The 576,716-nt window shown below is 40.9% G+C and overlaps 12 protein-coding genes and 2 long non-coding RNA genes across 26 annotated transcripts; 5 read left to right on the forward strand and 9 right to left on the reverse strand.

Annotated features, from left to right (window-relative positions):
* Positions 1–3,160: 3,160 nt before the first annotated feature.
* bcl2l12 (BCL2 like 12) lies at positions 3,161–67,731 on the reverse strand. Of its 5 annotated transcripts, XR_008341999.1 has the most exons (13): positions 67,611–67,731; positions 48,935–49,124; positions 48,590–48,794; positions 45,477–45,693; positions 44,971–45,075; positions 37,967–38,043; positions 37,336–37,584; positions 33,760–33,868; positions 10,846–11,090; positions 9,417–10,706; positions 7,641–8,657; positions 7,206–7,522; positions 6,201–6,733 (listed from the first exon to the last, which is right to left on the reverse strand). XR_008341999.1 is itself a non-coding variant. In XM_053443010.1 (8 exons), the coding sequence occupies exons 2-8, from the start codon at positions 49,120–49,122 to the stop codon at positions 33,830–33,832; spliced, it is 1,080 nt and encodes a 359-aa protein (XP_053298985.1). In that variant the 5' UTR covers positions 49,123–49,124; positions 67,611–67,731; the 3' UTR covers positions 33,334–33,829. The 5 variants fall into 5 exon arrangements, 1 of the variants encoding a protein (XP_053298985.1); XR_008342001.1 differs by lacking the exons at positions 6,201–6,733; positions 7,206–7,522; positions 7,641–8,657; positions 9,417–10,706; positions 10,846–11,090 and adding an exon at positions 3,161–4,745; XR_008342000.1 differs by lacking the exons at positions 6,201–6,733; positions 7,206–7,522; positions 7,641–8,657; positions 9,417–10,706; positions 10,846–11,090 and adding an exon at positions 30,053–32,567.
* On the reverse strand, positions 52,332–59,206 carry LOC128458242 (E3 SUMO-protein ligase ZBED1). The gene is made up of 3 exons (XM_053443008.1): positions 54,262–59,206; positions 53,212–53,831; positions 52,332–53,075 (listed from the first exon to the last, which is right to left on the reverse strand). Exons 1-3 carry the CDS (start codon positions 55,376–55,378, stop codon positions 52,674–52,676), a joined length of 2,139 nt encoding a protein of 712 aa, XP_053298983.1. The 5' UTR covers positions 55,379–59,206; the 3' UTR covers positions 52,332–52,673.
* Positions 67,732–70,100: 2,369 nt separating the features above from the next.
* Positions 70,101–71,608, reverse strand: LOC128458246 (uncharacterized). The gene is made up of 2 exons (XR_008342002.1): positions 71,440–71,608; positions 70,101–70,904 (listed from the first exon to the last, which is right to left on the reverse strand). It is a non-coding gene; the product is annotated as an uncharacterized LOC128458246 (long non-coding RNA).
* A 25,307-nt stretch (positions 71,609–96,915) lies between these two features.
* On the forward strand, positions 96,916–122,359 carry nosip (nitric oxide synthase interacting protein). Of its 2 annotated transcripts, XM_053444057.1 has the most exons (10): positions 97,028–97,154; positions 97,324–97,418; positions 100,486–100,591; positions 100,692–100,773; positions 101,057–101,192; positions 106,865–107,016; positions 107,532–107,648; positions 111,128–111,198; positions 111,273–111,381; positions 113,680–122,359. In XM_053444057.1, exons 2-10 carry the CDS (start codon positions 97,349–97,351, stop codon positions 113,749–113,751), a joined length of 915 nt encoding a protein of 304 aa, XP_053300032.1. In that variant the 5' UTR covers positions 97,028–97,154; positions 97,324–97,348; the 3' UTR covers positions 113,752–122,359. The 2 variants fall into 2 exon arrangements, with proteins under 2 accessions (XP_053300030.1, XP_053300032.1); XM_053444055.1 differs by lacking the exon at positions 100,486–100,591 and having other exon boundaries at positions 96,916–97,154.
* Positions 114,042–129,932, reverse strand: rcn3 (reticulocalbin 3, EF-hand calcium binding domain). 3 transcript variants are annotated; one of them, XM_053444060.1, is made up of 9 exons: positions 129,843–129,932; positions 128,112–128,335; positions 127,499–127,692; positions 126,381–126,553; positions 125,363–125,423; positions 125,184–125,275; positions 124,597–124,704; positions 121,878–121,926; positions 114,042–116,416 (listed from the first exon to the last, which is right to left on the reverse strand). In XM_053444060.1, exons 2-9 carry the CDS (start codon positions 128,327–128,329, stop codon positions 116,376–116,378), a joined length of 936 nt encoding a protein of 311 aa, XP_053300035.1. In that variant the 5' UTR covers positions 128,330–128,335; positions 129,843–129,932; the 3' UTR covers positions 114,042–116,375. The 3 variants fall into 3 exon arrangements, with proteins under 3 accessions (XP_053300035.1, XP_053300034.1, XP_053300033.1); XM_053444059.1 differs by lacking the exon at positions 121,878–121,926; XM_053444058.1 differs by lacking the exons at positions 114,042–116,416; positions 121,878–121,926 and adding an exon at positions 122,005–123,326.
* Positions 129,933–144,914: 14,982 nt separating this feature from the next.
* On the forward strand, positions 144,915–145,940 carry LOC128458296 (putative nuclease HARBI1). The gene has a single exon (XM_053443077.1). The coding sequence runs from the start codon at positions 144,915–144,917 to the stop codon at positions 145,938–145,940; it is 1,026 nt and encodes a 341-aa protein (XP_053299052.1).
* A 3,668-nt stretch (positions 145,941–149,608) lies between these two features.
* abat (4-aminobutyrate aminotransferase) lies at positions 149,609–193,485 on the reverse strand. Of its 2 annotated transcripts, none has more exons than XM_053444062.1 (16): positions 193,251–193,485; positions 182,129–182,248; positions 180,057–180,154; positions 179,941–179,970; positions 178,087–178,204; positions 172,292–172,341; positions 171,872–171,952; positions 171,603–171,695; positions 169,907–169,969; positions 169,728–169,791; positions 169,328–169,476; positions 168,664–168,801; positions 158,070–158,237; positions 157,354–157,500; positions 155,822–155,933; positions 149,609–151,635 (listed from the first exon to the last, which is right to left on the reverse strand). In XM_053444062.1, exons 2-16 carry the CDS (start codon positions 182,196–182,198, stop codon positions 151,514–151,516), a joined length of 1,503 nt encoding a protein of 500 aa, XP_053300037.1. In that variant the 5' UTR covers positions 182,199–182,248; positions 193,251–193,485; the 3' UTR covers positions 149,609–151,513. The 2 variants fall into 2 exon arrangements, with proteins under 2 accessions (XP_053300037.1, XP_053300036.1); XM_053444061.1 differs by having other exon boundaries at positions 182,105–182,248.
* Positions 193,486–194,910: 1,425 nt separating this feature from the next.
* Positions 194,911–216,221, reverse strand: mettl22 (methyltransferase 22, Kin17 lysine). Its single transcript, XM_053444063.1, has 12 exons — positions 216,036–216,221; positions 213,522–213,683; positions 213,066–213,276; positions 208,871–209,004; positions 205,917–205,957; positions 205,562–205,706; positions 204,676–204,747; positions 204,176–204,229; positions 203,726–203,806; positions 202,687–202,789; positions 196,853–197,021; positions 194,911–195,214 (listed from the first exon to the last, which is right to left on the reverse strand). Exons 2-12 carry the CDS (start codon positions 213,625–213,627, stop codon positions 195,167–195,169), a joined length of 1,164 nt encoding a protein of 387 aa, XP_053300038.1. The 5' UTR covers positions 213,628–213,683; positions 216,036–216,221; the 3' UTR covers positions 194,911–195,166.
* A 1,584-nt stretch (positions 216,222–217,805) lies between these two features.
* Positions 217,806–225,796, reverse strand: hao1 (hydroxyacid oxidase (glycolate oxidase) 1). 2 transcript variants are annotated; one of them, XM_053444065.1, is made up of 8 exons: positions 225,623–225,796; positions 223,722–223,873; positions 222,992–223,094; positions 222,725–222,897; positions 221,909–222,000; positions 221,058–221,216; positions 218,244–218,313; positions 217,806–218,086 (listed from the first exon to the last, which is right to left on the reverse strand). In XM_053444065.1, exons 1-8 carry the CDS (start codon positions 225,757–225,759, stop codon positions 218,019–218,021), a joined length of 954 nt encoding a protein of 317 aa, XP_053300040.1. In that variant the 5' UTR covers positions 225,760–225,796; the 3' UTR covers positions 217,806–218,018. The 2 variants fall into 2 exon arrangements, with proteins under 2 accessions (XP_053300040.1, XP_053300039.1); XM_053444064.1 differs by having other exon boundaries at positions 222,992–223,262; positions 225,623–225,795.
* Positions 225,797–231,293: 5,497 nt separating this feature from the next.
* LOC128458297 (E3 SUMO-protein ligase ZBED1) lies at positions 231,294–248,083 on the forward strand. Its single transcript, XM_053443078.1, has 3 exons — positions 231,294–231,388; positions 231,883–233,476; positions 247,814–248,083. The coding sequence occupies exons 1-3, from the start codon at positions 231,294–231,296 to the stop codon at positions 248,081–248,083; spliced, it is 1,959 nt and encodes a 652-aa protein (XP_053299053.1).
* smg1 (SMG1 nonsense mediated mRNA decay associated PI3K related kinase) lies at positions 246,940–352,053 on the reverse strand. The gene is given in 65 exon segments (XM_053444066.1): positions 246,940–248,174; positions 248,440–248,546; positions 250,010–250,186; positions 251,418–251,518; positions 251,612–251,823; positions 252,077–252,304; positions 252,731–252,910; positions 253,033–253,185; positions 255,108–255,245; positions 256,237–256,446; positions 256,922–257,202; positions 257,457–257,646; positions 258,531–258,687; positions 259,758–259,969; positions 260,154–260,388; positions 260,630–260,902; positions 262,080–262,359; positions 267,442–267,614; positions 268,506–268,699; positions 269,330–269,548; positions 270,133–270,242; positions 271,300–271,438; positions 271,611–271,856; positions 272,061–272,290; positions 283,255–283,309; positions 283,311–283,502; positions 289,612–289,834; positions 290,510–290,664; positions 291,169–291,389; positions 293,263–293,424; positions 294,967–295,147; positions 295,234–295,452; positions 296,171–296,309; positions 296,505–296,649; positions 300,247–300,382; positions 300,905–301,056; positions 301,325–301,570; positions 302,247–302,367; positions 302,705–302,855; positions 303,227–303,368; positions 303,703–304,011; positions 304,738–304,871; positions 305,000–305,154; positions 305,383–305,544; positions 311,157–311,356; positions 311,982–312,208; positions 316,740–316,880; positions 317,149–317,250; positions 317,499–317,586; positions 317,686–317,804; positions 319,573–319,734; positions 320,509–320,639; positions 324,970–325,260; positions 325,971–326,072; positions 327,635–327,856; positions 331,046–331,219; positions 332,640–332,737; positions 335,586–335,658; positions 335,778–335,903; positions 336,207–336,420; positions 337,647–337,705; positions 340,775–340,908; positions 343,943–344,095; positions 346,128–346,276; positions 351,817–352,053. Coding segments are annotated over 65 exon segments (10,965 nt in total). The 5' UTR covers positions 351,894–352,053; the 3' UTR covers positions 246,940–248,096.
* A 12,512-nt stretch (positions 352,054–364,565) lies between these two features.
* On the forward strand, positions 364,566–379,707 carry fbxl16 (F-box and leucine-rich repeat protein 16). Its single transcript, XM_053443799.1, has 7 exons — positions 364,566–364,911; positions 370,641–371,352; positions 372,769–373,011; positions 373,252–373,517; positions 374,222–374,306; positions 375,221–375,284; positions 376,022–379,707. The coding sequence occupies exons 2-7, from the start codon at positions 370,648–370,650 to the stop codon at positions 376,168–376,170; spliced, it is 1,512 nt and encodes a 503-aa protein (XP_053299774.1). The 5' UTR covers positions 364,566–364,911; positions 370,641–370,647; the 3' UTR covers positions 376,171–379,707.
* A 4,536-nt stretch (positions 379,708–384,243) lies between these two features.
* Positions 384,244–457,678, reverse strand: septin12 (septin 12). 4 transcript variants are annotated; one of them, XM_053443137.1, is made up of 11 exons: positions 457,447–457,678; positions 439,374–440,879; positions 406,162–406,569; positions 400,007–400,135; positions 393,991–394,072; positions 393,243–393,380; positions 391,304–391,421; positions 390,909–391,004; positions 390,477–390,573; positions 386,613–386,664; positions 384,244–384,995 (listed from the first exon to the last, which is right to left on the reverse strand). In XM_053443137.1, the coding sequence occupies exons 1-11, from the start codon at positions 457,499–457,501 to the stop codon at positions 384,830–384,832; spliced, it is 2,847 nt and encodes a 948-aa protein (XP_053299112.1). In that variant the 5' UTR covers positions 457,502–457,678; the 3' UTR covers positions 384,244–384,829. The 4 variants fall into 4 exon arrangements, with proteins under 4 accessions (XP_053299112.1, XP_053299115.1, XP_053299114.1 ...); XM_053443140.1 differs by lacking the exons at positions 439,374–440,879; positions 457,447–457,678 and adding exons at positions 407,515–407,567; positions 416,040–416,104; XM_053443139.1 differs by lacking the exons at positions 439,374–440,879; positions 457,447–457,678 and adding an exon at positions 416,040–416,159.
* A 58,510-nt stretch (positions 457,679–516,188) lies between these two features.
* Positions 516,189–517,538, forward strand: LOC128459062 (uncharacterized). The gene is made up of 4 exons (XR_008342093.1): positions 516,189–516,411; positions 516,893–516,967; positions 517,139–517,270; positions 517,357–517,538. It is a non-coding gene; the product is annotated as an uncharacterized LOC128459062 (long non-coding RNA).
* The last annotated feature ends 59,178 nt before the right edge of the window (positions 517,539–576,716 follow it).

Here is a 576,716-nt window from a genome sequence, read left to right on the forward strand (position 1 = left end):
CCCCCACCACCATGTTTCACTGTTGGGATGGTGTGCTCAGGGTGATGGGCAGTGTTGGGTTTTCGCCACACATAGCGTTTTGCATTGAGGCCAAAAAGTTCAATTTTGGTCTCATCTGACCAGAGCACCTTCTTCCACATGTTTGCTGTGTCTCCCACATGGCTTCTGGCAAACTCCAAACGGGATTTTTTTATGGATCCCTTTCAACAATGGCTTTCTTCTTGCCACTCTTCCATAAAGGCCAGATTTGTGGAGTAGACGACTAATAGTTGTCCTGTGGACAGATTCTCCCACCTCAGCTGTGGATCTCTGCAACTCCTCAAGAGTAACCATGGGCCTCCTGGTTGCTTCTCTGATTAATTTTCTCCTTGTCCGACTCTTCAGTTTGGGTGGACGGCCTCCTCTTGGTAGGTTTGCGGTTGTGCCATATTCTTTCCATTTTCTTATGATGGATTTTATGGTGCTCAGAGAGATGTTCAAAGCTCTGGATATTTTTTTATAACCTAACCCTGCTTCATATTTCTCCACACCTTTATCCCTGACCTGTTTGGTGAGCTCCTTGGTCTTCATGATGCTGTTTGTTCAGTAATGATCTCCAACAAACTCTGAGTCCGTCACAGAACAGGTGTATTTATACTGAGATTAAATTGCAGACAGGTGGACCCTATTTACTAATTATGTGACTTGCAAATGTGACTTGTGAATGCAATTGGTCGCACCAGATCTTTGTTAGGGGTTTCACAGTAAAGGGGGTGAATACATATGCACTCAACACTTTTCAGATTTTTATTTGTAAATAATTGTGAAATCCATGTAATATTTCCCCCCACTTCCAAATGATGCACTATTTTGTGTTGGTCCATTACATAAACTCACGATGAAATAAATTTGAATCTGTGGTTATACCATGACAAAATGTAGAAAAGTCCAAAGGGGGTGAATACTTATGCAAGGCACTGTATATCCAGCCTTTCTCAGAGGACTCAGAGATAAGGTCACAGAGAGGCAGTGACATGGCAGGTGTTGTCCATCGCCACCACAGGAGAAGATACCGTCAAAGGGTGTATGTTGAGCGTATAGATCCACTGCAGAAATATACCAATGAGGAGCTGTATGCTCGGTTTTGCTTCGGAAGAGCTGATATTCAGTATATTGTGGACCTTCTCAGGCCCAGCCTCCAACGCAGAACCCAAAGGAGTCTGTCTGTGGAGGAACAGGTCCTCATTGCTTTTCGCTTCTATGCGTGTGGGACTTTCTACCAAGTTGTGGGTGACTACATGGGTGTGAAAAAATCAACTGTTTGTGATGTTCTGAAAAGTGTGTCAACTGCATTGGCCGGCCTGATTAATGAATTTGTTTCATTTCCGAAGGATGACCAGATCATCCAGGCCAAGCAGAATTTTTTTCTTTTGGGGAATATGCCCAATACTATTGGAGCAATCGACTGCACCCATGTGCACATACAAGCACCTCATGAGAATGAGTGGGAGTTTGTAAACCGAAAGGGGAGACACAGCATCAACGTTCAACTTGTGGACAACGCTGAGCTCCTCATCACAAAATGCGTTGTGAAGTGGCCTGGGTCTGTCCATGATGCGCGCATCCTGAGAGAGAGCGCTCTATATAGAGAGCTCCAAACCAACCGACCAAATGGTATCATATTAGGAGACAGTGCCTACCCTCTTCTACCATGGCTGATGACCCCTTTTCTGGCTGCAAACACGCCTGAGCAGGAACGCTTCAACACTGCTCATTGCAAAACAAGATGCACCATTGAGCGCTTAAATGGAGTTCTGAAGAGGCGCTTTGCATGCCTTAACTACTTGAGAGTGGAGCCACAGAAAGTATGCAGAATAACACTTGCTTGCATTGTCCTACACAAAATCGCGACCAGGTGCAAAGTCCCTCTCTGTGATGACGTCCCTGATGCACCTGAGCCCATTGGAGACACTGACCAACCTCCGGCATTCTGTCAGAATGAGGGCCCGACTGGACGACCAATAAGAGATGCAATTGTTAGATACAATTTTTGTCCATGACTGATGATTGTGTCAGTGCGATTAATGTTTAATGAACAAAGACAGAATTTATTATTTGAGTTCAATATTGACAGCTGTTTGGGGGATTATTTTATGGGGCCGAAATATTTATAATTTGCTGTACTGAAAGGTTGCTAGCCTACATAGCCTACCTACTTTATGTACTTCCTGTTAAACAATTCAAGTGAAATTGATGAATAAATATAAATATTGTAAAATGCATGATATAAATGTTGTATTATTTAACTAACACATTTTTGTTACCTAGTTTAATTACTGATATCCACCATGAATCCACCCTCCTGCTGGGATCAGTTTAATCCTGATTTTTGGGATCAAAATGATCCCAATCCTACCAAAAAGTTTTGAAAAACCAAAACCCAAGGTTTGATCCGGATCAACAACAAGATTAGATTACGTCATCCAATACAATTTCTGAATCCTTTTTTTCTTTTGAAATACCCATTTTCAAGATTTGATCCAATCCGATAGCCGTAATCCGATCAGATTACTTTTGAAAAACCGGCCCCTGGGAATTGGGAATATAGGGTTCAACAGGATGTTTCTGAATGGTAAGTGAACTTTGTCACTTCTACTTCTAAGGTCATACGGTCTTGTTGTTGGTGTCGAGAGCATCACAATGAAGGTGACTAGAGTACGAAAATAGTGTCTGCATGTAAGAGTATGTAACAAATACAGTGTGTTTATGTAAGTTACTGTTTGTGAAAAGTGTTTATGTAAATGCAAGTTACGGGAACACCATAAAGATATGATTGCTACGTGAGTACAGCTTTCAATATTCAAGGTTACAAGAAGACTACTGCAGCTTCAGAACCAGCCAACGTGCATGGTCGATCATCCGGGCCTTGAACCTGTGTGCTTGAATGTGTTCTCACTACAGAATGCATTCATCATCTATAGGGCAGACTATGGCCCTTACGTCTAAGAGGAATAGAGCAGTACGTTTTTTTTTTTTTTATTCACGAGTCATCGGTCATTTCTGCAATACAAATATGACTGAAGAAGAAAATACGATAAATTACTCTTCCCACTGTCTTACTTTGCTTCCTGCTCATCTTACAGGTGTCAATTGTTGACATGTTACATATCAAAGCACACAAAACTGTTTCTATACACTTTTATTGTCAGAAAGAATGCTTCAGAGCTTTTTAAACATAGTTATTAAATGTACTGGCTGGTACATAGGTATTTTGTTTTCAAGCCCCTCCCATTCCCCCCTTGCCATGAAGGAGAAGTTGGTGCTGGTGCTGTGGAAAGCATGTTTTTTAACAAAAATGTGTTTTTTGCATGTAAAAGTAAATTTTCTTGCTTTGAACTTAATCAACTGTTGTGTCAAAACAAATTGAATCAGGTAGAAAAACTAATATCATACATGTTGGTGAACCTCCAACATATAAAACCATGTGATTGATGCTAGCTGAAGATTAGTCTGAATTGCTAAGAGATGTTGTTTTTTCTAAAACGGTGGCTGTGGGATGAAGTCAGACGTCTGACTTTACCACACCATGAAGCACAAGTTAAGTTTAGTCTTAAACATTTTTTAGTGTTATATAACTTTTTATATGTTTTATTTTTAATGTCATAAACATTGTAAAAAAGCCATCATGCCAAGAAACTATACACCAGGAAGATAACCTGGGGCCAAACACCCCTCGCAGAGATGGAGAGTGTAGCCACTGAGGTCATGCAAGGAAAGAAGTCCTTAAGAAAAGCTGGTAGGGATAGAAATATTGATAAGACAACCCTCAAAAGATTCATAAAGAAAAAAGAGAAAGGGAAAGTAAAATCAGTAGCCTAGGGTGCAGTAGCTGAGGTAATGAGAATATTCACAGATGAGATGGAGGAGGAGCTTGCCAAACACTTGAAACAACCAGCTGACCAGTTCCATGGCCTTGCTCCAGTTAAGTGCCGTGAACTGGCATTTCGATACGCAGAGAAAAACAATATCCCTGTCCCTGCCAATTGGACAGAGAAACAATGTGCAGGTAAGCTAGGGTGTGCAAGAGATCACATGAATCATAATAATCATAAATGTGCTTAATTGACCAATCCCCATGATTCTGTTACTAGTCCGATATTAGTATTGGAATGTGTGTTTGTCAATCTAGCTGTCAGGATTTTAACTATTATAACATGTGTTGTTATGGTAGTTTTAAAGTGGAAAAAGTAAGTGGATCACTTCACCCCGTAGCCGGGGTAAAGTGAGGCACAAGACCACTTTCATATTTTCACTGCCCTTTGTCCTGAAGACATTCTGATCATTTCCATTGCTAGAAAACATCCTGAATTAATGGGAAATGTGTACATTTTACTGATATATCATTTTAGCTCGCCTAGAGGGGAACAAATGTAAAAAATGTCCCAGATTACCCCGCTCTCCCCTACAGAAGCTTTGTTAGCTGGTGTTGGGGCTATCTGGGCCGGAGAATAAGGGTGATCCTGCCCTCCTGTGTGGGGCTCCAGATACGCAGAGTGTTTCCTGATGCTCAGGGAAGGTATACAGGGTTCAGACCTGCTCTTGATTGAACCTCGACACATAGCTGGCTATAACTGCCTGCTTGTCAGGTTTCTCATACTTGGCAGAGAGATCCTCGGGTATTGGGATCTTCAGTACCTCATTCATACGGAGGGCCGGGTCCTGAAAAACCTTGTGAAAGATGTGGTCCAACAGGTTATCCACGTAGTCTGTAATACAAAAAGAAAAAAAAATATTTTCTTTTTATAATTATTCTGAAATTATATTATTCTATTTATTATGAAGATCATTTAAAGACAGCAGTTAATTTATATGTTAGTTATGTTTCACATACTGTTTGTACATTGTTTGACTTTGTGGAATTTTAAATAAAGCCTGTGACACTAACGAAAGGTTGGACCTGGCTTTGCTGTGCACTCGCCCTTCTTATATTTTATGAAGTTCAGTCTAAATAGTGGCTCACCAGCTGAACTTGTTGCTTGGGGACGTCAATTTAAATTTTCATTGAAATGCAGGGCTGCCAGGTAGAGTCTTTGGGGAGAAAATAATACTTATAAGACCATGTTTGTATGCGTCTATAAAAATGTTTGTAAAAAACATAATAGGTATACATTTCTTTCAAAAAATTATTATATTGTTACCTGCATAACATTCCAAGAAAAAGAAAGACAACATTTTGGGGCGCAAAACGCAGAATGACACTGTGGAAAGACTCCAACAACGAGGTCTGGTAGTGAGGGCTCAGCTTCCCCACATCTTTCAGAACTATAACTATAGATTCAAAGTGATTACGGCATTTGTTATTTGGTTTGTTTTACCCATATATACATAAACATATATTCAAGGCAGGTCACTCAACTGAGACTGCCCTCTTTGCTATCTCTGAGCAACTTCACACTGCTAGAGCAGCCTCTCTCTCCTCTGTCCTCATCCTTCTAGACCTCTCTGCTGCATTTGACACAGTGAACCAGCAGATCCTTATTTCCTCCCTTCAGGACCTGGGTGTCTCAGGCTCTGCTCTCTCCCTGCTCTCTTCCTACCTCAATGAACGCACTTATCGGGTAACTTGGAGAGGATCTGTGTATGAACCGTGTCCTCTCACTACTGGGGTCCCTCAAGGTTCTGTGTCCTCTCCTCTTCTCTTTGTACACCAACTCTCTCGGCTCTGTAATTCACTCACATGGCTTTTCCTACCATAGCTATGCTGATGACATCCAACTAATTCTGTTTTTTCCCCGATCAGAAACACAGGTAGCAGCACAAATCTCTGCCTGTCAGTGGATGTCTGCACACCACCTGAAGATTAACCTTGACAAGACTGAACTACTTTTCCTTCCAGGGAAAGACTCTCCCACCCACGACCTGACTATTAACTTTCACAACTCTGTGTTAACCCCCACTCAGACTGCTAGTAACCTGGGTGCAGAGGTGTATAAAGTACTTGAAAGAAATAACTAAGTAAAAGTACAAGTACCACAACTGAAAATTACTTTGGTAAAAGTTAAAGTCACCTAAAAAAAATGTACTTGAGTAAAAGTCTTAAAGTAGCTCACATTAAATGTACTTAGGTATCAAAAGTATCTTGTGAAAAAATATACTCAAGTATCAAAAGTACAAGTACAAGTATTTTATAGTACGCATGAAAGGAAGCAAAACAACCCAAAATTATTCTCCCCTTGTTTTTTATTTCACTTTTTCAGGTGAATGAAATGTGGTATAGAATACCACTCAAAAATAAACAATGTCTTTAACATAAGAACCACTTTTTAACTATGTTGGGGGAATCCTCATGAGCTGAGGCACAGTAACACCACACAAACAAACTTTCTGGTTCAAGTGGAGAAGTTGAACTTGCGGTTCATCCTCAGCAGAAGCTGATTTTCAAAAGTGTCTGCAGCTAGCCGTGCTCTTTTTGGGCTGAAGATGAGACCTGCTATGCTGAACAGCCTTTCGCAAGCTGCAGAAGCAGGCAGAGGTGTGTTGAGTTTGACAGACAACTTGAGAACCACAGGAAACGTCTTGAGAATCTTGATGTCGTCTTTTGAGTAGGCCAGATACGAATCAAGCTGCTTGGTGGCGCTTGGTGTTTTGTGGGAACTTTTCAGGATGTGGAAGAAGTCTCCCTCATCAGATGAGCCAGATCCAGCCTCTGCTGAAATAGAAGGATCCTCCAACTGCTCCCTGATGTAGTCCAACCCTGAAACACAGGGAGGGTGACACTAGCATTAGTACAGTCACATTTTTATTGGACAAATTTAATTACATTTATGACATTTTCCATAATTCTAAAGGAATAAATAATATTACATTGACAAAAAACACTATCAGAAACAAAAGGCCAAAATTAGCAACAAAAAAAAAGAGATATAAAGTAGAAAAAAAGTTGTGACAAATTGTGAAAATAACAGATCTACAACCAAGGCAGTGTGAGCTTGCAGGTGGGCTACACAAATTCAGGGAATAGATGAGGAGAAAAACACAAGTCTTGACTCTGACAATTAGACATCTTAGATATTGGCTCAACCACTATTCAAAATTAGACTGGTGTAGGAAATGAGTAATAAAATAATAAAAAAAATGTAGTAAGTGTGCATTAGATTTGTAATTTAATGGATACAATTTAATTTTATGGATATTTTCTTCCTTTTATTTTCTCCATGTTGTCATACCGATTTTCAGTGTAGCATCATCTTTGATCCAGGCCGTTTTGAATTTTGGGATGAGAATCGCTGCAGCAACCAATTCAGGGTCTCTTGACATTTCACCAAAACAGTTCTGGATGCCCACTTGAATGGCTTCAACCAGCGGCTTGCAGTGCTTCAGTGCAATCTTTATTTTTTCCAGTTTGCTGCTCAGCAAGGAAATAGTCGGAAGAAGCCATCCCATCTGGACTTCCACTTCTCCTTGGAGGATGTTGATGGACTGGGCAACAGGGCTCATGGTGGTGTAGTACTCTTTTAGGAAAGTGAGCTCAACTGGATGAAACCTGTTAGGGAGAAAACAAACCACTGTTTTACAATTATGCATGAATATTGTACCCAAAAAATAAAATAAAAAATAAAATAAAAAATACATAAATACATAATTCAAACTGGCATTGGCACCTTCAATTCTGCACAGATCTCTCTCAAAGCTGGCTCTCCCTTCTCTCTCAGAATCTTGAGGAGCCTTTCCACAGCCATAAACATTGAGTTCCACCTGGTGGCGTTTGGTCATAGCAGCTGGAGGGAGCAGGCATCTTCCACAGCTTCAGCTGCTTGGCAGGATCTTCCACACTTATTCCACAGCCCATAACACTTGCTGAATGTTGAGCGTTGCAGTTTTTTGTATCCATCGTTGGCTGTTGCTTTTTCAGCATCAACTGTAGACACTAAGTTGAGCAGATGACAAGCACATCGTTGATGTTTCGGAAGCTCAAACTCAAAGCCATCATTCTCAACAAGGATTGAAGTCATGTCAACAAATTCCACTCCCTCCATCTCATTCCCTTCCTCATCCTCTTTCTCTTCTGCTTCATTATTGTTTTTGTCCACACTAAAAACTTGAAAAGCCTTCAGGAAGTTGGAGCCATTATCGGTTGTTGTCCTCACAACTTTGTTCCTGATGCCATATTCAGTATGGATGTCATTGAGTGCGGTGGCCAAAACATCAAAGGTGTGGGAACCTCTTAGCTGTCTGCAAGCTAGGGCTGCTGATCGTCTAGTTAGGTCTGTAGAGTTCACCCAATGAGCAGTCACACCAAGGAAGCTCCTTCTCCTAACTGACCAGCAGTCTGTAGTGGTGGCGATGTGGTCCACTTTACTCATCTCCTCAGTTAACACGTTTTTCATAGACTTTGCTAAATCTTCAATCCTTGATCGCAGGGTGACCCGTGTGATGACTTTGGCAGTAGGAAGAAGATCTGTGAGAAGCTCTCTGAAGGCTTCATTCTCGACAGTTGACAATGGCTGGAGATTGTTGACAACATACTTAACAATGGCCCTGTCAACAGCACTCTGAGATATGGATCGGGTAGCCAGCAACGTGGTCTGTTTGAGGGTGGAGGTCCCAGCTTCCGAAGCCCTCTTTCTTTTTTGTGAGGTCAGCTGCTCATATTTCTTTAGATGTTGTGGATGTGCTCTCTACATGAAAAACACAAAATTAAAAGAAATAATAATATTAGTTCAAATGATACTCAAGACATCATTCAACAGTTACCACAATGACAGGTCTGGATTTCTAACCCCTTTCACCCTGATGTCCCGTTTGTGGGCATGTCCAACATTAATAAAAAAAAAGAAATGGTCAACTGTCAACTATATTTTATCTTTCAAAAATACCAAATAATTTAAAGCTAAAACATCATACAGGACACTGAGCTTGGATATCTAATTGCTGTACAACAAATACAATTTAAAAAAAACAAACACAAAGCTATTTTAATGACCAGCATGCCATTTTACTACAGTTCCTATGAACAAACAGGCACATTTTCAATAGCCTATTGCTTAACTTCCAAGTTACAGATTTTGTATGATTTATTTGTGTATTTTTCATTAAAAAAAGTGAAGCACTTTGTGTGAAGCAAAATGTATCATGCAGGAGGAAAACTGCCTCGTTCGAGATGCTAACCCTGTTTATTGACACTCCTGCATAACACTTGTGTGCGTGCGTGCGTGTGTGTGTGGCGTAGGTTTATTTGTCCACGACATCACCACACGTGTGATACGGGCAAGTTGCTAACGTTAGCACATAGCGTTAGCAACTTGCTACTAGCACGCAACCATGCTAGCACGTCGTTACGTTAGCAACTTGCCTGTAATGTTAGCTAAAACTATGTTTTACACATTTGTATATCCCTCCTGCCACATGAAATGACATTGCTTACTTAATGCACTTACTTCGATGTGTTTTTTGAGGTTGGACGGGGAGTTTTTGAAGGCCTTTATTTCGTGGCGCTTCGGAAGGCATAACATGCACTTCATTCGGTAGGAATTTGCCTCCATCCAGAGGTAGCTGAACATACTTTCCAGGTATGACCACGGGTGTCCGTCGTCGACTTCTGTTGAACGCCGTGCGTCGTCTTCTGTGTCTCCCTCATCCACATGCTCTGCGGCTGCCATGTTTGTAGTGATCTCTCTGCCGCCCGCGCATCCCGTATTTATACCTTCTTCGCGAGAGTACCGTACGTGGTTCTTCTCGTCCTCTCGGAATCTCATGCAGAGACTATTTTAATGTATGTATGTAACGAGTAACGAGGTGGCAAATGTCAAAGTAACGAAGTAAAAGTATATTTTTTAACTTAAAAATGTAGTGAAGTAAAAGTAAAAGTCCTGATAAAAAAAAAAACTCAAGTAAAGTACAAATCCTCAAAAAAAATACTTAAGTAGTGTAACGAAGTACATCTACTTCGTTACTATACACCTCTGCCTGGGTGTGACACATGATAGCCAACTCTCCCTTACTGCCAACATTAATGCAACAACACGTTCCTGTAGATTCATGCTGTACAACATCAGGAGAATACGCCCCCTTCTCACTCAGAAGGCGGTGCAGGTTCTGGTCCAGGCTCTTGTCATCTCACATCTAGACTACTGTAACTCCCACCTGGCAGGTCTTACTGCTACTGCCATCCGACCATTGCAGCTCATCCAGAATGCAGCAGCTCGACTGGTTTTTAACCAACCTTAATTCACTCACACTACTCCACTCCTCCGCTCCCTTCACTGGCTACCTTCACTGGCTACCAGTGGCTCCCCGCATCCGGTTCAAAACACCAGTACTTGCGTACCATGCTGTAAACGGATCAGGTTCCAGTCTACATCCAGGACATGGTCAAACGTTACACCCCAGCACGTTTACTCCGCTCTGCTTCGGATAATCGGCTCGTTGATCCCTCACTGCGAGCTAAACACTCATCAAAATCACGACTCTTTGCTGTCCTGGTTCCTAAATGGAATGAGCTCCCCATCGACATCCGGACATCGGAAAGTTTACACATCTTCCGCGGAAAACAAAAAACATACCTCTTCCGACTATACTTGAATAAAAAAAAAAATATATATACTAACAACTTTTTGAAACTAACAATTTAGTAGAACTTAAATGGCACTTATTTATAGCACTTTGTAGTTTGGCTTTATTTTGAAGAAATTGTTCTTTCTTGATTCTTGTTGTTCGGGGTCTGTACCCTAGGGATTGAATGCACTTATTTTAAGTCGCTTTGGATAAAAGCATCCGCTAAATGAAATGTAATGTAATGTATCATATATATTGTAGATGTATATAAACACAAGCCTTAAATTTACAATGCAAATTCGGTGAACATACCTGCTGTCAACCATTTGCTTTTGTCCCTTGAAGTGTGTTGCGGATGCAAACACTGGGGGAAAACAGGGTCTTCATAGGAGTGAATGTCTTGGACATGGTTAAGGATGGAGGTCCACTTTACCACTCTCTCTGGCCCTGATGTTGACGTAGCGGCTGTCCGGTAGATACGTTTTTTTATGCTGCGAGGCCACTTCTTCAGCTTCTCACATTCTTTGTTCTGTTCTTGACCAGTTTCTTGGACAGTCCTAAACATTTTAAAAATATTTTAGTCATGCACAGACCCAGTATATTGAATACAAAATTAATCCCCACATAAGCTCTAAATAATATTCCAAACAGGGCATGCCTTCAATGGTATTGTGTGAGTGAATTAATTACAAAATTTCCAATTATGCGAACTTTCTGCTCTGATTATAGAATAAGGAAATCACCAGTTTGTGATAATTATTGATGTGCTCCATGACTTTGATAATGAACAAAAGTGCTGTGTGGAGAAAGCATACCTAGATTAACCAACATAGAGTTTTCTCATGTGAACAGTGACTTTCTTAGCCTGATGAGCTCCATGGTGCACAGTGTCGTTGCGTGTTCGTTTATCCTTAATATGAGAAGAGCCGAACTCGGTTTGGTTCAATCAAGTATTTATTTAGAAAGCAATGACAATGTATGAACAGCAAAACAATGGGCATCCAACACACTACCCCGGCACTCTAGCAGCCCCGGGGAAGTCTCGAGTCGCATCAAAATGCATCAAACAGCCGGCGTCTGTAATATTTTATAACAGTGGATAGAACAGGACACACCTCAAATAGCTCCAGGAGGCAGTTTTCATAGACAATATATGTGGGTGTCTTATGAACAGGGTTGAAAAATTCCATTCTATTAGAAAAACAAAGATTTCACAAAAAAATCTACTTCCATGCTACTACAGCTAAGATAAGTGTAGGAATGTAATCCATCTCATTATTAAAATGTTTCGATTAATTTAGGGGGGGGGGCCAAGGCCAGGTAAGAGAGACTCCCATTTCATAATGACGAGAGACTGAAAAGGAAGCTCATTCGCAGTCACTCAAGCTTGACGTTTCTGACATAGAGGAACCATAACAATATCTTTTTTTTCCTAGACTTTTTGGGTTGGTAGACATGCAAGATACCCAAATTAACGTGTAGAAGCAATACAAAAGTGGAATTTTCATAATATGTCCCCTTTATGGGCAGAGGATGTCACACCTTGTTAAAGCCCTATGAGACAAATTGTGATTTGTGAATATGGGCTATACAAATAAAATTTGATTGATTGATTAATTGATTGATTTCAAGTCTGTCACATTGATTGACCAGCATGGACTTCCACAAAAGCAGTCATAATATAAATTCTGACTGTTATGAAGTGTATAAGATACTAAGTCACCAGTGGCGGCTGGGAAATACGGGGCGCTGGGGCCATCCCCTCCAACTTCCCGAGACAATTTTTTTAATTTACAGTGAATAGGTATTGTTGGGATTTTAAATCTTAGCTTCTCTGGGTGGGTGTGAGTGAAGATGTTTATGGAAACAGAACTCTAAACAAATGAAAGGAGGGTGGGGGCAGGAGCCGCTTGGGCCAGATAGAAGGCCTTCATACAAATTATGAATAATAACCTTTTTCTTCCTAGTGTTTATTCTTGAAATTAGCTTGAAATGTGTGTGCGTCACCACGCTGGTCAGTCTCACACCTATCTTGATAAAAGGTCTGAGTGGCATTGTTATGGTTTAGTTGTTACAGCCGAAAGAACAGTAACACAATATTCTTTACTCAAGGCGAGTTTATGAAACAGAACATCGAACTGTCAGGGTAGGGAGAGTTGCTTGGCAACTATCAGAGGAGGAGCGTGACTGGGAGTGGCTCCTGGTCACTTCCTTATTCAAATGCCAAGAGGATGGACTACGTCTGTGAACCATCGAGGAAGAACCAAAGATGACTACCCCTCATTATTTTAACCTATCATATTATACCGACTGTTAAAAATATTACAAATGCCTTCTGTTCGGTGCGACTATTGACTACCCCATGCTACTGATTGAGACGAGGCTGTGCATGATTGCCAATAGCTATGTTGTTCAACTTTTCATTGCTTCTTAATAAATACTTTAATTAGACCAGACCGTCTCTTCTCATATTTGGGATAAACGAATTATAAGACACCGAGACCCTAATAATTCTGTTTTCACCCAAGGTTAACAGAACGTTTTTTTCCCCTATCTCTGGAGAGGTTTTGTGGTTAAATGTAAGGTTTTAGGAGGTCGGAATGAGGGGATATTCTCCTAGCGATAGCGCTTTGTCAATGAAAGAGTGTTTGTTGAAAACGAAGGAGGAGGAGACAAAAGAGACTGAAGGTCAAACGACTGACAGAGACAGAGGCAGATATACGCCTGCCGTCTGGTAGGTGATAAAGGGAATTCGGGGGAGAGGACGCTACCTTGGGAATAGCAAGAGGGCCTTACAACTCGGGTTACAACTGGCGTTGACATGATGTTTGTTTGTTTGTTTTCACTATTGTTTCTTTCAGAAGTAAATAAATTCCAAAAGGAATTGTTAAAATTACACTTTTTGATGCAAATTTGTTGCTTCAGATTTTTCCAATATGTCTATTACATTAGAGAAAATTTGGGCCTCCAAATTTCTATATAAAATCCAATCATTTAAATAAGATATTTAAATGATTAGATTTTATATAGAAAGAGGATTACAGTAGACACCAGTTTAATACTTCACAATTTATTCACAATTTATTAATTTGATTCGTTATATAACTTCAAGGATGAGTGATTAACCAAACCACACAAAATCACAGTAATGAGTACTTTAAAAGCCCATCCATAGTAAAGTTACTGGCCTTTGTTTTTTGTTTTTTCCTGTGTTTACTTTTGAACCATTCACACTGAGGTGCATTTTTCCTTTCTCTGTTTTTATTATTTTGTTCTATTTTTGAGCCATTTACACCCTTAAAAAAGCTTCATCCTCAACTGTGGCTTTGTGACAATGAAGATGATAATTGTTTTTGCTTTTTAGTATGGAGAACATGGTGCTCTGATGAAATGAGCCCAGTAAAGTAGATAGAGCTGGGGTATCATTTATAAAAGAATGCGTAGGATTCATACTAAAATTGTACGTATGTACAAAAGCCGGAAATGGCGTAGGCAAAAGATCATTCCGATTTATAAAACCGTGCGCACGCACACCTGAACGCAATGTTCCCTTTATAAATCACAGTCCACCTGGAAACGTTCGTAGGTGGATCTGCCTCCAAATCCGCCCTCCACACGCCCACTTTCAACCATAAAAGGTCAATGCAAAGCACGGATTAAATATTAAACTAGAAAATTCCTCCTGCCGAGAAATTTCGAATGGGTGACTTCTGCTTCCGGGTCGAAAAGAGACGCTTTTTTGGGGGGCGGAAGAGAGACAGAGACCCGAGAGGGAGAAAGAAAATGTACCAGTTAGAGCAGGGGTGGGCAATTCATTTTCCCGAGGGGCCACATGAGAAACATGGACAGTTGTGGAGGGCCGGACCAATAAGCTGAACTCAATTCTACTCATATTAATTTGATAAGCTTCTACAAGTAAGAGTAAAGGTTATGGTTAGGCAATGAAAAAGTGAAGCAGGCAAAGTAATAACGCCAACATTATATCACACTTTAATCAACATTTACAAGAACAGTTGTTAACAAAATATGCAAATTTGTTGCAGTATTCCAAAGATCAGCTTTAAATAGACTGTATACAAAGTACTATAACTATTTGCATATAGTCTAATCACCCATTTGCTGGTTGTTGTTTTTTTTCTTGTTAAGTGAGAGAAATCTAGTCTGTTTTGGGCATGAACAAGTGCACTGAAGTCAGGTTGAATATCTGAGGTGGATATGCAAAGGACAGCTGACAGGTGATCATCAGTGAGAGAGGATCTGTATCTGGATTTGTTAAACTTCATCACAGAAAATGTTTGTTCACATATGTCAGTAGATCCAAAGAGAACCAACATCTTCTGAGCATGCCTCCTCACGTATGAAAAGTTCTCCTCTGTGAGAGAAGAATAAAACTCAGAAGTGATACTGACTTAACGTGCTCTGCCAGCAGTTTACCTGCGGAGGTAATCAACTGATGGTGGGGCTTCTTTCAGTGTTGGCATGTGGTTGAGAATGTTACCCTCCAACTGGCTTGAAAGAAACTGCAACTTTCTCATGAAAGTCTCACCAGGCTGTACATTTCATGTGCAAATAGGCCCTTGCCTTGCAGTTTGGTATTTAGCTCATTCATTAATGCAGTGACATCAACATCAACAGCAAGATGCTTCCCCACCGAACTTTTCAATTAGAATGAGATAGTACGCCTGCTTTTATTTTCAGCGTATTTCTTTTAAAAGCATATGAATTAATTAAAACTCAGCGTAAATGAAGGACATGAAAATATTAATATAACAAATTTCCATGACTTCTCCAAAAAAGTTGGGATTTTGTTTTTTTCAAGCACTTTCCCAGGACTGGAAATAACATTTAATAATTCCATGACTTTTCCAGGTTTTTCATGACCGTAGGAACCCTGAATACAATGCAAAAATAGCAATTTAATTTCTGGGTTAATTTCCCTCACTTTATCTTGCATCTGCTTCAAAAGTCTGAACATTTTCCCTGTCAGATTTGGACAACCATCGGTTGTAACACCTGCCAGTTTGTCCCATTTGAGTCCCAGCATGCTGTTACCTCCATGAACACATCACTCCTACTCGTCATCCCTGTTATTGACCGCATTGCTGCCAGCTCCTCCGTATCGCAAAGTCTTTCGTCATCGAACGTACAAAGATGAGAAACTGGGCTGTGACGCTGACATCACAGCCCTCATCCAGAGCCAAGGAGAAAAAGTCAAATCGACCACTTTCGTTAGCAGCTGAAGCTCGAGATTTCCCGCGATGTCCTCGATACATCTCGTTACGGTTCGTCTGTAAAAGTCTCTCCGTGATTTGTCTCGTAGTGGCGGTTCAAATATTAATCCTTAAAAACAGCGGTCTTTTCTCCACAAACTAAGCACACGGCTTTCCCTTTGACTTCAGTAAATAAATACTTAGCAGTCCATGTCTCGTTAAAAACTCTGCATTCTGTATCGATCTTTCCTGACTCAACGTGAGCTCACAACTCACATCTCTACTAAACTCCGTTCGCCAACACATCATCCACTCGCGGGGATTCAGGATGTACGTCAGGTAAATGTTAAAAAAAGGCACCTTGAAAATAAAATAAATGTTGTTGTATTCTTTGCATGATGTTCACTTATTTACGTGTGATTCCTAATATTCCGCTGACCGGTCACAGACAGCCAAAGGGCCGGATGCGGCCCGGGGGCCGTACAATGCCCAGGTCTGAGTTAGAGAGAGGGAGAGACCCAGAGGGGGAGGGAGGGGGAGAGAGAGAGTGAGAGACTGCCTGACTGCCTGACTGACTGACTGAATTTTGGACTGATTGCTCAAACTTCGTTTTCACACTGACCACTAGGTGGCGCTATCACTATCACTTCATAGACATTAATACAGGAATCTGATGAGGAGCCAATCGCATTGTTGTTCAAATCATTGAGAGTTGTATGATTAAAGTGTTCTGAAAAACAATGTTTAAGACCTGCCCTCACAAGGCTTTGAACCCTCCACCTCTGGGTCTCTATCCCTTTGCTCTACCCACTGAGCTACCTACAGTGTTGACCTAGATCTCACTGTCCCATTTTCGCCCTGTGGCCCATTTCCCTTTGCGTGTGTGACTCACTGATTACAGCAGGTGCGACGTGAGAGAGGGAGACATCAGACCTCCAGAGAACATCACGAACAAAATGCTCTAATTCAAAAGCTATAACTCTTATCCGTGAAATGAAAACACCGTGAGAATCACGAGACGTGGATGAAAAAGTACATATCTATATTATTGGTTCGAGTCAAAAATTTAGACCGTACGAGCAGTTTAGAAATGTAGCTTTCATTCCAAAGATTGTCCTCCGAAAATATACATTGACTTCTATGGAGCAGATTTATTTCCACACTCTAGCTCTCCGCTCAAAATAATACTTGTTACTCAAAAACTGTAAGTCCTATTTGGAAAATGAAAACATTTTGAGAATCACAAGGCTTGACACTACAACCAGATATATTTATGCGTGAGAGCTAAGAAATGGAGCCGTGGGAGCGATTTACGTTTTATTTTTCAGTTTTAATCTTTTCAGAAAAACTGTCAAAATTATAATGGGCTTGAATGGGAGAAAATGCCGAAAAAAATTCCTCGATTTCTCGTGGCGGATATAAGCACAGGTCCGAGAGATTTGAGAGTGACATGTCTGCGAAGGAAACAGTCTCACCACCTCAAATATCTAAAAATCATGTCTGAGGACCTCCGTTTGGGGATTTGAGAGCAGTTTTAGTGACGAAAAAAGGGTCTAAAAACACTGATTTTTAGCCTCTCGCTCTTTTGGGCTAGAGACCTGCAGTCCCATTCGTCGTTTTTGGTCGCGTTATCGCGATTTTTGAGCAAACCGGGGGACGCATCAAAAATCGGAATAATAGCACACTAATCGACGTAATTCCGCAGGTTTATTTATAGGTCTCGTGAATGAGTTACCTACACTGTTGATTACCACCTGCTAATTAGTTTATAAATAGATCTCATTGTCCACCTTTCTCCCTCTGGCCCCCCTCCTCAGCGTGTGTGACTTCACTAACGACGCAGCTTTGAGACAGAGACAGTGACAAATTGGACCTGAGGAGAAGGTCCCGAACAAAATGCTCTAATCTAAAATCTATAACTCCTATCCGTGAACACCCTGAGAACCACAACACTTGGACGAACAAGTACATATCTATATCATCATTTAGAGCCAAAAAATGAGGCCATGTGAGCAGTTTAGAAACGTAGTTCTCATTTCATAAATCTCCTTCTTTTGCTATCATTAGTTTTAATTGAAGAGACATTTTTCCAACCTCTAGCACCGTCATCAAACAAATACTTGTTACTCAAAAACTATAAGTCCTATCTGGAAAATGAACACATTTGAGAATCACAAGGCTTGACACTACAACCAGATGTATTAATATATTTGTCCAAAAGTAATTTTTGGCTTCTGTTGGTTTTGAAGTCACAACCAGTGGATCACTGAGTCAGCGGCAGACCAACTAATCCAATCACATTGACTTTAGATATCATTGACAGTTGATTATTTAAAGAACTCAACAGCTCCCCCCTGAAAGGCAAAGAAAAAATTCAATGTTTGTGTCTTACCCACACTTGGACTTCAACACGCCATTTTGGGTTACTGTCCCTCTGCTCTACTGACTGAACTACAGTGCCTTGCATAAGTATTCACCCCCTTTGGACTTTTCTACATTTTGTCATGGTGTAACCACAGATTCAAATTTATTTCATCGTGAGTTTATGTAATGGACCAACACAAAATAGTGCATAATTTGGAAGTGGGGGGAAATATTACATGGATTTCACAATTATTTACAAATAAAAATCTGAAAAGTGTTGAGTGCATATGTATTCACCCCCTTTACTGTGAAACCCCTAACAAAGATCTGGTGCGACCAATTGCATTCACAAGTCACATTTGCAAGTCACATAATTAGTAAATAGGGTCCACCTGTCTGCAATTTAATCTCAGTATAAATACACCTGTTCTGTGACGGACTCAGAGTTTGTTGGAGATCATTACTGAACAAACAGCATCATGAAGACCAAGGAGCTCACCAAACAGGTCAGGGATAAAGTTGTGGAGAAATATGAAGAAGGGTTAGGTTATAAAAAAATATCCAGAGCTTTGAACATCTCTCTGAGCACCATATAATCCATCATAAGAAAATGGAAAGAATATGGCACAACCGCAAACCTACCAAGAGGAGGCCGTCCACCCAAACTGAAGAGTCGGACAAGGAGAAAATTAATCAGAGAAGCAACCAGGAGGCCCATGGTTACTCTGGAGGAGTTGCAGAGATCCACAGCTGAGGTGGGAGAATCTGTCCACAGGACAACTATTAGTCGTCTACTCCACAAATCTGGCCTTTATGGAAGAGTGGCAAGAAGAAAGCCATTGTTGAAAGGGATCCATACAAAATCCTGTTTGGAGTTTGCCAGAAGCCATGTGGGAGACACAGCAAACATGTGGAAGAAGGTGCTCTGGTCAGATGAGACCAAAATTGAACTTTTTGGCCTCAATGCAAAACGCTATGTGTGGCGGAAACCCAACACTGCCCATCACCCTGAGCACACCATCCCAACAGTGAAACATGGTGGTGGTAGCATCATGCTGTGGGGATGCTTCTCTTCAGCAGGTACAGGGAAACTGGTCAGAATAGAGGGAAAGATGGATGGAGCCAAATACAGGGAAATCCTTGAAGAAAATCTGATGCAGTCTGCAAAAGACTTGAGACTGGGGCGGAGGTTCATCTTCCAGCAGGACAATGACCCTAAACATACAGCCAGAGCCACAAAGGAATGGTTTGGATTAAAGAATGTTAATGTCTTAAAATGGCCCAGTAAAAGCCCAGACCTCAATCCAATAGAGAATCTATGGCAAGACTTGAAGATTGCGGTTCACAGACGGTCTCCATCCAATCTGACTGAGCTTCATCTTTTTTGCCAAGAAGAATGGACAAACCTTTCCATCTCTAGATGTGCAAAGCTGGTAGAGACATACCCCAAAAGACTTGCAGCTGTAATTGCAGCGAAAGGGGGTTCTACCAAGTATTGACACAGGGGGGTGAATACTTATGCACCCAACAGATGTCAACTTTTTTGTTCTCATTATTGTTTGTGTCACAATAAAATTTATTTTGCACCTCCAAAGTACTATGCATGTTTTGTTGATCAAACTGGAAAAAGTTTATTTAAGTCTATTTGAATTCCAGTTAGTAACAGTACATAATGGGGAAAAAGTCCAAGGGGGGTGAATACAAGGCACTGTACCTGCAGTGCTGATTGCCACCTGTAGTAGTCTAAAAATAGCTCTCACTGTCCCTTTTGGCCCCCCTCCCTCTGCGTGTGTGACTCCCTGATTACAGCAGGTGTGTCGTGAGAGAGGCAGACATCATACCTGAGGATATGCACAGATTTGTGCATATGCACGGTTAGTTAATGAGGCCCAATTAGGCCACATTTTTTTTGGCAGGCTCAGCATTGCTCAATAGCTTGATGAAGGCTACATGATTGGCATATTCAGTCTGGCTTCCATTTGTTTGTCCCCCCCCCAGTACTTTTGATCACCAGCCGCCACTGTCAGTTACAATCCAGGTTACTTGCTAGTGCAATCATTGTGATGCCCATTTGCAAGGGTATATATTACACGTAAACTTAAATATACCAAACATAACTTAACTTTATGACAAAGTATTTTTCTGAATATTTGAGCTGTATTAATATCTTTTTTTAAATCTCATTTTAGAGGCTGCATCAAAACGATACTGTTGTTCATCATAGAATATATAGTTATATCATGTGGTCTGAAGTATTTTATTTATGTATTTTCATACTTGGATGTGATATTTGCTGAAAAGACAGGTAAGTTTGAAAACATCATCAGTCACTTTCAGATGTCGCCAGATCCGGCGACATCGAATCTAAACTGAAGCTGCTGGCTAAAACTACACGTAAATACAGTAAAATCGTAATTCACGTCGGCAGCAGTGACTCCCGTCTTCGCATGTCGGAGGTCACTAAAGTGGATGTTGAGTCGTTGTGTGCTTTCGCAAAAACGATGTCGGACACAGTCGTTTTCTCTGGCCCTCTACCTAACACAACAGGTGATGACATGTTTAGCCGCATGTTATCTTTTAACCGCTGGCTGTCGAGGTGGTGTCCTGTAAACGGTGTGGGCTTTGTAGATAACTGGCAAACTTTTTGGAGAAAACCTCGTCTTGTTAGGAGAGACGGGGTTCATCCCACTTGGTATGGAGCAGCTCTCTTATCTAGGAATATTACTCAGTCTATTACATGACAACCCATAGTTGGGACCAGGAAGCAGAGCTGCAGTGCTAAACACTTCTCTGCGCTCCCTCTGGATCAGTCACACAAACCCATAGAGATTGTGTCTGTCCACCGTCCGATTAAATTATTGAAATTAAACAATAACAGAGCGAGAACTCCACACAAAAATCTAATACAAATTAAAACAACCTCTGAAACAACACAGGATACTAAGACTTTTAAATGTGGTCTTTTAAACATTAGATCACTATCAACTAAGGCTATTTTAGTTAATGAACTAGTCTCCGATTACAACATAGATTTATTATCCCTCACTGAGACGTGGCTGCATCCTGATGAATATGTCAGTTTAAATGAATCTAATTCCCAGTCATATAAATTCACACGTTCCCAGAGAACTCGGACGAGGAGGTGGAGTTGCTGCTATTTTTAACTCAACTCTATCAATTAATCCTAAACCTAAACTCAGCTTTAACTCATTTGAATGTCTTGTTCTTAGTCTTCTACACCAATCCAGGAAACACCAACAGCCAATCATATTTGCTGTAGTTTACCGTGCTTCGGGGGCTTCTACGGAATTTTTAACGGAATTCCCTGAGTTTTTATCAAACCTAGTCCTAAAGACCAATACAATTATCAGTGTGTACACCAACCTACTCATTGTTGTAACCACACACTTGACCTTGTATTATCGTATGGTGTCGGAATTGAACATTTAACAGTACTTCCTCGCAATCCAGTTCTATCCGACCATAATTTAATAACCTTCGATTTTTCAATAACTGAATATATGCCAGTGATAAAAAACTATTTTTCTAGATGTCTACCTGATAGTGCTGTAGCTAAACTTAAGGAAATAATTCCAATTACATTTAAACCCGTATTATCCGTAGATATAAAGAACAAATTATTTAAAAACCCGAGCTCCATTGAGATCGACAATCCTCGTCGATAGCTCTGCAGACTCATTACGATTAACATTAGATTCAATAGCGCCTCTAAAAAAGAAAAATGTCAAACATAGTAAATTAGCTCCGTGGTATAATTCCCAGACAAATGAGTTAAAACAATTATCAAGAAAACTAGAAAAGAGGTGGCGCTCCAGCAACCGTGTTGCAGTGTTAATTTTGGCAGCTATTTTTGATTTAGTCTTAGTCTTTTGACGAAAATGCATATTAGTTTTAGTCACATTTAGTCATTTTTATCCTTCTTAGTTTTAGTCGACGAAAACAAATTACATTTTAGTCTAGTTTTAGTCACATTTAGTAGCCACATTAAACTCCTTTTCTTCCCTTCTCAGGCCCATTTACCCTGTGTTGTGTCTAAAACTGCATAATAGTCTAGCTTGCAGTACTTAGGTTGTCCATTAGATATCCCTACCAGCATAGGTCTATAGCAGGGGTGGGCAACCTTTACTTTCAAAAGAGTAATTTTGCCCCCTCTTCGCCCAAATAAAATTTGTCTTGGGCCGCAAAACATGTTTGATAACAAAGCTAATAAAGTTTAATATAAAGTTATACTATATTAAACTATAGTTTGTTGCATTTACGAAATTATAGAACGACAAAGAAAACTCTGAACCCCGAACGCTTATGAAGAGAAGAAAATACACAGGCAAGTGTAGGCCTACTTTGAAATAAATTAAACACAGAACTTTGTAGGGCTATTTGAGTCCTCCCAATATTTGTGGGAAATGTATGAAATAAGAAGTACCCTATTTTGAAATAAATAAAAACATATAGCTGCAGCCTAATAGCTTAAAAATATATATTTAGTTTTAAATATTAAAACAAAAAGCGAGAGCAGGTCAGACTGGAGGCGAACACAGATACAGAAGTTTGATAGAAACCAACTGCAGCTTCTGCTCTGATCAAGAAGCTGAGGCGCTGATCTCTGAGCAGCTGAGACGAGAGAAACTCTGTGTTTTCACTGTTTCCATAGTTAAGAAGCAGTCAGTCACTGAGCGGGTGCTTAACGTGAACGTGCTCTGATCTCACTGTGTCTCTGAGCGAGTGAGTGGGGCGGGGGGCGGAGCCTCGGGACCGGTGCGCTATCTGGGGCACACACAGACACACACACACACACACACACACACACACACACACACACACACACACACACACACACACACACACACACACACACACACACACACACACACACACACACACACACACACACACACACACACACACACTCGCCCGCTCCTGATACTTCATGACGGCCTGATACGATGATGTTTAAAAAAATGATTGTGACTTAGTCAACCACTAACATTTTCGTCTCGTCTTGTCAACGACAGTTAAAATATATTTAGTCATAGTTTTTATTTTCAAAGATCCGTTTTCGTTACGTCTTCGTCTCGTCTTCGTCATGGAAAAAAATTCGTTAACGAATATTTTTCGTCATAGTTTTCATCAACGAAATTAACACTGCCGTGTTGAGAATCTCATAGACTGGAAGAATAGTCTTAAAGAATATAAAAAGGCTCTCCACAAAGCAAGAGCTGCCTACTATTCAAAACTAATAGAAGAAAGCAAAAACAACCCCAGGTTTCTCTTCAGCACTGTAGCCAGGCTGACAGAGAGTCACACCTCCACCGAACCCAGTATTCCTCGATCCCTAAATAGCAATATCTTTATGACTTTTTTCAATGATAACATTCGAGCTATTAGATATAAAATGAACCATCTCCTGCCCTCAATTGGCACTAATTCCCTTCCAACAACAGAGATCTCAGAAACGGCTGAGAATCCTTCCCATTACTTAGACAGCTTCTCTCTGATCACCCGTGATCAGTTTACCAAAATAATCTCAGGTTCTAAACCAACAACCTGTATCTTAGATCCGATTCCGACAAAATTGCTTAAAGAAATTCTGACTCTAATTGATAGTTCTTTATAGCCTGGATGCCAGACGAACTTAGCCCCGCCCACAACATTTTTGGTCGGGCAGTTCGGTCTGGAGTCGCTCCATTGGGAAAAAATGATGGCCCGACCGGGCCAATCAGATTGTCAGGGCGGGCTTTATACGATGATTGACAGATGATCAACGGTAACGTAATCAACCACGTCATCACAGTGCCCTCGGGTTGAATTCGTTTTCAACAAACATGCCTGCCGCTGGCGAGCTGAGATGTGTAGATGCTGCCATTGAGTCTGTTTTAGAAGACATCGACAGCGCATTCATTTTGAAAGAGGAACACAGAACGTGGAGGCGACGCCAAAGCACCGCGCTAATCCCTATCGCCCCGGCGCTTGGCCGTTCACAACGGACACTGAAGCGACGCTGAACCACCGGGCAGCGCTAATAATATAACAACCGTTGATCCAGTAGATCGCTGCACGGCTTTGTGCCAGTCACACCGGAGGCTGAAGCACCACGCTGCGCCAAGGCTGCCTCGCGGTGCTTCAGCCTCCGGTGTGACCGGCACAAAGTTTTAACATGGGAGTGGATGGGAGCCAGCTGTTATTTAAGGCTTGGCGCTGCGCTGAAGCGTCCGGTGTGAACCCGGCGTTAGTAAATAACTCACAATGCGTTGCTTAGCATACGTCACATACTACGTTGCTCTGATTGGTTGTAGGTCTATCCAATTGAGCGAAGAGGAATTTTACTTCCTGGTCAGTTGAAACACGCCCCATAATTTTTTCCCAATGGAGCGACTCCAGACCGAACTGCCCGACCAAAAATGTTGTGGCCGGGGCTAAGTTCGTCTGGCATCCAGGCTAAGTTCTTTACTTAATACAATCAATCTGTCATTATCATCAGGTTATGTACCATAGGCTTTTAAAATAACAGTAATCAAACCCCTTCTCAAAAAACCCACCCTAGACCCAGAGGTTTTAGCCAATTACAGACAAATATCTAATCTTCCCTTCATGTCTAAAATCTTAGAAAAAGTTGAAGCCAATCAGCTGTGTGAGTTTCTCCAGGAAAATAATATATAGGGGAGAGCGGGGTAATGTGGGAGATTTTTTACATTTGCTCCCCTCTAGGCGAGCTAAAATGATATATCAGTAAAATTTACACATTTCCCATTAATTCAGGATGTTTTCTAGCAATCGAAATGATCAGAATATCTTCAGGACAAAGGGCAGTGAAAATATGATGGTTTTAAAAAAAGTGGTCTTCTGTCCCACTTTACCCCAGCTACAGGATAAAGTTGTCCACTTACTTTTTCCACTTTAAAACTACCATAACAACACATGTTGTAATAGTTAAAATCCCGACAGCTAGATTGACAACCACTAATATCGGACTAGTAACAGAATCATGGGGATTGGTCAATTAAGCACATTTATGATTATTATGATTCATGTGATCTCTTGCACACCCTAGCTTACCTGCACATTGTTTCTCTGTCCAATTGGCAGGGACAGGGATATTGTTTTTCTCTGCGTATTCAAATGCCAGTTCACGGCACTTAACTGGAGCAAGGCCATGGAACTGGTCAGCGAGTTGTTTCAAGTGTTTGGCAAGCTCCTCCTCCATCTCATCTGTAAATATTCTCTTTGCCTCAGCTACTGCACCCCAGGCAACTGATTTTACTTTCCCTTTCTCTTTTTTCTTTATGAATCTTTTGAGGGGTGTCTTATCAATATTTCTATCCCTTCCAGCTTTTCTTAAGGACTTCTTTCCTTGCATGACCTCAGCGGCTGCACTCTCCATCTCTGCGAGGGGTGTTTGGCCCCAGGTTGTCTTCCTGGTGTATAGTTTCTTGGCATGATGGCCTTTCTACAATGTTTATGACATTAAAAATAAAACATATATAATTTAATATAACACTAGAATATGTTTAAGACTAAACTTAACTTGTGCTTCATGGTGGGGTAAAGTGAGACACTGTCTCACTTTACCCCACAGCATTTGTCCCACTTTACCCCACAGCCACCGTTTTAGAAAAAACAACATCTCTTAGCAATTCAGGCTAATCTTCAGCTAGCATCAATCACATATGTTGGAAGTTCATCAACATGTATGATATAATTTTTTCTACCTGATTCAATTGGTTTTGACAGAACAGTTGATTAAGTTCAAAGCAAGAAAATTTACTTTTAGATGCAAAAAACACATTATGTGAAAAAACATACTTTCCACAGCACCAGCACCAACTTCTTCTTCATTGCAAGGGGGGAATGGGAGGGGCTTGAAAACATAATGGTCAAATGACCACAAATGTGTTCCGTTGCCTAGATACAGGGGGTGTCTCACATTACCCGATGTCCCACATTACCCTGCTCTCCCCTATGAAGACTTTCAGTCTGGGTTCAGAGCCAATCACAGTACAGAGAGTACAAAAGTCACTAATGACCTTCTAATAGCTTCACATCAGGGACTTGTGTCTGTCCTCGTTCTGTTAGATCTCAGTGCAGCATTCGACACAATTGACCATCAAATTATATTACAAAGACTTAAACAGTTAATTAACATTAAAAGAACTGCCCTTAACTGGTTTAACTCTTATTTTTCTGATCGATCCCAATTCGTGTAAATTAATGATGAGTCATCTGTGCGCACCAAAGTTAACCATGGTGTTCCACTGGGCTCTGTGCTCGGCCCAATTTTATTCTCATTATATATGCTTCCACTAGGAAACATTATCAGGACACACTCAGTAAATTTCCACTGCTATGCGGATGACACCCAGTTATACTTGTCATTAAAACCTGAACAAAGTAATCAATTAACTAAACTTCGAGCATGTCTCAAGGACATAAAAACCTGGATGACCCGCAATTTTCTCTTATTAAACTCAGACAAAACAGAGGTTATAATACTTGGCCCTTAACACCTTAGAGATACATTATCTAATGATATAGCTGCGCTAGACGACATTGCCCTTGCTTCCAATGAAACAGTCAGGAACTTGGGAGTGATCTTTGATCCTGATTTGTCCTTTAATTCACACCTAAAACAAATTTCTAGGACAGCCTTTTTCCACTTGCGTAATATTACAAAAATTAGACATGTCCTATCGCAAAAAGATGCAGAAACACTAGTCCATGCCTTTGTTACATCGAGACTGGACTATTGTAATTCATTATTATCAGGCTCCAGCAGTAAGTCGTCAAAGACTCTACAGCTTGTCCAAAATGCCGCAGCACGTGTCCTGACGAGAACCAAGAAAAGAGAGCACATTCCTCCAGTATTAGCATCGCTACACTGGCTTCCGGTTAAATCTAGAATAAAATTAAAAATTATCCTCCTCACCTTCAAGGCCCTGAATAATATGGCACCTTTTTATCTTAAAGAGCTGTTAGTGCCCTATCAACCCACTAGAGCACTCCGCTCCAAAAATTCAGGCTTACTTGTCGTCCCCAAAGTCTCTAAAAGTAGAGTAGGAGCCAGAGCTTTTAGCCATCAAGCTCCTCTGCTGATCTAATCTAATCTAATCTACCACTTTCAGTTCGGGTGGCAGACACCATCTGTTCATTTAAGAGTAGGCTCAAAACCTTCCTTTTGATAAAGCTTATAGTTAGAGCGGCAGAACGTTACTTGTCCTATGTTCTAAAATAGGAAGCGGTTAGTTTAAAAAGGCATAGAGGTATTGATGGCTGATCTACTGAGTGGGCCAGATGGTTTTCATCGTACTACCATACAAACCAGTAGCCAGTCAGATTTACCTTGAGCCTCAGTGTACCCCCAAGTTCAGCCTGTATCATTGATTACAAGGCAAAAAACCCTGATGACGCTAAGACGCAAAGGGAATTTATGACACATGACACATGGAGCTTCTCTTTCCAGCTTCTTCTTCCTCTTCTTCATCCCTATCACGTCGAAGTAAGTCATATCTCATCAGTACATTTTACTGACTTGACATCTTCCCCGAGTCCCTTTGCTTTATCGCCCGCAGATCCGGGCCCGCTGTGGCCGCACCATGGATTACGATTTGTGGATCGCGCATCAGATTTCGCAATGGTGGATCCAGTATGGCGGATTCTATATCGTGCGGGCTGATCGTAGTGGTAATGGCGGATCCTGTGTCACGTTGGCATCATATAATGGTGGTGGAACAGGACCGAGGCGCCGCCTGATGATGGATCTTAATAAGCGGCAGTGGACAATGACTGTGGACTATAGTGGATCCGACCTTGATGATGGATCATTATCTTGCTGGCTGCTGACCATGGACTATGATTGCAGCGGGACTGCTTGACATATAGTATTGAAGTTATCCTTCAAAATGTTTACCCTCATCAATGCTGCTAAAAACTTTAATCTTGATGATGTTTTCCTACACGTGGCATCTATTGCACTTCTGTACGTCTTGGGAGAGGGATCCCTCACATGTGGCTCTCTCTGAGGTTTCTACGTATTTTTACCCTGTTGACACGGTTTTTTTGTAGTTTCTCCTTACTCTTGCTGAGGGTTAAGGACAGAGGATGTTTCACCATGTTAAAGCCCTATGAGACGAATTGTAATTTGTGAATATGGGCTATACAAATAAAATTGTATTGATTGATTGACTTTCAAGAATGAATTACAATTCAGAAAGACAGACTTTTTCTTAAAATATTGGTGTCAATATATTTAAACTTCCCTTAATAAACAGAACAACTTAAATCAAACAATTATTTAAATAATGGTATACATAGAATAATAACCAGAAAGATTAACTTTGATTTACAGAAATAACTGAAATATCTGCTTTCAATTAATGCAATTTATTACAAAATCAGTATTGTTAAATGCTATCCATGAATCTTATTAAAATGCACTTGAGAGCAGCTTCAAGAGATGTTTTGATAATTGGGAAGAATATCAAAATTATTTGTTAGACCATGGGATTTCATTTTACCTAGCACCTACTTACAATCTTATCATTTGTTAAACTGGAATTATTTTTGGTGTTTCATCAGTATTAACAAGTATGCCCTCTGCTAGTTTGCTGGTGATTTAAAAAGCTACAAACAATAAATGTTATTTTTTCAATGATCTGTATAATAAAGCATCTAAACCATAATTGAATGAATATCCTATAACTGCTGTAATTTTTCGCTTCAAAATTGTTAGTCTTTTAAACTTAGATGTTGTTTGATGAATGCTGTTGAAGCTAGAATATCTCCTAAAGTGTTGTGCTTACCATAATGGTTTAACGTGAGTCCTCAGCATCCAATGAGACCTTGAGCTAATCCCCAATTCGAACTGGCAAAGTGGCCAAATGGTTTAAATACATGCAAAATTGACATCTGAGATCACATGTCATATTATGTCAGATGAAACATCTACCCGTAAACATCTTAAAATAATACATTGTTATGTTATGCTACAAATTCACGTTTTGGACCGGCTTTCTATTCAAAATGACAAATGATGGATGGAATGGTTTGAAGTCAAGCTAGCTTCCAAAGACAATAACCTGCTGCCTTCACAAGAGGGCAATGGAAAATAAATTTAAATGGGCAACACCAGATCCCTTATGAGACACTGTTCTGAGGATTAGATGTATGAAAAGATATAGCAACACACCATAATTTCTGTTTGCAAAGACCATATTATGTTTTTTTAGCCAGTCTGACTATTCTGATGTGTATGTGTTGGTGTGAGGAGAGAGAGAGAAATGGAGAATGGAGGCAGAAGAGTCTGAGCGTGTCGAAGCTTCACAGTAAAACAGATAAGAAAAGAAAAAAAAATGTGTGGCAGTCCAGTTAATATTGTGGCTGTGTCCGCAAATTCATTGTTGTATGGACCCTCAAGTTTGAAAATACTTTTGGTTCATCATCAAACTGTAAATGGTCAGAGGACATCTTCTGTGCATTCACAGTTTATTTATAGTTGCTCATTACAGATCACCAAGGATGGACGTTATACCAGGGTCAGAAACTGAAAATAGGCGATTGACTATTTATAATAATAATGACAACTAACTAATAATGAAAATTTTCAATATTTTAGCAGTAAATCTTTAAGTCGGACCTGTATTAAAATGGTTAAAATGTAAATGGCCCAAACATAGACTTTTGAGGCTTGTTGGACCATGACCTTTATTTTTGGGAAAACAACTGAACTAGAGTGTATTGAAAGTTTGTTTGGAACATTACAAAAACGTTATGTTCAAATACATATAATAATTGTTTTACGGCTTTGCTTTGTTGCTTTAGACTGCATCTTTTTTAAAGGTTGACCAAACTGCTTTGAAAAATTACATGCCAAAATCTTAACTATAATGAGAAGCATCCTAACTAAAAGCACAATAGCAAACAGTAACATCAGCTAGTTTTTGAAGATGCTTTTATATAAAAAGAATATAAAGAAAAGACAGGTTTACAGAGCTTAAATAAATCTGATCTTACAGAAACATACACATTATTTTCAATTCATTATATATGTAAACATATGTGAAATCATAATTTTCTCATATCCTGTCTGTACAATGAGTCAGAAAGCTTGGGAGTTCATAAATAACTTATGAAAGTGTGTACAGACACTCTAGTCATGAATATATTCCTATAATAATAATAATAACAATAATAATACAATGTAGAACACATGCAACCTCATCACAGCCCACATTCAGGAGGTCAGGTGTGGTTTCTTTTTTTCAAGGTGTTAGGTTGAGTAACCATGGCTTATCATGGATAAACTTGTCAAATGATTTAAGACACTGAATGCAGGTGTTGCTAGTGCAGGTCAACAGAGCAAGTCTGTCATTAAAATAAACCCTGGTTCTATTAAATAGTCAATCCTCCCCTTTTCATTAAAAACATACAGTACAATTCTTGAGATTGGTTGTGTCTAGTTGATTTTAACTGAAACATTTCTCACTTCCGTTATTTTTGTTTCCCTCCCAGCCCCATTTTCCTATATCTCTTGTTAATGAGAAGATATTGCACTGGTCTGCTTTCTTTCCAACTCTTATAAAGCCATGCAGGGTTGCATCTGGTTTATGAAGCATCAAAGGGAGTCACATCACGTCCCTGCACTCCACCCTTTGTGCATCCTCTGCTTGAGTTAATATAAAATATATTAAAAACAATATAAAATAAACAGTTGCTCATATTATTTGACTCGACTCCATCAAACATAAATGATGTAAACATGTACACACTGTAAACAGTGTGTACAGTGTGGTTTCAAATAGGGGTGCAACGATTAGTCGACGTCGTCGACAAAATTCGATGACAAAAGTAGTCGACGACGGATATACTCGTCGATGAGTCGTTGGTTACGTCATAGCGCGTGTTGTTCGTGCCGTGCCGATGAACTAAACGTTGTTTTATCGGAGGTGCTGATGGAAACCGCTGAGGAGTGAGCCATCTCGCTTCCTTCCTATCTCTGAAAGTCGCGCATGTGCAGTAGTGACAACACATTGGCCAATGGCGGCGTGCGCTGCAACAGCATCGCGCAACAGGAAGTCCATAGTTCGGGAGAACTTCACCCTCAACATGGCCCGAAAAAAACTACCTGCATTATGTGTACGGCAGACCCGCTGTACACTGGTCCGCTCGTCGGACCCGCGTACAGCCTCCTCAAATGTGCGGACAGGAGATTTGACATCGTAACGTAAACGATGCAGACTCGCCTTGGTAAAATAGCCTGTTAGCTAGCTTGCTACATAAAGGTATATACCTGTGCGCAGGATTCTAGAATCCATTACAAAAAATATGGTTTAAACTTTTTTTTTTACGAGTTTAAAAGCGTAATGTTATCCTAGTGCCTGACAAACGTCTTTTTTAATTACAATTATTTAGTCCAAAGAAGACTGTAGTTTCGTTTGTTGATGCTACTTTCCCTGTCCTTTTTGTTAACAAGAAAATTGTTTTTTTGAAATTTTATATATGTTTAGTATCAGCACTTTTCCTGTTCTTGGTTCCCAGAAAAAGGGAAACTTAAATTAGATTTTTTTTGTTGCTATTATCACTTTGCCTGTCCTTGGTTTTAAATGGACAAAAACTATATTTTTCTTTGCTTTTGTGTCAACAGTACACTAATGTGCAGCAAAGTTTATTAAAATACTTTTTTTTGCATGAAGTATCGATCTTAATTGTCTTTATTTTCAGTCATCACATGCGTCTAACAACCTCAAGCTAAATTTAAAAGCTGTTGGCTAAATAAGAGCAATTGAGAATTTGTGTCATTCATAATCCGATTAGTCATCGATTATTGAAACGATTAATCGACTAATCGACTATTAGAATAGTCGTTAGTTGCAGCCCTAGTTTCAAATAGACCTCTGGGTCAATGAACTTGACAATAACAGATTGTTTTAATCAGGAATTTCACCCTTTGTTATTTATTATATAACCGACTGTGCCTTTGCAATTTATCAGTTGAGGATATGAAAACAATGTGTTATTGTAAAAGGACACATTGGTAGTGAACTGACAGATAGTTATCATTTTAATCTGGGGATTTGTTAAGACCACAACTTTACTCTTCTGCTTAATTCTAACTTGTTTTATAGTGTCGTACTTGGCAGCAGCAGTTGTCTTTTGAGAAACAACTGAAGAAAAACTCCCAGAGGCTCTGTCCGATCGGCATTAAACAGCACACAGCAGTGAACATAGTGGAGCATTTATCAGCTGAAGAGACAGATATTTCCTTCAGAAGGTGGTGGACACCAAATACAAAGGGAATACAGAGTTTGGGCGGCTGTGGCTGAGGGGTAGAGTGGTCGTCCTCCAACCTGAAGGTCGGCGGTTCGATCCCCAGTCTGACCCATCTGCATGCCGAAGTGTCCTTGGGCAAGATGCTGAACCCCGAATGCCCCCCGATAGATTAACAAAGTGCTGTGAATAGATGCACTGTATGAATGTGTGTGTGAATGGGTGAATGTAAAACTGTACTGTAAAGCGCTTTGAGTGGTCATCAAGACTAGAAAAGCACTATATAAATACAAAACCATTTACCAAACCATTTGTGTTCACAGCTTATATCTGCTGACAAACAAAAAACAACATCAACAATAAAAAAGTGGCTGTGTTTATGTGCATGAATCAGCTGAGGGATCATCTTCTTGATAATGCACTACCAACTGATTGATCCATGTGCCTAAAGTATTAAACAAACCTCTGTGTTCCCAGTACCCTCTCAGTAAAGCAGCTTGTGAGTGTTTTGGAATTTTTGGAGACACTGTCCCTTCCTTGAAATGTATTCCAGCTGTCTGTCCTGTTTGGGGAAGTGCAGGAGCCATGGCCAAGGTCAGAGGACAGGGCTACTTCCCTCTCTAGACACAACAGATATGAAACTGCGCAGTAGGGTAATACTGTCTCGAGTGAGTTGACCATTGATCAGCAGATTTTCCTCAACAGTTAGGCAATATGACTGTCTAATCCCTCCCAAGGCCAGGAAAGAGGGTTGTATCATTGAGAACTGCAGTGCAAAGAGAAGTGACATGCCCTTTGAAAAATGGAAGGGTTCAAGGTGCATGTGGCCCTTCTACCTGCATTGTTATTGCCCAGAAAGCCGTAGAAATGCAATCAAAATGTATCATCTTAAATTTATTCTGCAAATGACTCGCATAACTCATTGTTACAATAAAAAAAACGTTGTAACTGAGTTTATAATTTTTATTTTTGTTCAATATGTTTTAGGAAGTCTTTAATTAATTGTCGCGTTTGTGATATCAATACAGTCTGCTTCATGGTGTCCATTTAAGATACTGATGTTAATTTCTAGAAAGACCTGAAACAAGTGTGGCAAGGTGTAGTGTCAATTAAATCACTGAAACAATAAGATAATTAAATGCTACAAAAAACTTCAAACACATTAAACATTGAAAAACATCTATCACTTTCAAACTGATAAAAGGTATTTTAATTAAAAAAACATATTATTAGCAACAAATAGCTTCTCTTTTCTGACCATGTAAAATCAGGAACTTGACGTGACAATACTTTCTGTTCCCAGACCATCATGGATAAATGTGGCCTCTGGAAACTGCTCTTGTCACAACTCAGATGAGGTTTTTCCATTGCTTACTTTGATGTGATGATCCAGAATTCAGTGTTGACCAGGGGTTAGTCGGAAAAAACACTTTTGGATTTGGAACTCAGTCATATTCCTCAGGCTCCTCCAAATCTACATTCTCCTGAAAAAGAAATAAAAAAGCTATGTAGCATAAAGTAACAGAGAAAAATAAAGGTAAAATCATGGGCATATGATGTAAAGTGGGTGTTTAACTGTCCCTACTAATAAAATAATTTCCCACGTCAAACAATCTTGCTATTTCTACTCACCTGATTTGATTTTTTTCTGCAATTTAGTAAATGGTAAATGGCTTTGTATTTATATAGCGCTTTTCTAGTCTTGATGACCACTCAAAGCGCTTTACAGTACAGTTCTACATTCACCCATTCACACAGTGCATATATTTGCAGCATTTAGTTATTCTATGGGGGGCCATTCGGGGTTCAGCATCTTGCCCAAGGACACTTCGGCATGCAGATCGGTCAGACTGGGGATCGAACTGCCGACCTTCAGGTTGGAGGACGACCACTCTACCCCTCAGCAACAGCCGCCCGAAAAACGTGATATGATCTGGCAACCCACTAATTTAAACTGCAGTGGTAGGAGTGCAGTTGGGGATGAGTGATGCAACTCTCAAAAATAAGTATTCATAGGTTAAAGGTTAAAAATATCACAGACTTTAAGGCATCTTCAGAGGAAAAGATCAACATCGGATGTTTAAATATGTTTAAATTTCAGTGATTAATCGTTTTGAGCAATCGTGCAGTGGTTAGCACTGTTGCCCCATAGAAAGAACGTTTTGGTCAGGTTAGGATTGTGTGTGTCTCTGTTTGTCACCCCTGTGATAGATCGGCATCTTATCCAGGGTGTACCTCAAAACATTTCTCCGCAGTATCTTTCTGTTGTTGCAAGTCAACTCAAGTCCTCCACCAAACTTGACTCAATTCCAGTATTCTTTTCTAATTCACTATTTATTTGTTTTAGGAGATGAAATAATGACTATAGTAAATTATTCACAAACAAAAATAGATTGTTTCCCACTGCCTGATCCCTACCGCTATCAGGTCAGTTAAAAAAAGAAATAACTCTACCTAAATTCACTTATCAACTATAGGTCAATCTGTAACCTTACCTTCCTGAGTATAATCATTTGGTTCATTCATCAACAATTGAATAGCTACATCACAGATAAAAAAACATAAAATACAATAAAATGCTATTTGGATTCCACATACCTCACTCCTTCAAAGCTCGATTCTATGTCCTCTCCTTATTCAACGTTTATATGATTAAAGAGTGTGACTTACGATCCATCTATCAAGCGACCGGGGACCAGGGATAAAATGAAATTTGGTTGGGGGGCTAAAATTCAGAGGCAGCAGGTCTGTGAGTATGCCAATCATTAAAAAAAAGGAACCAGGTAGAAATCTATGAGCATTTATATGAATGAATTAGTAATTAAACCAGTACAAAGTGTAAAAAAATTATAACAGCAGAATAAGTACTGTGGAAATTTACAATTAGATAATTAGGGCCCGAGCACCGAATGGTGAGAGGCCCTATTGAAATATTAAGGATTATTCTTATTAGGGCCCGAGCACCGAAATCGGTGGGAGGCCCAATTGAAATTGAAGTGATTATTATTATTATTAGGGCCCGAGCACCGAAATCGGTGGGAGGCCCTATTGAAATTGAAGTGATTATTATTATTATTAGGGCCCGAGCACCGAAATCGGTGGGAGGCCCAATTGAAATTGCAATGATTAATAGGGTCCGAGCACCTCCGGTGGGAGGCCCTATTGAAATTGTAAGGATTATTCTGAGCATTTTTCAACATACTCAAAAAGTTTTAAAAGTTTGCAGAAAATTAGAAAGTGGTGACAATTTACGTATTCTGGAGTATTTGGAAAACGGCGTGGCAAAATGGCTCAACAACGCCACCTACGGAAAAGCCCCTCATTTAGCATTCATTGATCCTCACGAAAATGAGGATAGTTGTGTATCATGACCAGATGCACAAAGAAGCCTCAAGGAGCATTACGAAAACCGCAACAGGAGGCTCGCAATTTTAGATTTAGTGGCCATTTTGGCCATATTCCACATTTTTACTTTGATGTACTTGTCGTAGATCTTTCATCAGATCATCTTAAAATTTAGACGAGTGTCATCACAACAAGATGGAGATCTAAAGTTATTGAAAGATCGATTTTTGTCAAACCGTGTGACCGTGGCGTGGCGTCAAAGTTTGATTACACGCCATCAAAACACAGGCTTCTGGATCTTGGACATATTTGGTCCATCAAGTCCAAACTAGACATGTAAGACAAGAAAAAAAAAGCCCGCCATTTTGGATTTAGTGGCCATTTTAGCCATATTCCACTTTTTTTTTACTTTGACATACTTGTCCCAGGGCTTTCATCAGATCAACTTCAAATTCAGATGAGTGTCCTCACAACAAGATGGAGATAAAAACTGACTTAAAATTGATTTTTCGTCACACCGTGTGACCGTGGCGTGACGTCAAAGTTTGATTAAACGCCATCAAAATACGAGGTTCTGTATAAACTAGACATGTTAGACAAGAGTCCCGGCCTGATGACATCTACACAGAAATTATGACTTGAAATCACAGCGCCCCCTGGTTGCAAAATGAAGTGACATGTTTTATACTTTGATGAAATGCTTCTGGTTGCTTTACGATATACAGCTAGAATGAGCTCAGTCAAGTCATTGGATCAAGGTCAGAATTGTGACATTTCCTCAAACCATTTAAACATTGAGGTGCGGCGAAGAATGGTCCTTTGCCAAAGGACACGATGTTGTCATAACTCCACTGTGCATTGTCCTATCACTACCAAACTTCTGTCACATGATAAGAGTACAAGCCTGAACAGCTCTAAGTGTCCATATTTCCTCAGTACTTTGGTAATCCACTCTGCATTATCCAACGGGCTCCAAACTACTGACCTATGATCACAATCCTAATCTGAACAGCTCCATATATAAATATTAGTTCAGGATCATAGCGCCACCTACTGATCAGTGTGAAAATGAAGTTGTGGTAACATTGGTCAATTGACACAAAATTGCTCACGCTACATCAGAGCGCTTACTTGAACAGATCTAAATGTCTGTGCGTAAAAATAGTGATGGCGCCACCTACTGGCAACAGGAAGTAAGCTTTGTTTTACAACTATCATTCGATTTACATAAAATTTTCACATTGTGATGTGCAATTGATAGCGTGGACTGTAATGAGCAATTAGCAGGCAAGAATCGACATCGCTTGACGAAGGAAGGAAGTGAAGCGTTTATCCTTGCCGCAGTGCGCAAAACGCATGCAACGACGAGCAGGCGCTTGGTTATCGATCGCTCTCCCCACCGACCGCAACAGGCTTCAACGTGCGGGTCCTCGGGCCCGCCAGTGCTACATCGTAGCCCTAGTTTACTATATAATTGTAACCATCATTGCCTCAGCATTTTATCCATCCAAATTTGTTCAGGCAGGAATGATGAATTATTTAACCCTCAATTATGAGATATGTCTATGGTGCAATAATGGAAGTTAGACACATTTTAATCACTCACCCATCCTCCATGACTCTTTACCCAGGGTGCAAAGGTCTCCATGTAGCATTCTGCATAGCCCTGCATGCGCATTGTTCCAGTGGCTGTCACTATCCGCCGTGATACCTCCATGGTGACAGCCATGCGTTGCAGTGTTGGACTAGCAGATGGCGAGGCCTCAGATACCTGACTCACAGTGTCTAGAAGCTTGGCAAATGATGCATAAGAAAGACGAGCAAAGCTGGAGCGCAGGAAAGGGTCTGACTGGATCTGTAAAAATATGTGCATTTAGCAATAAACTCTCCTGTAGGTTGAGTCTGTGTTTCTAAAATAGTTCCCCTATATTGTTATGGTGGCCAGCACAATATGATGTCCCATCAATATCTTTATCCATACAACATCCTTTGAGCTCAAATTGAATGCAGTATATAGTTTGTGGGTCAAATGTCACTTACAATCACAAACAAAGAGCAGGGTGGTGTAAAGCTCACCTGGTAGAGCTGCCTCCCCAACAAGGCCTCAACCCGCAAATGTATACATGTCCTCCCCCACTCTCTTTATCCCCCTTTCACAAGCTTAATCTGTCCTATCCATTAAAAGGAGATAACAATCCCCCAAAAAAAATATTAAAAAAAACAGAACCACTTCCTACCTTAGTGTTGATAGAATCTCCCTCCGAACAGAGCACCTTCACAAGCTGCTGCACAGCTGCCTCTTTGTCACACACTTCTAAAGAGAAAGAGACACAAACTTTACAGTCATTGACAGTGAGTTATACAGCTATTAGTTAGTATGTTTCCTCTCTAGGCCAGTTTTAGCTGTGATAAAATGCCTACTATCCAGTGTCAGTCTGTGGCTACAGGTACCAGTGAAAAGCTGAAACACAAACCTGTTAATCCAGTTTGGGTAAGGAATCATGAATCTTTTTCTGGCTTTCTATTGGATGTGTTCTAATCGGAAATGCCTTTTAGGCAGCCACATGTTGTGGAGCAGGCATTTTTTTAAGACCTCAGTGGAGTGGTGCTCCAGACAAAACAGGCTGTATTCGCCTGCCTCAACAATTATTAATGAGCCCCTCCTCTGATTGGCTGACTGCATTTTGAGTGAGCAGGCCTATAACCGATCTCATTCTGGCGCAATGACCATCTCTCGGGTAAACACAGCTGAAAGTCACGTTGTTATGTTTGGATACAGCTAAAGAAAACCAGCCACATATTCAAAGTCGGTTACAACAGGATGTTTTTGAACGGTAAGTTACACCGTCTTCATGTTTGTTCAAGTTTTAGCAGGACAGTCAGCCAATGTAGAAGTAAGTCCTGAGTTTCAGTACGGAGTTTCAATACGGAGTTTCAGTACGCAGTAGTCATGCAGTACTGAGGTCTTACTGAGGTCTTAAACAAAATACCTGCTCCACAACATGTGGCTGCTTAAAAGGCATTTCCCCGTAAGACATATCCACTATTTTTAAATATTTCAAGGGCAAGAGGCATGAAATTTGTGTCTTTGCATGGACTTAGTATCTGAACGTATTACACAAACATTTGGATTCAAGTGAATGTCTGTGCCAAATGTGATAATAGAGAAGTGACAGGCATTCCAGAGATATCAAATTCACAAGCCAAATTATGCTTTGTGAGCGTAAATATTTGAAGAAATTCCCCAAAGGCATTCTTGAGATATCATGTTCACAGGAATGGGACAGCCAGGGGGACGGACGGAGGGACGGACAACTGCGCAGGAAAGATTATTGTAATGTGTAAGGTGAAAGATTTAGAAGCGGAAAATATTTAGATGAGTAGATAATGAGGGAATTTACATTTTTAGGTGAATTATCCCTTTCAGATGTTTTTTTATAGTGTGTCTATACACAAACTGCGGCCCGCCATCCATTTTTAATTGGCCTGCATCATCAAAAAAAATGTCTTTTAAAACTAACAATTTAGTAGCACTAAATGGCACTTACTCATTGAACTTTGTAATTTTGCTTTATTTTTGAAGAAATTGTACTTTCTGGATTCTTGTTGTTCTAGGTTTGTACCCTCGGGGCCGGCAAATGCCTCTGTAACTGTGGCTCCGGTTTTTCACGCAGCTGTGTCGACGGACTCGTTTTAATTTATGGTTTTCCAATGGTTGCGCGTGTTGCAAAGCAATTAGAGACGCCTTCTTTGTGTGTGGCAGTCGTCAACTGTTTATTTACATCCCCACTGCAGCTCCTCATAGCCTCTTTCTGGCAAACAAATCCGCCAGAAAATGACGGGTTATACAAGTGGTCATACTTTCGGATCTCTTCTGCCAACCGCTCTTCTATTTGGTCCATATTCGTTCTTCTAAATCTTCCGTGGTTTCTGCCGATATTATGGGGCATGAAACTGGAAATGTGACTCCGGAAAGGATGTAGTTAGCAGACCAATCAAAGCCTTGCGGGCTGCGTAAGGCTTGCGTAGCTTTGCCGTACAGTCAGAAAAATTGGGCGACGCGTTTTCAGGGACACGCAAGCACTAAAGAGCCCCTTGCGTGCCTCTTGTGTGCTTGCATGTCCCTGAAAGCGCAGAAGCATGTGCCGGCCTTTAGTCGCTTTGGATAAAAGCATCAGCTAAATGAAATGTAGTGTAATGTAATATGGCCCACTGTACTGCACTTCTCAGTTTAGACACTAGGTGGTGCCCAACTACAAGAAGAGGAGGCCCGTTTGACATCGTAACGTAGACGATGCACACTCGCCTCTGTAAGATAGCCTGTTATCTAGCTTGCTATATAAACATATATACCTGTGCGCAGGACTCTAGAATCCATTACAAAAATATGGTGTAATGGAAAATTATAATGACCAATATCTAAGGTTGTGAAAATCCCCTGACTATGTGTCTCACTCCTGTAACCTTGGCAAACAGGGAGTATGCTACAGCGGACGGACACAGCAGATAGACAGAGGAGGATTTCATATCTTTTTTTCTCTTTGTAGCACCTCTTTGTACTAGTTTTGGCATGTCTTCTTTTTTCATATTGTCTTGTGAAACGCCTCTTTGTATAAGTCCTGGCTTTTTTTTACTTGCAGCCAGTTGTTCCATTTTTAGCGCCCGTGCTTGTTGTGTAAACTCTGCAGAGCTTATTAGTATAAAGACTCAAAAGCAACTCCGGTCTGAGAATTTAATTATTTCCAATCTCAAGATGAATTTCCATCACAATGGTTTAAACTTTTTTTGAACGAGTTTAAAAGCGTAATGTTACCCTATTGGCTGACAAACTTCGTTCTTTAAACACAATTATGCAGTCCGAAGAAGATTGTAGTTTCTTCTTTAACTACATGTAATTCCACAAACCGCCTCATTTACGTTCTCCTCTCTAATCCCTGCTTCCCTGTCTGTTTGTGTGTGAGTGTGTAGGGGCCGGGGCCAGCTTGGGGCCTGTGTGTGTGAAAACTCCGACACACCAGCTCTGTAACTGTCTGCTAAACCTGCCAGTTTATGCAGATTGTTTCATTTGTTATTTGGGTTGGGTTTATTTCGCTCTTTATGTTCAAGTATGTGTTGTGTTATTTAAGCTAGTAATTTGTTGTCTTTTTAAACGTAGCGACTCCCCTTGCATAAGTGCCTGTAGCTTTAAGGAGCGGATCGTTTTAATAAACACACCATATCCATCACTTCCGGGCCAAGGAAAATATAAAACACCTGCCGTAAACCTGCGTCACAAGGATGGTAGCAGCAGTAACGACAGGACGCCAGAGCAGCAATTCCCAACCTTACGGACCTATGGATCCTAGTTTAACACCCCTCGCCGAGCGGAAAGAGGTAAGGAAGCTGGTTTTATTCACTTTGCTACAGGTAGCGCACTATGGGAGTCGCTATGTCACATTAACTCGTCAAACTTGTCTCACGCGGTTATTTGTTTATTTATGTATTTTAACGGTTGTATTTGGCTTTTATTGAATGATTATGTTGTATTTACTGTCGTTATAGTTTTACGGTGTTTTTAAGGCGCCACGATGTGTTGAATGAATAAAGAAGCCGTGATATCAGTACAGAACTCTCTGCATCTGACTTGGACAAGCCAGGGGCTGTTACAAGCTCAATGTTAGACACACAAGTGCGAGCAAGGGATTTTCACACTTTTGGACACGTGCGCATTTTTTGGGGTTGGTATTTATGAATTGCCTTGCAATCACAAAATCTTGCGGGCATATGGTGGCTTTCTGTCTGACCCTCTCCTCTTTTTGAAAGATAAAATTGTATAGGGCATTTTTCCTCTAAAGCAGGAGATATCTTCTATTAGTTGCTTTCTGGAGAGCCTTTTTATATTCTTTAACACTATTCTTCCAGTCTATGAGGTTTTCAACATGGTTGCTGGAGCGCCACTTCCTTTCTAGTTTTCTTGATAATTGTTTTAACTCATTTGTCTGGGAACTATAACACAGAGCTAATTTACTATGTTTGACATTGCAGGTGCTGCGTCATTTCCTGTTGTCTTGCTGCTGGTGCTGGTCGCTCTCTGTATTAGCTCCTCTGCTAAACACAGCTGTTTCTCTGTAGCACTACGGCTAAAATCACCGGTCTGTAGTTAAACACCCAAACATAACAACCCATACTCTATCGTGCTTAGGGATTCTGTGTTCTGTTTGAGCTCACCCTCTTAGCTCTATAGCAGCGATGTCTTTTCTCTCTCCCTGTTGCTCCACGGCTCTCTCTTGCTCCGAGTGTCTAATGTTTACTTACTCCTCTGCCTCCCTTAACAGTAGTGGTACTTGTAATAAATGTAGTGTGTTGGTAGCGATGGAAGCAAGGCTTAGCGACTTAGAAGCTCGGCTCCGCAGCTTAGAAACTCTGTAAGCTGTAGTTAGCCGGCTCCCGCTAGCCGTGAAGCCACCTAGCTTAGCATGTAGCTTAGCCTTAACTAGCAGTCCCCTGACTTGTCCCGTGCAGCTCTTAAAAAGCCCACGATTAAAGAGCCACCAGCTCACATTTCAAATAGATTCTCTACAATCAGCGAGGCACCCGCTGATAAACAAACTCTGATCATTGGCGACTCGGTTCTGAGAAACGTCAGGTTAGCGACACCAGCAACCATAGTTAATTGTATCCCAGGGACCAGAGCCGGCGACATCGCATCTAAACTGAAGTTGCTGGCTAAAACTAAGCGTAAATACAATAAAATCGTAATTCACGTCGGCAGCAATGACTCCCGGCTTCGCCTGTCGGAGGTCACTAAAGGGAATGTTGAGTCGTTGTGTGCCTGTAAACGGTGTGGGCTTTGTAGATAATTGGCTAACTTTTTTGAGAAAACCTGGTCTTGTTAGGAGAGACAGCGTTCATCCCACTTGGGATGGAGCAGTTCTCTTATCTACGAATATTACTCACTCTGTTACATGACAACCCATAGTTGGGATCAGGAAGCAGAGCTGCAGTGCTAAACACTTCTCTGCGCTCCCTCTGGATCAGTCACAAAACCCCATAGAGATTGGGTCTGTCCACCGTCCGATTAAATTATTGAAATTAAACAATAACAGAGCGAGAACTCCACACAATAATCTAATACAAATTAAAACAACCTCTGAAACAACACAGGGAACTAAGACTTTTAAATGTGGTCTTTTAAACATTAGATCACTGTCAACTAAGGCTATTTTAGTTAATGAACTAGTCTCCGATTACAACATAGATTTATTATCCCTCACTGAGACGTGGCTGCATCCTGATGATTATGTCAGTCTAAATTTTCTCTTATTAAACTCAGACAAAACAGAGGTTATAATACTTGGCCCCAAACACCTTAGAGATACATTATCTAATGATATAGCTGCGCTAGACGACATTGCCCTTGCTTCCAATGAAACAGTCAGGAACTTGGGAGTGATCTTCAATCTTGATTTATCCTTTAATTCTCACTTAAAACAAATTTCTAGGACCGCTTTTTTCCACTTGCGTAACATTTCAAAAATTAGACATGTACTTTCACAAAAAGATGCAGAAAAACTAGTCCACGCCTTTGTTACGTAGAGACTGGTCTATTGTAATTCATTATTATCAGGCTCCAGCAGTAAGTCGTTAAAGACTCTACAGCTTGTCCAAAATGCCGCAGCACTTGTCCTGACGAGAACAAAGAGAAAAGAGCACATTTTTCCAGTATTAGCATTGCTACACTGGCTTCCAGTTAAATCTAGAATAGAATTTAAAATTCTCCTCCTCCCCTTCAAGGCCCTTAATAATATAGCGCCTTTTTACCTTAAAGAGCTGTTAGTACCTTATAAACCCACTAGAGCACTCCGCTCCCAGAACTCAAGCCTACTTGTCGTCCCTAAAGTCTCTAAAAGTAGAGTAGGAGCCAGATCTTTTAGCCATCAAGCCCCTCTGCTGTGGAATAATCTTCCACTTTCAGTTCGGGAGGCAGACACCATCTGTTTGTTTAAGAGTAGGCTCAAAACCTTCCTTTTTGATAAAGCTTATAGTTAGAGCTTATTAGTGCGGCAGAACGTAACTTGTTCTATTTTATGACACATGACACACGGAGCTTCTCTTTCCAACTTATCACCCGCAGATCCAGGGCCTCTGTCTCATCAATGCTGCTAAAAACTTTAATCTGGATGATGTTTTCCTACACGTGGCATCTATTGCACTTCTGTCCGTCCTGGGAGAGGGATCCCTCACATGTGGCCCGCTCGGGAAGCCCTACAGCATCTGCATTTCACTCTACTGCTCAACTCCCCCAGAGAGACCGCAGAGAGAAGGGGTAGGGACCCAGGGATCTGCAGCTCTACTGGCCGGGCCATAGTGTGCAACGCAGGCCACAGCACCACTGAGCCTTGGAGGTATCACGCAAGCCGGCTGCACAGCTCTCCAGCCAGAGCTTGTGTCTCAGTGACCGGGGAACACTCAGAGCCACACGTCATCATCGTTGGTTCCAAAGCAACATAAAAGAAACATTCTGATGCTCAGGCCACACTTGCTGCGGTTGCGGTTGTGGTTGAAACAATTTGTTTACCACAACCCCTTTAGCATGAGGAAAGGCAACAAGGCACTGACTGATTATAATGCCAACTATCTTATCTTACTACTTAATCAATTATTTGATTACTTCTCCACTGGAAAAAGATGAGCCTGTCTTGACAAAGGTTCTACAGCACTACCAAGTGAGAGCTACACTAAAGTAGATTTAGGACATAAGGCAGCGAGTCCAGATGGTGTGCCAGGACAGGTCCTGAAATCATGTGCTGGGTAGTTTACGAATGTGTTAAAGAAAAAAATATTCAACCTCTCAATACAACATGCTTCTGCTCCGACTTGCCTCAAATCCTTCCAGCTCCAGTTCCTATAGTCGACCCGTGAAGTGCTTACATGACCATCGCTCAGTGGCACTATCACCCATTGTCATTAAGTTATTTGAGAAGGTACTGCTTGTATAAATCAGGAGCTTCATTCCACAAGACCAGGATGAGCAACAGTTTGCCTTTTCAGCAAACTGCACTATAGGGAGCGCCATCACAACTTAGGGGCATCAAACAGTTATGTGAGGTGGCTATTTTTAGACTTCAGTTCTGCTTTTAACACAGTCATCCCCCAAAAACTGGTCCGCAAAGGTAACACCCTGGGCCTTGGTTCCCCAATAAACTCATGGATCATGAATATTGTGTGTGTGTGTGCGTGTGTGTGTGAGTAGAGGGTTTACCTTGTGAAAGCTGGGCTGTAGAACTCTGTTTCTTTATACTGGTGGACCTCTGTGCAATCTTTTCCAGCTTCTCTGCTACCACATTATAGAACTCAGGATGGTGGTCTATATCAACATTACAACAACATAAGTATATCAGATGAAGCCAGTTATTTATTGTTTTCTATTCAATTATTCCACTCTCTACTGTTCTTGTCAGTTGCTATATTCACATGCCTACAAAAACACAGACTGACACTTTTTTATAGTAAGCTGTTTCTACCTTGCTTTGATTTAACTATTGCATTGCTGAGCTGACTGGTTTCTTCTTGTCCAAAACCTTAGAAACGTTCTTAGGATTCTAGGTTTAGCAGTCAACATTAGCACACAGACTACACTTTGGATGACCAAATTATTATAATGGAAAGATACAAATTTCAAAAATACTTAAATTTAGATGCAGCGGCAAACAAATAAACGACTACATCTAAAGCTGTTTATTTTTATAGTGTAAGGAAGGAGCTTACTGGGAGAGATTATGGGTGGGTTTGGTTCTAGACCTTGGTGGACTGGCGTGGTAGGCTTATTTGGACAGGTTTCATGCCCCTCTTTGACTTCTCTCTCCAACTTTAACCTGAGGAACTTTGAAATCTTTTTTCTAATCTTCGTTTGCTCCAGCTTCTTCTGCTGTTTCTTCTCACTTTCATCATCTTCTGATGTAGAGGTCAGGATAACAAGATCATCCTGTGGGAACATGTTCTTCATCATTGAAGATGTGGTGATTATGTGTGTTATGAATATTAATAATACAGATGGGATTTCTGCATTACATTGGTAAAAAATGTACTTAAACTAATATCATCTCAATTGATATCACATCGGAAATGCACACATGTGAAAAGGTGTTTGTACCCTCACCACTATTTGAAACAAAGTTTCATTCTTCCTGAAAAGTGTTTGGTGCCCCAGAATAAAAAAAAAGTCCTGAAAGAGCTGAAATCTAGCTTATTCTAATGATCCTCAAAATGACCAACACAAAAAAAAATTTTACACCTTTTTAGTAATGAAAAGTAAGTGGATTGTCATGATATTTTCAACCGACTATTATCTTAAATTAGTATTACAATTGTACCCTACTACTTGTACCCACAGCTGCTAATACTGTTAAGTATTAAGTACTGTTAATGTAAGGTAAATGTAAGGTTAATGTGACCGTCACTCTCAACTGTATAAACAACGTTCCTAGGTGTAGCTGCAAGCCTTGACTCTCTTCAGGTCAGAAGGAGATCATCAAGACATTCTGGAGTTAAACCTACAGCCCAGTATCAGAGAGCTTGGTCTCAAGTGCAGGTCATGGCTCCCCCGGCAAGATAATGACCTAAAACATTACTAGCAGCCAAGAATGGATGAGAAGAAAACAATGCACCAATTTGAATTGGCCTGCTATATACCTGGATCTTCTCCTTTGCCCCGATAATGCTGCTGTGTTGATATTGCTGATAATACATAACTGAAAGGGATGCAGCTAGATGAAAGGCCAGGGAGAAACTTAAATCAAAAAGGTTTATCACCTGGAGGATGAATATGCTGAAGAGTATGTGTGTTTTACCTATCTTAAGAGTCATTAAGTTAAAGATGCAAGTTGTTACTTAATGTGATTCCTCGTCTACTCCTTTGATACCTGGTCCCACCCTCTTTCAATCCAATTGTTTTTCTGTTTGGCTTAATAACTATAATCTAACCACAGCAGCACCACCCATCCAGCCAACTTCGTCAGCCTCATTCATCGGCACACACTACTGTGCACCTATCTCCTCCAGCTCTACATACATTGACTAAATTTACAAAGTCTGTTTTAACACAGACTGAGTTTACAAATGTGTTCAATCACACTGTTTGTGTGTGTTTCTGTTAGAGAGAGCGGGAGAGCGGGAAAAGAGCGAGCTTGACGGCTCTTGAATGCGCAAGCTAATCTGAAGAAAGATTTTACTGATTTAGAATAGAAACGATGATTTTGTTATGATCAGTGTCGAAATGTGGCAAAAAACAAACAAAGTTTACTGTTGATATTTCGGTATATCGTCATCACAATATCAACGTGAGCAATATACGTATTGCAAAAGACGGTTTAAACTATGATAAATGGTGTTTCATGTGCCATGCATACAAAATCTGCATATCAACATATTTGGCCTATCAGATGGAGCCCTGCTGCCCTATTTAATATTTGAAAGTTATTCAGATAATAGATGTAAAGAACAAAGGTGCAAACAATTAAATGTCATGAATCAGACTTTATATTTTCTGAAGAACTTTCTTAAGAAAAATTTTAAGAAAAAACTTATTGGTGATATTGGTGGATGAGGCCAATACAATTTTTCACAGACACAGTTCCTTACGTAGGTTTTAGTGGCTACGGTGGAGGAGGATGGTAGCCTGACGTTGTCATACTCATAATTCTAGTCAGAATATGAGTCTGATACTGCTCCATTGGGCTGTGATAATGGGGCGTGTTTCAGCCGAACAAGGAAAATAATAGCCTCTCCGCTCAATTGGATAGACCGACAACCAATCAAGGCATGTATGTGACGTATGTTAAGCGACGCATAGTTGTTGTCAACAGAACTCAACTGCACGCACGCTGGAAGAAGTAGAAGTAAGTAGAGTAGAGTAAAAACGATTTTTGCCGGTGTTGTAAGGGAATTTAAGGATACAAGGAGAACTTACCAACACTATCAGCATTTTTGAGAGAAACAGTAAAGGTGAATGCACGTACGAATAAGTTCTCCGTTTAGGATTACAACTCCACAACATATCAAACAAATCGTATCGCATTTGTCGGTCCTGTAAGAACTTAATAACACGCTTGGTGCGCGACATTCCCGTTTAAAAAAAATGGACAGACGACGAAGGAGACCAGGCTGCAGAAGCGTGTTCATCTGAGGCATCAGGCAAAAGAGACCGGGGGCCTACTTTCCCAAGACGCCCAGGGCTCTTTGGTGACGTGGTTGATTACGTTACTGTTGATCATCTGTCCATCATCGTATAAAGCCCGCCCTGAAAATTTGATTGGTCCGAACAGCTTCTGTTTGGGCATAGTTTCTCCCCAACCGAACTTCCCGACCTCAAATGTTGTGGGCGGGGCTAAGTTCGTCTGGCATCCAGGCTACGAGGATGGTGCACTTTAACTTGACTAAATCTTCACTCATTATCACTCACCACTATGCCTATGGAGGGTTTTGATCCATGCAGTTACACACCTCCGGAGGAGGATAACGGCAAACATTTAGGTTGAATGTCGCCGCCTGCAGACACTTTGACACAAGCAGTACAGAGTCTTTTTTTTTTTTAATGTCTGAGGAAGTGGTCACCAGTTACTTCAGTTGCATTGGAATGCGCTGCAACACTGTTTGGCCCTGAGACTCTAAAAGTGTTTTGTGGACTCAAACTCTTTACCCTCCCCTCAATCAGCATAGTAGAATAATAATAATATTGAGTGAACCATAAGATTAAGCCTTGTTGGGGGGTTATGCTCCTCTCTAAGTGCCCATCTAGTTGTTGCATGGTCTTTGCTGGTGAACTGCAATTTATCTCAAATCAAAACACAAAAATAGTTCCCGAGAAAATAATACTTCCTCACCTCTGCTTGGTCTCTGATGTGGGAACATTTTGCAGTGCTCTCCCTTTCCAGTGAGCTTTTAGGATCTTTACCCGAGCGTTTTGTGTTGTTGCGAAGTGGCAACTGCTTAATGAAGTCTTTGAATCCAGTCTTCTTCGCATCTGCTGAGCCGACATATTCAGCTTGAGAATCACACCCATCTTTTGCTTTTGGTTGTGATGTGGAGCTAGCATCGGAAAGCATGATAGTAAAAAGAATAGCGGGTTCACAGGTTGTCATATAGAAGAACAGCCAAAAAGCACATGTCATCACTCAGTTTAAGCTAAATAGAGATGAGTTACAGTTCAGAGGGCTAATTTACATTACCTGTACTTGTTGTGCTGGCTGTAAGCACCCCCTACTCTACCAGGTCTCTCTTTCATTGGGGTAGAAAGGGTCCGTTGGAGAAATGCCTGGAGGACTAGATGAGTCTCAGCCTTGATCTCAACCAAAGAGATTGAGGAGATGGAGGAGATGGAGGAGACAGAGGAATGGTGGACTCGAGACTCTGACATCACTAACATGAAGTGAGAGAGAAATGAACAAAAACATTTCTTATTCTATATCATTTAAGAAAGGACAACCTTTAAAAGAGTATAATAGCTATTTTTTTTGACCATCATGTAGAGATCAACAATCAACCCTAACCCATCATGCAATATATAATATATGCTATCTTAACTATACTTTTACTGTAGGTGAACGAGTCATTGTACATTAGTGAATGAGAAGGCTCATCCACCCAAATGAGAGAAATCAGGTAGACCAGTGCTGTTCAAGTGGCCACACTGTAGGGTACATAAGTGACGTGAGCAGCAATAGGGAGACTGTGGAAAGACATGAGCAGTAGAGTGACAAAACCTGTCTCTGGCTGTTTGAAGATAGTACATGCTGCTGCATTTTTGACCATTTGCTTGGGTCTTACATGCTGACAGCCCTGTCATTGGAATGTTCAGGCTTGAGATGAACAAGTGCCTGAACAAAGACTTAAATAGCCCAATCTGCTACCAAGTTCTACCACATGAGCTAAAGGCCAATTTATGCTTCTCCGTTTTGACGGACACGGACAGATAGGACCGCCTTCTTTGACGTGGAACCTCCTCTCCGGGCTCCACGGAGAGCTTTTCGTGCAGCTCAGATTTTTCTAACTACACATCGGCATGGCGGAGAGCCCACGGATAGCCCTTGGCTGTGATTGGTCCGCTAAGGCCAGCATTTTGGGACGACATCATTTCCGGACCTCAAACTTACTGCGGTCAAGCCATCCGACACTCACAACTCTTTGGTCAAATCAGCCGACACGGAAATTCCACTGCACCCATATACTGATATTTATGGTAAACGCATCCGAACCGCCCAGAACGGGAACGGGGAGCGAGCGATTGAGTACTCGAAGTTAGAGGAAGAACATCCGGTTTTCAAAATAAACTGTTGATATGGAGCATATACAAAATGCATAATTGAAAGTAAAATTTATTGGATTATATTCAGAAGAAATATAAATCGTCTTACCTGTGTCATTTTTATGAAAAGAAGTTTTACTGTATCAATGAAGAGATTTTAGTAAATTAAAGGCACACATTTGCTTCAAGTAGCTAATTTCTGGATATTTCAAAGTACTATAAAAACTGTTTGCTCAATAATTCCAGAGAGGCACTGATATGCCTGTGTCCAGGACCTCTCTGACTATCCACTTACTGAATATCAAACATTTTTACGGTATAGATTAAGAGATTTTTCAAAGTAAAGTCAAACATGTGCCCAATCAAATCGGTTAATTTCTGGATATTTCAAAGTACTATAAAAAGACTTTGCTCAATAATTCCAGAGAGAGACCGATATGACTGTGTTCAGGACCTCTCAGGCTACCCACACACTGAATATCTGAAATTTTTACCGTACAGATTAAGAGATATTTCAAAGTAAAATCCAACATTTCCACTGTGGAATACATAATTTCTGGATATTTCAAAGTACTATAAAAAGACCTTGCTCAATAATTCCAGAGAGAGACTGATATGGATATGTTCAGGACCTCTCAGGCTACCCACACACTGAATATCAGACATTTTTAGTGTATAAATTAAGAGATTTTCCAAAGTAAAGTGCAACATTTCTACTGTGGAATACATAATTTCTGGATATTTCAAAGTACTATAAAAAGACCTTGCTCAATAATTCCAGAGAGAGACTGATATGGATATGTTCAGGACCTCTCAGGCTACCCACACACTGAATATCAGACATTTTTACTGTACAGATTAAGAGATTTTTCAAAGTAAAGTCCAACATTTCCACTGTGGAATACATCATTTCTGGATATTTCAAAGTACTATAAAAACAGTTTGCTCAATAATTCCAGAGTGAGACTGATATGCCTGTGTTCAGGACCTCTCTGACTAGCCACACACTGTATATCAGACATTTTTACAGTACAGATTAAGAGATTTTTCAAAGTAAAGTCCTACATTTTTACTGTGTAATACATAATTTCTGGATATTTCAAAGTACTATAAAAATACTTTGCTCAATAATTCCAGAGTGAGACTGATATGCCTGTGTTCAGGACATCCAGGCTACCAACACACTGAATATTATGCATTTTACTGTATAGATTAAGAGATTTTTCAAAGTAAAGTGCAACATTTCTATTGTGTAATACATAATTTCTGGATATTTCAAAGTACTGTAAAAAGACTTTACCCAATAATTCCAGAGTGAGACTGATATGACTGTGTTCAGGACCTCTCTGACTACCCACATACTGAATAGCAAACATGTTTACCGTATAGATTAAGATATTTTTCAAAGTAAAGTCCAACATTTCAACTGTGGAATAGATCATTTCTGGATATTTGAAGTGCTATGTGTTTAGTACATAATCCTAGTATTGAAGGAAATGCTGGAGATAACCCTGCAGCTCCGCCGTATAGCGGACACCCAGCGCGTGTTAATAACAGAGAACCGACAGACAGCTGATCTGCGGCACAACCGCAGTCAGTGAGTCAGTCGGTTCCTAATTTAATTAACGAACAGTTTGAAGTTAAATCGACGGTCCAAAGCAGTTTTCTCAAGTCAAGGATGATATCTGTCTCTGCTTCCTGATGATAGCGGGGTTAAATTCACTTCTGAGGTGTCACAGCCAGGTTCGAATGGAAAGTGCAGAGTCCATACATTTAAACTTAGAGATTTAATTAAAAGACACTTCCTTTGACACCAATTACATGACAACTGAGAGATAATTATAAGGGGTTGACTCGTTCAATAAAAAAGGAAAGATCTAACAAATAAAAAACGTAATTTTTATTAAGCTAAACTCTGATATCGAACTCGCATTTCCGCCGTTGTCTTAGTCATCATATATGCGACAAAGTAGAAAAAGTTTTCAGTGATGACCTTCGACTCGTCCGACAACTTTTGCAAACTTTGCAACTTGTTCATTTTCAAATTTCGTTTCTGGTGAGAAACTTTGTCAGTGCATCCACAATCCAGAATGCCAGCAAGACGAGGGTAAGTACTAGGCCTGCACGATATGAGGAAAATCTGCGATGTGCGATACCATTGTTCAATATTGCGATGAGATATGACTTGCGATAAATAAACAAATATTGAAGTGTGCATATTAGCTATACAGTTCCTGTCTTTCTGCTATAATAGGTACACTGCTAACATAGACCCCAAACATTGAATAGCCTATGCCCACTGAATAAAGAAATGAAATAAATTATTTTATTTAACTTTTATTGAACAAAGTGCACAACATGAACACCCAACGAAGTTTAATTTCCCCTGCTCTATTTAAAATATTTTCTTCTAAACTGAACAAAACCATTGAACTCTTGAAATAAAAAAATATCTGGGGGAAAACAACTTAAATAATTAAATAAATATAAATTAAACATGGGCATGGCAATTTAAAATAACTAATGTCTCCCATTACAATCATCAAGGCCCTCGACTCCGCCCAACAAGGTGCAGAGATCTATAGTATGCGGGGGAAAATTGAAATAACTAAATCAAGATACAATCAGGAAAAAAAAAATCTACCCTTATGGCAAGTTATTCTTTAGGGCAAGTTCTTGGCCAAGAAAACCAGCATGTTGACTTTGCTGGGTTTCAAACATGCACGTTGACATGTTACCACATTCCCTGATGTGCTGAATAGCCTCTCAGAGGGTGAACTAGTGGCAGCTATACAAAGATACCTCCGAGCTAGTTTGCTCAGCTTTGAGTAGGTGACCTGGTGGAGTTTCCACCAAGCCAAAGGGTCTGCCTCACTGTCAATGGTGGGGGACAGCAAGTAGCTGTTAAGTTCAGCTTCAAGAGCTTGCTCCAGCTGCATGGAAGATGCGGTGGGAGTGGTGGGGCCTGGACTTGTTTTGAGCAAACTGCCCAATGATCGCTTTGCCTTCTTGTTGCTGGGTGGATCCATGCTTTGGGCCTCAGTGTTGTCAGAAGGTGTTCCCTCCTAAAACAGAGAGACAATTAAGAATACATAGAAAAATACACATGTTCCATTCACATTCAGATAATGCACCATCTGATTACAGTATGTGACATCTTGTATCCCACCAGTGCTCATGTCAAATATATAACCCAATTACCTTCCGTGCTGTTTCTTTCATTTCTGACATCACCCTGGTCTTGATGTCTTGGACTCTTTCGCTGCTGATGTAGCTGACCTTGAACCTGGGGTCCATGAAGGATGCAGTGTCCAGAAGTTCTTGTGTTGCTGGGTCATCATACTTTGTATTCATGTAATCCAGGATTTTCACTTTAATGGTCTTGGTTAAATTGGTGTCATCTTCCTTTTCTGCAAGAACTGATGTATTCAAGAGATGAAGGACTGGTTTCACATATGAAACACTCACATAGCTTTCCCCGGAAAGAGCATCAGTAAATACTTGCAAAGGGTGTAATGCCAGGTTTACAGACTCCAGTACATCCAGGTCCTGCCAGGAGGGAACCAGATGCCGTGTTTTTCGGTCTGCCGAGAGGACATTAGATATGGCTTGCCGCTGCTCCAAGATCCTCTCCATCATCTTTTGCCTCGAGCCCCACCTAGTTGGGCATTCTGTGATGAGTGAGTGCTCTGGGAGGTTGTGCTCCTGTTGTGCTTCTTTCAGTGCCATCTTCTGCTTCCAGCTGTGGGAGAAATGTCCCACCAATTTTTTACAAAGCCCAGCAGCACGGGCAATGCGGCTGTCATCTTTAACAGCATTTTCTGGAAAGATAGGAAAACACATGAAAAAAATATTAAAACCTACCAGTAATCATTGTAGCCTAACTGCAAAATCTAACAATTTTCTAATAATTACAAAGAAATAATTCAGAGACTGCATAATTAACTACAATTATTACAAAGTAATAATTCAGGGACTACATACTAGTTAACTACAGTAATTACAAAGTAATGATTCAGGGACTAGACAGACTACCATTATGTGGCATGTAGTAGTAGTTTAACTTGTAGGCATGAGCTCAAAATCAATAGGTTACAAAACAATAGACACAGAGGTTCTCAAAAAACAAAAAACAATATAAAATAATAACAATAAATAACAAAAACAATAATAAAACAATAATATTACAAAATAAGACGGCAATAGATAACAATAATGCCACGTAAAGCAAATGTATTAATTTACACTTACCGATGGCAAGATGCAGCCTGTGGCCAAAACACTGAAGTCTGACCCAGTGGTTGAGTTCGGTGGCCTTCACAACGTTTGACCCGTTGTCGGTGGTGATGCAAGCTAGCTGCTCTTCCCGCAAATTCCAGCTGGTCAAAGCCTCACGTAGTCCACACGCAATGTTTTCCCCAGTGTGTTCTCCGGGGAAGTAGGCTGTCTGTAGACATCGCGTTTTCAGTTCAAAGTCTTGATCCAGGAAGTGTACAGTGAGGCTGATGTAGGGCTCTGTCGTTCGACTGGACCAAAGATCTGTGGTACAGGCGTAGTGTTCAATTTGACCCAGTTCCGATTCCACTGTCTTCCTGCATGTGTCGTACATTTTTGGAATGGCGACTTGGGAAAAATAATTGCGTGATGGAATGCTGTATCTTCGGTCCAGTTTCCTTATCAGACTCACAAAACCATCTTTGGTCACTGTGTTTATAGGCATCATGTCCTTAGCCAAATAACGAGTTATGGCCTCTGTTATTTCTCCGTGGCGTTTGGATGTTTTCTCGTAAGGAGTCACGCACGCAAAACTCTGAGAAATGGACTGTTGCAAGGTTTTAGATTTGCTGCTACTCAACGTTTTTGGTTTTGTGGTTTGGCTAGCTTTGAATTGTTCGTGTAGTTCTTTATGGTTGTGTTGCAGGTGGTGATGGAGGTTTGTTGTGTTTCCTCTGGAAGTTGCCACAGCTGTTCGGCATGTTTTACACAGTACCTGTGTTTGTAACACGTCGTCGCTACGGAATCCAAAATAACTCCAAATTGCAGAAGTGCAGTTCTTTTTCACCACAAGGTCTTCGTCAACCACATTTTCCTCGCTATTCTCTCCTTTCTCCGCCATCGTGTTACATAGCCTCGCAGTCGCCACAAAATTAACACCAATTAATTTGAGGGTGGCTCCGGAACACATAGGACCCGGGGGAACATAGGACCCGGGGACGCTGCCGGCGCCGACGGCTAGCTGTTGCTTCATCTGATTGGCCAAATGGTGTGAATGCATGGCGCATGTATCCAGGGCTCCATCTGATAGGTCAAATGTTCGCATGCTGGGTGTGAATACATGGCGCGTGTAAATAAAATGATTTTTATTCATCGCGTTTCAGGCATCTTTTCCGATGTGTTAACCGCGCATGTTCATATCGCGATGACGATGAAAATACGATTTATCGGTCAGCCCTAGTAAGTACGCAACGATTTAAACGTCTAAACTATAGTGGGGCTCAGCGCTGTCCCCGGGACTTAAATGAGCTGAGGAGAGATAGACAGCCTTACTTCACAACAGCCTTGCTTGCATTTCATCATATCGTATATCATATCATCATCAACCAGTTTTATAATTGGTTGTCTAGGACATTACATCTTCCCTCTTGACAATCAACATTCATGTACAAACCGTAATACCACAGTACAAATACTTTTGTGCATCCTTATTCTTTTCTTAGTACAAAGTAATGCCAACTTTTTCAAATGTTCTGTTTATTTAAAAACAGTATGTCAGGAAAAGACTTGCTTGCTTACAAGGGACATTTTATTTTGTCATTATGCTACATTTTCACTGGGGTATTATTAAAAGGTTTGGTGGATTCACTTTGAAATAATTAATGTTAAGGACCAATATCGCCACAAGCATGAACTTATATAAATATATATAAATGACCCAAAAATTTTACTTGTTATTTCAATTTAAGTCCAGAAGAGTTTCCATTACAGCAGAGGCTATTGTGTTGGTCATCGAAAAGCTTCAGGCCTCAGCTAAGCTTCATGCTAAGGCTGAAGAAAAGGATGACACAACTTTCTGGGGTGAAGCATGCCAGGATCTGTGAATTGCTAACGGCAATATCAATAGGAAGAGGCTTAAACATGCCTATCATCGACACAGAAAGGTAATAAAGGTTTTACTTTTACCATTTCAATATTTATTAGTATATCATGTCTTCGTAAAGAAATCCATCCATTCCTGAGCTAATTATTCATTTCAAGGTTTCCTTTGATGTGAAGATGAAAATTCTGAGAATCACTCAAATTGTGTTTCAGATCAATGAAGCAGTGAGGCCTCCACAAAAAGCAGGGCCAGTTTCCCCACAGCCTGATTATGATACTTCATGGCCAGTTTCCCCACAGCCTGATTATGATACTTCATGGCCAGTTTCCCCACAGCCTGATGACATTACTGTAGGGCCAGTACACCAACAGCCCAATACACATACATCGACAACTCCAGCGGAAACTCCAGAGGTAAATATTGCAATGGTCAATAATGACATAATTGTTATGAAATACAGAATACTGTATCAGTTTTTTCAAATCATGGTGATAGAAAGTTCTACAAAAGAACTGTTAGGTATCCAGTAAATAATACCCTGTGACAACAATGGTTAACGTGCATCTACTGTTATTAGGCAACTTCACAACAACTTGTTCACTGATGCTGATTATGTTTTACTGTGTTTTGCAGTTCCATTGTACAACAGACAATGGCAAGGGCTCCACAACATCATCATCAGCGGATGAAAAAGAATATGAGGAACAATTCTTTTCTCATCCATTCCCTAAGCAACCCTGTTTTTTTTTTCTTACTGAAAATCAATGGAAAAAACTCAGGAGGACGCTGAACTGGACTGTTTTTATTGCTAATGGAATCCGCAGCATTCATCCACATTGCAGCTTTGCATTCAAGCACCAGAATGTCCAAACGATTGGGTCGACTAGAAATGCACCTGTAATTTATTGTTCAGGCTACTGTCTTTTTAATGACTGCCCTGTTAAAATTCAGGTGAAAGTACAAGATGAGTCATCACTCAAGGCGGTTGTGACCTTTAGTGGAGACAGAGTGTGGCAACACAGCGAGGAGCTGCAAAGACGTCCGGTGCGGGCAGATGAAAGGGATGCCATAGCGCAGTGGTTCTCAAATGGGGGTACGCTATGGCATAGCGGATGTCCTCACCACCAAACTGTCAAGAACATTATATTTATAAAAGTTGGATAACCTGGAGGACAGTGTTGTGGAATCCGGATGTCGAGATGAGGTTCCTACAACCGGTGTCATGAAAACGCTCTCATGCAATAGTCGGAAAAAAAACAGAAGACACAAAAACGAAATGATTAGTTTAGAAATTATGCGGGAGGAAGAGCAAGAGCAAGATTCAGAGGATGCAGTTATCCAAAAAATAATATTGCAGCCCAAAAGCATTATGTATTGGTTTGACAAGACTCTCAACTTGTTTTATGAGCGGTGCAAATCGGACATTGTTTATTTGGATGCGACGGGCAGCATTGTGCACAAAGGAAAGGGGCAAACTGCCCCATTCTATGTGTATGAAATGGTGGTGAGACATCCATCAAAAGGATCCTCCCCTGTTCCTGTGGCCACTTATCTGACAAATGACCACACCACAACATCCGTGTCGTATTTCCTGGGGTCCTTTGTGACGGACTTAAGAAGACTCCACGGAAGAAGAGTGATTAAAGGCCAGCAATGTTGATCTGTGATGGCTCCATAGTCCTCCTGCAGGCACTCTCCTACAACTTCTGTGGAGTGAGCCTTCAGGAACTGCTGTGCAAGTACTATGACATTGCAACCGGACAAGGGCAAGAGGACTGAATAGGGCTTCCGAATTTGCATCGCTGCTTGAGTCATGTGATGAAAGATCCAAAGGACCTATGCCGAAAACAGTGAGTGATTGCTGTATATGCTGAACATTTTCTAACATCATAACATGGGAAATCTCTGTAAAACTTATTTTACAAGCTTTGTCCTTGCAGTGCCTCCCAACATTACCACCTGGCAATGCATGTGTTTGGCCTCATGTCCCAGGCTACAACACTTAAAGACATGGATGAAGTTGTCATCAGTGCTGCCATGGTGTTTTCCAGTTCCCACAGTGAACCTCCAAAATCCCACAGCCTCCAAAATCTCCAGAGGCTGTTGTTAAAAGCAGGACATACTGGCATTGATGACACAAACATTGTGGAGCAAGACTTTGTGGTATGTGATCATTGTCTCAATTTCCACCCGTTTTATAGCAATAATTAATTGTAGTCTTTGTTAGGACTGTATTCACATCCATAATTATAGCAAAATGCTAATTGACTACAATCCTTAAGGAATGACGGTTTACATTTGTTTCCAAGATCCAACTCAAGAAAAAAAAAAATTTTCTTATTATTTTTTCTAGAATGATGTGGGACCAACAACGTTCAAACATCATTTTGAGGTAGTCATTCAGAGGGCAGAGCTTGAGAAAGATGGGGATCCGAATGTCTATTTCAGCCCAACATTCATTCCAACATTGCTGAAATACTTCTTTCCTCAGGCTGCTCTTTGGTCTGGCTTACTCCTGGGTTAGTCCTCTTCTATGGCATATGCTTTGATACATGTTTGTTTTAATAGCTTATTCAGTAAATAAATTTAAGTTGAATTATCTTTTGGCAGGTGACCTTGGACGCCACGGAACGGGTCCTGTGTATGACAGGCTTACTCAAAAGTTCAAAATACTGCCCGTAAACCCACACAGGTACTATAACACAAAAGATCTGTTCGAAAAAATTGAAAAACATTGCATTATTCAATCCTGGATATTACAGATTTGAATGCAAATAAGGTGAATGAAGCCATTTGTATGTTATATAACGTACTGTACATGTTGAACTCCAGAATTACACCAAAGACACCAAAACACAAGGAATAATGGAGAAAAGCCAGTGGGACCTCAAAAAGATCCGCTTTCAACGGAGACGGCTAACCAGACTGGACGATTTTGTACATACATACAAGCTCACACTGAATGCCCTTCTAAGGCAGAAGAGGAAGAAGAAGGTAAAAAATTTAAGCTCTGATATATAAACTATACATGAAACTCCTGGGATTGTTGGCTTTTTTTCTTATAAATAAGTCAAGTTAAATGTACTTCAGCAGTGCAGTAGCTGAACTATTAACATTGATTTACTCTGTTTGATCAACTGTAGACACACCGTGTGGATCTGGAGCGATGGAAACAACGACATCAGAAGATGCGAGGAGTTTATGTGTCCCCTCTAACAAAAACTTTTGTTTTCAAACAGCAGAAGAAAACGGTAAACATTTTGTAGAGCTATCCATTATCATTCCGTATGTTTAAATAGCTTAATAATGTAATCGATAAAAAGTTTGTGTCATACAGAATCTTTTTGTGTTTCTCAGACAACACAGAAAACACACGGATTGTCAACAAGCGATCAGTGTCATGCTCCATCACAGGTAATCAATTGTGGCAAAGTTAGACAAGGACAGGAAGCTAATCAAACGCATTAATGTACAACAGCTGTAAATCAAAAGCTTATTGTTGCATTTTGTGCTTTAAACACTTCCGTGACTTAGTGAATTGCCATGACATGCAATTACCGAAACGTATTTCACCATGTTGGTGGTATGAAAGCATATAATGAAAAGCTTCCAATAATATCTAACAATTTCTATTAGGGATGGGCGTTCGATTAAATTGTCTTCGTCGATCGTCGGGAGAGTTAATGACGAATTTTCGATTAATCATTAATATTTTCAAGTTAAAAAATTCACTATTTATAAGCTACATTAAAATGCAGTGGGGGAAAAAAGCGTGTTTCCTCATTGAGATCTTTATTACAAGATGAACAAAATATGCACTGCCGTAATCTTAAGCAGCGGAGCCGACAGCTAGAAGCCGGTGCTACTAAACACAACTGACCCTCGTTTTTTTTTTCTCCAAAATAAAATAATAATAATATAAAATAAACATAATGTTAAACAACAACTACAAATATATAATACTTAGGTCTGACAGGTTTTGCCAAATGTAACTCAAAACTATCAAACAAGGTACCGAGTCGAGTAAGCTTCATAAAAATAACCAGTAACTCACATACAACTTCAGCACCAGCCTACTGATTTGTGTTGAGAAAGATGAGCATGTTAACATGCTCTGGGGTCAGACGCTAACGCAGCCTGGTGACCGTCAGTCCAGCCGCCGAAAAACTCGCTCTGAGGGGACTGACGTCGCCGTGATACACAGGTAGCTCCGTGCTAACTTGGCTAGCCTGGCCGCGGCTCCGGTGTTTACGCTCCCCTCGTCCGTGTCAGACAATGCAGGCTCCTTGTCTCCCCCAGCCTCTGGGATAGCTTCGCAGTGTTGGCAGTGAACCAAGTCATTTTTTAACTCACAATGGTCCCATGCAACACTTCGCCGTGACCTCTTCATGTTTACTTTGGAAATGGAACTACACGGTAACTCGCAGCCAGTCGCAGGTAACTGAGTAGGACTGTGGCGTTTTTTTCAAACACTGCCCCCCGTGGTCAAATGTGTAATTAGCGAATTCCTCGATGAAAAAATTATTTCATCGAGGAAATTCTTAATGATCAATTAATCGATCGTCGATTAATTATGCCCATCCCTAATTTCTATATCTAGAAACCAACAGACAAGGTCACTACCCAAATCCAATCAGACATGACAGGCCATCATGAGGAGGATACAAAGGGAAGTATTGTTCAAAGTCCAGTGGATGCTCCATCTCAGGTGAACTCAGTGTTCAAGTGTTATCAATACATCCAATGCAATCAATGTATCTGGGATGTAAATTGTAAATTTCATTCAGTGCATGTATTCATACAGGATGTGTTTAGCTTATCATCTGTAAATTATTTATTTATCTACTCCAGCAAATAACTTGTATTATTTTTATGACCCTCAGCTCAAGGAATTGTGGAAAAGAAGTGACACAGAAGTGGTTGTGTTTGTGGTCCCCTCTCAAATTAGAGGGGAACAGCTTCGTAATCCACCACAGTGAGCTGCGGACACTTAAGGCCGGTGCATGCTTCTGCGTTTTCACGGGCCCGCAAGCGCAAGAGCCCTTCCGGGCCCCTTACGGGCTTATGTATCTCTTCTTACGTGCTTACGTGCGTCGCCCAATTTTTCTAACTAGACGGCAAAGCTCCGCAAGCCTCCCGCAGCCCGCAAGGGATGTGATTGGTCTGCTAACTACATCCTTTCCGGAGTCGCATTCCCGGTTTCATGCCACATAATACCGGCAGAAACAACGGAAGATTTAGAAGAATGAATATGGACCAAATAGAAGAGCGTTTGACGAAAGTAACTGCCGAAAGTATGATCACTTGGATAACCCGTCACTGACTGGTGGATTTGTCCGCCAGAAAAAGGCTACGAGGAGCCACAGTGGCTATGTAAATAAACAATGGACGAAGAAGAAAGAAGGCGTCGCTAAGGTCGTCTTCGACAAAAAACATTTCTCCGCCTAGTGTTGTGGCAGGGAATTGCTTTATAAGACTTGCAGCGCTTGGGGAAGCATGAATGACAAAGAGTCCTGCGACACAGCTGCGTGAAAAGTCGCCGACGCAGTTGCAGAAGCATGCGCCGGCCTTTAGACCTCACCAGTAGCTTACAGGCGAGGTATGTAGTCCTATTAATACAATAAAACAAATTACCATAAACAATTTTACGAAATGAGCCAAATAAATCTCTCCACTACACATTAATCTAATACCTATGTCATACTGCTGACTATTATGTGGGTGTTTAAATATATCCCCAGTTAAAACATTTTCCATAGTAATGTACTAATGTGTGAATTTGTGATTCTGAATGTCAAGCATGTGATTGCAAAGTATTATGTAGACCTGTTTATTATGCAAGTCTTTTTTTTTAACAGTCACACATTAATTGTCATAATTATAAATCAATTTATGATGTTTGATTGACTGTCTGTCTGTATCTCAACAATCTCTTAAGGTCATTGAGTGTCTTTTGCATCACTTTTCCAATGAGCTCCATTTGGGGAGAATGATTTATATTCTAAATCATTACACGGCTGGTGTGATCCTCTTTGGGAAGAGAGAACAGATCAGGCGGAACACTTTGTCTAAGGTGACTTGTTTTTCTTTTGGGGATAAATCCAGAGGTTTAATAACTGTCATATGTAAGCTGATGTTTGTGTGACTTTGTGTACAGTATGATAAAGCAGATACAATTCAACAGATCTATTGTAACTATAGGATATTTACAAAAACTAAAATGTTTTTATCAGGTTGTTCATTTTTGGATGTGTTACAGATCAACTTTGACAACTATAAAGCAATTGTGTCTTTTGTGAACATACAGAATTCCCACTGGAAGCTTCTGGTTAGTAGTGATTATATTTATATTTATCTTGATTGTCTTTCATTTTCTTCTGGATGTCGTGAATAATCTTTGAATGATATTTAATGTGTTTCCAGCACATCAATGCAGCAGAAAGAACCGTGTATTTGGTTGACCTAGCACGCAGGTCCACAGAGCTGACAGACTCAGACCATGCTGCAAAAAGATTATGGTACTTACGCAATTTCAACGATTCAGCCTATATAAATTATGTCAATTTATGTCACAATTCTGGTACAGGTAGTAAAAGGAATGTTATCAAGGAGGCAATGGTCAGAACCAGGCTTACAGTATGAAGCAACATCCGTTTCTGATGAGAGCATAACAGCTGGCTCACCAGTACATTCAAAATAATAACAGGCACGTGTTTAGCAATGCCAGCAATAGCTTTGTTTTAAATTCATCGTGTCCAACATTAGAAATCAGAATGTGTTATATTGGTGTCTTAGCAGTGAAGTCCATTTTCAAACTCATGTGTAATCACTGATGCTGAGTGAACAGATGACATTCCTACTGAAAGCAAGGTTTGAGAGCAAAAACCATTGAGTGCTGATTATTCATTGCGTATATTTGAGGTTTCTTGAAAAGTTTAGAAAAAGTCTTTCACGGTATGAGTATAACAATGGTCTGTATCATGTCACCTTCAATTTATCATGTCCCTGTTACTGAGTAAGAGGCAGGAGGCTGAAGAAGCATGTTAGGAGTTTAATTGTCATTGCAAAAACAAAAAAAAAACACTATAGCCAACAAGGCTTTCTAACTAAGTTACGAGGCAACCTTCAATCTATTATGTAGAAATAAAGAAATGAAAAGAGAAAAGAGGTAAGTGATGCCTTTGTCTGGTACTCCCATGAAAGAAGATACACGATTCAGCACACAAAACAGTAATGGGGCTTATACATGTTAGGAAACAGGTGAAGTCAATTATTAGACAAGGAAGTTATTGGTTCAAAGTTTATAAATACCTCCCAAGCTGCTACCAGCTGCAGGATTAGTACCTTGGAGAGCGCTGCAGTGCGCTCCTCACAGACTTAAGCTCATGAATATATGATTGGACCCAAAACACTAACTTCATGGCTTGGGAGTGATCTTTAGGAACCATCAATTGGATAGCAGTTGCACTGACAAAAAACTTTGAGTTGCAACTTTAAGGAGATACCATTTGGTGTTATGTTGTAACGAGGCTGATCAGGAGGAGGGAGGGAGAGAGAGAGAGAGAGAGAGAGAGAGAGAGAGAGAGAGAGAGAGAGAGAGAGAGAGAGAGAGAGAGAGAGAGAGAGAGAGAGAGAGAGAGAGAAGGTTTTTCTTATATTGTACATACATTGTATGTGTATGTTTGTACATATAGTAAATTAATACTTTCATAAATTATTGTCACACAGTGACTACTTCAAACTGAGGAGGACCTGCCACCTCAAGACTGACTGGGTGGACATCAAATTCAAAGGAGGTGTTCTGCAACACCCACTGCAGCAGGATGGAGATAGCTGTGGAATACTTGTAATCATGGTAAGATGAATATTTATTGAAATGTTAAGATTTTCCAAAGGAACTGTATAAATTTTGCATTTAGGATTTAATCTGTTTTACAGTATTTCCAACCGCCACATTTGGCAGACTTTGAAAATTATCCAAAGTACATAACTTATTGTGTCATTGTTTAGATGGCAAACGCAGTCATGGAGGCCTTAAAATACCAAACATTGCATTTGGTACAACAAAGACAGAGATGGTACATCAGCGTAAACATTACGCTCTGCAAATACTTAAAGCCTCAGGTGGGTGAGGAGTGTTTTAGTCATATTGTGATATTGTAGTACTCAACGTCTAAAATGTCTATTTGTATTTTAGTGTTTGACATAGATAACAACTGTGCCATGTGCTCAGCGACAAAACCACCAGGTTCAGGGCCTTCCTTCACTGACTGGGTATGTTTTGTTTTTTTACTCTTGTCATTGTTTGTTTGTGCATTTTGTACAATTTAGAGATGACAGGAAACGAGGGTAAGGAAAGATGGGGAATTACATGATACAAAGGTCTCTGGCCGAAGTCATTCTCATAGATTTCATAAAAAGGTGGCTAAGTCAGCCTTGTATTTCACATTTATAATTTCCTGTTAGACAGTATGTGAATGCATTTCAACACACAAATCCCATCAAATCCGTATTAATCTAAATTCCCTGTTGTAATCACACAACAATTTTGGTGTAAAGATATATAAAAATGTCCGTTCACTTAATTTCTGTTAACAAATGGACACAAACCAAAACGTTTGGGTGATAGTTATTCTTCATTGTCCATCACGGTCTCTCCAAAATGTTGCTCTTTTCTATTATCAGCAGCATGCTACTTCCAATTCAATCCAAGTGTTTATTGTCATTGAACAGCTGTACAACGAAACTTAAGTGCCACTCCTCTCAGTAGTACAAAGATACAATAACAGTTAACTAATTAAAATAACAATGAAGAAATATGACCATGACAACAGCAATGTAGCATTTGGTTAAAGCATGGTAAAGCTCGTAAACATGAATAAAGCCTGCTAGTGTGGTGAAACATTTGAAATGATTATTAAGCAATGAACCTCTGTCTGTATTAAAGGTGGGAAATTTGAATTTTTACAGATTCAGTGTGACAGATGTAGCCGGTGGTTTCATGCCCAGTGCCTCCAGATGGACACAGCCCATCTTCAAAATGTGCAAACCACTGAATGGAATTGCTGTCTGTGTCAAAAATAATTCCACAATCAGTATGTGCTATGTCATTTTTTTTTATATGTGACACTGCTTTCTTCGTCTGTGTATGAAAGGGTCGCCTAAAACACATATTTTGCCTTTCATTGTATTACCAGCTGCAAAAGCAACACTGGTATTGTTTTCACTTTGTGAGTCTGTGTGCAAGTCCTCAGGTGTTTATTGCTATCTCTCTGTGGATAGATTTTCTCATCCCGATAGCAACCGTGAACGATGCAGTCACAAAACTTTACAGGTGTTTATTTTATATCAAAGTGAAGGCCGCGTTTGAAGATGGGTGTGGCCCAACAATGGCACCTGAATTACAAGGCTAAAAGGAAGGGGTTGATCAGGACTTTACGCCCCTTAACCAATTTAGCGTCATGGCTGTTTAGGTTTTCTAATTTTGTTTTCGTTTTAATATCACAGTTGAGTGATGTTTTGTGTTTTTACATAAAGGTTTTAGGTTCCCATTCTATACAAAAATTGTTTACCTTGTTAAAATGAACAAAGCTTTTGACAATTACTCCGGTGTTTTATTCATAAAAAGTATTTTTTTCCTCCATGGTTGAATGTGTATGTATTTTGTTATATATTACCTGTACTTACAAGTTTTGCAATAGTGAAATGGTGATAAATAATCAAGCTCTAAGGGAGCAAAGGAGCCACAGTTGGTGCCAATTCAAAAAATATTATAAGATACAACACTACTAATTGAACAGAGCATAAATTATTGGAAAACAAATTTTATTTGTAGTGTAAAGGGGTACCCCAATCTAACCTAAGCATTATCCCTATAAAAGGATAAGATGATAAACAAGATGCTCGACATAATTAACAAATACAAAGAGAGTCTTTCACGCTGCGATTAAAAGAAATTGAAAAGACATCGCTTCGGCAAGATTGATTTTTACATATGGGTGCGGCTGGAAGAGAGGGTAGGACAGTTACAGATTCCAAGAAAAGGGACTAGTCATAGGAGTGGGAATAGAAGCATATCAGTCTCACTCTGGAATTATTGAGCAAACTGTTTTTATAGTACTTTGAAATATCCAGAAATGATGTATTCCACAGGGGAAATGTTGCACTTTACTTTGAAAAATCTCTTAATCTGTACAGTAAAAATGTCTGATATTCAGTGTGTGGGTAGTCAGAGAGGTCCTGGACACAGTCATATCAGTCTCACTCTGGAATTATTGGGCAAAGTATTTTTATAGTACTTTGAAATATCCAGAAATGATGTATTACAGAGTATAAATGTTGCACTTTACTTTGAAAAATCTCATAATCTGTTCAGTAAAAATGTCTGATATTCAGTATGTGGGTAGTCAGAGAGGTCCTGAACACAGTCATATCAGTCTCACTCTGGAATTATTGGGCAAAGTCTTTTTATAGTACTTTGAAATATCCAGAAATTGATTTGACTTCATTGATACAGTAAAAATGCTATTCATAAAAATGACACTGGTAAGACGATATATACTTCTTCTGAATATAATCCAATACATTTTACTTTCAATTATGCATTTTTTTATAGGCTCCACGTCAACAGTTTATTTTGAAAACTGGACGTAGGCCCACATGTGTTCTTCCTCTAACTTCGAGTACTCAGCTGCCGTTCCCGGTCTGGGCGTTTTGGATGCGTTTATGAGTGCAGTAGAATTTCTGTGTCGGCTGATTTGACCACAGAGGTGATCACAATAAACCCAAATCACAACTACGACTCTATGATTAATGTGACAAGTGTGTTAAGCCAGCGGCGTTGTCCGGCTGACGGTGGCTGGTTAGAGCACTTACGGTCACATACGGTTAGCCACCATGCTAACTGCGGTATGAACAGCGCAAAAACCTGCTGACTTTAATCCCACGGCTGTCATGACACTGTTTCTCAAACACCGTCAGGTTAGAAGCAAACACTTGGTAGTAGTTAGTATCGGGTGTCCGTGCTGACTGTGTGTGGAAGCTGGGGGGGGAAGCTAGCTGCCTCTGTGTAGCTTCAAGCTGTTGCAGGACCGTGGTATCGCTGCGCTAAGACACGATAACATAAGCATTTTGACCCGCTGGATGTCACTTTATTTCAGCAAAAACTGTCGGGTCATCAACAGCCTTTTTCTGTTAGTTGCCATCGTTCACTGTGTGTGAGGAGCCGGTGGGACGTAAATAAACCAGCGTGGACTTCTTCTATATACCTCATGAGGTAGGCTTCTCTAAGCTCGACTTCCGTTGCGCCAACTACTGTTCTGGCGAAAAAAGGCTCGTAGAACTATAAATCAAAAAGTGTCCGTCCGTCCGTAATGGACTCGGAGATACGGACATACAGGAAGCCTCGGGTAGGTCCGCACTTAAGCGACTGAAACATTCCGCTCACTAGTTGTAGGTGAAGAACATACGGAAAAGGAAAGTTCAGTCAGGCATCTTTTCCTACCTCTGCGTGTGTTTCCGCTTGTCCACTTGATATTTTACGTCTTCTCTCCCCTGTATGTGTGTGTTTGTGTGTGTGAGAGCGAGAGAGAGAGAGAGAGTGGGAGGGCCCATTTCTCGTCCGTCCCAACCTGCACTGCTTTCATGGAACTGGTTCTTTTCACAAACTTCAGGAGACAGTTGAAAATTAGCTTTGGCCTAAATACGTTTCAAAAGAAAATTCAAATTTAAAGATATTATATTGTTATATTTGAATCACTTCCGTTATATGAAGGTAGTAATATATTATTTGATGATAAAATAAAATTGGAGGCAAGTGAACAAAAAAAAAAAAAAAATCAGCAAAATTTTTGAATACCTACTCTTTCTTATAATGCATTGAACCAATTCTGGTGTTACACTACATACTCTACCTTGACATGTGAAATTCAAAGGGGGGTTCCTCATCAGCATCAGGTTTTTCTCTGGCAAGGTCTTGGATTTTTTTTCAGTCAAGAAAAGTAAATTGTTTAGTTATTCCTTGATTCACATAAATATTTTTAACTAAACCAATGAAAACAGAATTTTTCATATACTAAGCTATTCATATATAATCTATAATACAATTTAAAGGTTCTTGTATAATGGTTCAGTGTGTAGAGTTTAGTCACATCTAGTGGTGAAGTTGCATGTTGCAGCTTAATACCCCTCACCTCACCCTCCCCTTCCAAACACGAAAGAAAACCATCAGTTTGACTCAAAAGATGTTTAGTTTTTCCAATTTGGGCTAATATAAAAAAATGGCAGCCTCCGTAGAAAGGACCCACTCTGGGTGTAAATATAAAGTATTTAAATATAAAGGGCCCATTCTAGAGTAAAGAAAACAACAATTTGTTCAATTTAGATGAAACACACTAATGAAAACATCACTATGATTATTTTATATATGCAATTTCTGCCAATAGATCCCTTTCACCTAAATCTAACACAGTGAGCCTTTAATACAATCTCAGATCAGCCTGTTTATGTGCAGATGTAATGACTGCGGACATGTGAATAGTCATTTATCCAGCCTGTGCACAGATTTGTGAGATTTACAAAACAGAACCATTGATACTAATCCCTTGACAAAAGTGATTCCTATAGTTCCTATTTGTTTTTGCATACCCAGAGCTTTCATCTCTAACCCACTGAGAGTATTTATGCATTTGAGCCCTACAGTCAGATGTAAAAAAATGTTACTAAGAAAACAAGAGATCTTAGAAATCACAATGGTTTGCAGCGAGCATTAGAATTCAAAATTAGAGTAGACATATACAAACAATTCCGGAGAACCACATTTATTTAAAAGCCTAACAAAGAGTGGTATAGGCAAAGTGGATGTGTTCAGGCCTGTGTATAATATTACCTCAATGGGTACGGGAATATAAAGTCAGTTTCTGTTCTGAGTGATGCCCTAAAGGGGGGATTTCAGTCACTTTACGGCGGGGGAATCAGGCCTGTAAAGACATCAATAAACCTGAACTTGCTGGTGGTCAACATTTAGAGTAAGGTTTTACACCATTACATCAAAGCTTACTAAAAGCAATAGGTTGTGGTCGGGCTAATGTAATGGTAAATGATCTGTACATATTCATACAGTGCATTTATGGGCAGCACTTTTTCAATAAGAATGGCAGGGGTACTTTGGGGGTTCACTATCTTGCCCAAGGACACCTTGGAATGCATAATGAGGAAGACATTGGATCAAACCACCCACACTCTGATTAGTGGAAAACCCACTTTATCCCCTCAGCCACAGTCACTAATTAAGAGATAAGTTGTGAAAGGTGAATACAACTAAACTCAGGAAATAGTGGACAAGATCACTTACATAACAATGTAATAGAATCTGCCAGGTCTGCATTGGGGGTTGTAGTACAACTGTATTCACATATAAGAAAGATAGCCTTTTCAAAGGCCATTTTCCTGGGGAAGTAGATTGAGAGTTTAACATGGGTATCTTTTAACTCATGGGGGCAGCTGTTGATCAGGTCGTCCACATACCAGGAGGTCGGCGGCTTGATCCTTGTCTACCCATTCCACGTGCCAAAGTGTTCTTGGGAGAGAATATTAACTAAATTGCCCCTGATGGCTGTATCAGCAGTGTATTGGTGATGTATGCTAGAGAAAGTGTTTTACATATCTACCAAGATGCACTGTATGAGATACAGTAAGAGATCACAATTAATAGAGCAAATCAATTAGCAGTATAACAAATTCACACAAGTATTGGTTGGACTAGGAAGAACTTGCTGAACCATAATTTTAGAAGTCTCCTTGGCAGTGATAGTCTTACATATTGAAAAAAATCTAATAGAAAGGAAAATTAAACTGAAATTAGACTACATCATTTCCAATCATTCAAAAGGGCTACTATTATTATTGGTTTGTATCTCATCATATGTGCCATATAGGCCCGGGAGGATAGTCTGAAGTGCAATCCTAGAATACTTCCTTTGTATTGGAGTCTCAGTTTGAAATGTCCAGTCTTCTTTTATTTGCCAGACTTAAACAAAGTAACACATCAAGTATATGTCAGACTCAGTAACACAGTGACAATGGACACAGCTGTATACTCAAACCCCAACAAGTTTTAAGAAACACCACAACAAATCGCGGCCATTCAAATCCTCATTTGTGTGGAATAACATCAATGTTTATTTTATTGAGTCAAAGACAGAAGAAAACACAACACCAAATACCGAGATGACAAGGAAAATAGATATGAAAACATAAGTCAGCCAGAGATAATCCAGCACATAACACAACCACTCCTTAGCACAGCCCCCCCCAAACCTGTCCAGCGTCACTCTGGTTCAAGACACTGGTACAAGGATTGGGAGTGACCAGACCAAGAAAGCATGATAGAGGATGTTATAGGAATTTCAATACAGGACGCAGCCATACAAATATCTTCTGGTGTTTTAATTCAAACGTCTGCGGACGGGGCACAATGGTTCAATCACAGTGACAGATTTTCACACAATGGCCCTGAGCCATGGAAAGTCCACTTCATTTATACTAAACAAGACTCCTCCTCACACAGGAGAAGAATGTTCTCCAATCAGCTCTCTGGGTGTCGTGATCAGACTGATCAGACATTCTGTCTCCATCAATGTCCATGGGCCTTCTCTGAAGTCTACAACACAATGACATGTGGATTCTGCTCAGACGCTTTGAGAGTCTCTTGGTGTGAAAATCATCTTTCTCAGAGACCCCTCGTCTCTGGGCAATCACACCTATAGCCCCCCTGCTCCATCTCCTTGAATGGCCCCTGCTGTGAAACATTTTGCTTAGCTACAGGCAGAAGTCTAGAAGCAATACACATATGAGTCCTATGAGAAACAGTCTGTTCACTTAGAAGTCTTAACCACAGAAAACACATTTGTCATTACATTCTCTATATACCTCTTTTCTTTCATTAAACATATCTAAATACAGAATTTCCCATTACAAGGACCAGCAATGCTTTGTAAATAGGTGACACTGTACCCTGACGATCTCCACCCTGAATAATCATTTGATCATCTGTCTTTGTTAAAGTTGTGAATTTTTTTTATCAATGCCTTTAAAAAATGCAGCATAAGGTAAAAAAAATTACTAAATTCAAACAAATTACATTAGATTGACTAGATACGTTTCAAGAAATGTATAACTCATTAACAGGCAAAATTACAAAGTAATGTCCTTGTACCTTGTGTGAATTATTAACATTAAAAACAAGACACACATAAGATAAAATATGAAACATGTGCAGTTCAAGCACTTTCCTACTGTATAAGTTAGTTTAGTATTGTTTTTTGCATGCTTACCTCTTGCATCACAAAGCCATTTACTCCCAGGCAGTGCAGCGTCTCCTCTCTGCTGCTTTACTTCATCTTCAATTGGAGCTATCTCTGCCCTTTTCTGCCTATCCATATTCTGATCCCTTTTATCCAAAATCAGTATTCATCAGAGCTTGGGCCAATAGGGAGCCAGGCAGCCGGGTGCGGCACTTCCTCTGTGACAAGGAACAATCAACAAATACCCAGAGACCATGAGTAGAGGGAGGGGTTAGACAGGAAAAGATAAAGAGATGCACATGTTTGATTGCTATAAATTAGAGTTTTGGAGACAGGGATTTGTGTATGACTATTTTCTAAATTTGTCTGACTTTCCTTGAACTGTATCAATATTAGCATTCTATACTGATTAGGCAGTCAGATCACACTGATCCATCATTCTGTTGTTCCTGACTGTTTATGTGTTACTGATAACTAATGGGGCCACTCATCTCTAACAAACTTTACTATGTCTACTCAGGTCCCAGTTTATGGGTAAATGTTACAACAGTACACACTTTTGTAATTAGACAAAATAGTGGTTGATGTAATTTGTTGCCCTCGAATGTAACTTATGACATGGTAAGTCGTGTACACAGTGTGGATTGAACTGCCGACCTTCTGGTTGGTGAACGAACGCTCCACCACTCAGCCACAGCTGCCCCGTTGTGTCTCCATGTATACCTACATTGGGGGATACTTATTTTACAACCAGTGAGGATGTGTCTGTGGGTAGATGGAGCTGGGCATAGTGGGCAGGTGTAGGTTTTTGGGTGAGGTAATAACATCATAGGTTGCTCTAAGAAAGCAACTAATCATGCTTGCATCATTCCCCACTGGTCCTTCCAGCAGATCGTTTCTCTATGCTCTCCCAATTCATCCACTGCCTTGCTTGAGTGACAGCCCTTGCACATCTTGCTGCCTCTGCCTGACGCCGGATGACAGGATGAGGCAGGAAAGAAACGAAAGAATCTTCCCAGAGTTGCAACATCTTGCCTTTCTGCTCCTGACTTGCTCTGACATTTGTATTCAAGTAACCATTGCAACAAGGTGAATACAACTGAATAATATTTATTACATAAAATGTATGCAAATAGATCAATCTAAATCAGGGGCTCTCAAACTTTTGCAAGCTGGGCCCCCCCAAAGCCCCAACCCCCTGCCGCCCGTCACCGCCGCCCTCAACTACACCACCATATATAGATAGATAGATAGTTCAATCAGGAGAGACTTGGTTTTTACTTTAACGAGTTTATTTTTTACAGTGCACAGAGAATGCGAATATTTATAGTCTTTGGCATTTTAGACCCCTGTGTGATGTCATCAGGATTAGAAGGGGGTGGAGCAGAACGTCTTACAGGAATACCCCCCGGGGTCTAGACACTGGTGGTGGTTCATTGGTCAATCGTTTGTTTAGATGGTCCATGTATGAGCATTGTCTTATTGGACTTCCTAAGTGAGACATCCTCTGTCCTTAACCCTCACAAGAGTAAGGAAAAACTACAAAAAAAACCTTCTTGAGGGAAAAACGTAGAAACCTCAGGAAGAGCCGCATGCGAGGGATCCCTCTTCCAGGATGGACAGAAGTGCAATGGATGCCACGAGTAACAGTCTGTTGTCAGGCAGTCAGCTGCCACCTTAGTCCGTGATCGGTTGTCATCGGGATCCGGAAGAGGTGATGAATGTTCTTCTCAGGACTGGAGGAGATTGGGGTGGAGGAGGGGTTGTGCGAGTCACTGCATTGACACTGCTGAGGAAGAGAAGAGAAGGGATTTTTAAAGTTTGACAGCTGCTGTGTGACTGGCTGAAGGAAACAGCGCGGGCCTGATTAGATGATTGGGAACACCTACGATCAGCTGACAGCATACAGGTTAAGCCCTCCCATGGGCATTCCCGATATTTAGGACCGCCCGCAGTCAGCTGATCTGAGTGGGGTTTTAAGTCTTCCTTACTGAACTTACGCTGAGCTCCATATAGACCACAGGCTTCTCTTTCAAGTCAGGGTGTTTGGTGTCGAGGTGCCTTTTTAATTTGCATGGCTTCATGCTATTATTTGCCAGCACTTCGGCACACAAAACACACTAAGGACGTTGCTCAGTCGTGCCAGTGACGGTAAAACCAAACAGCAAATAGCTCATGTCATATTTGTGAAGCTTTGGCTTCTTCGCCACTGGCGCATTGGCTGCCTGACTTTTACGAATCAGAAACTTGTCCATAGTTGTGTTTGTTTGCTGATACATTGTGTGTGAAGTTAATAAAGTTCTAATTGCAACGTCGTGGTCTTGTGAGTGTGTTTGTATGTGAGGCTGTGAGTGACTTGCACACGAATAATGAATAAGGTGTGCTAGGCAATGGTTCCTAACAAAAGGAACAGTACACGGCGGCTGTGGCTTAGGGGTAGAGTGGTCGTCCTTCAACCTGAAGGTCGGCAGTTCGATCCCCAGTCTGACCCATCTGCATGCCGAAGTGTCCTTGGGCAAGATGCTGAACCCCGAATGACCCCAATAGAATAACAAAGTGCTGCGAATAGATGCAATGTATGAATGTGTGTGTGAATAGGTGAATGTAAAACTGTACTGTAAAGCGCTTTGAGTGGTTCAAGACTAGAAAAGTGCTATATAAATACAAAACCATTTACACAATGTAGACAGGGACAGAATAGTATTCAAGTGCTGGTGTTTTATTTGCTGCAACACAAGTGGATGATTGAAGATGTAAAGGTAGGTGTTAAGGAGAAAAGGGCTAGCTGCAGTTGGAATAGGTTAGCTAGCTAGAAGGCTAGCTCTTGGGGCTACGAGCGTTCTAAAATGACTGTGGAGCAAATTACTGCTTAGATTAGGCTACGAATAGGCCTACTGCAAGTGCAGGAAGGTATTAATAATGTGGTGTTGGTGGATCAGAAACGAAACAGTATTTGATTTGTTTGTGTCAGTCCAGACCCTTGCATTTCGCCACTGAGGGAGAATAGTGTCTGTCTAATTCCACAGATACTCCCTTCTCTCTCTTAGAATGAAGGTCAGGCTATAGATAAAAGGCCAATCAACAGTACATTGTAGTGTCTATGTGCAGGGACTTTCATATCTAACTCAGATGCTCCCAGACAGAGAGGCACCAACTGTAACTCAGTTACAAGACGAAAGGACACAATGGGCCTCATTTACTAACATTTGTTATTTTGAAACTTACTCACTTAGTGACACACACACACACACACACACGTATACACATCTGCACATCTGTATATAGTAAGAACACCTTTAGTTAGATTGTTTGTTTATGCTTTTATTACTTTCATAATAAAAATAATTATTTAACACAAATGTTCATTAATGCTTCATAAGTGTGAATTTACCTCTTTACCTCTATACTGTCAAGAACTTCATATCTTTCATCTTTGCTTATTACTTATGTGGTAATTTTGTCTCTAGGTATTAATTTGATTATTTATCAGAGTTCCAAATTTTTAGTAAGTACTTTCATTAGACTTAATCAATAAATTGGCTATCTTTTCCCTTCCATTGAAGGGTGGTGCCCAGAGGTAACTTTAGTCAATTCCAAAAAAAATTACATTCATATTCAATATATTTCTGATAACCTAATTTATTGAATGCCCAAAGGCACACCATATAATGTTTTCACACTTAAGGTATAATAATCAGAACAGCGTTGTATCTAAGAATCAAGAAATGGCCACAGCTCTAATGCTCACCACTATGCAGGTGACGTGGAGGGAGGGAGGGTATAGACTACTTTAATCTGATTTTTTAAATTTTTATTTAAAGCTGTGCACAAACAGGAATATAATATTCCCCCAGAAAAAGGGTACTTTCTCTTGAAGATAAGCTACGATAAGCTACGATACATTTATTGTCCCACACATGCACACACACATGACATGCAAGGGGGGGATTTGTTTTCTGCTATGACCCATCTGGTGTACACATGAGGACACACAGAGCAGTGGGCAGCCATGCACGGTGCCCCGGGGAGCAGGTGTTAGGGGAGTAAAGTGCCTTGCTCAGGGGCACTTAGATAGTGGGGTGGGGTCCTGGGATCCTGGTCGCGGTGGTGGTGACAACTATTTTTAACAAGACTGCTTGATATACAATATGTCTTCTCGCATACTCTACCATTTTTGACAATAACTCATCAATTCAGTTACTTTCCATTATTTTACAAACAGTTTCTTCTAATCAATGTTGTAAATACTACTTATTTTTCTGACGTTCTCAATTACACTTGGCTTCTATTACACTTCTGTCCATCCTGGGAGAGGGATCCCTCACATGTGGCTCTCACATGTTTTTCTCCCACCCTGTTTTTTTGTAGTTTTTCCTTACTCTTGTTGAGGTTTAAGGGTAGAGGATGTAACATCTTGTAACTTAATGGTGCAGAACTCGTCAAATAACATCATAATATCAACCAGTTATCACAGTTACACAACTGTTTCTGGTCTCTCTCCGCTCTCTCTACCCTCTCTCTCTTCTCTCCCCTCTTTTCCACCCACCTCTTCCCTAGTTTTCTTATTTCACCTTAACTGGGCAAAGCAGATGAAATCCAATCTGGTTCTACTAGATGTTTCTTCCAGTTATGAGTTTTTTTACTCCATAATCCCCAAAGTTTGACTGTGGGAGTTGTTGGGATATTTTATCATATTTAATGGCTCGACCTTACTTTACACAGTGTCTTGAGGTAATGTTTGTTACATTTTGGCGCTATGCAAATAAAAAATAATTGAATTGCATTTTTCAAAAAAAAAGAATTTGTTTGGTTTTGTCCAGTCCAGCTCCGTTTTTTGGGGTTCTTTTGCCTGCCATCTTACCAAGTTTAAGCCTCTTTTTCTTTGATTACGTGTTTTTTCTGAACTTGCTTCTTTTGTTTGTCTAAATTTGGGTCCAGTTCAGAAAATGTCGTGACATTTATTGAACTGAAAGTTAATTTAACTCGCCATTTTTAAGTTGGAACAACTTGAAAAAAAATATTAAGTAAAAATCTTATATATAAGTAAATACAACAAATAGTAATACTTACTCACCTTTTTCAAGGCAATTTATTCTCTAGATTTTTTAAAGTTAGATCAACTTGTCAAATTTTACAGTGTAGCAGGGGCGACAGGATGGGAAGTGATGGTTAACTGTAGAGTAGGGTTTTGATGCAATGATGGTGGTGGAATAATTTTTAGAGTGCAGATAAGAAAAGTGTCCCTGATAACTACAGGGTGGGGTGTCTATGGGGGATAGTTGTTTATAAATGAGGTCCTTTCCACTTATGTGCCACAGCATGCTTCTCACCACATAATTAACTCAATGCAGTCACCATAGCAATCCAACATCCTGAATAGATCTGACCTTATATAGTTTGTAAGTTCAGGGCCAACTAGTTGTTTGTAGCTCTACTGTGTTTATCTGAGCAGGAATAATCTTGCATAATTATGCTTATCTGGATTTTTTTCTCTGTTTGCTTCAATTGTTGTTGTCTTCTGACAGAACTTTCTCCACCCTATAAGCAAATCAATATATTAGTTTTTGATTTAATTCACTCTGGGATATTGTCAAAAAACAATGCAGAAAGTGAAAAACAGTTGAGCTATTTCTGTTAATCGCCTTTCGCGAATTTAGTCTTAACTACCTCCGCCGTGAATGAAATGCACTGAAATTTACTCTCTCATTATGAGATTAATAAAATAATAAAAATAAAATGAATATCTTGATCCTGTCTTGAATCAAAAGCAATATAAGTTAGTTATCCTCCTGATTGCCATTTCATATAGCCAGAACCATTTTAGTCTGTGCAGGGATCTTCTAACAGGAAAACAGGTCAAATATGCAGGAAATGCTGCTATTCAGGCAGATAAACAAACCAGACATGAGTGGAAACACAGGCACTGCTAGTTTTAGGGGCTTGTTTCAGAAAGTGGGTTTTGTGAAATCTGAGTTTGTTGATCCTGAGATGATGGGATATGTCACAAGGTCAAGAAAAGATGTGAAGGAGAAGCAAAAAATATGCTGTACTATCTGTATAAATCTATACAAAGATATTTTTTTGATGATGATGTTGTGATATATAATTTCATATATCCTATTATGTTTGTTGTTTATTGTGACTATTGACTGGACAGATGACAGAGAAGAAATACGGAGCTCAGACGTTCATATCCCATTCACATCAGTTCTGGACCCTAAAAACAGCTGATCCTAAAAACAGCTTGAAATGTTGCTGCCACAAAAACGTTGAGGGGCTGCATGTACTCCTTTCCTTTCGTAAAGGATGGTCTGTTGTTTCCTAAGCTAAAGGAGATAAGTTATGAGGCATTGAAGCACGTTTCGTTATCATTTAGAGAATTCAAACAGCTCTTATTATGGCGGCCGCTGAAATACATCCGGGTCATTTCAGTCAGTTAGGAAGGCTCCTAATGTAGTATCAATTGCAGTTAACAAGAAAAGAGTGAAATCCCAATAAGATTGTTACTATGGAATTATTGTGTAACAGGCTCCCTTCTAGCCATGCTCAAAAATATTTCACAAAAAAGAAAAAATAGAATATAAAAACTAAAATATAAATTATAAACTCAAATATAATATCTTGCTGAGTAGGATGAATGAACATAAGTAATACTGATTGGGTTGTGCAAATATTGCAAGGTGTAGAGTTTAGAGGAGTGACAGTCTTATGGCAGATTGAAGGAGTTAAACAGTCTTATGGCCTGGGGGGTGAATCTGTCTGAGCCTGGATGCTGTGGTACTGTCAGCCAGACGGCAGCAGGCCGAACAGTTTATGGCTGGGGTGATAGGGGTCTTTAATGACCCGGTTGGCCTTCCTACACTGCGTGGTGTAGAGGTCCTCCATGGATGGCAGCTCCTTCCTGGTGATGTGCTGAGCATACTTCACCACCAAAGCCTTACGGTTCAGGGCGGTGCAGCTGCCAAACCAGGCGGTGATGCAGCCAGTCAGAATGCCCTCTAAGGCAGTGGTTCTCAACCTTTTTAAGTGATGTACCCCCTTTAAAAAAAATTCTGGTTAAGGTACCGCCCTAACCAGCGCAAAGCATTTTTGGTTGAAAGAAAGATGTAATACACAGTACTGTGCCATTAGTGCCTGATTTATTAAACTTTGTAATTAGACACATTCAAATTTAAAACTCCATCAATGTCCATAACATTGCTCATTTGTAGTGGTCTCTCTTGAACTATTTGGAAATAAAAAGATAAAAAAATAACTAAAGACGTAATAAAAAATAAATAATCATCTCAATTATAAATAAAGATTTGTGCACATAAAAATATTTATCAACTTAAAGTGACATTTTGGGATCATAATAAAGACATGTTCTCAAACTGAACTCATGAACTTAATTATAGATAAACACTTCTTCACAAAAAATAAATCATTAACTTAATTTTAAATAAAAGATTAGCTCAAAATAAAATATTAAATATTTATCATCATAAAATATCTTCTTAAGGATCGAAAAGAATATTGAAATTTACTAACTGTCAACACTGAAGATTACATTGTTGCATTTAACTGAGTGAGTGCTTTTGCCTTTACATTAGAGTGAGAAACTTGTGCTTGTGCTTCACTGAGGATCTTTGTCAGTCTTCGTGGCAGGGAGGCAACTGCTGTGATCAAGCTCTTCTCCAGGCACAGTGTGTTTCTTTGCTTTGTTTTGATCACAGTCATTGCAGAGAAGGAGGCCTCACATAAATATGTGGAGGCAAAGGGTAGTAGCTGCCCTTTGCCTCCACAGGTTCTGCAGTTGCATCTGGGGACTTAAAAATGTACATTTGTTTTTTTTCTTTTAGTTTTCTATCCCAGGTGAGGGTACTCCTGCTTCACACACACCCAAAACTGTGTGAGTGTGGATGTCACGGTCAGATGACACTTCCAGGAGTTTTTCCTTATAAGTGACAGGTAGCTTGTTTCCGTTTGTTTCGGGGAGGCTTTTCGCATCGTGTCTTGAGATGACCTGAATTCAGAAAGTTTCCTCTTAAAAAACTCAGTTTGGCTTACCAACATGACTTTCATGTTTTGTCTGGAGATGCCGCTGAATATGTGCTAGCTTCATGCCACTGTTGGCTAATCTCTCCCCACAGAAAAAACAGTTGGGGTGTAAATAACCCAATCTATGTTATTGTTACTATTGTTGAAGTGTCTTTCTGCTATTCTATTGTGAAATATTTGCTCGCTTTAAGGTCAAACAATTTAATTTCCGTTTTTCTATTACATGCTTTTATTTTTAAAGTGTTTCGGTCGAGATGCCGACCCCCTGGAGTGCCTTCATGTACCCCAAGGGGTCTGCGTAACCCTATTTGAGAACGACTGCTCTAAGGTTGCAGAGAATCCTGGAATCCATATTGAGCCTCCGGAGGAAGAAGAGCCGCTGTCTGGCCGTCTTCCTGTGGCATGCAGCTCTTGGGGACGCGTGTGTTGTGTGTCAGGGTGGAGGATGTGGTGCTGCCTATCCGCACAGCCTGCGGTCTGCCTGTCAGGAAGTTGAGGATCCAATCACAGAAGGCGGTCAAGGTCTCTGAGCTTGGAGACGGGCTTCAAGGGCACGATGGTATTGAACGGTGAACTGTAGTCAATGAACAGAAATATAATCTACCATCTCCTGCCCTCAATTGATGCTAATACATCATCAAGTACAGAAATCTCAGGAACAGCTGAAAATCCTACTAACTATTTAGACATCTTCTCTCTGATCACCCTTGATTCACTGACAACAATAATGCCCCTAATTATTGTAGTTTACTGAATGCAGTCAGTTGTTGGGAAACAATGTTTTTATGAAACCAAAGGCTCCCCTTTCGGCCTACATGTTAGTCAGAGCCTGAAAGCAGCATGTTTCTTTGTTCTTGGAAAAAGCCTTGCGAACTCAGTTTCCCAGGATGCGCCCTTTCTGTTTCGGACATCTTCACACATAGATTTGAAAAGCCAATTGTTCACTCTAGCCCCATGACCTCTGAGGCCCCAACTCTTCCTCTTTTCCACAACTCTCAAGGACAGCAGTCGGCCAGCCCTTTTCTCCTGCATTCGCCGAGGGGGGGCCGGGCTGCTCCAGCACATCTTCTCTTCCAATCTACAAGAGGAGCGCAAACGTCTAGCTTCCAGCTCACCTTCTCAAGGAAACCTCCAAGCCCTTCAAGCTCTACAAACTCCTAGTAGCGACTCGATGTCCTGCAGGGGAACTTCAACCGGCAATTGAATTGCACAGCTAAACAGGACCACGATGGACGCTAAGGCAGAGACCACGCGAAATCGAGGACGTCACAGAACTGCAAACGGCACAGCAACTTTCTCTCTTTCTAAGGACTGGTAACATACTGGGCTTAATAATGATACTAGACTAAGCAAGACTGTTTATTTGATTCTGTGTGGTGTTTATAAGTTTGATATATATTGTGATATTGTAGTTATAAGTTAAATGAAAGTTAATGCTAGTTAGGCTTACCACAGGCTTTCTCTCTGACTCTCTCATTATCTGTTTAACATCAACACAGACACACGCATATCTCTACACCTAGTAACCTCCTTCCCCACTTCAGAAGAAAAGGAGGGGGGGGGGGGCTGTTAACTTTAGTGGGGGGGCCAAACCACCATTTTGTAAGCATGCTTAGGAAGGTGTGAATTTTGGTCAGCCATTTTGAGACACCCTGACTAACATAGTCACACACACATACACATCTTTGTTTAGTTAATGAGTGTTAGTAATTTGTGTTTTTATAATTTATAATATTCATTATAAATGTTTTTCATTCAGAAATGCTTTGTCATTAATGTTGCATAAGTGAACTTTGCCAACCGTTACACTGTTAAGAGCTCTATAACCTTCACTGTTCATTATATCATCTTTAATAGTAAATATTGAGATTTCTAATTGAACTAGATCTAAAATTAGACTGATCTTAATCAATAAATCTTTTCCCTTCCTTCGAAGGGTGGTGCCCCGAGACAACTTTAACCAATTAAAGTTATGATTTAATATTAATATTTTAAATATTAATGTTTTATATTTTATTTTCATAACCAAATGTATTGAATGCCTAAAGGAACACCATTATATGGTATCACTCTTTAAGCATTATTGCACAAAACAGTCTATCATTAACATCAGGACATGTACCACAGTCCTTTAAGCTAGCTATTATCAAACCCCTTCTCAAAAACCCCACCCTGGACCTGGAGGTTTAAGCCAACTATAGACCGATATCCAACCTCCCCTTCCTGTCTAAAATCCTTGATAAGGTTGTGGCCTATCTGCTGTGTGAATTTCTCCAGGAGGGTAATGTATATGAAGTCTTTCATTCAGGGTTAAGAGCTCATCACAGCAGGGGAAAAGCTTTTGCAAAAGTCACTAATGACCTTTTAATAGCTTCAGATCAGGGTTTTTTGTTTGTCCTCTTCCTGTTAGATTTTACTGCAGCATTCAACACAATTCATCATCACATTTTAGTAAAGAGACTAAAACAGTTGATTGACATTGAAGGCACCACCCTAACCTGGTTTGAATCCTATTTATCAGATTGTTTCCAATTCATGAAAATTAATGAAGAGTCATCTCAAAGTTAACCACAGTGTTCCTCAAGGTTCTGTACTCGGCCCAATTTTATTCTAATTATATATGCTTCCACCAGGAAACATTATCAGGACACACTCTGTACATTTTCACTACTATATGGATGACACCCAGTTATACCTATCGATAAAACTAGATCAGTGTAATCAATTAACTGGATGACCCGCAATTTTTCCTGTTAAACTCAGATTAAACGGAGGTTCTAATACTTGGCTCTAAACACCTTAGAGATACATTATCCAATGATATAGCTGCTCTAGACGACTTGCCCTTGCCTCCAGTGAAACAGTCAAGAACTTGGATTTCATCTTTGATCCAAATTTGTCCCTTTATTCTCACTTAAAACTAATTTCTTGGACTGCAATTTTTCACCCACGTAATATCTAAAAAATCAGACATGTCATGTCTCAAAAAGATGCAGAAAAACTAGTCAACGCCTTTGTTACATCCAGACTTGATTATTCTAATTCCTTATTATCAGGCTCCAGCAGTAAGTCGTTAAAGACTCTGCAGTTTGTTCAAAATGCTGCAGCACGTGTCCTGACGAGAACCAAAAAGACCACATTTCTCCGGTATTAGCTTCACTGGCTTTCGGTTAAATCTAAAATAGAATTAAAAATTCTCCTCCTCACCTACAAGGCCCCTAATAATTTGGCACCATCATACCTTTAGTTTAGATAGTACCATATCACCCCACTAGAGCACTGCCCTCCAAGAATTCAGGATCACTTGTCGCCCCTAAATTCTCTAAAAGTAGAGTAGTAATTAAGCTGCTATAGGTCTAGAATGTCGGGGGACACATGACGTGTCATCAAAGTTTTCTGGAATCTGGTAAGAGGAGAACTCAGGCAGCAGTTGATGTCTTGTGCAGAAGCTTTTAATGTAGACTTGATGCATCAAGGAGACCAGAAGGTTAAACAATATACAAACTCTAACAGAGTAACATGAACAATTGATACCCCCAAGTCAGAAGTCACCCATTCTAACAGCACATCAATTAATAGCTAGAATTGCTGTCACTCTCGATGTTACATGTAGGTGTTCGCATCCTATTGGATATTTAAGCCTAAAGTATGCATAACTAAATCACATAGGAAACAGGTAGTTTCTCAATGAGAGTCTTTTCGTTTGTTTTTATTTATTATAAAGTTTGACTATTTATTCACACAGTACTAATGAGAAATCATACATTTTAAAGTCTCAATTTTCAGAGAAAATTCTTGTCATTAATTTAATCTATTGTCTATCATTACTTCATACAGTTCAAATAATTTGTGTATATGACCTCTGTATGGGATAGTTTGTTCCTGGGTGGGGGAAACAACCCGAGTGTCACCATCAACTTCAGAGAAAGTGAGCACATGTTACTCTGTTCTTCCAATGATTACAGATGTATGCAAGTATGCAAGCATCAGTTTCTATGTACACCTTAGTTACTCACAAACAAATGATTAGTAAATGATCAGTGTATAATTTGATGTATCATTAATGACTTGTAAGTGTAGTGTTTATTTAATTATATGAGCTGAACAGTATTTCAAAAATATTTTGTAGGTCTTTATATAATGCCTAATAAAGTGAGAGATTGTCATGTTATCACATTTTTCATGTGGTATGGAAAGGAACAAGCTCATTGTTAGCAGCATTCAGGCAGAACTTTTGGCACAGAACAGTTGCGCCCAGGAGGTCTTTTGGGGTTACTTCCGCCCATGCCTCCGACGCAACCTGGATGATGAATGGTTTACTTCGTCTTCCCACTGCTGCTGCACTTTATAGGTGAGACAAGTAACCCTGACTGCAGTGTTCACAATGTAGTGTGACGTTCTATAACTTTCCGCACTGCCCCCAGCTTTGAAGAAAGACACTGTCAAGTTTATGAAGAGGGAGGTCAGCTCTACAGTGCAGCAGGTCATCACAACAATTATATCTTGCTATGCATCAATTCTTTAGCATCGCAGACATTATACTACATACCAAGCTCACAGTTCCAACGTTCCCTTGTATGTTTTTTTTCTGCATTAACTATGAAGAACATAGATTTGGTCATTAAGTAATGTCACAGAATGATAAAAGTAGTAGTGCAGGATGTCCGGCGAGGGTAGGCTATATATGGTTTGTGGATTAAAAATACTTTGAAATGGAGATATGTAAGCCACACAGCCTCAGTGACATCATAAAACTAAAACCTTTGACGATTCTATTTTGGTTTATGTGTTCTCTCTTCCTCCAATGCCTACTCCTTTGGCTTTTTGTTGAGCAATAAACACTTGTGACTGACACAGGTAGGTAAACATTACCTACCTGTGTCAGTCTCTGCTTTGGGGTCCAATCCAATCTTAACAAAAACATGTCACATCAACTCTGCATGAGTTTGATGTATGAATTTTATGTAGTGTAAAATTAGTTGCAAATAGGTCCCTAACTATCCAGAAGAATAAAAAAGAAGACCAAGCATGAGCCATAACAACTGAGTCGTAGCATGCTGAAAGCATTATACATATTCATTTGTAATTAAAAAAACAATAGGACAACTATATTGTAAACTAAATACCCAGCATCTTACCATAAAGAAAAACCACCCCACAGTTGTTTGAAAGACTTTGCTTTGGTAAGGCCTGTCATGTGAAATGACCCATTTCAATAAACGAATGACGATAAAGTTGTACTGTTAAGTGGAATAATATAGAAAAATCCAACCTGTACGACATCATCCACTAAGTACTAGAAGGCTCAGGGGACAAGATCTGAGCAACTTTTCTGGGAACGCAATGCATGTGAAATTTAAGAAAAAGTACAAAGCACACCTGTTTCCAATCAGCTTATCAACCTGACTGTAAAAGCCTGGTCTTCGCTCCACTGCTCTGTTCTGTGTTCTTTCGCTCAGTGTACCTTCAGTGTTTTTGAAGTGCCTTACTGTCCATCTAGCACTGTTTAGCTGCCAGTTTTGCAGCCTTTATCGTTCAAATCGTGTTTTATTAGATTAGATTCAACTTTATTGTCATTGCACAGTACAAGTACATATACAACGAAATGCGGTTTAGCATCTAACCAGAAGTGCAAAAAAAATGGCAGTTAAAGTGCAGAGATGGAATATGTAAATAAATATGAAGTACAGTTAGAAATATACATGGAATATAAATGGAATATTAACAGTATTAAGAGGTAAGGTATGATATAAGAATGATGAATACACTAAGAGCAAGATAAATATATAAAAATATGAATACACTATAGGTGGGATAATACAGTAGGAATAAGTGCAAATGTGCAAATGTACAAATGTGCAAATGTTCAGTGGCTGGAGGAGGTTGTGTGGCAGTCCACGCCAGGGTGGAGAGGGAAGTGGCAGTAGAGTCATTGGAAAAGGTGTGTGTGTGTGTGTGGGGGGGGGGGGGGGGGGGGCGGAGGGGTTGCGGCTGCTATCACTGTGGAGCAGAGTTCCGCAGGGATGAAGCTGTTCCTGAACCTGCTGGTCTGGGAACGGAGGACCCTGTAGCGCTTCCCAGAAGGGAGGAAGGCAAACAGTCTGTGGCTTGGGTGTGAGCTGTCCTTGACGATGCTGCGCGCTCTCCGCAGACATCTCTTGCTCTGGACAGCTGCAATGGTGGGGAGTGAGGAACCGGTGATGAGTTGGGCAGTTTTCACCACCCTCTGCAGTGATTTGCGGTCCGCATCTGAGCAGCAGCCATACCAAACTGAAATGCAGTTGGTGAGGATGCAGCGGTAGAAATTCACCAGAATCTGAGGAGACAGATGGGCCATCCTCAGTCTCCTCAGGAAGAAGAGACGCTGGTGAGCTTTCTTGACCAGGGTTGAGGTGTTGAGGGTCCAACAGAGGTCCTCAGAGATGTGGACACCCAGGAACTTGAAGCTGGTGACACGCTCGACCTCCGTCCCGTTGATATGGATGGGGGTGTGTGTGCCGCCTTTCTTCCTGTAGTCCACGATGAGCTCTTTGGTCTTTTTGGTGTTGAGAGCCAGGTTGTTGTCAGTGCACCACGCCGCCAGGTGCTGAACCTCTTCTCTGTAGGCCGACTCATCGTTGTTACTGATGAGGCCAATCACCGTAGTATCGTCTGCAAACTTGACAAAAGTATTAGTTACATGTACAGGTATGCAGTCATACATGAATAGTGAGTAAAGGAGAGGACTTAGCACACAGCCCTGTGGCACGCCGGTGTTCAGGATGAGGGTTGAGGAGGTTTGGTTCTCTAACCTAACAGACTGGGGTCTGTTGGATAGGAAGTCCAGTATCCAGTTGCAGAGGGAAGAGTTGATGCCTAGGTCGCCGAGTTTTGTGATCAGTTTGGAGGGGATGATCGTGTTGAAAGCTGAACTGAAGTCTATGAACAGCATTCTTACATAAGAGTTGTTATTGTCAAGGTGAGCAGAGGTGTCAAGTAACGAAGTACAAATACTTTGTTACCTTACTTAAGTAGAAATTTTGGGTATCTATACTTTACTGGAGTATTTATTTTTCAGACGACTTTTTACTTCTACTCCTTACATTTTCACGCAAATATCTGTGCTTTCTACTCCTTACATTTTAAACATAGCCTCGTTACTCTCATTTCATTTTGGCTTGTTTTCATTCCGGTTTGTCATTGTTCAAATGACATTAAACCCCCCCCGACTGCATTGGGTGCCATGCAGTCGAATCCGGCTGTATGGGAGAGCGGGGTAATGTGGGATTTTTTTTTACATTTGCTCCCCTCTAGGCGAGCTAAAATGACATATCAGTAAAATTTAACATTTCCCATTAATTCAGGATGTTTTCTAGCAATGGAAATGATCAGAATGTCTTTAGGACAAAGGGCAGTGAAAATATGATTGTTTTAAAAAAGTGGTCTTGTAAAAATAAGTGTCTCACTTTACCCCGTAGCTGGGGTAAAGTGAGACACTTATTTTTTCCATTTTAAAACTACCATAACAACACATGTTGTAATAGTTAAAATCCCGACAGCTAGATTGACAACCACACATTCCAAAACTAATATCGGACTAGTAACAGAATCATGGGGATTGGTCAATCAAGCAAATTTATGATTATTATGATTCATGTGATCACTTGCACACCCTAGCTCAGTGATTTTCAACTAGTGTGCCGCGAGAGATCGTCAGGTGTGCCGTGGGAAATTATCTAATATCTAGTGTTGCACCGAAGTATCGGCCGAACATCGGTAGCGGCAGATATTTGCCTCGTTTACCGACATCTGCACATCGGTAATAAACTTGACTTTCACCTATATCATTGGTATTTGTGGTTAAACCGCTGGGCCGGTGCCGCGGCTGGGGGAGCAGTCACCCTTCTCTCCACACCGCCGGAGACTCGGCGTGCGGCACGCCTCAACGTTTTTTTGGTGGGGGAGGTCCTATTCCGCTGAGCCTCACGGCGTCAGTGGTGCGGGGTGCTTTCTTTCTAATGGACCAAGGGGCGGTGTCCGTCGCCGGTGCGGAAGGCGGGCCGTTGGAGGGGACCGGGTACGGCGGTCGGCGGCGGCGACTCTGGTCGCGGATCACCTCAGCTACGGCGCCTGTTGGGGGAACCCTCCGTTCGCGCGGGGGGCCCCTTCCGGCGGTGCCTCGGCTGGCGCATAGCAGCTGACTTAGAACTGGTGCGGACCAGGGGAATCCGACTGTTTGATTAAAACAAAGCATCGCGAAGGCCCACGGTGGGTGTTGACGCGATGTGATTTCTGCCCAGTGCTCTGAATGTCAAAGTGAAGAAATTCAATGAAGCGCGGGTAAACGGCGGGAGTAACTATTGGCACTCAAAACAGGTCAATCTGTTTTAGACAGGGTTAAAAGGTCCTGTTTTAAATGATCCTTGTGGTATTTTGACCAAAATATGTTACAGACATTTCAATAAGACCCCAAAGAACCATATCAAATGTGATAAAATGGGTATAATATGTCTCTGTTATGCAATAGTGCTTAAAAAGTGTTACCATAGAATGGTGTGCCTTTATGCACTCAATAAATTTGGTTATCAAATTAAAATGTAAAACATTAATATTTAAAATATTAATATTAAATCATAACTTTAATTGGTTAAAGTTCTCGCGGGGCACCACCCTTCATAGAAGGGAAAAGATAGCCAATTTATTGATTAAGATCAGTCTCATTTAGATCTATTTCAATTAGAAATCTCAATATTTTACCATTAAAGATTATATAATGAACAATGAAGGTTTATGGAGTTCTTAACAGTGTAACAGTTGGCAAGATTCACTTATGCAATATTAATGACAGAACATTTGTGAAAGAAGAACATTTATTATGAACATAATAAAGTATAAAAACACAAATTACTAAACAATCAAACTAACTAACAAGGAGGTGTGTGAGTGTGTGTGTGTGTGAATGTAAATTAGCATGCTTTAAAAATGGTCCCTAAGATAAGAGCCCCCCCCCTTCTTCTGAGGTTGCTCTACGGGGGTGGGTTTAACCAGGTGGAGACTATGCGTGTGTCTGTGTAGATGTTAATCAGATAATGCAAGAGTCAGAGAGACCTACAAAGGAGGCCTATGAAGGGCCTAACTAACAATTACTTTCAAATAACTTGTTGCCACAATATCACAACACATATCAAACTTATAAACACACACCGATCAAATAAACAGTCTTGCTTAGCGTAGTATAATTATTAAGCCCAGATTATGTTACCAGTCCGAGGGAAAGGGGAAAAGAAGTTGCAGTCCAGTTGCAGTTCTGTGACGTCTCCTGGCTTTGTGGTCGTAGAGTTCTGCATTCGCGATTCTGTCGAGCCGTGTGCTCAGATGCTGGTTGAAGTTCTCCTGCAAGACATCGCGTCGCTACGAGGAGTTTTGTAGAGCTTGAAGGGCGAGGTGATTTCCTTGAGAGGGGTGAGCTGGGAGCTGCACCTCTGACCTCCGGTAGTTGGTGGGAAGAGAAAATTAGGCTGGAAAGCCCTGCTGTCCTCGGCGGGATGGAAGAAGAAGAGAGACAGCCTTCCGCCCTCGGCGTGATGGAAGAAGAGAGAGATTTTAGGCAGACCTCTCCTTATATTGGCCCCGGTGACCTCACAGGTCTTGGACCAGAGTGACCAATAGGAGTGACCCCCCAGGTTCTTGACACCTTTGTGTGATATTGCCCAGTTCCCAGGACATGCAGCATCCTGTTACATCCTCTGGGAGACTGAGTTCCTTGACTGTCTTAAGACAAAGGGAACATGTGGCACTCTGGGAGACTGAGTTCACTCCAGAACATGTGGCTCCCTTGTTTCAGGTTTGACTGAAGGGAGGCCTGTGGTTTGCACAAAAACCATGTCCCAACATCTCCGTTAAATAAAGTTTAGTTAAATCAAAGATTGTTTCATAAATCTGATTCAATTTGTGCTCATTAAAAGGTAAGAGTAAGAAAGGGCTGAAATAATTTAAATTAGTGCTTTTTAATACATTTAGAAATTATATTACTAACTATATGTATTATATGTACCGTGTTAGTCCATAGAGTGTCATTTTGGTTGGTGGTGTGCCCCAGGATTTTGTAAATGTAAAAAATGTGCCGCGGCTCAAAAAAGGTTGAAATTCACTGCCCTAGCTTACCGTCACATTGTTTCTCTGTCCAATTGGCAGGAACAGGGATATTGTTTTTCTCTGCGTATTCAAATCCCAGTTCACGGCACTTAACTGGAGCAAGACCATGGAACTGGTCAGCTAGTTGTTTCAAGTGTTTGGCAAGCTCCTCCTCCATCTCATCTGTGAATATTCTCTTTACCTCAGCTACTGCACCCCAGGCTACTGGTTTTACTTTCCCTTTCTCTTTTTCTTTATGAATCTTTTGAGGGTTGTCTTGTCATTATTTCTATCCCTTCCAGCTTTTCTGAAGGACTTCTTTCCTTGCATGACCTCAGCGGCTGCACTCTCCATCTCTGCGAGGGCTGTGTGGCCCCAGGTTGTCTTCATGGTGTGTAGTTTCTTGTCATGATGGCTTTTCTACAATGTTTATGACATTAAAAATAAAACATATATAATGTAATATAACACTAGAATATGTTTAAAACTAAACTTAATTTGTGCTTCATGGTGGGGTAAGGAGAGACACTGTCTCACAACATTTGTCCCACTTTACCCCACAGCCACCGTTTTAGAAAAAACATCTCTTAGCAATTCAGGCTAATCTTCAGCTAGCAGCAATCACATTGTTTTATATGTTGGAAGTTCTCCAACATGTAAGATATAAGTTTTTCTACCTGATTCAATTTGTTTTGACGTAACAGTTGATTAAGTTTAAAGCATTTTTGTGAAAAAACATACTTTCCACAGCACCAGCACCAACTTCTCCTTCATGGCAAGGGGGAGAATGGGAGGGGCTTGAAAACATAATGATCACATGACCACTAATGTGTTCCGTTGCCTAGATACAGGGGGTGTCTCACATTACCCGATGTCCCACATTACCCCGCTCTCCCTATCGGTAATGATCCTTCCGCAGGTTCACCTACGGAAACCTTATTACGACTTTTACTTCCTCTAGATAGTCAAGTTTGATCGTCTTCTCGGCGCTCCGCCAGGGCCGTTACCGACTCCGACAGGGCCGATCCGAGGACCTCACTAAACCATCCAATCGGTAGTAGCGACGGGCGGTGTGTACAAAGGGCAGGGCCTCAGCAGCCTGTGAAAGACTGTTTAGTGTTGCAGGGCTCATCTTCAGGCCAGGTGGAGCATGCATAGGCTCAAATAACTTTGAGAACCTGCTGCTTTTGCGGCTGAACAAAGCCTATCTGTAGTGTTGTTGTACATACAGGTTTAGCCCAAAGGTCTCAAGGTCTCTTTCAATAAAGGTTATTGATAACATTCCACTGAAGTTTGACTTTTTGCACTATTACATTACTTATTTGCAACTAATTATTATGTCTTCCGCTCCATGAAACGCATGTAAATACAGTAGTACACATATGGTACTTTAATGTATTTACATAAAAAAATTCCCCTTACATTAATTTTACTTTTATACTTTAAGTAGTTTTGAAACAAGTACTTTTATACTTTTACTTAAGTAAAAAGCTTGAGTTGATACTTCAACTTCTACAGAAGTATTTTTAAACCCTAGTATTTATACTTCTACTTGAGTAATGAATGGGAATACTTTTGACACCTCTGAAGGTGAGAAAGTGCGGAGTGTAGTGCCGTGGAGATGGCATCCTCCGTACTCCTGTTCTGGCGGTAGGCGAATTGGAAGGGGTCCAGTGTGGGTGGTAAACAGGTTTTGAGGTGAGCCACGACCATCCTCTCGAAGCACTTCATAATGGTGGGGTGAGTGCAACAGGGCGGAAGTCGTTGAGGCTCGCTGCAGTGAAGTGTTTAGGCACCGGCACGATGGAGGTGGTTTTAAAGCAGGTGGGGACAGCTGCTTGGGCCAGTGAAAGGTTGAATATGTCAGTCAAGACCTCAGCTAGCTGCCCAGCACAGGCCCTGAGCACGCCTTACGTGCATTGATATTTCTCAGTGCAGCACACACGTCGATGGAGGAGAGTGTGAGGGGCTGGTGGTCTGTAGTGAGCACAGCCTTGATGGTCGCCTCCTGGTTGTCCCTGTCAAAGCGAGCATAAAAGCTAAGCTCGTCAGGGAAGGAGGCATTGCTGTTTTGGGGGGGTGGTGTTGGTGGGTTTGTAGTCAGTTAAAGCCTGGATGCCTTGCCACATACGTCTGGGGTCGGAGTTGTTCTTGAAGTGCTCCTCAATCCTTAGCGTGTGGCAGTGCTTGGCCTTCTTGATGCCCCTCTTCAGGTCAGCCCTGGATGAACTGTAGGCCTGAGCATCACCTGATCTGAAAGTGGTGTCTTGTGCCTTCAGCAGTAGACGGACCTCTCTGTTCATCCATGGCTTCTGGTTAGGGAATGTAGTGATTTGTTTGAGGGTGGTGACACTGTTGATGTTGGTGTTGATGTGGTCCAGAACGGAAGAGGCATATGAGTCGATGTCCGTGTGGGAGTCCAGTATGGCCTGAACGGCAAACGCCGTCCAGTCTGTGTGTTCGAACCGGAGCTGGAGTTCAGTGTCTGCTCCCTATGGCCACACTTCAACTGTCCTCACTGTGGGTTTCACACGTTTGATGAGTGGTGTGTATTTGGGGAGTAGAAACAAGGAGAGGTGGTCAGACTGTCCTAGATGGGGGAGGGGGACGGCTTTGTAAGCATAGTCTTCAGGCTGGAGTGGTTGAACCATGTTTCTGTGAAAACATGATGTTGCAGTCCATAATCCATGAGTGTGTGGTGATCTGCAGCCGCAGCTCATCCATTTTGTTTGCCAGACACATAGCCGGTGAGGAGTTAGCTTTAGCTTAGCTCTTAGCCCACCTCTCTTCCCCCGTCTTTGTTTACGATCTCGACGCCGCCTGTTAGCACTTCCGGTCGGCGACGCCGGGTTGGTAGCCTCGGTAGTTCTGACGATCTCGGGAATGAGCCTTGGACCATCGAAAAAGTGGGTAGATGAACAAGATACGATGTCTAAAAGATCCTGTCGGCTGTAGACAGTATTTCGCAAGACTGTTCTGAGTGACCAGACTTGAAACGAGTAGGCAGATAATAACATTTATGTACTTACCTGGGGTTATACGTATATTTTTGTAACTTATTCTAAACATCTTTATCTGATTCCCCGAATACGAGTCACTGCACAAACTATTTTTTTTTGTTCATTTCAGCACGGTGATTCAACAAATTTTTTCCCTTTAAGTGTTAACACTAAATGTACAGTAAACATTTCAAATATATTGGGGGATTCTCCAGTGGTGTTGTTGTAAGTCATAGTCCTTCAACAATGACTAAGCTCTATGTATTTTCAGTGCATTCTCTCTAAACAGGTAAATAAACACACACTATACACTGTAAGTATCAGTCGGGATTCGAACCTGTGTCTCCCGTGTAGTAGGCGGATCGCCTACCACTGAGCTACGAGGGGTGATGACTCAGATGCAGAGACAGAGACAGACGAGTTGTTTGTAGGGAATCAAAAAACGTTTCTTTACTCAGGCCAGGCAGAGGATTCCACACGGTTTGTACAGCAACTCAAAATACCTCCAGACAACTAAAAACACAGTCTGGGCAATTTAACAGAGTAACTAAGGATGTCCAAAAACAGGTAACAAAAAAGAGCTCAAGAACAAAAAAGGTTCCACACAGGTATAGTATAAAAAGCAGAGGTTCTCTGAGCAGCTCACGTAACTTAACTCAAGGGTGTCAATTCCAAGACTCAGCAAACACAAAGAAGATCAGGTGGCTTTTAAAGGCTAGCAAATAAGGCACAGGTGAAAACAATAAAACAATCAAGACAACACACGTGACAGGGAAAACAGGAACACTGAGGACCCCTTATGGTCATTAAGGGTACAGCAGTCCAAAAACCCTGACAATACACTATTGTGTCTGAAGGAAATATGTATTTTGCCAATGGTAAATGGTTTTGTATTTATATAGCGCTTTTCTAGTCTCGATGACCACTCAAAGCGCTTTACAGTACAGAACAATACAGGGATCGACGGCCGACCTTCAGGTATGAGGACGACCACTCTACCCCTCAGCCACAGCCGCCAATGAGATGACTATTCTACATAGAAGTCCCTATAGTGAAGTGTGGGTTCATGAATGGGTTGGTGATTTCGCACACACATGAATTTCCAACTACAGCCGTAGAATATGTAGTGGGAGCGGAGAGTCAGAATGGATGCTGAAGCAACGGACGATACGGAAAGAAAAGTTGACTTATGGTTAAAAGTTAAAAAGTGAGAGTGAGAAAAGACCTGACTGATGAATCCAACAGGAAACTGCGTGTGATATCTGTTAATCGGAGGCGAGGGATCACTCTGGAAGGTACGGGGAGATCCAACAGAGAAGCTGTGAATGGGCCAGATAAATACTCTGGTCCCAATATACACAGGTCAAAGGAGCCAAAAAAAAGGAATGATGTAGAATAAAAAAGGTTATAGTATGTTCAGTATCAGCATTAATAGTGAACATATGAAACACTATATAAACTACAGCATTCACAAACTAAAGTCAGATTGATGTGGATCCCTGCTCACAGGGGCATTGAGGGAAATGACATGGAAGACTGCCCTACAAAACAATCATTAAAACAAGAAATAAGTATGGAAATAACATTCAGTAAGGCCGAAGCCAACAGTTACATCAAGGCTAAGAATAGGACACACAGGACTATATAGAAAAATGCACTTAATAGGGAAACATCCATCAGGACAATGTGAATGTGGTGTAGAGGAAGAAACTGTGGAGCATGTCATCTGTCACTGCTAGAAATATAGCACACAAAGAGAAAAACTACAAAAGGAGCAGATAAAATGTGGGGTGGAAGAATTTAACTGATAAATATAAAATATAAGAAAATATAAAGTATAGTATGAGTTTTTAAAAGAAATTCGTTTACTTTGTTAAATTTTATTTAATTATATATTTCCGCCGAACAAATACTCTGACCCACACTCCAGCATAGTATGAGGCGGTAATGCGCCTTTAACGTTAGGTCCCAACCGCCATTGAAGAAGAAGAAGAAGAATCAAATCAAATCAAATCAAATCAAAGTTTATTGTCACATGCACCAATGACAGCGTCATCGGAGCAGTGAAATTCTTATGAAATGGCAGGCAAACATCGACGCAGTAGGCGACTTTACAAAATGAACAAAAATAACATACTGCAACATAACATATAACATAACATTGTAACATAACATATAACACAGTCAAGTGAATATTAAATTAAGTAATATGAATATATGTATAACATATAACATAGTCAAATTAAAGTCAAAGTTAAATGAAGCAGCAGTTTACAGGGTGAAGGAGTGGGGAATATTAAATAAAATAATATGAATATATGTATAACATATAACATAGTCAAATAAATTCAAATGAAGCAACAGTTTTCAGGGTGAAGAAGTGGGGAATATTAAATAAGATAAGTATATGTGAAGTAAGTGTATTTGTATGATTCGGGGAGCAGAATGTACATGGTGACTGTTCAGAGGATAGAAAAAAAAAAACATGCTATCTAACATAACATATAACATCACATCGTAGCATATAACGTAGTCAAGTGAAGCAGTATTTACAGGGTGAATGGAATATTAAATTAAATAATATGAATATGAATATATGTATACATATAACATAGTCAAGTCAAAGTCAAATGAAGCAGCAGTTTACAGGGTGAAGGAGTGGGTAATATTAAATTAAATTAAATAATATGCATATAGGTATTATATAGGCAGATAAAAGTCCAAATGAAGCAGCAGTTTACAGGGTGAAGAAGTGGGGAATATTAAATAAAATGTATATGTGGAGTAAGTGTATTTGTATGAGTGTGGGAGCAGAATGTACATGGTGACTGTTAAGGGGGTCAGTGTTGATTGTTCAGAAGCCTGATGGCCTGGGGGTAGAAGCTGTTCGTGAGTCTGGTAGTCCGTGCTCGGATGCTCCGGTAACGTCTGCCAGACGGCAACAGTGTGAGAAGTCCACAGCCTGGATGACTGTGGTCCTTGATGATCTTCCGTGCTTTTCTCAGACATCTTGTATTGTAGATGAGTTGCACGGAAGGGAGATGGCAGCCGATGATGTGCTCCGCTGTCTGCTAACACCACCCTCTGCAGGGCCTTGCGATCAGCAGCGGAGCAGCTACCAAACCAGGCAGTAGTGCAGCTTGAGAGGATGCTCTCAATGGTGCACGTGTAGAAGTTTGTAAGTGTTTTTGCTGCCATGCCAAACTTCTTGAGTCTCCTCAGGAAGTATAAACGCTTTTGTGAAGTTTTGACCACAGAGAAGAAGAAGAAGAAGAAAAAGAAAAAGAAAAAGAAAAAGAAGAAGAAGAAGAAGAAGAAGAAGAAGAAGAAGAAGAAGATGATGATGAAGCTTCATGAAGCATTAAAGCTTTCCATCAAATTGGTTCATTCATTGGCCGAGGCTTCATGGTGCTTCATTTGCACTACTGTGCCATTAAGTTATGGAGGACCATACATAACTTAAGTATAAATAAATAAATAAATAAATGTATAAATAAATACAGAAATAAAAAAGGAAATAAAAAAATAAATACAGAAATAAATAAATAAATACGTTAATAACAACAGAAATGTCTAAATAAATGTCTTAAATATATTTGCACATTTATTTATTTATTCCCTGATTTATTTTTCGATTTCAGTGTCCTTATGCTAATGAGAAAGGCGGGCCTAACCGCAGTCTCTTGCAGGATTGGTCACAGGAGTTTAATGATCCAGCCCTACTACTTCTGCCTCTCAATGCTGACTGGTGTCAAGTAGCTGTTTGCAGCGTTGAGCCAGTTCACACTTAAAATGAACGAGTTCAAGTTCAGAGGGTTAGTTAAGGTTATTTTTTATTGGGATGATTTAGATGTCAGTAGTCCTGACTGTGAGCGCCACGTCTCGTGTTCTACTGGGCCCAAGGAGACAGCAGAGAGGAGGAGGAAACAGAAACTCCAGCTCGGTACAAACCACCTGCAGCTTCTGCTCTGCCCATGAAGCAGCTGATCTCTGAGCAGATGTGACCAGAGAAACTCTGTGTTTTCACTGTTTCCACTGTTCTACAAAGTCACTAACCGGCTAACTCCACACATGGCGGCCATCTTGCCACAGGTGGCTCGCCCATCCATAACATTATGTTGGTAGTGGTACATTAACTTTTTAAATAAAAAAAAAAAAAAATCATTGATGTATATTTGTAAAGGGAAATATTGTACATATATAGAACATTATTCAATTTAAAAAAAAATAACATAATTATTCATAAGTATGCAGTGTCCTAACTACATCTCTAACGTTTATAACAAACCAAACCGTTGAAAATTCGGTTGAAAATTTAGCGAGTAATGGTTATTTAAAAAGTACGGACCACTACAGCACAATGTTATTGGTGAGCGAGCTACCTGTGGCAAGATGGCCGCCATGTGCGGACGTTCGATCCTTTGGCCGAGACATCTAGCCTTTTTATATATATCTATGGTACGGCCGACTCGCGGCTCTGAACGTCACCACATACGTCATCAACACAAGCCTCGATACGTGCGTCACAAAACACTCCCTGGATTACTCGAAACACACTTCGAAGCCTCGACACGGAAGGATACAACACTACAGGTAACGTTTAACCGTGTAATTGGAAGTACAGATAGTACATTAGCTCTTTTCTGACATTGTCTGTTCTCGTTAGCTGAATTCATCAGGATGCTTGGTTTAGAAGCTAAATTTAGCTCTTTAGCATGATTTACTCAAGGCAACATTAAAAGGCTGGCATGTTTTTCCACAGACCGTCCAGAGAAATCGAAGGTGCAATGACCCGCCATGGAAAGAATTGCACGGCAGGAGCTGTTTACACGTACCACGAGAAAAAGAAGGACACCGGTGAGTACCACAGGGAGCTAGATGAGTTTTCCAAATTTAGTCCCATGGTGTTGGGTTAAGGCCGAATTATAGTCCTGCGACTGCAACCGCGGAAGGCCACGCAGTTGCATCGACGGACTCGTTTTGGTTTATGCTTCTCGAACGTGTTGCAACGCAATTCAACGCCAGAACACTAGACGGAGTAATGCTGTTTGTCGAAGACAAAACACACAAAGAAGAGACGTCTTCTTCTTCGTCGACTGTTTATTTACATCGCCACTCCGGCTCCTCATAGCCTATTTCTGGCGGACAAATCCGCCAGTCATTGACGGGTTATACAAGTGGTCATACTTTCGGATCTCTTCTGCCAAGTGCACATTTATTTGGTCCGTATTCGTTCTACTAAATCGTCCGTGATTTCCGCGTATTATGGGGCAGGAAACCGGACTAGACTCCGGACGGGATGTAGTAATAAGCAAACCGATCACAAGTCTTGCGGGCTGCGTGAGGCTCGCGTCGCTTTGTCGTATAGTTAGAAAAATTGGCGGATGCACGCAAGCCGCCAGAGGGCATGAAAGGGGCGTGTCATTCTTGCGTGCGTACAACCCGACTATAATTCGGCCTTGAGGCTTTTTTCAAACGCAGTGACAAACTTTACACACAGGAATACAAAAAGCGTGCACAGCTTCAGCAATATAATCTCAGAGGTACAGTCAACCTGAAGAAATGCATTGCGAATTCTGAAAGCATTTAGCAGTAATGCTGCAGACATCTAAAGTCTGAGCTATATTAGTGGGAAGATATTAAGGTATTTCTTTATTGCAAAACAACTGAGCACAAGTAACAATTGAATCCCACGTCACACATGTGTATCTCATAATTTGTAGTCACACAGAAAAATGCTTTAGGCATTGCAAACTTCTTCATCACAGGTGCACAAATCCATTGCTTTGAATCACAAATCAAGAAACTGCTACTCTCACAGTTTTAGTTACTGCTGTAATGAGAGCTGCACATGTGTGGAATATTTTGTCAGAAATCCTTTGGGTATTCTTCCAGCACAAACACAAGTCATAAATTAAGACTGAATTTGATGCTATGAGTCACGAATGCTGTTTTTCTTGTTTAGAGAGCAGAGAACCTCATTGGTCATTAAAACAAGTTCTTGGAGTCTTATATGGACCAACATATAGACCATCCACTATCTCCCTAATCACCATCATTAGTGTCATCTAGGGGTGTGCGATTTAGGAAAACATGCAAAATAAATAACATTGCTTAATATCGTGATGACGATATGTCTTGCTATAAATAAACAAACAGTCCTTGGCTATGGAGACAGCCGGGAGAAGGCGTACAATCTGTTCACAGTAGGGATGGGCGTTCGATTAAATTGTCTTCGTCGATCGTCGGAAGAGTTAATGACGAATTTTCGATTAATCATTAATATTTTCAAGTTTAAAAAATCACTATTTATAAGCTACATTAAATGCAGAAATGCAAAAAAAGCGTGTTTCCTCATTGAGATCTTTATTACAAGATGAACAAAATATGCGCTGCCGTAATCTTAACCAGCGGAGCCGACAGCTAGAAGCCGATGCTACTAAACACAACTGACCCTCGTTTTTTTATCCTCCAAAATAAAATAATAATTAAAAAAAACATAATGTTAAACAACAACTACAAATATATAATACTTAGGTCTGACAGGTTTTGCCAAATGTAACTCAAAACTATCAAACAAGGTACCGAGTCGAGAAAGCTTCATAAAAATAACCAGTAACTCACATACAACTTCAGCACCAGCCTACTGATTTGTGTTGAGAAAGATGAGCATGTTAACATGCTCTTGGGTCAGACGCGAACGCAGCCTGGTGACCGTCAGTCCAGCCGCAGAAAAACCCGCTCTGAGGGGACTGACGTCGCCGTGATACACAGGTAGCTCCGTGCTAACTTGGCTAGCCTGGCCGCGGCTCCGGTGTTTACGCTCCCCTCGTCCGTGTCAGACAACGCAGGCTCCTTGTCTCCCCCAGCCTCTGGGATAGCTTCGCAGTATTGGCAGTGAACCAAGTCATTTTTAAACTCAAAATGGTCCCACGCAACACTTCGCCATGACCTCTTCATGTTTACTTTGGAAATGGAACTACACGGTAACTCGCAGCCAGTCGCAGGTAACTGAGTAGGACTGTGGCGTTTTTTTCAAACACTGCCCCCCGTGGTCAAATGTGTAATTAGCGAATTTCTCGATGAAATAATTTTTTCATCGACGAAATTCTTAATGATCAATTAATCGATCGTCGATTAATTATGCCCACCCCTAGTTCACAGCGCTACCAAGTCCGAGCCAGAAGCCAGGGAGCCATGCACGGCTCCCCTAAGTACACTTACAGTTTTAATGTGGGTCTTTTCTTAAATGTTTGGGCTCTGAAAATATTTTTTTTTCTCCAGTTTATAGCGATCAGTAATTTACCGCTCCTCTGTGTCTCTATCATTCCCGCTGTGCCCCCGCCACTTTGTGTGCGCTTGTGTGGCCTTGAGTGGTGCACATCAATTATGTGCTGGTACTCCTTAAAATGTCAGTAAGGAGCACATGTGCTATTAGTGGAAAAAGTTAGCCTGGAGCTCTAACAAGACAGAAAAATTAACAAAACATATTCAAGGAGATGAGATATAATAATAATAAGAAACTAAGATCAACAATTCCACTGACCTGTTTCATTACTGATCGACCTCTTAAGGCCGGCGCATGCTTCTGCGTTTTCATCAGTGGAATTGTTCTGCTAACTACATCCTTTCCGGAGTCACATTTCTGGTTTCATGTCCCATAATACCGGCAGAAACCAAGGAAGATTTATAAGAACGAATATGGACCAACATGCGCAACCCCTGGAAAATCATAAATTAAAACGAGTCCGTCGACACAACTGCGTGAAAAGCCGCAGCCCAAGTTGCAGAACCATGCACCGGCCTTTAGTTGTATTGCAGGCAGAACAATTTCTCCCCCCGCCACCGACGGTAGCCTTTCCTGCATAATCCTTTAGTACACAATTTAAGCATGTGGTGTGTGGCTTTCCTTCTTTTTGTTCAGCTGCATCTGGTTATGGCACTCAGAGCATTCGATTGGGCAAAGACGCTATCAAAGACTTTGACTGCTGCTGCCTGTCCCTTCAGACCTGTCAGGATCCTGTAGTGACGTATGTTTCTCTCTCAAGCGCTCACACTATATACTACATATTGAAAAATGTAGTGTGTGATGGCATACATAAACAGTTATCTTTCTTTTGCTGTCCGTAGTCCAGATGGATTCTTGTATGACAAACAGGCCATTCTTGAATACATTCTACACCAGAAGACGGATACTGCCAAAAAAATGAAGGTAAAACCAGAACTTCTGACTGTATACACACTGGTGTATCCAGTTTGATGTAAGACAGGTCTGTCCGCTAACTGCAACAGTGAGACCTGGAGAGTTGAAGCTTATGTTGTGAGTGAAATGTTATCTACACATCATATATATTTATACATACATTTACATACGTGTGTTTATTAACAATATATATTTTATATTCTTTCTCTTAGTTTTGCTTATTTTACATTTAAAAAAAAAAAATGAAAGTATAGTCTTTGTCCACTCAGTTTTCTTTTCCTCCTCTCTGTAGCTGTATGACAAGCAGAAAAGGGCACAGAAGAGCAGCAGCCAGCTTGAGTCCAAGTCGGAGGAAAGGGAGAGAGTGGAGAAGTTTAAAACCAGGGAGAACAGCATCGTTTCCAAACCCATCAACCCATTTATATCTGGTACAAAGTGTTTCCAATTTTTTTTTGTTGTAAACCATATTCACATATTTAAATATGTCTTATAGGGATTACCAAGGTTTAATATCCTCTGCCCTTAACCATGAGCAAAAGTAGGGAAAAACACCTTTAAAAAAAGAAGGGGGGTAGCGTCTGCATACCCCTTTTCACTGGGCTGGTACTGGTGCTGGTTCACAGCTGGCTTCCCTTGTAAACCTTTTAAGATCCAGTTTGCTTTTCCATGGGCTATAGCAACTTCAGTGCGTCACCATCTCAGTAATCAATCAATCAATCAAATTTTATTTGTATAGCCCATATTCACAAATTACAATTCATCTCATAGGGCTTTAACAGGGTGTGGCATCCTCTGTCCTTAACCCTCAGCAAGAGTAAGGAAAAACTACTAAAAACCCTTTTAACAGGGTAAAAATATGTAGAAACCTCAGAGAGAGCCACATGAGAGGGATCCCTCTCCCAGGACGGACAGAAGTGCAATAGATGCCACGTGCAGGAAAACATCATCAAGATTAAAGTCTTCAAGATTAAAGATTAAAGTCTCTAGCAGCATTTGATGAGGGTAGACATCCCGAAGGACAACCCCAACATGACATGCCAAGCAGTCCCGCTGCAAGCACAGTCCATGGTCAGCAACCATCCAGACCACGATCCACCATCCAGACCAGACGCCACTCCAGTCCTCAGTCACCGTCCACCGCCGCCCACCAGGACCCATCACAAGCCACCACCACGGTCCTGGTCCACCGCCCGTGCCCAATGCCAACGCGACACAGGGTCCGCCACCAGCACCACGATCAGCCCAGAATCCGCCACAATGGATCCACCACCGCGACCCCCGGTGTACGATCCACAAACCGCAATCCATGGTGCGGCCACAGAGGCCCTGGATCTGCGGGTGATAAAGCAAAGGGATTCCGGGGAAGGGGGATAGGGATGGAGAAGAGGAAGGAGAAGCTGGAAAGAGAAGCTCCGTGTGTCATGTGTCATAAAATAGAACAAGTAATGTTCTGGCGCACTAATTAGCTCTAACTATAAGCTTTATCAAAAAGGAAGGTTTTGAGTCTACTCTTAAATGAAAAGATGGTATCTGCCTCCCGAACTGAAAGTGGTAGATTATTCCACAGCCGAGGGGCTTGATGGCTAAAAGCTCTGGCTCCTACTCTTTTTTTAGAGAATTTAGGGACGACAAGTAGGCTTGAATTCTGGGAGCGGAGTGCTCTAGCGGGTTTATAAGGTACTAACAGCTCTTTAAGGTAAAAAGGCGCCATATTATTAAGGGCCGTGTGTATTTGAACATTGACAGGTTTTTGGTTGACAAGATTGGTGATGGCACGGTTTACCTCAGCGTGAGCCTTCCACTTATGGCCTGGGCGGATGGGCACTTTGGAGCTCCTTATTAACTTTTCTAATGGCTTGCCTGACTCTGATGATCCAGCAGGCATGACGTATTTCAGCAAATACCCTCTTAGTTGCTGGAATGTTTATCATAATCGTTAATCAGGAGCTGTGTTAAAGGTGTTTAGGGTCAAGCACTATTTGATACAGTGCCTTGCATAAGTATTCACCCCCCTTGGACTTTCTACATTTTGTCATGACATATCCACAGATTACAATTTATTTAATTGGGATTTTATGTAATGGACTAACACAAAATAGTCCATCATTTGGAAGTGGGGGGAAATATTTCATGGATTTCAAAATTATTTAAAAATAAAAATCTGAAAAGTGTTGAGTGCCTATGTATTCACCCCCTTTACTGTGAAACCCCTAACAAGGATCTGGTGCGACCAATTGCATTCACAAGTCACATTTGGAAGGCATTAGTTAGTAAATAGGGTCCACATGTCTGCAATTTAATCTCACTATAAATACACCTGTTCTGTGAAGGCCTCAGCGTTTGTTAGAGATCATTACTGAACAAACAGCATCATGAAGACCAAGGAACTCGCCAAATAGGTCAGGGATAAAGTTGTGGAGAAGTATGAAGCAGGGTTAGGTTATAAATAAATATCCCAAGCTTTGAACATCTCAAGGAGCACCATAAAATCCATCATCTTGAAATGAAAAGAATATGGTACAACCGTAAACCTACCAAGAGGAGGCCGTCCACCCAAACTGACAAGCCGGACAAGGAGAAAATTATTCAGAGAAGCAACCAGGAGGCCCACGGTAACTCTGGAGGAGCTGCAAAGATCCACAGCTGAGTGGGGAGAATCTGTCCACAGGACAACTATTAGTCGTGTACTGGCCTTTATGGAAGAGTGGCAAGAAGGAAGCCGTTGTTGAAAGTGAACCATAAGAAATCCCATTTGCAGTTTGCCAGAAGCCACGTGGGAGACACAGCAAACCTGTGGCAGAAGGTACTCTGGTCAGATGAGACCAAAATTGAACTTTTTTGCCTCGATGCAAAACGCTATGTGTGGCAGAAACCCAACACTGCCCATCACCGTGAGCACACCATCCCAACAGTGAAACATGGTGGTGGTAGCATCATGCTATGTGGATGTTTTTCTTCAGCATGTACAGGGACACTGGTCAGAATTGAAGGAAAGTTGGATGGAGCCAAATACAGGGCAATACTTGAAGAAAATCTGATGCAGTCTGCAAAAAACTTGAGACTGGGGCGGAGGGTCATCTTCCAGCAGTACAATGACCCTAAACATACAGCCAGAGCTACAATGGAATGGTTTAGATCAAAGCATGTTAATGTCTTAAAATGGCCCAGTCAAACCCAGACCTAAATCCAATTGAGAATCTATGGCAAGACTTGAAAATTGCTGTTCACAGACGGTCGCCATCCAATCTGATTGAGCTTCACCTTTTTTGCCAAGAAGAATGGACAAACCTTTCCATCTCTAGATGTGCAAAGCTGGTAGAGACTTACCCCAAAAGACTTGCAGCTGTTATTGCAGCGAAAGGGGGTTCTACCACGTATTGACTCAGGGGGGTGAATACTTATGCATCCACCAGATGTCTACTTTTTTATTTTCATTATTGTTTGTGTTACAAATTAATTTTGCACCTTCAAAGTACTATGCATGTTGTGTTGATCAAATGGGAAAAATTATGTTTAAGTCTATTGGAATTCCAGTTTGTAACAGTACAAAATAGGAATGGCTTGATTCACATGTGTATGTTGATCCAAACATACTGCGCACTGTGAGTGCTACCGTCTTGACAGTATGGAATTGATGTGCGTTGAACTCAGCCCAAAATTTCTCAGGCCCATTAGTGCGAAACTCCTGTGCCATAGTAACGGATGACTGCAAATAGACAAGTTCAAATATGAATTTCCCCTTTCCGATGGAAGGGAGCCCTTACTTTTCTCTCGCAGATAAGTCCCCATCTGTTGCGACATTGAACGGGTCTCTGGCAAAACCCATCACCTCTGTGGGTAGATTATGTCCCTCCAACCAACCAGCAAAGTTCTCTTCAACCTCCTTATGAAATCAGTCATTCCGTGATTTGTGCAGGGATGAGATGCATTTGCAAAACTTCGCGAAATGCAGCATTCGGCCTGTGCTGTTTGACGTGTCTGACGCATTTTGATAGCGGAGGTCACACTCGTCTGTATGCAATCAAACTCTGCACTTTTGAAGCCCTTTCTTGAGATCCCTCGGGAAGGTTTGTGCGGAAGACTGGTGTTTCTCAATGTAGTGTCTCCGCACATTGCAATCTTTAAATACGCAACGCACTCACTGCAAATTAAACAAATCGGTTTAGCGTTTGGATTTGGTGTTAAAATAAACAAATATTTGTCAGTCCAGGCAGGGGTAAACCGAAGGATTCATTTTCAACTTTTCGGTTCTTGGTTGTTAGACATGATAGACTGTAAACTACTCCCGCGATTTCTGCAGAGACACAACGCGCAGCATTTTGAGTTTAGAGTTGCTTTTACGATCTGTAATACTGAAGGAATTTCTGAAGGCTCGCAAAATGTTTTTTTTCCCGGTAAAAAGTATATAACTAACCTGTTTTTCAGGCTGGGGCCCTAGGAGGCTGCTTCTGGGCCACATTTGGCCATTTGAATGGGCCTGTTATAGAGGTTTAAAATTGTGCATAATTATCACTTGATGGACAGCTGACATGAGCGTTAGCTTGTCACTCCAGCTCCTAGCCTGTTGCCTTCTCGGCTGCACCTGAGCTAACAGGCTAATCCCTGTCACTGAACACAACCTGAGTATGTGGAAAAGTTTTCAAAAGTACTTATTTTGCTGAGAGAGAATCGTATATATTACAGGAATATACAACGACAAATCAGAAATAGTTGGGACTGTATGTTACATTTACAGTGATTTATAAATTATCTTATTATTATCGTTATCTATTTGACCTGTATAACAATAAAAAGCACTTTTTTTATATTTGACAACAATAATTTTTATTGTTTTTTCAAAAATAAACACTTCATTCCTTCATATTTAAAAAAAAAAAAAGTTGGGACAGTAAAGCATTTACCGCTTTGTAATCTTTTCACAACATTTAGGGACTCAAGACACCAAGTGATTAAGTTTTTCAGGTGTCATTTTGTCCCATTCTTCCTGCAAACAACAGTACGGGGTCTCTGCATTTGGAAGACATTCTATGCTCTGTAATAAAATGTGATGATCAGTAGTGTTGAATGCTGCACTAAGATCTACCAGGACGAGGACAGATACAAACCCTTGATCTGAAGCTATTAGAAGGTCATTAGTGACTTTTGCAATGGCTGTCTCTGTCCTGTGATGAGCTCTAAACCCTGAATGAAGGTTTTTATATACATTACCTTACTGGAGAAATTCACACGGCTGATTGGCTACAACGTTCTCGAGGATTTTAGACAGGAGGGGAAGTTTGGATATTGGTCTGTAGTTTGCTAAAACCTCCGGTTCCAGAGTGGGTTTTTTGAGATGGGATTTTTATGTAAGCTCATCAAGGGTAATCAGAAAATAGTTCTGTAAATAATTGGTAGCATAATCGGCTGCTCCTGAGATTTCTGTGCTTGATGATGTTTTAGCATTTCTAATAGTTCAAATTTTATTGTTAAAGAAGTGCATAAAGACAGATGAAGATAAAGGAGGCTGAATTGCAGGCAGGTGAGTAAAAGGGATATGAGGTGACATAGCTGGGCGTAAAGGTGAGGGGCCAGGTCCTGAAATTGGTAAGGCCGAACATTGAGGCTTATAGGAAGCAATTGCTGGATTTGGTTGGGAATGAGCTGATGAGGCTGAGAGTAAAGGACTTGAGGGTTCCTGGGGTTGAAGCTGAGGACCACAACTTATATAGGAGACTGAAGCAGGTGTTTTATGCTATTAGTATCTCTTTGGTCTTCCTGGAATGGTGTGAAGGGAAAAAGGAGAGGCACATCTCTGTAAGGTGGACTTATATAAGCCTTGGGGAGTGGACTCTGTGGCAGTGGTGCAGGTTTGGCAAAGACTTGTTATTTAACTTGGACTATTCGTGTGTCTGTGTGAGAGAGAGTGACAGGACGGTAAAGAGCACTTCACAAAGCAAGCTTCCATATTGTGCAAATTGTCCAACAAGTCGCATTCCCCCATTCATACAGCAGTAATACAACTCACAATTGTGTAACTGTTACATTTAGGCAATGTCAGACTGGTAGATATAATCAAAGTATGCCATCAAAGGCAGTAGAAACTAACTGTTTTCTCCTCCAGGGCAGAACAAAGGAATTGAAAAGGGCAGGACAGAAGGCAGTTCAGTAGAATCCTCGACTGTCTCCTCAGCTTCAACTTCAATCCAGAGCCTTCCCAGTTTCTGGATCCCCTCTCTGACTCCAGAGGCCAAGCCCACTCTGCTCAAAAAACCAGTGAGTGGATTCTCATTCCATGTCGATCATCTTTCAGGAACCTAACTGATAACATGTACCGTACTGCCCTGATGTCTTGCTTGTATCAGGTTGGTGATGTCTGTCAGAGAGTTTTTTTGCTTTCGGACATTTTCCCCTTTGTATTAACCTCATGACAATTAAACATTTTATTTAAGATTATCTTAGGATCATGTTACATATATGAAAAAAAAATTATCCAGCAGGTGTAACACCTTGCAGCCTGTATTGGGACTTTTTAGACTTGTTTCATACTCTGTGTGGTCAGAGGTTTTGGGTTAGGCTGCTTTTGATGTCACTGTATTCTCATTGTTTGTTTTGTTTATCTGTGTGATTAATGTTGAAACTGTTTTAAAGGTTAAAGGCAGGTTGCCCTGGATCGAAAGATGGAAACCTGCCTTTGCCTGAAAAAGAGCCCTCTACTGTTTGACTGAAGTTATGTTGTGCAAAATTGTATTTATCTTATCTCCTTACTCAATGTCCCTAATTTCTATCAGAGTAAGGCTGTGTTGTGCCCCATGTCAGGACGACCAATTAAGATGAATGAGCTTGTCACAGTGCGCTTCACTCCCGTGGACCCAAGCCTGGGCCGAGTGGCCTTGCTCACCCAACAGGTCAGTTTATGTCAACCCCTTGTTCTTTCCCATCATACAATAAGTTCAGTGTTAACAGCTTTCCCTACTAAAATGGTAAATGTAAATGGTCTGTCTTTATACGTGCTGTCAAACGATTAAAATATTTAATCGTGATTAATCGCATTTATGTCATAGTTAACTCAAAATTAATCGCAAATTTTTATCAGTTCTAAATGTCCCTTCATTTATTTTTTTTCCATTCTTTTTTTATGTTTTAATGCTCTTATCAACATGGAAAAGTGGATTGGCTTGCTTCATGCAAATGTTTTATTTTATTGAAAAACAACATTGCCAAACAAGGCGATAGAAAATAAAATTATAAAGTGCACATTTCAGGTAAACAAAGACTCAGCCTATAGTGCAGTTAAACCATGGCTTAATATTTAATTTTTTCAAGTTTGTTGTGAGCATAACATAACATAACAGGCCTCTTATTTCAGAAACAATGAACCGTAAAAGTTAGGTTACCAATAAAAGTTAAGCCTACTACTACTTTGCTTTCAGCCAGCTACTCAAACAGACAAGCAACAAAATAACAAACAAACAAAATACACAGGCAATTGTCGGCCTACTTTGAAACAAATTAACACAGAACTTTGTAGGGCTATTTGAGTACTCCCATATTTGTGGAAAATGTATGAAATAAGAAGTACCCTATTTTGAAATAAATAAAAACATATAGCTGCAGCCTAATAGTTTAAAAAAAATATATTTTAGTTGGCGAAATATTAAAACAAAACGCGAGAGCAAGTCAGACTGGAGGCGAACACAGATACTGAAGTTTGATAGAAACCAACTGCAGCTTCTGCTCTGATCAAGAAGCTGAGGCGCTGATCTCTGAGCAGCTGAGAGCAGAGAAACTCAATGTTTTCACTGTTTCCATAGTTAAGAAGCAGTCAGTCACTGAGCGGCTGCTTCACGTGAACGAGCTCTGATCTCACTGTGTCTCTCAGAGCGAGTGAGCGGGGGCGGGGGGCGGAGCCCCCGGACCGGTGCGCTATCTGGGAGCACACACACACACACACTCGCCCACTCCTGGTACTTCATGAAGGCCTGATACGATGATGTTTTAAAAATTATTGTGACTTAGTCAACCACCAACCAAAAGCGTGAGAGTTGGCATCTCTGCGTTTAACTGACAGTACTAGTATTTATATAGCGCTTCTTTCGTCTTGCTCTTTACAGTACAGTTTGCCATTCACACACATATTCATACAGTGCATCAATGGGCAACACTTTTTTCTATAGGGTCAATCAGGGTTTCAGTATCTTGCCCAAGGACAGTTCGGCATGCAGATGGGGAAGACTGGGATCAAACCACCGACCTTTTGGTTAGAGGATCTAAGCCACAGCCGCCTAGTACCTAGTGTCCAGGACTGCCGCAGAGTGTTATCACTACGATTTAAAGAAGTTAAAGATACAATTTTTACATATGGTATTGCTGCGGCTCATCCCCCAACCAAAGGTTATTTGGTGATCTTCCTTGATCATTTAAGATGGTGAATCTGTATCTATCAGTTGTCTGAGAAAGCGCCTTGCACTGAAAACATCACTTTAATTCTTTCTTACACAAAACATTTCAGTTGCATTGTCTGATGGCCAACACATTATGATTGGTCCAGGCCAGCCACTTCATACCACTTCCCCATTTGTTCGAAGGCAGCTTTCAGTCATCGCCAGCTTTCTTTCAGACACCTTTACTTGTGTAACGGGGCTGTCTTTTTGATATCTTCAGTGCTCACTTTCCCGACACCATTACATTTCTACTTTTATTCAAACCAATATAGTTTCTGGGCCTGTCTCTGAAAATGCAAGGTTGTATTTAGCCACAAAAATGGAAGAAAGTTTGGAATTGAAATAATTGTATTTAAATGTCAAAACTTGGAAGAATCAATTCAATTTTATTTGTATTTTGCAAAATCTCAACAATATCTCTTTCTATCTTTTTCTAGCTCTCTTTTATTGCCTGGTGTGAACAGATAGATTTGTCCATTTGTAATTGGATCTCTCAGGACATATAAAATGCATGTTTGAACTAGGGATGGGCATAATTAATCAACGATCGATTAATTAGAGAGTTAGCTCTCAGCGGGGCTTAAGAGTACAGCAGCGCATATTTTCAAGTGTAACCAGTGAACGGATCCCGTTTAACTGCCACAAGAGTTGTTCATCTTCTAATAAAAATCTCTATGAGGAAACACGCTGTGTTTTTTTTATTGTCACTGCATTTTTATATAGCCTATAAATTGTGAATTTTTCATATAAAAATATTAATGATTAATCGAAAATCGATCGTTAATTCTCCCGACGATCGATTAAGACAATTTAATCGAATGCCCATCCCTAGTTTGAACTGAAATAGTTTCGCATTTCGGGTCAGATGTGGATATGGCCTTAAATTATGTATTTTGATGTTTTGCTTACTGTCAATAGAGAATGTCCTAAAAAGACTCAAGACAAGACGATAATGGAGTGTAGCACATAAGAAGAATCATCATAGGCTTTGGGGGTGCACACACTTTTAAGTTGCTTTTATTGAGGTACTGAACTCTGGATAATCTAAATTCCCAAGATTGGCTGCATTTACAAACTAAAGTTGCTGTGTTTTTTCCCTGTCTGGATGACCTTTTTGTCACACACGACGGATGGAAAAAAAGAAAAGCAATCTCTCAAGATGAAAAATGTGTTATACACCTACAACGGGCCTACAGATATGTCAACATGGAAAGATTTGACGCCTGTATTGATGTAACTTGCCATTGCTGCAGTGGAATTAATACATTACATAATGCCTCCTGCATGCTGCACCACCCCTTTGTATTGTAAATGTTTTTGTATTTATATAGCGCTTTTCTAGTCTTGATGACCACTCAAAGCGCTTTACAGTACAGTTTAACATTCACCCACACATTCATACAGTGCATCTATTCGCAGCACTTTGTTGTTCTATGGGGGGCCACTCGGGTTTCAGCATCTTGTCCAAGGACACTTCGGCATGCAGATGGGTCACACTGTGGATCGAACTGCCCACCTTCAGGTTGGAGGACGACCACTCTACCCCTCAGCTACAGCCGCCACCGTTGGCTAGGTTTAAAACGAAAAAGCACCCCAATGTTCTGCAGTTGCATTTGGGGACTTAAACATTTACATTTTTTTTTTTCTGGAGAACTTCCTACAGCGTTCTTCATGTGTTAAAAAACAAACTCCGCACCCCATTGTGGACATTTACTGAGTTCATGTCTGCCTTAGTGTGATCAAGATACTGTTTTTTACGGATATATGATGACCTTTTTTGTCTGACGAGTGAATTGGATATGGTGATATAAAACAGAGCAGCAAATCAGCTTCTCAGCCACAACTGTGTATTTAATGACAATATGGTCAAACCTTTTTCTCTGTGTAATGCGTTTCCTCTGCCGTGCTGCAAATGTGATTCTAATCCTTTCTTGTGTCCTCAGGACAGGTATGTATGTGCAGTAACCAGAGACGTCCTCGCTAACAGTGTTCCCTGCGCTGTTCTGCGACCCTCGTGAGTGGCCCAACTCTTGCAGTTGCATGCTAAGTTAGTACCCCCAAGAGTATGTGACACTCTCCTTTTTTCAGGGGTGCAGTGGTGACTCAGGAGTGTGTGGAGAAGTTGATCAAGAAGGACATGATCGATCCTATGACGGGAGAAAAACTGTCTGACAGAGACATCATACCACTGCAGAGGGTATGTGTGTACTTCTATTGAGCTGACACTCAACGCGATATCAGCTCCCCTTATAATCAAGCTCCTGATCCAGTCTACAGAGGATTTTACTGTAGTTTCTCCGTTAATAAGATTGACATGACAACTGTATGATTTCAGACAGTGATTGGTTGTCACTGCTGCCTCATCATGTAGACGCGTTGGCAGCCATGCTGCTGACTTCAGTTGCAGGAGAGTTACTCCAAGTGAAGCCACCAGTATTTTATTACATAGTACGCATACTGCTTTGTACACTGGGTACGGAAAGTATTCAGACCCCTTTAAATCTTTCACTCTGTTTCATTGCATCCATTTGCTAAAATCAAAAGTTCATTTTATTTCTATTATTATTAATGTACACTCATCTTGACAGAAAAAACTGAAATGTAGAAATTTTGCAATTTTATTAAAAAAGAAACTGAAATATCACATGGTCATAAGTAATCAGACCCTTTGCTCAGTATTGAGTAGAAGCACCCTTTTGAGCTAGTACATCCATGAGTCTTCTTAGGAATGATGCAACAAGTTTTTCACACCTGGATTTGGGGATCCTCTGCCATTCTTCCTTGCAGAGTCCTCCAGTTCCGTCAGGTTGGATGGTGAACGTTGGTGGACAGCCATTTTCAGATCTCTCCAGAGATGCTCAATTGGGTTTAGGTCAGGGCTCTGGCTGGGCCAGTCAAAAATGGTCACAGAGTTGTTCCGAAGCCACTCCTTTGTTATTTTAGCTGTGTGCTTAGGGTCATTGTCTTGTTGGAAGGTGAACCTTCGGCCCAGTCTGAGGTCCAGAGCACTCTGGAAGAGGTTTTCTTACAGGATATCTCTGTACTTGGCCGCATTCATCTTTCTTTCAATTGCAACCAGTCGTCCTGTCCCTGCAGCTGAAAAACATCCCCATAGCATGATGATGCCACCACCATGTTTCACTGTTGGGATTGTATTGGGCAGGTGATGAGCAGTGCCTGGTTTTCTCCACACATACCACTTAGAATTAACGCCAAAAAGTTCAATCTTGGTCTCATCAGACCAGAGAATCTTATTTCTCATAGTCTGGGAGTCCTTCATGTGTTTTTAGGCCAACACTATGCGGGCTTTCATATGTCTTGCACTGAGGAGAGGCTTCCGTCGGGCCACTCTACCATAAAGCCCCGACTGGTGGAGGGCTGCAGTGATAGTTGACTTTGTGGAACTTTCTCCCATCTTCCTACTGCATCTCTGGATCTCAGCCACAGTGATCTTTGGGTTCTTCTTTACCTCTCTCGCCAAGGCTCTTCTCCCACGATTGCTCAGTCTGGCTGGACGGCCAGGTCTAGGAAGAGTTCTAGTCGTCCCAAACTTCTTCCATTTAAGGATAATGGAGGCCACTGTGCTCTTAGGAACCTTGAGTGCTGCAGAAATTCTTTTGTTACCTTGGCCAGATCTGTGCCTTCCCACAATTCTGTCTCTGAGCACCTTGGGAAGTTCCTTCGACCTCATGATTCTCATTTGCTCTGACATGCACTGTGAGCTGTAAGGTCTTATATAGACAGGTTTTGTGCCTTTCCTAATCAAGTCCAATCAGTTTAATTAAACACAGCTGGAATCCAATGAAGGAGTGGAACCATCTCAAGGAGGATCAGAAGAAATGGACAATATGTGAGTTAAATATGAGTGTCACAGCAAAGGGTCTGAATACTTATGACCATGTGATGTTTTCTTTATTAATACATTTCTTTCTGTCAAGATGGGGTGCTGAGTGTACACTAATGAGAAATAAAATGAACTTTTTTGATTTTAGCAAATGGCTGTAATGAAATCCATACCTACTGTATATAAATACAGTTTGTTTGTGGCGGCCAGCCACGGAAAATCTGTGAATTGTGACTAAAAATGTTCCCTTGTTGCACTGGAACACCTAGCATTTAGCTGGTATGTGTATTTGATCGGGTCGATTGTCGCCTCGCTCATCTCCTTTGAGCCTGGGCGCGAGGTAGGGTTTACACTCAAACACACAGGCCCCCGGACAGCCCCAGTTGTCCAATTAGCAACTCTTATGTAAACAATCACATGGACACAAATAGGGAAATTTACTGATGTCTTCTAAATTATTGTCTTCATGTTTATATATATTACGATAAGTCAGTATTGTAATTATCATGACTATGGGTCAAGTTTACATGGGTCATGACCGTAAAATATTAAGGCCGTAATCCTAGTGTTTTTAGTTCCCCACATTTCTCGCCAGTATTACTGTACTCTGATGTGAATTTAGCGCTGATGGCCTGTCATGTGTTCTAATAGGGTGGAACTGGCTTTGCTGCCTCAGGGGTTGACCTCAGTGCCAAAGAGGCTCGTCCAGTGATGCAAGTGTGAGACAATGGAAGATCTGAGGAATGCGTGAACATGTGTCCAAGACACACACTCCGATGGCCTGTCATTTGCTGGCATATTTTTACTCTTCCCGAAGCATTTTTTTTTTTTTTTCATTTAATATAAAAGTTAAATAAATGGTTGAATACCTTTTTTACATTTTGATTGTGCTTTCAATGACTATGTACATACAAGACAAAACTCTTGATCTGAAGTTTGCCCTTCACACATAAACAACGCAGGAAATTCTCTTCTCAGACATGTTCACAACAATAAAAAAATCACTCAATCAATAAAATGTTATATCACAATTTATCTCAAAGGGCTTAACAAGGTGCGACATTCTCTGCTTTTAACCCTCAACAAAAGTAAGGAAAAATTAAAGGGGGGGTAAAAATATTGAAACTTAATAGAGCGAGCCACATGTAAGGGATCCCTCTCCCAGGACAGACAGAAGTGCAATAGATGCCACGTGTAACTGAGAACGTCAGCAAAATAACAGCATTTTATTGATCGGAAGAAACCGTTTGTAGCGTTATGGAAAGTGTGTCTACGTTTAAAGTATTTGTAGTTATTGTCAGTAATGGTAGAGTATGTATATAGGCATATTGTATATCAAGCAGTCTTGTAAATAATAGTCCATGATCAACTGCCTACACTATAAGATACACTACCACTATCCACAATCAACGGGCAACAAGATCCATGATCTGCCATCTGATTCATGATATACCAATCATAATCTACGATGTATTTGCATTAGCGATCCTGGATCGCAAACGATAAAGCACAAGGACTACGGGAAGAAGTCAAGTCAGTAACGTATTGATGAGACATTAATCTGATAAAGAGGGAGAAGAAGAGGAGCTTGGTGAGGAGAAGAATTTTAAATTATATTCTTGTATTAACCGGAAGCCAGTATAGCAAAGCTAATACAGGATAAATGTGTGCTTTTTTCCTGGTTCTTCTCAGGACACATGCTGAAGCATTTTTGACAAGCTGCAGAGTCTTTAACAACTTACTGCTGGAGCCTGATAATAAGGAATTGCAATATCAAATCTGGATGTAACAAAGGCGTGGACAAATGTTTCTGCATCTTTTTGAGATGCTACGCAAGTGAAAGAAGGCGGTCCTAGAAATTTGTTGTGTGAGAATCAAAGGAAAAATCGGGATCGAAAATCACTCCCAAGTTCCTGACTGTTTCATAGGAAGCAAGGGCAATGTTGTCTAGCGCAGCTATATCATCAGATAATGCATTTCTATGGTTTTATCTGCATTTAATAAGAGAAAATTGCTGTTCATCCAGGTTTTTATGTCCTTCAAACATGCTTGAAGTTGAGTTCATTGATTACAATATTCTAGTTTTATTATTAGGTACAACTGATTGTCATCTGCATAGCAGCGAACATTTACAGAGTGTATCCTGATAATGTTTCCTATTGGAAACATGTATAATGTGAATAAAATAGGGCCGAGCACAACAACACAGAAAATCACCCGAGTGTTAAGGCGAGACGTAGTGCAGCATTTAGAGGCAGGATGTAACATATTAATCCTGCTGCGGAGATCACATTTTTGTCTACATGTATTGCACAGGTTTTTCATCCAGATATATTTGCTCTAATTGTTTTCTTTATTTAGTTTTGTTAGGCTGGCGTGTTCGTAATGAAGAAAGTCCATAGGCTCTCTCTGATATTTGCGTTCATATATATACAGCCCCTCTGGAGAATTTCTAGAGGATCTAGAGAGTTCAGAGCATGTCTGAAAGCAGCTTTAGATTCAGTATCAAGCACTATGAAATGAATAAAAAGTTACATTCAAATTTCTGAACCATATTATTCTAAAGCCTGGCCAAATATAAGATCCTGATGACGGGGTGAATCTGACCATCTGAGTTGACTCGGTTTAGCTGTCCTATATTATGATAAGGGTCCAAACTTAGAAGGATTACACTAGTAATTACTTACCCTTTCAGACAGGCTCTGGTTTAATCTACTGCATGTGAGTCAGTGTTTGTGGGTGAAAGAGAGTGTGTATTTCTTTCGTTGTGAGGGAAAATTTTAGTTCAAAACCACTTTTATGAGTACTGGCCAAAACGTCCTCACAACCAAAATTTGTCAAAGGGCTGCTCAGTTTTATTGTTCAGGTTCAAGTTTAACTTATGCAAGGTTGGGTATGGGTTAGGTATTAAGCTGTGAAGGTTAAGGATAAAAGGGGTAAGGAAATGCATTTTATAAATGAGTGTCCTTGCAACTTTGGAAAGACAAATGTGTCAGGGTAAGATGTCCTTCCATAGCAGTCTTTAAAGCAGATAGAGGTAAACATTATAAGACTATTAATATGAATCACTCTAATTTCAAGTGATTTACATTAAACATACCCATGACTGGCAGTGTTTATTGTTTGCTGGAGATTTAATTTAATATCCATGGGTTGTTTTGAACAGTTTCTGAACATTAACCACAGTCCTCAGCAGGGTTGCCTTGTCTCTGAAAGAAGAAACAAACAAGAGCCGCTTGAAATCCCAAAGAGACTAATCTACAATATCGATTATTCTTATTCACAGTTCATCGTGGTCATCCACCCTCATGCCTCCATAGTCAGTGATGGTGCTGGTCTTGATGTAGTCAATCTTGTCCAATAGCTCGGACAGAGAGAGATGGCCATCCTGACGAGCAGAACACATCATTAGTAGGATATAAAAGCCTTGACTGGCAAGAGAGGATCACCACTCTGCTTATGTTCATGCATCTAAATAAACCTGAAAATCCTGTGAACCTGATGACCATTCAGCCATAGATATATATATATATATATAAAGGCTAGATGTCTAGATTGGGCGGTGTGGCCTAGGGGGTAGAGTGGGCGTTCTCCAACATGAAGGTTGCCGGTTCAATCCCCAATCTTCCCCATCTGCATGCCGAAGTGTCCTTGGCAAGATACTGAACCCCTAAATGGCCCCTCATAAAATGTTGAGTGTACTAAAAATTTAAGTATCTTTGGACAAAAGCGTCAGCTAAATGACATGTAAAGTCTCATCCAACAGAGTCGAATGTCCGCACATGGCGCCCAAAGTACATGTACCACTACCAACACAAATTTATGGGTGAGCGAGCCGCCTGTGGCAAAATGGCGGCCATGTGCGGACGTTCGACACCGTTGGCCGGCAACGTGGACGAGACATCTAGCCTTTATAAATATATCTATGCATTCAGCACTAAAGTACCAAGTTAGGTTTCAGAGAGCCCTTGTTGATTGGTGTTTGGTGTTTTATTGACAAATGCACATTTGTTCTCACCAATAATTTTAGCTAATAAAACTACATCCTTAGATTCAATAGTCTGACAATATTACAATACATAGATGCTTTTAGTAATGACAGTCATTTCACTGCTTGGGTTTATTACTCCTAACAATTGCACAGTCTCATATATTTTTTTAGGACCTTGGGAATCGCCGATATTTAAATATTTAAATATCGGCGATTCTGCACAATACTTTGATGTGTTCCAGTTACTAATTGCACATAGAACAATTTTTGTGTGTCAGGCATCTGTTTTTTCAAGACGGTATTTTAGCATCAAACGCCATCCCACGTGATACTCTTACTGTGGTTCAAGACTTACCCTCCGCAGGAAATAAGTGTGCGTGCAAAAGCGCCGTCAGATTCATGACACATGGGTGCCAGCCGATTGAATCGGAATCATACTAAACCGCTCTTTGAACTTAGCATACTGCCATGCCTCTATTTCTCCATATAAGGACACAACATCAGAAATTGAAGGCGCAGGTGGTGGAAGACACAAAAGACACACTTTTTTGTAGCATGTCCTCAAGAATGACAATGTTCGTCTCAGTGTACTTCCAAGTTCGGCCTGTATCATTGTATCATTGATTACAAGGCAAAAACCCCTGTTGACACTAAAGGCTGAATTATAGTCCTGCGACTGCAACCGCGGAAGGCCACGCAGCTGCATCGACGGACTCGTTTTGGTTTATACTTCTCTAACGTGCTGCGCGTGTTGCAACGCAATTCACCGCCAGAACCCTAGGCGGAGTAACGTTTTTTTTCAAAGACAAAACACACAAAGAAGAGACGTCTTCTTCTTCGTCAACTGTTTATTTACATCGCCACTCCGGCTCCTCATAGCCCATTTCTGGCGGACAAATCGGCCAGTCAGTGACGGGTTATACAAGTGGTCATACTTTCGGATCTCTACTGACAAGTGCTCTTCTATTTGGTCCATATTCGTTCTTCTAAATCTTCCGTGATTTCCGCGTATTGTGGGGCATGAAACCGGAAACTAAACTCCGGACAGGATGTAGTAAGCAGACCAATCACAAGCCTTGCGGGCTGCGTGAGGCTCGCGTCGCTTTGTCGTGTAGTTAGAAAAATTGGCGGACGCACGCAAGCCCGCAGAGGGCATGAAAGGGGCCTGTTGCGTGTCTTGCGTGCATGCGTGCGTGCGTGCAACCCGACTATAATTCGGCCTTTAGACGCAAAGGGAATTTATGACACATGACACACAGAGCTTCTCTTTCCAGCTTCTCCTTCCTCTTCTTCATCCCTATCACATCGAAGTAAGTCATATCTCATCAGTACATGTTACTGACTTGACCCCTTCCCCGAGTCCCTTTGCTTTATCTTCCGCAGATCCGTCCCGCTGTGGCCGCACCATGGATTACGATTGTGGATCGCGCATCAGAGGTCGCAATGGTGGATCCAGTACGGCGGATTCTATATCTTGCAGGCTGATCGTAGTGGTAATGGCGGATCCTGTGTCGCGTTGGCATCATATAATGATGGTGGACCACGACCGAGGTCGGCGGCTGATGAGGGATCCCAATAAGCGGCAGTTGACAATGACTGGACTATAGTGGATCCGATCTGGATGGCGGATCATGATCTTGCTGGCTGCTGATCATAGACTATGATTGCAGCAGGACTGCAAGACATATAGTATTGAAGTTATCCTTCAAAATGTTTACCCTCATCAATGCTGCTAAAAACTTTAATCTTGATGATGTTTTCCTACACCTGACATCTATTGCACTTCTGTCCGTCCTGGGAGAGGGATCCCTCACATGTGGCTCTCTGAGGTTTCTATGTATTTTTACCCTGTTAAAAGGGTTTTTAGTAGTTTTTCCTTACTCTTGCTGAGGGTTAAGGACAGAGGATGTCACACCATGTTAAAGCCCTATGAGACGAATTGTGATTTGTGAATATGGGCTATACAAATAAAATTTGATTGATTGATTGACTTAACAATTTTATTTTTGTGACCCACCTTGTCACTTTGCTCTGTGAAAGGAACATGCATTTTACTTGCTTAACGACTGTTTCTGTAGACAATCTAAGTTGGTGTATTGGCAGTTTGGGTCAGTAAATAGAACTTGGCACAGTTTCGGTTCAGCCCTACCCAAAAAAATTTGATGGACTTTGAATCCTCGTGGATTTTAAAGTGGTACCATTAAAATTTGACAGTCTTGTGTCAAGTCACTTGCTTGTTTTGGAAAGCTTCTGAGTTCCACAATTGTGCAAATTAATTTACACCATGTGATGCAGCTGCAAGATTCTGTATGAGTGAATATTTCAACCTGAAATTGCATTTTGATTGTTCAATCGTCCAGCCTATTAAATTACAACAAACATTAATAATTAATAAATGTAAAAAATGTTGTTGAGTCACATTCAATGCGCACTTAATGTTGGACACCCACCTAATATTGTGCTTCATGTTTACATGACTACATCCCATAATTTCTGCAGATTTGTCAGCTGCACATTCATCCTCGGATTTATGAAGTCATGTTTACATAACTATGTTAAGATATAGTAAAGATCTAAACAAAAACCTCTCGGCTTTACTTTCACTAATCAGGGTTTTGGTTCAGAAACAAATGATTTGCCGTTAAACTAACAAATACTTTTCAAGCTCTAGTGAAATTTTTTATTTATTAATTTACTTTGTTGATTTATGTCTTGTTAAAGGGGAAGATTATATAACATAATTTGTTCTGCTACTTTTCATTTAAGTTTTGAGTTTTGTGTTTGCAATTTAATTGATTTGTTTGGTTGTTGAATGAAATAAACGTTTATTTATATAAACAGTAGGGGAGAGCGGGGTAATGTGAGAATTTTTTTACATTTGCTCCCCTCTAGGCGAGCTAAAATGATATATCAGTAAAATGTACACATTTCCCATTAATTCAGGATGTTTCCTAGCAACGGAAATGATCAGAATGTCTTCAGGACAAAGGGCAGTGAAAATATGAGTGTTTTTAAAAAAGTGGTCTTGTGTCTCACTTTACCCCAGCTTAGGGGAATGACTCTTTTGAGGGTTGTCTTGTCAATATTTCTATCCCTTCCAGCTTTTCTTAAGGACTTCTCAATCTCTGCGAGGGGTGTTTGGCCCCAGGTTGTCTTCCTGGTGTAGTTTCTTGGCATGATGGCTTTTCTACAATGTTTATGACATTAAAAAAAAAAACCTATGTAATGTAATATTACACTAAAATATGTTTAAGACTAAACTTAACTTGTGCTTCATGTCTCACTTTACCCCGAAGCCAACATTATAGAAAAAACGACAACTTTTAGCAATTCAGGCTAATCTTCACCTAGCATCAATCACATGGTTTTATATGTTGGAAGTTCATCAACATGTATGATATACATTTTTCTACCTGAATCAATTTGTTTTCACACAACAGTTGATTAAGTTCAAAGCAAGAAAAGTTACTTTTACATGCAAAAAACACATTTTTGTGAAAAAACATAATTACCACAGCACCAGCACCAATTTCTCCTTCATGGCAAGGGGGGAATGGGAAGTGCTTGAAAACATAATGGTCACATGACCACAAATGTGTACCGTTGCCTAGATACAGGGGGTGTCTCACATTACCGATGTCTCACATTACCCCGCTCTCCCATATATATATATATATATTTCACTGGTGTAGAAATTGTGCTTTGGTACAGAAATCAGTAGCTGTTACACTAGAGCAAAGCTCAATGGGCACCAATCACCAACCATTCTTAAGAATAAATTATTTCTTAAAACCTACTTGTGCAGTTTTTACAAAGACTCTGACTTTCATCAATGGGAAGTCCACAAAACACTTTTGGAGTTTCAGTGGTAAAGTGCATTGCAGCCAAATCCAATACAATTGAAGTAAATGGTGAACGATTGTTCAAACTACAGAAAAAAAAAATGCCTTCATACTGCTCATGTGAAGGCATTTCCATAAGCCCCGAAATTGATCATCGAATCTAAACTGCGCAATTTACACCATGTTCTTAGTGTAAATGTCCTCTGCAGCTGCGTACGCACATGGATCACAGTGAGTCGAAATGAATGAGGTAACCAATTACTTCAATTTTATAATTTGCCTCTGAGACTCCAAAATGGTTTTGTGGACTGATACACTTCCCCCACCGCTCCATCAGCATAGTGGTGAGTAGATGAGTGAATTTAAATGTTTTTATGAACTATCCCTTTAAAATGTTCTCTCTAAGTGTAGCCTGTTAATTCTGAAAACAGAGTTTATTTCTGTTCTGAAATGAGCAATGCCTCAGGAAATGCAACAGGTCTGTGGATGCTGAGCTCCTTGTGTGCATGCCGCGCACCAAGCGGAACTTGAACCCGAATGTTATTGAAAATCTTTTGTTTAAACCTGACCTGGCATGTCTGGACCTAATGGGTCCATCAGGCTCAGGTCGAGTATCCACAGGTGCTCAGCTGAGGGTTCACCCGCTGTGCTGTGTTTCCAATGATGAGCTGCTCCAACTCATAACTCTGTGCACTTTCCTTTTCTCTTTCCTTGCCCCTCTCTCTTCTGTGTTTGAAAATTTAAATTTTTTCTTAAAATACCACAAAATACGATACCATAGTTCTTTTTTAGCTCCATCTATTCCTGTTACAGGATACCACTGCTTAGTCTGGATACCAACACTGGAATCTACATCACTGATATAATAGTGATATTATTTAAGAAATGCATTTATTTAAAAAAAGCAATGAGCATTACACCTGAGGTATACTGAAAAATATGAAAATTTCATGATGTGATAGCATAATTTCATGGCTATACAATTCGGCTAAAGATTGATAGGTATTAGTACTGACCAAGCATCACTACAGCAATTAGAAAAGCCACAACGGAAAAGCCAGGACTCTGAAATGCAGAAAAACAATATTCATACTACATTGTACAGTAATGCCTCAAGAATATTATTGCAAAATAAAAACTACAATTGTTTGAATTTTTTATTTTTATTTTATAGACAGAAGCCCCAAAATTTCAATTAAAACCATTGATCTTCAAATCCCCTCTTTTTGTTTGTTTCCATTGTCTGTTTCATGTACTTTAACAACAAATGGTCACATGCATTTTTGGTTATGTAAACACAAGGTTCTCAGTTAAACCCACATTTTGAAATGAACCACAGAATGTTTTTTTTCCATTCGACAATATTATACTTATGAGGATAGACATCTCAGTAAACAGTCTAATACAGTGGCCTCAAACCTGTCGATCGCTATTTACTGGTAGATCTCTAAAACTCTCTGGGCTCTGGCTGCAGATCAGCTGTGTATCGGTTGTCTGTTGTTCACATGCGCAGTGTGTCCGCTACTGACAGCGGAGCTGCAGGTTTATCTATTGCATTTCCTTGAATACAAGTTGGATTATGTATTAAATTAAATGTCCGGACCCCAAGGTAGGAAGACATGCATCTGTCAATAACAATCAAAGTCCAAGCAGAAATTAAGAGTGCTTTTACTTTAAAATGGGTTTGGAAGTGTTGTAAATCCGTTTGTCATAGACAGATAAACAGCTTCATACTGTATAGCACTGGTATTTATTAAGGTGCGCAGGAATACTTTTATACAAGGAATGTATGGCCATATTCAAGGCAAAGCCTATATGTAAAAATATTGTCAAGCTGAACCTAAATATTGTGCCTTTAACAGATGCTGTCAATATGAATATCAATGTGAATATTGTGCATTGAATAGATGAAGTTGCACAACTGCCTTTCTTTGTGAATATATTTATGCTCGTACATTCAGCCTTTAACAGAAATTTCATTTTATATGACCCTCCTTAGTGGGTGTTTTGGAAGATATCAGGGTGGTAGATCTTAGTCTACGCTTGGAAATGAAAAGTGATCTTGAGCTCGAAAAGGTTGGTGACAACTTATCTAAAGGATATGCCAATGAAACAAGGAAAAATATATTCAGGACCATCAGTAGTTTCTGTACTCACATACACGGTAGGTGATGCTTGCTGAACTCTATGTCTCTTTACTGTGGATGTGAAATTGTATATGTGGGTTCATGGGTGCATGATTATACCCTTGATTATAGCCTAACTTAAAGTCAGAAATTTCACCACCATAGAAAGCCCAATTACCCCTGTAACAAAATTCTCCATAGTAGCTCAACCTACTGGGGCGTGAAGGCTCATCAAAGTTCATCATGTCTCTTTGTTAAATCTTCCCCATAATTGGTTGCCTGGCTGCCCACAAACATGTTCCAGTTGGCCAGAATCTCCTTCTTGGTTATTTTCTCATCCTGTTATTTGGTTTATTGGTTTTTGATTGAGAGAAAAATGGGGGGGGGGGGGGGGGGCAAGAGGTAATGAAAAACAGGGGCAAGAGAAAGAGAAGTTTGTTAATAATTAAACCACAATTACCCCAATTATTTCCAAAATTTTTACCAATATACTTGACAGCATAGACACATGACAGTCTGCTGGTCATTAAAATTATGACATAACTCTGAATGCTGTACCTGTCCTCACAGTTGTTCTTGGTTACATGAAGCACGTTGTCCTTCTACAATTAGGTAGTAATGAAGTCTTCTGTATGTACATGGTCCCTGTCATCTTCATTTGAGTAATTGTGGATTTTTAAAGCATTGTGTTTTTTTACATCATTGTGCTGTTTGTGACTGGTTTTCTTTAACTCTAAGTTTTTGGGATGAATTTGTCTGTATTTCAGAAAAAAGTCAATAGTATTCAGCATCCCAGAGTAGCCATTACAAACCACAATGAGATAAAATGTAACAATGTGTAAAAAATAGGTCTGATACATTTTCAAAACAAACTTATTACAGGCTTTATGCAATATTGCAGGGCTATTTGGTGGCACTGCATGACATTTAGCTAGGTGTATCTAATAAACTGCCAACTCGCTGCACAATTAAATTACTTAAAGGATAACATATCTCAAGGTACTTTTTTTTACCTCAGTAATTTTCTTAAACATTAAACATGCCATTATTGTGATTTCAAACAATAACAAGGGAATACCCTACACTATTTGTTAAGGTCTATTTTCAGCAGCGGATTAATCCAAATTTGGGGCCATCAAGTGCAACATGCTTACTGGTTTTAATCAGAGGGAGCTCTATAGCTCAGTGGAATAGAATATATCAGTCTTTGCATACATTGACTTTTGGATAAATTCTTCTCATGGAGTTTGTTGACAGTAGCAAATCTAGGTTTTAAACACAAACTCTAACCATATCATAAAATATCAGTGCATGGTACTGCATGAATTAAATACAATTTTCAGTTGCTAGCCGTTTTCCACGTTGAAGCAACTTTGAACACACCACAGATCAGTTTTTACCCTCTTTCTGCTCCCCGTTTACAACTGCATCACCACCAGCTGCAGATGTTAATCCTCTGAGATGGTATTAATATGAAAGTAAACCCAAAAACAATTCTGGTATTTGGTATTTATAAATGGTAAATATGAGATCTGTGGTTTAGTTTCTATGTGTGTATGTGAGTGTCAAAGGCTCTCTGTGGCATAGGTCGGAGAACTGGGAGGTCTACCTTGTCCGTGTCTGTATCATGGATCAAGTGTTTGGCTTCATTGTCAGCATGGTCAACCTCTCGTGGCAAAATCCACTCGGCCACTTCATCATCATCCAGGTAGCCATCCTGGACACACACAAGGGTATTACTGAGAAGGTGCTTTCAGACAAGCAGTTTCTCCAGATTTTTTCTGGAGGAGGTGCATGTGTTAAACACAAATGTCAGAATGAGACACTCAGCAGTCTCTGTGGAATTTCTCTTCCTGAACTCCTAGTATATAGTATCGTACTAGTATAAGTCAGTTGAAATTCAGGAGAATTCAATGTGTGAACCCACGCTGGATTCACAGCGTGTGAGTGGTGGAGAATGATGCGCAACAGATGTAAAAATGAAAAACTCTTCTTCTTCTCACCTGTAAGCAATGGCATTTTCAAGTAGTGTCACAACAGTATACACATGTAAAAACATGTACACATAAACAAAATTTCCCAAAAGGCAATTGATTGCATACATTATGATGAACTCAGACACTGGATTGACATCACCCCAACTCTTCCGGGTTAATGTGTTGAGAAAAGATTGGTGAATAGCTGAGCAGCATTTACCTTGTTGGCATCTCTGAACTCTGCGAAATGTTTCCTCTCTGTCTGGATCCACTCTGGCTCACTCTCCCCATTCTCTGGTGTGTACATGTCGCCTATGAAGCAGAAGGCACACATTTAGGGCAGATTGAATCCAGGTGACAAGTGGAGTAGCTGGTTTAAAACATAACTCAGTCACCCACCAATGTATTCATTTAAGTTGATCTTGCCATCTCCATTTTTATCAATGTCTTCCACCGTCTCCTATAAAAAGAGAATAGTTAAATTATTTTCAGTAATTTTCTGTAAAGGTTTCTTAATAATAAAAGCTCTCTGAGGAGGTGAAGCCTATAAAAAGTAAGCTGTTTGTCTTTTATATGAATAGTATTAGCTGTCCTGCTTGACAGATATGATACTGTGTTAATTCTTTAAAAATACAATATCCATTATTATCGATTGGGCAAGAGGCAGGGTACACCTAGACGGGTTACCTGTCACCTTTCATGTCCCATTCACAACTATGGGCATTTTAGAATCACCAATTGACCTAACCTCCATGTTACACATGCAGAGGAAAACATTCCTTTTAAGGCTCCATACACAGATGTACAGTAAACCAGATTGCAGTAACCAGAAGTTGGTTGGTCCTAGTCTCCCCCATTCTGCATACCAAATTGTCCATGGGCAAGACCCTGAACCCCAAATTACCTCTGACGGCTAAGCCGGCAGTGTATGAGTGATAAGTGACAGGGAAAATAATATGTGTGAATAGATGAATGGCAAAACTTAACTGTAAAGAGCTTTGAGTGTCATCAAGACTGGAATAGCGCTATATAAATAAAGAGCATTTACCATTTAGCATTAAAGGTGCTTTCAGACAGCATGCACTGGCATCACAGCTGCAGCAAAGTTCTGTATCATAAATCAATAGCAACATAATGTAACACAGGTACTGTGACACTCCTCTGATCCTGACAGACTGCACAGCACATAATTAGTCGATTTTAGCTTAAACTAGAGACATTTTTTGTTATGTGAAATTTATTAATATCAAATAAATTAAAAAACATAAGCCTAGGTTCACTAAGGGACTAAGTTTCCTCCTACCATGAAGGTGCATACAACAGACAACTGGGACTGACTTTTATAGAACAAAATCACTGACACATGACTAAAAATTATTCTAATCTAAGTTCTCAATGTTTAGAGAGTAGACTCTACCTTCACTACCAATTCCTTCATGTAATCAAACTCCTCAGGGTGCAGGAAGGCAGTAAACTCCTCCCGTGTAGCAATATCATCACCGTCTCGGTCAGCTGTCTTGAAACGTCTTTCGTCGCGGCGGAGCATGGACTTATAGGTAGCCTTGTCTTCAACATCATCAAACTCCTCATCTGAAATCACAAAAGTTAAATTTTTCTGTGAAACAGGTATTCTACTGTTCCATTTCAGATTGAACTCATAAATTTTGTGTAGATTATTAATCCGTCCAGACAATTCTAGTCCTAGGTCATTAAGATGCTCTGAAAAATGAAAATTTGAACATCCACTAAAATCCATGAAAACTGAGCTAACTATTTGCTGATGAAGTCCATGCAATATTATTGAAAGCTACAGAAAAGACTTGGAATTTGAAGTGACATTTTTTAACAATGTCACACGTAATTAAGCTTTGGTCTGGTATCTTTTGCTATAAGCTGCGCCTGAAAGTTTATATTAATCATCTAAAGGCAAATATCTCAGTTCCATTTGCTAATGAAGGCCATAAGGTGTGGCTGAAAGCCGTAGACAGCAGGTAAGTGGAAATTTGAGTTGAAATTATTTTGTAACACACTGTGTTTTTTTTAAAGAAGATTCAGGAAAGTGTGTGCTGGGACAGGCTCCATTCACTCATGCATGGATAAGTCAATCACATTAGGGACAGATGGATAGACTGTAAACATGAATAACAGGAGTTAAAATAGTTTTTGTTATTTGTCAGCTATGGCTGATGTTAACAATTATTCAAGACATTCTAAATCCAAGATGGAACCCTCGCTGAATGGAGTTAGGTGCATTTGGTATGTTCTGTGATTTGATAGTAGCTTAAGAAAAGTGGCCTGACAGAAGATGCTTGTGTTTACTTATGCAGTCCCTAAATGTACACTTCTTCTCTGTCACATTTGTCATGGTAGCTTACATGAATGCAGCACTAAAAATGTGTTTCTAGGTTACAAAGCAGGGGGTATAAAAGACAAGGAGGTGGAAGAAATCAGACATTGAGAAGAAGAAAATTACATGAAGGGGGGAGAGTTATACAATTTAGAAATGAGGAACATCTTTCACACACAAAGAATTACCCAGATAGTATCCATAGGTGGTATTTTTGTACTCCTCCCAAGCAATCTTCCCGTCCTGATTCTGGTCGTAGTCGTTCCAGTTTTTGTTCACATTCTCCTCAATGTACCGCCTCTGCCGGTGTTTGATCCAGTAGTGCAGCTCTGCGTGGTTGACAAAGCCATTCTTGTCAGTGTCAATGCGATCCACAATCTTTCTGTGGAGAGTGGTTTGGTCAGAATTATGAATAAGTTATAAATTTAAGGATTTGCTCTTGTAAATGCTTTTTAATGTTTCAATCGATACCAAAATGTTTTTGACTGTGCAGCCTTTACGATTCCGCAACAGTGTTAGCTGGAGAAGGCATCTTTAGAGGTAGTTTTATCTACAAACTTCTATCTTGTGTCTTGTATCTTAACACTTTGACACTTAAAAGTGAAACAATCGGCTCCCTCTATACCTTTGGAAGTAGAACACAAAATTGCCATATATAACACTAATGTCTTCAGTAAAAAACTCCTTGATGAGTAAATAATAACACACAAGTACTTTGAAGTAGCCATGGCTATTGCTGAGGCAGTTGGTAGCAGCCCTTTATAGTTTAGAAAGAGTGTGCTGAAGGTCAGCTTAACCTACGCTAATCTGTCTTTGCTCTCATCAGGGGTCAGTTGGTCAAAGGTCTTGGCCTCTTCCTTGCCCAGAAAGGCCTCATGGTCATACTGGAAGCCGTGATCATCCTTGTGGACATGGTCACTCAAATCAGCATGGTGATGGATGCGTTTCTCCTGAGCGGGGACAGCAAAGGCAACAGCAGCCAGGATGCAGAGGGACACGAGTGACTTGAGCAGCATCATGATCAACTGGAGAAGTGTGATGGAGACGCATAGTGGAGTGGCACAGAGATAGAAAATATAAAACAGAACATAGTAGAACTTTTAAATACCTAAAGCATAAAACAACAAAAACATTAAATTAAATAACGTAGAGCAAGGTCTGCACCTAAGTTTTTCATTTAAAAAGCCAAATGAACAACAGCCCCCAAAGGCCCAGGAAATAAAGGCCCAGAAGAACCTCCTGGAATCTCTCCACCCAACAATGCACAGCTAGGTTACTCAGATTCAGCCGGGGTTTACAGCTTGCTCTGTTCAGACCAGATTCTTTGACCCTGGAGTTCAGGTGGTCAAAGCGGGATGGTGGGTAAATGTTAGCATCAAACTGTTGAGACTGAGGAGATGAAATGTTCTCATAACATGAGTTTAAATAAGTCAAGTATTATCAACTATCATAACTGCAGCAAGATATTTGGTACGTTCTACAGTTACATCATGTTCAGCAGGCCCGGTATGAAATGCTGCTTGACACATTCATTATTTCTTTGGTCTTAACCACATGAATCCCCAAGGAGCATTTTTGCCCCAGTCTCTATATTCTATTACAGTACTATGACCACCTCATGGACAGACTCACTTGACACACACCAACAAATTTCTACTCTTTAACTGTGAATGTACATACGGACAGAAAAGCAGGCATCAGACAGTTGTTCCATCCACCTAGTCGCCATTAACCCTGTCACTGCTAAGAGCAGAGCTAAATCAATCAAATTTGATTTGTATAGTCCATATTCACAAATGGCAATTTGTCTCCTGGGGCTTGTTTTGGAATCTTCATTCCATAACCCTCAATAAGTGTAAGGAAAAACTATCAAAAAAACACTATTATCAAATTAATAAAGTTTTATTTGTATAGCCCATATTCACAAATTGACAACTGACATCCTTTGCGCTTAACCCTCATCAAGAATAAGGAAACCCTTGTTTAGGGTTATGTTTCTCTTTTTTTTTCCTCTAAAAAATTAGAAACCTCAGAGAGAGACACATGTAAGGGATCCCTCTCCCAGGACAGACAGAGGTGCAATAGATGCCACGTGTAACTGAACGCATTAACAAAATAACTGTATATACAACACTGATTAGAAAAAAACTGTTTTTAACATAATGGAAAGAGGTATCATTGTAAAAAGTGTTTATACAAAAGATGTCCTATAGGAATGAAGGGAGCAGCAATGACAATTGAAAAGAGTTATTGTCAGTAATGGTAGATTTGGTAATATGAGTATCCATATTGTATATCAAGCAGTATTGTTGTAATCATAATCCATGATCAGCTGCCATCACACTCAACATACAATGACTACCCTGAGTAGATTTATCCTGTAGCGCCCCCCCCCCCCCCCCCCCCCCCCCCATCCCTAGTCTTTACATTTCCTTTCCCCTCATGTTGCTGGCAGTGTTTAAAATAAGCTTCAAATATTAGAAGTTCCTTTTCCTCCAACACTCTTTAATAGACAAGATTACACCAACTCACCAGATCCCACGAAACCTCCCTTCAGAGTTTGTGGACCGTTGGCAGGAAAATTTATAAATAGCATAGTCGGGGAGGCGGGCTTTCTTTCTCAGATACCCAATTAACAGTGGCCTAACGTGGATTCCAACCAATACAAAAGCGGGACGTAGTGACAAAGTACTCTCATTGGCTGTCAACCGCCACGTTGACACGCAGAGGCACCAAAGATCTGTTTAACCCTATAGCTGCGGCATGAGAGTAAAAAAGTTTCCTAAACAAAGATCCTTACGATAGAAAATGTTATGCGTTCAAAGAAATTTACGATGGATAATCTGTCGGTTGGGACCTCCTACCTCATGTACATATGGACACAGATATACTGAAAGAAAAATATGTGAGAATAAATAAATGTGTAAATAAATTTAAGACATTTATTTCTGTGTTTCTGTATTTATTATTTTTTTTGATTTCCTTATGTTTTTATACAAGTCACAAGAACAGTATTTGAGCATTTATTGAGTTAATCATGGTGATTCCTCCTCACATATAGTTTGACAATCCTGGTCTATTTCTGCGCTGTGGAGCTAAATTCATGCTAAAACAAACAAACCATGTTTAACAAATTCAATCATTCACTTAGTTGCAAACACTGTGTGGTTTGCAAATATAAAAACCCATTACACAACTCATCTGTTTTTTAGCAAATACAAAACACACCTAACAAACAACAAAACAAAAATACATATTTATAAAGAAAATATGTTTCAGAAACAAGTAGTCTTCTGCTTTTCATACAAGAACAAAAAAATAAATCCCACAAGTACAAAAAAAGTACAAAAACTAAAGCAAATATTATACCTAAATAGATTTCGTTTCCTTGAAGAAGCAGATCTTTAATAATTTGCTGTCAATGTGTTATAGTGCATAGCATTATGAAGTCTATAGACACTGGACCTATATAATAGTTTATTATAATTTTGTCGTTTTTCAATGAATTAAGTATTCATAGAATAACAAAGTGCTGCGAATAGATGCCCTGTATGTGTGTGAATGGGTGAATGTAAAACTGTACTGTAAAGCGCTTTGAGTGGTCATGAAAACTAGAAAAGCGCTATATAAAAACAAAACCATTTACCATTTATTTCCAAAATGATACAGAGAATGCACCATGGCAGCCATTTTACACACAGTAAGTATAAATAATGCAATTAGACCCTAATTGTTTTTGGTAAGCTAATGTAAATATTATATAAATATTACTACAGTATCATCTACAAAATATCATATCTTTTGTATGAAATCTTAAATTTTTTATGTAACCAAGCATTCTGTAACATATATACACAAGTGACATTTGTAACAAAGCAAAAGGCTTGAAAATAGGATGAGAATTCACTGAGATCTCCTGCCCCACATGTGCATTAGAAGACCCAGCTGCACGTACCAAGGTGGCCCGGGTTAGAGGCAGGATTCGACTGTAAGGTAAAACAAGCAATAAGCAGTCTATTTAAATATATATGTTTTTTTCTATTGAGCGGTAGAATTAAAGCAACGTGTCTGACACATCCCTTTTTTTTTGTTAACTGTTGCAGAGCTGCGACTTGCTCTGAGATAGAGAACATGTGTGATCGACCAGTAATTCACTGGTTTAGACTGTGATGACATGTGTGTCAAGGAGGAGTAGGAGATTTCAGATCCATTTTAAGCCTTATTTTGTCTGAATCAAACAAATTTCTAGGCAGTGGTGGCTGGTAAATACTGTGCACAGGGGCGCCGCTCCCTCCAACATCCTGAGACAAAAAAGCCTGCATAAAAATGTTAGACATTATTTTATTATGTAATTATGCTCCTGGTAGACCATAAGCTCCTGTGAGCATTCAAATTAAGTGCTTTTCAAACTGCATTTGGTTAATTTCTGTTCAGTTTATATACTTCTGGCCGGACAATTCAATTTTTTTTATCTAATGTGATTGGGTGACCATCAACACCTTGGTAGGTAAAATTTGAAATGGCATGAAAGTTGCCAAAGTCCCTTAGATACAATGGGCCTCATTCAGAAACAGTGCATACACACAAATCTGCCGGCCTCTGAAGGTCAAATCTGGAATTCATCTCTATGTCCTTACCTAAATTTGTTTTGTCCTAGAAAATACAAACACAGCCCTCTATTAACTAAATGCATAATATATTAAAACTCAATTTATTTATACAAAAAAGGCTTTAATAGACAACAATAATTTAATTTACTAATGCATCAACCAAATGTATTAAATAACCATGTAATTGAAGCCCTTTCATCCTCATCATTGTTGTCATAAATAAAAAACATCAACTATACCAGTCTAGATAGTTTACTTAGTTTACAGTAGAGTATACATTTTGAAATGTCACAGTTTTGGCTTTAGTTAAGTTGTTTATTGGCCTATAATTGATCGGTCACTCCCAACAATTTCTAGTGCCATGAAATAGACTCTAGACATCTTTATTTATAATTGAGATAATTATTTATTTTTTAATAAGTCTTTAATTATTTTCATATCATTTTATTTCCAAATAGTTCAAGAGAGAGAGAAAGTGTCTAGTTACAAGGTTTATTAAAATCAGACACTAATGGCACAGCACTGTGTATTGCATCTTTCTTTCAACCAAAAATTCTTTGCGCTGGTTAGGAGGTACCCGGCTGAATTTTTTTTTTAAAAGGGGGTACATCACTGAAAAAAGGTTGAGAACCACTGAAATAGAGCATCTGTAGTTGATTTTAACTGATTAATTGGGAGCAAAAATTATATGAGAGCTTTTAAAATTATATATATATGTATATATATATCAACCTTCAAATCCCCCTGGGGCTCACTACAATGACATCCAAGCCCACAAACGCGTACATTTTTTCTATGTTAAACTCATTAACTGGGGAAGTTCTGTGGTGATATGTTTTAGATACATTTTTTAAATCCTATTCACCAGTGCCAATTGGCAAATGAATCGAAATTAGTGCATTTTAATAAGTTAACGCCTAATTTTCATATCTAATATCTAATTGTCGATTAGTTGCACTGGAAGCTTAGTCCTTTGTCCATCACCACTCATCTCCCCACAAGAGAAGAAAAACCCGCACACCTGGGACAGGAGCTGGGAGGTTAAAAACACTGCGCTGAGTCACAATCTGTGGGAAGAATGTAGCTTCTGTCTTCAAGAGTGTCTTCTGCCACGAACTGATAATCACAAGTATTTAGTTATTAATCGATGATGTCGGATCATGAATCCGGATCATTCAGCTCACTTAACCCTGATGTCCTGACGTTACGTCTTGTGTTGTGTAGCAGGTTTAAACATGTTTCTCATAAAGTCTAGAGTGAAACACAGGCAACACACGCAACAGCAGCACCCTTGACAGAGAGGGAGAACAACAATATTAACACACACATTCACACATTATGAATCAGACACATAACAAACACAAAGTAAACATCAGTACTGTTTGAGTCCTACTGTGATCGGTGCTGGTGAATATAGTTTTTTTTTAATCAAACTTATATTCAAGAGATAACACAAACACATACAAAAACAATCTACCATGAGATGAAAAACATACATAAACCAGTCACCTGACAAGAACCTAGAAAAGAGACCACATACAGTGCCTTGCATAAGTATTCACCCCCCTTGGACTTTTTCCCATTATGTACTGTTACTAACTGGAATTCAAATGGACTTAAAAAACTTTTTCCCGTTTGATCAACAAAACATGCATAGTACTTTGGAGGTGCAAAATACATTTTATTGTGACACAAACAATAATGAGAACAAAAAAGTTGACATCTGTTGGGTGCATAAGTATTCACCCCCCTGTGTCAATACTTGGTAGAACCCCCTTTCGCTGCAATTACAGCTGCAAGTCTTTTGGGGTATGTCTCTACCAGCTTTGCACATCTAGAGATGGAAAGGTTTGTCCATTCTTCTTGGCAAAAAAGATGAAGCTCATTCAGATTGGATGGAGACCGTCTGTGAACCGCAATCTTCAAGTCTTGCCATAGATTCTCTATTGGATTGAGGTCTGGGCTTTGACTGGGCCATTTTAAGACATTAACATTCTTTAATCCAAACCATTCCTTTGTAGCTCTGGCTGTATGTTTAGGGTCATTGTCCTGCTGGAAGATGAACCTCCGCCCCAGTCTCAAGTCTTTTGCAGACTGCATCAGATTTTCTTCAAGGATTTCCCTGTATTTGGCTCCATCCATCTTTCCCTCTATTCTGACCAGTTTCCCTGTACCTGCTGAAGATAAGCATCCCCACAGCATGATGCTACCACCACCATGTTTCACTGTTGGGATGGTGTGCTCAGGGTGATGGGCAGTGTTGGGTTTTCGCCACACATAGCGTTTTGCATTGAGGCCAAAAAGTTCAATTTTGGTCTCATCTGACCAGAGCACCTTCTTCCACATGTTTGCTGTGTCTCCCACATGGCTTCTGGCAAACTCCAAACGGGATTTTTTATGGATCCGTTTCAACAATGGCTTTCTTCTTGCCACTCTTCCATAAAGGCCAGATTTGTGGAGTAGACGACTAATAGTTGTCCTGTGGACAGATTCTCCCACCTCAGCTGTGGATCTCTGCAACTCCTCCAGAGTAACCATGGGCCTCCTGGGTGCTTCTCTGATTAATTTTCTCCTTGTCCGACTCTTCAGTTTGGGTGGACGGCCTCCTCTTGGTAGGTTTGCGGTTGTGCCATATTCTTTCCATTTTCTTATGATGGATTTTATGGTGCTCAGAGAGATGTTCAAAGCGCTGGATATTTTTTTATAACCTAACCCTGCTTCATATTTCTCTACAACTTTATCCCTGACCTGTTTGGTGAGCTCCTTAGTCTTCATGATGCTGTTTGTTCAGTAATGATCTCCAACAAACTCTGAGTCCGTCACAGAACAGGTGTATTTATACTGAGATTAAATTGCAGACAGATGGACCCTATTTACTAATTATGTGACTTGCAAATGTGACTTGTGAATGCAATTGGTCGCACCAGATCTTTGTTAGGGGTTTCACAGTAAAGGGGGTGAATACATATGCACTCAAAACTTTTCAGATTTTTATTTGTAAATAATTGTGAAGTCCATGTAATATTTCCCCCCACTTCCAAATGATGCACTATTTTGTGTTGGTCCATTACATAAACTCACGATGAAATAAATTTTAATCTGTGGTTATACCATGACAAAATGTAGAAAAGTCCAAAGGGGGTGAATACTTATGCAAGGCACTGTATCTCCTGTATTAGCTTCGCTACATTGGCTTCCAGTTAAATCTAGAATAGAATTTAAAATTAACCTCCTCACCTTCAAGGCCCTTAATAATATGGCCCCATTATACCTCAAAGAGCTGTTAGTACCTTATCAACCCGCTAGAGCACTGCGCTCCCACAATTCAGGCTTACTTGGCATTCCTAAAAGTAGAGTAGGAGCCAGAGCTTTCAGCTATCAAGCTACTCTCCTGTGAAATCATCTCTTACTTTTAGTTCAGGAGGCAGACACCATCTGTACGTTTAAGAGTAGGCTTAAAACCTTCCTTTTTGATAAAGCTTATAGTTAGAGCTGGTCCAGGCTTGTCTTAGACCTACTCTTACTTATGCTGCTATAGGTCTTGAATGTAAAGGGACACATGACCCACGGAGCTTCTCCTTACAGCTTCTCCTTCCTCTTCTCAATCGCTATCACATCTTTAAATTGAATATCTTATCAATACATGTTACCGACTTGACTTCTTCCTCGGAGTCCCTTTGCCTTATCGTCCGCAGATCCAGGGCTGCAGCTGCGACACATCATGGATTATGATTTATGGATCGCGTATCAGAGATCCTGATCGTAATGGTGGATTTTGTATTGCACTGGCTGATCGTGAAATGGTGGATCCTGTATCGTGTTGGCATCTGATAATGGTGGTGGACCACGATTAAGGAAGCAGCTGATGGTGGATCCTGATGTGGACAATGACTGTGGACTATAGTGGCCGAGCACAGAGCCCTGTGGAACACCATGGTTAACTTTGGTGCGCACAGATGACTCATCATTAATTTGCACGAATTGGGAGCGATCAGAAAAATACGATTTAAAACAGTTAAGGGCGGTTCCATTAATGTTAATTAACTGTTTGAGTCTTTGTAGTAGAATTTGATGGTCAATTGTGTCGAATGCTGCACTGAGATCTAACAGAACGAGGACAGACACAAGTCCCTGACCTATTAAAAGGTCATTAGTGACTTTTGCCAAGGCTGTCTCTGTACTGTGATTGGCTCTAAACCCCGACTGAAAGTCTTCATATATATTATTTTCCTGGAGAAACTCACACAGCTGATTGGCTACCACTTTTTCTAAGATTTTAGACATGAAGGGGAGATTAGATATTGGTCTGTTTTTGGCTAAAAGCTCTGGGTCTAGGGTGGTTTTTTTTGAGAAGGGGTTTGATTACTGCTATTTTAAAAGACTGTGGTACATAACCTGATGATAATGACAGATTGATTATGTTAAGTAACGAACTATCAATTAGGGGCAGAAATTCTTCAAGTAATTTTGTAGGAATGGGATCTAAGATACAGGTTGTTGGTTTAGAACCTGAGATTATTTTGGTAAACTGATCACAGGTGATCAGAGAGAAGCTGTCTAAGTAATGGGTAGGATTCTCAGCCGTTTCTGAGATCTCTGTTGTTGGGAAGGTATTAGTACGGTGGCCCTGAGAGCTCAACGAACAGCAACTTAAGAAAACACATGCAAGATGACAAAACACAAGCAAAGTAAGAAAACATCTTCATCAATTTCACAACACGACACAACACATTACAGAAGCGCGCAGCAAATAGACAAACGCCCTGCAAATAGACAAACGCGCTGCAAATAGACAAACGCGGTGCAAATAGAGAAACGCGCAGCAAATAGACAAACGCTCAGCAAGTAGAGGAGAAAACACAACGGAAGTGTTTCCAGAGGACAGCTAAAAGTGATGGACACTGCTGCCACAAAAACGTCCGATACACCATACAAATTGGTTCCACACAGGAGTCGGCCACCCGCGGCTCTGGAGCCGAACGCGGCTCTTCAGCCCCTCTGAAGCGGCTGTACAGTACAGTGGTGTTCATATGTTTCGCGAATGCTGAACTTAACGAATCAGTTTTCATAGTATTAACGTGAACGTAACGATGAACGTGAGTGAACGTCACGTTAATTTTTTTAATCATCATCGTATCAGGCCATCATGAAATACCAGGAGCGGGCGAGTGTGTGTGTGTGTGTGTGTGTGTGTGTGTGTGTGTGTATGTGTGTGTGTGTGTGTGTAGAGAGCGCTCCGGTCCCGGTCATAGACTGTATGTAGGTCCCGGGTCCCGGGGCTCCGACCCCGCCCACTCGCTCTTTTGATAGTGAAGGTTTCCTACCCCTGCACACTATGGACAATATATTGCCTCACAAACAGAGGCTTGCTTGTTAGCGCTGTTTATTCAGTTTAACAGGAGGAGACGGCATGTCTCTAGATCGGACCATCTTCCGTGATCAGATCTCACTGGGGGTCTCTCAGAGCGAGTGGGCGGGGTCGGAGCGCCGGGAAACACGCACGCACGCACACACACACACACAGACACACACACACTAGCCCGCTCCTGGTATTTCATGATGGCCTGATACGATGATGATTTAAAAAATGTACGTGACGTGCACTCACGTTCATCGTTACGTTCACGTCAATACTATGAAAACTGATTCGTTAAGTTCAGCGTTTGCGAAACATATGCACAACACTGTACTGTACAGTCACTGCAGAGGGGCTGAAGAGCCGCATTCGGCTCCAGAGTCGCGGCTGGCCGAACCCTGTGTGGAACCAATTTGTATGGTGTATTGGACGTTTTTGTGGCAGCAGTGTCCATCACTTTTAGCTGTCCTCTGGAAACACTTCCGTTGTGTTTTCTCCTCTACTTGCTGCGCGTTTGTCTATTTGCTGCTCGTTACTCTATTTGCAGCGCGTTTGTCTATTTGCAGCGCGTTTGTCTATTTGCAGGGCGTTTGTCTATTTGCTGCGCGTTTCTGTAATGTGTTGTGTTGTGAAATTGATGAAGATGTTTTCTTACTTTGCTTGGGTTTTGTCAACTTGCATGTGTTTTCTTAAGTTGCTGTTCGTTGAGCTCTCAGGGCCACCGTATATTAGTGCCAATTGAGGGCAGGAGATGGTTGATTTTATTTCTAATAGTTAGAATTTTATCATTAAAAAAAGGTCATAAAGATATTGCTATTTAGGGATTGAGGAATACTGGGCTCGGTGGAGGTGTGACTCTCTGTCAGCCTGGCTACAGTGCTGAAGAGAAACCTGGGGTTGTTTTTATTCTCTTCTATTAGTTTTGAATAGTAGGCGGCTCTTACAAACAAATCACAGCCGTCTTTTCAGTTCCTCTACCGCTGTAAGCCACATGTTTACATTCACCTCTTTAGCCCCATTAATACGGGTTGTTGACAGTTCATATAATCATCAAGAAAAATTTAAATCTACTTTTTGTTTGGTAAATTTTGGGAAGGGTTCCAGCACACTGTCACCATTTTCTTAGCGGCTGTTAGACCAGCAAGAACCATTCTTTTTTTACACTTAGGGATCTGAAGTGACGAAACATCATCCAACAGCAGAACTGGTATGGTCGCGGGTACTGTCTCGGACACGAATGCTGTCAGCTCCAAGGCTACACTCCGCCAGAACCGTGCAACAGGGGGCACCCCCAGAACATGTGAAGAAATGTGCCTGGGGTCTTTAATGAAAAGAGGGTATTGGCATCACCAATAACACTCATAAAATTCAATCTGCTAAGAGTCACGTAAGTCCTGCTAACCAAATTTAATGAATTTGCTGGTGGTCGGGATTCCAGGAAGCCAATTTAATATTAATAATGTCCACACTCCTCACCCGCTCCACCGTAAGTGTTTTGTAGGAGGCTTCCATTATATATTGTTAAAGCCCTATGAGATGAATTGTAATTTGTGAATATGGGCTATACAAATAAAATTTGATTGATTGATTGATATAGGGTGGAAACCATGCCCTTCGAATCTCCTTTAGTCATGAACAACTCGTGAAGCAGATGTGTAGGCAAAGTATGCTGCCAGGGTACGCCGTGTGCTTTAAGGGCTGAAGATACTGAAGATAAAAGAAAAAGGGTGTGCCTGGCAAATTAAATTTGAACTTGATGTCCTGGAATGGGCGCAATCCATGTAGGTCAAGGATATCGCCTAAGAAATTAATACTGAGAGAAGGTAATTGGTCTACCTCCTATTCTCCTAATTCTTTATAATTGAAAACAGCAGATTGAAGATGCCATCTGCAGGAAGATTTATAATACTTTTCTACTGAGCGCCTTACCTGAAACACTGGGATAAAATTGGACCACAGCGTAGTTGACATTGCCTCACAGAGGTGTTCGAAAATGGCACATCTGTCTAAGACCAAGGGTGCCCCATTTCCTCTTCCAAAGCTCGCTAAGAAACTGCGGCCAAGAATCAAACCAGGGGCCGGTTTTTCAAAAGTTTTAATCTGGATCAAATTGATCCAGATTTGGAAATCTCTTTTTCTCCTATCCAGGATCATGTAATCCATTTAATTTTTATGCTGGTTTTTCAAAGCAATGTGGGATTGGATTACTCTGATCCGGATTCAAACATTTCAGGATTACCAAATCTGCATTACCTGTGGTCTAAATGGGACTATCACAATGTAGCTATGTAAAGAACAGGTAGAATAGTGTGGGGTTACTCCAATATGCTTTATTTGAACAGAAAATAGGACTGAACGCTGCCCTCCTCTCCGCGCCGCCGGAGGAGCAGTCGCTCCGCTGCCCTCCTCTCCGCGCCGCCGGAGGCTCAGTGTGCGGCACCGGGAGGTCCTCATCCGGTGGCACCTCACGGCGTCACTGGTGGGGGGGCTTTCTTTCTCTTGGTACGCGGGGCGGTGTCCATCGCCGGCGCGGAAGGCGGGCCGTTGGAGGGGACCGGGTACGCGGTCAGCGGCGGCCACTCTGGACGCGTGTCGGGCCCTTCTCGCGGATCACCTCAGCTACGGCGACCGCTGGGGGAACCCTCTGTTCGCGCGGGGGGTGGGCACCCTGCGGTGCGCCTCGGCTGGCACCTAGCAGCTGACTGAGAACTGGTGCGGACCAGGGGAATCCGACTGTTTAATTAAAACAAGCATCGCGAAGGGCCACGGTGGGTGTTGACGCGATGTGATTTCTGCCCGACACTAAAAACAGGTCAAACGGAGGAGGGCTTGTTAAGTTATCTTGACTCACGCAGTGTATCCTGTCGTAAAAAGTATGAGCGTAGCGTCTGTTAAAGTACTTTATTCTCATGTGCATCGGCTCTATTCATCCATCTCATGCACAGGTAACAAGGGAATTGACAACATACGTCATACACACAGAAGCCGTAACACATCTAATAAACGGGCAATACTGCTACCGTAAAAGAATGAGAAGGGCGTTCTCTATAATGATACTTTAACAGGGCTGTTTTAGACAGGGTAAAAAGGTGCTGTTTTAAATTATCCTTGTGGTATTTTGACCAAAATATGTTACAGACATTTCATTAAGATCCCGAGGAACCATTTGAACTTGCGGTAAAATGGGCATAACATGTCTCTGTTAAATAAAGTTTAGTTAAATCAAAGATTGTTTCATAAATCTGATTCAATCTGTGCTCATTAAAAGATAAGAGTGATGAAGGGCTGAATTTTTTTTAAATAGTGCTTTTTAAATAATGATTTAATTATTTTTCTGGCACAAAAAGGTGAATGAATAATAACAAAAAGAAAATAAACAAATATCGGTATCGGTATCGGCTATCGGCCAGATTGTTATTTTAAATATCGGTATCGGCCAAGAATTTCCATATCGGTGCATCCCTAATTATGGACAGTGGTGTAAAGTAACAGAGTAAAAGTACTTTGTTACAGTACTTAGGTAGTTTTTTTGAGGATCTATACTTTCCTTGAGTATTTATATTCATCAGGACTTCTACTTTTACTCCACTTCATTTAAAAGAAAAAAGATTTACTTTTACTCCGTTACATTGACATTGAACACCTCGTTACTCGTTACAAATTAAAATCTGAATATAATTGTCAATCTCTCATCATGATATTGGATTATCTGGACTGTGCATGTTTGCGCGAGAACGGACGGTGCCTCTCGAGGATTACCTGAGGGCGGGACGGGAGATAAGCCGTCAACCGGACTACCGGGGGGGGTAGTCCAGCGCAAGACCCTAATCGTCCGGAGGAAACCTTGTTACGAGTTGTACTTCCTCTAGTGTCCAGTTTGATCGTCTTCTTGGCATTCCGCCATGGCCATGACCAACTCTGGAGGGGCCATTCTGAGGACCTCACTAAACCATCCAATGGGGAGTAGCGATGTGTGTACAAAGGGCAGGGATGTGATCAATGCGAGCACATTCCCCATCCATTTATTCCCTTTAGAATTATACAGGTGCTAATGCAGGAGCTCGTTTCAGTTCAGTCTTTATTATTCGGTCTGAAATTTGGCCTGTTCTTCTCTGTACTAGCACTTTGTTTGTTTGTTTGTTAACGAAAGAGAAACTATCTTATTTTGTTTGCCTAGAACTTGTTTCCTTTTGCTGAGCTATCATAAGGGATATTGTGTATCATTCATGCTGCTGATTAGAAAGTGAAAGGTCCAAGTTTAGTGATATTTACAGTTAACAATTTTTTAGTGGTTATACTGTGGTCTATTATTGATCTTAGGAAGAGGCCCTTGTTTATTCTGTTGTGTTGGTTCTTTATTGTCCCTAGAAGATCAGATGCACTACCAATACTATTTGAACCTCAGCATCTGGGGTTTGAATGTTTACAAATATACCTTATATGTATATTTTTGTTATAATTTTTCAGTTAGTTGAAATAAATCCTGATGAGAATAATTTTGGGTTGCTTGTGTCTGTATAGGGCTACCATAAAAAACACTTAGTATGTTTAAGTTTGGTACTTGTACTTTTACTTTTGATACTTAAGTACATTTCAACACCAGATACTTTTGATACTTAAGTACATTTAATATGAGCTACTTTAAGACTTTTACTCAAGTCATTTTCTTACGGGTGACTTTTACTATTACCGAAGTCACTTTCAGGTAAGATATCTGTACTTTTACTCAAGTATGGTTTTCAAATACTTTATACACCACTGATTATGGATGTTTCGAACAGGTTTCAAACAAAGATTTATTGAATTGAACTGGATAAAAAAAGGCTTAAATGTCCAATACTTAACTAAATAAATTACTTCTTAGTTCTTGTTATGAGTAGTAGTCTTATGAGTTCTCCTTCTTCTTCATCATCATCATCATCTGCTTCGTCTGCTGTGGAGAGACCAGTTTGTCCAAGCTTGGCCTTTAGGAGGCGGATCTCAAGTCTGGCCTTGGTTTGCTGCAGTCGGGCAAGTATAAGCTGTTCCTCTGCTAGATGGATCAATCAATCAAATTTTATTTGTATAGCCCATATTCACAAATTACAATTCGTCTAATAGGGCTTTAACAGGGTGTGACATCCTCTGTCCTTAACCCTCAGCAAGAGTAAGGAAAAACTACTAAAACCCTTTTAACAGGGTAAAAATACGTAGAAACCTCAGAGAGAGCCACATATGAGGGATCCCTCTCCCAGGACGGACAGAAGTACAATAGATGCCACGTGCAGGAAAACATCATCAAGATTAAAGTCTTCAAGATTAAAGATTAAAGTCTCTAGCAGCATTTGATGAGGGTAAGCATCCCGAAGGACAACCCCAACATGACATGCCAAGCAGTCCCGCTGCAATCACAGTCCATGGTCAGCAACCAGCAGGACCACGATTTACCATCCAGACCAGAACACCACTCCAGTCCTCAGTCGCCGTCCACCGCCACGAGCCGCCGCCGCGGTCCTGGTCCAATGCCCGTACCCGATGCCAACGCGACACAGGGTCCGCCACCACCACCACGATCAGCCCACACGACACAGAATCCACCACACTGGATCCACCACCGCGACCCCCGGTGCGCGATCCACAAACCGCAATCCATGGTGCGGCCACAGAGGCCCTGGATCTGCGGGTGATAAACCAAAGGGATTCCGGGGAAGGGGGATAGGGATGGAGAAGAGGAAGGAGAAGCTGGAAAAAGAAGCTCTGTGTGTCATGTGTCATAAAATAGAACAAGTTACGTTCTGCTGCACTCTTAGCTCTAACTATAAGCTTTATCAAAAAGGAAGGTTTTGAGTCTACTCTTAAACGAACAGATGGTGTCTGCCTCCCGAACTGAAAGTGGTAGTTTATTCCACAGCAGAGGAGCTTGATGGCTAAAAGCTCTGGCTCCTACTCTACTTTTAGAGACTTTAGGGACGACAAGTAGGCCTAAATTCTGGGAGCGGAGTGCTCTAGTGGGTTTATAAGGTACTTACAGCTCTTTAAGGTAAAAAGGCGCTATATTATTAAGGGCCTTGAAGGTGAGGAGGAGAATTTTAAATTCTATTCCAGATTTAACTGGAAGCCAGTGAAGCGATGCTAATACTGGAGAAATGTGCTCTCTTTTCTTTGTTCTCGTCAGGACACGTGCTGCGGCATTTTGGACAAGCTGTAGAGTCTTTAACGACTTACTGCTGAAGCCTGATAATAATGAATTACAATAGTCCAGTCTCGACTAGTTTTTCTGCATCTTTTTGCGAAAGGACATGACATTTTGAGATATTACGCAATTGGAAAAAGGCGGTTCTAGAAATTTGTTTTAAGTGACTATTAAAGGATAAATCAGGATCGAAGATCACTCCCAAGTTCCTGACTGTTTCGTTGGAAGCAAGGGCAATGTCGTCTAGCGCAGCTATATCATTAGATAATGTATCTCTAAGGTGTTTGGGGCCAAGTATTATAAAATTGCAGGTCATCCAGGTTTTTATGTCCTTGAGACATGCTCGAAGTTTAGTTAATTGATTACTTTGTTCAGGTTTTATTGATAAGTATAACTGGGTGTCATCCGCATAGCAGTTGAAATTTACCGAGTGTGTCCTGATAATGTTTCCTAGTGGAAGCATATATAATGAGAATAAAATTGGGCTGAGCACAGAGCCCTGTGGAACACCATGGTTTACTTTGGTGCGCACAGATGACTCATCATTAATTTGCATGAATTGGGAGCGATCAGAAAAGTACGATTTAAACCAGTTAAGGGCGGTTCCATTAATGTTAATTAACTGTTTGAGTCTTTGTAATAGAATTTGATGGTCAATTGTGTCGAATGCTGCACTGAGATCTAACAGATAGATGGATCTGTACTTCTGCCCTTTCAGTCTCTTTTTGCAGAAGTACCTTATAGGCGTCATCTTTCTTTGGGTGCTTTGAGCCTCTCTCTGGGAGTCCTGTGGGAACTAGGCCTTCTGGCTCCACCTGTGATTGACCTTCTCCCTCGATTACAGGGCTGAGATTAAGAATAAATATTTCTGAAGAAGGCTCACTTTCTGCTGTCATCACAGGCTCAACATCCTCTGCAACATCTCGGATCCCATGCAGAGCTTCCGACTTTTCACCTCCAATAATATCAAGGACTATGTCTGTGTATTCATCCCTCTTATATGGGTTGTTGCCTGTTTGGCTGTTCTTGGCTTCAGCGTGGTCTTTTGTTGCCCTGGCCTTAAGATTCTTCCAGCGAAATCTTAATTGCTCTGTTGTCCTCTTCTGTCCAAACCCCATGGCATCACATTGTTGTGTGATTTCAGCCCAAATCTCCTTCTTCATTTTACTGCTCACTTCACCACCCTTGGCAGAACTAAAAGATCCTAACAATGACCTATAATGGCACCTAACACCCTCCAGTAGGGCGTGGGTTTTAGCAGCAGAGAAATTCAGGCTTTTTGAGTCCATGGTTTCACCGCTTTGATGTAGCAAGCATCATTTTATAGGCCTTGGGTATGATTCCATTAATTGAACACAAGCCAAAGCAATTAAGCAGGTGTGTTTGGGAAGACCAATTTACACAGCCTTATGTATATCCAGCCTTTCTCAGAGGACTCAGAGAGAAGGTCACAGAGAGGCAGTGACATGGCAGGTGTTGTCCATCGCCACCACAGGAGAAGATACCGTCAAAGGGTGTATGTTGAGCGTATAGATCCACTGCAGAAATATACCAATGAGGAGCTGTATGCTCGGTTTTGCTTCGGAAGAGCTGATATTCAGTATATTGTGGACCTTCTCAGGCCCAACCTCCAACGCAGAACCCAAAGGAGTCATGGTCTGTCTGTGGAGGAACAGGTTCTCATTGCTCTTCGCTTCTATGCGTATGGGACTTTCTACCAAGTTGTGGGTTACTACATGGGTGTGACAAAATCTACTGTTTGTGATGTTCTAAAAAGTGTGTCAACTGCATTGGCCAGCCTGATTAATGAAATTGTTTCATTTCCGAAGGATGACCAGATCATCCAGGCCAAGCAGAATTTTTTTCTTTTGGGGAATATGCCCAATACTATTGGAGCAATCGACTGCATCCATGTGCACATACAAGCACCTCATGAGAATGAGTGGGAGTTTGTAAACCGAAAGGGGAGACATAGCATCAACGTTCAACTTGTGGGTAACGCTGAGCTCCTCATCACAAACTGCGTTGTGAAGTGGCCTGGATCTGTCCATGATGCGCGCATCCTGAGGGAGAGCGCTCTATATAGAGAGCTCCAAACCAACCGACCAAATGGTATCATATTAGGAGACAGTGCCTACCCTCTTCTACCATGGCTGATGACCCCTTTTCTGGCTGCAAACACGCCTGAGCAGGCACGCTTCAACACTGCTCATTGCAAAACAAGATGCACCATTGAGCGCTTAAATGGAGTTCTGAAGAGGCGCTTTGCATGCCTTAACTACTTGAGAGTGGAACCACAGAAAGCATGCAACATAATACTTGCTTGCATTGTCCTACTCAACATCGCGACCAGGTGCAAAGTCCCTCTCTGTGATGACGTCCCTGATGCACCTGAGCCCATTGGAGACACTGACCAACCTCCGCCATTCTGTCAGAATGAGGGCCCGACTGGACGACCAATAAGAGATGCAATTGTTAGATACTATTTTTGATAAGTCCATGACTGATGATTGTGTCAGTGTGATTAATGTTTAATGAACAAAGACAGAATTTATTATTTGAGTTCAATATTGACAGCTGTTTGGGGGATTATTTTATGGGGCCGAAATATTTATAATTTATAATTTGCTGTACTGAAAGGTTGCTAGCCTAAATAGCCTACCTACTTTATGTACTTCCTGTTGAACAATTCAAGTGAAATTGATGAATAAATATAAATACTGTAAAATGCATGATATAAATGTTGTATTATTTAACTAACCAATTTTAGTTACCTAGTTTTATTACTGATATCCACCATGAATCCATCCTCCTGCTGGGATCAGTTTAATCCTGATTTTTGGGATCAAAATTATCCCAATCCTACCAAAAAGTTTTGAAAAACCCAAACTCAAGGTTTGATCCGGATCAACAACAAGATTAGATTACGTGATCCAATCCAATTTCTGAATCCTTTTTTTCTTTTGAAATACCCATTTTCAAGATTTGATCCAATCCGATAGCCGTAATCCGATCAGATTACTTTTGAAAAACCGGCCCCAGGGGTCAAAGGGTGAAAGACCAGTACTAAATTGTAGAGTTGGCCGTGCTGAGCAGTGGAAGCGTTCAAGCGAGGACATTTCCCATTCCAAATGAATTTGGAAATAGCTGCATGAAGCTTATCCCAATAACCAACAGGGGTAGAAAGAGAGATCATGGAAGTGAATATTGATTCTGGGCAACACATTTAATTTAAATTCGTGAATGTAGTGAATTAGGTAAGCGCAACCATCTTTTTAGATCACTCAGGACCTTATTCAACATCTCAGCATAGTTGTGTTGTACCATGCGGTTTAGTGAGGGGAATATTTCAATACCTAGGTACCTAAAATGGTGAACACATGTTAGCAGGTAAGAAACCAAGTAAATGTCAGCACTGGACGTGTCCTAAAAACTTGAGATCATTTTTTATTGTTAAAGCTTAAAGTGAGCTCAGGTCAGAGTGAGTCAGGAGGAAACAGAGTCCGACATAGACTCAATCACAGGACAACAAGGAGGACATGCTACAGAAAAGAGTCTCTTTTGTGTTTTCCACCTCTGACGCCTTCAATTTCTGCTGTTGTGAGATTCTCGTGTTTTTGACCTTTTGGGGCCATCCCTTATGTTGCAGGTGGAAATCAAAGGAGAGGAGTCGTCATTCTCAAGTTGAAATTAAGCAAGTTTATTCAGAGGTCACAGGTCAGGAAAACGCGGTGTCCAGCAATTGAACATGCATGGGTCTCTAGTTCTATGCAGAAGGCTGCGCAGGAAGAAAGACGCTTAAACAGAGTGCGCACATAGATTATATATTGACATATTGGGCGTGACAGGGGTTCTTCTTGGATTGGTCGAAACTAGATGGAGGCTGCTGCATCTAGACGGGACAGTGCCTCATCCTCTTGGAATGTCGCGTGATGAAGATGTCGTACGTGCTCTCCGTTGTCGTGGTTACCAGAGGTGATAATGTTTCTGTGTCAGTGCAGCTGCGTCAGTGTGCTGTCTGGGAGAGATTGTGGGCCAAGGTCTACTCACTATCTCTGTGCTAACTGAATCAGGGAGTTGGGATGTGTGCTATAAAGTGTTGACTGTGCATCAACAGAATGTAATAAAAAGGTATAAGGAATATATGTGGTATATCAATATGAGTATGTATTATGTGTTTGGTGTATGTCAATATGTGTATGTGTTATGTGTTTGGTGTATGTCAATACTTACAACTTCTCTGCTCTGCACATCGTTCTCTTCATGACAAACGGATCTACTTTTTTGGGAGAAATAGAGGCGTGGCATCATGCGAATTGCAGAGAGCGGACTGTCGATTTAGAATGATTCTGATTCACAAAAATACAAGTGGTGGTGAGAACAAAATCCGCTGGTCATGAATCCGGCAGTGATTCTGCACACACACTTATTTTCTGCGGAGAGAAAGAACATTTCTGCGCACTGACATGTATATGTCATGGATTTAAAAAAAAAAACATGACATCTACATTTTGGTTTAAAATCTTATCAACAACTAATTTGGTTAACAACATTATGAGATTAAGATAACAAATTCTATAATAAATGAGCACGATTGGTCAAAAAACATGAGCGCCATTAACTAAAAACTTTTCGGAGGAGCTTAACAGGACATTGGCCATAACTCATCAAGATTTGCTCCAATCATCATCTTACTTGGTAGATATGTTTGTTTTGTGTCCCAATACAGGCAGAAAGCAGTTAGAGTTTTGCCAATAGGGGGCGCTAAAATCTCCCAAAATCGATTGTGCAGTAACCACTATATTAAATGTCACCATATTTATTATGAATGCTTGAGGAGCAACTACAAACTAACATCTAAAGGGCCGAATCCATTGGCGGAAGTTGCCGTGGGCTATCAAACATTTGCATTTTTTGCGGGATTTGTTCGACATATTTTTGGCTAGAAACATAAGAAATGCTACATCCATTGGGATTGAGGTCAAAGTAACGCCCAAGAGATTTCAGCCCAATCGGCCACATGGTGTTCGATCATTGTGTATCTAATGAAATTAGTTTATACCGTATTTAGTGTTTAAGCATTTAAAGGTTTTGCACATAGGAAGCACCAAAAAGTGGTAGTCCTCCAACCAAAAGGTTGTCTGCTCGAATCCCAGCCCATGCCAAAGTGTCCTTGGGAAAGATATTGAGCCTCGAATGGCCACTTGCTTTGGATAAAAGCATCAGCTAAATATTGTAATTTGCTGCTTCTTATTGAGCAAATTAAGGCACAAACACTATTTTTTCTTTTGTTCTTCTTCGTATGTCCTGCCATCTTCTCTTTCTTCATCGGTTGTTCTTTTTGTTTTTCCCACAGCATTAAACTTCTCGCAGACACTGTCCCATGTCACGTTTCTTTGAGTCACATTAACATTTCTTTGCTGTAGCCCAACAGCATGTTTGTTTACTATTCCACTAACCCCTCCAATTCCATGGAATTCAATTTCGCTCAGCGCTTGTGGTCACTCTGCTCTCAGTAACCAGTAGCGTCATTAGGCGTTTCAACCTTTTCATCACAAGACACCCTCTTCTTAGGGAGGCCCACCACAGGTTGATCAGACCTGGTTTCATGTCCCCAGCATCTTGGTGCCTAATTGGGATCTTTCTTCCTGATCCAGAGCCATTGGCTGTGTGTGATGTTTCTTTCTGGTCTGGCAGAGGGCATATAGATTACTTATATATTGTCACATCTTTCCCAACATTGACACGTTAGGAGTCCCAACCGGTCCCATCCTGAAGAAATGTATTCGCCAATATGTAGGTGCAGTGACTTTAGAACCTACTGGCAACATGAAATAACAATTGTGTGAATCATTATTGGACCTTTATGAAATTGTTATGGTCTAAACAAGACTTTTTATCGAGCAAAACGACAATGTCTCAAGCAGGTACTCCTTTGCGGACATGGGAAGTTATGCAAAATGTGCAATGCATCATGCACCATCACGAAAATGAAATAGAATCTAACTTTTTTCTACTGTCCAGTGGTTGGGAAAGTTCAGTGTCAACCAGCATCAATAACATGCATGAGGTAGCAATGCTACTTGCGGCTAAAACAGACATTTATTTTTGTAAAAAAGAAAGTAAAGAGCATTAGCAGTTAAGAAATAAAACTCCCGTACAAAGTTAAAACTTCATTTATTTAACACATTACATACACAATGTTTTATAGACAACAGATAGAGCCTTCTAAAATAATTACATCAATAATCATCTGTTTCAGATCACCAGGGCAAATAGTCAAGTCATTAGGACTAAGGACAACTCCATACAAGAAAAACTGACAGAGTTTACTATGTTTAACAAATATTTACATTACATCTATGGGATATATATTTTGCATCATGGATGTTAATATATTTATATGTACTGTATTGAATCTCAGGAAATTAATAAAAGGGAAATTATTTTGGTAACACTTTACATTTTTTTAGATATTCTTTAGACTTCTAGAAGCTCCATAGAACATTCCTAGACACTGATGAAGGTTCTATGCAATGGGCTCACAGTTGCCTCTTCATGGCTTGAAGGGGAAAAGCTTAAACAGCCATAGTTCTCACCTACCTGTGAATGTTTCTCTCTTTGGTGTCAGAGGGCAGTAAAGATCCAGTATAGAAACCACTCGTGAAACTTTCCCTTGACAAATGGCACAAGCTTATTCTAAGTGAGACTGTCCCAAAAAAAGGTTGGGAACAAGCCTGATTGGCTTAGTTAATAACGACTGCTGACTATGACTTTCCAATTATCTATCAGAAATAAGAAGTGGTGAATTTGAAATCTTATTAAAGTGAGAGTTGAACTCCAGAAGTAATATTATTTACTGAAAAAAAAGCAACTGATATGATGCTCTTGTTCAAGAGTAAAATCAATATGTTCAAAAGTTTAATTCTATTAAGGGTTACCAATGGCTACTGTTATCTGATCCAGTGGCAAAGAAAAAAAAAGCAGATTTAAGTAACATGCAGACACTGAATAATCTATAACATTTTCATGGTCAATTTAAGATTCACATTTGCTGGGCTACAACATTTCAGGCTGAAAAGTCATTCTCGTTAAGAGCAACACAACAGTCAGAATAATAATAAGGGCATTTCTAATGGGCAACATCAAATGACATGCAGGCTGCCATCTTAACTATATTGTGCATCCCTACACAGATTGGTCTCTGACACTGAGATGTGTCTCCAAGATAATTGTTTGCCTTCTTTACTGTCTATCTGTGTTACAGGCAGTTGGATGTAAGTGGCATATGAGCACTTTATGCAAGACTTCGTCATGAAGTGAGGTGGCATCTTTGTCCTCCTACTTATCTATCTGTCTCCTGCCGTGCAACCTTCTAAAGGAACAAACCCACATGTTAAATGTGGTTCCTGACCTTTAAACCTCAGACATAAAGTTTATTGTTGTACACATGAATGATATCCAGCTATTATATTATTGGCCAGATTGACAAAGGCGATGTCATCTTTCTGTGCCATAAATTTCAAAACCATCACGTCCAATGAAACCAAGAATGAGATGAGATGAACAGAAGTTTACAGGTACTTTAAAATACCTTACAGAAAAAAATGTCTTCCAATTACATGGAAAACATCAGCTGCTCCTTGCTTTGGTCTGAATATTGAACTGCTACTTTTAATGGAAAGTCTGCATAAGAACTGCTAGACAAGTTAAGACAAGAGCACAAATCCAGATGAGAAAGGTTCAAACGTTGGAGTCACTTCAATAGATTTACAGAAACATGATTATTGTGTTTAACTGCATTTGTAACTACTGGTATCTGTTCCATGTGGTTTCAGGATAAATTTGTATGGCAGCACATGTAAGAAGACATCACTATAATTATTTCTGGCCAAAAAGATGACTAACCCAGTCTGCTATACCTAACTTAATCAGAGGTTATGTGGGATATCTGCATACGTGATTAGGTGGATTGTGCTTATCATTTCATGGACTGTCAGGAGTTTCCCTGCCTTCCCTCTCGATTATTTTAGGCTCTAATGTCAGGTTCCTTCAGGGTCAACATTTATTTGTACTGGGCCAAGACGTCATTGAAGATGTTAAGGAAGATGTGAGCATGGTACTCTTTAAAAAGCAGTGTTGGACGGAAACGAATCGATCGATCCCCACACCCTCCAAGGAGGACACCTGTCAATGAAATACGCAATTACTATTTTGCCATACAGTTCAATGACAGTTCTTCTGGCTGTCACCCAACTGAACATGAATGTTTGTGGTGAGTTTATTTGACACAGGACCAATCACACATTTTATGACCAGGACAATTTGTGACGTGGATCGGGGCAAACTGGGATCAAACTGCCAACCTTCTGGTTAGTGGAAGTCCCACTCTACCTCATTAGTTCCAAATTGTATTTGTCATATACAGTTAACACAGGTTCAACATTACAATGAAAGGTAATGAACAAGAAGAAAACAGGTCACCTCAGCATTGCAATAGTTAAATGCAAGAAAGGTAAAAAGAATTAGCTATAAAATGTTAAATGCAATACAATACAAAACTAAGAAGATATATTTCAAAAGGTACTTGGACTTTAAGTGTATGGAGTGTGTGAATAGTAGTTTAAACATGTGTATGTGTAGTTATTGCACCCTGTGTGTGTCAGTCACATTTCCAAATAAACAGGCAGGAAAAAGATGATCAGAGGATTATAAATTACAAGTTGACTACAAGTTAAGGAACCTGATGGCCCGATGGTAGGAACTGTTGTAAAGTCTGTAGGTACATGCAGTCCTGCTACTGTACCTTCTGCCAGATGGTTACAGAGTGAACAGTCTGCATGCTGGGAGGCTGTGGCCCTTTATGATGTTGGTGGTAAATGTTTTTTATATTTATATAGCGCTTTTCTAGTCTTGATGACCACTCAAAGCTCTTTACAGTACAGTTTTACATTCACCCATTCACACACACACATTCATACAGTGCATCTATTAGCAGCACTTTGTTGTTCTATGAGGGGCAATTCGGTGTTCAGCATCTTGCCCAAGGACACTTCGGCATGCAGATGGGGAAGACTGGGGATTGAACTGCCGACCTTCAGGTTGGAGGACGACCGCACTACCCACCGCTGTCCGGTCCAATCTCTGCAGTGATTTGCGGCTGTGAGCAGAATAGCTTCCATACCAGCTCTTCAGCAACAGTGTTAATTTTGGCAACTATTTTTGATTTAGTCATAGTCTTAGTCTTTAGACGAAAATGCATAAAAGTTTTCACATTTAGTAATTTTTATCCTGCTTAGTTTTAGTCGGCAAAAACTAATTACATTTTAGTCTAGTTTTAGTCACATTTAATAGCCAAATTAAACTCCTTTTCTTCCCTTCTCAGGCCCAGGGCCCCCCTGTGTTGTGTCTACAACTGCATAATAGTCTAGCTTGCAGTACTTAGGTTGTCCATTAGATATCCCTCCTAGCATAGGTCAATAGCAGGGGTCGGCAACCTCTACTATCAAAAGAGCCATTTTGACCCCTCTTCCCCTAAATAAAATTTGTCTGGAGCCGCAAAAAATATTTGATAACAAAGCTAATAAAGCTTTATATAAAGTTATACCATACTATACTATAGTTTGTTGCATTTATGAAATTATAGAACGACAATAAAGAAAACTGTTGACATTTTATTGCTATTTTTACTAGAGCTGTGAAATAATTAAAATTTTTAATCAAATTAATCACAGGTTTCTATGGATTAATCATGATTAATCACATTACCGATTTTCTCTGAATATTTTTGTGAAAACAAGATTTATGACATTTAACTTTTCTTTTGTGCTGCAACTCAACAGTTCTTCAGCAGTTATCATTGCTTTTCCATATGGAACATTAATATAATCTTTATCCTAAACAATATTCGGGCTCCTTAGCCATTGTGTGGTTGAATAAAACTTTTTTTTTTTAAATCAAACAGAAATTATTTGAGCTTCTTAGCCATAGGATGGTTGACATTTTTTATATTTTTTGTCACACAACCATTAACCACACCATGATACAATCTAATGCCTCTAAGGGCCCTCTTAGCTACTCGTTCTTTAGCCAGTTGGTGAGGCAAACTAACTTGTTCAAATTCTCTGACAGTAAAGCTGAGTCTGGTTTGGCGCATTCCACTTGAACGCCCCTCGCCGACCAACACATGCTTCGCGTTGCGGTGGTTAGGCGGGTATTGCTACGGTGAAACGATAACGTCTTCTCGCAGAGTGTGCATATCACCTTGATTTTACTGAATGTTCGATCTTTGTTTTTTTGGAACACGATCTTCCCGTCCAGAAGGTCCTCAGGTTCATCAGAATTATCCATGTTGTTTGTTTGTTTGAATGGCAGCTGCCGTCTGACTGCATTACGCCGGGTTCACACCGGACGCGGAAGCGAGGCGTAAGCGCAGCGCCAATCCTCTGGCTCCCATCCACTCCCATGTTAAACCGCAGCGCTGAACACACCGGAGGCTGAAGCGTAGCGTTGTGCCGCGGCTGCCTAGCGCCGTGAAGCGATCGTTTCGGCGTCGAGTCTATTTTTTCCGCTTGACGCGAGCGTATCGCGACAGGAAACACACTGAAAAATGATTTTAAACGATATAGATGACATATTTTATATGATATAAATGATCAAATATGCATCCCATACTTTGTATTCACGTTCTGTTGTCTTGGAGTTTTAATTTTACCACTTTTACCAACCACATTATTTAATGTCCCCCTCTGCCCATCCACTACAGCCACACAAGCAGTCATAAAGATAAAAAGAGAGCACGTTAGAGAAGTATAAACCAAAACGAGTCCGTCGATGCAGCTGCGTTGCCTTCCGCGGTTGCAGTCGCGGGACTATTCTGCCTTTACGCCACGCTTCGGCGTCGCTTCCGCGTCCGGTGTGAACCCGGCGTTAGAGCGGCAACTAGTGCAGAGGCGGCGGAATTGGAAGGTCCTTCTGCGCATGCGTTAAAAAAAAAAAAACGAATTAATCCTGTAATTTAATCATAACGCGTTAACGCGTTATTTTTCACAGCTCAAATTTTTACCTGTTACAACAAAGGAAAACACCAAACGCTTATGAAGAGGAGAAGAAAATACACAAGCAAGTGTCGGCCTACTTTGAAATAAATTAAACACAGAACTATGTAGGGCTATTTGACTCCTCCCCATATTTGTGGGAAAAGTATGAAATAAGAAGTACCCTATTTTGAAATAAATAAAAACATATAGCTGCAGCCTAATAGCTTAAAAATATATATTTTAGTTGGTGAAATGTGAAAACGAAAAGTGAGAGCAGGTCAGACTGGAGGCGGACACAGAAACTGAAACTCGGTAGAAGCCAAATGCAGCTCCTGCTCTCAAGCTGCGGCGCTTATCGCTGATCAGCTGAGATCAGAGAAACTCTGTGTTTTCACTGTTTCCATTGTTAAGAAGCAGCCGGTGAGTCAGTGAGCGGCTGCTTCACGTGAACGACCTCTGATCTCACTGTGTCTCTAAGCGAGTGAGCGGGGGGCGGAGCCCCGGGACCGGTGTGTGTGCGCTATCTAGGAGCACACAGACACATTCAAACACACACACACAGACACACTCACCTGCTCCTGGTACTTCATAACGTCCTGATATGATGATGTTTTAAAAAATTATTGTGACTTAGTCAACCACCAACATTTTCGTCTCGTCAACGAACGTTAAAATAGATTTAGTCATAGTTTTTATTTTCAAAGATCTGTTCGTTACGTCTTAGTCTCGTCATAGTCATGGGAAAAAGATCGTTAACGAATATTTTTCGTCATAGTTTTCGTCATATTTTTCTTTAACGAAATTAACACAGGTAAGCAAGCCCTCGCTGGTGCGCTGATAGTTTATGAGGACGCTGACGTTCATGCCAAATTTGTCTCCCAAAGAAGAAAGTTTGGAGACGAGCTTTCTTGACCGTGGTGTCTGTCACAGCCGCCCATAACAGACAGGTTTAATCATCATAAAAAATCAAGTGTGCGGAGATGAGATCAAAATTAAATTTATTTTACTGTAAAAAAAAAATGCAGTGAAATGGTTTATGGATAAAAGTATTGATGTATATTTTGCAGTCATGAGTTTTTCTCATGTGTCGAGGGGTATAGATGATGAGCCTTCTATTACTTCTATTCCGGCTGTATTAAAATACCTTGCTCATGTCATGCTCATTGTATTGCCAGGGAATTCCGAAAGCAGGATCTAACCTGCACTGTTGAACCATTACGAGCCACACCGTGACTTGAACTACAGTACCCACTGAACATGAACGGGTGCCACAATGAATGCATACCTCAAAATCACAAGAATAAGTAAAGATTAAATGGTAATGTGCCTCATACCTTTGTCTCTGGTCTTGAGCAAGATTTTGTCGCGCGTTTCATCATCACAGACATCAATGGCACAGAAGGTCCCCTGCCCTCGAGCGCGGCTCAGTATGCCAGGGTATTGAGTCTTGGAGTGAGATGCATTAAGGCCATGATCACACACATTAATGTCATATTCACACAAAGCATGATCAAAGGAAACTACAGTAGGCCCTTCTATGATGGATACACAAATTAACACTGATCACAAAGCCACAATGGTATAATACAAATATAAACATACAAATTCTGATATTTTAGAGGTTAGGGATGAGGACAGATTTTCTTAATACGGCTACTATAGCTAGTATCTTATTGATATTCTCTTTATTGAAAATTATACTCTGAATTTTAAAGCTACAGTGTTGAACAGGCCCTCACACCCCTGTATATGTTTTTTTTTGCTATTCACACATATACATACAGTGCATCTATTGGCGCCATTGTTTTTTAAGAGAAAAGCCCAGTCATCAGGGGGCATTTAGGGGTTCAGTGTCCTGGCCACCTCAGCATGCAGATTGGGGACTGGGATTGAACCACCAACCTTCCGGTGAGAGGACAACCCGCTCTTCCCTAGGCTCTATTGTCTTGCACCTGCTTTCAGTGTTGGTAAAGGCAGAGAAAATTGATTGGTGGTCATGTTTGGGTGAACATATGCTCAGCGTCCAGGCTTTACTCAGTGAAAATGATTGCTGACCTGTCTTTAAAAGCAATTGGTAGTTTTTTATTTGATATGTTCCCTTGTGTTGCTATTCTTGAAGACAGAACATTGTTTTTGAAATCAGGCTTCCTTGCTCAATTGTTCTTAATGGGGTGAAAGATAGGCCTTGTTTTAGCCAGCAAATTAACTGCTGGGCTTACCGCAGTGTAAAAAATGGTAGCTACAAGTCCTCTCTTTTTGTGCTTGGTTTCTGACCTAACTGGACATTGTCTAAGTCCATGGAGTGAAAAATCAACTATAGAGGTTTGGTACTTGACACTCTAATCAAGAGGCCCGGATGTGGGGTGTATCTGTGTATGTGGATTTTTTTAGTAGTTGTATATATTAATATGTATATGTGCATCTGTTTCTATTTCATATTGCTTTAATAAAAATGTCTAGGGTTACACGCTGCTTTGCTGCTCTTATATGTGTGGGTGTTCATTGGAGCTCAGCTCTGCTGTTGAGCAAAGAGGAGAAAGATACACAAACCTAAACTTGTGATCGTAAATTTAAACCATAATATTGGATAAACTCTGATTAACTAAAATCTTTTCATAATACAATCAGTCTAGAGCAAACACTGACTGAAAATGAGGCGAAGGACTGCATATCTAATATGAACATATTATAATTTCAAAATATGTGAGAAACACAGCTAGTGGTCTATATTTGGTTCATATTTTATTACTCATCTCATGATGTTATCTATGCTTCTTTGAAATGGGTCACCTTTTGGTAGAATTTGGGCAACCTGAATAGATGAACAAATAAACATATGCCTACCTACACACACACAATTAAGTACCTGTAGCTCATAAAGACCATTTAGCAGAGTTTTTCCAGAACGGGTAACCTCCTCCAGAAGTCTTTCTCTGCGAATGACATTGAGAACCTCAACCAGGAACAAGTTCTTTGATGGATCACCCATCCATGTGTTAAAAATTCGGTATCCCTAAAAAATTAGAGCAGATACAAAACAAACATGTTAAACAAACCCATGTTAATAAAATCAGCCCGTATAAAAAACTTTTACAAGTAACAGTTCAGTGATAGTGGCATAGCACTCAATGAACCTAAAGTTGACCAAGCATTTATGACTCATGGCATTTTCTAAATCAAAGTCAACTGTTCTGAGTACATGAATAATTACAATGTATAAGTGTCATTTTCAAATCAATCAGTTTTCTATGATTGATTGGGATTGTTGTTAGAGTTCTTGCTCATTGTGGGAACTGTTGGGTTTCTCTTTAAATGTATGATCTTTAACTTATTATGTTATGATTTGGTTCTTAAAATTGACCTGAACTGAATACCTTATATTATAATTCATTCCTCATTTTGCCATGCATTTTTTTGTGTGAAGCACTTTATAACCTTTTTTAGAACAAGTGCTATACAATAGTTGTTATTAATATTATTATTACCATGAGGTAGAGTGTACGTTGCAGCCTGTATGGGCTACCAAAATTGCCAGTGTGTGGTCAAAGCTCTTTTTGCAAAAAATATTTAAAATGGTCAAACCTTTTCAGCCTGTAATTCAGCCTTGTAGTAGAAGCCACCAGTCAGGAGTTTCTTGCTAAAGGAGACAATGTCAGCTGGATCTTCCATGCCCCAATGCTCATGGGCCCAAAACTTTCCTGTGCTCCCCCCACCAGTCTGGACTTCATCCACGTGGAAAGCACAGCCATGCTAGAGAGACAAAAGGTTGCAGACTGAGACATGGAAGTGACCCAGAAGCACAGATGATGAACGCAATTTGGGGGATGTGTGTCTCTGTCATTGACACTACAGGCAGATCTTGAGAGGGAGGATTACTAACTTTTAGTTTGAATTATCAGGTCTACAACGATGTACCGTAGATCTGGATCCTGAGCACGAAAACTCTTAGGTCATGGAGTCCCTGGACTGTTTATACACTCCTGATCAAAATCTTAAGACCAGTTAAAAAATTGCATGAATTTGCATTTTGCACTGTTGAATCTTAGGAAGGTTCTAAGTAGAGTTTCAAAATGCAAAAAGAAGAAATGGGAACAAGAGCCCAAACGTTGTGAGCAGGCAATTTATTGAAAACAACAATTTAACTGAAGTAGGCTGTTCATCAGCTGATCAAAAAAAAAAAACTCCTAAAACAGAAATTAAAGTGTCAAAAACTGACTCAGTAATGAGTAGCTCCACCATTATTGTTGATCACTTAAAAAATTCGTTTTGGCAAGCTTGATGCAAGTGTTTCCAAAAGGCTAGTGCGAATGTTGCGCCAAGTGGTGAAGAAGGCTTCACGAAGGGCATCCACTGTCTGGAACTGAAGTCTATTTTTGTAAACTTCCCTTGCCATCCATCCCCAAATGTTCTCAATTGGATTCAGATCAGGGGAACACGCAGGATGGTCCAAAAGAGTGACGTTATTCTCCTGGAAAAAAGTCTTGGTCAGACGGGCATTGTGAATTGGAGCGTTGTCCTGCTGAAAAACCCAGTCGTTACCACACAGACAAGGGCCCTCAGTCATGAGGGATGCCCGCTGCAACATCTCCACATAGCCAGCTGCTGTTTGATGCCCCTGCACAACCTGGAGCTCCATTGTTCCATTGAAGGAAAAAGCACCCCAGATCATGATGGCGCCCCCTCCACTGTGCCGCGTAGAAAACATCTCAGGTGGCATCTCCTTGTCATGCCAGTAACGTTGGAAGCCATCAGGACCATCAAGGTTACATTTTTTCTCATCAGAGAATAAAACTTTCTTCCACCTTTGAATGTCCCATGTTTGGTGCTCCCTTGCAAAGTCTAAACGGGCAAGTTTGTGGCGTTGAAGGACACGTGGCCTTTGAAGACGTTTCTTGTTTTTGAAGCCCTTCCTTCGCAGATGCGGTCTGATGGTTATCGGGCTGCAGTCAGCACCAGTAATGGCCTTAATTTGGGACGAGGATCGTCCCGTGTCTTGACGGACAGCCATTCGGATCCTCCGGCTCAGCGCCGGTGATATTTTTTTGGGTCTACCACTTGATTTTTTTGTTTCCATAACCCTGAGGATCTTTTAAGAAATGCAAAATGATTGTCTTACTGCGTCCAACCTCAGCAGCGATGGCACGTTGTGAGAGGCCTTGTTTATGCAGTTCAACAATCCTACCACGTTCAAAGACGGTGAGCTTTTTTGCCTTTGCCATCAAGAGATCTTCACAGTGTGATTACTTGACAGGAAATGACATGGAATCCAAATTTTTGCACAGATTTTGGCTTTTAAAGGCTGTGGTCTTAAAATTTTGATCAGCTGATGAACAGTCTATTTGAGTTAAATTGTTGTTTTCAATAAATTGCCTGCTCACAACTTTTGGTCTCTTGTTCCCATTTCTTCTTTTTGCATTTTGAAGCTCTACTTAGAAACTTCCTAAGATCCAACAGTGCAAAATGCAAATTCATGCAATTTTTTATCTGGTCTTAAGATTTTGATCAGGAGTGTATATCATATAAGGTTTGCACAACCCACGTATAAAGTACATTCCAACTTTTTTTAATGTTTTTGCTGAATAACTTAATTTATATTCGGCTTAACCCCTTGTAGACGGATGTCGCGAATTTGCCTCAAACCCCATTCCGGTCTTAATGCCGCCGAGGTGACGATTGTGCCTGATGGTGCAAATACTACACATACCAAAGAAGGTATTGGAAGCACTCTGCCTCCATCTAGTGGTCGAAGTGGAATGTATATGTATATACTACCCCCTTGGGACTGTGCAGCAAAGTTATTCTGAGGTATTAGGCTGTATTTTAAATACTGTGATGATGGAACAGCAATATTGTACAGAAAAATATGTTGTTATTCAATTTCAATCAAAAGCAACATCAATCTACATACAAGAGACTGGAAAATTTGTTCAATAAAGGTTATGCCCCATTATGCCTAATGTCGCTAATTTGCCTCATACCTTAATTTTATATCTACTGTAAATGCTATATTGAAATTAGCAATCTCCACTTAATTTAGCATCTGTATGACAGCCAAAAACACAAAAAATATTTTGTTTCTATAATTGGAAATTTATTCAGGCAGTAAGGGGTTAAAATGGATACTACCATCTATTTCAAAAGAAATAGAACTGTCAAAATAGCCATCCACCTGGAGAGAGGGTAGTTTACAGTGATTTTAGAACAGCTAAGAGGGTTTTAGAAAGCCCCTATTAATGCCCACGGCCTATGTTCTAAAATCAGTGTAAAACAAAGATTCAAGGGGCTTATTGTTTGTAGAAAATCGTTATCTGGCATAAAAATCTAAAAGGTGTATATTAAATGTAAAAGCTCTTTCGGAAGAACATAACTAGGTTGCTTGATTTAAAGCAGCAAACCTGTTACCAAAGAGGTATAAAAGCTGTACAGAATCATAAGACCATTCTCTATTGTAAATAAGAGTCAATACCCTTTATCCTGCTGACAATACCACTACAATTGTTACTATGATGTTAGATGCTGTTTATTCTCAGCAATGTTGTAAATGTTGTTAGTTTCTACGTTTTTGTTCCACCCGGTTAATACATTTTTTTTGTGATAGTTTTTCCTTACTCTTGGTGAGGGTTAAGGGCAGAGGATGTAGCAGCTTTGTTAATCCCTATGAGACAATGATTTGTGAATATGGGCTATACATTTGATTAATTGATTATTACTCAAGATCCCGAATGAAGTACCATGAATGAGAAAGGAGAATATATACTATCTCTATCAAATGACTATACCAAATCCCTGTTCATAGAACTAGAAAGTGCTGTTAATAGATGCACTGTATGAATGTGTGTGTGAATGGGTGAATGTAAAACTGTACTGTAAAGAGCTTTGAGTGGTCATCGAGACTAGAAAAGCGCTATATAAATATAAACAACATAAAAACATTTACCATTTACTACTACAAATATGCAACACGATGGTGTAAAGCAACTGGTTCGTCTCTGGCTGTGTTTGGGAGACCCTGGTGGCATCGACATGTGCCACAAGCAGTTTGCATGCTTGTCTTACTTCAACATATTCTTACAGCTCCTACACATGCAGAACAAAAGGTCAACATTGGGAAAGATAGGTGTGAATTTTGTGAGCAGAGACGCCCCCCCCCCCCCCCCAAAGCTGATATAACATCCATAAAACATTAGACCTCTTAGAACCAAAAAAAATGATATTCAAGTGGAAAACAACAATATGTGACTTCACAGGTAAAACTTACACAAATATGTGCAAAGTGTTTCCTGTCATCCCTGTTACTAAGTGTACAAAGATGTAAGAAATGACAATAGAAATGGGCTTTCAGTTCATTATTAGGGCCCGAGCACCAACGGTGACAGGCCCTATTGAAATTGAAAGGATTATTATTATTAGGGACGAGCACTGAATGGTGAGAGGCCCTATTGAATTGTAAGGATTATTAGGGCCCGAGCACCTGCGGTAGGAGGCCCTATTGAAATTGAAAGGATTATAAGGGCTCGAGCACCAAATGGTGAGCGGCCCTATTGAAATTTTAAGGATCATTGGGGCCCGAGCACCGAAGCGGTGGGAGGCCCTATTGAAATTGAAAGGATTATTATTATTATTATTATTATTATTATTATTCGGGCCCGAGCCCCGAAATCGGTGGGAGGCCTATTGAAATTTAAATGATTATTATTATTACTATTAGGGCCCGAGCACCGAAATCGGTGGGAGGCCCTAATGAAATTGAAATGATTATTATTATTAGGGCCCGAGCACCGAATTCGGTGGGAGGCCCTATTGAAATTGAAATTATTATTATTAGGGCCCGAGCACCGAATTCGCTGGGAGGCCCTATTGAAATTGAAAGAATTATTCTTATTCTTATTAATACGACCACAATGAACTGGCTTTTTGAGCGCTTTAACATGCTCAAAAAGTTTCTAAACTTTGCAGTAAACTAGAAAGTGGTGAAAATTTACGTATTCTGGGGTATTAAGAAATGGGCGTGGCAAAATGGCTCAACAGCGCCACCTGGAACGCAGCCCCTTGGTTTCCACATAAGCGATTTTCACCAAAATCGGGACACAGGTGTATCGTGACTAATCATAGAAAAAAGCCTCTTGGAGCATTATGAAAACGCAACATCGTTAATCTCAAGCAGACTTCAATGAATTATTTTGTTAAATATAAATAAATTATAGCCTTGTAACTTTACTAGAACAGACAGCGTCATAGTGAATTTGAGGCTGATGTCCACTACCTATTTCCTAAGCTGAAATGATTATGATCTGATTAACTTTGAAGTAATATTTTATTTTTACCATGTAAAAGTCTGTTAAGCAGTTAACCTGGCACATGTATGACTTTACATATCTGTGTATTTGTGTTGAATGTTCCTCTAGGATGTCCAACCTGAGACACAACTGGAATCCAACCAGACTGAACACTGACTCCAGGTACAGACCTGTTTTCATTACTTACAAACAATCAAAGTATTGCACATAATACATAATGTATTAAATTACAATGCAATACTTTTAATGTGAAATAACTCCATACTGTACATTCACTGTCATGGTAGTGCACGTTTTAATCCAAAAGCATATTCAAATACATAGTTGAATATCCACAGAAAATAAGGATACACACTTTGTTCATAAGTAACACTTCATCTACAATAATGCCATACTTTTATGTTTCCTATCATTTTATTAGGGACGGACGAGCCTGAAGGACACAGCTGTGACGACCATGTTCTGTCTCTTATGGCAAAGCAGAAACATAAAACACTGGGTTCTCTTCTAAAGTGTATCAAATCAGAAGGCAAAAGATACACATTGTTCTAATAAGTGTTTATTTTTTTAACCAACCATAATGAAGATAGAAATGAACTCTTATCCATGACACTTAGCAATGACTGCCAACACTAAACAGTTGCAGGCCATCTTTTGTTAAGGGAGGAACACATGAAGTGTTGTTTAGATGAAGCTGCTGCAGTCGTCCTTGTGTTGACCAGCATGAAGCTGCAGATCTCCACCATGTTGCTGCTGAGGACATCAGGTGCTGCAGTTCTTAATCTATGAAAAGAAGAAACGCACTGTTAAAGAATGTTTTGTGTTGTGTATGAAGCACCACAGATTTCAGACAGAACCGATGTACTGGGCTCTTGGTTTGTACCCTTATGGTTAAATGCACATATTTTAAGTTGCTTTTGATAAAAGTACTGAAAGAAATAAAAAATTGTACAAATAGATAAAATGTCTTTCTACCTCATCTGTAATATTCAAGGTGATAATCTCCCACAGAGCTGTTGATAACAATCCACATCAAGTCTCTCCACTTCCCTCAGTGTGAAAACCTAATTATATAATTAATCTGAGAACTGTTTACAACACTGATGTGTGGAGATTATAATCATATCTAAACTGTCTAATTCACTCTAAAACTCCATAACAGGCTAAATAAACGAGGTAAGAATAGTAATGGTGGATAAACCAGCCTGTATCAGAATATTGGTGAAACATAGTTATTATCATATGCAACTTACACATGTAGCATATTGATATTAACTAAAATAAAGTCACAACCAAACACAAGACTCAGTAGTTAACTTGCTTCAATCTGTTCATTAGACGTGTTAAATAAACAGTAACTTTTATAACAATTACATATTAAAAAAGACTTGAGGCATGTAAGCATATGATGATAGATAAAGCAAAAGGTTTTGTTGTTGTATAGTTTCAAGGTTACTTACCTCTAGTTCATAGCACCACCTGCTGGCTACAGGAAGTGGAGTGATCATCCTTGCCGCAGTGCGAAAACGCATCCAACGCGGAGACGAGCGCTTGGTCATCGTACGTTCTCTCTTCACCGACCAAAACAGACTTGAAATTGCCTGTGCTCGGGCCCGTTAGTGCTACAACATACAGTTGCAATCAGAAATATTCAACCCCCTCACCTCAATAGACATTATAGTGATGTGGATGACAGATAATGACAATAAATGAAAAAAAAAACCCTCATCAAACAACAAAGGATATTTATTGATACGTATTTTAGTTATTTTGACAACAGAAGTTGACTTAACTTGGAAGTTCAAATGAAAAATGTAACTCTTTCAACACATGTGCATGTGCAGTATTATTAAACCCATCAGCTTCAGTACTTTGTGGCGCATCCTCTAGCTTTCATAACTTCTAAAAAATGTTTTCGGTAAGTGCGGACAAGCTTCTTACACCTCTCAATTGGAATCTTTGCCCATTTTTCAAGTGCAAAAGCCTCTAGATCAGTGATGTTTGATGGCTTCCATGCTGCAACTGCCTTCTTTAAATCCCACCAAAGATTTTTAATCAAATTTGAATCTGGTGACTGTGAATGCCATTCCAGGACGTTCCAGGATCTTTTTCTCAACCAAGCTTTGGTGGACTTGGAGGTTTTGCTTTGGATCATTGTCTTGCTGGAAAGTCCAACGATCACCAAGGTTTAATTTGTCAACAGAAGGCATCACATTCCTCTTTAAAATGGCCTGGTATTTCTGTGAATACAGGATGCCATGTACACAATAAAGATTGCTAGTTCCTGCCGCAGAAAAACAGCCCAACATCATCTTTGACCAACCTCCATGCTGGACTGTGGGGATGGTATTCTTCTGGTCCTAAGCCTGGCCTTTCACACGCCAGACATACCGCTGGTCCATACGTCCAAACAGTTTGGTTTCATCAGTCCATAGAACTGTCACCCAAAACTCAGTAGTCTTATCCAAATTCCTCCTGGCATATTCTAGTCTACTTTTGATGTTCCTTGTGGTCAAGAGCTGAGTGTTTCTTGAAGCCGGCCATGAAGTCCTTTTTTATTCAGTGCACGTCTTGTAGTTGCCACTGTCGCACTTGTACTAGCCTTCATCAGGTCATCCTGTAGGTGTCTTGCAGTCACACAGAGGTTTATCTGAGTTGTTTTGACTAAATTGCTGAGGGTCCTTGATGAAATGTTGGGCTTTCTTCCACGGCCAGGCAGGTTTGAAGCTGCTCCATCAGTTTTAAACTTCCTTATAATGTTCCCAATTGTGTCTCTTGGAATATAATTTTTGGGGGAAATCTTCTTCTACCCAAGGCCTTTCAGGTGTGATGAAATAATCCTCTCTCTCAGCTTTTGTGGAAGCTCCTTTGTCTTTCCCATGATTGCAACTCACCTCGCATACCTTCATGGGTGGGGTTTATATATGCATCACAGCTGAAGCAAATGAAGGATCAGTATAGAGTTCCCAAAGGCTTAATAATGTTTCAACTCAAGTTTAGGACAAAATAACTGTCAGACAGCTTTAAAAACAACAATATTATATAGGGGTTGAATAATTGTGACATGGCTATCTTAACAAAATATACTGCTACACACAAATACTACATCATGCATTTTCCGTGTTGATTTTCTGTATCACTCAACTCATAAAAAAAACATCCGAAGCAGAATCTTGCTCAAAGAGCAAGATTCTGCAGATTCTGCTCAAAGAGCAAGATTCTGTCAACTTTAATTGATAAATCCTTAAAATCTTTGGGGGGTTGAATATTTCTGATTGCAACTGTAGCCCTAGTTAGGGCCCGAGCACCTCCGGTGGGAGGCCCTATTGAATATGTAAGGATTATTCTGAGCGTTTTTCAACGTGCTCAAAACGTTTTAAAAGTTTGCAGTAAATTAGAAAGTGGTGAAAATGTACGTATTCTGGAGTATTTGGAAATGGGCGTGGCAAAATGGCTCAACAGCGCCACCTACGAAAATGAGGATAGTTGTGTATCATGACCATATGCACAAAAAAGCCTCAAAGAGCATTATGAAAAACGCAGCAGGAAGCTCGCCATTTTAGATTTAGTGGCCATTTTGGCCATATTCCACATTTTTCCTTTGATTTACTTGTTGTAGAGCTTTCATCAGATCAACTTAAAATTTAGAAGAGTGTCATCATAACAAGATGGAGATCTAAAGTTATTGAAAGAGTGATTTTTCGTCAAACCGTGTGACCGTGGCGGGGCGTCAAAGTTTGATTACACGCCATCAAAATACGGGCTTCTGTATCTTGGACATATTTGGTCCATCAAGTCCAAACTGGACATGTAAGACAAGAGTCGCGACCTGAAGATATCTATACAGAAATCGTGACTTAAAATGACAGCGCCCCCTGGTGGCAGCAGGAAATGTCTTGTTTTTGGTACGTCTTACACTTGGATGTATTTCTCCTCATCCACTTTGCAAAACCATGTCAAACTGTGTCAAATGGGTCTCAAGACATTGATAATGTAGGCATAAGATTACTGTGACTTTTCATCATGCGCTTTATTAATGGCGTGGCTCAAAGTTCATCAGCTCGCCATGACACACGAAATCGCTGTAACTTCCGTGATCATGGGTCCAATTCCCTCAAACTACTTGTGTGTATCAACAGCCCCCCCTTGAAAATATTCAGATGGTTTTAAGGAATAGGCGTGGTAAAATAACTGACTAGCGCCCCCTAAAGGGGAGCCCCGGCACCACGATTGGTCTACATCTACAAATTGATAGGAACATGTGTCTTTTCATGACAAAGAAATAAGTCTCTTGGATAGATATGCTAGAGCAAACAGGAAGCCCACCATTTTGGATTTGGTGGCCATTTTGGCCATTTTCTACAATTTTACTCTGACGAACTTGTCGTAGGCCTTTCATCAGATCAACTTCAACTTCTGGGAATGTCACCTAAACTAGATGGAGATATAAACTGACTGTGTATATTTGATTTCATCACACGGTGTGACCGTGGCCTGGCGTCAAAGTTTGATTACACGCCATCAAAACACGAGCTTCTGTATCTCAGGCGTATGTGGTTCAATCAACTCCAAACTACATATGTAAGACAAGAGTCGCGACCTGAGGACATCTACAAAGTCAACATGACATAGCGCTACCTGCTGGCTACAGGAAGTGAAGGGTTTATCCTTGCCGCAGCGCTTAAAACGCATGTAACGCAGAGACGTGCGCTTGGTCATCAGACTTGAAATCACCTGTGCTCGGGCCCGTTAGTGCTACAACGTAGCCCTAGTTGTAAGTAGGGCCACTAATGCATAGTTGTATCATGACCAGACAAACAAAAAAGTCTTAGGAGAAATTAGAAAAACGCTACCGGAAGCCTGCTATTTTGCATTTAATGGCCATTTTGACCAGGGCTTACATCAGATCAACTTCAAATTGAGATGAGTGTCATCACAACAAGACGGAGATACAGAATTATTAAAAGATCTATTTTTCGTCACATGGTGTGACCGTGGCTTGGAGTCAAAGTTTGATTACACGCCATTAAAACACGATGTTCTGTATCGCAGACATTGGACTATGAATCCTTTGATGCTGAGCCGTAAACAAACAACTCAACTCCTACAGTGTCAGTGGTCAAAGATCAAAGGAATATTTATGTCTTGCAAAGGTTACGTCTCTCTCTCTCTCAGAATTTGGACATTTTCTCAAACCGTGTCAAAATTGAGGTACGGCGAAGGTTCATCCTCCGCCAAAGGAGACGATGTTGTCATAACTCCACTGTGCATTGTCCTATCACCACCGAACTTCTGTCTCATGATCAGAGTCCAAGCCTGAACAGCTCTATGTGTCTATATCTCCTCAGTCATTATTTATTTTTTTCAGGCAAAACGCATGCAACGCTTCAAAGCATTTTTCTTTCTTTATTTCATGGATATTTAAAAAGTCTCGGTTAAAGTTATTTTAGATTTTAAAAGGCACAGATTTCATGGGATTACCAATAATACGATTTTTTTCTTTATAAATGACCAAAGAACGACCGGCATCAATGTCGCAAAAAGCTCAACCATAACTATTATGGATAAACCATATACAAGCAAATTTTCACTTAGGGATATTTGCAATTATTTTAACAATCTGATTGTGTCCTTGATGCACTTACGGTCAAATGATATTGTAATATAATGAAGATCAATCCACTATTGATTATCCAAATAGGACTTCATTGTACAATGATGATGAAACTTTGCCAAAGGGAAGCTACAATAATTTATTACTCAGCATTTATGAATTTAACTGCAGATAGTAAACCAGTAACCCTGTCAATTGATGCAACTGAGAATGCGCACAACAATAAATCCTTAAAAGGATCTGTTGCCATAATGATAACTGGTACCTTGCGTGCAATGTTGCGGAGGCTTTTGAAGAAGTTGGGGGTGGCGTGGTTATCGCCACCTTCAGCCTGGATCGGTTCAATTACAATCCCTGCCACTGGTTTCCCCTTCTGTCTCCACTTTATGATCAGGTCCTCCACCTTGTTATGTGTGGCACACACACACACGCACGCAGACGCACGCACACACAAACACACCAAGTTGTGTATGGAAGTAAACAAGGAAAAGAAGTCGGTAATTAACGTAGAAGACACAGATGTGAGCATTTACGGTTTCATTTTTCTTTTGATATGTTTTCAATCACAGACCGGTTACGATACAAGTTTGTTTTCACCCGTTGACTCCCGCCCGACCCTTTTCCTACGCAAAATTATGAAGAATGTCGATATAGAGTGATGCTGAAGTTGCATTGAATTCCGATATCGGTCACATGGTTCAGACTGAGGTCGCATTTCAAATTACGTCACTTTATCCGTCATTCCTCATAATTATGGGCAGGCAAAGGGGCGGGAAAATCATGTGGAGAGGTGCTGATACATAGTTGAAAGTAGCCCTCAACATCCTGAATTTTTTAATCAAATCTGTTTAATTGAAGCCTTTCATGTCACGATCCCACCACTCCTGGCTCCGACTCTGCAATCCCCGTACTACACATAGACGGCTTACCTCCTCCAGACAACGAGCCTCCTCCTGTGCATTCTCTTTGGCAAACTCCTCCAGTGGGTACTGCAGTCTGGGGAACGGTGCGATGGGCCAATCAAATGAAGGCACATCCAGCTTGTGGATTGCTTTTGAGTGTGTTGTTGCCAAAGCACCTGAATAAGATGCAAATATTTAGTTAGCCACAAATCTATGTCATAACTATCCCTCAGCCTCACAATACTCAATACTTATTCATCTCACAGTATTTCAGGAGTTTCAGAAGCTTAAATGAGAAAATAATTTCCTTTCTTGAAAGGTGACTAATGAATTAAGGAGTAAGACCTCATTTGATTTCAAAGCTGCAGAGCACTGAATATGACATGGCTGTCTGGTTGATTTGTAAATATGAAAGCAATTAACAAACCAATAGTTCTTCCATGGAAACCTCCCATAAATGATAAAATACTGAGGTCTGGACAACCTGGCGACTGAGAAAGAAGGACACACAGATGAAGAGAGAGAAAAACCCATTAACAAATAAGAACACAATGTATGAAGAAAGCCCAAAATATTACAACAAGTATTGAGATTTCTTTCACTCACCTTGTTTATCATACAGGTGCTGAGGTCTTCATCGGATGGTGTGTTGTGACCTCGTTCCTTGTTCTACAGCAAAAGCCAACACAGTCAGAACCTTAAACATTGATTCTGAAGATTAATTCACATTTGGTTATTGAGATAATATTCAAGTTCTAATTAAATCAGATATTTTTGTCTGGGAAGAAGAAACTCAGTTAGGAGTAGAGTATTCTCTTATTCATAATGTTCCGTTTAGAAAAAAAAAATCAGGTTATTTTGTAATGATCGCGGTACATAGTCTAATGAGGCTCAGAACTCCATCAATGCTTACATGGGGAATTTTATTGTATATATTTTTTCATCCACATCACTGATGGAGACTTCTCTTTGACCCTCTCCTGTTGCAGTTATCGATCCAAAATCTATTGAACCATTTCTTGTTTATTTCAATGAAAGTGCACAGCTAACCCTAACCATCCAAACTAAATGCCTAACCCTAACCCTTATCCTAACCTAAACCTAATTATAGCCCTAAAACCAAGTATTAACCCCCACACAGTCCATTAAAGGGAGGTCACAAAGTGAGGACCGGCCAAAAACTCCTCACTTTCCCAAAATGTCCTCACTCCGTAGGTTGTATACTCAAACTGGTACTCACAAAGAAAGCTGTACAATGGTTTTGGTTTTGTATTTATATGGCGCTTTTCTAGTCTTGATGACCACTCAAAGCGCTATACAGTACAGTTTTACATTCACACACACATTCATACAGTGCATCTATTCGCAGCACTTTGTTATTCTATGGGGGGCCATTTGTGGTTCAGCATCTTGCCCAAGGACACTTTGGCATGCAGATGGGTCAGACTGGGGATTGAACTGCCGACCTTCAGGGAGGGAGGACGACCACTCTACCCATCAGCCACAGCCGCCCAAGAGCATGCACACACACACAGGCACAACAAGAATATATTAAACAAATTAAAAGCAGTGTTATGAAATCCATGGGGAAAGAGTTGAGAATCTTTTAGTACAGTCATCGGTTTAATTTTAAAGCTGCAGATTGAGCTACATTTCTTAATGACATTCAGAAAGACGTTCCTCTGAGCTGTGGCTTTCACACAAAAACCTGACGCACTGCCTTTGGGCAGACAGCTTTTTAAAATGGATAAAAAAACAATCTATTGCAGATATTCTTGTAGATATTATGGACTCTTTGCGGACTAATGGCGAGTTGTATTATTATTATTATTTTTTTAATTTTTTTTTTTAAGTGTCTTAAATTCTGATTTAAATTTAGAATCACGCAAAGACATTTAAACTCTCGTACTATTTCAATCTTTCCAGGCTTAATGAAAATATCAGCATTGATGGGCTGTTTATTGGATTGAGAATAAAACCAGGCCTCTTATTTTTCTTATGTTGAGACTGAGACATGATCTTATCGCAGCACAGAGCCTTCAGGAACACCCTTCTTGAAAAAGAGGAAGCGATTCTATGAAAGTTGCTGCCATGACAGAGATCAGCACCCATGGCAACAACGGACCTTTGGTTCAGTCCGTTAGTTAAATAAAAAATAAAATAATTATAATTATTAAAATTATTTGACAGGCCAGATATCTGACAGGCCACTTTTGGCCCAAGGGCCACCTTTTGACGACCACTGGCCTTAACTATGTTACCCAAGTGACATTTAACACCGTCTGTATGTTCACTCACTTACCCTATACCAGATAAACATTGCTTTGTAGGCGTTCTCATTTGAGCAAGAGCCACAGGCCATGGTCTGAACACGAGTCATTCCACTGGGAGCAACCTTAGAGGAGGGAAGACAAAAGAGGGAACACTAACTAACCATTGTCTTAAATGTTCAAGATTTTCTTTTTGACATGAAATTGTGTATCTGTGTCTGTCATAGGCTACGGTTGTGGAAACATTTCTGACTAAAAACAAATTAGTGTGTGCTTGTGTGTGTGTGTAAGAGAGACTAACTGAGAGAAGACTTTCAGTCAGTTTGTCTGGAAAGTTCTCAGGTGGCAAGATCCCCAGGGCAGGTCGGTTCACAAATGCACTCTGAAAAAGATAGAAATAAATGAATGAGTCGGCATTAAACTATAGATAAAGCCAGTAGCACCTTCACCTCAGTTAAAGCAACTATAATTATCTGTGTAACCACCACCAATAACCAGGACAAAAGATAAATAGCTCCTTACTGACAACCACAAAAATGTTAAGTAAAATGCATGCGTTTTAGTCGGTTGATTATGGTTACCATGTTTCAATTTAGTTTTAAATTGGTCAATTTCAAACTTGATGGGGCTAATTCTGAGAACCCAAGGAAGTGCAGTATATTGGGGGAACCCTTTAATGAAGCTAATTACATAAACTATCTTTTATGTGGTGAGGACATACCAGATTGTTGGGATTGGCCATCAGTTTGAGAAGAGCAGGGTGGTTGTAACCTAATGGAAGATAGAATGAGAGTGATAAAGATGGAAGACAAAAAATATTAAAGGGGACATATTATGCCCATTTTACCACAGTTGATATGGTTCCTTGGGGTCTTAATGAAATGTCTGTAACATATTTTAGTCAAAATACCACAAGGATCATTTAAAACAGCACCCTTTTAGCGTATCGTTTCTGACAGAGGAACCACAACAAAACACGGGAGTTATTTTTTTTTCCAGAGCTTTTGGGGCGTTAGACATGCCAGATACCCAAATTAACGTGTAGAAGCACTACAAAAGTGGAATTTTCATAATATGTCCCCTTTAACTAAACATCTTTATTTTTGGATTACCGGTAGCAGTCAATAGGTTCTGGTTAAAAACAAGTAAGAGACTTGTAAGACCTGTACTGTTTTTGTTTTATCTGGGAAAGACGTCTGACTACTGACCATTTGCGCTTCCTTCTCACATATCAATACCAACTATGCTGATGTCTGTAGGGAAAGCTCTGTGGCTTGGTGTTGAAGCTCAGAATTTTTTTCTCCTTCTGTTTTGAAATAATATTCTTTTAAAATAGGTTTAAAAAGTAACAAAAATGATGAATCGGCTGCTCTTGAAATTTCCTCTGATTTAAATGTTATTGTCAAGTAAGCAGGTTGGTTAACTACATTTGGGAGTGGTGACAGTGAAAGATGGGTCAGCCTGCACAGCCAAATCCTACTTGGAACATGCCTACAGTTCTCTCAAGATTTTAAAATCTCACCAAAACCGCAGTCAGACCTCATGGTAAAGCTCATTTAACACCAGTTGATCACCAAAGAACACTACAAGCCAATGACTGCACTTTGGCAAATCAAGTTTTGAACTAAATGAAGAGTTGTGCTGTCTGAAATATGCACACAGTTTTCTTGATCTGTTCAACTACGAGTATTTCTCCTTTTCAAGCATCTCTCAACTATATCAACCTCCCTTATTCCCCTGGTCTTGCTGTACTTTCGGCTTTAAATTATCTGCCTGCTGCAGTGACAGAAAGAAGAAATGCCTGAATAGCCCTCCAACATACTATGGCAAACAGTAAATGCATCCCTGGTCTGCATCATATTCTCACACCCACCTATGAACCATCCAGTAAGTTTGTCTTTCTTGCAAAGATATCCCATTGAACACAGAATCTGAAAGCTCTCTCCCAATTACAGTAGAGATTTGACCCTTAACTATTTAGACAAACATTAACTTTAGTGATGTCAAGCTCAAGTTGCCTGGTTGCCTGAGAATTCACCCCAACTTTCCATGTTTCTCAGTTGACACCTATAACCTTCTGTGAAACTTCTTAATAAGCTTTAGTAATTCCTGTCAGCTGTGGTAAAGCAATGTCATTCAGCTAATATTGTCTAAATTTATATTATACTATGATAAGACTTGTTTTTTGAGCACATGACATCAAAGCATTGAATCTTGAATATTATCTAAATGAATGGGGCTACCTTACATAAATTGTAGTGCAGTTCAACATACCACCAACAGAGTGCAGTGTTAGCAATGAAGTCTTCACCTCCTCTGAGGTCCTGACACAGGATGGTTTCATAAGTGTTCTTGATGATTGAAGGGTGATGATCAGGTAAATAACCATATACATGAAATCAAACCAGCACACCAGAGTGTGGAATAAGAGGAAATGAGGGCCTTATACTCAAGTCATTTGAATGCTGGAGGGAGAATCTCTTGAACACATCACTTCATCTGTAAAAAGGCTTTAAAATAACTTCCTTGTGCCACAAATTAAATCAGGGACAGATTTAAGAAGTCTTTTGTGCTTTGTGTATGCATGCATATGGACTGTAAAAAGAAACAAATACTTGAAAATCGACTGATGAATGAATTTTGCGCAGAAAACACAAAACATGAATATTAGTACATGCATGTCAAAGAACATTTTATCATGTGTTTGTTTTGTAAGTTTGAGTCATAGAATTAACAAAAATAGTGATAAGATTAACAAAAAGTGGAACTGAATAGTTGTATATTCAATGAAATACTAGCCATAGTATTGTCTGTCATATATCGACTTAGGTCTATGCTTTCTGAGAAGTACACAATTGTACCAAATACCAGTTGTCATGCCCTTCTAACTACTGAATTAATTAAATGAATGAGTTTCTGGCAACAACAAAAGCCCTTCTGTCAAGGAGGCCCAGAGGCCTCGATCTGAAACCACTGAATTATAAAACAATATTAATCAGCGGTGTCTGAAAATCTGTTTTAAAAAGACCATTAGAAAAAAAATTATTTTGTTTTTAAACTCTAATGAAAGATCTTATTTTTAATGGTGAAGGCACAGGATAGTTTAGGCATACCCTTGCACAATCCATAATCAAAGCCTTAAAAAGATAATTCAGCCAAAAATGAAAGTTCTATCGTTATCTACTCACCACCAGAGGTGTAAAAAGTACTGAAATATTGTACTCAAGTAAGAGTACCTTTACTTTGATGAAATTTTACTCAAGTACAAGTAAAAGTACCCATCTAAAAATCTACTCAAGTAAAAGTAAAAAGTAGTTCATCTAAAATGTACTTTAAGTAAAAGTTACTGAGTTACTTCCAACAACTTGATGGGGGCCGCTCCTATACAGTGCAAAAAAGGACAAGGGGTCATAAATCCAATCCAAAAACAGTAATTTTTAATTAAAGGAGAATCTTTACAAATATAAGTGCAATGACATTAAACATGTGAAACATTAAACATTTAACATGTGAAACATTAAACATTTAACATGTCAACACAACATTTAAGAACTTTTGGGAGGAGATGTCAAGACCTGAACCACATGACAGCTAAAATAGAAAGTTAAAATGCTGCTGTCCCACTGTATATTTAAACTTTTGGTTAAACTTTGGTCCATCTTTAGAGCACTAGTCTACAAACTTCTGGTTGAGTTTGAGCAGCAGCTGATTTTCAAAGTGAGTACAGCTCATCCGGGCTCTTTGCAGTGAACAGCATCCAGCACAGGTAGGCCAGTATTGAGTTTCAGGCAGTGTTGTGCATGAACGAGTTCAAAAGAACGCGTTCATTGAACACATTCATTTTTATGAGAACGTTGAACTGAATGAAACTTAATGACAAATATTGAATTTGAACGGTGAACACTTTCATATTATCTGAGGTCTAGCTAAAACGTTACGGTTTCCTGTTTTCCTTCTCCTGAGGAGAGACGCTGTCTAAATTGAATGCTTGCACTATGTTGTTACGATTGCCGCCGCCAGGAGTGAAGCTTGCATAGAGCGCCAAATGTGCTAGGGCCGGCCCTGTGTAGCGCAGTGATTCTCAAACTGTGTGGTGAGCCTCATCTAGGCATAACACGGAGCACGGAGGCACAGGTGGTGCGCGCGACCGGGAGGGGAAAATGCGGGGCGGAAGTAATATTCTAGCTGAACTAATGTTTTGACGTCCGCATCTCTTTAACGGCGGAGCAGTAAACAAATCGCTCTTTCGCCGTAGCCAGGGGTCGGCAACTCGCGGCTCTGCAGCCGCTCTGCAGTGGCTCCCTGTGCAGTGTTCTCCATGTCGCGCATATTTTTCGCGAACAGTGAACTTTATGATCAGTTTTCATATGTTGAACGTGCACGTGAGGGAACGTCATCCACTCTATGCAGCATCTACCACTGCAGTAAGAATTGCCTTGCGCCTTGAACTTTTTTTTTTACTCAGTAACGGATGTAATTTCCAATGTAGCGAAGTACAATACTTCAGTCAAAATCGACTTAAGTAAAAGTAAAATTACCCATTTCAAAAGCTACTCAAAAAATTACAAAGTACACAAAAAAACTACTCAATTACAGTAACGTGAGTAAATGTAATTCGTTACTTTACACCTCTGCTCACCACTATGTCAATAGTGGGTTAACTGTTCGTGTTCCAAAATTCTAAAATTACTATTTTCCTGCGACACTCAATGAGCAGCCTTTGTGTGTAAAGTAAATTTCTTATCACTCAAATGACAACTATGTTACACTACGGAGTAACTTCTACATTACAGTACTGCTGTATATAAAAATAGTTTACTCAGTTTCTAATGTTTGGTTTGAAAGCTCCGTTCATGTCAGAAAATGCTTAGTTACAAAAAACTGTATTTGATATGACGCCAATTGCTTCATAAGGTTGAAAACATAACGCTGATTTAATTATGTGTATAATCGTGTGGTTGCGTTATTAGCTTATTCCTATTGTTGTCGTCAAAGACACATGTAAGTTTTCATACTATTATTTCACTATTAATGGCGCTTTTTCCTCTACAGGTGGAGCTGTGGGAATGGTGGCATGACAACAACAGAGAATGTGCTGCAGGGAGACACACAAGGTAGATTATAATCCTTCACTGTGGATTGTTAAATAATCTTCACTGTATTCTAAGTCTTTAGGTTGTGGTTCCAGTTTCTTATTTTTTCTGCTCATCCGATTCTTAGGAGAATGAAGCAGTCCCCCCACAAACTGCATGACAGAGCATCCTGGTTTGGAAACTGTGTGATTGAATGTCTGCTCTCTGCAAAATGCAGACATTTATGGGGCTGACTTTGGCCTTTGAGGCTGAGACTATACTGGTAAATTCGTAATGATTACAAAGATAATAGTAATTAATTTGTAGAGAACCTTTCTAAAAAATGCAGCTCTAAGTGCTTTACAAACATAATAGATACATAAAAAAGGGGTGCAAGAACTAGTTAAGGGCTAGAGCAAAGAGATGTTTCAAACTTTCTGTAAAAGACATTCACTGAAGTGGCTTCTCTGATAATAACTAATGTGTGAAATTATGGCCAGTGTTGGGAAATGGTTTTTGTGCAAACCACATGCCTCCTTTTCGGCATATATCTGTTGCCGCATGTTCTGGGCCGAGCCTTCCGAACTCAGTCTCCCAGGGTGCAACATGTTGTCTTTGTCTTGAGAAAGCCTCCCGAACTCAGTCTCAAAGGATGCTGCAAGTTCTTCTGTTCCAGACATCTTCACACATAGGTGTGAAAAGCCACAATTCTTCTCTTTCCATCCACCCACCGAGGACAGCAGGCGGCCAGCCGCTTCTCCTGCATCGCTGAGGAGAGGGCCCGGCTGCCCCCAGCACATCTTCTCTTCCCACCAACAACCAGAGGTCAGAGGTGCAGCTTTCCAACTCATCTTCTCAAGGAAACCTCCTCTCAAATCAAGCTTCTACAAACTCCTAGCAGCGACTCGGAGTCCTGCAGGTAAGGACTTCGAACCAGCATCTGAGCACACTGCTCCACAGTAACGCTAAAGGCCAATGTATGCTTCTCCGAGTCCGTTACGGACGGACACTTTTTGATTTATAGTTCTCCGTTGCTGAAAACAATTGGGCGCCAGAACAATAGGTGGCGCAATGGAAGACGAGCTTAGAGAAGCTTACCTCATGAGTTCCCAGAAGAAGTCCACGTTCATTATTTACCTGCTCCCGGCTTTTCACACACACAGTCTACGATGGCAACTCAATAAAATAAAGTGACACCCAGCGGGTCATAATGCTTATGTTATCGTTTCTTAGCGCAGCGGTTCCCCGGTCTTGTTTCCGAACTGTGTTGCTAATTCAACAGCTTTAAGCTACACGGAGGCAGCTAGCTTCCCCCCCAACTTCCACACACACAGTCAGACACTTTTCAAATTTATTGAAAACATTAGAGGATAGAGGAGTTTATTCATACTGCCCACTAATAGAATCCATGTAGCTGTGGATGTTTGGATGTTTTGCTACTAACCAATTGGAATGGAAGAGATCTGAGAGTAGATATCCAGCATGCGGTTGCCATCCACATCCACCAGGTAGTTTCCCCTGCTCTCCTCATAGTTACAGAAGAAGTTGACTGCAGCAACATTCTGGGAAGAGAACGTTGAACAGCTTAGAGTAGAATTCAATCCTCCCTTGTGAACTTGACAAAAGACGCACACAAACAACAAATGCATCTGCCTCATGACAGTATAAAAGGCCTAGTATTTTGGTGAATGGAGTCAGACGAAAAGGTCATTTTTTAAATATGTATTTTTACATTGTATGCTGGCTTAGCTTTACTTGCAGAGTGGAACTTCTAATGTATTTCAGTCAAACAGAAGTAAACTTTCAAAACAACTCCAGAGATGGTTGCCATCTCGTTCAGTCAACACATGTAGAATAATACATGTGTAATAAGGCTACTGAGCCCAAACCTACACCCAATTTTCCCATGCAAATGCACTTTTCAATTCTATTCACTTTTATTTGTATCGTGCAAAATCCTAACATACATCATCTCACTTTTTATAGTATGTTTGAGAGCTTCAAAATTGTAGAGAAACCCCACAGTTCCAACAATGAGCAAATACTGTGGTGACTGTTGAGAGACAAAACTCCCCCATTAACTAGAAGAAACCTCTAGCAGAACCAAACTCAATGTGGGCGACCATCTGCCTCGACTGGTTGGGGTGAGTGCAGAAATGGGGAAGAGAGGGGAGGGGGGTGGAAAAGAAGGGGGAGAAGAGACACACCAGGAACAGTTGTGAAACCATCATGTTTTAGCTCTGGCAGACCGGTTGTTATGACAATAATAAGAGTGATAATTACAGATGTAAAACTATTATTAATGATAGCACGATAGTTTGTGTCAATGGGAATCTTGGTCTTAAAATTAGATATGGTCAAGTGAATAGTTGCCACACTGACCAACATAAACCGCGTCTAAAGTCAGTGCTCGGGTGTTGGTAGTCATATTAAAAGGTGCATTCTTAAAATAGCAATATCTGTCCTATGTAAGCTCACAAGGCCAAACAATCTGCTTGTCAAAGGCACAGGTGCTCTGCTTGTGCACTTCCATGTGTTTTCTCTTTTTTTTTTATGATTTTGAAATTACAGCCTTATATAATAGCAATCCACCAAGCTATATAATATGACACATATATGATCCATTTCGAAATTAAAAAGTGCCAAAAAAACAGTTTAAACTTCATTTTCTTGGCTAGTTATAATTCATTGGGGAGGATTTAATGCGATTTTAGGCTATAAGGAAGTTTCCAACAGAATAATGACTCATATCTCTGTAATATCACAAATAAATTAATACTCAAGATTAATTATAGAACACTATCTTACTTAGTTTACTAATAGCTTAAAAATAGACCATTTACTGTATGGGGTTTATATTAGCAGTGAAACCAAAGCAGAAAGACTTCAGCAGGAAGTAACTTAGAAGCTTCAAGTTTTTTCAGCCTATGAACCACACCAAAAATGATCACAGGAAGGAATAGGCCCCATTTCTAGTTTGATATCCTCTTCTTATAATACATTAGTTTGTGATCCATGCAGAGCTACTATGAAGATGAGCTTGCGGCTTGCACAATGTTCAGTTGTACAGTGGCATAATGTTAAGTAGCAGTAAAAAATGCTTAAAGAAATACAGTTGTATAGATTTGAACTATAAAATGGATTAATGGTTGAGAGGTTGCAAATAAGACGCTCAAAGGGGGGTACAATTATAATTTCATATTTTCAAATGGCTAATGCTATTTATGATTAATTCATTTAATCAATGGGTCACAAGAAAAGTCGCAGACACAATAAAAAAACCTGAAACTCAGCTCACCTGGATTTCCCCGAGTTGTTTTGTCAGCTCCTACAGATAAAAAAAACCTGTTAGTAATTCTTAGTGATATATTTTTTGTGGTTTTAAATCACTTGGTTTGTGTTAATGTGTGTTACTTTTGATCGTGGCCCCGGAACTGAAGTTTTCATAGAAGGTCCATCGTAGTCATACTCCACCTGGGTCTTCGGAGCTGCTTTGCTGACATATCTGCACCCTGATTTAGAAAAGATAAGAAGATAAGAAGATGAGAAAATAAGAAATAAGAAACTAGAAATGCATTCAAAGAGATGCTAAACAAGCACTGCTAGCAGTCTAAAATATTCAATATATGCTACATAGTTAAACAGCAAAATAATAGCACATTAATACTGCTACTGCAAAATTAGTAAGACCAATGTGCATATTACATATATTTTGAGGGTAGAGTTCAATAATTTGTTTCCCCTTCATCAGATGTTAAGAAAGGATGTTTGATCAGGAGAAACCAGGGGTCTCATTTATAACCATTAGGTACGCACAAAACAGGGCCTGAAACGTATGTGCGTCACTTCTCACGTAAACGTTGGGATTTATAAAAACAAACTTTGCAGGAAAATGAGCATATATAGGCAATACCCAGCCCTATATCTTATCCACTACAGCCGGATGCAGTGTAAGCTTCGCATAGAAATGATTTCCCGTGGACAAAAAGGTCCCCACCCAGATTCTGAACCCTGGAAATGTGTGTCACTTTCACAGAGACACCAGGACACTAGGGTATAAAGACCCGCATCTTCCGGTCTATTGATGAAAAATTGTCTGTATGAACCTTAGAACAAACGAATGGATTCAGAAAGTGAAACGCTGGAGTGCTTCTACTTTAATACGGGTTCGGGAACAAAACATTGTGGTTGACAGCAGAATTAACAGAGAAAATTATCTTTCACCCCAGTTTGAATGTGTATCTGTCTTTATGTCACCAACATAAATGGTTTCAACACTTTCTGTATGCGCTTCAAAATGAAAGCAGTCCAGCTCTTCTGTTAACCGAATCCATTATTTTGTTTAAAAAGGCTTTTTTACTGTGAAATATTTCCAGTAGCAGAAGATGCAGGGATTCATACTGTATACTACTTGTATTTATTTGAGTACACAAGACTACTTTTATACAAGGAAATAGGTATATTTATTGTCATACTCAAGTCAAAGGCTATATGTAAAATATTGTACTCTAGTAGCAGCTCCTCTGCAGAAAATATTGTTGAACTGAAGCTAAATATTGTGCATTGAACAGATGCTGTAAATATAAATTGATATTAAGTAGAATATTGTGCAATGAATAGATAAAGTTGCACAAATGCCCTTCTTTGTGTATATTTATGCTCGTACATTTAAAAGAAATTGGTAAAATAATTATTATATATTCAATATTACCCATACAGAAAAGAGATCTAATTCAGGAAGCTTTTTTAAGGACATACTTCTTCGAATGGACTGAGATAAAAAGCTGAATTCATACTTTGAGTGTACCTAATGACCCCTTTCAAGTATTTACAGATAGTAAAAGCCCACAAAATGTATTTTACTCAATATGGGGCCATTCAAACTTAGGGTTAAATTGCTTAAGTATTCCATTGCGAGGTCATGCTTTTCAGAGAAATATCCACTGATATTAAAACCATGATGGTGGTTAACAGCATCTGCTAAATGGTTAAAGTGAAGCAGTAAATCTAAACAAAATAGATTGGCCTACTGATAATTGATAGGAGAAAGGACCTTTGTCACATCACTGTGAGGAGTCTCTGTGAAGCCAGTTACTCATTTACACTGATTATTCAGTCATATTCCTTTGTTCACAAACACATGGTTAAATCAGAATGTGCAAAACTTCATATTTACTGAGGATATTTAAGTCAGAATAAAGTAGGACACAATGTTTAAATTTTTTTCTCAAATTTGATTGCTCGAATTCAATGATAATCTGCTCTCTGATACTTGCTTCAATGTAACCAACCAGATTTTAAGACCACTCCAACATATATTTTTTTCCTTTAACAGTCGTTTCTAAGTCAGCAGTTCATTGCAATTGGTAACAAGGCATTCAATTAATGATTAAGATACACCTCTAGGTTAATCAACAAAAATTTATAAAAGTGAGTGGTCATTAAAACACATGCAGGCTGACCTGTATTTGAAGAGCTTGATTTACCTGCAGCACCGAGCCATAGGTTCTTCTGCAGGGAGAGAGAAAGCTGACGGCTGAACAAGGAGGACGCCATGGCAGGACAGATTCAGCAAGTGCTATCAGGATCTTAATTCACCAAGTCACCTATAGGAAGAGAGAGAGAGCAGAGTCGAGCAGAGAGAACCAGTGAGCTGCTGTTACATCCACTAAATTATCTTGATCTTTCCGAGCTTTATACTAAACCAGCTCCGCGTATTCACAAGCAGGGTTGGGTAGGTATAAGTTACCCATCACATATCCACTTGAGGCAGATGGCCGCCCACTTTTGATCTGGTTCGCTAACTGGTTTCTTCCAGTTAATGAGGGAGTTTTTTCTATCCACAGTGCTTGCTCATTGTGGAAACTGTTGGGTTTCACTATAATTGTTAAGGTCTTGACCATATATGTTAAGTGCTTTGAGATAATGCATATTATGATTTACTAATTCATCCGAAACAGATTACTAGTAACTTTGCTTTCTTGACTCAGAAGTGAGCTCAGACGAGCTTTTAAACAACTCCAAATCCTCTATGCACACACACAAAAACCTCCAGGACTTCATACACCCTTGATATACATATATAAATGTATATATTTACATGTACACATACTGGTCATTTTCTCATACTATAACAACTTTATGTTTGATTAATGTTTTCTTGAGACAAATCGTATATGTTCCATCACAGGCTCTATCAATCCTGCAGTTGGTATCACAGTGACTTACTGATGTCAGATATTGGTGCATTGCCTTTTTTTGCAATGCAGAGAAGGTGTCAACATCTCTGTAATACTTTTAACACCCCATGAGACCATTTCAAAAGATGTTAGCAGTTTGTAATTATCAGGTCTCTACACTTTGACAAATGTTTATTTCAAGCTAGAGAGAGACAGTGGTTGAGGTTTAGGAACTTCTTGTATCATGAATCTCTGCACGGAACAAAATTCTATCAGCAAAATGTCTGCTGACCACCAAGAACCAAGCTAATTTACCCTTACAACTGTGCTCTGCCTTCATCTAGGAATAGAACCTGGACAGACAAATTAAGGAATATGGCTGTGACAATGTTGAATTGATTGAAATGTAACAACTGGTTGTCGGTCTTAACAATTTGGACATTCTTGTGCACAGCTATAGTACAATTATACCATGACAAAAGAAGAATTGTGAAAAAACTGGGAAGAGTAAGGCAATCAAATGCATGGCTGTTCGTTTTTTCCTCTATCATCTTCTAAGCTATTATGCAATACTGGCAGCAAGAACAGGAAAATTCTGGCTTTCACACAGCAAAGGAAACCTTGGTCCTTTACACGCAGGCACACACACGCGCACATACACACACACAAACACAGTTTCTTGGCAACATGTGAACTGGATTAAACTGGTTCAGAGTATGTGAACACTGGTATGCCCGGGAGGGATGGGGTGGGTTATGTGAGCGGACAGTTGAATGGACACATTCAAGTCTGAACTGGGATAAACTGGAAACTGAACACAAAGGAGGTGTAACAGCAATATTGCTCACTTCATTATAATTGACCTGCGAATGGACTTTGATTCCTGATGTTGTGTTGGAGGTGTCAGTCACGACCACAAATGCCAGTTAACACTTTAATAAAGTATTTAAAAATTTGACTTACTGATAATCCAACCATATTTCTATTGTCCTGCTGTGTGCATTCATTAGATTACATTCAAGTTCTGATGTAAGATGAACAAAGGTTTTATCTGTTCTGGCTTGTCTAGGTTATGCTTGAAAAAAACGTTTAGAGTCATTCTGAACAGCTATAGTTGAAGGTAGGGTGAAAAGTCAGCCATCAATGAGCGGAAGACGCCATAATTGTGGAAAGATTATAGAACATGGTATCACACAATGCTTACATAGTTCTGCACTCACTTGAGTCTGTTATTTACAGAAACAGTCAAATAAAGAGATGGTAGTTCAACCCCTCTGTACTATTTCAAATCGAAAGAAACTTGATCATTTGTCAGTTGAGTTACGAAAGTAGTTTTCAACCAACCATTCGACAGGCAGTTTTTTTTACTGCTAACATTCAAGACACACACCCACACACAGTGTGTTTCTCAATATTCTCCGATTCAGTTTCTCTACTTAATTTCTGCTGTTTTTAGAGATTGTAGTAACATTTTTAAAACATAACTTGCAAATTATTTACCTAGAATAAGTAAATGGATCATCTTCAGCAGTCACAACCTTCACAGTTAAGTGTTTACCAAAGTGAGATGAAGAGCCCTTAATTGTACACAGCCAGAACTGTACAGCCTGAAGTTCTCTTGGATTAATTGTGACTTTTACAACAAATGTTTATTGCTGTTAATACTTACAAGTTATGTACAATATATACAAACTCTAAAGTGTTTACTTAACCTCTGATATTTATGATTAAACTGTACTGATTACATTTCCCATTGACTACAGATTACTTTTTGCACATTTACCCCTTATAATAAATCAAACAGGACACTTTTGTGATATCTTAATTATCAATGATTGATTTGATTAAAACTTAAACGTAAAAGGCCTTTGATTAATTTAAAATTCGAGACTCTCAGCTTTAAAACAGCAGTTCACAAACCAATGGGAGATGTCACGCTTTGTTGCCATTTGGTTCCCACACAGGGGACTTAAATGATGAGAAAAGGTCTTCACACTCCTGTTTGTCTGCGGTCGTTATGACCACGAGCCGACAGCATATCCGGTCCGTCAATAAAGTTGACCCTCGGAATTTAAGACTCAGACAAATTAGTTCTGCAAGTGAACGTATTCGTTCAGTACAGCTGCGTACCGAACCAAAAGGCCTGTTCTGGAAATAAACCTTCACCATTTATATATACATTCAACACTGACACACATTCGAGCGAGAGACAGAGACAGAGACAGAGAGAAGCAAGCCATGAACAACTGCTTCTTGTAAATGGCTACCCTCACTCCCAAAGAGAGCGAGAGAAAGAGAAGAGTAGTGCTTATAACATTTTGTAAAGATGTCTGTTAAAACAAAGGCCACTCTTGTGACACTCAGGTTCAGGCTTATTTGGATCAAGTCCACGGACGTAATTTGGGGGGGGGGACACAGGGGACATGTCCCCTGCGCTTTTTCAAAAGGCCGTTCTGGTCCCCTGCAGTTTTCACCGTCCGGAAACCATGTTACGCTATGGTAAACAGAGACTCGTCAGGCACTAGGACCAAGCGGAAACGGCCGCTCGAGCTGAAGCCAGTTTGCTTTCGTTTAGACCTGCCCACAAGCTCCTCCATTGGCTCTGCATTCCTTGTGTGATTGGCCGTCCCCGCTGTCACTCCATCAGGTTATAAACAGCACCAGGACGCACACCGGTCCGCCAGTTGGGGAGGAGGCCGTGTTAATCTTCCGCTGTAAGTTGGGCGTTTGTTTTGCCTGGGCCACGTCAGCTGGAAGGATTGTAATATCAGAGGTTTCATTTACATTAACGTTTGAATCGGTGTGTGTGTGTTTGGTAATTAGGCGCAGCCAGGATGTCTAAAAAAAGAAAAGTGGACATAAGAGACTTCTTTCAAAGTCAAAGTGTAAGTTACTCAAAGAAATGCGTTACACCATCCTGCGACACCTTCACTGGCTCCCAATAAAGCAGCACGTCCACTTCAAGATCCTCCTCATCAATTACAAAGCTCTCAGTAATCTTGTAAAGTGTATTTGAGTTTTATTGAAAGTGCTGATAAATAAAATGTATTGTTGTTAAAAAAAGGCGCGAAAATTTCTGGAGGAAAGCAGAGGTACCAGTTTCTATCAATCACTCTAAAAACCCCATTTCCTAACTTTAGCCACATAAAATATATATGCAGACGTTCAGGAAGAGCTCAGGATGCTCACAGTGAAGCCGGTTCAATGATAGGAACTTACTACAGTTTGGCCAAAAATGCTTCGGTTTCAGTGGTTTGTCTCTCAGCGGTGTCAAATGTCACAGGAGCCGCTGCGGGTGACTGCTCTGCTCTGATTGGTGGGCTCCACCAGGCCCTGACAAAATTTCTTTAGAAATGTTCTAGTTGTTGTTATTATTATTATCATTATTATTATAACAGTAGAGCCTCAACAATGCAACGGATTTTAAAAAGCTTATATTTAATGCCAAAGAGATACACTTATTTTCATGTATTATTTTTTATGTTGAAAGGCAGCAACATGTTATGTTGTAAAACACTAACAATGAAAGATTTAGGGAAAAATACAATAAAACCTCAGATTAAAAATGTGATTTTATACATCAATACTCATAATAATTGTGAAAAAAAAAGTTTTTTCCTCTATAACCGTATCATTAAAATTGATGATTGTTGCACCCCAAACTGTCCCACTGCTCATGTCATGCATCAATATATTTTTGTCAGGTGACGGATAGTAGAGATGGTGGATCTGTTAACCTCGCCACTGTGTGAAAGAAACAAAGAGATAACAAATACAGTGTTATCAGACAAACCGTGTAATTATAAATATACACCCTTTCACACCTTAATTGCCACGATCATCCTGTAAGGCTTAACAAGACGAGAAACTACTATAACTGCCTAAAATGACAGTGGTTCTGTGTTACATTAATTTTAAATAAATTTGATCACTTGACTACTTACACTGAATTATGGACATTTTATTCAATTTCTTCCCACCTGGGATATTCCTGCCAGTTTGACCTGCCCACCACTGGGTAGTGCTATGTAAATGAGGTCTGTTTACCATATATTCCAAAAATAAGTGTAAAATTGGTGCTACTGAGATGGAGTGAAGTTGACTAACAAGGTGAAACACAGAATTGGGTGAGAATGTTTTGCTACATGCTTTACAACCAGACAAACCAAAAAAAGGGAACAGTAAACTTAAAAGTAGCAACAGAAAACTAGAAGGAACTATTAGAAAACACAGTGAACTGAAGAGTTTTATAAAATATATTTGTGTCCCCCCCACCTCTGAAATCAAAGTTTCGTCACTGATCAAGTCTAATTCTCAGCATGCCTGAGTCTTCATACACAAACTGATATCACATGTATTTAGTTATTAATCGATGATGTAGGATCATGGCTTCGTATCATTCCGGTTACTTTCACTCTGATATCCTGACTGTTTGAATAAAAAAACACACAAAATAAATGTCAGTCCTGTACGTCTCTTAATAACGTGTGATCAGTGAAGGTGTTAAGTGAGCGCAGGCGAGAGGAGTGAGAAGAAAGCAGACTCCGAAAAATACTCTGACACAAGACGACGGGACCTTTAATCATTTCTGATCCTGGAGCAGTGGTTTTATAAAAGCTATGAACGCAGCGGAAAAAATTATTATTTTCAGTCACTGTATCAATGCAGAGTCGTCGTCCTCCTCTCTAAAGGAGCCAAACATTAGCACGTTTACTGCTGCTCATTGGCTCTGATGTGTGTTTCAACCTAACCTAATGTGGGTGTAACTCTATTCCAGCCACATGATTGGTTTGTCGTGGCACTATGCTCATTATCATTGGCTGTTCGTTGTCTGTCAAAACAAGGACGGGATGAGTTCTATAGAAACATCTTAAACTTCTATCTAGAAAAGTTGCATCCTGTTAATTATCGATATCGTTTTAGTGCCCAACCTTACTTTTACATAATCATTACGTTGTGGCTTCATCCCAGGAATAGTTCTGTTTCTTGCTAATCTGGTAGCGGTCCAAAAAGTGCAGCTGTCTGTGTTCACCACACACACACAAAAACTTTGGGCACACACACAACAAGCCCATCGATTACGTATTATAACTCCTGGTTTTCTATTACAGTTATGTGCTAGACAGGAGCAGAGTTATTTTTCCCCCTTTTCCACCTATTGTTCTTTTTGTCCTTCTCCTCTATTTGCTCATTACTTTGAATCCCCATCTCGGTGGTCTCTTTCTGTGACAGGCCATGCTGCTCATTCAATTCAATTCAGTTCAATTATATTTGTATAGCGCCAAATCATAATAGAAATTGTAATGGGAATTTCTGTATCTATTAATCAAAGAACAGACATGTGGAGTAGGGGAATGTATTGACAAATGTGTTTCTGTGGGTAAACTTGAAGCTTAAGGGGATTTGCTCATAGAACTTAGATGTTTATTGCGTCCTGGGAAACTTCAGTGTCACTAAACAAAAGGTTCACTGCAGGGCTACCTCAAGTGTCTGAAGCAGGCGGCTGCGGGAGATTTAGGTGTTAGTAAGCATAGACAAGGGATCTCTGAGACAGATGTTTCATGCCAGGAGTCACTCAAGGCGTCTGAACAGATGGATCCACAGGTCATTGACTTGTAAATTAATACAAGATGCCTGAGACAGAGATGGAGACGGGAATCTGATTGGATAACCTTATGTTCCATGGGAGGTGGAGTTTGTTGTGTATAAATTTGTTGATTCTCCATAGCTCTGTGCTCATTGTGTTTTATATTTATCGTGGTTTGCACCTTGAGCCCGTCTGCAGATGTGAATTAAACTTCAGAGAGATAATTGTTTAACATTTTCCTTGAAATTTCCACAACAAAAGTATCTCAAGGCACAATATGTCCTCCAGGCTGGCCTATCAGAAGTCATGGTCCTAAATATAAAGACACTGCTTATGTAGGTCTGTGAAATATTTTTCACACTGCCTGCCTGCTGTACTTCTTTGGGTTAATTATTAGTTATTTAAAGCATACATCACAGAAGCTTGAGAGGAAGTGGCATTCCACCAACCTAGATGATTTTCACCTAGCTTGGAAAATTAGCCTGATAAATTACAAGAAAGCACTTAATAATTGCCAGAAACTCCTATTATGCATTATTAATAGAATAAAATAGGAACAACCCCAGATTCCTCTTCAGCACCTTAACCAGGCTGATGGAGAGTCACAGCTTGACTGATCCATCTATTCCTTTAAGTCTGAGGAGCCATGATTTCATTAGCCCCTTTACAAATAAAATTATAACCATCAAGGAAATAATTTTCCACCTCCTCCCCATGAATAGCAGAGATAAAAATGTATATTTGGAACCCTTTTCTTTAATTGTATCTATTTCACTCTGTCCCAACTAGTCCCGCCCGTCCCCATCATCCTGTGTGAGTCTCCAGTAGACACTGTGGAGTCATTCCGCTTCCTAGGCACCTTTATCACCTAGGACCTCAAGTGGGAGCTGATCATCAGCTCCCTCATCAAAAAGGCCCAGCAGAGAATGTACTTCCTGCGGCAGCTGAAGACGGTTAACAGATGATGGTTAACTTCTACACTACCATCATTGAGTCCATCCTAACCTCATCCATCACCGTATTGCACGGTGCTGCTACTGTTAAGGACCGGGCCAGACTGTGGTGCATCACTCGCTCCGCCGAGAAGGTGATCGGCTGCAATCTGCCCTATAAGACCCTTTAACTGAACTGATGTCCCTACCTGTAACTTTGACACATTACAATAACTGTACCTTTTGCACCATCATACGCTCTCACACACAGTACTATACTCTCATAGACGCACAATCATACTCTCACACAAACCCAGCTTTAGTCTTACATTCACTACCATAACCTTTTTGTTAAAGATTATGATTAAAAAGTAAGTTTTTTTTGACCAAACAGGACTTGTGCATACAAATAAATACAATACAAAAGCCTGTAGCCGATCAGAGCACTGCTAGCTTAATTGGAGCAAAAGCTGTTTTAAGGACGACTTTACAGCTTTGTTAAAATAGCTGGGAGATAGCCATGGTATATATACTTATTAACCTTCATTTTCATTTATTGTCTGTGTTGTCTGCTTCAGGACAACCAGTGTGTCCCCGGGCATAACACCCAGTGCTATAATTGTTTTTTTCCTTGACGAGTGGTCCGAAATGGGACGTTTTTTTCATCAGTTACATGGTTGAGTGTGTGAGAGAGAGTGAGTGAGTGAGTGAGTGAGTGAGTGGTATGGATCCGGCATTTCTGTCATTGTAAGTGTTAGAGAGTTTGAAATATTCACTTGTTCACTTACTACTAACCACTATACAGATGGAGGGGTAAGAGATTTTATATGAAACTGTAAAAGGCTGACTAGCAGTTCAGACTTGGCTATTTTTTTATGTGGAATAATGCCTTGCAGTATGTTCTTAGTTTTGTCGGATTTGATTAAGAGAAGATTAATTTGATAAATTCCTCATTATATAAATCAAGATTTTTATATTTGTATTTATTGTTGGATTAATCGAAAAAATTATCGATAGGCCCTAGATCACAACAATCAGTGGTATCCTAACCTCCACCCTGGAGGGGTTGATGACTCTTCTAACATGCAACACACGCTACAATTGATAAAAACGAAGCAAAATGTTTGTTGTTGTGAACGCGTCTGAGCAGAGAATCTCCAAATGAATGAAAAAAGCATTTATCTTAAAAGGTAGCTGATTCAGCCCATCCATACTGTATCCCAACATTTGATTCTGAAGCTTAGATATTCTAACATATATCAATGTCAACATCTCCTAGTTTGTGAAGAAATACTAACAGAATGGCAACTGCACCAGTGCTTGAAAAATACTTGTTCACAGTAATAGAATCCTTTTAGCTCCACTTTAAAATAGTTTGTTAGAATCTGCATTCACTTGGTAACAAACTGATACAAATATGCAATGTAACAAGGAGGCTAATCCAGGCTAACAGGTAGTTTTCACACTCCCAAATCAGCATTATCTCAGAGTGCATCACAAAATTATCATGCAAGTGCCTGCATTAAGTGCAGTTATGTCTGAGATTTGCCCTGGTTGAAAATGTCAAGTGACTTATTATATTACTCAATCAGCATTCTTTGCATTTCGGCTAACCTGTGTGCTATTACTAAAACTCAGATTAACAGTTTAAAATGATGAAATATGCAAACACAGACATTATCCTACACGGTTTGAGAAAGAAAATCAGAGTAATCCAGTATTGTGTTGATGTCTATTGTGTAGAATTACATGTTTCAAATGGCCACTACGATAAAAATGTAATGTTTCTTAAAAAGAAGTTCATAGTCTGTAGTTCATGCACACCTAAGGGTAAAATTGGAAAAAAATAGCAAGCAAACATGTATGAATTAATATTCCAGGAAAATGTCTCCTCCAAAAGAATACAAATTCATTTTTTGACATCTCAAATAAGACAGGTCAATCAATATTTAAAAATAATAATTAATATAAAATAAAGTGCATTCATAAATAAAAGCTTTATTAAACTGAAAGCCTCATTAAAACTGTAAAAAGCACATGGAATATAATGCTCAACAAAGAAAAGGAAAAAGGTTGAGGATAGCTTATGTACTTGTAGTGCATGAGTGAGGAAGGTTTCTCTATGCTTTGGCCTTCATGTAACATAAATCTTAGGAAATGTAATTTTTTAAAACTAAATACAAAGTGCATCTTTCATTAAAAAATGAGGGCTCTTTTAGAACTGACAGGCTGCTGTATGCGAACACATGCAACGATGTCCGTTTTCATATTGAAATTGTAAGATATTTTGTTAAATTGCATTATTGTGGAAGGTTGGTTTGTGTTTCCTCTCAGCAGGATATCCTTGTCTTCTACCAAAGAAAACGGCTGGTCATCAAGAGTTATAAATTCCATGATTCTGCCAATTGCTTTAGCCTGTGGACTGTATCTAGCAAGATTCCTGCAGTTCTCAAATGCCCGCTGGATAGGCACTGCTGCACTGACACTCACTTTGACCTTTTTCCCCTTACTAACGTGACTTATGAGTTTGGTATTGTTAAATTTGCAAATGTTTTTCCCCCTCTCGGAACCTTTGTACATTTGTTGAAAATGCAAACCGAAAAAATTACAAAAATTACAAACCGGAAACAGAGTTTTCAGTTTCGACCTAAACACATTGCTGGTATGTACAGGCACGGATGTATGATGTCATGAGCGCGACCAGGCACGCTGTCTTTATCAGATGGTTTATCGGCTTTAATTTCCGATTCAGATAGATAATGAATAATAATAAATGTTATTGAATACACCTGTCCTAGCCCCTAACAACTGAGAGGCTTGCAATAGGAGAAACAAATTCAGGTGACACATCTTGATCGTATAAACAGAAATCAACACACTTTACTATCGATAAATGAATACATAAAAATGGAAAAGATACAAACAGTCTCATTCGTTTGTTCATGAAGATGGAGTAAATTCTGGATTGTTTTGGGTTCAAAGCTTTAGTTTTAATATAGTGACAGAAAAAAGGAGATTGTAAGCAAGATATTAAGTGCGGCTTAAGCTTTTGAGCCGTGTGATCAATACGGTGTTGAAAATAACTTCACAAGCACAACATCTACAATACCAATACATTCTAGAATGGTAAAGTAGTTTTATACTATCTAAACTGAATTATTGAAGAATAGTATATAGAACTAACAGCATATGAAATAAACAAAATCACATTTTAGTAATTTCAATTAGAACAAAAAGTCCAATTCTGTTGCAAATCACGTAAGGTGCCCGTGTCTGCCAAAACAGTCTCTGTGTTGAGCTATAGGGGGCCCTTCAACAACAAGTTTAAACAAAGATCCTTGTCGTCTACTGATAGACATTCATTTCACTGTTTCAATTTCACTGTGCTTTTAAATAAACTTCTGGTTCATGTTGCTATACAGCTGGACTGCTTTTAAAACAAATTGAATTGCTCTGAGCGAGGTAAAGCTACATGGAGCAGTTGCTATGGATCCATGTCGAGTACAGAAGCAGCAGCACACATCCCTTTCGTCTACATGTCAGAGCCGATGAATCCAAATCACCGAGGCTTTTCAAACTTGATTAAACAGCTGTGGTGTCTACGCTTCTGCTGAAAAATCTGGTTCCCTCTGGATCCGGCTTGTCGGACCATAACCCTGCAGGATCTGGATCGATAGAGTAAATACGGAAAACAGAATAACATTCACAGACGAGATAGTTGGCTGCAGTTAACAGCTGCAGAGACCGATGATTTGTCAGCAGCTGTTTTGACATGGACGTTGCAGACTGAAGCGAATCCCGATCCTGACGGTTCAGGAGAAAGCTCAGCGACGTAGGGTGAATGCGCCATGACAGATGTGTGAAATGTCGACCATGAGCCATGTCAGTAATGAAGGCTCTAAGGACTTACCGACGATCCAGCGAAGGCTGCAGGTTCTGAGAAGGTCCCCTTCGCACAGGGTGACAGGATGAGTCCGGTCTAAGGCAGCTGGGCCTGCTCTCTACGGGGGAGGGGCTTGTTCCCTCTCCTCGTCTCCCTCTCTTTTTTGAAACAAATCTTTATTTGTAGTTTAATGTTGAACACGTTATACAGGACATCGTTCCAGTCTGTTAACACCATAAAACAACAGCAGATGTGTTTTTAAGAGAAGGCTGAGAGACAGAGGGACCATGAGTCAATCACAACTCAAACACACTGCTCCACCCAGTGGTGGATCACGATATTTTAAAATCACGGGCCATGTAGGAGGGCTCAATTATATTGTTCAATATCCGTGCATAATTCCATATTCAGTATGGTTCAAATTGTATTGACGATGTCTACTTCAAAAGAACTTAGCACATAAAAAAGGTCATATTTATTCACTTCCACTTCGGTGGTAAAACAGAATTCAGCTGGGGCTTGCCCCTGGCTCCACAAAAGAGCCCGGTCACACATACTCAAAAAAGTTCATCTCCTGTTCCCTTCCAATCTGTGCAAGCGAGGAAGTGAATAAAACGCTAGCTTCCTGTGGAAGAGCAAATCTGCAGCATCGCTTCACATTGAGTTCAATTTTGGTGAACTATGACCCACGGAATTTGCATTTGCGCATGTGTGACCAGGCCCTAAAACTGTCAACTTAATTCATGTGGTGGCCGTTAATGTTAGAATGTCTATTGAGAAGAAGATTCCTATTTAATAAACCGACATACTTGAGTGTACTTGCAGATTGTGAAGTTGGGTAGTAAATTGTGATCATGGACCATAGATCATGACAGTGGATGCCGAATCAGATATCGTGATTGTGGACTGTCGTGGTTGATTGTGATCATGGTGATTGTGGATCAGATGATGGTCGATTGTGAATCATGATGGTGGATCCGGATCATGGTGGTGGTTTGTGAGGGTGGAGTGACGATCGTGGTGGCAGCCAATATCTTCTACCAATACTGACAATTACTCCTCCATTTCAATTGTTATTGCTGCTCCTTTCATCTCTATCAGACATTTTCTTATGAATAAATACTTAAAACATTGAGACACCTTTCCAATATGTTGGAATATATTTCCTCCACTCAATGTTGGAAATATTGTATGTTTTTTTTATGTGTTCAGCCACACCTATTGCATTTCTGTCTATCCTGGGAGAGAGATCCCTCATATTCTTCCACTTCCACTTTTTTTTGGTAGTTTTTGGTGGTTAAGAACAGAGGATGTCACACCTTGTTAAATCCCTATCAGACTATATGAAATTTGTGGATATGGACTATACGAATCAAATTTGATTGATTGATGGACGGAATATACAATTTTGATTGTTTGTTGTTAACAACCAAAATAATATATATATCAACCTTAACTAATAATTCAGCATTCTCTGATATATCAAAAATAAATTATACTAATAAAGTTCAATAGCTTGCTGAAATGCTGAAAGTGGCTTGGAGCCACAATGAGAAATATATATACATTTTGATGTACTGAGTGTACAATTGATGTACCGAGTGTACAATTGTATTTATTTATTTAGTTTTTATTTCATTTATTTATCTTATTCATATTTGGCAGTGTACAGACTTACAACTCAAGATGACGTTTAATTACCGAAGTTTAATAACTTCCATTATGATCATGTATGAATGAATGGAACAGGTTGAACAATAAATAATGAAAACTGATTTTGTAAAAATTACTGGTTCTATCTTGAACATACTAAATTGCTGAAACTTTTTTGGTTTTAACGGTCTATATTACAAAACTTCAACCGTGAGCTGGATCCGTATGCTCAGTACTGTTTCGTTGCTCCCATGTGAACCCAGGGCAATCTAAAATGGCTCACAATCAGGCTAGGCTTGGTCAAATGGAAGTGGAGTCATAGACACCTTCCACAGCTCCTGCAAGAAAATAAAACAATGTGTATTAATAAAAACCTTACACTATCTTCATCCATTATCTAAATCTGATCCATCCAGACTTTCTAGGATTGGGGAGCTGCTGTGTGTGTGTGTGTGTGTGTGTGTGTGTGTGTGTGTGTGTGTGTGTGTGTGTGTGTGTGTGTGTGTGTGTCGCTCCTTCGGTGATGGTCAGAAAACGACAGTAAACCAGTATTTCTCCTCCTGCTGTGACCTCCTCCGATGGAGTTTTTGGACCAACGTTGGAGGAAATAAGGCTTTTACTTCAATTCCCTCTTGGGAACACACAAACAAGCACACTGCATACACACAAAACATGTGACTCACAGGAGGAGATTTCCCCGCACGGTGCAAACGGAAATTATGTGACTCGCAAGAGCCAGGACCTATGGGCAGGACACTATAGTTTGCTACGTAGTTTTTACAATTCTTACGGTTATGAAACCGTGATGTTAGGAAACCGTTGTTATCATAAAATCGGTTAATCCCGACATCCCTATTGATGAGTAGACAAAATGGAAATGTACTGTGGGAGAACAAGACAACATTCCACCCAGTGCCAGTAAATTGGGTCCTCTAAATGTATCAGACTTAAAAGTTTTCTTTTCGAGTATCAGACGTGCTTCTTCTTTTAGGCTCCCTTCCTCCAATCTTATGGGAAAGAGGGGATTACTTTGATCAACAATCATATCATTGAGCGACTCGGCATAGAGTAAAATTCAGATTTCAGGATTGATAGAAACATTTTAATTCTATACATGGTAACATTAGACTCCTCGTTAGCTTAGCCTCAAACCCACTTTCCTCTCTTCTTCACCTTAGGTTAAACAATATATCAAGTGAACAGATAAAGGTGCTCTATCATTAAAAGTAGCACACAACAGGATTCTCTGTTTGAGATGCACTTACTCCTACTGGAAAGTTTCTGCTACGTTTAGGCCAGGGGTGACACCAGAGTAGAGCAGGAAAGAAACTTCAACCGATCACTGTGAATTCTCTGGACAATTCACAAACTATGTATTAGTGAGCTACAAGGGTATAGCCCATTTATGGCCTTATTCAACTTATTTGGAGGGTTGCATTCTAGCACAGAGCTCTGCCAGATAATGTCAACAGGGGTTCAGCATTAGAATTAATGTGAAAGAGCAGCTCTACATAATAAATATTAATTAGCTAATTAAATATTTTCTACTTAAAAGTGGAGAAGAGAGTGTAACTTGTATTTTATGTTTGGTTACTGAGATTTTCTCAATGAATAATCTTGCAGCTTAAAGTGCAAGGTCGGGAAGTTTCTTTTTGAGCCTCACAGCTTCTTATCTCAGTAAATGATCATCCATTTTACACAACAATTGATTTTATTATCAATACAGCTCTACATGGACCATGTATAACAACTGCCATTTTACTTTACGGTTTACACATCTATCTTCAATACAAAGCCCAATTTAATACAATCTACATTGTAAGTAGCACATTAGCAGAGCAGCAGCATCAGCCCTCCCTCTGGGTCTTCTGAGTATGCATTCAGACACAGTATGATCTGTTACGTTTATTTTTACTAATCTGTATTCAAGTTGTAGATTAAAATGAGATTATGATGTTCGTAAGTGTTTCTCTTACCAGCTGCTCTATGCGTTCGTATAGGAAAAACTGTGCAAAGTTAGAAGGGAGTTGTTCCACTCTGAAGCAACATCTTCCATCCATCAGGTCGTGGAGTTGGGACAAACAGTGGCTGAAATAATTGTAAGCTTCGCAGGAAACATCCATGTCGCGCAGAGTGAAGTTCATCCTTATATAATCAAGGCACAAAAATAAACCTCATTAGTACCAGAGCTTGTAACTGGAAATACAACACTGAAGATTTACCTAAAAGTAGACATAATAGAAAAGTTTGTTCTTGCTGCATTTCACTCTTGATTTTTCGGGGCAGGCACAGAACAGGTTTACAGCACAGAGAAGCAGATTCATGTTTCAGTATCTGAACATATGGGAAGAACTTTGCCTGGGGGAGGAGAGGTCGTCCTTGTTATGGGAATTTCTTAGTCAAGCACAAGTCATTACAATGTCTTTCTGGAAGTTTATTCTACATCTGCAGATGGGCACCACCGTACAAAACCATGGCATAGATTTCATACAATGAGCAATGACATACAGTAAAGGCAGCACTTTATACATCTCCAAGCCCCTCCTAGAGAGGGATAAACTTATCGATCAGCCTCTTTGATGTTAAGAAATAGGTCACTAATATCCTGTCCCCTACTCTGTCTCAGACCCCTGGAGTGTAACATCTGTTTTCAAGATCCTTTTCTCAATGTTTACAACCACCACAAATACCCCGTGCTGTAAAGTCTTTGTTAGGTGACCCTGTGGGTGAGGAAAGGAATATAACATCAGTTACTTGAGTGAAACCCTGACTTCTTAGGGAAACATTTGCTCATCTTTCTAAACATCAAAGTAGTTCCTTATATCCATCATTGCCCTAATAGTAAAATTACTATCACATCCTCTAACCAGACAGTCGGCAGTTTGATCCCAGTCTTCCCCATTTCCCATTCCACATGTTGAAGTGTCCTTTGGCAAGATAGTGAACCTCTTCATACAGTGCCTTGCATAAGTATTCACCCCCTTTGGACTTTTCTACATTTTGTCATGGTATAACCACAGATTAAAATTTATTTCATCGTGAGTTTATGTAATGGACCAACACAAAATAGTGCATCATTTGGAAGTGGGGGGAAATATTACATGGCTTTCACAATTATTTACAAATAAAAATCTGAAAAGTGTTGAGTGCATATGTATTCACCCCCTTTACTGTGAAACCCCTAACAAAGATCTGGTGCGACCAATTGCATTCACAAGTCACATTTGCAAGTCACATAATTAGTAAATAGGGTCCACCTGTCTGCAATTTAATCTCAGTATAAATACACCTGTTCTGTGACGGACTCAGAGTTTGTAGGAGATCATTACTGAACAAACAGCATCATGAAGACCAAGGAGCTCACCAAACAGCTCAGGGATAAAGTTGTGGAGAAAAATGAAGCAGGGTTAGGTTATAAAAAAATATCCAGAGCTTTGAACATCTCTCTGAGCACCATAAAATCCATCATAAGAAAATGGAAAGAATATGGCACAACCGCAAACCTACCAAGAGGAGGCCGTCCACCCAAACTGAAGAGTCGGACAAGGAGAAAATTAATCAGAGAAGCAACCAGGAGGCCCATGGTTACTCTGGAGGAGTTGCAGAGATCCACAGCTGAGGTGGGAGAATCTGTCCACAGGACAACTATTAGTCGTCTACTCCACAAATCTGGCCTTTATGGAAGAGTGGCAAGAAGAAAGCCATTGTTGAAAGGGATCCATAAAAAATCCCGTTTGGAGTTTGCCAGAAGCCATGTGGGAGACACAGCAAACATGTGGAAGAAGGTGCTCTGGTCAGATGAGACCAAAATTGAACTTTTTGGCCTCAATGCAAAACGCTATGTGTGGCGAAAACCCAACACTGCCCATCACCCTGAGCACACCATCCCAACAGTGAAACATGGTGGTGGTAGCATCATGCTGTGGGGATGCTTCTCTTCAGCAGGTACAGGGAAACTGGTCAGAATAGAGGGAAAGATGGATGGAGCCAAATACAGGGAAATCCTTGAAGAAAATCTGATGCAGTCTGCAAAAGACTTGAGACTGGGGCGGAGGTTCATCTTCCAGCAGGACAATGACCCTAAACATACAGCCAGAGCTACAAAGGAATGGTTTGGATTAAAGAATGTTAATGTCTTAAAATGGCCCAGTCAAAGCCCAGACCTCAATCCAATAGAGAATCTATGGCAAGACTTGAAGATTGCGGTTCACAGACGGTCTCCATCCAATCTGACTGAGCTTCATCTTTTTTGCCAAGAAGAATGGACAAACCTTTCCATCTCTAGATGTGCAAAGCTGGTAGAGACATACCCCAAAAGACTTGCAGCTGTAATTGCAGCGAAAGGGGGTTCTACCAAGTATTGACACAGGGGGGTGAATACTTATGCACCCAACAGATGTCAACTTTTTTGTTCTCATTATTGTTTGTGTCACAATAAAATTTATTTTGCACCTCCAATGTACTATGCATGTTTTGTTGATCAAACGGGAAAAAGTTTATTTAAGTCTATTTGAATTCCAGTTAGTAACAGTACATAATGGGAAAAAGTCCAAGGGGGGTGAATACTTATGCAAGGCACTGTATAGAGAGACTGCTGCACATAGTTGGACTGTATAAATGGGTCGATGGCAATAAACTGTACTGTAAAGCTTTGAGTGGTCATCAAGACTAAAAAAGTGCTCTACAAATACCGAACATTTACTATATGAGATGAAAGAGTAGGCTCAAAACCTTCCTTTTTGATAAAGCTTATAGTTAAACTAATTAGTGCGGCGGGAACGTAACTTGTTCTATTTTCTAAAATAGGTTAGGTTAGGTTAGGTTAGTTTATTGGTCTCCACCAGGGAGAAATTTGTCGTGAAGACAGGGAACATGTTGCATACATAAAAACACATACAGTACAAAAAGAACATCAAGTTAAAAGTCTGGTGGAGTAAACAAACCACTAGACAATCCTGCACATGCAGCAAGCCGACGTGAACGCATTCACATGCTTCCACACCGCTACTCTAACTGTAATCATAAATATACATTCATATCAGCATCACATAACCTCAAGCATACATTAATCCGTTCACTCACATACAGTAGGTCCATAGTTTGACTCATAATACATTCATTTCCATATACACATAGCCTATGTTCGTATACATATACAGAAACATTGCAATCATTTCCTGCTGTTGAGAAGTTTGGTTGATACAGGCACAAAGGAATGTTTGTATCGATTGTGCCTGCACAAGGGAAGCCTATATCTCCTTCCAGAGTTCAGGAGAGTATATTCACTATTCAGCACATGAGAACTATCTGTTAAAATGGCATTTGCCTGTCTGATCGTCGCCTGCTCAAAAAGGTCCTGTGGATTTAGGGGGGGTGTTATTCCCATAATCTTGCCAGCAGTTTTGACAAGGCTTGAGATTTCAGCTCTAGATTTAACAGATAGGTTACCAAACCAGCTGGTGATACCATAGCGGAGTATTGACTCAATTGCTGCTCTATAAAAAATTAGCATAATATTTTTGCAAACTCCAAATACTCTGAGCCTACGTAGGAAATGGAGACGTTGGTGAATTTTGGCACAAACATTGGCCACCTGTGTGCCCCATCTCAAATCGCTGTCAACATGGACACCAAGGTACCTGAATGTTTTGACCTGCACAATGTCCTGGCCATGGACAGCCACAGGGCTCTGGTCTCCCATTGATCTAGGATCCAACAACATCTCAACAGTTTTAGTTGTATTAATGAGCAGCGAGTGGGCATCACACCAGTTGACAAACTTGTCAACCGCAAGTTGATGAACACTCAAATTAGTATGTTTGGTGAGCAGGCTAAGTATGACAGTGTCATCAGAAAATTTTACTGTGAATTGATTTGGCTCAGAACTGACACAGTCGTTGGTATACAACGTGTACAGAAAAGGTGAACTAACACACCCCTGGGGGGCACCAGTGCTGCATACAGCCAGATCAGACAAAGCTGAGTTAAACTTAACCTTCTGTGGCCTATTCGATAAAAAAGAATAGTACCACCGAATTAAGAAAGGATTGACATTTAGCTGAACTAATTTCTTCAAAAGAATGTGTGGTTGAATGAGATTAAAAGCGGAACTAAAATCAACAAAAAGAAGTCTAGCATATCCAGCTGGATTTTCTAGGTGCTTCAGAACAAGATGCATTACAGTCGCTATAATAGGAAGCGTTTAGTCTAAAAAGGCATAGAGGTATTGATGGCTGATCTACTGAGTGGGCCACATGGTTTTCATCGTACTATCATACAAACCAGTAGCCAGTCAGATTTACCTTGAGCCTCAGTGTAGCCTCAAGTTCGGCCTGTATCATTGTATCATTGATTACAAGGCAAAAAACCCTGATGACGCTAAGACGCAAAGGGAATTTAATGACACATGACACAGGGAGCTTCTCTTTCCAGCTTCTCCTTTCTCTTCTCCATCCCTATCCCCCTTCCCCGGAATCCCTTTGCTTTATCACCCGCAGATCCAGGGCCTCTGTGCCCGCACCATGGATTACGGTTTGTGGATCGCGCATCGGGGGTCGTGGTGGTGGATCCAGTGTGGCGGATTCTGTGTCGTGTGGGCTGATCGTGGTTGTTGTGGTGGACCCTGTGTCGGGTTGGCATTGGGTACGGGCGGTGGACCAGGAACGCGGCGGCGGCTCGTGGTGGGTGGCGGTGGACGGTGACCGGAGTGGCGTTCTGGTCTGGATGGTGGATCGTGGTCCTGCTGGTTGCTGACCATGGACTGTGATCGCAGCGGGACTGCTTTGCATGTCATGTTGGGGTTGTCCTTCGGGATGTTTACCCTCATCAAATGCTGCTAGAGACTTTAATGTTTCATCTTTAAGACTTTAATCTCGATGATGTTTTCCTGCACGTGGCATCTATTGCACTTCTTTCCGTCCTGGGAGAGGGATCCCTCACATGTGGCTCTCTCTGAGGTTTCTACGTATTTTTACCCTGTTAAAAGGGTTTTTAGTAGTTTTTCCTTACTCTTGCTGAGGGTTAAGGACAGAGGATGTTACACCATGTTAAAGCCCTATGAGACGAATTGTAATTTGTGAGTATGGGCTATACAAATAAAATTTGATTGATTGATTGATTGATTAATTTCTGACTGACTGGTTAGAAGATCGAGGTATTTAATCCCTCTGGTATTAAGACCATGGATGTCACTTGCTTCATTTGTGCTCCTGTCTGTAAGAGTAATTGGAGCCACAAGTATCAGGTTGTGTCTTAGTGTTTTACTCAGATTAAAAAACAGAGTTGTGATCCTTCTTAAAGATCCTCCTGGGTTTTTCTGATTATCCATACATACTGTATTTGTCATTATGATGTTGACTCTTGATTGCATACCTGCCTGCTCAGTTACCAGTCTGTCTGAAGGATTTCAGATTTAGACTGGAACTCTGATAAGCTTTCCTGGAGACTAAAACCTGTCCTCCTCAGCTCACCTATTTAATCATCAGGGTTGGTTTCCGTTTCGGTTTTCTGCACATTGACTCCAGCCCTTTGTGTTAACCATAACAGTTACAACTTCTTTGGCAGCCATTTGTTAAAAAAAGAAATCTCTGATCATGGATGAAATATCATTTTGGTTCTTACTGATGTATGGTGACAACTGAAAATTAATTGGACATTTTGCAAGCTGTTGTAATCACAAAATAGAAACTGATATTTCTGCAACACCATTGCAGTATGTGACACAAAAAGTACTTCCTTTGGTAAAATTCACAATCACAGTTAAGTGATACTTGTTTTAACAAAGTATGAATTGTAAATGTTTTCTCCGTACCTCTTCTCTATGGAGATGAAGATTGTGCAGGAGTGAGTAAAGTTGCTGCAGAGTTGATACAGTGTTCGAAAAAAGCCATCTGTCAGGTCATCATCATAGCAAACTGCCGAAAGAAAGAAAATCTGAATGTCTTTCATATTGCAGCTCTAAAGGCAACACAAATTCATAAAATAAAAACCAAAATTCATCACATAGCAAATTTGATACCTTCATCATGCCACTATCCATGTAGAGAAATGTCTTTTAGCAATGCACTAATCTTTTTTTGTAGATTATTTTGCCAGTAAACTATTGTACTATAGTGACGCCAAACGCCAATGTTTTGAAACATTTGTAAAGAGGCATACATTCGTAAAGTGCCTTCAGATTTTAAAATAATTTTTCCAGCTGACGAATCTTCTCTATTAGGTAGCTGGAAGAGACCAGTTTTTTTTTTGTTTTAATGCGGCTGCAATAGCCATTAGCCGGTCACATTATGATTGCAAGTTGTCCGTCCATCCATACACTGTCCATACTCACTGAACTATCTACACATTTTAAGTAACAATATTATGCCTCAAATTCAATGCAGATCTAACACAGACATGATGAATCTGTGTAATTTGACTGTTCATCTGCTATGCTTCCTCTTAAAGGGATAGTTGACAAAAAAAAAAAATTCACTCATTATCTACTCACCAGTATGCAGATATGCAGTGTTTTTAGCCTAAATGTTTGCTGTGATCTATGCACGAACGCATCAGAAAGATAAGACTGTAGGAATACATTTCTAATGCACAAAAAGGGTTTCCTCACTGTGAATGATTAGAATATAAAGTTTCAAATGATCCCCCCCCACCCAACACATTCCAAGTTAACAGATTTCAAAGGCACATCCTTCCAGTCTGTTGTATAGAAAGAAAGAAGAACCACCTCAGGCCTCAATTAATCAAAGTGCCATTGTACAGTTGCCATGGTTCTTTTTCATTTCAATAAAGCATGGTGCTGTAACCTAGAGGAGAGTTCTGTGATACATTTGTAATTCATCTCAATAACCTACCATCAGCAGCAACAATGAAGCTAGTGTTGTCGTACAAATCGGCAACTTCCTCCTCTGTCCAGCTAAATTCCCCATCAGCATCTAGAAAAATTTAACAAATGGAAAAAAAGATCCTTCTCAGACCTGATATTAACATCCATCCTTAGTGATCCAATCAAATGTGGACAGCACCTGCATGTCTCGAATTTGGTAGGTACATTGAATCTTTGAAAACACATCTTCCTAAAAAAAAAATCAAATGTTTATAGCTCTGGCACAATGAATATGTTTAGTGTGTTGGCCAGTTTTCTGGATTGAGGCAAAAATGTCCTGACCACAACTAAAAACATTAAATTAGTAAATGATTTTACTAATTCATCTAAATGTAATCTAAAATTACATTTTAGATTAATGTAAAATGTAATTCTTGGTTTTATGCCGAAGCAGGTCAAGGAAATGTTGGTGTGTTACCTGTACAAAGGGAATGCTGGAGCCAATCTAACTGCCTCACTCTCACTTCACCACCTAATGATAAAAAAATCTTTATTAAGTTTGCTTGTTGTTTGTTTCTCAGTAATATTGTATTGTGAATTGTGTTGTGATTTGGCGATATATAATAACATTTAAATTTTATTTGTCTCGCAGTTCGATCAAACCTGATTGTTAATGTATTCATATTTCTTTATTTTAAGTACACAGACATATGACCTATATTACAAAGATTTTTGTTCATTTCTTTTTCCTTAATAAATAGGAATACATTTTGTCACTTTGAGGGAGCAATGTTAACGTCCCCACACATTAACATTAAGTAAAGCGAAAAGGATGAGATTTAAGATAATACTAAAGTACTGCTTACACACAACAGGCCGATTAAGATGTGTACAGTGCCTTTGGTATCAGTTGGAACAGGAAGTAACCGAGAAGGAAATGAGGGAAAAGGTGAAAGTAATCTGACAACATTCTCTCACCTGCAGGTTCCGTCATGTGCCTGTTTAATGTCACATTTCTCTTACACATGCTTAGAAGGTCTTCTCCCACATCTGTAAAAACAAATAAAGCTCTTTCAACAAAAAAAATACATTGGCCTCCTGGTCATGTTCTATCATATACATTATACTGAAATGTGCTGAAAGGGCAGAGATGCACACTTGACTGGTAGGTGCACTGAAGTCGTACAAGCTGCAATTTAGCTCCTAGTGAATCAGTCGATCAATTTAGATTTTTTTGACAAAAAACTGCCTATCACAGTGACCTCTTGGTTTCTACAGGCCCAGTGATCTCTTGGTTTCTAATAGTCAGCAATTCCTACTTGTTGAGCACAAAAAAAGCCATACACTGCTTCACCTTGTCATCACCGATTATGTAGAAAAATAAAAATGTTGAAGTACAACCGAAGCTAATCATGAAGGCAGTTGCTATAATCCACCACTGACTACCCGTTGTGAATCTCTGAACAGCTGAAATTTAAAAGCAGATTTCTGTGAATCAACATGATGACAATGTTGATCTTGGGATCAGTATAATATCTAAATTTTTGATTGATTGATTGTTTATTTATTTAAGCCTCGGAAAACACATTGAGGAATAAGACCCTCATTTACAATGGTGCCATTTACAAGCTGTTATATTTTACAGACTTAAGCCAGGTCTATTCACCGAAAATGTCTATTAAATGCTGTTGAAAAACCAGGCAAAGCTATAAGTTGACCTGACCTTGTGATATTTCCATGCAATTCAGTTCGGTTCACAGAATTATCAATTGTTTAATCTAAGTTTAAGATATTCAAACACTAAGACATTCAATAGTTGATGAGCGAGAATTAGAATCTGGATTTCTGCTTGACGGCATCATACCTGTGCAGTACACTGTTTTGGCTGTGGTTGCCATGACAACACTGGTTAATCCTGTTCCCGCTCCAAGCTCTAGGACTGTAGCTCCTCTAAACATGACCGGCTGAGACAGGATGAAGTCAGCGAAAAGGAATGCCCCCCGCCAAACCTGATGAGATAAACATTATATCATTAGGTACTGCCTCCTTAACATTATTGACTACTTACACAACTCAATAATCAATGAATTAATGACACCACCATGATATTGTTCTATCATTTACTGGCATAGGGGCATATGGATGTTATGTGGTAAACTATTTAAAACTGTGAGGAGCAACAGACAAAAAACTGAAAGAGTGGAGTAATTTGTACTGACCTGCTTGCCAACATCTTCCAGGGGTGTTGCCATAGTGTGCTCTGTGAAAAGATTGGATTTATACATTGGATGGTGCATTTGAAATCACTGACTATTTAGTACATAGTGCAACATCCAAATCAGGTGATAAAGCCAAAGCTGAGGACAGACTGAGTTGTAAAAAACTGTCATCAATTTACTGCACACACCAAACCAATTGAGCCTCCGGATGGAGAGAAGACGATGCTGTGCTATTTCACAGAGTACCTCTGTATTTTCGCTGAATGTTAGTTTGTTATTGTTATTATTATTAGGGCCCGAGCACTTACAGTGGGAGAACCTGTTGTATTTTGAAGGATTTGTATTTCCCTTTTGGGCTTTGCTCAAACATGCTCAAATTCATACCAAAGTTTGCAGGAGATTCAAAAACCCAAAAAGTTATTGTATTCTGGAGTAATTTGAAATGGGCGTGGCAAAAAGGCTCAACAGCGCCATATAAGGAAAAGCCCCTCAGTTAGCGTTCACTAATCTTCACAAAAATCGTAGCCGAGGTGTATCATGACCAGACAGAAAAAAAAGTCCAGAGGTGCAATTGGAAAAAAAAAACGAAACAGGAAGTGTGCCATTTTGGAGTTAGTGGTCTTTTGGCCTTTTTCTACATTTTTACTTTGACGTGCTTGTCCCGGGGCTTTCATCAGATCAACTTCAGGGAATGTCATCTCAACAAGATGGAGATATAAACCACCTTGGTATATCTTATTTCATCACACGGTGTGACTGTGGCGTGGCATAGACCTTTTATTACAAGCCATCAAAACATAAGACCATTTTTGGTCCAATCGAGTCCAAACTAGACATGTAAGACAAGAGTCCCGGCCTGATGACATCTACACAGAAATCATGACTTAAAATCACAGCGCCACCTGCTGGCTAAAGGAAGTGACATGTTTTATACTTTGATGAACTGCTCCTGATTGCTTTACAATATACAGCTCAAACTCCACTGTGCATTGTCTTATCACCGCCAAACTTCTGTCTCATGATTAGAGACTTAGCCTGAACAGCCCTCCTGCCACCTACTGATTCGCCATGAAAGAGGAAGTACTTTGTGAATCCACTCTGCATTATCCAACCGGCCCCCAAACTACTGACCTATGATCACAATCCTGACCTGAAAATGCATGTGCTCGGTCCCGTTCAGTGCTACAACGTAGCACTAGTTATTATAATTGTTTGTAATCATAATACTTTAAGAAGGGGTGACATCCTCTGCCCTTAACCCTCAAAAAGAGTAAGGAAAACAGAAAAATGTCATCAGTACTTGTGGCCTGTACAGCAGTTTGAGTATTATTCTACTTGTTTATGCTGCAGTGGGAGCATGTGAATGTAACTGCAAAGACTTCAACAATTCAAGTTTACCCTTATCAATGCTGCTAAAACCTTTGTCTTGATGATGTTCTCCTATACACTTGACATATATTGCACTTCTGTCCGGCCAAGGCGAGGGATCTCTCACATGTGGCTCTCTCTGAGGTTTCTGCGTAATTTTTTAAAGTTAAAGTTTTTTTTTATTAGATTCTCCTTACTCTAGTTTTTCCTTACTCTTGTTGAGGGTTAAGGATGTCACACCTTGTTAAAGCCCAATGAGACAAATTGTGATTTGTGAATATGGGCTATACAATTAAAATTTGATTGATTGATTGAAGTTTGAGAGAAAAAATGCAGCACAATGAATGGCATAAAGAAGAGCACTTTATAACCAACATTATAACATCCTAAAGGTAAAGACAACATCCTTATTGGGAGATTTCTGCCTCTGGGCATAGACAGGTTCGCATAAGCAAGGGGAAAATTAATTCCTACATTTAATTGATACCAGTTAATTTGTAAGGGCCTTCAAACGTTTTCGAGCCACTCTAGAATCGGTGTGTAAAATCTAACAACACAGAGGTGGAGGCTCTCGTTACATCTGATCTCAGAACAGCGTTCTGTCCAGTAAAGAATCAGATGTTGCCTGTTTGCATTCATCTAATAATTACCCAGGAGTGGGCACAGCAGGTTATTGCCTAAGGATGCTAGTTTGACTTTCAAGCTGAAGCTACTCACCCTTTGTTGCATTTTCGTGGGCTTTACCAAAATATCTCACTGATAAAATCGAGGGTTGGTCCGGCAGAGGGGAGAGCAGTATGTTTTGGACTTTTGTAAACGTGTAGCGACAGAAAAAACTGTGCAGAAGTGTTTGCAAACTGTAATCAGAACTCTATATTGTGAGCATTTTATTCGCATTTGGAACTTAGAGGAACCACCACTCTGTAGGTCCATCATACAACCATAAGTCAACTGTGTCTTCAGTTCCAACAGATAGACATTTTCTTTCTATAGATTTTTGATTTACTTTAATCAATCATTTTTTCAACAATCTACTCTAACATCCAAAAGTGACAAAGAGATTTACTGTTCTTTTCATTCGGAAAATATAGAGTCTATATCTATATCGAACCTGAGTCTCACCTAACTGCCGAAATCTTCTCACTTCTAACAAGTATCATGCTTCACTTTCCCAGTTTCCAATCATTAACATCTCAACACTAGATAAAACATTTCCTAACAGAGATTTTATCTATTTTATTCTTTGAATCAATAACAGTTCACAATTTCTGGTAAATTTTTCACGTTTACAGAACTGTCTTTAATAGGTTTTAGATTGGCTTTAGAACTTACCAGACATAGCACACATTCAAGTTTTAAAGGATCCTAGTGGCTTTACATGTGAGCGCTGCTTTTGACACGATCAAACACCTTATTCTCATCCACTGAAATAAAAAAACGGGGTCTTTAGGGTCCTCCATTAAATCCACCACGCTTTTACCTTTCTAACAGAACAGAACCTTTTCTGATGTCGAAGTGAATTCCTGTGTAACGGTCACACAGGCGACTGATAAATTTGAAAAACAGAATGAAATCTAGGTTCTCACCAATCCTTATGATGTCTTTGTAGTCCTTATCAGCTTTATCATCAGTATTTTCCTCTTCTTGTTCGAGTAGAGGGTTAGATTGTTGGAGAATGATGGGGCAGACCAAGTCTCGGCCTCGTCCCTCTTTCCTCAGTCTGGGGAATGATAGGAATAATATGAAATGTAAGCAGCAACACCATCAACCAAAATTATACTTGACATTTCTATAGACCAAACCACTATCCCATACAACATATCATTCTTAAACAACATGCAACACCTTCGCGGGTCTGTGATTGCTTGAAGGGACACCACCATTCTTTAATCTTAAGTAACCTCTCATTGTAACCTGTATAGAAGCCATTTTGGTGCATCTAATGTAAAGATATTGTTGTAGCAATAATCTGAAAAATGTTATTCAGATTTTTTAAAGATTGAGATGTATTCAAGATAAATGTTCAATCTGATCTTGAAGAAACAAAAGTATTTTCGTTTACAATAACTGCAAATGCAGAATGTATAATTAATTATCGTTTTATGAATACATAAAGTATGAATTGGGCTCCAGTTGTCAGAGATATTTAGTAAAAGGCAGAACTTTTACATATATCACAAGTAAATGTTAAATCTTTTTATGCCTGTATTTCTCTTTCACACATAATGTTACCACATGGATGCAAGTGATGTTACCTCAACACATACTTTGCTCCAATACATGAAAACACTTTATTCAAAGTTATATACACCTCTTAAATATGCACTGCTAAGATGGGACACAGACTGGCATACTGATTCCAATAGTGACATAATTTCTTTACAAAGAAAGGAGACCACGTTGTAAGTCCAAGAATGACCTTGTTGTGACCCATATGCCATCACCACCTTTATGTGAATATACCAGGGCAGTCCAGCCACATCCAAAATGAAAAGTTACAGAAAAATCCTCCAGCCAATTACTTAAGCTAAAACAACAGGCCTTTCCTACTTTCTAGTTCCAACAGCTTAAATATTTTGTTGCAAGGCACGCTAACAATGTTTTGTGCAGACTACAAGTGATGGGCTACTGTGCTAAATACCCACAAGTATGTAGCTAGACATGAAACTACATTGATGTTCTAAATTTGAAGGTTTATCTCTGACTTTATCCCACAGGGCCGTAACGCATGGACAGTAGCATAAAGAGTGCATGCGGGTGCCCAGCTCACCACAGCCATTCCAGCATAGGCCTGATAGAGTCGGATCTAGAAGGTGTCTAGAGTTTAAAGGGTTTATGTGTGCTCTGCAATATTTCAGTTATGTTACTCTAAATCTGGAAATACCAACTCCTCCAGATTCTGTCCCATTCAAGTGGGTTAAGTGAGATACCCAAATCTTGCTCCCATCCTCTCAGTGTCAGTGTCTGAAAGTTGCTATTGGAGTTGTTTTTAGGCTGTTATGGCTGTTCATATCAACCTACACGTGTAATTTTGTGATATTTGAAAATAATTGAAAGGGTCATTCATTCAACTGTCCCCAGATGGTTAAATTATGCCCATAAGAGAAAATTCAACTGACCAGTTGTCTCACTACAGTGGCCTTGGCAAACAGGGATTTTGCTACAGCAGACGGACACAGCAGATAGGCACTGAGGAGGATTTCATATCTTTTTCATATTACGTTTTATGAAGCACCTCTTTGTATTAATTTTGGCATGTCTTCTTTTTCTCATACTGTCTTGTGAAACGCCTCTTGGTATAAGTCCTGGCTTTTTCACCTTCGCAGCCAGTTGTTCCATCCTGAGCACCCGTGTAAACTCTGCAGAGCTTACTATTATAAAGACTCAATGGCAACTCCAGTCTGAGAATTTCATTATTTCAAATCTCAAAATGAATTTCCATCACACATCTCTTCTACCCTTACACTTAGCATCAGAGCCCTGTAGGACTGTGCCCCCTTTCTATATGCCCTTTAAGCCTGAAACATGCTTCTGCGTTTTCACGGGCCCGTAAGCGCAAGATCCTTTCCGGGTCCCTTACGTGCTTATGTATCCCTTCTTACGTGCTGACGGGCGTCGCCCCACTTTTCTAAAATTTACGGCAAAGCTCCGCAAGCTCACTCAGCCCGCAAGGCTGTGATTGGTCTGCTCTACATCCCTTCTGGAGCTGCATTTCCGGTTTCATGCCCCATAATACAGGCAGAAACAACGGGAGATTTAGAAGAATGAATATGGACCAAATAGAAGAGCGTTTGGCAGAAGAGATCAGAAAGTATGTCCACTTGTATAACCCGTCACTGACTGGCGTATTTATCCGCCTGAAAAAGGCTACATTTTTTCTGACTGTACGGCAAAGCTACGCAAGCCTCACGCAGCCCGCAAAACTGTGATTGGTCTGCTTACTACATCCTTTCCGGAGTCACATTTCCAGTTTCGTGCCCCATAATACCGGCAGAAACCACGGAAGATTTAGAAGAACGAATATGGACCAAATAGAAGAGCGGTTGGCAGAAGAGATCCGAAAGTATGATCCCTTGTATAACCCGTCATTTACTGGCGGATTTGTTCGCCAGAGAGAGGCTATGAGGAGCTGCAGTGGCGATGTAAATAAACAGTTGACGACTGCCACACACAAAGAAGGCGTCTCTAATTGCTTTGCCACACGCGCAACCCTTGGAGAACCATAAATTAAAACGAGTCCGTCGACACAGCTGCGTGAAAAGCCGGGGCCGCAGTTATAGAAGCATTCGCCGGCCTTTACAATAAGTGCATTCAACCCCGAGGGTACAGACATAGAACAACAAGAATCCGGAAAGTACCATTTCTTCAAATATAAAGCAAAATTACAAAGTTCTATAAGTAAGTGCCATTTAAGTGCTACTAAATTGTTAGTTTTAAAAGAAAAAGAAAAATTAATTAATTTTGATGATGCGGGCCAATTTAAAAATGGATGGCGGGCCGCAGTTGGCCCGCGGGCCGTAGTTTGGACACCCCTGCTCTAGGGGCTATGAGATTTCTAAAAAATGACTGTGGAGCAAATTACTCCTTAGATTAGGCTACGAATAGGCCTGCTGCAAGTGCAGGAAGGTATTACTAAGGAAGGAGTGAGGCTTTAAAAAGACTGTTTATTAAGCAATGAATATCTGAATTATAGAGGAAACAAGAGCAATCGAACACAAACTCTGCAGGGTGTCGTCTCAGTGAGGGTGAGCGCTGACCATGCCTGCAGTTACTTTTATACTTGGAAGCGTACGTGCAACTCGCGTTCAAATGATAACACTCCTCTTTTGATAGGTGGATCAGGAACGAAACAGTATTTGAATTGTTTGTGTCAGTCCAGCCCCTTGCATTTCGCCACTGAGGGAGCTTTCACTAACCCGTGACAGGTCGTCGGTCTTTCTTTTTTTTTGTTCTTTTTTTTTTGTTGTCTGTGACATTGCGTCCCCCCTGGAGAGTGTCCGCGCCCCCCCACTTTGAGAACCACTGATCTAAGACAACAAAAAACAAACATCTGACAAAGAGTTAATTTTACATTTGTACTTCTCAATGTTGTATTTGCATATATATGCGCAGCATGAACTATTTTAGAAATACCACATTCATACTGGGTAACTCCTCCATCTACTCTGAAAAGACCTCAGATCTTCATCTCATCGATTCCGCAAAATACTAACTTTTCTCTTAGACTCTGCTCCTTGTTGACGTAACTGCATCACATAATTTCTGCAGATTTATCAGATGCACATTCATTGAACCACATTCCAATGGTTCTTCTGGATTCATATCTGGTGGCTGGGGAGGAAACTGAGGTTCACTAAAGTCACTGTCATGTTCAGCTGTCCATTGTTGGCGAATCTGTATCAATGGCAGCCTCAGAATCCTGTTTTTGGATGACAGGAGTTGAAACTGACATGGTCCCTGTCTGATGTAGACCATCCAACTCAAGGTTGGATGTGTTGTGCATTCTGAGATATTGGTCATCTGAGTTACCATAGCCCTTCTGTTGGCTCAAACCAGCCTGCATTCTCCTCTGACCCCTGAACAAGGTGTTCCTGTCCACAGAACTGCCGCTAACTGGATCCTGTTAAACATAGAGACTGCCATTTTCACAGAAAACAAAACTAAGATTTTAGTCCCAATGCTGTTTGATTTGAACCTTAATTAAAGCTCCTGGCATGTACTTGTGATCATGCCAGGATGATTTTAAGGTAATTGCATTAAAAGAAAATATTTTTTCCATACCGACGTGTAATGTGAAGGTCTCCATCCTCATCTAAGCACAGTTCCACATTTCCTTCCCCACCTTCCTCTCCAACCTTTTCTTGGGTGGCATTTGTGTCTTTTTCCAAGTCTTCCCTTGGGTCATCACATTTTTCCTGCTCTAAACTTTTACCAGGGTCATTGTTGTCAAGCCTCTCATCATTCAACAAGATCTTGAAGTTGGAGCTGAAGACTGAGTAGATAAATACAGTACAGTTAAAAAGTTCAGCTAAGCACTAGGATGATGCTGACATTTTTTGTTGCTCAATCTATTGGTTATTTCCCAACTAATTAATTGTTTAGTCTTAACCACATAAGAAATAATGAAACATTTTCCTGATTCCAGGACATATGGTTAGAGTAACATGTATTACTTATATATCACAAATGCATAAGACAACGTAGCACAAGTTCGAAACCTGAATATGTTATACAAACCAGGCTGGCCAACATGGTTGAGGCGTGTCATAAGGTGGCTTGCATTAGGCAGGAGCATGTGAACATCTGACAGCACAGTATCATGATGAAAAGTGATCTGGTCCATAGCTGATCATTCGTGGTCACAATAGAGGAGCACCCCATTTATCTGCTTCCACGTACCTAGGAAGACAGGACAAGCAAAGGTTTGATACAACCTCCCAAAATGTGCTTTTGGCCTTGCCCTCTCTTACCAAAAACACAAATTAATTTACACTCACATTATCCTAGACCTATAAAAACTATAACAAAAATAAATTATCACAAAGGCTGACAGAGCCCTTAAATATGTTTTTTTATAGCATAACATTTTTCTTTTTGGACTCTAATTATAATTTTAACTATACCTTGAACAGCTATCAAAATACGTTAAGATTGAAAAACACATTCTCATGTTAGCAGACATATTATATTTTGACATATGACCAACAATTCATAATTTTTCTTTATTAAATATTACACTGAAATATTGTCTCCATCTCTGTCTCGCCTGTCTGAGAAATTCTCTTTTAATTCTGTCTGTGTACTGATTTTCTCTCTTTGCTTTTTTGATACATTCTGTTCCTCTCTCTACGTTCCTTCAGTGACAGAGGACATAGACAGGTAATTTATTCACAAAACAAATGGAGTTCATTCATTATTTTTAGGAAAGAAGCCCTTTTTAATTATTGAACAATATTCTTACACATTTTATTGCACATTATAGATTGAACCCTTCTCTGTGGACATGCTGTTTTAGATGTAGTGGGAATAAGGATTTAACTTAATTGAAGGGGATAACATAAGACATTATATCATCAATCCCTCATAACTACAATTGAAAATATTCTAATTTTTATACCTATAGTTTCAACTGCTGGATGTGTTTTGGCCCATGTCTCAAGAGTCATAGCAGCCTCATTTATGATACATTACATAAATAATACCACCAACAATTGTATCGTTATGCTTGCTTCTTCCTTGTCAAGGCCTGATAACTATATTACCCCTATAGCAAGTATCAACTAATACAAAAACAAAAACGGTTTGTTTGGAGTTTGTTATGGTAAGGGGAGCATGTGCATGAGGAGATAAAAAACCCTCATCAATAAAACACAGATAACGCGTCATCATGTCCTCCTTCTTCTCCCCAGTCGAGTTGGAAATACTAAAGAGTTCAGATGCAAGAAATAAGAATAGTATGCAAGTATATGAGAGAGAGAGAGAGAGAGAGAGAGAGAGAGAGAGAGAGAGAGAGAGAGAGAGAGAGAGAATGAGTTAGTGAGTCGGTGGGTGACAAAGCGATGGGCTATTGTGATGTTACGATTGCAAGAAACAATTCAGTGGCTACATTGTGACCAAAAGGATCTTAGCCAAAAAAGAGCAGAGATTACTGCCTTTACAACACAGCCAGTATTTTATATTGTGTATTTCAAAACAACATCAAAATGCTCCCGAAATTGTATTTGATGTATATGTTTGAAAGATGATGATTTAGCCTGCACATTATTGTTAAAACACTTCTCAATTTCTGACACTTTTCTTGATAAAGCTATAACTTCTAGTTACTGGTGGTGTTATCTTTCTGGTGGAGCATTCTGCCTTAACAGACCCCATGCAGTTGTTAATTCTCAACTAAAATACTGGCAATTACAATCAAGAAGAAAGTACATCAAAGTCCACAACAAGACATTCCTCTGTAAGATAAGAGAAGTAAGTTACAATCAAGCTGAGTAAATGGTGAAAGGTTTGCTTTTCTAGTCTTGATGAACACTCGCAGTGCTTTACATTACAGTTTGCCATTCCCCCATTCACACAGTGCATCGATTAGTAGCACTTTTTTTTTATCTATAAGGGGCAATTTGGGGTTCAGTATCTTGCCCAAGGACACTTCAGCATGCAGATTGGGAAGACTGGGGATCAAACTTCTGACCTTCTCTACCCCTCAGCCACAGCCGCAGGACATAGAGCAAATAAGACTTATTAAAAACAGAGGATTATTGTGTTTATGTGACATGGTGGGTAAATCAGAAATATTTGTAGAATAATGTGGCTCGTACTGAAATGATCATGCCATATCTGAAACCTCCTTTAGTCAGAGGGCCTTAGCTAAAGATAACCTGCAAATGAGCAAATTAGCTTCATGGACTATGTTTCCATAGTAACTGACTCAGTCTGAGCCAACTAACTCTGAGTTTTCACTTTCTTGTGAAACGGGTCCCGGGCCCCTGAACTGAATTATTTGTCATTTAGTTTCATTGTTATTTCCTTATCTTTAATGATCTGTGATTTGTATTTAGTTGCCAATTTGATATTATATTGGCAACAATTTGATCAGGCTATATGTCTACTGTTTAAAAAGAAATGAATGTGGAACACAATCATCCAAATCGTGCACCGCTCAACAATAACGATAAAACTGCATTCATGACTCGCTTCAACACTGGACCTAAAACTTTGTGGTTGTAGGTTGATAGTAAAAAGATGCGACGTTACCTGGAAAGCTACGAGAGAGTTCAACCGCCGACCACGTTTAAGACCAGCTTAGACCCACTCAACCCATCGGCAGCCTTTTTATAAATATCCTACGTGATAGTGATATGTGCACGAAGATCACCTCCTGCCACCAGCTGTCTCCATGCATCTATTGCTGACACTGGTCACTCACAAAAGTGCACTCCCAAAGGCATCCGGGCTGCAACAGTTAAGATATAACTTTTGTTCCACCCTGCAGCCAGATCTTCTTCTTTGGGGTTTAACGGCAACTTGCATCCTCGGCGCTGCATCACTGCCATCTTTTGGAGTCAGTTAACTCTTACACTGTCTGATTTGTCTTGTCAGATTTTTGTCATCAGTCCTGTTCTCTGTCTGCCTCATATCTTCTGATTCACGTGCTGCTGCCACTCTTGATTATTAATTATTGATTAATTATTTAAGTATTGATTTCCTTCCAATGCAATGGGCCTTCCCTTTGATTTTGAAAGTTTCATTGAGATGAGAGAGATACCCCTAAGAATCTAAATGATTCAACCACCTATCAAGTATTTCCATACAGCTTGAAAGCCTTTCCTCTAATCCTTTCCCAGTGGAGAATACTACTTTTGTCTTTTCAACTGTTAACATAATAGTGACTGAGAGGTTAACCTTCTCCATCCTTTTGCAAAGTTTCCTTGTCCTTTAATGATTTTTATGAGCTTTCTTAGTGCGATTTTATTTCCCTCAATCTCCCCGTTCCTTGACCCGCCGCCTGCTGCCAGATCTCGACATCCACTTACTTTTCCATTACCCTGCAAATGTGCTACTCATAAAAATGTAATAAATTATACTTGTGTTCTGTAAAGTTCTCTGCACATTCTATAATCAAAATTGACAAACTATATTTTAAAATATATTCCTAATATAGAAATCTTATGCTTTTTGTAATTGTATAGTGGGAACACTAGAACACCTAGTCATACCTTTCAGTGTAAACATGTGACAGGGCTTTGGACTGATTTTCATTTCGATCTTAAAACTAAACTCTATTGAGCAATTCCAACCTTGGAAGTGTGTTTCTCAGTGGGGATGGCATCCTCTGAGACATGGAGTTAAGCTGGGGCACTGCAGTCAAGCAATGGAGAGGGTGCTGTTGGCAGTTGGAGAACAGGTGGACACGGTCACATTCCATATGCCTGTATAAAGCTGTGGTTGTATATCTGAAGGAAGAGAGGTTTCTCACTCAGCTCATAGAGACTTCTGTCCCTCAATGATGACTTGATTTATCTTTCCACCGCTGGTGATGCAATTTGACACAGATCATTATGTCTTTCATTGTTTTGGACTCTACAAGTTTGGAAGTTTCTTTCTGTGTTAAACATGAGTAGGGATTTTAAAGGTTGTCAGCTCTGGACAGGGGGAGGCTGGAGTCACTTTGCCCAGTGTTGACGTGTGCACAATAAAATAAAATGTATTGTTATAATTTATGTTGCAACATAAATCCTGTCATCACAATATCTTGTAACTCAAATTTAGATTGGGCCTCTCAACTAGACGATGCCTCAGGATTTTATAGTAGTTAGGGTGTAGCCATTTCATGTCATATTGTGCAATTTCTTTCATCACCACATGGGCCTGTGGCGGCTACAGTGTAGCCCATGTGAAGTTGGTGCTACATATTTTTTGGGAGTAGTAGTAATAGTAGAAGTAGTGGTAGTAGTAGTAGTAGTGGTGCTATAAGATGACAGAGAATGAGAACAATATCATTAAATACACTGCAAAGCTCCTTAGTCACATCAAACATGATTTTTAATAAGGACCTCCTGTATTTCTAAAGATCTATAACACGACACAGCTTTAGGATAATATCATAGTAACAAGTCAAAGTAAAAACCTTTTCATATGATATAATACAATTTATGGCACAAATGAGTAACAAATGATTCAGGTTCAGGGATCCATCAAGATTGCATTGTCCTGTGAGTCCAACCACAGATTCTTCTTTCACATCCTGGAGGTAAAATCCAGTTTCCTGACCAGGGACCTGCTCACCTCAGATACGGAGCGGCAACCTAAACACAGAGACACACGCGCGCACACACAGACATGCGCACAGGCACAGACACAGACACACACACACACACTTTTTCACAGTTCAATTTGAGGACTTTACACAAATTTGTTGGGTATTGGTTTGTGTGTGTGTGTGAGCGTGTGGTTGTGTGTTACCTGACAGTGCCATAGCAAGTCGCAGCTCCTCCTTTAGAAGTTCAAGGACCTCAGTCACTCCCTTTTCCCCCTGGGCACAAATTCACATGCTCAATTAACATGTTTCTTTTCTAGCATGCAAAATTACAGTTAATCATAGATTGTCATTTTGTAAAGAACATGTAGATAGTCTATGTTTATATTTAAAAATGTACTTTTCAAGCCAACATTGGCATTCGTTTTGATTCATGCTAAGTACCAAAATTGAAGTCCAAATAATTAGGTTTCATATCCATTGGTAGTGAATTTGTAATTGTTCAGTTTAGAAAATCAGATACAAGAAACCATTCAAATAATTTGTGCCCTGTTTAGACCAGGTATTGACATTCATTCGGAGAGATCCAAGTTCAAGTGGTCAGCTCTGGTGTAAATTCATTGAGGACACATTTAAGATCTTATCATCAGGACTACATTCAAAGGTGGTCTGGGACAAATGTGGCTACGTATATTCTTTTAGCAGTCAAAACTCGAATGTCTCCTGGACACCAGTGAAGGACCATCCACTCAGCTGACATCCTCTGACCGCCCAAGTATGTTTACAGTCCCCAAAGTTTTTCCTATGACTTGATTGATCTTTGGCAGCTGCCTGATTAAATGTGAAATGGTCTGTATTTATTTATAACTGTTCTTTTCTTGATGACCACTCAAAGCACTTTACATTACAGTTTTTTCCCATTCACCCATTCACACACACATTCAGACAGTGCCATCTGGGGAGCACTTTTTCTAAGAGGTTCAATTCAGAGAGACTAATTCATAAATGTGAGATAGTCTAGCTCGATAGTCAAAAAAGGATGGTAGGCAGTAAGACTCAGCAGACTTCTTGGTTTTTCTGAAGTGATAATAATTATTTACTCTGCTCTCCAAAGATAAGACGATTAAACTCAAATAAACGGCACATACATGCTGGTAACACAGCTTCACCTATTTTTTCCAGCAAACACAATCTTCTAACCTTAATTTTCCACTAAAGAAGATAATTCAGATCACCTAATGGCTCTTTAAAATAGGACATAACTTGAAACATTACTAAAACTGCCTACCTTCCATTTTTTTACCCTCGAGCTAGACCTGAGCTAAAAACAATGACCACCGCAAATTGATTTTCTGTCCTTGGCAAATAAGTAAATCTGAATATCATTGTAACACTACCTGAGTGCATTGTGTCCATCCTTGCTCCTCAGTCTCACCAACAAATGCACATATATACAGACCATTGACAAAATACCAGTGGTGTATAAAGTATTTGAAAACCATACTTGAGTAAAAGTACAGATATCTTACCTGAAAGTGACTTCGGTAATAGTAAAAGTCACCCGTAAGAAAATGACTTGAGTAAAAGTCTTAAAGTAGCTCATATTAAATGTACTTAAGTATCAAAAGTATCTGGTGTTGAAATGTACTTAAGTATCAAAAGTAAAAGTACAAGTACCAAACTTAAACATGCTAAGTGTTTTTTATGGTAGCCCTATACAGACACAAGCAACCCAAAATTATTCTCATCAGGATTTATTTCAACTAACTGAAAAATTATAACAAAAATATACATATAAGGTATATTTGTAAACATTCAAACCCCAGATGCTGAGGTTCAAATAGTATTGGACTAGTGCATCTGATCTTCTAGGGACAATAAATAACCAACACAACAGAATAAACAAGGGCCTCTTCCTAAGATCAATAATAGACCACAGTATAACCACTAAAAAATTGTTAACTGTAAATATCACTAAACTTGGACCTTTCACTTTCTAATCAGCAGCATGAATGATACACAATTTCCCTTATGATAGCTCAGCAAAAGGAAACAAGTTCTAGGCAAACAAAATAAGATAGTTTCTCTTTCGTTAACAAACTGCAGAGTGCTAGTACAGAGAAGAACAGGCCAAATTTCAGACCGAATAATAAAGACTGAACTGAAACGAGCTCCTGCATTAGCACCTGTATAATTCTAAAGGGAATAAATGGATGGGGAATGTGCTCGCATTGATCACATCCCTGCCCTTTGTACACACATCGCTACTCCCCATTGGATGGTTTAGTGAGGTCCTCAGAATGGCCCCTCCAGAGATGGTCATGGCCATGGCGGAATGCCAAGAAGACGATCAAACTGGACACTAGAGGAAGTACAACTCGTAACAAGGTTTCCTCCGGACGATTAGGGTCTTGCGCTGGACTACCCCCCCCCGGTAGTCCGGTTGACGGCTTATCTCCCGTCCCGCCCTCAGGTAATCCTCGAGAGGCACCGTCCGTTCTCGCGCAAACATGCACAGTCCAGATAATCCAATATCATGATGAGAGATTGACAATTATATTCAGATTTTAATTTGTAACGAGTAACGAGGTGTTCAATGTCAATGTAACGGAGTAAAAGTAAATCTTTTTTCTTTTAAATGTAGTGGAGTAAAAGTAGAAGTCCTGATGAATATAAATACTCAAGGAAAGTATAGATCCTCAAAAAAACTACTTAAGTACTGTAACGAAGTACTTTTACTCTGTTACTTTACACCACTGCAAAATACCCATGTCTTTATAATCAAACTGGCTAAAATCTATCACCTTCAAGTTTATGTGAAAAGCAATGACATAGATGTTTAAAGAATATTGCATAGAGATCTGATCGCAAGTGGTAAATGAAGATGCATGTGGAGACATCACATCAGGTCTGAAATGAAAAACTCTCTCAGGACAGATGTTAATACCAGGTCTGAACAGGGCCTCGATACCCCCTCCTGATTGAGGCTAATGAGTCTGTAGATAAGTGTTGTGCTTCACCTGACAAGCAAGGCCCCAGAGCACTGGTCGACCAATGAAGATGGCCTTAGCTCCCAGTGCTAAGGCCTTAAGGATGTCTGTCCCGCGCCTCACTCCTCCATCCATGTAGACATCGCAGCGACCCTGCACTGCCTTTACCACTTCATCTAACACATCAAGCTGCGCACACAAAAAACAAGGTTGCATGATTGGACAGACTTACATCTTTTATTTTTCTGGATGGGCAATTCAAAAACAGTAATCTCATTAAAAGCAGCAATGTGAAACAACACAAGACCATTACAGGCCAGAATTAAAGTCCTGACATGACCAGCTAAAGCTAACTTCTCTCACTGAGCAAGAAAAGTGAGGGTGGGATATAAGAGGAAAAGAGAGGAAGTGAAAAGCAGGTGTCAAAGCTGCAGTTGTTTTGACGTTTGGAATTGTTAAAAAACAGTTTGAAACTGTTATAAAAAGGGAAACTTAATTTAATTTATTTTTATCAATTCAATGTTATTGAATTTATTTGAATTGGAAAATATTATCCAGACTTACAACCCCAACAGTACAGTTTCCAGTTTAAGCTAAAACCTTGTTCAACTTCAAACCCAACTACAAGGTGGCACCTTTCAAGATATTCAAGGATATTCTCCAATGTAACAGGAGGATGACACAATGAGAGATGCTCTAAAAAAATTTAAGCTGCCTTTTTCACTGGTTTTGTTGACAATAAGAAATATAGTGAAAAACATCATGAACCTTTTTTAAGAGACCACAGTGCAGCCATGAAAAATAGAAAGAGGTCCATTTTAGATGTTATATAGGTTAAGGCTATACAATTTCTGACCATAAAGTATAAGAAACACACAGACCGTGGCAGGAACCCCATCCAGTTGTCGAGCTCCATGATTGGACACTAGGATGCCACTGACACCATAGTTCACAGCCTTGACAGCATCCTCACCTATCAATCAATCAATCAATCAAATTTTATTTGTATAGCCCGTATTCACAAATTACAATTCATCTCATAGGGCTTTAACAGGGTGTGACATCCTCTGTCCTTAACCCTCAGCAAGAGTAAGGAAAAACTACTAAAAACCCTTTTAACAGGGTAAAAATACGTAGAAACCTCAGAGAGAGCCACATGTGAGGGATCCCTCTCCCAGGACGGACAGAAGTGCAATAGATGCCACGTGCAGGAAAACATCATCAAGATTAAAGTCTTCAAGATTAAAGATTAAAGTCTCTAGGAGCATTTGATGAAGGTAGACATCCCGAAGGACAACCCCAACATGACATGCCAAGCAGTCCCGCTGCAATCACAGTCCATGGTCAGCAACCATCCAGACCACGATCCACCATCCAGACCAGACGCCACTCCAGTCCTCATACACACACAGAAACCGCTGAACAAGTTCATTTTGACCATGATGTGTCAGAAACAAACTATAAGGATGTGTTGATAAAAAAAAAAAAAAAACATTCTAAAATATTCACAGATAATTTAAGTAACTTTATCTTCTTTGCTTCATATAACAGCATTTATTTCAGCTGTAAACATTTTTTTTTAATTCAACTTTGAAATGAAAATTAATACCAATAGTCTTACTTTCATGGCACAATGGAGTAACTGTGTGTTATTTTGTGTGTGTGTGTGTGTGTGTGTGTGTGTGTGTGTGTCGTACCATTCAATATTCCTTTCACAATCACAGGTAGAATTGTATGTTTCTTCAGCCAGGTAATGTCGTCCCAACAGAGGGTGGGGTCGATTGCTTTTGCAACATAAACAGCCAAACCACTGTCACGGCCATAGTTTCCCTCAGAGAATGCCAGGGAAGCTGTTGAAAAGTTAGACATACTAGACACGCGCACATCCACACACACGCACACACACTCTGTAGTCTCCATGTTGGTAATTTAAGAAAATGTAATTGCTATGGTGCGACTCCTACCTAAGGTGTGGGGGCAGCTGAAAGCTGTTGCGCATGTCGTCCCATCTTCTTCCTAGGTATGGCGTATCCACGGTAACAAAGATAGCCTTGTAGCCCACCTCCTCTGCACGGCGAACCAATGACAGTGTGAGCTCTCTGTCTTTATAGATATAAAGTTGCAGCCACAGGACACCCCCAGCACTCGATGAGGTTGTCATTGCTGACATCACTTCCTCTATAGTAGAGGTGGCCCAGGAGCTCAGCATCATCCCTGTTCCCACAGTTCGGCATGCTGGGTAGATGCATTATATTTCTGATGTTAATGATTTATTTCAGAGTGGTTAAATTAAGTGGAAAAACTGGTTATGGACAGACATAGACAGACATTTTCATTTACATTAATTTTGTGTTATATTTTTGGTTCTGAAAATCAATGCAAATAAAAATCCTTACGGTTTCAATAGGGCTTCTCACCATTCGGTGCTCGGGCCCTAATTAATGTTTATACAGTTGCATGGAAACATGAAAAATGAAATGTACATTATTTGTTTGGTGGTGGAGTTTAAATTAGAAAAAAAATTATCTGGTGATAATGTGCATGTTTAATCAGCAAAAAACACTGTTTAGCATGCTGTGACTGCTGCCGTGCTGACATTGTGAAGACCTTTAAAAATTGAATTCTATGTGTAACCAACTAGATTAGTTCTACAGTTTGAATCTCTATTATTCAACATTCTACAGTTTTGTATACCTCTTGCTGTAGCTGTTTCTCCTTCAGGATGAGCCATCCTCTGCATTGCTGTGGCTGCCACACAGAGAGGCATGCTGAGCCTCTGGCCCAGCATGGAGACAGACAGATCCACTACAGAAACATCCCTCAACACCCGAGGGACAAGATACCACCTACACACAACACACGTGCACGCACACACACAGTGTAAATGCAAAGTGCAATTTAATACTACTAATACCAAGGCACTGTTGGTTTACTGTTCTCTGGTTTATTGTTCTTTCATTTAGTCTCTAATCCACAAATTATAAGAGCATTCTTAGAGATGCCGAACTGTATATGAGGGGCTAAGTTTGCCTAATTATATTTTACTATTAAGTAAATGCAGGAAAACAAACAAGTACCAATATTGGTCTCTGTGGAACTTGTATCTTATTTGGTAACTTACCTATTTGCTCTCCTATAGGTTTACCCACCTACCAGTTTAAGTTTCCAACACTTCCCTCCCTTAAAATAAAATCCAATTTGGGAAGCATTTCCACTCAAATCTGGCACACGGCTTCCTTCAAAACATGAAATGGCAATGGTTGGGTCGCCTTTGATAACCTCGTAAAATGTATTCGAACTGCATCCTAAAGGAATAGTGCACCCCCAAATGATAATTCACATCTACTCACCCCTACGCCAATAGAGGAGTGGGTGAAGTGTTTGAGTCTACAAAACAGTGCTGGAGTTTCAGGGGCAAGCAGAGTAGCAGCCGGAGCAGCCGAATCCAATACAAGACAGGTTCGGCGTCAGGGACCATCACAAATGCTAATGTCCGCTAGCTTAACCACTTTTAGGTGTAAAACACGGTGGAAATGACCTTGTTTCGAGTTGAATATGTGTGGCTTGTGGACACTTTGATGACACCGCACAAGCAGTATGGACGAATGTTTTTTTCTGTTGCTTTTTGTCTGAAGATAAGTTCCTTGGATTCAACTGCTACACTGTTTACCCCTGAGTTGACAATGAGTTAATCGTGACAGAGTTTGTCAATTGTTAGGCTTTAAACCTGTCATATGATCAATTGCCATCTGATAAATTAAAAAATATAAATATAATAACTTTATTTGTATAAAACTTATCTAAACAATGTTACAAAGTGCTTCATAAAATCCATGGCGAAAAATGGCTGAAATACAATATTTGATCACCCTGAGTAGCCAGCCTTGACCTACAGACAACCAACAAAGACAAGATACGAGCAGCAACATTTTGAACAAGCAGCAAACGAGTTCCTAAGGTTTGACTAAGGCATGTACAAAGGGATGTTGCAATAGTCACGACGAGAAAAGAAAAATACATGTATTACCTTTTCAGGGAGAAAAATCAAGGAGAGATAGAGCTGGTATGATTTGGGATATTTGCATTAGAAAAGTGATAAGAAAACAGAGCTCACACATACATACAAAGAGTTTAATGTTCACACAGATCAATACGAGGACTTAACACAGTCTTGCAACAAATTTAAAAGAGATTATGAGCATTGTGGTCATGCCCTACATACATCTATTTATATATAAAGTAGATTTACTTTTTACTTTTCTAAACTGTTCACAAAACATATGAAAGTGTCCTTGGGTTCCGTGAAAGGCGCTGTCCTGCCACAGCTAACTGTATTAGATCGTCCTAGTAGCAGATACATTCTCAAAATATGAATACTTGTTTATATATATATATATATATATATATACATATATATAAACAATTATGAATACTTGTTTATATGTATATATACAATTATCGGAAACAGCAAGCAGTTAGACTGTAAAAAAGTATAAGATAATTAATAATAAAAGTATGCACAAGTGTGATTGCTGCCGGACTAAAAACAAAGTGTTTAACTAACTGTATGTGTGAGCGCCTGTGTGTATGCATACCTCTTGAAGGCAGCAACATTGTCAGCCAATGTGCTTTGTTCATCAGCTCCTGAGCGGTAGTAGTCATACACAGCTTTGGGAAGAACTTTTCTAGCTTCCTCCTCAAAGTCAGACACACACACTCGCTGTCCTGACATTGCTGTTCATCCAAAGTTAAAACACTGAGAGGTTCAATGTCTGTCTCTCTGTTATAGTGCAGGGTGTGTAATCATTAACCTGCTGGAGGCCATCGACACCATGGCTCCTTTTTCAGCCGTGCCTATGATGGGAGTTGCTGCCCTACTCAGTTTACACAAGTCATGTTATGAATGTTAGAACAAATCCAGATGATTGCAGGCTATGTGGCTATCACTCTGAGCCACCTGGACCTTCAAAATCCATATATATATATATATATATATAATATATATATATATTATATTATAATATATTGCGAGTGTGGTTATGTTCTGCTTACATATGAACTTTGGGTTCACAAAATAGTAATTCAAGGTAACAGAAAAATCTCAGAAAAATCTCAAAGCTCAGATTCACCACCAAATGTTGCTTTGTTTGTGAACGCACACACACATCTCACTCATGTTGTTAGCGGATATTTTGTTCAAAAATAATTAATCATTTGGTTATAGAAACTGAACTGAATCACTACCTGAAATGATCAGGTCAGTTCAGTTGACCTATCAGTCAGTCAGCCACCCAAATTACTCCTTGAAAAGAAGAGAACTGTATGGATACACTCTCTGGGGAGAACATAGTAGTACTTTTTAATGTCTGATGCAGCCTATCCTGCACAATTAAAGTCTTGGAAGTCTCCATTAGGAAGTATAACTAAATGTTTTATTTAATAGTCAAGTGTTGCAAAAATAGTTATATTCAATAGGGGTAGCTCAGAACTCACTGACTACCCCTACCCCTCATTAATATCCTCCATTAATGATTGTTCTCATCTAACTAGTTGAAACTAAGTTCACCTGTGTTTCAGGTCATAGAGAGGGAATTAGCACTCTGAGCTGCAGTCAAGGACTAAACAAACCAGAGATTGTGTTTTTGTAAAAAATGTGTGCACTGATCCTTGTGTTTCAGTTCATTGAAAAGACTAATTCCCAGCACAAGCTCCAACGAGTAAGGAGTAAAAGATAGAGAACTGCATTGCATGCCACTGGCACATATCAACGGCAGCTGAAACGATGAGGTCTGACTGTCTGCTTGGATGATAACTTTATGGACAATAACACGAGCAAGCATGTGGGAAATAGTGCTGCACACAGCTATACAGCTGTGGCCAAAAGTTTTGAGAATGACAAGTATTGAAGTTCACAAAGTGTGTTGCTTCAGTGTTTTTAGATCTTTTTATCAGATGTTACTATGGTATATTGAAGTATAATTACAAGCATTTCATAAGTGTCAAAGGATTTTATTGACAATTAAATTAAGTTTATGCAAAGAGCTAATATTTGCAGTGTTGACCCTTCTTTTTCAAGACCTCTGCATTCACCCTGGCATGCTGTCAATTGACTTCTGGGCCACATCCTGACTGATGGAACCCCATTCTTGCATAATTTATGCTTTGACTTTGTCAGAATTTGTGGGTTTTTGTTCGTCTACCCGGCTCTTGAGGATTGACCACAAATTCTCAATAGGATTAAGTTCTGGGGAGTTTCCTAGCCATGGACCCAAAATGTCAAAGTTTTGTTCCCCGAGCCACTTAGTTATCACTTTTGCCTTATGGCAAGGTGCTCCATCATGCTGGAAAAGGCATTGGTCGTCACCAAACTGTTCTTGGATGGTTTAGATAAGTTGCTCTCGGAGGATGTTTTGGTACCATTCTTTATTCATGGCTGTGCTTTTAGGCAAAATTGTTAGTGAGCCGACTCCCTTGGCTGAGAAGCAACCCCACACATGAATGGTCTCAGGATGCTTTACTGATGGCATGACACAGGACTCATGGTAACGCTCACCTGTTCTTCTCCGGAAAAGCTTTTTTCCAGATGCCCCAAACAATCAGTATGGGGATTCATCAGAAAAATGACATTACCCCATTCGTCCAATCCCTGTACCTTTTGCAGAATATCAGTCTGTCCCTGATATTTTTCTTGGAGAGAAGTGGCTTCTTTGCTGCCCTTCTTGACACCAGGCCATCACCCAAAAGTCTTCGCCTTTCTGTGCGTGCAGATGCACTCACACCTGCCTACTGCCATTCCTGAGCAACCTCTGCACTAGTGGTGCCCCGATCCCGCAGCTAAATCAACTTTAGGAGACGGTCCTGGCGCTTGCTGGACTTTCTTGGACGCCCTGAAGCCTTTTTCACAACAATTGAACCTCTCGCCTTGAAGTTCTTGATTCGATAAATGGTAGATTTAGTTGCAATCTTACCAGCAGCAATATCCTGGCCTCTGAAGCCCTTTTTGTGCAAAGCGATGATGACTGCACGTGTTTCCTTGCAGGTAACCATGGTTAACAGAGGAAGAACAATGATTTCAAGCACCACCCTCCTTTTAAAGCTTCCAGACATGATCTCCAGACATGTCCCTGTGAACACTCTCCCCTGTGTTAACAAGAGAATCACTGACATGATGTCAGCTAGTCCTTCTATGGCAGGGCTGAAATGCAGTGGAAATGGCTTTTTGGGGATTAATTTCATTTCGTGGCAAAGTGGGACTTTGCAATTAGTTGCAATTCCATCTGATCACTCTTCATAGCATTCTGGAGTATATGCAAATTGCCATTATAAAAACTGAGGCAGCAGACTCTGTGAAAATTTATATTTGTGTCATTCTTAAAACTTTTGGCCACGGCTGTACAGTGCAGCAGCAGAGGAAAACATAAAGTTAGAGATCTCTTATGTGAGATATAAAAAAAAGGTATATTCTCTGATGCTTGTCCAAAATGCTGCAGCACGTGTCCTGACAAGAACCAAGAAAAGAGACCACATTTCTCCAGTAATAGTTTTGCTACACTGGCTTCTCGTTAAATCTAGAATAAAATTTAAAATTATCCTCCTCACCTTCAAAGCCCATAATAATATGGCACCATTATACCGCAAAGTGCTGATAGTACCTTATCAACCCACTAGAGCAGTGGTTCTCAAAGTGGGGGGCGCAGAAACTCTCTAGGGGGGGCGCAACATCAAGGACAAAAAAAAAAGAAAAAAGACCGACGACCTGTCACTGGTTATAGTAGAGGAAATAAGGGGAACAATCGTTCATTTTGTGATACAAGCATGAAATTTGGCATAAACATTCTTCTGGGTCATCTCTTTAACTTTAGAATGGGGGCCATCCAAAAATCCAATATGGCGGTCATTTTTCAAGATGGCCGCCAAATCATCAAGTCATAACTATATTTCTTGCATATTTGGCTAAATATTTCACCAATTGTGATAGATAGATAAATATTTGTTTGTTATTTTGTCATTTTTATGTTGTAATTTTTTATTTTTTTTTTAATTAGTCATTTATGGTTTTTTTTAATCGATTTTTACAAGCGATTACTTGGCTAGAATAAGTCTGAAAATACAATTGTTTCAGTGTCAAGTCAAAAGAACTTCATTGGGCCTCAAAGGTCTCAGTGACATTCACAGCTGCACAAGGCTGTACAACACAGTGTCAGACGAAAACATTTGCACCTGCCATTAGTACAGCTGTTTTTGCATGAGCATTTTGCCAATTCCTGGCAACTTGCAGCAATTGTTGGAAGTGTTGTCCAGTTCACCAACCACTTTTGTCCTTGCAGTTTCCATCCCCAATCTGCAGGACTTGGTAAAACTGGTTGAGTGACAGTTGCTTGGCCCCAGACAGCTCCTGCTTGGTAGGCTGCACGTTTAATGTGTTCCTTGAGGGCTGCACTTGTTGGTGGTATGGCATCATATGGTCTTTGCTTCGAAGCGAACAGATGCAGTCGAGCATCATTCACAGATGTGGCTGCACTTGATCGGTCATACATTATGACCACAAATCTCTCCAGCATTTGGAGGTCATCATGATCAACGCTTGTGGGCCAGTGACTGAGCTTGGTAAATGTCCCTGACACTTCATCACACACATTCCATGTTTGCCATATAGATTTCTTAGCCTTGCCACGGAATGCAGACACAACGTCACACCCACTAAATGCATGGAAAAATGGTAGGCCACTGGATCTTTCTGGCCCAATTCTTGAAACAATGTCATGGATTGGAATCTATCGTGAATGCGCTCCCTGACCAAAAGCAATCCACAGCTTCTCCAGACCTATTGCTTTGAAGGATTGGAAGCAGGATATTGCTATAATAACAACATCAGTGTTGTTTGCTTTGATTGTCACTGTGCTACTTCCATTTGCTGTTGCATGTCGCATATGGACGAATATTCTCGTATCTGCCTCTTCTTGGGAGCATGGGGCCAGGTCTCAAGATTCTGTGATTTCACTCTTGTTGCTGACTATCTCTTCTCCGTTTGTAACCACAATAGTGCTTTCTGCTACTACTTGACATATTTTTCTTGCCAGAAAGCTAAAGAGTTCAGTCTTGTTGTCATCATCTCGTAGGAAGTTTTTCCAGTTTGAAGGAGCCTTACTAGATTCTGTTACCCTTCTTCTAATGGCTTTCCCACGTTGTGCTCTGGTTTCTGACTTCAGGCTGGACTTCTTGTAAACGTCGAAGACTATGTCAACTCGCTTGTACTTCGAACAATATGCCTGTATCTTAGGAAGGATGTCTTCTGCAGCATAGTACCTAAACGTTTTTGATCCACGTGGAGGGTTTGCATTGATGAAGGCTGACCCATCAATAATGATAGTGTCAGCCTTTGGCTCTACATCAGGCTTGGCGATTCCAGATTCCAGTATGTGCAGAAGTTCTGACTTCTGGGATGAGTGAAGCATTCCATTATCACTCAGGGAAGCAGGAGCTGACTAGTTTTCATGCATGAAGAATTCTTCCAAGTCACACTGCCTTGTCTGGCAAGAGATGAAGAGTCGTGAAAACAACTGACAATCTGATTTCAGGGCATTCTCCTTGGAAACAATGGTAGGAGCTTTAGGCTTGAAGAAAGCAACTGGATTCCTCTTGATTGTTTTGTAAAATGCTGATTCATTGTGATTTTTCAGTCTTTCCATAAAGGTCTTGAACTGTTCCTTTCCATTTGTGTGGTGAACAATGACCATTGTTGCATTGGCTGGGTCAGCAATATCCTTTGTGTCCAAGACCATTAGATCAGATGAATCCTCTAGGAAAGGATTGCCACATGCCTGAAGAACTCTGTGAAGAGCATCCAAGAAAGACTTTTGAGCACTCAGACCTTGCTCGTGATGCTTGGTGGCTGCTGTTGCATCCTTTCTAATGGATGCAGCCTCATATTCAGCAACGATGTAGCTAGGGCTGCAACAACGAATCGATAAAATCGATAAAAATCGATTACTAAAAGCGTTGCCAACGATTTTAGTCATCGATTCGTTGAGTCGCGCGATTAATACGTCACTCGTAGGCGCAGAACTGTTTACTGACGCCGGCAGGTACATGCTTCATGCGCGCCCACAGCGAGCCTACAAGCGCTTTAGTGTTTGCGACCACTGCTTTTATTTTTGGACATAAAAGATGGCGGAGGGGGTTCGACCGAAATCATCCAAAGTGTGGGAGCACTTCACACTGCATAAAACTAAAAAGTGTGTTTGTTGCAATCTTTGCAAAAGCGAAATGGCGTGGCACGGAAGCACCACGGTAATGATACAACACCTCAAAAGAAAACATGTCGGAGTCATCCATGACGAGGAAGGGGGCTCGACAGCAGGGTAAGTCAATACAAAAGCTCACATTTATTCCGTTTTCAAGTAAGAACATGCAACATCTACTCTCTCTCATTTGGTTTGTTAATGTATTCGTTATCCAGCTTTACAAGCATGAAACGTTTATTAAACTAACGTAAGCGTTAGCTGGTGTGTGTGTGTGTGTGTGTGTGTGTGTGTGTGTGTGTGTGTGTGTCGGGGTGTCTGTTACTTTATTTTATTTTTTTAAAGCACTTACAGCTTAATCTGTAAATTACTGAAAACGATCTTACTTACATAATAAACTTACATACTACATTTTACTTAAACCTCCATGAGTGTAAATAAATAAAATAAATAAATAAATCATTATTATAAAAATGTGTATTGTCTGTAATTGATCTTTGGGTTACTTACTGGCCTCAACATAACAGTATTAATAACTAAAACAATGAGGCATATTAATTTTATTTAAATCGTGCTGTTTTACATACTTACTAATATTAACTTTGTCATTGCAGAAAAAAACAACCAACAATGAGTGGCTTCCTGATTGGAAGAACATCATGTACACCACAGCAAGCATCTGTCTTGACAGATAGCGTCCTTAACATGCTAGTCACTGACATGAGGCCTCTGTCAATGGTTGAAGATGACGGCTTCAGGACGATGATTCACACCTTCTATCCTGGTTACACTCTTCCCTCAAGGACCCATTTCACTAGGCTTATGGAGAGAAAATATGAGCAGACATTCAATGCAGTGAAGACTGCTTTGAACAACGGCAACAACAGCAAACTTGCTCTCACCACTGATGTTTGGACAAGTGTAGCCATTGAGGCCTACCTCGGTGTTACTTGTCACTACATCACAGACGATTGGGAAATGAAGTCAATCTGCCTCACTACCATGCCACTGCAGGACAGACATACTGGATCCAACATCGCCGAATGGTTGGAAGAAGTTGTAGCCAGGTTTGAAATCCCTCCTAGCAACATCATTGCCGTAGTCCATGATAATGGTGCCAATGTTGTGGCTGCGGCACGCATCCTGGAGGAGAAGAATGGGTGGTCCTCTGTGCGTTGCACTGGTCATACCTTGCAACTTGTGATCAATGCTGCGTTAAAGCATCCGAGCATTGAAAAGGCTGTTGGGGCTGCAAGATGTCTCGTGGAACATTTTAAAAAAAGTGAGCTAGCCAGCGGTAAGCTACGAGCAAAACAACAACAGATGGCCACACCTGAGCACAGCCTTGTTCAAGATGTAAGCACAAGATGGAACAGCACCTTTTATATGGTCAGTCGACTGATTGAGCAAAGATGGCCTGTAACAGCAACACTGTCTGACATCTCTGTCACACAGAAAGGAAAAAGGTACCTTGATTTGAAACCAGAACAGTGGATCCTGCTAGAAGAACTTTTAAAAGCCCTAAAGCCTTTTGAATGTGCCACTGTGTTCATGAGTGCAGAGAAATACACTACAATATCTGCAATACCTCCACTTGTGAAGGGGCTATTGAAGTCCACCGAGAGTGCTGCCTACGAGTCGGGCCCGTTGCAGGCTTTTCAAGTCACTGCTACCAATCAGCTCCAGGAGCGATGGAAAAGGGAGACTACCTTTTCAGACACAGCAGCAGCAAACACAGTGATTCTTGCGTCAGCATTTGACCCAAGGTTTAGGAAACTGAAGTTTCTTTCCCCTGAAGAAATCCTTTGTGTTCAAAACAAAGTGCAAAGACTGGCGCTTGGAGAGATGGAGAGGAATTTGCAGCAGCCCGACACTTCCTCCGATACAGCTTCTGCATCAACAACTCCTACCACACTACTTGATTCACTCCTTGGTTCCAGCAGTGAAGAAGGGGATGGATCAAGCGGAGATGATGATGTCAACACAAAAGTACGGGAAGAAGTCCTCAGATACTTTGGAGAAAAGAAACTTTCAAAGGAAGAAAACCCATTGCAGTGGTGGAAAAACAACATGGACAAATATCCGATAATGGCCAGGCTAGCCAAGTCCTACTTGTGTATCCCTGGCACCTCAACACCATCAGAGCGGCTGTTCTCTGCCGCAGGCAACATAGCTTCAAAGAAGAGAGCCAGCCTTAGCCAGGAGCATGTAGACATGCTTACATTTTTGCATTGCAATGCAAAGTTCATGCCTAAAACGGTTAACTGAACAGTGAGTTTGTGTGTTTGTTAGAGCACCAAGCAAGACCGCGTTAATGTCAATGTTAATGTTAATGTTCGAACAAATACAGTGTGGACAGATTGGTAGTTTGCATTTTTCTTTATTTTTTATAATTTATTTATTGTTCTAACAGAAAACCTCAGTTTGTTCACTTTATAAAAGAAAGTAGCCTTTTCATTTTTTGTATTTATATATACATATAAAAATGTATATCATACATTGTATTTTATTTTGTGTTCCATTTTTATTATTATTTAATATGACTTAATAGCTCAGGGACGTTGAAGCAATAACCTGTTATTTTTTCACTTTTCACTTCATTCTACTGTGAATTTATGTTCTGTTTTTATGTTCAGAAAGTAATGTTCAGTTTTTTAATAAAGATGCGGCAATTACAAATGTTTCTATTTTTATCCGATTCATCGATTAATCGAAAAAATAATCGACCGATTAATCGATTATTAAAATAATCGTTAGTTGCAGCCCTAGATGTAGCTTATTTCTGGCCCAGCAACCATCCATCGTCTGAGAGCAGCAGGATTCTCTGTCAGTCCAATAGCTCCACCATCACCCTTGATAACTGCATTGTTTTGCTCATGGGCCTGATCTATGGCTATTGCTGAAAATTCTCTCTCAGATTTATGCACCACAAAATTTCCTCTGTGAAACTGTTGAGCAACTTGAGGATGTTTCTCATCGATTGTCATCATGTCTTGAAGATGGATTGAGAGCCAACGTGCATAATCTACATTATTGTTATTTTTTTTTTTATTTGCCTTTATTTAACCAGGTCGGTCCCGTTGAGATACAATGACCTCTTTTGCAAGGGAAGCCTGGCCAAGACAGCAGCATACAAAATGTCAAATGTCAAACAGTCACAAGACACACACAAATCACATAACACAGATCAAACAAGATAAGTTCCCTGTTCCCTTAAGATAAGGCAACAGGACTAAAGCTCCGGATTCCCACCAAAACAAGAACAAGTGTGGTATGAAGCCGCTCCAATTTCTCTCACACGAGTCTTCAAAGTGTCAAGGTTTATGAGCTCCTTTAACTTTAGGGTTTTTTGCAGTACATTCCAAGCAGCAGGTGCAGCGAACTTAAAACAGTGCTTACCAAATTCAGTGTGTACTTTGGGCATAATTAATAAATAAAGCTCATTTGAACGTAAGCAGTAATTGCTCTGGGATTTAAAGATGTACTTACATAAGTAGTGGGGGAGCAGACCCAAGATAGCTTTATAAATAAAAATATGCCAATGTATAAGGCGGCGTGCTGCCAGAGATGGCCACTCAACTCGAGCATATAAGATGCAGCGGTGAGTGAGGGCTTTACAACCAGTGACAAACCTTAAGGCACCATGATATACAGTGTCTAGAGAACGCAGACAGTTTGCTGGGGCATTCATATATAAGAGATCACTGTAATCAAGTACAGGGAGGAAAGTGGTAGCAATCAACTTTTTTCTGGTAAAAAAAGAAAAACAAGATTTGTGACGGAAGAAGAATCCCAGTTTCACTCTTAATATTTTTACCAGATTTTCTACATGTGGTTTAAAAGAAAGTCGATCATCAATTAAAATGCCGAGATACTTGTAACAGTTCACAAGTTCAATTTCATACCCTTGCAATGACAAAATGCTGGGTGGAGACACAGGCACTTTTCTGCCATTGGAAAATATCATCAGTTTGGTTTTGGCGGCATTCAAGACAAGTCTAAGTTCAATGAGCTGATTTTCCACAAGGTTAAAAGCAATTTGTAAGTTGCCAAGGGCTTCGGCAAGAGTGGTGCCACAACAGTATATAACTGTGTCATCAGCATAAAAATGAAATTTGGCATTTGGGACGTTACTGCCCAATGTATTTACATAAATAACAAACAGAATCGGGCCAAGAACTGAGCCCTGTGGCACACCAGTAGAGACATTTAGCAGTGTGGATGAGCTGCCTTCAAAACAAACACATTGTTTTCTATTAGACAGATAATTATTAAACCAGCCAACAGACTGCTCAGATAAACCTATATCAAGCAGGCGTTGCTTCAGAATGGAATGATCCACTGTGTCAAAGGCCTTAGAAAGGTCAACAAAGAGAGCTGTGCACACTTTCTTTTGATCCAGCCAGTCTATTATATCATTAGTGAGTTTGAGTGAGGCTGTAGTTGTGCTGTGTTGTTTCCTAAAGCCGGATTGGTATGGGGAGAGAATGTTGTTAGTATGGAGAAAATCTTTCAACTGATTGTTTACTAGACCTTCAAGGACCTTTGACAGGATGGACAACTTGGAGATGGGTCGATAATTATTCAAGCAAGTAGGGTCCCCTCCTTTCAAAAGGGGAAGGACGTAAGCGACTTTCCAAATTTCAGGAATACAATTTGTGGTGATAGTGAGGTTAAAAAGATATTGGAGCGGTTTGGCAATAAAATCAGCTGCTAACTTTAAGAAATATGGTTCCAAGTGATCTGGACCTGCAGATTTACTGATATCAAGAGAGCAAAGAGCTCTATGGACCTCTTCCACTGAAAACAACCTAAAAACAAAGGAAGGTTGACCAGCAGGGATAAGGCCTTGAGACATGTTTCCAACATCTGGGGCAGAAGACGCAATATTAAGGGCAGGCATAGCAATCGTGGAAGAAGACCGAGAGAATAAGGAGCCAGAGGCAGAAAAATGAGTATTAAAACAATCAAGTATAGTTGCCCTGTCAGTTACAGTGGTAGCATCATTAACAATACAGGGTGGGAGTTCGCTATGATTTTCAGTGGCTGAGATAGATTTGATCACTTTCCAAAATTTTTTAGGGTCGTTTAAATTTTTCGTTATTGCAGAGAGATAAAAGCTAGATTTTGCTTTTTTAATAAGAAAGGTAAAACTATTTCTGAGTTGCCTAAATATAAGTTTATCTGCCTCAGACTGTGTCTTTCTGGCCTTAGCCCATGCAAGATTTCTATTATGCAGTAGATCGGCTAAATCGGGCGTGAACCAAGGATTATCCCTCCCCTTAACCTTATATTTTCTGAAGGGAGCATGCTTATCAAGCAGGGAAGATAAACCTTCAGAGAAAAATTGCCATGCAGTCTCTACATCATTAATTAATTCAATACGATCCCAGTTAAGATCATATAAATCACGGAAGAACGCCTGTTCAACAAAGGCCCTCATATTACGTTTTATCAGAATACGAGGTTTGGATTTTGGAACTTTGGCATTTCTGACTGCAGCAATCACACAGTGGTCACTAATATCATTTGCAAAAACACCTGACATCGAATACTTGTGTGGTACATTAGTCAAGACCAAGTCAATTAAAGATGATTTATCTGGACACTTCAAATTTGGGTGTGTGGGGCTTTCAATGAGCTGCGTAAGATTCAATGAAACACAGGAATCTTTGAAGGCATCAGAGTTAGAATTTAGCCAATCCCAATTTAGATCACCAGTTAATATTATTTCATTATAGGTCAGTTCAGCTAATAGCTGATTCAGAGAAGTTAGCGCTTCAGCAGTAGCTGATGGGGGTCTATAGCAGCCCACAACAGTGATGGAAAACCCATTTGAAATATCAAGTTTTATGGCTAAGAATTCAAACTGTTTACTGATTGATTTGGACTGCAGGACATTTACATTAAATTTTGATTTACAATAAATTGCAACCCCGCCCCCTTTCCTAGGACGGTCAGCCCTAAATACATTATACCCTTTGATGGCGATTGCTTTGTCAGAATAAGATTTACTGAGCCACGTTTCCGACAGAACAATGACATCTGCATCAGTTGATTTTGCCCAGATATGCAGCATATCAATATTTGATGGCAGACTACGAATATTCAGATGTATTAAACCTAGCCCGGTCCTATCCTTAAATTCAGCAGGTGTGTTACAAATAGCAATGCCAGGACCAGGATTTGGCTGGATACCAGAAATCAAGAGTAAAAGTAGCAACAGAAATCTTTTCCTACTAATTTCAGGGTTGCTAGGTGTTTCTGTTTTGGAGTGTAATCTAGCATGCAACATGACAAGAGATTTATCAGACTGTAAAAAGTTTGATTCCAGGACAGAGGTGCAAACAAGACATAACCATTGTGCAAAGACAAAAGGATCCAAATAAGAATGGGTCAGCACTTGTTCACTTCGTTCACTGAGCAAGTTATTGGTTTCAGGGTTTGGAATGATTGGAGGAGAGAACACAATACCTGATGTGCACTCCCCATGGTAGCAGGTTAACCCAGAATCCGAGAGAATCACAGTGGCGATGAGGACCATGAAAAGAGAACACATAGTACCAGCACAGAGTTCAGTCCCAAAGAGAAAACCAGGGGCAAGAAACGGTGTATCCGAGCAGGATACACCGTTCGCAATGTATTGTTTGCGAAGAAATAAGGGATCAGTTCACAAAGTGCTACACGATACAGACTAAAGTTTGCTTCCCTGAAAGATCGGACCAGTGTGAATGTTGCTAACTCCATGTTCAAAACAAGGTCCCAAAAATGGAATTGTGGACTGTTTGGTCTTGCTTCCTTACATCAATCTTCAAAGCTCATAGGTTGAGATGTAGCAGAGCAATACTCTTGATATGCTGTCTTCTTCAGCCTGTACAAACTGCAAGCAGTGATCTGGTGTACTTGCCGGGATTTTGTAATGTGTGAGGCGGTCAGAAATGATTCTGCTGAACCAGATGATGCCACAGCTGCTTCATCAAGACAGCTTGTCCAGCCACTGTCCTTCAATAGCGTCCCCATTGATTTTAGAGCTGCCATCTCAATGTGGAGACCCCCAAACATCACCACAAACTTGTCTTCTCCATATTCTTCTGGCCACTGCCATTGGATCTGTTTAGCCAAAGCATAGAGTGGTTGATCAGCTGCAACAACTGGTGTCTGTCCAGGATTTAGGAAAGCAGTTGTATCACGGATTTTCCCCATGGTATGTTTGACTGTGGCTACACAATTTGCTTTATCTCTGAGCAGGGGCAGTAAGGCGCTGATGCTGACATTAAATGCCTGGCCTCGTTTTTGGGATGCATGGTAAGCTGACCAATTGATGTTGATAGCACCACCCACCTCTTCAGTAAGAAATACTTCATCCAACCAGGCATATTCTTTCAAATGTGATCTGATTAAATCAGGGGCTGGAAAATGTGGGGCTTCTATTGATGGAGGATTTGGTTTTTGGACCATATATGCTGGTCGGATATTGGTATATGCTTCAGGAAGCTCAGGAACACCTTTTGCCTTTTTTGTTCCATCAGTCAGTTTGAGTGGATCACGCTCTTCCCCTTCCCCTTCTGTATTTATGTGCTGGAAGACTGATACACTAGTGCCATGGAATGATGTACTTGCTGTTGTGGCAGTTGGGTTGTGGTCGATATTATCTATTGCAGAAGTTGTGAACAACCCTTTCTTCAGGATTGGTGGGCAAAAAACACCATCTTCGACATACTTAGCCACAACGGCTTCTCCCAGTTGGGCAGAGATTTCTAGAACTCGATGGTATGGAATACTTAGACCATTCTGATCAAGCATATCAATGAGATGTCGCTTTCTGGTTTTGCCAAAGACACTCAAGCCCATATACACCGCAAAAGGTGTCTCACGATCTTTTGAATGTCGGTGAGTTTGAGCACCCTCCTTGTACTTGTCAAAGCAGTTATATTGCAATAGCTGCGCAATTGCAATGTCAGATTTGGATGCCCCATGTTCCAGTTGTGATTTGATGTCTGAACCATGCTCCATCATGCTAACAAATTGAAGGAGTAATGGTGGAGCAGCACCATCAGTGTCACCTTCCAAAAATGACTCAAATGTCGACTTATGTTGCAACATTTCACGTCGTAGCATTGAAGCAGCCTTAGCCAAATTAATAGCGTCATTGTACTTGCTTGTCTCTGCCAAGATTGTGCCTACATCGTTCTTGAAGGCCATCAGTATGTCTCGCCCTTGTTTATGAGCTTCCAGATGTGGAATGTGCGATATCAGTTGGTCTTTCATTCTTGTAGAATTCACATCTATTGCTTCAGAACCAAGCTGTTCTAGCCGCTCCTTGTAAAGGTGAACAAGGTCTGCGAGCCTAAAGATAGGCGGTTTAGATTCTTCACTAGCTATTTTTGTCTCGCACATGTAGCTGACTAACTCAGAAAAAGCAATTGGATGTGCTTCCTTCTTGTGGTGCACCTTAGGGTCGTTTCCTGAGTTTTCAGCATTCTTTTGGGCCCGCTCCCTGTTATAGAGTGTGACTAAACAGCCAGGGTGATATTTTACCTCCTGAGCCACAGCATCTCCAGCGCTTAGTCTGGCAAGAAGACGCCCATCATTTAGAGTCAGTGCACACTGGTTTATCCTTTCAGTCAGCTGCATGGTCATGGCTTGCCTCAAGTTTTCTTTTGTGTCAGGTTTCTCACAAAGAAAGCATTGTATTGCTTTTTGATCGTGACTTTTTCTGAGAAGCTTGCTTGTGCAGCAGCCCTCTTCTGGATCAGAGGAGAGTTCTGAGAGAGTGGAAGTTCTCTTTTGAGCTCTTTGTAATTTTGTGTTGTTGAGTAAAAGCTTACAGCTTTTATGATACTTTGCATCATTTTTTCGTAGAGTTTCCTCAATACCATCACCATCATCTAATCTGGCTGGATCTAAACCAAGTGGCATTGCATTGAGGGAATAGAATATGGGAATATTTCTCGCTAGGTTGCTATATCCAGCATCTGTTTTATTAAGTATTCTTTTTGGTAACACCAAATTTTCCTCTGTCTCTTGCTGACAAAGACAACACTTTGTCCAGTCTGTCTTACGTTTGGCATCGATTGAGTTTAGTTTTAACTAAAGACATCCTCTACACACAGCTTGAAGGTTGGTTTGTAGATGGAACAGATGGTAGTGCTACTCCTTATATAGTACCAGACAGCCAATCAAATTGTTCGTTCATTCTAGTCTTTTTCGATGTCTGAAAAAGCGACTAGCGAACAAATCTAGCGACTATTGGGGTTTGGGTTTGAAATGTCGCATGCCACAGTGCAAAAAAGAAGGAAAAAAAGCAACTAGCCACAAATCTAGCTACTATTTTTACTGTTCTCTTATACTGTATATCCCCCAAATACCTCTATCCCTCTAATAAACCCTAAACTTCACATAGTTTTCCCTGTGACCTATAACACAGCTACGCCGGGTTCATACCGGACACGGAAGCGACGCCAAAGCGTGGCGTAAGCGCAGCGCCAAGCCTCTGGCTCCCATCCACTCCCATGTTAAACCTTTGTGCCGGTCACACCGGACGCTGAAGTGCCGCGCCACGCCGCGGCTGCCTAGCGCCGTGAAGCGATCGTTTCGTCGTCGAGTCTACTTTTTCTGCTTGACGCGAGCGTATCGCGACAGGAAACACACTGAAAAATGATTTTAAACAATATTTTATATGATATAAATGATCAAATATGCATCCCATACTTTGTATTCACTTTCTGTTGTCCTGGAGTTTTAATTTTACCACTTTTACCAACCACATTATTAAATGTCCCCCTCTGCCCATCCACTACAACAACACAAGCAGTCATAAAGATAAAAAGAGAGAGAGAGAGAGAATACCTAGGGGGGCTACGTATTCTCCAAATAGGCTTGAGTGGAGAATACGTAATTTACCCTCGACACCCGACATTTAACGGAGCAAACAGAGAAGTTCTTCAACATGGATGACATTAAATTAATAATTGTTATGGAAAAGTGCAGTGAGTTGTATGATCCTCGGAACATGTTGTATAAAGACAACACCAAGAAAGACACATGTTGGGACGCTGTTGCTTAATGTTGGAGCAAAAAGTAAGTATATGCTTTTATACTACTGGATCAACGGGTGATATTATTAGCACTGCCCGGCGGTTCAGCGTTGCTTCCGGTGTGAACAGCCAAGCGCCGGCGCGCTAGGGATTAGCGCTTACGCCACGCTTCGGTGTCGCTTCCGCGTCCGGTGTGAACCCGGCGTTAGCCTATGACATGTTTTATAAATGTTTCAGATGGTTATAACTGGTAACTCCTGTTTGAAAATGTTCTAAAACATACTATGGGAATCCGATATTATTGAAATCTACAAAGTATAGGCAAAGATTATGCTGAAATGCAAAATCAGTCTAACCATGGTGGCCGTCTTGAAATACAGTGCCTTGCATAAGTATTCACCCCCTTTGGACTTTTCTACATTTTGTCATGGTATAACCACAGATTAAAATTTATTTCATCGTGAGTTTATGTAATGGACCAACACAAAATAGTGCATAATTTGGAAGTGGGGGGAAATATTACATGGATTTCACAATTATTTACAAATAAAAATCTGAAAAGTGTTGAGTGCATATGTATTCACCCCCTTTACTGTGAAACCCCTAACAAAGATCTGGTGCGACCAATTGCATTCACAAGTCACATTTGCAAGTCACATAATTAGTAAATAGGGTCCACCTGTCTGCAATTTAATCTCAGTATAAATACACCTGTTCTGTGACGGACTCAGAGTTTGTTGGAGATCATTACTGAACAAACAGCATCATGAAGACCAAGGAGCTCACCAAACAGGTCAGGGATAAAGTTGTGGAGAAATATGAAGCAGGGTTAGGTTATAAAAAAATATCCAGAGCTTTGAACATCTCTCTGAGCACCATAAAATCCATCATAAGAAAATGGAATGAATATGGCACAACCGCAAACCTACCAAGAGGAGGCCGTCCACCCAAACTGAAGAGTTGGACAAGGAGAAAATTAATCAGAGAAGCAACCAGGAGGCCCATGGTTACTCTGGAGGAGTTGCAGAGATCCACAGCTGAGGTGGGAGAATCTGTCCACAGGACAACTATTAGTCGTCTACTCCACAAATCTGGCCTTTATGGAAGAGTGGCAAGAAGAAAGCCATTGTTGAAAGGGATCCATAAAAAATCCCGTTAGGAGTTTGCCAGAAGCCATGTGGGAGACACAGCAAACATGTGGAAGAAGGTGCTCTGGTCAGATGAGACCAAAATTGAACTTTTTGGCCTCAATGCAAAACGCTATGTATGGCGAAAACCCAACACTGCCCATCACCCTGAGCACACCATCCCAACAGTGAAACATGGTGGTGGTAGCATCATGCTGTGGGGATGCTTCTCTTCAGCAGGTACAGGGAAACTGGTCAGAATAGAGGGAAAGATGGATGGAGCCAAATACAGGGAAATCCTTGAAGAATATCTGATGCAGTCTGCAAAAGACTTGAGACTGGGGCGGAGGTTCATCTTCCAGCAGGACAATGACCCTAAACATACAGCCAGAGCTACAAAGGAATGGTTTGGATTAAAGAATGATAATGTCTTAAAATGGCCCAGTCAAAGCCCAGACCTCAATCCAATAGAGAATCTATGGCAAGACTTGAAGATTGCGGTTCACAGACGGTCTCCATCCAATCTGACTGAGCTTCATCTTTTTTGCCAAGAAGAATGGACAAACCTTTCCATCTCTAGATGTGCAAAGCTGGTAGAGACATACCCCAAAAGACTTGCAGCTGTAATTGCAGCGAAAGGGGGTTCTACCAAGTATTGACACAGGGGGGTGAATACTTATGCACCCAACAGATGTCAACTTTTTTGTTCTCATTATTGTTTGTGTCACAATAAAATTTATTTTGCACCTCCAAAGTACTATGCATGTTTTGTTGATCAAACGGGAAAAAGTTTATTTAAGTCTATTTGAATTCCAGTTAGTAACAGTACATAATGGGAAAAAGTCCAAGGGGGGTGAATACTTATGCAAGGCACTGTAAATGGCGGCCATTTTAGATTTTCGAGTGGGCCCCATTCCTAAATCGAAGAGTGACCTTCAAAGATGATTTGTACCAAATTTCACGCTTGTATCACCATTTGAACGATTTCCCCAAAATATTGCTGTTATTGCCTCCACTATTAGTGAAAGCTCCCTCAGTGGCGAAATGCAAGGGGCTGGACTGACACAAACAATTCAAATACTGTTTCGTTCCTGATCCACCTATCAAAAGAGGAGTGTTATCATTTGAACGCGAGTTGCACGTAGGCTTCCGAGTATAAAAGTAACTGCAGGCATGGTCAGCGCTCACCCTCACTGAGATGACACCCTGCAGATTTTGTGCGATTGCTTTATAAACAGTCTTTTTAAAGACTCACTCCTTTCTTAGTAATACCTTCCTGCACTTGCAGCAGGCCTATTCATAGCCTAATCTAAGGAGTAATTTGCTCCACAGTCTTTTTTAGAAAGATCATAGCCCCAAGAGCTAGCCTTCTAGCTAGCTAACTTCTTCCAACTGCAGCTAGCCCTTTTCATCTTCAATCATCCACCGTGTTGCAACAAATAAAACACCAGCACTTGAATACTATTCTGTGCTGTCCCTGTCTACATTATGTACTGTTCGTTTTGTTAGGAACCATTGCCTAGCACAGCCTTATTCATTATTCGTGTGCAAGTTGCTCAAAGCCACACATACACACTCACAAGACCACGACGTTGCAATTAGAACTTTATTAACATCACACACACTGTATCAGCAACCAAACACAACTACCCCTAACCAGCTTTGGAGGGGGGCCCAGCTTGCAAACGTTTGAGAACCCCTGCACTGGAGCACCCACAATTCAGGCTTACTTGTCGTCCCTAAAGTCTCTAAAAGTAGAGTAGGAGCCAGAGCTTTCAGCCATCAAGCTCCTCTCCTGTGGAATCAACTCCCTTTCAGTTCCGGAGGTAGAAACCATCTGTACGTTTAAGAGTAGGCTTAAGACCTTCCTTTACGTTAAAGCTTATGGTTAGAAGCAGTCCAGGCTCGTCTTAGACCTACTCTTAGTTATGCTGCTATAGGTCTAGAATGTCGGGGGACACACCGCTTCTTCTTCCCAGCTTCTCCTTCCTTTTCTCCATCCATATCACATCAAAGAAATTAATATCTCATCAGTATGTTACTGACTTGACTTCTTCCCCAGAGTCCCTTTGCCTTATTGTGAACGTGGCTGACACCTACCTCTCAAACGTATTAAATACAGGGTTCATACACATTTTGACCAATGGATTTCCATGACTTTTCAATAACTTGAAACCAAATTTTCATGACCGAACATTTTGTGAAATCTCGGTGTATAATCTAAAAAGTGACAAAATGTAGCATTCAAACTAACAATGAGAATTCCAAGGCATACAGTATACCTTAAATGACACAAACCCCAAGTATGCCTGTTTATACTTTGAGCGCATTTCTTTAAAAGCATATGAATTATTTAAAACTCAGCGTAAATGAACTAGGGATGGGCATTCGATTAAATTGTCCTAATCGATCGCCGGGGGAATTAACAATCGATTTGATATATTCTGACCTCCTGCCACATAACGAACATGCAATAGTTTTCATCGATGAAAAAATGATGTCATCTACGAAATTCTTAATAATCAATTAATCGATCGTCGATTAATTATGCCCTTCCCTAAAATGAAAGACATGAAAATATGAATACAACAAACTTCCATGACTTTTCCAAAACATTTGGGAGAATTTTTTTCCATGACTTTTCCAGGCCTGAAAAAACACATTTTAAAATTCCATGACTTTTCCAGGTTTTCCATGACGTACGAACCCTGTTAATATATGGACGGTCACAATCACAATTATTTTCAGGCTTTGTAAATCACATTGCGTGTGCTAAATTAAAGTATTCGCATTAACTCCTCCCAATATTTTGTGCAGTGGGGTAGAACACCCGAAATTGTATCTTCATTAAGGAAAACGTACTAATTGCAATCCTCAGTGCGAACTGCTAGATCAGCTTGCATGTGTTTTTGTGGGTGAAATCAAGTTTGCATGTTTTTATATGCACAAACCAATTGGTACAATATTCAATTAGCACTAAGAGTAGTCTGTCCATCTTATAGAAGCCAACAACCTGTTTCCAGAGTATGTTTTTGCACTGCGGTCTGTGAAGTTTTTAACTTTACAGACCCTGTAACATATTAGTCATTAAACACCAACATCGATCAAAGGTAAATTCATACTTAAATAGTCATTGCACATTATAGCTCTAAAAGCATTGGCCGTTTTACCCTTAATGATGGAAATATTGTCCCCTTTAGCTTGGATGAGGTGAGTCAGATCAAACAGGAACCCTTCGATCAGTGCAGTGGGACTTTTTCTGCCCCACGAAGGTCTACTGTTTATCCTGACAGTCTGCACCTTAAAAAACTTCACGTGGATATTCTTACACAGAGCAGTAACCTTTCGTGAAGCAACTACAATGGCAGAGTATTTATGAAACATTAATATTCACTAGATCCAGATTTTATTCATTTTGAATAGATCCCTCTTTCCATAAGGACCATTGCATTGTGTTTCAGATTCAGGAGCGGTCAAAGGTCTTGCACGTCTACATTTCTTTGGACTATGATGATAGATCTGAAAGCACATTTCTTTCATTTCCAGCTTCTGTGAAAAAGATGCTCTGAGGATGGAGCCATTAAATAACAGTACTTCATGGAGCCCATCCAGATAAATTACATCCATTTCTGTGCTCTGACAAATGAGTTTAAATGCAAGGGGAGTTATTCTTTCTTTTGAGATTGATCTGCAATAAATCATTTTATTTGTATAGGCCATATTCACAAATCACAATTTGTTTCATAAGGCTTAACAAGGTGCAACAAACTCTGTCCTTAGCCCTGAGTAAGGAAAAGCTACCCAAAAAACCTTAACAGTGGAAAAAAAATGAAATCTAGGAGAGTAATGACAAAAACATGTATTATCCTCATGTACCCAACTATGCAATTTGGGAATTAAATAAAAAATAAACTCAACACGGTATCTCATCCTTTTATCTTGTGGTTCCCATGTTGTCTTGTGGTTCCCATGTTGTCTTGTTTTATTCTGTCACTTTCTAAAAAACGGTTTTCAATGTCTACATGAATTCCTTTATGACCAGGTGTTTGGCACTCTGGTGTCACCATTTAAAAAAAAAAACACATTGATTCTTATTATTGGAAATACTAATTAGTTTGTCTACATTTAGTTAACAATATCCAACCAGTGGATTGTAGTTGTTTGAAACATACTGCCTGGGCAGTGCAGACCCAAATTATTTAATAACCAACTTCATCGGTCTTTAACCATTTATTGAACCGACAGTAACAACTATATTGCGTCTACTGTAATTGCTCTGGAGAAAACGGACAGTCAGGGCAAATGGAGCTCTAAACTAATGTAACCCCTATTACCTTGAAATGTTTCTTTCTTTTCATTAGAGTTGAGGTGAGTGGTGGCAGATTGTTGCAGGTGACCATCATTGGGGAGTATTATTGTATTCTACGACAATCTCTAAACATGCATATAAAATAAAACTAAAATCTACAAGAAGCTAATGTAAGGAAGAACAGCTGAATAAAAGTCATCTCTTCTCAGCTCCATGTTTATTTGGCATTCAACAAAATTGACTAAAAGCTTTAAGAATTAACAATTTGCACCATCACCAAAAACATAATTTCTCCCACTAAAAATGTAAAATTAAAAGTTACTAAAAACGCAAGCATTGGGGGTGGGGAGTGAATACATGAGGTCAGCAACAGATTTTGACAGGCAAGTGAAAGAAGGCCGAAGTCTACCATAGGTCTAAAGATGACTGAAAATAGTTACAAATCACAAAAGACCAAAGATGCATACTGAAGAAAGCGTCAGATAAAGGTCCTTCACCTTTTACGTGTCCCTTCTAGACTCAGATGAGCCCTCCAGAAACATTTCAAATGACAGGATGTTTCTCTTCTACCCATAGTTCAAATAATCCTCCTGAGAAAACAATTCCAGTTCATCTTTTAATCGGTGACATGTGACAACACTTCAGAGATGTGTCAAAGTCTACACTGTTCAATCAAAGTATGGTTTGATTATTGTTTTCTACTTAAATTTCTTTCAGGTGGGTTCCCATGTAGCCTTGGGAATGCTGTTCAACCTACATTCTCATAATTTATACCGTTCTGTATCACCCACTGACCAATCAGAATCCCAACGCCATTGATGAACAGATACGAGAAAATCGAAATGCCCCATCCATCTGAGCCCCGGTAAACAGCGCATCAGCTGTGTGCTTCAGAGGGAAACAACTCACTTCCTGCTTCATCCTGCCATCAGTTGGTGTTAGATTGGCTCCACAGGATGGAGTGATGTTTATGGGTACAACTTGATAGTGAGCTATCCGGTTGAGGGGGGGGAAGTATCTCCAGGTCGAGGCTAAGGAGGCCTTTTCCCTCCTTCCCCCCTCCCCCATTCAGCACAGCTTTGCTCTGTCAAACCCCAGAAAGGAAGGTGGGACTGCAGGCCCACTAAGCGTTGTGTTAGCCCGATCGCCGATGGTTGGGGGAGTGTTGTTGCAGCAGTGCTACGAGGTCGCTAACCCAGTTAGGGTGCCCAGGAGTTTGGGAGGGCAGACTAAGCATCCACTTCCCATCTACTCCCCCGTGTGGCCCGGTGCTGCTGTTCCAACACCCCAGACCCGCTGGACTCTGGTGGATCTCCAAGCCTTCGCTGGACCAAAGACATGAAGCAGTGCAGCAATCACACCCAGGCAGTCCAGCCCTCATACAGCTGAGCGAGGTTGTCCATGTTTGTGGCCTCTTTGATGATAAAGTCCACCTGCAACCGAACAACAGGACCATTAATCAACCAACTGAATGTGTGACATTCATTCGGTGACTTGACTCTTGTGTTCTGTATACTCTGTTAACTGCGGTATATTCTTGACCAAAGAGAGGGGGTGTATTTTCTTTATAATTTGCTAAAAGGCAACTGTGCAATTACAAAATGCAGGAAGGATGGACAGACTGATGACATGTTTATATTTAAAGATGGAAACAGATTTGGATTATTATTTGCTACGTCACTCAGTGCGTGCATGAACCTGCTCTGTGGCGCTCATCCTCCTGTTGGGATCGATGTCTCTGCCTTCCAGCTTGGCTTTCACTCTCTTCCACACACTGACTGCATACGAGTTCCTCTCCTGGACAGCTGCAACACAGATATCCGTAGGTTCACAGCAGTGCAAAGACCTTCAATCAAATTCAAGTCTAAAATCCCATAATGCAGTAAATGTAGCAGGAACATCTGTACTAGATGAAATAAAGAGACTGCTTCTGTTCCAACAGACTTATGTGATATACACCAGTGTTAATTTCGTTGACGAAAACTATGACGTAAACTATTCGTTAACGATCTTTTTTCCATGACGAAGACGAGACGAAGACGTAACGAAAACGGATCTTTGAAAATAAAAACTATGACTAAATCTATTTTAACTTTCGTTGACGAGACGAGACGAAAATGTTGGTGGTTGACTAAGTCACATAATTTTTTTAAACATCATCGTATCAGGCCGTCATGAAGTATCAGGAGCGGGCGAGTGAGTGTGTCTGTGTGTGTGTGTGTGTGTGTCTGTGTCTGTGTCTGTGTGCGCCCCAGATAGCGCACCGGTCCCTAGGCTCCGCCCCCGCCCCGCTCACTCGCTCAGAGAGACACAGTGAGATCAGAGCTCGTTCACATGAAGAAGCCGCTCACTGACTCACCCGCTGCTTTTTAACTATGGAAACAGTGAAAACACTGAGTTTCTCTGGTCTCAGCTGCTCAGAGATCAGCGCAGCAGCTTCTTGATCAGAGCAGAAGCTGCAGGTTGTTTGTACCGAGCTTAAGTTTCTGTGTCCGCCTCCAGCCTTAAGCTATTAGGCTGCAGCTATATGTTTTTAGTTATTTCAACATAGGGTACGTCATATTTCATACATTTTCCACAAATATGGGGAGGACTCAAATAGCCCTTCAAAGTTCTGTGTTTAATTTTATTTAATTTACTCTTTTGAAAGTAATGGTTGCCGACCCCTGCTATAGACTTATGCCGGTAGGGATATCTAATGGACAACCTAAGTACTGCAAGCTAGACTATTATGCAGTTTTAGACACAACACAGGTTCTCTGGGCCTGAGAAGGAAAGAAAAGGATTTAATGTGGCTACTAAATGTGACTAAAACTAGACTAAAATGTGATTTGTTTTCGTCGACTAAAACTAGACTAAAACTAAGAAGGATAAAAATGACTAAATGTGACTAAAACTAATATGCATTTTCGTCAAAAGACTAAGACTAAGACTAAATCAAAAATAGCTGCCAAAATTAACACTGATATACACCTGTCACTAACATACATCTGTAGCACCAAAATGCTGAGTTGGCATAAAAATAAAGAAATACATGACAACATTTTGACAAACAAGCATAAAATGAACTGTTATATATAATTTTAAGATCAGAAAGTTTGCTGGTATATATTGAGGGTGTTACATATGAACAAGGTATGTCTCTGTAACTTTTGTTAATTAAGATGTATTGCCTTGCATGTATTTTGCATGCAAGGTTAAAAATAAAATTTATTAAAATGACCTCAGATCAATGAGCAGAGTCAGTGTAAAGAGTGAAGATCAGTACCTCGTCCTGTTTTGGGGTCTCGTACAGCTCTCTTGGGGCTGGGATTGAGGCCTCTGCAGTTCATTAGCAGAGTGCTGGGTGGGGTGTCATTGGGGGTTCCAAGGTTGCGTGGCAGACCCTTACGTGCATTCTGGGACATTGAGTCTGGCTGGGTCTTCACCACACTGCACCTAACAGCTGAAGCACATGACTTGATTAGTAGACATTTAGATGATATTTGCTCTATCGAGTTTCCTTCATGGATCTCTCTGCTAATTCCAGAAATCTGCCTGTACGTGGACTGCATATTTTCAGATCTTCATAATGGCAACAACATTCACGGAATTACTTCCTCTTTAGCAATTTGTCTACACAGTAAAAGCACAACCTTTGTTGTGCTGCAATCCTTTATATCGAGCTGAATTGTAGTTGTAAGATTGGGTCTGAAGATTGTGTTGCTTGCTCAACAGACCTTGAAAATAAGTGACATGCAGTGTTTGAAAAAATAACAACAGTTAAGCAAATCATTCAAAGTTACACTTGCCACACACAAAAGAAATAAAGCTAATTATTGATTCTTTGATAAACAATGACTTTAAATTGGCTGCAAAAATTAAAAAGAATACAGTGTTTTTAATTGCCGGTAAAGCAGGTAGGTTAAACACAAAGTTCTCTAAATTTACACTGCACCATAGATTGTGTGTGTGTGTGTGTGTGTGTATATATATATATATATATATAATGATGCAAACAATAAAAGGCAAACAATAAAAGACTGCAGTATATTGTAGAACTGTGAGGAGGAATAAATCTGAATTAGACTTTGCAGCATTACCAAAGGCCAAGCAAACTGCAGATTCAAAACAGGGATGTTTACAATGAACATTGAACTACTAAATCTAGAAAGCTCTGAACGTCGTCTTTACATTAGTGGCCTACATATCTCGAGAAACAGCAGATTGTAGGCTTGACACTTAGCATGTGTATTGTTAAGGGCCAGAGGAATTGCTAAGTAGAACAAATTGAATTTAACAGGCCAATGATAATGGTAATAATAATAATAATTACTAATATTACTAATTACTAATTACTAATAACTGGTTCTACCATTCGGGATTCTGTGTACTAAGTCAAGCCTGACTGAACTTTGAACATGTAAATAGCTCTTTGTACGGCAGTGATGGTGCCATTTCAGGATCCAGCAGACCGAGTTCTACAGCTGATCTTTACTTTCTGTGGCTCGATTACTGCAGATCAATTTTACTATCATATTTCTTTTGAAAACACCACTACTATCCTGCGTAACTATAGCCAGTTGCAGTTTTTAGCTGAAAAGAGAGCTGTAGTGTCTTTATAACCACCTGTCAAGACCACAGGGTAAGGGCGTGAGGGGGTAGGGTGTAATGTGAATATTTTTACGAGGTCATACCTGCTGCAAAGCTCGTCTGTGCTGCAGAAACAGGACTGGCACATTCACTGTCTCTATCCGTCACCAGTGGGGAAGCAAAGCCCACCAAGCCGTTATACACACTACAGGGATGCACAAACAGAGGATTAATATAAAATATTTAAGGGGAAATAAAAGTCAGATTTAAGAGTCCACGTATAAAGGACTGGCGGTACCTCTGGCTCTGGGAGTGCAGTTCCTTCAGGGTAGCAGGGATCTCCTCCAGCAGTTCAAGCTGCTCCTGGTTGCGAGGCTGCCCACTGGCCTGGACCACTGTGAATAAAACCAGCTGGATGTTGTCCTGCCACGCTTTGTACTCTAAAAGGAAGTGACGCACACTGCCCTCATATGTCACCTCTTCCCCTTCTGCCAACGCTGCCTCTTCGTCCTGTACAACAAAAGTATCACAGGGGTTACTGCTAAAGGTAACAGCTAAAACAGACACATGGCTCAGCCAGAAACTGATGAGAATCATAAAAAGGCACATATTCAGAACTCCTAATTTTTTGCAGTGATTAAATGTTTTATCTTACGTTTGCATTGCAATACAGACCCAACAACAAACACAAAACCCATATCTGGATGTTTTTTGGAAAATTCCTGAAAAAAAGAGTGCATAAGTAAATTAGGCGCGAGTATACCTTAGCCATGGCTCTCAGCAGGTGTTTGACATCAGCTAGTTGGCGGTTGTGGTTAGACAGAATGGTTTTAATGGAGTCAATCAGGAGTTGCAGTGCATCTCCACAGGACTCTAGTTGCTGGTCTCGCTCATCTTGAGTTCTCTGCTGAACGCTCAGCTCATCCTCCAGCTGCCTCTGGGAACAGCTCAGCCAATCAAGACTGCCTATGGGCAGGTCCAGCGGCGGATTCTAGTAATTGACAAATAATATGAGTTACTGAATAGAATCACCCTGACATTTTCGGAGCCTGTTATTATACTTGGAAGACATAACACCGGAAATGCATATTAGTCCATAGCTTTTAGATACTCATGACACAAACACAGGGTCTCTGACTGGAAGTCTGATGTAAAATGGCAATATAATTTGCTAATAAGAATCCCAGCATGATAGACTAAACGCTGATTTGAAGAGTTTTTTGTTTTTCTTTTATAACATTGTAAGAAGCAGAGCCTTGACTGCTAAAATAAATGAATGTGCCAAAAGACTTCTATACATCTAATGAGTCATCTAAATAAAACGAATGTATTACTAATCCAAAAATGTATTACCTAACTTGTAATGCACATTCTGACAATAAATGCTTCTAAACTGTAAGGAAGGAGGTCAACCAACCAGTCTTTGTAGCAGCTGGAGCTCTAGAGGAGACACTGCATTGCTAAACTGAGCAGCATAGGAGCAGGTTTGTTGGCAGCGCTTCAGCAGCTCAAACAGAGCTGCATCCATGTTTAGGGCCTCGGGAGATCGAATCCTAAGGCCTTCAAAGTTCAGGATGGTAGAGCACAGGAAGGTGACCTGGAAACATACAGCAAGAAAACTTGGCCTTTTCTTTACATTGGTCATCAATCAAGTGCCAAAGATGAGTTCAGCAACTTCAGTCAAGGGACCCTTGGTCATGAACATGTAAGATGTGCTACCTTGCTGGTGCGCTGGTTCTCTTTGGCCACAATGCCACGTTTCTGCCGGATGGTCATCTCAAAGTCCTGAAGGACAGGGGCTAGTGCTGGGTTGGCTCCACCAGCCCATTTCAGACGCTGCTCAATGCTAGCCTCCAGAGATGCCAGCTTCTCCTGAGAACACCAGCAGCAAAGAAAACACAGGATTTGGAGGGTAGCAAGTACTAAATCAGGATTCAAAATGTCATATTGATTGGTGCATGTGAACTTGGTCTATTCATCATTATATGCAATTATATTTGCTGTATTTGGTGGAAGATTACAATACTTAAAACTGGGAACAATCACGAGAAGTTCTGTGCAAATAATTCACAAAAAACAGAATCCCTACCGGCATGATAGCAGAGTTATGATTTATATTCATTAATGTAATTATGCATAAGTTGAAATTTTGCACATATATACTTTTTGCAATCAGATAGGGGCTTGGTTTCTTATGATACCGAATTCCGTATTAGATCTCATGGGAAAGAGATACGCAATTCCATTTGAAATGGGAAAGATTGGTCAAATATTCATGGACACCATCAAAAAACACAAACGGATGAATGTATATTTCTTGTCTCCCTATTTTGTACAAAAGCATTCACCCAATTAATGTATGTATGTATGTATGTATGTATGTAAATAAGACAAAACTGAACAGTTAACTAAACAGATAATTAGTAAGCTGTGTCCCCGAAACACATAAAAGGTTTTAGATTATTTTCAAACAATGCCTAGGTTTTAGGAGATATTTAGAGGCATCTTGATGGGTTAAACACAAAGGATTAAACACAGGTTAGTGTAACCAGGGTTCATACACATTTTGACCAATGGATTTCCATGACTTTTCCATGACTTTTCAATAACTTTAAACCAAATTTCCATGACCGAACATTTTGTGAAATCTCGGTGTATACGCGAAAAAGTGACAAAATGTAGCATTCAGACTAACAATGAGAATTCCAAGGCATACAGTATACCTTACATGAAACAAACCCAAGTATGCCTGCTTATATTTTGAGCGTATTTCTTTAAAAGCATCATATGAATTATTTAAAACTCAGCGTAGATGAACTAGGGATGAGCATTCGAATAAACTGTCTTAATCGATCGTCAAAGGAAATTAACGATCGATTTTCGATTAATGATTCATATTTTTATATTAAAATTCATTATTTATAGGCTTTATTAAAATGCAGTGAAAATAGAAAATAGACTTCAGAATAAGGGCACATATTAATAAACGTTTAAATAATCGTGATTTTGATATTGTCCAAAATAATCGTGATTATGATTTTTCCATAATCGAGCAGCCCTGCTGTACTCTTAAGCCCCCGATGAGAGAGCAGCTAGCCGCTGAGAGTTAGCTGGATTTGACGGTTTTCGACCTCTCAGATTGGTTGTTGTCACGCCCTCACTCCCGGAACCCCTCACCCAGACCCGGGTCTACCCGGGTCCCTTTCCCTGTGGACTGAGGGTCTGTGTGCGGACATGAAGCTGAGCACCGGAGGCTAGCTCCGGGCTTCTTCCTCCAGCTGCTAACATAAGGGGCGGTGTGGCCTAGAGGGTAGAGTGGGCATTCTCCAATAAGAAGGTTGACGGTTCAATCCCCACTCTTCCCCATCTGCTTGCCGAAGTGTCCTTGGAAAGATTCTGAACCCCTAAATGGCCCCTCATAAATGTTGAATGTACTAAAAATGTAAGTCGCTTTGGACAAAAGCGTCAACTAAATGACATGTAATGTAATGTAATGTAACATCCTCGCTGTGCTGCGTTAAGGGTAACTCGGATATTCCGACCTGCCACATAGCGAACATGCAATAGTTTTCATCGATGAAAAAATAAGGTTCTTAATAATCAATTAATCGATCGCCGATTAATTATGCCCATCCCTAAAATTAACGACATGAAAATATGAATATAACAAATTTCCATGACTTTTCCAAAACATTTTGGAGATTATTTTTTTCCATGACTTTTCCAGGCCTGGAAAAACACATTTTAAAATTCCATGACTTTTCCAGGTTTTCCATGAACGTACGAACACTGACCTGAATGGTGAGGGTTGCTCCCTCGTCCTGACTGAGCTTGTACAGCTTCTTCTTCATATTGCTGAGGATGATAGAACGGGGAGGAATGCTGACACTAATTGGCTGATTATTGGGGCTCAGAACATCTTCATGCTGCCACTGGAAATAGAAACAAGAACAAACTCATTCCATGAGGTCAGGGACATGCTGTACAATCAATACTAACCCAAGTTGCAGAGATGATGAGCCAATGAGATGAACAATAACAAATATATTAAAATCCATAACCTTCAATAAGCACTTGTATGTACTGACGTGAAAGGTTTCTGGGTGCTAGCTATCTACGGTACACTTTAAAGTTTGTAGGTGTATGCTGTGGAACATTAATGTTGGCGATCCATAATAACAGTTGAAAAAATGCATTGCAAAAAATCCAGTCAGTACTAGGGCTGCTCGATTAATCGAAATTTAATCTTGATTACAATTATGGGGGTCAAACGATCTCCAAACTACGATAATCGAAGGACTGAATTGCACATGCGCAATTCAGTCCTTCCCCCAAAGCATTCAGCGGCCCAGCTGACTGGCTCTTACTCTCAAGCAGTTGTAAAGTGAAGGAGGCGAGTTGTGTGTGTGTGGTGATCGGCGGTGAAAAAAAACAGCGCGAGTGGAAAAGCAGGGAGGGCAGCAGCACATCATGTAGCGGCCGCGCCGCGCACCGCTATTCTCAAGCGCGCTCCCGCCTGGCTGTTCAGACCGGTCAGACCAGACCCGCATTTCTCCCCGCCGGTCAGTCGGTCATAGTGTGTTAGGGTTTCTATCATTAAGGGTTTGAATAACCGGGCACCGATATCCTGGTTTCACGGAGGAATAAGACACGCAGCCGTCATCGGTGTTTACCGGAACCGGAAGTGATTACAAAAATAAAGCATAGACTTCAGAATAATAGCACATTAATAATCGTGATTTTGATATTTTCCAAAATAATCGTGATTATGATTTTTTCCATAATCGAGCAGCCCTAGTCAGTACTTTACATAATATAAGTAATACTTTCAGGGTTGATGAAGTTAAATTTTATGCTTTACATTTGTTTTTTAATAGAATGTGAATGAGGCTCATCAGCAGCCTCACAAACTTATATGCATACCTGGAACATGGCAATGTGCAGCTGGCTCCTCTGCAGGCTGGCCTTGGCGGCCTCCAGGTTGGCATCTAATCTCCTCAGAAGGTCCACTTTTTTCCAAGCTGTGTCGTAGGAGGAGGCCAGTACTGTGGATCTGTTCAGCAGCAGCTGGGAGACTCGGCCTGAGGATAGGTTCTGCTCCACTGCCTTCTTACACAGCTCATCTAGAGACACCTTAAGAGCCAGGACAGACACCAGATCAAGAGAACATACGACAGACCTCTATCTAGTGAGCTCTTTATACACTTGAATGTTCAGAGTAAAAGTGTCTGTAGCTGGCAAAAATGTTTCAGTTATCATTACACCCAAGGAATGGATTCTACAGTGCAAATGTTTATTGAAGAAACTTGTGTAAATGTAAAAAACAATTTGGGTCACACTGGTGCAAGTTATTGACTTCGAAAGGATTTGTTTTAACCCCAGTCCTGAATGGGTAAGAGCACAGAGCATTTTATCAGCAGCTTTTTCATTAAACCAGTTAGTGAGATTACTGATTACAGAAAATATGGGTTGAGTTTAATTTATGGTGGCACGTGCTACCTCTCCATTGTTTTCTGTATTTAGCAGGGTGAGACTAAGCAACACACACACACACAAACAAAGGTAAGTAGATAGGACACACACACAAACACACAGACACACATCATACCATGTTCTCCGTGCCAAAGTCTTTTGCCTCCACCTGAGTGACAACGTCTAGGCCGAGGGCAGACACAGTGCTACACAGGGCCAGACCGAGGGCTTGACTGGGCAGACCCATGAGCATCTGCCGAACAAACTCAGCTGTGAAGGCCTTGATGGGGCGGGTCATCTGTTCCTCACTCACCACTGCCAAACCTGACCCTGTTGAACCGAGCAGCTGGTAAAGTCGATTACCCAAACCAACTGGTCCATTTGTAGGCAAAAGGTCCTCAGCTGAGGGACATGTACCTAAACACACAAGATTTGTCACACACTTGTCAGACAGCAGGCTAAAAAAAGCGGCCCAGCTTCATATTCTCTGCCTTGCAAACACCCCTATAAGCTTCTGTGATTTAGACTAGAAGCACAGATATATAATGATAAATATTCTGTTGCCTGATCATTAATATTAACATTGTTTTCGGGATGTCTTGCACAGCTCTTTTGAGCTTGCTTGATGTGTTCATCCTGAAGGCTTTTATGTGGAAATGAAGATTTCTTACCAGACAGAGTTTGAGCAAAGGAGGAACACAGCCTGAAGAAATCCATGATGGTTTGTAGTCTCTTGAGGAAGAACATCTCTTCCATCAGCTGCCGCTGATTCAGGCTATCAAAGAATTGGAGCTGTGTGGTACGAGCCTCCCTCAGAACATCCACCTTCCTCCAAGCTGAAGGAACCTCAAGAGAACTCAGCTGAGAGAAATGAGGAGAAAAGAAAATTGGGGTGAGATCTCCTTTTACATTTTTTATTTGATGCCCTCCCTCTTGTTTTTTTATTATGAGTATTATGGCTTCCCTCATTCACTTTACATCGGTGGTTTTCCTTTTTTATTGGCATGTATTTATAAATGGCTATAAATCATTCCACACATGTTGCATTTCTTTGAAAATACTATCCAGTGACCTTGGATCAGGTAATACATTGTTATATTGCATGTGTCTGACCATGCACTGATCACTATCAGGAGTTCTTGCTGAAATTATAAGCAAACTTTGGTAAAAAAAATTGGATTAGAATTGTTTTGGGTAATTCATCTTAAACTGCTATATTCACTCATACTGCTGTTATTATTTTTAGTGAGGATAGCATACTGTTAATATAAATATGGAGCTGGAAAATAATTAAAAACAATATGAAAACCATTTCTCTTTTTGAAAGTAGATATAGCTTTTGTTTTCATGAGTTCCTCTTGTGACCAAATCAGCATGAAACTTTCATGAAGATCTGTGATGTGGCCAAAACGAGTTTTGGCAGTGTTTACCACTGCTGCAAAATGAAAAAAGTGGAGGCCCAGGAAGATTTACAATGAACCATTAGCATAACCATTTTGAACTGCTTGCTCTAGTATGTCGTATTTATAGAAAATCAACTGAGAAATCATCCAAGTCATGCTCGAGAAAAATAAAGTGCATCAGAGCAGCAATGGGGCAAAATATGAGAACCTAATTGATGTCTTGTGGATCACTGTACTGGCATTACTGGAGGCAGGGCTGAAGGTACACTCAGGGAAGATCTCGCTGTATGTAATTTACGGGCTACTACATTTAATATGTCTGAGGAAAAACCTGGGTGTTACCTTCTCTGTGAGTTGTCCAAAGGCAGTCTCTAGCTGGGTAAACATGCCATCAAAGGCCACCAACAACATTTGACCCGCTGACATCTTTGGTGTCTCCTGGCCGGCTCCATCCATACTACGAGGCTGGATCAGCTCAGAGTACTGAGCACGCAACATTCTGAGAACAAAACATGTTGTGAATTTCAAAGGTTAATTTCACCTTCAATTTAGCATATTATGCAGAAGTGTGGCAATTGTGTTTTTTTAGGTCCTGGTAACTCTGTGCTCACATTAAAATCTCCATAGAGGAGACTCAAGGAAAACATTGTTTGAATGCAATGCTGGATTATGTTTAGAATAGAATCACACAGTGACAATGCACATTGAGAACTGGTGTTTTATTCACAGTCTGCTGCCCACCACAGCAGATTCTTAGAGGAGAAGTATTATTGCTGCAGAGAGCAGAACATTAAGAAATGTTTTGGTGTTATCAACATAGTCATCCTGTATCGTAACATCCTCTCCCTAAAACCAACTCATAAAAAAGAGAAATTTAATGGACACATTTTCATTCAGTTAAAAAAGCCTTCAGTTACTGCTGGGTATCACTGAAGACTTCACAAGCCCCTTGGTTGAGAGCATAAAGGGGCAAGCTTGTACGGTGTGTGGGCGTGCAAATGCGGCTACAGGCTGAAGATAACAGTGGACATTTAGGCTAAAAACATGGATTAAATGACGCCATTTCAAGTTGAATTGGGATGACGGGGCTTAAGGACAATAGGATGACACAAGAGGAGCCGTATGCAGGCATTATGTTTTTTTCACGTTAGAAGAAGTGCTCATCATTCTTTGATTGTATTAGATTTGGCTGCAACATGGTTTACCTCTGAAACTCCTGAAGTGTTTTGGGTACTCAAACAATTCACCCACCCCTCCATCCACATAGTGGCAAGTATATAATGAGAAATTTCCTTTTTTCGGTGAACTATCCCTTTAATCCCTTCAAATCAGCCTAATGGTCACACCAGGCAGTTGCTTACTTTTGGTCGGGGTGAGTCCTAGTTTTCCCAAAATCTTTTGTACAAGGCAAAGTTAGCACAAACCACAACCAGATTAATTTAAAATATATTAGGTTGAAATAAACTGCAGTGATCCTATCATTTTTACTTGAAATTAGAAAAAACAATGCTTAGTCTGATAAAATCCGTGACAAGGAGAATTAAATCTACAATCAATGCAGCTACTTACCTGGAGATGTGGAAGCAGTGGTTGTGCCCATCGTGGCCGATGCTTTGGGTTGCCTGAAGACTGTCTGCTAAACCCTGCAGGCCAAGACCATCAGAGCTCTGCTCAACCAGTTGCTCCAGTTCTGCCAACATTGACTCCAGAGTGGGCTCCCCTTTGATCATACAGTGCAGCGCCTCTGGAAAGATAATCTGATGGAAGTTGGTGTTCAGTTCCTGCAGGGAGCAGAGACACATAAGTGACAGAAATTCCTTTTTTCCTTACAATGGAACTTCCTATTATATTTGAAAATCTATAAAATCAATTCATGAATTACTAAAAGTTTCTCATTATTATCCAGAGGGTAGGCTGCTCTTGATTGTATCCAGTTGATTCCAATGAGTCGTTGTTTGATCCTACCTGTAAGCAGGTGTACACAGAGTTGGCCAGGTACACAGCCTGTATGGTAGCTGAAGGTGCAGGCAGTTCCAGGTCATGGGGTAGGAGTGGGCAGCGCTGTAGCAGTGTTATTAGGGCACTGACATTTCCAATCATACTGCAGAGCTCCTCCAAAAACCCTGCCCCATCCCGAGATGTCAGGTCTATCAGCTGCTCTCCAGCACTTGCTGCTGCTCCCTCCATCACCAGGTTCCGCCTAGAAAAAGGATAAAATATAACGTCTCTGTTAAACTGAAACTTTTATTATTGCTCTTTATTTTCTCATTAAAACAGAAAAAACACATTTCTAAAAACCCATGAGCCGGGTTAGGTTTACTGGAAATTTTAAGTTGTATAAATAATGTAATAATAAAACTTAAATCAAAACAGCATCATACCACTACCCTATTTTTCATTAGCCGGAGTAGTGAAACAGCATAGTTAAAAATGTGTATAACCTGCAGAGTGTACAAAGGGCAGAGGTGATGATTCCAGCCAAGCTTAGGGAGCCTGGCTCTCCATTCTCCAGAAGGAAGACTGTGATACAGTGTTCAATTTCCTGTAGCTGCTCCTCACAGTCTGCTGCAGTTGTGCCATCAGCCTTCAGTTGCTCTGCTTGGTGTATCACACATTCATTGGTGTCAGCCACTTGGTGCTGCAATGTCAACTCTACATTGGACAGAAACTGGCATGAGGCTGCAGGAGGCTGGGGGGCAAACAACACCTCATATCTGTAGAGGCAGGGGGGGAAACCATAGCATATCAAGCATCAGACAATGTTCGATACAATTGACCACAACATCAGTATCAATCGACTTAATTGTACATTAAAAGGGAGGAAATACTATGTCAGTAATGGAGATCAATAGTTTCCTAAAACTGAATGACGGCAAAACAGAAAGATTAAATTTAACTTTGTCAGCCCAATATCAAATATATGCTGGAAAATTAATCCAGGTCTATCAACACCTTGGAATTATTAAACAACAAAAAATGTAATGTTGAAAGACATTTCCAGAGTAAGCACGCAGCATTTGCTGAAAAGTACCAAGCTGGAGATGAGCGAAAAAAGCATAGTTCTGCGTTTCATTTATTTCAAAGTAGACCTACACATGCCAACGCATTTTGCTCTCCTCTTTATAAGAGTTTGGTGGTTTCCTTTGTTGTAACAGGTAAAAATAGCAATAAAATGTTAAGTTTGTTTTATTGTCGTTCTATAATTTAATTAAAGCAACAAACCAGTTTTAATATATTGTATAACTATAAATATAACGTTATAAGCTATGTTATCAACTATGTTTTGCGGCTCTAGACAGATTTAATTTGGGGATAGAGGGGGCAAACTGGCTCTTTCGATAGTAAAGGTTGCCTAGCCGTCTTAGACTCAGATCTGAGTTTTAAGGCCCACATTAACAAGGTTACCAGTACCAAATGTATCCACCTTATAAAAATAGCAAAAGTTTGGCCATTAATAAATCACACAGATGCAGAAGAGCTGATCAATTATTAGCATTACTTTCATTTTCATTTGACAGGCCTTCCAAAGAAAATAATAGAGACTAAAGCTCAGTAACAAGAGGGACTAACACATTACTCGAGTTCTAGCTGCTTTGCACTGGTGGCCTATAACACACAGGATTGACTTTAAGGTTCTCTTACTTAAATACAAGGCTCTGAATGGGCTTGGACCGAGTTAATTAGCAGACTCTAATTAACCATGTCCCCTCTAGAACACCAAGATCATCTGCAGCAAATCTATTAGATATTTCAGGGTGTTACTCACTGCACACTAATATTGTAGGCTTATTCTGCACTGTAAAATCTAGATATCAGCACAAATTTTTAGTTCTATTTGTTTGACAGTAAAACACAATGCCAGTGAATGAAAAGCCTGCTGCAGTTCCTTACTGTCTATATACGTGTTGGCAGTGCTCCACTGTCATGTCTCTTAGTAGCTCCTCTAACCAGGTCTTCCATTGATGGACCCGATGGCGCAAAAGAGTAGCCCGTGGATACAACAAAGCAACTGTAGCATAGTTGTGCAGCTGCTCCAGACAGCCACGAAGGGCCACACGGCGTTGCTGCAGGAAGGAGCTCAACTCTGCCTCAAGGCTCTCACACTGGCTGATCAGGTGGGCCTGGCCTGCATTCTGTAGGAAGGCTGTAGCTGGGACATAGCTAGGAGGACCTAGAAGAATTGGACAACAAAGAGACAAGGTGTAAAATAGCTGAAGTAACCTAAAATATAACAACCCTCATTTCTTGACATAATAGCAGGCTTATATGACCTTCTACACTGCTGGGAGTCAAATGTTGTCACAGTCCTCATACATCACATCCAACTAGAATTACTGAACTGTAGTTCAATGCCTCAGCCAACCTGTGCAATTTTTCCCCTGCAGATTCATTCAAGGTCACTGTGACCTGTCATCATATGGGGCTTGAGCCCCTGCCCTTATTAGACTTAGTCTCTACCATCCCCTCTCCATGTCTCCTGCACAGTGGTGAGCACAAGAGCGGTGGCTGGGTCAATGTTTCTACATCATCAATTACTTAAATATGTCGATATGGACAACATGCATTGACGTGTCGTGAGGAAGGTTGCTGCCTAGTCAGAGCATGGATTCACCCAAAGAGCAAATATCATCTGAGGCGTAGGTCACCAATAGGTGTTTTCCCCTGAAGACCAACACCTATTTGATTTTGACAGAGTGCTTCTATTTTAACCTGCGAATCTTTTCTCGCATTTATGGTATTAAATCCTTTCAGCACACGGTAGAATTTACTTCTCTCACTGAACAAGAGAAAGTGGGGAACAAAGAGAAAAGGAGTGTTAAAGCTGTTTGGTTGTATATATTTGTTGAGATTGTTTCTATGTGTAATGTAGTTATATACTAAGAAAAAATTAGAAGCGGGAAAGCCAAACTCCATCTATTTATAATTTTCCTAAAATTAACCACCTTATTTCAAGTTGCCTTTTTCAAAAGCTCTTTATTTAGTTATTAAATGCAAGCCTTATTTTATTTGAAAAGAGAAAAGAACATTGATTCATTAGTTATTGAGATGACTTATTCCTGTTAAAAAGTTCAACGTAACTTCAGTTCAAAGTTTCAGTGTTACTCAAATTGCACAAATTTGACCATAAAATGACTTTTTTGATAAACTGCTAATCTCAAATTTTGGGGAGACTATAAAAGGCAGATTAGCAGTTCAGGCTTCTTTTTGCCATATTTGTTTGCATTTAAGAGAACGTTAATTAAATACATTTAAATTATATTTTTCAGAGGCTGCTTCCTTCTCATTCCACCTCTGACCTGCGCTCAATTTACACTAACAAAAAAACTCTTCAGCAGTTATTAGGACATATACAGGACTGATGTTTACTTTGAGTTTGTTCTGATTCTTTCTCTGAGTTTATGAGACACATGTTTAATCCTGCTACACAACACGAGACATAACGTGATGCACAGAAGGACATCAGGGTTAAAGTGACAAGAACGCTCCTGATTCATAATCCGACATCATCAATTACTTAATATTTTAGAATATAGGACTAGATTATACCATGTGATTATCAGTTTGTGTTTGAAGAGTAACTGACACGAGCAGACACACACAGTTCCTCCCACAGATTATGACGCAATACTGTGTTTTAACTTTATTGTTTCAGAAGAATCAAAACCCCAGGTTTTTATAAAGATCAGTCCTAAATGTTAATGATTAGAAAAAACCAGAGGAGCAGAGTCACTTGTTGACCTGGGAAGTAATGCATCTCAGTGCAGCAGCACTGCCACCGTGATACAGTAAAGGCTATAATCAGAATTTGTCCTTTTGTGCAGCACACAAGTCTAAGCTGAATGAATATCAAATCAGTGTGGAGAGCACTGACCACTCAGTCAGATTTTTGAATTGAAATCCTTATTTTGTAATTTACAGCACAATTTTAATAACAGAAAGAGTCTAAAATACTTTTTAAAGCACTTTCTAACTAAAAACTGAGTTTATATTTGTTTGACTGATTGTATTAACTGATGAAAAAGCAGTAATGTGTAGTAATATAGGACATTGTGAACGTGAAATGTTTCATGCACCAGTGTTAATTTCGTTGACGAAAACTATGACGAAAACTATTCGTTAACGATCTTTTTTCCATGACGAAGACGTAACGAAAACAGATCTTTGAAAATAAAAACTGACTAAATCTATCTTAACTTTCGTTGAAGAGACGAGACGAGACGAAAATGTTGGTGGTTGACTAAGTCACAATAATTTTTTAAAACAGCATCGTGTCAGGCCGTCATGAAGTATCAGGAGCGGGCGAGTGAGTGTGTCTGTCTGTGCGCCCCAGATAGCGCACCGGTCCCGAGGCTCTGCCCCCGCCCCGCTCACTCGCTCAGAGACACAAGATCAGAGCTCGTTCACGTGAACCGGCTGCTTCTCAACAGTGGAAACAGTGAAAACACTGAGTTTCTCTGGTCTCAGCTGCTCAGAGATCAGCGCAGCAGCTTCTTGATCAGAGCAGAAGCTGCAGCTGGTTTATACCGAGCTTCAGTTTCTGTGTACGCCTCCAGCCTGACCTGCTCTCACTTTTTGTTTTCACATTTAAAACTAAATATTTATATATTTTTAAGCTATTAGGCTGCAGCTATATATTTTTATTTATTTCAAAATAGGGTTCTTCTTATTTCATACATTTCCCACAAATATTGGGAGGACTTAAATAACCCTACAAAGTTCTGTGTTTAATTTATTTCAAAGTAGGCCTACACTTGCCTGTGTATTTTCTTGTCTTCATAAGTGTTCAGTGTTTTCCTTTGTTGTAACAGGTACAAATAGCAATAAAATGTCAAGAGTTTTCTTTATTGTCGTTCTATAATTTCGTAAATGCAACAAATTATAGTTTAGTATAGTATAACTTTATATTAAACTTTATTGGCTTTGTTATCAAACATGTTTTAAGGCTCCAGACACATTTTATTTGGGGGAAGAGGGGGCAAAATAAGTAAGTAAAGGTTGCCGACCCCTGCTATAGACCTATGCTGGTAGGGATATCTAATGGACAACCTAAGTACTGCAAGCTAGACTATTATGCAGTTTTAGACACAACACAGGGTCCCTGGGCCTGAGAAGAGAAGAAAAGGAGTTTAATGTGGCTACTAAAAGTGACTAAAACTAGACTAAAATTTAATTAGTTTTCGTCGACCAAAATTACACTAAAACTAAGGATAAAAATGACTAAAAGGTTACCAAATTTAATATGCATTTTTGTCAAAAGACTAAGACTAAGACTAAATCAAAAATAGCTGCAAAAATTAACACTGTCATGCACCGTGCTTGTCAATATATATGGCCAATCAGATGGAGCCCTGCTGCCTTGGATAATATATTAAAGACATTCAGATCATTGACAGGGTTTTCCTCCAATGAATCATTCTCAGGAGAGGAGAATAAGAAGAGAATAGAGCGAAAACAGAGATTTGATGGAGCTCCGTCAAATCTCGATCTGCCACCTCTGACTAAACTCTATTGTGGACCCTTCTAGTGATCATGTTTGTCACGGATTGTATAACATAATTGTGAAGCTTATTTATGATCCCAGGACCTGAGGTAAAGTAACACCGCGCACAGAGACACACACACCTCTCTCTCTCTCTCTCTCGCTCTCTCTCGCTCTGCTGACATCTCTGACTCGCTACAATTTTAAATGTTGTCGCCACAATATCAACAATAATCAATACTTTCATTAATGAGTTCAATCTTTCCTCAGAGCAGCGCATTCTGTGCACGTCCTTGCATATGACCTCTGACCTATGTAATCTAATTACTTCATCTTTGAGTCTAAGTGGCAACTGATCAAAAGTTGAAGAAATTCCCTGAAGGTGGTCTTGAGATTAATGTAACAATAATTTTTTCGGAAATCTAATGATTATTTTTATTTAATAATCTTCTCTTGAATGCAAACAAATTTGATAAAGACAAAGTATGCACTGCTGGGCATTATTTCACAACAAGAAATTGCTAATCTACCTTTTATGGTCCCATATCTCTCCAAAATAAAATAACTTTAAGTGCTTGTTCCATTCAAGTAAAAGGAATATATCAATCTGCATTAAGCTATACAACAACAAAATAAATGAAAACCAAAGTAATATTCATGTAACTTTCTGGAGGAATATCAACACTTGGTAAATTCAATCTTGAAGTAGCCTGGTAGTTGAATCAATGTCGGTATGAAGTCAAAAGCTACCTGTACAATAAATTTCAACAATGTTCATTATAAATTTTCAGTTTGACCTTAAGTGTACTCTTATTATTAAATAAATATTCTTTTCTCATTTCAAGTAAAATAAGGTTTGCATTTAAAAAAGGCATCTTAAAATAAAGTGCTTAATTTTAGAATAAATTAATAATAAGATGTAGTTTGGGTTTCTTATTTTTTCTTAACAAATAACTACATTTCACATTTAAACAATCACAACAAATATTAACAACTAAAGAGCTTTAACTTTCCTCTTTGTTCCCACTTTCTCTTGTTAAGTGACAGAAGTAAACTCTACCGTGTGTTGCCAGGATTTACTACTGTTAAAACGTCGGATAAAAATACGACTACCATAAGTTCTTAAAAAAGTGCGCAGGTTAAAAAATAGAAATAGTCCGTGTAGAGCGGCTTCTGTGTCCGGTCCGCGGCCCAACTATTGGGAACCTACGCTTGATGATCGTGGATGATCTTTTTTGCTTCAGCTTACTCTTCAGGTGAGTCCATGCTTTGACTGTGCGAAGCCACCTTACTTGTGATGCTTAAGTAATCAATGAAGTCTATTACGTCGACGCATCGCCCCAGCCCTAACCTCGACCTTTGCCCATCAAATTCTAATCAAGTCATCCTTTTGTGCAAGTGAATTATGCCAGATGTAATAAAATTACCAACAGGCAGTCCTGATATATCACATTCACAGGAATCTGAGGTCACCATGAACTTTGACCTTAAAATCTGTGCATCTCTTAGTCATAGAGAATGTTTGTACCAAATATGGCGTTCTACAAGAATGGGACAGACAGATGAACAACCCGAAAACATAATACATCTAGCCACTGGCTGTTGCCAGCGCAGTTGCATACAAAATTGGCAGTAACAAAGTTTTACATAAAACCAAAGCAAGTTCAAAAGTATATCTATATATTATTTTTTTTTTTTTTTTTTAAAAGTGTTTTTTTTTTTTAATCTAGTTCATTCACTCATTCTGCTTGCTGTTTTTGCAGTGGGCCTCACCGAGATCTATGGGACTGCTGATGTCCTGCAGCAGGCTGGCTAGTTGGGTGGCCTCTAGGTTGTTGAATGCTGCTTGGTAATGTGAGATCCACTGGTCCAGGTCGGCCAGCTTGCTCTGAATGGCCTCCTGCACAGTCCGCTGCCTTGACTGCAGCTGATTGTGTTCAGAATATCTATGACAAGGAGATTTGTTTTAACAGGTCTTCAGAATGTTTTGATACAGCCTCACCTTGCATATACAGTAAAGACAGGAAATCTAAACCTCAAAAACAGGACAGTAAAATGATACTTATTACGATATAACTTTCTTAAATTTCAATATAATAGCTCAATACACATTTGGATCTAAAATCATTGAACCGAATACACATTGAGAGGTCAAACAATTGTTTTGAACAGTCTACTTAAGACTTTTTATTTTGTTTTGCTGTTTAGCAAATGTTTTAACTAAATTTGGTTTCTTTCATTTTCAGCCTTAAAGAAATACAGTGACATTTATCATAATAATTTTCCAACATTGACCAATATGAACATTGGCCCTAACGCACAGTCTTACTCCAAAACTTCAATAACAGCTCAAATTGTTGGAAAATGTTTCCTACAACATAACTGGTTTTCTTAACAAAACAACTAGTATTATGAGTTTTCCATTACATATTTCACATTTGAAAGTTTTAACAAAATAAGAACAGCAGAGTCATGACAAAGTTGCTTTCAATTCAATTCAATCAAGCCACACTAAATTGCCTAATTGTCTTCATCAAGATCCATGGATTCTTATGGGACTGTCAAAAAATTTTACAATACAAAAAAGTAAAAGATGAATTATGTCGTCCTGCCACATACTTAGTAACTATACTTAAAATACATCTCTGAGAATCTGGACAACAAAGCTGCTGCCGTTGCATTGTCTTAACAATTTTGAAGGTTTACCGAGCAGTGACACTTACTGATCACTACAAATGTGTTAACGTAGACATCTTATTCTTTGCCTAAAATGAAATCTAATTGCCCCATGATCAACATGTGGCTTTGGTGTAAACAAGTGTTGTGCTTTCTCAGACCTTTTCTCTAGGGTGAGGATGAGATGGTCCGGATGGTTCTCTGCTCCCTCAAGGAAGGCAATCTCCTCCTGCAGTTTAGTTTGTAGTTTTTCCCCCTGGCAGAGCAGCTCCTGCAGGACCAAATACTCCTCTACAGCTTCTTCCACTTGTGGCAGCACTGCCAGCATCTCGTCCCGATTCTTAAACCAGTTGACCTGTTCACAGTCCACACAGTGAACTAATCACACACATAATATTTGCTTTGCTTGTGAATCCATTATAAATGGCATCCATTTATTTATTTGATCAGCTTTTCCAGTCTGATCAGTGTCATTGAGGCACACTTTCATACTGCGCTTTTTTCTATCCCACACCATTCATACTCTGCCAGTACAGCTGTCTAGGGTGAATCTGGGGTCCAGTGTCTTGCACCTGAACACTTTAGAATGCAGACTAGCAGAGCTGGGGATGTATTCACCAACTGATTTGTTTAAATTAGTTTAATACAACTCTGGTTCTTCTTGCTAAAGTAGCTGGATGTTTAATTTCCTTTGGTTTGCCAATAATCCTGTCCCAACGGCATTCCTATTTTCTCCTCTACACTAATACTCTAATCTAATAGTCTAATCAGACTGAGATCATTAATCTGATCATTCATTCTATTAGAGAAAACGAAAATGCATTGCTTAGACACATGTTGACTAATTTAACTTAACTAAATTTGGGAGAAATAAACAAGATGGTATAAAACCTTAAGAATTAACATTGCAAATATTCAACTTTTACTTCGTGATTGAAATGTAAAAGAAATACATGGCTGAGTCTCCTCTATTCCTGGATCTTACCTTAATCTCAGCCACCCTTGAGGAGAAGAGAGAGCGTGTGATGTCTCGCTCCATCTCCCTCTTACTTTGCTTGCTGTCAGCCTGTTGGCCTCCTCCTCCATAAACTGCACCAGCAAAGCCTACTTCACCCCCAGCCGTCCAGTCTACAAGAGGATCATAGACGAAGGCCTCCAGCAGGGTCAGTAGGGTCTCTCTGCCACGACGCATCATTTGAACCACCTGAAATAACATCTCATTTCAGCACTTATTCAACTGTTGCAACTATCAGACACAGCTGACATGTTTATTCAAGATCAAAACCATGTCCTGCACTAGGGTTTGGCAGGACTTTTCCAATTGATCACGGTCAGCCCAATTGCCATACCATGTGTGCATGGCACATGACAGTATAAGCAAATGCAATAAAGGAAAATTATCGGAGCATTATGTGTAATGTTTTGTTCCATTTAGGTACAAATGAAACGTACATAATTATAGGACAAGTCTAAGGGCCTGTTCAGACCTGGTATTATAATCCATCCTGAGTTAAAAGCTTTCAATTTATCAGGTTATTCCTGGTATATAAATGGGTCGGGGAATTCTCGAGGAGGAATACCATTATTTTAGCAAAATACAATGACAAATTGCGGCAAAAAAAATCAGGGAGATAAAAACCTATAAAAAGGACTCAGCCAATGTTATATTCGTCCTACAGACTATCCCTATCCTGCACAATAATTGCCTTGAAGTTATTCCTTGTCATCTATTGCAAATCAAGTAAAGCTAGGTGGTGGCTTATATTTGTTGTATGATATGAGAGTAACCTGTTCACAGGACAGCCTGAAGATACCCTCCACCCCAGTAACTCCCAAGGCAGTCTCAATGTTGTGGGTCATCCGAAATGGGACCTTCTCTGGCACCCGCAGGCTCTTTCCTAGTGACACAAAAGCACAAACTTGACACCGTACTAATCTATTAACCAGTTAAGGTAGTTTATATTGTCCACGAGATATCGAGATGTCAGACATAACCCACACACATCAGAACAATACATGAAATTAAAGCTTGGTGATATGGAAGAAAATCTTATCACAATATTCACACGACATATAAATCAAATATAAGATATAAGTCAAATAACCAGAAAATAACTTTTTTGCACACATGAAACTATGTGTTTATGTACAATGTTCTTCTAAAGTACAAACATTTCTTATGCACAATACATATTTAACTTGCTCGTACAATCATCCTGTGCCACTGCACTTTACTTATATTTCATACAACCACTGAAGTGAAAAGGTGTATATAATGTACATACAGCATTTCTTTTAAATTAAATGATTTATATTACTTTATTCTCTTGTCTACCTAATTCTGGCATGCCTGCTGTTGTAACAACCGAAATTTCCTTGCTTGTGGATCTTTAAAGTTTTATCTTATCTTAATTTAAATCAGCACCACTGCACTGAGGCACATTACTCCACTGATCTTCTCTAATCCTCACTCTTATAACTGATCATTATAAAAGCATCTGGAATGCATCTTTATACTCCTGGATAAACAGGGCGTCGCTTCTGGTGAAACAAAGAAGGTAAACACTGCGATAATTGAAATCTGCGGGAGAAACTTCTATCTGAAGGAGTGTCTGAGTTTGTGTGTTTGTCCCTGCTCGTCTCTGTCCCTCTTCAAACATAATAATGATAATCAAATAGGGTTTTAAAAATCTAGCCCTTTATTCTAAAATTGTTATTCTAAATTATTATTTATAATTAGTCAGTGGTGGAAACCCACTGAAACTATGAATGAACTATGAAACAGTGCAGCTAACACAGATATATTAAGCATGCTGTGTGTTCCATTTAATCAACACTCACTCAAGGCAAATACTGCATATATTCTACTCAGCAAGTAAGACATGAATGACACAGTAGCTCTTTTATAGGCGTGTCTATAATTTGTGGTTTCCTTGTCATTTATTAGTAACTGACCTTTTTCAAAGCATACATTGTAGTCAATGTGGACCACCTCTCCAGTGGTCATGTCAATCAACACATTGTCAAGGTGACGGTCACCAAGGCCAATGATGTATCCTACCATTGACATGACAGCAGTAGATCTGGCATAGGACTGCAGGATAAAGAAAAGGATAATCAATCAAACAGAAAACTGTTGATTTCAGCCTTAAACACGTCTCTGAACTATCCATCCCACTGATAAATTAAATGAAAAGATGAGAAGTATTTTTTAATTCCCCTCACATGTCATAGGTTTTAAAATGATAACGGACAATCATGGTTACCTGAGTGATCCTCCACCACTCACTGGGTGTGGTGCAGGAACACCACAACTCCTTGGCCAGCAAGTTTGAGGGTGTAGCCTCCATAAACTCTTTCAGCACCTCCTTCATGACGCTAAGAGGCCAGTCTCGTCGTGTCACATCTAGACTGAGCCCCACTGCCTTCAGTGCTGGCCCAATGCGGCTGTAGTACAGCTCACTGGGTCGGGGAACCGGAGGCACTGGCTGCTGCTGAAATGAGTCATGGGTCTAGACAAAGAAAGAAAATTTGTCCAGTTAGCTTCAACAAAAACGCACTTAAATTGAAATGGAGCATTTTACCATAATGTGGGGTTGTCACAGTGGAAGTGGTGGGAAGATGGCCTAGTGTGGTTTCACTTAAAAAAATTCTAGCTGTTTACATTGCCCAGCATGCATCTACTTGTTACATTATAGCACATGGAAGAATGTAACCTTCTGAGCTTGCAGCACGGCCTCCCTCTGCTGCCAGCGCTTGTAGAGGCCAAAGAGTGGTGTGGCTCCATCCACCCACTGGATTAGTCCTGATCGGGTTCCAAGGGGGGTGACGGAGTAGTGGCGGGCATGGAAGTGCGGCTGCTCCTGCTGGTTGATCTTGGTAAACATGGTGTTGACAATCGACAAGAACTGCATGATGCGCTCATCCAAATGCAAATCCTCCAAACCTAAGACAAACAAGATTCTAATCACTACTTTAATACTACTGACTCATTGATTTGTTAGTACATATGGTATCAAATATTCATAAAGTGATCAATATTGAACTTTGGTTACTGTTAATTAACGATTGTTGCTATAATTGTTATTGCTTTATAGGACACTTCTATACTAATGCAACTACTAGTAGTATTACCAATAATAATTAATGGGTGAACTCTGCAAATACGATCTTCACATTTGGCTATCAATTGCACTGACCACTGTCAAACCACAGATTACACCGTCTAGCAGCAAAACAATAATCTGCATAGAGATCAGAGAGATGTGATTCATCATCAGCAAAAGAGGTCCCATCGATTATACAAATAAGTTGCACAAATAGTGACTTTGTAAAGAGTAAAGAGTTCTGAATTAAAGATATTAGTCAGAACCTCTTTAGTAGGGTTACTGAACAGTAATAGTATGTATTTAATGATATTTTGCCCCCCGAAGTCAAACCTGGGCAGCATTTCAAATAGATACAACCAATTTACACTGTTGAAAGACTTCCATGTATCCTGGGATAGAATCGCTGCATCTATACTTGACCTTTTCCTGTATAAAGTATTGTGCACTCTTCTCAAATTGTGAACAACTTGTCTTTACTGCACAACCAAGTTGAAGTTGCTTAAATTTATCTAAATTTAAGGTACATTAAATCACTGGTTGCCAACCTTCGATCGAGATCGACAGTCGTCGCTTTCGATACCCACTCTGGACTCACTGGCTGTTGTTGCGCCGTTGTTCACACTGGCAGTGTGTGGAGCGGGGAGCTGCTGGTTTATCTACTGCATTTCCTTCATTACTAGTCGGATTACGTACTAAACTAAACGGACACTACCGTACGAAGATGTGCATCTGTCGATAACAATCAAAGCCCCGTTAGAACAAATGAATGGATTCAGAATGTAAAACGCTGGAGTGCTTATACTTTGAAACGGGTTCTGGAAGTGTTGGAAATACATACGTTTGTGACATAGGCTGATAAACATTGTGGTTCACGTCAGAATAAACAGAGAAATAGATCTTTCAATAGAGTTTTAATGTTTATCTGATGAATATATGTCACAAACAAATGGTTGCATCACTTTCTGTATGCGTTTAAAAATAAAAGTACTCCTGCGGTTCTGCTGACAGAATCCATTCTTTTGTTTAAGTACACAGGACTACTTTTATACAAGGAACATATTTATGGCCATATACAAGGCAAAGCCTATATGTAAAAATATTGTGCTGCAGTAGCAGCTCCTCTACAAAACTTATTGTTGAATTGAGAAGCTACATATTGTTCACTGAACAGATGCTGTAAATATATAGATACTGTTGTGAATATTGTGCATTGAATTAATAAAGTTGCACAACTGCCTTTCTTTGTTTATATTTATGCTCGTACATTGAGCATTTAACAGAAATTGCGCAAATTATAAAGATTACCCTCTTAAGTGGGTTTTTTGGAAGATATTCAGGTGGTAGATCTCGGTTTGCACGTTTGAACACTGCCTTAAATTATGTTTGAACTAGATGGTATGGTGTTGTATTAATGACTAGTCAGAATTAAATTGTCTATATTGGAAACTGGAATGAAAGATTATAGTATACTAATTCTACTGAATTGTAGATTTCTATAATGAAATAACCAAAGTAGTTTGAATCTTACTATGTAATAACATGTTGAAAATGTTTGAGTAGTTAACAGTATCAAAGATATTGCTTTGAATATATTGAAGTATATTATATAAATCCTATATAAAAATTCATACCCATCAGAAAGTATGACTAGTCACAATGCCGTTGTTGATATCTGTTAATTGTGGATAATCTCGCTTAACACACATTAAAAAAATGTTTAAACTACTTGTCCTTGTGAATGCGCCTGATGCAGAGGGCTGTCTTTGTCACATATAGAAGACCGACTGCACTGAGCTGAATTCATGTCTGTATTCACACTAAAGTCTTCCAGCAGGTTGTTTTGGTGCTTTAGAACATAACCGCTGTAAAACAATTAGAGAATTACATTTACAGTGCCTTGCATAAGTATTCACCCCCTTTGGACTTTTCTACATTTTGTCATGGTATAACCACAGATTAAAATTTATTTCATCGTGAGTTTATGTAATGGACCAACACAAAATAGTGCATCATTTGGAAGTGGGGGGAAATATTACATGGATTTCACAATTATTTACAAATAAAAATCTGAAAAGTGTTGAGTGCATATGTATTCACCCCCTTTACTGTGAAACCCCTAACAAAGATCTGGTGCGACCAATTGCATTCACAAGTCACATTTGCAAGTCACATAATTAGTAAATAGGGTCCACCTGTCTGCAATTTAATCTCAGTATAAATACACCTGTTCTGTGACGGACTCAGAGTTTGTTGGAGATCATTACTGAACAAACAGCATCATGAAGACCAAGGAGCTTACCAAACAGGTCAGGGATAAAGTTGTGGAGAAATATGAAGCAGGGTTAGGTTATAAAAAAATATCCAGAGCTTTGAACATCTCTCTGAGCACCATAAAATCCATCATAAGAAAATGGAAAGAATATGGCACAACCGCAAACCTACCAAGAGGAGGCCGTCCACCCAAACTGAAGAGTCGGACAAGGAGAAAATTAATCAGAAGCAACCAGGAGGCCCATGGTTACTCTGGAGGAGTTGCAGAGATCCACAGCTGAGGTGGGAGAATCTGTCCACAGGACAACTATTAGTTGTCTACTCCACAAATCTGTCCTTTATGGAAGAGTGGAAAGAAGAAAGCCATTGTTGAAAGGGATCCATTAAAAAACCCGTTTGGAGTTTGCCAGAAGCCATGTGGGAGACACAGCAAACATGTGGAAGAAGGTGCTCTGGTCAGATGAGACCAAAATTGAACTTTTTGGCCTCAATGCAAAACGCTATGTGTGGCGAAAACCCAACACTGCCCATCACCCTGAGCACACCATCCCAACAGTGAAACATGGTGGTGGGGGCATCATGCTGTGGGGATGCTTCTCTTCAGCAGGTACAGGGAAACTGGTCAGAATAGAGGGAAAGATGGATGGAGCCAAATACAGGGAAATCCTTGAAGAAAATCTGATGCAGTCTGCAAAAGACTTGAGACTGGGGCGGAGGTTCATCTTCCAGCAGGACAATGACCCTAAACATACAGCCAGAGCTACAAAGGAATGGTTTGGATTAAAGAATGTTAATGTCTTAAAATGGCCCAGTCAAAGCCCAGACCTCAATCCAATAGAGAATCTATGGCAAGACTTGAAGATTGCGGTTCACAGACGGTCTCCATCCAATCTGACTGAGCTTCATCTTTTTTGCCAAGAAGAATGGACAAACCTTTCCATCTCTAGATGTGCAAAGCTGGTAGATACATACCCCAAAAGACTTGCAGCTGTAATTGCAGCGAAAGGGGGTTCTACCAAGTATTGACACAGGGGTGTGAATACTTATGCACCCAACAGATGTCAACTTTTTTGTTCTCATTATTGTTTGTGTCACAATAACATTTATTTTGCACCTCCAAAGTACTATGCATGTTTTGTTGATCAAACGGGAAAAAGTTTATTTAAGTCTATTTGAATTCCAGTTAGTAACAGTACATAATGGGAATAAGTCCAAGGGGGGTGAATACTTATGCAAGGCACTGTAGTTTCACTGTTTCGTGTTCGGCGTAAGTTGATTAGTTGTTGCAGCCCTGCTGCACATGGATCCTTTTTCATCAAATGATACAATCGGTAAGATAAACCTGAACTCCTTTTTATCAAGAAAGTTATTCCAAAAGTATCATAGACTTTCACTGTTATTGCACATTTGTATTTTATTACCAAAATAAGGTTGAGATGAGACGAGACGAAAATGTTGGTGGTTGACTAAGTCACAAAAAATGTTTTAAACATCATCGAATCAGGCCGTCATGAAGTATCAGGAGCGGGCGAGTGAGTGTGTGTGTCTGTGTGTCCAAGATAGCGCACCGGTCCCGAGGCTCCGCCCCCCGCCCCGCTCACTCGATCAGAGACACACGATCAGAGCTCTTTCACGTGAAGAAGCCGGTCAGTGACTGACTGGCTGCTTCTTAACAGTGGAAACAGTGGAAACAGTGGAAACACAGAGTTTCTCTGGTCTCAGCTGCTCAGAGATCAGCGCAGCAGCTTCTTGATAAGGGCAGAAGCTGCATGTGGTTTCTACCGAGCTACAGTTTCTGTGTTAGCCTCCAGTCTGACCTGCTCTCACTTTTTGTTTTCACATTTAAAACTAAATATACATTTCTAAGCTATTAGGCTGCAGCTATATGTTTTTATTAATTTCAAAATAGGGTACTTCTTATTTCATACATTTCCCACAAATACGGGGAGGACTCAAATAGCCCTACAAAGTTCTGTGTTTAATTTATTTCAAAGTAGGCATACACTTGCCTGTGTATTTTCTTCTCTTCATAAGTGTTCGGTGTTTTCCTTTGTTGTAACAGGTACAAATAGCAATAAAATGTCAAGAGTTTTCTTTATTGTCATTCTATAATTTCGTAAATGCAACAAACTATAGTATAACTTTATATTAAACTTTGCCATACTTACCATACCCGAATGTGGTCTGAGTAACTGGATAGCAAGATGCATTGAGGATACATTTAGGTGCATTCAGAACAATACTCCGCAGGAAGGAACGGGTTCTATCACTTACGGCGGGTTCACACTGGACGTGGAAGCACCGCGCCAGTCTCAAACGCGCAGCCGACTGGCTGTTCACACCGGACGTGCATTTCTCCGCGCCTGTCAGCCCGCGATTCTACTTTCTCCGCTTGTTTTTGTATGTAAACCATTCAATGTAGGGGTTAGGGGGTAAATGATGACGTCTTCATAGTTCCCTCTGCTTGTAGCCTGACGTCATTACGGTAAGCGTGCTGCGTCATTTCCTGTGTTCTTGCTGCTGGCGGTGGTCGCTCTCTGTATTAGCTCCTCCGCTAAACACAGCTGTTTCTCTATAGCACTACGGCTAAAATCACCGGTCTGTAGTTAAACACCCACACATAACAACCCATACTCTATCTTGCTTAGTGATTCTGTGTTCTGTTTGAGCTCACCTTCGTAGCTCTATAGCAGCGGTGTCTTCTCTCTCTCCCTGTTGCTCCACTGCTCTCTCTTGCTCCGAGTGTCTCCCTTAACAATAGAGGTACTTGTAATAAATGTAGTGTGTTGGTAGCGATGGAGGCGAGGCTTAGCGACTTAGAAACTCGGCTCCGCAGCTTAGAAACTCCGTTAGCTGTAGTTAGCCGGCTACCGCTAGCCGCGGAGCCACCTAGCTTAGCACGTAGCTTAGCCATAACTAGCAGCCCCCTGACTAGTCCCGTGCAGCAAGGAGCCCAGGGCCTCTGGGTGACGGTCCGGAAGGGGCATAGTGCTAGTCTTTAAAAGCCCACGATTAAAGAGCCACCAGCTCACGTTTCAAACAGATTTTCTTCACTCAGCGAGGCACCCACTGATAAACAAACTCTGATTATTGGCGACTCGGTTCTGAGAAACGTCAGGTTAGCGACACCAGCGACCATAGTTAATAGTATCCCAGGGGCCAGAGCCGGCGACATCGCATCTAAACTAAAGCTGCTGGCTAAAACTACACGTAAATACAATAAAATCGTAATTCAAGTCGGCAGCAATGACTGCCGGATTCGCATGTCGGAGGTCACTAAAGTGAATGTAGAGTCGTTGTGTGCTTTCGCAAAAACGATGTCAGACACAGTAGTTTTCTCTGCCCCTCTCCCTAATACAACAGGTGATGACATGTTTAGCCGCATGTTGTCTTTTAACCGCTGGCTGTTGAAGTGATGTCCTGTAAACAGCGTGGGCTTTGTAGATAATTGGCTAACTTTTTTGAGAAAACCTGGTCTTGTTATGAGAGACGGCGTTCATCCCACTTGGGATGGAGCAGCTCTCTTATCTAGGAATATTACTAAGTCTATAACATGACAACCCATAGTTGGGACCAGGAAGCAGAGCTGCAGTGCTAAACACTTCTCTGCGCTCCCTCTGGATCAGTCACAAAACCCCATAGAGATTGTGTCTGTCCACCGTCCGATTAAATTATTGAAATTAAACAATAACAGAGCGAGAACTCCACACAATAATCTAATACAAGTTAAAACAACACAGGGAACTAAGAATTTTAAATGTGGTCTTTTAAACATTAGATCACTGTCATCAAAAGCTATTTTAGTTAATGAAATAGTCTCCGATTACAACATAGATTTATTATCCCTCACTGAGAAGTGGCTGCATCCTGATGAATATGTCAGTCTAAATGAATCTGGTTCTTAGTTTTCCACGCCAATCCAGGAAACACCAACAGCCAATCATATTTGCTGTAGTTTACCGTGCTCCCAGGGCTTATACTGAATTTTTAACAGAATTCCCTGAGTTTTTTATCAAACTTAGTCCTAAAGACCGATAAAATTATTATTGTTGGTGACTTTAATATACATGTTGACAATAAGAAAGATTGCCTTAGCGTAGCATTTATTTCGATACTAGACTCAATTGGTTTCAGTCAGTGTGTACACGAACCTACTCATTGTTGTAACCACACACTTGACCTTATATTATCGTACGGTGTCGGTACTGAAGATTTAACAGTACTTCCGCGCAATCCAGCTCTATCAGACCATAATTTAATAACCTTCGATTTTTCAATAACTGAATATATGCCACTAATAAACTAATTTTCTAGATGTCTACCTGATAGTGCTGTAGCTAAATTTAAGGAAATAATTCCAATTACATTTAAACCCGTATTATCCGTAGATATAAAGAACAAATTCTTTAAAAACCCGAGGGCCATTGAGATCGACCACCTTGTCGATAGCTCTGCAGACTCATTACGATTAACATTAGATTCAATAGCTCCTCTAAAAAAGAAAAATGTCAAACATAGTAAATTAGCTCCGTGGTATAATTCCCAGACAAATGAGTTAAAACAATTATCAAGAAAACTAGAAAGAAAGTGGCGCTCCAGCAACCATGTTGAAAACCTCAGACTGGAAGAATAGTGTTAAGAATATAAAAAGGCTCTCCACAAAGCAAGAGCCGCCTACTATTCAAAACTAATAGAAGTAAATAAAAACAACCCCAGGTTTCTCTTCAGCACTGTAGCCAGGCTGACAGAGAGTCACACCTCCACCGAACCCAGTATTCCTCGATCCCTGAATAGCAATATCTTTATGACCTTTTTTAATGATAAAATTCAAACTATTAGAAATAAAATCAACCATCTCCTGCCCTCAATTGGCACTAATACCCTCCCAACAACAGAGATCTCAGAAACGGCTGAGAATCCTACCCATTACTTAGACAGCTTCTCTCTGATCACCTGTGATCAGTTTACCAAAATAATCTCAGGTTCTAAACCAACAACCTGTATCTTAGATCCCATTCCTACAAAATTACTTGAAGAAATTCTGCCCCTAATTGATAGTTCGTTACTTAACATAATCAATCTGTCATTATCATCAGGTTATGTACAACAGTCTTTTAAAATAGCAGTAATCAAACCCCTTCTCAAAAAAAAACACCCTAGACCCAAAGGTTTTAGCTAATTACAGACCAATATCTAATCTCCCCTTCATGTCTAAAATCTTAGAAAAAGTGGTAGCCAATCAGCTGTGTGAATTTCTCCAGGAAAATAATATATATGAAGACTTTCAGTCGGGGTTTAGAGCCAATCACAGCACAGAGACAGCCTTGGCAAAAGTGCCAATAGCCTCAGATCAGGGACTTGTGTCTGTCCTCGTTCTGTTAGATCTCAGTGCAGCATTCGACACAATTGACCATCAAATTTTATTACAAAGACTCAAACAGTTAATTAACATTAATGGAACCGCCCTTAACTGGTTTAAATCATACTTTTCTGATCGCTCCCAATTCGTGCAAATTAATGATGAGTCATCTGTGCGCACCAAAGTAAACCATGGTGTTCCCCAGGGCTCTGTGCTCGGCCCAATTTTATTCTCATTATATATGCTTCCACTAGGAAACATTATCAGGACACACTCGGTAAATTTCCACTGCTATGCGGATGACAACCAGTTATACTTATCAATAAAACCAGAACAAAGTAATCAATTAACTAAACTTCGAGCATGTCTCAAGGACATAAAAACCTGGATGACCCGCAATTTTATCTTATTAAACTCAGACAAAACAGAGGTTATAATACTGGGCCCCAAACACCTTAGAGATACATTATCTAATGATATAGCTGCGCTAGACGACATTGCCCTTGCTTCCAACAAAACAGTTAGGAACTTGGGAGTGATCTTCGATCCTGATTTATCCTTTAATAGTCACTTAAAACAAATTTCTAGAACCGCCTTTTTCCACTTGCGTAATATCTCAAAAATCAGACATGTCCTCTCGCAAAAAGATGCAGAAAAACTAGTCCAAGCCTTTGTTACATCGAGACTGGACTATTGTAATTCATTATTATCAGGCTCCAGCAGTAAGTCGTTAAAGACTCTACAGCTTGTCCAAAATGCCGCAGCACGTGTCCTGACGAGAACAAAGAAAAGAGAGCACATTTCTCCAGTATTAGCATCGCTACACTGGCTTCCAGTTAAATCTAGAATAGAATTTAAAATTCTCCTCCTCACCTTCAAGGCCCTTAATAATATAGCGCCTTATTACCTTAAAGAGCTGTTAGTACCTTATAAACCCACTAGAGCACTATGCTCCCAGAATTTAGGCCTACTTGTCGTCCCTAAAGTCTCTAAAAGTAGAGTAGGAGCCAGAGCTTTTAGCCATCAAGCTCCTCTGCTGTGGAATAAACTACCACTTTCAGTTCGGGAGGCAGACACCATCTGTTCGTTTAAGAGTAGGCTCAAAACCTTCCTTTTTGATATAGCTTATAGTTAGAGCTAATTAGTGCGGCAGAACGTAACTTGTTCTATTTTATGACACATGACACAAAGAGCTTCTTTTTCCAGCTTCTCCTTCCCCTGCTCCATCCCTATCCCCCTTCCCCGGAATCCCTTTGCTTTATCACCCGCGGATCCAGGGCCTCTGTGGCCGCACCATGGATTGCGGTTTGTGGATCGCGCACCGGGGGTCGCGGTGGTGGATCCAGTGTGGTGGATTCTGTGTCGTGTGGGCTGATCGTGGTTGTGGTGGCGGACCCTGTGCCGCGTTGGCATCGGGTACGGGCATTGGACCAGGACCGCGGCGGCGGCTCGTGGTGGGTGGCGGTGGACGGTGACTGAGGACTGGAGTGGCGTTCTGGTCTGGATGGTAGATCGTGGTCCTGCTGGTTGCTGACCATGGACTGTGATTGCAGCCGGACTGCTTGGCATGTCATGTTGGGGTTGTCCTTCGGGATGCTTACCCTCATCAAATGCTGCTAGAGACTTTAATCTTTAATCTTGAAGACTTTAATCTTGATGATGTTTTCCTGCACATGGCATCTATTGCATTTCTGTCCGTCCTGGGAGAGGGATGGCTCTCTCTGAGGTTTCTACGTATTTTTACCCTGTTAAAAGGGTTTTTAGTAGTTTTTCCTTACTCTTGCTGAGGGTTAAGGACAGAGGATGTCACACCCTGTTAAAGCCCTATGAGACGAATTGTAATTTGTGAATATGGGCTATACAAATAAAAATTGATTGATTGATTGATGGGCAGATGTGGAAATTAAATAATTTTTCTTAGATAACGCCGAAACCATCGGTGAACAGCATAATTGAGTAACAGGAGGGCGGAAAGGAGGCGCCCGTTTTTTTCTGGCGCGGCGCTACCGCTGTGAACCCGGCGTTACAGGTATCAACAGCCATACTAACCTTGACTCAGGATGAAAGATCAAACATCTTCAAAAAACACATGTCTAGTTGCCTATATACACATATAGTATACAACTGATGAAGATAGTATGACCTGGATGACTGAAAATCTTCACAGATAAGCAGTTACTATGTATAGCTTATAAGGATGGGCATAATTAATCGACCATCGATTAATTGATCATTAAGAATTTCGTCGATGAAAAATTATTTCATCGAGAAATTAGCTAATTACACATTTGACCACGGGGGGCAGTGCTACTCAGTTACCTGCGACTAGCTGCGAGTTACCGTGTAGTTCCATTTCCAAAGTAAACATGAAGAGGTCACGGCGAAGTGTTGCATGGGACCATTTTGAGTTAAAAAATGACTTGGTTCACTGCCAATACTGCGAAGCTATCCCAGAGACTGGGGGAGACAAGGAGCCTGCGTTGTCTGACACGGCCGAGGGGAGCGCAAACACCGGAGCCGCGGCCAGGCTAGCCAAGTTAGCACGGAGATACCTGTGTATCACGGCGACGTCAGTCCCCTCAGAGCGGGTTTTCGGCGGCTTGACTGACGGTCACCAGGCTGCGTTCGAGTCTGAACCCAGAGCATGTTAACATGCTCATCTTTCTTGACAAAAATCCGTAGGCTGGTGCTGAAGTTGTATGTGAGTTACTGGTTACTTGTATGAAGCTTTCTCGACTCGGTACCTTGTTTGATAGTTTTGAATTACATTTGGCAAAACCTGTCAGACCTAAGTATTATATATTTGTAGTTGTTGTTTAACATTTTTTTTTTTTTTTATTTTGGAGAAAAAATAAACGAGGGTCAGTTGTGTTTAGTAGCACCGGCTTCTAGCTGTCGGCTCCGCTGCTTAAGATTAAGGCAGCGCATATTTTGTTCATCTTGTAATAAAGATCTCAATGAGGAAACAGGCTTTTTTTTCACTGCATTTTAATGTAGCTTATAAATAGTGAATTTTTTAACTTGAAAATATTAATGATTAATCGAAAATTCGTCATTAACTCTCCCGACGATCGACGAAGACAATTTAATCGAACGCCCATCCTTAATAGCTTATATTCAAATTTATGAATTAATCCAACCCATATTTATTACAGTGAGCTGGTATCTTACCTTTAAAAAGGTAAGGGTAGTTGTTTCCATCTGATCCCAGGAAGTAGAGTTTTTTTTGGCTTGGTCTTGGTGGGCAGGATGGTAATGGTGTTGCCTACGCTCTGTATGGTGACAGCATCTGATGCAGACACCTCACCCGGCAGCGCCATCTCTGTTGTGGTCATAGACAACAGGCGAGGACTGATCTCATCCAGATGAAGCAGATAACTGGATCTCTTCTGAGCACGCTGCTGAAGGCTCATCATGATCTGTCCAATACACACATCATTTGGGGTCAGCTATGCAAAATGATTGCAAGAAGGTCATATAGACATTAACCTGAACAGTAAAAGGGCTGAGAACCGACTCAAGTACTTTGATAGCACTTGGCATATTGCTCATAAACCATCAAGACTCAAAAATGCCTTTGACACTTCTAAATGCAAAAAATATAGGAACACAAAAATGTATTGAAGGGGGCCCGAGTGAAAAAAGTAGCAGTCTTACATAGATATTAAATGGTTTTGTATTTATATAGCGCTTTTCTAGGCTTGATGACCACTTAAAGTGCTTTACAGTACAGTTTTACATTCACCCATTCATACAGTGCATCTAATCGCAGCACTTTGTTATTCTATGGGGGGCCATTCAGGGTTCAGCATCTTGCCCAAGGACACTTCGGCATACATATGGGTCAGACTGGGGATAGAACCGCCGACCTTCAGGTTAGAGGACGACCACTCTACCCCTCAGCCACAGCCGCCCCTGTGTTTGTGCGTGTAAATCAAAATTTACGATGGATTCTAGACTTATGTCTAGTATTATAAAATGTTCACTAATTGCAGACTGGTTATACAAATTTTCACTTTCATGAGAGGCTCAAAGAAGATCTGTAAATTTAATTTAACTACAACACAAACAGTGCATAAAAGCAGAGGTGGGAAGTCACGAAGTACAAATACTTCATCTCTCTCTCTCTCTCTCTCTCTCTCTCTCTCTCTCTCTCTCTCTCTCTCTCTCTCTCTCTCTCTCTCTCTCTCTCTCTCTCTCTCTCTCTCTCTCTCTCTCTCTCTCTCTCTCTCTCTCTCTCTCTCTCTCTCTCTCTCTCTCTCTCTCTCTCTCCCTCTCTCTCCCTCTCTCTCCCTCTCTCTCTCCCTCCCTCTCCCTCTCTCTCTCCCTCCCTCTCCCTCCCTCTCCCTCCCCCCGGGGGACAAGCGCGAGACCGTAAGCCTCTGGTCGGGGTGCCTTTGTCGACCGGGGTCGAGCAGGCTGTATTGGTACTGATCCTTCCGCAGGTCACCTTCAGAAACCTTGTTACAAGGATGACTTCCTCTAGATAGTCAAGTTTGATCGTCTTCTCGGCGTGTACAAAGGGCAGGGACTTAATCAATGCGAGCACATTCCCCATCCATTTATTCCCTTTAGAATTATCCAGGTGCTCATGCAGGAGCTTGTTTCAGTTCAGTCTTTATTATTTTGTCTGAAATTTGGCCCACAGCAAAACTAGACTGTGTCAAGTGATATTTTCTTCTCTGTACTAGCACTGTGCAGGCTGTTAACAAAAGATGTTCTAGTGGTTATACTGTGGTTTATTAATGTTCTTAGGCAGATACAAGAGGCACTTGTTTATTCTGTTGTGTTGCTTCTTTGTTGTGCCTAGAAATTCTGAGGCACTAGTCCATTACTATTTGAACCTCAGCATCTAGGGTTTAAAATTTGTAAAATTATACAGTTTATGTTTATTTTTCTTATAATTTTTCAGTCACCTGAAATAAATCCTGACTATTCTAGGTCGAAACATCTGGTTTTTAATGAAATATCTACATAGGTGTATAGAGGCCCATTTCCAGCAACTATCACTCCAGTGTTCTAATGGTACATTGTGTTTGCTAATCGCCTTAGAAGGAGTAATGGATGATTAGAAAACCTTTGAAAACCCTTGGGCAGTTATGTGAGCACAGCTGAAAACTGTTTAGCTGGTGAGAGAAGCTATAAAACTAGCCTTCCGTTGAGCTAGTTGAGTATCTGGAGCATAACATTTGTGGGTTTGATTATAATTTCAAAACGGCCAGTAAAAGAAAACTTTCATGTGAAACTCGCCAGTTTATTCTTGTTCTTAGAAATGAAGGCTATTCCATGCGAGAAATCGCAAAGAAATTATACATTTCCTACAACGGTGTGAACTACTCCCTTCAGAGAACAGCACAAACGGGCTGTTACCAGAGAAGAAATAGAAGTGGGAGGCCCCGATGCACAACTCAGCAAGAAGACAAGTATATTAGAGTCTCTAGTTTGAGAAATAGACGCCTCACAGGTCCTCAACTGGCAGCTTCTTTAAATGGTACCCACAAAACGCCAGTGTCAACGTCTACAGTGAAGAGGCGACTCCGGGAAGCTGAAAAGACAAAAAAAAAGACAAAGCAAAAGGACACAGACATTGGACAGAGGAAGATTGGAAAAAAGTGTTATGGACAAACGAATCAAAGTTTGAGGTGTTTGGATCACACAGAAGAACATTTGTAAGACGCAGAACAGGTGAAAAGATGCTGGAAGAGTGCCTGACGCCATCTGTCAAGCATGGTGGAGGTCATGTGATGGTCTGTGGCTGCTTTGGTGCTGGTAAAGTGGGAGATTTGTACAAGGTAAAAGGGATTTTAAATAAGGAAGGCTATCACTCCATTTTGCAACGCCATGCCATACCCTGTGGACAGCGCTTGATTGGAGCCAATTTCCTCCTACAACAGGACAATGACCCAAAGCACACCTCCACATTATGCAAGAACTATTTAGGGAAGAAGCAGGCAGCTGGTATGCGGTCTGTAATGGAGTGGCCAGCGCAGTTACCCGATCTCAACCCCATTGAGCTGTTGTGGGAGCAGCTTGACCGTATGGTACGCAAGAAGTGCCCATCAAGCCAATCCAACTGGTGGGAGGTGCTTTAGGAAGCGCGGGGTGAAATTTCTACAGATTACCTCAACAAATGAACAGCTAGAATGCCAAAGGTCTGCAATGCTGTAATTGCTGCAAATGGAGCATTCTTTGACGAAAGCAAAGTTTGAAGAACAAAATTAATATTTCAAATAAAAATCATTATTTCTAACCTTGTCAATATCTTGACTATATTTTCTATTCATTTTGCAACTCATTCGATAAATAAAAGTGTGACTTTTCATTAGTGATGCACCGATTTATCGGCCGAACATCGGTAGCGGCCGATATTCGCCTCGTTTACTGATATCGGCTTATCGGTAATAAATTTGACTTTCACAGATATCATTGGCCGATGTTCACATTTGTGGTAAAACCGCTGGGCACGTGCCGCGGCTGGGGGAGCAGTCGCTCCGTCGCCCTCCTCTCCGCGCCGCCGGAGGCTCAGTGTGCGGCACCGGGAGGTCCTAATCCGGTGGCGCCTCACGGCGTCGCTGGTGCGGGGGCTTTCTTTCTCTTGGACCGCGGGGCGGTGTCCATCGCCGGCGCGGAAGGCGGGCCGTTGGATGGGACTGGGTAAGCGGTCATCGGCGGCCACTCTGGACGCGTGTCGGGCCCTTCTCGCGGATCACCTCAGCTACGGCGACCGCTGGGGGAACCCTCTGTTTGCGCGGGGGGGGGGAGGCACCCTGCGGTGCGCCTTGGCTGGCGCCTAGTAGCTGACTGAGAACTGGTGCGGACCAGGGGAATCCGACTGTTTAATTAAAACAAGTCTATTTCTCAAACTAGAGACTCTAATATACTTGTCTTCTTGCTGAGTTGTGCATCGGGGCCTCCCACTTCTATTTCTTCTCTGGTTACAGCCCGTTTGTGCGGTTCTCTGAAGGGAGTAGTTCACATCGTTGTAGGAAATGTATAGTTTCTTCGCGATTTCTCGCATGGAATAGCCTTCATTTCTAAGAACAAGAATAAACTGGCGAGTTTCACATGTGCATCGGCTCTATTCATCCGTCTCATGCACAGGTAACAAGGGAATTGACAACATACATCATACACACAGAAGCCGTAACACATCTAATAAACGGCCAATACTGCTACCGTAAATCAATGAGAAGAGCGTTCTCTATAATGATACTTTAACAGGGCTGTTTTAGACAGGGTAAAAAGGTGCTGTTTTAAATTATCCTTGTGGTATTTTGACCAAAATATGTTAGTCATTTCATTAAGATCCCGAGGAACCATTTCAACTTGCGGTAAAATGGGTATAATATGTCTCTGTTAAATAAAGTTTAGTTAAATCAAAGATTGTTTCATAAATCTGATTCAATTTGTGCTCATTAAAAGATAAGAGTGATGAAGGGCTGAAACATTTTTAAATAGTGCTTTTTAAATAATGATTTAATTATTTTTCTGGCACAAAAGGGTGAATGAATAACAACAAAAAGAAAATAAACAAATATAGGTATCGGTAATCGGCCAGATTGTTATTTTAAATATCGGTATTGGCCAAGAATTTCCATATCGGTGCATCCCTACTTTTCATGGAAAACACGAATTGTCTGGGTGACCCCAAACTTTTGAAGGTAGTGTACATTTCAACACCAGATACTTTTGATACTTAAGTACAATTAATAAGAGCAACTTTAAGTCTTTGAAACAAGTCATTTTCTTACGGGTGACTTAAACTTTTACCGGAGTCACTTTAAGAAAAGATATGTTCTTTTACTCAAGTATGGCTTTCAAGTACTTTATACATCACTACAAAAAAGACTGTGGATAATCAGGTGTAAGGAGTTTTGTTTGTAGTGACTTCAGGTAAATAGTCTTGAAGAAATGAGATGAATATAGTCAAACGGTATCCACCCTGTTCGGCCCTTGTGACTCAATGGCTGTGATTTAATTCACTTTGACAGGGCCACATAATGTGGAGTAACATGCCTCAAGTAGTAATTCTAAAAATGTTTGTCTTAAAATGCTTCATCTCACTTCACTCTGCACCAGGGGTTGGCAGAGTGTGGGTTGCCAGTTTAAAAAAAAAGTGTTTTTTTGAAAAAACAAATACAATTGTAAAATAATTTAAAATGTTATTTGTAACCCTCTATTGTATAAATATATACATAAATATGAGTTGAAATTAGAATAGCAACATGCAATAAAAACATTTTCATAAGTTTTTTCCTTTTTCTTTGTAGACCCTTGAGGTTATTACGACCAGTATTGGCGGAACGAGCGAGAATTGCCAGGCTAAAAGAAAGTCCTTAGCCGCAGCTCAAAGGGCATCATAGGAGGTGGCATATTTAATTGCACAGGCAAAAAAGCCACACACAATCGGCTAAACGTTAATTAAACCCGCTGCTGTAGCTAAAAGCATGGATCCATCTGGCCATGGATTGGGATACATTATAAACCCGTGAGCTGGAATCAGTGCTTCTGTCTAACCAGACTATTGCTCGGTGCATCACCGACATGGCCAAGGACAGAAAGTGCCAGCTGTTAGATAAGAGTTGATGAACGGAAATATAATTTACAGTTAGATGAATCCACAGACATATTAAACTCTGCCCAGCTGCTTGTTCTCATCATACAGTTTTGACGGAAAACGTAATGCTGTTTTGCTCCGCACTCCGGAGTGGACGTACACAGTTGAGGACATTTTTACAATACTAAAAGAAGAGGGACTATCTTCGGGAAACTGTATTGGTGTGTTTAGGAACGGGGCTGGAGGGATGCTGGGGGAAAAGGCAGGACTGAAAGCGAGAGTCCTACAAGACCTGCCGCACGTCAATTCCACAAACTGTATTAATCACAGAGAATCTCTTGCAGGCAAAACACTTGAGCCAGGGCTTAAACATATTCTTGACATTGCGTAAACAATGGTCAACTACATAAAAACACGTCCACTCAATATCAGACTTGCTCTTGTGGGGAAATGTGCTGAGCCGTCTGTATGAGCTGCGGGACGAGGTGCGCATATGATGGAGCATGGATCCCAGCTCGCTGACCACCTCACTGACCCTGACTGGTTAACAAGGCTGGCGTGCCTGTGCGAAAATACTTTCTCAGCCCTGACATACTTAAAAAATAAATACAGAGCGCAGCTAAACGTGGAGCGTGATCTCCGAGTCGCCGTCTCCAAAATAAAGCTATACACAACCTAAGATCTAAAGATTATGTCAGTAAATAAAAATGTTATTGTAAAAGTGGCACACTTGTGTTATAAATTGAAATATACAAACTATTACATGTTTTTGTCACAAAATTTATCCGAATAAACACACAAAACATACTAATTAAAAGATTTTCAATATTTCACCATACTAATTAATACTTTAATCTGCCCCTTTCATAAGGGGTTCATAAGGGACCACTCCCTCGGGACCATCCTTTTCGGAGTGTTCAATGCATTAAGGTTTGGTCATTTTTATATGTTATAAAACTGTTCGCACACACCTGTTTGAAGGGAATCCAGCTGCTGGCAGGGTTTGCAGGGTTGGCAGGGTTTCTCAGGCGCTCCAGGGCAGAAGTGATGGCATCACCGTAAGTCTGCTGGAACCAGTTCTCATGTGGTGTTTCGGCTGGAGCTGCTGTTATGCTGCAGACGTGATCCAGGGCAAAAACCACGGGACGCATCAGAGCAGAGTGCTTCTCACGCATAATGGCAATCTTTTCATCCCTGCAGCACAACAAAGACTGTAAATAGACTTAGAAGCAACAGTTACGTTGCTGAGAATACAAGATCATCAATGAGAATACAAGACCATCACTGAATAGGGTTTTGTTAAATTACTGGTCTAACACTGGTATGTAAGCTTGGTTCTGTCTGCAGAGATGAGAATCAAGTGTTTTTTTAAATGTCATTTATGAGAGATTGATGCCTTGAGACTAGAAAATTTAGCAAAAGATGGTAATGTTAGAACAAGGAACTGCAGACATACTGAATAAGAACAATGAGGTAAATTAGGAAAAAATAAAGGATCTTTATAAATGCAGTCCATTTACCAAAAACTGTAACAGTACCCAGCATCATAAAATCCCAAGCTGGAAACACACCAAGGTATTTGTATAAGTGGCAACGAATGCCTATAAAAATTTAATTTTCAAACAAAAACAATTAAGTGTGGATGTAGTCACAGAGATAAAGAGAAACGAGAGCAGTGTTTAAGAACAGTCAGTAGACAAAAGAGTCTTTGTCCAAAGAGTTTTGCATTAGTGTTCAACAAAGACCAAATAAAATATAATTACTTGTATAGTTAAATAAGCAATGTTTAAGAATATCTACTTTTAGCTGTTAATGAAGAATAGACTGAAGTCTAGGAGAGAGCTCAACATTTAAATTGGTGATCCTCACCTGCGTAGTGTGTTGTTGTTCTGCACCCTCTTGACCTCATCCTCCAGCTGTTGGATTCTGCGCAGGACATGCATGTGTTGCTGTTGTAACACACCTAGCCACAATTCATCCCACAGTAATGTAACTCTCCGCAGCTCAGCCACCAGCTGCTGGACCTGTTCAGCACAAAGGACTCATTACCAGCTTTGAAAGAAATACAGTGGTAATCTGATTCAAAGGCTCTACATGACACACCAACACAGATATTTTCTTTTCTGAACTGCCATCTATTTCAAGGGTTAGGGCTAAAACACTAATGTGAGCATTTGTATTATAGGAGATGGTCGCACTTAGCCAGACCACACAGCCATAGCTAACAAATATGAACACACATCTTCCTGTTCTTTAGGTTCACTTAAAGGTGTGAGATTAGAAGTGTAAACTAAAATGCTGCCATCTTTAATAGTTGAACTATAAAAATCCCCTGCTTTATTGTTCCACTCTCTTCTCATCAATTTAGCTTGACTTAAAGACATTAATATTTCAATAAACAAGGTTTATCACTGACTGTGTACAAGAACATATTGTGTAATGCTGGTTCTTACATGGTGTCGGTCTAGGACAGGTACAAACTCTGTCCATGTAACAGTTTAGAAGGTTAAGTGTCTGCAGCCTCCTACCTGAAGCACCATGGTAGGGTTGGCAAAGGACAGCTTTTCCACGATCTTGCTGTAACAGTCTTGCATCATGGCTTGATCTTGACTGGAGCAAAAGGTCGCCAGCTCGTCTGGATCTCCCCCTTGTCCAACACCCTCTGGCTGCTCCTCCTCCTCACCACCACCCAGGCCCTCTCCCTGCATGCTTCCAAGGAAAGTCGGCAGCGCTGATGGTAATTTGCTCCCTGCCAACACATCATGATCAATAAATAGATTAACAGTTTCAACAATGGTATTCCTGATAATTGTCTTTGTAATGTGGGCTACATGGCTCAGCGGCAGAGCAGTCATCTAGTGTTCAGGAGGTACCTGGTTTGATTCCTTGGCTCTTCCACGTAAGATACTGAATCCCTAACTATTACTCGTGCTGTCTCATAAGTGTGCCAATGTGTGTGAATGGATGAGTGAGACATACAAATGTTAGGCTGTAAATGTTCCAGAGAGTAGAGAAACTCTTTACATAAACATTGGTGGTAGTCAAATTAAGTTTTTGGTTCGCCAGTGGCAGTGAAGATAATTAGTATAAATTAGGGATGCACCGATTTATCGGCCGAACATCGGTAGCGGCCGATATTCGCCTCGTTAACTGATATCGGCTTATCGGTAATAAACTTGACTTTCACCGATATCATTGGCCGATGTTCATATTTGTGGTAAAACCGCTGGGCACGTGCCGCGGCTGGGGGAGCAGTCGCTCCGTCGCCCTCCTCTCCGCCGCTGGAGGCTCAGTGTGCGGCACCGGGAGGTCCTCATCCGGTGGCGGCTAACGGCGTCGCTGGTGCGGGGGCTTTCTTTCACTTGGACCGCGGGGCGGTGTCCATCGCCGGCACAGAAGGCGGGCTGTTGGAGGGGACCGGGTACGCGGTCAGCGGCAGCCACTGTGGACGCGTGTCGGGCCCTTCTCGCGGATCACCTCAGCTAAGGCGACCGCTGGTGGAACCCGCTGTTCGCGCGGGGGGGGGGGGGGGGGCACCCTGCGGTGCGCCTCGGCTGGCGCCTAGCAGCTGACTGAGAACTGGTGCGGACCAGGGGAATCCGACTGTTTAATTAAAACACGATAAAACATCGTTGACGCGATGTGATTTCTGCCCGACACTAAAAACAGGTCAAACTGAGGAGGGCTTGTTAAGTTATCTTGACTCACGCAGTGTAACTTGGCGTAAAAAGTATGAGCGTAGCGTCTGTTTAAGTACTTTATTCTCATGTGCATCGGCTCTATTCATTCGTCTCATCCACAGGTAACAAGGGAATTGACAACATACGTCATACACACAGAAGCCGTAACACATCTAATAAACGGCCAATACTGCTACCGTAAATCAATGAGAAGAGCGTTCTCTATAATGCTACTTTAACAGGGCTGTTTTAGACAGGGTAAAAAGGTGCTGTTTTAAATTATCCTTGTGGTATTTTGACCAAAATATGTTAGTCATTTCATTAAGATCCCAAGGAACCATTTCAACTTGCGGTAAAATGGGCATAATATGTCTCTGTTAAATAAAGTTTAGTTAAATCAAAGATTGTTTCATAAATCTGATTCAATTTGTGCCATTAAAAGATAAGAGTGATGAAGGGCTGAACATTTTTTAAATAGTGCTTTTAAATAATGATTTAATTATTTTTCTGGCACAAAAGGGTGAATGAATAACAACAAAAAGAAAATAAACAAATATCGGTATCGGTATCGGCTATCGGCCAGATTGTTATTTTAAATATCGGTATCGGCCAAGAATTTCCATATCGGTGCACCCCTAGTATAAATGTATTATATAAATGAGACATGTTTACAGTTGTACCCAACAAAAATGTTAACAGTCAAAATCACATTTGGCTTTCCATTACGAATAGAGTATGACTGACTGTCACACGCGCACCCACACCAAACCCCCCAACGTACACACACAAGCGTCCCATGAAGTACACTGCATGCTGACAAAACAAAAAAAATAATGCTGACTTGAAGAAACTCAGTAAACTGAGGGGTCTTCAACTGATGATTAATATCTTTGGCTCATTGACATTAAGGAGCTGCACATTGCAACAGAATTAAACAAATACCTGCACTCTGACCCTCCCCTCCGAGGGATAATGAGCCCACAATAGCTGGGTAGAGGATAAGATGTGGAGAGTCCTTGGCCACTCGACATAGCAGGCTGCAAATACTCTGTCGGATGTATGCCTCTGGATGGTTGAGACGGGAAAACAGCTGTGGGATGATACCTAAGGAGGATACACATTAGACAGATACTTAATTAATCCCGAGGGAAATTTAGGCATATGTATCAGTATATAAAAGCCCTAAGGTGCTCTTATCCATCTGCCACAGATTATCAGCAGACATTTATTCTAAATATTTTGATCAGTGGTCTCAAAATGGCTATTCAGAAGAGCAGATCAAATGATACAAATTTCTATATATATCTGTTGAGTAGGACTAAGGCAGAGGAAGAGCTGCATCATTAAGCAACTCACTCTGCAGTTACTCAACTGTAACAGAGACATTACAACAACTATCCTCCGGCAAGAAACCAGAAATATGGAATTCCATTAAATGCATTCAACACCAGCTGGTGTCTAAGATTAAGATTAAGATGCATTTATTTGTCCCAAAAACATGCATAGACATGCACAGGCACACTCATGCAGGTAGGGAAATTTAACCTCTGCTTTTGACCCATCTGGTGCAGGACACAAAGAGCAGTGAGCGACCATGTACGGCGCCCAGGGAGCAGATGTTGGGGGAGTAAGGTGCCTTGCTCAGGGACACTAGACAGGGTAGGGAGAATCCTCTTGGATTTTTGGACAGATCAATCCAGGTTCGTCTTTTTGTTGTTACTCCGTGGAGTCGAAACAGAGACGAACCAGAGAACTTTTCTGCCCATAGTCCAAGTTTCTGCCACTAGTCCACCAGATTCTTAATCTGAGAGTCTTAAAACGATAAACATGAATGGACCTGAAATATGTTCCTGCTGTTCTCATATTCCAACTCAGTTACTCAGTAGGGATTCCACTGCCTGACCACAAGCCAATCAATTCATATATAAAACTGTTCTTTTGCTGGTTATATCTACCTACTTATTCCACTAACGTCTGCCTACCCTTCTTCGCACCTGAAACGCAAAGCTCATTTACCATACCCTTATCGACTTCATAAATGTCTATTGTCATCTTCCTAAGGTTTTGGTGTGTTTTGAGCACTTGATGCATTCAATATTAATACAAATTTAATAAACAGTCAACAAATAAATGTCTGTGGATAAACTACAGCAGTGGAAAGTGACTCGGTCAGAATTGGCATCACATAATTTTGATACTCTAGTTTGTATTATTTGATCACAGATATTCACAGTCGTTGGTACTGATATCCGTCACATCAACAACGTTAATAAAGTCACAAATTTTCTGAGGCTGTGAACCTGGGTCTTATTGTGTTTTTTGTTTAACAGACCTCAGAAATAGTCACCATGCAATGTATGAAAAAATACTACCAATAATTCATTCCATGCGTGAAAAAATTGGATTTGATTTGAAAATCTTCATTGTAGATAAACCAGGTATGATAAACACAAAGCAGAGCATTACCATAGGCCAAGCAAACAGTGCACTGAAAAAATGCATGTTTAGAAAGGCACTCCACTCATAAATGTGCATTACAGTAAGAACTATTGCAGATAATTGCAAAGGTGACGGACCATATTCATATGAAAACAACAAAAAACCTCTAAAGAATTCAGGTGTGGATGCATATTTTGTGTAACATACCCCTCCAGGGAGCTGTAGGGGTAGAGGCCAAGCCAAGCTCAAGCCCTTCCCTCAGTTCACCAGCATGCTTCACCAGCAGACGAAGGAGACGCAGGGTTGCCATGACAATCACATCGTCATTGCTCTGTTTGCTGTTGTGATAGGACAGCAGGAGTTTAGGGTTATCCTCATCTATATGGACCTAAAACACAAGACAGACACAATAAAGGTTGCCCTTTGAACCAGTCATGGACTTCAGCAGCTGCAAATTGCGTCTCTGAATCCGACCTGTCCAGCATTCAGCTTCAGGAAGGTGAAATAGGCTTGGCAGGAGACCCGATACAGGCCAAAGATGCGGTCCACAACCCGTCTCCAAACACGGATCAGACCATCTGTGACAGGTTGGCCCATCTCCCCAAGCCAGGTACATGAAGCAGTCAGCTGCCGCCAGATTACGTCTACCATGTCGTCCTCATTGTCCTCCTGCTGTAGAGCCATGTCCTCATCCTGAAACACAACAGAACAGTTGATTCAGAACCATCTGCACTGCAGTAACATATGCACATAGAGAAATGAGATACTTAAAAAAAAAGAATCTGGAATAGTAATTGAACACCAGCAAAACACCCACTGAGTTGGGTAGGTGATACTCCCAACACCCAACTATTCAAAATGCACTTAACAAAAACCTTGTCAGTAACACTAAAGAGGAAACCAAGCTTGAATCATCCCTTTCTATCAGCGCAGGTTTACTTATCGTTTATCTACACAGTGAAGGATTGAAAGGATCACGTTTAAGTTTGTTTCTCTGTGACTGTCAGTTTCTGTCCTAAATTTGTTCAGGACACATGTGACCTATGACAAAAGAAATCTAATCAGTTAATCTTTAAGTCCAAGCGATAACTGATCAAAAGAAGAAATTCCTTAAAGGGAAACCCGCTTTATGAGGCGAAATGAAGCAAAACAAGTTTTGGCCCAAATCCCTCATCCAGGAGTCCAAGTAAACTTTTGTATTAAATTTGAAAGGATTCCTTGGAAGTGTTCCTGAGATATTGCGGTCACAGTGACCGATTTGACAACCAAAATATAATCACTCTTAGCAATAATAAAAAAATTCCATCAAGGCGTTCTTCAGAGAATGATACAAGAATGAAATGGACCACACAAAACCACAATGCCTCTCGTCACTGGCTGTCGACGGCGTAGAGGCACAAAAATTGTCTACCTGTATGCCAGTAGGACGACACATAGCCTGTCCCAGAATACCAAAGATTGTTTCCTTGTCTTCTTCGCTAGTGTTTCCTGGTAGCAACTCTTCTACCTCATTCTTTTCCTCTGATAAGAGAGGCAATCCTTCACCTTGGCTGAGGAGAAAATAAGAAGAAATAATAGACTGTTTATAGTTCTGATGAGCATGAAAATGCATTAAAAGGGCATCTTTGAAAACAGCGTAGAACCACAATACATTAACATAACTTCACAATGGAAGAATTGTATTACATTACACAAAAGAAGCTTCAAACTGGTACCTAGACATGTTTGCCAGTGGGTCCACTAACCTGGCATTATCCACCACCTTCCTGCCCCAACGGTAAGCCCAGCTAGCCAGGGCTGCCCAGGACTTGGCCACCTCTGGAGCCAGGCTGGTAGAGAGTTGGTAGAGTTGGCCCAACACGAAGTCTGCCTCACCAACACCAACACTCACTGCACAGATTGCCATTAAGCGAGAATCAATTGACAACTCAACAAATCCTTTTGATTGAAAAGCACAGTCCTAATGTGCTAAGCTGTACTAGACCCATAAATGGTAAAAGTAAAAGCCAATTCCTAGGCCATTTTGGAGCCAGTGCCTAATCTTGTTTAGCTGTAGTTTAATATTGGCTCCCATATTGGGACCGAAGATTATTATTTCAGTTTTATTGGAATTTAACTGAAGGAAGTTAAGTGACACCCATTCCTTGATCGCGGATATGCACTCTGTAGGACACTCATGCGGCTGACGTTGGCTGATTCAAGATTCAAGACTTTGACATGTGCACACCAATTCAATTTAGCAGTCGGTGGCAATGAAATGCTTTGGTCACAGGCTGTCTTCTGATCTGGTTGGCCTTCTTCCTACACCACTGGGTATAGAGGTCCTCGATGGATGGCAGCTCCGTCTTGGTGATGCGCTGAGCAGACTTCACCACCCTCTGTAATGCCTTACAGTTCAGGGCGGTGCAGCTGCCATACCAGGCGGCGATGCAACCAGTCAGAATACCCTCTAAGGTGCACCTGTAGAATTCTATCTGGCCGTCTTCCTCGGCGAGTCTGTGTGGTGGGTCCAGGCTAGGATATCAGGTCAGATGTCAGGGCTCTGACCTCTCTGTAGATCATTTAAGGATGGTGTTGCAGCTGTGGGTCGCCACGCAGTCATGCATGAAAAGAGAGTACTGGAGAGGACTGAGCATGCAGCACTGGGTAACGCTGGTGATGAGTCAGGCTGGAAGGACATGGTGCTACCTATCCGCAACAGCCTGTGGTCTGCCCGTCAGGAAGTTCAGGATCCAATCACGGAAGGCGATGTTGAGCCCAAGGTCTCTGAGCTTGATGAATAGCTTCAGGGGCACGATGGTATCGAATACTGAACTGTAGTCAATGAGCAGCATTCTCACATATGTCCCTCTGGTCCAGGTGGGAGAGGGCAGTGTGAAGGGTGACGGAGATGGCATTTGCAGTCGACCTATCTGGCCTGTAGGCAAACTGAAGGGGGTCCAGTAAGTCAGGGAGGCAGAAGGTGATTTGACTAACCGCTCAAAACACTTCATGATGGTGGAGGTAAGTGCTACTGGGTGGATGTCGTTCAGGCAGAGGGTTTTCGTTTTCTTCGGAACAGGGACAATGATGGCCTCCTTGAAGCATATGGGGACTACAGACTGGAGGAGCAGTGACCATCTGAAAATGTCTGAACATATCTGCCAGCTGATCTGCACACACCTTGAGAGCTCGGCCAGGGATGCCATCAGGTCCAGGTGCCTTTCGTGTGTTAATCCGGTTAAGTGATCTCCACCCAGGAGGCAGCGGTCCTCCTGGGCCTCTTGGATCTCCACAGCCAGGGAGTTGCTCTCAAAGAGAGCATAAAATGTGTTAGATCCTCTCGGAGAGATGCAGATACTACATCAGCACTGCTGGTCTTTCTATTGCAGTCTGTGATGGTTTTTAGTCCAGCCCTCAGACTTTGTCCCTGTAAAGTCTCTTGGCACTGCTAATAGCACTCCGGAGCGCGTACCTGGACTTCCTGTACTCCTCCAGATCACCTGAGTTGTAGGCATCAGTCCTTGCTTCGAGTTTGTCATGGACGTCAGCATTATTCCAGGGCTTCTGGTTAGGGAATGGTTGTGCAGTAATCCTCGGCACGACGTCATTGAGGTATTTGCTGATGTAGCAGATGACCGTGTCCGTGTATGTGTTGATGTTGTCATCCTGGAACACACACCAATTCGTAGTGCTGAAGCAGACCCATAGGGCAGAGTCTGATTGGTCGGACCACCGCTGAATTGTCCGAGTTACCGGCCTGTCTGGTTTGAGTTTCTGCCTATAGGAAGGCAGCAGCAGAACTGAGACGTGATCTGTATTGCCGAATGAGGGGGCGAGGGAGGGCCTTATATGCATTCCGGAAGAGAGTGTAAACATGGTTGAGTGTTCTCACCACGCGTAGGAGAGCTTATGTGTTGATGGTAGGGATGGGCATTCGATTAAATTGTCTTAATCGATCGTCGGGAGAATTAACGATCCATTTTTGATTAATCATTAATATTTTTATATTAAATTCACTATTTATAGGCTATATTAAAATGCAGTGAAATTAGAAAAAACAGCGCGTTTCCTTATTGGGATCTTTATTACAAGATGAACAACTCTTGTGGCAGTTAAAAAGGATCCGTTCACTGGTTACACTTGAAAATATGCGCTTTACTGTTAAGCCCCGCTGAGAGCTAGCTGGATTTGACGGTTCTCGACCTCTCAGTCCGGTTGTCGTCACGTCCTCACTCCCGGAACCCCTCACCCAGACCCGGGTCTGTCCGGGTTCCCTTCCCCCTGGACTGAGGGTCCGTGTGCGGACATGAAGCCAAGCACCGGAGGCTAGCTCCGGGCCTCTTGCTCCAGCTGCTAACATCCTCACTGTGCTGCTTTCCAGGCAACTCAGATTTTCCAACCTCCTGTCACATAACGAAATCCAGTTTCTTCGTCGATGAAAAAATAATGTCATCGACGAAATTCTTAATGATCAATAATCGATCGTCAATTAATTATGCCCATCCTTAGTTGATAGTATGTCGGCAGGACTTTCCTCATCTTGGCGTTGTTAAAATCACCGGCCACAATAAACACAGCCTCTAGCCGTGAGGTCGCAATGGCGGAGTCTGGGATCGAGGGGTTGCGCCAAGTCTCAGTGAAAACCATAATGTTACAAAACTTAATATCCCGTTGAAAAACAATCCTGCTCCGAAGTTAATCCACCTTATTATCCAGAGACTTAACATTAAACAGAAGAAATCCCATTAAGATTGCTGATGACATTTCCTAATGGGAGCATGTAGAGTTAAAATAGGATGGGACCAAGAATGGAACCTTGTGGCACTCCACACATCAGTTTAGCCAAGGATGAGCTGTTAATTCCAATGGAAATGTATATTTGTCTATCTGAGATGACCTGAACCAACTAAGGGCAGTGTTGGATATGCTGATGCATTGCGTTAGTCTATTGATCAGAATGTTATGACCAATGGTGTCAAATGCGGCACTGAGGTCAAGGAGCAGTAATACTGTGCAATCACCGGCAGACATCAGTAAATCATTCGTAAAATTACGGTGATATTCAGATGCTGTAAATATGAATTGATATTCATGTGAATATTTTTGCATTGAATATAGGAAGTTGCTCTAGCCCATGGAAAAACTAAAACTGGTTCTTAAGAGGTTTGCAGGTTGAACAATCTATGAACCAGAACTAGCACCAGCCCGGGCACAAGCATTCAGTTTACTTTGGTGGAAAGGGGGTAGTAAACAGATGCTCATGAGTTTGTGTTGTGGAATGAAACATGTCGTCAGTAATTTACCTGCATTTCTACAAAAAAAAACTTAACATTGACATTTATGAACCAATTCAGAATCGCAAAAGTGAGAGTTGTGTTCATTATGTATACGATTCCTTCTCCCATTCCTAATATTGACATACCTGAATCTGTCTTGGCGAGCTTTAGGATGTGTGGATACTAGACCACAGATGTGTCGTATTATTCAACATCGTCTTATTGTTACCTGAGGTCTCAGTGATGATGTGGGGAATGCCTTGGTCCTCGAGGGGAAGTTCAAGCAGAGCAGAGATATTCCGGCTCAGAAGTGACATGCTGCTGACAGCATTGGATGAGTTTATTGTTCCTGACTTCTTTACCACCTAAACAGAAGCATAACAAGGCCTTAAATTCTATTCTTTTCTTTAATAATACCATCCTATGCATAACTAATGTAAAGGGAGACTTGATTTAGAGGTTCAAAATATTTCTTTGCATGCCTAATAGAACAGGTTTACATGCTGTAATGTCAATAAGATTGATCAGCTGCTTAGAGAACATGTTAGACTAACCCAAACAACCTTGAAGCCAGATTAAAAATGTTGTCAGTTTTGCTGTACCAATTAAAGTCAGCGTAAACGGAAGTTGAAGTTACATTTTAAAAGTACAGAATCTTTTCCAAAATAAAGCAAACATTACAAATTAGGTATTTGGGAGCTAAGTGTTGGCTGTAGAGAGGGACTTTGGTCTTTGTAACTAAGCAGAACTTCTACATGTTTGAAAGAGCAATGAGAAACTGTAAGAAAGGGACAATCCCAAAAAGCATAACTGTAGCACTTTAAAAAAGCATTTTTGGGAAAATTTAACCAAAGTCAAGTTGCAGTTTTACTGATTGGTAAGCATGCCTGTTTAAGCTGTGGTGTCATGTCCTTCCAGTCGGCCAACAGCCATTTGCAGAGTGTCAGCAATGAGCGGCATGCAGCACCTTCATTCTTCTCTACATGACAGTAGGACAGAGCAGCCCCGCTCAGCATCTCCATGGCTGTCATGGACTGTCCTGCAGAGACACAGAGGGCTTAGAAGAAGCTTAAGACTGTATCCTGAGCCACATTATAAACACAGCGCCGAGATATAGTTGGTTGTGGCAAGTGGCACAATGAAATTAATGTGTCAGATCAGCCTTTATGCCGGTTGTAGCTGACCCTTTGGGACACATGTGCGTCTTCATAGAGTCATATTTATGCTTGAAATAAAAAAATCTGTTAATAAAAACTTCTATTGCTCCAATTTCAGTTGACAGCTTTTGGATGTCTCCTGCTCCTCACCTGCAGTTCTCAGGACTTTGGCTTTTTCAATCTGCAGCTCTGCTCCCCATTTTTCCCCTAGGGTGCCCTCGAGAGTAAGACGCCTGAAGGTCTGGCTCAATTCATCCTGTGGCTTCTCCTCTTGAGTTCCACCAGCGCACTGGCTAAGCAGACGGGACGCCAGGGAAATGTTACCTTTCTTCCGGGCGAATTTTACAGCCGTCAGCCAAAGCTCCACAAGATGGCCATCTAGTGAGGAAGAGTATCCTGAAGAATGGAGAAATAGAGAAATCTCTGAGCTTTACAAAGACAAAGTGATTTTCACCAAAGGCCAAGATAAATCCTTGTCCAATGAGTGAATGAATCAGACTCTTATTGTTCTGGTCTGTACCCTAATGGTTGAATGCACTTATTGTAAGTCGCTTTGGATAAAAGCTAAATGAAATGTAATGCTACTTATTTTTTCTGTTCACCATCATTTTAAGACAGTGTAAAGATACTGCTGCCTTTTTCATTGCTTTCCATTGGTGTTTCAACAAGTGGCTTTTATTGTGAAGAAGTTATTGGAAAAGCCAATGCTTCAACTACTTTAAAACAATAGTCAAATGCCCATATTAATATTAAAACTTAATTTCTGTGATCAATCTTCCAGTTCACAATGGTTATAAGATTCATAAAGCATTTCAAGTGTTTGTGATGAAGGACTGAAGGACATTCCTCATCTTTTTTTAAAACGAGACGAAAATAAGAGGAGGCTTTAGTCCTCAGACTAGGACACATAAAAAGTGTGTATAGTAAGGTCACAGTACGTGCGTACGGGCAAATAAAAGTGAGAAATTTCGCCGGTGCAGAGGAATAAACTGGTAGCGGATGCCAACATACAATATGACAAATTTGATCAGAAAATATAGCAAATACACCTACTTCAGTCCCAGATATTTACCTTTGAGTTTCTGGAGGAGTTGTCTCTGGAACGTGGTGTATCTGAGGGCCTGAAGGAAAGGCTGGATGTCCTGTTGCTTACAGGAGCTCAGAACCTCACTGCATAGAGGAATTACACAGTCCTGCAAAGAACACAACAGCTCCCAGCTTGCTTTATTTTATAAGCACAATCATGAAGTTTACTTAGTAGCTCTTTTTGCATCTATATAGTTTAGACTACGTCTACCTCTAAACAAGCCAACCATGGGAGACCTTAATTCAACACTGTCATTACATATTTAGTGACTAATTAAGGATATTTGTTTGTGCTCTTTTTCATAATATGCCTCTTTTTATTTGTTATGTCCAAACCAGTGTTTACCTAAAGGAGTCAACTAACCAGGCTGCTCTAAGCATTCTTATTTTTAATGCATTAAATTCAGATGACATAGGTCAAATGAGAAGTGTGGGTGAACATACTTCTTGTCCAGTGAGGGTGTTCTCCAGGGTGGCAGTGCAGTGCAGTTGTAGGGTAGGTAGCGTAGGCAGGGCATCAGACAGAGTGAGGGTGGACAGGCGAAGAGGACCCAAGCAGATTCGTCCGGTCTGTTTCAGGCAGCGCACCAATGTACTACAACAAAAGCGTTTCACAGGACATGATTTGACATTGGTTTGACAAAAGCACGATCAACATATCTATACTTTTTTAATTGTTTTTTGTCACGTTATGAATCTGATTTCTTACATGTTATATTGCGTCCTTTTTTTAAGTTAAATTGGGCTTTATAGACAATAATGACAGACCACTATGATAAATTAATTTTTATCATGCTGACTAATTATTATACTGGTCGAATAGTTAAAGCAGTTCAGCAGGATAATTCAGATTATTGTCATATATCCCAAACCTGAGCTAAATTTCCCAACAGTATTTACACAGCAACAAAACCCTTCAGGACCGGACAGTGGTTTCTGTTTCCAATATTTGAGGGCTTTACTCACTCTGGACTGGCTGTTGTCCTCTGCTCCTGCTGTTGATTGGCTTTTGACATTGCACTTACAGCACTTCGAAGAAGCTGCACCTCAATTGCTCTCTGCAGCTCAGTTGGATCTGGACTCATTGAGGGCAGAAGCCTCTTCAAATCTGTCACACACACACACACACACACACACACACACACACACACACACACACACACACACACACACACACACACACACACACACACACACACACACACACACACACACACACACACACACACACACACACACACACACACACAGTTTGCTATCAAAAAAGTAGTTCAGTGGTAAATTAAATTGCATTAGAATATGGCGATTGTGATATTCTTGCTTTGTGGACAATGCTTAAAGCTTTTAAAAACTTTAAATGTTTATTAAATTAAAAACATAAGTAATTCTAACACTCTAGTAGAAGTGAAAAAAAGTAGAAGATATTATATAGTAAATCTTACCCAGCTTATCCTTGTTGCCGAGTGAACTGTAGTCCTCTCCAGGCAGCAGCTGCAATTGAGCCCCACACTGTGCCAGATCTCCCTCCTCAAAGCGGCTCAGAGCCTGGATGTAGTTGAAATCTGTCCTAAGGTTGATGCTGATGGGGTTGGGGGAGTTCTGTTTGAGGGCATTGACAGTGGCCTGCCACTCCTTAACCGAGGCCCAATCACTGAGTGCCACATAACACTGACACATTTTGTTGGCCAGGAAGTTGATCACCTCAGGAGAACACTCACTGGATTTCAGCAATACAGTCTTCCTGCTGTCACCTTTTCGCAGCCCCACCCCCCAAAAGGAGCATTTAAATTAGGACATGTACAATTCTGCAGTACATTATGAATGAACTGGGCAAACTTAGTGCAGGTTTTGAGATTTCTTTTCGCACAAGTCTAACAAAGAGTTCTATAAAACAACTATATGATTACACCAAAAAATAGTCTTCAATTAAAAAACTTTGCAAATGGCTTTGCAAATGGCTGAACATACACAACTGTATACCTCACATCTCATTAACTCCACATAAAAAATGTACTGTTAATAATAATTAAAACTCATTAAAACAATGTGATATGTTTGATTTAGAATTTAATCAGATTCAAACTAGCAGATTTTTTTTTTTACATTTTTCCTTCTGTAAAGAGCTAAACATTACAACATTAGAACCTGCCAACAGCTGCTGAACTAACTGATGTGATATTAAAGATTAATTATCAAAATTTAGATGCATATGTACATTGCTTTGTAGATATTCATGATGAATATCACTGTTTTTTAGCGACACATGGATACATTTTAAGTTATCATTACCTCTCTTACAGCAGTGCAAGCTTTGAACACAAGCCTTTTCTCAAAGATTGATTTTTGAAATAATTTTGTTAATTTTGTTGATGTTTTGAGAACCTCTGTTAGAATTGACACATAATGACTCAGCTGCATATACAAATTGAATTAATCAAATCTTATGGCAGCTGGACTATATTATAAGAGATAGTTACCATTGCTGCTGTGCTTGGGGCTGCTTGTGTTGCTGGAAAGTTTGAGCAGGCAGCATTCAGAGCTTTTTATGCTGCAGTCCATCCCTGTAGCCGCCGAAAGCTGATCCTGATACTCCAGAGCTGCCTTCTCAAATCTAAAACACAAAGTTATTATTTAGCAGAGGACAACCACATAAATGAACAAATAACATGTGAATGGAAAGGATGTAGCATAGTATTCTGCTGAGCTACAACAATGTCTGGTAAAGATGGTGATGCTGACCGTCCCTCAGCCTGCAGAGCGACTGACGATAGCCAACTCAGACTCCTGCCATTGGTGAAGAGGCTCCAGGCTGCCAGGCCCTGGATGGCCTCAGGACATCGCAACTCACACAGAGCCTCCACCAGTAATGTCAGAGGAATCTCCACCTCTGGACCCTGGAAAGCACACAAAAACACCTTTAACATGGAATGAGATGATACTGTCAAATAATGCAGCATAACTGGGTGCCATTATATACACGTGAGAGGCACATAGAGGCAACAGAGGTTCCAGCCAGTGTCCATTGCCTGCTGCTTATCAAAATGTGTGCTTCACAGAAAATTTGAAAGTAGAGCATATGTGAATCACTTGAAAGCTTCATGTAGCAATGTATATTTACTGACCTGGGTGCTACTGTTTTTGATCTCTGTAAGCAGGTCAAAGCCATGACGAATGGTAACTGCCGGTTGACCAGACAGGAGACCAACCCTCATCAGTGCCAAGCGAATCCTTGTCAGCCAATCTTGGCAGGTCTGACGGTTGGTGTAGAAGAATGTCCTAATACCCTTAGACATAAACAAAAAAGATGGACTCATCATATTATGTAAATTATACAAGTAAGGGGGCGGTTAAACTAGTTAAGAGGGAAAGCTTGGTTTTAGAGTGACCTGTGGACTCTACTGAAGTAGGTGAGAGGAGGATGTTGGAAATTCATCATGGACAACAGCTCTCACCCCTTTCATGAAACTGTGGCAGGCCCAAGTAGCTCTTTCATCAGCAAACTGCAGCACCCACAGTGTAAAGGCCTCAGTATGCTTCTCCGAGTCCGTTTCGGAATGACGGACGGACGGATCGGACGGACCCTTTTTGATTTATAGTTCTACGAGCCTTTTTGTTGTGAAAACAATTCACTGCCAGAACAGTAGATGGCGAGACGGAAGTCGAGCTTAGATAAGCCTACCTCATGAGGTATATAGAAGAAGTCCACGCTGGTTTATTTACGTCCTCCCGGCTCCTCACACACAGTGAACGATGGCAACTAACAGAAAAAGGATGTTGATGACGCGACAGTTTTTGCTGAATAAAGTGACACCCAGCGGGTCAAAATGCTTTTGTTATCGTGTCTTAGCGCAGCGGTACCCCGGTCTTGTTTCCAAACTGCGTTGCTAATTCAACAGCTGCAACAGCTTGAAGCTACACGGAGGCAGCTAGCTCCCCCCAGCTTCCACACACAGTCAGCACGGACACCTGATACTAGCTACTACCAAGTGTTTGCTTCTAACCTGACGGTGTTTGAGAAACAGTGTCATGAGAGCCGTGGGATTAAAGTCAGCGGGTTTTTGCGCTGTTCCCACCGCAGTTAGCATGGTGGCTAGCCCGCTAGCCCCGTTATCAAAGTTCGTTATAACCGTATGTGACCGTACACACATGCTGTAAGTGCTCTAACCAGCCACCGTCAGCCGGAAAACGCCGCTGGCTTAACACACTTGTCACATTAATCATAGAGTCGTAGTTGTGATTTTGGTTTATTGTGATGTAGGGAATGGAACAGGAAGTTTCCATTCCGAAATGCTGGCGTTAGCGGACCAATCACAGCCAAGTGCTATCCGTGGGCTGTCCGTCATTTCGACGTGTAGTTAGAAAAATGAGAGCGGCACGAAAAGCTCTCCGAGGAGCCTCGGAGAGGCACGGAGAGGGCGTTCCACGTTGGAGAGGGCGGTCCTATCTGTCCGTGTCCTTCAAAACGCAGAAGCATACATTGGCCTTAAGAAGAAACACTTCCACACTGCTGTCAGACTGTCAGTGCATACTGTTGCAATAGCAGGGAGACTTGTGAGTTCTCATGAGCGATGCAGCAGTAACTAGGACGAGAATAACAACGGACATTAAGGCTCAAAACATGGTGTAAATGAAAAAGTTTCGAGTCTTTACAGACACTTGGATGACCACAGGAGCAGTATGGATCCATTTTGTGTTCTTTTCTGTGGACGCCTTTTACTTCAATTGTATTCGATTTGGCTGCAGTGCTGTTTGAGTCAAGAAAACACTCTTGGTGTTTCAGGGGCAAACACTTCAATCGTCCCTACATAGGCATAGTGCAGACTATATGCTAAGTGAATTTTCATTGTGGGTTAACCATCCATATAAAACGAATGGGAACTATATGTGAGTTTTCTGTAGCTGTTAACCTCTGGTTGCAGCAGTGCTGAGCTGTTACAGCCCAAGGACCATAGGTGTAATCATTGGCATCGCCTGGCTTGTAGCCCTGGACGTGTTTTCTTCAGCCCCATGTCATTTTCAGTCGCTACTTTCACCAGTATGTCACTTTCGCAATTGAATATCAACCAGCAGTGAATGCGCCTGGTCACACTGGCAGCATGATGCAGATCATTTTGGTTTTCATTTCAGTGCTCATGTAATAAGATTAGAGCATCCAAACTGACGGCGTGAGCAGCGCGGCTCAGTTGCTGCTTTGTTGTAGTCATTGTGAATGCGTCTGAGCAGAAAATCTCCTACTCACTCTTTTGCACTCTTTTGGTGGGGGGGGGGGGGGTTCAGACTACTAGACTGCTTGGATTTAGCCTGAGTACATTAAGCACAAACTGTAAGCTTTTCTGATAGAAAACTACTGTATCTGCTGTCCTAGGTTAACTAGCTTGGGCTGTTTTTTCTTACCTTGAATTGTATGAGCTAGGATACAAGCACTCAAGCGTGCTATTTCTAATCAACTGTCCAATCTTCACCAGAACAACCTTCTTGATCCTCACCAGACTGGTTTCAAAGTAGGCCAGTCACCTTCGACTGCCCTCCTTGCTGTCTCTGAGCGCACTGTCAACAGTCCGCGCTGGCGGCGTGAGTGGCCCAGACCACTTTTTTTCTGTATGTGGCCCTCGGATAAAAAGTTTGGGTTACAACCCTGCTCTAGACCTTTCTGCTGCATTTGACATGGTGATCACCAGACATTAATTTACTCCATTCAGGATCTGGGCATCTCAGGCTCTGCACTCTTCCTGCTCTCAAACTACCTCAAAGACGCACTTAACAGGTTACTTGGAGAGGATCTGTGTCCGAGCCTTGCCCTCTCACTCCTGTGGTCCCTCAAGGTTCCGTCCTTGGTCCTTTCCTCTTCACTCTGTACACCAACTCTCTCAGCTTTGTCATTCACTCACATGGCTTTTCCTACCTCAGCTACGCAGATGACACCCAACAAATTATTTTTACCCAAGCTGAAATACAGGTAGCAGCACAAATATCTGCCTGTCTGACATCTTTCAGTGGTAGTCTGCAAACCAACTGAAAATCAACCTTAACAAGACTGAATGCCAACATCACTGCAACAACCCGCCAGTGAAAATACATGCTGTAAAACATCAGTAGATTACGTCCCCTTCTCACTCAGAAGGCGGCGCAGGTTCTAGTCCAGGCTCTGGTCATATCAAGCCTAGACTATTGCAACTCCCTCCTGGCTGGTCTGCCTGCTAGTGCCATTCGACCTTTGTAGCTCATCCAGAATGCAGCATCTCGACTGGTCTTCAACCTACCTAGGTTCACTCACACTACTCCTCCACTCCCTACACTGGTTAATGGTGGCTGCTCAAATTCGTTTCAACACACTAGTACTTGCGTACCTTGCTGTGAACAGATCGAGCCCAGTCTACATCCAGGACATTGTCAAACCTTGCATCCCAGCCTTCCCACTCCGCTCTGCAGTTTGCCAATCCCTCACTGCGAGGGAAAACTAGCAACTTAAGGCCGGCGTCTGGTTCTGAAACTGCAGCTGCAGCTCTTTACGCAGTTGTGTCGATGGACTCGTTTTAATTTATGGTTCTTCAAGGGTTGCTCATGTTGCAAAGCAATTCACCGCCCGAACACTAGGTGGAATAACGTTTTTTTGTCAAACGACCTTAGAGGCGCCTTCTTTGTGTGTTGCAGTCATCGTCGACGGTTTATTTACATCGCCACTGCTGCTTCTCATAGTCTTTTTCTGGCGGACAAGTTTGTCGCTGATCTTCCTTCACAGGTTCGTACACTCGTCGAACTGCAAACCGACGTTAGCCAAGATCTCCTTCCAGGAATTGCAGGCCATCTGCGCGTCCTTGTATTCCGTCAATGACGGGTTATACAAGTGGTCATACTTTCAGATCTCTTCTGCCAAACGCTGTTCTATTTGGTCCATATTCGTTCTACTAAATCTTCCTTGGTGTCTGCCGGTATTATGGGGCATGAAACCGGAAATGTGACTCCGGAAAGGATGCAGTTAGCAGTAGTGTTGTCACGATACCAAAATTATGACTTCGATACTATATCTGCCAAAATGTCACGATACCCGATACGATACCACAAATACGATACTATACCACAAATACGATACTGGTTTATCTGATAGTAATAAATAAAACATCTGTAAGGTTCCCTTTTTTACCAGCTTGTTCATGCCCAGCTTTTTGGACACTTACCAAATGGCATTCATATTAGTATTAGCCTACAGGCCCACATAAGTGAAATTATAGGTTATTTTGCATGTATAGCGTTTTCTTAATTTTTTTCTTAATTCTTAATTGAGTTTAATTTTTACAATGAACTGAGCTACGTTCTTGCAGCCAAATTGAAAGCTAGATCAATGTCTTAAACGAGAATACATGCAATAGGGCAAGAACACATTCAAGTGACTGGGGTGTAACTTTTCTAAGTGCGCAAAAACACACACGTGAACGTTAATTTGTCAAATCAGCATCGTATCAGGCCAGCATGATAAAACCAGGAGCCGTGACAAATTAACGTGACGTTCCCTCACGTTACCGTTCAACATATGAACACTGTACAGGGAGCCACTGCAGAGGGGCTGAAGAGTGATTGCGGCCCCTGGCTCCGGAGAAAGAATGACTTTTTTACTGCTCCGCCATTAAAGAGATGCGGACGTCAAAGCATTAGTTGCGCCACACATTCACCCTCCCGTTCGCGCGCCCCACTTGTTATGTCTCCGCCCGGTCGCGCTAGATAATTTCCAGATTTCACTCCGCGCATCTTTCTTTTCAATAAGCCGAGGACGATCGGCAAGATCCATGTCTCCCCTGAGATCACTTGCTGTGAGTGAGGGCCGCCTGCATGTGTGAGAGCTGGCAGCCCCGCCCCTCGCAGTCTGCATGCAGAGTGACAGGGAGCGGAACAGCGAGTGCGCTCTGATTGCTGCTATTTCAATGAAGTACCGGTACTAAAAATATGCAAAACCGTATCGTTTTTAACGTAACGGTACCGCGGTACCTTTCTAGTACCGGTACACCGTGCAACACTAGTTAGCAGACATATCACAGCCTTGCGAGCTGCGTTAGAGCTTGCGTAGCTTCATCGTATGGTTAAAAAAATTGGGCGACGCACGCACGCACGCAAGTGGGGGTACGGAAGCATACAAGAGGCGTGTCTCTGAGAACGCAGAATCATGAGCCGGCCTTTTACCTTAGAGTCCGTCATCGCGATTACAATGTATGGCGAGAATACGAGGCACTTGCAGCCAGCGCTAGTGAGGAAACAAAGGGTCAAAGAGAGTGTCAGTGCAGCAGAGCCGTGAGGGGAAGCTTAATCAGAGCCATGCTCGCCGGCGGCTTCAGCTCGGTGTTAGGCAGGAGCAGGCCCCGACTGGGCCAGTGGATGCATCATTAGAGCCATCTTTTGCTCCGCATGCCTCTGAAGAGCCTCAGTCTGCTTTCCGCACTTCTTGAAATTATTGTTTGAAGCATGTCGGTTATCATATCGGCCCGGAAAAATCTATATCGTGCATCCCTAAATATAATGTGCATTGTAAAATGTCCAGCCTGATACAGTAATCATGTATCTTATGTAGTAGGGCTGCACGATATATCGCCATATATCTTGCAAAAGATGGCAAAAACTGCAATAAATACCTTGTAGAAGTCAAAACATGGATGAAAAAACTCCAAATTAACGCCAAGTGTGCTCAGTGGAGCTTTGCATGTCTCCCTGGTGTCTGCACCCTACTTTGTGGATGCAAAACTAGATGAGGGTGTCTACCTCGTTTCTTCGATCTGCTGCCGTAACAAGTGAATTTCCCCGGTTAGGGATCATTCTTACCCCATCTTATTTCCCCTGGTCTTAGCACTCCTTCTTCATTGTCATAATGTTAGATGCTCAAATTATCAACTAGTTGTGGGAACTTGCATACCTTTGGTGGGGCCGTGAGAGCATTGGCACAGCCCTCATAAGCATTGTACATGAGCTTCTCCAGGTTCTCCAGGTACTGAAGCAGCAAAGCGAGGCGTAACTGATTGGAGTGGTGTCCATCGACATCGCTTCCGGCAGCAGCCCATGCTCCAATGTCCTGCTCGGGGTTCAGACTGTGGGCAGCCAGGCTACGGATCATACCTGAAACCCACAGATGCAGAAGAAAAAGAAGGTAATGAAAGTCAGCAATGTTGGCTTATGTTTTACTTATGTTTGTTTTGGTGTGTTACACATGCAATCAATGCTAATGCACACAACTTCAACATTTCAGGAATGGGTCTGTGACAGCTAAATGTGGTCTATATGCAACCATTACTGGTTATCAAAGTGCACAGTATATCATGAAGAACAAAAATTCAGAATTGAATTATGTCTGTTACTTTGGCTGTATAGTTTGCCTTGAGTGCCAAGAGGCTCCAAATGTTTTCTTTACAGATTTACTTAAATCTGTAAAGAAAACCTCATATAATGGTGCAACAGAATGTAGCACAAAAGCAGATAAATTGAGGATAAAACAATGTACAAAATCTAGTGGACTTTTGTCTCAGGACAAAGACATCAACAAAATCAAAAAATAGCTAACAAAATTAAAACTAGACCACAGCAACTGCGTTCTGAAGGGTCCCCATATTGAAAACAATGGATAACGTAAAAGGAATACTATGATGTCCACTATTTAAACTTACAAAAAAATGGCAGAAGAGGTTTAAAACCCAGGTGAAATTTTCCATTCATTGACAACACAAATTGGATCTTGTCCCTGTACCTTCAATGGTCTGAAAAGTGTCCTGAGCTCGGCCCAGCGGCGTTCGAAGTTTAGAAAGTACAGTGAACTGCGCAGCCTCCCACACTGCCCATTGCCACAGCACCACCTCAGATTTCAGCAGTGCCCGTGGCACTACATCTGGCCTACTTCCATTCACACCTCCCCGGGCATCCCGTTTCTCAAGCCGTTGACAGCTGTAGTATAGACGTTCCATCCAGGGATCTTTCCTGGGAGGAAGAAATGTGAAGCTTAGAGTCGTATTACAGTGATGCCTGATAGTCATTATTAGGTAGGCAGAGAGGGGTACAGACTGACGGGATAATAAATTCTGTAATAGTACACAGAGATGTACAAACACACACCCAAGGTCATATTCACTGTAGGTTTATCTACAGTTGCAATCAGGAATATTCAACCCCTCAAAGATTTAAAGGATTTATCGATGAAAGTTTTTTTTCAATGAGCAAAATTCAGCTTCGGATGACTTCTTTATGAGTTGATACATAAAATCAAAACAGAAAATGTAGTATTTTTGTGAAACAGTTTATTGTTTTAAGATAGCCATGTCACAATCATTCAACCCCTATATAATATTGTTGTTTTTAAAGCCGTATGACAGTTTTTGTGGCCTTAAGTGGGGTTGAAACATAATTAAGCCTTTGGGAACTCTATAATGATCCTTCTTTTGCTTAAGCTGTGATGCATACAGTGCTCTGAAAAAGTATATGCCCCCTTCCTGATTTTTAATTTTCAAAGTCAAACCTCAATGATTCAGATCATCAAACAAATTGTAATATTAGACAGAGTGAACCCGAGTAAATACAAAATGCAGTTTCTAAATGATTTCATTTATTAAGGGAAAAAAGCTATCCAAACCCACCTGTCCCGATGTGAAAAAGTAATTGCCCCCTAAACCTAATAACTGGTTGGGCCACCCTTGGCGGCAACAACTGCAATCAACCATTTGCGATAACTGGCAATGAGTCTTTCACATCGCTGTGGAGGAATTTTGGCCCTCTTCTTTGCTGAATTGTTTGAATTCAGCCACATTGGATGGTTTTCGAGCATGAACGGCTTGTTTGAGGTCATGCCACAGCATCTAAATTGGATTTAAGTCCTGACTTTGACTAGGACACTCCAAAACCTTCATTTTGGTTTTTTTGAGCCATTCAGAGGTGGACTTGCTGGTGTGTTTCGGATCATTGTCCTGCTGCATAACCAAAGTGCGCTTGAGCTCACAAACTGATGGCCGTACATTCTCCTTCAGGATTTTCTGGTAGAGAGCAGAATTCATGGTTCCATCAATTATGGTAAGTCATCCAGGTCCTGAAGCTGCAAAGCTGCTCTAGTCCATCACACTACCACCACCATGTTTGACTGTTTGTATGATTTTATGAAATGCGGTGTTAGTTTTACGCCAGATGTAACGGGATGAGCCTGTGTGTTATTTTTGGTCAGCAGTTAGTTTTGCCTTGGAACTCTCCCATGGATGCCATTTTTGCCCAGTGTCTTTCTTATGTTGAATCATGAACACTGACCTTAACTGAGGCAAGTGAGGCTTGCAGTTCCTTAGATGTTGTTCTGTTTTTTTTTATGACATCCTGGATGAGTGGTCGATGCGCTCTTTAAGTAATTTTGGTAGGCTGGCCAGTCCTGGGAAGGTTCACCACTGTTCCAAGCCTTCTCTATTTGTGGATAATGGCTCTCACTGTGGTTCACTGAAATCCCAAAGCCTTAGAAATGGCTATGTAAACCTTTCCAGACATAACTTGGTTTCTCATTTGTTTTAGATTTTCTTTAGATGTGTTGCTTTTTGAGATATCTTAGCCTACTTCACTTTGTCAGACAGGTTCTATTAAAGTAATTTCTTGATTCAACAGGTCTGGCAGTAATCAGGCCTGGCTGTGGCTAGTGAAATTGAACTCAGCTTTCCAAAAATTGTGATTAATCACAGTTCATTCATGATTTATGAAGAGGGAGCAATTACTTTTTCACATAGGTCCAAGTAGGTTTGGATAGCTTTTTTCCCTTAATAAATGAAAACGTCATTTGAAACCTGCATTTTGTATTTACTGTAGTTATCTTTGTCTAATATTAAAATTTGCAAAAAAAATTGAAACCCGGAAGGGGGCAAATACTTTTTCACAGCACTGTATATAAACCCAACCCATGAAGGTATTCAAGGTGAGTTGCATCATGGGAAAGGCAAAGGAGCTTCCACAAAACCACATCACACATTCACACCTGAAGGGCCTTGGGTATAAGAAGATTTAAAAAAAAAAAAAATAATATTCCAAGAGACACCATTGGGAGCATTATAAGTTTAAAACTGATGGAGCAGCTTCAAACCTGCCTGGCCGTGGAAGAAGGCCCAACATTTCATCAAGGGCCCTAAGCAACTTAATCAGAACAACTCAGAGAAACCCGTGTGTGACTGCAAGACACCTACAGGATGACCTGATGAAGGCTGGTACAAGTGCTTCAGTGGCAACTATAAGATGTGCACTGAATAAACAAGGACTTCATGGCTGGACTCTAAGACGCACTCCACTCTTGACCACAAGGAACAGCAGAAGTCGACTAGAATATGCCAGGAGGAATTTGGATAAGACCACAGAGTTTTGAGTGACCGTTCTATGGACAGATGAAACCAAACTGGAACTGTTTGGACATATGGACCAGCGGTATGTCTGGCGTGCGAAAGGCCAGGCTTATGACCATAAGAATACCATCCCCACGGTCAAGCCTGATGGTGGGTCATTGATGATGTTGGGCTGTTTTTCTGCAGCAGGAACTGACAATCTTGATCGTGTACCTGTCATCATGGATTCCCAGAAATACAAGGCCATTTTAAAGAGGAATGTGATTCCATTCATTTGTTGACAAATTAAACCTCGGTTATCATTGGACTTTCCAGCAAGAAATTATCCCAAGGTTAAGAAAAAGATCTCGGAACATGCTGGAGTGGCCTTCTCAGTCACCAGATTTAAATCAGATTGAAAATCTTTGGTGGGATTTAAAGAAGGCAGTTGCAGCACGGAAGCCATCAAACATCACTGAGCTAGAGGCTTTTGCACGTGAAAAATGGGCAAAAAATTCCAATCAAGAGGTGAAAGAAGCTTGTCAGCACTTACCTGAAACGTTTGTAAGAAGTTATAAAAGCTAGAGGATGCACCACAAACTACTGAAGCTGGGGTTTGAATCATACTGCACATGAAAACTGTGTTAAGAGATACATTTATCATTTGAACATCAAAATTAAGTCAACTTCTGTTGTCAAAATAACTCATTATCTTTCATCCACATCACTATTATGTCTTTTGAGGTGAGGGGGTTGAATATTTCTGATTGCAACTGTAGCTAGAATATATTACACATGAGCCATTTTCCTTTCACTCAAAACTTGTTCACATCAACACAAATCAGCCGCAGGTTTCAGGCAAGGGGTGGTACAGCAGACAGAGAAATTAGGTAATGTATCAACTCCGCGGCAGAGCGTTGACCCTTATCACCAAAAACTCTCCCTCTTGATGTCTTTGTCAGTATCTTTACAAAGGGGCCAGGCAGAGAAAGTCTGCAGTAAGTCCAGGTGCTCTTACTTGAACATTTCACATATATACCTCCTTAGGAGAAACTACAAAGCATCTCCTGAGCTCAGTGCATGTCTGAAAGCAGCTTTATTCAGAACTAGCTATTGAACCCTACTAGGGATGTTGGGAACAACTGATTTAGCCATAACCGCAGTTTCATAACAGTCTGGTGTCCTACCTCTCGCAAGTCAGGTAATTTGTATGTGCGCTGCAGGGTGAAATCACTTGTGAGTAACGTCGTTTGTGTGTGCACTGTGCTGTTTGATCTCCTCTCGTGATTTAACTGTGTGTGGCCGAGCCACTTAACCGAGACATTAGAAAAAACTCCATCAGCGGAGTTCACAGCGAGAAGATAAATCCTTTTTTACTTTCAGTTTCTGACCAGCAGCTGACATGCTCACGCACGCGCACACGCACGCGCACACACCTTACTCTATAGTATTGATAATCTTGAAACCTTGAAACTGGGATATTTCCTCTGACAATAATCGTGGCACCAATATTTCATATCGTGAAGTCCCTATACCCTAAATATCACATCTATCTTTTCCGTCTACTGTGAAACCTTCTGTGTAATACTCTAAGTTCACTCACAAATTTGACCAGAATTACCACCCTGTGATTGTATGTCCCCACCAACCAGTTTCAGTCTGCATACTTTCTTCATTTAAGGAAAAGAACATTTACATTTGACCACTGAAATCGATCTAATCCAAATTTGAAAGGATTCCCCCAAGATTTTGTTTAGATAGCATGGCAAAACTGAGTTTTCTGAGGTCTTGGTAACCTATGATCACCAAATACTAATCAGTTCATTCTTGAGTCAAACTTAACATATTTATCAATTTTGAAGAACATCTCAAGGTCATGAGACATGTTCACAAGAATGGGAGGGACGGAAAACCTGAAAACAATGGCCACTGGCTTTCTAACAATGTTTCAGATTTAGAGAAGTACTTGTCAATTGAAGATATAAGTATTATTACTAATTCACTGTTAATTTCAGCAATACATAATACAGCCAGAGAATTTGGGAAACATAAGCTGCTACACAAAGTCTGGCCCCTGCTGCATCAGTCTCTGACTTAAACAACCGTAAAAGAAAAAACTATCTACAGAGATTGTGTAAAATCTTTGCAATTGATTTCCGTGTCACTGTGACATGTACCCTCCACGGTGCAGAACTCCATATAAGATGAAGCTGATGAGGTCGCTGAAGTCCTGGGGATGGAAGGTGCTGCTTGGGGCTTGGCTCATGTGCTGGCGAATTGCCAGCGAAATTTCCCTCATCTCAGATTGGCTGTGGTTACTGTGAAATAATAAAACAATATACATTTCAATAATAAGGAATTAATGTACTGACGTCGACAGTGTTAAATCAGTATTAACAGATACAAAATAGGAAATATGTACGATGACTGACTTCTTTCAATGTCTGTCTTCTTTCAGTTTGACATTTCTATTCAATAGACCCGATTAGTATGCCCAAATGGGAATACCATGTACTGTGTCAAGATAGTATGTACAGTCAGATTTGTTCTAAGAGCAACAGATCGTTTTTACAGTAGAGGTCTTACCTAAGAGCTACATCAAGGGGGATTGTCCTGAGCAGCTTTCCATAGGCCTGCCTCACCCTAACAGCTGAGTGGACCAACTGCACTCTGCACACATCCACACACCTAATGGATGAGGAGAGAGAGAACACACACACACACACACACACACACACACACACACACACACACACACACACACACACACACACACACACACACACACACACACACACACACACACACACACACACACACACACACACACACACACACACACACACACACACACACACACGCGTACGTTTAAAAACAGCCATTATGTTTTATCCCACGTCCAAAAGGCTGTTGAAACGTGTGTGTGAGATGTTCACCTCTGCAGCATCTCAGTGGACAGAGACGAAGAAAGGACTTGTAAACTGTGGCAGGTCTGAAGGCAAATACTTTGGTCTTCATTAAGAGCTATCGAGGAGAAAAAAGGAGTGAAACTGATGAATAAAAGATACATTTGAAGTTGACTTGAAAATTCGATGTTGGATATCGCTGACATATTGTGCTCACCGTTAGCCAGTAGGCCCCTGCAGAACTTGTTGAAGGAGGGCAGGGAGAAAAGGGGGCTGTTGGTGTCTGACTTCTTCATCAGCACAGAGATTTCCTGAGCCCAGGTCAGCAGTAGCCTCCTAACACACAAACACAAAAGTGTCACAGCAACTGTATCCTGCCACCTTTGGGTATTGCTCAAATCTAGTATTGCTGAAAAATGTTGTCACACATAGGGTTGCAAAATTCAGGGAATAATCAAAATTGGAAACTTTCCATGGGAATTAACGGGAATATACGGGAATTAACGGGAATAAACTGGAAATGTTGTAGGTAATTTATACAAACTCTATTTACCTTGTCATATACAGACATAAATATAAACATTTAGTTTAGTAATAGGCTGATTTGAGCCCTGAGGAAACTTCGGGCACTTGACTATATGCTTTCTCATCTTAGTGTCTTAGTTCTTAACATAGGTCTTTGCACAGTATTTGCAAATGTACACAGCCTTTCCTTCTACATTGGCTGGGTTGAAATGTCTCCACACAAGACAGTGCACATGGCATTGTTCTGTCAAATAAGATGAGAAAAAAGCTTATGAAAAATCACTAATGCAATGCCAGAGATATAAATAGCTAGCCAAACAATTGGAATTGTCTGTAAAAATATTTTACAACTAATGGATAAATGAATAGAAATAGCCTAGATGAACAGATGAACAATCCCCATCAGCATGCTAATATATTAGCATGTGATGGAGGGTTGAAAATTCAACGTGCAGCGTGTGCTGCATTCCATACATCTTTAAAATAGAGTTTTGAATGATGTTTTAATTGCTCAGCGTTTAATTTGTGTATTTTTTTTTTTTTTTTCAAAATTCCCGAGCTTAACGTCCCATGGAAAGTGTCCGGAAATTTACACAGTCATAGGACGTGTCCCTTTTATGCACATTTTACAATTCTCAATGTTACCAATATGTTTGAATAGCACTTTTTCGTGAGCAATTATAAATGTTTCCTCCGAAAAATTACTTTTCATACTCCTGTGAATTGAAACTGAGCAAATCCGTCCTGAAAGATCCAATCACAAGCTTTATGTTTATCTTTTCAAAATTGGCATTTAAATGCGTCTGAATGCATCTCCTCGGATGACTCCGCTCTTATAGCAAGTACACACTTTGATCATTTGTTTGCAATGTCATAATTATGATTTTTGACCCAGTCTGAGTACACAGATGTGTTTGACGTCACTTTATTTATCTCTGTGCTGTCACAAGCAAGCAAGAGAGCGGTATAGAGGGAGAAATCAGGGGGAGCTAAAAATTCTTCAGAATTTGTGCTATGAAGAAAGATTTGACCATTTAGGAAAAGTATCAATCATTACGTGGTCTGTGTTGATATTTTGGCCACTAACAAATCAACGTATGGTCACTGTCAAGCGATTAAAAACGTCGGATTTGCGTTCACACAATGAAAAGCATGTGGCCACATGCCTTTCAGACCACCTCAAAATGAGATTTCAGCTGTGCCTTTATCCACATACAGATGGCGACCATGTCTCATTAAAGACTTTTCACCTTAATGTCCTTCTCACACAGGTTTGAATAATGAGCAACTTTTTGGCTGCTCAAAGTTTCTAAAAGATATTTTTTCTAAACTCCAACCAAAATGCTTTTTGAAAATTGTGTTTAGTTACCATGTTATAGTACCTTTTGTTAATATGACTATTAACCGAATATTTCAATTATTGTGAAGGCTAATGTACAGGAGAATAAAAAGGTGAGTAAGAATTACAAAAGGAATGTTTGTGTGGCCATGTGTGCTCATATAAATTCAACACAACTGGAGATCAGTAAAACACCTTTTCACGATTGAACTATTTTGGACATCATAAAATAACACGAACCTGGCCTCGTGGTAGAGGTGCTCCTTTGAAAGTAGACCTCCCAGAAGGGTTAGCACTGTGCTGAAATGTTTCTTAGTTGCTGTTGTCACGGTACTGATGACGGCGCCATCGAACAGGGAGGGAGAAGATGATGACAGGCTGGATGAGATGAAATGGTCATGCCTGTATAAAAACAAAACACACAACATGGGTTAGGAGCAAGCACAGAGCAGAAAAACAACATCAACATATAACTGTTCCTTAGAGCATTTATTGTGCTTAAATTTGAGCTAGACTGTGACCCGTTAAAACTTTAAATTCTTACATGTAATATAGTATACAAGATACATTTGTAGATATTACTAAAGAGCACTATAGGGGACAAGTAGTAACAAAATACTTTGTTTGAACTAACATAAGGGTTAATAAAGTACCAATCCACTAATATTACACATAAATCTAATTTACATATATTCGCACAAGCGCACCTGGGACTAAACAAAAAAAATAAAAGATTTAGTCTAAAGAAGAAGGTTGAAGAATTCAACAGATTACACATCTCACTTTTATTCAATTTCTATAGTAAAATGATATCAGTATATTATCTTCAACTTAACCTACTCTGGAGCAGGTTAGATGCTCAGCATAAGTTTCCATGGTGATTTACCCAGATAAGAAATTAAAGAGATTCATAGTACAGAGCTTCACAAACACAACAATCAACATCAATAAACTGGCAATTCCTCATTTGCAAATAGAAGCATACACAACAACTCACAAAACTAAGATTCAATAGTTACAGTTTGATCTGTGCTAGCATGTGTATCAATAATATTTTGACAAAATAAAAAGTAATAATACATTTGGTCACCCAGTACATGTTAATATTATCAAAGGACAGTTAGTACATACATTACTTGTTATATTTACAATACACAACACAGGTGTGTGTATTACCTGGTGCAGTGGGAGAAGAGGGTGTAGAGTACAGCATACTGGATTGCAGGGTAGTAGACGGCTAACTCAGAGTGAACCAGCATCAGATTGTGACTGAGAAGAGCGAAGACAGTAGGGGACAAAGCCCACATCTATCGAGATAAAACAAATTACAACATGAACACACATGGCCACATACAACAGCTGTTCATCTTCAGTCAATGCCAACATCCAAAAGATCCTGATACACATTAAAAGCTTTTCAACAGCAAACTGATGTGAGCCAGCTTTACTTTCCTGTGAACTTAGTGACAGATACACAGCTTACTAAACAGCTACCTCCTTGGACCCCTATATTTGGTGTCAGAAATGTATTGATTCATCGTCATGCGGATGACTTTATATAAATGCAGAAACATAACAAACAATTAAAGTTTTCCGCTATGGACATTTTTTGTTTTCCTGTATCGTTCCTTAGAGCAGCGTGGTTGAATGAGTCTGTGGCTGAAGCTGCTCCTTAGCTTGTCCAGTGTTTTGTGGAGGGGGTGAGAGGGATTGTCCATGATTGCCAGTAATTTTGCCAGCATCCTGTCCTCCACCACCTCCTCCAGGGTGACAAGCTTAGAGCCAACCACAGACTCAGACGCAGACGTGCGCACAAAAGCCAAAATGGCGTATTCTGATAAATATACACCTGAATGCAATTTTCGCTTTATAAATCTGCCTCATACTCCGCCCTCTACACGCCCCATTTCAACCATAAATGGTCAATGCAAAGCACCTCATTAATATTACATTTTGCCCATGGGTTTCCACGGTGAGACTTGACAGAGTCACGGCATCAAGCGATGAGAACAGATTAATAGAATCTATATTAGCTGATCAGACTTTGATGAACCCTCGCTTCGTCCTCATCCTCCCATCGTGTGCATCCATCACGCAGAATCACGGACAAGTGTCACGGCAGTATTTATTTATTATTTATTTAGAGCAACCGGAACTCCGCTCTGGGATATTATTTGGAAAGTGAATCATTTTTCTTAATGTCTTGTAAGTGCGCCCTGTGTACCTGATGGCACAGTCATGTTCACTGAAGTGATTTGATGATACACGCAAAGTTAGAAGATAGTTAAAAACTGTTAATGACTCGGCTCTGTAACTCTGCTGTTCAATAGAATCTGAACGTAATTTGCTGCAAGTTGTTTAATATATTTTTCAATTAAAAGGATCGTGTGGAACAGATATGTTGAGTGAGCACAACTAAAGCTGTTGGTTTAATGTAAATGATAAAGTGGATCATTAATCTGGCTTTAGTTCACCACCTCACGCCTGCATCACCACTTTCCCGTCTCCAAAATGTACATACACATGGGTCAGAGTTTGCGTGGAAATGAGCAAATGTTCCTGTTTGTTTTTATAAATCCCACGGTTTGCGTGAGAAGCAGTATGTACGTTTCAGGCTCTATTTTGTGCATACTCAACGGTTATAAATGAGGACCAAGGACATACGCAGTTAGGTTCAGTCGCCTTTTACCATGTCAGGGTCTCCTGTCCTCCCTCCACTCCCCTGCTGACCTGTGCACACCTTATACTTTAACAACGGCAACACTAATCAGAAGTTATAAGAGCTTTGTGCTTGTTTGATTCTCTTTAGAGTTTTAGGAGCATATCTAAACATGTGTGCACTGTGTGCACGTAGTTCAGCTGTCACACACAACACAAGATCTGCACTAGGGCTGAACGATTAATTGCATTTGCGATAAAATCGCGACATGATAAAAAGTGATTTTCTAATCGCAACGTGCCCGATAAAAATGTGCGAAAGAGAATAGGACTCTGGGCTGCTCTCCTCACCCGCAGCAAGAATGCCACGGGACCACAAAACTCCTCTGATCCAGAAGATAGCGAAGCAAGCCTGCATCACCTACAGGGTCCTAAAGTCTTTGGCCGACGTGGCGGACCTGATAATCGCTCCCAGGAAAAGCAAGCCGAGCACTGGGGCACCTACATGCACATATGCGAGACGGAGGTGTTCAGCATGGGGGGATTCCTGCTGAGACCCGGCGCCTCCATACCGCTGCACGACCACCCGGACATGAACGGGAATCTACGGAGCTGCTGATCCGCAAGCTGCCCTTCCATCGCATCCAGCTGGCCCGTTGCATCCACGGACACAGAGCTTAAACTGCTGCTGCTCCACTGACTATAACAATGCCGCATTCCTACACTTATAAAATGCAATTCAATGTGGAAGTAATCCAAGTATTCAGAATACGTTACTCAGATTAGTTAATGTAACGGAATACGTTACAGATTACATGTTAGGCATGTATTCTGTAACAGAATACGTTTTGAAAGTATCCTTCCCAACACTGGAAATGTTACTGACTTGGGAGCAGTAAGACACCTATAATTAAAAAAATGTTGTTCTCAATATGGTCAATATTGCACACAGGTTTTAAAAAGTGCATGGCTTGTGTTTATACTTAAAATGACTTTGATTAAATTACTTAAATTCACACCGATTTGTTGTTCTTGTTTCTGTAATGAGCAGTTAAATAAAAATGTTGGAAAGAATATTGTACAGTAAATGTATCTAATATTGTGTTGGTCATATTTAAATCCTTCATTACATTTTTTGGGGGGGGGGGGAAGAGGATAAAATAAAAAAATCGCATATTAAATCTCAATCGGAATATTTGGGGGGGGAAAAAAATCGCAATTAGATTATTTTCCCAAATCGTTCAGCCCTAATCTGCACAGCCAGAACATCAGGGTTTAAGCCGGAACAATCCAGATTCTTTCTCTGACATCATTGATTAATAACTAAATACGTGTGGTTATAGGTTTTTGTGTGAAGAGCAACAGAGGCGGGAAGACAAACACAAACAAACAGAGCTGCAGACAGTCTTCTGTGATAATCTGTTGGTAGAACTCTGAGTTTTGTTAAGTAAATTTTGGGAAAAAAGTTGTGATGCCTTGCTTGTGCAGGAACACAAATATGAATTCAACAGGTTTTAGTAAATATCAGCTCTAAGTGCAAGTGATAAAGTGAAAAAAGCAGAAGAGCATAATCTCTTGACCAGTGGATGCGCCTCAATGCTGCTAAGGGGGGCCTGGAGGGGCCACCTGATACAGCAAAGGCTTTAATCAGAGTTAATGGTTTCTTAAATGCAGCACACAGGTCTAAACTGAATGAATGTCGAATCAATGTGGAGAGCACTGACCACTGTTACAGACTGACTTTTGTCTAACTTTTGAATATAGCCCCTTATTTTGTAAATTGAAACATTTGTAATAAGTATTTAAAAAAACTACTTTTTAAAGCACAATTCATGAAGCTACAGGCAACTCTCGAGACAAGATACAAAATAAATCATATATAAAAATAGAATTCATTGAGATGCATCGATAATCGTTTTATCATAGAATCGTTGCCCTCTTAATCAGAATCGGATCGTGAGGTGCCAATAGCTTCCCCAGTAATTGGAACCTTATGCGTCTCATCTGTGATAACCAGAGCGAGTTGATTAGGTTGGCCAATCAGTGCTTAATACAGTTTGACCTAATTTCAGAGGTAAGCACACTAGAGCTGCAAAAACTAACAGATTAAATCTATTAAAATAAAATATAAAAAGTTGCCTTCAGAGAAGCCTATTAGCTGTATAATGCACAAAGTTAATTTCACATTGCACAGCTGCACTCCATCACTTTGCGAGCAGCTGAAGAGCAAAAATGTTGGAGCCATTGCTGAAGGGTTCTTATTCTCTATGTTCACTGGTGGATTGCAAACAACATTAAGGTTCATACCTTGTGCTATGTGAAATCAGCTTTGCAGAGGTTGTCTCTGAAGCTTTAAATGTTCAGTTTGTAGAATTTAGTGACATCTAGTGGTGAAATTTGCATGTTGCAGCTGAATACCCCTCAACTTGCCTTCTAAACATGAAAGAGAACCTGTGGTTCCCTTCATTTGTCATAAAATCTCAAAAGGTGCTTAGTTTGTCGAAGTTGGGCTACTGTCGAGAGGACCCTCTCCCGATGTAAAAAGAGTATTAAATATAAAGGTTCCATTCTAGAGTAAAGACAATTCCTACAATTTACTCACGATTGTTTGTGATCGCACCTGCTGCATTTCCTATGATGGCACCTAGTTCGGCTGTAGGTAGAAGTGTTTCTTCTGACTCAATCTCATAGCAACCTTGTATTTAAGTTGGTACTTGTGCTCCTTTTGCAAGGTGGCACAAGAATAATTAACATACTTAAGCATTCTTTAAACAATGAGGACAGAGGTGTGCTCATATTGGCAGTGAAACATTTTATGTTTATGTCACTAAAAGGACAGAAAGGACAAGAGACATTAAGACGTTGTCTGCTAGGAGCTAGAATAGATAAAGGTAAAAAATTATTTTAATACTATACAATGGGGTACTACTTAAAGACGATATTTAGTTATTAGTAGTACAGAAAAGCATATTGGCTCACCCCAATGAGCGAGTTCTTGGTGTTGCCAATGGTGGTGAGGATGCTGAGGTTGAAGATCAGGGAGAACTCTGCCTTCTCCAGCGGTAGGGCGAGGGAAGCAAAAGCGGGGTGCTGGATGATGGGACATGGGTTATCTTGCACCTGGTCCCAACTAGTGGGTCCCAGGCTTACCATCAGGTTGGACAAGGCACATGCCATCTCACCCAATACCATTTTATAAGCTGCCTCCAGTGTTGGAATGTTTTTTAGGCCAAGCAGTACCTGGTACACACCATGAACAGCTGACATCACCTGTAAAGTACAGAAACACAGAAATATGGACGCTTGATATCATTGTGTTTTATTCTTATAGAGCTAACCTCAATTGTAGCAGATAGCATGCTTAATCCCAACATGTTGGTCTCACAAATGCTCACGTGGCTGATAGGGAGCAAATTCCTGCAGCCAGGTTCAAACATGTCCAGAGGAGTGGGGTTGCTTTGGCAGCATATTAATAGTTGGAACTACTAAATACTAAATCTTCAACTACCACATATAATTATTGGAGCTGTAACAATTGTCAAACAGACTGAATGGAACCACAACTCATCTCCCGGCCCAACCCCATAAACTACTTGAGGACCTAGGACTAAACTTATCAAGGAAATAGTCGTCATACCAGAAATCTCACAAACGGTGCAGTTATATTAAAAATGTAACGTGAAGGACTTCAGCTAATGGGCAGTAGGCAGGCTCTCTCTTTCTCACAAACACAAATACTTAAACTTACAGGTGTAAGACAGGACATAAAAGTGGTTGTGCTGTCATCAGCATCAACATAGAACTAGCTCAGATGTCATATGACACTTTTTCGGAATTTATTCAACGTTTAACAGAAATTTGGGCCTGGGGGCCTTTTGCCACGCACTCACAAGAAAATAACAAGGTCTGAACTGAACCTTTGATTTGGAGAAAAGAAAACATGAACATGTATCGACACAAACACAACAGTCCACACACACCTCTTTCTCTTGGTGAAAGCGCAGATTCAGCAAATGGGAGTCAGGTGCCAACAACTTCTCAACAAAGAATACAGGCAACTTAGTGTTGATTTGGTCCACAATCTGCAAGAAATGCAGACACAACAATGACTTTAACATGATACGGAATTAGTTTTTTACAGCATTAAAGCTCATATGATACATTTCCTGACTAGGGTTGCAAAATTTCAGGAATATTCAAAGCTGGAAACTTTCCATGGGAATATACGGGAATTAACGGGAATAAACTGGACATTGTGTGGGTAATTTATACTAACTATTTACCTTGTCATATACAGACATAAATATAAACATTTTGTTTTGTCATAGGCTGATTTGAGCCCTGAGGAAACTTTGGGTACTTGACTATATGCTTCTGCATCTTTGTGTCATTCTTAACATAGGACTTTGCAAATGTACACAGCCTTTCCTTCTACATTGGCTGGGGTTAAATGTCTCCACACATGAGATAGTGCACGTGGAAGTGTTCTGTAGAATAAGAGGAGAAAAAAGCTTGTAAAAAAACACTAAAGCAATGCCAGAGATATAAATAGTTGGCCAATTGGAATCGTCTTTAAAAATATTTTACAATTGATGGATAAATGAATACAAATAGGCTAGATGAACAGATGAACAATCCTCAATCAGCATGCTTATATATTTCCCCCAGTAATATCATTTAAACCAGGGGTGTCCAAACTACGGCCCGCAGGCCATCTGCAGCCCGCCATCCATTTTAAATTGGCCCGCCTCAAAAAAAAAGAAAAAAGAACAAATTAAATAATTTCATTTATTAATTTTATTTTCAAACTAACAATTTATTAGTACTTTAATGGCACTTACTTATAGCACTTTGTAGTTTAGCTCTATTTTTGAATATATTGTACTTTCTTGATTCTTGTTGTTCTGGGTTTGTACCCTTGAATGCACTTATTGTAAGTAGCTTTGGATAAAAGCGTCAGCTAAATGAAAGGTAATGTGATGGACTATGGCCCACTGTATTGCAGCTATCCCTCAGAACGCAGCCACGCCCACCCCCCTAAACTGTCAACAGTCCGCTCCAGGGCAGGGGGGCGTGGTGCCTTGAGTGGCCCGGACCTTCGTATTTTTATCTATATGTGGCCCTCGGGATAAAAAGTTTGGACACCCCTGATTTAAACTTACCTGACTAGTCCTCCACACTACAGCATGCCTCAATAGCCCTGCGGTAGTGTGCAGGATGCACACTACAGCAGTGTTGAAATTCAACGTGCAGCGTGTGTTGCATTCCATACATCTTTGAAATAGAGTTTTGAATGATGTTTTTAGTGCTCAGCATTTAATTTGTGTACAATTTTTTTTTTAATTCCCAAAATTCCCGAGCTGAATATTCCCATGGAAAGTTTCCGGAAAGTTTCTGGAAATTTACTGGACATTTTCCGCCCCTTTGCAACCCTAGTCCTGACTTCTGTCATAAGTGGAAATTGATATGGCTTTGCAGAAAATCTCAGGGAAAGAGTTACAGCCCAGCTTGACAGTGAATTATTCAGGGTACCAATCATCAGTCAAGGTGCAGGGCCTGTTCTTACTTGCAAGTCACAATTATCAAAACTTTTCAACCCATGGACACACAATCTAATTCTGTCAGAAATACTGAGTGACTGTACCAGAGTGAGAAGGCTAAGCACAGCCAGACTATAGTCTGTTCCACAGGCATGGCAGCAGTCCAGCTGGTCTAACCCATAAGTTAGGACTGCCTCCATCAGCTGACCACAGGGTTCCACACTGGCCAGCAGCACACCCACACACTCGTTTCCTGCTGTGAGAACTGCCTCAGAGAATTGCACCTGCTTAGCCATGGTCACACAGGCCAGAACCCGATTCAGGACCTTAGGAAAACAGAACAGAGAAAAATGATTACAATGACACAAAGTTCTGGTATGGCATTTAAAGTCACCTTCTGGAATGTACAGAAATGCACATTCCTCTGAAGTGGCATTAAGGTAGGTGGGAATCTGCCCCTTCCCCACACCATGACTCATTTGATTTTGAGTTACACGGCTAATAAGACTTAACAATTGCTTAAAACATGAAAGCTGAGGATTTTAAAGAGACAGTGAGTTGATGCAGGAGAGTGGTGGATGATGTCACTTTGTCAGCACAAAATATATTCTAGTCAGTTACATTCTCTCTAATTCCTACGCTGTCGGTCAACATATCTGTGGGTGATATTATTTAAATATTTTGTATAAACTCCTCCTTGAGCTTTCATCAGATCAACTTCAAATGCTGTGGGTGTATTCTTAACAACATGGTCATTCAAACTAACTCAAATTGTGAGTTTTCGCAGCACGGTGTGCCCATGGCATGGTGCCAAGTATTTATAACTCGCCATCCAAACAAGAGGTTGTTGTATCTAGGATATACATGATCCAATATACTCCAAACTGGATATGTTTGACAAAAGTCCCTTCTTGATGACATCTACGCAAAATCATGACTTAAAATCACAGCGCCCCCTAGTGGCAGAAGGAAATGTCTTGTTTTTTTACACGTCTTACACGTTGATTTACTCCTTGTCCATTGACCAAAAAGAATGTCAAACTTTGTCAGAAGGGCCTCAAGACATTGATGATGTAGGCATATGGAAACTGAGTTTTTGCCGAACACCACGTTTGTGGCGCGAGGTCAAATTTCAACAAGTCGCCATGAAACATGAAATTGCTGTAGCTTCAGTGTACTGTGTTCCATCTCCCTCAAACTACAAGTGTCTAGCAATAGTCCCCCCGAAGACATATATATATGCATTTAAGGAAGAGGCATGGAAAAATAGCTGAATAGCGCCCCCCTAAACATCAGCTCTGGAACCACGATGACCATCATTACAGACAAATAGCTCTTTAGGATCGATATGCTAGACCTAACTGGAAGTTACCCATTTTTATTAATTCATTTTTGACCATTTACACATGCTACTCCTAAAGCTTTCATCTGATCAACTTCAGATTCGTTGAGTGTTATCTCAACTTCATGGAGATTAAAACTACCTTGATTCTTTAGTGTACGTGACCCTGGCGTCAAAGTTTGATGATTTGCCACAACAAAAAAAAGGAGGGATTTAGTATAACTTCTGAATTGTCCAATCAGCTTCAAACCTCTTTTACTCTATCACAGTCCCGCCCTGCTCAGATCCATATGTCAATATTGACTCATTGTCACAGCGTCACCTGTTGGTGTCAGGAAGTGACATGTTTTATATTTTGATGCTCCTGGCTGGTTTCGGTAAGGTCATAGGACCATGGTCAGAATTGTGACAACTCCTCAAACCCTTTAAACATTGAGGTGTAAGTGATAGGGCCATCTACTGATCAGAGTGAAAATTAAGTTGTTTAATTCCAGTGTGCATTGTCCAATCAGCACCAAAATGCATTATATGTAGTCATAGTGATAGCGCGGCCTACTGGCACAGGAAGTAAACCTTGTTTTGCAACTTTAATGAATGTACATAAAACTTTTACCATGAGTTCTGCACTTGATGGTGTGGACCATAATGCGTGATTAGTGGGCGTGGACCGGCGGCGCTCGACGGACACAGGAAGCGACGCATTTATCCTTCCCGCTGTGCACAAAATAAACGCAACACAGAACCGTTTCGCCCGGTCACGACCGCCCTCCCCCACGGCCGTATCCATCCCGAGTTGGCAAGTTCTCGGGCCCAAAATGCTGCTTTGCATTCCTAGGTAAGTTTAAGTTCGGGTGAAAATAAATAATTTAACTGATGTGAAATGTTAACTTGTGAATAAATTAAGGACACTATTAGGATGATGATTTATTTTTGGTCGATAAACAAAAAGGTGACTGAAATGTGTTATTGTTTGTTTCTTTTCACCCGGAACTTTTATTAGCACACCCGTAGAGCCACTACAGGTTAATTAGGCAATGCAAACGGAACGAGCAGATCACTCATGCGGTTCACATGCAGCCTACATTTGGCCCAACATTGATGACAAAAATAAATAAAAATAATTGGCCTATAATACATCCTTCAGTAATATAAAAAGCAATGGGGCACTAATATTTATGATTCCCAATTCAACTCAGGGATAATTCTATCTTCTAAGACTTGCAGGAGTAAAGATCATCAAAAAATTTGATTGTTAATACAGTTGTTCAAAGTATGAGCATAAAATGCCTTTTAATTTCTTAATTTAAAAGCAAGGTAAGGGTGCTCCGATTGATCGGCCGCCAATAATTCCTCTAATTAGTTTGATCTGCAATCTCTATAAACGCCTATCAGCGGAGACCATCAAATGAGGCAAAACAAATGAAGGGCAATTATCAACAGAGATCGGAGGGAATTGAGATAGCTCACTCGTAATTTTTTCCAGTAAATAGTTTGTATTCTAACTTAGGTGGTTAGTTTTTTTACAAGAACTGATCCTGAAAATAGTCTGTGATATAAAAGAGAGGTTAAGTTGTGTCTTGCTCATAAAGTTCAGTTATAAAAAACCTGCAAAGCGTCACTCATGCAGCTGCTGACAGTGCAGGTGAAAAGTGGTGCTGATACAGGAGTTTAATATGACAAAACTGGAGCTGCGAAGAGAAATTCGATTACAATTAATCACCCAAGACGTGTTAATCGGGCGTAAACAGGGCCATAGACTCGCGATCAGCTCAAAACCCCGGATTGGAACACCCTTAAAACAAAGTCAATTTTTTTTGTATATGTTGTGATACTGTGCAACTCTCGTAGCTTTCCATTGAGCTGAACTTATTATTACATCTTGTCCAGAACACAGTAGTGTTTGTGTCTCAGATTAGTCACTAATACACTGCTTGATCTTATGGGGAGACTGTTTTGGTTGTTTTTGTGTTTGTCCTACCCCAATTATTGATTCATGGTGTCCTATTATTTTTACACTTCATTTGTCTCTACAGTGACTATATTTTTAATTTTCATTGAGTAAAACGGATTTGCTTAATTATATCTGTACATATTTAAAAAATGAATACAGATTAAATTACAAAGAAGAAACACTGCTCAGCCCTCCGTCTGGTTTTCTTTAAGTGCCTCTTACATCTGTGACGTAGACTTCAGTGATGGGTGGACCTCTGAAGGGGCTGAATCGCTCTCCAATGCTGCGGACCACTGTACTGAAAACCCTGAGTAGTGCTGCCAGCTTAGGTAGAGACACTGAGGGAGGGGGGATGTCTTCATCCAGTACCTCGCCTGACACCACATGGCTCAAATCCTAAACAGGAGAATCAGTCAACTCAGTTAATCACTTACACAGTATATACTGCCACATTTAATTGTTAAAGAAGATAGTTTAAAAACGATTCCTTGAAAATCTTTTTGTAGTGTATTTTTTTGCATTTTGGTTTGGGGTCTAGAATAGGTTTACGTGTCAAACCAGCTGGTAACTCTGTGACATACATTCACCGGCCATTTTAGAAGGTCCACCTTGCTTGTACCGGCTTGGACCGAACTGAACCGTTGATACAAAGCAGGATGGATACAAGGCAGGATGGATCCATGCTTTCATGTCGTTTACGCCAAATTCTGACCCTACCATCTGAATGTCGCAGCTGAAATCAACACTCATCAGACCATGCAACGTTTTTTCCAATGTTCTATTGTCCAATTTTGGTGAGCCTGTGCGAATTGAAGCCTCAGTTTCCTTTTCATGGCTGACAGGAGGGGCACCGTGCCACTGACTGGATATTTTCTCTTTTTCAGACCATTCTCCGTAAACTCTAGAGATGGTTGCGTGTGAAAATCCCAGTAGATCAACACTTTCTGAAATACTCAGACCAGCTTGTCTGGCACCAATAACTACGTTCAAAGTCACTTAAATCCCCTTTCTTTCCTATACTGATGCTCGGTTTGAACTTCAGCAAGTCTCAGCAAGCAGTCTTCACCAAGTCTAGAAGCCTAAATGCATTGAGTTGCTGCCATGTGATTGGCTAGCTATTTTTGTTAACAAGCAATTGAACAGGTGTGCCTAATAAAGTGGCCTGTACATACTTTTTGAAAAAGGCCAGCAGTACAGATTAGGCATATTCTGTAACACAGAATGACTTTGCAGCAGACATTGAATTTAGTAACTTGACAGAGCAACCTCATGCACATAAAAGCTTTTACATCCTAAAGGAAAGTGAAAACTACTATAAGCTTGATATGGGCATTTTAATCACAAATGAAGACTTGCTCCTACTGAAAACTACTAGGGATGCACCGATATTGAAATTTTTGGCCGATACCAATATTTTTAAAATAACAATCTGGCCGATAGCCGATACCGATATTTGTTTATTTTCTTTTTGTTGTTATTCATTCACCCTTTTGTGCCAGAAAAATAATTAAATTATTTAAAAAGCACTATTTAAAAAAATGTCAGCCCTTCATCACTCTTATCTTTTAATGAGCACAAATTGAATCAGATTTATGAAACAATCTTTGATTTAACTAAACTTTATTTAACAGAGACATATTATACCCCTTTTTCCGCAAGTTGAAATGGTTCCTTCGACCGATAAATCGGTGCATCACTATTGTAAATATATTTGGACAAAATAATCAATCAATAGACACTGTTTGATCAATCTATTATTAGCATGCTTTGGCATGGCTGCAATTCAGCGTGGATTTTGCTTTAAGACTAACTTCACCTCTGCATATGCCTCCATGTCCTCCAAGAACTGTCCCAGCAGGGTGGTGGAAAAGGTCAAGTCTGCCACCCAGAATTGCTCCAGACTTTGTAACCAGCCTAAACGGAAAGGAAGAGAAGAATGGCAGATGAAAACCTCTGCACTGTCCTTATGCTCTTAAAAGGGCCTATATTTAACACCTTTGTGAGATTAAATTTGAGGTATTGGTACCCCTAAGATGATACATCAATGAATTAAAGTCTGGTATCCATAGGCAGCATACATGGGAGAGCAGTAACAAAATAAACTTCTGACAAAAGTTGAAAAATTGTGGTGATGGTGACAAGGTGTGGTTGGTTAGATGTATAGTCATTGCTGTGTTGTCCTTATGCATCCTTCTTTAATTTTAACATACATGAACTGACTTGGTTATGAGTGGCTAGTGAGCCCAGTCAGAGAAGATGACACCAGGAAATTCTCATGTAGAAAGACCACCAGGAAAAGTCCCAAATATCACTGCATATACACTGTCTGAAATTACACTTTCATCTCATATTACAAGTTCACTCAATATGAGAAACAATCCTTATACACAGCGATACGGAAATTCTTGGCCGATACCAAAGTTTAAAACAACAATCTAGCCGATACTTGTTTATTTTTTTATTCATTCACCCTTTTGTGCCAGGAAAATAATAAAATCGTTATTTAAAAAGCACTACTTTAAATTATTTCAGCCCCTTATCACTATTATCTTTCAGATAGATCTTCAGATTTATGAAACAATCTTTAGTTTAACTAAACTTTATTTAATATAACCTTCTGTTACAGAAGACATCCAGCTAAATAGCTTTTATAAATTTCAATCACCAGTACAGTCTCTCTGTAACTCAGAATCATGTCAGTATCATGGTCAGTAACTCAGTACCTGTTCGGTGAAAGTCAAGTTAATTACCAATGCTCCGATGGCAGTAAGAGGGCGAATATAGGCCGCACCACTACTTCTGCAAACATCTTTGAGCTGTATACTCAGTGTTGCCTATTATGAACAGACATTCTGCACAAATATAAATCAGACGCTTGCAAAGACACGAGACAAGACTTGCTTTTGGTAAAAAGAAAAAAGGTGGTAAGTTGACACTTTGAATCCCAATAACCCAAACAACATGAACTAAAGTACCTTTAATAGTATGTCCCTCATCACCATAGAGAAACAAGATGTTGATATATCGCCATTTACACGGAGGTCTATTGGATAACTTGCTGACAGTAAGAAAAATCCTGTACATTAACAGACCCATATAACAGCTGACTTACTGTGAACTTTGAGCAGTGAGTGAATGTATGGGCTTGTTTATTTTTCAGCACTAATTTGTTTTATGAGCCAGAGCAGCTCCGTACTCAGTAATTCTAATCCATGGTGAATTTGGAGCTAATTACTAGAGATGTTGTGATATTAGTAGAGATGTGCATCTTCTCTGGCCCAACGATTCCATTAGGATTCAGCAGTCAACGATTCGATGCCTTCCGATGAATCACATACAAAATTTTCTATATAACTGCACATTGCTGCTTTTTCATCAATTAATCGGTTTGTCAAACAAACATGAACTCTGTTATGGTTATACAATTCTGCCGTAATTTCCTGATAAGGTAGGGCTGCTAGATTATGGAAAAAAATCATAATCACGATTATTTTTGGACAATATCAAAATCACGATTATTTAAACGATTATTAATATGTGCCCTTATTCTGAAGTCTATGCTTTATTCCGGTATGCTATCATTTCCGGTAAACACTGATGAGGGCTTTGTGTCTTAATCCTCCGTGAAACCAGGATATCGGTGCCTGGTTATTTAAGCCCTTAATGATGGCAACCCTAACATTGGCTGGCGCGGATAAATGCGGGTCCGGTCTGACCGGTCTGAACAGCCAGGCAGGAGCGCGCTTGAGAATCGCTACATGGTCTGCTGCTGCCATCCCTGATTTTCCAATCGCGCTGTTTTTTTCAGCGCCGATCACCACACGCACCAACTCGCCTCCTTCACTGTACTGCTGCTTGAGAGTGAGAGCCAGTCAGCTGGGCCGCTGAATGCTTTGGGGGAAGGACTGAATTGCGAATGCGCGTCACTTTCGAAAAAAATGCCAAATAATCATTTCAACTTGATTATAGTAGTTTGGAGATCGTTTGACCCCATAATCGTAATCGCGATAAAATTTCTATCTATCGAGCAGCCCTATGATAAGGTTTCGACAATTAAAAAAAATCAGGCTACAAAGGTATATGTCTGTGGTCAGTGCACTCGCCATACTTATTTAACAATCATTCAGTTTAGATTTGTGTGCTGCACTTTGGGCTTAAAATGACAAACTCAGATTATAGCCTTTACTGTATCAAGGTGGCCCCGCCTGGCCCCCCTGAGCAGGGCCACTGGACTGAGGCGCATTACTCCACAGTTCAACAAGTGACTGAGGTACTCTAATGACTCGCATTTAGGAATCGTTTTTATAAAAACCCGCTGAACTAATTTTTATGTTCCGGGGCATCGCTTGTTCTGCAACAATGAAGTTAAAACACTGCGTTGCTTCGTAATCGAAGGAAAAAAACTTCTGTGTGAAGGCGTGTGTGTGTGTGTGTCTGCTCAACTTCGTTACTCTTCACAGAAACTGATAATCACTTGTATCTAACCCTAACCCTAGATACATTACATGTCTCATAATCTCTAGAGTCTCACGCAACCCTCAGTTTTTACGTGGTTGTTTTCATACAATTCTTAGGTTTTAGAGTAGGTTTTAATTCAGCAACTTAGACATAAACAAGTTTGTGAAATTTGAAGCGGAAGATGTTTGTGGCAAACAAATATTTACCACCTTGCACTGAATTACAAGACAATTACTAGCATGCAATCCAAACACCAGAGAAAAATTTAGAAAACCTTAGAGTGCCCACATAAAATCAAACTGACCTGAGACTTGCTGAGTGAGTGCTTGCCTCTGTGTGTGGTCAATATGCCAGCCCACCAAGATGTCCACTGTGTCCTGTGGAAGCAGCAAACATCAAATGACATGGGAACTGGTATTGGCTAAGTTCATCCTTTGTTGGACAGTGAGCTTTAAACAAACATTCAAAAATAACCACTCGCTGCTGAAACACTCACCCTGAAGTTGGTGCTGAAGACATGGGGGTAGCAGCGAGCCACCTGAAGAATACACTTTACACTTTGACAAAGCAGCTCTGGTGTGTCCACATTTTCCAGGATGGACTGCAGGTTGCTCATCACCAGCTGAGACACATGACACACTCAGTCAAGAAAATTACCCACCTACCAGGCACCAGACAGAACACAATTCCCAATTTCCTTTCTCTTCACTACCAAGATGGGTTTTAAGGAATCTGGTGCCTGTAACCTGGTAAAACTCAATAACAGATTTACTAGAGTTGGAGCATTACAAAACGCAACCTTCCATGGGATGAGTTATTTATAATAAAATAAGTCTATGAAAAACGAGATCTCAAGTCTAAAAATGCTTTTGAAACACAGCTCAGTCCAGAGTTGTACAAAAATTGAAGTCTCTGTATACATTACCTGCATGACATGAGAGAAGGCCTTCCTCTCTCCAGCAGCCTCCAAAGCACGCTGTGCTGCCACCAGGTACAACAACTTAACCTCGTCACGGCCGCTTGAGGTTAACTTGATGAAGAGCCACTTGAAGATGCGCTCAGCCTCGTAGCTGAGCACTGTGCAGAGGAGCCCAAGGCAAGCTGCTGCTTCCTGTCGCAACTCCCACAGGAGCTTACTGCTACACACATCAAGAACATAGGCAAAGAGACCACGTTAGATGGCAGACACTGGTGGGCAACATAAATTTTGGTTGACCGTTTGCTTCCTTTAATAAAGTGATTAAATCCTTGAGTGCAATTGAATGTTTGTGCCAAATTTGAAAGTATTCCTTGACAGAAATGTGTTTTGAGAAGTCACTGTGACCTTTGACCACCAAAATCGAATCAATTCAAGAGTCCAAGTGAATATCTGCCACAATATCAACACTTATCACCAAATAATGGCTGATACTTCTCTTAAATGGCTCGCTCACAAAAAACACACAAAAAACACCCACGAATACACTCAAACACCCCCCCCCTGGATTATAAGCACAAAGAGTGGAAAAATTCTGAGTGAATATTTTGCCGCTCTACATGTTTGTAATCCCATATACGTGAGACAGACTGTGTACATCTTTATTCGGTACCTCACTTCCGTGTCTGACCCCGCCCCCCACATTCATTGCCTCATCCTATTGGTCCACAACATACCAACATAGGGGCTTGCTATTAGCTAAACCTACATGCCAATCAACTGTTGTGAATGACATTGAACGATACAACAGTGTATTTTTTCCGCTCGCCGGAAGGAAACACACAGAAAAATTATTTTAAACGATATGAATGACAAATTTCCCCAATCACATAATTAAATGTACCCCTTTGCCCATCCACTACAAGCAGATAGACAGAGAGAGAAAGAGATGGGTGGGGGGGCTATGAAGACCATCATCATTTACTCCGAAACCAGTACACGGGCTACATACAACAACAAGCGGAGAAAGCAGAATCGCTGACCCGTGTGAACAGCCAGGCGCTTGAGAATAGCACGGCGCTTCAGCTTCCGGTGAAGAAGAACATTTGTTTTAATGAATTGAAATGAAACATTTTAGAAATCGAAAAGGTAAATTCATAAAACAAAAAAAAAGATGCGTCGATTAAAAATATTTATGTCGACGCTGAATGCGTCGACATCATCGATGACGTCGACTAATCGCGGAGCCCTATCGAATACATTGTTGAAAGTATTTTTTTTAAGAAGACAGTGGCTGATGGAAAATTGCAGCATATCCTAACTCAAGCAGGTATTAACCTTTCCATTTCTAAAGCCTGGACTGTTGAACCATCTGGATAGACATTTCCTTCCAGTTTGACGGCGAGCGTTCCACAAGTCAGTAAACCACAGCACACAGTTTCCTCTTACCTCTCATTCAATATGTCATTCAAGATGCTGAGGATGTTGTCCAACTGTTTCACCAGGGTCTATGTGAGAGAAAATACAAAATTAGGACAGTGAAGTGTTTGGCACTACTTTGCTTCTAATTCAACAAATTTCATTTGTATCATCTTCAGCCTTACAATTTCATTTTACAGTGGTGCTAAATGTATTGTTTTTTTTCCCAGCCTGCATAATAACCTTATACTAAACAGTGTGTTCTATATGAATGCACGCCATAGTAAGTACTTGTCAAAGAGGGTTTCTGAGAGAGCAACTACTACTTTCGTTGAACAATGGTTTTAGAGTGTTTCTTTAGTTCCAACAAATGCAATTTGAGTGGGAGATCATCTCTTAGGTCAGATCAAGGTGGTGTTCATTGTGCACCTTAATTTCTTTCTGCTTTGATAATATTTAATTGTAGGAGCAATTGTTCTCCTTAAGAAAAAGGTAAGCCCATATAAAAAAACACATTAACAGCCGCCCTACTAGGTTGGAAACTCTGCACTTGTGTTATCAGATAAACCAGTTACAGTTGTCTTTTGTTGAAATGACAACAGGGATTGATGTAATTACTCAGCAATTTGAATTGGCAATTGGTCAATTGGGAATGCACAACCCAAGACAATAAATAAGGTAAAGATTTAGCAGAATGTGTGCATTTTCAATGACTGATCATGAACATTATTTGCAACAGTGATTAGGGATGCAAGGGTAACCAGTTTGACAATTAACCACGGTAACATTCCTGATGGATAGTATTACCATGTGAAATTTTAATTATCAGTAAATAGTCCAGGCAAAGTAACGTTTTACGACCGACTAATTGTATAAAAAAAATGTCAGCATAGATCATTTCTATGAGGTGTCCAGAACAACACACTAAAAGTCCTAAGAAATCCTAGTTAAGGAAATATGTTTAATTTTCATCAATGTGGGCCAATAAGGCCAGGCAACAATACACCCCAATGGGGCTATGATTTTCCTTTATCCCTATTAAGTTGAACTTTACACAATGAAAATACACATGAAAAGTAAAATGTTTTGTGTTACAAGTTTCTTTGAAAATGAATTGTAATATGCAAATGAGCTATACACTAATCAAATATGCCCAAAATACACTCAAATAGGCTTACATTTTTCCTTTACTCCTACCACATTACAACTTTACATGGTAAAAGTCTACATGAAAACTAACTTTTTTTGTATTACAAGATTCTTTTGAAATGAATTTGAATATGCACATGAGCTCCACACTCATTGAATATGTCATAATTTGCATAGGCAGAAACTGCCTGGCTTGGTAGTACCTGCCATGGGTATAACCCCCGCCGGTATAATCTTCAGGGTCACGGAGGCAGTCTTTTGGGTCCATACATTCACTTCCCCCTTTCCACTCCATCATTTGGTAAAAGACCCGAAGACTATGAAACTTTGCAGCCGTTGACGTCGGAGGGAGAGTTTGAGACTCCACTGGAGATGAGTTCTGAGTTACTTTATCACAGAATCGCCTGTATCTCAACATATCCAGTGATTCATCTTTTTCGCCCCTATACAGTGACACTAGAGCTTTTTCACCTGCTGCAATGATGGTACCTTTTCCCACATTTTCCTGTGACTGGCTGGACACCTTAGCTTGTTCGAGAAAGCTAGTGTCACTCCTTATTCTTTCATGGTGGGGAGGCTTGTGTGCCTCCCTGACCCTGAAGACTAGAGGCCGGCGCATGCTTTTGCAACTGCGGCTTTTCACGCCGCTGTTGCGAAGGACTCGTTGTCATTCATGCTTCCCCAAGGATTGCGCGTGTTGCAAAGCAATTCACCGCCAGAAAACTAGGCGGAGTAACGTGTTTTGTCGAAGACGACTTTAGAGACGCCTTCTTTCTTCTTAGTCGAAGAAAGAAGCCACTGCTGCTTCTCATAGCCTTTTTCTGGCGGACAAATCCGCCAGTCAGTGACGGGTTATACAAGTGATCATACTTTCGGATCTCTTCTGCCAAACGCTCTTCCATTTGGTCCATATTCGTTCTTCTAAATCTTCCGTTGTTTCTGCCGGTATTATGTGGCACGAAACCGGAAATGCGACTCCGAAAAGGATGTAGTTAGCAGACCAATCACAGCCTTGCGGGCTGCGTGAGGCTCGCGGAGCTTTGCCCCATAATTAGAAAAATTGGGCGATGCACGCAAGAAGGGATACATGAACACGTAAGGGGCCCAGAAGGGCTCTTGCTTGCCCGTGAAAACGCAGAAGCATGCGCTGGCCTTAAACCGGCAGGGTTTATACCCCTGGCAGGTACTACCAAGCCAGGCAGTTTTCAGGTTAGAGGCCAGTCTAAAAGCAGCTAAGCCATCACCCATTGGCAGTAGGATGATTGGATGAAGATTGGACCGAAGTATTTGTCATACATATGAATGGTGTTTCTGCCTATGCAAATGATGACATATTCAATAAGTGTGGAGCACATGTGCATATTCAAATTCATATCAAAAGAAACTTGTAATACAAAGTTACTTTTCATGTACACTTTTACCATGTAAAGTTTTATTGTGGTAGGAGTAAAGGAAACATTTTAGCCTATTTGGGTGTATTTTGGGCATATTCGATTAGTGTATAGCTCATTTGCATATTCAAATTCATTTTCAAAGAAACTTGTAACACAAATTTTACTTTTCATGTGTACTTTCATTGTGTAAAGTTTCATTTTGATGGGATAAAGGAAAAACATTGCCCCATTGGGGTGTATTGTTGACTGGCCTTATTGGCACACATTGATGAGATTTAAACATATTTCCTCAACTAGGATTTCTTAAGACTGTTAGTATGTTGTTCTGGACACCTCAAAGAAATGATCTATGCTGAAAAAGTTTATTTTACAATTAGCTAAGTTTTTTGGCTCCAAAACGAGTTACTTTGCCTGGACTATAAAATCCACAGTTGATTACCTTGGAGTAAAGCTCATGGCCAAAATTGTCCAGTATCAATAGCAGTGAGCAACAGTATCCCACACAGGTTGCCGGCAAAGCATGCAACATGGGTTTGTTATGAGCATGTTTGAAGTTTCTTTTTTCTAGTTGGTTAATTAACTCGGGGGTTTATGAAGCACTGATTCCTGACTGACCACTTTGCTCTCTCCATGGTTGATGAACTCCTTCAGCTGTTTGAGGGTGGCCAGCCTGCGGTCACGATCGTCCTCCCTGGAGATGCGGCGCAGGATGTTGGCCAGCCGAGACTCCTCTGAGTGAGCACATCTGTCTGTAACAACAATGCTTCATGTCAGGAACACCACATCAGTCACTCCACTGATTTTCTATTCCATCACATGCTGCCATGGGAATTTTCAGATGCTCATCCTTAATGTGTAGCATTGCATCACCCAGCCGTAACCTGGTGTTTTTCCATAAGGACAGTCCTACATTCTTACCTTAGGTTTTTGTAAAGCTTTCCAATACATTTTTTAACTATGGGCGCACTCGAGCCATTGTCATCTTGTTTTCAGTACAAGGATTTAAATGGATACTTCATCCTAAAAATGTATATCAGGGGACATCAGGGCTAAAAACATGGTGTATACGACCTTGTTTCGAGTTTAATTTGAATGTCGGGGCTTAGGGACACTTAGATGACCCAACAGAAGCAGCATGGAGGCATTTTATGTTTTTTGTTTATGTTGTTTTTAACTTTTGGAGGAGTCACCAATATTTCAATTGTGTTGGATTTTGCTGCAATGCTTTTTATCCCTGAAACTCCAGAAACACTTCAGCCACACCTCAATCCGTACAATGGTTAGTAGATGAGTTGATTAATGTGATGTTATTATTGTGTCTCACCAGTAGTTGCAATCAAGCCTGAATTCCTATTCAACCTGGGTTTGATTGAAGTTTTTCATAAGGGTGTATTAACCAGGATCTCCAGATTTGTAAGACAAATCTTTGTGATCACGATCATTTTAAGTTTGTGTTTAAAGCCACTAATGTATTTAAACAACCACTGCATTGAAGTCTAGATATATTTGAATGCCTTTACATTCTCACTGGTAAATCTAAGCACATACATAGTATGATTTTTGAGGTTCAATTTTTTGGTTCCAATCTTGAAATATTTCAAATTCAGCATTAAATTGTAGTCCATCATTTAAAACTGCAAGATACAATTTTCCTTTGATCGTACCTTTATCCACTGGTGTCAACTTTCTAATAAGTTCATTACTTCAGTCTTTCAAACATCAGTTTTTTACACTGATAGAGTAGCAACTGACAGACAGAAATTATTGTAGCTCTTCAGTAGAAACATTGGGCCCCATTCACCAATATCTCAAGAGCTTTCTTTAATTTGTTCTTTAGAATTTTCCCATAAAAACTCAACATCAGATTCATGACACGTTCTTTAACTCCAGAAATGGGTTCTTATAGTGATGAATACCAGGTCTTCATAGGTTTCTAATTTGCATTGGTAAACACCACTGCCCATAAAAGGAAATAAGACTGCAGTGCTGTGTGAACAGAGAGAAATCACAGAAACTGAAAAGGATATTTAAGAAGCACAAGCATTTAAGGGCCTATGATAGTTTTCTCTTGTGATCGGAAAGGTTCAGACATATAAATGCTACATAAGCCGCTCTAAAATGGACCCAACCTAGGTGCTGTGTGAGCAGTTGCATTACCTGGGTCAGCGCTCGTCTCAGAATGAGATATAAACTGTGTTTCCAGAATGAATAGGCGACAATTAGACAGAACATTTCAACTAAAAGCTAAAGCTTTGAACACATTTTAAATTAACATCAGTATGTAAAGCCTAAATATGATGAACATTTTTGTTTAATTAGTGTGCTCCTCTTTCACATGTGTTTAATATCTCAGACAAAGTTTTCAAGATTGCGGCTTAAAGTCAGCCATGGCCTGTCCTGGTGAAATTTCACAACTATGAGGATAAACATTGTGTGATGAATGCAGAGAGGGAGATGCAGAGAAACAGTCAACCACTGAAAAACTGGGAGGTCCAAGATAGAATTTTTTCGGATTTCTCTGCTGCCATTTTTCAGAGGTGCAAACAATTTGTTAAGAAATGCTTGAAATCCATTGCTAAGTACGCAAGCAGTGCCAGCCTGTACTTGATACATGTTATTCAGCTGGAAAGCAGAGAATCAACAGTGCTTTGAGGAGCCTGCACCCTGGTTGTGGGACAGGACCAAATAAGTGGCTAGAGATGGTTCCATAGGCGAGCAGTTGAATAACCAAGTCTTCTCAGATCCATTCAAATCTGAAACCTGTCCATAGCCAGGCACCTGTACGCAGGTAGACAGTGTCCCATGCTGATGTCAGCTCCAAAAAAGACATTGAGGTGCATTAGCAGGCGGTTCTTATCCGTTGATGGCTCAGGAGGGTGGTAACATCCCACAAATCGCAATGGTATTCGAGCCCGTGGAGAAGAACGCCATCCACCTCCAGCTGGTCAGCTGTATGGCAGTCCAGAGGAAAGAATGGTCTACTGGTTGTCCTCAGATAAACCATAAAAGTCTGAATAATATCTAGCATAAAATCATCTTTGTGATGAGGCATTTGCTTCGGCTGTGGTTGCCCATTGGTCATGTAAGAATCAGGCTCAAACCCCACTAACCCACTCCACTCGGTAAGCCCATCTAGCAGCAGCTAGCTCCATGTCGGCTGAGTCAGATGAAGCCAGGTCTCCCCAGCACTTTCTCCACAAATGTAACCTGCCTCTCCAGTGTCGAGAGCCAAAGATGGCGCCAACAGGCAGCTGTGGCTCAGGGGTTATAGAGGTCATCCTCTAACCAGACGGTTGGCGGTTCGGTTGGCGGTTCGGTTGGCGGTTCGGTCCTAGTCTTCCCCAGTCTACATGTCGAAGTGTCCTTTGGAAAGACACTGAGCCCCAAATTGCCCCTGCTAGCGAGTTGAAGAGTGTAAGAACTGAAGGATGAGTGTTATACACATACATAGTCATAGGTGTCTTCAGTCAGGACATCCCATACTTTGTGTTGTACCGAGTGAATCCAACTGGCACAAACTTTTAATTTACAAAAACAATAGGATTCATTATTATAATTATAATGGGTAAACAGTTTAAACAACAGTTTAACAGCATGTCATGAATCAGAGAGTTCTCTTTAGAACTTCCTTGATAATAAAAATTAAAAAAAGAGCCAAAGATATTTATGAATGAGGCCTAACAAGAGTGAGAGGAATACTTTCCAAATGAATGCCATGCTATCTGTGTGCTGCTGCCCTTGCTGTAATATTAAAGAAAGTTGACCACTTGTCAGAGAGCTTACCCTGTGATTTCCTCATTTCCTTTGAAGCTACAGCACGGTTTCCATGCTGAAAAGGAGTCAAATCCGTTGTCAAGTCATTAGGCCTCAACTCTTGCCCCAGCGACTTCCAACCAAAGGCAGTATCACAGGCACCTTGAGCAGCTTCATATCCACCTTAGGGACACAAACCACATTGGATTAAATCATGAGTTAGAAGGTTTTGATAGACATAAGCATGTCTGACATACCAACAAGCAAAAAGGAGCAAAATATCTCACTTCCTGAGTGTCTGGGCTTCTCTTTGAGACGCTTTGGTTGCGTTTATTTAAAACTTATTTTGGACTAAGCCAACTCTTGAAGTCGGAAGACCAGCACACTCTCAGCTGGCACGAAGGCTAGCTAGCAGGTAGTTCACAGTTGAAGCCAGCTTCAAGCAACACTTTAATCTCCAAACCTCCATTTGTGAAAACATGTTGTATGACATCTTTCTCCTTGATGGGTCGGGAGAGTGAAGGTAGGTCTTTCCTTCAAAACCACATGATTTATACCCAGAGGTGTCAAGTAACGAAGTCAAATACTTCGTTACCTTACTTAAGTAGAAATTTTGGGTATCTATACTTTACTGGAGTATTTATTTTTCAGACGACTTTTTACTTCTACTCCTTACATTTTCACGCAAATATCTGTACTTTCTACTCCTTACATTTTAAAAATAGCCTTGTTACTCCTATTTCATTTTGGCTTGTTTTCTTTCCGGTTTGTCATCGTTCAAAAACACACACAAAAAAAAAAAAAGGATGACGGCCAGGCCGAGGCCGCCACACAACCGCAAAGGAGGGTTCCGAAAAGGAGGAGAGCAAAGCCAGAGATGCACCTCGGGTAGGTGGGAGAGCACTAGCGTGCCACACACAACCCCGGCCTCGGGAGACACGCTGGCCCTGGGGCGCAGCGCGAGACCCTGAGCCCCTGTGGGGGGGGTTTGGGTGCCGTGTAGTCGAACCCGGCTATACCGGTAATGATCCTTCCGCAGTTTCACCTACGGAAACCTTGTTACGACTTTTACTTCCTCTAGATAGTCAAGTTTGATCGTCTTCTCGGCGCTCCGCCAGGGCCGTTACCGACGACTCCGGCGGGGCCGATCCGAGGACCTCACTAAACCATCCAATCGGTAGTAGCGACGGGCAGTGTGTAAAAAGGGCAGGGCCTCAGCAGCCTGTGAAAGACTGTTGAGTGTTGCAGGGCTCATCTTCAGGCCAGGTAGAGCATGCATAGGCTCAAATAACTTTGAGAACCTGCTGCTTTTGCGGCTGAACAAAGCGGTAGTTTTGTTGTACATACAGGATTTAGTCCAAAGGTCTCCAGGTCTCTTCCAATAAAGGTTATTGAAAACATTCCACTGAAGTTTGACTTTTTGCACTATTACAATACTTATTGGCAACTAGTTATCATGTCTTCCACTCCATGAAACGCATGCTAATGCTCAGTAGTACACATATGGTACTTTAATGTATTTACATTCCCCTTACATTACTTTTACTTTTATACTTTAAGTAGTTTTGAAACCAGTACTTTTACACTTTTACTTAAGTAAAAAGCTTGAGTTGATACTTCAACTTCTACAGAAGTATTTTTAAACCCCAGTATCTGTACTTCTACTTGAGTAATGAATGGGAATACTTTTGACACCTCTGTTTATACCATGTTTTTAGCCTAAATGTACTAGGATATTTGCCTCTGGAGAGAGTGGTAGCATCACTACTTCTGCTAGCTCCGCAGTTTCCAATAGAGGACATTTAGACTGAATGTGGTGTAAATGGCACCGTTTCGAGTCAATTTGAAGGGGTTTACAGACACTTAGATGACACCAAAGAGGCAGTATCGCGGCATATTAGTTTTTTTTTTCTATTGTCTTTTTACATTTGAAGTAGGGGTGACCAGTTACTTCAATTGTATTGCATTTGGCTGCAATGCTGCAAACACTCCAAAAGTGTTTTGTTAACTCAAACTCTTCACTCACCCCTCCATCGGCTTAGTGGCGAGTAGATTTTGTTACCGAGTGGATACTGTTTGAATGTTGAGGTGGAAAGAACCTTTAAGCAACATTCTTAAATTCTACTCCTTCAGAACCTTTAATAAAGCAATGTGTGAAAAGCGCTAGTTTTCTAAGAAATTCCGCATGAGCAAAAGGTGCTACCAGAGGCCTCACCTTCTTCCTGGTATTGATCTTCAGCATTGTAGGCATCACTGGGCACTGCAGGCAGTTTAGGGCAGCTGGAGGGTAATGCGTCATACAACACTTCTGAACCAAGTTCTTTGGACCTCACTCCGTCCTGGCTGGATGACAGGCTGTCAACTCTGAATACATGATAGATAAACACACAGGCAAACATTTTATTTTTTAACTGAAGTCACAGCAAGGTTTGAGTAACTTATGCCCCTAAATATTGATGTGTGCAAATAGGACAAATATTTTTGGAGCACAGTGTGCGATTAAAAACCACAACCATGAGAGTTTAAGATATGCTGGGGTGAGCTTAATTTGAAGCGATAGATACAAAAAGGAGTCCAACATGCTAGTCACTCAAAAAGTAAACAGTGTACGAGGCCTAAACAACTAACAGGCCCGAGGGCCAGATACAGCCCTTTTAAAAGTTTCTATGGCCCACAAGACTGTTTCTATGGCCCACAAGACTGCCTGCAAATACATATTTGGTAAATTTTCGGAAACTTTCCATGGGAATATTCAGCTCGGGAGTTTTGAAAAAAATATATACGCAAATTAAACGCTGAGCAATAAAAACATCATTCGAAACTCTATTTTAAAGATGTATGGAATGCAGCACGTTGAATTTCAACCCTCCACTGTGCATTTTTCCATCACATGCGCAGATAATTCCCAGCATCCTTCACACTACAGCAGGCCTCAATAGCCCTGCTGTAGTGTGCAGGAATAGTCAGGTAAGTTTCAATGATATTACTGGGGAAAATACATTAACATGCTGATTGAGGATTGTTCATCTGTCCATCTAGCCTCTTTCTATTCATTTATCCATCAATTGTAAAATATTTTTAAAGACGGTTCTAATTGTTAAACTAATTGCCAACTATTTATATCTCTGACATTGCATTAGTTTTTTTTTTACATGCTTTTTTCTCATCTTATTCTACAGAACAATTCCACGTGCACTCTCTCATGTGTGGAGACATTTCACCCCAGCTAATGTAGAAGGAAAGGCTGTGTGTATTTGCAAATACTGTGCAAAGACCTATGTTAAGAATGACACAAAGATCCAGAAGCATTTAGTCAAGTGCCCAAAGTTTCCTCAGGGCTCAAATCAGCCTATGACAAAACAAATGTTTATATTTATGTCTGTATAGAACAAGGTAAATACAGTTAGTATAAATTACCCACACAATTTTCCGTTAATTCCCGTATATTCCCATGGAAAGTTTCCAACTTTGAATTTCCCCCGAATTTTGCAACCAAAAACAGAATTAAGATATGTCTCTGAACACCCAATGATCTGCTCCCATTTTCATCTCCTGCTGGCATGTGCGCAAACACAAAGAAGTACGCATACAGACACAAAAAAAAGCTGACACTGAACTTGCCCTAGCACGCACTCAGTGATTATAGCAGTGTCGCAGAGACGGACATAGTGAACAAGATGAGATGACGAACTTAAGAACATCAAACCAACAATTCAACAAACAGGCAGTAAACTGATATTGTCATTTGTAATGGCCTGACTTAGCACATATTGAAAATGTCAGGATCATCAGCTATAGTGATCCAATGGGGAAATTGTGCCAGTTGTGTTCGAGTGTGGGACAAATTTCAAAAAGACTCTCACCAAACAGCTTCTGCAAGGATGAGACCTGACAAGCTCTTTTAAATACTTTTGTCATGGCAGCAGCCTCTGCCAATTATGGCTGATGTGCAATCCATGTTCGATCAAAGCAAAGCAGCAACACCTTTAGGATTTTTTTGAAGCTTTTATAGCAGTCAGTCAGTCAACTAGAGTTGGAACTTGTTAGTCGCAAGGTTATTTTTCTGATTACAGAAAAACTTTGATCCAAAAAGTTCAAGGAGTTTGATTTGAGTAGTGAAGATTAGCAGTTGAAAAGGGTCATGATGCAATGGGAGGGACAACGTGCTGAGATGCTCAAATATATAAGGACAGCTTTCCAAGAAACAAAGTCAACAGTGCAATTGTGGAAATCAAGAAAATGATGCACGCTTTTGAATTCAAACCAGGGCAGCTGGCCAATCGGGGGCGATAGGCCGCCGCCCTTTCAAAGAAAAAAAAGGAAAGATAGGTGATAGTGATAAATTTAGTTAATTATAATATAATGGTCATTATTATTTCTAAAATGTATAAAATTATACAAATTCTGAAAGACAGTTTGTCCTGCCTGCTGCCTCTGAATATCATAGTCCAATCAGCTGCAGCGTTGAGCCCTGTTCAATAGAGTCAGGTGTGATTTCAGCATGGTTGAAAATCACTGACTCGCTCCCATCGATTTTCATTGTAAGACGTTTCTTTTTCAAACTGCAGGCACTGCAATGCAATTTCTAGGACTACTGGGAGGATATTTAAAAAACTTCAGTTTTTAGTCTGTGTTGTTTCATTTTTTCGCATTCCCATCACTTGCAGAATATTGCTTCAGTCAATTATAATAATAGGGCATTTATTACCTGGATGCTGGATCATTATCTTGCTGGCTGCTGACCATGGACTATGATTGCAGCAGGACTGCTTGATTTATAGTATTGAAGTTATCCTTCAAATGTTTATGTCTTGATGATGTTTTCCTACACTTGACATCTATTGCACGTCTGTCCGTCCTGGGAGAGGGATCCCTCACATGTGGCTCTCTCTGAGGTTTCTACGTATTTTTACCCTGTTAAAAGGGTTTTAAGTAGTTTTTCCTTACTCTTGCTGAGGGTTAAGGACAGAGTTTGTCTCACCATGTTAAAGCCCTATGAAACAAATTGTAATTTGTGAATATGGGCTATACAAATAAAATTTGATTGATTAGACACGTAGGTAATAAGGAGGATGACCAAGACTACAGACAAAATTGTAGCAATTAAAGTTTGTAATACAGATCAGGATTGGGACACGCTGGTAGATGAATATAATGTCAATTGCCAACTGGTTGAGTTCACAGTCGGGTTATTTTTGGGGGGGGGGGGGGGGGGGGGGTAGTCTGGACAATTTAATGTTTGATTGTTTAGAGTGTATTTAAGCAGTACATACATACTAAAAAGTCAATCAGCCTGGCAAATTATTTAACTACCAGAAGTTCATCTTGAATACAACCCTACCCAGTTCTGCATTTACTAACAAGTTTACCCCACATAGCGCTTTAAGGGTAGTTCAAAGGTAAATTTAAATTCCCTCATAATCTATTCACCACTATACTGACGGAGGGGTAGGTAGAGTGTTTGAGTCCACAAAACACTTCTGGAGAATAGAAGAGCCACACACACACCGCACTCAAGCTCTTGCCCAAAAGCATGGCTTATTCTGCTAGCAGTGTGATATTAAACTATCCATTTAACAACAATCTGCACAAGGTGTGAAAATCCTCTACCCTAAACTAGAGTGAGAAAATCAAAAAACTCTTAATGGGTTAGAAATTGCAAAAATGTCGTTTTTTTTTTTTTTTTTTTTTTAAAAAAAATAAAAATACTATGCAAAAAAGCCTCACACACATGCACAAGTCTGCATTCATGCCCTTACATGAAGCGTTAACACCCTGGCATATTGGATATGACTTTCTCTAAGTTTCATTTATTAAAATTTTCCTTTTTTTGTGATGAATGTGATTAATCTTATCAAAAACATCCTTGTACTCTGTGTATCACCACACATTTTCATCCTCAGAAATTGTATTTGTCTATTTATTTTCAGTTTTGTATTTAAAAAAAACAAACACACCTGCTCACTTTCAGGGAAACCTTCAGGTAATCTCCAGCTGTACAAGGGCTCACTCGTTCAATATCCAAAGTTTAACTAGGGGGTCAGCAAGAGAAACTCCAGAGAATGTCCAATGACACATTTGAAAAATTGATTTGCGATCTCACATACACCACCTCTGGATAATTTCAGGAGTATATCCAGAGTTCAGTGCATGTCTGTATCAGCTAAAATATCTCTCTTCATGTGTGTTTACATGATATAACGTAGCTTAGAAGCCAGACAGACATTCTAGTCAGGGTTTCTCCTGAGCTGCGTTCAGACACATACTGAAGTCCAAACATTCTCCAGAGAAGTTGTATGTGTAAACACAAATGTCCGAGTGAGAGTCTACTGAGTTTCTGCAGAATTTCTCCGTCTGGACACCTAGTAAAAAGTCTGCAGAAAGTCAGGAGGATCCGATGTGAGAACACTGGAGATCCTCTGCCAAATTCAGCAAGTGGGGATGTTGATGACATTTACAACATGTGACAGATGCAAACATGAAAATAACTAGTAGAAAACAAACATTTTCGCACAAAAAAGCAGCGCCAGAGACTGGGACACCTACAAAGATGTCGAGAGTTTGTGGTGATGTTTGCTGTTATAAACGTGTCTTGAGCAGAGAAACTCCCGCTGTGTTGTTAATGTGTGAAAGGAAATCTCTGAAGAAAGTCCTGATCCAATTCTCTGTAGTTCCTCCAGAAGACAATTCTAAAAACAGCTCTTGAAAGACTGTGTCGAGAATGACCCCCTGTCACCATGTAGTGTTAACTGCAAAGCGGTCCAACAACTTTGAAAGTCATATTGTGTTAACTTGCATAAGCAGATTACCAAAGTGCTGGATCATAGCGTTGTCTTTTTTTAAATTTGTTGCATGCAAGTTAAAAAGCTTTGCGTAATCTTTAATTTTGATTACACCTTTACCTTGACTGTACCCACGCCGTTGATTTCAAATAGTATTCCCAATATTGAATATAAAACCAGTACATGTGGCTGCCTACATCAGGTAAGTCAAAATGGCCTACACAGGTTCACATTGTAGCCAAGCAAAACTTGACCATAATGTCAACTCAATATTAAAAGCAATTTTGTTGTCACAAGCACCCAGTTATCAAAATAGGGAGATGCAGCGTGGTTCTGAGGCATTTAGAATGTTGCCAAACAAATGATCAATGTGTCTTGTTTATTTTGGGGAAATAAACTGCCACAAACAAAGCAAGCCTGGGTCAGCTGCCCCGTTAAGAAGGGACACTGGACATACATCTGATGTTTGAGTGTCATGAAATGGGCTAACACGTGATGCTAACTCTGGACACTATTACTTCGGTGCCTGCTGTGTCGATTTTTGTAATTGTGTGATGCGAACTTGGAAACTAGACACGAGCGGAACAATGCATATTGGTAAAACCTAATAAAGAAGTTTTTAGATAAATTTATAAAAGTGCTTGCTAATTCTCGTTAGCCAGCGCAGGTTGTATTGTAACGGCTAGACTAGCACCGTAGCCCACATACGACTAAAGCAGTTCATCAAGTATCCGTATCACCCTCAGATTTATTAATTTGACTTAGTCAATGGGGCTCACAGAAAGTCTTCACAGCTTTGTTAATGCTGTCGTGTGTTTTGTTGATCCTGAGCATTTACTGAGATAGTAGCACTCTGCTAAGATGTAGGCTATAGGCTAGCTAGCGTTAGCTGTGTTCGAAACGGTCCATAAAGGACCAGTGCTCGGCTTCCATTATACTTCGTGATGAGCCACGTCGATTAAACGATTTAAAGGCGTACAGGTGAACATGCATGGGCACGTAATGATATTTAAAGACAGAGTATTTCTTCCCATGCGGCCAAAACTTCACAAAGCAACACGACACAGGCCCAGAGAGTCAACGTTTAGTAGTATACCGCCTCCCCCGGAGCCCAACACCAACCTGGCCTCCCAGTCGTTCCACTGTGGCTGCAGTTTGTGGGCGCCGCTGAGCCGAGACCCTGGAGCTTTACGGCTCATTACCTTTTAGAGAGCTGCATGACCCGCTGGCAGCAGTTACCGTGTCTTCCTAAAGATGACTTTTCACTATTGTTTTTAGTCAAGTCTAGCGAAAATGTTAGCGATTTGGCGTTATCGCTAGCTGAAGGTACTCTTCTTCTATGAGTTAGTGCGGCATGTGACATCCTTGACATTATATTACTGACATCTTGTGGAGGTAGTTTCACACTACAGCGATAAGTTTGTCTACTTCATCTAACAAATATCCGAAATTCCAATTTAGGATGTAAATAAAAGGCCCGGGTATCAAACATAATCTTTAATCAAAAAAACTGAATACGTAATATTTTCGTGATAAAACTGGAAATTGAGTCGGTTTTTAATAATTACAAAATCAAATAGAAAAAAGGCACTCCTCTTCATTTTCCATATTGTTTTAATGCTAGTAAACAGGCAGACAAGAACTTAAAGTAAATATTTTAAAATAAAGCCAAGAGAATGGGATGGTACCATTAGAAAAATAGATAGATAGATAGATAGATGGATACTTAATTAATCCCGTGGGAAATTCAGATCATCCAGTAGCTTGTACACTTAACACATCACTGACATACATAAATCACATACGGCGAGAACAAATTTACAGATACAGGAATGGAATGCAATGATGTGATTGTGTCAGTGTCCAGTAGGAAAGTGTTCTTGTGCTGCTGGAGTGGATAGTACAATAAAATATAAATGTATATATATAAAAACTGCAGAAAAACATATATATATATATATATATATATATATATATATATATATATATATATATATATATATATATGAATATGTAGTGGTAAAGTATGTGCATGGGGCTAGTATAGCCAGTAAAGGGATTGGATAGTACAACAAAATATAAAATGTATAAAAACAGCAGAAAAAAAAAAAAATATATATTTAGGAATATGTAGTGGTAAAGTCTGTGCATGGGGCTAGTATAGCCAGTAAAGGGATGGAGAGTGGGCTGGTTTATAATAATGAGATGAGATGAGAAGAGAAGAGTAGAGAAGGGGAGGGCAGACTGAGGTAGACTCATGCAGGGAAGATCACTCCCCCTCCTCTTCTGCGTGGCGTTATATAGCTGAATGGCCCTGGGGACAAAGGACCTCCTCAGCCTGTTGGATGAGCATGACAGTAACAGGAGTCTGCCACTGAATAAAGGCCTCTGTATGCTTCTCCGAGTCTGTTGCGGAAGGACGGACGGACGGAGCGGACGGACACTTTTTGATTTATAGTTCTACGAGCCTTTTTGTTCCGAAAACAATTCACCGCCAGAACAGTAGTTGGCGCCACGGAAGTCGAGCTTAGAGAAGCCTACCTCATGAGGTATATAGAAGAAGTCCACGCTGGTTTATTTACGTCCCCCCGGCTCCTCACACACAGACAACAGAAAAGGGCTGTTGATGACGCGACAGTTTTGCTGAAATAAAGTGAAACCCAGCGGGTCATAATGCTTATGTTATCGTCAGTGTTGGGCAAGTTACTGAAAATTAGTAATTAGTTACAGTTACTAGTTACTACTTCTAAAAGTAATTGAATTACTTCACCAGTTACTGTATATCAAAAGTAATTAGTTACTAGGGAAAGTAACTTTTAAGTTACTTTTATGTCTGCTTTTTAAATGTAATGAATATGAATAGTACTGAACAGTTAAACACAATAAACATATTTGTTGTAATCAACAGGGCAACAGGCCTTCAAATAAAGCAGTAGTACAAAAATCCCTTTTAATACTTAACTTAATACAAAATAACTGTCTCAGTCATTTAACAGTGTTTTGTTTTACCACATTAGGCCCAATGAAATAAAAGTGAGGAGAAGCTTCTCAAACTTATGATCTGAGAGCCTATTTCCTCTTTGGAGAGAGAATCAGGCTCACCTTGCGTACCTGCCTGTAGCTCTCACGGAGCGGACAGATTTAATACACACGCCAACGCTGTCAGTGTTTCCCCTAGGTTTACAGCTTTTTTTGGGTGGGGGGGCCGCGGAAGCTCTCTGTCCGCTGGTGGGAGTGTGCCCACCTGTGTGTGTGCGCATCGGGATGGAACTCCGCCGTGAGCGATACAGAGAGCAGATGAGAAATCTAAACGCTCGACCATGTGGCGGGGGGGGGGGGGCGAAAAAAAGAAAAAGAGCTGTTACGTGCGCCGGAGCATCCTCATGACTGCCTCTTGTCCAGTGCGATCGTTCCACACTTCCTTCGCGGTCGACCGGTAGATCGCGATCGACGTATTGGGCACCCCTGCAAAAGAGAGTAACGCGAGTAACGAACTCATTTAAATTTCAGTAATTGTAACTGCGTTACTTGATTAAGAAAAATACCTCGTTACATGCTCGTTACCGCTAAAAGTAGTGGAATTACAGTAACGCGTTACTTTGTACTGCGTTACTCCCAACACTGGTTATCGTGTCTTAACGCAGCGGTTCCCCGGTCTTGTTTCCAAACTGCGTTGCTAATTCAACAGCTGCAACAGCTTGAAGCTACACGGAGGCAGCTAGCTTCCCCCCAGCTTCCACACACAGTCAGCACGGACACCCGATACTTAAGGCCAATGTATGCTTCTGCATTTTGACGGACACGGACAGATAGGACCGCCCTCTCCAACGTGGAACGCCCTCTCCGTGCCTCTCCGAGGCTCCTCGGAGAGCTTTTCGTGCCGCTCTCATTTTTCTAACTACACGTCGAAATGACGGACAGCCCACGGATAGCACTTGGCTGTGATTGGTCCGCTAACGCCAGCATTTCGGAATGGAAACTTCCTGTTCCATTCCCTACATCACAATAAACCAAAATCACAACTACGACTCTATGATTAATGTGACAAGTGTGTTAAGCCAGCGGCGTTTTCCGGCTGACGGTGGCTGGTTAGAGCACTTACAGCATGTGTGTACGGTCACATACGGTTATAACGAACTTTGATAACGGGGCTAGCGGGCTAGCCACCATGCTAACTGCGGTGGGAACAGCGCAAAAACCCGCTGACTTTAATCCCACGGCTCTCATGACACTGTTTCTCAAACACCGTCAGGTTAGAAGCAAACACTTGGTAGTAGCTAGTATCGGGTGTCCGTGCTGACTGTGTGTGGAAGCTGGGGGGAGCTAGCTGCCTCTGTGTAGCTTCAAGCTGTTGCAGCTGTTGAATTAGCAACGCAGTTTGGAAACAAGACCGGGGTACCGCTGCGCTAAGACACGATAACAAAAGCATTTTGACCCGCTGGGTGTCACTTTATTCAGCAAAAACTGTCGCGTCATCAACATCCTTTTTCTGTTAGTTGCCATCGTTCACTGTGTGTGAGGAGCCGGGAGGACGTAAATAAACCAGCGTGGACTTCTTCTATATACCTCATGAGGTAGGCTTGTCTAAGCTCGACTTCCGTCTCGCCATCTACTGTTCTGGTGGTGAATTGTTTTCACAACAAAAAGGCTCGTAGAACTATAAATCAAAAAGGGTCCGTCCGATCCGTCCGTCCGTCATTCCGAAACGGACTCGGAGAAGCATACTGAGGCCTTAACTACTACCAAGTGTTTGCTTCTAACCTGACGGTGTTTGAGAAACAGTGTCATGAGAGCCGTGGGATTAAAGTCAGCGGGTTTTTGCGCTGTTCCCACCGCAGTTAGCATGGTGGCTAGCCCGCTAGCCCCGTTATCAAAGTTCGTTATAACCGTATGTGACCGTACACACATGCTGTAAGTGCTCTAACCAGCCACAGTCAGCCGGACAACGCCGCTGGCTTAACACACTTGTCACATTAATCATAGAGTCTTAGTTGTGATTTAGGTTTATTGTGATTTAGGGAATGAAACAGGAAGTTAGAGGTCCGGAAATGACGCCAGGCGGAAATGATGTTTTTAGTGGACCAATCACAGCCAAGTGCTATCCGTGGGCTGTCCGCCATTTCGACGTGTAGTTAGAAAAATGAGAGCTGCACGAAAAGCTCTGCGAGGAGCCGCGGAGAGGCACGGAGAAGGCGTTCCACGTTGGAGAGGGCGGTCCTATCTGTCCGTGTTCGTCAAAACGGAGAAGCATACATTGGCCTTAAGCTCCTCTGTCCCATGAGAGTTCTGTGTAGTGGGTGGTGCTCATTGTCCAAGATAGTCCGCAACCTACTCAAGGCCAATGTATGCTTCTCCGTTTTGACGGACACGGACAGATAGGACCGCCTTCTCCAACGTGGAACGCCCTCTCCGGGCCTCTCCGCGGCTCCTCGGAGAGATTTTCGTGCAGCTCTCATTTTTCTAACTACACGTCGAAATGGCGGAGAGCCCACGGATAGCACTTGGCTGTGATTGGTCCGCTAACGCCAGCATTTCGGAATGGAAACTTCCTGTTCCATTCCCTACATCACAATAAACCTAAATCACAACTACGACTCTATGATTAATGTGACAAGTGTGTTAAGCCAGCGGCGTTGTCCGGCTGACGGTGGCTGGTTAGAGCACTTATGGCATGTGTGTACGGTCACATACGGTTATAACGAACTTTCATAACGGGGCTAGCCACCATGCTAACTGCGGTGGGAACAGCGCAAAACCCCGCTGACTTTAATCCCACGGCTTTCATGACACTGTTTCTCAAACACCGTCAGGTTAGAAGCAAACACTTGGTAGTAGTTAGTATCGGGTGTCCCTGCTGACTGTGTGTGGAAGCTGGGGGGAAGCTAGCTGCCCCCGTGTAGCTTCAAGCTGTTGCAGCTGTTGAATTAGCAATGCAGTTTGGAAACCAGACCGTGGTACCGCTGCGTTAAGACACGATAAAATAAGCATTTTGACTCGCTGGGTGTCACTTTATTTCAGCAAAAATATCACTTTATGTCGCGTCATCAACATCCTTTTTCTGTTAGTTGCCATCGTTCACTGTGTGTGAGGAGCCGGGAGGACGTAAATAAACCAGCGTGGACTTCTTCTATATACCTCATGAGGTAGGCTTGTCTAAGCTCGACTTCCGTTGCGCCATCTACTGTTCTGGCGGTGAATTGTTTTCACAACAAAAAGGCTCGTAGAACTATAAATCAAAAAGGTTCCGTCCGATCCAGCCAACAGACTGGTAGAACATGCGCAGGAGTTTGTTGCAGATGTTGAACGACCTCAACCTCCTCAGGAAGTAGAGCCGGCTCTGACCCTTTTTGTAGATTGCATCCAAGTTGGCTGACCAGTCCAGTTTATTGTCCATATGGACTCCTAAATATTTGAAGGTGTTGACCACCTCCACACTGACCCCCTCGATGGAAACTGGAAGCAGAGGAGGCTGAGACCTCCTAAAGTCATGTGTACACCACTGCACAAAGTTATCCACCTGGCTTCTGTACTCCCCCCCCTGGCCATCCCTGATAAATCCCACAATAGCAGAGTCATCAGAGAACTTCTGGATGTGGCATGACTCAGAGTTGTAGTTGAAGTCAGATGTGTACAGGGTGAACAGGACTGGTAAGAGCACAGTCCCCTGTGGAGCGCCAGTGCTGCACAACACAGTCTCAGAGACGCAGTCTTTCAGCCTGACGAACTTTGGTCTCTCCGTCAGGTAGTCAGTGATCCAGGATACCAGGTGGACTTAAATACTTAATACTTAAATACATGTGTCATTGAATATATACATATGCAACATAAATAAATGGTTTATATGTTCTTTTATTTTCATTTAGATATAAAATATCTGGTGCAGAGAGTGTCTTGTGTGCCACAGATCTAGATACACTGTGTCCTGATATATATATATATTTATACATATTTATATACTGATATCTGGGAGTGCATCCAATCAGAGGTTAGTATGGGGCACCACCAGTATTAATAATAATAATAACTTGGATTTACTTTTCGAGGTTCCCACTTTAAGTTAGGAAAATATTCTAACAATGACCCATCACATGGCTTAATGGTAAATGGTCTGTATTTATACAGGGCTTTTCTAGTCCTAATGATAGCTTTATTTATGCAGATATAAAGGACACCTGTTCTCGGTTGTAGTCCTTGCATTCAATGAATATGATAAAGCATGAAGTGAAATGTGGCGGCTGTGACTTATTATGAATATATATTATATTTGTAGTAATTTCTGTGGCATATTAAGTTGAATAATAACACAACTGCACCCATGATCACCCACACCTGCTTTTGTTCTGCCATTAAGATTCTGTCCTTCTCCAGCCTTCCTAACTTTAAACAGAAAGAGTAAAACTCATGATGGCGCCCACCTCTGGAGAGGAGTGTCCTCCTTTATAACAAATCTTCTATCGATTTGTTCGGGAAGATGCGTCACTAGTGGAGGAAAAGCTGAACTTCAGAACATTTGCAGTTTTGGAAATAGAGATCACTCTGCAAATTGAGACACTAAGTGATCTAGTTATTTGTTGGTTTGTTGTTTATCCCTGAAAAGCTATTTTCGGGTTTGGTTGTTGATCTCTGGACTCTTTATTGTTGCTTAATATCATTGGGACTCTCCTAAAAGAGATTTTCAAATCATAATATTGTAAATCTGTGTGTTCACAGAAAGAAAAGTTTGTTCAGGTAATGGGTAAATGAGTGTAGGCTCAGGGTAATGAAATGACTGATCTAACGATCGAAAAAACAAATATAAAAAAATAAATAATATGACATCCTGTCTTACTGTTCTCGCTCTGCATGTATCTGACTTAAGAACTGCAGGATCCAGATCTGGAACTGTCACTCAACTATCATTTATTGTTAATATTAATCATTGATGCTGCTATCATTGCTGCAGTTATGGTGATGTTATATCAACGCACCTATTAGTTTCAGTATCCTACTTTTAACTTTTAACAGAGCTTGACTAAAATCCGATGTTAGCGGACAACACTACCGTCCTCCTGGGTCTCATCTCTAACAACAATGAGACCGCCGATAGAGATGAGGTAACGGGCTTGGTGATATGGTGCCAAGAGAACAACCTGTCTCTCAATGTCTGCAAGACCAAGGAGATGATCGTGGACTTCAGGAAGCTGCAGAGGGGGGATCATGATCCCATACACATCGAAGGAACTGTAGTGGAGAGAGTCTCCGACTTCAAATTCCTCTGTGTTTTCATCACGGATGACCTTACCTGGTCCAAACAAGCGAAGTCTACGGTCAAAACTGCCCAAAAGTGCCTATGCTTCCTGAGGAGACTCAAGAAGTTTGGCATGGCTGCAAAAACTTTAACAAACTTTTACAGGTGCACCATTGAGAGCATCCTCTCAGGCTGCATGACTGCCTGGCTCGGCTGCTGATCGCAAGGCCCCGCAGAGGGTGGTGAAGACAGCGAAGCGTATTATCGGCTGCCATCTCCCTTCCGTGCAAGGCACAAGATGCCTAAGAAAAGCCCGGAAAAGATCATAAAGGACCCAGGCTGTGGAATTCTCACACTGCTGCCGTCTGGCAGACGTTACCGGAGCCTCCGAGCACAGACTACCAGACTCAAAAACAGCTTTTTCCCCTAGGTCGTCTTCTGAACAAGCAACACTGACCCACTGAAAAGTTACCCTGTACATTCTGATCCCCCACTCATACAACTACACTTACTACTTACTTACTACACATATATTCATATTATTTAATTTAATATTCCCCACTCCTTCACCCTGTAAACTGCTGCTAGCCCTTCTTTAAAATTTAAATTGTTGCACTATTATATGTTTATATGTTACGAGGTTATATGTTATATGTTATATGTCATTTCTTTAATCTTGTAATGCCCGTCTACTGCGTAGATTTTGCTTGCCACGTCACAAGAATTTCACTGCTCTGATGACGCTGTCATTGGTGCATGTGACAATAAACTTTGATTTGATTTGAGTTATATGGCTGTTCTGGTCTTCTCTCCTCTCTCTTTCTGTACTTTCAGTGGCTGCTCATCCTGAGTCTCTTCTCTACTGTTCACTTTCGACTATTTCATCAATATTTGGGAAGGAGGCCAGATACTATAATAATAATAATAATAATAATAATCATAATCATAATAATAAAATTATTATTATGATTATTATTATTCATTATTTATATATTGAATTTGTATTTGCTTTTATTTGCTTTTTTTAGATAAATATTAGGGACCTGGGGGGCTTTTCCTAGAATTATATTGTTTCTATGTTGTACATGTGTATGATGCAGGAGCAAAGCAGTCCTGGTTGTAATGGCTAACATAAAGATCTTTTCTCATCTATTTACTATGTAGTAAAAACTGATATTTTGATATAAGGTTATCTAGATAGAATAAAATGATTAAATGGACCATGAGGTGAAATAAGGTACAACAACCCTAAACCATTTGATTTGTGATTAACAACAGAATGAATACAAACTGTTCATGTTCAATATCATGCAAACATACATACATGCTAGATATGTAAATTAACAACCTATCTTCACTGCATTTATAGAAAATGTCATCTTTCCTACAAAAGGCATTTCTGTTTAGCTGCTGTTGTTGTTTCTAAACAACCCCCTCAACCCTCCACCATGCATCCTCCACCCCCCCACTTGATTTCTCCCACCCTTCTTATTCTTTCCATGTATCTCTCCCTCTACTGGCTAATAATACCTCTGTTCAAGCTTGAGTATACAGACCTTTGATGGAGCTGGCCACTCAAGGCTGCTGTGCGTCAGCCGTGACGTCAATGCAACCAAACACACAGGGCTCTGTCTGGAGGAGAAGCCTGCTGTGGGTGGGTTATCTGGGCCCGTTTGCTGCTGCATCCCTGCTCTTAGATTTGCTTGGGAGCACAGTGAATGAAAAAAATCACATGAATGGAGCATGCTAGGCAAGGAGGGAGGGGGAGCAGTGGGGACAAAGAGGAAGGTGCATACCAGAGAGCTGTTGTAACCTGCCATTTTCATTCCGCACAAGTCTTGTATACGGTTCTGATATATTTAACGATTTTTTTTGTCAATATTTCATTCGATTGGAGTCATCGTTTTATGTGCAGTTTCATACCTGGATGAAATGTGTGTTTCTTCATTGTTCAGTCTCTCTCACTCAGGATTCCCCTTCCTCTGGTATTTTCACGTAAAAAAAACTAAAACAAACAAACAAATCTCTCTCTCTCTCTCTCTCTCTCTCTCTCTCTCTCTCTCTCTCTCTCTCTCTCTCTCTCTCTCTATATATATATATATATATATATATATATATATATATATATGTATAGAATTACCATGAAAAACAATTGCACCTGAAAAATGTTTTGCAATTGCTCTTAATTTAATTCCACTCAGTTACATGTCAAAATAAACACAATCACACAGTCCCACACACAGGTTTCTTCCTTGGCAACTGCAAAGTTACTAAGAGACGGATTGCAAAGAGGCTGTGTTTCCATGGCAACGTAGTGGCTGAGTCATTTTCACTGCAGTGCAAACGCTTATGCGAGCCCACATGTGTATCACTGTGTTCATTAATTTGTCTTCATATAGTTTGAATTCAATCATAAGAATGCTTTAAACTAAATAATTACATATTTCAAAGAGTCTTGCAATCAGTTCTGTTAGTCTTGTCCAAGCAGTGCATCACAAAACTGCTCTACCACTGATACTGTTGTGGTTCTCCCTGAATAATCAGGTTGAAATACTGTTAAAACATTTATTAACATTTCTCAATGAAAAACATCTAAAAGGTAAACTAACAAAGCAGGCTCCTTAAATCCACTAAAGCTGCTTCAAATTTCAAACACTCATAGAAACATCTAACTTTTTTTCATCTAGGTCGATGAAATTGTTCACTGGGGAATGGGTGAAAATGTCAAATAACACCGTATTTCACAATTTTAAAGATGAAAATAGATCTTCGAACTGCTCAAAACCCAAATCGGGAAAAATGTATGGGGTTCTTTCTCGGCCTGGGTCCCATCCTTCCACCAGGATTTGTGGAAATCTGTTTCGTAGTTTTTGTGTTATTCTGCTGACAAACAAATAAACAAGGCTTAGATGCTTTAATTACTAGTTTAAAACTTTCTCCAATTGCTTATATCATAAGAAATTTATCATAAATTTCATGACAAAGCTCTTGCAGCCGAAACTAATTATGATCGGGGAGAGTGTTGGGTGAATGGAATTCTGAGGGCTTAAAAACTGCCCCCTTGATAGTTTTAAATAAGGATGGAAGTAACAAGATTGGTCAATAGTTTTTTGAATAAATAGTCTGGACTGCTTACTGTAAATTTAGAGGACTAGTCCTCCACTTTGGCAGTGCGCCCAACCTGTCCTCCCAACCACAATGGGTTTTCATTTTTTATTTGAATTGGACAATTAAACCAATTAATAAAGCTGATAATACAAGAACATAAAGCCCCTTTCACTCAAACAAAGATTTCTGGATGATCTCCTAAAAATCTCTGGAGGGACTATATATGAGAATGCGAATGTCTCTGGAATTTCTCCTGACATCTCCCAAGTAAAACACGTAATGTCCAAGTGAGCCCATGTGAGAATATAGCAGATGTGCTGTTAACAATGTGATCTCTGCAGGGTAATTATATTAATTTTATTTCCTGCATGCTGCGCTACTACTCATCTGAACACTCCAGCCATGTCCATACATCATTATGGGGACATTTAGCAGAGTTCACGTCTATAGCAGCGACAAACCCAACCGCTATAAATGTTGTAAATGGATGGGAAATTTATATCATACACATACGCACGCACACACGCACGCACACACACACACACACACACACACACACAAACACACACACACACACACACACACACACACACACACACACACACACACACACGCACACACCCTGTGTGTGTCAATAAAGAAATGGAAGGTAATTGTCATGTTACATTGTATAAGCTGCATCGGAGTTGAAGTCCTTTCCCCCTCTAACCAGTCTTCTTCTTTCTCCACCAGGAAACTCTGCATTATTAATGCTTGTGTATGTGTTTCTTTTTTTTTTTTAAATGCTTTCCACTTGTGACTGTGTATGTATATACATTCATACCGTTTATATATCTTTATTTGCTATGTAAAATGCATCAATTCACTTATCTCTCTCTCTCTCTCTCTCTCTCTCTCTCTCTCTCTCTCTCTCTCTCTCTCTCTCTCTCTCTCTCTCTCTCTCTCTCTCTCTCTCTCTCTCTCGTGTGTAATGATTTGTCCAATATTGTGCAACACCCAGTGTGTTATACTTGCATTCGTGCTCTCCATTGCTGCTTTGTGTGTTTATGTGGGTGTATCTCTTTGTCCCGAGGTGGAAGGCTGAACAGGCGGGTAAGAATTCTATAAATAGAAAGCTCTCTAGCGCTCTGTCTGTTTGGAACCAGAGAGAGACTCACACAGAAAGAGGAGGAGATGCATGGCGTCACTTCCTTATTGATGTAAAGCCCAAAATAGGAAAAACCCCAGGAACAAGGTTTTTGTGACAGTAATTGCCTTAAAATGAGGCCATATGACCTGACATCAAAGTAATGGCCTTAGAGTGGGCATAGCTGCACTGGTCAAGCTTTCCCCTTCTCATTTGAGACCACCCACAAGTGCAATTCACAAACAGAATGTTCTGAAAGACATTTTATAGGAATATTAATTTTCCGACTTTATAGATTTCTGTCCTTAGTCTGATTTCTGTCCTTAGTCTGTGGTTTATGTAGCGGTTTCATCTTCATGATATTTACTGACTTGGGATTATAGTTGACTCATTGGGATTGCTTGGCATGTCATGTTGGGGTTGTCCTTCGGGATGTCTACCCTCATCAAATGCTGCTAGAGACTTTGATTATTGATGATGTTTGCCTGCACGTGGCATCTATTGCACTTCTGTCCGTCCTGGGAGAGGGATCCCTCACATGTGGCTCTCTCTGAGGTTTCTACGTATTTTTACCCTGTTAAAAGGGTTTTTAGTAGTTTTTCCTTACTCTTGCTGAGGGTTAAGGACAGAGGATGTCACACCCTGTTAAAGCCCTATGAGATGAATTGTAATTTGTGAATATGGGCTATACAAATAAAATTTGATTGATTGATTGATTGATTTTTATTTCCCAGGACATGAGCTGGTCTTTCATCAGGACCAATCTGTAAATTGAACTGAAAACCCCCCAAATGCAGCTATTTGATTCCGAAACGTTGATACAATACATAAAAAAACTATTAATTCTGCCCAAACATTTTTATTTCGTTTTTAACCTGCATTTAATCATGAAGTCCTTTGAGATTCAAATTTTCCTTTTCCACGAAGATCTGGCCAGCACACCTTTTTAAGTTAACAAAAAAAGAAGGCATAATTAGATAACGAGTAACATAATAGAAAGGGATTTTCCACAGCACAACTCCCCTCTCCTTTATTTGTCAGGCAGGTGTTACCTAAACATTCTCTGTGTGTGTTACAAAGCCCAGTGAAATCAGCCACTACACAAACTTACCATCCGTGGTGTTCGCTTGTCCAGCTTTCTTTCTTTCGAGTATACGTGTATTTACGCCTGTATAACCCCAACAGCTTAGCATCTGCTGACAGCAATACTCTTGTCAGTCATTGTCAATCATTGCATCAACACACATACACGCACAGGTAGAGCAGTAACCTGCGGAACAATCTGGGCTGCAGGTTACATAAGAAGCAGACAGAGAGGCTGTGTGCTGCTCCAGCTGCCCTATCATATCTCTTTAAATGAGAAAGCGCTGCGTGTGCGCGTATGTGTGTGTATGTGTGTGCGGAGGAGAAATTACGGGACAGAGAGGGCCATTCTGCTGTGGACGACGACTAGAAGATCGAAAACACAACAAAAAGCCGCTTTGCTTGGATCTTCACATTCCTGCAGAGGAGGCCGTGCATCGGTTCATATCTAAGTTCGACGGATCCTGATTGTGGACCCGGTTGCTCTTCTTGTATGTATGGGCTCGGTAGGCGCATCCCTCGGATCCTGATAGTACACAACGAGCAGCATCTTAATCGATATCTGTTTCCACAATCCCTGCGCTGGAACATTGAAGGAAACGTGATAAAGGGGCAGCGGTGAAAACAGCGTGTTGATCATGGATTAATGACTGAGTGAATTTTCATCTGAGAGGTAAGGGATGCTGCGAAAAAATAGGGCCGAACGAGGAGGATGCGTCCATGGCTGCAGTGGGTGTGTGTAGCATGTCTGTGCTTGTGATGGATGACGGGGTGTTTGGTTCTAGCAGCAGCATCCACAGTCGCTCAGACGAGGCGAAGGGGACTGCAGAGAGATCAGGCTGATGCGGGAGGACAGTGCTGGGTATTCCAGCTCTTTGTGTGCATGGTCGGGCCTGTGGAAGTCCGATCATCCGCATCGAGCTGCGTATTATTAACCAACATAATGACGCCAGCGTCTGTCAGTGACGCAACCTTTTTCGCTCTCAGTTGTACTGCCATGTGACTTCTTTCTTTGATTCACTTGTCTTCTTAAGTGTTTCTTGCTTTTTGCCCGAGTTGTCCCTTGATCTATTCATACTCTTCACTGTTTAATAGGAGAGGATTGAGTTGATGATCTCAACATAACCATTATAGCTCAGATCGACACCAATTTGCCCTTTAGCCTAACTTTGAGGTCTGAAAGATCCACTTAGCGTGATGAAGTCAGTGGTTTTGAATTGTGTTTGATTTGTTTCATTGATAAAGTGTGTTTGTGTGTGTGTGTGTGTGTGGGGGGGGGGGGGGGGGGGGGGGGGGGGCATAACCCTCTGGCATAATCACACTTGGCAAAGCTCGTCCAGAAGGAAGGTCAATTCAAGATGTGATTAAGCTGAGTGACTTAGCAAATTACTAAAAAATCTCACATTTGTTGGACATTAAACTTTATGCTTTATGCTTTCAGCTGAGCATATATAGTCAAATAAAAAGACAGTGAAGACTCACCTACACATGACAGACTGCACAACACTGTTACATCAACCAGAACCAAAAAAAAATTAAAATAATTTACGATTAGCCACGGCAATGGTCATAGCAATGGGTGAATAGCAATAACCTGTAATGTAAAGCGCTTTGAATGGTCATCAAGACTAGAAAAGTGCTATATAAATACATCTCATTTACCATAGGTCCCCAGCGTGGTCACCAACTAACTTATTATGCTAGAACATCGCTGGAAATGAATGTAAACCGTAGTAAATGAATATAGTATGTCGTACCTTTTCAGTACCTGTGTGCTTAGCTAAACAGTATGTAGAGCAGAAGGTGGTCCTTCAACCCCACTTTATACACGAGTTGAGTAGACACATTGGCACAGGATCTTATTTACTGAGGTTTTTTGGGACTTACTTGAAGTTGCAGGGCTATCAGTGGCAGTGTAAGCTAAAATTGAGACAGCTGAGATAACATTGGCTTCATTGCAGCAGACTTGTATAATTGCAATTCCCACTCTCCAGTGTTAGCAGCAAGACAGATAGAAAAACCAGCAGGAACAACAGCTGCAGAGGAAACAGCAGACAAGAGTTTAGGGGTTGCTGATTAGTGTGGAGTGACTGTTCATCTCTCATAATGCTTAATCCTTGCTAATGTCATTTCAGGTTATCATGGTTAATCACTGCTTTGGTTACACAGATAAACCCAGTGGGGCAGACAGATTGAGGGTTATACAGAATGAAGTTTGCCTGGAATGTTGTGCTTTGACTGTTCTAGTATATAGAACATGAGTGATCCCTCAAAAATATTTCTCTCACTCCTCTCCCTATCATGCATATTTCCAGACTAATGTAGGACTTTGTCAGGACAGAGTTTGCAGGGTTCAAACTCATCTTCTTGGGAGATTGAACCTGCAATATTAACTTAAATAAAAAAAAAATTATTGCAACACGAAATGTTCATACAGTTGTGGCTCAACTGGTAAGAATTGTAAGATTTGTAGTACATTTCTTAGCTTCCTTGTGCCACGGAGGGAACCCTAAATTGAAGCCGATGCTCAGCTAAAGAACTTTCATAGCCTCCTGCCTGAAGGAAAGGCAAGTTGTGAAGTGCTCCTGATCAAAACACATAAGCAGGGTGGTACAGAGGTGACAGCATTGTACCTCAACTGCCCAATCTCTGCGAAATGCAAATATCTTTTGAATTTTTTGAATTTGAGAATAATTGTCATCTAACAAAGGAGGAGCTTAAAGTTAAAAGATAATTTAAACAGTAGTTGCATGAAAGAGATAGATGGGGATTATTTGCAACAATGGACCTCTGAGAGACTCAAATTGGGTATGTTGTGGTTTTTTGTTGGCCAATCCATCCGTAAGAAATTGGGATGCCTCTTAAGGTATAACCACATCTAAGTCAACATGTACGTGATAATGACTCCAAGATGAGCTAGAAGTATTGAAAAAAATTGTTTAACGTTTAAGCATCTATATAATGAAAACTGGACATACATTGGTTGCTGCTGATGTTTGAAAGGACCACAATAAAGAAGTAACTGGAACTTGCAGTGAGACCTAATTCTCCCAAGCTCAGGACAATAAGGTTTAAAAATGCATGGCATCGACCCACAGTCGACATCTCGCTCAAATATCGTTCAATGTTGGAACTGATTTTCAAGTGGACATTATATTTGATACCTTCACCAAATAATGATTTCTCCCCTCAAATTTCCATTCATCCTGGATTTGGGTTTAGCTCATGCAATATGAGAGGGCCACTGGCTGATATTAAAACATTCAGGGACACAAAATTGAACTTAGTGCTGAATGGTTTGTCGTGAGTGTTGACTCATTGGGACTTAAGGGCTGAGGCATACTGTTCTGACTGTCCATTTATGCAAGGGATGTTTCTGATGGTCCCTGTTGAGTCAGCAACGTTCGTATTCGTCTTCTTTTATGGCAAGATTGTCATCATGCATAAAACCTTGAATAAAATGTATTAACAATTAATTCCTTTTAACGAAATAATTGTATTAACAACAGGTTTTCTGTAATAGTGTTTACCAGTCAATGGTCTTCTTACAGAGTAAGTTTGAGATTGTAAGCCAACCAAGAGCACATTTTATATGTACATTTAAAAAAAGCTCCTTTAAAATTTGACCTGTTATTGAAGGCTGACTTCACATTATTCACCTGACAAATGCCAGAATAAAACTGTTGTCTCGCCAAATCATTACTGTTATGAAGATACACGTGATAAACACACCTCAATGACTGAACTCCACTTCATTAACTAACTGATCATTTTTTTCTATAATTAGAGGAATTCTAGTTGTTTAGTAGAACTGATGTGAATTATTTGTCATGAGATTGTTTTATCTGTTTCCTGTTTATATTTCTGTTTTATACATTACATAAGGGTTACCAGGCTAAAATGCTGCTTTTATGTGACAACTACTTTTAATGATACTCATATTGATATTTAATTAGATCGATCACAGACTAGGTTTGAGGCAACAGAAAGTCCTCCTTAATTAACAGTCACAACTATCGCAATTTTGAAAAGCTTTATTTATCCTGTACATACTAAGAGACCAAGCTGCCATTTTCATTATACTGTAGTGAAAAAGCTGAGTTTTGGGATTTAAAAAAACTACTCTGTCTCAGACGGTTGAGTGCTTTGGTTATTAATTAAGGGAGCTGGTGGTCGAATAATGCTGAACCTCAACAGGGTTTATGTAAAAAACGATATAGAGTACTTTAAACAATTGTAAAACTGATAACCTATCATATATTCTATATCCACTAATTTAAATAAGCTAATGGCCATTGAGTTAGTTGCACTTTGGGGACAATGTGGGTTGAGCACTTAAGTGTTGTTTGTACTGATGATAAGTGTTAGCAGCATTTGTATATATAATGGTATTGAGATTGACAAAAGGGTGAAATGGAACTGAGTCATGCCGCTCTGTTTCACAACCTGTGTTGCCTTTGCCTTGTAACAGAGGGCAGTTAAACCTTACATTGCTATTTGTAGTAAGACTGTGTTGAAGGGAACATGTTTTTGTGGTCACATGTAGCCCCAGGTTCTCTGCAATAACACAAACTAGTGGTACTCTGCAACACAGTTTGTGCTTGGTGAGTATAGCTCGCTGATGTGATTCAGCAGGGGAGATGGGGCTGTCAGCTCACAGTATAATACATGCATAAATGCGAACATCACATTTACAGGGGGATTTATAAGTTGCTGATAATGCTACACAGCAAACTTTCCAGACTCAGTCAAAAAATGTTGCCGGTTGTTTTTCTTTAAATTAATGAAAAGCTGAATCAGTGGAAACATATTTGAAGTTTTTTTTAAAAACATTTTGTATGGAGTGATGTGGTGGGGGCAGAATTTAGTACAGTACAGTAATTAATAGGGCATGCCAAAAAGACAGTAAACACAGTGAGGAAGTCTAACACAGAATTGATCTCCCTTAGATTTGTAAACGGTTTAATGTTTCGCAAGTATTTGTCATTTAAAAAAAAATAATAAAGAAATAGTAACGTAAAATGAATTGTGATAATCATCGATATATAAACTAAAGCAGTATAAGTAAAGCTCAAAACAGTATTAGTACAGCAGAACACATTATATTTACAGTTAAATGCAGTATTGGTTTAGCTGAATATATTATATTTACAGTTGAAGGAAGTATAAGTACAATAGAAACAATCTGTTGAAATGTTAATTGGAATGTTAGGGAGGGCTTTCTGTAGCTGGTCTAGTTGACAACTTTGTTGTATTATGTAATGAATGAGCCTTGTTGATGCTGCATCGTCAGAGAGAGTCTCCATCTGTTCAGGAACTGAGGACAAATATATTCAAGTGATGGAACGTAAATGCTGTCATACTGAAAATTGTTCCTGATAACAGCATATACATGCAAGCTGATGCAGGGGTTGCTGTCAGTAGTGGGACAAAGCGATGCTGTAGTGTGTGAAGTGGCAAAGTCAGCATGTTATGTAACTGCGGTTGGAGCCTGTCCTCCTGATGCTGATACAGTGAGATCACAGACAGCAGGCTAGATGAGGCCATGGGCCATAGCATTCATTTCAACTACGATGTGTTTTGACTTGGAGCATCGACCTACGTTAACTCAAACAACAAATGGGATGCAGGATGCTGATCATAGTGGCAACTTGACTCAGATGACTGCAAAAAACACAGGTGTTACTAGTCACAATAACTAAGGTTGGGCTCTATTTAGATAGAGCCTTAACTAACTATTTCATTTCAAAATGGTTGCCGTAAAAAAGGTTTAATAGTTTGACTTTTTTATCTTAACTCAAGGTCCTTTTTCAGAGCTTTCAGTCGCACATCGGAAATCAGCTCACTTTAGTGAAAATAGTTAGCAATTCATGAATGAAACAAACTTGGTGAGACTAAGTGTAATTCCTGGATAAAGCTAGTATGTGGAGTCAAGGTCATATCGTAGCTTCTTATGTAGAAAATATGCTGTTTTTGAACATTCAACTGTAACTAAATTAGTGATTGACAGAAAACCTAGACATTACTAGCTTCACATCACATTAAGCAAAATTTACCAATTGGCGCTGTAAACCAGTGGTGTTTGATGTTTTGAATGACAATCTGGGAGAAATACCACAAGATAAATAGTCTGACAAGCTCAATAGGTATTTAATATGTGTAGCTTTATATAAATAACATCAGCAACATCAACGACATTAAAAGTTATAGTAATTCATCAATTCCACTGCAATATGACATTATGGATAGTAAGAAGCACATGCACAAGGATGTAGTTCAATGTAGTTCAATGTACAGTAATAATGTACTAGAATTAGAAGAAATATAAGTAATGATCATAATAAACAGAAATATAGTATTTATCAGTGTTTAATGGCCCACTGTGGATTTTTATCTCATAAGGTTCCCAATGTTGAACATGTCCACCCCCAGCGAGCTGAAGTCTGCCTGTGTGACTCGCAACGGAATGGTGAAGTTGCCCAACGGTCAGCCCAACGGTCTGGGTAGTGCGAGTATCACCAAAGGGACACCTGCTGCCAAAAACCGCCTGTGCCAGTCCTCATCTGTACCCTCCATCCTGCCTACACCAACATCATCCCTTCCCTACCACCACCACCACCTGGACGGCCCTGGCATGCCCCACTCAGCAGCCTCTCTTTTGGGCACTGACATGGAGCCTGGAAAGCCTCTGGTAGGCTTGAAGCCATCCCTTCGCCAGCTTCCCCCTCTCACTCTACCCAAACCCATGCTGCTGGAGCGCCAGCTTGTCCTGGATGAGAAGTTGCTTAACCGACTGCTCTGGTATTTTACCACAGGTGAAAAATGTGTGCTGGCACAAGTATGCAAGACATGGCGAAAGGTGCTATATCAGCCTAAGTTCTGGGAGGGTGTGACACCTATCTTGCATGCCAAGGAGCTCTACACCCTACTGCCCAACGGGGAGAAGGAGTTTGTCAGTCTACAGGCTTTCGCCCTACGTGGTTTCCAGTCTTTCTGCTTAGTGGGCGTGTCAGACCTGGACATTTGTGAGTTCATCGATAACTACCCACTGTCCAAGAAGGGTGTCCGCTCAGTCAGCCTCAAGAGGTCCACCATTACAGATGCCGGTTTGGAGGTGAGTCATGATGATGAAGTTGACAGAGGTTATTGGATCAAAAATGTACCTGCTTTTTGAGATGATTTCACATAAGAAGAATTCATAGCTGTAATCAGAGCCATTCAAGCTCAAGACAACCATTAGACATAGTTAAAGTATAGGACAGGTTGAAAATGGTGTTGTCACAAGGTGTATGTCTGTGGTTTAGTCTGAATTGGCGGCTGTTTCCTGTAATAACTAAGGTCACCAACAACTGATTTAAATGAAGTTCTAAATAGTTAGGCTCAGTATAAGAATCAATTATAAAATCAGGTCATCCCATGATGTTATTATGCAGGCCACACTAAAATAATAAACACAATTAATAGTGTTGCTTCTTCCTCAGTGCCTTTTTGATGTCAGACACAGGGAAACTATATCTTACTTTTGCAAATAATCATAATTAAGTCGAAGTGTTGGTCAGGATAAAGATTTCAGATCACGAAACAGATTTGGTCATTATCCACACTGCAGTTCACTGTCAAGGGTGAGTTTCTATCTGAGAATCAGAGGCTCACACACACAGAATAACTCACAGTGTAATCACATTTACTTACTATTGACTCTACAACAAAGTGGAAATATGAAGAGCAGTGGAAATATTTAGCAGATTACAATGCAGATCACACCAGTATAACAGTGCAGCCCCACAGATTAAGTGATGGATCAGTGATCAATGCCCAAGGACACGTTAGTAACCCACCTCCTTCCAGTGCACGAAATGATGATAAAAGAGTCTGAGGAGGCTCAGGGAGCCGCTTTAGTGGCAGTTTGACTGCTGCACAACCAAACCTGTGCTTATTTTGACAAAACAATTTGGTTGATTGGAATCATATTCCACTGCCAGGACAAAAGAGGCATATGGCTTGCAGAGTGTTTTTCACTTCGCTCTTTATACCAACTAGGCCTCCTATTCTGGGATGAGTGGATGGTTGCCATAGAGAATTCTGCAATCTGCAGTCAGAGCTAATGGGACTGGCCATTTCTTTAGTCTGCATTTAATATATTTATTTTCGACCAGAAATTCACATACTCTGAATCTAACAAGTGAAATAAAAAAGGCCAGTGGTTGAATATAAAATGATCTTGAAACAACACACTAAAACTAAAAATGAATTAAAATAATGAAAACAATGTTGGTCTTAAAAAAATCATAGTAAACCTACAGGACAATTGTGGGCAAATAGTTGTTTATGTGTGAGCTCTTGATGTGTGAAGGATTTTGGATTACAAAGTTTTTTTTATTTATTCAGTCAAGGTGCAGTAACGATCTAACAGAAAGCATGTTGGCGGTTTTGGAAATACATTCAGCGTATTAACACAACAAGTTAAATATACCATTCATTTTAAAAGCAGCGTCAACAGTGATCCAAACTGATGGTCTTTCTGTTGCAGGTCATGTTGGAGCAAATGCAAGGACTGATACATCTTGAACTGTCAGGCTGCAATGACTTCACAGAGGCTGGCCTGTGGTCTAGTCTGAATGCCCGTCTAACTTCCCTCAGTGTCAGTGACTGCATCAATGTGGCGGATGACGCCATTGCTGCTATCTCACAGCTCCTACCCAACTTATCAGAGTTGAGTCTGCAGGCTTACCACGTCACTGACACAGCCATGGCCTACTTCACAGCCAAACAGGTAGAATGCTAAAACTAGAGAGACCAGTGTGGGGTTTTTCTGTTGTTTTTGAGTTGGTAAACAGTATATGTTGTTTTGGCTAGATCTTGGTCTTGTTCATATTCCCTTCTCTTCATATTATTAAATAAAGTAGATATAATTTTTATATTGTAATGAAGAAACGAAAAGGCAGCTTGTTTGTTGAACTCGAAGTAAAACATTCATTGAATAAAATAAACTTAAATGACCCTCAACTTTCAGGGCTACACCACCCACACTCTGCGGCTACACTCCTGTTGGGAGATCACCAATCACGGTGTGGTCAACATGGTGCACAGCCTTCCAAACCTGACTGCCCTCAGCCTCTCTGGCTGCTCCAAGATCACAGATGATGGTGTGGAGCTGGTTGCTGAGAACCTGCGTAAGCTCCGCAGCCTGGATTTATCCTGGTGCCCTCGGATCACTGACATGGCCCTGGAGTACATTGCCTGTGACCTGCATAAACTGGAAGAACTGGTGCTGGACAGGTCAGCGTGTCCTGCTTTCATCCTTATTTTTAGCAGTTAGAGAGTGAAATGCAGAGTTGATTAAAAGTAACTGAGGGTACATTGGTACCCGCAACACAGAGGGGGCAAATAACCCATTGATTATTCTGGACATTCTACACTTCTAAACTTTCACGTTTGATAAGATTAGAAGATGCATCAGGAAGCTTGTTATTACCTGGATCACTTATCCTCTTTCTTTCACCTCAGAGTATAGTTTTGTGAAGAGTTGCAAATTACACCTGACATCATGTTACACCATAGTAGATGAAATGATGACACCCATGCAAGGGAAGATTCATTAATAGCAACATCAAAAATTATATTTACTGAGGTGAAATGTGTACGACTTAACTAAAGTAATGTTAAGGCTATAAAAGACTTCAAAAGCTTCAAAGCAAAGATACTAATCAGTAGGCGTATCATTTGAAACAAGCTTAGGTTGTACTGACTGCACCTTCACAGCAACATGAGATCTGCCCTAACATAGAGTGATGTGAAGCTTGGTCAGACACATTCTTGGCTTTGAATGGTGGATTATCTGCCTCATGTACTCATGTATAGCTTTAGTCCACTGGAGCCTCAGTCTTGTGATTTGTCAATGCTTTCTTTACAGCAGAGATTCTGATTGCATCAGTCTTGGAAAAGTTGTGGTTATTGATAATTGTTGTGTTTTATGATTCTAGGTGCGTGCGGATTACAGACACTGGTTTAGGCTACTTATCCACCATGTCATCATTAAGGAGCCTCTATTTGCGCTGGTGTTGTCAGGTAACACAAAACACAAGTTCACTATATTTTCTTTCTTTCTATCTTTCTTTCTTTCTTTCCTTCTTTTTTTGTTTTTGTATTTCTTTTTTTCTTTCTTTCTATCTATATAACTATCTATCTATCTGTCTGTCTGTCTATCTATCTATCTATCTATCTATCTATTTATTTATCTCTCTATCTATCTCTCTATCTGTCTCTCTCTCTCTCTATCTATCTATCTATCTATCTATCTATCTATCAATCTTTCTATCATAAGCACAGAAAAATCTGAACTACATTATCTCACAACAGTAATGTCACATTTGCAAACCTTAACGGGATAGTTCACAGAAAAATTAAAATTCACTCATTATCTACTCACCACGATGCCGATGGAGGGGGGGGGGGTAATAGTTTAGTTCACAAAACTTCTGGACTCCCAGGGATAAACTTTGTTGCAGCAGAATCCAGCACAATTGAAGTCAATGATGTCCTCTTCTTCAAACTTAATAAAACTACAGAAAACACATAACATGCCTCTATACTGCTCGTGTTTTTTTTAAAACACATTAATATTCGGCTGAAAACGAGGTAATTTAAACCGTGTTTTAAGCCTAAAAGGCCACTGGAAGTGACTAAGCTAGCAGAGATAGCTACATGTGGTGTGTCCGAGGGTCGGCAGATATCAGCTGACATTTAGGCTTAAAACAAAATGTAAATGAATTCGATATGAATGTCAGGGGGTGCGAACACTTCTACCACCCCTCCATCAGCAAAGTGGTGAGTAAATAACGAGTGAATTAAAAATGTTTAAGTGAGCCATCCCTTTTAAGGGAGATAGTACACGTTTTACATGTGTTGTGTTGCTTTCTACAACCAGCAAAGGATTGATGAAGATGAGAATTACAAGAAAAGGGTGTATGTATTGATTGCAGGTGCAAGATTTTGGACTGCAGCATTTGTTTGGAATGAGGAGTCTTCGTCTTCTGTCCCTTGCAGGTTTGATTTCTTGCTCCATCTTCCACACATAATGAGACATGACCTGTCTGTATTCCATCCACATTGAAGTATTGAATTTAATACTATTCATATTTAAATGATAAGAACCTCCCTTGTTCTTGCATACATTAGTAACAGTAGACAAGCAAGTAATGGACAGGTAGCAAATAAACGAGAATATATATATTAAGGAATCTCCACTCAAAAGTTCACTCAGTATTGGGAGTGACCAAGACACACTGCAAATATTTTATACTAAGATGGAAGTCATTGAAGTAGTTAAAACAAAATTAATTCAATCTGCAACTATTTTGAGAGTTAATTCATCTTTAAAAAAATCTGTCAGGTCAAATGTCAAGCATCTTGTAATTGAATATCCTAATGTTCAGTGTACATATGTTCTTAAATATCCCTCTGGACATTCAAAAAACTATTCAAAACTCATCTTTTAAAAAATCTGTATGACTTGATTTGATTCAATCTTTCTTTGTCTTTGTCACATTAAATATGTATTCTACCTAATATGAAAAGTTTTCTTGGGTCCCTTGAAAGGCCCTATTAAAATTATTATATAATATATACATATATTATAAAAAGTTATTTTTGTTAGACAAAATTGCTTTCGGTTTTGGACTGTTGAAATAAAAGAACCATACATTTGATGATAAAATGTTGAACTTTACATTAGCATTGTACAGAACCAAGAGCTGTTATTCCTGCTGCTGTGTCCCTCTCAGGCTGCCCCCTGCTGACCACCACCGGTCTGTCAGGCCTCATCCAATTGCAAGAACTGGAGGAGCTGGAGCTGACCAACTGTCCCGGAGCCACTGCAGAGCTCTTCAAATACTATTCGCAGCACCTGCCCCACTGCATGGTCATCGAGTAAGACCAATGACAACTAACCAACCGGCTGACCAGCCGCCATGCTTCAACCTTCCTCCTGTTTACTCTTTCACCTTTTTCCCCAAATGCTAACCAGGAGACCGAACTGATCCTATAGTAATTCCTCATTACCTGTCCCCCTACCCCACGTCTTCCTCCACACCCATTGAGAAGACTGACCCACAGGTGGACAGAGGTAGGAAGGCAGATCATGGTACATGCCAGTCAACAGAGGATGATGGGATGGTGTTTGAGCTTCATTTAAGAAGATAATGGCGTGAAGAGCTTGGTGTGACGTCTTGTCTGACAAGTTTCTTTTTCAGGATTTATAACAGGTTTTTGTTTGCCGACAAGAGCTTCTCTACAGACAGATTTTTTTCCCCAGCTGAATGGATACTGAAGGGAATAACATTCACAGATAAATATGCAGTGTGAAGAAATTTGAAAAAGATAAATAGACCTTTGTGTTTGAGCTGGAATGGTGGAACTCACACATGCGCCCATACACATATTGTACATGGTAAGTGAACAAATGTAAGTCTTCAAGACAATGAGTACTGATATTTTTATTTCCATCAGTCTGTGTAGTAAACTGCTGGTTTTCCTTTTCTCAGAGGGTATCATAGGTAGACTATTCTTTTTGTAGAATGCCCATGTCAACTGGAGAGACAAGAGAGGACAAAAGATGCAGTTCAGGACATTTTTCTCTGTGTGTCATGGACTCACATCTTTTTGGGATACCACCATTTTTTCCATTTTTATTTCATGTCTTATAAGAAATCAAAAAAGGAGAATCTGAAACCCAACTGCTTTCATTGTTCTTTGTGTTGAAATTGCACGCAATTTTTTTCTCTTGATCCTCCTGTCTTAATTTTTTGTATACATATATTTTAATTTACAAATCTGCAGGAGAAGCTGTCATACATTATGGATGTTTTCTTTAAAGGGTAAACGTGTTACTGAGGCAAAATGAAGCGGTCAGTCAAAGTACTGTCAGACTTGGAGTTTCTGCTGAAGTTAAAATGCTTTCTCTCAAACAATGGATAGAGATTAATAATAAATGCCAAACAAGGCAAATGTGTGACTGAAACCCACAGTGATAACTTCATAACTTTTTTACATTTTGCTCAAACTCATTATTTATTTCCATCTTTTAAATGCAAATAGAAGCAGATCTGAAGCTGAAAAATTCTTTTTGTGACCCTTCTGGCTCAGGTCAGGTAACCTCTAAGGTAAATTAGGGAGGATAGGGAATCAGAATCAGAATCTAATTAAAATTGACAGGAGCCAAGGGTCCTTATAATGTAGCAGTTTTCAAGTAATCTAGTTTGTGGGAATTATAAGATTTTTCTTGCAAACCCAAAGTCAGAGAAACGTCATGGTTAATGGGCGAGATCTGCCACATGGCTACAGAATGAGAGGGCATGTGCAGTCACACGATCAGATGGGCAGTAATCAAACCAACTTGTTATTATAAGTTGACATTTAGAATTATTATTCAAATCTAAATTGTAATAAACAATAGCTTAATAGACTATTTCATAGAAAGACCATAAGTTCTCATACACATCCATAAACTGAGCTAAGCTAAGCTACAATTCAACATATCTTTATCTGATAAAAAAAGTGTCTGATTCTGGGTAAGAAAGAAAAACAACCAAATAATTAATTTAAAATGGAGAAAAAGGTTATTGGTGTTGCAAAGGAACATTTTAAAGTAGGTAGTTGTCTTTTCTCACCATCATCTGGTATCTACAGAAGAGGAAATGGATAAACTTAGCAGTCAGCCACTGTGGCGCTTTCGTCTCTTATTTATCCTCGGATGTGTTGACTGCCACCTGAAGGATTGGATCAGTGTCAGCTAGTATCAGGTTGTGCCAAAAGCATCCGCAGCAGCGCAGGGAAAGTGGCTGGTCGCCCCTAACTGATTACTGACCGCACTAAAACGGACTGTTATGTACGGACACAGCAGACCATGCATGTTTTTAGTAAGTCTGCATTTCCGTTTTGAGGAGGCTAATTCTAGAGGTTGATCTGCATCTCTTCATTGTACATACATTTATTTTATTTATTTATTTATTATATATTTATTTTAATTAATTTGTGTCTTATGTGATTCATTTATCAAAGTGACATTTTTCAAAGGGTTATATTCTATTGAACTTCACATTTGAGCCTGAATAAGCTAATGCATTGATTGTTGGTTTTGTACTTTTAGTTTTCACATTTTACATGATTTTCGAACATTTTAGACCCCATAGTGAAACAATCTACATCTTAGACATTGAAAATGCACTCTTTTAGACACCAGTGACCATTAACATCATAAATGCCTTTTAAGTCATAATGTGTAAGAGTATATTTTCCTCTGTGCAAGTGAGTGTCAAGTTCTTCGACACTGTTTCATTATTAAGAACAAGGAAACGAACAGTGGTGACAAATTATAATTGCTAAAATTTTTCAGAATTTGGCAGCAAAACACAGAGTACAATATACAAAGAAGAATTTGAAGAACTGACTGTCATGGCTAATAGTGTTTACAATGTCTACTAACATCTGTTTCGTGGCATGGAAGACGAGGTTGTATGGAAGCCTATTACTGGCAAAACAGTCAGACAAAAACAAATTGAAAAGTATTATCAAGCCAGCTAGCTTTAGCACTAGCTCAGTGCTCACTAGCTTTGGTTTGGGAGCGCTCACACCTTTATTGGAACTTAATGGTGACACTAAGCGACAACCTTAGGATGGCAAGGTTAAAATGTGCAGACATGCATTTATATGTTTTCATTTTAAAAAAAACGATTGACTTTACTTTTAAAGACCCTTTGTTCCACTGCAGCTTTTCACTCATGGAAGGAAGTAACTGTTCATTGTTTATAATTTATATTAATTGGCTGCAGCTGATAAAACATAAGTTCATGTTTAACAGAACAAGTACCTAAAACATTCAGAAAGATTTTTTATATTTACCTAAATTAGTGTTTTTTAATAACTGAATGAAATGGTTGTCATTTAGCAAAGTTCACTGAATCCTCTCTTAATTTAAGGTGTAATATCAACATGCAGAAACATTGGCCACTACTTAATCGTCCATTCCAAACGTGCTCTGTACAAGCAATTCTGCTCTTTCACTCTTAAACACTTGCTCACAATTTGATAACTGATCTGACCAATACAATGTCTATTGTGATGTTATAGTGTTTTAGCTTTTATTGAACTTCCAAAAGGATCAAATGTAAGTTTACATATCATGAACTGTGAAATGCACATTCCTGCAGTTCTCAATCACAAACAACTAACACAAAACCTGTCTATGGTACAATATAATCTAAGATACATTTTTTAAATAAATAATTCCTTTTATTTATATTGCTGTCTACAGTTTTTGGTCTACATCTGTCACCATTTTGTTTAAAACTATTGTACAGCACAACTTTAAGTAAGCAGTTAAATAAATACTGACAGTTTACTGATAATGTTGAAATTGTCAGAATCTGTGTGCCCTTCCAGTTTCAGTGTGTTTATCCCACTGGTGCCTGTAATGACCAGACTTTGATCTGAGAGCATCTTTGCACTGAATATCAGTGGCTTTTGTGTTTTGGTTGTTAAAAAAAGGATTCACTATTACCAACATCACACCAACATGTCTGTTGACAACAAGTGCCACATCAAGGTGTGGTCAACAAGTGGCTTGGATTCATGGTAAGAATTGAAAAGAAAAAATCATTTGTAATTTCTGTGCATATATCAGTATTTTAGTGGCAGGTGAAATGATACCAGAAACAATGGATGTGGTCAAATATGTATTATTAGTTGCAGTTCGAAGCAAATAAAGATCAATGTTTAAAGTATGGGGTGGACTAAATATCAAAAAACAAATATGATACATAAGGGGGCTCCTGGCATAGGCGACATAGCTTTAGGCTAGAGCAGACATGGGCAAAGTACGGCCCATGGGCTGTATACGGCCCGTTGGGCTTTTTAATCCAGCCTGCCGAGCTTGTTCAAATAAAAAAAAATTTAAAAATTTAAACCAAGCAAGTAGTCAACCCAAGAACGGGCGGCTACGGCTCAGGGGTTGGCGGCTAATTTACAGACTCAGCAAAAAAAATTTCACCGACAAACTGCGATTCAAGAGTCAACTACCAAGGCAAGCCTTTCTCTGAAGCGGGTTTTGTTTAAATTGCCTTGTAAATGCTTTGCTATTTGTTAAAGGCCAAATCCTTTCATGTAATGATTTTTCCATGTCAAGATACAAGATACATTTATTTGTCCCACACACATGCACAGACACACGACATGCAAATGGGGGGATATTTGTCCTCTGGTGTTGTCCATCCAGGTATGTTTTTGTTGTCACTCCATGGAGTCGAACCAGAGACCATCCAGTCTGATTTTCTGCCCATAGTCCAATTTTTCTGCCACTAGTCCACCGCCTCTCCAATAGGAAATAGGAATGAAGTAAGACCAGAATAAGACAGATGGAATAACAATGTTACACCATCAGAGATTTGTCAATATAAGGCAACTTTACATGGAATTTACTTACAACACAGTTGCAACAACAGCTGCAGGTCCTGATACAGGGAAGTCAGTATTAAATTGATTGGTTACTTATAAGAGATTATCAATAGTATAATTTTCGGTCTTACAGTCATGCAGTCTTAGTTAGAGGGTTGACTCTTTCCCAGTAATTTTCCTGGACATGTCGGATACAATCATACAGTGTTTGTTGTAGCTGTGACAGATATCTGACAGTTTAGTCTCAACAAAAGGAAAATACTACAACACCTTTCCTGGTCCACACAATGAGTTTTCACTTTGTCACTCATTTTCATCAATGACTGAAATTTGCTCTTTATGTTTCTAGATTTTCCAGGACATTGGGGAAACCTGTATTATAATAAGGAAGTGTACATGTACACAGAAAATATACCACTATATATACTGCAATCTGCGTGTACCATGTCATATTTATACCTTTTGGTTATTTTTAAGATGCACCTGTTTGTCGTTGATTAAAATATTTGTTTAAGGTTTTAGAAACGTATAACTCATTTTTGTTTATAGTAGACTACTGTAGTTTTGACAGTAGAAAAATATTGTCTTCAGGTAATTCCTGTTGTTGTTGTTTTCTCCTGCACAGCCATGATAAGACATATTTTTTACATAGGACTTCCAGAGGGGAAGAACATGAGAGTCTGGTCCCCATCTAATATATACATGAGAAAATTATTATTGAAAAAGAGAGAGGATCCTGTTACTTATCCTGCATGACTATAAGATGATATAGTGGTGTAAATTGATAAGTGACATGGGTCTCATGATAGGGTGTAGAACGAAATGGAAAAACAGTAATCCCTTCTACTATGTTTCACGTACGAAAACTGGTAAACTGCTCATATATATATTATTTTGATCTCCATTCCCTTTTTTTTTTACATATACAGGTTGTGTACTTGTTTTCAAATCTAAAGACTGACGACGTAGTTGATGTTGATGTGATACTGATTCACACATCTTTTGAACAGCTTTCATTGAATGGCATGTCAATGGCCGCCATCTTCTCAAAACGTCACATGATTGATAATGAAGCATCCTGTTATGAAGACATTTACTTGCCAACATTCAACCACAGTCATAGTGCCACTTCTGTCAACAGGAAGTAATCCATGTATGAGAATCTTTCCCTTCGATTTACATTTGGACGGTCTCTTCCACACCTGATACACAGCAAAACAATTCAGGCTTTGTGCATCTTTTGTACCACATAGTTCAAATCAAATCAAAACAAAGTTTATTGTCACATGAACAAATGACAGCGTCATCAGCTCAGTGAAATCCTTATGACCTGGCAGGCAACATCTATGCAGTAGACATATTACATATAACAAAGGAAGCAGCATGTATGCTGTCTCACACACCATGCAGCAAACAACATCCTACTCATTCATCTAGAGTCCAGTCATTGAAAATAAACATCCCCTCAGCTTCCCCAATGTGCACAAAGGAGCCAGGGCCTGTTAAATGCTACTTGGAGCTATAATCATTATGATTAGAATGATTCAGTTATTGAAATGCATTTTGACATTTTGGGTAACATATATTGACAGGTTTAAATCAGCACAAATTGATCTGACATGAAATTGAATGTCTGAAATCCGCAAGCAGACTCCCGAGCGATACTCTAAACCAGAGGACACTAACCAAATGACAGATGGACCAAGGTGTTTCTAACCAGCAGTTTTTCTAGCATTTACAACATTGGTTTAGCAGCCCAAGAAGCATTATATTTTTCCAATTCATATGCCAGCGTAAAAAACATTCAGACCATGTGGACAATCAGCCATGTATAGACAATACAGTCAACATTTACAATGCTAGATCGATCAAATAAAATTTGAATCAAATTAAATAAGCTATCAGTCAAATAGATTAAAAATAAACTAAATAAATTAGATTGTGTGAGTGTACATTCATTTGATGTATTGTGCTTTATCTTTGCATATCCAGGACATCGTAGATCATGAATTGTGGTGGCACCTGATCATGGATTTCAAGTGAACTGTTTAGCTTGCTGCTACCTGCATCTCTGCCAATCCTTTTCTTTTTTTATGAATGCTTTAAACACTGAAACACTGCAGCCTCAATTCAGACTAATCTGTATAGTGCTGAAAAAGTTGGCAATTAATCAATTGGTAAAGCCGAGATTGACTGAGCAAAATAACAACCAGCAACATTTGCAGTATAAAGTTTTAGTATAAAGAACAATTGTATTATGATAACATGCATTGATGTAGAGCTATGTTGAGATTGACTTAGAGCTCAAGGGTTGTAACTGTGGTTGGAGCTTATTACAATGACTACACTGGACTAAGAAAGTTGAAAGTATTTCATTGTAAACTGTAGACACAGCGGTCTCAGTGAAGAGCTGGGAGGTAAGAACACTAACACTCAGTAACAGACACAACAAGTCTGTATGTGATCTGTAGAGGGTTTCACTGTTGATGATAGGTAACTGCAGAGAGAAACTAACATTTTGGATGCCGTGTCAGAACTGGATTCCAAACATACAACTACATTTCTTACTAGATGGTGGTGCAAAGGCATGGGTGAATGGATTAAGAGATATATTGCTTTTAATGAAGCATGGGGTATTGTATCTACTGGCATACTGCCCAGCAGCACTTTTGAGCCAATAAAATCAAATTCAACTTTTCAACATATCAACAACATCTGAAGGTAAGAGTGTGTTCTGAATGGAGGTGAAAAGTCTGCCTTTACAGAATGAGAATTTTACATTATCTACATATCTCTTTCCTTCCTACTGACAATTATTCATCAGAGTTTGTCGATGGTCTGGCCCAGGGAATTTGAAGATGAGATTTGATTATGGTCCTTTAAAGTCAATGTCCACAGGTTCAGCTTTTATATTGAGCACATGACTTGTGCTACAGATGACTGTGTTTGCATGTTTACTCTTTAATAACTAGGTTAGTCTACTTTACATAGCAAGCAGGTGTTTAGTTCTTAATGTAATTACTAATAATTGAATATAAGTTTTAAATCATATCACATCCACAATATAAAAAACACCTACATATTTCAGTTTTGTGAAACAAATTTCCTGAGAGTGTGCATGTGTTTGACAAAGACTGCATACTGGAAATAACAATGGAAAAACAATGGAGTGGAGCATGTGGATGAGCAATAATTACAGTTTTGTCCTTGTATTTAGCCTGCCCTAAGTCAGACACAAACTGAAAATAACCCAAAGCGGCCTGCACAAGTCTAAATAAGTTGGTTGCCACCGTTTAATAATAGAAGGTAAATTCTGACACACAGCTAAATTCAGTGGGCCATTCTTATAAAATTAATAAAACTAGTGACTGATTTGCTGCATGCATGTAAATGAAAATTGACAGTAATCAAGTAAACACAGTGCATGTAAACAGGTTACTCCGAACAACCTGTTCTCTGTATGACTTGGCCTTGGAGTTTTTGTTGTATATCTCAGAATAAACACCATGTGCACATTCATTCACTGGGCGGAGTATTGAACAAGATTAAACACTAATGACATAAAGACTTGTTTTATTCTTTCTGCATTACAAATGTTACAAAAAGATTTTAAAATGAGTTAGAGGATAACAACTTCAATCAAGCAGTTGTTTTGGCACTTTAATAGGGAATACATGGCAGCTATCTTGTTATAAAAGCAACTTAAACCAGGGACACATCATCCACTTCTCCACAGCACTTGGGTTGACTTGATTCTCACAAGTTTTGAGTACGTCAATTCAAGAGTACTTAAGGTAATATGTTAAGTCAAAAGGAAGACCTTAGTGAGGTCCAATGCTGACATTAGGTGATAAGGTCTGCTCAAATTTAATACAGCTGGCAGATTTAGATCTATGTTCCCTCTTATTGTGCCATCTTCTTCTGCCTGCTCTCCCTTGCCCTGTCTCCATCCTTCCAGCAAATACATATAAGCGCACATTGAAAAATATAATCATATTTGATGTCTTGTGTAATAGAATATCTCATTTAAAAACAATGAACAAGTTGGTCCCATGATGAGAAAAGGAAAAACATATTTGAAAAAAATTGTTTCTGCATCTTATTTTTTATGTGTCGGAGCATCAGCAGAGACGACAGAGAGATTAGAGGTGACTCTCTGATTCACATTTGTCCGCAGTTCCATTCTCCAGTGGCCTGGTGGACAGTCCCATTTCGCTGAAGTTCATGTTGCTCTCGTTGAGCCGTCGTACACGGTAGGTCTCATAGTGGATGTTGTGCGTCACCTCTTTCAGGTCTTGCAGATGAGACCTTTACAAAAACATTGAAACACAAGGATAAACAACATCATATTGTTTTTGCAACTCTCTTTCTTATAATCCGGTTTGCAGCTTTTAAAATATTGATGTTCCAAATCAATATATTTAGAGTTTTCTTTATCAAATATTTTGTTAAAAAGGTCATTTTGATGCATTTATTATCTACACAGAAGTTATTTCAGCTGCGTTTGTTTAATAAGAGTATTTTAACTTCTCATTACTCCCTCCATTTTACATAATTAACTTCATTGAATGTGTCTTGGGTGACCTATACTCAATATGTGCCTGGATGTATCCTGCATGGACAGTGTTACTGTTGTCTGTCTGTCTGAATACCAGACACTGCTATACATGTCATAGAGAGGATGAATAATAATAATAATAATATTACATTTTATGTATACAGCACCTTACCCAAAAGGTAGATCCTGGGGTTTTACTCTGTTATGGGATTTATTTCACCTCAAAAACACTGTAGCCCTTGGCAGCCTTAATATGCCTTTAGTTGCTGTCTGTCTCATGACCCTCATTTACAAAACTTTAGTGATCCCTTAACATCTCCAGCTACTTTCAATATCCCATCTCTACAATTCTTTAATATAGGACAAAACGGTGAATATCCCTTGTATGTTTGAGGGTTTCCTTTACGAATTAAGTTACCAACTACCAGTAGATGTAAGTAGGTATTAGCAGCCAACAGTGGATGTTGGGGACATAACTTCGGCTGTAGCTGAGGGGTAGAGTGGTCGTCCTCCAACCTGAAGGTCGGCAGTTCAATCCTCAGTCTGACCCATCTGCATGTCGAAGTGTCCTTGGGCAAGATGCTGAACCCCGAATGGCCCCCCATAGAATAACTAAGTGCTGCGAATAGATGCACTGTATGAATGTGTGTGTGAATGGGTGAATGTAGAACTGTTGTGGTGATTGTGTTTTGTGTTGTGTGGTTTGTGGCTGTGTTCTCCCCCTTCCCTTCTGTGTTCCCCTGTGTGTTTGTGTGTGGCTGGTTGGTGGCTGCAGCAGGACGAGGCACACCTGCATCCAATCCTTCTAATCAGCCTCCTCCATATAAGCCTGGGCGTCTCATCACTTCGACGCCAGATTATTACGTCCACTACGGTAGCAAGTGATGAGCAGGAAACTCTCGACCGCTTTGTCTCTTGGATGTACGCTAACCTTGTTGCTTTCTTCATCCAGAACCCTCGTGTGCCTCGTCGCTCGGCTCTTCATCCTCCACGTTGCCAGGATCCACAAGCCAGCCAGCACCCAGCTACTCCTGCCTTCCTCTGCCTCACCAGCTAATAAACTTTGTTCATTTATTCATCTACAAACCACTCCGTGTCTGCTTTGGGGTCCGAACCTTCACTTAAACGTAACAACTGTACTGTAAAGCGCTCTGAGTGGTCATCAAGACTAGAAAAGCACTATATAAATACAAAGCCATTTACCATTTACTTAAGTTGTTTCGCCTTTTTAAACTGAACACATAATGTTATAGGCAGCAGGGTCAAAAGCTGTCCCATTTTATAATATAGGACAAGATGAATGCCTCCCAGTGGATGCTGGTGAGCATTTTAATAAAGAATCGAGTGTATCAGTATTGTATGCTCACCTGATAAGTAGATCTCTCAGGTTGGCAAACTCGCAGTGTGCAACATTCTCAACTGTGGAAAGAGAAAAAAGATTTGTTGCAGTTAAGAAGTAAACTGATTAGTGTTACGGAAGTTTTCTGGATGCTGGTGAAAGGAGAACTCAGGCAGCAGCTGATGTCTTATGCAGATCATTTTAATGTAGACTTTTAGGAAACCAGAAGGTGGGACAATTCCACACACACACACACACGCACAGACACACATACACACACACACACACACACACACACCTCTATAGTTGTGAGGACACTCATTGACATAATGCATTCTCTAGCCCCTTACCCTAACCATGTTATTATTAACCTTAATGTTATTGTTGTGCATTTGATAAGACAAATCTTGAATCTTGAATCATAGCCATCTCAACTAAATGCCTAACCCAAATCTAATTGCAACCATAAAACCAAGTCTTTACCAATTAAACAAGCCTTTGAAATTGTGAGGACAAGCCAAAATGTCCTCACAATGTCAAGATGTACTCACAATGATGGTATTGAACCAAAATTATCCCCTCATAATTAAAGATACACACGTCATATATAATCACTTGAGATTCATTTTTGTTTAATGCAATTTTTAGGTCCTGAAGATACATTGGTTAAATGGAATGATACAGGTAAACATGCAACTCTGATAGATGTGATGGCAGGTGAACATAACTGTAGCAGATATACTGTTTATACCAGTGGTTCTCAAATGGGGGTACGCGTACCCCTGGGGGTACTTGAAAGTACTCCAGGGGATACGTGAGATTTAAAAAAAATATATTTAAAATTAGCATCAATTCAAAAATCCTTTAAAAATTGTTATTTAATGAATATTAAATCACATATGTGTAAGTTAATCAACTGAATTTTATATTCAGTAGGCTATTCAATTTCATTATCCTAAATACCCTGAGTCTCCCCCCATACCGATGGTTTGACCCAACCTTGCGCCACCTGTCATCACCTGTCATCACTGCTGCCTTGAAAACCTAAACAATGGAGTCGTGGTTGAAGCGTCGCAGCAATGCCGCTGAAAACACGGAGGGACAAGTGGCAAAGAAGGCGAAACCAGAGCCGGCAAAATTCCGTCAATATTCAGAAGAGTATGTTTTAATGGGATTTACGTCCAAGAGTAGCCACCCACCCAAGGCTTTGTGTTTTTTCTGTGGGGAGAGATTAGCCAACAGTGGCATGAAGCCAGCACATCTTCAACGGCATCTCAAGACCAAACATGCTAGTCACGTTGGTAAGCCACCTGAGTTTTTCAAGAGGAGACTTTGTGAATTCAGGTCATCTCAAAAGACGATGCGGAAAGCCTCCACGACATCAGCCAAAGCCCTGGAAGCCTCTTATGCGGTGTCTTTGCTCATCGCTAGAGCAAAGAAACCGTTCACTATAGCCGAAGACCTGCTCCTTCCAGCCGCTGTCGTGCTGGCTGAGACCATGATGGACACAAACGCAGCGGAGAAATTAAAGACTGTGCCTTTGTCAAATGACTCTGTTTGTCGCAGAGTAGATAGAATGGGAACAGCGTTGTCGAGCAAGTTGTGGGAAAACTTAGCGATCCTTTTTCACTCCAGCTGGATGAATCCACAGATGTCAGTGGAAATGCACAACTTGTGGCTTTTGTGAGGTACATCGATACTGACGACATTTATGAGCACATATTCTGCAAAACTTTGGAGGGTAAAACAACAGGAGAGGACATTTTTGATGTAGTCAACTCCTTCTTCTGTGAAAACGACATGGAATGGAAATCCTGCAGCAGCATCTGCACGGACGCCGTAGCATCAATGACTTGCTGCGCGAGAGGACTCATAGCGCGCATTAAAAAAGAAAACCCCGAAGTGAAGTGGACTCACTGTGTCATACACAGGGAAGCATTGGTGTCCAAGAAAATGAGCCCTGTGTTACATGACATTTTTAACGACAGCATCAAAGTGATCAGCTTCATAAAGTCAAGGCCACGTAATGCACGCCTGTTTCGCCGCCTCTGTGAAAACATGGGAGCTGAACACACACAACTGCTGCCGCACACAGAAGTGCGCTGGCTCTCTCGAGGGAGAATACTCAACCGGCTGTTGGAATTACGATCTGAAGTACAAACATTTCTGATTGAGCACAGATCTCCCCATGCCACCTTGTTCCAGGACACAGACTGGCTTGCAAAGCTGTGCTATCTGGCAGATATATTCAGCAAACTGAACGAGCTGAATATGTCTCTGCAGGACAAGGACTCCAGCATTTTCAAGCTGTATGACAAGGTGGGTGGCTTTCTCAAGAAAGCGGAGCTGTGGAGAAGGGCCTCTGCACATGGGGATTTCACCTGCTTTCCACAGGTGGATAATTTTCTCTCTAGTGAGGATGTGGACAGAGCTCCAGTCAAGTTGGTCATAATGGGCCATTTGACCAACTTGATTCAAGATTTTCATTCCTACTTTCCTGACATGGAGGAGAAATCTGCACAGCTGGATTGGGTGAGAAACCCATTTCTCTTGTCCGAAGCAAACAGAAGCAAGCTACCGGTCACTTATCAGGAAAAACTCCTGGAAGTGTCATCTGACCGTGGCCTCCAGATGAAGTTTGCCACATCCATACTTACACAGTTTTGGGTGTGTGTGAAGCAGGAGCACCCTGACGTTGGACAGAAAGCTTTGGAGCAGCTACTACCCTTTGCCTCAACATATTTATGTGAGGCCTCCTTCTCTGCAATGACTGTTATCAAAACAAAGCAAAGAAACAGACTTTGCCTGGAGAAGAGTTTGATCACAGCAGTTGCTTCCCTGCCACCAAGACTGACAAAGAATTTTTTTTTTTTTAAGTGTTTATAAATAAATTCCTGAGTTCAGTTTGAGAACATATCTTTGTTATGATCCCGAAAGAGGGCACTTTAAGTTGATAATTATTTTTATGTGCACAAATCTCTATTTATAATTGAGATCTTTATTCCTTTTTTGTGAAGTGTTTATAAATAAGTTCCTGAGTTCAGTTTGAGAACATATCTTTGTTATGATCCCGAAAGAGGGCATTTAAGTTGATAATTCTTTTTATGTGCACAAATCTCTATTTATAATTGAGATAATTATTCCTTTTTTGTGAAGTGTTTATAAATAAGTTCATGAGTTCAGTTTGAGAACTTTTCTTTGTTATGATCCCGAAAGAGGGCACTTTAAGTTGATAATTCTTTTTATGTACACAAATCTCGATTTAAAATTGAGATAATTATTTCTTTTTTAATAAGTCCTTGGTTATTTTGATATCTTTTTTTCCCAAATTGTTCAAGAGAGACCACTACAAATGAGAAATGTTATGCACTTTGATGAAGTTGTAATTTGAAAGTTTCTAGTTACAAAGTTTAATAAATCAGACACTAACCGCACAGCACTGTGTTGTACATCTTTTTTTCAACCAAAATGCCTTGCGCTGGTTAGGGGGATACTCGGCTGAATTTTTTTTTCCAAGGGGGTACATCACTGAAAAAAGGTTGAGAGCCACTGGTTTATACAATAGCTGCTGCTTACAAAGTGGTGATTGTCATTGCTGTGATAGAACAGGAAACTGGATGTCTGACTCTAGTGATAAGTGAGGGTTCTGCCATGGGAGAAATTATAGTTCAAGTAATAGTTCAAGACATGAAGTTGTCTTCCAGAGTCCGTTAATGATGTGTTGTCTATTACACAGGAAGTTTCAGGTTGTACCGGAGCAGCTGCTGTACTCTCTGAAGCTTCAATCCATCTACTCATGTGCTTTGCCAAATTAAGATCACAATCTGTATACATTGGAAACAAGTTAGTGTTCATACATAAATTAGGTTTTACTGTGAAAGGGAAGCCTTACCTTCAATGATTCCCCACTTTGTTTTACGGCCCAGCACTGTGTTTCCATTCACCTGGTGCTCCTTGTCGGTTCCCACCACAGCAAAGGGAATGCTTTCCTGGACACACAATACGAGAAAGTTGGACTCAGGCCTATTTGACAACTGATTCATTCGTTGTAACATGAGGAAAAGATAAAAAGCTGCAGGGTAGAAGCAATGAGCTTCATGTAAAAAGTAAGGGTTTATTTTGTATTTACAGGCTGTGTTAGGGTTACAATTTCAGCATTAAATAAACTAAAATGATTATATCGAAATTGTTATTGGACTGTGTCCGCTGTCACTTCCTGAATTAGATTTCTTGACAATTTTGTATACAATCTATCTCTAGTTAAATAATAGAAGTAATAGAGGACATTCTCAAATTGACTAAATAAAAGGTGTAGAGACATTACCCTGATCCTGTCGTTGATGATGTGGACCTCTAGATCTTCATCGTACTCTTTTTGGGGGTAAACCTGAATCCCATTGCCTAACAAATCTTGCCTGATCTGTCAAAAGGTCAAAGGTTAAACACAGGTTAAATAGGACAGGTATGTCACTGACAGACAACAATTTATGACCACACTCCTGACAGAGCCACAATTATATGCCCATATTAACAGGTAAATTGTTAATATTTGTTATATATTTATATATATATTTACATATATTTATCTATTATGAAAGTCCAAAGTAAATAAAAAAACATATAACACATCTCTTGCTGCAAATTCGATGTGCTGAGTAAATCAAGTCGTCACATTTTTTAATGTTGCACAATCAGAGCATTTTATGTGTGTTCCATCACCCTCTCTTTGAACTCCAGTCTCTCCTCAATTGTGAGTGTGTCAGCTTTGGCAATGACAGGTACGATGCTCACTATCTTCCCCAACCTTTTCATGAACTCAACATCGATGGGGCGTAACCTGGAAACATACACATTTCTGTTCAGTTTGGACAACAATGAATATCTGTGCAACTTACATATACAACTGTGGATAAAGAGCCACGCTTAGATATTGTTAGGAGATTAAATATGGTACATTGTTGGTTTTGGCCTTATCCTGGGATTTGTTGACAATTATTAGAAGGAAACATTTGAAGGGCACTCAGAGACCACATAACTCCACCAAAGTCCTTGAAACCACATATAAATTCACTATATCCGACATTGGATCATAACTATCAGTCCAAGAAATATGTCAGATTTTTTCAAATGTAGAAAAAAAAATGTTAAATAATGTAAAAAAAAGATTCCTGGATCTGCCCCCAACATTTAATGGATTCTTCCCTGATCCATACCACACCCTTCCACCAGGTTTCTTGGAAATCCAGCACAGTTTTTGTGTAATGCTACTAACTAAGAGACAGAAGAACAAAACTAAAACATAACCTCAGATGAAAAATATGATCCTGGTCCTTCTACTTGATGGATGGATCCAGAAAAATCCTCATAAGATGTTAAAGCTGTTCGATTGGAGAATCCATAAAATGTCTCTCCATTCTGCATACTATAATGCCATCTTCTAAGAAATAATGCAGTCACCCAAGTAGTAGTAGTAGTAGTAAGACCTAAGTGCCCTGCAAAGAATTAATTCTAAAACCTAATTATTGTCAGAAAACAACTAGCTAAAACCATACTGATTTCTGAAAAAAACATTTTGTCTACCATTATCTTGCTTTTTGTAGCTGGACTATCAGCTGTACAATCTCCTTGACAACATAAATGAAGCAAAGATTATTTACCCTAAACTAGTTTCTAATAACACTGACTTCATATTTAAACATCAAGTAAGTTACATTAAGAGCCCACTTTGGGTTCAGGTGTCAGACACCATCTCTAAGTTCAAGGTTAAACATAAATGTTCCTTTTTGATAAAGCCTATAGGTAGGGCTGGATCAGGTGAGTCCTGAACCACCCCTTAGTTATGATATTATAGGTCTAGACAGCTGGGGGAACTCCCATCATGCACTAAGCACTTCTCCTCTTCTCTCTGTCTCTCTGCCCCAACATTCATTTATTTACATGTCACTAAATATTTGTCTTTTTTCCTCCCATAGTCTCTCTCTCTCTTTCTCTATCTCTTTGCAGGTGTTTCCATCTCCAGAGCTGCAGGATTACAACTATCATTATTATTTTTACTATTATTATTAACATTAATACCTATTATTACTTTATTACTATATGAACTGTTGGTGCTATCATTAATAATCAATAGCATCTTTACACTGTTATTGTTTTCATTATAACTAGTCAGAGCTGATACCTCATCATGTTCTTGGTCTCCCTCTCCTCTCTCACCCCTCTATCTCTCTCTCTCTTCTCTCCCCTCTTTTACACTCTTCTATCCTCTCCTCCCCATTTTTCCCTGCTCACCCAACCTATCGAGGCAGATGTCCGCCCACATTGAGTCTGGTTCTGCTAGAGAATTCTCCACAGTCGCCAAAGTGCTGCTCATTGTGGGAACTGTTGGGTTTCTCTATAAACATTTTTATGGTTTTGACCTCTGAGTGTCTTGACCTCTGAGTGGCCAGCTCTAAAGACAGAAGCACACAGAGGTTGCACCTACTTAGCACCTGCACATGCTTAGTTCTGGAATGCGATCTAATAATAATTCAACATGGTTTATGAGTGAAATATGTGACTGAGTCAATAATGCTCAACAATTCTTTAAAAAAATATTGAGAGGAACAATTGGTTGAGTGAAGAAATGTGATTCTGCATCCATTAGTAAATGAGTACTGACCTGTGTCCGGTGGCAGGGAGGAAGTAGATGCAGCAGTGGACTCTGGTGTCAGGTATTCTCGTCTTGCGGTTCACATGCAGCTCCTCTCTTAGGTATTTCTCATACTGCTCATTGACGTACTTCACTATGGGCTCCCAGCTGATGAGAGGAGTGGCGGGAAGAGTTAGTGAGAGCCTGGAATATTCTGTTCTTTTCAAGATGCATAAGGTTGGCATTATTCTTTCTCATCATCAACAGGACCTAAAACCATCAAGAAAATCTATTTTCTTACTACTGCATAAGGGGTCTTGAACTCTGAGGTTTCTGATTATGAGATGTTATGCTACCCTCCAAGCTCTCAAGAAGGAAGTAAGATTCCTAATTGCTCAAGTATGTCACTTCATCACAGCATATACGGCACAATATTCTGAGGCTAGATTTTTGACATTGTCAGGCACAACAAGAATAGCCGCATGGAAATAAATTGCATCTTTAAAAAGTGTTCAAAACAAGACTGTAGCTTGAAATGGAAGGAGGGACGAAGTCAGCCTTAATTTTATATGGCATTGAATGCCATATAAAATTACACATTGTACGGGACTCACCCAATAATATGGATTAGTAGGTAGATGTATGTTTAGATTTATGTTGAATCTACAGTGTGTGCATTTGTGCTTATTTTAATTTGAATCCTACAAACAGCGCAGACAGTATATAAATCATTAAAGCAGCGACAAGATTTAAGGAAATTCAAGGTATTGTCACTCACCAGTTCTCATTATTAATCTGGTCCCCAAATCCTGGAGTGTCAATCACTGTCAGCTTCATTTTCACTCCCTTCTCCTCAATCACTGGACAGAGGACAGAGGGAGTTACATACGCAATTGTCTGCAGGACCAGACCATCAAACTAATCCTTATGGTGATGTGTCAAATCCGTCAGTCGGGAAGCATATTGAAAAACATTTGGTATGTGAAGTTTTACACAAGAGGCCAGAGAGAATCAGGCCAATTTGAGAAATGTACCTAATTTAGAAATATAACGAGAGGAAAATGCAGTATCAAATTGATTAAGAGAATAAATGCTCTTTATTTCAAGGCAAATAAGCAAACAAGTTTTCACTGAAAACACAGTAAAGGCAGTATACAGCCATTAGCATAGATTTGGGTTTCAACTATTGAATTGTGTTGTTCAATTGCCCTAACTACTATTTTTACACATCTCAAATGATCTTGCAGTTTTAACTAATCTCAGGACACCTGCAGGGGTTGGGACTGTGCAGTCCGTGATAGGATAAAAGAAGTTTGCAGGTCAGTTCAGAATATGTTCTCTATTGTAAGAGCTCTCACGTGTGTGGCCATGTCTGAATGTTTGAGGAAAGCTGAGCAGAGAAGTAAAGACCATATATTCAGTCTATTGCCATTCTTGAGTAAGAACACAAAAAATTCCCTTTGAGCTTAATCAATAGAGCAAACATCTTGAGCCTGACTATTAAGATTTTCACAAGCCTGCAATAAAGTCCCTCTTTGTGAGTTTCTGGACCAGTCAACCAGAATGACTGAGAATTGTACATACACTGGTTCGATTACAATCAACCAGAGGGCATGATCCATATACTGGTCAATACATTTCTAATATGGACATAAACTTGATTGCTCAAAGGCTAGTTAACTTGCCTTTTAGCCATCCTGCCTTGAATCAATTGTTCAGGCTGGGGGTGGTGGTGGTGTAATGGTGTGGGGGATACTTTCTTGGCACAGTTTGGGCCCCTTAGTACCAATTGAGCATCGTTTAAATGCCACGCCTTGTTGAATCTATGCTACGAAGAATTAAGGCAGTTCTGAAGGCAAAGGGGGGTCCAACCCGGTACTAGCAAGGTGTACCTAATAAAGTGGCCGGTGAGTATATATGTATATATATATAAAAATTCACACATATATATGTGTGAATTTATATATCACACATATATATATATATATATGTGTGAATTTGTTTTAACAGCTTTTATTAAGAAATTAAATTACATTCCTAAAAAGGTATTGGAAGATGAGACAGGGACTGAGCAAGGGTAAGGAATGTATTGGGTATGACTTTAATAATAGATTCTTAGAGGCAACAATCAAAGTCATACTTACAACCATAGACTGTATATACAAAGCTTACAAAAAACAAGGTATTGTAATATGTCCCCATTTGGATCAAATCAATATAATAATTTAATTTATTGTTAAAAAATACATGGCCAAAACATAAAAAATAATTTATCTTTTGTAATGTTGTGGCTGATTTGGTGTTTATGTGCCATAATGATGTATTAGGGCCGGAGTTTGGCTGTGGCTCAGGGGTTAGAGCGGTCGTACTCTCACCAGAAGGGAGGCAGATTGATGCTAGGGTTCCCCATTCCGCATGATGAAGTATCCGTGGACAAGATACTGAACCCAACTGCCCCTTCTCAGAGAAAATGGTGCGCATATATGTGCTGTATGAATGTGTGTGAGTGGGTGAATGTAAAAAACTGTACTAACTAGAGAAGTAGCCTGAAGTCCTTCTTCCTGGTCAAACTGGGATATCTAAGCTCCAAAGTAGGCACCCAGGAGCCCTCCTGACTACATTCCCGAACCAGCCCAGCAACATGAAGGAGTAAAAGTTCTACTCTGGATGTCTGAACTCTTCACCCTATCTATAAGGCTGAGCCTAAGCAGCCAACGCAGAAAAGACATTTCTGCCACTTGTACTCTGCCATTCTTACGCCGGTTTCACAACGGACGTGGAAGCGACGCCGAAGCGCAGCGCCAAGCCTTAAAAGCCAGCTGGCTCCCATCCACCCCCATGTCAAACCTTTGTGCTGTTCACACCGGACGACAAAGCGCCGGGCCAAGGGTTCCTAGCGCCGTGAAGCGATCGTTTCGGCGTTGAGTCTATAGTGCCAGAAAACACACTGAAAAATGATTTTAAACGATTTTGATGACATATTTTATATGATATAAATGATCAAATATGCGTCCCATACTTTGAACTCCCCTTCTGTTGTCGTGGAGTTTTAATTTTGCCAATCCACTACAGACACACAAGTAGTCATAAAGATAAAGAGAGAGAGGGGGGGGGGGGGGGGGGGGGGGGGGGGGCTACGTATTCTCCACATAGGCTTGAGTGGAGAATACGTAATTTACCCTCGACACCTGACATTTAATGGAGTAAACAGCGGAGAAGTTCTTGAAGATGGATGACATAAATTAATAATTGAAGTGGAGAAGTATAGTGAGTTGTATGATCCTCGGAACATGTTGTATAAAGACAACACCAAAAAAGACAAATGTTGGGACACTGTTGCAGCAAATGTTGGAGCAACCAGTAAGTATATGCTTTATACTACTGGGTCAACGGATTTTATTAGCGCTGCGTGGCGCTTCAGCGTCCGGTGTGAACAGCCAAGCATCGCCGCGCTAGCGATTAGAGTTACACAGAAATTACTTTATTTCACAGCAGTCAGTAGATTTTAGCTATCAGAGCATTAGAGACAGGTGATGTGTGCAGATAATGTATTGAATGAATTGCAATATATAATTCCTCAATCAGCACACTAACCTTAACCAATGACCAACAGAACAACTTCGCAACAACACGTATACAGCATTTATATAAAGGTCACTGTTATGTAACTGCATTTCCAAAAGATTTATATGCAGTGATGAGTTTGTCACTGCAGATGTCTAACTCCAGATTTGAGGCTTCAGGGAAGTTTCCACTGTTAGGATTTTGACAGATACAAGAGCATTGTTGCGAGAGGATATGAGACTCCACCTTTCTCGTCCCTGAGGCAGTGGTGGCAACTATAAAACCTTATGTGAAGTAAGTAACTATATACGGACAGAAAATGACAAAAATGTAGCAGAATGTTCTGCAGTAAAGAGCAAACGGTTAGCTGTGGTTTGCCTCAGGTTATATACTATATACTGTCAGTTTCATTCTGACAGTCTTGTCATGTGGAGGCAAGCCTCACTTCCTCACATCCTCATCACAGCAGCTTAAGTTCATGACATATTTAAAGAATGCAGGTAATGGATTTGTTCTTGACTTGTCATTTAGCACAGTGGTACAGAGCAACAATTATCCCTGATGATTTTGAAGACAATTGGATCATTTTGTCTAGGGAACATAGATTTCTGTAGCCTGGATGCCAGACAAACTTAGCCACAACATTTGAGGTCGGGAAGTTTGGTCTGGAGTCGCTCCGTTGGGGAGAAATTATGCCCGAACAGAAACTGTTCGGACCAATCAGATTGTCAGGGCGGGCTTTAAACGATGATGGACAGATGATCAACAGTAACGTAATCAACCACGTCATCAAAGTGTGCTTGGGTTGAATGCGTTTTCATCAAACTAGTCCCTAGCGCGTCGGCGCTTGGCTGTTCACACCGGACGTAGAAGCGACGCTGAACCGCCGGGCAGCGCTAATAATATCACCCGCTGATCCAGTAGTATTCAAGCATATACTTACTTGTTGCTCCAACATTAAGCAACAGCGTCCCAACATTAGTCTTTTTTGGTGTTGTCTTTATACAACATGTTCCGAGGATCATACAATTCACTGTACTTCTCCACTTCTATTATTAATTTAATGTCATCCATGTTGAAGAACTTCTCTGCTGTTTGCTCCGTTAAATGTCGGGTGTCGAGGGTAAATTACATATTCTCCACTCAAGCCTATGTGGAGAATACGTAGCCCCCCCCTCTCTCTATTTTTATCTTTATCACTACTTGTGTGGCTGTAGTGGATGGGCAGAGGGGGACATTTAATAATTGAATTGGTCAAATTAAAACTCCAGGACAACAGAAGGGGAATTCAAAGTATGGGATGCATATTTGATCATTTATATCATATAAAATATGTCATCAATATCGTTTAAAATCATTTTTCAGTGTGTTTCCTGGTGCGATACACTCGCGTCAAGCGCAAAAAATAGACTCGATGCCGAAGCGATCGCTGCACGGCGCTAGGCAGCCTTGGCGCAGCGCGGCGCTTCAGCCTCCGGTGTGACCAGCACAAAGGTTTAATATGGGAGTGGATGGGAGCCAGCTGTTATTTAAGGCTTGGCGCTGCTCTTAATCGTCGCTTTGGCGTCGCTTCAGCGTCCAGTGTGAACCCGGCGTTAGTAAATAACTCACAATGCGTCGCTTAACATAGGTCATATACTACGTTGCTCTGATTGGTTGTAGGTCTATCCAATTAAGACAAGAGCCTTTTTTTTTTCTGGTTCGGTTGAAACACGCCCCATAATCACAGCCCAATGGAGCGGTATCAGACTCACATTCTGACTAGAATTGTGATTATGACAATGTCAGGCTAGGATTTCTGATTCCTCATTGAAAAACACATTGTCCAAATGTCCTTAACTTGTACACTGATACTTCAATCCAACAGACTATGTTTGCTGAGAACATCCTCACCAGAAGAGGACTTCATTTAAGTTTAATTACAAGATTTAAATTATGTCTCCTTATCTAAATTTAATTAAGAAAACACATGAAAATAAATAACAATTATTTGCCAATATGCGCTGATATGAAAACTTTTATTTTATAGAACAAAGAATGCAGATGTGCATTTATGTTTACAAATGTTTAATGTCTTAATAACAACTTCTATATATTTGTTTGTATTGTTTTTCTTTTTATTTGTAGGCGTTTGTAATATGGTCAATGGTTAAATTGGATAAACCTCAATCATACAACTTTTTCATAGGGTTTGAAAATGATATCCGTCTTTTTTTTTACGATACATCTACATTGGACATGTTTTAGTCCTTAATATCAACCCCAAAAATCCATTTTTGTAGGGCTCCTAACATGTAACACGCTCATAAGAGTCTTCATCATCCTTATAACATTATCAATTTGTTTGTATACTCAGGTTTAAACCAATTTAATACATCTTCCTGTCACTCTCACTAACCTCGTGGATTGCAACGGTCATAGACGTTGTGATGGGAAGAGATCTGGAGTTTGTCTCTGAATAATGACCATATTTAGACTTTTTGCCGGGAAAATGTGTGTGTTCAGCAGCACTCTCTAACTGTCATACACAACCAGAGTTTTCTTGAGAAGTTCATGTTTTATGTGTTTTTGAGTGCATAACATAAATGTGAAGAATTTATATATTAGGAGACGTGAGTGAGCATGAAAGACAAAGTAAGAAATGAAGACACAAACATTAAATGTTTATGAGTGTGTGTGTTTAGGGACTTTGGAGGATTAAATAATCCTCATGACTTTGGCCTGAGGTCACTATCTGTTTGATCTGTTGAACATTTCAACCAGAGTATTTGCTGTTGATCACATTTTTTATATGTGAGTTTCACCTTGAACTCAATTTAAGAAGGACTACCTACATACTTCACAAAGGGACTATATATTCTGAGTGCAACATTTTCTCATTGAGGCAGCTATTACCTGCCTACATTCTCATAGTGAAAATGTGAAAAACTTGAGAATAGGTTGGGAAGCAGTCAAAGCGGTGTTTCATGGTCATGAGACAAGCAGAAAAAGGAAAGTGATGTGAAAATAGCATGTGAAAGCTCATCAGTCATAACCTCTTCACACTGGCCAGAACAAATGTAAATGTTGTAGACAGGGGAGGACAGGGAACAGAAACACATGACCATATTTTACATATTATTCAAGGTAGACCGTCTCATATAAAGCCATACCGGGACAAATCCACATCCCTCACAGCCTCAAGAGTCCTAAAACATTCCCTGTGTGTGTGTGTGTGTGTATGGACTCACCATGGCTGACTGAATGCAGTTTGACTGTTTTGGAGATCTCCTCTGCGTAGTTGGGCATGCAGGACTTTCGACTGACTTTGGACTTGAATAGAGTGTTGACAAGTGTGGACTTCCCCAAACCACTCTGACCTGCAGGCACATAAAACAAAGGCTTTTAACCACCTCCAAGTGAATATCAGAGTGTATTATAAGCAGAAGCCCTATTCATACCTGGATTTAACATGTGTCTTTGGTGATCTGTTCAAAAGTTGACAGCTCAAACAAAACCAGTTTACACCTACTTTCGAAGGTGTCATCAGTGACCACTTGTGATCGGATCTCAATTCCCTACTCAATGTGAAAAAAAAAACATTTATTTTTTCAAATTACAAATTTCAAATTTTTGAAAGAGCGGAAGCCAGGAATACACTACTTTATTAAAAATGTTGATTTATCTTCAAACTGTAATGAACTGTTTGATTTGATTCAGTAGAGGCCTCACTATCAGCCTGAAATATCACTAGCCGTCTTGAACTATCAGTTAAGTAAGCCAGTAATGTCATGTATGACACGAGGAAGTAAAGCTTTCTTGAGTGGACAATCATGCCAATTGTTACGGGCCTCGGCTGCTTCCTTACTGCTGATTAAAATGTGGTATAGTGTTTTTTTGTTCTCCCTCATAGTAAACTACTCCTCCACCATACGCATATGCAGGGGATTCCTCCTGGAGCACCGCCCTGCAAGGCCCACTGGCATTAGAATCCAGTGTTTCCTGATTTTGGTTGGCTCTTCCAATTTCACCAGCTACCAATGATGCTCCTTTGTGCTTGTGGCCAAGAGGATGAGAAACCCTGTGGGATGTTGCCATTGGCGACTGAGATTTAATTGGATTAGTCCGTCTCTGTGCCTCTCTATCTCTCGCGGGACAGGATGTTGACATACTCGTTATAATATTTTGTGAATGTTAACTAGCGAGGTCAATAATTCAATGGTAAAAGGGTTCCTGTTTGGGCTATAGTTCAGTTTAGTTATTTATCCTTAGTACGGGAGTAGGGACTAAGTATAGGAAGGTGTTTTGCTTTTAACTTATTTTATGATTTTGCGTCACACCCTGCCCATAACCCTGTGGTCCTCATATTATTCAATGCTGGTGAGTATTGCTTATGTGAATCTTATTTTTCCCTACAATAAAAGACCACTTTTCCAGGTAAATCAGCACTGTGTTGCATCCCTTATTTCTAGACACATACTGGGTTATAACATAATTGGGGGCTCTTCCGGGGTATATTCATTAATTCCCATAAAGTAAAAACAGTAGCCTGATTGTTTAGTGCCTGAGTGATTCGCGTGAATACTAAAATGGCTATTTTTGAATTAAATGAGATCCTCCCAAATCCAGCATTTGAAAAAAAAATTATATGAAGGAAGGATGAATGATGGCGATTGCAGAATACTTCAGTTAATTTAAAAAGACATCATTTATTCTCCCACAGGTGAACCCCTCCTCCACCCTACACACCTCCAGGGGATCTGTAGCCCTGCACCGCCCACTGGCTTTAGGACTCAGTGTTCCACAGTGGTAGCTGGCTCCTCCTGCAATTTTGCCAGCAGCCTATCACGCTCCCTTGTCCCTGTGGCTGAGAATATAGATATAAACCCTGTGTAATGTTGCCAGGGGCGGCTGAGATTTCACTTGATCAGTTTGCCTCGGTGCCTCTCATGTGTCATGTTAACTGTGTTTTGTAATCGAGTATTGGTTTGCTCAAGGATTGTTGATGAATTTTAATTTGTGAGGCACATGTTCTGTGATTAAGGGTTTGTTTGGTAGGCTATAGCTTAGTTGGTTATTGTCTTTATTGTCATTGTGCACTTCACCCAGACTCTTTGTTATTTCACTAGGCCTTATTGTTGGAAACCTGAATGTATTTTTATTATATGAAGGTTGGTTTAGTTTAGTTAGCCTTGTTCTTTTGTGTGAAACCGTCAGTTTGGTGAGTAGGGTCAGGGTTTAGGAAGAGGGCTTGCTTCTGCCTCTGCCCCAACCCTATTTCAGCCTGTTCAGCCTGCAGGTATGAGGCGCGCTGCCTGGAGTCAGCCCAGAGGGAGAAACCCCAAATGAAGTTTGCCGTAAATTCAGTCAGGAAGACTTAACCTGCATATTGATCAGCTGATTGTGGACGTTCCTAAAGGTCCAATCTGGTCTGCTACGGTCTCTTTCAGCAAATCATTCAGCAGCTGTCAAACTTTAAAAATCCCTTCTCCTCTCTTCAGCAGTCAGCCGTCTTTCAGTGCATAACTCCTCCTCCATCCCAATTTCCTCCAGGCATAATCCCACATTGTGTTGGCAGCGATCATGGACAACGATGATGGATTCCAATAGTATCAGTGGATCATGACAATGGATTGTGAATTTCAGCGGCACCCGATCTTGGTGGCAGCTGATCACAGACAAAAAATCGACAAGACTGCCTGACAATATACCTATTACACATGGCATCCATTGCACTTCTGTCCGTCCTCGAAGAGGGATCCCTCACATGCGGCTCTTCCTGAGGTTTCTACATTTAGTCTTGTTTAGGGTTAAGGGAAGAGGATGTCACACTTAGCGAAATCCAATAGGACAATGCTCATGAATATTTCAAATTCTTGTTGATATTTATTTTATTCGATTGTTTTTGCTTGTAATATTCTGAGCATTGCTAGAAGAGAGCTTGTGACCCAAGCACTTCATTGCCAGCAACTGCTTAATGTAATTGTTGTGCATATGAATGTGCACAAAATGAATTGTTGAATCATGAATCTTGAATCTTAAATCCTGATGGAATCACATAGGGGTCTAAAATGTCAAAGACTATAAACACACACATTTGTAAAAAAATTCAGCTGGCTCGATTGCAACTGGAAGCTCAAGCACAGGCTCGACAGGCCGAATTTGAGCCCCGCCTGCAAGTTAAGAAGCTTGAAATAGAGGTGGACAGAGCCACACGGCTGAGTCAGCTGGAGATCGACCCAGAGAAATGCTCTGACGCCAGATGTTACTGCAGTGAATAGGCGTTCCGATATCTGGTCTGTCCAGACATCGATGGTAAAGCGCAGGACGTGATGGCAGAACTCTCTCTATAGGGCAGTCTTGATTATGTGAAGGTTAGGGCTGCTATTCTGCACGCATATGAATTTGTGCCAGAGGCCAATAGGCACAAATTTTGAAATAACAGAAAATCCTCAACCCAAACTTCTGTAGAGTTTGCTAGGGATAAGGGAAGCCTCATTGATAAATAGTGTGCTGCATGTAATGTGGCTTAAGGAAGTTAAGGAAAACCTTGCCAGTGCGTATAGTTTTATATTTAAATGAGTAGAAAGTGAAATTATTATTCTGTTTTGGCCGATGAATATGTGCTTTCTCACAAGGTTTGAGAGAAATTTTGCTTCATTTTGTGCATTTGCAGTCTAAATTTGTCACTGGTGTGTTCCCTGTTGCCTTACGCCCATCCTTGCCCATCAGTGGGATTACCAATGACAAATTATGTTGCTGGAGGACAATTAACTCCTGCCCTCAAAGTGTTAAGCCGTACGTTTACACTGCACAGCCTATATGCCCTTCATGCATAGTTAAGCGCACCCGTAGTAGAGATTTATCCGACAGAGAATTTATGACAGATTTGGCAGATGATATCAAAACAGGACATATCATCTTCGGACTGGCTTCAGCTGCCAGATGCGGCTCATTACAAAGACCTACCAAAATGCTTCGCTGTGGTGGTGAGTAGTAAGCAACGCACATAGGAATCACCAAGCTACTTTGTAGATAATGATGTTCTGATGCGCACATGGACTTCTCTGATAGCTGAAAACTCTGACTGGAGGGTAATTCACCAAATTGTTGTGCCTTTCGTTTATTGTCAGCATGTTTTGTGTTCTAGCTCAATTAAGCCTGTGGGCTGGCCATTTAGGGGTAACCAAAACATACAAACTCATTCTAAAACACTTTTTCTGGCCAGGCTTAAAGTCTGATGTCAGCAACTATAGCCTAACCTGCTACGTGTGCGAGTTAATAGGAAAAAACAAATCAAATTAGCACACTGTTCAAACAGGTCCTTAAATCCTTTGACAATCAACACAGCGTTTCGAGTGCCTACCAACCGGAGCTACTGGAACCCTTGGAATGTTGGCATCAAACTTTAAAATCCATGATTTGTAAATTTGTTTAAAAATGGGAAAAAGCTGGGATGAGGGTATTCCATTTCGGCTTTTTACAGCAGGAGGCAGTGCAGGAATCATTACGATTCAGTCCAGCAGATTTGGTTTTCAGAACCACTGTTCGTTGGCGTCTGAAAGCACTTCAAAGATAAATTCCTTTCAACAGAGTTGTCTCCAAAAACAAGTGTTTTGGACTATGTGAGCAGGTTCCGCAAACGATTACACCACAGGCTCATTCCTTTGCAAGAGAAGCGCTTGCAAATTCTCAGACAGAGACGAAAGCCCAGTTTGACAGTTCCCTGGTAGCTCGCCACATCAATGTAGGGGATAAGGTATTGGTGCTGTTACCAGTCTCTGCCTCGTCTCTGTCTGCACGTTTTTCTTGGCCATACAATATCAAAAGCTGGGTTACATAGACTATGTAGTAAGTACTCCTGATTTGAAGCAATAAACTCTTGTCTTTGACATCAACATGCTGAAACTATATCTCTCGTGTGACAGCGACACACAAGTCCCACGATGAAAGGCGATCCACCGCTTGCTCGGTTCTCAGTGTAGAGGAAGGTGATTATCTGTGCATCCACGAGTCCGCGATTTTGACTTGCCTTTGGTCGTTTATACAGATTAAAACCCACTTGCATTTTTAGCACGCTTGTATAATCACAACCAGTGGCTCATGCGCTGGGCTCAAGAGGGGAGCCTTGTGATAAAACAAAAAAAGAGATCTGACAAGGTGGTGACCGATGCCCTGTCTAGGGTGCAGTTATTCTATGTTGGTACCCTTAGCCCTAGAAGCATTCTGGGTTGTAACACCAAAGCATCTGAGAAGCAGCTGGTAGAAGTATTTGGAGTTTTACACCGCTGACAGCAAATTAATAAACATATGTATGGCTGTTTCTCAACTTTTTACCATGCAATCTGTTGACTCACCTGCCTTCCACCAAAGTGAGGCAGTGGAGGATGAATCAGAGACAACACAGCAACGTTAAGTGTTCATCCTCATATGACTTGTGCAGGGGGGTGGTCAAATTTCAAATTTCATTTTTTAGAGAAAAACAGTTCTTAAATTGAACTTAAAAATGATTTAGTGATTTGACTTTTCTCGTATTATGAGATTTCTTACAGGTACAAGAATATAGGATTGTTTCAGACCTTTCGAAGGAATGATCTGAAATTAGTTTGCTGTTATTCAAATAGAAAAGATTTTCATTAACGGATTGTGTATTTCATTAGATTATATATATTTATAATTAATTCAGACTTGACCTTTGGAGTTCAGCCAGAGTTTGTCTTTAACACATGCACAACGCAGCCGGGGGGTTCTCAAAACCACTTCCTTATCACACAGTCTCACTTCCTATTTCAATATGAAACAATATGTAATACAAACGCACACATGGCAATGCACATGGCACGCAAACACACATAGACACGCACGCACACGCAGACATACACAAGATGAAGGAGAGCAGTTGTAGATTGCATTTTAATTTTGGTATTTTAAATGAAAAGAGAAAACATAAAAAAAGGAAAATCCATTCGTCTGACTGTTAGCTTGCCATAGTGCAGAGCTTTGCTAAGTGGCTCAGAAGAGACTGACCTCACTGACGAGTTCTGTGATTGGTCACAGCACACTAGGTATGTAGGTTTGAATCTATGAAAGAACCTTTTCTGCAGAAGAATGTCGGCTCACACATGCACCCACAAAATGAATATGCGTGAGAGGTAGGGAGATGGTGTGTGTATATGTGTGTGAACTGGCACAGTGGCAGGTGAATAAAATAGAACAATAAACAACAAATAGATGAGTTACAGTTTGATAATGGCCAGTAAAAGGTTGCTGCAGGAGTTTTTTTAGCGTATTTAAAGGTTGCCTGTGTTTTTCCCCAGATGGTTTAGCCAAACTGGAGACTATGTTTCATATTTATATTTATTTGCTCTTGCTTGTGTTTGTTTGTATTTATGTGGGTGAGACTCACCAACTACCATGATGTTGAACTCAAAACCAGCCTTCATAGTCTTGCGCCTCATCTGGTCCAGTACTGCCTCAATGCCCACGTATCCAAACAGGTCAGCGCCTCGGATGAAGCTAATCGGCTGGCCAGGCAATGACTGGCAGAGCTCCCCATCGAACTCTATTTCCAGCTCCATTTCTTTCTTCATCTCTCCCTCCTTCATTCCCTTCTCCTTCCCCTTCTCCTCCACCACTGGGCAAACCTTCAAACTGTTCTCCTGTTTTTCTGTCATGGAATTCTGGGTAGTCATGCTGGCGGGTTGTTCATCATTCTTGTCCTCATCTTTTTGCTCTTGTCCCATGATGCCTCCCTCTTCCTCCACTCTCTCCTCCATTGGGGTGGGCGGCGGTGTCTCCAGCTTTTCAGCAGTGTCTGTGGGTAAAAAAGAGATTTCTCAGTAGTTTGCAATGATTTGGCTTCGTGGAGGGTCATGTCTGTATGTGCCACTATTTGTAACACACTGAAAATGTAGCTTTCATTTCTTTTAAATCGTCACCTTTTAACTGACTTCACTCATTAAACCCATCCTGCTCCCTAAGCAGGTTATCATTGTGTTGCTGGTAGAGGGAGGTTGTCAGATTTGGTATACCATTGTGTTTGTGTAGCATCAAATCTGGGCACCTGGATTAACTGCTGTCTGTTAAGAGGTAGTAGATTAGCTCAACATGCAGAGACTGAGTAGCTCAAAAGAATCTCTGGTCGGAAAGAATGGAAATAGTTAATACCAACATATATTAGGGTTGGGTAATAGTAGCAATAGTAATAATAATAATAACAATAATAATAAACATTATTTTAACTTTTTAACAAGAAATACAGCTTTAAATGCTTTCTATACAATATAGATGAAAATAAACCATGTTCAAATGTTATTGAAAATGAAATATGAACATGCTGAAATGATATTTAAAAGAAAAGTAAATAAAAAAGAATGAAATAAATGTATAAATAAAATGTAATAAAAACAAATGCATATAAAAGATAAAATGATAAAAAAAAATTATAATAGTGCAGGAGTGCCGGCAAGTACATGATCTAGTTAAGTGCTGAAATAAAGGGGACATTTTTAGGTTTTCTAATAAGGAAGTTTACTGAACTAGCTTTGGAGTGTATTTACAAAAGCTGCATCGCCAATTTTCTTTCGGCTGTAGTCAGGGACCTCTAACAGATTTGCTGCAGATTATCTCAGCGTTCCAGAGGGAACATAGTTAACTAGAGAGTCAGCTATGTAACTCAGTCGTAGCCCATTCAGAGCCTCAATCCAGTGTATTATAGGCAACCAGTGCAAATGTGTCCTCCCCATTTTTATCTGCTCACCTCAAATGGTCAAGGCAGATGGCCGACCAAATTGAGTCTGGTCCCCCTCTGAACTGTTCAGACGAGAGGTGAACCGGCAGACAGAGAAAGGCACAAACATTCAACTTATTAGCAGGCAGTGTGAAAATAATTGATGATGAGTTTGAAGATGTTTTTAGTGTCAATTATTGAAGTGGGCTAGGTTATATGTATTATGTGATTTCGATTGTTTGCACAATTCATATATGTATATTTAATTTACATATTATTTAAGCTGATAACTGTTATTATTAACTGTTTTTCAAGAAAAAGTATGGCTTCATAGGTCAATATCACTAGATCACTGAAAAAATACTAACTAGTGAATGTGAAAAAACGAACTTATAAAACCATGCACAGGTGACAAAGCTCAAGAGAAACACACAACATACAATCGTTTTAAGACTTAGCTGGACTATATGTAACACAAGTCTATCCCTTCTCTTATCTGCAAGGGTTTGTATGTGTAGTCTGGTCTGTGCTGTAAGAGGATTGAATGGTGCTGACAATCCCAATGAAGACGAAAGAAAAGCTGTGTGTGTGTGTGTGTGTGTGTGTACAAATACAATTATAATACTCATCTGAAACCAGCACGACTGAGACTTGTGTATGTATGGGTTTGTATTTTGAGAGAAGTTGCACAGGCACACACACACACACACACACACACACACACACACACACACACACACACACACACACACACACACACACACACACGCACACACACACACGCACACACACAGAGGCTGATGGTAAGTGTTAGTCCACATAATTTAATCAGCTATAAATATACTCCGTTCATCCATTTGAACAGAAGTAATCCTCCTCATGAGTCAGGACAGTGAAGGGCAGAGTTGGTGACAGAGACAAGTCTCTTTCATTATTAAAGGAGGAAGTGTTTTGCTGTAAAGTATAAAGTGAAAAAAACACAAGGGAACGTATTTGTGCAATAAGTAATTAGGTTTAACATCCTCAGATGTTTCAGTGCCATTAAACAACAACCTTGTAGCTAAATTGCAAATGTAAAAGGAGGACTCCATGTAAATTTCACAAAAAGATACATTTCCTTTACATTCTTACTACGCCTATGAAATACAGATAATATTGTCTGTGGCTCAAGAAAACTTTAAGAAGTCTTGGCTATCGACTAATAGGCTACAAACTCGAGACCTCAAACTGGTTCGATTTTGGGAAATGTGGGTTCCAGTTTTTTGGAAACTTGACTACAGGGGATTAAAAGTAAGCCTGATAGATTATCAATGTTTCACATGTGAGTGCCCATTAACCTGGACAGTAAAACAATAGTTAAGCAGATTGAAGCCTTTAATCAAACTCTGCCATGACATGTCCAAACCTAACCCAACTCACTCAAGTCTGGTCAATGACAGACCACGAACACTTAGGTGTGTACCATAACGACGATAACTGAATTCCCCCAAGGCTTTAATGTCCTTTTCAGCTTGATGGGACCCTCAGCCTGAACTTGCTACATGGTGATTCCTTATTGACAACATGTGTGGAGTTCCAAGGGCTAGAGCAGTACACCGTAGAGAGAGTGCAGTTTGGAGATGGAGTGATGACTTGATGGCAGACAATAGCCAAGTGGTGAGCTGACTGAAATTCACACTGAATCATTTTAATGATAAAGTATGAAGCATTGATCTATGCAATTATTGAGCAGCATTGGTTTCTGCTGCGTTCACATGCACACTTGCAGACAGAAAGTGGTGGTCTATGCAGCGTCTCATAAATCTGTAGATCTGAGGGGCTGTTATGCTAGGAACACAATTAAGATACTCTGCTGTGAGTACACAGTGGTTTTCTGCTGCAGCCCCTGAACTTATGTGGCACTTCTTGAAAACAAACTGCTGTGTCATTTTAATAACATCGTACATATTTTTGTTAGGGGAGAGCGGGGTAATGTGGGAAATCGGGTAATGTGAGAAACCCCCTGTATCTAGGCAACGGAACACATTTGTGGCAATTTGACCATTATGTTTTCAAGCCCCTCCCATTCCCCCCTTGCCATGAAGGAGAAGTTGGTGCTGGTGTTGTGGAAAGTATGTTTTTTCACAAAAATGTGTTTTTTGAATGTAAAAGTAAATTTTCTTGCTTTGAAATGAATCAACTGTTGTGTCAAAACAAATTGAATCAGGTAGAAAAACTTTTATCATACATGTTGGTGAACTTCCAACCTAAAAAAACATGTGATTGATGCTAGCTGAAGATTAGCCTGAATTGCTAAGAGATGTAGTTTTTTCTAAAACGGTGGCTGTGGGGTAAAGTGGGACAAATGCTGCACAAGTTAGGTTTAGTCTTAAACATATTTTAGTGTAATATTACATTATATATGTTTTATTTTTAATGTCATAAGCATTGTAGAAAAGCCATCATGCCAAGAAACTATACACCAGGAAGACAACCTGGGGCCAAACACCCCTCGCAGAGATGGAGAGTGTAGCCGCTGAGGTCATGCAAGGAAAGAAGTACTTAAGAAAAGCTAGAAGGGATAGAAATATTGATAAGACAACCCTCAAAAGATTCATAAAGAAAAAGAGAAAGGGAAAGTAAAATCAGTAGCCTGGGGTGCAGTAGCTGAGGTAAAGAGAATAATCACAGATGAGATGGAGGAGGAGCTTGCCAAACACTTGAAACAACTAGCTGATCAGTTCCATGGCCTTGCTCCAGTTAAGTGCCGTGAACTGGCATTTGAATACGCAGAGAAAAACAATATCCCTGTCCCTACCAAATGGACAGAGAAACAATGTGAAGGTAAGCTAGGGTGTGCAAGAGATCACATAAATCATAATAATCATAAATGTGCTTAATTGACCAATCCCCATGATTCTGTTACTAGTCTGATATTAGTTTTTGAATGTGTTGTTATGGTAGTTTTAAAGTGGAAAAAGTAAGTGGATCACTTTACCCCGTAGCCGGGGGTAAAGTGAGACATAAGACCACTTTTTTAAAAACAATCATATTTTCACTACCCTTTGTCCTGAAGACATTCTGATCATTTCCATTGCTAGGAAACATCCTGCATTAATAAGAAATGTGTAAATTTTACTGATATATCATTTTAGCTCGCCTACAGGGGAGCAAATGTAAAAAATTTCCCATATTACCCTGCTCTCCCCTACAGTTCTGTGTGTCTGTTTCTTTAGAGTTCGAATGAAGAATTGTCGGCTCCTACTTGTTCATCACTCAGCTTTATCTCAACTTTCCCCTGTATTATGCATTCTAATAGGTGCTTTTTAAATTTCCATGGCACAGACAATGCTAGGTTTTCTGACAACAACACAGCAGGCCATTGTCCGTACACTCACGTTAATGACAACCAAAGATCTTGAGGGAGTGCAGGCGAGTGGAGGCACAACTAACAGAGGCAGGATGTGTCTTAAAATCCATTGCTGAGACCACATGTCTTTGTTTACAGCACATCGACATTTGCAGTGACTCCTGCAGAGGATCTCATCTCTACTGTGTTCTTACATGTGCTCCTGCGGAATTATCGGACAAGTTTCTTCAAGGGAACAAACCAGAGAAAGTCCCACTCTTAATGAATGAAAGATCAATATTTTGATGTGACATAATCAGGTCATGTGGGACTGTGACAAAGACTGGTATATTTAAACATCTGTATACATACAGTACAGTACATCCATACAGGTCTTTTCCAATCAGAGCTGTGGACAAATTGTGTTTTACATTGACAGCTCCGCTCTCCTAATTTGTGCCACCTGTTTGGATGGGATGACTTCCCACTGAAAAGAGGCTCTACAGCTGTGTACGGTCTAAAACAAATAATGAGTATTTAAACATCACAGCAGATATACCTGTTAAAATTATGAAACTGTGAATAGCCAAAATTTGGGCTCTTTAATAAATGAGAAGAAGATAAATTAAATTGTGCTTGATATTCATAAAGATAATACAGCACAAAGTTTATATATGAGTTTAAAAACCTCAACCAAAAGCATGACTGGAGTCTTGCGATTCACAGTGTACTTTAGTTTCAAGAAAACTACAAAGATCTTCCTGATTCAACGGTTAGAAAAAAGCTGAGGCCTAATAACCCCCCCAACCCCCATTCTGACCGCCAAAGTGGACCAGTCCTGTCAGCCTTCATTGTTTGCACAGAAGACTGAGCGTACCCCACTGATATCCATGGAGCATGAGAGAAACAAAAGTATCCTACCTCCTCTCATTCACAAAGGCCAGTTGCGTGACTCCCTGACAGGCAGCGAAGGGTTCTCGAAGCCGGCCGAGACAGAAACTCTGCTTACCAAACTACTTTTTCTGTTAAGTGTGTCTGCAATGATGGTGCTGCACTCTCTCTTTCCCTCTCTGACCGCATCTGACCCTCACCCTCTCTCTCTGGTCCTCCCTGATGTTAGGAGGAGTAGAGAAAGGCTGAGAGACAACAAGAGAGAGGGAGAGGGGGTGAAAGGGAGAGAGAGAGATGGTGCGGCAGAGTGGAAGGGGGGTGTTTGGCTGCTAAAAGCAGGTCCAGGAACTATTCACATGCAAATGGCCGAAGCAGCTTCCACTAATCCCTGAGAGGAGAAGGAGATTTCTGCAGTCAACATGCAACTGACTGCATTTAACACAAACTATTATGTAATATTTTAACATTACTATTTTTCAATAACTAGGGTGGGATAATGCAGGCGTTATACTAACTGCAACTACAGTGACATGTAAAATCATTGATAAAAAACAGTCTAAATTGTACAACATTTTTTTGTTTAAGCAAAATATCTATATTTTCATTGACAGAAAAAAGCAGAGGAGACAAAAACCGACGTTTTTTGTTATTTTTTAACAATTAAATGTTCTTCTTCAATGGGATAGAATAGGATTTAAAATTCTTCTCCTCACCTTCAAGGCCCTTAATAATATAGCGCCTTTTTACCTTAAAGAGCTGTTAGTACCTTATAAACCCACTAGAGCACTCCGCTCCCAGAATTCAAGCCTACTTGTCGTCCCTAAAGTCTCTAAAAGTAGAGTAGGAGCCAGAGCTTTCAGCCATCAAGCCCCTCGGCTGTGGAATCATCTACCACTTTCAGTTCGGGAGGCAGATACCATCTTTTCATTTAAGAGTAGGCTCAAAACCTTCCTTTTTGATAAAGCTTATAGTTAGAGCTAATTAGTGCGGAAGAACGTAACTTTTTCTATTTTATGACACATGACACACGGAGCTTTTCTTTCCAGCTTCTCCTTCCTCTTCTCCATCCCTATCCCCCTTCCCCGGAATCCCTTTGCTTTATCACCCGCAGATCCAGGGCCTCTGTGGCCGCACCATGGATTGCGGTTTGTGGATCGCGCACCGGGGTTCGCGGTGTTGGATCCAGTGTGGCGGATTCTGAGTTATGTGGGCTGATCGTGGTGCTGGTGGCGGACCCTGTGTCGCAATGGCATTGGGCACGGGCGGTGGACCAGGACCGCGGTGGTGGCTCGTGATGGGTCCTGGTGGGCGGCGGTGGACGGTGACTGAGGACTGGAGTGGCGTCTTGTCTGGATGGTGGATCGTGGTCTGGATGGTTGATGACCATGGACTGTGATTGCAGCGGGACTGCTTGGCATGTCATGTTGGGGTTGTCCTTCGGGATGTCTACCCTCATCAAATGCTGCTAGAGACTTTAATCTTTAATCTTGAAGACTTTAATCTTGATGATGTTTTCCTGCACGTGGCATCTATTGCACTTCTGTCCGTCCTGGGAGAGGGATCCCTCACATGTGGCTCTCTCTGAGGTTTCTACGTATTTTTACCCTGTTAAAAGGGTTTTTAGTAGTTTTTCTAGGGATGCACCGATATGGAAATTCTTGGCCGATACCGATACCGATATTTAAAATAACAATCTGGCCGATAGCCGATACCGATATTTGTTTATTTTCTTTTTGTTGTTATTCATTCACCCTTTTGTGCCAGAAAAATAATTAAATCATTATTTAAAAAGCACTATTCATCACTCTTATCTTTTAATGAGCACAAATTGAATCAGATTTATGAAACAATCTTTGATTTAACTAAACTTTATTTAACAGAGACATATTAGGCCCATTTTACCGCAAGTTGAAATGGTTCCTTGGGATCATAATGAAATGTCTGTAACATATTTTGGTCAAAATACCACAAGGATAATTTAAAACAGCACCTTTTTACCCTGTCTAAAACAGCCCTGTTAAAGTATCATTATAGAGAACGCTCTTCTCATTGATTTACGGTAGCAGTATTGCCCGTTTATTAGATGTGTTACGGCTTCTGTGTGTATGACTTATGTTGTCAGTTCCCTTGTTACCTGTGCATGAGACGGATGAATAGAGCCGATGCACATGAGAATAAAGTACTTAAACAGACGCTACGCTCATACTTTTTACACCAAGTTACACTGCGTGAGTCAAGATAACTTAACAAGCCCTCCTCAGTTTGACCTGTTTTGAGTGTCGGGCAGAAATCACATCGCGTCAACACCCACCGTGGCCCTTCGCGATGCTTGTTTTAATTAAACAGTCGGATTCCCCTGGTCCGCACCAGTTCTCAGTCAGCTGCTAGGCGCCAGCCGGAGGGTTCCCCCAGCGGTCGCCGTAGCTGAGGTGATCCGCGAGAAGGGCCCGACACGCGTCCAGAGTGGCCGCCGCTGACCGCGAACCCAGTCCCCTCCCGCCTTCCGCGCCGGCGCCGTGAGGTGCCACCGGATGAGGACCTCCCGGTGCCGCACACTGAGCCTCCGGCGGCGCGGAGAGGAGGGCGACGGAGCGACTGCTCCCCCAGCCGCGGCACGTGCCCAGCGGTTTTACCACAAATATGAACATCGGCCAATGATATCGGTGAAAGTCAAGTTTATTACCGATAAGCCGATATCAGTAAACGAGGCGAGTATCGGCCGCTACCGATGTTCGGCCGATATATCGGTGCATCCCTAAGTTTTTCCTTACTCTTGCTGAGGGTTAAGGACAGAGGATGTCACACCCTGTTAAAGCCCTATGAGATGAATTGTAATTTGTGAATATGGGCTATACAAATAAAATTTGATTGACTGATTGATGGGCTGCAGATTTCCCTTCCTTCTGGAGATTCTGCACAGCATCACAACATCAAAGTCAGCCAATTGCTGTGCTGATAATGACTTGAGATGTCTTCAGACAAGAATCAGGACTCTCTCAAGAGCTTAATTTCACACATGAAAATCACAGTGGGATATTCTCTGCTCAGATCCGACAGCAACAAATCCTCTAGTGGACTCAGTTGAGGGGTGGTTCCAGCAGCCAGAGACAGCAAGTAATGCATTGAGGGCACATGTTTCTGTTTGAAGCACATCAAAACCAGCGTCGGCTCTTACAACAAGCTCCCTGCCAAGACATTTTCAAAAATCATCCGGGACTGGTAAATTGGGCTTTAAATAGTCCTGACTGTGTTTGTCTAGTTACTTTGTTTGCTTTAGCACTGTTCTAAATGTTGTATTTAGAGATTTGTTTAAATGCTTAGTTTAACATCAGCTGAGACTGCCTTCCAGCCCCTTACGACCCGCAATGATAAGTAGATACAGCTAATGAGTGGACATTTCATTGAAATTCTGCTGATATGTTCAGACAATTTCTTTTCACACACACTTTAAACACTGGAAAAAGCAGCAACCAAGAGAGAAATTATTCAAAAATAATAGAAAATCTTTTCCACGTGTACACCAGATGAACCAGTATGTCTTTGTCTTATAAGTCTAGATAACTATATAACAATATATTAACCTGTACTATAACTCTACAGTTAAATGTTTCCACATCATCCACCCAAATTCAAAATGTCCTCCTAACTGCTTAATTTAACATGAAATAGATTCATGCTACATGTAATTTAATCTCTTCCCTACAAAACACTGACAACATATGATTACTCATGTGTTACGTGGATAGGTTTTCTTTTTCAACATAACAATGGATGAATATGGCATGCATACCACCATCATCATCTTGTCTAATAGTAATGTAACTCCTGATAATCAAACAGGAGTGTCAAAACCACACACTGAGAAGTGTAGTGGAAAAAGGACAACACTCCTCCAACACTCTCTGCAGAGATGTTGTATGTCAAACATAAAATGTGTAGCTAGAAACCTTAAAAAAGTAATACACTAAAGAAGTTCCAATCATTAAACCAGCATTATAATAAATGTTAATATTAACCTCTTTACCTAAAGCTTAAAAAACTAATCACAATTGCATTACCCTTATTTCTGATAAGCTTTTCATTTCTCCTAGTACTAGAATTAAAATGTTGAAATGAAACATACTTTCTGTTCCCTAAGCTAAGTTGCATCACATTCAAAGCTGACAAACAAGCAGACTAGTTTTCACAAGTTCAGCTCTGAAGTTCCAAACCTGAAACATTTTCACCACAGAACAAGTGTGTGACTAACAGAAAGCAATAATGTCAATGTAACACTAAGGACCAGGTATAAGCAGTTTAAAGGGACTGAAAACAGGAAGGAGAGAGCTGTTTTTACCTGGTGTGGAGACCCAGCAGTCAAAAGTGACTAATAAATACAACTGGGCAGGATGTCCTTTCACTGCCTGTGTGTGTGGAGAGGCGTGGCACCGTGTGTGTGCGTGTGTGTGTGTATCTGTGTGTGTCAAAGGATGATGCATTTCCTGGCCTGGGGGAAACGGTTTCCTGGTAAGATCCTCTGCTGGCTATATACTGTCCTAACAACAACATACCATTAGATGACAGTGATGCTACATGGTTTTAATCTCTACAGTTGTTGTTTCCATGGAGAAGTAGTCAATTTAAATCAGGGTAAATTGGAATAATCATAATGAAAAGTAATAAATGCCACTAAAGCCTAAACATTTTCCTCCAATGATCTTTCCTGATTTTAAAGCAGCATCAATTTGTCAGTGGGTTTTTGGTGATCGTATTGAAATCAGACAGAACTTGACCAAATTACAGTCCAGGTGTAAATGAATGTAGCAGAAGGATAGTAACAAAATGTGGACATTTTACACTTATTTCTGTCAAAATATATTTTTGCTCAGGACAAGGATTCAAATTCTCCACTGGTCTGACACTAGTAAGGTTCTAAATCAGGGGTGTCCAAACTTATTATCCCGAGGGCCACATATTGAAAAAAATACGAAGGTCCGGGCCACTCATGGCGCCACGCCCCCCTGCCCTGGAGCGGACTGTTGACAGTTGGGGGGGGGGGCGTGGCTGCGTTCTGAGGGACAGCTGCAATACAGTGGGCCATAGTCCATCACATTACCTTTCATTTAGCTGACGCTCTTATCCAAAGCAACTTACAATAAGTGCATTCAAGAGTACAAACCCAGAACAACAAGAATCAAGAAGTACAATATATTCAAAATTAGAGCTAAACTACAAAGTGCTATAAGTAAGTGCCATTAAAGTACTATTAAATTGTTAGTTTGAAAATAAAAACATTATAATTTTTTTTTTTTTTAATTTAATTTATTTTTTGAGCGGGCCAATTTAAAATGGATGGCGGGGCGCAGATGGCCCGCGGGCCGTAGTTTGGACACCCCTGTCAGTGTGGACTGGGGAAATGGTTATAGCAAAGAAAACTGTTTCACTGTACATTTTTTGTTTTCAAATGGATAGCTCTATTAGTGGCATTGTTACATTTCTTACCTCAGTATTCAATCAATCAATCAATCAAATTTTATTTGTATAGCCCATATTCACCAATCACAATTCATCTCATAGGGCTTTAACATGGTGTGACATCCTCTGTCCTTAACCCTCAGCAAGAGTAAGGAAAAACTACTAAAAACCCTTTTAACAGGGTAAAAATACGTAGAAACCTCAGAGAGAGCCACATGTGAGGGATCCCTCTCCCAGGACGGACAGAAGTGCAATAGATGTCAGGTGTAGGAAAACATCATCAAGATTAAAGTTTTTAGCAGCATTGATGCGGGTAAACATTTTGAAGGATAACTTCAAGACTATATGTCAAGCAGTCCTGCTGCAATAATAGTCTATGTTCAGCAGCCAGCAAGATCATGATCTGCCATCCAGATCGGATGCCACTATAGTCCACAGTCATTGTCCACTGCCGCTTATTGGGATCCCTCATCAGCCGCCGACCTCGGTCGTGGTCCACCACCATTATATGATGCCAACGCGACACAGGATCCGCCATTACCACTACGATCAGCCCGCACGATATAGAATCCGCCATACTGGATCAACCATTGCGACCTCTAATGCGCGATCCACAATCTTAATCCATGGTATGGCCACAGCGGGCCTGGATCTGCGGGCAATAAAGCAAAGGGACTCGGGGAAGGGGTCAAGTCGTGTGTCATAAATTCCCTTTGCGTCTTAGCGTCATCAGGGTTTTTTGCCTTGTAATCAATGATACAATGATATAGGCCGAACTTGGGGGTACACTGAGGCTCAAGGTAAATCTGACTGGCTACTGGTTTGTAAGATAGTATGATGAAAACCATGTGGCCCACTCAGTAGATCAGCCATCAATAACTCTATGCCTTTTTAAACTAAACGCTTACTATTTTAGAACATAGGAAAAGTAACGTTCTGCCGCACTAATTAGCTCTAACTATAAGCTTTATCAAAAAGGAAGGGTTTGAGCCTCCTCTGAAACAAACAGATGGTGTCTGCCTCCCGAACTGAAAGTGGTAGATTATTCCACAGCAGAGGGGCTTGATGGCTAAAAGCTCTGGCTCCTACTCTACTTTTAGAGACTTTAGGGACGACAAGTAAGCCTGAATTGTGGGAGCGGAGTGCTCTAGTGGGTTGATAGGGTACTAACAGCTCTTTAAGGTATAATGGCGCCATATTATTCAGGGCCTTGAAAGTGAGGAGGAGAATATTAAATTATATTCTAGATTTAACCGGAAGCCAGTGTAGCGATGCTAATACTGGAGAAATGTGTTCTCTTCTCTTGGTTCTCGTCAGGACACGTGCTGCGGCATTTTGGACACGCTGTAGAGTCTTTAACGACTTACTGCTGGAGCCTGATAGTAATGAATTACAATAGTCCAGTCTCGACGTAACAAAGGCGTGGACTAGTTTTTCTGCATCTTTTTGCGAAAGGAAATGTCAAATTTTTGAGATATTACGCAAGTGGAAAAAGGCGGTCCTAGAAATTTGTTTTAGGTGTGAATTGAATGACAAATCAGGATCAAAGATCACTCCCAAGTTCCTGACTGTTTCATTGGAAGCAAGGGCAATGTCGTCTAGCGCAGCTATATCTTGAGATAATGTATCTCTAAGGTGTTTAGGGCCAAGTATTATAACTTCTATTTTATCTGAGTTTAATAAGAGAAAATTGCGGGTCATCCAGGTATTGAGCATCTGAGGTGGCGGGATTCCTCTATCACCCACTTTATACAATTCCCAGGCACTCCACATTCCCATCCCCCTCCTTCATCCCACACACGTCCCTAAGGTCTCTAAAAGTAGAGTAGGAGCCAGAGATTTTAGCCATCAAGCCCCTCTCCTGTGGAATAATCTCTCACTTTCAGTTCGGGAAGCAGACACCATCTGTTCGTTTAAGAGTCGGCTCAAAACCTTCCTTTTTGATAAAGCTTATAGTTAGAGCTAATTAGTGCGGCAGAATGTTACTTGTCCTATGTTCTAAAATAGGAAGCGTTTAGTTTAAAAAGGCATAGAGGTATTGATGGCTGATCTACTGAGTGGGCCACATGGTTTTCATCGTACTACCATACAAACCAGTAGCCATTCAGATTTACCTTGAGCCTAAGTGTACCCCCAATTTCGGCCTGGCAAGGCATAAAACCCTGATGATGCTAAGACGCAAAGGGAATTTATGACACATGACACACAGAGCTTCACTTTCCAGCTTCTCCTTCCTCTTCTCCATCCCTATCACATCGAAGTAAGTCATATCTCATCAGTAAATGTTACTGACTTGACCCCTTCCCCGAGTCCCTTTGCTTTATCGCCCGCAGATCCGGTCCCGCTGTGGCCGCACCATGGATTACGATTGTGGATCGCGTATAAGAGGTCGCAATGGTTGATCCAGTATGGCGGATTCTATATCGTGCAGGCTGATCGTAGTGGTAATGGCGGATCCTGTGTTGCGTTGGCATCATATAATGGTGGTGGACCACGACCGAGGCGGCGGCTGATGATAGATCCTAATATGCGGCAGTGGACAATGACTTTGGACTATAGTGGCATCCGATCTGGATGGCGGATCATGATCTTGCTGGCTGCTGACCATAGACTATGATTGCAGCAGGACTGCTTGACAGATACAGGGCGGCTGTGGCTGAGGGGTAGAGTGGTCGTCCTCCAACCTGAAGGTCGGCAGTTCGATCCCCAGTCTTATCCATCTGCATACCGAAGTGTCCTTGGGCAAGATGCTGAACCCTGAATGCCCCCCCATAGAATAACAAAGTGCTGCGAATAGATGCCCTGTATGAATTGGTGTGTTAATGGGTGAATGTAAAACTGTACTGTAAAGCGCTTTGAGTGGTCATCAAGACTAGAAAAGCGCTATATAAATACAAAAACATTTACATATACCACTACAGAAAGACAGCAGCTCACTGAACTTTCCCTGCATGATAACGTATCATCTGCCAAATCTTTTCAAACGATGTTTCATCAAATGCCCTTGTCAGTTTGATTGAGGATCTATACACTGATTAATTCAAGTATTATGTAGATCACAAGCTCTTGATCATGTATTGAGTTATTAATCGATGGTGTCAGATAACGAATCTGGATCTCTCCGGTCACTGTAACACTGAGTCCTGACTGTGTGAGTCAGGTCTTGTGTTGTACTGAGCACAAAACTCATATTTCAATGGTAAATAGTTTTGTATTTATGTAGTGCTTTTCTAGTCTTGATGACCACTCAAAGCTCTTTACAGTACAGATTTACATTCACCCATTCACACACACATTCATACAGTGCATCTATGAGCAGCACTTTGTTGTTCTATGGGGGGTAGTAAAGGGTTCAGCATCTTGCCCAAGTACACTTCGGCATGCAGATGGGGAAGACTGGGAGTCGAACTGCTGACCTTCAGGTTGGAGGACGACCGCTCTACCCCTCAGCCACAGCCGCATGCAGCCTCATAAACTCTAAAGCAATTCAAACAAACACTAAGTCAACTTTTAGTACTGATGAGGTCCTAATAACTTGTGATGAGTGTTGGCGTTTATAAGTTGAAGTGAGAGCAGGTCAGCAGGAGACTGGAGGAGGACACAGGAAGCTCCATCACGGTACAAACCAGCCTTCTGATCCTTGAGCATCATTGTGGACCGTAGAGAAACTCTATATATAAATCACACATCAGATCTTGAGCCGCGAATTATTGAAGTTTAAATCTGTATGAATGTACATTGTATAATTTGTTGAGAAAAAAATTATGCAGCAATGGTCAATGGAAACAAAAATCATCAACCCACTGAGGGCTGGATTCAAAACCACACCGAAAAACAAGTTTAAAACCAGGAGGAACCCAGGGCCCACTGACAATCTGTCTGAGGATTTAGTCCTGGTACCTAACAGCAGTCAGGGAACTGTTGGCTATGAGATGGAGGTCTGTGCAACCCTCCGAGAATATGCCTCCCTAGACCATCAGTGACCCACCGTCAAACCGGTCATGCTGGATGATTTTACAGGCAGCATAATGTTCACAACAGTGTCTCCAGACTCTTACATGCCTGTCACATGTGCTCAGTGTGAATCTCATGCTCTTATCTATGAAGAAAAACAGGGAGCCAGTGGCAGATCTGCCAATTGTGGTGTTCTCTGGTGAATGCCAATCGAGCTGCCTGGTGCTGGACTGTGAGCACAGGTGCCACTAGAAGACATCAGGCCCTCATGCCACCCTAATGCAGTCTGTTTCTTTAAGTGTGGTCAGAAACATGCAAACCAGCAGCCTGCTGGAGGTCACTTTGTAGGGCTCTGGCAGTGCTCCTCCTGTAACTCTTCCCAAAGGAGCAGATACTAGTCCTGCAGCTTGGTTGATGCCCTTCTATGGCCCTGTCCAGCTCTCTTCGTCTAACGGCCGGTCTCCTCATATCTCCACCATGCGCTTCAGACTGTGCTGGGAGACACAGCAAATCCTCTTGTGAGGAGCTGGACTACCTGTGCAACCTGATTAGGCTGCAGGTACCGCCTCATGCTAGCAGTAGTGACAAGGACACTAGCAGAACACAAAACTAGAAAATAATCAGTCAGGAAGGATGAGGAGAGAGTCAATGTCGGGAGTGCATACAGATACGTCGGGGCCATACACAGTTACTGAAGACATGTCAACCTCTAGGCCTGTGGGCCGCTTCTGGCCGTGGTACAATTATATATGGCCAACGTAAAATATCAAATGTGTATCTTAACTGGCCCCCATGGTGAACAGATCAGTTTTCATATGATGGATATTTTTCTTATTAGGCCGTAATGTGAAATACCAGGAGCAAGAGAAAATGTGTGTGTGTGTGTGTATGTGTGTTTGTGTGTTCTCCCAGATAGCACACACACATCCCAGGGCTCTGCCCCTACTAACTCGCTAAATTCGACACACATAGTGAGATCAGAGCTTGTTCTAATGAGTGACTTTGTTGAAGAACAGTGGAAACAGTGAAAACACTGGTCACAGCTGCTCAGTGATCAGCGCAGAAGCTGCAGTAGTTTTACCGAGCGGGAATTTCTGTGTCCTCCTCCACTCTGAACAGCTCTCACTTTAATTAAACACTCATTACTTATGACCTGATCAGTACATTAAGTAACTTAGTGTTGAACTAGTTTATTTTAAGTGTGAACTGGCACAACACTGCATATCTGTGTGAGCAGCTTTTCTCTGTGATGAAGATGAACAAAAAACCACACAGGAGTCGTCTTTCTGATGCACACCTTCACTCCATCATGAGGGTTTCCACAGCACTGAACTTAACCCAAACATTAATGAACTGGCAGTCAAAAAAAGATGTCAACCTTCTGGCTCTGGCACATGTACATAAAAGAAGAATGATGTTTGATTTAAGAGTTCCCTTAATTTTTGAGCGGTATATATAATTATTAAATAAATTATAAATGTCTGTATGCTGCATAAGCTAAATTAATTAAATTTACAATTATCCTATGAACTCTCATCATAAAATTTAAGCTGTGATTTTTTTGGAGATGATTGAGTTGATTCTGTGTAGACAGTTTTCTGAAAGTCTAGTTGTTGCCCCCAATGGAATACGTCACACAGTCAAGGAAAAATGTGAAGGAGAAGCTGTAAGGAGTTTGACAAGGAGAACCAGGTTACGTAGAAAATCCATATCCACTTTCACTCTGCATTTTATCTTTATTTATAACATAAGCTTAACACAAAATGCATGGTACTCTGTGCAGTAGGCTCCACTCTCACAGTTATAATAAAGTTACCTGTTTAAAACAAAATGATATGTCCTGAGTAAAGATGTTTTCCTTTTATTCAAAGGGCACATTTATTCATTACCTACTCACAGGAAATAACAATAAAAAAGATTCAAAAGAAAATATAATAATGTGAGGAATATACGTGGAGACAAACTTATCAAATTGTCAAAAACACATTTTTTTTCAATTCACAAATAGGGGATTTAAATATATTATATATTTGTGTTATAGTTAAGTAATTCTAAGTTATGATGATATTTTGAACTGAACATATTAGTTCAATATGTTTGTTGTTGATTGGACAGAAGTGACATGAGAAATGAGTTCTAATTCATATCATGAGAATAAACCGGCTGTCGTGTATTTTATATTTACGTTGTCCAGGGGCAACTACGAGGTTGTATGGCTCTAAACGTTGCTGTCGCAAAGAATTGGTGTCTGGGTTGTAATTGATGAATATGGAGGCATTTTCTCCTTTCCTTTCATAAAGGTCTGCTGTTTCCTATGCTAAAGAAGGTAAGTTTGGAAGCATTAACACTCCTTCCCTTATCATTTAGAACAGGGGTGTCAAACATACGGCCAGCTAGGCCCGCCGGATGCAAGGCATGCTCTAAATAAAAAAAGATATTGTTAAATTATCATTGTATCAGGCCAGCATGAAATACCCGGAGCGGAAAATGTGTGTGTGTCTCCAGACAGCACACACACACAGGCCCCGGGGCTCCGCCCCCCCCCTCTTTCGCTCAGAGACACACACATGAGATCAGAGCTCGTTCCAGTGAAGCAGCCGGTCAGGGACAAACAAGACACAGTGTTAAAAAACCAAGTTGAAAAGAACGTACAATGAAGCCTGTCTTGCTCTTGGGTTCACAGTGAATAAAGGAGGACATGAGGAGAGACCAGTGTGTATTTTAAGTTTGAAAACTCTGGCAGCTGACAGTATGAGACCCAACCAATTAAGAAGACACTTAGAAACATTACAGTCCAGTCACATGCATGTGTTCTTTTTGGTTAAACTTTATCATCGTTGTAACAAAGTGATTGTAATTTAATAAATGTTTTGATAAATGTAGTGATAAATGTCACCAAACGTTCTTAAATTAACTTGACTTTAAGCAAAGTTGAAAACAGATTAACAGAAATAAATGTTGCATGTTTTAATATATCTGTTTCCTACCATCATTGTTGTGGAAATTATTGTTAATAATTATTGTGAGAAATAATTAACATTGAGGTGATCAGACAGTCTCTTCACATATATTATTATTATTATTAAAAGGTGATCTTTGCAACTTTGTTATTCAGGAAGTTTGTATCAAACAAGTAGCCCTTCGTACTACTCAGTACCTTTGAAGTAGCTCTCAGTTTCAAAAAGGTTGGTGACCCCTGCCATAGACCATCGGTTCCCAAACTGGGGTACGGGGTACCCGAAGTGGTTCAGGAGGTACGCAGTGGTGTGCACGGAGCCCTTGGGGGCTGGAATCCCACCTCAGCCGGCATGCACCGGCCATCACCTTTCACTTTCAATGCGCGCGTCAGACTCCTAGGTCCGTGTTCCAAGACGGGTCGGACCCCCCTGTTATGTAGGTTTCATGTTGGAAAAAAAAGGGGGGGTATGAAGCTATTATGCTATGATTTTACTGGTCTGGCCCACTTGACATCAAAATGGGCACTATGTGGCCCCATAACTAAAATTAGTTTGACAACCCTGCTTTAGAGAATTTGAACAGCTTTTACTATGGCAGCCACTGAAATACTTCCAAGTCATTTTACTCAGTTTGGAAGGTTCCTAATTAAAATGGACTTTCCAAACACTGTACAACGTCAGCCTATATAGGTGTTGTGTCTGTGGTACAAGAAACAGATCAGAGGATCACTGAAATTGTCAAAATAAGTACTCTCCATGTTATCATCTGGTAAGGTGAATTTCCAGACAGAACGGTATTGGGGGATCTTTTGGCCTGAGTTTGGGTGAGATGAGAGGTCACATAAGCTGCTTTCAGATAAATTGGATTTCCAACAATTTAGGGTTCCGCAGACGCAGCTCAGCGAGAGGATAAGAGCAGACATTTAAGCTAAATACATTACTCGTGTGAGTCACTTCAAGTCAAACCTTTGGCCCTCCCCACGTTTATAAAGAAAAACAACTTGAGCTTGTGAAGGCACATTTTGTATTTAGATAAGTTTAATGAAAGAATGACAAGTATATATTGTGAGGATTTCAATATTTTACCTATAGTCTGTGTCTAACTGAACTCTAAATGAATAAAGATAGAAGCAGTTTGAGCCAGATAAGGCCTTCACGCAAATGATTAATAATAACCTTTTCCTTCCAAGTCTTTAATCTTGAAAATTAGAATGTGTCTGCGTCACAGTTTTGTTTCGTTGTTTTGGTTAAATTGTTTTGATTGTCTGTACAAACAGAACATTGTTTTGATATATCAAGAACACAATAATCCTTTCTCCAATTGTCAACACCATTGGCCCACATGCCATCAGCTGTGTCAAGGCCTTGGGAGTGGCTCCTTGTCACTTCCTTATTCCAATACCAAGAGGATGGCCTACGCCTGCGCACTTTCGAGGAGGAAGAACCAAGATCTACTGTTATAACATAGACAGGCGCCGGCTGTTTGATGCGTTCTGATGGGTCTCGGGTTCTGATGCGACTTGTTGGATGCCCATTGCTTAGCTGATTGTTACCTTTCATTGCTTTCTAAATAAATACTTGATTGAACAAACCGAGTTCGGCTCATCTTCTCATATTTAGGATAAACCAACATGCCTGACAATATATAGAGAATATTATTACAAGATGTGTTTCTGCAGTTAGACTAGTAACACTGAGATGTTTTCGTGACGTGCTCTTCTCAAATGTGTATTGGCTGGAGATTCCTGTGTCCTCGTCTGAGACAAATGGTTTTCACAGCAGGGGCCAATCCAGCAGAAGACAGGGGTCTGAGAAACAGGTTTCTTCTTGAGTCTCAGCAGAGTTCATCTCATTGTGTTGTGACTTCAAAGGGGTCCTCATGCAGATTGAAGGTGACCAAATCTAAGCCTGAAGACAACATGCAGAGAGCTGATTGGATGAACATTCTGCCTCTGTGAAAGGAGGGGCTTATTTAGTATATAGCAAATGTGATTTCATTGTTCAGGGCCATTGACTCGAGTCTGACACAGTGATGAGAGTGCTTTGGCCCCCAGCCGCAGCTGGGTAAGAATTGTATCAACCAGAAGATAATTGTTGGCTTTGTTATGTATTAAAAATCCCATTACAAGTGTCGTAAATTCAGCTTATGGAACTTTCTTACACGGTCATATACAGTTAGGTCCATAAATATTTGGACATTGACAAAATTTTCATCATTTTGGCTCTGTAAACCACCACAATGGATTTGAAATGAAACAATCAAGATGTGCGTTAAGTGCAGACTTTCAGCTTAAATTTGATGGTATTTACATCCAAATCAGGTGAACGGTGTAGGAATTACAACACATTTTATATATGGCACCCCCTTTTTAAGGGACCAAAAGTAATTGGACAAACTAATATAATCATAAATGTAATTGTCACTTTTAATACTTGGTTGCAAATCCTTTGCAGTCAATGACAGCCTGAAGTCTGGAACCCATAGACATCACCAGACGCTGGGTTTCGTCCCTGGTGATACTCTGCTAGGCCTCTACTGCAACTGTCTTCAGTTCCTCCTTGTTCTTGGGGCGTTTTCCCTTTAGTTTTGTCTTCAGCAAGTGAAATGCATGCTCAATTGGATTCAGGTCAGGAGATTGAATTGGGCATGGCAGAAAATTCCACTTCTTTGCCTTAAAAAACTCTTTGGTTGCTTTCGCAGTATGCTTTGGGTCATAGTCCATCTGCACTGTGAAGCGACGTCCAATGTGTTCTGAAGCATTTGGCTGAATATGAGCAGATAATATTTCCTGAAACACTTCAGAATTCATCCTACTGCTTTTGTCGGCAGTCACATCATCAATAAATACAAGGGAACCAGTTCCATTGGCAGCCATACATGCCCACGCCATAACACTACCTCCACCATGCTTCACTGATGAGGTGGTATGCTTTGGATCCTGAGCAGTTCCTTCCCTTCTCCATACTCTTCTCTTCCCATCATTCTGGTACAAGTTGATCTTTGTCTCATTTGTCCATAGGATGTTGTTCTAGAACTGTACAGGCTCTTTTAGATGTTTTTTGGCAAACTCTAATCTGGTCTTCCTGTTTTTGAGGCTCACCAATGGTTTACATCTTGCGGTGAACTCTCTGTATTTACTCTGGTGAAGTCTTCTCTTGATTGTTGACTTTGACACAGACACACCTACCTCCTGGAGAGTGTTCTTGATCTGGCCAACTGTTGTGAAGGGTTTTTTCTTCACCAGGGAAATAATTCTTCTGTCATCCACCACAGATGTTTTCCGTGGTCTTCCGGGTCTTTTGGTGTTGCTGAGCTCACCAGTGCGTTCTTTCTTTTTAAGAATGTACCAAACAGTTGATTTGGCCAAACCTAATGTTTTTGCTATCTCTCTGATGGGTTTGTTTAGATTTTTCAGCCTAATGATGGCTTGCTTCACTGATAGTGACAGCTCTTTGGACTTCATATTAAGAGTTGACAGCAACAGATTCCAAACACAAATACCTCACTTGAAATGAACTCTGGACCTTTTATCTGCTCCTTGTCAATGAAATAACGAGGGAATAACACACACCTGGCCATGGAACCGCTGGGCAGCCAATTGTCCAATTACTTTTGGTCCCTTAAAAAGGGGGTACCACATATAAAATGTGTTGTAATTCCTACACCGTTCACCTGATTTGGATGTAAGTACCCTCAAATTAAAGCCGAAAGTCTGCACTTAAAGGATTCTTGACATCTTGATTCTTTCATTCAAAATCCATTGTGGTGGTGTACAGAGCCAAAATGATGAAAATGTTGTCAATGTCCAAATATTTATGGACCTAACTGTACCATGATGGCATGCTACCCTCTTAAGTTACTTGATTCTGAAGTTTCAGGCTTCTTACGTGCTATTTTATGTGTTGGGTTATTTGTCACCCTCTTTGGAATGATCTTTGACCTATGGGATAGTATCTGACCTGCTAAGGGAGGGCCAAAGATCTAGCAGGTGACTTCAACTTACAGTAACTAAAAACATGTGCAAATTTAGGCATAGACCCTATGTGCTACGTCATTTGATCTATAGTTTTGTTTGCAACACCTCCTCTTTAAAAGGACTTGCCTGGCAGAGGCGAGCCAGATTTTCACTATCTGGCCTTTGTGATTTCTCCGGGCATACCATGGAGCCGGTCTGACCTGTGAAACTTCTGTGTAATAAATTCTGTTATGCTGCAAGTTCTGGGTCCGCGTCTCCTCTCTTCAAACACCAACTTCGACAAGACACTGCTGCTTGAAAGATACGGCACAAGCTCCAATCATCAAGGACTCCAATCATCATTTGGTGCATCTGGTTGTGTGTTTACAGGCTGCCAATCATCATTTGGTGCATCTGGTTGTGTGTTTACAGGCTGCCTTCCTCAGGGTTTAATACAAATCATTTCATAACACTATTCTTTTCTCCTAAATTCTTTCATCCTTTTACAAACAATTCCCTTCCTTCCAGTCTGTCTTTGATTGCTTTTACTCTCTTTTTTCATCCTACAACTTTTCTCGTCATCCCTGACTGTCTTAAATGAGAGGGATTTGAAGTTAATGCTGGCCGCCTGAAGTCAAGAGCCACATTACAAGGACATGCCCTCTTGAGAACAAAGGGGATAATATCATTGTGTATAATGGCAGATATGTAGGTTAGGTTGGGGTGGGCATAAAAAAGGTAAAAAAAGGTATGAAGATACATTACATGACTGAGATTCTCTGTGTTTGGTCTGGGCCAGTTATTATGAGTTCTGATACTTATACTATAAGAAGACAAGATACTCTTATTAGTGAAAGGTCGCAACATCAGAAAATGTCCCTTTCCAAAGGCCTATTTTTATTGCTTAATTTTTTCATCAACATCATTTCGTTGGTCTGAAATTGGCCTTCACAATATTGGAAAATCCGTATTGTGTGAAAACCTTGATATTGATAATAATTCCTCCATTCATTCTGTATTTTTCACTCTGCATAAACAATTTCCAAAATAATTTTGACACAAAATCTAAAAAGTCAAACCTATATGGATGATCCTGCAAAGAGTTCTTATGACTCCCTTTGCTTCCCTCCACTACTTCTGCGTCAGTATTGCCAGTGGATTCAGCCCCTTCTAAACCCCAGTTCCACCTGTAGACTCTGACAGGGAGTAATACTTTTTTTTTTCATGGCTCTTTTGCATATGACTGGAAGAGCCAAAGGGCAGCCATGTTCGGTCAACTAAACAGATTGAAAACAAATCCAAGCCAAGCCCCACTGCAGGGCCCTGCTTCTTAACCTAAAACAAACAAACACACATTGACCAGTCTGAACGTGCCTGCTAACAGAAATCCCCCTCTTCCTTCTCTTCCTTCACACATGGCTGCAGTGAGTGAGTGAGACATCCATGACAAAATCTGGGTTTTTCTGACCCTTCTCCACAGAGATGTTGGAGCTTCCACTGGGACGTGTACTAACCAGCCTTTGACAAGGCAAACAGCTACACAGCAAATATGTGTGAAACAAGATATTCCTCGACAATCTTGCCAAACAACACTCATAAAACAAGAGCAAAAGACGAGGGAAGAGTATTTCTTGTGGATGGACTACTGACTGTTCTGTGCTGCTCTGAGTATAAATGTATGTAACAACTAATCCATAATAATTGATTAACTTAAAACAACTAATTTCCTAATGGGTTATTTGGGTCTGTTGTAATACAGCTGAAGTGGGGGCAGGAAACCAGCCATGCTGTGCCTTTTGAAGCTCACGTAACAAGCACGTCTGCTGAATATTAGCTATTTAAAGAGGGCAAACACTGTTAATAAAACAGAAGAGACCCAAGTCATCCAAAATGTGGGAACACTTCACATTAAAGCCTTCAAAGAAGACCATTAGCAGCAAAATGTGCAAAGATGATTTAACATGGGGCAGAAGCACAACATCACTGTGGTATGAACCTGAGTAAAAAAACATGTTGGAGCAATTCTTCTTCTTTTGACACTCAAGCCTTTTTAAATTTTTTCAGTGTCTCCACAACTGTCTCTTCTAAGCTGTGTGCGTACGTTCAGCCAAAATAGAGTGAGCTAATCTAATCATTTGCAGGAAACACATTTCAGGGTCTTGAACCAAACAACTAGACAGGAAACTGGGCTCTAATCTGAGCTGATGGGAAAGAAAAACTAGTGGGTTGCAAGAGAAACAAACTGCAGCACAGAGGATGATCCCTTACAAAAAGATACAACAGAATGTTTCCTTCAGCTGAAGTTTTTGAATGTGCTGAATAACCCATCTGCCTTCAGTGCTCAAAAGAGCACACAAACACTTTCCATCTGCTGGCTATCGCAAATGTGAAGGTCCAGTGTGTAAGATTTAGGTGAAAGGGATCTGCTGAATCTATTGATCAATCTATAGAAATTAAAGTATAAATAAATAATCCCACTGATGTTTTCACTAGTGATTAATTGTACTAGTTGTTTTTTTCTTAACCCTTGAATGGGCTGTTTATATTTGTATACTTTATATTTACACCTGGAGTGGGTCCTCTCTACAGGGGCAACCATGTTTTTTTTTACAGTAGCCCAGACTGTAAAAACTAAACACCTTTTGAGTTTTTATGACAGCTGAAGGTTTCCACAGGTTCTCTTTCATGTTTGGAAGAGGAGTGTGAGGTGAGGGGTATTCAGCTGCAATATGCTAACTTTACCACTAGATGTCACTACATTCTCTACACTGGACCTTTACAAAGTAGAATTGGAAAAAGTAGTAAGTCAAAGAAGCACAGTCCATTTCATGGTTCTAGTGCCCATTATCAAAGTTGTCCTATTTAGAAAAAATGAAGGAGATGTAAAGTTGCCATGAAGACCATCAGTTAAACTAAACCATCTCTTTACTTACTGTACTAAGCCCTTCATGAGAAAACTCCATCATAGCTTAAAGAGCTCATGGTAGCGTGAATTTGGGTAATCTGGGACATTGGGAAATGTGGGACACTTCAGCTGCAGTCTGTTGATTTCCTATTCTAACAAAATCCCAATCTAGTCAACAGGATCCTTACAACATCTTAGCATATTTATCATGTGACTAAATCCTAACACTTCATGAGGGTGATTCATGAAAAATTGAAGGGGTAAATGTAACTACATGAAAAGGTTAGTGACTTGGACGTGTAATGTTAAGGATATAAATCTTTCAGAAATTAGACAATGTTGCTAATTGTAATCGAATTATGTTTGTGATGTATTCAAGTAACAAATATGCATTGAGTTGTTGAAAATGTTGTATTCCCCAAACATTTCAGATGTCCCACTTTATCAAATATGATGATAATGTGGGACACCATGCTTTGGGTAATCTGGGATCATTTAAATTCTCTAAATGGGGAAATATTCCTATAGGGACTTCCTCAAGTAAAAAAAGATGAACTAAAGAGATGTAGCATATGGTCTGCAGTTTTCAATTACAGGTAAATACAGTCTGCCCCTTTCAATTCAAACTGATGAATTATATACATTTTCTTATTCAGCTTTCTTGCTTTTTTTTATAATGGTAAATGGTCTGTATTTATATAGAGCTTTTCTCGTCTTGATTACCACTCAAAGTGCTTTACAGTGCAGTTTATTGCCATCCACCCATTCACACACACATTCATACAGTACATCTATGGGCAACCCCTTTTCTATGAGGAGCAATTTGGGGTTCAGTATCTTGCCTGCATGCAGGTGTTGAAGACTGGGATCGAACCTCGGCCCTTGTGGCTAGAGGACAACCGCTCTACCCCCTCAACCACAACCACCCACACATTTTAATATTGAGCTTGGCATGTGTTTTTCAAGGGGATTTAGTCCTTTTTCAAAGCCCAATACAAATGTCCCAGATTACAAAGTGACCTGTCCCAAATCGTCAAATTCAAGCAGACATACATTTTTTGGTACGAAGAACACTCATAGCTGTATCATGTCTCCTCTGGGTTGTCTGTCTTTGGTGTGGTTAGAAAACATTTTAAGGATTACAGAATGGCATAATATGTATCTAATAATAATGAAAAAATCATAGAAGTCAAAGTTGCAATAAATGTCCTAGATACCTGAATTCACTCTACAGATAATTTCACTCTCAAAATATAGGTTTACCTATGCTCCTAGTCTGTTACAGTTTTTTCAGTTGTTAACACACAAAAAGCAAAAATTCGGCACAATTTGCACAACCTTCACTTCATGTACCAAGTGCTCGACCCAATTTGGCACTATTTCACACTCCCTTATCTGCATTAGACTCTGACTTTCCTTCTTTACACTCACATGTCAATTACACATCACCTTGTTGTCAAAACACTACACACAATGTTCAGTTGTTGCAAACACTTCACAAGTAAAATCTCAAAGCATCAACCTACAACACACAAATACTCAAATCTCTAAACATTCAGGTCTGTTGAGCAATTTGCATCAAGGAGTTACGGCGAGAGTTTGTGCTTGTAAGTACCATACATTCAGCACTGACACATGCATGTATTGTACCTGTAATCCAAAAAATGTCCTTTTCTACAGTGCCTCAATGTAGCCCACTGTGTTGACCTCTCTGTGTCCATACTGTAACTTGCATTCTCATGCTGTCTGTGTCAGCGGATCCAGGAGCATGACACAGCTCATGTTTTGTACCAGTACATCTTTATTGATGAGGTGGGATTCAACCTGGTGAAGAGGAGGCGAAGGGACAAACGTCATTGGCCAGCGGGCCATCGTTGAGGTCCCCAGCCAGCATAGTGGGAACATCACAATGTATGCTGCAATGAATCACCATGGGATCTTGCACCGTCATGCCCACCTTAGGGGTCTATAACGCTGCCCATCTCCTCGTCTTCCCGGATGGCCTGCATGACCTGCTGGTACCACCTGGCCAGATACATGACCCACAGCGGATCGATCACATTGTCATCTGGGACAATGTGAGCTTCCACGGGCTGCTCAAGTGCGTGAGGGGTTCCAGGACCACCCACATTTTTCCGTTCTATACATTCCACCTTATTCTCATTTCCCTCATCCCATTGAGGAATTCTTTTTTTCAGCTTGGAGTTGGAAGGTATATGAACGGAACCCACAGGAGTGTCCTCAAATAAAGCTTTTTTTGCTGCATATTTATGTGCTTTTTTATGTTTGACTATGAAAAAAGTAGGCCTACACTAAGACATTTTACAAAAGGAGAAATGGCTCATTCTCCAGAGTCATTGTCATTCATATGGTGTGTTCCATTTCGATGATTGTGTTTTCAATTTTGCACTACAGTGTGCTGTAAATGCTTGGTAGTGTGCAGCAAATGTTCCATTTTGTGAACAGTTACAGTTTTTCACAATTGTTAACAGACGTTTTTCCAAACAATAATGGCTTTCTCAAAACTGCATACAGACAACAGAAAACCTCACACACAAAATGCTAAACCTGACACTCCCTTTGCAAGATGACTCTTTGCCATCAAATCTCTTAACTGTTCACAAAATGGAACTCGTGTTTTCATTTGGTACACACAGCCATATTTTCAAATGACACACACATACCATTCATTGAGTACACACAACTAAGCATTTGCTTGCACACTACTAAGCATTTACAGCACACTGAAGTGCAAAATTGAAAACACAATCATCAAAATGGAACGCACCATATGAATGACAATGACTCAGGAGAATGAGCCATTTCTCCTTTTGTAAAATGTCTCAGTGTAGGCCTACTTTTTTCATAGTCAAACATAAAACAGCACACAAATATGCAGCATAAAAAGGTTTATTTCGGTACACACAGAGAACAGTACAGTACTTTAAACCGGCCTGCTCAACCGCCCCCCCTTCACAAAAATGTCAGTTTTTAAGAATTGTTAACACACGTATTTCAAAACGATAAAGGCTTTCTCAAAACTGCACACAGACAACTGAATACCTCACACAGAAAATGCTGACAGGCCTCAACACTCACGTCGCCACAAGCCTCCTCCATGGCCTGGAGCAGTGGGACCCGGTCCTGTGGGTTCCGTTCATATACCTTCCACCTCCAAGCTGAGAATAATTCCACAATGGGATGAGGGAAAGGAGAATAAGGTGGAAGGTATAGAACGGAAAAATGTGGGTGGTCCTGGAACCACTCACGCACTTGAGCAGCCCGGTGGAAGCTCACATCGTCCCAGATGACAACGTGATCGATCCGCTGTGGGTCATCTATCTGGTCAGGTGGTACCAGCAGGTCATGCAGGCCATCCAGGAAGACGAGGAGATGGGCAGCGTTATAGGCCCCTAGGTGGGGATGACGGTGCAAGATCCCATGGTGATTCATTTCACCACACATTGTGATGTTCCCACCACGCTGGCCGGGGGGACCTCAACAATGGCCAATGACGTTTCTGCCCCCTCGCCTCCTCTTGACCAGGTTGAATCCCACCTCATCAATAGAGATGTACTGGTACAACTCATCAGCTGTGTCATGCTCCTGGATCCGCTGACACAGACAGCATGAGAATGCAAGTTACAGTATGGACACAGAGAGGTCAACACAGTGGGCTACAGTGACACACTGTAGAAAAGGACATTTTTTGGATTACAGGTACAATACGTGCATGTGTCAGTGCTGAATGTATGGTACTTACAAGCACAAACTCTCGCCGCAACTCTTTGATGCAAATTGCTCAACAGACCTGAATGTTTACAGATTTGAGTATTTGTGTGTTGTAGGTTGATGCTTTGAGATTTTACCTGAGAAGTGTGTGCAACAACTGAACATTGTGTGTAGTGTTTTGACAACAAGGTGATGTGTAATTGAAATGTGAGTGTAAAGAAGGAAAGTCAGAGTCTAATGCAGATAAGGGAGTGTGAAGTAGTGCCAAATTGGGTCGAGCGATTGGTACTTGAAGTGAAGGTTGTGCAAATTGTGCCGAATTTTCGCTTTTTGTGTGTTAACAACTGAGAAAAACTGTAAGAGATTTGATGGCAAAGAGTCCTCTTGCAAAGGGAGTGTCAGGTTTAGCATTATGTGTGTGTGGTTTTCTGTTTTCTGTGTGCAAATTTGAGAAAGCCGTTATTGCTTTGAAAAACGTGTGTTAACAATTGTGAAAAACTGTAATATCACAATACTTTTTTTTTTCTCTCCCCTGCGCTTTTCCTCACTGTCCTCATTGCGCAGGCCTCCAGAGCTACAGCATCAAGATCTGACACTACTACATAATTATCCTTATAGAAGGCAACAAGTGTATTTCTTGGCCAACATACAAAAACTGTGACCAAATTCAAGTGATAAGAGTCAATCAAGATGCAGACTTAGACATCTGAATGAATCTGACTGCATTGCTTTTCAGATTAAAAAAGTCAACATTAATAAAAGAGCACAGAAGAGTTGAGTAAAATGATTAAAGACAATGCTGGTGTTGTTCGTGGTGTCTGGACACTGCATATTTACAATCATTACTGGCAGTCATGCATGGAAGACTGAGGTGAACAGATGGGGGAATGCAAAACCACAGAAGCAAGGTGTGGAATATGGAAGGAGAGATAAGAAAGCTTTGCCAAGGTGGGGAAGATTTGAGTCAGATATGAAGAGGGAATGATAATCTATGTGATGAGGGAAACAAAGACAACCTTACTCATGTATGTAAATTACAATATACAGAATTGCCTGGTATGATTGGATTCTTACAGTTTTATTACAACTGATAAAATGTATAATACAAAATGTAACTGAGAAAATTTTCAAGTTGATTGTGTTTTTGTGTGTGTGTGTGTGTGTGTGTGTGTGTGTGGCACTCTTTTTCTGCCTTGCATTCTTCTAGTGTTTGACTCTGTGCATTTCTCCTGAGGCAGAGGTGGACAGTCGAGGAAAGGGCCCCTGAGCTGCGTCTATGTTTTCATAATTTTTTCCTTTTCCTTTGCAACCGTCTAAGTCAATTACTGGGTCGAACAAAACAACAATTCTAATGTGCCCATCCATTATGGCACATTCGACTGTTAATAACACAGTGAACACAGATGGCTACAGCCATGTTCAAACTCATCTTCACCTGACACATCAAGAGTGTCTCGTGACTCGTACTCACAAGTCTTGTTTATCGCTCTGACTGTTAAGTGAGCCTAGTTGGGAGTCAGAGAGAAGGAAGCCACCCTCTTTTATCCCTCTTTCATCTCATAGGAACTTGACTAATTCCATAATGACATTGGAAGACGGAGGGGAAAGTCCCCACAGGTGCCGAAAACAGAGGCTTTCTGTTTTCTGGATCTGCAGCAAACAACATTTTAATATAAGCATCGGGCATGTGATCAGACTAAAACAAAGTGGGAAAACAGGTAGGCAGAACATCTCACTATTACATCGAACAGACATTATAAATGTACAAATGAGATCAAATAATTGAAATGAATTGAAAATCATGTCAGTAAAACAACAGACACTTCTAAACAAGTGTGAATTTTTTGTTTAGGGCGGGGCAGAGTCAGTCAATACAAGAAACCGTTCAGTAGGTCTTGCAGCTGTGCTCATCTGCAAACCTTGACTTTTCCACACCAACATAAAAACAGAAGGAAGCCCTGTCATAATTTGCTAAACACACCCCCACTCACAAAATGGAACACTTTTCCATGTCCCTCAAGTCGGAGTTTCCAGGCACCAACAGCTTTTACTGAAGCATGTGCAGACAGATGGATGCTTGTTATGTGCAGCATTTAGTAGTAGGGGAGAGCGGGGTAATGTGGGACATCGGGTGATGTGAAACACCCCCTGTATCTAGGCAACGGAACACATTTGTGGTCATTTGACCATTATGTTTTCAAACCCCTCCCATTCCCCCTTGCCATGAAGGAGAAGTTGGTGCTGGTGTTGTGGAAAGTATGTTTTTTCACAAAAATGTGTTTTTTGCATGTAAAAGTAAATTTTCTTGCTTTGAACTTAATCAACTGTTGTGTCAAAACAAATTGAATCACGTAGAAAAACTTATATCATACATGTTGGTGAACTTCCAACATATAAAACCATGTGATTGATGCTAGCTGAAGATTAGCCTGAATTGCTAAAAGATGTTGTTTTTCTAAAATTGTGGCTTCGGGGTAAAGTGGGACAAATGCTGTGAGGTAAAGTGGGACAGTGTCTCACTTTACCCCACCATGAAGCACAAATTAAGTTTAGTCTTAAACATATTTTAGTGTTATATTACATTATATGTTTTATTTTTAATGTCATAAACATTGTAGAAAAGCCATCATGCCAAGAAACTACACACCAGGAAGACAACCTGGGGGCCAAACACCCCTCGCAGAGATGGAGAGTGCAGCCGCTGAGGTCATGCAAGGAAAGAAGTCCTTAAGAAAAGCTGGAAGGGATAGAAATATTGACAAGACAACCCTCAAAAGATTCATAAAGAAAAAAGAGAAATGGAAAGTAAAATCAGTAGCCTAGGGTGCAGTAGCTGAGGTAAAGAGAATATTCACAGATGAGATGGAGGAGGAGCTTGCCAAACACTTGAAACAACTAGCTGACCAGTTCCATGGCCTTGCTCCAGTTAAGTGCCGTGAACTGGCATTTGAATACGCAGAGAAAAACAATATCCCTGTCCCTGTGCAGGTAAGCTAGGGTGTGCAAGAGATCACATGAATCATAATAATCATAAATGTGCTTAATTGACCAATCCCCATGATTCTGTTACTAGTCCGATATTAGTTTTGGAATGTGTGGTTGTCAGGATTTTAACTATTACAACATGTGTTGTTATGGTAGTTTTAATGTGGAAAAAGTAAGTGGACCACTTTACCCCGTAGCTGGGGTAAAGTGGGACACAAGACCACTTCTTTTAAAACAATCATATTTTCACTGCCCTTTGTCCTGAAGACATTCTGATCATTTCCATTGCTAGAAAATATCCTGAATTAATGGGAAATGTGTACATTTTACTGATATATCATTTTAGCTCGCCTAGAGGGGAGCAAATGTAAATAATGTCCCACATTACCCCACTCTCCCCTACGCTGGCAAAATAAAATGTATGTAGAACACACTGCAAATATAATCTTTTCTCCTCAAAGGTATTTGTAGATATTACGAAATTAATTTCCCAAAAACTACTAGTGAATATTGTAGGTTACTGAATGATCTGATATTTTGGTCAAAAATGAAATACTATATGTTGTCAATGATCAGTTTACTGATACAGTAAATAGCAATGGCCTTGTTCACAGATGATCTCATTTCCAGCTCCAAGAACAAACCAAAGATGCATTGAGGACACGTTCGAAAGACCGTCAACTCAACTGACATCCCTGACCGTTTACAGCAGGGCTATTCAATAACAAATTCAGAGGGATCCAGATAGTGAAAATGTCCTCAAGCAAATGTCTCGACCTTCATAATGTCTTATTGGGGTTTTTATTTAGTGAAATATACACATTGAAACTTTTTTGAATGTCTGACTGTCAAATCGAAGAAAGTACTAAGCAATAAAATGTGTCAGTTTTAACAGTGAATTGAAGGATTATAGTACTTATAGAAATGAAATGCTCTTTTCTCATGCCAAGTTAAGAAATTATGTTTAACAGAAAGCTTTTAAAAAATGTGCATCTTAAAATAAAGTGCTTGATTTCAGAAAATGTAAATTTGTGAATTTTTTTCCAATTTTTTTCCTTTTTGTCAACTCAATTTCAGTCTCAACCATTTTTGTATGGTTCCACTTAATTGGTGTAACCGCTTTATCACCTGCTTTTCTTTGTCCTGCCAGGGTTCGAAATCTGGGCTGTAATTGTGTATAGGGTTGCTTTAAATTGATGCTTTTAACAATCGCCACTCTTAGCTAGAGATTTTCCAATACCACTTTTTACCCTCCCGATACTGATTCCAATACCTGGACTTTGCAAATCAGTCAATACTAAATTGAGTGGTGGTGGTTGTTTTCTCACACACTATCTTTGTGAAATTACATTAAGCGAGACAAGGTTTAAAGATACATATACAGTACCTGCTTGAGAGGCCACAAAAACACTCTCTGGTGAGGATGGCTTTCGTATGCTCCTAGCATTTACATACATATGGTTTCAATATGCAATAGTTTTGAGGTCTAGTTTAAAATCACAGATCTTGTTATTAGATGGCTGAAGTATGTGTTTTCTTGTCTTGTTGATGCAGTGCTCACAAACACAAAAAAAAACACACAAGCACCCATAAAGTTGACTACACCTTTAAGTAACAATTCTGTTATTTACCTACAACTGCAATCTGTTCAGCCCTTAGGGGAGTCTCATTAATAACCACACATACACAAACGCAGCTTATTAAGCACTTTGCAAAGATCATCTTACCTTCATGATTCTTCTTCCAGTTTTTCCTAGAGGGCATTGGCATGGTAACATCAGGGCAACCGATTGTAGATGACAACCAACCATTGCCTGGGCCTGTAGTGAGCTGGGTCACCGTTGCTTGCGTAGTGTCAGTGGCTGTAGGCTGAGAGAAGGAAGCGATCCTCTGTAGGATTGAGCCAACAATATCTCTGGTATCACCTGCACAATCCTCCAAAGACTGAGTGGCTCTTGGGCTGGAGGGGCTTGACGAGCTGTAGGGGCTAGGTAGGATGGCGACCATCTGAACAGGTTGGGGCCCTGTGATAACCTCAAGCTTCAGGCTCTGGCTTGGCATGAGGGGCACTCGAGAGCAACTCATCTCTCGGTCGGGAACTGAGCCCCGTAAAGGTTTTGGATAACATGGGGAGAAAAGCAATAGGGGATTGTGCTGGGATACAGGCAGAGTGTCAGAAGTACTGTCCAGACTGTTGAGAGAGGCTGAAGGGCTGGCTGAAGTGGGTGGAGGGCTGGTGTGGTGGGGGATGCCCCCTTTACTCCTAAGAGTAGGTTTGGGGTTCATGGATCGTGCTTGAGCCTTGGCAGGAGATATGGAGGTGCTGCTTACCAAGCTGTCCAAATCCAGGGGAAACTTGTTGAGACGCGGGATCTCTTTGACCTTAGGCTGTGGAGACTTGAGGACCTTGGGGACAACAACAGAAGTGTCATTATGACAATGACCATTCCAGTTGGCATTTGCATTGGCATTACTCAACCCTAGAGACACCCTGCCTCCAGCCACCATTCCATCTCCTCCTCTTCCATCACAAATTTGGACGTCTAGGGTCGGCATGGAGCCAAGGTTCATCCCCCGAGGATGTGGAATACCCAGCATCATCCCTGACCCACGGTCCATCTCGGTGTGGAAAACACTCCCATGGGAGGAGAACTTCTTCATTCTATAGTTGCTTACCAAATTGGCCACTCCACCTAGTTGCTGTTGTGGGGGTTGGGTTTGATGGTACCCTCCCTGAGGTGGAGGGCTAGGATATGACCCAAGTTTGTTCAGAGGCACGGCAACCCCACCACCCCCAGAGTACTCCAGGCTGGACGAGGAGCTGTGAAGGCTGTCATTGTCACTGCCGGGCCCAGAAAACATGGAGTAGCTTTTAGGATTTAACTTGCTCTGGAAGGATGAGGCTCTGGCCACAGAGGAGCCATTATGGTGGACGGCAGGCTTGTTCATTGTTCCTCGGTTGAAGGAGAAGCTGTTAACTACTGTACGAGACTTGAGAACAGGGCTGGGATGGGAATTCAGGCTTGTGCAGGAGTGGTGGGCTGTAGAGTCTAAGGTATTGTTGTTGAAGGCTAATGAAGAGGACTGGCCATCTCCACTTTTCCCCTCAGTTGCTTTATTGTGGTTAAGGAAGAAATGCGAGGAAGGGTGAGAAATGGGTGAGGAGATAGGGGAAGCTGAGGAGAAGGGTGGTATGTCATCCACTTCTTCGATCTCAAAGGATCTCTTCAGTGCTGCAGGTGTGAAGAAAAAAACACAAGTCATTAGGCAGTTTCACAGTTGAACTAAAACCTGCACACATTATTGTGGATACTATCCAGTTATTGAAGCAGAAGCATGCTGTCAGACAGGGATGAGTGTAGAGATTAAACGGTGTGAAGATTTTGTATCACAATAAGAGTGACCAAAACAGTTATCAGTAATATTGCACTAATGTTAAAAAGTGCTGATACACAAACAAACACATTTTCAAGATTTATATTGACAGATCATAGATATATATATATTATATCAATAAATCAATAAAATGTGTTTTCATTCTTTATTAAAGGTCGACAACTTGTTACCTTAAATCAGTGGTTCTCAAACTTTTCTGTCATGCCCCACTTTGGGTCTAGAATATTTGTCATGCCCCACCCTCTCCCCAGCCCCAACAAAATGGGCCAAGTTTAACATGTGTATTTACACAACATACACATGACCATTAAATCCACATTACTTTCAGGAATTGCTAATGTGCAAATAAAAAATATTTTTTCAAACTTTTTGTGACCTTTGTCACTTTTTTCAAAGAATAGTGCCATAACTTTGCTTAAATTCAACTTAATTGAAGTACTTTTGGGGACATTTATCACTACATTCCTCCATCAGTCTGTACTTTTTCAATAATAGAGAAAACATTTATTCAATTATAATCACTTTGTTACAAAGATGATAAAGCTCAACCAAAAAGAACACATGCATGTGATTGTGGTGTAATGTTTCTAAGAGTCTTATTAATTTGTTGGGTCTCATAGAGTTTTCAGAAATAAATTACACAATGGTCTCTCCTCATGTCCTACAGCATTGACTGTGAACCCAAGAGCAAGACAGGCTTCATCGTACTTTCTTTTCAACTTGGTTTTTGAACACGTCTCTTGTTTGTCCCTGACCGGCTGCTTAACTTGAACGAGCTCTGATCTCACTATGTGTGTGTCTGAGCGAGTGAGCGGGGCGGGGGCGGAGCCCCGGGGCCTGAAAGTGTGAGCTGATAAGGGAGCCACTACAGAGGGGCTTTAGAGCCGCGGGTTGCCAACCCTAGCTACGGCGAAAAAGAGCGATTTGTTTACTGCTCCGCCGTTAAAGAGATGCGGATGTTAAAACATTGGTTCGGCTATAATGTTAGTTTCGCCTCACATTTCCCCCTCCCGGTCGCGCGCCCCAACTGTTATGCCTCCACGCCCCACCAGTGGGGTGCACCACACAGTTTGAGAATCACTGCGTTAAATGCATACGTCAAGCCCAAATGTCAAGAATCAGAACAAAATATCAGGTTGTTTAACGAAAGCAACTTGGCCTCGGTAGATGTTAGCATTTGTTAGCTATGGTCATCGATTATTAATAGCTGTCTTGCTGTAACAGCCCCCATCTACCTGCCGCTCCTTCTGTCATGTTTTTACGAGACATACGAAATGCTGCCCTTGCTATGTCTGCATCTTGTAGACTTGCTGACTTTGGTCGATGCTGGACAGTATCAAAGTCAAATGACTGCATTCTCCAAAATATTTGTAACACATTCAGAATTAATGCAGCAGTAATAATAATACATTTAATTTATAGAGCGCTTTTCAAAGTAGGGGAGAGCGGGGTAAAGTGAGACATCGGGTAATGTGAAACACCCCCTGTATCTAGGCAACGGAACACATTTGTGGTCATGTGACCATTATGTTTTCAAGCCCCTCCCATTCCCCCCTTGCCATGAAGGAGAAGTTGTTGCTGGTGCTGTGGTAAGTATGTTTTTTCACAAAAATGTGTCAAAACAAATTGATTCAGGTAAACTTATATCATACATGTTGATGAACTTCCAACATATAAAATCATGTGATTGATGCTAGCTGAAGATTAGCCTGAATTTCTAAGAGATGTTGTTTTTTCTAAAATGGTGGCAGTGGGGTAAAGTGAGACGTGAAGCACAAGTTAACTTTAGTCTTAAACATATTTTAGTGTATTATTACATTACATATGTTTTATTTTTAATGTAATAAACATTGTAGAAAAGCCATCATGCCAAGAAACTACACCAGGAAGACAAGCTGGGGCCAAACACCCCTCGCAGAGATGGAGAGTGCAGCCGCTGAGGTCATGCAAGGAAAGAAGTCCCTAAGAAAAGCTGGAAGGGATAGAAATATTGACAAGACAACACTCAAAAGATTCTTAAAGAAAAAAGAGAACGGGGAAGTACAATCAGTAACCTGGGGTGCAGTAGCTGAGGCAAAGATGAAATGGAGGAGGAGCTTGCCAAACACTTGAAACAACTAGCTGACCAGTTCAATGGCCTTGCTCCAGTTAAGTGCCGTGAACTGGCATTTGAATACGCAGAGAAAAACAATATCCCTGCCCCTGCCAATTGGATAGATAAACAATGTGCAGGTAAGCTAGGGTGTGCAAGAGATCACATGAATCATAACAATCATAAATGTGCTTAATTGACCAATACCCATGATTCTGTTACTAGTCCGATATTAGTTTTGGAATGTGTGGTTGTCAATCTAGCTGTCAGTATTTTAACTATTACAACATGTGTTGTTATGGTAGTTTTAAAGTGGAAAAAGTAAGTGGATCACTTTACCCCTTGATTTCTCTGGTCCGTCTATCACTTTACCCCTAAGCTGGGGTAAAGTGATACACAAGACCACTTTAAAAAACAATAATTTTTCACTGCCCTTTGTCCTGAAGACATTCTGATAATTTTCATTGCTAGGAAACATCCTGAATTAATGGGAAATGTGTACATTTTACTGATCATTTTAGCTCTCCTAGAGGGGAGCAAATGTAAAAAAATTCTCACATTACCCCGCTCTCCCCTACTCAAAGATACTTTATAAACGTTAAAATTAACACAAAAAGCTACACACTAAAAACATAAAGCACACAACATACATCACACATTAAAAGCAGTTCTGATTTGTTAATTTGAACAATTTAAAGAATGGTGCGCGTTGACTACAAATTAAACTCTCTAATATCAAAATGAAAACATGGCTTGCATATGCTGCCAACCACTTCACTTAATTATCATTTAACATGTGTAAAACTATAAAACTAAAGCTATTGATACAGTGTAATGAATTCTGTTTGTGAGGATGTATGTGCTCTACAGTATATCTGGTCTCTGCTCATAAGATCTTTGGAAATCTCGTCTTCTCTCCCTTGGTCCTAAATAACCTTGGCCACTTGCATGCACACATGCCCGCACGCACCTAAATATCTCTCCGATACCAATTCATTTCCGTAACCAAGATAAAACAGGTGAATCGTAGGCCAGAGATGTAAAGGAAAAGATATGTTTTGAGACACACGACTTTTTTACACATGCAGCACACAAGGATTATTCACACTTGTTGTAAGGGGAGACCATCTCTGAGAAGTCCTCTCCCTGCATTTTTTTTGTTGTGACGTCACCTAGTCTGGCTCTATCCATATAAGCTGTGGGCATTAGGCCTGTCTCTCTCTTCCTCTAACTTTCACAGCTTTTGGTTTTAGATGATTTTGATGTCAACACTTGAATTTCCTTTTCATTTCTTTAAAATCATCTCAACTTATTTTCCGTTATAACATGTGTGGTCTCCCTCCTTTGCACAGCCTTGGACCAAGCTGTGACAAAAAAATTCAAGAGTTAATGGCAATAAGGAGGACAACACTAGCTTTGGCGACTCCACTACATCAACAATGTTGATAAAGCATATCCATGAAGGACCCCATTTTCAATAACGCATTTAGAACAACTTCTCTGGCAGAAACCCAGAACATGACTGATATGGAATTAAGCTGTGGAAATGTAAATTATTCTGTATTTCTATGACATGTTGTTCGACCACACCTCAATATTTATGGTATTTAATTACACTACACTATGAATTTTCACGACACCATTTGGCTGGCACTCAACCCTGGTCAGTAATCAAGATTAGAAATACTAAAAGATCCTACAATATAAGTTCAGACAGACTTTTGGTACATGGCAGTCAACTCAAGCCTGGCAGTTATATTACATGTTCATTTGTGCTATGAAGTTTGCATTAGAAGTGAAACAATTGGTCGATCAACAGAGGAGATGAATTTATAAGTTATTACATATCTTACTTGTTATATATGTAAATACACACACACATATGCACACACTGTGTATATATATTTACTGTTTGTATACGTACATTACAGTTTTTTTCGATTGCATAAACACTATTACTACACAATTATCAAAACCTTACACTCAAGGAGCAGAACCTAGGCCCAGATCTGCAACACTATAAGCAAAATGTCAGCTTCACACTTTTTTGCAAAACAATACACACAGTGATCTGCAAAACACTAAACACACCTGTATACATTATACAGAAGTATATCAAGATGTCACTTACTTGCAATTCCTACAGTTTTTTTTGATTGCATAAACACTAAAATCAAAAGTATTACACAATTATCAAAACCTTACACTCAAGGAGCAAAACATAGGTCCAGATCTGCACCACTATAAGCACAATGTCAGCTTCACACTTCTTGCATAACAATACACACAGTGAGCTGCAACAGACTAAACACACTTGTATACATTAGACACAGAAGTATATCAAGATGTCACTTCCTTGCAATTCCTAAGCACTGCCTGTCAAATGACCACCCCTGTGGGCCAATTGGTTAAACACATACAAAAAGCGAAAATTCGACCCAATTTGGCACTACTTCACACTCCCTTATCTGCATTAGACTCTGACTAACAGTACTGTACTGTTCTCTGTGTGTACCGAAATAGACCTTTTTTTGCTGCATATTTGTGTGCTGTTTTATGTTTGACTATGAAAAAAGTAAGCCTACACTGAGACATTTTACAAAAGGAGAAATGGCTCATTCTCCAGAGTCATTGTCATTCATATGGTGTGTTCCATTTTGTGATGATTGTGTTTTCAATTTTGCTCTTCAGTGTGCTGTAAATGCTTGGTAGTGTGCAGCAAATGCTTAGTTGTGTGTACTCAATGAATGGTATGTGTGTGTCATTTGAAAATATGGCTGTGTGTACCCAATGAAAACACGAGTTCCATTTTGTGAACAGTTAAGAGATTTGATGGCAAAGAGTCATCTTGCAAAGGGAGTGTCAGGTTTAGCATTTTGTGTGTGAGGTTTTCAGTTTTCTGTGTGCAGTTTTGAGAAAGCCATTAATGTTTTGAAAAACGTGTGTTAACAATTGTGAAAAACTGTAAGCACTATACAAATGCAGCAGCTGAGTTCACCTGTTTTCAACCAAAATGGAGCTTGTGTTCAAAAAAGAAGAAGAGTGAGGGTGAGAGGGGGAATCCATAGAGGAGGAGAAGACTGCGGCTGCGGTATTAGTATGTGTAAGTATGTATTGTTCACTTTCGCACTGTGATGTTGCATACTGCACATGTAACCTTTATAATGTAAATGTACTGTATATGAGACCTATGCTGAACTACACAATCTTGTCTTTCTCTGTATTTCAGAGAGTTTTACCGATGGATGCTGAAGAAATCCCGCATGAATTCATATACGTAGATGAGGCAGGGTTCAACCTGACAAAAGAAAGAAGGACAGGCAGGAATATCATTGGCCAAGGGGCTATAATCAATGTCCCAGGGCAACGTGGGGGTAACATCACCCTTTGCGCTGCCATTACACAGAATGGGGTCCTCCTCCGTCATGCCAACATGGGCCCTTACAACACACCTCATATTCTCACATTTTTGGACCGATTGCACAACATCGTCACAGCAGTAAACCACATGCACCAGATGCAATACATTGTCATCTGGGACAATGTGTCATTCCACCGCTCTGCTCTGGTCCAGAGCTGGTTTCAACACCATCCACAGTTTACAGTACAATACCTTCCACCATACTCTCCGTTACTAAACCAAATCAAAGAGTTTTTCTCAGCATGGCGGTGGAGGATTTACGATCTCCGGCCCCAGGCTCAGGTACCCCTCATTGAAACCTGTACTGGATACAGAATTTTCTGCTAGTCTGATAGTCTGAGGTGTTCTGCTGATTGTGTGTGTGGTTGTGCTAACTGTGTGTAGTGTTTTGAAACACCGGGCCCTGTTTTGAAAACCGTGCTTAAGCAATCGAAAAAAACTGTAAATAAAAGGAATGCTCAGTTACATGTTTAATTTTGAACATGCAGAGATAGTTCATCCTAAGTTTTTTACCTAGCTTTGTTCAATAAATACTTGAGCCAATTGGTCACAGCCTAATCTCTCGGCTCCAGGAAGGCTCGGTAACGGTATGTGTGGTGTGGGGGGTTTTGTTAGCTGAGGCTACAAGTGTGAACCTGCTCTCCAAACAAAAGATAAGGAGACCCGCTATCAGGTAATTTCTGGCACACTGTCAAACACTGGGGAAATAATTATGGAGCAGTAATGTGCCCTGTGTGTGTGTGTGTGTGTGTGTGTGTGTGCGTGAGTTTTGTCTATATTGGGCTCCACGCCCTCATTTCTCACAGTTGTGCAGAACCTAAACCCCACCTCTTACACAATGCCTTTAACATCTGATAAAGAGAGATGCTCAAACTCAGTCTCTCTCTTACACACACATATGCACACATACATACACAGACACACACAGAAACACACAGACACACACGCGCACACACACACACACACACACACACACACACACACATAAACATAGATACTAGTGTGCATTAGCATAGGAAGGAGGCGATAGATTATCAGCCTGGCTAATTATCACTTTGGTTGGATCTGATTTACGAAAATATATATACTTTCACCGATTAAAATGCCATGCCTAGGTATATCTAAGTTATATGTAGAATGTTTGCAAACAAAAAGGTCTTCGGTGAGGAATTTTTAAGGAACACCTGGGGTAAAAGCGCAAAAGTGACAAGGGATTTCATAAAATAGGAGTGAAAGGTGTGGCTAAATATGTAAATGGTAAATGGTTTTGTATTTATATAGTGCTTTTCTAGTCTTGGTCAAAGCACTTTACAGTACAGTTTTACATTCACACATTCACACACACACACATTCATACAGTGCATCTATTCGCAGCACGTTTTAATTCTATGGGGGGCCATTTGGAGTTCAGCATCTTGCCCAAGGACACTTCGGCATGCAGATGGGTCAGACTGGGGATCGAACTGCCGACCTTCAGGTTGGAGGACGACCACTCTACCCACCTCAGCCATAGCCGCCCCCCTCAGCCACAGCCGCCCTAGTTATAAATATGTCACTTATCTCTTATTCCATAATTCCTGTATAATGCATGTAGTAAAATATAACATTACTATCCATTTAGAATGATTATGCAGTTTGCCTTTGTATAATATTGGTAAAAATTAAGCTAGAGATGGCTAACGGCTATTGGATGGTCAAACTTAAATAAAAATCTTCTGTATGCACAGAGGCCCACAAAATGAAGCTGAATCTTTCATGAATAACCTGATCATTATCACCAGCGCAGGAAGAGATCTGTTTCCTGAACTTGAAATTCACTTTTCGTTCTTTTCTGTCTGTTGTAAAGAAAATCACGTGAACTCCTCAGCGGAGGTAAAAGGTCACTTCCTGCCTCTGTGTACTGCACCCAGCTGCTCCACCTCTCGCCTGAATAATGCGCAGGACTTGTTGCTGTTGTAAATGTGACCTTGCAGTGAACCTCCTGCTGTGTTGTGCATGTTTGAAAAGCAAACTCCAGATTTTATCTTCAGGTAATGTCTGAAAATAGCTTATCTTTAATTTCAGTTTCTGACACCTACGATTAAGTAGATATCAGATTAGAGTAGTCATAATTAAAGTTCATGATCTACAACACCATTCTTATGAGTTCAACAATTACCAAGCTTTGCTTGTGTTTGGACTTGTGTTTTGTATTTGGTTGTTTGCAGTTTCTCTGTTTCTGTGTCTCTCATGCTTAACCTCCTGTTACTGTCTTAGTTCCGGCCCTTGTGATCGTCTGCACCAGTTCTCATGTGTTTCACAAGTGCTCAGTTATCCCTTCCTGTCTTGTGTATATAGTCTTTGTGTTTCCTTTTGTCTCGGTCAGCTCATCTGTTTACACATTGTGTTTCAGTTTTAGTTTAAAGGGGACATATTATGAAAATTCCACTTTTGTAGTGCTTCTACACGTTAATTTGGGTATCTGGCATGTCTACCATCCCCAAAACTCTGGAAAAAAACAACTTCCGCGATTTGTTGTGGTTCCTCTATGTCAGAAACGATACGCTAGAGTGCGACGCATGGTATTACGACCGAAATAAACATCATAGTCACACCATGCCCATGTAGGGAGTCTCGCTACATGGCCTTGGATGAGCGAGCTAACGCTAGCCTGGCTCCACCGGCCCGGTTAGCTCGCGAGCTAACGCTAGCCGGGGAGCCCGGGGTGAGGGGGGGATGACTCAAAACAGGTCAATCTGTTTTGAGGGCTGTTTTAGACAGGGAAAAAAGGTGCTTTTTTTAAGGATCCTTGTGGTATTTTGACCAAAATATGTTACAGACATTTCATTAAGACCCCAAGGAACCATATCAACTGTGGTAAAATGGGCATAATATGTTCCCTTTAAATTATTAATTTAACTGTTAATTCTTTGCTGACTGCTTAATACCTGAAACCGTAAGGCTGTTACATTTTGTTTCTTTTTTTGCATTAAATTATCGACCAACGACCAAGCTTCTGTGCCCACAATTGGGTCCTATCAGCGGCGCATTTGCACATCAGGGTTATTTTTGGATATATCAGATTGGCATGTATGGCAGGGCAGGGTTGGGTGATAAATATATAGTTTAGCCGTCCATTGTGGGTTGATTTATTGGGAGATTGTTTGGCCGATTTGTCCTTTTATTTGGTTGATATAAGGGTCTGCCTTCCTCTGGAATTAATTCAACTGTTAAACACAGATAAACAAATATGTTATATTTAAATATACAGTTAGTTATTTTCAGTTTTAAAGCGTGATCATAATGGGATGAGTATCTGCAGCTAGAACAAAACAGGATGTTGGCAGTAGTTCTAGTTTATAAATAAGGGTTTAATATACTTTTTTTACTGATGATGATGAGGATGATGATGAAAATAATTTTTTATAAAACTTTAAATAACTTAGTGTTTGTAATAATAACGTGTGTTGTATAAAATACAAATTAATATGTTTTGTGGAAATGTGTGGATAAACGATCAGGGCACACAATTTATGGTTCATGGGCACTGGAAATATCTCCCCTAAAGCAGAGATGAGTAGCCAATAAGGGACTGTTGCAAGGGAAGATATGCGTATAGCAAAGTAAATTTGGCCGATCAACATCGTCGCAAATAATATGGGAAAGGTTATTATTCTAGCGCCCAAGCCCAGTCGCTCAGTGTTGGTGGTGGAGGAAGAGATATGAAACATTTATCAGAGAAAATAAAGAAACATGATTCTACGAGGGCGCACAGTATAACTGTGTCAAACTATCATATAGTAAGATAACCAGTAGGAATTCAGAGGATGGGAGGCTTCGCCTATCTGATGTACATACACAACGTAAGGGGATGCTGAGTCTGGGCATGTCTATGACTACGCCCCTTCCTGCTTGTTCACACACACAAACACACACACACACAGGCTCCCCACCCCCTACCCAGCACATTCCACAAGCTTTTCTGACGGACAAAGCAACATGTGCAATGACACGTGTGAACGCGCACAGCACACACAAACTCACAAAGACTAATAAGGGAAAAAATAAATTGCTAAAAAGTTAGATCTGAACAATTCATTGACATTTTATTGAAATTGCAGTATTGCTAAGGGCAATATCCATATGTAAGGCTTGTGGTACTACAGAGATACCAGGCAAATAAATCACTTTCTCCAGACATAATAGAACATGCGGACCCTATGAAAAATGAACAAATCCTTATTTTACATTATTTTGTAGTGAACATTTTTAATTGAAATTTCCACAAATGCGGCCTCATGCCTAAATCACAGCATTTGTCAAAACTAATCACTTAATGTTTTTTGTCCTATTAAAAACCAATTCAATACATTCACAAAAATACACTCTCAATCACTCTTTTAAAGCCACCAATGAACACATAGACACACACACACAAACATTAAAACAACTTCCACTTACTAAAAGCACATCTGGAAGTAACATTCCAAGAAGCATTTGCAATGAAAATGATAGACTGAAAATAACAGTGGCTGAGGAAACACACACACACACACACACACACACACACACACACACACACACACACACACACACACACACACACACACACACACACACAGATAGTGCTTACATCACTGGATTTCAGGTGTCTGACTTGTACACTAGTTATAAATTTGGACACTCTCAGAGGAAAAATATCCAGACAACAAAATAGTCGAAATAGAACTTTGCACATACAGTGCAAAGACAATAACTGAGAGCACAGGTAGACCAACAAAGGATAAGGTTGGAGTTGAACTGAAAAGGGTATGTTCATTGCATATCAGCTAATTTCTCTAATAATCTTCTACTAATAGAGCTTCATTTTATATGAACACAACATGTGCAAGTTCAGCGATGTTACAATCATGCACAGGTAGAGGTAGGCACTGTGGTCCAGGTGATGCGTGGATTAGTCTGTCAGCTCATTCCTGTTAGCTATTTATCACCAATTAAGGTAGCTGTTCACAGCCTAGGGCAAGACGGTTGTCAATAGATTTTTTATCAATTCAGTTCATTTGAGATAATTATTTTCAGCCCAGAACCATTAGGTTTTCCCCATTAATGGTTTTGTCTCTGTTCTCTTATTGGTCCATGAGAACTGAGAGGTTGTTTTTTTAAGGACCTGACAACTCCAGAAATGTCGAGTACCAGGCAACCTGCACTGATGTCTTGCCAAACTCTTATCCATTATGGGAGAACGACTTGGCCACAAGCAGCATCATTTGTGACCTTTATGTGTGTATGTGTGTGTGTGTGTGTGTGTGTGTGTGTGTATGCGCGTGCGTGCGTGCGTGTGTGTGCACAATCCTTTTTATTACCTCTTTAGGACCTTGCCAGCATAAGCACCAACTTTGTCAGCACTGGAAACTTCATTGGGACCAAAGCTTTGTCCTAATGAGGCAAAACACCGTTTCTCAGGCCCTGATAAATTTTAAAGGTAAGACATGAATTGGTCGTGATTAAGGTTATAGCAATGGCTTTGACTAGAATGTAAACAAGAAACTGAAGTCAATGCACAGCTATCCTTATTATCCTTATTAAGGATAGCTGTTCAGACTTGTGAGTGTGTTGTGTGCGTGTCTGAGAGATGTCATGGGCAAACACTTGTACCTGAGCTCAAGGGTTAGTGTTTGTACAAAATGTCAGTCATGTTAACTACAACCACTATTGCATTCTGTTATGTTATTCTTTTTATCTTATAATTAAAGGTGTTCACAGTTGAACAGAACCGAACTGGGTGTCTCAGGCTGTTTTGCTCCATTGCGTTAATGCAGCCTGGAATGTCAGAGTGGGACCAGAACATGTCGTGATCAAAAACTGTGTGTGTGTGTGTGTGTGGGTGTGCGTGTATGTGTGTGTGTGTGTGTGTGTGGTCACTGGGTCAGTAAGTCATGGGACCCTCTCTGATCTTTGCAGGGTTCGTGCCCTGCTGAAGTCCAGTACCAGGATGTGGCAGGGCTGGGAGGGACAGCTCTTATCCTGCCTGACCTTCTCTAATCTCCCATGTCATCCAAAGACCCAATGCCCTCCTTCTCTCCCTTCCTTCAAGTGCACTCTCTCCATTACCTTGATTTAGTCTGCTACTGCAGACACATTATGTTTGTCCTTACCATTATGACTGATTAAAAAAAAAAATTATTCACATTCTCATTAAATTTAGTATGACTTTCTGAATAAGCTATGTAGAGATGCAATTTTTTGACATGTCAGTGTTAATAAACAATATCACCCTTTAATACCGTGAATTCAATAATTCATCAGTAAAGATTTTTCTCATCCACAACTGAGAAGGAACTTGGACTCTGTTGTTTTAACGAAGTAACTCATACAAAGCTAAGTAGCCCAGTAAGAGTCTTCAAACAGCAAAGCAGTGGTTTGAGTCGGACAAACTGTCCATTAAGCCAACCATAAACAAGCAGTAACAGAAACCAGAGAGCATCACCACTTATTCTAGAAATATCCGTTTTTTGTTTGTCTGTGGCTTCCATATCTCAAGAGCAGTTGATCCTAAAGGCTTGACGCTTGTGTATTACACATATGTGTGTATATGGACACATGACACATTCAATATTTGAACAGGAAAACAGTGCTTTCTAGCAGCGGCGGCTGGAACTCATCAACGAAAATTACGTTGATAATCACGACAACAGCACGTTCACGACAAATGGCACACCCAAGACAACAGATTCTCCAGTTCCTTGTGCAGCAGTGGTGGCCTTGGGGTTCGGAGGACCACAACCAGTCTTTTTTTGCCTTGACTCAATTAATGCAGGCCATTGTTACAGTTTCAGAAAGAGACAGCAGCTAGCATTACCACGGGTCAGAAAAAGAGCCCATTCAACACAGGCTTGTTTAGAATGAACACTGCATTAGTTTATCCATCTCAAGACTCTCACTTATCGGATGTAGACAGATAATTCTGATCGGCTCTTCAACGAGAAGAATTAAGCCGCTTCCAGATATGCACTGAACAATGAAAATTCAGAAGGTCTGAATGCGTGAACGAAGAGTTCGATGGTCCACAGACTGAAACCGATGTGAGGACACAGCAGGATGTCCTCCGCAGGAGTTACCTCTCGCTAGCAGATGTGTTGATGAATTTTCTAACGGAAGACAGATATTAAACAAATTTAAAGAAAATCTAAAAGAAAACAAATATCAAAGGATGAAAATGCAGCGCCATACGTAGAAGACACAGACGTCAAGAGAGTTTTTGGTGATGAGGGCTGACACAGGTGTCATTGTGTTGATGTGCTGTAAACAAAAACACATGATTATTTCCTGCCCCCGCCTGCTGCACAACCGATTACCTGAACGCTCCGCAGATATCTTTGCTGTTGTGAACACGTCTCACCCAAGAATCTCCCACTGTGTTGTGCATGTCTGAAAATCTGGAACCAATTCTCTGGACATCCTACAGTGACTACTTTACATAAGAATAAAGGTTTTGAATGTCAGCATCATTAATGGTTCACTTTGACAATGTGAAACAAATCCTCTGTAGACAGTCACATACAAAAATGCACCTTTTTAGTTATGCTTCTTAAAGCATGCCTTACATATGCCTAGAGATCATGGCACTGATTAATAGACAAGAAGATGAGACATCCATTCAGCATCAAGAGACAGAGCTGTTGATGTTCCTATGACAGTGGTTTCAATTGGTAGATACAAACAGTCATGCCAAAGCAACTACGGCAGCTGGCTGTGGCCAAAGGCTCCACCAATTTGTTTAAAGGCACAAATCAAACATGTCTAAACAGAAGAACTAAAGAGAACAAGAATAAAAGAAGTGGGGAAAGCTTTTGTTGTCCTGTCCCTGAAGGGTCCCAGGACATGATGGATCACACTGAGGAAGGACAATATCCGTTCATTCCTCTCCTTCTCTCACTGAACATACTCCAAGGAAGTAAACATGAGTGTGTGTGTGTGTGTGTGTGTGTGTGTGTGTGTGTGTGTGTGCCTGTATATGGAATAGTATTCAAGAGAGAGTGAGCAGAAACCAGAATGGGCTGAACCAATCAATCTGTACTACAAAACAAAATTTTATTCATTGAAAAAGCTAGAAAATAAACATGCCATTCTAAGTTAATACTGTGGTGCTGACCGCAAATATGGCAAACATGTTAAAGTACTTTCAGTGCATTATGACACTGTAGCGGGTCAGAGGATGTGAGCTTGGTTCTTTTGTGTTGCCCAGGACACATTTGCGTTCACATAGCTGAAAGAATGTGACTACATGTGGTCTGAGTGATCAGATCTCAAATGTGTCCACTTGTGATCAGATCTCTTAGAACGATGTTTATACCAGGTCTGAACGTGGTCTAATATACTGCAGATGCTTCACCCCCGAACTTAAGCATTGCTTAAAGTGAATGCTCTAAATTGACTGCAAATAAACTAGTATACTATATACTTTAGTGAGATGAAATGATTAAAAAAAGTACCGTTATATAAAAATGTTATACAGTTGTCTCCAATAGTTTGAGAATTTTGGTCCGCACTGTATTTTGATTTTTTTATGTACTTAGATCAAGTCAACGCAAGTACCGTCTCAGTTTGACAGACAGATCTAACAGAGACAAATAGTGTTCAAATCAAACATAAAAAATGGCAGAATGACTTGCTTCTAAACACACACTCACGCACTGTATTTTGATTTTTTTATGTACTTAGATCAAGTCAACGCAAGTACCGTCTCAGTTTGACAGACAGATCTAACAGAGACAAATAGTGTTCAAATCAAACATAAAAAATGGCAGAATGACTTGCTTCTAAACACACACTCACACACAACATTGGCTAACACTCATTTCCTGGAGACTTACTCTAAAATTAACTTTAAGTATACTACTTGCCTAACTCTAACAATACCCGAAGCTTTGAGAATCTCTTCACCTTAAACTGCAATGACTTGTGGACTTGAAAAAAAGTCCCTATTCTGTAACTGTGTAAACAGATTTAGGCCCCCACAACATTAGTAATACCTGGACCACACACACACACACAGACACACGTATACACATACACACACACACCCAGTCTGTATTCACGGAAAACTTTTCAAGGGTATGCTTACACTGTGTTATTAGTTCTTCTTTCTTAGCTGTCTAGGCTGTTTAACATCCGAACCACTTTGCGTACCCCGTACCCCAGTTTGGGAACCGATGGTCTATGGCAGGGGTCACCAACCTTTTTGAAACTGAGAGCTACTTCAAAAGGGTAGTACAAAGGGCTACTTGTTTGATACAAGTTGCAAAGATCACCTTTTAATAATAATAATACTATATGTGAAGAGACTGTCTGATAACGTCAATGTTAATTATTTATCACAATAATTATTAACAATGATTTCCACAACAATGATGGTAGGAAACAGATATATTAAAACATGCAACATTTATTTCTGTTAATCTGTTTCAACTTTGCTTAAATTCAACTTAATTTAAGTACTTTGGTGACATTTATCACTACCTTCCTCCATCAGTCTGTACTTTTTCAAAAATAGAGAAAAAAATTATTAAATTACAATCACTTTGTTACAACGATGATAAAGCTTAACCAAAAAGAACACATGCACGTGACTGGGGTGTAATATTTCAAAGTGTCTTCGTAATTTGTTAGGTCCCATACTGTCAGCAGTTTTCAGACCTAAAATACAGACTGGTCTCTCCTCAAGTTCTCCTTCATTCACTGTGAACCCAAGAGCAAGACAGGCTTCATCATACTTTCTTTTCACTCTGGTTTTTGAACACTGTGTCTTGTTTGTCCCTGACCGGCTGCTTCACGGGAACGAGCTCTGATCTCATGTGTGTGTCTCTGAGCGAGTGAGTGGGGGCGGAGCCCCGGGGCTTGTGTGTGTGTGCTCTCTGGAGACACACAGACACATTTTCCGCCCCTGGTATTTCATGCTGGCCTGATACGATGATGATTTAACAAATAACGTTTTTTTTTAAATTTATTTTGGCATGTCTTGAATCTGTCGGGCTGAGCTGGACCCCCTGGCAGGCCGTATCTGGCCCGCGGGCCGTATGTTTGACACCACTGTTTTAGATAGTCAAAAGTTTTTGCAAAAGCACCCCCCTGTGGCCATGTATTGTTGTCTTATTTGTCTCATGCTTCAACACCTATATTTCCTTCTTGTTAATGTTAATGTGGCTTTTACTACAACAACACCCTTGCTTGAAAATCAATCACCAGACGACAGCAGCAGCAACAGAAAACACAGCTTTTTCTTTAGTAAATACTGATGTTCTACCTCTGATGTTTGGGTGTATTTTTGGCTTTAACTAGTCAAGCACTGCCTACCTTGTTTGTCCATGCAGAGACATTGCTGGAAATGTAATCTACCAGTGAATGAAGCGACTTTATACACTAACTGGTCACAAATAATTCTTGAACAAGGATTTACCATCACCGTCAGTTCTACTAATTACTAATCCTGCAGTTGTTTTTTCCATTAATCAATTGTTTGGTCTATGAAGTTTCCAACACATTGTCCATATTCTACGGTGACGTTTTAGCTTTTACTAATTTGCAGCCCTAAACCATTCTTTCACAGAAGAAGCTGCTCTGTGGAATAATCTAGTTTTAAGACGGCAACAACAAATCATATGTTGATTGCAGGGGTTGTTTTCTCCCGAACAATTATGGTACAACGTGTGTTTTTGCGCTCATGCCAGCAAACAAATGATTATTTTAGATCTTAACAAGAAACTAAACCGTTTCATGCTATGTTATTTAATGATCCTGTCCTGATTACGACCGCGTTGTCTCTCTGAACAGAGGTACATGAGCCCGGAGCTGCATCCCCACGTTTGCTTTCATTACGCGCCGCAGCAAAGCAATCCAATATTACAGCACATACCTTCGAAATCTGATAAAATCCCCTCGAGGTGCTCATTCACTGAAAGCTCCGACATTGTGTCTGTGGGCAGGAGGGTGCGTGGTGCCGCTGCAGATCAGGGGAGGAAACCGCAAACAGCAGAAAACTAAGATTGCCTGGGTTGGAATGACCAATGTACAGTGACTGAGTCGACTGATCTGCGTTCCAAGTATCTCCTCCGTATAGTGTGCGTCCTCAGCGCAGAAGCTCCAAAGTGGATGTGTAGCTCAAATACCCGGGGGCGGGGGGGGCAAAGGCTGGTGGGTGGAGCAGCATGCAACACCTGGAAAATATCCTCAGTCAAATTTCTCTTGTCTTTGCTTTCCTTCCTCCCCCAGGCGTGTTCTCCTCTGGCCAAAGGTCTCAGATAGACCTTTACCTGCACCCTGTTAATCCTGTCGCATGGTTAGGAGAGTTTAAAAATAAATTAACACATGCAGTTCTCCTAACGTTTAGAAACTAGAGAAAAGAAAATTCAACAACTGTCCAACAGGTTTCCTCTACTTTGCCATCTGACAAAACAAACTTTAAACAAGAGAACAAAATCACTGGCTTCCAGTCAGATTCATATAAAAGTTACACAGCACATTGATCAACACTTCCATTTTTGAAGCAAAATAATTCAATATAGACAATGAACGGGTAAAGTAATTAAAAAAGGAATCTGTTATATATTACTTGTCATGTGCACTCCTGTCTCTTGGCACCACACATGAACAAAGCTATCATATAGTTTATTGTATAATTGATTTCTGCTCCATTCAGTGTAAAGGTATCTGAAAACTGTCAAACCAGCTGCCAAAACCACTTCTGGGTAAGTCAGCAGCTCTCTCTTTTTACATTACATAATAGTAAACAAGATGTCCTGATGTGTGTACAAGACAACAGTGTTGGTGACCGATCCTGCAATGACAGCTCTCCCTTTAAACAGTAGATGATCTAGGGCTCTGTGATTACCTCTGAAACCCGTGTTTATACCTTTTACAGACCAGAAAGGTTGAAGGAAGGTGCAACATTCCCACCTGGAACTGGCTGTGTAAAAGTGCCTAGAGTGTGTTTGCTTTCAGGTAACCAGCCAAACCCCAGGCTGAAGGCGACACACACACACACACACACACACACACACACACACAGACAGACACACACACGTCTCTGTGCAGACCATGAAAAGCCACTGTGACGTTAATCCTCCCTGGTTCAGAGCCAGAGGGCTAATGAGACCCCACTATCACCTACCCTACCCCCACACTCTGCCCTAATAGGAGTATGTGTGTCTGTGTGTGTGATTGAGAGAGAGAGAGAGAGAGAGAGAGAGAGAGAGAGAGAGAGAGAGAGAGAGAGAGAGAGTGAGAGAGAGAGAGAGGTTGTGAAATAACTTTTAAGTTAATTATGAGGTGAGCCTCCAGACAGAACTTTCTCTGGGCTTTCTCTGGTCAGTCCCCTTGTATAAACAATTTGAGATCCTCCAAAGGACTGACCGCCACCAAGTGGGGGTGTTGCTGACATTCATGACACTCAAAAAGGATAAAACAAGTATCAGGATGAAAACGCACATGTAGGAGACGCCAACTAAGATGCCAAGGGAGCTTTTGTGATAAGGGCCAACGCTGATGTCAAAGTGCTGTAATTAAAGTAGCTTTGTGCCTCTGACTACAATGCCACCTCTCACCTGAACACTCCGGAGATTTCTGTGTTGACCATATCTGAAAAAGCCTTGAGTCTACTGTTCTGTGTGTGTGTGTGTGTGTGTGTGTGTGTGTGTGTGTGTGTGTGTGTGTGTGTGTGTGTGTGTGTGTGATGGTGTGTGATGGTGTGTGTGTGTGTGTCTGTGTTGCTATGGTGGCATTGAAGATTCAGTCTCATGGGTTTTGCTCTTCGCTCAGTTTTTCTCTCTCAATCTCTTGGGCCGGATAATTGCCCCGATTCCTGTAATATTTTTGATAGTTCCAGACCATTTGTGTGTTTACGGTACACGTGTACATTGCAGAGTGTAAATGCTGGAACACCGCACTACAGTATTTGTACAAAGGCAAAGAAATGCTCAGGTTTTAGTGTTTTAACGAGTACAAACAGCATTTCCTACCTATTTCCAAATCTGATTTGATCATTTCTAAATTCTGAATTGTTTCCATCCATGTTTTCTTACTATTTGTCTCCTTTCATGTCTTTGCTGGCACATTACCTTATACCTTAGTGTATTACCACCACGTGTTGGACTGTGTGGAGATCAACTTAAAATTTAGTTGAGTGTCACCACAACAAAATGGAGATCTAAAGTTATCAAAAAATCTACTTTTCATCTTACCGTGTGACCGTGGAGTGGCGTCAAAGTTTGATTGAACCCCGTCAAAACACGAGCTTCTGTATCTCAGACATATTTGGCCCAATCGACTCCAAACTAGACATGTAAGATAGACTTCTACACAGAAATCGTGACTTAAAATCACAGCGCCGCCTGGTGGCAGCAGGAAATGTCTTGTGTTTGGTACGTCTTACACTTGGATGTATTTCTCCTCATCCACTTTGCGAAACCATGTCAAACTGTGTCTAATGGGTCTCAAGATATTGATAATGTAGTCATAAGATAACTGTGACTTTTCATCATGCGGATTATTAATGGCGTGGCATCAAAGTTCATCAGCTCGCCATGACACACAAAATTGCTGTAACTTCCATGTTCATTGGTCCATCTCACTCATACTACATGTGTGTAACAACATCCCCCTCTGAAGATATTCAGATGGTTTTAAGGAATGGGCGTGGCAAAATAACTGTCTAGCGCCCCCTAACGGGCAGCCCCGGAACTACAATTGGCCGACATGTACAAAAATCGATTTGGGCATGTGTCTTTTCATAAAAAACAAATAAGTCTCTTGGATAGATATGCTAGACTAAACAGGAAGCCTGCCATTTTGGATTTAGTGGCCATTTTTGCCATATTCCACATTTTTACTTTGATGTACTTGTCGTAGAGCTTTCGTCAGATCAAGTTCAAATTCAGATGAGTGTCATCACAGCAACATTGAGATAAAACATGATTTAGGGATTTATTTTTCGTCACACCGTGTGACCGTGGCGTGGCATCAGAGTTTGGTTACACGCCATCAAAACACGAGCATCTGTATCTCTAACAAACATGGTCCAATAAAGTCCAAACTAGACATGTAAGACAAAAGTCCCGGCTTGATGACATCTACACAGAAATCATGACTTGAAATCATAGCATCCCCTGGTGGCAACAGGAAATGTCTTGTTTTATCCTTGTCTTACACTTGGATGTATTCCTCCTCATCCACTGGCCTCAGCCATGTCAAAATGTATCAAATGGGTCTCAAGACATTGATAATGAAGGTATAAGATAACTGTGACTTTTCATCAAACGCCATATTAATGGCGTGGCATCAAAGTTCATCAACTCGCCGTGAAACACGAAATTGCTTTAACTTCAGTGTTCATGGTTCTATCTCACTCAAACTACACGTGTGTAACAACATCCCCCCCCCTGAAGATATTCATATGGTTTTAAGGAATGGGCGTGGCAAAATAACTGACTAGCTGACTAATTTTAGGTTGATCTGATGAAAGCTCTACAACAAGTACATCAAAGTAAAAGGGTAGAATATGGCCAAAATGGCCACCAAATCTAAAATGGCGGGCTTCCTGTGTGGTTTAGCATATCTGTCCAAGAGACTTATTTCTTTGTCATGAAAAGACACATGTCCCTATGTATTCTTGTAGATGTAGACCAATCGTAGTGCCGGGGCTGAAAGTTACCTCTCAACATTAATTGTCAAACATCTGTAAGTGAAACTTAGTTTCCAACACATTCAAACTGTGTGAACGAACTCTGGAGCCGTGTGGAGGAAATGCTTCAGTGGCGATTTTAGCCTGAAATTTCTGGTGGGGCAATTTTGTATGACGTCATGTCACCGTCACAAAAATAGAGGTAGCTGATTATTATAAGCAGTAGGCCTATATAGACCAGTAAGATATACTATGGGCTGCATTTTGAGTGCCAGCAGGGACTAGAAATTCTATTTCAAAAACATTTTACATGCTTTAGCGCTCAGCGCAACACAAAGATGTTGTCTATAATACAGCTTTAAAGTAAAATGATTGCAACAGAGTAAAAAGATTAGACAGACACATAGCTTCACATCAACGTCAACATCAATATTCTGAATAAAGAGCTTTAGGACACGTAATGCTCCTTTGAACAGCTGCTCTTGCAATGCAGATGTGACTTTAAATACTCAGGTTTCAGTTGATCACAGTAAATCTGTTTCTGCAGAATAAGAATCTGTGTAACATTATCAAGTCAAACGGGTTGGCGAGTCAAACAACTTTGCTCAGAATAATCCTTTAAATTTCAATAGGGCCTCCCACCGGAGGTGCTCGGGCTCTAATAATAATAATCATTTCAATTTCAATGGGGCCTCCCACAGAATTCGGTGCTCGGGCCCTAATAATAATAATAATCCTTTCAATTTCAATAGGGCCTCCCACTGGAGGTGTTCGGGCCCTAATAATAATCCTTTCAATTTCAATAGGGCCTCCCACCAGAGGTGCTCGGGCCCTAATAAATCAAATTGGGAACAAAATCTCAGGAGAATTAAGTTGGTGGAAAAAGATATCCAGACCCATATTGACCCAACTTTTACATACTAAAATACATTGTAGTCGTGTGCATAAGGTTTTATGTTTTTTTGACATGCGCAGCAATATCAATTTAACCGCTGAATAAAGTTTCAAGAATTTGACTAAAATGACTCCTCAGATCTGTTCTTACAAAATTACTTGAAAAGAACCAATGGCTAGTAAATGGTAAAAAAAACTAAATGAAGTTAAAGTAAAACTCAGTAAAATAAAAGGTTATCCTATTCTTCATGTAGCCTTTGTTAACCTCAGTGGGATGACACCCCTATCCATATTTACCACCTGATTTCAGTAGATTGTTGATACATTCAGAACCAGCTTGTTGACACCAGTGTCATTTGGATTGGTTCAAGCTAAATGTATATTTGTGTGTGTTTGTCCCTCAGCACTTTCAGTAGGGAGAGCAAATGCACAAATAAAGAGTAAAACTTTGTAAGTTAAGTAATAGCTCTCAAACAGAACCTCCATTATTCCAGCCCTACAGGCACAACAAGAGTACTAGGGTGCTAAAAAGCTGTGTAATAGAAAAATATCAACACTAGATGGAGCCACCATTCCATCGGTGACTATTCAGCTAGTGCATCAATTTGAGGAATCTGGCACTCAGAAATGCAAGGGTGCTCACATGTGTTTTATGTTTCTGTTACAATGTAAATTATATGAACTATGACACTTTTAAAACAAACAAAATAGTCTGGCTGATTGAGAAAGCTTAAAAAATATAAACAAGCAAACAAGATAGATTTTTATAGGTTAATTAATGGATGTCCTGTTTGCCATACTGACAGTGTTCTTTGACTATATTATTCGGAAAAATACTACATTTGTTAAATTAAAATATTTATAAGATTTCAAAGTACCTCTTCAGAACTGTAATTTACATTTATCCTGACAGATCTGATCACAATTAGACAGCATTAAGTCATCTGTTCACACATGGCTTAAAAATGCATCCTGAATGTGTTGCATGTGACTACTTATGATCAGATCTCACCTCTTAGCTCTATATGCAAATAATCATGCTCATCATTTGTGTTAGCAAATACCAAATTATGATGTTTTTACATCTAACTTAATATACAGATCTTTCCCATGACACACTGTTTGTGCATGTGTGACAAAGTTGTGGGTGTTTATGCGTGTGTGCCTGTCACACATGCACAATGGAGCAGGGGGGGATCTATTTCGACCTCAAAAGGGGAAACTACCTGGCCTCAAATAAACAGTATTTGAGGCCAGGTAGTTTCCCCTTTTAACCTGTGTGTTCCCTGTATAAAATACAGTTGGTTCTTAGTTATCACCTTCTATTAGGTGCCAATTTTATTTCCCTTAAGCCCTGTTCACAGTGGCTGGACTTTTGTTCTGTCTCCACCCCACCTTTTTTCTGCCATTGCAGGCATACAGTGGGCATTTTCAGGTGAATTACATTTATTTCACCCCTTCTTTCTGCAATATGGCCTTTCTCTCTCACCACGGCTGTTCTCCAGAGTGGTTGGGGCTGCCTTGTCTCCTCTCCAGATGTCAGGAATATAAATCCTTCCATGCCTGGACGACTGGCTGATTTGTGCTCCATCTATTGGTCAAGTTGTAGAGCAGACCTGGGCATTCGGCCCTTTGGCTGTCTGTGACCGGCCGGCGTGAGGTCAACGCAATATTAGGAATCACACGTAAATAAGTGAACATCATGCAAAGAATACAACAACATTTCTTTTATTTTGAAGGTGCCTTTTTTAAACATTTACCTGACGTACATCCTGAATGCCCGCGAGCGGATGATGTGCTGGCGAACGGAGTTAAGAAGAGACATTAGCTATTAGTCCGCAAAAATGTCAGCCCACATTAAGACAAGAAAGATAGAGTTTTTAACGAGACATGGGCTATTTATTTATTTACTGAAGTCAAAGGGAAAGCCGTGTGCTTAGTTTGTGGAGAAAAGATCGCTGTTTTTAAGGACTACAATTTGAACCGGCATTACGAGACAAAGCAAGGAGAGACTTTTACGGACGAAACGTAACGAGAAGGATCAAGGACATCGCGGGAAATCTCGAGCTTCAGCTGCTAAAGAAAGTAGTCGATTTTGACTTTTTCTCCTTGGCTCTGGATGAGGGCTGTGATGTCCGCGACACAGCCCAGTTTCTCATCTTTGTACGTTGGATGACGAAAGACTTTGCAATTACTGAGGAGCTGGCAGCAATGCGGTCAATAAAAGGGACGACTTTTGAAGCGGATGCAGGATAAAGTGAGGGAAATTAACCCACGGTCATGAAAAACCTGGAAAAGTCATGGAATTGTTAAATTTTTATTTCCAGTCCTGGAAAAGTGCTTGAAAAAAATGTAATCCCAAAAGTTTTGGAGAAGTCATGGAGATTTGTTTTATTCATATTTTCATGTCGTTCATTTACGCTGAGTTTTAATTAATTCATATGCTTTTAAAAGAAATACGCTCAAAATATAAGCAGGCATACTATCTCATACTAATTTAAATGTTCGGTGGGGAAGCAGGCGAGATAATGCACTATGCCAGGGAAGTGTAGATTTAACCATGCTTGGCTACAAATGGAAAAGTACATGCCATGTGTTACAACATACGTCAATTAAACTATTGTCTCATTCATTTGTGTAATTCAAGGTTTACTGTATGCTTTGAAATTCTCATGGTTAGCTTAAATACTAAATTTTGTCTCTTTTGCATGTATACACTGAGATCTCACAAAATGTTTGGTCATGGAAAGTTGGTTTAAAGTTATTGAAAGTCATTGAAATCCATTGGTCAAAATGTGTATGAACCCTGTGTATTATATACATCAGGAGGTGTTGTGTAAGTCAGTGCTAAAAATGAATCATGTTACTGATGTTGTAACTAAATTAGTTAACTTTATCAGGGCAAGAGCTGAATCACAGACAGTTTGTTGCACTTTTGGAGGAGCATGAGACTCAACATGGGGACATACGCTACCACGCAGCTGTCAGATGGCTCAGTCTGGACAAAGTGCTTAAAACAGTATGGGACCTGAGAGCAGAGATTCAAGAGTTTTGTGAAAAGAAAGGCAAGGACCGCCCAGAGCTCTCAGATGCAGACTGGATGGAAGATCTTGCATTTGCTGTTGATGTCACTGCATTAATGAATGAGTCAAATACCAAACTGCAAGGCAAGGGCCTATTTGCACATGAAATGTACAGCCTGGTGAAAGCTTTCATGAGAAAGTTGCAGTTTCTTTCAAGCCAGTTGGAGGGTAACATTCTCAACCACATGCCATCACTGAAAGAAGCCCCACCATCAGTTGATCACCTCCGCAGGTAAACTGCTGGCAGAGCACTTTAAGTCAGCATCACTGCTGGAGTTTTATTCTTCTCTCAAAGAGGAGAACTTTTCATACGTGAAGAAGCATGCTCAGAAGATGTTGGTTCTCTTTGGATCTACTGACATATGTGAACAAACATTTTCTGTGATGAAGTTTAACAAATCCACATACTGATCCTCTCTCACTGATGATCACCTGTCAGCTGTCCTTTGCAATTCCACCTCAGATATTCAACCTGACTTCAGTGCACCTGTTCAAGCCCAAAACAGACTAGATTTCTCTCACTTAACAAGAAAAAAAAAACGCAAATGGGGTGATAAGACTATATGCAAATCGTAATAGCGCTTTGTATACAGTTAATTTAAAGCTGATCTTTGGAATACTGCAAAAAAATTGCATACTTTGTTCACAACTGTTCTTGTAAATGTTGATTAAAGTGTGATATATTGTTGGCGTCATTACTTTGCCTGCCTCACTTTTTCATTGCCTAACCATAACATTTACTCTTACCTGTAGAAGCTTATCAAATTAATATGAGTAGAATTAAGTTCAGCTTATTGGTCCGGCCCTCCACAACTGTCCATGTTTCTCATGTGGCCCCTCGGGAAAATTAATTGCCCACCCCTGTTGTAGAGGATACCCAGAGGGTGATCTTGCATGTACGGCCCTTGGGTTTCAAGGTAAATGCGACAAAAGCAACCTCGAGCCAAGGCAGCAGGTGACTTTTCTGGCACTTTGTTTGAATTCCCTAACGATGTCTGCATCCCTAACCTCTCAGAGGGTGAGGAGGATTCTAGCCTTCATGGAACCATTGCTGCTCTCAGCTAATGGGCGAGGATGTGAGGCATCAGACCCTGAGGATACTAGTCATTCAAGGTAAAGACCGCAGTGACGGTCTGAGTGAGGTCGAAATAGATCGTAAGTTATGACTATTACTATGGATCTATAAGACCGAACGATGACCGTCACCCTCCCTTGTCACTCAGAATGGGCTGAGGCGTTCAGACAAGGAGGAGGCAGCCGCGCTCACCGGGAGCTTTATGGTTGGCGAGCCACACCCCCCTAAGTTTACTCACGTGCGATTTTGATATATGGTCTCGAGGCTAGGGAGATAAGAGCATCATTCAAGATAAAGACCGTGGTGGCGGTCATCGTTTGGTCTCATAGATCCATAGTTATAGTCATAACTTTCTCGTTCTCTGCACAAATATGCTCACAAGAGCAAAAAAAGTTCAGGTGAGAGGTGGTGCAGCAGGCAGAGGAAATAATGTATACATTTTTTTGAGGAGATCAGGTTTCTTTGTTTACAGCACATCAACAACAGCGTTGGATTTTATCACCACACACTTTCTTGACATCTTTGTTGGAACCTTCTAAATGCCTCCACTTTTTCATCTGGAGATATGTATATTCTTATTGTTGAAAAATTGCAGAAACTAGGGGGCTCTCACTTGGACAGTTGCGTTCACACATACACCGCCTCTTGGTAAACTGAGGATGTGCCCATCACACCATGCTGCTACATTATGTCACAGCAAAGCTGCCCAAGTACAACGGGGTGACACTGCTAGAACCGTACCTCTCCCAATTTTGACTAGCAAGCTCGCACAGCGGCTTGGGCAACGAAGAGGCTGCCACACACTTGGACCTGGCATTGGAAGGAAAGGCATTAAAAGTGGTGCTTGACCTCACCCCAGCAGGATAGCAGGACCTCCATGCCCTGACCACTGCACTGCAGAGGCAATTCAGGTGGCAGTCCACCACCGATCAGAGCAGAGAGCAACTGGCCAGCCGCCACTGTCAGGTTGGAGAGGGCCTGGGTGCTTTCCCGCTGTTATTGGTGTGATGAGCCTGGCCACATTGCCCGCAACTGCCCAGTGCCTCCTCCAAAAGCCAGAATCAGCCAGCTGGAGGGAAGCAACAGCAGAGTGGTGTAGAGGGGGGATCACCACTCCAATCTCCAACCCCTCTCCAAGGCCGATGCACACTGGTTGGACACCTGGGTCAAACCAAAGGACTTTATCTGACCTGTCAACCTCGATGGTAATCCCTGCCTGGCGCTGGTGGACACAGGTTCTACCATTTCCCTGGTGCGACCCGGCATGCTCCCAGTAACCACTGGGCCCCCTTTCTGTCGCATAGACTCCGACTCACATTCAGCTGATGACAGTGACAGGATAAAAAGCTTGTATGAGGGCCAAGAAGTTGCTGGTCGGGTTGGAGACCAGGAGCTGAAAAGTGAGCTCTGGCTTGCCAACATCCAAGATCCATGCATCATCTGCCTTGACCTGCTTACCCGCTGGAGAGCTTGGGTTGACATGTCAGGGCAAACCATAACCCTCGGCACAGAAACCATGGCACTCCAGTCCGGTCATAAGAGAACCCTTCAAGAGACTGTAATGGGACATTCTGTATTTAGATAATTTAATGAAAGAATGAGTATATATATAAGTATATATATAGAATATTGTTACAAAATGTGTTTCTGTAGTTAGACTTGTAACACTAAGATGTTTTCGTAACGTACTCTGCTCTGACGTGTATTGCTGGAGACTCCTGTGCCTGCTGCTGAAACAAAAGGTTTTCATAGCAGGGGCCAATCCAGCAGATGCGACAGAGGGGTTATAGGTGTTAACTGACCAGAAGACAGGGGTCTGAGAGAAACAGGTTTCCACACTTGGAGGCTGAGCAGAGGCCTGATGTCATTGTGTTGTGGCACTTCAAAGGGGTCCTCATGCAGATTGAATGGAGACAAAATGTCTGACTGGTTGGACAACATTCTGCCTCTGTGAAAGGAGGGGCTTATTTTGTATAAATGAAGTGTATTTTGGGTGGCTCAGGGCCAAATGACTTGTATCTGTCACCGTGTTACAAGCTTTGTGCCCCCATCCGCAGATGGGTAGAATTAAAACAGCAGAAGATAATTGTTTGTTGTGTCATGTATTAATATCTCCTTTTACAAGACCAGCAACCATCCCCCTCAAGCAGCAACTGCACAGCAGGCACTCAGGTCCTGTACCCTGCTGGCCACCATCAGCCCTGCACAACTATAACCTGCATCACACAGCTTGCCGTTGCTCAACTAAACAGCCATTGCCATTCAGAGCTTAGGGCAGCGCAGCAGTGATAGCCTCGACAGTGCCACAAGTTGAAATGCCTTCTAAATGACTACATACATCGCTGTGAGAGACGGAGACTATAGGCAGACTGGACTGGTCCAGCACAGTATCAAGACGGGCGCAGCCCATCCGACTAAGCTGTCACAAAGAAGGATTCTTTTCCACTCCTTCACATAGATGATGCCCTTGACTACATCACGGGATCCAGCTGGTTCAGTTCCCTTGACCTGCGAAGTGGCTACTGGCAGGTGGAGTTGGCTCCCGATGCAAGAGCAATGACTGCCTTCACCGTCGGACAGGGCCTGTGCCAGTTCCGTGTCATGCCATTTGGGCTCTGCAACACCCCAGCAACTTTTGAGAGATTTTGGTGAGGGTCCTTGTGGATGTACCCAGGAGCCGTTGTGTTGTGTACCTTGATGTCCTGCTGGTACATGCCAGCAACTTTGAAAGAGCCTTGGCCAACCCGTGCAAAGTCCTGACTACCATCCGCCAGGCTGGGCTGTAGCTGAACCATGCAAAGTGTCACCTGCTGACGAGGGAGACAGAATTCCTGGTACATGTTGTCAGTGCTCAAGGGGTGGCCACAAGCACAGCAAAACTGGCTGTTGTCCGAGATTGGCCAACCCTGCCAATGTCAGTTTACTGCGCCCGTGGCCCTCCAGGAATATGACTTTGAGATCCAGCACCGAGCCGGAAGGCATCATGGCATTGCTGAAACAATCTCACTGGGTCTGTGTGCCAACCTTGAGTGCCGCTTCTGCCAGCGCCAGGAGGTTGCAAATGTTCAGACCATCAGCAAAGAGGAGGGGTGGCTCCCCTTGAAAATCAAAATACTGAGGCAACAGCAGGAGACAGTTGTGACCCTGGCACTGGTGAGAGGCTGGCTGGAGACAGGGCAGCGCCCCAAGTACCCAGAGGTGTCGGCACTTGGGCCCAAGGTGAAAGCCTACCACTTTCAATGAGGTAATTTAGAGCTTCATAATGGAGTGATGTACCAGAAGTGGCAGGCCCCAGGTTCTCCAGGAGGTTCATGGCTCGGTCGGGGTTGGGCTCTACGGAGGCCGACACATTCCATTCCTCAGAGGGCAGGTCAATTAGCCGGGTTGTCGACGGGCTGTAGAATTACATGTGCACTGCTGCAACTCCTTCACTGCTCAGAAAGGACCAACCCATCGCTCTCACGCCACGCTGCAGCTGTACTTAGTGGGAGCCCTGATGAAGCAGGTAGGGGTGGACATCCTTGGGCCTTTTCCACACACAGATTCTGGAAAATGTCCTTTGGATTACTTCACAAAGTGGCCTGAGGCGTATGCTGTCCCGGATCAGAGCTGTCCCGGATCAGAACCTGGGAAGGTCCCGGAGAGGTTGTGGACAGACTTTCTGAGCTGGTGTACAGGTTGCGTAGGCCAGGTCAGGGTCGCATGTTGGTGATACACCAGGCCAAACGTTCACCGTACCCTCCCCTTGCCCCGTCCACTGTTGAGGAGGGGGGGGGGGTGGGGTGGTGACAGCAGCATCCATCGCAACATTCAGTGTGATTCTCCACCAAGTGTACCCTCACCGAGCCCAAAGTTGCCTGCTTGCTGTATTTATACTCCTCCACCCCCTGGATGGAAACAGGGGTCGTATTCTGACCCTCTTCAGATCCACTACAAGCTCCTATGTTTTTGTCGCGTTGAGCTGGAGGTGGTTCTGCTCACACCATGTGACAAGGTTACCCACCACAGCCCTGTATACAGCATCCTCACCCTTGCTGATACATCCAACTATTGCAGAGTCATTAGAAAACTTCTGAAGATGGCAGGACTCTGTCTGGTAGCTGAAGTCCGTGGTGTAGAGGGTGAAGAGGAAGGGAGAGAGGACCATGCCATGTGGGGCCCCCTGTGTTACTGACCCCTCTGTTAGACACAGTGCTGCAAGTGCACATAATCCAGGACACAATGGGGGCATCCACCTGCATCGCTGTGAGTTTCTAGCTCAGTAGAGATGGTGTGATGGTGTTGAAAGCACTGGAGAAGTGACTGGCTGACTGCTCTGTAAAAAGCAGTCTCCCGTGGTTATTGTGTTTGTCGTGGTTTGTTCTCCAGTGACCATAACCCCAGCCAAGCTGGGCTCCATCCCCATTAAAATCGTCTGCTGCTGCTCAAGAAGAATACATGGACAGTGATAGTAACTGATAAAAGGTAAACGACTAAAGGAATTAAAAAACATGAGTAAGCTTAAGTTAAAGTTTGAGTAAATGCAATTTGTATAATTTGCTAAATAATGAATGAGTTTAGCTGATCCGCGAGGCAAAGCTTTCAATTAACCCAGGGGTGTCCAAACTACGGCCCGCGGGCCATCTGCGGCCCGCCATCCATTTTAAATTGGCCCGCCTAAAAATTTTTCAAAAAATTAAAAAAAATAAAGGATTTACAAAAATATATATATATATATATATATATATTTTTTTTTTTTCTGTAGTTTTGCTCTATTTTTGAAGAAATTGTAATTTCTTGATTCTTGTTTTTCTGGGTTTGTACCCTCGGGTAGGGGAGAGCAGGGTAATGCGAGACATTTTTTTTACATTTGCTCCCCTCTAGGCGAGCTAAAATTATCAGTAAAATGTACACATTTCCCATTCATTCAGGATGTTTCTTAGCAATGGAAATGATCAGAATGTCTTCAGGAAAAAGGGTATTTAAAATATGATTGTTTTTTAAAAAGTGGTCTTGTTTCTCACTATACCCCAGCTTAGGGGCAAAGGGAGACAGACCAGAGAAATCAAGGGAAATCAAGGGGGTAAAGTGATCCACTTACTTTTTTCTTTATGAATCTTTTGAGGGTTGTCTTGTCAATATTTCTATCCCTTCCAGCTTTTCTTAAGGACTTCTTTCCTTGCATGACCTCAGCGGCTACACTCTCCATCTCTGGGAGGGTCGCTTGGCCCCGATTGTCTTCCTGGTGTTGTTTCTTGGCATGATGGCTTTTCTACAATGTTTATGGCATTAAAAATAAAACATATGTAATGTAATATAACACTAGAATATGTTTAAGACTAAACTTAACTTGTGCTACATGTCTCACGTTACCCCAAAGCATTTGTCTCACTTTACCCCACAGCCATCATTTTAGAAAAAACAACATCTCTTAGCAATTCAGGCTAATCTTCAGATAGCATCAATCACATGGTTTTATATGTTCGACAGTTGATTAAGTTCAAAGCAAGTAAATTTACTTTGTGAAAAAAAATTCTAACCAAAGCATCAGCACCAACTTCTCCTTCATGGCAAGGGTGGAAGGGGAGTGGCTTGAAAACATAATGATCACATGACCACAAATGTGTTCTGTTGCCTGGATACAGGGGGTGTCTCACATTACCCGATGTCTCACATTACCCCGCTCTCCCCTACCCTTGAATGCACTGATTGTAAATCGCTTTGGATAAAAGCGTCAGCTAAATGAATAGTAATGTAATGGACCATGGCCCACTGTATTGTACTTCTCAGTTTTGACACTAGGTGGCATCCAACTCACCCCTGACCTGCCAGCTGTACCCTCAGAACGACGCCACGCCCCCCCGCCCTAACGCTCCAGGGCAGGGGGGCGTGGCGGCGTGAGTGACCCAGACCTTCACATTTTTTTCTGTATGTGGCCCTCGGGATGAAAAAGTTTGGACAACCCTGAATTAACCGGTCAATCTCAGTTACAACTCTCACCTATGGACACAAACTCTATTGTGATGGAAAAAGCGAAGTTGCAAATACAAGCGGTAAAAATATTTTTTTCTGTTTTATGGATGCCTTAATGATAGGGTGAGGAGACCAATCATCTGGAGGGAGCTTGGAGTAGAACCGCCACTGCTTCAGGTCGAAACAGGACAGGTGAGATGGTTCAGGCATCTTGTTAGGATTTATCTTGGGCAACTTCCTTTGGAGGTTTATTGGGCTTACCGAACCAGGAGGAGACCCAGAACTCACTGGATGGACTACATATCCCAGTAGGGCTGGGAATGACTCAGAATCACCCAGGGGAAGCTGGAAAGTGTGGATCAGAAGAGGAACATCTGGTATATGCTACTTGGCCAGCGACAGTGTTATGTCAGAAGTAACCATAGGCTAACATCCCCCAGTTTTTCATGTTTTTTATTTACAGAAATCCAGAATGCAAATCCAAAAGTTGAATAGGGGCTGATTTCTGTGATGTGCCAAAACACATTCATTACATTACATTAAATAACATTTCATTTAGCCGATGCTTTCATCCAAAGTGACTTACAATAAATGCGTCAACCATGAGGGTACTAACCAAGAAGAACACAAATCAAGAAAGTAAAATTTCCTCATAAAAAAGCCAAACTAGTAAGTGTCATTTAAGTGCTAACAAATTGTTAGTTGAAATATTTATTCAAGGTATAGTCGGAAAAGATTTGTTTTTAGTTTGCGGCGGAAGATGTGTAGACTTCCAAAGTTCAAAGCGCGTATTTGAACAATTAGGCTCACAATACATATGGTAGTTTATCTCCGGTCTAGGTGTGCAGACAAACACACACACACACACACAGACACAGAACTCCTCTGTGATATAATTATCATATACGACACTCCTTGCATGGTTCATACACAGATTAAATGGTTTCTTTAATGACATAATGTCAATGAATTCATTATTATGAACTGAACTGAGCTGAGATAAAAAGAGTATTTCATTTCTTTACTATCAATTAATCAATCAATCAAATTTTATTTGTATAGCCCATATTCACAAATTACAATTCGTCTCATAGGGCTTTAACAGGGTGTGACATCCTCTGTCCTTAACCCTCAGCAAGAGTAAGGAAAAACTACTAAAAACCCTTTTAACAGGGTAAAAATACATAGAAACCTCAGAGAGAGCCACATGTGAGGGACCCTTCTCCCAGGACGGACAGAAGTGCAATAGATGCCACGTGCAGAAAACATCATCAAGATTAAAGTCTTCAAGATTAAAGATTAAGGTATCTAGCAGCATTTGATGAGGGTAAGCATCCAGAAGGACAACCCCAACATGACATGCCAAGCAGTCCCGCTGCAATCACAGTCCATGGTCAGCAACCAGCATGACCACGATCCACCATCCAGACCAGAACGCCACTCCAATCCTCAGTCACCGTCCACCGCCACCCACCACAAGCCGCTGCCGCGGTCCTGGTCCAATGCCCGTACCCGATGCCCACACGACACAGAATCCGCCACACTGGATCCACCACCGCGACCCCCGGTGGGCGATCCACAAACCACAATCCATGGTGCAGCCACAGAGGCCCTGGATCTGCGGGTGATAAGGCTAATCTGGGAGCGGAGTGCTCTAGTGGGTTTATAAGGTACTAACAGCTCTTTTAGGTAAAAAGGCGCTATATTATTAAGGGCCTTAAAGGTGAGGAGGAGAATTTTCAATTCTATTCTAGATTTAACTGTAAGCCAGTGTAGCGATGCTAATACTGGACAAATTTGCTCTCTTTTCCTTGTTCTCGTCAGGACACGTGCTGCGGCATTTTGGACAAGCTGTAGAGTCTTTAACGACTTACTGCTGGAGCCTGATAATAATGAATTACAATAGTCCAGTCTCGATGTAACAAAGGCATGGACTATTTTTCCTGCATCTTTTTGCGAAAGGACATGTCTGATTTTTGAGATATTACGCAAGTGGAAAAAGGCGGTTCTAGAAATTTGTTTTAAGTGACTATTAAAGGATAAATCAGGATCGAAGATCACTCCCAAGTTCCTGACTGTTTTGTTGGAAGCAAGGGCAATGTCGTCTGGCGCAGCTATATCATTAGATAATGTATCTCTAAGGTGTTTGGGGCCAAGTATTATAACCTCTGTTTTGTGTGAGTTTAATGAGAGAAATGTGCGGGTCATCCAGGTTTTTATGTCCTTGAGACATGCTCGAAGTTTAGTTAATTGATTACTTTGTTCAGGTTTTATTGATAAGTATAACTGGGTGTCATCCGCATAGCAGTGGAAATTTACCGAGTGTGTCCTGATAATGTTTCCTAGTGGAAGCATATATAATGAGAATAATATTGGACCGAGCACAGAGCCCTGTGGAACACCATGGTTTACTTTGGTGCGCACAGATGACTCATCATTAATTTGCACGAATTGGGAGCGATCAGAAAAGAACGATTTAAACCAGTTAAGGGCGGTTCCATTAATGTTAATTAACTGTTTGTGTCTTTGTAATAAAACTTGATGGTCAATTGTGTCGAATGCTGCTCTGAGATCTAACAGAACGAGGACAGACACAAGTCCCTGATCTGAGGCTATTAAAAGGTCATTAGTGACTTTTGCTAAGGCTGTCTCTGTACTGTGATTGGCTCTAAACCCCGACTGAAAGTTTTCATATATATTATTTTCCTGGAGAAACTCACACAGCTGATTTGCTACCACTTTTTCTAAGATTTTAGACATGAAGGGGAGATTAGATATTGGTCTGTAATTGGCTAAAACCTCTGAGTCTAGGGTGGGTTTTTTGAGAAGGGGTTTGATTACTGCTATTTTAAAAGACTGTGGTACAAAACCTGATGATAATGACAGATTGATTGTATTAAGTAACAAACTATCAATTAGGGGCAGAATTTCTTTAAGTAATTTTGTAGGAATGGGATCTAAGATACAGGTTGTTGGTTTAGAACCTGAGATTATTTTGGTAAACTGATCACAGGTGATCAGAGAGAAGCTGTCTAAGTAATGGGTAGGATTCTCAGCCGTTACTGAGATCTCTGTTGTTGGGAAGGTATTAGTGCCAATTGAGGGCAGGAGAAGGTTGATTTTATTTCTAATAGTTAGAGTTTTATCATTACAAAAGGTCATAAAGATATTGCTATTTAGGGATGGAGGAATACTGGGTTCGTGGAGGTGTGACTCTCTGTCAGCCTGGCTACAGTGCTGAAGAGAAACCTGTGGTTTTTTTTATTCACTTCTATTAGTTTTGAATAGTAGGCAGCTCTTGCTTTGTGGAGAGCCTTTTTATATTCTTTAACACTATTCTTCCAGTCTATGAGGTTTTCAACATGGTTGCTTGAGCGCCACTTCCTTTCTAGTTTTCTTGATAATTGTTTTAACTCATTTGTCTGGGAATTATACCACGGAGCTAATTTACTATGTTTGACATTTTCATTTTTTAGAGGCGCTACTGAGTCTAATGTTAATCGTAATGAGTCTGCAGAGCTATCGACGAGGTGGTCGATCTCAATGGAGCTCGGGTTTTTAAAGAATTTGTTCTTTATATCTACAGATAATACGGGTTTAAATGTAATTGGAATTATTTCCTTAAATTTAGCTACAGCACTATCAGGTAGACATCTAGAAAATTAGTTTTTTATTAGAGGCATATATTCAGTTATTGAAAAATCAAAGGTTATTAAATATGGTCTGATAGAGCTGAGTTGCACGGAACTACTCTTAAATGTTCAATTCCGACACCGTACGATAATATAAGGTCAAGTGTGTGGTTACAATAATGAGTAGGTTGTTGTACACACTGACTGAAACCAATTGAGTCCAGTATCTAAATAAATGCTACGCTAAGGCAATCTTTCTTATTGTCAACATGTATATTAAAGTCACCAACAATAATAATTTTATCGGTCTTTAGGACTAAGTTTGATAAAAACTCAGGGAATTCCGTTAAAAATTCAGTATAAGCCCTGGGAGCATGGTAAACTACAGCAAATATGATTGGCTGTTGGTGATTCCTGGATTGGCGTGGAAGACTAAGAACCAGACATTCAAATGATTTGTAGCTGAGTTTAGGTTTAGTATTAATTGATAGACTGGAGTTAAAAATAGCAGCAACTCCACCTCCTCGCTCAAATTCTCTGGGAGCCTGTGAATTTATAAGACTGGGGGGAGTAGATTCATTTAGACTGACATATTCATCAGGATGCAGCCACATATCAGTGAGGGATAATAAATCTATGTTGTAATCGGAGACTATTTCATTAACTAAAATAGCTTTTGATGACAGTGATCTAATGTTTAAAAGACCACATTTAAAAGTCTTAGTTCCCTTTGTTGTTTCAGAGGTTGTTTTAATTTGTATTAGATCATTGTGTGGAGTTCTCGCTCTGTTATTGTTTAATTTCAATAATTTAATCGGACGGTGGACAGACACAATCTCTATGGGGTGTGTGAGTGACCCAGAGGGAGCGCAGAGAAGTGTTTAGCACTGCAGCTCTGCTTCCTGGTCCCAACTATGGGTTGTCATGTTATAGACTTAGTAATATTCCTAGAGAGAGAGCTGCTCCATCCCAAGTGGGATGAACACCGTCTCTCATAACAAGACCAGGTTTTCTCAAAAAAGTTAGCCAATTATCTACAAAGCCCACCCCGTTTATAGGACACCACCTCGACAGCCAGCGGTTAAAAGACAACATGCGGCTAAACATGTCATCACCTGTTGTATTAGGGAGCGGGCCAGAGAAAACTACTGTGTCTGACATCATTTTTGCGAAGGCACACAACGACTCAACATTCACTTTAGTGACCTCCGACATGCGAAGCCGGGAGTCATTGCTGCCGACGTGAATACCGATTTTATTGTATTTACGTTTAGTTTTAGCCAGCAGCTTTAGTTTAGATGCGATGTCGCCGGCTCTGGCCCCTGGGATACTATTAACTGCTAGTTAAGGCTAGGCTACGTGCTAAGCTAGGTGGCTCCGCGGCTAGTGGTAGCTGGCTAACTACAGCTAACGGAGTTTCTAAGCTGCGGAGCCGAGCTTCTAAGTCGCTAAGCCTCGCCTCCATCGCTACCAACACACTACATTTATTACAAGTACCTCTACTGTTAACGGAGGCAGAGAAGTAAGTAAATATAAGACACTCGGAGCAAGGGAGAGCAGTGGAGCAACAGGGAGAGAGAGAAGACATCGCTGCTATAGAGCTACGAGGGTGAGCTCAAACAGAACACAGAATCACTAAGCAAGATAGAGTATGGGTTGTTATGTGTGGGTGTTTAACTACAGACCGGTGATTTTAGCCGTAGTGCTACAGAGAAGCAGCTGTGTTTAGCGGAGGAGCTAATACAGAGAGCGACCACCGCCAGCAGCAAGAAAACAGGAAATGAAGCAGCATGCTTACTGTAATGACTTCAGCCTCCAACCTAACTCTGTCTAGGTTACTAGACAGAGTTTCTAACAGTTAATGCATGGATCCTTTCTATTGGTTATAATTTGTCCAATTTGAAGAATCTTTGTTCACATTAACAACTTTTGTCAGGACAATATGTTACAGGCTTCCCAGTACAACACCGAAACAGTGCGACCAGTCTATCAAAGATATGTTGTGACTATGCTGTAAGCCTAAATAAAGTGACTTGAATTTAAAGTCTTTAGTAAAGGAGGATGTGATAAACATAGCAGTCTATGGGATGTGCAAGCATGATTTTAGACTTTTATGTTGTTATCATACAACTTTAGAAGAATACACACTTGTTACTCATACGGTATTGACTAGCTGTTCAGCTTATATAATTTGAAACAAGGGATGTGTGGAGAAGACGCAGTTGTTTAATCTGGCACTGTATTACAGAAATAAAATCTTCAGATGCAAAACCTTTTGTTCAAATGACCCATATTGCAGATATGCCTGAGGGGGCCAGTAGGAGAAAAAGGTCTCTTTCATTTGCACTGCTTGATTATGAACACTGCCCAGGGATATTGCTGAACTTTAGATAATTGTGCCTGACTGGACTCTTTGGCTTTAATAGCCTAAACAAACTTACCTTAGTGCTGTTTCCTCCAACAAATCCCTAGCTCCGCTCAGCACTAAAGTGAAGCACAGTCTTTTTTTAAATCCAATTCCGAAGAATTGCAGTAAATCAGCAGATTCAAATAGCAAGCCCCATGTGTCCCCATAACAATAGGTGTTGTTTATTTGTGAGCAGTCAAACTCCAGAGAATGCGTGAAAGCTAACATTGTATGTGTTGATATTTTGAGTTCACCAACATCTGTTTGTTATTCCAGTGTGTTCAGTGTGTTATCACTTTCTCTCTGGCTTTGTGTGTGTCTGTATGCAATATACACATAGTGTCAGGGCCGGCCCTGACACTATGTGTATATTGTGTTGGCGCCCTAGGCGAGATTTCAGATTGGCACCCCCCAACATACACACGCAAATTGTCACGCATCCCCAAGAACTTTTGGACTGTATACAGATGTAAGCAGTGCTTATCACGCTGTCCCCCGGGCTGCACTGGGACTCTCGGACCATGTCATGGTCCATTTGATTCCTGCATACAGGCAGAAATGAAAACTCTGCAAACCTGTTGTGAGGACTTCAAAGCAGTGGACCAGTGAAGCTATGGAGGATCTTCAGGCGTGCTTGGACTGTACAGATTGGGAGGTGTTCAGGACTGCTACTAATATTCTGGATGAGTACACACTTCCTTTATCAGCTTCTGTGAGGACAGATGTGTTCCATCATGCACCAGGGTGAGTTACAATAATGACAAACCCTGGTTCACAGCCAAACTCAAAAAGTTAAGGTTGGAGAAGGAAGAGGCGTTCAGGAGCGGGGTCAGAGTCAGGTTTATAGAGGCGAAATACAGGTTTAGCAAGGAGGTGAGAGAAGCTAAACGTCTGCACTCTGAGAAACTCCAACACCAGTTCTCAGCCAATGACTCTGCCTCTGTCTAGAAAGGGCTTAGGCAGAATACAAATTGCAAGCCTAGAGCCCCCCACTCAACTAACGACTTACGCCTGGCTAATAACTTGAATGAGTTTTACTGTCGCTTTGATAGACAATGGGTCAGTCCTGACACCATCCCCTGTGACACCACCCTCCAGCCGATCAACTGCACCTCCCCCATCAGAGCAAGGGCCTGCACCTCTCTACAACTTCCCACCTCAGAGCCCCCCCCCCCCCCTCCCCCCTCCTCCCCTACCACAGTGATGACTCTCTCCATCCTGGAGAGTGACGTGAGAGAGAATGCCATGTCTGGATATCATAGCTGACATGACACACATCATCGACATCACACTCGGTTTGCAAGTAATACATCCTTTTACATACATAAATATTAAACCTTGTTCCATCTGGCAAAACTATGGCATCTTTACCTTCTTCGAAGAACACTTTGGCACTGTGAGCTGTAGCAGACTTCACTGAGAAGAGTTCTTGTGGGTAGGAGGGGATGAAGATAGCGTTCTTTAAAGTCACTGTACACTGGCGCCCCTCGCTGTTTATGAGGCATACCTGTGCGTCTCCCCTGCCTTTTGCCACCCCGACGGTTCGCTTCCCGTCTGCCAGCTCCATGCTGTGTCTCTCCGGCTTGAAGGTGCTGTCGAAGCTCTTGAACTTGCTCCTGTCGTTGATGATGTGGGACGACGCGCCCGTGTCCACGATCAGTCCCTTTCTCTGGATCTGCAGCCGTTGCTCCGAGAGGCTGGCATCTTCTGTTTGTGCCCTGAAGGTGTAGTCTTCTCCTCCCGCGGCTCTCCGCGCGCCATCTGGTTCACTGCCTGCTTTACGTTCACCGCCGTCATCTTGAACACACACACACCGGGCGCTCCGTTCTCGCTCCTTCTTTGTGCACGCCTTGTCTGTGTGTCCCCTGCTTTTGCAAAAACTACACCAAACTTTCTCTGCGCACTCATCCCTTCTGTGGCCCTTTTCTCCGCACCGCCAACACACCATCTCCACTGGCCCGGTCTTTTTCCTTGGCGCCACTTGGGCCCTCAGCACCCTTTCTCCCGTCTCCTTTGCGACTGGGTCTGAGTCTTCTGAAGCCTAGAAATTCCTCAACTTTGCCTTGAACTCTCCGAGCGTCAGGTCCGCTGAACCATGTGTCACCATCAGTGTGAACGGCTTGTACTTCTCCGGCAACCCCTTCATGACCATCGCCATCATCAGTCCCTCACTCGGTGCTTCACCTGCACTCCTGAGTGCCGTAATGATCTCCTCAGCTCGAATAACGTATTCGGTTACAGTCTCGTTGTCAGCTTTCTTCAGCGCAGTCATTGTTATGTACAGGGAAACAATCCGGGGTCTACCTTTTCCGATGTAGTGTTCTTTTAACACTTTGAGACTCTCTCGTCCCTTGTCCTTCGTGTCTCTGAATATCAGTCCCAAGCTCGTATTGTCGAGTAGTGGCGCCAATGCACAATATGCGTCCGCACTCAGCTTGTCATCGTTAGCCTTTTCTTGCGCCGACAGTGGTCCAGCGGGCTCCATGAGGATCGTCTGCCCCACTCCCGATGCTAAACTAGCTCTTTTATATAATCTGTCTTCTGTATGCTAGCGCATTTGCTAGCTTCGACTCACGTGTCCGTCCAACTTTAGAATTATTCTCGGTTAGCTGGGCCCATAACCTGTTGACAGGTAGGCTTATACCTTCTGCCTACCTGCACAGCGGAATAATAATTCTAACTGACGTGCGTTTCTTTAGCCACGTGGCGTTATTTATTGCAGAGGTGATCACAACATACTGCTCTCCGTGAGAGTCAGGCAACACACAGAAAGAGGGTGGTAACATCACTCTTATAAAGGTAGTGATGTCATCAGTCACAGGTGACTATGTCATATGAGGCGCAACAGCGCCTCCTCCTGAACAAATATAGTTACATGCATACATACACTCATTCACTCTCAACACTCGCTTCCCCCGCTTTGGTTTCCTTTCCCTCCGCTGCATGCTTCCTTGCGCTGATGGGATTGTAATGTTGGTGGTCTCTGGGGTACGTAGGATCTCCGGGGGAATAAAATAAGTGAAAACAGATGTTAAAATAGGCTTTTCCGGCCTGACTGCCTTAAATTGTTGCATCTGACTTTGCAGGTAATCCGATCAGATCAAAGATATTGACAAAAAGTTTATGGAAAAATATAAAGTTCTCCCTGATTTTATTATTTGCTTTCTCATAAAGAGGCAGTAATATTAAAATAAGACAGTTTCATATCCAGTTAGTAACTGTTGGGTTTAACTTTAACCATTAACATTTGAAACACAATTATTTGAACCCTATTATTTAGATCAATAATTAATTATCATTTGGAATAAGTAATGAGTTGCTCTCACACATGCACTGAACTGCGGAGGACCTCCGGACGTTAGATGCTGTATGTGCCAATGCAAAGTTTCTCTGACCGGCCCCACCGAAGGATGTCACATTTTTTGCTATTGATATCTGTCTAATGTTTGATGTACTGGCTTATCCACTTGAATGCGTTGCTACCCAGATGCTGGCATCATCTTTATATGTCTGCCTTCTTGCCCTGGGCAGTGTCAAGCAGAATACATTAAAATAGCAAAATACAAAGTATTGATTTTGTCATTTATGAAATGCTGAAATCACATATTGATTTTCCACTGTGTTGCAGAGAGTTGCTGCTTTTGGCTGCTTAACTTTGGATATTAGGTGAAGCAAAAGCACACTGGTTCAGTTTCAAGCAAAGTATACTTTACTATCCTGTCATTAAATAAATTTTACTGTGAATTGGATTGTTAAACATGAGATGTCAATTACTTTTCAACCTTATAATAGTTTTGGTTAGTCATTGCACCTTTAAATGCAGGGGCAATGGATTCAAACAGCTGAATAACGCATTACTTTAAAGCTTTTAGTTTTATTACGGTTGCTCTATTAATTGTATAAAAATGGTGATCTTAATTCACAGCCATATGCGAAATCATTGCTAAATAACAACACCTCTGCTGCATTTTCATTAGGGACTTTAGCTGCATCAAATCAAGGCTCCCACTTTCTGCCTCAATCAATGACAACACTACATTACCCCACGTGATGGAGAAGAGCAGTGAAATTGAGAGATCAGCAGAGAAAAGTTCATGTTAAGTTAATAAAACAAAAAAACAATTTCGCAATTTAACCAAAAGAACCTCGTAAAACATTAGAACAGACCTGTTATTAAAATGGATGAATGTGTCTCCTGTGACCACATTGCATGGATCATGTAAGTCATTTATGTTCGCAACAACCAAATTATGTTTTTACCCGAGTCAGAGTTTACAGATGTGTCAAATGACAATTGTTATACGTGTGTCTGTTCAAGTTAGAGAGGGTGTCAGTCAGTCAGGAGGAGCTGAATGAATCAATGAGCAGTGACCAGATGAGGAAATATTTCACCTATTTTAAAATAGATAGAACAATTATGGAATGCTATAGGGAGCACTCTAAACACTAAAAATCACTGGGGGGTCTCCCTCATCCGTAATGTATTCTTCATGTCCATCACTGTCTATCCTCAATTAGCATGCTGATTGGGAGGTCACCATTAATTTGAAATCTGCCATATGAATGCTCACCCAGTAACAGAATATAGCACAACCAGGGGATTTGGAACAGAGACTTTCAGAATGTTGTGTTTTGGATAAAAGTGTCAATACAGTAACACAAGCTGGCCAACATCACAGCTTGGTTAAATTTCACATTGAATATTGAGCTATATGACTGAACGTTCATAAAGCCGAATAAACTTCTTCTTATTCCAAATCTCACCATAATTTACAAGATAAAACCATACAAAAGTGTGGCAGAAGCGTCCCCCCTTAAGGCAAATTTTAAATATAACCAATATGTTACTCTTCAGTACTGAAGAAACTACTTTTTCCTGTAAAAGTTCTGATCAGTAAATCCCTTGTTATTCTGTACCTACATTTAAGTACCAGTGAAACTGTAAGTACTTCAAATTCATCTTTGAAATTATACGCAAGCTACAGAGGAATTACATCCTGCTAAATGAATTCGTAAATTATAAAAAAAAACTAGGGATGCACCGATTTATCGGGCGAACATCGGTAGCGGCCGATATTCGCCTCGTTTACTGATATCGGCTTATCGGTAATAAACTTGACTTTCACCGATATCATTGGCCGATGTTCATATTTGTTGTAAAACCGCTGGGCACGTACCGCAGCTGGGGGAGCAGTCGCTCCGTCGCCCTCCTCTCCGCGGCCAGAGGCTCAGTGTGCGGCACCGGGAGGTCCTAATCCGGTGGGGCCTAACGGCGTCGCTGGTGCGGGGGCTTTCTTTCTCTTGGACCGCGGGGCGGTGTCCATCGCCGGCGCGGAAGGTGGGCCGTTGGAGGGGACCGGGTACGGCGGTCGGCGGCGGCGATTCTGGACGCGTGTCGGGCCCTTCTCGCGGATCACCTCAGCTACGGCGTCCGCTGGGGGAACCCTCCGGCTGGCGCCTAGCAGCTGAGAACTGGTGCGGACCAGGGGAATCCGACTGTTTAATTAAAAAAAGCATCGCGAAGGGCCACGGTGGGTGTTGACGCGATGTGATTTCTGCCCGACACTCAAAACAGGTAAAACTGAGGAGGGCTTGTTAAGTTATCTTGACTCACGCAGTGTAACTTGGCGTAAAAAGTATGAGCGTAGCGTCTGTTTAAGTACTTTATTCTCATGTGCATCGGCTCTATTCATCCGTCTCATGCACAGGTAACAAGGGAATTGAGAACATACGTCATACACACAGAAGCCGTAACACCTCTAATAAACGGGCAATACTGCTACCGTAAAAGAATGAGAAGGGCGTTCTCTATAATGATACTTTAACAGGGCTGTTTTAGACAGGGTAAAAAGGTGCTGTTTTAAATAATCCTTGTGGTATTTTGACCAAAATATGTTCATATTTCATTTCATTAAGATCCCAAGGAACCATTTCAAAATTGCGGAAAAATGGTCATTATAAGTCTCTGTTAAATAAAGTTTAGTTAAATCAAAGATTGTTTCATAAATCTGATTCAATTTGTGTCATTAAAAGATAAGAGTGATGAAGGGCTGAACATTTTTTAAATAGTGCTTTTTAAATAATGATTTAATTATTTTTCTGGCACAAAAGGGTGAAGGAATAACAACAAAAAGAAAATAAACAAATATCGGTATCGGCTATCGGCCAGATTGTTATTTTAAATATCGGTATCGGCCAAGAATTTCCATATCGGTGCATCCCTAAAAAAAACTACTGCCCTTTAACTTATTCTTTATTAACTAATATTAGGCTATAATTATAATCCCCATTGAAATTATGTTTGCAGACTATACATGTTGCCCTCACTTTCTAATAATAACATGCAATCACTATAATGGTTAATGATTGTTAAAGATATAGTTAGAATTGAATTTATTCTTTTCATAGTTGTTGGTCAGTCACCAATGTAAATGTATTTTTGGTCCAGGTCCAGGTAGTTTTGCTGTATATAATCCAACATTATGGACATCGACTACTGTATTTAACCGTGCGCTCTGTCAAAAATAGTGCTTGTGTAGCTGTGTCGACTACAAAGTATCAAAAATTGCTTTTGGCTCAGTATCTCTCACTGCAGCAGAACCACAGGAGGCCCTCTTTTATAATTTCTTACTGAATTCAATCAGTCAGATCAGAATTGTTGGCGAAGGAGAAGGGTAGCAAGACCATTGTTTCACTCTGCTACAGAAGATCATGAAAGACCAACAGAAAATAATTGGAACACTGAGAGGGAATCTGTGAGAGACCTGGTTAGTTTTATCACAGACCACGGTAAACATTCAATTAAGCAGCCAATTATTTTTGCATCAACCTTGCTCAGTCTGTACTGTTGAATTGTAGTAGTCAGTGAAATAATTTAAATGAAGAGCAGCAGCTGAAGAGATATCCTAGAGATGAGGATGCAATTTGTGTGTGTTGAGGATGCAAATACTTCTAACACATTTAAACAATATAGAAGTGCAAGTTTGTGAGTTAAAATGTAGCAAGTGGAGGCAAGCAGCTTATATCACTAATCGATAGCTCTAATTGCTTCTTTTTCGGAAAATTCTTAGCCTTAATAGCAGTCAAGGGCTCAGAAGGTAAATTGGGTCGTCCACTGATCAGGGACAATGGTTGGTGGTTTGATTCACATGTCAAAGCCTCCTTGGGCAAGACACTAAATTCCCCATCACTGCTGTGATGATTGGGATGTGTAATATGAAAGCACTATACTGTATTTTCAAGTGTGTGAATGGATGAATGCAACTTGAAAAGTATTTTGTAGATGCAGTCCATTTCCTATTTAACAATTGAAGACAAATGCCAGTCCCCAATTTGGAAAAACCTGATGTGTGTGTGTGTTAGAGAGTGATCAATCGATGAGATGGTCACTTCTTAAGGGCCGGTTAAATGCACACTGCTAAGAGAATATGGACATATGAAATAAAGTATGGTCAATGAAAGGCAGCTGTCAGCTTCAACTTCATCCCATTATGACCTCATGCAAACCAGGGGGGTGCTTTTTCTCTATTTTGACTAAAACCAAATGATCAAACTAACATACTACATATATTTTGTAACAACACATTAAATAATCAACATTTCTCTCAATCTCCGTAGCAAGTATAAATGATCAATTTCAGTCTGCCACTTCGACCCAATTTACTGTTCCTGAGTAAATACATCCAAGAAGAAATGGATTTTCCAGTGTCCTTTCAGTTTGGAACAAATCTCTTCTTGCAGATGTCATGTCTGTAACACATACATGGTCCATGCCATTAGTATTAATGAAATGGCAAAAGAAGGTAAATGTGATATGTTTCTCCTTTTGGCATAATGTAAAACCTCAGCCATAAAGCCTTTTTTCTGTTATGTATACAATGCTTGTCTGCTTTTCTGGGGTCATACAATTCACAGCATTATAGTTTGCAGCATTATGTGCATCTTCTTATTCTGACGTTTACCTTTTAGAGAGCATAAAAATAATACTACAGCTTTCATGTATCTTGGGGGGAAATGAAGCTCAAAGCCAACGTTAAATAAGGTATTAATATTAACACCGCTATTGTGAGGAACATGTGTGGGCGGGAATGATAATGCAGCTCTTTTCACTGTGGTAAAGGAAGCCAAGGACTCACTCTCTCCATTTTCTCTCTCTCACACACATGCGCGTGCCCGCACACACACACGCATGCACACACACACACACACATGCTGTTCGTACATGCCATTAACATGTATCTTGAGACAACAAAACCATACAGACTGGGTCCAAACTGTTCGACACATCTTGATAGGCTTTTTGAAATGTTCACAGTTCATGGACAAAGCCAGTTTATGTGATTTGAGAATGTGACTGAATGTTCACTTCCCCTTATGCAGAGGGCATTAGCTGAGTGGGTGGTCGTTTAGTGTGGCAGAGGTGGTTTACAATGGTAAGGGAATGTGGTCTGAGTTGTCAATGACAAATTTCCTCCTTCATATCATGGGTGATTGTTTTTCTTACGCACTCCTTTAAATTATAGGGGTTTGAAATTATGCATAATAATTACGGCGCCCAGCTGTTAGTTGTCTGCTGGGATGGAGCAGCTCTCTTATCTATGAATATTACTCAGTCTATAACATGACAACCCATAGTTGGGACCAGGAAGCAGAGCTGCAGTGCTAAACACTTCTCTGCGCTCCCTCTGGGTCACTCACACACCCAATAGAGATTGTGTCTGTCCACCGTCCGATTAAATTATTGAAATTAAACAATAACAGAGCGAGAACTCCACACAATAATCTAATACAAATTAAAACAACCTCTGAAACAACAAAGGGAACTAAGACTTTTAAATGTGGTCTTTTAAAAATTAGATCACTGTCAACTAAGGCAATTTTAGTTAATGAACTAGTCTCAGCTTACAACATAGATTTATTATCCCTCACTGAGACATGGCTGCATCCTGATGAATATGTCAGTCTAAATGAATCTACTCCCCCCAGTCATATAAATTCACAGGTTCCCAGAGAATTTGGGTGAGGAGGTGGAGTTGCTGCTATTTTTAACTCCAGTCTTTCAATTAATCCTAAACCTAGACTCAGCTACAAATCATTTGAATGTCTGGTTCTTAGTCTTCCACGCCAATCCAGGAATCACCAACAGCCAATCATATTTAATTCCCACACAAATGAGTTAAAACAATTATCAAGAAAACTAGAAAGGAAGTGGCGCTCCAGCATCCATGTTGAAAACCTCATAGACTGGAAGAATAGTGTTAAAGAATATAAAAAGGCTCTCCACAAAGCAAGAACCGCCTACTATTCAAAACTAATAGAAGAGAATAAAAACAACTCCAGGTTTCTCTTCAGCACTGTAGCCAGGCTGACAGAGAGTCACACCTCCACGAACCCAGTATTCCTCGATCCCCGATTACCTCGATAGCTTTTAGCCATCAAGCCCCTCTGCTGTGGAATAATCTACCACTTTCAGTTCGGGAGGCAGACACCATCTGTTCGTTTAAGACAGGGGTGTCCAAACTACGGCCCGCGGGGGCATCTGCTGCCCGCCATCCATTTTTAATTGGCCCGTATCAAAGTCTACGGATATAATGCACTGTGGCCCACTGTATTGCACTTCTTAGTTTAACCACTAGATAGCGCCACTGTCTCCACAAAGCAAGCAATCAATGGCCCATTGTATTGAACTTCTTAGTTTAACAACTAGATGGCGCCACTGCCTCGTTCAAGAGTCTTGAACAAAGCAAGCAATCAAAGAAGGAATATGCTCGAGTCACCAGAAATGGCAGAATCGAAGAGACGCAAGATTGTAAGTGAGTGCAGAAAATTCCAGACTCGCTGAAAATTTTTTTTCATTGAATACAAGGGGAAGTGCGTTTGTCTGATTTGTAATGAGTGTTGCCGTAATGAAAGATTACAATTTAAGACGGCACTATGAAACAAAACATCCGACATTCACGTCCTACACTGGCGCCGAGCGGAAAGATAAGCTAGATTAATTGGAAGCTAGCCTGCTAAACCAGCAACAGTTTTTTTCCCGAGCTAACAAAGTTCAGGAAAATGCAACCATAGCCAGTTATGAGGTAGCTCATCTCATTGCCCTGCACGGGAAACCCTTCTCAGACGGTCTCATCTCATCTCATCTCATCGTCATCCGCTTATCCGGGGTCAGGTCGCGGGGGAGCAGCTCAAGCAGGGGGCCCCAGACTTCCCTTTCCCGGGCCACATTGACCAGCTCTGACGGGGGGATCCCGAGGCGTTCCCAGGCCAGTGTTGAGATATAATCTCTCCACCTAGTCCTGGGTCTTCCCCGAGGTCTCCTCCCCACTGGACGTGCCTGAAACACCTCCCAAGGGAGGCGCCCAGTGGGCATCCTTACCAGATGCCCGAACCACCTCAGCTGACTCCTTTCTAAGTAAAGGAGCAGCGGCTCTAATCCGAGTCCCTCACGGATGACTGAGCTTCTCACCCTATCCCTAAGGGAGACGCCAGCCACCCTTCTGAGAAAACTCATCTCGGCCGCTTGTACCCGCGATCTCGTCCTTTCGGTCATCACCCAGCCCTCATGACCATAGGTGAGGATAGGAACGAAGATCGACCGGTAGATCGAGAGCTTTGCCTTGCGGCTCAGCTCTCTTTTCGTTACAACGGTGCGGTAAAGCGAACGCAATACCGCCCCCGCTGCTCCGATTCTCCGGCCAATCTCACGCTCCATAGTACCCTCACTCGCGAACAAGACCCCGAGTGACTCCTTCACTTGGGCTAAGGACTCATTTCCTACCCAGAGTAAGCAATCCATCGGTTTCCTGCTAAGAGTCATGGCCTCAGATTTAGCGGTGCTGATCCTCATCCCAGCCGCTTCACACTCGGCCGCCAGCCGATCCAGTGAGTGCTGAAGGTCACAAGCCGATGATCCAATGAGGACCACATCATTTGCAAAAAGCAGTGACGAGATCCTCAGACCACCGAACTGCAACCCCTCCCCACCACGACTACGCCTCGATATCCTGTCCATGTATATCACAAACAGGATTGGTGACAAGGCGCAGCCCTGGCGGAGACCAGCACCCACTGAGAACGAAACTGACTGGCTGCCGAGGACCCGAACACAGCTCTCGCTTTGGGAGTACAGAGATTGGATGGCCCTGAGGAGAGACCCCCTTACCCCATACTCCCGCAGCACCTCCCACAGTTTCTCCCGGGGGACCCGGTCATACGCCTTCTCCAGATCCACAAAACACAAGTGGACCGGATGGGCATACTCCCAGGCCCCCTCCAGGATCCTTGCGAGAGTGAAGAGCTGGTCCGTAGTTCCACGTCCGGGGCGAAAACCGCATTGTTCCTCTTCAATCTGAGGTTCGACGATCGGCCGAACCCTCCTTTCCAGCACCTTGGAGTAGACTTTACCAGGGAGGCTGAGAAGTGTGATACCCCGATAATTGGTACACACTCTCTGGTCCCCCTTTTTGAACAGGGGAACCACCACCCCGGTTTGCCACTCCTTTGGCACTGTACCCGACTCCCACGCGATGTTGAATAGGCGTGTCAACCATGACAGCCCCTCAACACCCAGAGCCTTTAGCATTTCTGGCTGGATCTCATCAATCCCTGGGGCTTTGCCACTGCGGAGATGTTTGACTACCTCAGTGACCTCCACCAGGGAAATTGACGACGAAACACCATCAACCTCGAGCTCTGCCTCCAACATAGAGGGCGTGTTATTCGGATTCAGGAGTTCCTCAAAGTGTTCCTTCCAACGTCCGACGACCTCCTCAGTTGAGGTCAACAGAGTCCCATCCTTACTGTACACAGCTTGGATGGTTCCCCGTTTCCCCCTCCTGAGGTGCCGGATAGTCTTCCAGAAACACTTTGGTGCCGACCGAAAGTCCTTCTCCATGACCTCTCCGAACTTCTCCCACACCCGCTGCTTAGCCTCCGACACGGCAGCAGCTGCAGCCCTTCGGGCCTGTCGGTACCCTGCAACCGAGTCAGGAGTCCTCCAGGATATCATATCCCGGAAGGCCTCCTTCTTCAATCGGACGGCTTCCCTGACCACCGGTGTCCACCACGGTGTCCGAGGGTTACCGCCCCTTGAGGAACCTAAGACCCTGAGGTCACAGCTAGCCACCGCAGCTTCAGCAATGGAGGCTTTGAACACTGCCCACTCCGGCTCAATGTCCCCAACCTCCACAGGAATGCCAGAAAAACTCCGCCGGAGGTGTGAGTTGAAGATACCTAGGACGGGGGCCTCCTCCAGACGTTCCCAGTTCACCCGCACTACTCGTTTGGGCTTACCAGGTCTATCCGGAAATTTCCCCCATTCCCTGATCCAACTCACAACCAGATGGTGGTCGGTTGACAGTTCCGCCCCTCTCTTTACCCGAGTGTCCAAAACATGCGGCCTCAGATCAGATGACACGATCACAAAATCGATCATTGATCTTCGGCCTAGGGTACTCTGGTACCAGGTACACTTATGAGCACCCTTATGTTCGAACATGGTGTTTGTTATGGATAATCCATGACTAGCACAGAAGTCCAATAACAAACGACCGCTCGGGTTCAGATCAGGGAGGCCGTTCCTCCCCACCACGCCTCTCAAGGTATCTCCATCGTTGCCCACGTGGGTTTTGAAGTCACCCAGCAGAACTACGGAGTCCCCTACTGGAGCCCCATGCAGGACTCCATTCAGGGTCTCCAAGAAGGCCGAGTACTCTGAGCTGCTGTTTGGTGCATACGCACAAACAACAGTCAGAGTTTTCCCCCCTACAACCCTTAGGCGCAGGGAGGCGACCCTCTCGTCTACCGGGGTAAACTCCAACACCGCGGCGCTCAGCCCGGGATTTATGAGTATCCCCACACCCACCCGGCGCCTCACGCCCTTGGCAACTCCGGAGAAGAATAGAGTCCAACCCTTATCCAGGAGTACAGTACCAGAGCCAAGACTGTGCGTGGAGGTAAGCCCCACCAGATCTAACTGGTAGCGCTCCACCTCCCTCACAAGCTCCGGTTCCTTTCCCCACAGCGAGGTGACGTTCCACGTCCCCAGAGCCAGCTTCTGCCGCCCGGGTCTGGTCCGTCGAGACCCCTGACCTTCGCTGCCACCCATGTGGCTGCGCACCCGACCCCAACGGGTCTTCCCACAGGTGGTGGGCCCATGAGATGAAGAGAGGGGGGGTGCCACGTAGTTTGTTCGGGCTGTGCCCGACCGGGCTCCGTGGCAAACCCGGCCACCAGGCGCTCGCCATCGAGCCCTCCGTCTGGGCCTAGCTCCAGACGGGGGCCCCGGGCTTCCTCCGGGCCGGGTCACATCTCCTCTTCCGTCGATATTCATTGAGGGTTTTTGAACCATTCTTAGTCTGGCCCCTCACCTGAGACCACTCTGCCATGAGAGACCCTACCAGGAGCACAAGGCTCCAGACAACACAGCCCTCAGGTTCACAGGGACACGCAAACCTCTCCACCACGATAAGGTGACGGTTCCAGGAGAGGCCTTCTCAGACGGTGACTTCATAAAACAGTGCCTAACAAAAATCGTGGGAATAATGTGCGGCGAATCGAAGACTTGTCGGCAAACCTAATTTTTTTGCGGGGAGTTGATGACAATTTTTGCATAACGGAGGAACTGCTTGATCTTCAGAGTCTAAAGGGGACAACAACTGGGAAGGACATGTTTGAAGCTGTGTCAGATGCAATTGACCAGGCAGGACTTAAATGGGACAAGCTGTGTGGAATTACAACGGATGGGGCTCCAGCAACGACAGGCGAGCGCAAAGGGATGGCCTCTATGATGAGTACCAAGGTGCGGGAAAGCGGAGGTGAGGCTGTCAAAATGCACTGTATCATCCACCAAGAAGCCCTCTGTGCCAAGACAATCAAGCTTGGCGATGTGATGAACACAGTTGTGAAAACTGTCAACATAATTCGGGCATGAGGGCTTTACCACAGAGAATTTCAGGCGTTCCTCTCTGATGTCGATGCTGAATACGGGGACCTACTCTACCATTCTGAAGTGCGCTGGCTCAGTCGCGGCTCCGTGTTGCAGCGGTTTTATTCCCTGAGATCAAATATCGACAAGTTTTTGAAAGAAAAGGGCAGACCACTCCATGAGATCAGTGGCCCTTTATGGTTGGCAGACCTGGCTTTTTTAGTTGATCTCACTGGTCATCTCAACACCCTGAACAAGAGACTACAAGGCAAAGAGCAGCTGGTACACCAGATGTATGCGCACATTAAAGCATTCCGTGTGAAGCTCCGTCTCTTAGAGTCACAACTGCGCAACTTCAATGTAACGCACTTTCCCACGCTGACCGAAATCAAATGCGAATTTCCAAATGCCAAGCTCTCTGCTAAAATGGGAGAATATGTGTCTGTGATCACATCTCTCATGACAAAATTCAGTCAGCTCTTCCAAGATTTTTCTGTCATTAAGAAGGAAATCACACTGTTTGCGGCTCCGTTTTCAATGGATGCAGAAGCAGTGGAGGAGAGTCTGCAATTAGAACTGATCGAAAATTCAGTGTGATGATTCTCTGAAGAATCAGCATCAGGTTCTCTCCCTACCTGATTTCTACCGGAGCTTGGAAAAGGATAAGTTTCCTCTGATGAGACGCCACGCCAAATGAATGATGAGTCTGTTCGGCTCAACATACATCTGTGAGCAGACATTCTCTCTGTTAACGCTGAACAAAAGCAGACTGAGAAGCAGAATGACCGACAGCCATCTCCGTGACGTCCTTCGCATCTCAACCACCAAACTTACTCCTGACCTACCAGCTATCCTTAGGGCCAAAGCGCAGTATCACTGCTCCCACTGAGCGCAACAGTCTTCCCATAACAGGTGAGTTAAAAATATACACAGTTTTCATTTGTTAATGAGCCCAATTACTTAATAAATTCAGTCAATTAAAGTTGAAAAGTATTTTTTAACAAACGTTAGTTTGACCAAATAATTTATTTGTGTAATAAGCTTGAAATATCCACATCCCCTATTTCACTTCTTGTCTCTCCCTTCATACAGGACAATGGAGGGGGAGAACCAATCTGGGCGGTCACTGAGAGAATGACCTGACAACCTTTTTGTAAAAAATAAAAATAAAATAAACTAATGGAGAGCCATGATGGAGGCTTTTTTTCTTCAAACATGTTCAATTATCAAACGTCATTTACCTGCATTTGATTGATTTTGCCAAAATTAGTGCATTCCAAGTGAGGCAGTATACCTCACATCTAGTGATTGGCCCAGTCCTTCGTATATTCTTCTGTATGTGGCCCTCCGGAAAAAATGTTTGGACACCCCTGGTTTAAGAGTAGGCTCAAAACCTTCCTTTTTGATAAAGCTTATAGTTAGAGCTAATTAGTGCGGCAGAATGTAACTTGTTCTATTTTCTAAAATAGTAAGCGTTTAGTCTAAAAAGTCAGATTTACATTGAGCCTCAGTGTAGCCCAAAGTTTGGCAAAAACCCCTGATGACGCTAAGACGCAAAGGGAATTTATGACACATGACACACAGAGCTTCTCTTTCCAGCTTCTCCTTCCTCTTCTCCATCCCTATCCCCCTTGAATCCTTTTGCTTTATCACCCGCAGATCCAGGGCCTCTGAGGCCGCACCATGGATTGTGGTTTGTGGATCGCGCATCGGGGGTCGCGGTGGTGGATCCAGTGTGGCGGATTCTTTGTTATATGGGCTGATCGTGGTGGTGGTGACGGACCCTGTGTCGCGTTGGTATTGGGTACGGGCGGTGGACCAGGACCGCGTCGGTGTCTCGTGGTGGGTCCTGGTGGGCGGCGGTGGACGGTGACTGAGGACTGGAGTGGCGTCTGGGCTGGATGGTGGATGGTGGTCCTGCTGGTTGCTGACCATGGACTGTGATTGCAGCGGGACTGCTTGGCATGTCATGTTGGGGTTGTCCTTCGGGATGTTTACCCTCATCAAATGCTGCTAAAAACTTTAATCTTTATGATGTTTTCCTGCACGTGCATCTATTGCACTTCTGTCCGTCCTGGGAGAGGGATCCCTCACATGTGGCTCTCTCTGAGGTTTCTACGTATTTTTACCCTGTAAAAGGTTTTTTTAAGTAGTTTTTCCTTACTCTTGCTGAGGGTTAGGACAGAGGATGTCACACCCTGTTAAAGCCCTATGAGATGAATTGTAATTTGTGAATATGGGCTATACAAATAAAATTTGATTGATTGATTGATTGTTAACCTAGAGAACTGGTCTACTTCACCTGTTCATCCCATTTTACAGATCCAACAATACTAAATCACAAGGAAAAATCACATTTGTTTTAATTTATATGTTCTATTATTTTCTATGAGCTCTGCATTGCTGCTTTTGGTTGTTTTGCTCCTTGACCTGAGTTAGTTGGTCAAGGAAGGAAAAAAATATGAAAAGACATTGACATTTCCATCTTTATAAACAGCACAAGGGAAAGCTAAGGTGTAATTGAACTTTCAAACTGAATGTATTTCAAGCTGTTGAAACAATTGGAGCCTCCCTGACCTCGAATCGTAAACTGACATTTACGATAATCTGCTCCAACAGAAACTCAGAATAATGAGAGTGAGAGAGTGAGCTGACTGGGAAGCGTCCTCAGCCACATGTTGTGCAGCTGCGACTAAAAAGATAAAACTAAACAAAAAAAAACCTCAGCCATGAGGTTATATCCATTGTTTTTATTTTTTTTATTTTTTTCACTGCAAAACAGAACACACAATGTCAGTCCTCCTCCTCCTAAAAACTGCAAGTGTGTGGCCAAATCGTCCAGAGGGTGCGTTTTTAGATTATTAGATAAAAATAGGTTAAGTCGATCATTATCTATGTGTTCTCGCACATTTATAAATCGTTAAAGAGGTTAAAATTCTCTTGTGTGTGACAGCCCTTAAATAAATGCTGGCTATTTATTTAGGCAGGTGCAACTGTAATTTTCTTTTCAACTCCTAGAAAATTACCTCAAATAGGTGCTTCTGCATACATCGCTGACCACTCCATAGTGTGCTGAAGAAGCCCTTACTTTAAAAATAATGTGACAACAGGCTTGGTTTTAACTCAAATGTCACATCAACTATCAAAACTAATATTTTAAAGAAAGTGTTTAATGCAACATTACACTACTTTTGCACAACTGCTTTTAAAATGCAGATCTGACCATTATCTGATCACAATAAACCTGTTTCTGGAGTATAATCCGAGCTACTCTGTTGTACAGCCTCAATAACAAACTCGAAAATTGCGAGAAACCAGAGATCAAAGCAGACAAAGGTAGATGGTTAGGATGAATCAAGAAGCGATGTAAAAGATGGAGTTCATTTTCTTTCCAACCCTCTGCTCTCCTGTGAGGTGCTTTTCCCAACATGGGGGGGAAGAGATGACTAAAATATCGTCGACACGAGCCTGTGGGGATGTCAGTCCTGTGTGTGTGTGTGTGTGTGTGTTTGTGTGTACGTGTAACTAACTCTGCCGCACACGCTGCTTCCTCACCAGTAAAACCAATTGATTGAATGCAAATGAGCTCTGCTGTTTTTCCTGCCTCCGTGCTGTTGTTGAGTAAAGGCCGATATATGCTTCTCCGAGTCCGTTACGGACGGACGCTTTTTGATTTATAGATCTACGAGCATTTTTGTTCTGAAAATAATTCACCGCCAGAACAGTAGTTGGCGCAACGGAAGTCGAGCTTAGAGAAGCCTACCTCATGAGGTATATAGAAGAAGTCCACGCTGGTTTATTTACGTCCCCCCGGCTCCTCACACACAGTGAACGATGGCAACCAACAGGAAAAGGCTGTTGATGACGTGACAGCTTTTGCTGAAATAAAGTGACACCCAGCGGGTCAAAATGCTTATGTTATCGTGTCTTAGCGCAGCGGTACCCCGGTCTTGTTTCCAAACTGCGTTGCTAATTCAACAGCTGCAACAGCTTGAAGCTACACGGAGGCAGCTAGCTTCCCCCCCAGCTTCCACACACAGTCAGAACGGACACGCGATACTAACTACTACCAAGTGTTTGCTTCTAACCTAACGGTGTTTGAGAAACAGTGTCATGACAGCCGTGGGATTAAAGTCAGCAGGTTTTTGCGCTGTTCCCACCGCAGTTAGCATGGTGGCTAGCCCGCTAGCCCCGTTATGAAAGTTCGTTATAACCGTATGTGACCGTACACACATGCCTTAAGTGCTCTAACCAGCCACCGTCAGCCAGACAACGCCGCTGGCTTAACACAGTTGTCAACTTAATCATAGAGTCGTAGTTATGATTTAGGTTTATTGTGATTTAGGGAATGAAACAGGAAGTTTGAGGTCCGGAAATGATGTTGTCCCAAAATGCTGGTGTTAGCAGACCAATCACAGCCAAGGGCTATCCGTGGGCTCTCCGCCATGCCGACGTGTAGTTAGAAAACTCAGAGCTGCACGAAAAGCTCTCCGAGGAGCCCCGGAGAGGCCCGGAGAGGGCGTTCCACGGCAAAGAAGGCGGTCCTATCTGTCCGTGTCCATCAAAACGGAGAAGCATAAATTGGCCTTAAGGTTTAAGATAAAAAGGCGCTATATTATTAAGGGCCTTGAAGGTGAGGAGGAGAATTTCAAATTCTATTCTAGATTTAACTGGAAGCCAGTGTAGCGATTCTAATACTGGAGAAATGTGCTCTCTTTTCTTGGTTCTCGTCAGGACACATGCTGCGGCATTTTGGACAAGCTGTAGAGTCTTTAACGACTTACTGCTGGAGCCTGATAATAATGAATTACAATAGTCCAGTCTCGATGTAACAAAGGCGTGGACTAGTTTTTCTGCATCTTTTTGCGAAAGGACATGTCTGATTTTTGAGATATAACGCAAGTGGAAAAAGGCGGTCCTAGAAATTTGTTTTAAGTGACTATTAAAGCAGAGCTGCCAACTCTCACGCTTCCGCCGTGTGACACACGCTTTTGCACGTTTTCACACGCACTCACGCCACACATCCAATTTCTCACGCCAAAAAAAACCTGGATCTTTGAAGTGAAGCGCATGACTAAATCTATTTTAACTTGTTGACGAGACGAGACGAAAATGTTGGTGGTTGACTAAGTCACGATCATTTTTTAAAACATCATCGTATCAGGCCGTCATGAAGTACCAGGAGCGGGCGAGTGTGTGTGTGTGTGTGTGTGTGTGCCCCAGATAGCGCACCGGTCCCGAGGCTCCGCCCCCCGCCCCGCGCACTCGCTCAGAGACACATGACCAGAGCTCCTTCACGTGAAGGAGCTGGTCACTGACTCACCGGCTGCTCAGTGGAAACAGTGAAAACACAGAGTTTCTCTGGTCTCAGCTGATCAGAGCTCAGCGTCTTGATCAGAGCAGAAGCTGCAGTTGGTTTCTACCGAGCTGCAGTTTCTGTGTCCGCCTCCAGCCTGACCTGCTCTCACTTTTCGTTTAAATATTTCGCCAACTAAAATATATATTTTTAAGCTATTAGACTGCAGCTATATGTTTTTATTTATTTAAAAATAGGGTACTTCTTATTTCATACATTTTCCACAAATACGGGGAGGACTCAAATAACCCTACAAAGGTCTGTGTTTAATTTATTTCAAAGTAGGCCGACACTTGCCTGTGTATTTTCTTCTCTTCATAAGCGTTTGGTTTTTCCTTTGTTGTAACAGGTAAAAATATCAATCAAATGTCAACAGTTTTCTTTATTGTTGTTCGATAATTTCATAAATGCAACAAACCATAGTTTAGTATAGTATAACTTTATATAAAACTTTATTAGCTTTGTTATCAAATATGTTTTGCGGCTCCAGACAAATTTTATTTTGGGGAAGAGGGTCCATTGTGTTGCTTAAAAAGGCTACTGTTTAAGCACTTTATTTGTTGCACTTTTTTGTCTGATGGAAAGTGTGGTGGGAGGCGAACATAAATCATTAACTGCTCTTAAGAATACAATTATTTAAAATATAGGTTAGGTTTCAGTTCAGAATTAGTTGAAAACCATTGTAATCAAAATGTCAATCAACCTACCTTGGTCAAATCTTAAACAAAGGTCTATTAATTAGGCTATATTGTGGTCATTGAGGCACAACAATAGTTTTCTGGTTGAATGTTCAGCTCAAGACTAGAAGGCCCTACAAGTCATGATCAGAGGAACATGAATCAGAAGAAGTTCAGGTATTGCACATCTTTAGCATACCACCCAAAAATCCACTAGAATGCAGGAAACAACATCTACTTAAACCAACATTTCCTGGGGGTGGACCTTCAGCTATGTCTTTGCGTCACAGAATGTAACCAATGTTGTCCATCTCCAGTCGGCCGCTCCTATCAACGACTTCGGGCCCCAAAGGCCACCAGAATGCAGCGAACAACATGGATACAACGCCAAATTCCAACAATTCCCTGATATTTGAGCCACCAACGTGTGTGGCTGTGTGCGCGGCAAAATGTTGGTCACCCCCGACAAAATCTCACTCCAAGGTTTTTTGAAAAGTTGGCAGCTCTGATTAAAGGATGAATCAGGATCGAAGAGCACTCCCAAGTTCCTGACTGTTTCATTGGAAGCAAGGGCAATGTCGTCTAGCGCAGCTATATCATGAGATAATGTATCTCTAAGGTGTTTAGGGCCAAGTATTATAACCTCTGTTTTATCTGAGTTTAAAAAGAGAAAATTGCGGGTCATCCAGGTTTTTATGTCCTTGAGACATGCTCGAAGTTTAGTTAATTGATTACTTTGTTCAGGTTTTATTGACAAGTATAACTGGGTGTCATCCGCATAGCAGTGGAAATTTACAGAGTGTGTCCTGATAATGTTTCCTAGTGGAAGCATATATAATGAGAATAAAATTGGGCCGAGCACAGAGCCCTTTGGAACACCATGGTTAACTTTGGTGCGCACAAATGACTCATCATTAATTTGCACGAATTGGGAGCGATCAGAAAAATATGTTTTAAACCAGTTAAGGGCGGTTATATTAATGTTAATTAACTGTTTAAGTCTTTGTAATAAAATTTGATGGTCAATTGTGTCGAATTCTGCACTGAGATCTAACAGAACGAGGACAGACACAAGTCCCTGATCTGAGGCTATTAAAAGGTCATTAGTGACTTTTGCCAAGGCTGTCTCTGTACTGTGATTGGCTCTAAACCCAGACTGAAAGTCTTCATATATATTATTTTCCTGGAGAAACTCACACAGCTGATTGGCTACAACTTTTTCTAAGATTTTTGACATGAAGGGGAGATTAGATATTGGCCTGTAATTGGCTAAAACCTCTGGGTCTAGGGTGGGCTTTTTGAGAAGGGGTTTGATTACTGCTACTTTAAAAGATTATGGTACATAACCTGATGATAATGACAGATTGATTGTGTTAAGTAACGAACTATCAATTAGGGGCAGAATTTCTTTAAGTAATTTTGTAGGAATGGGATCTAAGATACAGGTTGTTGGTTTAGAACCTGAGATTATTTTGGTAAACTGATCACGGTTGATCAGAGAGAAGCTGTCTAAGTAATGCGAAGGATTCTCAGCCTTTTCTGAGATCTCTGTTGTTGGGAGGGTATTAGTGCCAATTGAGGGCAGGAGATGGTTGATTTTATTTCTAATAGTTAGAATTTTATCATTAAAAAAGGTCATAAAGATATTGCTATTTAGGGATGGAGGAATACTGGGTTCGGTGGAGGTGTGACTCTCTGTCAGCCTGGCTACAGTGCTGAAGAGAAACCTGTGGTTGTTTTTATTCACTTCTATTAGTTTTGAATAGTAGGCAGCTCTTGCTTTGTGGAGAGCCTTTTTATATTCTTTAACACTATTTTTCCAGTCTATGAGGTTTTCAACATGGTTGCTTGAGCGCCACTTCCTTTCTAGTTTTCTTGATAATTGTTTTAACTCATTTGTCTGGGAATTATACCACGGAGCTAATTTACTTTGTTTGACATTTTTATTTTTTAGAGGCGCTACTGAGTCTAATGTTAATCGTAATGAGTCAGCAGAGCTATCGACGAGGTGGTCGATCTCCGTGGAGCTCGGGTTTTTAAAGAATTTGTTGTTTATATCGACGGAGAATACGGTTTTAAATGTAATTGGAATTATTTCCTTAAATTAATCTACAGCACTATCAGGTAGACATCTAGAAAATGAGTTTTTTATTAGTGGCATATATTCAGTTATTGAAAAATCGAAGGTTATTAAATTATGGTCTGATAGAACTGGATTGTGCAGAAGTACTGTTAAATGTTCAATTCCAACACCGTACGATAATACAAGGTCAAGTGTGTGGTTACAACAATGAGTAGGTTGGTGTACACACTGACTGAAACCGATTGAGTCTAGTATAGAAATAAATGCTATGCTAAGGCAATCTTTATTATTGTCAACATGAATATTAAAGTCACCAACAATAATAATTTTATCGGTCTTTAGGACTAAGTTTCAAAGTCAGGGAATTCCGTTAAAAATTCGGTATTAGCCCCCCGAGCACGGTAAACTACAGCAAATATGATTGGCTGTTGGTGTTTCCTGGATTGGCGTGGAAGACTAAGAACCAGACATTCAAATGAGTTATAGCTGAGTTTAGGTTTAGGATTAATTGATAGACTGGAGTTAAAAATAGCAGCAACTCCACCTTCTCGCCCAAATTGTCTTGGAACCTGTGAATTTATATGACTGGGGGGAGTAGATTCATTTAGACTGACATATTCATCAGGATGCAGCAACATCTCAGTGAGGGATAATAAATCTATGTTGTAAACTGAGACTAGTTAATTAACTAAAATAGCCTTAGTTGACAGTGATCTAATGTTTAAAAGACCACATTTAAAAGTCTTAGTTTCCTGTGTTGTTTCAGAGGTTGTTTTAATTTGTATTAGATTTTTGTGTGGAGTTCTCGCTCTGTTATTGTTTAATTTCAATAATTTAATCGGACGGTGGACAGACACAATCTCTATGGGGTGTGTGAGTGACCCAGAGGGAGCGCAGAGAAGTGTTTAGCACTGCAGCTCTGCTTCCTGGTCCCAACTATGGGTTTTCATGTTATAGACTGAGTAATATTCCTAGATCCCAAGTGGGATGAACGCCGTCTCTCCTAACTAGACCAGGTTTTCTCAAAAAAGTTTGCCAATTATCAACAAAGCCCACACCATTTACAGGACACCACCTCGACAGCCAGCGGTTAAAAGACAACATGCGGCTAAACATGTCATCACCTGTTGTGTTAGGTAGAGGGCCAGAGAAAACTACTGTGTCCTACATCGTTTTTGCGAAAGCACACACCGACTCAACATTCACTTTAGTGACCTCCGACATGCGAAGCCGGGAGTCGTTGCTTCCGACGTGAATTACGATTTTACAAACAAGACAGTCGCATGCACATCCACCAGGTATCCTCTGCAAGTCTGTTTCAAGTCCAATGAAAATTGGTCCAACTAACAGTATTCTCCTCAGGTTATCAGTCCATCAGGTTAAAAAAAAAACTTCATAAGCAGGGGAATATTAGATTATTCTCATAATACCAGATCTGTAACAAATATCATTCAAAAACTTTAATCAAATCATAGAATATCTTCAACACATACAATTCTGGCCCTTTCATGCTATGCCGCAGCAGGACAAGCATTCCTTCTAATTTTCCTATGATTTATTCAACTCAACTTGTAATCCATTAGATTTTTTTTCTTATTTAATGTCTCAACAATACATTCTACAGTTTAAAAGATATACTCAGATACCAGCAGAGCCAAATGATATATTTTACCAAGAATGTTGACTAAATGCATTGACTCCAGCTATTTTAGTCAACACAGTATGTGGAAAAACACTCAACGGAGAATAAAGCAAACAAAAATGTAATCCTCTGCGGAACTTTGACTTCACATACCTTAGCCATTGGGTAAAAGTCAAAAGAATTGTCTACAGAGTTTACCCGTAGTCTGCCCTTGACACATGTACAACACAGTGCATGAGTCTCACTCACAACAGCATTATTGGTTAGCCTGGTGCAGCAGACAAAGGAAGGAACTGACCTATTAACTCTGCTTCGTGGATCAGATGATCTTGTTAACAGCACCCCAACACCAGCGTTGGCTCTTATTCAATTCAATCTTATTTGTATAGCGCCAAAACATAAAATACATTATCTCACGGCACTTTAAATTGAAGGTCAAGACCTCCACTTTTTCATAGAGAAACCCATCAGTTCCCACAATGAGCAGCACTTTGGCGGCCGTGGAGACGGAAAACTCCCTCATTAACTGGAAGAATTCTCTAGCAGAACCAGACTCAATGTGGGCGGCCATCTGCCTCGATAGGTTGGGTGAGCAGGGTGAAATTGGGTGGAAAGGAGAGATGGGTGGAAAAGAAGGGAGAGAAGAGAGAGAGAGATAGGGGGGTGAGAGGAGAGGGAGACCAGGGACATGATGAGGTATCAGCTCTGACTAATTATAATGAAAACAATAACAGTTTAAAGATGCTGTTGATTATTAATGATAGCAGCAACAGTTCATATAGAACTATCACTATCACTGCAAATGCACTAATATATCTGTTCAGGTCTGGAAACTGATGAAGTGTGTTCAATTTGGGACCGATTGCACAAACTTCATTTTCACACCGACCACTAGGTGGCGCTATCACTATTAGTGTGTATGCAGTAATAGTCTTGACTTGATCAGGTCAGGGCTCTGATCATGTGACAGGATTAAAACTTAATTTTCACACCGACCACCAGGTGGCGCTATCACTATCACTTCATACACACTAATACAGGAATCTGATGTAGAGCCAATCACATTGTCTTTCAGGCTGGAACTGTTGAACTACAAAGATCAATTTTTAAGTCCCGCCCACGCTAGGACTTGAACCCTCCACCTCTGGGTCACTGTCCCTCTGCTCTACCCACTGAACCACCTATTGTGTTGATTAACACCTGTGAAGTAGTTTATTTATAGATCTCACTGTCCCCCTTTCTCCCTCTGGCCCCCCCTCCTCAGCGTGAGTGACTTCACTAATGACGCAGTTGTGACACAGAGACAGTGACAGAATGTACCTCAGGAGAACGTCCCGAACAAAATGCTCTAATTCAAAATATATAACTCCTATCTAAGAAATGAAAACACCGTGAGACTCATAAGGTTTGGACGAACAAGTAGGTATCTATATTATTGTTTAGAGTCAGTTTAGAAAAGTAGCTTTCATTCTAAAGATTGTCCTCCGAAAATGTACATTGACTTCAATGGAGCAGATTTATTACCACACTCTAGCTCTCTGGTCAAACAAATACTTGTTACTCAAAAACTATAAGTCCTACATGGAAAATGACATTTGGAGAATCACAAGGCTTGACACTACAACCAGATATATTTTTTATTCGTGAGAGCTAGGAAATGGAGCCGTGGGAGCGATTTACGTTTTATTTTCAGTTTTAATCTTTTCAGAAAAAACTTCAAGATTAACATGGTGCTCCAATGAGAGAAGGATCCGGAAATAATTCCTCGATTTCTCGATGCGTATATAAGCACAGGTCCGAGAGATTTGAGAGTGACATGTCTGCAAAGGAAACAGTCTCACCACCTCAAATATCTAAAAATCCTGTCTGAGGACCTCCGTTTGGGGATTTGAGAGCAGTCCAGGCTTGTCTTAGACCTGCTCTTAGTTATGCTGCTATAGGTCTAGAACAGGAGTGTCCAACATACGGCCCGCGGGCCGGTTACGGCCCGCCAGGGGGTCCAGCTCGGCCCGCGGGATGCAAGGCATGCTCTAATAAAAAAAAATTATCGTTTATTTTAGGGCTGAACGATTAATTGCATTTGCGATAAAATCACGATATGATAAAACGCGATTTTTCTTATTGCAACGTGCGCGATTAAAACGTGCGAAAGAGAGTAGGGCACTGGGCTGCTCTCCTCACCCGCAGCAAGAATGCCGCGGGACCACAAAACTCATCTGATCCAGAAGATAGCTTCCTTCCCAACACTGGAAATGTTACTGACTTGGGAGCATTAAGACTAGAGATGAGCCGGATACTCGGCTGAAACGAGTATCCGGTACGGATAAAGCACTTTTGCCGAGCACGAGTATTACACGAGTAATACGAGTCAATATCTGTGCTCGGACTGAATGAAAATCCTCACAGAGCGTCACAGCGCTCCTCCCCTTCACACACCGCTCTGCTCACTCACTCACAGAACAGCTCTCTGTCTCTCAGTCACTCAGGTTCGCGGGTCTTTTCCGTTAACGTTTAGGGTTTCTTAAGCTTGAAGTTTGTTTTTATTTCAGTTTGTACTTACTTATTAACCAGTAGAGTTCTGTTAAACGTGGGTTCGTTCAGACGTGGTGCTGGTAGAAAGCGACTCGCGTTGCGTCTCTGCCTGTCGGAGTTTTTTTTTTTTTTTTTTTTAAACAGTTTTTTTTTTTAACTTCACGGATTGAGTGTCTGACTACTCTCTAGCGTCTGGCTACTCTCTCTCTCTCTCTCTCTCTCTCTCTCTCTCTCTCTCTCCCTCTCTCTGCCGGTCGTTGGAGTTTTTTTTTTTTTTTAAACCGTCAGTTGGCTCTAACCAGTTTTATTTTACTTCACGCACTGAGTGTCTGACACTTTCTCGGTAGTAGTGGTATAAAAAATATTACAAATTAAGCTACACACACACATTATATATTATATATATTATATTATATTATATTACATTTCACTTCATAATTGCAACAGCATGTGTTGTATTCATTGTTGCAAAACTTTTTCTGTAAATAGTTTGTTTGCTATTGTGATCAAAATCATTGATCTGAAGCTCAATGCTGATGCTGTCCTGTAATAGTTTTCTAATCAGCAATAAATATAACAATTTCTGATCAACCCCTATCAATTGCATGCTTTCAAGACAACCCGGCCTACTTCCGGGTTAAATCACACCCACTTCCGGGTTAGGCCACGCCCACTCAGAGTACGGATACGGATACAGATAATTCATATGGTTAACAGATACAGATACAGATACAGATAATGCTGTACTCGCTCATCCCTAATTAAGACACCTATAATTAGGGCCCGAGCACCGAATGGTGAGATGCCCTATTGAATCTGTAAGGATTTTTATTATTATTAGGGCCCGAGCACCGAATGGTGAGAGGCCCTATTGAAATTGAAAGGATTGTTATTAGGGCCCGAGCACCGAAATCGGTGGGAGGCCCTATTGAAATTGAAATGATTATTAGGGCCCGAGCACCGAAATCGGTGGGAGGCCCTATTGAAATTGAAATGATGCTCCGGCCTCAGGACCCGACAGAGTCGGTTTTTTAAAGGTTTTAGACACGGCTTTAAGCAAAATAAAAACTGATGATTTTTTATTTTTAGGAGGAGATTTTAATTGTACAGAAAATGATGTTTTAGACAGGAACCACCTGGAGCCCCACAGAGCTTCACAGAGTGCACTGAGGCAGCTGCTGCAGGCCCATGAGCTGTGTGATGTGTGGAGAAGGATGAATGATAGTAAGAGACAATACACCTGGACTCATTGCAGAGGGAATCTCATTTCCATGGCGAGGTTGGACCGGTTTTATTGTTTTAAACACAATTTTAGCATCTTCAGAAAGTGCAGTATACTCCCAGTTGGTTTTACAGATCACGCGCTGGTTGTGTGCAACGTTTTTATTTCAAAGCTAAAGTCTAGAAGTGCATACAGGCATTTTAACACGTCTCTTTTATGTGATGCACATTTCAAGGGTGTTTTTAAGTTTTTTTGGAGCGGTTTTAAAGAAAGAAAGAATGATTTTATTTCTTTAAAGCTGTGGTGGGACTGTGGTAAGGTTGAGATAAAGCAGCTCTGTCAACAGTATACCCTCAATGTTACAAGAGACATAACCAGACATAACCAGGAAATTATGGTGGTTCTGAATTTAATAGATTCCACTGGAAATCGAGATCATATTAAAGATCTCAAGTCTAAAAAATCTGCTCTTACAGACCTACTGGGCACGAAGGCCCAGGGGGCGCTGGTCAGGTCACGGTTCCAGACGGCAGCGCTCATGGATGCACCAACAAAATTCTTCTTTGGACTGGAAAAGAAGAACGGACAAAGCAGAATCATCCACACTCTTCGATCTCCTGAAGGAGAAGAACTCAGCGACAGCAAGGAGATCCGGAAGAGAGCCGTGAGTTTTTATAAGGATCTGTACGAAACAGAATACACTGAGAACATTTCCCTGTATGAATCCTTCTGTGGAGAGCTGCCCAAAGTCCCCCAAGACGTGAACACTGGGTTGGATGGCCCCCTGTCAATGCAGGAACTCTACGCGGAAAGGCCCCAGGCATCGATGGCATTCCAGTCGAGTTTTTTAAGGAGTTCTGGAGCGAGATGGGGGAAGATCTTTTAACTGTTTTTAACGAGAGTTTTAGAGACTTGGTGCTGCCGATAAGCTGCAGGAGGGCAGTGATAACTCTCCTGCCAAAGAAAGGAGACCTTCAGGAGATCAAGAACTGGCGTCCGGTGTCGCTGCTATGCACAGACTATAAGATCCTGTCCAAAGTGCTGGCAAACCGTCTGAGGGAGGTGATGGAGGGAGTGATACACCAGGACCAAACTTACTGTGTGCCTGGTAGGTCTATCCTGGACAATGTGTCCTTGATTCGTGATATTGTGGACTTCTCTAGTTAATAGTTTAATAAAAACTGGGCTCATTTCTCTGGACCAGGAAAAGGCTTTTGACAGGGTTGAGCACCTGTACCTCTGGAAGACTCTGGAGAGGTTTGGCCTCAGCCCAGGTCTCATAGCGATGATCAAGGTTTTGTATCAGGACATTGAGAGTGTACTGAAGATCAATGGAGGCCTGAGTGCACCTTTTAAAGTATACAGGGGGGTGAGACAGGGCTGCTCGCTCTCAGGGATGTTATACGCACTTTCTATTGAACCCATGCTAAAGAAGATAAGAGCAAACATTGAAGGGTTGATTTTAAGTGATTTTAAAGAAAGTCACATTTTATCAGCATATGCGGATGACATCATCGTCTTTGTAAAAAATCAGGAGGACGTCCAGGAACTTGGAAAAATTGTCAATCATTTTAAAACCATGTCAGCTGCTAAAGTGAACTCTGGGAAAAGTGAAGCGCTGGCAGTTGGAAGGTGGGAAGGGGGTCTACCCAGTCTGCCGGGGGGGTTAACGTGGAGGAGAGACGGTCTCAAATACCTCAGGGTTTATGTAGGCAATGAGTCCATGGTCCAGAAGAACTGGGTGGGTGTGGCCGAAAAAATGCAAGGGAGGCTCAGCAAGTGGAAATGGCAGAACAATGATTTTAAATAACCTGGTGGCTTCTGCTCTGTGGCATCGGCTGGCATGTCTGGAACCACCGAAAGGCTTAGTACAGAAACTACAAGCCATTTTAAGAGACTTCTTTTGGGACAGGTTGCACTGGGTGCCCCAGTGTGTGTTGTTTTTACCAAAGGAGGAGGGGGGGCAAGGGTTGGTGCACATTCAGAGTAGAATATCCACTTTTAGATTACAGTTTTTACAGAAATATCTCGTAGGGCCACAGGATGTTGTTTGGAGACGAGTGACAAGCAGCATCCTGAGGGGGACAACTGGGCTGGTTTTAGCCACTGTTCTTAATGGATTTTAAGCTTTTTAAACTGTATGGATTATCTTCTTTTTATCAGTCACTTTTTAAGGCATGGAGCCTTTTTAAATGGAAGAGGCTGGAACCTACAAACTCTCTGCACTGGCTTTTAGAAGAGCCGCTTATCAATGGAGCCAGGCTGGATGTCCAGAACAGCTCCAAACCAGGCCTCACCAGCATGCTGTGCACCGCCGGAGCTGTGACCCTGAGGGCGATCGTCAATGCAGCAGGTCCTGGACTAACCAACATCCCGGCGGTGGCGACCCTCATCGGGCAGAGGTCCAGGCGACAGACAGAACGGATTTTAAACGAATGGATTAAAAGACTCACGGACGAGGAGGTGAATATGCTGAAGGATTACTCTGATGGAGCGGAAACCCCAGACTACAGCGACCCTTTTCCGGAGCTAGGTTTTAACCCAAATCTGGATGGGCTCTCAGGACCTTTTTTAAATAAAACAGACTGGAAAGAAGTTGACCTGTACAAAGCAAAAGGAAGAGCCATCTATGAATGCTGTGTTTTAACCCTGAATAGAGGCAAGCTGGATGTGAGGCCTGACACGGTGTGGAGGAGGAGACTGGATCTGGGCATCAATGACAAACCGGTGTGGAGGGTTTTATACAAACCACCTTTAAGGAAGAGGACTGGTGACCTGCAGTGGAGGATTTTACACGGAGCCATTGCGGTTAACAGTTTTATATCTATCCTCAACCCAACAGTCATGTACAATTGCCCATTTTGTGGAGAGGCAGAGACAGTTTTTCATGCGTTTTATGATTGCGAAAGACTCTGTTTCCTTTTTAATACACTGCAGAAGGTTTTTAAACAGTTTGGGGAGACATGGAGTAAGAAGGCCTTCATTTTAGGAGTAGGGTATAGGAAAGCAAATGAGTGCAAATGGAAACTTTTAAATTGGATTGTAGGAGAAGCGAAAATGTCAATTTACAGCAGCAGGAAGAACAAAGTGGAGGACAGGACAGGACAAGAAGCTCTTCCGGTTTTTATCTCGCTGCTGAGAGCAAGAGTGTGGGTAGATTTTAGGTTTTTTAAAGAAATGAAGGACATGGATGGCTTCATCAAACAGTGGTGTTTTAATGATGTAATATGTTCTGTTGTTGAGGATGTTTTAATATTTAATTTGACTTTCTAGGTAGGTTTTAGTCTTGTCCTGAAACGTACTGTACTTAACCAGTGAAACTTTTACGCCGTTTTTGTACAAGTTTTGAAAATAAAGGTTTCAAAAATCAAATCAAATCTCTCTCTCTCTCTCTCTCTCTCTCTCTCTCTCTCTCTCTCTCTCTCTGGGCCTCTCTTTTAAACCAGCCAGTCTCTCTCTCTCTCTCTCTCTCTCTCTCTCTCTCTCTCTCTCTCTCTCTCTCTCTCTCTCTCTCTCTCTTTTAAAATCTTTTAATGTGATTAAATGTATTTTCCCTCTGTTTAATCCAAAGTTACAAAACCTTTACTCTCATTGTCTTTGGTTTTATCAGTCTTACATAAGAATCTGAAGTTGATTACAAATCTTTTAGCCAATGAGTATATCAAAGACTACTGACACAGTATTTACTATTCCAAATGCAACCAAACTTACATTATCCTTAATTTACTTCCTATATAAGCTTTTTAAATCAAAATCTGTTTATTGAAGGATTTTCAATATATATAAGTGCAAGGCTGAATGGACATTACAGAGACAGGAGGCAAACATGAGTACAACAATCAACACCAATGTGTCCAGACAGACATGAATTGGGCAATATAACTTCAGAAAAAAAGACACAAGGTAGCAACAGAAAAAGAAAAACAGAAAAAAATGCAACGTTATACAGAGAAGAAAGAATATATCAAATAAAATCTTCAAATGGAAAATAATCCCTTCCAAGTCACTGCCAATACACTACAATAATATGAGCACATTGTCACATCTAGAGCCTGCGCTAAAAATAAGCATAAGCAAAGGGTACATAGCGTTGTTAAGCTGCACCTAATGGCCAGGTTTTCACAAAGTCAGGAATGCATTAAGAAAAGGACCCCACGCCTTCTGAAATCTCCCACTTGATTGCTTAAGCGAGTATCTAACCTTCTCCAATTTTAAGCAGGACATGATTTCTCCTAGCCATTGTGCGTGAGTGGGGGAGGAGGCATCCCTCCACCTGAGCAGGATCAGTCCCCTAGCTAGCAGGGAGACAAAGGATATAGTACGTCGTTTTTCAATGGACAACTCGACCTCCGCCTCCATGAGCCCAAAAAGAGCAATCAACGGGCTTGGTTCCAATCTGATGCCTAACACCCGAGAGAGTGTATGGAACATTTCTCTCCAGTAGTTGGTAAGGCTCGAACAGGACCAGTACTTGTGGATGAGTGAAGCTTCAGCAAAACCACATTTGATACAATGTGGGCTAATATCAGGGTACATAGATGATAGTTTTGCTTTGGAGATATGAGCCCTGTGCACCACCTTGAACTGAATTAAACTGTGACGTGCACAGAGGGAGGTCGAGCTAACCAGTTTAAGTATGGAAGTCCAAGTGTCTTCTGATAGAGAGAGACCCAAGTCTTCCTCCCATGCTGTTCTAATCTGTGGAGGCATGCCCAAGATCCAACACCATGTTATACAGAGCTGAAATTTATATAAGCTTTTTAAACTTATTTGTCTTACCAAATGGTTAAGTTTCTCTGAGTAAATAAAATATGTGCTGTAATTTATCTCTCCCCCTGCTCTTTGTACGAGGATGTTACTAGACAGGTGAGAAAGGGATCTGTGATCGTTCATTGATATGCTAGTGTCAAATCCCCCCTTCTCCATTTAACAAATGCAGATGTCATTTCGACTCTGGTTACCACTACTGCCCTGCTGTTTTAAAATTTAGCATTGTATTCAATCTATACATGCAATCTTCCCCCATACATTTTATCAAGCAGTGTGGTGACAACAAAAATGAATGTTTGCCTTTGCATTTCCCTTTAAACACATTATAAAAACCAATGATAAAGTGTATCTCTCTATCACTTTTGCACATGTTGCTCAAATCATTATGAGCTATCAACATTCATTCCAAGAGTGATATCACACTCTTCACATATATTCACTGATGATTCTAGTTCCTGAATCTACAAATATATTTGATGTCTCTACCAATCACTTTGAATTGTGTGTTCTAGAATTAGTTTATATGAATCATGTGAAAATATTTAGCTAAGGCACAATAGGCCTCTCTAGTGATTTTGTATTAACTCTAATAATGTTAATTATCTGCTCTGTCTAAAATTAATTCACAGTGTGTGCAACTGTGTTCTTACTTATTGGACATTTTGGTTGAAACTCTCTCTTCATCTCGTTTGTTCCTGATGAAGTTTTCTGTTGATATGGAAATAGACCTTTAAAGTTTCTTAATTTATTTTTAACACCAATTATTTCCTACTTCTTAAAAAACGTCTATTTTAAATTTATTTTAAGATTTGTTTTGAGTTTCAATCAATCAATCAATCAATCAAATTTTATTTGTATAGCCCATATTCACAAATTACAATTCATCTCATAGGGCTTTAACAGGGTGTGACATCCTCTGTCCTTAACCCTCAGCAAGAGTAAGGAAAAACTACTAAAAACCCTTTTAACAGGGTAAAAATAAGTAGAAACCTCAGAGAGAGCCACATGTGAGGGATCCCTCTCCCAGGACGGACAGAAGTGCAATAGATGCCACGTGCAGGAAAACATCATCAATAATCAAAGTCTCTAGCAGCATTTGATGAGGGTAGACATCCCGAAGGACAACCCCAACATGACATGCCAAGCAGTCCCGCTGCAAGCACAGTCCATGCTCAGCAACCAGCAGGACCACGATCCACCATCCAGACCAGACGCCACTCCAGTCCTCAGTCACCGTCCAACGCCAACCACCAGGACCCATCACGAGCCACCACCGCGGTCCTGGTCCACCGCCCGTGCCCAATGCCAACGCGACACAGGGTCCGCAACCAGCACCACGATCAGCCCACATGACTCAGAATCCGCCACACTGGACCCAACACCGCGACCCCCGGTGCGCGATCCACCATCTGCAATCCATGGTGCGGCCACAGAGGCCCTGGATCTGCGGATGATAAAGCAAAGGGATTCCGGGGAAGGGGGATAGGGATGGAGAAGAGGAAGGAGAAGCTGGAAAGAGAAGCTCCGTGTGTCATGTGTCATAAAATAGAACAAGTAACGTTCTGGCGCACTAATTAGCTCTAACTATAAGCTTTATCAAAAAGGAAGGTTTTGAGTCTACTCTTAAATGAAAAGATGGTATCTGCCTCCCAAACTGAAAGTGGTAGATTATTCCACAGCCGAGGGGCTTGATGGCTAAAAGCTCTGGCTCCTACTCTACTTTTAGAGAATTTAGGGACGACAAGTAGGCTTGAATTCTGGGAGCAGAGTGCTCTAGCGGGTTTATAAGGTACTAACAGCTCTTTAAGGTAAAAAGGCGCCATATTATTAAGGGCCTTGAAGGTGAGGAGGAGAATTTTAAATACTATTCTAGATTTAACTGGAAGCCAGTGTAGCGACGCTAATACTGGAGAAATGTGCTCTCTTCTCTTTGTTCTCGTCAGGACACGTGCTGCGGCATTTTGGACAAGCTGTAGAGTCTTTAACGACTTCCTGCTGGAGCCTGATAATAATGAATTACAATAGTCCAGTCTCCATGTAACAAAGGCGTGGACTAGTTTTTCTGCATCTTTTTGGGAAAGGACATGTCTGATTTTGGAAATATTACGCAAGTGGAAAAAAGCGGTCCTAGAAATTTGTTTTAAGTGAGAATTAAAGGATAAATCAGGATCGAAGATCACTCCCAAGTTCCTGACTGTTTCATTGGAAGCAAGGGCAATGTCGTCTAGCGCAGCTATATCATTAGATAATGCATCTCTAAGGTGTTTGGGGCCAAGTATTATAACCTCTGTTTTGTCTGAGTTTAATAAGAGAAAATTGCGGGTCATCCAGGTTTTTATGTCCTTGAGACATGTTCGAAGTTTAGTTAATTGATTACTTTGTTCAGGTTTTATTGACAAATATAACTGGGTGTCATCCGCATAGCAGTGGAAATTTACAGAGTGTGTCCTGATAATGTTTCCTAGTGGAAGCATATATAATGAGAATAAAATTGGGCCGAGCACAGAGCCCTGTGGAACACCATGGTTAACTTTGGTGCGCATAGATGACTCATCATTAATTTGCACAAATTGGGAGCGATCAGAAAAATACGATTTAAACCAGTTAAGGGCGGTTCCATTAATGTTAATTAACTGTTTGAGTCTTTGTAATAAAATTTGATGGTCAATTGTGTCGAATGCTGCACTGAGATCTAACAGAACGAGGACAGACACAAGTCCCTGATCTGAGGCTATTAAAAGGTCATTAGTGACTTTTGCCAAGGCTGTCTCTGTACTGTGATTGGCTCTAAACCCCGATTGAAAGTCTTCATATATATTATTTTCCCGGAGAAACTCACACAGCTGATTGGCAAAAACTTTTTCTAAGATTTTAGAGATGAAGGGGAGATTAGATATTGGTCTGTAATTGGCTAAAACCTCTGGGTCTAGTGTGGGTTTTTTGAGTAGGGGTTTGATGACAGCTATTTTAACACTGTGGTACATAACCTGATGATAATGACAGATTGATAATGTTAAGTAACGAACTATCAATTAGGGGCAGAATTTCTTTAAGTAATTTTGTAGGAATGGGATCTAAAATACAGGTTGTTGGTTTAGAACCTGAGATTAATTTGGTAAACTGATCACGGGTGATCAGAGAGAAGCTGTCTAAGTAATGGGTAGGATTCTCAGCCGTTTCTGAGATCTCTGTTGTTGGGAGGGTATTAGTGCCAATTGAGGGCAGGAGATGGTTGATTTTATTTCTAATGGTTTGAATTTTATCATTAAAAAAGGTCATAAAGATATTGCTATTTAGGGATCGAGGAATACTGGGTTCGGTGGAGGTGTGACTCTCTGTCAGCCTGGCTACAGTGCTGAAGAGAAACCTGGGGTTGTTTTTATTCTCTTCTATTAGTTTAGTTTACCGCACCGTTGTAACGAAAAGAGAGCTGAGCCGCAAGGCAAAGCTCTCGATCTACCGGTCGATCTTCGTTCCTATCCTCACCTATGGTCATGAGGGCTGGGTGATGACCGAAAGGACGAGATCGCGGGTACAAGCGGCCGAGATGAGTTTTCTCAGAAGGGTGGCTGGCGTCTCCCTTAGAGATAGGGTGAGAAGCTCAGTCATCCGTGAGGGACTCGGATTAGAGCCGCTGCTCCTTTACTTAGAAAGGAGTCAGCTGAGGTGGTTCGGGCATCTGGTAAGGATGCCCACTGGGCGCCTCCCTTGGGAGGTGTTTCAGGCACGTCCAGTGGGGAGGAGACCTCGGGGAAGACCCAGGACTAGGTGGAGAGATTATATCTCAACACTGGCCTGGGAACGCCTCGGGATCCCCCCGTCAGAGCTGGTCAATGTGGCCCGGGAAAGGGAAGTCTGGGGCCCCCTGCTTGAGCTGCTCCCCCCGCGACCCGACCCCGGATAAGCGGATGACGATGAGATGATGAGATGAGATTAGTTTTGAATAGTAGGCGGCTCTTGCTTTGTGGAGAGCCTTTTTATATTCTTTAACACTATTCTTCCAGTCTATTAGTTTGTTTCTTTTTACTTTTAATATTAGCCTTAAAAAGCCTACTTATACCCCAAATAAACTTAAAAAGTATACTCACCTTGCTGCAGTGTTGAGAATTCGAAGAAATCTCTGTCTCTCACTTTTTCTTTTTTTCCCTTTTCAGCTGTAATTCTCAGATCAATTTCATCAAATCTTCATGTTTCTTGCACAGCCACTCATGTCAAATCATCAAGACTTTTTTTTATGTTTTTAGTAACCTTATAACTTCAACCAATCTCAAAAACACTTTTTTATGAAACAATAAGAAAACCCTCTCCAGTTACAATGTTGCCTATTTTACTCACCTCTTGTAATTCCTATGTTTTGGTTCCTCAATACATTTCAAAAACCCTGCATGAATCAGGTTGCCTTAGAGAAAACTTCATTTCACATTTCTCTCAAGCAAGACCCACACAGGTATAAAATGTAGAGGAATTTATCAGATTTTAAACAGATTGTGATGTTGAGACAATCCGGACCAGGCCTCGGTCCCTCTGTCACAGCTATTCCTCTATTGCAAAATAATAATACTATTATATATTTATATTATACTCTTCTGCTAGTTACAATAATCATGAGCATGCCGCAGCGCCCGATCTTAAAGTAATTTAAAGCAATAAACACTCTTTTTAAACTCTGTTAACTTTTTGACCTTTTTCTCTTAAAGGTCTTAACCTTGAAGCTACATGGATCCTACACCGGTCTCCAAGACCTTTGTCATGCATACATGTCTGTAATTCATTTCTCTGAATGAGTGAAACTCTTTTTAACTTAGTTAATTTTTATCAAAGCTTTGAATTTTACTTACCAGAAAGAAATTGTTTGCCCGTCCGAGTTTGTCCTTTACACCGCGTTCCACATTATTATGCAAATTACACTTTGCTCAGATTTTCCTAAATAGTAATGCACAGCCAGTCAGTGTAATTTTCAAGTCATCAACTGTTAGAGTATAATTCAAATTTTATTTAACAAACCTCCCAATGATAATAGATATTTTTCTTGATGATGCTCCAAAGGTTCTCAATAGGGTTAAGGTCAGGGGAAGATGGGGGCCACACCATGAGTTTCTCTCCTTTTATGCCCATAGCAGCCAATACCCCAGAGGTATTCTTTGCAGCATGAGATGGTGCATTGTCATGCATGAATATGATTTTGCTTCGGAAGGCACTGTTCTTCTTTTTGTACCACGGAAGAAAGTGGTCAGTCAGAAACTCTACGTACTTTGCCGAGGTAATTTTCACACCGTCATGATTCCGGCCCAAAACATGACTCCGCCATCTCCTTGTTGACGTCTGGGCCTTGTTGGGACATGGTGGCCATTTACCAACCATCCTGTACTCCATCCATTAGGACCATCAAGGGTAGCACGCAGGGGTGGACTGGCCATCTGGCATACCGGGCATCGTCCCGGTGGGCTGTTGACCCAATGTGGGCCGGTCTGGTCCGCTCTGGGTTTTTTTGTTTTGTTTTTTTTCTCTTCTTCCTCTCTAAATTCCCTCCAATTGGGCCGGCCAATTGGCTACAGAGGGCTAGCAGTGTGTTGCCAGCATCGACACATATGATTGGCCTATTATTTGTCATTGTCAATCAATCATGGGCTGACAGGCTCAGAGAGCCCTGACAGTGCTGTCAATCACAACACAAACCAGGGTGGGGCGGGACCTCATGGCATTGGCGGGGGGAGTCGCGGGACGGGCTGCTGCTGAGACAGAAACTTAAAATGGATATTAAGAGTAAAAAGCGCCCGGGTGGCGCTGAGAAGCATCGGGAAAAAAAGCTGAAGTGTCTGGAGGTGGAGGCTGCTAAATGTGGCAAACTGACGGACCTATTTGGTGCCGGGTTCACCAGCCCAGCAGCAGCAGGTGCGCCGGGAGACGAGCGAGGAGGACTCGACAATGATGAGCGAGTGGAGGCAGACGTGGTAAGTAACGTTGGCCTGGGGCTGGCTAGGCTACATTTTTTAGACATGTCCAAAACAAAGTAGAAAAATGTTTTTGATTTTGTTTTAATTTGCCGAATTGTGATATTATGGGTTATTATTGTTCAGATGATTTAGCTAAGCTAGCTAAGAGCTGTTAACGTCGTTTACTGTTGCCATAGCTGAGCTGTAAATAGAGATGTAGAATCAAGCTGTATTGAAAACAGAATACAAGTAAACCTATAGGGAATAATTAGTATAATTTGAAATATTTGCCATTGAATTTATTGTAATCTTTCAATTCATTTATTGTTTACTGAGGTGATAACTATTTAATAGGTATAATTTGTGTGTAAATGTTCCACTGATAAGGTGAGAAATATTTAATATTATTGTTATTATCACACAAGTTTTATTGTGCTTATGTGTTGATCCTTAATGATGTGATCATGTACACTAAATGATCAATTATTCTCCATTACAGGTTGTTGTGATATATTTGAGGAGTCGTTCTCCCTCTGTTTTATATGTGGACATTTGGGACCACTGTTAGAATTTGGTAAGTTTATCATGTATTTTTTAATGTATAAATTCATACTTCATAATTATAATAATTTTCAAAAGGTTTTAAAAGAAACACACATCCAAAAGTTCTCAACTCTAGGTGCAGGACAGAGGAAAACATTTTCTTTATTTTTCAGACATTATAATGTATCCATGTCCTTCTCAGGTTGACCACTTGACATGTGAGAGCCTGAGGAGTTGTTCACCCTCTGTCCATGTTCGAGGACTTGCTCTCTGTCTGCCTCCACTCTCTGCCTTCACTGTACCAAAGTTTGTCTGTTGAGTCTCCTCTAGTCTGGTGAGTTTATCATTTTTTATGTTTTATGAAATCATACTTAATTTGTGATGATTAGAGACATTATAATGTATCCATGTCCTTCTCAGGTTGACCACTTGACATGTGAGAGCCTGAGGAGTTGTTTTCCAGACAAAGGTAGAGCTGGCAGGGGCGTCACCCTGGGCCTGCCCTTTTGGGCTGGGCTTCAGCTGCAGATCTAAAGGCTGCTTCCAGGGGCATGGGGCCCTCAGCCTTTGTTTTTCTTTGCTTCTGCACCTTACAACATACATCACACCTTATCTTCACACATCCAAACACTGTTAACACCACTGACGCGTAACATATTTTACACATCCCACTACGTAGTTAGAGCTATCTTGATTTGGAGTTAAATAAATTTGCTTGAGAGGTTTGTGTGTGGCCTCCCTTCTTGTTGCCATCTTTGAGATAGGTGGTAACAGTAGTATGCATGAGAGAAGACGCCGCGAGATTTGTGGACTTCTATGTGGTGTCCGCTGATAATGTAGTGGGCTGGTCTGGACAGACAATGCCAGGGCTGAATTTTTGTCCCAGTCCACCCCTGGTAGCACGGCACTCATCCGTAAACAAAACAGTTTGGAAGTTAGTCTTCATGTAGTCCTGAGCCCACTGCAACCTTTTTTGCTTGTGAGCTTGGTTTAGGGGTGGCCAAATAACAGGTTTAAGGACACTTGCAAACCTCTTGAGCATCCTACATCTTGAAGTTCGCGAGACTCATGAGGCACCAGCGGCTTCAAAAACCTGTTTGCTGCTATTCAATGGCATTTCAGTGGCTGCTCTCTAAACCCTATGCGTCACCTCAGTGAGCTCTCCTGGATCTCAGAGCATCAGGCCCTCTGTAATAATCAAGGTTAGTCCCAGACCGCTGCCTCAATGCAGTTTTTTACCTTCAGCCCCGAGAACCCAGAGTTCTCTCACATGGATGATTTGCCGACAACGCCAATTGCAATAGGAATTTCAATACATGACACAGCAAACAATTATCCTTCTGTTTTTTTAATTCAACCGTCTGCGGACGGTGGCTCAAAGGGTTAGGTCACGGTGATAGACCTTAACTCAATGGCCCTGAGCCATGTAAAGTCCACTTCATTTATACTAAACAAGCTCCTCCTTACACAGGAGAAGAGCGTTATCCGATCAGCTCTCTGGGTGTCGTGATCAGACTGATCAGACATTCTGTCTCCATCAATATCGACGAGGTCTTCTTTGAAGTTTACAACACAATGACATGTGGATTCTGCTCAGACTCTAGGAGACTCTTGGTGTGAAAAACATTTATCTCAGAGACCCCAGTCTCTGGTTAGTAACACCTAAAAGCCCCTCTGCTCCATCTGCTGATTGGTCCCTGCTGTGAAACCTTTTCTTTAGCAACAGGCAGAAGTCTCGAAGATCTAAATACAGAATTTCCCATTACAGGAAGAAGATGAAAGGTTAGGCACAGAGATAGATTAAGGATGTGAGAGAGGAAGAGCTCCCCATCAGGCAAATTGTAGCTGCTGGAGGAGGCATCACAAAAAATTATGAAAATAGTTGTGAAACCAGGAGAGTCTTTAATTGAAAATTAACACAATTTATCGGCTTGCAAAAGTAGAGAGGAGAAGTATGTTCTGATAAAAATGCGAGTCCATTAAGCACTTACGGGGAGACCAGAATACCTTGTCACATGGGTTATCTTTCCCATATTTAATATTGTAATATATATACAAGTTTAATACTAGATTTGTGCATCTGCTTGGTCTGATGTGATATCCTGTTTGGGAAAACAAGGCACATAATTCACTGAGGTGAGCACTATTTAACATTTTTCACACAGTAAAGTAAAACAGCAATTACTTTACAGTTTTTGTAATAATGTCCTTCTCATTAAAAGTCTTAACAATTATACATTTGAACTTGCTAGAGGAGAGAATCAAGTATTTTGTTATATCTTTGCTGCCGGGGCCCCAGTCACAAATCTGCCTTTCTAAGCTCCTATACTAATCCAGCGTTTCCAAGCCCCATCACTCTTCCAGCCAAACTTACCCAGAAATTATTATTATTATTATTATTGTTATTATTATTATAATTTTTATTATCCACCAATCAAATCAAGAAGTAATCGTTTACATAAGCAATGTGAAGGAACACAATCAAAAACACAATCTATACTGTACATATCAAAAAGTTGGAAGTACTTAAAAATTCAAACCAACTTACTGCAAGAGAATTTGGGTTTGTGGCAAACTTAAAATCTTAAATTTGCACCAACTAATTAATTTGTTGAGACAACTTATCTTTCACATATCTACATAATAAAATACCAAACAATGCATGTTGTTCAAACTTATTATGCTTTGTTCAGGTTATTTATCTTTCATAATTATAAAAGCTTAAAGTTTTGAGTTCAAAATTCTAAGAATCCTAAACAATGAAAGTTGTGCCAACTCATTATGATTTGAATAGAAAACAAACAAAACCAGTTCAATCTACATATTTGTTTTAAACATGGCACAGTATTTGAAGCATGAAACAATACTTTAACAGTAAACACTTGTTCTGTATCCCTCATAGCAGACATGTTTGGAAAAAATCCTCCAAATGGTCCCAAACAACAGTCGTCCGAGCAATGTCTTGAAATTAGAATAAAAACCAACATTGAGGAGTGATTATCTGGCCTTCTATTCCGGCTATGCACATACACTGGCCTTCTTCTTTTTTTACAAGGATCACTAGGATCCCTTTGTAAGGTAGTTTAATAAAACTGTTTATTAATCTTTATTTTTTTATTTGATCTGTTTGAGTAGTGTTAACATACAAGGTTATCATTGTAATTTTGAAGTGGGTGATTAATGGTGCAGGTTTACTGCCAGCTATGATAGTAGAAATCCTGGAGTTATACTGAGAGGTGTTCCTACTGTTTTGTCAACCTTAATTTGTATAAATGGGATAGACCCCTCTTCAATAACTTGCATAAAACACTTCATCTTCATTTGACAGGTGGCTTGATACAAAACTAAATTAATCATACTGTAGCGTCCTCGCTTACAGAGGACAAGGAACGTCTTCGTCGTTTAACAACTTTTTATTACATTTACACGAACATGTGCAGTTCTCGCTTCACTCCGTCACTCGCACCATCAACAACAAACTTCACTTCCTCATTGACTCCCGCTCCCCAACACAACCAGCCAATGAGAGACTGTCTTCCCCAAACACCCCCATCCTATTGGTCCAAACAATCCCATGTCCCACCCCCGACCCCTTCATTGACCGCAGGATTTCAGAACACTCCTTGAACACAGTGTTTTACTGAACAACGTCAAAAATGCACATAAACATAAACCCAGTCCGTTACACTACCTCCCCCCATCAAAGTCCCTCGTCCCCGTGGGGAACAACAAAGACTCCCAGGCGGTCAGGAGGTCTCCGTTCCCTCTGCGGCCGTGCAGCAGAGGGGGGTCCAGCCAACGTGGAATCCGGGGCAGGGATCGGAACCTCAGAGAGATATTGGGGAGAAGCTTGAACAGTATCCCTGACGCCCTGTGTTCCAGTCTCTACTCGCAGTGTAGTCGCCATGCCCCGATCGGGAGCCAGTTTGTCTCTGTGGAGGGTAACTTTCCTTCCTCTCAGCGGCAGTTGGACCCTCTACACGACACCACTCACCCTCTCCAGGACCCTGCAGGGCCCCATCCATTTGCTGTCCATCTTTGGGCACCTGCCTTTCTTCCTCTGTGGGTTGAACACCCAGACCAACTGGCCGGCTTTGAAATGTCGTCCTCTGGTGTGTACATCGTTGTTCCTCTTCTGCCTTGCCCCTGCACTCTGCAGCTGTCCCCTGGCAAACTTGTGAGCGGAATCCAGGCGATCCTGTAACTTCCTGGCATATTCAGGCCCCGGAGGATCCAGCGGGGTGTCCGGAGGTCTGCCGTTCATCATCTCAGCCGGAGTCCGGATTTCTCTGCCTAGCATGAGTAGGGCGGGGGGAGCAGGATGTGGAGTCTTGGGCAGCAGACCTGTATGCCATCAGCACGAGGGGAACATGGGTGTCCCAGTCCTTTTGGTGTTTAGCGGTCACTATGGAAAGTTGTTGCGCCAGTGTGCGGTTGAACCGCTCGACCAGGCCGTCGCTCTGTGGGTGAAGGGGTGTGGTGTGTGTCTTATGGTAACCCAGTTTTTCGCGCATGGTTGCAAACACACGGGACTCAAAGTTCCTGCCCTGGTTGGTGTGGATGACCTCAGGTGCCCCGAACCAGCTGAACATTCCTTCCACCAAAGCATTTACGATGGTCTCTGCTTCCTGGTCAGGCAGGCTGTATGCTTCTGGCCACTTGGTGAAGTAGTCCTTGACGGTGAGGACATAGCGGTTACCCCTTTCTGAGCGGGGAAACGGCCCCAGAACATCGACCCCGATTCTCTCCATGGGTCCCCCTGTCAGAAACTGTTGTAGTTCGGCATGGGATCTGTCTGTGGGGCCTTTGCGTGCGGTGCAGCTGTCACAGAAGCGACAATATTCTTCCACATCTCGCCTGTGTTGGCCCCAGTAGAATCGCTGTCGGAGCCGGCGGAGAGTCTTAGGGATCCCAAAGTGACCAGATCAAGGAACTCCGTGTACCGCCCGGAGCACAGTCTCCTTCAGGGCCCCTGGAACCACCACCTGCCACTATGTCTCTCCTGTAGCTGGTTCCTTCCACCCCCTTTGTAGAACATCATTACACAGGCGCAAGGTCTCATTACACAGGCGCAAGGTCTCACCCACATGCATAACGGTTTAACAACTTTTTATTACATTTACATGAACATGTGCAGTTCTCGCTTCACTCGTCACTCGCACCATCAACAACAAACTTCACTTTCTGATTGACTCCCGCTCCCCAACACAACCAGCCAATGAGAAACTGTCTTCCCCAAACACCCCCATACTATTGGTCCAAACAATCACTTGTCCCACCCCCGACCCCTTCACTGACCCCAGGATATCAGAACACTCCTTGAACACAGTGTTTTACTGAACAACGTCAAAAACGCACATAAACATAAACCCAGTCCGTTACAATACTTTATACTCTATGAGTTAGCATCTCTTTATCTGATGTGAGCTGTGAACCACACTGTAATATCCTCACGACCACACGATGGTTTGCTTAAATGTTTGTTTATTATCCACTGCACACCGACATAGCATAGCATACGGGCATCACTTCTTCTCTGCTATTGTTTCTCTAACCCTGTGTCTTATCCCCTTCACCCCAGCGTTACCTCCCCCTAGTGGAGGAGTGCAGGTAGGCTTTTCTCTGAACTTACAACATTCCCTCCCCTCAGAGAAAAACTAGTAGAAGCTAACACCCCAAAATCATTAAACACATGAACACACATTTTTTCTTATTTTTTTTTAACTATATATAACTATATTTCTATTCCCATATATACAACCCTCAAGAACATCTTTAAGCTAGGGATTCGGGTGGACTACCTCATCCCAGTGAGATTCCAGGAGGCATTCTTCTCCTGTGGATGTGGAACTCACTACTAAACTAACCATAGGAATTCCAATGGCGTTTTTTTTTTTTTTTTTTTTTTTTTTAGCTTGCCGAGAAGTAATCAGGAGCCTTTCTAGCTCGCTGAGACCTTCTCACTGCTGATTGTTCCTCTGCCGGAAATGGCTCTGTCAGTTCATCGGCTGTTTCTGCTGCCGTGACGTCATCATCAGCGCAGAAAGATGTCTCAGGTCCGATTGGTGGTTCCACTAGTGAAGCCTCAGGTAAGGCCTCCGGTTTCTTTGGCGATGGGGAACTTCTGCCACGGACTTGGTCAATGTTTCGCCTCACCACTTGTCCGTTCCCGAGTGTGACTTTGCACGATACGGGACCAGTCTCTTCTGTTACGGCCCCAGGTATCCATGTTGGTCCTGAGCTGTAGTTACGGGTGAAGACGAAATCTCCTTCCTCAAGCATCCTTGCTCTGGCATGCCTGTCATGGTAATACTTTTGTCTCTCCTGCTTCCCGCGCACCCTGCCTTTGAAATCTGGGTGTATTAAGTCTAGCGTTGACCTCAACTTCCTACCGACCAATAACTCAGCTGGGGATTTTCCCGTGGTGGATTGAGGAGTTATACGGTAGCTGAGCAGTGCTCGTGCGATTTTGGTTTCAATTGAATCTCCTGTGCTCTTCTCAACAAGTGACTTAAAGGTTTGCACTGCCCTCTCCGCTAAGCCATTAGAAGAGGGGTGATATGGTGCCGTAGTCATGTGACGTATCCCATTCTTTTCTATGAATTCGTGGAACTCTTCACTGGTGAAACAACTACCTTTATCCGACACCATCACCTCAGGTTTGTCGTGTTGACTAAAACTCTGTCTCAGGCACTCAATCGTGACAGCAGATGTGGACCTACTCACCGCATGCGCTTCAATCCACTTTGAGTATGCGTCCACTTGAAATCAGAAACATTTTCCCTTTCCAGGGACCTGCATAATCCACATGGATTCTTTCCCATCGCTTGTCTGGCACTTCCCACGGATGTAAAGGGGCCACTGGAGGACTGTTTCTATTTTCCTGACATGTCGAACAGGCTTTCACCCGCTCCTCCACCTCGGCATCCATGTTCCCCTTCATCCTAGTGATGCCTGGGTGGCCTTGGTGAAGCTGCCTCAACAAAGCATTTCTTCCCGGTGGAGGGACAACCACTCGTCCTCCCCACAGTAAACATCCTTCTTGTGTGCTGAGCTCATTCTGACGCCGGGTGTATGGTGTGAATGCTTGATTTTCCACTTCCCTTGGCCATCCTCGCAGGATGTATTCTCGCACTCTAGCCAACACCGGATCTTTGTCAGTCCATTGCTTTATCTGCTGTGCATTAACTGGAGGTGTTTCGACATCTTCAAACAGCATTACTCTCTCTTCTCCCTCAGACATTTTCTCCTCTTTACCTTCCAGTGGCAGTCCGCTCAGAGCGTCCGCGTTTGTGTGGTCTCGGCCTGCCTTGTAGACAATGGTGTACTCATACGCTGCCAGTGTGACTGCCCATCTCTGTATCCGGGGCGATGCCATCTGCGGTATGGCTCTCATTTCACTGAACAGTGAGATTAGTGGCTTATGATCTGTCACAATAGTGAATTGTCTCCCGTACAGATATTTATGAAATTTCTTTACTCCAAAAACCACTGCCAGCCCCTCCTTGTCTAGCTGGGAGTAGTTTTTTTCAGCGGGATTGAGGGTCCTTGACACGAATCCCATCGGTCTGTCCGAGCCATCCGCCATTAGATGGGAAAGTACTGCCCCCACCCCATAGGGCGAGGCATCACATGCCAAGATGAGAGGTTTGTTGCCATCATAATGCACTAACACCCTACAGGATTGCAGCAGTTCTTTTGACTCCTCAAATGCCTTCTGCTGCCTTGAACCCCATGACCATTTTTCCTCTTTCTTTAACAGTGTGTGTAGTGGGGCCAGTAGCGTGGAGAGTTTTGGTAGGAATCTGTAGTAATAATTTAATAACCCCAGGTAAGCTTTCAACTCACTGACATTTTGGGGTTGAGGGGCTCTAGCGATAGCCTCCATCTTGTCTGTCAGCGGACGCAACCCGCCGGCATTTATTTTATGTCCAAGAAACACCACCTCTTTCCCCATGAACTCACACTTGCTTCTTTTTGGCCTGAGACCACTGTTCTCCAATCTACGGAGTACTTCCTCTAGGTGTTCCAGGTGTTTTTTTTCATTGGGTCCTGAGATCAGAATGTCATCTAAGTAGATGGCCACGTTTCGGATGCCACCCAGGATGCCCTCCATGGTTCTTTGGAAAATCCCAGGACTTGACGCTGCCCCAAATGGTAAGCGAGTGTAGGTAAACAGGCCTTTGTGTGTGTTGACAGTGACATACTTCCTAGATTCTTCCTCCAGGACCACCTGCTGATAGGCATGACTCATGTCTAATTTGGTGAAGTGTTGTCCCCGATTCAGCTGTGCAAACAGGTCCTCCACTCTAGGGATTGGATACTGATCCAGCCGCGATGCTCGATTTACTGTGAGTTTATAATCCCCACATATTCTATACTGGCTCTATGATCTTGTTATCTTGCAGCCTCTGTAGCTCTCTCTCTACAAGTGGTTTTACAGCATATGGCACCGGCCGTGGTTTGCAGAATCTTGGCTGAGCCTCCCTGTCTACATTAATCTTTGCTTTGAAGTTCTTAAGCTGTCCCAGCCCTTCCTTAAACACTTCATTATGTCTCCTGAGTATCTCTTCCAGCTGAAAGGGAGGTGCTGAATCCACCTTGTTTACCAACTGATCTGCCAGGCCCAGCTCCCTTAGCCAACTTCGCCCCAGTAGGTTAGGTCCATCCCCCTCGATTATCACCACCGGCAATTTCTTGTCTGTGTTTTCATTCTGCACCTGCACTTGTACCCGGCCTAACACTCTGAGCCTCTCTCCTGTATAGGTTTTCGATTTTAGCAAGCACGGCTTCATTTCGGATATGGCTGTTGTCTTACAAAGCTGCACATATTGTTGTTTGCTTACTATGGTCACCCCACAGCCAGTGTCTATTTCAAACATTACCTTTTTCCCATTTATTTTCACCGGGCGCGTGATGGGAGCCACTTTGGCTAATTCTTGTGACACACTGTATATGGTGTGAGTGCTACTCTCCTCTGTGTCACTTTCTCCTTCACCTTCTCTTAGCAAATGTGTACGCCGCTCTCTGCTAAAGCCTCTGCCTTCGCCTCTCTGCCCTTTGTACATGGCTCTATATGCATTAGACGCTGCTGCCTTAGATCTGCAGGCCATTCTAATATGTCCCCTCTTCCCAGAGTTGTAGCAGAGCGCTGTAGCAAATTTACACTCATCCGCTGTGTGCTGTCCTTTACAGCGGTAACAACTGGGGAATTTACGTTGTGCATTGTCTGAAAACATCCGGTGGACAGTTGTTTGAGATTTCATCCCATATTCATTTTGAGCCGTGTCCTCTGTTAATTAGCCTTGCATCTCTTTCACGTCCTTTGACGCTGATTCCATAGCCAAACACATCTTCAGGGCCCTGTCAAACGTCAAGCCCACTTCCGACAATAGTCTACGTTGCATTCTATCGTCGTTAACTCCGCACACCAATCTGTCTCTCAGCATTTGTGGCAGTGAATCTTCGTATACACAATGTTGGGCCAATCTTCTCAATGCCGCCACATATTCCGCTATAGACTCACTGCTCTTCCGTATGCGTGAGTTAAACTTAAATCTTTGCATGATCTCACTCGGTGTCGGGTCGTAATGAGTCTTCAGAATAGTCGTGAGCTGATCATATGTTTTCTCCTTGGGTGCCTGTGGACTAACTAAACTTCTCAATAAACTATAAGTGGCTGCCCCCACTCCACTTAGCAACACAGCTCTCTTTTTCTCTGCATCCTCAATATCATTAGCTTCGAAGAACATCTCTAACATCTCCGAATACTCTTCGCATGACTGCGACGCAACATCGAAAGGAGTTACCGTTCCGATCACCGACATCCCCGTCCGTCTTTGTGGTTTGTACTCCTCGTCTGAATCAATCGACCAGTCCGACACACTTGCAGTTTTCTGTCTTTGTAGTTCGGATTGTGTCCTCCTCGTCTGACTCCACCGACCAGTCTGCCACACTTGCAGTCTTCTTTGTGTCCCGTTTGAATTCTTGCTTTGATCCTCGTCGCCAATTGTAATATCCTCACGACCACACAATGGTTTGCTTAAATGTTTGTTTATTATCCACTGCACACCGACATAGCATAGCATACGGGCATCACTTCTTCTCTGCTATTGTTTCTCTAACCCTGTGTCTTATCCCCTTCACCCCAGCGTTACCTCCCCCTAGTGGAGGAGTGCAGGTAGGCTTTTCTCTGAACTTACAACACACACACTCTACAAAGTCTATGGTCACATATTCAACTGATCTTGTAAAATCTCTAAAAAAGTAATATCAACTTCCAAAATATTATAAGTTAATCTTCCTTAAGAAGTTTTAATGTAGTTTATTTAATAAAAAAAAACGAATCTCTACAGTAGATCAAAACAAAACACTGACCTTCAAGATCACTCATAATGGAAGTAAGATGACATGTGGTCGCAAATCCCTTCAAAACTGCTTGGAAACCCGGTTCCAATCTTATTTAGACAAGTTTAGACAAACTTTAGACAAACTTCAAAAAGTCAGGTGATGCAAATACTTTATTAAGTTTTATAATGCAATTAAATTGTGGCAAAATCCATTGTGACATCTTGGGCCGGTGTTTGCCAATGTTGTATGTTACGGTGTTAATGCTACTGATATTCAGTCAATCAGACTTAATTTATTTAGGGCTTTTCATGCAAACATAATGTAACACAAAGTTAAAGTTACAGTTACAGTTAAAGCCAACCTGCACAAACATACACGCACACACATACACACACACACACACACATAAACCCACATATATTCAAAGCAAGGGCTTAGAAGAGCGCTAAGAGAAAAAAAACATTTCTATGAAGTGTCCAGAACAACATACTAAAAGTCCTAAGAAATCCTGGTTGAGGAAATATGTTAAATTCTCATCAATCTAAGATGTGTGCCAATAAGGCCAGGCAACAATACATTCCAATGGGGCTTTTTTTTTTTTCTTTACTCCTATCCAGATGAAACTTTACACAATGAAAGTACCCATGAAAAGTAAAATTAATTTGCATAGGAAGAAACACCATTCATATGTATGACAAATACATCGGCCAAATCTTCATCCAATCATCCTACTGCCAATGGGTGATGGCAATGCTGCTTTTAGACTTGCCTGTAACCTGAAAACTGCCTGGCCTGGTAGTACCTGCCAGGGGTATAACCCCCGCCAGTATAGTCTTCAGTGTCACCGAGGCACACAAGCCTCCCTACCATGAGAAGGTAGCAACAACCAGCGTGGATCCTCGACCCCTTCTCTGTGGCTCTTGGTTCTGGCACCCCCTATATCAGTTCCTGGTTTGTTCTTTGCTCTGTTCTTCCCCTCTGGTTCATTGCAGCATGTGTCCGGATGAGAACCAAGAAAAGGGAGCACATTTTTCCAGTATTAGCATCCCTACACTGGCTTCCGGTTAAATCTAGAATAGAATTTAAAATTCTCCTCCTCACCTTCAAGGCCCTTAATAATATGGCTTGATTTTACCCTAAAGAGCTGTTAGTACCCTATGAACCAACTGGGGCATTCCGCTCCCAGAATTCAGGCTTACTTGTCATCCCTAAAGTCTCTAAAAGTAGAGAAGGAGCCAGAGCTTACAGCCATCAAGCTCCTCTCCTGTGGAATATCTCTCGCTTTCAGTTCGGGAAGCAGACACCATCTGTATGTTTAAGAGTAGGCTTAAAACCTTCCTTTCTGACAAAGCTTATAGTTAGAGCTGGTCCAGGCTTGTCTTAGACATGCTCCAAGTTATGCTGCTATAGGTCTAGAAGGTTGATAACATCAACTAGCGGTATGCATTCATTAGTGCGACAGAACGTAACTTAACTTAACCAATGTTCTAAAATAGGAAGCGTTTAGTTAAAAAATCTACTGAGTGGGCCACTGTTACGGTTTGTTGTTAGGTTGGACCCTAAAAGCAGACGCGGACTGGTAGTAGAGAATGAACAGTTTATTGGTATGAAATACAGATGCAGGCTGGGGCTGCAGGGTGCTGGCTCGCTCGGATATCCAAGATGAGACGAGGATGAAAGTAGAGCGGCAAGGCACACAGAGGGTCTAGGCAGATGAAGGAAAATACACGGGTTAGTAAACATACGGGCAAGAGACGAGGGCCGAGATACTCTAAGGAGCATGATCTACCTGACAAGACGGAATAATCTGGCAGCATAGTGGTGAGCAGACCAGGCTTTTATTTTGAGGATGATGAGGTGAATTGAGAGCAGGTGTGCCTCGCCAGCTGCAGCAAGGAACCAGCCACGCCCCCTGCCAAACACACAACCTGCACAGGAAGAACAGAAAATGGGAGGGGGAGAGAAAGAACAACAAACAGCTAACAGAATCATCACAGGCCACATGGCTTTCATAGTACTGCCATACAAACCAGTAGCCAGTAAGATTTACCTTGAGCCTCAGTCTACCCTCAAGTTTGGCCTGTATTATTGTATTATTGATTACAAGGCCAAAACACCTGATAACGCCAAGGTGCAAAGGGAATTTATGACACATGATACACAGAGCTTCTCTTTCCAGTTCTCCTTCCTCTTATCCATCCTTATCACATCAAAGTAATTCATATCACATCAATACATGTTTCTGACCCTTGTTCCCCTTCCCCGGAGTCCGTTTGCCTTGTCGCCCACTGATCCAGGGCCGCAGCTGTGGCCGCACCATCATGGATTGCAATTTGTGGATCGCGTGTTGGAGGTCGCGGTGGTGGATGCAGTGTGGTGGATTCTATGTTATGCCGGCTGATCGTAGTGGGAATGGCGGATCCTTTGTCACGTTGGCGTCAGATAATGGTGGTGAACCACGACCGAGGTGGATGCTATTGATGGATCCTAACCGGTGGCAGTGGACAAGGACTATTGACTATAGTGGCATCTGATCTTGATGGTGGATCATGATCTTTCTGGCTGCTGACCAGGACTGCTTGAAATATAGTATTGAAGTTATCCTTCAAAATGTTTACCCTCATTATTGCTGCTAAAACATTTATCTTTATGAAGTTTTCCTACACTTGACATCTATTGCACTTCTGTCCGACCTTTGTTTTCTTGATCTGCTCATTTTACAGAAGGGATCACAGGTCAAAGCGAAAAGTGAAGGGAAATCGTGTGCCCTTTCGACCCCTATATACCACACTTACGGTCAAAGTGCGCCATCTACTGGGGAAATGGGGGCATTACAGGAGAAAGGTAACATTTAATTTCAGAATCAGAATCAGAATGTATTTATTGCCAAGTAGGTTTACACCTACCTGTAATTTGCTCTGGTTGTTGGTGCATACAAATGAACATATATATATTTTTTAATATTAATAATAATATTTGGACAAGTTCAGCGGGCCGTACTTTGCTCATGACTGAGTTAGGTATTAGGGATGGTTAAGTTCACTTATTTGCATCCATCATCCTCATCGGCACTGTCAGTTTCTTATTGGAATACAGATAGTAATTTAGAAACTAGGGCTACGTTGTAGCCCTGGCGGGCCCGAGCACCCGCACGTTGAAGCCTGTTGCGGTCGGTGGAGAGAGCGATCGATGACCAAGCGCACGTCTCCGCGTTGCATGCGTTTTGCGCCCTGCGGCAAGGATAAATTATTCACTTCCTGCTTCTGTCACGCGATGTCGATCCTTGCCTGCTAATTGCTCATTACGGTCCACTGTGAAAATTTCATGTAAATCGTATGATAGTTGTAAAACAAAGCTTACTTCCTGTTGCCAATAGGTGGCAGCATCACTATTATTATGCAGAGACATATAGATCTGTTCAAGTAGGTGCTCTGATGTAGCGTGAGCAATTTTGTGTCAATTGGACAATGTTACCACAACTTAATTTTCACACTGATCAGTAGGTGGCGCTATGACCCTGAACTAATATTCATATATGTACTTCCGGTTTCATGGCGAATCAGTAGGTGGCGCTATGAAACTGAGGAAATATTGACACATAGAGCTGTTCAACCTTGTACTCTAAGCATGTGACAGAAGTTAAGCAGTGATAGGACAATGCACAGAGGAGTTATGACAACATCGTGTCTTTTGGCGAAGGACCATCCTTCACCGCACTTCAATGTTTACACGGTTTGAGGAAAGGTCACAATTCTGACCATGATCCAATGACTTAACTGAGCCCATTTGAGCTGTATATCGTAAAGCAGCCAGGAGCAGTTCATCAAGGTATAAAACATGTCACTTCCTGTATAAAACATGTCACAACATGTCACTTCCTTCTAGTCAGTTATTTTGCCACGCCCATTCCTTAAAACCATATGAATATTTTTAGGGGGGGGATGTTGTTACACACATGTAGTTTGAGTGAGATAGAACCTTGAACACTGAAGTTACAGCAATTTCGTGTTTAACTCCAGGTTGATGAACTTTAATGCCACGCCATTAATATGGCATTTGACGAAATTTCACAGTTATCTTATGCCTTCATTATCAATGTCTTGAGACCCATTTGATACAGTTTGACATGGTTGAGGTCAGTGGATGAGGAGGAATACATCCAAGTGTAGGACGAGCAAAAAACAAGACATTTCCTGGTGCCACCAGGGGGCGCTGTGATTTCAAGTCATAATTTCTGTGTAGATGTCATCAAGCCGGGACTCTTGTCTTACATGTCTAGTTTGGACTTGATTGGACCCTGTTTGTCCGAGATACAGATGCTCGTGTTTTGATGGCGTGTAACCAAACTTTGACGCCACGCCACGGTCCCACTGTGTGACGAAAAATAAATCCCTATATCAGTTTAACTCAATCTTGTTGTGATGACAATCATCTAAATTTTAAGTTGATCTGACGAAAGCTCTACGACAAGTACATTAAAGTAAAAATGTGGAATATGGCTAAAATGGCCATTAAATCCTAAATGGCGGGCTTCCTGTTTGGGCTAGCATATGTATCCAAGAGACTTATTTGTTTGTAATGAAAAGACACATGTCCCTATTGATTTTTGTAGATGTAGGCCAATCGTACTGCCGGTGCTGCCCTTTAGGGGCGCTAGTCAGTTATTTTGCCACGCCCATTCCTTAAAACTATTTGAATATCTTCAAGGGGGGGGGGGGGGCTGTTGATACACACATGTAGTTTGAGTGAGATAGAACCATGAACACTGAAGTTACAGCAATTTCGTGTTTAACTCAGAGTTGATGAACTTTAAAGCCACGCCATTAATATGGCGTTTGACGAAAAGTCACAGTTATCGTATGCCTTCATTATCAATGTCTTGAGACCGTTGTCTTACATGTCTAGTTTGGACTTGATTGGACCATGTATGTTCAAGATACAGATGCTCGTGTTTTGATGGCCTGTAACCAAACTTTGACGCCACGCCACGGTCACACGGTGTGACGAAAAATAAATCCCTAAATCCTTTTTTTATCTCAATGAAAATTGGTTATGTGGAAACCTATGGGCTGTGTTCCAGGTGGCACTGTTGAGTCATTCTGCCATGCCCATTTCCGAATACTCCAGAATACGTACATTTTCACCACTTTCTACTTTACTGCAAACTTTAGCAACTATTTAAGCACGTTGAAGCCCTCAAAAAGCCAATTCAATGTGCGGAAGAATAATAATAATCCTTTCAATTTCAATAAGGCCTCAACCCATTTGGTGCTCGGGCCCTAATAATCCTTTCAATTTCAATAGGGCCTCTCACCATTCGGTACAGGGGCCCTAATAATCCTTTCAATTTCAATAGGGTCTCCCACCGATTTCGGTGCTCGGGCCCTAATAATAATAATCATTTCAATTTCAATAAGGCCTCCCACCGATTTCGGTGCTCGGGCCCTAATAATCATTTCAATTTCAATAGGGCCTCCCATCGATTTCGGTGCTCGGGCCCTAATAATAATAATAATAATAATAATCATTTCAATTTCAATAGGGCCTCCCACCGGTTCGGTGCTCGGGCCCTAATAAGAAAAATCCTTACAATTTTCAATAGGGCCTCTCACCATTCGGTGTTCGGGCCCTTATAATAATAATAAAAATCCTTACAATTTCAATAGGGCCCCTCACCATTCGGTGCTCGGGCCCTAATAAAAATTACATTACATTACATGTCATTTGGCTGATGCTTTTGTCCAAAGCGACTTACAATTAGTACACTCAACATTCATGAGGGGCCATTTAGGGGTTCAGTATCTTGCCAAGGACACTTCGGCATGCAGATGGGAGAGATTGGGGTTTGAACCGGCAACCTTCTTGTTGGAGAACCACCACTCCAACCACTAGGCCACACCTCCCACTAGGCCACATCCTTACAATTTCAATAGGGCGTCTGACCATTCGGTGCTCGGGCCCTAATAATTCTAGTGTTGTTCCATGAGTGCATTTCATCTAAATTTATCAAATTGTTGTTTCATAAGCCTAAATTGGGCCTTTTATATTGAAATGCTGTTTCTTGTAGTAGCCAAGACTAGACAAACTAAACACCCTTTTAGTTTTTAGGAAAACTGATGGTTACCACAAGTTCTCTTTCATGTTTGGAAAGGGAGGATGAGGTGAGGGGTATTCAGCTGCCACATGCAACTTAACCACTTTATGTCCCTATATTCTACACATTGCAACTTTAAGCAACTGCTTAAAATTATGTTTATTTATAACATAATATTCTCCAATCTGCCTTTTCTGTGATTTTAAAAGCTGAAGTTTTCTCCGTGTTTGAAAAATTCCATTCAGGGCACAGCACAATATGGAAGCAGCTCTAGTCAAAGAATCCATTTACCCTCTGGCATTATAGTGTGTCCTTATTAGGGATACTCAGAATTAACTGTTCCTCTTGAGACTCTAAATTGTCCATAAGAGTAAATGTGAGGGTGAAAGGTAATTGTATGTTGGCCCTGTGATGTAGACCACATATCATTCAAATGTCAACCAACCAACCACAGTGCAAAGTCATTTCCGTACTTAGTCAGAACAAATTAAAGCAAAAGGAGTTCTTGGTTGGACAAGTGACCCCAATGTTACTTGTTAAATATACCATGCAGTATTGAAATATAGCAGCAGTATAACACTGTGCAATACCATTTTCGAAGCAAATGTCAACAAGCATAGAGGAAAACATATTTGGCCCTGTATGTAGACTGTGGCAATGGTTCTCCTGAGCGGCTTGCCTATATCGTGCTTAATTACTAAATCTCCAAAAGATCAACCTTTTCAGTTGAATTAAAGCTTAAAATGAGACTTGATGGCTCCACGATTGTGTTTCTTACAACCCTCGTAAAATCGAATGTGTTTGTGTATATTGGTGGAGATGGGCATCTCATGGATACATGTTAAACTCAGTGGAACTCAGTGTGTGATATGGTTTGGTGACCAACAGTGACAAATCCCTTCACACTTGTCAAAAGGGCAGAATCTTTCTTACTTTAAAATTAAAAAAAAAACCTTGCTCAATTGCTGTTTAACTTCTTATTTCTTATTAAATAAATGTGTAAATCAATGTTAACAGACTCCTACAAACATATTGTATCGTGCAAGATACTGAGCCCCAATGAATTATGATTGATAACCAAAGGTCACATTGGCCTCACAACATAAAGTGACTTATTCATGAAAGGGACATTTTAGGATAGCTTGAGGAAATGTCTTCAAACATTCACTCTAAATCAGAGATTAATTGATTTGAATTTGCTGGTCAACTGCTAAAGGGTCAAGGTCAACCTCTCGTTGTTGTGACGACAATAAATCAGAAATGCCCATTAGTAATTTCCTTACATCTTGCACAATTTACTTGGACTCATGTTTTGGCATCAGTTTTCACTTGAACTCAAAGATTAAACGATTAGTTTTCAGTGGTCAACAGTCATGCATTGCAGTGGTTAGAACAGCACTGCAGCTGTATGCTTTTGCAAGTTTTTTTGTGTTTTTCCTTGCTCTTCCTGACTGTTAATAGCAGAGGATGTTGCACCTTGTTAAACCCTATGAGGTAAATTGTGATTTGTAAATTTGATTGATAGTGAACTTTAGCAGGATATTATTGTAAGTGTTTATCATTTCATGTTGAGTGTTAGTTATGGTAAGGCCTAATATTATTATCAGTTAATAATGTGAAATGTCAATCTCATGTGTCACAAATGTGTCCATGTCCTGTAGATGAGAAGATTGATACCACTTTCATAATCAGTATATAAGTATGTACTTTTCCACCATGTGAGTAAAGATTATTACCCCTACAGCTGTTGAACTCTACCAGTTATTACTGCAGAAATGAAGACTGTGCTGACCAGATACAATTTAAATCCAAAAGTTAGCAAAACCAAAATAATGGACTGTCCTTGAGTCAGTACAGATTAGGTCTGCTGACCATGCAAAAAAGAAAAAAACAGAGGCCTTTTCCGTTTGGTTGTAAATTACAGGCAAGTGTACAAATATAGGTGGAGATAGCAGGAGGGTATATAGGGATAATCAGTGAGGAGGCTGGCTGCTGTAGCTGCTGTTTCATTAGCTGCCAGTCGACAGCACATACATCAAGCTCCCACAATTCTTAGGGAGCGCAACCGTAACATGGACTGGTCCACCTGCAAGAAGACTTGCAAGTGATGGATGTGTGACATGATTGTGTGACATGAACTGAGAGCACACTCACTCTATATCTCTCTTCCTCCCTCTCCCAAATGCACACACGCAGCACACACCACCCAAGAATTTTTTCCAGAATCTCCTTAGGTCTAATAATTTGAAGATATCAAAAGTACTTAGAGAAATATGAATAAACACTTTATGTGCTGTTCTGGAGCTGATATCTTACTAATTCCTGCTTTAGGCGTATGATCAATCATTTAGAGAAATTCTGCCCGTCCAACATTACCGCAAGGTGTATAGGCCACTGTTCAGGGGACCATAATAGGACATACCTGACATTATAACTTCAACTACAATGGGTTTCTCTCATCCTTTATGTCACATCCCCCTAGACTCCAAATGTAAAGCTTCAATGTTTTGGATCATACAACTTAATTTCAAACTGTTCCTGCTTATTTCTGCCTAGCAAAAAAGCTAGCCAACTGAAGCAATTTGGGGGTGATGGTTATGTTGCCAATTGAACCTACTTACTCATAATCTGGTGAAGATTTATTTTGACTGAAAAAGGTTTAATTTCAGTGGGTAACAATGTTTAAACAAAGTATGTATGGTAACATTTACAGAACAGATAATACAGTGTTACAGTTAATAACAGTTATGTGTAGTAATTTATACGTGAATCTTTTGAATTATTAAATATTTCCACAGACAAGATCATCTTTCCAGCTGTAAATTCTTTCTTTCACTAAAACCTGGTGTGTGGAGGATCCTGTATATGTCATGCATAATATTATATTGCCTATGAGGGTGGAACAGTAATTGGCTTTAAGATTTAAATAAATATATAAATATATCAAGCATTCAAATTACAATTTAATGGTGTGTGGAATTAGAGAAGGAAGCTCATATTCTAAATCCCACTTTTTTACTCACAACCCCTGCTAAACCTCTTTCTCTGCCCCTCTACAACTTGCTTCATTCTCTCTGTCTTTCATAAGTGCTAGCGAGAGTTGGCCTACTGCAAGAGCAGAGGAGTCTCATAGCCTTGTATAGCATGAAGGGCAATTCCATCAAATCATCTGTTAAGATATTAGTGTCTTTAGTGCACAGGCAGAATTCAGCATTCACCCAGTATATACAGTGGATATAAAAAGTCTACACACCCCTGTTAAAATGCAAGGTTTTTGTGATGTAAACAAATGAGACAAAGATAAATCCTGTCTGAACTTTTTCCACCTATAACGTGAACAATTAAATTGAAAAAACAAACTGAAATCTTTTAGGGGGAAAAATAAAAATAATATATAAAAATAATGTGGGTGCATAGGTGTGCACACCCTCTTATAACTGGGGATGTGGCTGTATTAAAAAGTAGCCAATCAAATTCAAACTCATGTTAAATAGTAGTCAGTACACACCTGCCATCATTTACAGTGACTCTGATTAATCCCAAATAAAGTTCAGCTGTTTTAGTAGGAGTTTCCTGACATTCTCTTAGTTGCAATTTACAGCAAGAGCCAATGTCCGCAGACAGCTTCCTAAGCATCAGAGGGATCTCATTGTTGAAAGGTATCAGTCAGGAGAAGGGTACAAAATCTTTTCCAAGGTATTAGATCATGGAACACAGTGAAGATAGCCATCATCAAGTGGCGAAAATATGGCACAACAGTGACATTACAAAGAACTGGACATCCCTCCAAAATTGATGAAAAGACAAGAAGAAAACTGGTCAGGGAGGCTTCCAAGAGGCCTACTGCAACATTAAAGGAGCTGCAGGAATTTCTGGCAAGGACTGGCTGTGTACTACATGTGACAACAATCTTACGTATTCTTCGTATGTTTGGGCTATGGGGTAGGGTGGCAAGACAGCAGCCTTTTCTTACCAGGAAAAACATCCAAGCCCGGCAAAATTTTGCAAAAACATACATGAAGTCTCCAAAAAGCATATGTGAAAATTGTGTCATGGTCTGATGAAACCAAGGTTGAACTTTTTGGCCATAATTCCAAACGGTATGTTTGGCGCGAAAACAACATTGCACATCACCAAAAGAACACCATACCCACAGTGAAGCATGGTGGTGGCAGCATCATGCTTTGGGACTGTTTTACTTCAGCTGGGACCGGGGCCTTTGTCAAGGTGGAGGGAATTATGAACAGTTAAAAAATACCAGTCAGTTTTGGCACAAAACCTTCAGGCTTCCGTTAGAAAGCTGAAGATGAGGAGGAATTTCACCTATCAGCATGATAACAACCTAAAGCATACATCCAAATCAACTAATGCATGGCTTCACCAGAAGAAGATTAATGTTTTGGAATGACCCAGCCAGTCCCCAGACCTGAATCCAATTGAACAGCTCTGGGGTGATCTGAAGAGGGCTGTGCACAGGAGATGCCCTCGCAATCTGACAGATTTGGAGCCCTTTTGCAAAGAAGAGTGGGCAAAGATTGCCTAGTGAAGATGTGCCATGCTCATAGACTCCTACCCCAAAAGACTGAGTGCTGTAATAAAATCAAAAGGTGCTTCTACAAAGTATTAGGTCAAGGGTGTTCACACTTATGAAACCAGGTTATTGTAAGTTTTTTATTTTTAATATTTCCGCCTAAAAGATGTCAGTTTGTTTTTCAACTGAATTGTTCACGTTATAGGTCATATTAAAGGTTGAAAAAGTTCGGACAGGATTTATCTTTGTCTCATTTGTTTACATCACAAAAACCTTGCATTTTAACAGGGGTGTGTACCTTTTGTTGACAGACCTCAGCTGGCGTTGTTCTGTAAGAAAGCGTCGTGTGTTGTCTTTGTCTTATCATCTGGATACACACTTGCAAATATTGTTTCTGTGTATATAAAATAAGTCAACACATGGATGGTCAATCAACAGTGCTGTGCTGTGCTGTGCTGTAGAAGGCTGCTGGTTCTGTTGGTCTGAAGAGGACAACATGTCTACACTGTGTAGTTCAGCACTTGTAGACTGGACTCTGCTAGTCAGGCACAATGTATAGGAAGAGAGGCAATTATTCCCATTTTAAAGCAGACTGTTCCAAAGGAAAACTGTCACTGTTTCTTTAAGTTTTTTATATGTTCAACCTCCTACTTTCAAATATTTGTCCATTTTTGGAGGGAACAGATGGCCTATCCAGCTGTTTTTGTTAGGGAAAGATTAGATACTTTTCTCATATAAAATGGTTGGTAATTTATCTTGGGTATTCACTATTAACTGTATGTACGTTGTTAAACTGTGAAGGAAGAAAATCGTTATTTTCCAAGAACATTAAAACATTATTTTCAAAGAACAATCAGAGGTGTCAAAAGTATTCCCATTCATTACTCAAATAGAAGTATAGATACTAGGGTTTAAAAATACTTTTGTAGAAGTTGAAGTATCAACTCAAGCTTTTTACTTAAGTAAAAGTGTAAAAGTACTGGTTTCAAAACTACTTAAAGTATTAAAGTAAAAGTAATGTAAGGGGAATTTTTTTATGTAAATACATTAAAGTACCATATGTGTACTACTGAGCATTAACATGCGTTTCATGGAGCGGAAGGCATAATAACGAGTTGCCAATAAGTATTGTAATAATGCAAGTCAAAAAAAAAAAAAAGTCAAACTTCAGTGGAATGTTATCAATAACCTTTATTGGAAGAGACTTGAGAACTTTGGACTAAATCCTGTATGTACAACAACACTACCGATAGGCTTTGTTCAGCCGCAAAAGCAGCAGGTTCTCAAAGTTATTTGAGCCTATGCATGCTCTACCTGGCCTGAAGATGAGCCCTGCAACACTAAACAGTCTTTCACAGGCTGCTGAGGCCCTGCCCTTTGTACACACCGCTCGTCGCTACTACCGATTTGATGGTTTAGTGAGGTCCTCGGATCGGCTCCACCGGAGTCGGTAACGGCCCTGGCGGAGCGCCGAGAAGACGATCAAACTTGACTATCTAGAGCAGGGGTGTCCAAACTACGGCCCGCAGGCCATCTGCGGCCCGCCACCCATTTTGAATTGGCCCGCCTCAAAAAAAAAAAAAAAAAAAAAAAAAAATTATATATATTTTCAAACCAACAATTTAGTAGTACTTTAATGGCACTTACTTATAGCAGTTTGTAGTTTAGCTCTATTTTTGAATATATTGTACTTTCTTGATTCTTGTTGTTCTGGGTTTGTACCCTTGAATGCACTTATTGTAAGTTGCTTTGGATAAAAGCGTCAGCTATCATCATCATTATGTGCCATGCAGCCGGATTCGACTGCATGGCACCCAAAACCCCCCCCCACAGGTGCTTAGGGTGTCGCGCTGCACCCCAGGGCCAGCGTGTCTCACGAGGCCGAGGTTGTGTTGGTGTGGCACGCGAGTGATCTCCCACCTACCCCCCCCCACTCCTTCTATTTTTCTTTCTCCTCCACTTCGTCTGAGCACTGTCCACGACCGTGCGGTGCCTCCTTCTCCGCTCTTCCACCCCCCTCCGTGCGCCTTTGCCGGCCTGCTCCGATGGCCGACGGACCTGACAGCGAGGCGCCTCAGCGGAGGGGGGGGGCTGATGCTGTGAGGACGGTGCCGCACGCCGCAGCTCTGGCTTTGCTCTCCTCCTTTTCGGAACCCATTAAGTTTGTTTTTTTGTGTGTTTTTGAACGATGACAAACCGGAATGAAACAAGCCAAAATTAGTAAGTAACGAGGCTATTTTTAAAATGTAAGGAGTAGTAAGTACAGATATTTGCGTGAAAATGTAAGGAGTAGAAGTAAAAAGTCGTCTGAAAAAGAAATACTCCAGTAAAGTATAGATACCCAAAATTTCTACTTAAGTAAGGTAACGAAGTATTTCTACTTCGTTACTTGACACCTCTGAGAACAATAAAGCATACATGAACTTGTTCACTCATGATAAAAATTACTGGGTACAATTTAACCTCTGATTTGTAGAAAATAAGTCCCTGTCAGCACAGATGGCCTCTCTTTTCTCTCTGTCTTTCTTTCTCTCTTTCATTATTTCTCAGCTCTTACCCCCTCGGCTTTTATGGTACTGAACGATCAATAAAGGATTGTGCAGGGAGGCAGAGAGCCTCTCATTCCCATTTGGGAAGATAATTTGCATCAAAAACTCGCTGCACAATAGTATATTGATGTATTAAAGAAAAGAACTGGACGGCATGCATTACAGGGGAGAAGGACAGAAATAGAGAGGCAGAGACAGAGTGATACAAATGAGAATAAGAAATATCTTGAAGGAAGAAGGTGGGAGAATGTTAAAAAAAAAAAATACGTGAGATATGTAGGTTGAAAATAAATGCTGGTCTTTATTAGATAGATAGATAGATAGATAGATTGATACTTTATTAATTAAAACAGAGTAAATGTCTCAATTAACACTGACCATAACAAAGCGTAAACCCTCTTAATTATTTTTTTCAGTCACATGAAAACTGGAAAAAATATGTCGTTGTCAACTGTAATATTGTGTTACTCTCCACTGACTGATTGCACTATTTGACAGCGGCATCTCCAATGTATATTCAAGATACAAATAATTAGAATTGATGCCATTTATACTAAGCCAAGTTGTTACATCATACTGAACCTAGATTCCAAAAGTTTTTTTACTGAGAAAGAGGGGAAGAGAGAAGAAGGAGCTGCTGATCGGAGCATGTGTTCAGGCAGGTGGGAGTGGGGCTCAGGGGAACCCACAGGTCCAAGAGACCAGCAGTTTGTCCAGAGTCCCAAATCCAGTGATTGCAGATAAGTCAAAACACAGATCAGGGAGCACAGGAGGGGACAGGACAGCCGACTAGATCTGTGTAACAGTGGCGATGGTGAAGCTGAATTCTGGTATTTCAGCTGAGATGACTGGCAATAGGAAACAGCTGCAACCCGGTGACTGCCCACCTGACATCCCTTCTGAATTCATCACACGGCCCACAGAAACAGAGAGGGAGGGGCGAGAGGGGAATATTTGGAGAAATAGCTTCTCAATTTTCATTGTCTAAAATCTTAGAAAAAAGTTGTAGCCAATCAGCTGTGTGAGTTTCTCCAGGAAAATAATATATATGAAGACTTTCAGTCGGGGTTTAGAGCCAATCACAGTACAGAGACAGCCTTGGCAAAAGTCACTAATGACCTTTTAATAGCCTCAGATCAGGGACTTGTGTCGGTCCTCATTCTGTTAGATCTCAGTGCAGCATTCGACACAATTGACCATCAAATTTTATTACAAAGACTCAAACAGTTAATTAACATTAATGGAACCGCCCTTAACTGGTTTAAATCGTATTTTTCTGATCGTTCCCAATTCGTGCAAATTAATGATGAGTCATCTGTGCGCACCAAAGTTAACCATGGTGTTCGACAGGGCTCTGTGCTCGGCCCAATTTTATTCTCATTATATATGCTTCCACTAGGAAACATTATCAGGACACACTCGGTAAATTTCCACTGCTATGCGGATGACACCCAGTTATATTTGTCACTAAAACCTAAACAAAGTAATCAATTAACTAAACTTCGAACATGTCTCAAGGACATAAAAACCTGGATGACCCGCAATTTTCTCTTATTAAACTCAGACAAAACAGAGGTTATAATACTTGGCCCCAAACACCTTAGAGATACATTATCTAATGATATAGCTGCGCTAGATGACATTTCCCTTGCTTCCAATGAAACAGTCAGGAACTTGGGAATGATCTTCGATCCTGATTTATCCTTTAATATTCACTTAAAACAAATTTCTAGGACCGCTTTTTTCCACTTTTCCACAAAAACTAGTCCACGCCTTTGTTACATCGAGACTGGACTATTGTAATTCATTATTATCAGGGTCCAGCAGTAAGTCGTTAAAGACTCTACAGCTTGTCCAAAATGCCGCAGCACGTGTCCTGACGAGAACAAAGAGAAGAGAGCATATTTCTCCAGTATTAGCATCGCTACACTGGCTTCCAGTTAAATCTAGAATAGAATTTAAAATTCTCCTCCTCACCTTCAAGGCCCTTAATAATATAGCGCCTTTTTACCTTAAAGAGCTGTTAGTACCTTATAAACCCACTAGAGCACTCCGCTCCCAGAATTCAAGCCTACTTGTCGTCCCTAAAGTCTCTAAAAGTAGAGTAGGAGCCAGAGCTTTTAGCCATCAAGCCCCTCGGCTGTGGAATAATCTACCACTTTCAGTTCGGGAGGCAGACACCCTCTTTTCATTTAAGAATAGGCTCAAAACCTTCCTTTTTGATAAAGCTTATAGTTAGAGCTAATTAGTGTGCCAGAACGTTACTTGTTCTATTTTATGACACATGACACACGGAGCTTCTCTTTCCAACTTCTCCTTCCTCTTCTCCATCCCTATCCCCCTTCCCCGGAATCCCTTTGCTTTATCACCCGCATGGATTGCGGTTTGTGGATCGCGCACCGGGGGTCGTGGTGTTGGATCCAGTGTGGCGGATTCTGAGTCATGTGGGCTGATCGTGGTGCTGGTGGCGGACCCTGTGTCGCGTTGGCATTGGGCACGGGCGGTGGAACAGGGCCGCGGTGGTGGCTCGTGAAGGGTCCTGGTGGGCGGCGGTGGGCGGTGACTGAGGACTGGAGTGGCGTCTGGTCTGGATGATGGATCGTGGTCTGGATGGTTGCTGACCATGGACTGTGATTGCAGCGGGACTGCTTGGCATATCATGTTGGGGTTGTCCTTTGGGATGTCTACCCTCATCAAATGCTGCTAGAGACTTTGATTATTGATGATGTTTTCCTACACGTGGCATCTATTGCACTTCTGTCCGTCCTGGGAGAGGGATCCCTCACATGTGGCTCTCTCTGAGGTTTCTACGTATTTTTACCCTGTTAAAAGGGTTTTTAGTACTTTTTCCTTACTCTTGCTGAGGGTTAAGGACAGAGGATGTCACACCCTGTTAAAGCCCTATGAGATGAATTGTAATTTGTGAATATGGGCTATACAAATAAAATTTGATTGATTGATTGATTGATTGAATAGGAGGCATTCTCGATTATCTAAATTGTACACTTTTAGCCCAGGAGGATCAAAAACAACTAAAGGTAGAACAGGTTTTAATAGATGAAATTAGTTGGGGTAGGATAATAAATACAAATTAAAAGAAAGAATGACTAATTTCTTTCCCATCATTGAAAAGCAGGTATTTTTAAATCTTTGATGGGTCAAAATGAAATTTTTGAATTAGTTAACTACTAACATTCTGAAAAAATGATTATAAGCTTGAGTGAACCTTTGTTTCTTTGCGATTATTAATTAATTTTGTTATTTTTCTACTTCATTTTAATTATTTACCATCTAATTAGTTTTTGAATATATTTATCGCTTTGCATATTCTGCATACATTGCTTTCAACCTCATAGTTTATGTTTCTGTAACATATGAAAAACATGTTGTAGTTTAATGTTGATAAAGGATTAAAAAATACTGTTTAGGTGTCAGTACCAAAATACTGCCCCCAGTATTGAAAAAAATTGTACTGGGATCTTGGATTAACCAAAGTATGATATCTCAAATAGATAAAGGCAAAAGGAAAGATAACTTCCTGAACATTTAGAAATACAATATTCACAACAAGCACTGAAACTATTTGTCTGCTTGCGTCTGTTGCCATTCCAGACTGTATTTCGACCAACAGCGTTAAAAGACTAAAAGTGCTTTTGTGTTTGGTTGGTGGGGGTTCATTGAGAACTATGGTCTCCATTAGTCTTCTGACCTCATAGTAATTCCTGGAAGCTCCATTTGTTGTGTCAGCTATCTTGTTGGGCCTGTGATTCACTTAAGTCGTTCAGTAATTTATATCACACTTCACCCATTCATTGCTTTACCCACTAATTCTTTCACATTTTTCACAGACCCGATTAAAGTTATTAAATAGGTAACAATGATGACGAATGTTTTTGTTTATGCGACAAAGGATGTTTGGAGCAGATTGCTGTGAACTATCAGGGCTGATAACCAAATATTTTCTGGGATTTGTTTTATCGATTTAAACTCTCAGACAGTCTGTTTCTCAAAAGGCCAAATGTCGGGCCCAGCTGTTGTCCCTCAAATTGATGTCAAGCCTGAGGTGAAAGTAAGTAGCAACTATTAAGCCACCAGAAATGCTGAAGAATGCTGAAGTTTTCTGGATAGAGGCATCACAGCAGTTCAAATTCACATCCACATCAAGCAGCATAGAATTACGTGGTTAGGTTATCTAGCAAGACAAGGTTTTAGACTCAGCTGGACTAGACATTTCAACTCTACTGTTACTGTTTACTGTGTTTATCTAATCACATACTACCCTAGCTTTTGTTTTTGTCTAAAGATGTCATACACTGGTACACATATGCATTGTTTGTTGATAAGTCTGATGGCCATGTTACAAAGATCTTCACTGTGAGTGCACATTTGGAGGATAACTGGAGGCCCATGGGTCAAATTTACTGGTAAAACATTCAAGACAGAAGATAAATAAGAAATCCTTCAAAATTTCTGTCATTGAATTACCAGTGCGATGGACATTACCTTTTTTTTAATGAAAAATGTCAAGGGAATGAGGGTGATGTCTGGATCGCTTTTCTTGAACTGATGGTTATTAAACAGAAAGCATGAAGAACACACAGAGGCAGTTCGACAGGGGGTTTGTCTATTTCAAAATCTGCACAAGTATTTACTGTATGTCCCTCAATCTGAGTCCTGGGCGCGTGCATGTTCTCCCTGAAGTCTCTTCCCAGTGTGTATGTGAAGTGCGTCTCATCCTAACATTGTGTGTGAGTTTGCTTCCTGAAGCTCCATCTCTCCAACATGTTCTTATATGCAATGTGTTCTTAGGTATGTTGTTTTGGTGGGATGACGATACAAGTGGGAGTTGGCTGTCGCCATTCTGCAGCCAAGTTTGGTCAAAACAAGTAATGCAACATTGTTCATTCAGAGGTCGAGTTGACCCCAATATAATCCCCCCTTTTGGGGTACCTAGATCCCAAACTATCTGAAATTATTGTTTTGAAATCATATCACAACACTGACAACAAAACAACATTTCACTCAACAATGGGCAGGAGAGAATGGGGATATCTTTGAATGAAGGATAATCTGGTGGTCTAGGGCAGGTGTTCCCAAAGTGGGGGTCGGGGGTCGCGAGAGGCCCCTTATAAAATAATTTAATTAAAATATATATATATATATGTAGCCGAGCGTTTTGTCGTCTTATTATGTCAAGCCTCAGCCGAAAGAGGACACAAGAGAGGGTCATTAACTCGGGACATCACACCCGTTTATTTCCCGTTTCATTCCACCACAATTCTTCTCACAAACCCCTTTCAAAATAAGAGTCCCCACAAACAACCCGCTTTCAACAGGAACTACACATTAAGCCTAAAAAATAAAGTCACTAAATAAAATAGCTTACATATACATAAATGAGTTGAAATTAGAATGAAACCATGCAATAAAAACATTGCATGATTTTTTCCTTTTTCTTTGTTGATCCATGAGGTTATTACGACACGGATTAGCAGAACGAGCGAGAGTTGCCAGGCCGCAAGAAAGTCCTTACTTAACAGACAATCCCAGCCGTAGCTTAAGTGTGAGTTTAAGAAATGAAAGTAATGTTTAGGCTAAAATAAATAACCCTAAAGTTTTTGCACATGGCAGCAATAATGTGTCCGCTGCTCGTTATGCATTCAGACATCACCTGCTCACTTTTTTATACTTACAGCATATGCTCACTCAGCACTGCGGTTTATTCAGGGAGTTTCCCTGTATTCTGGTTATATTCTATTTCTTAAATTGCTATAAAATAATATCATGGCTGTAAGGCTGTTGTTCTTTTGTGTTGTATTAATGCCCATATTTGCATAGGCCTAATTGTGCGTGTGTGTGGCTGTGCGCAACGTTATATAACACATCCAGGGTCGGTGGGGTTCGCCAGTCTCTGGCACCATTATTATTTCGGGTGTCGCGGCCTGAAAAGTTTGGGAACCCCTGGTCTAGGGCAGGGGTTCCCAATCGTTTCCATGCCAAGGACCCCCATACAACACAAGCCTCTGGCAGGGACCCCAGCTTCAAACCTTTTTAAAATTATGTGAGCAATATGACGGCAAATATCCAAAATCAAACATACAGCTTCTTAATATATTTCCCTTATTTTGATTAATAACTAACAGGTCCCGATCCCTTGGGGGTCGGGACCTGTCAACGTGTTCGTTTATCCCAAATATGAGAAGAGCCGGTCTGGTCTAATTCAACAAGTATTTATTAAGAAGCAATGAAAAGTTAACAGCATAGCTATGGGTACTCATAAACAGCCTCGGCTAAATCAGTAGCACGGGGTAGTCAAAAGTTGCGCTGCACGGACGGCGTTTGTAATCTTTTATAACAGTAGGCAGATTCAAAGTTCCCAAAACAGGCATTATCAAACAGGTGTAAGATTGAATAGCGATGTGACGCACACACATTTTAACCAACTTCAAGATTAACACCAAGCAGCAAAGTTTACTAAAAGTCACCATGTGAGGGCCACATATTTCCCACATATTCAGCCCAAATTGCCCCTAGCCCGTCTAACATACTGTATTTTGTTTAGAGTTGAGTTTCATTGCCATCTTCACCGACACAAACACAAGGATAATATAGATTTCAGTCAGCGGGGGTCAACAGACCCCCGCTTTGAAAAGCAGTGTTCTAGGGCAGTGATTTTCAACCAGTGTGCCGCGGCACACTAGTGTGCCGTGAGAGATCGTCAGGTGTGCCCTGGGAAATTATCTAATATCTAGTGTTGCACCGAAGTATCGGCCGAGCATCGGTAGCGGCAGATATTTGCCTCGTTTACCGACATCTGCACATCGGTAATAAACTTGACTTTCACCGATATCATTGGTATTTGTGGTTAAACCGCTGGGCAGGTGCCGCGGCTGGGGGAGCAGTCGCCCTCCTCTCCACGCCGCCGGAGACTCGGCGTGCGGCACGCCTCAAAGTTTTTTTGGGGGGAGAGGTCCTATTCCGCTGTGCCTCACGGCGTCAGTGGTGCGGGGGGCTTTCTTTCTCTTGGACCGTGGGGCGGTGTCCTTCGCCGGTGCGGAAGGCGGGCCGTTGGAGGGGACCGGGTACGGCGGTCGGCGGCAGCGACTCTGGACGCGTGTCGGGCCCTTCTCGCGGACCACCTCAGCTACGGCGCCCGCTGGGGGAACCCTCCGTTCCCGCGGGGGGGCCCTTCCGGCGGTGCGCCTCGGCTGGCGCCTAGCAGCCAGAACTGGTGCGGACCAGGGGAATCCGACTGTTTAATTAAAACAAAGCATCGCGAAGGCCCACGGTGGGTGTTGACGCGATGTGATTCCTGCACAGTGCTCTGAATGTCAAAGTGAAGAAATTCAATGAAGCGCGGGTAAACGGCGGGAGTAACTATTGGCACTCAAAACAGGTCAATCTGTTTTAGACAGGGTTAAAAGGTCCTGTTTTAAATGATCCTTGTGGTATTTTGACCAAAATATGTTACAGACCTTTCAATAAGACCCCAAGGAACCATATCAAATGTGATAAAATGGGTATAATATGTCTCCGTTAAATAAAGTTTAATTAAATCAAAGATTGTTTCATAAATCTGATTCAATTTGTGCTCATTAAAAGGTAAGAGTAAGAAAAGGCTGAAATAATTTAAAATAGTGCTTTTTAATACATTTAGAAATTATATTACTAACTATATGTATTATATGTACTGTGTTAGTCCATAGAGTGTCATTTTGGTTGGTGGTGTGCCCCAGGATTTTGTAAATGTAAAAAATGTGCCGCGGCTCAAAAAAGGTTGAAATTCACTGTTCTAGGGGTCTCGTTTCAGCATAGATACAAACACAGCTTACCAGATTCCCACTCATGAGCAGTCCCTAGTGGCAAGGTGGCCGCCCACCTTTGATCAGGGTATGTGATCCCTTACAAATATGTATAAATGTCATGGCGTAGAGATGGTTGACCCTAGGTAAGCATTGACCCTGCAAGGTGCAAACAGTTACGAAAAAGGAGTGGTGTTATGACCCAGGTTCAAACCATAAAAGTAAATGTTCTATAAATTTGGTGATGAATGAGATTTTTAAAACCAGCATTAATTTATAACATCAAATAACTGATAATTTAGTTTACAGTGTGCAGTATCACTTTCATTTTTCCTATGTTTTGTCTTTAGAGTAATCATCCATGACTGAAGAGTATAAAATATGTAAGAATTAAAATGAATGTAGCTGGGCTAAAGCTACCATTCTTTAATTCACATATTCACACATATTCCACATTAGCTACAATAACGCCTCTATTCAATTGTCATTTCTGCCTTCTTACATTTTATTATATGTAAATACTTTAAACATAGTGACACTTTCCATTATGTGAAAAACTGTTTCTTCTCATAAATGTAGTAAATACTTTTATTTGTTGATGTGTTTTGTTACACAGGGCATCTATTGCACTTCTGTCCGTCCTTGGTGAGGGATCCATCACATTTTGGGTAGTTTTTCCCCTACCTTTGTTGAGGGTTATGGGCAGAAGATCGGGCAACTTGTTATGCCCTATGACACAAACTGTGATTTGTGAATATAGGCTCTATTACTTCCAATTTTAGCAAGTCGCCCAACTCCTTGCTTCCTTACGTCATTTGACTGTGATTAAGGAATTTTAACACAATTGAGGATGTTTGTGGATAGTACATCAGAGACAAAATACATAACCCCTCACACACAAATCATGTCATACACAGTGTTTTCAAATCAACACAATGAAGCAGACCTACAAAATATTGAATATTATTGCACAATCTACACATCTATTTCTAATAACAAGGCTGTAAGCAAAAATTGTGTTTTGTGAGGCACAGAGCAATGACAGAAATATTGCACATTTCTGTAAGAGTGCCCTACAATGCATTAGGGGGAAAAACAGAGAAGCATCTGACAGCTTTGCTCGTTGAGAGTGTGGGTAAAGAGCTTCATGTTCACATCCAAAATGTGTCCATATATTCTCTTTTTCCATGTTTTGTTGACATGCCAAATTAAAGGATTTGAGGCAAAACTGTAGATGCTGAGCATGTCCTCTCTACAAAAACAACACATCTACATTGGTGTTGTGTTCGAACATCTTCAAATTTTCTTCAGTACATTAGCTTTACACCCAGTGCCAAGAAAAAAGTTAAGTGATGTTTGTCTAATGCAGACTGTGCAAATGTGAAGTTTAGACAGTAAGGTTCATCCCTCTCCCAGAAACCCTATTATGATGCTGTTGCAGATAGTTTAAACATAATTTTGTTCCCACTATGATGTCCCTGATTACCTCAGTCCATTTTGTCCATCTCCAAGTGTCCATAATAATTGTCATTATATATTATTATGGATCAAGCAATTCAACTGAATGTATATAGCACTTTTTAATGTTGTAAAGTGGCTCACAAAACAACCCACCCACCCTAAGTACTGCCAATCAAAAAGCAGGAGTTAATATCGCACTACGGGATTTTAAAAAATAAACTGAGGGAACTGAGGAATCACTATCTGAGCTGTTTCCTTATTGGAAATTGCTCAGATAGAGGCATCATTTAAAAAAAGAAAAGACTAAAATTAAAAATAGCATAATAAGAAAGAAAAACGGACAGAATAGAAACTAATAAAAAAAATTAAAAGAGGATGAAATATGAAATCCCTAAGACATAAAGTATGTATGAAAGTGACTAAAATCTAAAAAGAAAATAGTGCATTAAAAGTAAGAAACGAAAATCATCAAATCAATTTATTTATTTAAATTGGTAGTTCTATGAGTAAAACAGACTAAAATATAATTAAACTGATAAATAACTGACTAAATTTGCTTTAAGACTAAATTAAAAGGGAAATCTTGAGTTTGCTTTTAAAGATATCAACCGCCTGTGCTGCCCTCAGGTCTTCAAGAAGGCTGTTTCAGAGACATGGGCCATGGTAATAAAATAATATCTCACTGTGGTTTTTTGTTCTAGCTTTAGAGGTTCATAAGTTGAAAGTAGATCTGATAGATAAGAAGGATCAGGACCATTAAGGACTTTGAAAATCATTAAAAGGTTTTTAATATCTTATCGGCTTCAACATTGTCATGTGTATTGTTCTTTTGCTCATACGCCTCTTCTATATGTTCCTCCCACGACACATTGAGTTCCAGCATGATAACATGGGCCTCATTCACTGATATCTTCTTAAGAATTTTCTTAAATTTGTTCTTAAGAAGTAAGCAAACTCTACATCAGGTTCATGATGTGTTCTTAAAGGTTCAGTATGTAGAATTTTGTGACATCTAGTGGTGAATTTGTATGTTGCAGCTGAATAGTCCTCACCTTACCCTTGCTTCCCGAACATGAAAAAGAACCTGTGGTCGCGTTCAGTTGTCATAAAAATAGAAAGGTACTTAGTTGGTACAGTTTAGCCTACTGAAAAAACATGACGATCTCCCTAGAGAGGAACCCCTCCTGATGTAAATATAAAGTATTAAAATATAAAGTGGCCATTCAAGGTTTAAGAAAACAAAAATGCATAGAATTTAGATGAAACACACGAATCTGCAGTGCCCTGTGTACACAAAAAAAACTAAATTAAGAGGCCAGGAATGCTTGAACACAAATCTAAAGACCTAACTGTAATTCAAACCGTAACAAAGTTATATTTTGTAGTCCGCAGTGGACATAAAATACCACAAAAGAACAACACATGAGTTACAATTAGACGTTGAATTAAGGCTGTAGTGGGAACAATTCAACTTATTTCTGGAAAAAAAACAACTAAATCTTAGAGAATTTCTTTCAGATTTACCAGCTTGGCTGCAATTGGAAGGAACATTTTAACTAAAAACTGTCGCAGTAACTAACTATGGAACATGTGACACATTTAAGGTGTAAACACCATTGTGTAAAACCTAAAGATGGTTGACTATTTTTGTGACTAAATATGTTTAAAAAGTGTTGTGGGCATGTACCAGGGGAGTAATCAGTGCAGCTGAGTGCTGTGAGCTGATTACTCCTCATGTTCAAAAGGCAGCAGAAGGAGCTGCCACTGAGAGGAGAGACACTTGAGTAGAAACCTCATGAGAGACAGAGCTTTGCTGAGCTGCCAAGCCAAGACAATAGCAAAGACTGCTTTATGTTTAGTGTTTCAGTTAATGTTTTGCGCCTCTTATCATAATAAAAATGTAAAAAGTGAATGGTTCATCTCTTTGCTGTTGGGAGGCCCCAGTGGCATAGACGTGAGCCACAAGTGTTTTTAAACTCTGCAGTACAGACCGATCATTTCTCCTCTTCAACATTTCCATGCATTTAAAACAATTATAATATGCACTGAAAGTTGACCGTCTTGGGTTTTGAGAAGAAATTTCTTCTCAAGAACGGTTGGTGAGTTTGAGGTTGACCCTGGCGGCATACTGAGGGTATTTTAGTGGACTTCCCAAGTCATTAACATGTGTTTTTTGTGATCTAATCACAAGTGGACAGCTGGACAGATTTGAACGCATCGCTATTCCATCATGCCAGACCACATTCGGAGGTGGTCAGCAACACACACAGTGTGACATCGGACACACTTGTTTACTCAGTATGCAGCCTCTGGCTCTACTAAAGGATATGTTTTGCTGGACAAAGAACGTATAGGGTTTTGAACTCGAAATGTCCGCCCCTGGGATCTTCTTCTCCACAACTTCCTTCTTATTGCTAATTCAATATCATTTCCACTGGTCCACCTGACCTATCCTCCTCTCACTTTGTTCTGGACCAGTTCCTGCTGAGTTTCCCCAAGCCTTGTCATAACGGGGCGTTGGGCTGGTTCCCAACCGACCCTTTCTTTCGCCATTGTTCCAACCAGGACTTCATGACATAGCAATGATTCTGCTTGTTCAACAGCAGCCATCGCTCTCCACCTCCTGCCCATCTTTACAACCACTCCCACCCCTGAGAGTTTAATGTCATACGATTCTTGGAACTGCAAAGCCTCTCGTTTGCATGACCTTGATCCTCTCATATAATTTCCATTAAGACATTTAGATAATCTGATTAATTTCCATTTCACCATATGGGACTGACACAGACAATCATGGGAGTTGCTTGTGTTGATCTCCTTCATGGCAACAATGTTCACATAATCACTTACTTAAGCAAATTGTCCTCCAAGTAAAAGCCAAGTTGCTGCATTGCTTTATACTGAGCAGAACTACAGAGCTTTTATTTTGGAAGGTTGTGAACTTGGGTCTGAAGATTGTGTCAGTGCCTATCAGACATCTCAAATAGCCGAAATGCAATGTTTAAAAAAAAAAAAAATCAGTTCAGTAAATCATTCAAATTAATACATAAGACACCGGTGAACAGTAATGAAAGTAATTCAGTTTCATTTTATGAAGAACATTGACTATATGTTCGTCATTGCAATTGAACCAGGTAGGATGAACAACAGTGAAAAGGTGACACAGGTCGTCAACCTGTTTGAGGAGAGCTCACTGATGCCAAGGAATAATTCTGAAGTAGACCCTGGAGTTTTACCACAGGATAAGAGTGTTCACAAAGGGCAGTGCACTTGTATTGTTGAACAGCACTTAGTGATCAGCATATGGTCAGGCAAATGCAAAATACCAATGCACTACTTTATTGATAGCCTCTCATGGCACTGGATAGTATATGTAAAGAACAACTTGTGTGGATTCATCATGAAATCACTTAGCAGAAATGAAACCAGAATTACATTGGATCTAACTGAAAGTAGCCATTCTTTGCAGTGCTTCCCATTTATTACCTAGACTATGGGGGTCAACCTCTTACTATGACATAGGAGACTAACTTGGTGTTTTGTTTGCACTGTTGCTTTATTGTAGAGGTGTGTGCAATGCTTGCTCCCTCTCTAACACATTGACCAGTCTGTGAGCCAGTGAACCTTCAAAATATCCATCGCATTTTTAGCATCGCCTGTATTGGTCAACTCTCCACATGATAAGACACCCCTACTCTAATGTGACTCTGCTCCTACTGTTATACACTAACCAAATACATGTTATCTCTACAAAAAAAAGCCAGTGTGGCCAGTTAGAAACGTATGTGTACCATGTAAGACTGGTAACACTGAAAGTGTTAAGATCCTTCTTTTAAGCGGACCCAAAAAGAGTGCAGACCAGGAACACGGCAGAAAAAAGGTTTATTTGGGAAGTCCAAAAAGTTAGGCAGGCAGGAAGGCAGGTAAACAGGCAGGCAGAACTCAGTGGTAGGAGACAAACCAGGAAGGTGTGCAGCATAATCACACTGGTGAACGGACGATCTGGCAAAGACAGGGTGAATGAGCTGAGGCTTTATGGAGTGGAGGTGGAATTGATGAGATGAGTCTCAGCTTTGAAGGTCTCCCACAGGAGGCCCCTCCCAGCTCCAGGTTGAGCCATCTGTGGGAGGAGCACAGTGGGGGAAGGGAAGACAAGAAGTAGAGAGCCTGGTCCTGACAGTACCCCCCCCCTTAACGGACGCCTCCAGGCGACCCCCCCCGGTTTGTCAGGATGGGCACGATGGAAGGCCCTGATCATTGGGGGGTCCAGAATGAATGACCGGGGCACCCAGGAGCGCTCTTCGGGACCATGACCCTCCCAGTCGACCAGATATTGCAGTCCTCTGCCACGCCGACGGACGTCCAGAAGGCGGCGCACGGAGAAAGCTGGGTGATCGTCAATTACCCGGGCGGGTGGAGGGGGTTTGGCTGGAGGGCAGAGAGGACTAGAAGAAACTAGTTTTAACTGTGAAACGTGAAAAGTGGGATGTACTCTCAAGGTATTGGGCAGCTTCAATCTGACCGCAGAGGGATTGATTACCCTTTCAATTACAAAAGGTCCTAAGAAACGAGGGGCTAACTTCTTTGATACTGACTTTAATGGAATGTTTCTGGAAGAAAGCCACACGGACTGACCTGGTTTATAAGCTGGAGCAGGAATCCTGTGTTTGTCAGCGATGCGTTTGTTGGTCTCCACAGAGCGAAGGAGCGCTGAGCGAGTGTCGTTCCAGACCTTCCTACAGGTCCTCAGAAACGATGTCAACTGGTATGCCGTGTAGCCGGAAAACATGGTCAGTTAATAGTTTCGCAGTCTCCTGAGCAGATGGTAACTTGGGTAGGGCAAGAAAATGAACAGTCTTTGAAAATCTATCCACAATGGTGAGAATAACTGTTACCTTGTGAGGGCGGCAACCCAGTAACGAAGTCCAAGGCAATGTGTGACCAGGGACGGTTAGGAACAGAAAGTGGATGCAGAAGGCCGGCTGGAGGACGATGGGACGCCTTGCTCCTCGCACACACAGAACAGGCATCAACATAAGAGCGTGTATCAGCATCCATTGTGGACCACCAGAAGTGTCTCTTCAGGAGAGAGAGAGTGCGGCTAATTCCAGGGTGGCATGCAAACCTCGAGGTGTGAGCCCACTGTAGGACCTGGGAACGAACAGAATCTGGAACGAAAAGACGGTTAGGTGGGCCTGTACCTGGATCAGGATGGTTCTGTTGTGCCCGTCTTATCTCCTCTTCAATCTCCCATGTGACTGCTGCCACAACGCAGGAGGGAGGCAAGATGGTTTCAGAACTTGTATCGGACATCCTACCCATATGCTGCCGGGAGAGGGCATCCGGCTTGATGTTACGCTTACCTGGGCGGTAAGTTAATACAAAATTGAAACGACAGAAAAACAAAGCCCACCGTGCTTGTCTGGAATTTAGCCTTTTAGCTGACTGAATGTATTGTAAGTTCTTGTGATCAGTCCAGACTACGAAAGGTTGCTCCGCCCCCTCCAACCAATGTCTCCACTCTTCTAAAGCTAACTTGACCGCTAATAACTCCCTGTTCCCAACATTGTAATTCCTCTCAGCAGGTGACAAGCGACATGAATAATAAGCACATGGGTGAAGCTTGTGATCTGGACCAGAACGTTGAGATAGGACTGCTCCTACACCAGTATCCGAGGCATCCACCTCTACTACAAACTGCAGAGAGGGATCTGGTTGAATTAACACCGGAGCTGAGATGAAGAGATTCTTGAGCTTGCAAAATGCTGCCTCTGCCTCCGGTGTCTGAATAGAGGAAGAGGTCAGTTTACAGAGGGGGGCTGCCACTTGACTGAAGCCTTTGATGAATTTGCGATAGAAGTTAGCAAAACCAAGAAAACTCTGCAATCTCTTGCGAGTAGTGGGTGTGGGCCATTCCGATACAGCTTTAATCTTTTCAGGATCCGTCTTCACCTGCCCACCCTCGATGATGTACCCCAGGAAACTGACAGAGCTGGTGTGAAACTCGCACTTCTCCGCTTTGACAAAAAGCTTATTCTCTAGTAGTCTCTGGAGAACTAGCCGGACATGGGACACATGTTCACTGAGGTCCTTGGAAAAAACTCAGGATGTCATCTAAGTAAACAAAAACAAAACGGTTAAGGAAGTCACGAAGGACATCATTCACCAGTCCCTGAAAAACTGCTGGAGCGTTGGTCAACCCAAAAGGCATAACGAGATATTCAAAATGACTTGGGGGTGTGTTAAAAGCCGTCTTCCATTCATCCCCATCCCGAATCCGCACAAGATGGTAGGCATTGCGGAGGTCCAGTTTGGAGAAGACAGAGGCTCCCTGAAGAGGTTCAAAAGCAGAGCTGATTAGCGGAAGGGGGTATCTGTTCTTGATAGTGATGTTATTTAGACCACGGTAGTCAATACGGGGTCGGAGAGTCTTATCCTTCTTCCCAACAAAGAAAAACCCAGCACCAAGAGGGGAAGAGGATGGGCGGATTATCCCAGCAGCTAAGGATTCTTTAATATAATTCTCCATGGACTCTCGTTCAGGGCGGGAGATATTATATAACCGGCTTGCAGGCATTGTTGAACCAAGGAGCAGGTCAATAGCACAATCATAGGGTCTATGGGGGGGTAGTGAAAGTGCTCGTTCCTTGCTAAAAACCTCTCCTAAATCATGGTACTCCTGAGGAATGGCTGACAAGTCTGGTGGTTTAGGCTGAGGGCCACCTGATGCGTCGGCTCCATCTGCTGGGGACAAAGCTGACTGCAGGCATGTAGAGTGACAAAAACTGCTTCAACCTACGATTCTCCCCCCTGCCCAATCTATGTGGGGGTTGTGTCTACTCAACCAAGGGTGACCAAGAACCAGAGGTGAATTTGGAGATGACATTATTTTGAGGCAAATGGTCTCACGGGGGTTCCCAGAGAGGACGAGGGGAGTAGTCTGATGGGTGATCTTGGCTAAAAACCTCCCATCCAGAGCGTTAGCATTCAAGGGAGTCTTTAAAGGCTCGAGGACTAAAGCTAGCTGTTTAGCTACATTGTAGTCAAGGAAATTATCCTCTGCACCCGAGTCGAAAAGAGCTAGGAGGGGCAGAGACAACTGACTGGAGCAAATCGTAGCTGAAACTTGTAACTGGGATCCAGGTGGGGGAATGTGGTTGGCTTGGCTCATCAGTACCCCCACCTTTACGGACGAGCCCGGTCTTTTGGTAGAATAGGACAAGTCACAAGGAAATGACCCACTTGTCCACAATATATGCACTCACCGGCCCGGATGCGACGTAGACGCTCCGCCGGAGATAGTCGGGCCCTGCCAAGTTGCATGGGTTCGTCCTCAGGAGAAGCAGTGGCCAAGCTGGGTGGAAGAGTGTGGGTTAGTTGTGGAACAACTGTGGTGAGAGTCTTGGGGACAAAGGGAGGGCTGGTGACTGACTGCGAACGAGAAGACTTCTCCAGGCGGCGCTCACGCAGGCGATTGTCCAACCTGATAGTTAGAGAAATCAGGGAGTTGAGACTCTCAGGTTCATCCCTGGAAGCAAGTTAGTCTTTAAGCAGTTCATTTAATCCCTTTACAAAAACCCCTCTTAAGGCACGCTCATCCCATTGAGCAACGGCTGCCAAGGTCCAGAATTCGACAGCGTAGTCTGCTGCGCTCCTAAATCCCTGAGAGACTTAATAAAAGTCTAGATGCAGAGCCATGACAATCCGGATGGTCAAAAATTCTTCTAAAATTAGAAACAAAATCCTCATAGGTCACAGTATTAAGAGAAAAAGGTGTATAAACTGCTTCGGCCCATGCCAACGCTCTCCCTCTCAGCAATCCCAAAACGTAATGAATCTTAGCTTGGTCAGATGGAAAAAATGAAGAACGTTGTTGAAACACCATACCACATTGGAGCAGGAAACCCCGACATGTCTTCAGATCTCCATTAAAGGGCTCTGGGTTGGTAGCCAGGGAATCTAGATTAGCCGTGGGAGCAGGTGGTATTGGGGCTGGGGGAGCAGGATTAGGTGGAGAAGCAGCAGCTGGAGATGAGGCCCAACGAGAGGTAAGCCATGAGACTTGTCGAGTTAATTCAGAAACTTGATTTACCAGAGAGCGGTTATTGTCTGCGAGGGCCTGGAGAAGTTGTTCATGCTGTCCAAGAAGAGATCCTTGACTGGTTAGAGCATGAAGTAATTGGCTGGAATCCGGTGTTGTGTCTGCTGGGTCCATGTTGGCCAGATCGTTCTGTTAAGATCCTTCTTTTAAGCGGACCCAAAAAGAGTGCAGACCAGGAACACGGCAGATTGAAGGCAGAAAAAAGGTTTATTTGGGAAGTCCAAAAAGTTAGGCAGGCAGGCAGAACTCAGTGGTAGGAGACAAACCAGGAAGGTGTGCAGCATAATCACACTGGTGAACGGTCGATCTGGCAAAGACAGGGTGAATGAGCTGAGGCTTTATGGAGTGGAGGTGGAATTGATGAGATGAGTCTCAGCTGTGAAGGTCTCCCACAGGAGGCCCCTCCCAGCTCCAGATTGAGCCATCTGTGGGAGGAGCACAGTGGGGGAAGGGAAGACAAGAGGTGGAGAGCCTGGTCCTGACATGAAAGTGTGTTTTCTGGTGCTATCTTCCATTATGTAGCAGACATATCAACATGGCACTTGGCTCTTTTTTTACCTAAGCACATACATGCTTAACAAATATTTTGCATTGGAGGCAAAAACCTGGAGAAAACAGACTCTCTGTTTTGTCTAACAAATTCATCTGATATTGTAACATAGCCATGTTAAGACAAATTATTTTAGCTTGATTCACTTTTCTTTTGATCCTATTTTTCAGAAGTAGAGGCTGTTTTTGTTTGTTTGGTCTTGCTATTGGTAGCCTTCAAAACATCAGAAAGTATGAAACACACTAGTATTCTATAAAACACACTTAATCCTATGTTGCACATACACACCCCTTGACAAGCACCCAAAGGGCGGGACTTATCGACTGAGCGACGGACTAATCAGAAGATTGTTCAGTCGGGCCACACGCATTAATGGTGAAGTAAATTGAAAAATTAAATCAATGATTTGAGTGAATGCTTGGCGGTAATGATATCAGTGTGAGATAATCCAATAATTGCCAAGCTGATGTATTCTCTATTGGTATTTGGCTGCTCTGCCTGTCACTATAAAGTATGCTCCACTCTTCTTTCCCCTGGCCAAGAGTGGAAGGCAGAGATATTGAGAAAATGAGGATTCAGCTGCTGTGTGAGTCGAGCTTATGAAGGTAGGAATACAAAGCACAGAAACGTTCCCTCTCAATTAATTTAATAGTGGACAGCCATGACTTAAACATTACCCCAGAATGTTCTAGCGACAATTTTTAGAGATAAGATAACACTGGTGGGATGCTGCAGTGTAAACTGTTAAATATAGTACTGGAGCTGTTGGTACATTTTAACTAATTAAATTAATTGAAAGGGATAGACCTGACATCAGCATAATATCATCAAGTCGAGGTAATAGTTTTCCTCATTAGGATAAGAAATGAGTAAGGAGCTTCAGCAAAGATATTCTCTGAACTGAACACTCTAAGGACAATTTGAGATGCTGGAAAAAAGCACTTAGTTAAAAGAAATTTGGACAATTTAGAGATGTACCGATACCATTATACATCTGATACTGCAAATGACGGGATTGGCATTGGTGAGTACATCAATCTATTTACCGATCTGATATCACATCTTTATGGTATTAGTTTCAACAAGGAACACACTTGGTGTTCTTTTCCAGGACCTCACCTCTTGTTTTCTGTTCCAAAAGAGCAGTTGCGCTGCACTGCTACTGGACAGTACTGTTTTTAGAGCTGTGAGTTTCAGCAGTGAAGTGTTGGCCAGAGCTAGCTAAATGTCAGCAATCTGGCAATATTTCACATTGGATGTCCGACAAGTAAAAACAGTGATATCTGATATACGCAGGACTTAAATTTTGAGTTTTTTTAAGGTTAATTTCATTTGTGAGTTGTGATATTGTACTGTTTGTGGTTGTTCTTTAACAGCTATTTAAAATAATATTAATGTCCATAGTCTTCAAGGATCATTTATATTGCCAGCAAGATCATTTTAATTTGCCTACCCAAAACTCATATATTTACCACTTACTCGTATTAATACTGAAAGAAAGGGGTAATTGCCAGTATATAAACCTCATGCATCCGTTGTGACATATTATGAACACTGCAGCTGACTGCAGTGGTTGAGGTACATTCTCCCACTGGGGCTGCAAGCACTCTTGCTTATAGAAAGGAAGTGGCGCTCCAGCAACAATGTTGAAAATCTAATAGACTGGAAGAATAGTGTTAAAGAATATAAAAAGGCACATCTCCACAAAGCAAGAGCTGCCTACTATTCACAACTAATAGAAGAGAATAAAAACAACCCCAGGTTTCTCTTCAGCACTGTAGCCAGGCTGACAGAGAGTCACACCTCCACCGAACCCAGTATTCCTCGATCCCTAAATAGCAATATCTTTATGACCTTTTTTAATGATAAAATTCAAACTATTAGAAATAAAATCAACCATCTCCTGCCCTCAATTGGCACTAATACCCTCCCAACAACAGAGATCTCAGAAACGGCTGAGAATCCTACCCATTACTTAGACAGCTTCTCTCTGATCACCCGTGATCAGTTTACCAAATTAATCTCAGGTTCTAAACCAACAACCTGTATTTTAGATCCCATTCCTACAAAATTACTTAAAGAAATTCTGCCCCTAATTGATAGTTCGTTACTTAACATTATCAATCTGTCATTATCATCAGGTTATGTACCACAGTCTTTTAAAATAGCTGTCATCAAACCCCTACTCAAAAAACCCACCCTAGACCCAGAGGTTTTAGCCAATTACAGACCAATATCTAATCTCCCCTTCATGTCTAAAATCTTAGAAAAAGTTGTTGCCAATCAGCTGTGTGAGTTTCTCCAGGAAAATAATATATATGAAGACTTTCAATCGGGGTTTAGAGCCAATCACAGTACAGAGACAGCCTTGGCAAAAGTCACTAATGACCTTTTAATAGCCTCAGATCAGGGACTTGTGTCTGTCCTCGTTCTGTTAGATCTCAGTGCAGCATTCGACACAATTGACCATCAAATTTTATTACAAAGTCTCAAACAGTTAATTAACATTAATGGAACCGCCCTTAACTGGTTTAAATCGTATTTTTCTGGTCGCTCCCAATTTGTGCAAATTAATGATGAGTCATCTGTGCGCACCAAAGTTAACCATGGTGTTCGACAGGGCTCTGTGCTCGGCCCAATTTTATTCTCATTATATATGCTTCCACTAGGAAACATTATCAGGACACACTCCACTGCACTCCAGTGTAAATTTCCACTGCTATGCGGATGACACCCAGTTATATTTGTCAATAAAACCTGAACAAAGTAATCAATTAACTAAACTTCGAACATGTCTCAAGGACATAAAAACCTGGATGACCCGCAATTTTCTCTTATTAAACTCAGACAAAACAGAGGTTATAATACTTGGCCCCAAACACCTTAGAGATGCATTATCTAATGATATAGCTGCGCTAGACGACATTGCCCTTGCTTCCAATGAAACAGTCAGGAACTTGGGAGTGATCTTCGATCCTGATTTATCCTTTAATAGTCACTTAAAACAAATTTCTAGGACCGCTTTTTTCCACTTGCGTAATATTTCAAAAATTAGACATGTCCTTTCCCAAAAAGATGCAGAAAAACTAGTCCACGCCTTTGTTACATCGAGACTGGACTATTGTAATTCATTATTATCTGGCTCCAGCAGTAAGTCGTTAAAGACTCTACAGCTTGTCCAAAATGCCGCAGCACGTGTCCTTACGAGAACAAAGAGAAGAGAGCACATTTCTCCAATATTAGCATCGCTACACTGGCTTCCAGTTAAATCTAGAATAGAATTTAAAATTCTCCTCCTCACCTTCAAGGCCCTTAATAATATAGCGCCTTTTTACCTTAAAGAGCTGTTAGTACCTTATAAACCCGCTAGAGCACTCCGCTCCCAGAATTCAAGCCTACTTGTCGTCCCTAAATTCTTTAAAAGTAGAGTAGGAGCCAGAGCTTTTAGCCATCAAGCCCCTCGGCTGTGGAATAATCTACCACTTTCAGTTCGGGAGGCAGTCACCATCTTTTCGTTTAAAAGTAGGCTCAAAACCTTCCTTTTTGATAAAGCTTATAGTTATAGTTATAGCTAATTAGTGCGCCAGAACGTAACTTGTTCTATTTTATGACACATGACACAAAGAGCTTCTCTTTCCAGCTTCTCCTTCCTCTTCTCCATCCCTATCCCCCTTCCCCGGAATCCCTTTGCTTTATCACCCGCAGATCCAGGGCCTCTGTGGCCGCACCATGGATTGCGGTTTGTGGATCGCGCACCGGGGGTCGCGGTGTTGGATCCAGTGTGGCGGATTCTGAGTCATGTGGGCTGATCGTGGTGCTGGTGGCGGACCCTGTGTCGCGTTGGCATTAGGCACGGGCGGTGGACCAGGACCGCGGTGGTGGCTTGTGATGGGTCCTGGTGGGCGGCGGTGGACGGTGACTGAGGACTGGAGTGCCGTCTGGTCTGGATGGTGGATCGTGGTCTAGATGGTTGCTGAGCATGGACTGTGCTTGCAGCGGGACTGCTTGGCATGTCATGTTGGGGTTGTCCTTCGGGATGTCTACCCTCATCAAATGCTGCTAGAGACTTTGATTATAGATGATGTTCTCCTGCAAGTGGCATCTATTGCACTTCTGTCCGTCCTGGGAGAGGGATCCCTCACATGTGGCTCTCTCTGAGGTTTCTACATATTTTTACCCTGTTAAAAGGGTTTTTAGTAGTTTTTCCTTACTCTTGCTGAGGGTTAAGGACAGAGGATGTCACACCCTGTTAAAGCCCTATGAGATGAATTGTAATTTGTGAATATGGGCTATACAAATAAAATTTGATTGATTGATTGATTATTCAGCATGTTCTTTCCACTCCCTGTTTCCAACCCTGCCTTTCAGCCTTTATCCCAGCAGTTTTTAAGAGTAGTGTGCAACATACATCAATTGATTACCTACATAAGATTTTCGCTCAAAAGAAAAGCCATTTTCAGAGTTGCATTTTTTCCCCTACAAAATGCAAATATGGAACTCAGAACATTTGATATAGATATATTTTTTAATTGAATTTGGTCATAGAATATTAAACAAACTATTAGTGAAGGAAATGGAAAAAAAAATGTTTCAGCACCGGCCACGTCCATTTAGACACCATTCATGACACACGTCCAGAACACAATCAAAATAAGTGCATTTGTATTGATATTTCAGGGAAGAAATAGGCTAGCACAAAATCAAAAATAAACCATTAACATCCAAAGTGCAGCCACAATGTCTGTAGTAACTTTCACTAAAGTAAGAATCGCATCAGTCTAAAACAGGGGTGGGCAATTCATTTTCCCGAGGGGCCACATGAGAAACATGGACAGTTGTGGAGGGCCGGACCAATAAGCTGAACTTAATTCTACTCATATTAATTTGATAAGCTTCTACAGGTAAGAGTAAATGTTATGGTTAGGCAATGAAAAAGTAAGGCAGGCAAAGTAATAACGCCAACAATATATCACACTTTAATCAACATTTACAAGAACAGTTGTGAACAAAGTATGCAATTTTTTTGCAGTATTCCAAAGATCAGCTTTAAATTAACTGTATACAAAGCGCTATTGCTATTTTCATATAGTCTAATCACCCCATTTGCGTTTTTTTTCTTGTGAAGTGAGAGAAATCTAGTCTGTTTTGGGCATGAACAAGTGCACTGAAGTCAGGTTGAATATCTGGGTGGATATGCGAAGTACAGCTGACAGGTGATCATCAGTGAGAGAGGATCTGTATCTGGGTTTGTTAAACTTCATCACAGAAAATGTTTGTTCACATATGTCAGTAGATCCAAAGAGAACCAACATCTTATGAGCATGCTTCTTCACGTATGAAAAGTTCTCCTCTGTGGAAGAATAATAAAACTCCAGCAGTGATACTGACTTAAAGTGCTCTGCCAGCAGTGTACTTGCTGAGGTGATCAACTGATGGTGTGGCTTCTTTCAGTGATGGCATGTGGTTGAGAATGTTACCCTCCAACTGGCTTGAAAGAAACTGCAACTCTCTCATGAAAGCCTTCAACAGGCTGTATATTTCATGTGCAAATAGGCCCTTGCCTTGCAGTTTGGTATTTGGCTCATTCATTAATGAAGTGACATCAACAGCAAATGCAAGATCTTCCATCCAGTCTGCATCTGAGAGCTCTGGGCTGTCCTTGCCTTTCGTTTCACAAAACTCTTGAATCTCTGCTCTCAGGTCCCATACTGTTTTAAGTACTTTGTCCAGACTGAGCCATCTGAAGGGCTTTGTGGTAGTTTATGTCTCCATGTTGAGTCTCATGCTCCTCCAAAAGTGCAATAAACTGCCTGAGATTCAATGCTCTTGCTCTGATAAAGTTAACTAATTTAGTTACAACATCAGTAACATGATTCCTTTTTAGCACTGACTTACACAACACCTCCTGATGATAATACACAGGGTTCATACACATTTTGACCCATGGATTTCCATGACTTTTCCATGACTTTCAACAACTTTAAACCAAATTTCCATGACCAAACATTTTGTGAAATCTCGGTGTATACATGCAAAAGAGACTAAATTTAGCATTTAAGCTAACAATGAGAATTTCAAAGCATAAACCTTGAATTACACAAATGAATGAGACAATAGTTTGATTGACGTCTGTTGTAACACATGGCATGTACTTTTCCATTTGTAGCCAAGCATGGTTAAATCTACACTTCCCTGGCATAGTGCATTATCTCACCTGCTTCCCCACCGAACATTTCAATTAGTACGAGATAGTATGCCTGCTTATATTTTTAGCGTATTTCTTTTAAAAGCATATGAATTAATTAAAACTCAGCGTAAATGAACAACATGAAAATATGAATATAACAAATCTCCATGACTTCTCCAAAACTTTTGGGATTTAATTTTTTTCAAGCACTTTTCCAGGACTGGAAATAAACATTTAACAATTCCATGAATTTTCCAGGTTTTTCATGACCGTGGGTTCATTTCCCTCAATTTATCTTGCATCCGCTTCAAAAGTCGTCCCTTTTATTGACCGCATTGCTGCCAGCTCCTCAGTAATCACAAAGTCTTTCGGCGTCCAACGTACAAAGATGAGAAACTGGGCTGTGTCGCGGACATCACAGCCCTCATCCAGAGCCAAGGAGAAAAAGTCCCAATCGACCACTTTCTTTAGCAGCTGAAGCTCGAGATTTCCCGCGATGTCCTCAATCCTTCTCGTTACGTTTCGTCCGTAAAAGTCTCTCCGTGCTTTGTCTCGTAATGGCGGTTCAAATTGTAATCCTTAAAAACAGCGATCTTTTCTCCACAAACTAAGCACACGGCTTTCCCTTTGACTTCAGTAAATAAATACTTAGCAGTCCATTTCTTGTCTTAACGTGGGCTGACATTTTTGCAGGCTTTAACAGCTAACTCACATCTCTTCTTAACTCCGTTCGCCAACACATCATCCGCTTACGGGCATTCAGGATGTACGTCAGGTAAATGTTAAAAAAAGGCACTTTCAAAATAAAAGAAATGTTGTTGTATTCTTTGCATGATGTTCACTTATTTACGTGTGATTCCTAATATTCCGTTGACCTCACGCGGGCCGGTCACAGACAGCCAAAGGGCCGGATGCGGCCCGGGGGCCGTACAATGCCCAGGTCTGGTCTAAAACCTATCAACTGTGCATATGGTGTAAAACGAGACTATCATAACTAAATATTATCTTACAATTGTAAAAATTCTTCAATTCTTCAAGACCAACTGTCTGACAATATGCATGCAGCACAAGTCCTCTGGTTACACACTTAGCCAAACCAGCGTGATTGAATCATATTCCCTCCATTGGACAGGCACGCTCTGTTAATAAAAGGCCTTTCAGTTGCACGTTCAGAATAGAAGGGGCTACAACAGAAAAACTGTACATACTTCACATAATTAACCAGCTTAAATTCAGGATAATAATATCCTATGATATATTTAGAACATGCTACAAATCAGTTACTCACCAAGTGTGGTTTATATAAGGGCGATGCTTTTGTTATTATGATTCAGTACAAATGGGTCTATAATCCTCTGGACATCCAGGGCCTTGGTTCTTTCTGCGTGTATGGACAGGCAGGCAAGATTGTTTTTAATCAGGGACCATGCACATTGATCAACATCAATATTACAACCAATGTAAATATGCCAGGGTTAGCTGAAAACTCTGGTCCCTGAGCAGAAGGACAGTAGGAGTCTGGCACGTACACAGATAGACCCCTAGTGGTGCTCAAGCACAGGCCCTTTTGCCCTGGATGAGAAAAGTGCCCCTTCTGCTGTAGCCCAGTTTTTTCTTCATTCATTAATATTTAAGAATAAAAATTACTCTCTCTGTCATCAATTCCCCCCAAATGTGTTTTGATATCTGATGGGGCATTTATTTGAGTTTGTTGTGAGAATGATGCCCCGACTAGCTCCGCGGCGGGATCCTTTGGGACCCCTGCTGATATCCAAGCCCCGCCTACTGAGAGTTGAACCCTGAGATTCCATTGGCTGACCCATGAACCCCCCTCAAGGAGGCCTGCCCTCCTCTCAGGTTAATAAATACAGGAGAACATCAACAATCTTGGCCATTTACCCTGCTCTGAAGACGTCACCAGACCGTTCCCGGTCTATCTAGATGATTTAGTTGCTAACGGGGGCAACAACCACAAACGTTTGTTTTAGTTCATCTTTCTTTTCTTATTTCTTTATTCAGTTGACGTTTTATTTTGATAGGACTATTTTTGTTTTAACTTCAAAAGACCGCGCAACATGAAGCTCACTCGCAGGCCGAGATCACAGACTTTCTTTTCCATGATCCCCAAACGGCTCCAAAACAGCTGATCATCCCTGCAGACGGAAGAAGCATAATTCCTTCGAAGAAGACGGACGAGGTTAATTCCGTTCCAAGAATAAAAGAAAATTCGCTCGATTCCGGTCCAGCATGACTCCCGATGCCACAGACGCAACAGCGGAGCGGAGCTTTGAGAGGCCACGATCATTTCACTGGACTTCGGGAAAATCCGCGCCACCCGCGCATGCCACACCGCGAAGGTCACAGTAAGAGGCTTTATTGTATGGGCAGAGATTAGTTTAATACCTAGCTTGTCATTTAATTGAGTGTATGTTTGTTTGAAGACCGCCGGTGTCTAATTTTCAGCCGTGTAAAATGCGGCGAAAACGAGACGTCACTTCCGGTTCTCTTGTTTACCATGTTGACTGTATGAACGTGCATCACGTCGCGACGTGGTTCTAGCTTAAACCACGAGCTAAGTATCTCTTTGTCTGAAATTTTTCTTTGCGTAACTCATGTTGCCTACCGCCATTTTGTTTTCAGCCTCATGGCGTCGCTGATGTCGTAAACCTCCATTTTGAATTACTTGAACGTAACATCATCTTGAATTCGGCCAGGCTACGTGACCGCGTCATTACGCCATTGCCACTCCCCCTTCTCTTTTTTAAACACACATACACACACACACACACATAGACACAGACAGGCAGACACATACATGCCCACACGCACACAGATACCCTCAGTATTACATGTGTGCTTCTAAATTGTGATAAGTGCTGCTGCTGCTGTTGTCATCTTTGAAATATTGGAGTTTGTTAAATGAAGAATCATTGAATAATATTAACTTTATTTCCCTTTTTAATAAATCCTTTTGTAATTAAAGTATCTGTATTCTGTGATTATTTGTGCATATGTATATGAATACAGCTGGATAACTATAGCCTGTGCTCAAACTTAAAACCCTTCATTGTTTATTATATAATCTTTAATATTAAATATTGAGATTATTAATTTAACTTTTATCACTTGAGACTGATATTTAAAGATTGACTTGTTGGTCCCTGTAACCAGGGTGGTGCCCCGCGACGATAAGTAATAATTACAGATTGTATTATTCTTAATTGATCATTTTTATGTTTTCATTAATTATTTAACTATTCTTAATTGATAACCATATAATTTCTAATTAATTATTTAGCTATTCTTAATTAAGAGCTTTATAATTTTTAATTACTTTTAATAAATATGTTTTATTTTAATAATCATATTTCATGATTATTAATAATTAGCCAACGTCAAATCTACTACTACTATTGCACAACACAGCTCAGGGTAGCAGCTCTCTTTTATCTTGGATCAGGCCATCAACTAGTAAAACAAATGAGAGGAGAATCAGTAACCCTAACTGATCCTAGGGAGCCATTATTTATTTATTCAGTATTACACAATATATCACATATCAGACAGTAACTTAGTGTGGTAAATAACAGGAGAAAGAAAGAGAAAAGAAAAAATCGATAATAGTTATATTCTTGCTCAGAAAATATTAATAAAAGTATACTGCAATATTAGCATATAATCCACTTGGGAGCATTACTCATGTCTACAGATTTTCTTAGATTTGAAATATATTTTTTAAATTGTAGTAATTGGTACAGTTTGATATATATTTATCAGATTATAGAGGCTCTAACTGAAAAAACAGAATTGCCAAATGTACTGTGTCTGAATGGTACATAACAGTCTCCTCTGGTTGCAGACCTTGTTAAGCTCTAGTCCATATTCGTAGTTGTAATGTAAACACTTATAGGAGTAGGAGCTAGTCCATTATTATTTTTTAACATCAGGCATATATCTGTATATGGTTTGAAGCTGTCCATACTGAATAAATAATACTTGTCAATAATGTATCAATGATAGTAACTATTAGGCTTTTTATCCAGGACTTTCAGTGTTTTTTCATAAAGTGATTCAACTGGTCTTAAGGTTGTAACTCCAGTTTTAGACCAGCTGGTCAGACAATAATTAAAATGAGAAATTATCATTCCATGCATGTATAATTTGGATGCCTGTAGCGGAATATACAGCTTTATAATCCTAAAATGAGATAATCCAAATTAAACTGCTTTTACTACTTTGTTCACATCGTTTTTTAAATGTTAAATGAGAATCCAAAATAATGCTAAGGTATTTAAAATTATCCACAACGGTTATCTGTTTCCCATTAATAGTCCCATCTAGGTGTATTGTAGTATTGAACCTCTTAGAAAAATACATGCAAACCGTTTTACTAGTGTTGAGGCACAAACAAGAGTCAGCCAGCCACCCATAAACATTAGTCTTAGCTGTTGTTAATTTCTGAGCAATTTTCTGACTTACTTTTGCACTGGACAAACAAAACTGTATCACCTGCATACATTTGAGCATCCACTTGTGGACAAATAAGTGGCAGATCATTAATGTAAGATGAAAAGACATCCCAGTATTTTTTACCTCTATGAGATAAAAAGGATTGTATCCAATTAATTGCTTCTCTAGACAAATTATATGAGTGCTTAGTTGAAAGCACATTGTGGTTTACAGTATCAAAGGCTATTTGTTTATCCAGACATACTGCACCAACTTCACCATAGAAGTCCAACAGATAATAGATTTTTCAGTTGAATGTTTATTTCTGAATCCAAACTGGATCTGATAGAAAATGTTGCTTTTGTTTAAGTGAGAAGTTCAATGCTCAGCATTCAATTTTCAGCAAGATTAGACATAGCTGAACGGGTACTTATGGGTCGATAATTATTAACATCTTTTGGATCTCCAGATGTAAATGTAGGAGTAACCCTAGAACTCTTCCAAGCAGTGGGAAATATCCTGCTTGTAAATGATAGATTCAGAAGGTGAGCAATTGGGTCAATCAAAACCTTTTTGTGTATCTTCAGAAAGGCAGTGTCTAAACCAGAGATTAAGATTAGATTAAGACGCATTTATTTGTCCCAAACATATGCACAGACATGCACAGGCACACTCATGCAGGTATGGAAATTGAACCTCTGCTTTTGACCCATCTGGTGCAGGACACACAGAGCAGTGAGCAACCATGTACGGCGCCCGGGGAGCAGATGTTGGGGGAGTAAGGTGCCCTGCTCAGGGGCCCTAGACAGGGTAGGGAGAATCCTCTTGGATTTTTGGACAGATCTATCCAGGTTCATCTTTTTGTTGTTTCTCCGTGGAGTCGAACCAGAGACGAACCAGAGACCAAAATTTCTGCCACTAGTCCACCGCCTCTCGCTGTAACGATCTGACAGTTTAGATTTTGTGTCTTCTGTGTTTTCTGTAAAACTGTTAGATCTCTGTTTTGTGTTTTAAGTTGTTTTCATGTGTGCACTCCGTTTCTGTTTCCTGTTTTATTTTGTATTCTCTGTTCCTTGTGGGTTATTTCTGTCTTCACTTCCTGTCTTGGTGATTGTCTGTCTAACTCCTCATGTGTTGCACCTGTGGCCAATTACCCCTGCCTTTCCTGTGTATATAAGCCTCTGTCTTTCCCTTTGTCCTTGTTGGATTGTTTGTTCATCTACCCTCTGTCATCCATGGTGCTGTTCTGTGTTCCTGTCCTGCCTTGTCCTGAGCCTCTTCACTTTGAACCCCTCTCGTAAGCTTCCTTGTGTTTTTGGTTAGTTAGAGTTTAGTTTAGTTCTTTTTACATTAAATACGTTTTTTGTTTAACATCTCTGCATCTGGGTCTATCTCCTTCCACAAACCATGACACTCGCCAACACGAGCGAGGTGCCCGTGGGCACCTGGTCGCCCGCAGGGACGGTATGCACTAAATTAAACAAATAAAAATAAAAATAAATAAATGAAAATAAAAAAAATGGGAGGAAAAGTTCTTTTTTACGACAGTGAAAGAAAAATGAGTGTCTCATTTGCGGGGTAACTGTTGCGATGGCTAAGCGGCACAATGTGGAGAGACACTTCAGTACGTGTCATAAAAGCTTCCATGCTAATTACCCAGCTGGCAGCGCACTATGGACAGAAAAAGCCTGTGACTTAAAGGCAGCTTTGGGCAAACGCAGCTTTTTCACGAGGCCGGTGATAAAATCACAAAAAGCAAATGAAGCTGTGTTTAGAGCTGCACATTGTTTAGTAAAGAACAAGAAAGCCTTTTCGGATGGGGAGGTCTTGAAAGAAGCGATGATGATAGTTGAAAATACTGTGTTCAAAGACCAGAAGAATGGTCCCGATGCCATCTCCACATTCTCCGATGTCCAACTTGGGGAAGGTACGATGGTTAGAAGAGTGTTGGCTATGTCCGAAAAATTGACGGAGCAACTGGACCTGGATCTGGTTAAGTGCAGGTGGGTTAGCTTCCAGTGCGACGAGTCTGTGGACAACACCAGTACAGCTCAGCTGATGATGTTTATCCGAATGGTGTTTGATTTCTCCACAAAAGAAGAAGTCCTGACACCTCGCCCCTGAAGACAACAATGAGGGGAATTTGTTAAGACCCCGGTGATTTAAGACATTTTCCCTTGTGCCTCGTGCTTGTGTTTTGTTATGCCATGTCTTTCCCCGTTTATTTATGTTGTCATGTGCTTGTTGTGGTTATGATGGGAGGCCATGTGTGTTTTGTTATTGTCCTGAGACCCCGCCCTCTACTGCTTCCCGCTCTTTCTCCCTCACCTGTTCCCCATCGTCAACCTGAGTGTTTGCCTGATTAGTTCACCTGTGTCTTGTCTTTGTTCCCCCTTCTATTTAAGCCCAGTCTTTCTGTTGTCCCCTGTCGGATTGTCTCATTTTTTACTGTGATGAAGCCATGCCAGGATACTGCAATTTTTTAACTCTGTTATCAGGTATGATTTTCTACTCTGATTTTTGAGCCTCTTTGGTTTTCCCTTTTTGGAACTCTGTTTTGCCAAATTATTGAATTGGATTTTCTGTTTTGGGCTCTTGTCATTTTTTGCCTTTTTTGGATTCCTTGGTTTTCTGATTTTGTGAAATAAATAACTATTTTTTGGCATCTTGGTCTGCGATTGGGTCCTTGCTCTGTGAAAGCCTAACAGAATTGACATCTACAACGCGGTAAAGAGGTTTTTCGTGGAGAAAAAGGTACCATTAGAAAAGCTGGTGTCAGTGACAACAGACGGGGCTCCCGCCATGACAGGCCGGCATGAAGGCTTCATTGCGCATTGCAAAGGGGACCCAGACTTCCCAAGATTTCTACATTACCACTGCATCATTCACCAGCAGGCGCTAGGTGCAAAAGTAACTGGCTTTCATCATGTGATGACTCCTGTCGTGAAGATCATAAATGGCATCCGCCCCAAAGCCAAACAACACAGGACATTCAAGGTGCTATTGGAGGAGCTGTCAGCTGAATATGGGGACCTGTTGCTACACACAAATCGACGAATTTTGCAGTGTTCTTTGTCACTTTTGGGCCAAATCAAACTGTTCATGCAATCGAAAGGGGAAGATGCCTTGTTGCTCGAGGACACGGAGTGGATACTTGACCTTGCATTTTTAAAAGACATCACTAGGAAACTGAACCATTTGAACTGTGAGCTACAAGGGTAAGACTGTCGCTGACATGATAAGTGCTGTTAACACATTTAGACCTAAGATGGACCTTTTTTTCTGGGCATTTACAGAGAAAAAAAGTGCTGCACTTTCCCTCCGTATAGTCAGTGTTGAATAACAATGCTTCTGCATCTGTGGCTTTTGACAAAGCTGTAGAAAAGTACTCTCAAGTCATAAATAGACTAGGGCAAGAGTTTGAGAACAGGTTTTGTGACTTTGATCAACTTGAGCCATGTGTGTCATTCATTTCAAAGTGGACATGTCATGCATTGCTGACACATCAGTCTGATCCAAACTCTTGGTGCCTTGTGGACACAAAAGTACAAAGGTGTATGCACAGCAGCTATGAAAGTTGCGTGCCTTTTGGTTCAACCTATCTCTGTGAATCAGCCTTTTCTAACATGAATTTCATCAAGGACAAACACAGAACACACCTTACTGATGCACATCTACAAGACTCAATCAGAGTTGCAGTGTCAAATTATACACCAGATTAAAGTACATTGGTGAACAGGATGCAATGCCAGGCTTCCCACTAACAGACATCTACAGACAAAGAAAGAGTGTTTTCATTGAAATGACAACATTAAACTCATATTCACAAAAATTTGAAAAATAATTTGTTCAAAAAGTGTAACAGATGTTATGATTTGTTAAATGCTACAAATTTGGGGATTAGTACTAATGTAATAGGATTCATTTAAAAATGTGAACAAGTACATTTTTTTTATCTTACATGTGACAGAGTTCATGATTTGTTCAAAAATGTTACAAAAATGTTAGTATAAATGTGACATGATTTGACGATATGAAAGTTAATGATTTCCCAATTTTCTTTAGAAGTGATAATTTGTAAAAAAAAACTAAACAGGTGTTATTTTGAACAAAATGCTACAAATGTGCTTATTCATACAAAACTGTCAAGACAGATATTTACAAAAATATCAGATGTGATACCTCTGATTTTCAAATGTTGAAACAGAAATAAATGTTGCATGTTTTAATATTTCTGTTTCCTACCATCATTGTTGTGGAAATCATTGTTAATAATTACTGTGAGGAATAATTAACATTGAGGTGATCAGACTAACCCTCTCTTCACATATATTATTATTATTATTAAAAGCTGATCTGTGCAACTTTGTTATTCAGGAAGTTTGTATCAAACAAGTAGCCCTTCGTACTACTCAGTACCTTTTTGAAGTAGCTCTCAGTTTCAAAAAAGTTGGCGACCCCTGGTCTAGACCATGTACATCTTTACCTTTTGAGTTATTTAAAGAGTTAATGACATGGTTAACTTTGGATAATAATATTTCTGGAATGCTCAAAAACTTTTGCCATTAATAAATAATTTGCATTCCTGTTTCTCAGGTAGGTTTTTAGGCACCGCTTTTGCTCTGTTCTTGTTTTTTTTTTCATAGTGCCGGTGCATTTGGTGCACCTGGGGCTAACAGATTGTCCTCTCTGATTCCATAGTGCTGTGCCATAGGCAGAAAACATCAGACTAAGTTGATATAGCAGTCAAGGATTTTAGATCTTCGTTGTTTAAAGACCTGTTATTGTGCTCCACTTGGGCCAGGGGATGGTAAAGTACTGGCTGACATCCTTCTTGGGCTCTTTCGATATGTTTTTTTGCTGTCAAAAAGGGTATGAGGGTTGCACAGAGACCAAGATCTTGTCCCCTAATTTCATCACTGTAGGTGCTGCTGAGTTGGCGGTTGATCCTCAAGGCTTGCCAGTGGCCCACCTCATTTTTGCACCAGCAACCTCTTGGTGAAGCTGAATGGGTTTGCGATGAATGCCCTAGGCCTGCAAGCCTCATACTTTTCCCTTTTCCTGTGCCACTCAGTGTGGCAGAAGAAAATGTACGTTTTGAAACTTCTGAACTGACTTGAGTGTCACTTGCTCTTTTTGCTGGCAACAGGCCGAAAACCCTGGCAATTTTATGAGGGTCTACTCAAAGGTGTTGCTTGCAGTACTTGGGAGTTCTGGGCACTGTGTGGTGACTCTGGACCTTGTACCACCCAGTGTCAGCAGGTGCCGACTCAGAGACTGCCACTGTGCACCGATGTGACCGATGAATTAGACATCTGTGAGTGGTTTTAAAAATAAGGTCTACCTGATATTCTTTATGTGAATCACAGTGTTTTGGTGTCAGCAGAAAGATTTCTTAGAAAACTGTACAGCATCATTTCTTCCTGTTGAGCTGGTAGATGTTTGGTTAATGTGCCAGTCAACCATGAATATTATTGTTATGATTAACTAGTCCAAGCTCATATACACATGTAATGAGTTTTGTATTATATCGCCATCTTACGAGAGTACATTTTTAATTTTTCATATTATTCCAATAACCAACCCAGAACTTTAATAAAATAAATAAATGAAATGCAGTAGTGCAGCCCATGTTAGCTTTGATGCAAAGCAGCATAACTCATTAAATTGTGGATACATTTTGATTCTAAAAATAAACTTCCAGCCTTAGTTTTTGTATTCATGCGATGGCATCTTATTTCAATCCCCTGTACACACAGCTACCAGCCGATTTCATTTCTTTTTAATTGTCCATAGCCATGAAGAAATGAACAAGTATTTCCTTCAGGATAAAGGGGAAATGAGAAGCAAATAGATTACATTCTCAGATTGGATTTGGACGCCAGTTTATTCCATCGTTGGTCTACCCTGGGGTCTCCTCCCTCCCCTCCAGAAAGCCTGCATTGGGAGGCACTGAGGGGACAAATCAACTGCCTGGACAGCATTAATCGCAGTTCTCTTTAGAGTTCCCACCTGATGCACAAACTCCTCACTCTTTCATAGGAGAAACCCAGCCACCCTTGGGAGACAACTACTTGTGAGATTGCAGACTTGTGTCTGCATCTCATTCTTTTGGTCATGGGAGCTGTGGCTGAGGGGTAGAGTGGTGTCCTCCAACCTGAAGGTCGGCAGTTCGATCCCCAGTCTGACCCATCTGCATGCCGAAGTGTCCTTGGGCAAGATGCTGAACCCTGAATGGCCCACCATAGAATAACAGTGCTGCGAATAGATGCACTGTATGAATGGGTGAATGTAAACTGTACTGTAAAGCACTTTGATTGGTTATCAAGACTAGAAAAGCGCTATATAAATGCAAAATGGTTTTGGTAAATGGTTTTGTGTTCTCATGAACATAGATGAACACAGAATATCTTGTTAATTTAACAAAATGCCCAGCAGGATAAAATATGTTGCTAATTTCATCACAGTTTGTTTTTTCATATACCTTTTTCAGCTCAGGAAAAAAACTGGTAAAACAAAACCTGAGTAGGTCTTACTGCAGACCCACTGAAAGTCAGCTGCTAGTTTAACTGTAAACAAAACGTTAAACTAAAGCTAGTAGCATTTACCCAAGAGAACAGAAAAGAAAGAAAAAAGCATGGAACACAAATGTAAATTAAATGTTTTTTTTTCTTCTTCAAAATTCAATACTGCTGATAACATCTAAACTGTTGCATTGGAAACACACATTGAACCCTGGAATCAGATGTAGTATGAGATTACTTTTTATATAATGCCAATAAAAAATACTTTTAGCCAAAACTATGGCTGTTATTGGGGGCACTGAGGTCATAATGGTTGATTAATCCAGTTGATTGGCCAGTGAATATTTACAACCAATGCTCTCACTAACACCCTGAATGACAGAGAGTTCTGGCTGCCTGCTGAGGATGGTAAAAACTTAAAACTGACATGACAGGGTTCATACACATTATGACCAATGGATTTCCATGACTTTTCCATGACTTTTCAATAACTTTAAACCAAAATACCGAACATTTTGTGAAATCTTGGTGTATATGCGAAAATGACAATTTAGTATTTAAACTAACAATTAGAATTCCAAGGCATACAGTATACCTTAAGTGACACAAACCCAAGTATACCTGCTTATATTTTGAGCGTATTTCTTTAAAAGCATACGAGTTATTTAAAACTCAGCGTAAATGAACTAGGGATGGGCATTCGATTAAATTGTCTTAATCGATCGTCGGGATAATTAACGATCGATTTTCGATTAATCATTAATATTTTTTATATAAAAAATTCACTTTTTATAGGCTATATTAAAATGCAATAAAAATAGAAAAAACACAGCGTGTTTCCTCATTGAGATCTTTATTACAAGATGAACAATTCTTGTGGCAGTTAAACGGGATCAGTTCAATGGCTACACTTGAAAATATGCGCTGCTGTACTCGTACGCTCCGATGAGAGAGCAGCTAGCTGCTGAGAGCTAGCATGATTTGACGGTTCTCGACCTCTCAGTCAGGTTGTTGTCACGCCCTCACTCCCGGAACCCCTCACCCAGCTGCTAACATCCTCGCTGTGCTGCGTTCAGGGCAACTTGGATATTCCGACCTCCTGCCACATAGCGAACATGCAATAGTTTTCATCGATGAAAAAATAATGTCATCGACGAAATTCTTAATGATCAATTCATCGAT

The sequence above is a fragment of the Pleuronectes platessa genome, chromosome 16 (assembly GCF_947347685.1).
Source record: "Pleuronectes platessa chromosome 16, fPlePla1.1, whole genome shotgun sequence".
Lineage (NCBI taxonomy): Eukaryota > Metazoa > Chordata > Actinopteri > Pleuronectiformes > Pleuronectidae > Pleuronectes > Pleuronectes platessa.

Coding starts and splice junctions, on each gene's coding strand:
- bcl2l12 (XM_053443010.1), bottom strand. CDS start 49,122: ATGTCAGAGTCTCGAGTCCACCATTCCTCTGTCTCCTCCATCTCCTCC. Junction 38,044..44,970: donor TACAGCCCAGCTTTCACAAG/GTAAACCCTCTA, acceptor CTTTCTCTTTAG/AAGTGTGTGACAAAGAGGCA. Junction 33,869..37,335: donor TAAAGAGTCATGGAGGATGG/GTGAGTGATTAA, acceptor TTTCTTTTTCAG/GAGAATGTAGATTTGGAGGA.
- LOC128458242 (XM_053443008.1), bottom strand. CDS start 55,378: ATGAATAAAAATCATTTTATTTACACGCGCCATGTATTCACACCCAGC. Junction 53,832..54,261: donor CAGGCTGCATCTTGCCATCG/GTAAGTGTAAAT, acceptor CTATCTTTCCAG/AAAATGCTGTTAAAGATGAC. Junction 53,076..53,211: donor TGAAAGAAACAGCACGGAAG/GTAATTGGGTTA, acceptor TCTCTGTTTTAG/GAGGGAACACCTTCTGACAA.
- nosip (XM_053444055.1), top strand. CDS start 96,954: ATGGCCGCCATGTGCGGACGTTCGATCCTTTGGCCGAGACATCTAGCC. Junction 101,193..106,864: donor CATCAACCCATTTATATCTG/GTACAAAGTGTT, acceptor TTTCTCCTCCAG/GGCAGAACAAAGGAATTGAA. Junction 111,382..113,679: donor ACATCATACCACTGCAGAGG/GTATGTGTGTAC, acceptor GTGTTCTAATAG/GGTGGAACTGGCTTTGCTGC.
- rcn3 (XM_053444059.1), bottom strand. CDS start 128,329: ATGATGCTGCTCAAGTCACTCGTGTCCCTCTGCATCCTGGCTGCTGTT. Junction 125,424..126,380: donor TGAAGGAATTGGTAGTGAAG/GTAGAGTCTACT, acceptor CTCTTTTTATAG/GAGACGGTGGAAGACATTGA. Junction 125,276..125,362: donor CAACTTAAATGAATACATTG/GTGGGTGACTGA, acceptor TCTGCTTCATAG/GCGACATGTACACACCAGAG.
- LOC128458296 (XM_053443077.1), top strand. CDS start 144,915: ATGGCAGGTGTTGTCCATCGCCACCACAGGAGAAGATACCGTCAAAGG.
- abat (XM_053444061.1), bottom strand. CDS start 182,198: ATGGCGTCCTCCTTGTTCAGCCGTCAGCTTTCTCTCTCCCTGCAGAAG. Junction 171,696..171,871: donor TGACTGAAAGTCTTCTCTCA/GTTAGTCTCTCT, acceptor CCCTCCTCTAAG/GTTGCTCCCAGTGGAATGAC. Junction 169,477..169,727: donor TTTCCATGGAAGAACTATTG/GTTTGTTAATTG, acceptor CATCTTATTCAG/GTGCTTTGGCAACAACACAC.
- mettl22 (XM_053444063.1), bottom strand. CDS start 213,627: ATGGACCAGATCACTTTTCATCATGATACTGTGCTGTCAGATGTTCAC. Junction 204,230..204,675: donor GCACATGACGGAACCTGCAG/GTGAGAGAATGT, acceptor TTTTATCATTAG/GTGGTGAAGTGAGAGTGAGG. Junction 202,790..203,725: donor CTTCATTGTTGCTGCTGATG/GTAGGTTATTGA, acceptor TTCTTTCGGCAG/TTTGCTATGATGATGACCTG.
- hao1 (XM_053444064.1), bottom strand. CDS start 225,759: ATGTCAGGACAGCGAGTGTGTGTGTCTGACTTTGAGGAGGAAGCTAGA. Junction 223,263..223,721: donor AGAAACAGCTACAGCAAGAG/GTATACAAAACT, acceptor GCATCTACCCAG/CATGCCGAACTGTGGGAACA. Junction 222,898..222,991: donor CAGCTGCCCCCACACCTTAG/GTAGGAGTCGCA, acceptor GCGCGTGTCTAG/TATGTCTAACTTTTCAACAG.
- LOC128458297 (XM_053443078.1), top strand. CDS start 231,294: ATGGCGTGGCACGGAAGCACCACGGTAATGATACAACACCTCAAAAGA. Junction 231,389..231,882: donor GAAGGGGGCTCGACAGCAGG/GTAAGTCAATAC, acceptor TTGTCATTGCAG/AAAAAAACAACCAACAATGA. Junction 233,477..247,813: donor CCAGCCTTAGCCAGGAGCAT/GTAGACATGCTT, acceptor TCCCCCATTCAG/CACAGCTTTGCTCTGTCAAA.
- fbxl16 (XM_053443799.1), top strand. CDS start 370,648: ATGTTGAACATGTCCACCCCCAGCGAGCTGAAGTCTGCCTGTGTGACT. Junction 371,353..372,768: donor TTACAGATGCCGGTTTGGAG/GTGAGTCATGAT, acceptor TTTCTGTTGCAG/GTCATGTTGGAGCAAATGCA. Junction 373,012..373,251: donor CCTACTTCACAGCCAAACAG/GTAGAATGCTAA, acceptor CTCAACTTTCAG/GGCTACACCACCCACACTCT.
- septin12 (XM_053443137.1), bottom strand. CDS start 457,501: ATGTCGGAGCTTTCAGTGAATGAGCACCTCGAGGGGATTTTATCAGAT. Junction 400,136..406,161: donor GTTCAACATCATGGTAGTTG/GTGAGTCTCACC, acceptor ATGTGCCTGCAG/GTCAGAGTGGTTTGGGGAAG. Junction 393,381..393,990: donor CAGATTAATAATGAGAACTG/GTGAGTGACAAT, acceptor TCCTCTCATCAG/CTGGGAGCCCATAGTGAAGT.